General features: G+C 45.8%; 1 protein-coding gene and 1 pseudogene across 1 annotated transcript; one reads left to right on the top strand and one right to left on the bottom strand.

The window, feature by feature from the left end:
• The first annotated feature begins 162206 nt into the window (after positions 1-162206).
• GLRA1 (glycine receptor alpha 1) lies at positions 162207-575447 on the top strand. Its single transcript, XM_078653635.1, has 9 exons — positions 162207-162302; positions 418836-418972; positions 460995-461062; positions 501450-501673; positions 521098-521180; positions 525455-525592; positions 539509-539723; positions 541776-541922; positions 570807-575447. The coding sequence occupies exons 1-9, from the start codon at positions 162247-162249 to the stop codon at positions 571092-571094; spliced, it is 1356 nt and encodes a 451-aa protein (XP_078509761.1). The 5' UTR covers positions 162207-162246; the 3' UTR covers positions 571095-575447.
• LOC144767257 (homeobox protein Hox-A3 pseudogene) lies at positions 295662-325332 on the bottom strand (annotated as a pseudogene).
• Positions 575448-576716: the final 1269 nt, after the last annotated feature.

Here is a 576716-nt window from a genome sequence, read left to right as displayed (position 1 = left end):
ACCAGTGACCTGCACACCACCAGCGAGTACCCCTGTGACTGGTAGCAATGGGGCCCACCTCGGAGCGTTAACGGAGTGGTCTGGCCTGCCGTACACCGGAACAGCGCAGGGCTTGCAAAAATGACTAGTGGGCACTGGGCGTGGTTCAGTCCAAGGAAGTGGCTGATGCGTGTGTCCCTGTTGTGGTGTCAATGGGACCAGTTACACAAATTGCTATGTAGCACCCTCTGACTGGCATCCCACAGGATGATCATCATTGATGCAAGGGAAATCACTGTCCCTACATTCATCCACACATACATACATGTATGATGAAAGACATGACACAGCAGTGCATCACTGGATGTTTATTGCACTTCCAGTGCATGTCTGCAGCTGGAGCGGTATAGAGCAATGCCGAGCACACTACACAATATGGGCCCGTGGAGGGCCAGCCAGAGTCCATCCGGGGATGACAAGTACTGCGGAAGAGGAAGGGTACAGTCCGCAGTCTGGTCGCTGTGTAAATTGGTCATCAAACAGGATGTGTCAGACCATGTCGTTGTCCAAGGTGAGTGCATCTGAGTGAATCGGGGGTCAGAGGAAGGTCATAAAGCCATGTGCGGGACCTATCAGAAACAGGCCATGCGGCAGAAATGAATGCTACTGAGTCCGTCTGATCACAGGCACATCCACGTCCTCATCCCCGGATGAGTGCTCTGCCCCACCTGTGGGTGTTGCTGTACCGGCTGCGGCACCGTGTCCCACTGACACATCAAGGGTCGGAGGTGGATTGTCAGTCGCACTGTGTCCCACTAACACATCAGGGGCCGGAGGTGGATTGTTGGCCACACTGTGTCCCACTAACACATCAGGTGCCGGAGTGGTTAGGCCTACCACACTGGGAGGCAGAGACATACCAGGGGGTGGAGATGTGGATGGTGTGGGGGCAGCAGCATTCATCATCACCATGCCTTGTGGTAGCAATACCATGATGAGGATCTGCAGGGCATGGTAGAGCCTAGCTACATTCTTCTGATCTGCAGTGTTGGATGCCATCCTTTCTGCCTCCATTCGCATCATGTCCTCCATGAGCCTCCACATGTGTGCCAGCTCACGGCTGGTATCACTGGAGTCACTCTGAGTGGACAGGTGTTCTTCTCTCCAGGTCATGACTTCAGCTATGTCAGTCAGGGCTCGTTGGAGACCTCGGAGCAGGCCTACACACCCAAGGATGGTGTCAAGTTTGGTTGCCATGATGCCGAAGCCCAACCGCACCTGCTCTTCGGTCTCCCTCTGGCACTCCAGCACATGGCGTTGGAAGGCCATGTGTTGTTCCTGGGGTCTTGGGGGAGTGCCGGGCTGTGGGTGCCTCCTGCTGGGTGCTTTGGGTAGTGGGTGGGGTCTCCCCGATGTAGCTGGGCTGCCCTGATCCTGGAGGTGAGTGGCAGATGAGGTCAATGATGTCTTGGATGGTTTGGGTGTCCATGCCGGTGTTGTCCACCTTGTCATCAGTGAAGAGTGGCTGGGACTGCTCTGCAGGAGATGTTGACGGTGCCCCTGCGATGTGAAGGAGAAATGGTGCATTATAATGTGTCCACATGTATGTAGCCGCATGGTAGATGTTGACATTCAGAGAGCATGGCATTGTACATTGTGACAGTCTGTAGATCTGGGCGAGGACCCAGAGTCATTGTGGGTGTGTATTGTGCTCTGCTTGATTGTGCATGTGTGCCATTGTGCCCCTCTCCACCCATCCCCCCAGTACCTGGTGGTCACTCACCCTGTTGTGTTGTGTCCTGTTGAGCAGTGTCCGATCTCCCGACTCCTTCCACAGTCTCCACACTGATGACTGTCGACACCAGCTCCTCCATGTCACCCAGCTCGAGCTGTGGCACTGGGCCCCCACCTCCAGTCTGCGTTGCTGCCTTCTGGTTGGCAGAGAGTTTATCCTTGGTCCTCCGCTTGATGTCATTCCATCGCCTCTTGACCTCGTCCATTGTCCTCTTGTGCTCTCTGACGGCAGTCACCTTTTCCATGATGTCCCGCCATATTCCATTTTTGGTGCCCAATGACACGTTGGAGGAGACAAACAGTTGTTGATGATGTTCAATCACCTCCCTGTCTATGATCCTGTTTGCCTGCGGACTGAACTTTGTCTTCCTCTTCTTCTTGCCCTTGCCCTTCCCTGTCCCCGAGGTCCCGGGCTGGTCGTCCGGGGTGCTTATGGAGTTGCGTTTGTCCCCTGCGCCTGCTCCGGCTGCCTCCATGGTGCTTGGGTGTTGGTCAGTTTGTGTTTGGGTGTTTTTTCTACTTTTATGGTGACGTTTCGCACCAGCGAGGTGTGTGTTTCAGGCCTGGTGCTGCTTATCGCTGATTTCCTCATTGCGCTTTGGCCCATCGCAGGTTTTTTGGTGTTGTGCTTTGTGTTTTTGTCTCCATCGAGGTGGTTGCATCGCGGACATTGGCCGAGGTTTCGGCAGACTCTCGCATGCTACCGCCATGTTGTGAATTCCACGTTGACACATGGTTATTTTCCCGCAATGGGCTGCGATGTTGAAAGTTGTGTTACGCTACTCTTGCGATAGTTATCACACGTTCTTGTGAATATACCCCATAGTGTTTTAATAGCGACCATATCCAAAAATGATTACATTAGTTACGATCCAATGCATGGTTACCAGCAGTGATCACCTCAGTGCATCAATCAGGGTTGCTAGCAGTAATGTAAAAAATGTGTTGTCTTAGAGGAACAAAGTCATAATCCAGTAGATAACTGCACCCAGGACTGGCGATCGGCAAGGAAGGCAAGTGACAGCACACACACTGCTGCGAGCAGCGCCCGCGGAGCACGGGCCGCGAGCAGTGAAATACTGGCAAGTGAAGGCGGGGCTAGCACGGGAAGAGGCACCAGCTGTTGGTCATTAAGGGAATGCTGGTCCTCGCAGTCCCGGCCTCCCGCAGTGGCGTCCCTCTACTCCAGGTCTTAGAGGAACAAAGTCACAATCCATTAGATAACTCCACCCAGGACTGGCGATCGGCAAGGAAGGCAAGTGACAGCACACACACTGCTAACACTACAAAAATGTGTTGTCAGTTTGTAATGTCTTGCATTGTTTATACATTACAGCCATAGTTGAGATGTACACGGCGCAGAGATAATCCTAATGATAGTAATATATTTCACAAACTATTCACTAAAATAGCAGGTTTAAAAATATTTTGGAAATTCATTCATATGTATCCAAACATCAACTTATGTGTTCTGAAAATACACACATTTTTTGTCTCAAATGCGCACTTTATTATTTTGGTCTAAATATATGAATTCAGCCAATCAAAAGCTTCTAATTTAGTAGACTGGGTGCACATACGGGAGCTACTTACAGGTAACTGGAGACCTACCAGTAGCTCATGAGCTACTTGTTGCATAAACCTGGTTTAGAGTCTTTAGTGGAAGAAATCTAGGCTATGTAATAAGCCCTCTGCAATTTTATCAATCCTGGTGTTATTTCTTTTTTTGCCTTTAGCTACTAAAAAAAAATATTTTCTCTTTTTATTGTTACTAAAATCATCTGCCAACTCCACCATGTGGTTCTTGCAGGGCTGTCTATGCAGGCATCTGTAGCTCTTTTGCAGCAACATTTAGCATACTCACAGCCCCTCTTCTATTAGGCTTAAAACGTTAGGGCAATGTGTGCCATGTGTCAGCCCTCAAACAATTTCAGATCTCTTCCTGAAAGTCGTGATTGGCTCAGAAACAAATCAGACTCAATCATTTCGAAGAGAGAGAAGCCTCATCTCAACTGCAGCACCTTCTACCGGGCACATCACCACACGCTCATTCAACCAGGCAGCAGTCGATTGGCAGTCCATGGGGCACAGTAATCCAGGTTTATGGAGAAAATTCAAGGCCGATATCTCCTTGACAATGTGTGAGAGTATTATGCTGGACCTCACTGAGTGGCAGTTTCAAGCCTGCACAACTCTTTAAATCGATCGCGTGTATCTCTCTTCTAGGTCTTTAAGCAAACCACACCATAAAGTAATATCAGAAATGAGCTCAAATTCCTTTTAGAACAGGTTCTTACCAATGCAAATGCCACAAATTTGTGATAGAGTATCCCATCCACCACACTCTAAATCAGCCCCTAATAGGTTAATAACTCATGGAGTGAGACAATTGTTATTCTCTTAAAACCCACCACATCAAGCAGAGGCATCTCCCAAGCTAGTAAAGTGGGTAAAGTGGGTTATGTAGGTGCCTATAATTGATGCCTATGAATTTAGAACACATTGTGTTGGAGTTGTCATGGCCTCAACGGCATTCAAGGTAGGTATGCAACTAGATGACATAATGAGAGCCGCTGATTGGCCAGTCAGTAAGTCTTCAAACCATTGTTTTTAAAACCACTTTAAGGATTGCAACTAGAGTTCTGAATAAGATTTATTCAGCATAACAGGAGACTTCGTGTCTTGCAAATTGGATATTTGCTAGGAAATGACAAAGAAAGTATGGAGTCAATTAAAGATTTTGAGTCGAGTATTATCCCGCACGTCAGAAAAAAGAGGACACAAACAAAAGAGGAAGAATGGAAAATTTATGGCATATGCATTGTTCTCCTTACTTTGGACTCCATTTCTTTCTACGCTCCAAAGGGGCTTTTCCAGGTCTCCTTTATAATTCCCTCTTCAGGGCCAGCTTTAGCATTGGTGGCTACTAGTGCAACAGTGTTTGTTGGCACCCCCCCATGACCACCTTCGCCACAGATCCCTTACTACCACCCTTTTACGGTGTCCCTCAAGTCTCCATAACCACTCTCTCTAAGATGCATTTAATTCGTTTTATAGCACCACTCATACTAGTGTAGGGTGTCAAAGCACTTTACATCACACAAGCATTACACAGAGACAATCAATCATACATGTGTAAATCAGTGAATAGGAAATTGTATGTAAGAAAGAGGACTACAAGGTGTAAGAGTCACATGTCATCCATACTTGTAGGTAGTAAAGTTTAAGATTTCTTGATCTAGAGACGCACAAACTCAGAATTTAAAATGTGACATCATTGTTGGAAGTTCTCTTTAATAATAAGAATTGATTTCTACCAAATGAACCCTTTTTTACAACATTAGGATAATGAAAGACAGGAGGAAATAATAATGTTCTAAACAATACCTTGCAGTTTGCATGTAGCCCTTTGATGACAGTTAATAGCTCACTGTTCTATGTTAGGATTTTAATTTATAATCTGCAGTTAACAAAAGATTCTCACTGACAAAAGCAGTAACCCCCTGACCTATCTACCTTAGATGCACTTTGTGTTCTGCATGGTACACATTCTTTGCAGCAGGCATATAAACACTCTGTGCTGCCTTACGATGAGCCAAAACTTCCACTGGACGAAACTCTGATGTCTCTCCAGCTAGAACTTTAATCACCCGAGTTATCTTGACATTTGTTTTGTTGCATGAAAATTGTCAGAGGCAAGGAACGTAGCAGCAGGTGCTTTTTAAACCATAATATTCTTGCAAACAGGGAGCCCCCCACCTGAAGTTAGCACCAGGTGCCATGGTGGCACCAGTCACACCACTCTAGAGCTGGCCCTGTCCCTCATCATACGAGGCAACAGGACAGTCACACCTCTCATATGGTTCCACGGCATCCATTGTGGACTCAATGCCACATTACGTCACTGATGTCTTTTTCGTCTTGATCCGAACTTTAAATTGTGGTCACAGCATTGTTATCATGGGAGCATCATGTTTGAATGGCTTCATTTTGAAGACAAGTTTTGTTCTTTTACTTTCAACCTTTTCATACTGCGCAGTTCATTTTGACCTCAAATTGGGCTACCAACTCCTGACATTTGATTCTACTTAGGAACAATCTTATTGGTTAATTACCCAGGGATATTTTTCTACTTGGAGGGCTACCGCAGGTTGAGGCAACTATCTCATTCTTGGGATCTTGCTTGACAAGAGGCCCCTTGAAACTCAACTTATTTTTGGATTTACCGATAGGGTCTTGCAATATACATGTTTTTCTTGAACTCATTACCAACTGCATTCTGTTCCGGGGCCCTCCTCCAGCATCTCGACATTCCATTCCCTGGCCTTTACCATGTTGAACTCCACAGCTCCACACAGTTTTGGGACTAGATCATATTCACTATTAGCCTTGAAGAAGTCATCTGTGTGACGAAACATATGTTGGCTGTCAATTGTGACGACATGCATACTGTATCTTGCTGAACACTTCTTATGAATATAAAGATCTAAATGGATTCAATGTACAAAAATCCTTATTTTTATGGCAATGATATAGGTTTTTTTTGGAGTGCCTTATGAGTGCTTTGTTATCTATTCATATCTAATTTGTCTAGTGGATCTCTGGATCCGGTGCCTCCAACACCCTTGGTAGTAGAGTCTGTGAAACCTTAATAGCACCAACCACCAAAATGCTTAAGGGGCCAGATGTATGACCCTCTTTAGTGGCCGCAAACAGAGGATTGGGCCGTTTGTGACCACTAAAGAGTCTTTTCACATGTACTAACCTACTACTGATTCGCAAAATAGGGTTTGCGAGTTGGTATTGGGAAGGGGCCTTTCAAGGGCATCCCTTCCTAATGGCGATTCACAGGGGCATGTATGAAGGTTTTGCAATCAGAATGCAGTCACAAAACATTTATATTTTACCAACTGTGTGAAGGAGGTGGTAACACATTCGGAAATGGGAAGTTGAATGGGGGAGTCAACAATTTTTAAGAGCAGGCAGAGGTCCCATGGACCATTTTTCTTTTTTAAATGCATCCTGTTTTCCTTTAAGGAAAATGGGCTGCAGTTCAACAACAAAAAGTGCTTTATTTAAAAAGCAATCACAGTCAGGGTGCACTGCTGTGCTGTGATTAAAGACCATTCCCAATGGGTCACAAATTGCGACCTACGTCATAAATATTGATGAGGTATGTTATTTGCAACCCCATTGGGAATCACTAAATATGCCTGAGACATATTAGAACATCGCATTTTGCAAGTCCCTAATTGCAAGTCACAAAAAACGCAATTAGGAGACTGGTAAAACGAAATGGTCATACATCTGAACCATGGTCTTGTATACTTACCCACCTGACTGTGTGTAATAGGAAGTGCAATTGTGAAACACCACTACTACCTCATCATATACATCTTTGCTTTCTTAAAGACACAGGAAACTTTGGATGGTAAGACATATTGGCAAGAAACATTGTCATTCATTAAAGATTAAGGATTTTACTTTTTTATGACCCCACCTGTTAGAAGCGGCTGTCTCTAGTTGGCAGAGGTATACACTTCTGACAAATAGGGACACACCTTTTCTAGTCAGGGCAAGGGTATCACACACTTAGATAACCCCTGCTCACCCCCTTGGTAGCTTGGCAAAGCAGACAGGCTTATCTCAGAGGCAGTGCGTTAAGCATTTATGACCACATACAGTAATAAAGTGAATACACTACAAATGGACACGACACAGTAGTATTATAAAAATAAGGATTTTTATATAAGGCTTAGCACAAGACCAAATAACGACAAAAATATACCACAATCTTAATAAATACTCGTGGAAGGAAAAATAATAGTTCAAGCACGGTTTCTTCTTAGCACAAAGTCTTTAGTATCAAAAGCAACTCTTCTTCTTTAAAATACAGTTCTTGGCAACAATGTAACCCACACGGGAGTCACACGACGTCGAGGCAAAGTTAATCCAAAGGTTCGGCGTCGACCGCGAGGAGCGCTACGTCGAGCCCGGAGTCGCACAGACCCCCACAACACAGTACCTTGGAAAAGTGAAGCACTCGATGATCAGCGGCGTCGAGATGTCCGGCGTCGCGTCGCGTCTTCGGCGTCGATCGGGCCTCGGAGTCGGGGCGATCTGCAGCGGCGTCGACCGAAGTCAGGCGGGAGCAGCGCTCACGAGATGAAGCAGGATACGGCGGCGTCGTCGATGTCGATGTTGCAAGAGTGAGCAGCGCTCACGGCGTCGAGAGGGCTCGGCGTCGATGCGATCAGCGGCGGCGTCGACACAGGGTCACTTGGAGCTGGAGCTGGAGCCGAACTCGCTACTCACTGGCGTCGCTACTGGCGTCGATCGGGCCCGGCGGCCGGCGTGGAAGGTGCGGGACACTGGAGCCGTTACTCACGATGTCGAGCTGGATTCGGCGACGTCCGTCGGCGTCGAGATTGCTGGATTCTTCAGAGGTGCTGGATTTCAGGTTCCAGCAACAAGCACATTCAGCAAACAAATGAAGTCCTTTGACCCTGTGACTTCAACAGGAGGCTGGCACTTCTTCCAGCCCTTGGAGATTTTCTTAGCAAGTTTGAGAGTACACACTCAGTTCCTCTCTCCTGGTTCCTTGGCAAAAATAAAGAAGCAACTGCAGGATTCCCCCAACAAACAGCACTCTGGCAGAAGGGGTAGACAGTCCTTGGATCAGCAGGCTTCTTGTCCTTGGTTCAGGTTTCCTTGTCAGAAGTGATCTAAAATTCTTGGTTCAGGGGTCCTTCTCTTATACCCCTTTTTGGCTTTGATCCCTTTGTCCAAGCAGGGGAATTTCCCCCCATCTTGGGTTTGTTGTGGGTGTTGCCAGGCCTAGGCACCTGGCCTATTCACTGTGCAGGGCAGAGTCTTCAGCTGCCCGGCAGGAGGTGGGCCAGGAAAGTCCCTGGCAGGCACAGAGTCATCAGTCGCCTGGCAGGGGGGCGGAGCCAGCATTGTATCAGGCAGGGCAGGCTATCAGGAGCTACTCTTCCCCTACTCTCAATGCAAATGCCCCACTCATCCCACACTGACTCATTCAGACCTCTGGAGCCACCCAGCTCCTGTCACACGCACACCAGAACCAGCAGAGACCGGTAGACAGTTAGACAAGAAAATAGCTACTTTCTAAAAGTGCTATTTTCAAACACAGAGTCTAAAAACCATCCACACAAACGGATGCGTTATTAGACCCTGAGTTCAGGGATACCAAACTCGACATTGCACCATGCTCCCCGAGCCCGCTAGGATTATAGCATTAATAATCCTGGCAGCCCATTCTAACTGATGGAGAGCAGGTTACCTTACAATAGTGAAAAACGAATATGGCTGTGCCTGTGATTCACTATCAGGACATGCCAACCTTGTCAGGCTTGTCCTACCTTATGCTTACAATGCACCCTGCCCTTGGGCCTACCATAGGGGTGACTAACATGAAGTTAAGGGAAGGTTTAGGGACTGGCAAGTAGGTGTACTTGCGCAGTCCTCGTGACAGTCAGACTGCACGTGGTCTAGCAATGGTAGACCTTCAGACATACTTTTACTAGGCCGCTCTTGTGGGTGGCACAACACGTGCTGCAGGCCCACTAGCAGCATTTGTATTTACAAGCCCTGGCACTCCTGGTGCACTCTACTAGGGACTGACAGTAAACCAAATAAGCCAAACATGGAAGTCAATCAATACAGCAATTTCACATAGGGAGCACTTGCACTGTGGCACTGATCAGCAGTGGCACAGTGCCCAAAGCATATACCAGCAAAAACATCGTAAACAGAGGAGGCAAACAGAAAAAATGGAGGAGATACTCATGCCAATGATGTCAGGTCTAACACGTGTCCCCTCCAGCTGAAATGTGGGGAGAACTACCCTTACCCTAGGGAGTCCTCATCACTAAGGCGGAAAAATCTGGACAGACCATCAGCATTGGCGTGATCTGTGCCAGGGCGGTGTTCCACCGTGAAGTCCATCCCCTGTAGGGAAATGGACCACCTCAACAGCTTTGGATTCTCACCCCTCATTTGCATCAACCATCTGAGGGGCCTGTGGTCTGTCTGAACCCGGAAGTGAGTCCCAAACAGGTAGGGTCTTAGCTTCTTCAGCGCCCAGACCACAGCAAATGCTTCTCTTTTTATCGCACTCCACCTCTGTTCCCTGGGAAGTAACCTCCTGCTGATGAAGGCTACAGGTAAGTCTCGGCCCTCTTCATTCACCTGAGCTAGAACAGCCCCCACGCCATGCTCTGAAGCGTCCGTCTGGACAACAAATTCTTTAGAAAAGTCGGGTGCCTGGAGTATGGGTGCTGTGCACATTGCAGTTTTCAGGGTGTCAAAGGCCGTCTGACAGGCTTCAGTCCAGATCACAAGTCTTGGCTGCTTCCGGGAAGTCAGCGAAGTCAAGGGGTGCACAATGTTACCATAATCCTTGACAAACCTCCTGTAATAACCCGTGAGACCCAAGAAGGCTCTCACCTGAGTCTGGGTTTTGGGCGGTGCCCATGCCAGGATGGTATCAATCTTGGGTTGCAGGGGGGCCACCTTGCCGCTCCCTACTTGGTGCCCCAAGTACACCACTGAACCCTGCCCAATCTGGCACTTACTGGCTTTGATTGTGAGGCCTGCTCTGCGCAGGGCCAACAACACTTCCTGGAGGTGGCGCAAGTGTTCCTCCCAGCTGGCGCTGAACACTGCGATGTCGTCCAGGTAGGCGGCACTGAAATCCTCCAGTCCAGCCAAGACCTGGTTGACCAACCTCTGGAAGGTGGCAGGGGCATTCTTCATCCCAAAGGGCATAACCCGGAACTGGTAGTGCCCATCTGGTGTGGAGAATGCTGACCTCTCTTTTGCCCCATCAGTCAAGGCGATCTGCCAGTACCCAGACGTTAGATCAAACGTACTAAGGTACCGGGCAGCCCCTAACCGATCTATGAGCTCATCAGCTCTGGGGATGGGGTGCGCGTCAGTCTTGTTGACCGAATTGAGTCCTCGGTAATCCACACGGAACCGAAGTTCCGGTGAAGCACCAGGCGCTGCAGCCTTTGGGACCAAGACCACTGGGCTGGCCCAAGGACTGCTAGAGGACTCAACCACCCCTAAGGCAAACATTTTGGAGACCTCCTCCTTGATGTATGCTCTGACCTTGTCAGTCACTCTGTAAGCCTTGTGCTTCACAGGAGTGCTGTCCCCGGTGTCCACATCATGGACACACCACTGAGTGACACCAGGAATCAAGGAAAACAGATCAGGGAATTGTCCCAACAATTGGCGACAATCCTGCTGCTGTTCAGGGGTCAGTGTGTCAGGAAGGACAACACCATCCACTGACCCATCTTGCTCTTTTGCATACAGGAGGTCAGGAAGAGGCTCACTCTCCTCCTCCATTCCAGCATCTGTAGCTAGGAGCATGCCCACTTCGGACCTTTCTAAGTGGGGCTTCAAACGGTTGACATGCAGGACCCGCAAGGGGTTCCTGGGAGACTTTAAGTCCACCATGTAAGTGACATCGCTCTTTTTCTCCACAACCTCAAATGGTCCAGTCCACCTGTCCTTGAGCGCACAAGGTTCCACAGGGGACATGACCCAAACTTTCTGTCCAGGCTGAAGCTCCACCAGAGTGGCATTCCGGTCGTACCACCGCTTCATCTCTTCCTGGCTGGCCTCCAGATTTGCCTGAGCAAGATCTCTGAAGCGCCTAGTCTCGTTCCTAAAGGCCAGCATGTAACTGTATACATCCTGGGGAGGTTTCCTGGGGGATTGCTCCCAGCCTGACCAGACTCAAAGGTCCTCTTACCGGGTGTCCATACAAAAGCTCAAAGGGGCTGAACCCTAGAGACTTCTGTGGTACCTCACGGTAAGCAAACAACAGGCATGGCAAGAGGACGTCCCATTTACGCCTCATTGGTTCTTCAAGACCCATAATCATGCCTTTAAGGGTACGGTTGAATCTTTCAACCAACCTATTACCTTGAGGGTGGTAAGGAGTGGTGAACCTGTAGGTTACCCCACACTCCTTCCACAGAGACTTCATATAGTTGGAAATGAAGTTGGTGCCCCGGTCTGACACCACCTCTCTGGGGAACCCCATTCGGGAAAAAACACCCATCAGTGCTCGTCCCACCACGGGGGCCGTCACTGTTCTGAGAGGGATGGCTTCCGGGTACCGTGTGGCATGGTCCACCAAGACCAGGATGAACCTGTTGCCCAGGGCTGTCTTGGGGTCCAGGGGCCCAACAATGTCAATCCCCACCCGGTCAAAGGGGGTACTGACCACGGGAAAAGGTTGGAGGGGAGCCTTCTGCTTCCGCCCGCTTTTCCCACTTGCCTGGCAAGTTTGACAGGTCTTGCAATGGATATCTGTATCCCTTCTCATCTGAGGCCAATAAAAATGGGTGACAAGCCTGTCATAGGTCTTGTCCTGCCCCAGATGTCCAGCTAAAGGAACGTCATGAGCCAAACCCAGTAGGAAGGCTCTGAAGCGCTGGGGTACCACCAGCACACGGGCTGACCCAGGCTCAGCAGCCTTAGGCTCGCTATACAGGAGATCGTTCTCCCAGTAGACCAAATGTGACCCTGACTGATCACCTGTTGTCTGGGCTGAGGCCTGCTGCCTCATACCCACAAGAGAAGGGCACACTTTCTGTTCTGCACAAAATTCTTCCCTGGAGGGACCACCATCCTGCTGCCAGTGGGTCAGCTCGGGCAGGTCTCCCAGTTCAGCAACTTGTTCACCTGTGGGTTCCAGGGCATACCCCTCAAGGTCTGCCTCCTCCTGGACCACGGGAACTACAGGGGACGGTTTCCCGCGCCCCCTGCCTCTTCTCTTTACAGCTGGGTCCTGGGCCATACTTTCAGGCTCCAGAACCCCATCAACACCCTTACTTGCTGTCATGGATCGAGTGGTTGCACACACCCACTCTGGCACACCCAACATTTTCAAATGTGTCTCCCTCTCCACCTTAGCCCAAGGGGAGTCTTCCAAATCATTGCCCAGGAGACAATCAACAGGCATGGCGGGCCTTACAGCAACTTGAAGAGTACCTGAAACTCCCCCCCATTCAAAGGAAACTTGAGCTACCTCACACTCTCTCTGGGAGTTGTCAGCAGCTATCACAGGGTAGAATGTGTGGGGAACAACCTGATCTCTGGACACCAAGTGACACTTGACAGCTGTCACACTCGCTCCGGTGTCTCTGAGAGCTTCCACTCTATGGCCATTAATGGTCACCCACTGCCTATATTTCTTAGTGTTACTAGGCAGAGGGGGTGGAGGGACCAATTCCATGTCTCCTAGAGAGACCAGGGACATCTCTGCGGGACCCTCCCCACCATGGGCAACCATCTCCTCCCCTCCCAGGGCTACACACGCCAACTGACGGGGTGGTGCACTGGGTGGTGCACTAGAGTTCTTCAAGGGACACTGAGGATCATAAAAACGGTGTCCCACCTGCTTACAAGCGAAGCAGGTCATTGGGCCCCTATGACCAGGTTTACCTGGCGGGGCCTCTGATTTCTTCACAGGGGGAGGCTGGGAACCCTTCCCTTGGTTCCCTTGGGGATTACTTTGGGGCCCTTTCTGGAACTCCCTCTGTTTACCCTTGTCCCCCCCACTCTTCTGCTGGGGACACTGCCCACCTTTGGCTGAGTCTCCCACTGGACCCTTGTGGACCCTGGTACTGACCCAGCGGTCCGCCTCCTCAGCAAGTTTTCTAGGGTTAGATAGCTTGCTATCAATAAGGTGCTGGCGCAGCTCTGGAAAACAGTTATTAGACAAGTGCTCCCAAGCAAACAAATCATAAAGAGCATCATAACTTTCCACTTTGCTGCCCTTTACCCAACCATCCATGGCTCTGCAAAAATATGACACATATTCCACCCACGTAGTACCAGGCAACTTCTTACATTCTCTAAAGGGGTGTCTGTACTTTTCTGGGGTTAGGCCATACCTTAACATTAAAGCATCTTTCATATGAGTATAAGACATTCTATCCTCAACAGGCATGTCTAACAGGGTATCTCTTCCCTCATTCACAAAGCGACCCCACAACCCCGCTCCCCAATCCTTCTCAGGGACCCGGTGGGCCAACAATGCTAACTCATATGCTTTAAACCATTGACCAATATCTTCATTCTTCTGAAAATCTTTGATCACATCTTTGGGAAAATAAAACCTACTTTCTGCAGGCACAGATGGGATGCTGCCACCAGAGGGATTCAATTCTAACTCTTTAGCTTTGAGCTCCAACTCCCTCAACCTGGTATCACGCTCCAAATCTAACTTCTCTCTTTCAAACTCCAACCTTTTGATCTCCAGATCAGCTTCTCTCCTGCCTCTTGCATTCTCTATCTCCAACTGCCCATTTATCTTAGGTTTTGCCATTTCCATGTTGTATGCTCGCTCCTTCGCCCTTTCTTCTCTTTCTTCAGGAGAAAGACCTTTGGAGGAAACACTGCTGCCAGGAGGGGATGTGGGCCCATTCACTGGCACCTCCTCCTCCCCTTCCCCTGTCGGTACCACCACTGGATCAGAGGGATCTCTGGCCTCCAACCAGGCCTGCAATGCTTTGAGATAATCTCCTCTCCTTGTGATGCCTGGGGTAGGAACTTTCAACTGCTTGCAAAAGGATTTCAGCTTCCTTACTGGATAGTCGTTTATCTTACTCCTATCAAACTCCTCCTCAACAACAGGTGTAGTGCCTCCAGCATTACTCATGGTCAAAACTGGCAGTTTAAAAAATCAAGCTCCAGGAAAGCGGAGAACAAAAATAGGCTATCCAACCAAAAACAGATTGTGGCTGCGCTATGGTCTGCTTTCACTATGTAGCGCACACTAATCACTGCACATGGGTCATAAATGCAAAGCTCAAATCCTCACCGCTGACCCACCAATGTTAGAAGCTGCTGTCTCTAGTTGGCAGAGGTATACACTTCTGACAAATAGGGACACACCTTTTCTAGTCAGGGCAAGGGGATCACACACTTAGATAACCCCTGCTCACCCCCTTGCTAGCTTGGCAAAGCAGACAGGCTTATCTCAGAGGCAGTGCGTTAAGCATTTATGACCACATACAGTAATAAAGTGAATACACTACAAATGGACACGACACAGTAGTATTATAAAAATAAGGATTTTTATATAAGGCTTAGCACAAGACTAAATAACGACAAAAATATACCACAATCTTAATAAATACTCGTGGAAGGAAAAATAATAGTTCAAGCACGGTTTCTTCTTAGCACAAAGTCTTTAGTATCAAAAGCAACTCTTCTTCTTTAAAATACAGTTCTTATGGGGGGATAAGTCCGGCTCGATGCTCTACAGGTTGTGCCAGGGTACCTTTCAAGCCCAGCCCTTGCCTTGACTCCGAGACGACGCGGGAAGCCCTATCACTGACCCGGAGGTCCTGGCTGAGACCTTTGCTCATTACTATGAGACGCAGTACGCGCCCAGGGAGTCTCTAGCGGCGGAGGACATTGACAGATTCCTGGCTGATCTCCCGCCTCGGGCGCTTTCGGATGAGGGCCGAGCCCGACTGGACCTCCCCTTGTCTGCGGAGGAACTGGGAGAGGCTCTGGGTGAACTGAACGCTGGAAAGGCCCCTGGGCCTAATGGTTTCCCCTGCGAATTTATGAAATTGTTTCATCTTCAACTGGGGATGCGCTATAGGAAGGCACTAGAGGCGGCTCGGGAATGCGGATGCCTTCCGGCGGACTGGCGACATGCGGAGGTGGTCATTTTTTGCAAGCCTGGGCGGCCGCCGGATCGCCCTGAGTCATATCGTCCAATTTCCTTGCTGAACTTCGAAGCAAAAATTTTAGCAAAAGCCTTGGCGAAACGCCTTTGTCCCTATATATCGGACCTGGTCCATCCAGACCAGGCCGGCTTTATGCCCCACAGGGCGACTCGACATAATATTCGCAGGGCGCAGTTGGTGGTGGAAGCGGCGCGAGCGGCTGATATCCCGGTGGCCCTATTACTGGCAGATATTGATAGAGCGTTTGATTCCCTGAGCTGGCCATATCATCGGGCGCTGCTTCTACGCCTCAACCTAGGCCCCCGTTTTCTGTCCTATATTCACTTACTCTATACTGACTTGACAGCGGCGGTGCTGGTTGCGGGAGCGGTGTCCAGTTCCTTTCTGATAGGCCGGGGTATGCGGCAGGGGTGCCCCCTCTCGCCCTACCTGTTTGCATTAGCGATGGAGCCACTGGCGGCCTGGGTGAGGATGGATGCACAGTTGCGTGGAGTGGAATGGGTGGGTGGACCGACTGACAGAATCGCGCTTTATGCCGATGATGTGCTTTTCTTTCTTACGGACCTGAACAGATCCGGTCCCAGAGTCCTAGACATAATGCGTATCTTCGGCGACGTGTCCGGCCTCACACTGAACGTACAGAAGTCCAAATTGTGGGTCCTGGGAGATAGTAGTGACTTGGGTCCTTGGGCTTCGGCCCTGCAGGAGGCGGTGGGAGGCCTTAAATATCTAGGTGTCTTTTTGACGGACGTGCCAGGAGTGTCGTGGTCCCGCAATGTTCTACCCGTGTGGGATAGAATACGATCGGACATGCAAATATGGTCCAGGATGCCGCTGAATGTATATGGACGCTCGGCCATCTTTAAGATGGTAGCCCCACCTCGCCTCCTTTATCAGCTTCAAAATTATCCATACCCGATATCGCGGCAGTGGTTTCGGCAGGTGGATTCAGCGTTGGGCCGGTTCTTGTGGACGGGAGGGGCAGTGAGGGTGGCGCTCCGCACATGTTTCCTCTCGACGTACTGTGGGGGTCTGGCAGCCTCCGACATTCTGTCATACTATCAAGCATCACACCTGCTGGTCCTCAATGAGTGGTGGTATGGGGATCGCGGCGACCCGACTTACGCCCTGGAGAGATACCTTATGGACCCGCACACGCTCCATACGATATTATACTCGGTGGCACTCCGCAAAAGACTCCCGGCAGTCACACAGACGGTGTTCCGGGTGTGGCGCGACGCGCTCCGCCGTATGGGATGGTGGAAAAGACTGACGGGGGAAACCCTGCTGTGGCACAATGGGAGGCTGCCGGCTTTGGCTTCCCTGCGGGGCTTTGGTGGCTGGGACGCGATCGGCGTCTCGGCGCTGGGTCATGTTATGAAGGGCCCGGTCCTAAAGTCGTTTCAGGCTCTGCGGGATGAGTATGATATGCCCCAATCCCAATTCTTTCGATACCTGCAGCTTCGACATGCCCTGACCCCTACCTTAGCGAACTTGACTTCTTTGCCAGAATTCAGTCCTCTTGAGGCTAAATTGTTCATGGGGGAATTGGAAACAAAAAAAATCTCTAGTATATACTAGACACTAGTCACCCATTGTTCCCCCTCCCTAGACAAATTGCGGTTGGTGTGGGAAGGAGAGTTGGGGAGTTTGGAAGAGGAGGATTGGAGGGAGGCCCTGGAGGCCCCTAGGGGAGCAGCGATTGCGGTGCGCCTGCGCTTCATTCAATTCAAGTACCTCCATAGGGCATACTATAAGAGGGAACGACCGTGGAAAGCGGGACTGATTGCCTCCCCGGACTGTCTGAGGTGCGGCAGTGCTGTGGGATCCTTTCTTCATACGGTGTGGGAGTGTGTGAGACTGCGGAGATTTTGGTCAGGAGTGTGGGAGTGCCTGGAAGAGGTGCTGGGCTGGGAGCTCCCCCGCTCGCCGAAGTTAGGCCTTCTTCATGTCATGGAACAGGTGGGGGGGAATTTGTACAAGCGGCATTTGCTCCTATTGGGCCTCATAGTGGCCAAGAGGGACATAGCTAGGGCCTGGAAGGCTACTAGAGCCCCACTGCTGGAGGTGTGGAAACGAGGTTTGGACTTTAACATGGGACTAGAACGTCCGATATTTGAGGCGAGGGGGTGTCCTGCAAAACATTATAAGATCTGGAAGAAATGGGCTGACTACAGAGGCCTCCTGCTGGACCCCCCGGAGCCTCGGGTCGCCGACGCAGATCGCGTCTGTACTGGCTTAGGGTGACGTGGCTCACATGCAGCGTTTACGATTGCTAGGCTCCTCTAGATGGACAATACAGACACCGTGCGGGGTGGAGGGAGGGTTCCGGGTGGGTTAATGGTGGGTGGGACCTGGGGGAATATCAGCTAGCTGTATTTGAATGTGCTGTTTTTGCTATGCCTACTGCCTCTCTGCTAATAGGGGAGGGGTGGATTATTTCTATTATGCTGTCAACTGCCAAAACCGAATAAAGTTTGTTTTGAAAAAAAAAAATACAGTTCTTGGCAACAATGTAACCCACACGGGAGTCACACGACGTCGAGGCAAAGTTAATCCAAAGGTTCGGCGTCGACCGCGAGGAGCGCTACGTCGAGCCCGGAGTCGCACAGACCCCCACAACACAGTACCTTGGAAAAGTGAAGCACTCGATGATCAGCGGCGTCGAGATGTCCGGCGTCGCGTCTTCGGCGTCGATCGGGCCTCGGAGTCGGGGCGATCTGCAGCGGCGTCGACCGAAGTCAGGCGGGAGCAGCGCTCACGAGATGAAGCAGGATACGGCGTCGTCGTCGATGTCGATGTTGCAAGAGTGAGCAGCGCTCACGGCGTCGAGAGGGCTCGGCGTCGATGCGATCAGCGGCGGCGTCGACACAGGGTCACTTGGAGCTGGAGCCGAACTCGCTACTCACTGGCGTCGCTACTGGCGTCGATCGGGCCCGGCGGCCGGCGTGGAAGGTGCGGGACACTGGAGCCGTTACTCACGATGTCGAGCTGGATTCGGCGACGTCCGTCGGCGTCGAGATTGCTGGATTCTTCAGAGGTGCTGGATTTCAGGTTCCAGCAACAAGCACTTTCAGCAAACAAATGAAGTCCTTTGACCCTGTGACTTCAACAGGAGGCTGGCACTTCTTCCAGCCCTTGGAGATTTTCTTAGCAAGTTTGAGAGTACACACTCAGTTCCTCTCTCCTGGTTCCTTGGCAAAAATAAAGAAGCAACTGCAGGATTCCCCCAACAAACAGCACTCTGGCAGAAGGGGTAGACAGTCCTTGGATCAGCAGGCTTCTTGTCCTTGGTTCAGGTTTCCTTGTCAGAAGTGATCTAAAATTCTTGGTTCAGGGGTCCTTCTCTTATACCCCTTTTTGGCTTTGATCCCTTTGTCCATGCAGGGGAATTTCCCCCCATCTTGGGTTTGTTGTGGGTGTTGCCAGGCCTAGGCACCTGGCCTATTCACTGTGCAGGGCAGAGTCTTCAGCCGCCCAGCAGGAGCGGAGCCAGCATTGTCACTGGCAGGGGCAGGGCCATCAGCTGCCCGGCAGGAGGTGGGCCAGGAAAGTCCCTGGCAGGCACAGAGTCATCAGTCGCCTGGCAGGGGGGCGGAGCCAGCATTGTATCAGGCAGGTCAGGCTATCAGGAGCTACTCTTCCCCTACTCTCAATGCAAATGCCCCACTCATCCCACACTGACTCATTCAGACCTCTGGAGCCACCCAGCTCCTGTCACACGCACACCAGAACCAGCAGAGACCGGTAGACAGTTAGACAAGAAAATAGCTACTTTCTAAAAGTGCTATTTTCAAACACAGAGTCTAAAAACCATCCACACAAACGGATGCGTTATTAGACCCTGAGTTCAGGGATACCAAACTCGACATTGCACCATGCTCCCCGAGCCCGCTAGGATTATAGCATTAATAATCCTGGCAGCCCATTCCAACTGATGGAGAGCAGGTTACCTTACAATAGTGAAAAACGAATATGGCTGTGATTCACTATCAGGACATGCCAACCTTGTCAGGCTTGTCCTACCTTATGCTTACAATGCACCCTGCCCTTGGGCCTACCATAGGGGTGACTAACATGAAGTTAAGGGAAGGTTTAGGGACTGGCAAGTGGTGTACTTGCGCAGTCCTCGTGACAGTCAGACTGCACGTGGTCTAGCAATGGTAGACCTTCAGACATACTTTTACTAGGCCGCTCTTGTGGGTGGCACAACACGTGCTGCAGGCCCACTAGCAGCATTTGTATTTACAAGCCCTGGCACTCCTGGTGCACTCTACTAGGGACTGACAGTAAACCAAATAAGCCAAACATGGAAGTCAATCAATACAGCAATTTCACATAGGGAGCACTTGCACTGTGGCACTGATCAGCAGTGGCACAGTGCCCAAAGCATATACCAGCAAAAACATCGTAAACAGAGGAGGCAAACAGAAAAAATGGAGGAGAGACTCATGCCAATGATGTCAGGTCTAACACCACCCAATTAAATTGTTTGATGTTGATGTCTGAAGATGTTCTAAAGAAGTACTAGTGGAGCAAGGAATTGAGATAGAAGAGTCCACAAAGATATTGGAGAAAGTTATTTCTGCTCTTATTGTTGGATCTTTGCATCAAAGCAAAGTAACTCAGGATATGATGTCAGTGTTCATAAGGGACTGAGGGCTGTTTCTTTTGGTTGTAGTATGTTGTTACATTTACTACAGTGCTCCAGGAGCTGTAGTTTTGATAATGATGAATTGTTTACTATTATATTCTTTGCTGCTAATGAGTTGTAAAGAAAAGGGAAAGTACAATACTCTTGCAATTAAATCTATGGCCAACTGACATTTTCCCTAATCATGAACTCCTACAATGGATCCTAGGCTAAGTTCCTCCTACAATTACATTGTTCTATGAATTATGAGCCTGGACTCTAACATGACCGCTGTACTAAGATTTCTGCAACTTCACTCCCCTTTCCTGTACCACTGTGCATTTGCCTGAGTGGGCTGCCCTAACTCCCTAAACTATTTCCTATTATTATTCTCTGCACCCTTACACCGTATTGTGTTGTTCTATTGTTGTTGCTCGCACCCCTTTCTGTAGTCCGTTCCATTGCCATTCAAAAATAGGTTCTCACTTCATGAACTATCAATATTGAATACATAAGTACTGCAAGTTCTAGACAATTTCGAGGTTTCATGGATAATTTATGACTTCAGAGCATCTCTAGAAATAACATGATGGATGACCATTATATACAAAAACACCTGTGATTAACTTAGAATTCTGAGATTCTATACAACTGGTGGCCGGACATGCTTGGTACACTCTCGGTCCCAGTGGGCATGGTTAAAAATCTAAGTGTCCTTCTGGATAGGGAGCTGTATTTGGACTGTTTCTGGATGATTAGAATGCTGAGGAAGATATTCCCATTTATTGCCCTCCCAGCGGGTAAGCATGTTGCTCTTGTCTCTTCAAGGATAGATTATTTTAATGTAGTCTACCTTGAGGCCAACAAGTCAACTCTTGCTAGGCTGCAACTTGTGCAGAATGCTATGGTAAGTCTCCCGCTGGACATCCCAAAGAAACATTCGGTGTCGAAAGGACTGCGAGAACTGCATTGGCCTCCAGTAGACAAAAATGTTCAATTTAAGACCTTATGCATTGAGCATAGAGCACTCTAAAGGGAAAATGCAGCAGATATCAAAACCATGTTCAAATGGTATGCCCCCGCCAGAAATCTGTGTTGAGCACATCAAAATTGGATTACAGTCTCTAGAGTTTGGAAGAACAAATGGGGAGGCAGAGCCTTCTCAGTGGCAGCGGCAAGGCTCTGGAATACTGTTCCATGGTATCTTACATCCTTGAAGAGGCATCTTCCCTTTAGAAAAGCCTTAAAAACCCAGCTGTTTACTCTATATATGATCTGGAATACTTTCTTAGTTCACTACCTGGATTTTCAATAGTACAGCTCCTAAACACCCATGGGCCTTTGTGCGCTTTACAAATCCTGTTCATTTAGTTTCATATGTGTTTTATGAAAGGCAATCTAGAGGGAAGTTGGCACTTGCTTGCATCGAGTAGTCTGGTTGACATTACAACACATACACAGCATTTATTGCAAAGACTTAACTGGAGCATCTCCAGTACCCAGGATTTTATTCAGTTGGGGAATACCTCTTTAAACATGGCGGTACCCACTCAGGGTGCTTCAGCATTGCTCTAAAAATGTTGGTTCTTCTGCCTCTAAGTATACTTAAGTATCTCATGCTAACAACAGTAAACTTCTCTTTGGTGACTTGCTTTCATTTCCAGTTACGGGCCTTCTTTTAGTCATCTTGCATTCCTTTCAGATCTACCTTTAATTTTGCCTTAACCTGGGCTCTTTCAGTCTCTCACATAGCTCACACTATTATTTTGCAGGCAGCCAGGTTACATATTAAGACTCAACAGTCCTATTTATCATCAATGTTGGTATATCTATATAGATGAAGCCTGCCACTGCTTTGATAGCTTTCTTAATACCATTGCTTCCCCTCCTTACAAACATAATTGTGGTAGAGTCACATATTCATGGGGATACCTCGAGATGTTCTGAATAATAATCAACTTGACGCTGGAAATAGCCACTCAATTGCCACTTTCTACACTTTCTGAGGTGCTAGAGAAGCAGGCGAAAAGGAAATGGAAAAGAGCAGAAAGGCTTAGGAGACAAGACTACTCTGTAGTTGGCAGGGAGGCCTATAAGGCAGAACTTAAATCTTATAAAAGGCTTGTGAAAACTTGTTGGGAAAACTACTATCATAACGAAGTACTATCTGCTAATATTCCTACTAGTGAACGTATTCCAGGCTTTTTGTTTCTCTAGTCAAAAGCACACTTCATCTCCCTAAAGCCTCACCTACTCAAATGTTTTGTTCGGATTTGGTTGACTTTTTTTCAGGCTAAGATTGTCTCCGTTTTGTCAACTTTCACACCCATGGGGACTCAAATGGAAGTCCCAGAGCTGGCCATTACTGAACGTAAGGGATGGTATGAGCTCAATCTTATTAGGGAGTAGGAAGTAATAGCTATAATCGCTCAGACCAGATCAGGCTCTCCTAATGACATGTCCTATTAGGGTCTTCAAAGAGAGGCCATCTTTTTTCTCCCCCTGGATTACCATGATGTACAATGACTCTTTAGAAAAAGGAATGATCACACCACTTTTGAAAAAGAAAATACTTGACCCTTACTTTCCTTTAAACTATCGCTCAATCTCTCTGCTCCCACTTTTTGCACAAATATTAGAAAGGAGGGTTAATAAGCAGTCAGCCTCATATTGAGAGGAAGGTGGTGTGTACAACAAGTACCAATCTGGATAAGTACCAATCTGAATTTCGTTCTCATTTCAGCATGAAAACCGTGCTAACGGTCACTACAAATGACATATGGATGATTCTGGATGCAAGCACCTCGTCTGCACTCATACTTCTTGACCTGTCAGCTGCATTCAACACTATCTTGCATTATACTTTATTGAAGAGGCTTGGTTTTATTGGTGTCAGTGCTACATTACATGAATGGTTCTAATCCTTCCTGAAGAGCAGAAGGCAGGTGCAGATGGCATTGTTCCGTTCGGCCTTTAAGGACATCGCATGTGGTGTCCCACAGGGATCTACCCTCAGTCCTATGTTCTTTTAACAGATATGTGGCCCCTCTTGCAGAACTTATAGTTTCTACAGGATTTAATTTTTAGGGATATGCCTATGATGCCCAAATAATCATTCATTTGAAGGGCGTCATGTCATCACTGCAGGAACAATTTAGTGGATGCTTGATTAAGGAAGCCAAGTAGATGAATACCAACTTGCTTCACCTTAACTGAGATAAGATGGAAGTCCAGATGTATGGGAGGCCTTGTATTTGGTCCCATATGTGGTGCCCAAATTCCTTGGGTGAATGCCCACTTTGTGCCACATCGACTCAGAATCTGGGAGTGTTATTTGATAGTAGACTCTCTTGAGCTGCACCAATAAGTTGATGTCCACATGATCTTTGCTTTTGAGACATCTAAAGAAGATCACTCAGTTCATCCCTCAGGTCCCCCATGCAGTTGCTGCTTCAAACCTTGATGCTAGGCAGATTGGACTAACACATAGAGCGGGCTCACTGAGTGCCACATTCGAAGGTTGCAACTCATACAAAATGTAGCAGACGGGTTGATTTTCAGAAAGGTAAAATATGACAGTGTCTGTCCCCTTAATAGAAAGGTTCACTGGCTGCCCATAAAGATTAAGATGAGTTGTGAGTTTAAACATCTTTGTATGGCGCATAAATCTCTATCCAGAAACTGAATGTTCCTACATCTTCGAATTGCTTCACTGGTACTGCCCTCTGGGCTGCTTTGCCCTGCATTGGCCAGTTTGATTATCATATTAAATGTTTTCAGAGTCCGACTAGGCCCTAGGGGGTTAGGCCTTCTCTGTGATTACTGCACTGGCCTGGAAAAAATTGCCATTAGCCCATCGCCCTGAATCTGATATGTTGACATTTCATAGAGAACTGAAAACTTCTCTGTTTACTCCAATACATTGGTAAGCAGTACGCAAGTTTCGCTTACAGCTAGGATGCGCGTTTGGCTCAGCGCCAGGGCACCCACTAGGTAATCGCACGCTCTACAAACAATAAATGATAAATAATGAACAGACACAATAAGTGCAATTGGAAGGAGAACATCAAGACTGTGGTTGCCAGTAGAGCTCACTGTTGATAATGTTTGTAGATTCAGCGATGGCCTGATCTACCCTGGGCTGCTAAATATATCTTGGTGACTGAGAAGTGCCTCGGGGTTCTTGTCACTCAAGTCAGCCTCCTCTCGTCTCTAATCTTCTGATATTTTTAGTACTCGCCTTCACGCCATGCATGTTGTGACGTGGGTCCTGGGATCCAGTTCATGTTTGATATGACAAAGACGTGTTGTAGGGGGCCAAGGAGGCAGGGCTGCTGTGTGACGAGGGGCATGTATATTAAGAAGAATGCTCAACATTCCTGAAAATGTATGGTAAGAACTGTGAAAGGAAAGGCAAGCGTGGTATTGAGGGCAGAGCTGGGGGTTCAACTAAGTCTTGTTGTGGGCCACATGAGACGCGGTATGCAGTTCAAACAGGTAAGAACAAGTAAAACGAAAAATAAAGGGGGGGTGTTCTACCAAGAAAGAGACAGAAGCTCTTTGACGCGGCCCGCTGAGGTGAAATCCGTGGCATCGAAACCGGCGGGCTGTCGCGCAGCAGCGTGACTGGCGAGCTTCCCTTCGTTTGAAATGAAAACTATTGTCTTCCATATGCCACATTGGGCTTCGACTCAGTCCTTAGAGGTGGCAGGTTCGCTCAGAGAACTACACGACTTTGCCTGGCATTACTCGTTCATCATCACAGACAAGTGACTTGACCTGCAGCAGGTGCTCTAAACTCTCCCTTTTGGAGACGATACCCCAAACAGGTTCCACCGTCGCCTCTCACTTCTCCTCGGCAGCCTGCTGCTTGGTGCCATGAATTAATGAATTAGTCCAGGGTGCCAAGCAAATGTCGCTAAAGTATTATTCATCATTGGTTGTCTGCGAGACTTAAGTGGATCCGGTTTCCTGTGTCTTGGAGTGTCGCACTACAAGCAGTGACAAGAACGTTCACACATCTGCTATTCGTGTCGACGTGCAGAAGGCCATAGCAGAAGGCAACTAATATAATAGGAACATAGTCCTACCTGTTACCAATCAGACGCCAAGCAGCGCAGGCCACAGTGGCACATTTCACCTGCTCAAACCTAAAACAGAGCCTCATCCTGGTTCTTGGCTGCTACGCCCCAAAATATAGAGATCCATACAGCACAAAACCGTCTAATCAGTATTCAACAAGCAAACACGCCCCTTCCGGCGGGGATTGCAGACACCCGGCATTACTGTTCAGAGCTCTGGATCCATCATAATAACAGGAAAGCATTAGTCTGGGCCTGCCAGCCCTGGAGAGCTGTTGGGCATATCCATCTCGGCACCCAGGGCCGGTGCAGCCTGTCAGAGGGTGTCAGGCGGTCCCCAGCACTCTTTGTCTGGATGTCACTGGCAGAAAAGGCTATCCACTGTACTGGTGCCACAGAGGAGGCGCAGCACTTTGTCATTCCTGATCCCGTACTACCTCGTTCTGTCATCACTCTCTCTGCAGTCCCCTTGTGCCCCCTTCCCTCTTGTGCTGGAAAAGCCAGACTAGCCACATAAGAGATGCAGTTTGTAGTCACTCGTGCTGCCATTGTTGTACCTGTGCTCTGTGTGTGTCCATGTGTGTGTGTGTGTGTGTGTGTGTGTGCATTTAACTGTGTGTTTTTGTGATCGTGTGCATCATACCTGCCTGTGCTAGGCCAACCCTGATGCATGAGACTAACCCAAACTGCTTCGGCCTCCTTTGCTATGCTTGTTTTTATATGAAGGAAACCGGCACTCTTTATGCATGTGTTCTTCTTGACATATGTGCAACATAACACTGCTGTGAATCTCTGATCTGATTTTGTTTGGTAGAGCTGCTGGAGGGTGGGGACTAAAGGGGTGATGAGTTGCATTCTTGGTGAAAGTACTGCACCCAGTCACCATACAGTGGTGTAGTGTCGTGTGAGTTAGCAATGAGGGAACCCTTTTGGCTACTGAAGGACTCCTTAAAACTGATGTAGGTTTTAGAGCGTAGAGAAGTGAATACAGTTTTAGAATGTTGAGTTTGCCTTACACGTAGATGAATAAAGATGTGTAATACTAAGCTCTGTGTGTGGAGTAGTCATAGGTGGGAACCCAGGCTGGGGAGGATGTTACAACAGGCGACAAGATAGGAATAGGTAACCCGATGATTGACAGTGCTCTCCCAGAGAGTTTGTCATGGTCCAGCAAACTACTTGTGTGTGCAACGTATGCCTCATTCGAAGTGCAGAATCAACCTTTGGTGTGTGTGGAGTCAAAGTGCAGTTCCAGCAAGTGTGAAGCATTTGAAGCTAACAAAAGCTACACTGAGAAATCTACACATCGTTGGCGAAGAACCTGCTTGTAAGGCTGTAAAAATAGGTACAGGCTACTATGTAACCTAAGCTATATATCATACGGAGTGATAACACTAAAGGTGGATACAAACAGGTTTTGAAAATGCAGCAAATAGCAACAGCAAGTTGCAAGATAATGCTGCGCTCAGAAGCGCTGTGAAGCAGAGATCAACCAGGTGTCAGACAGTAGAAAAAGGCGTCTAAGGCCAAAGTAAACCAAATCAAAGAAATGGTCATCTGCTTACCAGAACTGACTAATGAGACTCACCATACCACAGAATTGGGGGAAGAAGTGTCCAGGGCTGTGCTGACGGAGCCATCCATACCCAAAGCGGGACACCATCAAAGCTGCCAGGTGGCAGCTCAGAACATCTCTAAAGGGCTCTAGGACAGTAAAGACCAAGAGGGAAATCAAGGTTCCACCAACTGTCCAAGATAACCCAGTGGCCAGTGCAGCAAAGGGCCTTGGAGATGTCATGGATGAAGATTGTCCTAGTGGACAACAGACAATGTCAGAGAGAACTCCTCCCTCAGTGTCTGCCAATCTCATAAATGGTTACAAAGACACTGCCTGCCTGAAACCACCACCACCATTCGATTCTGCCAAAGAGCAAAATATTGGTGACAGATGGACTACTTTGATATAGATATTTGATGATTTTATTGACGTGATAGAAGAAGCAGATAACAAGTAGATTATCAAATAACTTAAGAATTTTGCTGTTGAAGGTGTACAAGAAGTCGTAAAGAAAATGCTGTGAGCTGACGGAATCACATACTGTCAAATCAAAGCAGTCTCAATACTCCAGTACAATCCATTACCAAATGTAGATTACAAAAGGTACATTTTCAGTGAAGAATGACAAAAAGTTGGTGAAACCATTGATGAATTTGTTGAGAGACTGGACACGCTCATCAAACACTGTAAGTTCAATGAATTTGATGTTGAGGAAGCTATAAGCCTCAGAGATATTAATAAATGCCTGTCAGTTTCATTCAGACAATGAAGGCTGAGTGACTATTAGTCTGGAGCGATTCTCATGGCTGCCAGAGCTGAAGATGGTGCTGATCGACAAGTTGGTGACATGGAGGCCGGAGGTGCTCAGAGTGAGTCAGTCAAGAAAATGAAAAATAAGCCAAAGCACAAGGCAGGACACAGAGTGATATCTCCATGGAAAAAGAAGTTGTGCTTCAGGTGTAGATTTCCACACGAAAGTAAATGTCATGCCATTGGACAGATTTGCAAAGGCTGTGGGAAGGAGAACTATTTTTGTAATGATTTGTAAGATGAAGGAAAAAGTAAGTGTGTCACGGTGTGAAGACAAAATGGCTGCCCAAACTTTCCAGAAGTTACGTTCAGCGCATGACCACAAGGACAAGCGAAAACAATAGCTGAAGCAAATCGACACCAAGCGAAGTCAATCGTCATCTTAATCATCGTCAAAAAGTTCTTCAGTATCAATGTCACGTTAAAGTGAAGAAGATGGTTGTGCAATGTCAATGTTTACCTCATCAGAAAAAGGTGTGCATGATGGGCAGGCTGCATGTGAGGAAAAATACAGGTCAAAGAAAAGTCAGCATAGCAAAGCACGAAAGTCATTCAAACATTGCTCAATACCTCTTATTACCGACAGCAGTGCATCAATAAACATTATGCCAGGGGAGAAATACAATGAACTATCTCTATTGCCCCAACTTATGCCATCGAAAACTAATGAGTATACAAGGGAGGCATCGGTGCCCTTAAAAAGTCAAGGTTCACTTGTAGAAACATTGAAAAACAAGAAAACAAAAGTACAAGCACCCATTAAATAGGACGTCCATCCTGTCATCTACAGGAAGCTGTTAAAAAAGAACTTGGGGGCATATTATCAAGGAACGGCGTTAAAATTATCGCCGCTTTGGCGGCAGGAAACTGCCACTAAAGGGGAGATAATGGGCTTGATAATATGCCCTTGAGAATTCCAATAGAAGTCCATGTTCTGGTGTTAACATGGGCTTCTATTGGAATTCTCTACGGCATATTATCAAGCCCATTATCACTGTTTTAGCGGCAGTTTCCTGCCGCTAATGCGGCAATAATTTTAACGCCGTTCCTTGATAATATGCCCCTTGGATCCTTACTCAAGCATGACATCATTGACCGTTCCACTGGTATAACACCATGGGTTTCTCCCATAGTGGTGGTACCCAAAAAGGACATTAAAGGAGCTATACGCATCTGTTTTGATATGCGTCAAGCGAACAAGGCAATTGAAAGAGAATTACATACCGGTCCGCACATTGCCAACGTAACATTTTTGAATGGTACAAAGGTCCTTTCTCACTTTGATTTGAATAATGGATATCATCAGTTGGAAGTCGAGGAGAATTGCAGGGACATTACAACCTTTTCTACACACATTGGTCTGGTTAGTTAAAAAAGACTATGGGGCATATTATCAAGGGGGTTTATCTCCGCTTTTTTGGCTTTAAAAGCCAAGAAAGCGGAGATAAAATTATCTCCCTATTACCTAGCTGTCGCTAACACCAGTTAGCGACAGCTAGTAGGAGATAGCGACCATCTTGGGCCCCACTTTGCATGTCAGTGATATTTATCACTAATGACATGCAAAGTGGGCGTGCCAAGATGTTAGCGACTGGAAACAGTCGCTAACATCGCTATCTCCTATTACCAACTTTTGGAGATATTCGCGCTAAGCGCGAATATCTCCAAAAACTAACACCTGCCCTGAGCAGTTCTTAGCCATGTTATCCAATGGGAGGTGGATAACATGGCTAAGAAGAGCATTAGCTCGGTAATGCATGAATATCACTGACTTTTCAGCGATATTCATGCATTGCGGCCGTTTTTTATCGCATTTGCGATAAACCTTGATAATAGCAAGGTTTATCTGCGATAATTTCTGACGATGCTTAGCGTTAAAAAATTCATTGCTAAGCATCGTTAGCGATAAATATCGCTTAACGTTGGTAATATGCCCCTATGTTTCAGTGCATCATCAGCTGCATAGTTTTTTCAAGATGTCATTTGACGTATCAAACAACTTGTTATGAATGCTTTCAATTATAGGGATGACATATTGGTTTTCAGAGCTACACAAAGAGCATGAGAAAGCTCTCATGCTATTGTGTCATTTGCTTGTTGATGCAGGTTTAACTTCAAATGCTGAGAAATGCGAGTTCCATGCCAAAAAGCTAACATTATTTGACCATATCGTTTCTGATGTGGGATATGGCACACGCTCTAGCTAAAGTGTAAACATTATCACCTGGCAGTCCCTCACACAATGTTTCCATGTTATGATCATTCCTTGGCACGGGCAACTGCTGTTCTAGGTATGTACGAGACTTTGGCACCAAGAGTGTTCTGTTAAGAGCCTTGACAAAAAATAATGTTTTCTTTCATTGGTCACATCAATGAACGCAAAGCTTAAAAAAAATTCAACAATCTATTGAGAATACAACGGAAATGCCATGCTTTGATCCAAAGCTTCATACCTAGGATGTTGTTGATGCTAGGTGCATCGGGTAAGGCGCAATCCTAGCACAGCACATCGGAAACCCAAATGCTCAAAGAAAAATTGTGGGATATGCAAGCAGAAGTTTGTCCCAAACTGAATGTGCTTATTCACAATCTCAGAAAGAAAGTTTAGCAGTGGTGTGTGCTTGTGAACATTTCCACGTATTCTTATATGCAAATTGTTGGAAAATGTCGCGCTCTGAAGGGTCACCCCAAACTTTTTGCCTTCCTTCACCTAATTGTCTGACCTCATGTTTGTTGGCTTAAGGAATCTGAGTACTTCACCACTTCTGACCAGTGCTAAAGTGCATGTGCTTTCTCCACTAAACATGACATAATTGATTTACACCTGTTTGTCATATTTGATTTACCTGTAAGTCCCTTGTAAAGTGGTATACCATATCCCAAGGCCCTGTGAATTAAATGCTACTAGTGGGCCTGTAGCACTGATTGTGCAACCCACAGAAGTAGCCTTTCAAACCTGCCTCAATCCTGCCACTGCAGTGCCCATGTGTGCAGTTTACTGTTTCTGCGACATGACATTTTAAACTACTTGCCAAGTCTAAAACTCCACTTTTATTACATATAAGTCACTATTAACCTCTAAGGTGGGTCCTAGGTAGCCCAAATGGCAGGCCCTATTTAAGTAAAAGGTAGGTCATGTATATTTATGTTTTGCATGTCCTGGTAGTGACAAACGGCCTATTTTGTTTTCCACTACTGTGAGGCCTACCCCTCTGATAGTCCAGCATTGAGAATTCCTTAATTCAATTTTAAGCTGTAATTCCTAATCATAGAGGAGTCGTTTTTTCATGTTTCATATGCTTGGAGTGGTAATTATAAATCTTCCTTGCTATTGAAGTTGAATTTAACATTACTATTTAGAAATGCCACTTTTAGAAAATGAACCTTTCTCTGTACTTACTGGTCTTTGTACCAGGCAGCTTATCCCTAATACATGTCTGGGTTGGGTGTCAGCTACACTTTGAGCATTTCCTCTAGACCGTCACAAACACAGGAAGGTGAGGCTAATCTGCATTCTGAGAACACATCTGTGTTCATCTGCATTCTGATGGGTCTTCCTAGACAGGGAGGATTTGTAGGTGCTGACACTTGCACTTCAATAGGTAGTGTTCTATCCACATACAAAGCACTGATTTACCTCCAGAGTTAGCCTTGCAGACAGGACTGGGTTAAAAGGGTTGTTGTGCACATCAGTGAGATCTTTTGAAGTCACCCACTACATCAATGGCACGTTTGGGTATAAGTACTGGATCTCTGACCCCTAAAATTAGATATATTTTGGACCTGTAACCAGACACTGCTGGATCTACATCTTTACATTGCTAGAAGGACTGCTGTGCTGCCAGGAGAAACCACCACTCTGCCAATTGCTCTGCTGTGTTGGCCTGCTACTTTCTCATTATTGTACTGCAGGAGGGACTGCCAGTTTGCTACCTGCCTTGTTGTGGTGGTCTGCTGCCTGTCACCTTTTTGCTGTGCTAAGTTCAAGGTGATCTCCAAGGGCTTGTTGGCTTGCTCCATGTTCTTGAAGTCTCAGGGACATCACAGACTCTATGGTGCCTTTTACTACACTACTGCTGAAGCTTGTTCCATGAGAACCAGCACATCAGCTGCAAGAGAGAAAAGTCCTGTGCAGTGACAATCATCTCTCCGCGCTGCATCAACAAAGAACTCTGTGTAGTGAAACTCTGCACTTGCCCTATCTCCAGCTGGGGTCAGTGATCCATGCATACTTCAAAAAAGGGGCTACGCTTCCCTAGCAAATGTGGCAGTGTCTTGATTGGTGGTGCACATCATTCCAAACCGCCACATTTCTGTGCTGGAAAGTTGTCTGGTCATCATCTTGCCCTGCCCATTACTCTGCCGGAGAGAGGCCAATGTAGGTGCTCTCGGCATTTAGCGCCCACTGAAAACCGGATCAGCGTGACTCATCATAGCTCACGCACTGGCTCAAGGGAGAAGATTGCAGCCTTAAAAGCTCCGTCCCTGAAGTTGTTGATGCTGATGGCTCACCCCCCAACCCAGCTGCCTCACAGAAGATGGTACTGAGGCGAACTGACCCATGCAGTGCCTGTGGGTAAATCTTACTCAGTGTGCCTGTCTCGCGGGATTCGTTAAGGATCTTGACCCTGTTTGGCAGGCAGGTCGCTCCCCCACGCCGCGCAGCTCCTCCTGTCTGTGCCCGCGTCTCAGCCCAGCTGCTGTGAGTTCAAGGCCCACCTCCACCCACAGGCTACCACCTGCGCCTCATCCCTGGTGGCAGTGGTAGGCCTTAGGTTTGCTTTCTCTGCCGTTTTTGCTTTTGCTGTGCCCGTTTCTGTCTTCACTGTGCTTGTTGCCTGTTCAGCTTGTTTGCTTGTATTGTGACCGTTGCTAGGTTGCTACCCCTGCCGTTTCTGCTTGTATTGTGCCTGTTTCTGTATTCATTGTGCTTGTTGCCTGTTCAGCTTGTTTTGTACTGGTTCCCCCCTTTTTCCGCTGTGCCCTTCTGTGTACTGGTTCCCCCCTTTTTCCCGCTTTGCCCTCGCCGGTCCCGCTTCCCGCCGCTGCATCCCCAGCAGCCCCGCCCCCCTGCTCCCATTCATCCGCTCATCCCCTCCCAGCTGCTCCTCCCTCCCACCTCCCCTTATTATGGCGGCCGCTGCGCGCTGAAGGGAGCGACCCTTGGCCCTGTTTGGCAGGCAGGTCGCTCCCCCAAGCCACGCAGCTCCTCCTGTCTTTGCCCACGTCTCAGCCCGGCTGCTGAGAGCTCGAGGCCTGCCTCCACCCGCAGACTACCACCGGCGCCTCATCCCTGGTGGCAGTGGTAGGCCTTAGGTTGGCTTTCTCTGCCGCTTTTTGCTTGTATTGTGCCCGTTTCGGTATTCACTGTGCTTGTTGCCTGTTCAGCTTGTTTGCTTGTATTGTGCCCATTTGCTAGGTTGCTTTCTCTCAGTTTTTGCTTGTATTGTGCCAATTTCTGTATTCACTATGCTTGTTGCCTATTCAGCTCAGCTTGTTTTGTACTGGTTCCACCCTTTTTCCGCTGTGCCCTTCTGTGTACTGGTTCTCCCCTTTTTCCCACTGTGCCCTCGCCTGTCCCGCTTTCCACCGCTGCGTCCCCAGCGGCTCCGCCCCCTGCTCCCATTCGTCCGCTCACCCCCCTCCCAGCTGCTCCTCCCTTCCACCTCCCTCACCGAAGGCGCGCCTAAGGCAAGTCCGGCTGTGCCCGTCCGTGCCTGGACGGCGCCTAGCGCCAGAACCCCTGGCCCCCGCAATCACCACAACGCCCGACAGCGCAACGATGCCAGCACCCTCCACGCACTCAACCCCGGACGAGAGCACACCTGCTACCAGGCCACCCCGAAGCACACCCAAGGACCCTTCACCTGCCGGAACTGCAGCTTCACCAGCACACGGACCCCAGAACCACCATCCGAAGGACCCAACTACCTCAGATGCTTCCTCCTCAACACCCGCTCTGCCCGCAAACACGCCGTCGAACTCTGGGACCTTCTCAACTCTACCTCCCCAGGCGTCGCCTTCCTGACGGAGACCTGGTTGAACCCCACCTCAGCTCCCGACATTGCCATAGCCATCCCGGAAGGCTACAAGATCACCCGCAGGGACCGCACCAACGGCGTAGGAGGCAGTATCGCCATCGTCCACAGGAACACCATCAGAGTCTTGACCAACACCGACGACACCCTCAGCACCACCGAACACATGCACTTCCAGATTCACACCAACCCCAACACCACCCTCAGAGGAACCCTCGTCTACAGGCCCCCCGGGCCCCAACCACAGTTCAGCGACTCCATTGCCGACTTCGTCAGTACACACGCACTCGCCTCCACGGACTACATCCTCCTCGGGGACCAGAACTTCCACCTCGAGAACGACAACAACACCAACTCCACCACCTTGATTGACAACCTCGACAACCTCGGACTCAGACAGCTCGTGACAATACGAACCCACGCCGACGGTCACACGCTTGACCCCATCTTCTCCACAAGCCCCCATGTCTCCTTCAACCACACCACCAAACTGCACTGGACCTACCAACGCTGCATCCACTTCAACTTCAAAAATCCCGCCATGCCCCACTGCACCCAACAGATGCCTCGCAGCTGCTGGAGCAAAGTCACCGAAGTCCAGCTAACCACCACCCTCGGCAAGAGCCCACCCACCGACTCCACCGACCCCGACCCCACCGCCCGCAAGCTCAGACAATAGTTCAACGACTGCGCAAACCCTCTCGCCCCACTCAAGACACCCTCCAAGAGCCACACCCACAAGAAAGCCACCTGGTTCACCGAAGACCTCCAAGCCTCCAAACGAACATGCCGAAAACTGGAGAAGAACTGGCTCTGCGAACAAACGTCGGACAGCTACGATGCCCACAAGCACGCCACCCGCAGACACCATCAACTCATCAGAGCCGCCAAGAGTGCCTCATTCAAAGACCGCCTGGATAACAACGCACACAACAGCAAAGAGCTCTTCAACATCGTGAAGGAACTCTCCAATCCCAGCTCCAACAACAATGAATCCCTGACTTCGCAAGACCTGTGCGACTCGCTGGCCACCTTCTTCCACCGCAAGATCGCCGACATCCATGACATCTTCAACGCCAGGACAGCCCAGACAACCACCTTCCCCACGACCACCACCTGCACCAACGGCCTGCTCTCCTGGACCAGCATCAACGACGAGGACACCAACAAGATCATAAACACCATACACTCCGCATCACCGTTAGACCCATGCCCTCACCACATCTTCAACAAAGCCAGCAGAGCCATCGCACCCCATCTCCGGAAAGTAATCAACATCTCCTTCGAGACAGCAACCTTCCCGGAAAGCTGGAAGCACGCCGAGATCAACGCCTTACTCAAGAAACCCAAGGCGGACCCCAAGGACCTCAAGAACTTCCGTCCCATCTCCTTGCTCCCGTTCCCGGCGAAGGTCACCGAGAAAATTGTCAACAAACAACTGACCCGCTTCCTCGAGGAGAACAGCATCCTGGACCTATCATAGTTTGGGTTCCACAGCAACCACAGCCCCCAAACTGCCCTCATCGCCGCTGGTGACATCAGGACCCTGCTTGACAACGGAGAAACAGCTTCCCTCATCCTCCTGGACCTATCAGCCGCCTTCGACACGGTACGCCACCACACTCTACGAACACGCCTACATGATGCCGGGATCCAAGAGAAGGCCCTGGACTGGACCACATCCTTCCTCTCCAGTAGAACTCAGAGTGTCCGCCTCCTCCCTTCTGCTCCATTGCCACTGATATCATCTGAGACGTACCCCAGGGCTCTTCCCTCAGCCCGACGCTCACGTCACCCGACAGCACGACTTCAACATCATCTCCTACGCCTATGACACCCAGCTCATCATCTCCCTCACCAAAGACCCCCACACCGCCAAAACCAACCTCCACGAAGGAATGAAGGCTGTCGCCGAATGGATGAGGAACAGCCGACTGAAGCTGAAATCGGACAAGACGGAGGTCCTCATCCTCTGCTCCACCCCTTCAGCCTGGGACAACTCCTGGTGGCCGACAACACTAGGAACAGCCCCACACCCACTGACCACACACGCAACCTAGGGGGTCATACTCGACTCCACCCTCTCCACGACTAAGCAGGTCAACGCCGTCTCCTCATCCTGCTTCAACACCCTCAGAATGCTCCGCAGGATCTTCAAGTGGATCCCCACCGAGACGAAAAGAACAGTCACCCACGCCCTCGTCACCAACAAGCTGGACTACGGAAGGAACATCGGCCAAGCTCCGGAGACGATTGCAACGCATCCAGAACGCCTCAGCACGTCTGATCCTTGACATCCCCCTCCCCAGCCATGTTACACCCCACCTGAGAGACCTGCACTGGCTCCCCGTCAACAAGAGGATAACCTTCAAACTCCTCATCTACGCACACAAATCTCTCCACAAGACCGGCCCAGCATACCTCAACAGACGACTCAACTTTTACACCCCCACCCGCCAGCTCCGCTCCGCCAGCCTCGCCTTTGCCACAGTCCCCCGCATCCGAAGAACGACCGCTGGTGGAAGATCTCTCTCTCACCTCGCCACCAAGAGCTGGAACACCCTCCCCACCAACCTACGGCAGACCCAAGACCTACTAGCCTTCAGAAAACTCCTCAAGACCTGGCTCTTCAATCACTAGCAGCAACCCCCACCCAGCGCCTTGATACCCTCACGGGTATGTAGTGCACTTTATAAGTGTCCTGATTGATTGATTAATTGATCTCCCATACTCGTGTTTGTTGGGCACTAACAGATATTATTTTTCAGCCTCATCACTAATGATCCTCTCTTTGGAATTCAATGCAACCCGGTCACCGTGACCGTGAATAACCTACAAAACTTGAGTATTTTTACCTGCACACTTTGAATGCTCATATCTGGAAAAGTATATATTGGATTTTTTATCATTTTGGCTTTAGTATGTTTATAATATGACAGCCTAGTTGTATAAACCTGTGTGGAGTGTTTTTTTTTTGGGGGGGAGGGTGTGTGTGTGTGTGTGTGTGTGTGTCACAAATACTTTACACATTACCTCTTTTGCTAAGTTTGCCTCCTCTGAGCCAAGCTACCAGAGGATGAGCCCAATCTAATTTGTGGATCTAGCTTACCCTAACTAGAGTGGTGGTTTCTGCCTGTCCTAGGAACGTACCTCAGCCAATCAGAATCCCCATTTCTAACAGAAGACCTGTCACGCTTGTTGCAGATTTTTTTTTTTCTGTATGTTCCTATATAGCGCTCGAATCACCCGGAGGCATCTCGGCACTTGCCTTGGGAACCCGTCCTGGTTTTTCCCTGTGAGATAGCCCCTACAGGGCATCCCCAAGGTGAAAGCCAGGCATCCCGCCGTGGGGGGCCGTTGTGGAGATTAAGCAAGCTTAATGCCCAGAGTTGCAGAGTGTGAACCCATGATTAGGGCAGGCACCGAAGCGAGAATTATCGAGTCCGTGGACATTTGAGCTCAAGACCCTGCCGCGTCGGGAATTGAACCCTGGTCCCGGGTCTGACCTCTGCTTCAGGGTATGCCTGCTCTAACCAGTGAGCCACACTTCTCCACCATCCAGATCATCAAGTATTGTTTTTTTAAAATCTTTTTATTTAAAGAATAACATAAAACACAACAAAAAAAGGTGCAGTACAACGCATCGATCTTAACTTCTAATAATCGCGACATACAGTACAGATACAAGTTCAGGCATTGGGTTACCGTTCAAGAGGCACATATCATTGTTCCATATTTAGATCATTTAAATATCCTCATCATCCAACACAAGGGAAGGAGGGAGGCTGACAGGAGTACATAACAAACCTCTACTCTCATTCCGTGGGCCCCAGATTTTTGTCCATTTAGACGGGCAACCCCTACTTTCGTAGACCACCCTCTCTACCTGCATGCACCAATCCATATCCGACTCCCAGTCTGGGTATCTGAGTGGGACTCCTCCCCTCCAAGTTCTAGCTATATTGCGCTTCGCCACCATGCAACCCAAGGCAACCCACATCTTCTCAGTGCGTGACAGATCTGTGGCATCCCAAATGATTAGCAGACACAGCCAGAGGGAAACGTCTATAGGTGCATTACAGATGCGGGACATACCGGTGATAACCTTCTCCCAATACCGTTGGAGGATTGGGCAGTGCCACCATTGATGTATGTAGGTACCAACCTGCCCACACCCGCGGGGACAATCGGCGTAGTCCAATGCCCCCATCTTGACTAATACCAAGCTAGTGTAATAAGCCCGATGCAGCAATTTAAGTTGAATAAGTTTAAATCTTGAGCGGATAGCTGCATCGCGAGGGAGGCCAATGCCTCCCTCCAGTCGTCGTCATCCAAGTCCCCCAAGTCGTCGGCCCACTTTGTACGTATTTTCTCCTGAGCGGCTGGAGTATGACTGAGGATTTTATGGTAGGTCAATGAGATGGCTCTCGCCGGTAGATAGTCATCAAACAATCTATCTTCCAGAGGCGAAGAGACGGGCAAGTCCGAGTCCTGTGGAATAGCTTGTTACAATGCGTTTCCGAACTGGAGATAACAAAAGGTTTCCGTTTCATGTAATTGGTAGTCTCTTTGCAGATCACTAAACGGAATCACTCTACCCTTCGCCCGCATGTCTACAACTTTCGAAAGACCGACCAAGTCCCATTTCTCAAACCCTGGTTGTTTCGATAACATACCTAACAGGTCTGTTTCCAATAGCGTGGTAAATTGCGTTATTTTGTCTTTCCACCTGAGAGCGCGCATTGCCTTGTGCCATAAAGCTACCGTTGAGGACGCAGGAGTGAAACTAGGCAAGTACCGTACCTCCCCATAGAGAGTCCTTAGATACGTTTTAGGAAGCATATTGTGCCTGTCCATTCTGGGTCAATGGGCCCAGTGATTTAAAACAACTAATTGTGAGGCCCAATAATAAGATCTGATATTGGGTAGAACAATACCGCCATCATACCAGCTTTTTGTCAATTTTGTGAGGGTGATACGAGGAGGACCCTGGTTCCAAAGCAAGGCACGTACTTCAGAGTCGATCAACTGAAAATACCGGGTGAGACTAAATATGGAGTATTTCGCAGGACAAGCAGAAAGCGCCGGAGTGCCATCATCTTGTGGAGGGCAGCTCTACCTAAAAGCGTAAGGGCTAGCGATTTCCAATGGTGTATATTTGCTTTTAGGCGATGCAAGGGGGCATCAAGTTATGTTCATGGAAAGCAGAGGAATCGGAGTAATACATATTCTTAAATATTGAAAGCCATCTATCACTATTTGGGCATCACAGCCTTCCGGTAAATCCGGAGGGGATCATCAAGTATTGTTTACCTCATTGGCAATACAAAGGCAAAGATGCCTCCGCACATTGAACACTGTGGTCTAAGATTATAGGAATGCTACGACACAAGGGAAAGATCGAAACCCTGCTGAATACTTCTCAAGTGTAAACACAAGATGATGGATGGCAGTAACAGACCAGGGTTTAACCCATCATTCTTTTGCCCTCTATGCCACCCGAATTTGGACCCAGCCATATGCAAATCAGTGGGAACAGTTCAACCCGAACTGCCAGGCCAGGTCCTCCATGAACTGGACACAAGCATCCTTGGACCGGTTTTGGGGTTTTACCCTTCATCAGCCAGGCTAGCTTGAATCCAGTGATACATTTAGCAAGGGACCCACATCTGGGTATACTCTTGGCCGCTTAGGGTGAACAAAGCAACACTACAAGATGATGGACGGAGTGCTGGTACTTTTCAACCACTCACCCCCAGTCACAGATTCGGGCTTAATCCATTGTTATTTTGCTCACTATGTCACCCCAGTTTGGGCCCAACCATATGCGAATCGGTCTGGACCCTGTTCCTCATGGAAACAGTCCAGCCCGAACTGCCAGACCAGGTCCTCCCTGGACCGGAAACAAGCATCCTGGGACCTGTTCCGGGGTTTCACCCCTCATCAGCCAGGCTAGCTTGAATCCAGTGCCACAGAGAGCAACAAACCCATATCTGGGCATACCCATGGCCTCTTAGGGCGAACCCAGCAAACACAACCAGATGATGAACAGAGTGCTGTAACTTTTCACCCACTCACCCCAGTCACAGATCTGGGTTCAACCCATCATTCTTCTGCTCACTATGCCACCCCTCTTTGGACCTAGCCAAATGCAAATCAGTCTTGACCCTGTTCCTTTGTTAAGCAGATGGTTGTGATTAGCTCGGGGTCTAATGAGTGTGTGTCAGTGGTTCGTGCTGACCTGGTGGGTTCCTTATTGTAGCAGGTTCCAGTCCTATTGAATGTGTTGCACTATCTGTGGGGGGTTCCAGAATAAGTGAACATGTGTTGCTGTCATGTGGGCAGTTGCAGTGGGTTTGCTCTAGATGTGGTACTTCCACAATGCAGGGAGTGTGACATTATCCCGAGTTCAAGACCGGGTGAGGTTTAGTTCCCACGGTATCAGACAGTTCTAAGTCGCCTGTCAGCTAATGGACCAACAAGTGTTTGGCTCAGATAGTTTCAGTTAGAATTAGGGTTTTGTTGTGGTTTTGATGGGTGTTGACGTGGATCCTATAAATGCTGATTACTGTCTTTGAAATTGGCTCCTCTATGTATAGAAAGTGTGTGACTGTCGTAGGGCTGTGGTCGGGGATGCTATTGCTGTGGGTAGTTGTGAGTTGCTGTCATAGCGGAAGGTGCTACTTTGAATGTGCTATTGAACTCCACAGCTATTGAATGCTACCCTGCCTTTGAGTGTGTTAGGTTAGTGACTGCGAAGGGTAAAGAAGCGGATAGGGTTACTCGGCCTGCTCTTAGTTTCAGATCCAGCAAGTGTGGTGGGGGTTAAAGATTCGATGCTTGTGGATGGCTCCTGACGCTGCGAGTCTATTATAGTTATGTTACTTTGACAAACTCCACTTAAAAAGGTCCCTGGTTGTTGCTGTTTACAGCCACTTTCATTATTCTTCTCAGCGTTTACCCTGACATATATCTAAAGACGTTCTTGATGATTTCCAGCACCAACTGTCAGTGTGAAATCTGTTTCCGGTTATAAAATAGCACAATTGATACAGTGAATCCCGAGTGGTCTTTTGTTCTCCCAAGACATGTCTTCCAAGCCTGATCGTGCCTGGCTCAGTAATTAAACCTGGATGACTCAGTGGAGATGTCTTTATACATCCTGCCTGTCTAGAAATCTATGAACTATCCGTTGGCATTACAGCTGAAGTTGTCACTCTGTGCCAAGTTGTTCAGTCCTTTAATTTCTGCCTTATCAATGGCTTTTATTTCCAGTAGCGTCTGCTGCTTTAGTAAAGTGGTGGGGCGGGCTAGGAGGGCTTGAGGTTCAGTTAACTTCACTCCCGCTGTAGCAGCCTCGTTGCTGCCTCTCGTCCAAGTCGATGGGCTTCACTGTACAGGCTCTCCATCCAATCCAGACACTGCTTTTGTGCTATTGCTAGCATGAGAGCAGTGCCTGGATTGGCTGAGCGGGGGACGCTCACTCAGGCAGAGGGAGCCTGCAGATTTTCTCCAACTCAGTTGTACAGTACAGCTGGGTTGCAGAAACCTAAGTGCGCATGTCTGCTTGGCCAGCTGAAGACGGACGGCCAAATGGCATGCACACTTATAAGTGCCTACTACTCCTCCCTACTTCTGACGTGGCGCTAGTCAGCAAGCCTCCACCCCTTCCTAACCTCGGCTGGCAATAAGGTAAGAATGATAATAAAATGGTTTTATTATCATTTCATTTTTCAGTGGGGTGCACTCGTGTTTATTTCGTTCTCCTACGAGTGTTTATGCTAGTGGATGTGCGTCTCCCTCAGTCTAGTGTCTTTGAGCACCTCACTTTTGGCTTTAAAGTTGCGCTCAGGCTATCCCGACCATTTTGAATTTGCTCTATGTTCATGCTTCCAGTATTTTCATGTTGTAAGTTATTAAGATGTGGAAGGGCGAGATTTTGATCGATACCTCATCACTATTGATCCAAACCTCGATCTGGTCGACTGAACCTTTGTTGCCTGTCTTGGAGGATGAAAGTGCCCCTGTACCAAACCAGTTCACCCAAATAAAGGACTCTGCTCCCAAAGATCACAAACAACTTCTAGCTTTCAAAAGTTTATTGTAAAGATATGATAAGCTGCAAATACAGGCATCTCAGAATGAGATTCACGAGATACACAGGTCCAATTACATACATGTGCTCTCGGAAAGCCCTCAGACGAGCAACGGAAATCACTAACACAAGTTCTAAGAATAATAAAGCTATCAGCATTGACGCATATCTCTCCTTCATTTAGGTTGGAGGAAAACGCACAGGTTAGGCTGTCCCTACCCTGCTCTAGATGGTATCCCTACTTAACCAAATCCCAACCTAACAAAGGTGTCAGCAGTGAATGACCCCCAAGGGAAGTCACTCACTCTAAGTCTCTTGGTGAAAACCTATAGTTCTCCAGTCATGACCCCTCTCTGCCTACTCATCCGCTCTCTAAAGGGTCCTCAGGTATCTGCTCTAACTCCACCCAGGGGTGCTGTCCCTAATACAAAACAGTCAACAACATTTGAGACGCCCCTTGCGAGACGCCCCTCACGTGGTGTAGCTTCTGGCTTTTTCCATGATGCTTTGTATTGGGCCTCATACGTTAGAGTTGACCTTGCTTCTCAGACTCTTCTCCGGCCCGCTGATACCCCTTAAACATTCCGGAACCCTCCTCCATGTCTGGGCCGCCTACTGAACAGACCTCTATTCATTCATTTATAATTGGATCCCCCCTTTCCTTGCAGACAGACATCTACTGCCAAGAACCCAACTCTCATAGACTTCCAAAAGGCCTGCAACATTTCTTGGCCCAGACATGTACGTGTAAGTCAATGTTAAAACATTTTAGGCCTATAATATTTCTCATCATGATTATAGCATTCAACTTCTTCATTAATTAAAGCATGTTAATACTCTTATTCTATTATTCAGTAAACATCTCTATAAATCATGGCCCATTTAATGCAATGACCAAAACATTAATACAATCTATGTCGTGAAAAGAAACATCTTCCCTTTTAGCTCTGGCCCTGAGGCCTACCACATTCTGCGTTTAACCACATACCATCTTACATTTTAACAGCTATACGACATGGATTCAGAAATAATCACATCTATTAAAATCATATAGTGTCACACATTTCTGTATTAGTTCCACTTCTATTTAAATCTCTACATTAGCTATACATTCAGAATGTAATTACAGATACTATTAGCACTCATGGCATTTCTCCTCATGATTTGTGCTTACTACAGGTAAGTGTGATGTACTCATACATTTAAGTCAGTTTGCGCTCTCTCAGTTCCCCCCTTTGATGACCTCTCGGGGTCATCACTAACATTTAAACTGCAGTTATTGCTGGCATTCTCTGCGCTTCCAGAGCCCTCAGACTCCTGTACTGATTATCTTGTATGGCAGCCAATCTCTGCAGCTGTTCTCTTTGGGCCCTTTCTGACCTTCTTGCTCTGTACCATTTGAATACCCTCACCAATCCCCACAATATAATCCCACAGATCAATATTATGATGATAGGTTTTAGAATATACCACACAAAGCTTTTGCCTAAGGTGGAAATCCACCCTCCAACTTCACTCATTCCGTGGCCCACCTTTTCCCAGACATTTTCTCTACTCAAGTCTTCGACCTCCTTGTGAATATTAGTTATGTTCCTAATAACTTTCTCAAGGGGTTTTGAATTGTCTGGAATGTAAGTGCAGCATTCCTGGACCTTCAAAGCCTTACAGACTCCGCCCTCTTTTGCTAGTAGGACATCTAACGCAAGACGGTTCTGAAGAACCATAGCCCTTATCGATTGCATCTCTCCTTCTACCAGCATTAAGGACTGAGCAGTGCTGGCAGACAACCTGTCGACAACTGTTGCCAGTCGTCTAATTTTAACATCATTAAGGATTACCCCCAAAAGAGGGAACATAGCTCCAAAGACATCTCCAACCATTTCTGCATCTCCTATATCTCTCCTTCCCCTCGATGATGTCTTGCCCTCAATGATCACTAAGTCTTGTGCATGATATATTTTGGGGAAGACAATTGCTAAGTAACATGATCCATACCAGTTGTCAGGTAGTCTCACGTAGGCATTTCTTCCACATACAAAATACACATTTGGAATCACTTGCATTCCCTTCAGGAAATCTTTAGTATAGTACTCTAGATTGAAAGCATGTTCACAGTCAACTTCTCCCACGTATACATTTTCATAATACGTTTTGGCTCGGTGAAGACATAGCTTTCCTCTCTGCGTCTTATCTAAAGCTATTGGACCACTACTACCCTTTCTCTTGTGTGCCTTCTCTTCCTCGGTCCAATCTGTTTTCCATTGTCCTGATTTTTTCAAAATCTTTTGTCTCCTGTAACGATCATCCACCTGCCCTATGAACTTCTTCTCGACTTCTGACACCTTGCATGTCAGGTTATTTCTACGGGCATGTGAAGTATCTAAGGTAATCCAAGGAATGAAGAACTTGGCCAATCTGTCTTCACTCTTCCAGTAGTCCCATTTGTTCATCTGCTTATAATTTGGGACTTCTGGCAACACTGAATCATAATTGGAGAAATAGTATTCAAAACTATCTCTCTCATAAAATATACTAAGCAATAAGCTACATGTAATGCCATATGTCAGCGGGAGGTGATGGTATCTAATGCCCTCATCTACAGACGCCGGCAACTGCATGCAGACGTAACAATCCTTAACCTCCATGGCATCCACGTATTCATATAAGAGTTTAGCATAAGCATTTGACCTAAAGTCTCCTTGGGACTCATCTACGTGTAACCTACGGGCTTCTGCAGCCAATAACGCTTTCTCTTGAGTGTTTTCCCTTTTCTCACCAGCAACAGTAGGTGTAAGCGTTTCTACAGAATTCACATCAGTTACCTTTGCCTCTTCCTCATGTCCCTTTACATACGAAATTGTTACCACTAAAGCTATTAATATTATCACTCCTACTATTAGTGTACCTATTATACATTTAGCTCTGCGGTTCTGGGTGCCGGCCTCCATTTCGTCAGACAATATGGCTCTCTCTTATCTTAGCAAAAAGTTCTTTTCCTCTCGTTCCTTTTACAGTCTCTTTTAATCCTTTTGTCTTTAGAATCCACACAACTGGAAGCTGACAACCTTCTTCGCAAAAGTCCTTTAACAGTTCAATAAAGACAACCCTAGCCCTTCTCCATCAACTCAAGGGAAGTTCCCTAAAATTCTCTGCTTCCTGGGCGCTAGGTAATCTTCTTTTTTCTGTTCACTTTATTTACAAAGTCCTTTAACAGTCTACTATCAAGCCTGTGCCTGCAGCTTCAATAGCATAGTTCAGTATTTCCAAACGAAGATTGTGCTCTTCATGTGCTGTTATCGTTGTACCAAAGTCGGGGAATTGCAATTCTGAAAGGAACATGTGTTTTAACTTGCTGAGGCGGGGAGGTCTGGGGAGCATGAATGTTAGTGACCCTTCTTGTTCGACTCCGGGTACCAACAGTCGTATTTCCACGGTGATAATGGGCTCAGAACTGGACACCACCACCGCTCGGATCCTCCCTGTCTCCGGTTTCACAGACATTTGTCGCCAGATATGTCCACTCAGGTGTGGAGTATCTTCTGTTAGGCACACGCACTCTTCTTGACCTTCTTCGGTCGGGTGCTTCAGCGCCCTGAGCACCTTCTTCTGGGTCTGAGTCTTCTGATATCGGAGGAAGGGTTATCTCTGGAGTTGACCTCAGGCTAGAGCTCCTTCTTTGCGGCCAATTAGCTTCTCCACGTGCCCTTCTACTCCTTCTCCTTCTTGTCTGTTCTCGCTCTCTGTCAGACCTGTCAGTGTCTGACTCGTACTCCCAGCTACTTTCTCCTTCTGTAGCGTCTTCTGTTTCGCTGTTGTACTGACCGTCCTCAGCTTGGTCAGACTCGTTCCCTGATTCCGCTGGCACCTCTACAGCTTGGCTAGCCCCCTCTATGGCTTCTCGGTCCTCTTCTGGACGTCTATCCGAGAGAGGAGCAGTTTCTTCCCGAGGTGCTGGAACCCTTCGCGTATGTGACGCGTGGATCCAATTGGGCAGGCCTCCCACCTTCACAGCTGTGTTCGTGATCAGGATGATCTGGAAGGGCCCACGCCAACGAATATCCAAGCAGCTTCTTCTCACATGTTTTTTCACCAGGACCCAGTCCCCAGGGTACAGGTCATGGCACGGGCCCTGGCACGCTGGAACCTCGGCAGCCTGCACCTGAAGGGACACAGAACGAATGGCGTCAGACAGCCCCTTACAATAGTCCAGGATCATATCATCTGTGATATTTAACAGCGCAGTAGTTGGGACAGATGGCAGCCTCATTGCTCTCCCCATTAACACCTCATGTGGGGATAACCCCGTTCTTCTGTCTGGGGTACTACGAAGGCTCATGAGAACCAATGGCAGGGCGTCAGGCCAACTCAGGGTCGTTGAGGAACAAACTTTGGCTATTCTGGCCTTGATCGTGCCATTGATCTGCTCCACAATTCCTGAGGCTTCTGGTCGGTAACTGCAATGCAACTTCTGATCAATATTTAGAGCTGCGCAAATCATTTTCACAAGCTCGCTGTTAAAATGTGTTCCCCTATCTGATTCCAAAAAGGCCGGCACCCCGAAGCGCGGAATGAGTTCCCTGAGCAGTAACTTGGCCACTGTGAGGGTGTCGCACCTACGTGTAGGGTATGCCTCAACCCATCTGGAGAACACACAAACAACCACCAGGACATAGCGGAGGCGGTTGCACCTTGGCATTTCAATGAAATCTATCTGCATTCGATTGAATGGACCTCCAGACCTTCCTATGTGGCTCAGCGCAACTGGTGTTCTTTTTCCTACGTTCAGCTGCTGGCAAGTTACACAACGCTGGCACACTGCTTCTGCTGCTATTCTAAACTTAGGATTGTACCAAGTCTGTCTAAACACTCTCAGCATAGCATCTCTCCCTAAGTGTACGGGACCATGTATGAGTCTAGCCATTGGACTCACCATCTCATTGGGCAACACTGCTCTGCCGTCTGCTGAGACCCAAAAATGGGACTCACCCATTACACATCCTGCCTTTTCCCATGTTTCTTTTTCAGAATCAGGAGCATTTTCTTGCATGTTTGACAGTTCATCCCAAGTATCAACAGTTTCCAATATCATGGCTAATTCAGTTCTTACATTTATTCCGCCCACTTCCACTTCTGTGAAAGAGTACCCTTGCTCCGCGCAATACCGCGCAACTTCATCTGCATATCTATTGCCTTTCGAAACAAAGTCCTCATTTCTGGTATGTGCGGTGCACTTTACAACTGCGATACCTGCTGGGCATTGCAACGCCTCTAACAACAGGCGCACAAACTCTCCATTGCGAATGGGAGAGCCTGAAGAGGTCATGAAGCCTCTTTGAGACCATAACTGTCCGTAATCATGAACTACCCCATAACCATATTGGCTGTCGGTGTATATGGTGACTCGAATTTGATTGCTTGCCAAACAAGCACGTGTCAAGGCAATAATTTCAGCTACCTGAGCGGAGTGTACTCCTTCCAGGCACCCAGCTTCCACAACTCCAGTAATTGTACAAACAGCATAAGCTGCTCTCAACTGCCCAACTTCGTCTCTTACACATGAGCCATCGACAAAGAAAATTTCGTCTGGGTCGGTCAGTGGCTCATCTACGATGTCGGGTCTGGGTTTGGTGCATAGTTCAGTCACATCAAGGCAGTCATGGTCTGTACATTCATCATCATCCTCGATATCATTTGGAAGTGGCATCAAGGTAGCAGGGTTCAAAACAGAGCATCTCTTGAGGGTCACATTCTCTGCAGCAAGAATAACTTGCTCATATCGCGTGAGCCTGCTGTTGGTCAGATGCTGTGTTTTGGTCCTGGTCATCAATAGTTCAACAGAATGGGGCACGCACACCTCTAACGGGTGCCCCATGACGATATTTTCACATCTCTCAATGCTGACACCCGTTGCAGCAACGGATTTGAGACATCCGGGCAACGCTGCGGCTACTGGGTCTAAAGTAGCCGAGAAATAAGCAACTGGTCTACGGGCATTCCCATGGATTTGGACTAACACAGACAACGCGCAACCTTCTCTCTCACAACAGTAAAGAAAAAATGGTTTATTGTAATCAGGCATTCCCAATGCCGGAGCACGACACAGGTCCTCTCGCAGCTGTAGGAAAGCCATCAAACAGTCTTTGTCCCATGGTACCGGATCGCTCACCTCCTTGTGCGTCAGTTTTTGCAAGGGCTTTGCTTTCAGTGAAAAGTTCACGATCCACTGTCGGCAATAACCCACCATCCCTAGGAACATCCTGACCTCTCTCTGTGTCTTAGGCGCATTCATTTTCATGATCGCCTCTATCCTGTCTGGTGACACTTTTCGTTTGCCTTTTTCTATTCTGTGTCCCAAGTACTGCACTTCTGTCAGGCAGTACTGCAATTTTCCCGGGGACACCTTGTGCCCATTGGCAGCTAGGTGATTTAACAAAGCAATGGAGTCCTCCCTGCAAGCTACTTCTGTTTCTGACGCCACAAGGAGGTCGTCTATGTACTGGACCAGAACTGACTTCTGGGGCAGCACTAGACTTTCAAGATTTTTCTTCAAAAGCTGGTTAAAGATCGATGGGCTCTCTGTATACCCCTGAGGGATACGACACCATGTTAGGACGCGATTTTCCAGCTTAAATGCGAAAAGAAAATGGCTTTCTTCGTCCAGAGGGATCGAAAAGAAAGCCTGACAAAGATCGATCACAGTGAACCACTCAGCTTGGAATGGAATCTGAAACAGTATCACTGATGGATTCGGTACCACTGGACAACACGAAACGACTATGTTATTAATCTTTCGAAGGTCCTGTACTATCCGAAATTTCCCATTTGGTTTCTGCAGACCCATAATCGGGGAGTTGCATGGACTACCCACGATTTCTTTCAGTATTCCCTGTTTAATCATGGACTCAATCACGGGTTTTATGCCTGCAATCGTTTCTGGAGTCAATTTATATTGGGGTGTTCTTGGGAACTCAGCATGCGGTTTCACTACAATTTTCACTGGGTCCACCCCTTTTACCAATCCTATCTCTTCCCCAGTGAAATCCCATACTTCTGGTGCCACTGTCTCTCTCAAGTCCCAGGGGAGCTCATCTACTGTTAAAGTAGGATACAGCTCCACGCATATTCTTGAGTTTGCAACTTTGAAGTCTGCATCATCATCATTGGTCAATACCTCCACTCCCTGAGGTGTGCAATATATAGTACAATTCAATTTACACAACAGGTCTCTTCCTAGCAGACACACAGGACTTGAATCGCAAACCACAAACTGGTGCTCATCGCTGTACTTCCCTATTTTCACCTGTACCGGTTCTGTCAATTGGCTGGTTATTCTCCTGTTTGCGACCCCCACCACCTGTATGGTCTCTCCAGACATGGGCAGGTCTGGAACTGCAGCTGATCTGATCGTGGATCTAGTGGCTCCTGTGTCCACCAGAAATGTCGTAGGGCACCCTGCTACTTCTGCTTCCACATAGGGTCCCCTCTGGTCCACCTCCAATGCTGCCCCGAGGGTGCAGTCTTCTCTCTCTACTCTCTGTCCGGTTAATGGGTCCACATAATAGCACTCTTCCCCTTCTACAAACAGGGGCATTTGTCTATAGGTCTTACCCATAGACCCTACTCGAGGAGGTTGCGGGAACTGGGCTCGGGGAGGAGCCCCCCCCCCTTTGAGCACCTTTCCTTGGTATGGCGTCACCCCTCTGGTAGGCGCGCTCTGGACCTCTTCCTCCTCTATCTCTTGCTCTCCTATCTCTACATTGTAGGGGCACTCGCGTTTCCAATGCCCCACCTCGTTACACTGGTGGCACCTAGTCGTTTTCTTCAAGGCAGCTATATCTATTCTAGGTCTAAAGGTGGAACTCTCCTCATTGCCCTTGTTCTGACTGTACTGCTTCTTTCCTCCTGTACCTGTCCCTTGCTGCTGTTGCTGCTGTCCCCCCTTCCCTGCTGCCTGCATCTGTACCACCATCAACTTTTCTTTTAATTTCTTAGCCTTGGAGTCTATCTCATCACAGCAGTACCTAGCATATCTCAGTATTTCGTCTAGGGGTTTACTTTGCCAACAAATCGAGTGTTGCTGAATCATTAAACTAATATCCGGTCTCAATCCCAGGACGAACTTGGACACAAATTGCCCTATGTCTTTTGGATCCATTACATCCAAGCCGCTATACTGTTTAAACGCCTTCAGCAATCTCTCGTAATATTCGTGGACTGTCTCTTTGGGTTCCTGTCTTGTTCGGTCTATTCTGACCCAATCTATGTCTTGCATTGGCACTTTCTCTTTCAGCCAAGTCATCACTCTCTCGAATTTTGCCATCACAATCTCGGACGGCCCATTAGTCTTAGCATCTCTCTCTGGCTCCGTTATGGGCCACTCAGCGCTAACCTTGCATGCTGTCCACAGATCTCCTGGTACTACAATGTCAAACAGCGTGTTCAGATCTATCCATAGGACCTTTGAGATTTTTACAAATCTCTCCACTTGCTTGTACCACTCCACTGGGTTTTCCCGTAATTTGGGGAAGGAGGTGGTAAAAGCAGCTAAATCTCCCCTACTCCAAGGGACATGTACATAGTTCCCATTTGCGACTTCACGCAAAGGGTAAGCTTCTATTCCCTGTTGTCCTCCTGGTGTCATACCAAGCGTGCTTCTCCTGCCGGTCCCTTTCTTGGACCACCTCTCTTCCCACTTATCTAGTGCCCTCCATGTCCTTATTCCAGTGATCAGTTCCCTTATGTGCGTTTTCAGCCCAATCGTTCTCCTCTCATCTAGGTCTCGATCTGTATAATGTAGCCTGTGGTTACCCTGTAATGCTTTGGTTCTTGACAAGTCCACCATATATTTGCCTGCTAGTTCGACTAACTTCTCATGGACTGCTCTCGCTTTTCGGGTAATGTCCTTTGCCATATACAGTATTTCATCCTGTTCATACATTTCCATTCTTTCTAAAGGCAGGGTACCATCTACCATATCATCCAGGTCTGACCTTAAACCGGCGACATCGAGTCTCTTGGCTTTTATCTCAGCTCGCAATACGTCTTTCGAAGGGGGCTCACTGGTCTCCCTACCATCCCAACTTCGAGCTCTACGTTTGGGCTCGGGAGAGTTAATGAGTGGTCTCCCTTGCTCCCATCTCTCCAGGTCCCATGCTCGGCCATCCGATCTTGGAAGGTGATGGAACACGGGCCTGTTACCCCTACTCTTGCTCTGCCCACTCTCTTCTTCTTCTCTCCTCTCACCGCACACCTCTCTGTTATTTTCCCTCCGGTCGCTACTCTCTCTTTGCCTAGTATCGCTCAGTATCCGATACGATCCTTCCTGGTTCCCCATATTCCCTGGGCTACGCTCATTTCCGTCATCACAGGGACTATGGTGCGACCTCTCACAACTCCCATTCAGTTCTCTGGTGCCGGGCACACAGTGTGGACACTTAAAGCTGTTTCTGTACTCTTGCGCTCTCCTCTCCTCTTCACTGAGTATTGGGCGCGCCACCCCTCCACTCCCGGGGCCCCCGTTTTCCAGGTCTGTTCTATCTCCCCTCCGGGCCCAATGGGTGACTCCCCTACTCTCTCTCTCTCTACAGTCCCACTCCGGGCTGCTCTCCCCAGCCCCGCAGTGAGTCCGAGCTCGGCTGTCCTGACTTTCCCTTTCAGCTTCCGCAGCTATGATGCTCTTTTGAGCCTTCACTGCCTCATCCCACTGCTTCATGTACTCATTTAGCTCTTGAAAGGATTTTCGTCCAGATCCCCTCAGATCCATTGGCCATCTAGGGCCCCCAGGATCTCCTCCTGGGTCCCCTGCTGTGTGCATCGGGGTGCTCCACTCTCTCGGTATCGGCATCTGACTTGGGGAATTGATCGTATCGTTCCTTCTTGCCTTCTCTGCTCTTTCTCTTTCCTTCCGTACCCGTTCTTCCCCTCTTGCTCTCTCTTGGTCATATATCGATATTATAGGACCTATGGTAACAGGTACCTGTAGTGCATCTGGTAATGCGTAGGATGTGGCGCTTTCCGTTTCCGGCGCTCTTTGTACCACAAACCTCCCGACTACCTGTTGCACCTGACTAGGCTGGGACAGCTCTTTCTTTGCCTCAGGATCCCACTCTGAACTGGGAAGCGGTCTATGCTCTCCTGTATTGCTCCCCTTTTCTCCTTCAGTATGCTCGACCTCTCCCCCTGCTCTATTATACGGGGGTGGCCTGTCTGTCAATAATCTGTTTATCAGGCTGTCCTCTGTTTCGCTCTCATCATCTTCTTCTAGGGGGCTTTTATTTACGGGCACCTCTAACACTGGGTACAGTTTATTTACTTCCAAGTTATGCACTCTCCATCTTTTAGCATCCGCATCCCACCTGGCATCCTGCACTGCCCTTACCGATCGTTTCACCCTTTCTTGTCGTCTGTTCATATTCTTTTCATGCGCTGCCCTAACCCATGCTTCAAGAGCTTCAAACTGGGTCGGTCTAGGCAAGGGTCTCATTGAGGTCATGACTGATTTTAATCTATGTAACACCTCTAATCTGAACGTCCCGTACTTCGGGAACGTCAGTTCCTCATTTCCTTCAGTAATCTTACTCCACTCTGATATCCAAAGGATCGTATGCAGCCCAACATTCACTGCCATATAACGAGCTGGCGTACCCTCCGGCGGGGCTTCTTCCCCTTCATACGATCCCCGCTTCTCTTTTTTAAACACCGCTTTCAGCCATTTAAAACACTTCATAATTATGCGCACAATATCCAGCTTCGCTACTCTGTTTACTTCCTGATGACAATCCACCAATCCTGTCGCGGCTTTGCTAACTTGGCCTATCGCAGCGCGGTCTTTCTCCGGTCAGCCAATCACGTCGCGACCCTGTCTGACGTCTTTGCTAGCTGGCCTATCACAGCGCGGTCTTTCTCCGGTCGGCCAATCTCGTCGCGACACTTTCTGACGTCACTTTTCTCCGCTTCGCAGCAGCACCCCTCCTTTCTCAACTCGTCTCCCGGTTATGCATGCGTCCCATTCATACACCGAAAAATGACTACTTCCGACCAAGCGGTCACTTCTCTCGACTGTACGTCCACAGTCTATATGTAATTGTCAACACAACTGACGAAATGTCTATCGTCTCTCTGATAGGTTGCTTACACACACAGTAACTTCCGACCAGCGTCCGTTACTCACGCACTCACTCTTACGGTCCCCCTATCTCGGTCTTTCGGGTGATCAATGGTACCTCATGACCCCCTTCACACTAGTTGACAATTACTCTGGGTGTCCGATACACCCGGACCACTTAAGCTCTCCTTGAACTTAAGATTTCCACCGGTTGCGCGCGCTCACAACCTGTTCCACAGTCACTCTACAGACATTCAACTCCGCCAGACATTACAACATAGATACAATACAAAACACCGCAATCTAACACGCATAACCCTTTATACTCACTCTCAACCGATACTGCTGCTTTTTCTGTCTCACGTCATCCGGATCTTCTTCAGCGGGCGGTTCTTCCGATCATCGATCTCTAGGGGCCTTGGGGTAAGCTAACCTGGCCTAGGTCACCGTCCTCAAGAAGGCAACCATCCTCTATAGCTACCAACTGGAAGGGCGAGATTTTGATCGATACCTCATCACTATTGATCCAAACCTCGATCTGGTCGACTGAACCTTTGTTGCCTGTCTTGGAGGATGAAAGTGCCCCTGTACCAAACCAGTTCACCCAAATAAAGGACTCTGCTCCCAAAGATCACAAACAACTTCTAGCTTTCAAAAGTTTATTGTAAAGATATGATAAGCTGCAAATACAGGCATCTCAGAATGAGATTCACGAGATACACAGGTCCAATTACATACATGTGCTCTCGGAAAGCCCTCAGACGAGCAACGGAAATCACTAACACAAGTTCTAAGAATAATAAAGCTATCAGCATTGACGCATATCTCTCCTTCATTTAGGTTGGAGGAAAACGCACAGGTTAGGCTGTCCCTACCCTGCTCTAGATGGTATCCCTACTTAACCAAATCCCAACCTAACAAAGGTGTCAGCAGTGAATGACCCCCAAGGGAAGTCACTCACTCTAAGTCTCTTGGTGAAAACCTATAGTTCTCCAGTCATGACCCCTCTCTGCCTACTCATCCGCTCTCTAAAGGGTCCTCAGGTATCTGCTCTAACTCCACCCAGGGGTGCTGTCCCTAATACAAAACAGTCAACAACATTTGAGACGCCCCTTGCGAGACGCCCCTCACGTGGTGTAGCTTCTGGCTTTTTCCATGATGCTTTGTATTGGGCCTCATACGTTAGAGTTGACCTTGCTTCTCAGACTCTTCTCCGGCCCGCTGATACCCCTTAAACATTCCGGAACCCTCCTCCATGTCTGGGCCGCCTACTGAACAGACCTCTATTCATTCATTTATAATTGGATCCCCCCTTTCCTTGCAGACAGACATCTACTGCCAAGAACCCAACTCTCATAGACTTCCAAAAGGCCTGCAACATTTCTTGGCCCAGACATGTACGTGTAAGTCAATGTTAAAACATTTTAGGCCTATAATATTTCTCATCATGATTATAGCATTCAACTTCTTCATTAATTAAAGCATGTTAATACTCTTATTCTATTATTCAGTAAACATCTCTATAAATCATGGCCCATTTAATGCAATGACCAAAACATTAATACAATCTATGTCGTGAAAAGAAACATCTTCCCTTTTAGCTCTGGCCCTGAGGCCTACCACATTCTGCGTTTAACCACATACCATCTTACATTTTAACAGCTATACGACATGGATTCAGAAATAATCACATCTATTAAAATCATATAGTGTCACACATTTCTGTATTAGTTCCACTTCTATTTAAATCTCTACATTAGCTATACATTCAGAATGTAATTACAGATACTATTAGCACTCATGGCATTTCTCCTCATGATTTGTGCTTACTACAGGTAAGTGTGATGTACTCATACATTTAAGTCAGTTTGCGCTCTCTCAGATGTGACATTATAGTGAGCAGTACAGTTCAGATTTCTGCACTATTTTAAGTGGCTGCTGTAGTCTTGAATTAAAGATAGCATTCCTTTGGTTTCTAGGCCCAAATTCAGCCTACCACTTCCTAGCTTTTGGGTTTACTGTTCGGAATTACGAGTTCGTGGTATTAATCACCATGCACATTTAATATATCACCCTTCATTAAAAATGTTGAAAGTCAAGTCTGCCTGCAATTTAACATTGGGAAGTGCACTGTACTCACCATACCTCTGCAGCAAGCAAAACAATATGTATGTTTTCCTCAGTAATTCGTAAAAGCTGCTATTTCTTGCACCCGATAAACAACATCCCCCAGGGAATCAATATTCATCTGGTGTAACAAGGCATCTGGATTCTGACAAACTCAAAATCAGGGCCATGTGTCTTTGTGACCCTTACATGCCACATCTTTCCTCTGCCCAGTTCCTCCAGGCCGTGAGTCTTTTTCCGTCAGATGATCGTGCATGTGATTTCTGATTTGTTCCTGTGCATGCCAATCAATTCTCAACGTAGATGTCCCTGCACTTGTCCACACTCGTTTAGCCTTAATCTTAGTCTATCTTTTCCATACAACACTTTTTTTAATAGCTTTCACCGTCAGCCTGTCACAGAAGTAGATACCTTTGGCATGAACACCTCACCATGGGACCCACACCCTCACCCAGAACCCATGCCAGGAACCTCAGATAATCATCAACAGAAAACTGGATATGACTGCACAATCGTTGCTGTCACTGCATCCTGTTTCCACTCCTTGAAGATGCCGTGTAACATCTTCAAAAGGTCCCCAAGCAACACTAGAAAAACTGTCATTCACACCCTAGTCAATAGCAAGTCGGACTATACGAACACACTCTAATCCGAGATAACCAAGAAGCTCACTAGAAGCCTACACACCATCCAGAACTTCGCAGCCAGACTCATCCTCGATGTCTGACACAGACCTCCTATCACACCACACTTCAGGGAGCTACACCTAATACACAAATGCACTCACTGCAAACTCCTCACTCACACATTCAAGGCACCACACAAATTAGGTCAGCGACCGTTCCTCCATGTAAGCGGAGGAGCGCCACCCCCCCACAAACACTGCTATACTATGCACAAAGCTGGAAAAATAAAATGGTAATAAAAGGATTTTATTACCATTATATTTTTCCAGCTTTCTGCCAAACAGAGAGCAGCAAGGGGCCAGTGCGTCATTGCTACTGATTGGCAGCAATGACGAGTGACCCTTTCAGTTTGAAGTGCACATGTCAGTTTAGCTGGCTACCTTGCTACGGCCAAACCGACAAGTGCACTTAAAACTCTCCAACCCGGCTGTCTTAGATAGCGGGGTTGGAGAGCAGGCACTGACCTCTAGTGCTCTTCAGAGCGCAGAGGCAGCCTGCTCCAGCCAATCCAGACGATTCACTCATGCTGCATGAGAGCAGCATCTAGATTGGATAAGGACCTTTGGAAGCTGTGGGACCTCACGCACGGAGCCGGGGACTGGATGTGCGGCAGGCTAAGGCAAGTCGCTTTTCTTTTTAAATTTGAAAATGTTTATTTGTATGTATTTCAATTAGTACATAGTAAAGACAGTAGTTTACACACATATATGTGTAAAAAGGCTCCACCACGGACATACACTGTCACCCCAGTCCCATGCCCATACACATAAACACACACAAAGGAAAACATACGGAATGACAGTTTTATTATTTCATGTTTTATGGGGTTATCTAAAGTAAAGTGCACATAAAGATTGCAGACTCACACATGGTTTCAGAATGACAATTTTGCTGTTTGGAAAATGAATTTTTACTGCAGGGAAGATGTGGCGGTTTTATGGGAGATGTGGCAACTTCTGTGTCAGCCTTGGGGGGTGGTTTCATTTAGAGTCAATTAAACACATTGTTTCAGATGGTTGCTAAACAGAAAACAAGACAAATACGCGCCAAATGTGAGTGTTGCCAATAGGCTGCATGTGTTAGGGGGTGGGGGTTCTGGTGAGGTGGGGTAGCAGGAGAAGACAGCTGGGAAGCACTTTGCAGATTCTCCCAGCATGTTGCATAAACTGGCAGATTTATGATGGTCCTTGGAATCACTGAACCACAGCATTTACCTCTCTATATAAATCTAGGCTTGATCTCCTGAAACAAAGGGTCTTTGAAGCCCTCCCTGAAAGCCTGCACAAGCCCGCCGCTTGCTTAATTTCCTCTTCTTTAAAGTCTCCAGATTGGACTTTAATTAAAACCTTCGGGTCGACTTTGTTCTATATAAATCAGCGACAAAAAAAAGCTTTCTATTTATGCCGCCCCACTGTTTTTTCCGGTCACCAACCACCACTGAATTAGGCCTTACCTATGTGAAGAATTTAATCTCCTTCCACCAACTACCCAGACACCTCTGCTCTGCAGGATTGCTACTCACACATATCCCAGGCATGCACAGAACCAGATAAGGAGGATGGGCATTCTCATACATCACTCCTAAAGCGTGGAACGACCTCCCACACACATCAGAGCATCCTCCTCTCCTCCTGAATTCTACAAGGAGCTGAAGACCTGGCTTTTCAATTAACCATCCTACCAAAAGCAGGGCTAGGCAAACACACTTGCTCAATGCCAGGACATCTGCATGGATGACATTGTGCTTTATAAATATGCATGACATAACAGCTTATTCATATTTCCCACAAATCTTACCCACCTATGGTTAATGTATGTGTTTCATTGTGCTAGCTATCAGCTTGTAATGGAGCAAGTTAATCAATCATGAGAGGAATTGCATTATAAAGACGTACACAATCAATCTCTAGATCCGCATAGAGATTCTGTGTGACTCTTGAGTAGGCTTGTGCGACATTTACACAATTTCGCACTATACAAATTAGGCAAAATATCACAAATTACAAAAATATGTAATTCCTCCCACTTTTCTTACTTGGGGATTTTGTAGAGAATAAAATGTCTTGGAGGAAGCCTAACGGCTACAGCAGTCGACTTCAAAGCTGGGGAACCTGGTTCGAGTCTCAGCAGGGGGGCTCAACATTCTGTGATTCTGGGCCTTCACTTAATCTCCCTGTTCCTAAAAAAATTAATATCCATCTGTAACACAACTGGTGTTCATGTGAAGCGCTCTGATATCTTCTCTAGCTCGCGCTATTTAAAACTCTAAAAAAACAAATATGTCACAGGAGACATTTTCCCCTCGAACTAGTTCCTTAGTTTGTATTTCGAGTAACTTTTGAACAAAAGATTTGCACTTGTGTTTAATTTTCACTCAAGATACCCTTAAGCTTTATCATGTAATTTTCCCAATAACATTGCATACTTTATTTTCCCAATTACGAAATTTCGCACAACTCTAGGTGAGAACAGCCTGCTAATTTACTTGCAGTGTGAGCGTGGTCTGGCTCTAAATTAGACAAAAGCGTCTAAATTATGGAAATTGTATGTTGGGTCATCTCAAGGGAAAACTGAACAACAGGGCATATGTGGCGTTCAAAAAGCTACCCTAGAAACCAGCAAGGGGATAGGTTTGTGGAGAAAATGTCTCTTGCAGCACATTTTCTGCTCCAGCTTGCGTCTCTCAATATAATTTCTGCTCAAATGAGTCCTGTGGAGTAAAACAATGTGTGAAAAAGCAACAGAACCAATGAGCAGCACTAACATTTGTTATGTGGATTCCACATTCAATCAGCATTTGAACAAATGGTTTTAGCAGTTCTAGCCAATAATAATGAAAATCATATATCTCCGGCACTTTGCCATCAACACATTCAATTCATTAAGGTTAGGAGACAATTTGGAAGAGGAAAAGCAACAGCCAGTCATCATTGGGAGACAAGGCAATCTGGCTAGCTAGCCCCAACAACCACCCCAACCCCATCAATGTTATGTATCACACAGATAAAATGCAACCAGATTAATACTCACGACATTGAGAATTGGCCCCAAACAACAGAGGTAACCTGGTTCACTGCAAACACACAGGCAGGTATCTTGATAACAACAATGACAAATGTTGGAAGGGAGTAAGGTCCCCTGCATTGTTCAGAAAAGTGTGCGCCCATGCCTCGAGTTCATCATGGGAAGGTGGAGGTTTTTGATTGCCACCTCAGGGCATGTGACTGTCCTGCATGTGAGCCGTAGGCATTTCTGTGACAGAAATGTAAACCCATACGGGGGCTCTGCAGTGGCGTAGCAAGGTCAGGTGGTGTACGGTGCGGAAAATTTCTTGTCCCCACCACCCCCCGTGCAGACAATTTCTTGTCACCCCCCCCACACACACACACACACACACACACACACATCGAAATTATTAAAGAAAGTTGGAAAAATAAGATACTTAGAGATACCCCGGGGCACAGCATTTTAATGAGCATTTCGGATACATCATATTTAACCCAGTCACGCCCGCCAACCTGTCCCTCAAAGAGAGTCATCAGAGGCCGCAATTCACAACTGTGACAGGCTGCTGCAGCAGGCGCCAAAACCCGCGGAGCTATCGCGCCTTCCAAGACAAGGGATGCGCCGGGTCATGACAGACATAAAGCGCTGTGTGCCTGGGTGTAGGGGGACTCTGTACCTCCGCGATTCTGTGGGCTCTCAGTAACAACTGGGGGGGGCGTTGACATGAACCACCTGAGCTACTTCCTGACGTCTCTGAGTCACTGGCTGAATCCGAAATACTGTAGATTGTAATCTGTGGCCTTTAGTTTAGTCCCACATTGATCTAATAGTTAAAAGTACTACATTACACACGTAACCTTATTTGCACCAATTCATTTAACAGTAGTAAGACAATACATATATTTAAACAACAGGTACATTTAGCCGTACGCATGCCTTGCAGAAGTCAACGTATTTAACCGCACAGTAACTGATATACGTCACTATAATGTATCCAATACAGTTACTGGAGCCGATAACACACTGAGGCCTTAAAAGAAAATAAGGTTCAGTTGAAAAGTGTATTATTCACGTTGACAATAAACGCCGGTCGACTTGAAAAAGGAAACCATGTACATTCACCAGGTATGACTTATCAGGTGGGGTGCCAGTGTGGTGCTGGGCCACAGCTGATGATAGGCATCCACTCACGTGACACATTGTTTGCTCTCGGGTTACTTGGCACCATGGCCTGTGGCATCACTGATTAATTTCTGTGGGGCCCTCTACTCTGCCTCGGCTGCACATCAGGTGTGCATGGGCCCTGGGCCCTATGCATTCAATCAGCATTGCAGCGTTCCGATTTCAGTGCATATTCGATTATATGAGCCGTGCAGTGCTCTAGGTCTGTGAGGGTGTCTGTTAGCAACAGCTAACCACACACAAACAATGTTTAAATAACAATTGCAAATTAAAAAAAATTAATGCAAAGCATTGTCATTTACAATGCCAGTAACTCAAACTTTAATGCTGCGAGACCTATTGCATTGCAAATGCTTGTTTCACTTTGATGGCTTCCCACACAGGTGAAATGCCCCATTTACTTCTCTTTTGTGTCCTTGTTTCGTGTCTTGCCTGACAGGAATCTCCTAGACCCGCCCATCTTCTTGCTACCACCTCTCAACACAGACTTAGGTGACAGAGTCTGAGCGATCAAAAGGGTCAGAAATGCCCAGGAATAGTTTCAGCGCTGGCTGTTGGAAAACACAACTACTGTCTCTACTAGAATCTGGGGTCTTAACAAGAGTGGTAACCAAGAAACTCTATATTTTTTATGGTGGTGTATTCACTGACAGCTCCCCTTGCCACGTTTGGAACCAGCAACCTATGAAGCTTTTACCAAGACTGCCAGCAGGGCCTACCTCGACCCGCCTTCAAGGAAGAGAAGGGACCGACTGCTCTAGGGAGGCGCGGCATGAGGAAGACGCTGATCCGAAGGAGCCACGGTGGGATGAGCCATAGACATCTACTGCAGCAGCCAGGAAGGACTTGCTCTGCCCTGTGAGAGTGAGGCTAGGGCATCGGGTACTGTTCACACAGCGCGGCTGACACTGCGCCCTCATGCTACTAGGAACCTCAACGCTGCCCCCGTTCTGTTGTGAAGCCTAGCGCTGATAAGCTTCAAAGTGCTAGAAGAAGCTTGACCAAAACCTGAGGCCTGCTCAGAGGAAGGATTACCAAAGAGGTCTGCTCCCAGTCTCACTGCAACAAGGATGGGGCACCCAGTTTGTTTAGAGGATGGGCTTTGTGATGAGCCCAAGGACGAATCTGAGCTGCAACATCCAAGCATCGCAACTTCACCTCCGCTGGCACTGCCTCTGCATACCTGAGTCACTACTCCTGTGCTGTAGATGCTATTCACACACTGGTCAATAGGGCTGAGCGGCCTGAGATGAAGACACTGCCCTCCACTCTCCACCCTCCGTAAGTGGTGCCACCCAACCAACCACCAAGGATCGTCCTGTGCACTGGACGATTAAACGGAAAACATGGTGTTGTGCCAACATGAGGAACGCCAAAGAGATGGGTGCATAGTCTGTAGATTGGAGGAGGGAGACATTTCAGGAGCTGGCATCCGGCCCCATCAAGGCCAGCTCTTCAGACCTCCTCCAAGAAGAATTGTAAGGGAATGCTCAGAGTTGTTGCACAATGGGTATCTGTTTTTTTATGAAAGTATTTTTATTCTTTCAAATAAGTTTCTATTCAAATTAGTGATCATTGTTGTATGTTAAAGTTGGGGTGCCCACGATCCAAATCAGTTCTGTACAGGGTGCATTTTTATGACAAATGCTGGCAAGTACCAGATGTCTAGAGCTGGTGGCTGGATATCAGCTCTAACCGCAACTCAGAGATTGCTGCATTGTCAGGGAGAAAGCTAGGGTAGCTTAGTACTCACTAACACATTTTGTTGTAATGTAAGTGCTGCTCACTGATTTGGCAGCGAATTAAAAACGTAACAAATTATCACTATGATTTAGTGTTTGCTCCATATGGTAGTGAATACACATGCAGCCGTGTTTGCTGTTGAAATACAAAATATGCACTGAATACAAATGCTTTCTCAACTTTTCCAATCTCATTCTCCACAGGCATATGTCAGTTGTTCTTCTGCACACTCCCTTTGCCTTGTTTATGATACTTTTCTGACAGGCTGTTTATTTCCATTTTAGTGGGACTGCAAAAGGACACCTTTGAACAACTCATCCCCCAAATATATATAAGTGTCTTGTAATGGGTCTAAGAATGGTAGGCTGATTTTAGGAAGCAGAGACATTGAAAGGATAAGGTGAAGTGGTTAACTGCCATGTTTCATGGTTTTCATAACCAGGCCTGATTTTTCACGCTCGAGAATCAAAAGAGGGAGGGAGAAGTTAAAGTTACACTCAACTTCCCTTAAATGATTTTTCACGCAACATCTCTAAGTATGAGACAACTTGTAATTTGAATTTTCCAATTGTACACATTGACCTACAAGTTACAGGATGCTCGGTGCTGTTGGTTAAAAATGCAAGAATGGCTGAAAAACACTTTCAATGTATGGTGGATGTTGACAACGGGAGATTTTAAATAAACTCTTGCTTTGTGTGCCTAAAGGGAAATAACATGGATGTGCACGTTTGCATCAAACTGTGTTTTCTAATATTTATATTATTTTCTTCAGTTTTCCAATGCAACTCCATGCTTCTACAATTGCTGTAAAGCGATACCAATTTTTGTAATCACAACCAAGGGGAGGAGGATTAAAGACTCCAAACAATATTTATTCCTGAGAACTGCGTGCTTTGCCTGGCAGGTCCCATTAGTTACATATTTAAAGACTAAGAAGAATACAGAGTGAAAGACTGACTGCCTCCAGGGTTGACATCTATTTACAGATAGTTAAATGGGCGAGAGGAGTTACCATCGATGGAAAACTGGCATACAGCTTCTCCTTGTAGTGGCTGGTTGTGCTACAGTACAAGGCACTCACTTCCACTGGAGTAGACATGAAAATAAAATGACCCCCCCCCCCACTTTTAAGCAAAGCTTTGATGGCATCAAGAAAGCAAAGCAAGTGAGTATGACCTACCTTTGAAGAGCTCCTTTATCTCTTCCATTCAAGCATCTATCCACTCGCTGATATCCACTATGTTACCTTCATATTGTCATCCATTCATTCTTTCATCTGTCATTCAGTCTTTCAGTGTTCCATCCTTTTGATCATTCCAACCATCCTTTCATTCTTTCACCGCCTGCTTATATCCATCATTTTACCTTTGCATTCTGTCATCCATTCTTTCTTCCATCCATCATTCAATCTTTCACCATTCCATCAATCCATTGGCAATTCCAATTATTTGCTCATCCATGTATGCATTCATCCATATATCCTTCTACCCCTTCATCCATCCTTTTACTTACCCATCCATTAATAAAGCCTTTCATTCATCAACTGATCCTTTTGTTCATCCCTCCAGATGTTATATTTAACTAGCCATCCATTCACCCATTGTAGGAAATCAGGCCTTTTTGCAATTGTCCCATCACTTTTTGCCCCCATTTGGACGACCATGTGCTGATTTTCAACTCTGCATTGACGCCTGACCCTTATAAGTCATTAATATGTGAACCAGTGCTAACCAGAGCATGGATGTTGAAGGGGTCATCAGGGCCTGAAGCACTGTTTGTGCACCTCTGGATGACCCAAGTAAACTACTGACAGCAGGCCTGCCAGTGCAGGCTGCAGGAGCAGTGCAAACTGTCCGAACTCGACTTTGGCCTCACCATTTATTGCAAAGTCAATGCACTATTATTATTATATGCCAGTCTCCCCTAAGGAAGATCTCCTGAGCCCAGGAGGCAGGGTGAATTATATTAAAGATGTGGACATGTATGTACATGCTTATATGTCCCTATAGTGACCTTTTCCATTAAAGGCTACTATAAGTGATCAGCGGTCCATTGGATAACATGGGCTGGCAACAGGGCAAACTCTGGGTCGCCATCTCCATTATGGTATCACTGAAATATGTCATGTTTGGTACCAAACAATGTGCCTCTACATGGCCAGAAATGAGAAACAGCCTCTTTTTTGAGCTACTTCATGCCTCTGGTTGTGCCTACTTACAAGTTTCTTTACACATATTTTTTTAAAGAGGCTCCCTAGGTGAAAAGTTGTGAATATTGATTGGAGCTGTTAGTATGGAAATAATAATGATCACCAGCATATTTTCAGGGAGGAGCCAAGATGGCGGATTGCTGCCGCCAGCGAAGGTAGCAAGGTCGAGAGGCTCGCGTCTCCTCTGATAACTGCTATGCGGAGAGGGAGCCTTTATTCTTGAGGTTTTGAAAATTGGAATTATCTATGAGATTATGCGACAGTGGACTGCGGGGCTGCGGTCTATGGCTTAAGACGGGTTGACGGGCTGACGAGTAATGCCTAGTCGAGTCTTTGAGTAGCTTGGCGGTGCGGCTACGGGTGGGGTGTGTTATCCCACGGACTATCCCACAGACTATTAGCACCGCTAACACCCCTGCAAAAACTCATCGGTGGGTATCTGTGCACTGGCCCAGGAAGTCGACGGCGGATGAGGTTGATGAATTCCCGCTGGAGGTGGCAGACGCTGCCTGTGTGGAGGCTCGCTCTGAGCCGGCTGGCTCTGGGGCGCTGGGCTCGGTGGGCGGCTCTAGCGCTACTGATAGTTAGCGAGGAGCAGGAGCAGGATCGGAATGAGGAGGCGGGAGCCGGGCTCATTAACTAGGAAATGCCCCCCAAACAAAATACACGCTCCACAAGGAAAACGGCGAAAATGGATTCCCCCGCTGGGAGCATATCAGAGGCCCAAAAGGTAACAGTGGGGGGGTCACATGGTTCAAGCACCGGACAGAAAATAATGGCGGCTTCAGCAGAGGGTTCAATAACTGTACAATCCACTATGAAACAGTTAATTAAACCTCCAATGTTTGTGGTAGATTTAAAGGGCAATGCTACTAATGGTATGAATGAAAGCGCACCATGCAACTGCGTGGCAAATATAGCAGAAGAGACAATGAGGCTGGGCGACACATGCCCTGAAGAACAGACTAATATGCAAAAGAGTCGCTTAGTTACTGCTGCATCGTCCGTAGTAGAGAGCGATTCCAGCAAAGAAAGGGAACACCCTCCGCCACCTCTTAAAGACTTATCAAATGTAATGGTGGAGAACATCGAGGAGAATAGAACAAGTGAGGCGAGCCTTCAGCTGGGAGGAAACGGGGAAAACATACCGTTTGAACAGGCGGAGGGGGAAGTGGATGTAGGGGCAGTTGGAGGTACAGAATTCACCACGGATAATGTGCCTAAAGATGGGGGAGAAAAGCTCCTGAAGGCCACAGGAGATATAATAGGAGATATAACAGAAGACCGCCCCTCTAAATTAGTGGATCAATTAGAGAACTCACATGATATGAGAGATGATACCGAGGATAACAACGCAATAGGAGATGACATCGTTGAGACTCTTGATAAGGAAAGTCAAATTGCTATAGACCCAGATACGGTCGAGGAGGGACCAAACTTGGACTACGAAGATATTTTAGATGAAGAAGATCAAGAAACTATCGATAATAAGGCAAAAAACTCCCAAACTTCCAAAACACCAGGCTTAAAAAAGGGTAAAATGAAAGCTAAGACTAAGTTAAGGAAAACTATCAGTAGCCCTCTGGTTAAAGATATATCTGCAAACTATGTGGGGGGGAGAAAACTGAATAGGGATGAGAGCCCCATAAGAAAATGGATGCAGGCTAAGGGCGGAGTTAAAAATATGGCCTTGAGACTTTCTGGAGTGAGCCCTGAAGAAGACTCAAATTCCAGGACTTGCTCAAACTCAACCTTATGTACTGCTATTCTAACTTCGCCTGTTCAGGAGCCGAATGCAATTGTCTTGGATATACCTGCTACTGTAGCTAGCGAATTAAGCATGGAAGCAATAACCATGAGTACAAGTACAAGTATAAGTATTAGTACAGAGCAAAATAATATGATACATGCTTTGGAAACTATATATACTGGAGATGTTGTACAGCTGCAGACTTGCAATTTAACTACTCAATTGCCCGTGGTACAAGGGGCAATAGACACAATTATAATTAAAGGGCTACCTCAAAGACTCGGAGGAAGTGAATAACAATAGTATTGCTACTACTGAGACTTTGGTCGGGGACCTACCAACGCCTACTTTAGTTTCGGATACGGAATCTAACGTACTTGCTGAACAAGCTAGAGAAATAAACGAATATTCGGATAATGGCGAAAAAGAGGGGGACGGTAACCTCAATATCTCCTCTATGGATTTGATCATGAGGACATTAATGGCACAGCGACAGGAGAGTCAACTACACTTTCTACAATTACGAGAAGATAACTCTAAACTCCAGACTTTTATGTTAGAGGTATCTAGCAAGTTAGGTGGAGTAACACATGAAATAGAGGAACTAAAACAGAGAGTTGGGGGGGTGGAAGAAGGGGCTGCTAGATATGAAACTATAACTCAATCACATAATGGAAGAATTGCTAAATTAGAGTCTAAGGTTGAGGATTTAGAGAACAGAGCGAGATGACACAATCTTAGATTATTTGGTATACCCGAGGGGGCCGAAGGGGCAGATCCTAGGACTTTTGTTGTTAAACTTTTTCAGAAAGCCTTTGTTGATCTGTCCGATTGGGATTGGGATTCCCAATTACAAAGAGTCCACCGGCTGCCATTATTCCAGAGAAATAAGGATAGTAAATATCCAAGACCATTATTGATTAATTTTGGAAACTTTTTGTTACGCCAAGCAGTGTCCATAAAGGCAAAACGTAATAATCCAGTCACAGTAGATAATCTCTCTTTTTTTGTTCGATCAGATTTGAGTAAAGAAACGATGGATAGGCGATGGCAATTACGAAAGATGATAGACTCATTTAAAGCACTCGGATGCACAGTATATCTACAAGAGCCAGCTAGGCTTAAGGTTATCAAAAACAGTCAGGTGTATTTTTTTACTGAAGAAAGGGAGGCAGAGCAGTTATTGACTAAACTAAGTAGTTAAAGTCAGTAAGAGAAATTAACTTGGGGTATTTTAGAATAGGATATTTGATATATAGGTTATGATATCGCCTTTCAGAATTATAATCCGAGGCTAGACTCTGTCCCTTCTATCTCTTTTCTTCCCCTATTCTGTGGTTCTTTTATGGGCCGTCTGATAATTATTTTAGTAAGTATTTGTCTAATACTGATATATCGGCCAGAAGTCTTATAGTGGGGGAGGAGGGAGTGGGGAGGGAAGGGATAACAAGTAAATTAGCTTATGGTATTTATTTTCTTTGGGGTATATTTGGGCTCCTATCTCCTTTAAAGAAATGTTTGAAAGACCTATTCAGAGGTAGGCGGTCGTAGTCTCTCCACATGCTACTTCGTGATGCTGCCACTCCATTCGCAGCAGGGTATAGAGGGGAGCTCTCCCTCTGGACACTTTTGGGTGGGTTGGGTGGGATGGGTTTGGGGGTTGGTTTGGGGTAGGTTTAAAAGGGCCAAAATTGTATTGCAAAAATGGGTAGTTTTAGAGGTAAAACTTTTGTTTTTTCTTTTACCAAACAATATATAAAGCAGAGGTGTTTGAAAAATACAGTTACCAGATATGTCTTTTCTTAGGTGTTTGGTGTGGAATGTTGCTGGTCTCAATAGCAAATGTAAGAGGAGATTGGTGCAAGAAGAAATCAATATGTACAAACCTCATATGGTATTGATCTCTGAAACTCATTTTGGATTTCAAGATCGCAGACTTTTGCCTCAAATGGGTTATGATCTTGTTGTCTGTTCAACGCTAGGAGCGTCAATTCATGGTGTAGCTATTTTGAAACAGAAACATACAAGAATGAATATTATTAAAACTGATAAAACGATAGGGGGAGGTGGGTAATTGCACAGATGCAATTTGATCAAAAATGCTATGTGTTTTGTTTGGTTTATGGTCCTAACATTGATGAACCTAAGCTATATGAACAATTAAATATAGAGTTACTTGAGTGGGAGGGCGAATTGTTGATAATGGGAGATTTTAATTGTGTCATGAATTACAAGATTGACTCTACAAGTAAAGGTAATAGTACCAGGATGCGCAAAGTCAGGGCAGCCATAGTGGAATTGGGTAGGATACACAATTTGAAAGACTTTTGGCGCATTAAACATCCTACCATAGCCGGTTTTACATACTACCCGGCCCCTCACAAAGTCTGTTCTAGAATCGATATGGTATGGGCAACAGATAATATTTTGGAGAATTGTAATATAGAGCTCTGCCCTAGAGTTACATCTGACCATAATCCTATACTGTTCAAATTTAAAACTTTTAACAAAGAACAAACTCCCCGACAGTTTACATTCCCTAGATACTTATTCATAGATCCTGAATTCGTCTCAGGTATCAAAGCCCATATAAAAGAGTTTATAACATTTAATATTAACTCTACAACTGTTAACTTTGTATGGGATGCATGTAAATGTAGCATCAGAGGCTTTGTACAACAATATATTCTAAGGAAAAACGCTGAAAAACGGAGGGCGGATAAGCTGACCACATCTAGTATTTTATTAGCTGAACAACATCTGGTGGATGCTCTAACACAAGGTAAAACAAATATTGAAGAGTTAAGATTAGGATTAGTGTCATTGCGGTCGGCACTAAAAAAGACTCTCAGGGAAAAATATAGCTCTAAAATACATAAATATAATTTGGCACAATATGAGGGGGGCGACAGAATTGGTAAAGTCTTGGCTTATAAGGTAGCTGATAAGAAAGCCAAAACTGTTATTAAATTAATAAAAGGATCAGACCATATCGAATACAAAAAATCGGAGCAGATTTTAGGTCAGTTTGCTAAATATTACTGTCACTTATATACCCCAGAAAACTCACCTTCTCAAGAAGCAATCAGACGCTATCTAGATAAATACTTGCCAGGACGACCAGATTCTGAAGCAATTAAACAACTTGGCTCTAAGATCACAGCTATCGAAAAGAGATAGCCATACAGGCATTACCTTCCGGCAAGGCTGTGGGAGAAGATTGCCTGCCTATAGAACTATATAAGGTCTGTGCGAAGGAACTTCTCCCGCTCTTTCAACTGGTGATAGACTCTATGGGACAATCAGGAGGCACTCCTACATCTTGGAGAACCGCTAAAATAGTCTTCTTCTTGAAAAAAGGCAAATCGCCAGAGGATTGTGGGTCATATAGGCCCATTTCATTAATTAATACAGATGCGAAAGTGTTCGCCAAAATCTTGGCTAATCGCTTGGCACCCATCATGCCGGATCTAGTGAATTGCCAGCAACATGTGTTTGTGGTGGGGAGAGACACCACTACCCATGTTAATACGGCTGTGACTGCATTCGATGTGGCTTCAACTACTCTCACCCCACTCGGAATGGTTATGTTAGATGCGGAAAAAGCATTTGACCGAGTGGTGTGGGAGTATTTGTGGGCGACGGGTATACGGGGGCAATACCTTGGATGGGTCCGGTCTCTGTATGATTCTCCGATGGCAATAGTAAGTTATGCAGGAGCTTATTCGGCTAACTTCCCCATCAAGAGGGGGACTAGGCGGGGGTGCCCTTTGTCACCCCTGCTTTTTGCTTTAGCATTGGAGCCTTTTTTAAATGCACTGACAGCCCAGGATAATATAACACCAGCACAGCATGGAGGCAAGAGCTTAAAAATAACCGCTTTTGCGGACGATATAGCTATTTTCACCACTGACTTAGTTTTGGCCATTCCCAAGATAATCGAGGAAGCTAGTAAATTTGGGGAGATATCACGGTACAAATTAAATGTGAGTAAAACCCAAGTAATTGCTAACTACAAACCTGCTCAACTGATACCAGGACTCTGTTCAAATGCTATCTATTTAGGAGTTAAGCTTGCTGCAGAAGTAGAGAAAATTATAGCATTGAACTACGATCCTTTATTCAAGGAGATAACTGCTTCATTAAAAAACTGGCACAAGATCCCACTTAGTTTGGTAGGACGAATAAACCTAATAAAAATGAAGATTGTACCAAAGCTGTTGTACTTATTTAGATCCATCCCATTACAACTTAATAATCTATATTTAAAAAAAATCGAGGGTAAATGCAGTAGCTATATACGGGGCTATAAAAAAGCTCGCAGATCAATAAAGATTTTGAAACTGCCGATAGAAAAAGGAGGTTTGAATTTTCCGGATTTTAAAATATATTTTTTTGCAACTTTTTTCCAACGTATACGCAGCCTTTTGGCCAATGAAAATTCCCTATTTTACCATCAATTTATGCTGGGACCAGATAGTAATCAATTTTTGTTCCATGTACATGACCCCAACTATTACAAGAGAGTCAAGTTCAAGACCGCGAGACATATTAAGAGAATTTGGGATCAAATTATGATCTTTGACAAGATCTCATTTTTCAACGCTGATTTACAAATCTGGGGGAACCCGGGGATACCAGGTATATTCTCCGACGGAGCTGGTGCTCTGTGGATAGGGCAGGGCATAATTACTTTAGGGTACCTATATGGTTTGGATGATCTCTTAAGCTTTAATACACTAAAATTACTATATAAAAATAGCGACGCTATGTATTTTAAATACATTCAGATTAAAGACTTCTTGGTCAATCAAATGAAAATTGAGAAATTGAGAGAGTTGAACATTCGGACACTTTAAAATGCCTCTATTCGTGTTATACTAAATCACTTATTAGTAAAAGCTACGCTTATTTAAATAGGGGTAAGGAAGGGGATTGTGCGAAAATGGCGGATAAATGGTCCAATAGACTAGGAGTCAATATTAGCCCTAATCAGATCGCAGGATCGCTTAGACAAATAAACCAAGTGGTCCAATCTTCAAACTTAAGGCTACAATTCTATAGAACGGTGAGCCAAATTTACTATACACCTCAAAGAATTGCTAGTTGGACTTCTGGGAATGTCTCTAGCGAGCGAACTAAATGCCCGAAATGCAGTTTGGAAGCTGCCGGTATAGAACATATGCTTTATCAATGTCTGGAATTAACTCTGTTTTGGAAAGGAATAATAGCGGCTTTAAATAGTAGGCAAATAATACATCCAACACTCTCGGCTCATTTAATATTGCTTGACATACAAGATACTAACAACAATTATAAAGATTTGATAACAATTGTTTTTGCTTGTGCTAGGTTGGTCATTGCACGGACTTGGATCTCTAAGGAACCTCCTAGTGTTATGGAGTGGTGGAATCTTATTAATGAAATATATACAATGGAACTTTCATTGGCTAAACTAAGGGGTCCTAAGGCATTGAAAGGGAGGAAAAAAATTTGGGGAACATTTATCTGATTCACATGTAACTATTCAAAGAGACCAGCTCATTTTCTTTCTTTCTTTTTATTGACATCATGCTATGATTTAAATACCTGTGATTGTATGTACTGTAACCCTCTGCTTGTATTCAATTGTGAAATCTATGTTAGATATGTTTGTCTATTATATGGGTATTTTAGGGGGACGTTGTTTTTTCTTGCAATAAATAAAAACAATTAAAAAAAAGGAAATAATAATGGTCAACACGATGGCTGGTGCACATCCACAATATATACACCATAGTTCCAATGGGCACAATCATACACTGGGCAAATATTTAAGGTGGGAGGGCATTCCACCCGCCCCAGTACGACAGCTAGATTTTACAAGGGGTACATGGTAGACCTCTTAGAGGTGTGTAGCCAGGTCTTGAGCTTCTTCCTGAAGGAGAGGTGGTCTTGGGTCAGGCGCAGGTCGGTTGGGAGTGAGTTCCAGGTCTTGGCGGCCAGGTATGAGAAGGACCTTCCTCCTGTTGTCGCTCTTCGGATGCGGGGGACGGCGGCGAGGGCGTGGCTGGTTGATCTGAGGAGGCGCTTGGGGGTGTGGAAGTTGATCCGGTTGTTGAGGTAGCTCGGGCCTTGGTTGTGTAGGGCTTTGTGTGCGTGGGTGAGGAGACGGAAGGTGATTCTCTTGTTGACCGGGAGCCAATGCAGCTCTCTCAGGTGTCCGGAGATGTGGCTGCGTCGGGGGATGTCGAGGATGAGTCTGGCCGAGGCGTTCTGGATCCGCTGGAGTCTCTTCTGGAGCTTGGCAGTGGTTCCGGCGTAGAGGGCGTTGCCGTAGTCCAGTCGGCTGGTGACGAGGGCCTGGGTGACCGTCTTCCTCGTCTCGGTGGGGATCCACCGAAAGATCTTGCGTAGCATGCGCAGGATGTTGAAGCAAGACGAGGAGACGGCGTTGACTTGTCTGGTCATGGAGAGGGAGGAGTCCAGGATGAAGCCTAGGTTGCGTGCGTGGTCCGTCGGTTTGGGTGCGGTGCCCAGGGCGGGGGGCCACCAGGAGTCGTCCCAGGCGGAGGGTGCGGAGCCCAGGATGAGGACCTCCGTCTTGTCCGAGTTCAGTTTCAGGCGGCTGGTCGTCATCCATTCGGCTACCTCTCTCATCCCTTCATGCAGGTTGGCTCTGGCGGTGGCGGGGTCGTTGGTCAGGGAGAGGATCAGCTGGGTGTCGTCGGCGTAGGAGATTATGTTGAGGTTGTGTTGGCGTGCGATGGCCGCGAGGGGGCTCATGTAGACGTTGAAGAGGGTGGGGCTCAGTGAGGATCCTTGAGGGACGCCGCAGATGACTTTGGTGGCCTCTGACTTGTACGGTGGTAGGCGGACTCTTTGTGTTCTTCCGGCGAGAAAGGAGACGATCCATCCCAGTGCCTTGTCCTGGATTCCGATGTTGCGGAGGCGCTGTATTAGAGTGCGGTGGCAGACAGTGTCGAAAGCCGCGGAGAGGTCCAGGAGGATGAGGGCCGCTGTCTCTCCGTTGTCCATCAGAGTTCGTATGTCATCGGTGGCAGCGATGAGGCCAATGGGAAGGCTGCTTGTGTGGGTGGCACAATCAGTGCTGCAGGCCCACTAGCAGCATTTGACATACAGATAGTGCACTGTACTAGGGACTTAGTAGTAAGTCAAACAAGCCAATCATGGAAACACCAATCCATATGCACAATTTACATAGGGAGCACTAGCACTTTGGTACTGATCAGCAGTGGCAAAGTGCCAAAAGCATCTAGATCAGCAAAAATGATAGCCAGCCCACAGCTAAAATACAGGCGGCAGAGGCAAAAAGACAGGGGAATACCACACCAAAGATACCAAGTCTTACACATACATACATACATTTAATACATACATACATACTGGTTTCTGAAGGCTAAGGTCATGTGAAAGGTCATTATGGCCAGCATATCAACACTTTCGCATATTATGAGCCATGGTTTGGAAAGGAGTCTCAAAATGTCAAAGATTGGTGCTACCTTTAATGCAGAAAAACATGTCTGAAGTAGGTTACTGTTAATCTAATGAAAATAATTATTTCATAATGGACCGAAGCCACAGGTTTTCAGAAGCGATGTTTTGTTATGGTTTATAAGCATGCATATACCTGGAAATTGGCCTGGCACTGAGAAAACTGAGGACCACACAACCCAAAGATAGATCATGAAGATTTGGGGCCCGATGTAGGTAAAACGCATTTACCGATTTTAAAATACCGATCCGTACCGATTCGGTATTTCAAAATCGGAAAATGATATGTAGGAAATAATCATCGGAAAAATACCGAATCGGTAGCATTCGGTATCGAGAGTCGATACGTACCGATTCGCCAACTACCGATTCGGTATAGGCCGGGTCGGACAAGTCCGAATCGGAAAAAAAAAAATGCGGAACCAACCGAATCGGTAAACGCCGAATCGGAATAATAAATACGCCCCATGGGCCGAAAGGCCAATAGGAAGGCATTATACATTCCGAATCGGTATGTACCGAACACATTCGGAAATTACCGAATCGGAAAATACCGATTCGGAGAATGCCGTTTTGCCGAGCTGGTTGAGTGACACTGAAGACATCAGCCAATGAGCTGTAAGCACCCTCCCCCACAGGGTCAGGCAACCCAGGCAGGTGCAACTCATCAGAACTTTCTGGAAAGCTGCCTGAGCTGAGCAAACACAGAGAGAGCAGCATTGTGAGCAGGATCCCTGAGAGACATGGACACCAGCACAGAGAGCCAGAAGGCAGGGCGTAAGCGCAATCCTAAATTCAGCACCATGGAGCTACAAACTTTGGTGGAGGAGGTGGTGAGGGTGCACACCCAGCTATATGGCAGGCAGTCCCTGACTGTCCCGGAGAGCACCAAGAGGAGGCTGTGGATCGACATCGGGGAGAAAGTGAATGCAGTTGGTGTCACCCACAGGAGCCTAGACGACCTCAAGAAGAGGTTTTATGACATCCGTGGCGTGACCAAGCGCAAACTGGCCGACCTGCACAAGCAGGCTGGACTCACTGGAGGAGGAACAAACCGTGCGCCACCCCTCACTCAGCTGGAGGAACTAGTGGCGACGACCATCGAGAGGGCCAGTGTCGTGGGCATTGGGGACCTGGATAGCTCATCCCGAGCTACAGCTACAGGTAAGAAGCATGCGCAACTTGACACACCATACCAGACACCTCCCCTACAGACCCAATGCACAGCCAAACCCCAGGCCAGTACAGCTAGCAACAGACATGAGCAATGCATCGTGCTAAATGTACTCAGCAAAAGTTACCAATAATGCCACAGCAGAAGCATGAGATAAATAACTGTAATACAGCATCAACGTGTTTGTAATGAGATGTGCAATGCTTTAATAGTTGTGACTGGAACACATTAGCACCCACTTGACAAATGCTTCTTTGTACCTAGGGGCACCATCAGGCGGGGGAGCAGCATCAGCTCCAGCACCAGCTCCAGCACCAACAGCCAGTGCGGCAGTGGCAAGCACCAGTGCAGCAGCACAGGAGGAGGAGGACAACAGCTGTGCCCTGGCAAATGAGGAGGACACAGGACATTCCCTCACAACTCCACACTCCCCCCGACTGTCTCAGTCTCAGTCGCCCTCATTGGTATTCTCCCCGGACAACACACCACCACAGAGCCACCCTGCACCTGCCACTTCCCCGGCCCGGAGGAGAATAGTGGCTCCATTAGTCATCATGGAGGGGGCAGCGGGTCAGGCTCCTGCACAAGACCCCGTGACACCAGCGACACCAGAGCACACACAGCAGGGCAGCAGAATTCCACGTAGGCCATGTGCTACCAGCAGCCCAATACCAGCACCGGGAGGCAGCGTCTTCGCAGGGCTGGAGACCAGCATGGTCACAATACAGAGGATGCAGGCGAAATCCATCCTGGCCTGCCATCGCCAGTTGCGCCTGCACAACCTGCAGATGGGTGAGATGACACAGGGCTTCAAGACCTTCGTTGACAGCAACAAGGACATGGCAACATCAATTGGCCGAATGACCACTGCCATCACCCAGCTCTGCACCAGGTTGGATGACCATGAGCTGAGTCGTCGCAGGGATGCAAGAGTCACGAACAGGTCACTCACCCGCCTTGCGGCTGCGACTGCCCAGTCATGCCAACGTGGGGCAAACATGGAGGCCAGCCTCACACAGAACATGTCCGAGGTCACTAGGGGCATGGGCCGTATAACAACAGCCATGGAGACACTACTCATCTCCAACACCGCAGTGAATCCCGTCCTGGGCGAGGCTGGGGACAGCAGCAGCCGCAGCAGCCCGGCCAGCGCTGCGTCAGAGCCGCGCCGGAGCACCAGGCGCTCAGCTGAGGCTGCAGGGCATTCTGAAGGGGGTGAGGTTCATCCCAGTGGGCCTGCTAAGCGCAGCAAAAAATAGGACTGCCACTGCGGGTGAGGCAACCCGGACATTGGACATTCCTACCCCTTGTTGTTTAACTTTTATTTTGTTGCACATCAGTGCAGTAACGTTGATGCAACATTATTAAATTTAATTTCTGAACACATACATTGACCTGTTTGTGCATCTGTACTCACTCAGAAATAGTTGTCTGTGATCTCCTGACGCCTGTATCTGCCGTCAGATGGTGCAGAGACTCCAGCAGGTAGTGGTAGTGGGACAGCATTGTCATCGTCGGGGTCCTCGTAGTCGGATAACTCTACCTCAGTGCCTTTCCTGACTGCAAGGTTATGCAACATTGCACAGACAGCAATAATCTTGCAGCAGGTGATGGGGGTATATTGCCTTGCACCTCCGCTCTTGTGCAGACATCTGAACCTGCTCTTCCAGATGCCAAAGGTCCTTTCCACTACGTTCCTCGTGCTTTTGTGTGCACGGTTGTACCTCCTTTGGCTGGGTGTTGAGGGGTTGAGGTAAGGTGTGAGAATGAACGAGCGTAGGGCATATGCACTGTCGCCTGGAAGGAGAAGGGGTAACATTACTCACATGCATACATGTATTTCACACTGCAATTTTGGTAATGGGGGTCTGACACTGTGTCTTACCTAGGAGGTATCCTTCGCCAAATTCCCCTGCCATCAGCCGTGCATAAATCCCGCTACTCTGGAAGATATAGGAGTCATGGGTACTCCCCGGAAACTTTGCAACCAGGTCAGTGATCACACACTTGGCATTGCATATCACTTGCACATTTATGGTGTGCCGTGACTTCCGATTGCGGTATACGTATTCGGTGTCAGCAGGGGGGCAAATCGGTATGTGTGTGCCATCTATGCAGCCAATGATGTGGGGGAATCTTGCCATCTGATAGAATTCAGCTTTTGTCTGTGCCAGTTCTGCATGGGTGGAAGGGAAGGAAATGTAGTGGGCCATCCTCTGGATCATGGCATCAAGGAACTTGTGGAAGAACCTTGACAGGCTGCTCTGGGTCACCCCTCCTGCCACAGCAACTACACTTTGATAGCTGCCAGACGCCAGAAGATGTAGGCAGCATAGCACCTGCACCTGCACAGGGATTGCATGTGCCCTTGGGGTGGGGTGCTGCAACAGGGGTTGGAGGTCCCTGATGAGGTCTCTGATGGTGTCTGCCTCCAGCCTGTACCTCTGTAGGATCTCTGGATCTGTCAGCATGCACAGGGTCACCCTCTGCCTGTACACCTGCTCCTCTCTCTGCCATTCCCTCTCACCTTCCTGCTGTAGCCGTAGCCGTCTAGCTATGACATAGAAAGCTGCCATGTTGCAAGTAGAACTGCATTTTGGGTCCTTTTTTATAGGTTGCACCTGGTTACCACCTGATTCCAATCCATGGTAATTTCCGAGTCAGAAATACCGATTTTTGAGCAAAATCGGTATTTCTGTGCTTACCTACATCTCAATCTTAGGGTTTTCGCATGGAATCGGATTTTCACCGAATCGGAATATATACCAATTCGGCGATTTTACCGAATCGGAAAGTCACCGAGTCGGTCGGATTCCGAATCGGGAAAAAGTAGTAATCGGAAAAAATCTCCGATTCGGTAGATTACCTATTCGGAGATTTTTTCCGATTCCTACATTTTTCCGATTCGGAATCCGACCGACTCGGTGACTTTCCGATTCGGTAAAATCGCCGATTTCGCAGGATTTCGGCCTCCTACATCCCGTTGTCTGTATTCCGATCGGTAACGGCCGAAAATACCGATTTTCGGCCGTTACCGACCGACCTACATCGGGCCCTAAACCAATTAAGAACAAAAGTCCATCATGGAGGTCCAAAAAGTGAAAAAAATAAACAAGTTGCAAGAAACAAACCAATCCTTAACCAAATAGTAGTTCAAATCCATTAAACCAACACTAAGAATGGTAACCTGGACAACTATTCATTAGGATGAGGGCAATAAGCAACATCATATCTCTTGCAACAAATGAGATAGTTCAATTGATCCTGCCTCCTCCTTGGGCCAGATGTAGGTAACTTCAATTTACCGACTCATAAATACCGATTTTTACCGATTCGGTATTTATGAATCGGTAAATATGAAGTAGGTAATTTTTGTTTTTGAATTACCGAATCGGTAACATTCGGTATTTACCGAATCGGTAAATACCGATTCGGTATTGTCCATTGATTCCTATGGGCCTTGAAGCCCATAGGAATCAATGGGCAATACCGATTCGGTATTTACCGAATCGGTAAATACCGAATCCTGCAAGGGTGCAGGGGGTGTCACTTTGACACCCTCTAGCACCCCAAGTACAGGTATGTGTGACATGTGGCACACATACATGCCCTAAGGGCATGTCTGTGTGTCACATTGCACAGGTGTTTATGCACAGATGTTCATGCACACCTGAATTCGGTATTTTACCACCCAATAGGATTGGGGGGTAAAATACCGACTCTTAAGGGCCTGTGGCACTCTTAGGAGTGTCACCTACATATGGATTTACCGAATCGGTAAAATTACCGATTCTGTATTTTACAGAATCGGTAAATTTACTGATTCGGTAAATTTACCGATTCTGTAAAATAATGGCCCCTACATCTCAATCACCAAATACCGGTCGGTAACGGCCGAATTCGGCCGTTACCGACCGGTATTTGGTGACCTACATCTGGCCCCTTGACTCTAATATAGCCTCTACCTCATATTCAGGCTCTCCATCAATTACTACTGCAGGACGTAGCTTATGGTCTACGGAATGTGCAGGCTTAATCCCTGAGTCATCTACTACAGATTGCATACACCAGGAATCAGGCAAGTCTAACTGAACTGCTGCACACCCTGCCACTTGAGTTTCTAAAAATGACATAAGAACTGGAGAGCGAACTTAAAATAGATACTTCGAAGAGTCAGGTGTGTGAAAGAAAGTCGTACTGAATCTCTTTTCTTGCACAAGGATGCTGGTTTCTTGTGTCTATATGCATATTTTTGTAGTCTAATTTAACCTTTTGTAGATCACTTAATGCAGAGATGCGGACCTTCTTAAAATCTTGTGATAAGGCCTGTACTGAAGGCACTTTTCATGTGCCAAAAGTGGAAGATCATAATCTGTGGTGGATACCTTAGCTACAAAAGAAAGGTGAAAAACCTAACACTGTGTAAAAAGCTATTATTTGAAAATTATGTAAAAACAATCCAGTTTCGTCAATAATGAGGGAGCCCATCAGAAAACACTTGAGATGTTGCTTTATAGCTCAGTTAATCCCCACTGTCTGTCCGTCTGTTTTTGAGTGGTAAATGTTGGATCTGTAGTTGACTGAACATAAATATTTTAACAACTCATCCATGTTTTATGATGGGGTGGTATTCCTGGAAATGGTCTGTTAGTGGGGTCCTACTTCTGGTTTACTGACGTTCTGGTAGTGTTCCAAGATTCTTGTTTTGAGAGGCCTGACGGTCTTCCCACATATATTTTGATTTCAAGGACAAATGATAATGTAGATTACATAGTTGGAATTGCAATTAATCCAGTCTCTGAATTTTGATCGTGTATTGTCTTGATGGCGAAAATTCCGAGTTTGCATGCATTGCAGTTATGGCAGGTGTAGAATCCCAGAGGTTTGGACATAAAGTTTGATTTAGCTGTTTGTCTTTTGTCAATATATTCTGATCTGCAAAGTGCTTGTTTGAGACTCTTTGCTCTTCTGAAGCCCATTTGGGGAAAAGTTTGAATTTGATAATTTATTGACATATTATGCAACATGATGTACCAATGTTTTTTCCAACTTTTACAACTATATTGATGGCCTAAAACATTTCCTTTACCTGCACTCTAATAACTATCACTGGATAGGAGCCACCTATTTTCCTTTCCAATCACAATGGAATGGTACTGGTTTTAATATTTTACTTACCATCTTCCTATTCTACCCTCACCTTATTCCACTATTCTCATCGTAATTTTTTTACGAGGTGATATCTTCATTGGATTATATGTGATTATGTTATCTACACTTATGTTGTATAAATATGCAGACTTTTACCCTAATCATCCTTGAGAAAGCCCTTGGTTTACACATGTCAGCTTTTCTTTTGTTTACCTGTATTTATGACAATGATTAAATACAGAAATATTATATTGAAAATGCAACACTGGACTTTGGTATTCAGATTTTTCCCAGGAACGTACAAATATACGTAATGCATAAACCCTTCACAGTTCTAAAATATTACCTTTTATTCCGGTGGACCTTGGGCGAAACCACCTGGTTTGTGCCACACCAAAAATTGGGTCATATCTCATTGGGCGTGAACTCTGGCAGCATTCGCCCATCCCCTTTTTCAGCTAAATTGTAATAGGAGCAGCCTCGACTCAGCATCACCCAGGGGGACTTGTGATGGTTGGGGTTCTTCCCAGCGCAGTCTGCTGCACACATAGGGGCCCATTAAGCTGACAGGCGGACTTTGTCCGTCCGCCATCCCATCATAGGAAGTGACCACCTGCCATAAGGGCGGGGGTCTCATGCCTGCAATTAGGATGCCACCGCCACAGTGGCGGGCCCATCCAGCATTCCTCACATTGCGGCGGGCGGTGCACTCAGCAACGCCCGCCACAATGCCAGGAAGGCATGCTATGCACTTCCATGCATAGGTGCCATAGGTACCCCCCATGTGCACCCCCCTCCCCGGAGTCCTTCGGGGCCCGCAATGGGCCCCCAAAGCAAACTCTGCATGCCTTTCCGTGGCGGCAATGCCGCCACGGAAAGGCATTGCAAAATGCCCATTCGAATATGGCTGGCGGTGTCTGACAGACACTGCCACCATATAGAACCCTTTTCCGCCCGGTCGACATGTTGACCGGGCGGAAAAGCGGCAGATGGTCTTTCCATCCGCCGCGGACCCCCCAGCCATGATAATATGGCGGGGGGTCATTCCGGCATGGATCGTGGGTGGATCGCCGCCGCCAGGCCGGCAGTGGCTACCGCCGGCCTGGTTGGGGCGATCCACCCACCATCCTAATGGGGCCCTTAGTCTCAGAAGTGTGGGGACAATTAGGAAGGCTTCTGAGAAATGGAGCAGCCAACACAAGGCAATGCCTCATGCTCAACAATTTGTAGACTATAGCTCAGTTGCTTCTCAGTTGGAAGCAGAGCACATCACAACATCACAGCCATGATTATTGGCTAGGATATCCATCGGTTTCATGGAAAAGTGAGCAGCTCTGTACTGGGAAATGTACAGATCGAAATGTCAGTGAGGGGTGGCTCTTACATTTATTCACACCCAAATGGCAGGAGGCGAGACAAGCAAGGCACATGAATACAGGCTGAGGCATCTGCTGACATCCTGCTGCACAGCTTTTGGACCTGATTTACAAAGGGCATCCCCACTAGTGAGGGAGGCACCACAGTCATGTGGGAGTGTCCAAAATGAGAATTGTCATTGTGGAGATTCCGCCCTGTGTGCAGAGAATCCCAGATGAGTGTGGATGCCCTTTCTGAATCAGGTCCTTTGAAGTTTTATAGACATGGTGTTTTGATAGACACTCATTACTTTAGTGATAGTGAGCATGGGCATTGTGAACCCCCCCGAGCCCGTACTTTACCATCTACAGTGGGGGAAGACAAACAAAAGCTCATAATTAATGTAAGGAAGAAAGAAAGATGGTTTGATAGAGAATGGAAAAAGGATGGAAGGTTGAAAGTAAGGAAGGGTGAAAGAAAGGTAGGACGGGTTATAAGAAGAATGGATGAGGAGAAGGTGGATACATGGATATGGATGAGTGGGTGGCTGCATGGTTGGGTGAATGGCTGAGTGAATGGCTAAGTGAATGGGTGGGTGTATGAAGGTGGATAGGCATCACCATGCAATACTCTCAAAATACCCAAAAGATGGTCCTTTGATTCACAACAATAAATACTTAGCTCATTCCTGGTAGAGTGGCAAAGAGCAGTCAGGCTTCACTAGAAAAACATTTGTCAAGAATTTCAGAGTACCAACATGTACGATAAGGAACTGACACGACTTGAAAAAAACGTCAAAACCAATTTATAAAAATAAAGCAAGCCTGCAAACTGGACCAAGGAAAGCCATCAACATTCAGATCAGTGTCTCTAAGGCAGAGTGGGCCTATCTGGTTACTGTGAGCCTGACTATCTGGGAAGCTGTAAAGGCATCTCCATGGGGTAGTGCCTGATCTTGCTTGTTAGCCCTGACATCATTGGCGTGAGTCTCCCTTCCATTTTTGACGGATTGCCTCCTCTGTTTTGACATATTTTTGCTGGTTGTATGTTTTGGGCCCTGTGCCACTGCTAATCAGTGTCACAGTGCAAGTGCTCCCCATGGTAAATTGATATACTGATTGGATTCCATGATTGGCTTATTTGATCTACTGTCAGCCCCTAGTACAGTGCACCATGTGTGCCCAGGGCTTGTAGAGCAAATGCTGCTGGTGGGCCTGCAGCACTGGTTGTGCCACCCACAGAAGCAGCTTGTAAAGTGTGTCTCAGGCCTGCCATTGCTAGGCCTGTGTGTAGTCTGTGACTACCATGTCGACTTGGCCAAGTGCACCCACTTGCCAGTCCCTAAACCTTCCCTTTACTTCATATTAGACACCCCTATGGTAGGCCCAAGGGCAGGATGCATTGTAAGTCTAAGTTAGGACATGCTCTGATGTGTGTAATATGTTCTAGTAGTGAATTACAGCCATTTTCGTTTTCCACTATTGAAGGCTACCTGTTCCCATAGATTAGAATGGCAGTGAAGATTGTTACATCCCTACAATCCTAACTGACTCAGGGAGCATGGTAGAAATTCGAGTTTAGAATGCCTGAACTCAGAATAATAAAATACATCTTTTAGTAAAGTTTATTTTAATATTCTGTGTTTGCAAAATACCACTTTTAGAAAGTAGGTATTTGCTTGCCTAACCATTTGAGCCCGCCTCTGCTGACTTGTGTATTCCTTGTCTGGGTTTGTGTGTGACAGGGCTGGGGAAATTCCAGGAGAGAGTCTGGGACAGCCCAGTGGTGATTAGGGAGATTTACATCCAGATGGGAGGGGGAGAGTGCACCTGGGACCTGAATAGGGCTGGGCCTTTCCTCCACTATGCTGGCTCCACCCCCTGTGGCTTGTCTGATGTCTCTGCCCTGCACAGTGAAAGGAGAAGGGGAATCTTGTCAACAAAGTACTCCAGAGCTGCATCTTCACTCCCCTGTGCTGGCTCCACCTCCTTTGGGGCGTCTGATGTTTCTGCCCTGCACAGTGAAAGGAAGAGAAGAGTCATGTAAATACAGTGCTCAGGAACTGGTTTAAACTAGGCAGGATTTTTTGGTATAAATATTGGGACCCAGTCCCACAGACTTTAGATCACTTCTGGAACAAGAAACCTTTCTGCCAAGGAGAAGAACCAAGGAAGCTGCAAGAGTTTGGACTGCCCCTCTGCCAGTGTGCTGTTTGCTGGGTTGGCCTGCAGTGGTTGCTTCATTGCCAAGGGAAAGGAGAAGGATTTTGTAAGGACTTTCATCTACAGAATATTCTCCAAGTGCTTGAACTGTGCTTGCCTCCTGCTGAAGTCTCAGGGCCAAAAGACTTCACCTCCAGCTCCCTCCTGAATTTCCTTGCTGAGAATTCTGACTCCAGTCACTTGCGTGCCGCTGGGAGCTGGAAGCGCGACGCATCGAGAAGAAGCGTGTCGCCGCCGCAGCTGAAATCATCGCAAGGCCGGATAAGCGAGAGTTCGTCGCATCTCCCTGGAAGCGCGTGGTCATAGAAGCTGTCTGCTGTCGCATCGCCGGAGAAGCGCGACGCATCGAGAGAGCTGTCATCGCATCGCCGGAGAAGCGCATCGCAGGGCCTGTCGCGGCTCCAAAGTACAGAGTCGTCGCAAGGCTGCCAGGGCATCATCGCATCGTCATCGCATCGCCGCATCAAGGGCGCCATCTTCTCGCATCGCAACTGGATCATCGCATCGGCATCGGCATCGCATCAAGGCGCCATCTTGCGCACCGCAACAGGTCGAGAATCTACGCATCACCTCCGCACCGGTAAGGCTCACGACGAGTCCTCTACTCTGCGTAAGCATTGAGGAAGGACGCAACCGTTCCCCCGGGTCACGGAACCGACGCATCTCTCCTTTTGCGAGCCTTTTGTTCACTTTGCGTGCCGTATCCAAGAACTTTGTTGAGAACTTTGTCGCATTTACCATCAACTTGAATTAAGAGACTTTTATCATCTTCTAAGTAACCTTTAGTATAGTATTGTGGATTTTTGTCGTTTGTGGTCTTGTGTTTAAGTCTATATAAAGAATACTTATTTTTATAAAACCTGTGTTGTGTTTATCTGTAGTGTTATCACTGTATTACTGTGTATATTCACAAATGCTTAACACACTGCCTCTGAGATAAGCCTGTCTGCTCGTGCCAAGCTACCAAAGGGGGTGAGCAGGGGTTATTAAAGAGAGTAATCCCCTTATCCTGACTTAGAAGTAAGGGTCCCTATTTGGACAAAGGTGATAACCATTGCCAACTAGAGACCCCCAGATCTAACATTGCTCAGTGGCTATGTGGCTTTGCCATCCTGTAGCCCCGCTACCCCTTCTCTATACTTGTTTATTTGTATATCTTTTGGGGGATGGGGGATCGAGCTACTGAACTGTGCATCTTACAACAACCAATAAAAAGTCAATATGGGAAAGAGGAAAGCAATTGATAGCACCCAGCTCACATGTCCTCTGGCCAATACCACTTCCATTGACATAATGTTGCATAGAGGTATTGGAGTTATCAGTACAGAGATAGCGCTCCCTGAACTCCAGTTGTCATTACAGGGACTGCAACTGAGCTGGGGTCCAACCATGACACACTTCCCCTGCCCATACCAGAGCCCGCATTTTTGCCACCATGTCTTTCCCCAGGAGTGATAGAAACTGAACCCACTTGTGTCAGTGACTCATGTACGATCAATGCAGGCCAACCCAAATGGAGAGCCAAGAAAAATATACAACCCGTAGAGCACAGAAACAAAGTTTCCCGTGATGTGGCAGTGTGGCAGTGCTCGAATGCTTCAGGCAGTTTATGGATGGCTATCTATGTAAGGTTAGGCGTCGGGTCTTTTAGTAGAGCACTTAACACCAATATGTGTCCGCCTAACTGCCATAGAGAAAGAATTGGCTGATAACAGAAAGGTGCAGGCTCCGCCTGACACAACCAACCCCATCGCGAACAGGGATCCTGGAGTCCTGCAGGGATCCAGGAATAAGGAACATTCTATATTGTGTGCCCTGGGGCCACCCCCAAGTCATTGTGGCCAGGAAGTAGATCACTTAGCGAATCACCTAGTTGAATACAGGGGCAGGATGGTTTAGACCTCAATAATTCCAATCCCTTTTCACACCCAGGCAGCCTAGACTGGAGCAAGGAAGAGCATGCTGCTGATAAATTGTCCACCCTTAGAAACCGTAGACAGCCTAACCCCAGAGGGAACTCCAAGTTGCCAGTAATTAATCTCCCCCACCATCATTTCCGTACGTAGAAGTCCCCCTTCTCCGGGAAGGACAAAGTGAAACATAAGATGAGCTTCATAACAAAACCCTGGGTGGATAGTACAGTTTGGAGGCTATCTCCATGCATAATATAACAACTTATTGCATACCAGAACAGTGGCATGGGTTGGACCAGAGAGAGTGGACTGAGATGGTGACTGCATAATCATAAACTTCAGATCCCCATCTTTGGCCCAATGTATCTTTGGCCCAATGCAATTCAGTGGTACCAGCAAAGCAGGGACCAACATAGAGCCCCAAACTCGTCGGTTATTTCTATCGCTCCCTCATTGGATGGCGCCCCAAAACCCATTTGCAAGCGAGAGTGCATAGCATCTCTAGTGACTGAGCCCAGACCCTACCCGAAGAGGTACAATGATACCTTTGCCATACCAACATATAATCACTTTGATAGCCTGGCAGGGGTAGATTGATTCCCAGCCAAAGGGCAGGGGACTCGCCCAACTGTGTGGGATCTGAAGTGAGTAGCCACGCCTTTTCTAGTGAAGAGAGGATTTAGCAGGGACACCAGGCCCAACAACGAGAGTGGGTTCTTACTAGGTATGGGCGAGTGTATGACAGGGCCTGTGAACCTACACCAGTGCACAATTAGAGGAACCAATCGCCCCATAGCATACTCCACAGTGGTAGAGCGCCACCCAGACGAAAATGCTGGCCAGTGTAGGCTATCGCGCCAGTCACGATGGTCCAAATTTTAAGGGGGCCAAAAATGCCATTGGTATCTCAACCTATATTGCTGACACTGAGGGGGTGCTATGCTCCATTATGCAAAGCCAAACTATTGGCACAGAGGGTGGGGTCACTGTCGCAGTCCCGGATGCCCAGACTAAACTCATCTCATGGAATGTAACCTCCAAACTAGTCTGCCCAGAATGGTGTGAGTTCATTGACCACTTTGATTTTTGTCTATTTCAACAGACATGCTCCCTGCAACCCAACTACCATGTAGGCTACGTTAACTTCTCAAAGGAAGCTGTAACAGGGAAGAGGAGGCTATCAGGGGGACTCACCATCTGGGTATGGACGACAGTGCTAGGTATTCTGAGAGAGATCCAGGTGGAATCCCCTGACCTACTGTGCGTTTGTCTGACAACTCCCCAGGGTGAAACTTTTTATCTTTTCAATGTCTGCTGTCAGTCCGTAGAATGCAACAAGGAAACAGCTGTTTTGGAATATCTGAATTCACACTTAGCCTCATTGCCAACCAACACCAGGAAAATTGTGGGGGACTTCCTATAATTAGTCACAACTCTCAAGATCCCCCCATCAAGAAATGGGTGCCTACTGCAGCTAAAATTAATGCACTCAATTTAAACCAAGGGTTACGAGCCTGCTAAGGCAGAACCAACTCCGATAGGGTAGGGTCACACCCTTGTTTTTTTTTAACTCTTATTATTAACACATGCTCAGTATACATTACATTTGGAAAGTAGTTAGCCACGGAGATTTCCGGCCACAAATTCTGGTTGGAACAGGTTAGCATTAAAAACAAGTTTCATAAAGAATCACCAGATTAAATTTCCATTCCAAATACCCTTTCTTCCCCTGAGGTCCTGTAAGTTTGCCAACGGTGTGAATGTTAGTTTGCCCGGCTTCGTGGTCATTCCTTTAGGATATGTATGATTTAATTGTATGTGGCCATCTGCCTAGATCATATACTTTCCCTCACTCTAAAACCCCCTGTAAGATTGCCAGATTACCCAGATTTTTTCCAATTTCCGCGGGTAGCCCCTACTCAAGTATATAGTTTGCTCTGCCAGTCTACACCAATCTAGGTCAGATTTCCATTCCGAGGGTCACACACTTTTAACCACATCAACTCCACTAGCCTAATTGACTATATTTTGATGGACCTAAGCTATGGCCACAACTGGAGGACTTGATAGTCATGCCATGCCAAGACAGTGACCACAATGCTTTGGCTCTCAAGCTTAACTTAAACATCAAAAGAAAATCTGATAATGTAGGAAAGGCACTAGATAGAAGACTGAGGGGCATATTACCAAGGGCCTTATCGCCGCTTTAGCGGGAATTTTTCCCGCTAAAGCGGCGATAATTTTATTGCCCTGTTACCTAGCTGTCGCTAACACGAGTTAGCGACAGCTATTAGGAGATAGCGATCATCTTGGGGCCCACTTTGCATGTCAGCGATAAATATCGCTAATGACATGCAAAGTGGGCGTGCCAAGATAACATCGCTATCTCCTATTACCTACTTTTGGACATAATCGCGCTAAGCGCGATTATCTCCAAAAGCTAATGCCTGCCCAGAGCAGTTCTTAGCCATGTTATCCAATGGAAGGTGGATAACATGGCTAAGAGCATTGTCACGATAATGCATGAATATCGCAGATTTTTCAGCGATATTCATGCATTCCGCACGATTTTTACCGCTTTTGAGATAAACCTTGATAATATCAAGGTATCTCAGCGGTAAAAATCGTCGGAGCGCGGCGAAAAAATAATAGCCTCTAACCAAGCTTAGCGATAATTATCGCTATTGCTTGGTAATATGCCCCTGAGTGTTACCAGAAATAGAAGCAGGGTAAATGGAGTAGCATAGTGAACTCACAGGAGCGCATTAGCCAGATCTATGGCTTAGTGGAGATAGGATGGAGGGTGTGGCATCCCTATCCTGGACAAGGGTACCCGGACCACATTTGAGGTTCATCCCTGAGATTCATAAGCGGTTGTTTGAAAAATTAAGAAACCTCTTTTTTGTTGAGGCCAGCTGAGTGGTCGAGAGGAAGCATCCACAGACATGGTACATTAACCTTTGCTGAGACGCTAAGACCAATTTTGGTCACAGCCATAAAAACACAAGACAAGCCCCTGATACAGGCACCAAGGGGCACCCATAAAAGTGCTCTCTCACCTGTAAAAAAAAGAATGGGAGCGCGGAAGGTGGGAGAGTCTACTAGCAGCTGTTCACCAAAAAGACAGCACAACTTTTGAAATCTGGTGTGCTCAGGTCGTAGGGAAGGGTCCATTTCCATTGAAACTAAGGGGCATATTATCAAGAACTGCGACAAAATTATCACCGCTTTAGTGCCAGGAAACTGCCGCTAAAACAGTGATAATGGGCTTGATAATATGCCCTTGTGAATTCCCATAGCAGCCCAGGTTAACACCAGAACCTGGGCTGCTATGGGAATTCTCAAGGACATATTATCAAGCCCATTATCGCTGTTTTAGCGGCAGTTTCCTGCCGCTAAAGGTGCGATAATTTTATCGCTGTTTTGGATAATATGCCCCCAATATCTCAGCCAGTGATGAAGTAGCCCACTTCTCCAGACTGTATTTACAGCCAGGAGAACTGACTGCTGTTTCTAGTGACCCGGTGAGACAGGGGGCTCTGGGACAACTAACCCTGAGTACATGGAGGCATAAAAAAACATTGAGGAGGCCCTGACTAAAGATTTTATCCCTGGGACTGACTTTAATGGTCAGGCAATCTCAGCCCAGGAAATATCCCTAGCCATTGAGGATATCATACCGAACAAAGTGCCAGGACTGAACAAAATTCCTGACATATGGGGCTCCTACTTCTCACCGCTGGTTACCGCCCCACTATACAGGGCTCTATTGCCCTGGTTGAGGGCTGGGGCCGAAATCATTTCTATATATAAAAAGGGTCCCAATGAGAAACAGTCAATTAGTCTTCTTGATAGCTCACAAAGCTATTTAGTAGAGTAATACTTGGTAGACTACAGGAATGGATGGTAGAAAATGATATTATGCACCCATTACAGGCGGGTTTTAGGGAGGCCACAAGTACGATTGACCAGGTATTTTAGCTCCTGATGTTATATTGGAAAGTGGTTACTCTGGGGGATGGGCAGGTTGCCTGTATGTCGTATTTCTACTCCGCCTTTGATTTAGTACCCAGGTCTACTCTCTGGCGGGTCCTGCAAGAGCTACAGGTGCCCAGTTACTTATGAGATATTATTGTGATGATGCATAACAACAACCATGTGCAGGTTAGGTGCGGCCAGGTTGGCAAGTTGACAGAGCCATTGCCTCTAAGTAGAGGGTTAAGGCAGGGGTATGTACTTACTCCCACATTATTATCACTCTATATCAATGGCCATATTAATTTCCTAGAACAGAGGCGCTCCCAAGTTGGCGAACATGAGGATCTCTGCTTTCGTGTTTACTGACCACCCTCCTCCTCTCTAAGTCTCAGATGAGCCTCCAAAAGCTCATGGAATGCTTTGAGAAATTTTGTATGGAACTGGGTCTAGAAATTAATGTGGGCAAAATTAACATTAACAGAGCATCTGGGGTGCTTCTGCTTTAGATTCAGTGGAAAATCAATTAATACTTCTACTCATCAGCATCCTCATTAGTTCTCCCCTACTCCCCCTTATACTAGATCTTGGGATGAGAGTAGGCCTGGGCGGTAAATTCCGTTATGCTCCCGGAATTTGTGGAATTTGGGTAATTTCGCGTTCCACGGAGAATGCAAAATTGCCCAAAATTCTGCGTTCCGCGACTTTGTGAATTTTTTTGCTTGTTCGCGTTCTCAAATGCGTATTCGCGAGATAATCCTCCCCGAGCACGCAAACAGCAATTGCGGACAGTAAAAAAGCATTTCGAACAAGCAATTCCGCATGTTCGTGGAATTTCTGCGTGTCCGCAGACATTTTTTACCGTTTCGCGGAGATTTGCGTAACGCGATCAGCAAATTCCACCCACCCCTAGATTAGAGCCCTAATATATAAAACAGGTCTACTGCCAATCCTTTATTGGAGGAGGGTCTGAGCTACCTCAGAGCTCTATTCATATAGTTAAGGCCTAGAAGAAATATTCAGCCTTGCAGGACCCCATAATATACCCTGAATCAAGTATGTGAATGCTACCCACAAGAGATCGAGCTGGCAACTTTGTGGAATACACTGGGAAAGGGAAGGCTGGTGTTAACGCGGGATTTCTGGTCTCTAGTTACCTTACCAGATCCCAAATCTTGTCGACTGAATCGTTGGTACCTGTCATTGAGTAAAAGGCAATCTACTACTAGGTCAATCATTAAAGAACTTACACCACTCTAAATGACCACTGACCAGTGATAAAATTTCAAGATTTAATATAAAGTCAAAGATAATTGAAGATACAAACTTCTCAAGATGAGGTTTAAAAGGTATACTGGTATCACTATAAACATAAATTCTTTGAATAGTCTGAGTCTACAAAACAGAATAATAAGTACAAGTTCGAAAATCATCAGAGTTGCAAGAATGGATACAAGTTGCAACTTAAGAGTCATTACAGAAAAGAAAATTCAGGTTAGTCTGTCCCTACACTAGACTAAGTGACATCCCTACTTAACAAGATCTTTACCCCAAAAGGTGTCAGCCGTGGTGACTTCCTAAGAAGATCACTCACTTCTCCTTGTCTCTTCTGTAAATCGGTCTCTTGTGATCAGCCTATCTGCCTACCCAACCGCTCTCTTAGGCTTCCAATATCATCTGCTCCTCTCTCCTCCCGGGTCGCTTTCCCTAATACAAAATCACATTTCCAATAGGAACGCCCCTCGGGACGCCCCTCACGTGGTATCAAATTTGGCGGCAGACTCCATGATGGTACTCTTCAAGACCCTCGTTACAGTTGACCTTGGTTCCCAGACTTCTTCTCCAGCTAGCTGGTACCTCCTGAAATTCCTGGATACTCCTACAGGCCTGCGCCAAGCGCCACTGAACAAAGCTCCATTCATTACGACTGATTAGGACCCCTCGCACCTGCATACAGGCCGTCCTACAGTGGGCCTCAAATTCCACTCCACCATATCTGTAGGCCATAAAACATATGTAAAACTCTGTACTTGGCGCCTCTCGACTTCTTCTCTAACGAGCACATTGCAGATCAAAGAAACGACATTATCTGTTCGGGCCTACTTGATTTACATGAAGCGGGTCCCTGCACTCTGAAAACATTTAACTTGATTTAAACAGTATTCTTAACTAACACACGTTTCTATAATGCAACACATCTATAAAACATATATTTCAATACTAAATTCGATAATACATTTTGGAAGAACCATGTTAATCCCACCTCACATTATTTTAGCAGCACTTTTATATTTACTTGTGAATTGCCATGAGGCCTACACAATTTAACTGGTTTGCAAGATTCCACTTAACTCTTACATGATCACTTAACATGAGAACGTGAGGTTTTCATATTCATTCCAGCATTTCTACATTAGTCTTCACATTGCTATGATTATTGTTACCCTACTTGAACACTCTATACATTTCACTACTGGGTATAAGACACTCTGGTGCAAGGTATATGTTAACTAACTACGTGCTTGTAAATATGGTGCACTTATACATTTTTCAGATTTGTGCTCTCTCAGTCCCCCCTTTGATGACTTTCAGGAGTCATCACCATCAAAACACCATCTCTAAAATGTAGGACCCTTCAAAGTGAAGTCATGGCAGTACCACTTCTTTTCATTGTCTCCAATGCCTTCAGACTCTTATATTGCGTATCTTGCATCGCTGTCAACCTTCTCTCCTGTTCTCTCATAGATCTCTGCAACCTGTTTGCTTTATACCATTGATACAAACGCACCAATCCCCACAAAGTGATTACACAAATCACAATTATGATGATGGGTTTCAGTATGTACCAAACGATACCCTTTCCTAGGTTGGCAAACCAACCTCCAACTTTACCCATTCCATGACCTACTTTTTCCCACACGTTTACTTTTGTCAGATCCTCAATTTCGTGGTGAATTGCAGTGATGTTTCGTATGTATTTTTCTAGAGGTTTTGAATTGTCTGGAATGTAAGTGCTGCATTCCTGGACCTTCAAAGCCTTGCAAACTCCTCCCTCTTTGGCTAACAGAACGTCTAGAGCAAGTCGGTTCTGAAGAACCATTGCCCTTATCGATTGCATCTCACCCTCCACCAGCATTAATGATCTAGCAGTACTGGCAGATAGCCTATCTACGACTGTAGCCAATCTCCTAAGCTTGATGTCATTCAATATCAATCCGAGAAAGGGGAATATCACACCAAATACATCCCCAACCACTTCTTCAGCGCCTAGATCTCTTCTTCCTCTAGCTTGTTTTCCTCTCTTTGTTGTCTCTAAATTCTCGGCATGATATATTTTGGGAAAAACAATTGCCAAATAGCATGATCCGTACCAATTATCTGGTAATTTCACATAAGCATTTCTTCCACATACAAAATATACATTTGGTATTGCTTGCATTTCTTTCAAAAAATCCTTGGAGTAATACTCCAATTGGAAAGCATGTTCACAACTGACTTCCCCTACAAACAAATTCTCATAATAGGAGTGACTTCTATGAATACATAGTTTCCCCCTTTTCTCTTTATCTAAGGCAATTGGACCCTTGCTACCCTTCCTTTGGTGTTCCCTTTCTTCCTTGGTCCAATCTGTTTCCCATTGTCCTGAAGCTTTTTGAATCCTTTGCCTTCTGTATCGAGTATCCACCTGCCCTATAAACTTTTTCTCAATCTCTGACACATGACAAGTCAAATTGTTTCTTCGGGCATGTGAAGTATCTAGAGTTTTCCATGGGATGAAAAACTTCTGTAACCTGTCTTCGCTCTTGTAATAGTCCCATGTATTCAGATGCTTGTAATTTGGGACCTCAGGTAACACCGAGTCAAAATTCGAGAAGTAATACTCGAACCCATCTCGTCCATAAAATATGCTCAACAGCAAACTACATGTGATTCCATATGTCAATGGAAGATGATGGTATCTGATACCCTCATCCACAGAGGCTGGTAATTGCATACAAACGTAGCAATTCTTCGCCTCCATGACATCAATGTACTCGTAAAGCAATTTGGCATAAGCATTTGACCTGAAGTTCCCCTGGGATTCATCTGTATGTAACCTTTTAATTTCCGCATCTAACAAAGCTTTGTCTTTATCATTGATGTTTCCCTTATAATTAACAGTAGTTGTTCTCTGTGTTGACACTCCCTTGACTTCCTTGACTGCAGTTGCATCTCTCTCGTGTCCCACTATGTATGAAACAGTGACCACTAAAACTATAAGAGAAATCACCACCCCTAAAAGTGTACCAACTATACATTTTGCCCTGCGGTTCGAGTTGCCGGCCTCCATGATCTCAAACAGGGTAGTTTTGGCGTTCTTCTATCTCCAACGTCTCCTTCTCTCCGAACAAAGTCTCTCTTTTGAACAATGTCTCTCTTTTGAACACCTGGAAGCTGACAATTTACTCCGCAAAACAGTTCTAGAGTCCTGTAGAAATAGACAACCCTAGCCCTTCTCCATCCTCTAAAAGGGAGTCCCTATCATTTTCTTCTTCCACTCGGCACTAGGTTATCTTGCAACAATATTTACAAAGTTCTTTTCAAAGTCTTTTATCAATCTGAAACTATGAGTGTTCCAAGAAGTGACACTACGTCTTCATAGATGTCCATACGAAGAAGTATTCCCTCAAATTCTGGGCAATTCTTACAACAACATGGAAATTCGACTGTCTCTAGGATTATTCTCCTTATTTCGCTCTGGACAAGTGGACGAACAAAGTGAAGAGTTAAGGTTTTTTCAATCTCCACTCCTGGTACTATCAACTCTACATCCACAGTTACAAAGGGGTCCGTTCTGACCAAGATCACTTTCTTCACCTTCCCAGTTCTGCGCCCCTTTGAAGACATCCGCAACAAGGTATTAATCCAAGACAATGAGGGTTCCAAGAACTTCCACTACTCGTTCAAGCATTTCCAAACGAAGAAGAGTTCCCTCCAATATTGGATATTGTGAACAACAAACCGGAAAATCAACTGTCTCTAAAATCAATTTTCTGATTCCGCTCAGGAGAGGAGGATAGGCGATGTTGAGTGTCAGCAATCTTTCGGCCTCCACCCCTGGTAGCAGGAACCTTAATTGCACTGTGATTATTGGTTCAATTCTGATCAGGCTCACTTCCCTGACCCTCCCGGTTCTGTGACCCACGGACATCTGCAACGAGGTAGGTCCAATCAGGAGTAGAGTACCTTCTGCTAGGCACTCGCACTCTCCTTGATCTTCTGGGACCCTCCTGGGCTTGATCCTGGGTATCTTCTTCCGGATCTGAGTCTTCGGATATAGGAGCAAGCGTTTCTTCCCGAGCAGACCTCAAGCTCAGCCTCCTCCTTCTTTCCGGCCAGGTGGCTGCTCCACGCCTTGTTCTCCTATTTCTCGTCCTCGCACTCGGTTCTCGATCACTCTGGTACTGATCTGTGTCTGAGTCGTATTCACTGCAGCTCTCTCCTTCCGTTGCGTCTTCGGTCTCACTGCCATCCTGGCTTCTTTCCTCTTCAGGATCAGATGCGTTCCCAACTCCTTCCGACACCCCCACAGCTTGACTGGTCCCCCCTTGGGATTCTTCTTCCACTACTGGACTTTCGTCTGGGAGAGGAGCTGTTTCTTCTAGAGGTGCTGGAACTCTTCGAGTGTGGGATGCATGGATCCAATTGGGCAGCCCTCCGCACTTCACCGCGGTATTCGTGATCAGGATTACCTGAAAGGGCCCACGCCAACGTACATCTAGGCAGTTCTTCCGGACATGCTTCTTGATCAGCACCCAGTCCCCTGGGCTCAGATCATGACACAGGTTCCTTGATGATGGAACTTCAGCCGCCTGCACCTGAAGGGACACAGAATGGATGGCGTCAGACAGTCCCTTACAATAATCTAAGATCAGATCATCTGTGATATTCAATAGGGCAGCAGTTGGAACCGTAGGAAGTCTCATGGCCCTCCCCATCAAAATCTCGTGTGGAGAGAGACCTGTCCTCCTGTCAGGTGTGCTGCGCATGCTCATGAGCACTAAAGGAAGGGCATCTGGCCAACTCAAAGATGTGGATGAACAGACTTTAGCTAGTCGACTCTTCAGGGTGCCATTTACTTGTTCCACAATCCCTGAGGCTTCTGGTCGATAACTACAATGCAGTTTTTGATCGATCTTTAATGCAGAGCACAACATCTTCACAATTTCGCTGTTAAAATGTGTTCCTCTGTCCGATTCCAGAGAGGCAGGCACCCGAAGCGTGGTATCAACTCCCTGAGCAATAGTTTGGCTACTGTGAGTGTATCGCACCTGCGTGTAGGGTATGCTTCAACCCATCTGGAAAATATGCATACAACCACCAAAACATACCTAAGGCGGTTGATTTTTGGCATTTCAATAAAGTCTAATTGCATTCTATTGAAAGGCCCTCCAGACCTCCCAATGTGACTCAGTGTAACTGGTGTTCTTTTCCCTATGTTTAATTGTTGGCAAGTAACACATCGCTTACACACTGATTCTGCTGCTATCCTAAATTTAGGGCAATACCAAGTCTGCCTAAACACTCTCAGCATAGCGTCTCTTCCTAGGTGTACTGGACCATGTATTTGCCTTGCCATGGGATTCGCTAGTTCCTCAGGTAACACAGCCCTCCCATCTGCTGAAATCCAAAAATCCATTTCGCTTCTCACGCAACCTGCTATTTCCCATGCCTTTTTCTCTGTTTCGGGTGCGTTCTCCTGCATCACTCTTAAATCCTCCCAAGTGTCTACAGTTTCCAACATCATACTCAATTCTGTCTTCTCTTCCGCCCCATCTATTTCTACCTTTGTGAAGGAATAGTCCTGCTCCGCACAATAGCGGGCGACTTCATCAGCATATCGGTTACCTTGTGACACGAAATCTGTATTCTTAGTATGAGCTACACACTTTACAATCGCAATGGCGGCTGGACCTTGCAATGCTTCCAACAACAGCCGCACAAATTCTCCATTTCGAATGGGCGAACCAGAAGAGGTCATGTAACCTCTCTGAGACCACAATTGCCCGAAATCGTGAACCACACCGAAACCATATTGGCTGTCAGTGTATATGGTGACTCTCTTTCCGTTTCCTGCTATGCAGGCACGAGTTAGGGCAATGATTTCTGCTACCTGTGCGGAGTGTACTCCTTCCAGGCAAGCGGCTTCCACAACTCCAGTAATGGTACAAACAGCATAAGCTGCTCTCAATCGACCAGTATCGTCTCTTAAACATGAGCCATCGACAAAGTAAATTTCATCAGGGTCAGTCAACGGCTCATCTACTATATCTGGTCTGGGCTTCGTGCATAGTTCAGTCACATCAAGGCAATCGTGGTCTTCACATTCTTCGCCTTCTATTACAGTAGGTAGTGGCATCAATGTAGCAGGATTCAAAACAGAGCATCTCTTAAGGGTCACGTTCTCCGCAGCAAGGATAACTTGCTCGTAGCGCGTGAGCCTGCTATTGGTCAGATGCTGCGTCTTTGTCCTGGTCATTAACAATTCTACAGAATGTGGTACATACACCACTAACTGGTGTCCCATTACAATACTCTCACACCTCTCAATGCTGACACCCGTTGCAGCAACGGATTTGAGACATCCGGGCAACGCTGCGGCTACCGGATCTAATGTCGCCGAAAAGTAGGCAACTGGTCTACGGGCATTTCCATGGGTCTGTGCCAAGACTGACAAAGCACATCCCTCTCTCTCACAGCAGTAAAGTGAAAAAGACTTCTCGTAATCGGGCATCCCCAGAGCCGGAGCACGACACAAATCGTCTCTCAGCTGCAGGAACGCCACTAGGCATTCATCGTCCCATGGTACCGGATCACTCACCTCCTTGTGCGTCAGTTTCTGTAAGGGTTTTGCTTTCAGTGAAAAGTTAACTATCCACTGTCGACAGTAACCGACCATTCCTAGAAACATCCTAACTTCTCTCTGAGTCGTAGGCGCATTCATTTTCATTATCGCCTCAATCCTATCTGGAGACACCTTACGTTTTCCCTTTTCTAACCGGTGTCCCAAATACTGCACTTCGGTCAGACAGTACTGTAACTTGCTCGGAGATACCTTGTGTCCATTCTCGGCTAAATGGTTCAACAAGGCAATGGAATCTGTTTTACAAGCTTCCTCGGTCTCTGACGCAACAAGTAGGTCATCTATGTACTGAACCAGAACCGAATTCTGCGGCAGTACTAGATTTTCGAGATTCTTCTTCAACAACTGGTTGAAGATTGATGGGCTGTCTGTGAATCCTTGTGGGATTCGACACCATGTTAAGACGCGATTTTCCATTTTAAAAGCGAAAAGGTACCTGCTCTCTTCATCCAATGGGATTGAAAAGAAGGCCTGGCAAAGATCTATCACTGTGAACCATTCTGCTTGGCATGGTATCTGAAACAGTATCACTGATGGATTCGGTACCACTGGACAACAGGAAACAACTATATTGTTAATTTTTCGAAGGTCCTGTACTATCCTGAATTTCCCACTAGGTTTCTGCAACCCCATAATTGGAGAGTTACAAGGACTTCCCACGATTTCTTTTAGTATTCCCTGTTGAATCATTGACTCGATCACAGGTTTTATTCCTGCAATCGTTTCCTGGGACAATTTGTACTGCGGGGTTCTGGGAAACTCGGCATTTGGCTTTACCATTATTTTTACTGGTTCTACCCCTTTAATCAATCCTATTTCTTCACCCGTGAAATCCCATACCTCTGACGCCACTGCATCTCGTAAGTCCGGAGGAAGATCCTCTACAGTCAGAGTAGGATATAGTTCTATGCAAGATTTTGAATTGGCTACCTTGAAAGTAGCATCATCGTCTGTAGTCTGTACCTCCACTCCTTGCGGGGTGCAGTATATTGTGCAGTTCAATTTGCACAACAAATCCCTTCCTAACAGACATACCGGACTCGAATCACATACCACAAACTGATCATTCATATGGTTTCCTATTTTCACAGACACTGGTTCAGTCAGAGGACTAGTCATCCTTTTGTTTGCAACTCCTACCACCTGAATGGTTTCCCCTGACATCGGTAAATCTGGAACCACCGCTGATCTCAAAGTTGATCGAGTAGCTCCAGTATCCACCAAGAACGTTGTAGGACACCCTGCCACTTCAGCCTCAACAAACGGCCCTCTTTGATCCACCTCTAGGACTGCCCCGAGGGTACAGTCCTCTTCTATACTCACACGTTGTCCTGTCAATGGATCAATATAATAACATTTTTCTTCCTCGATAAAGAGAGGCATTTGTTTAAAGACCTTTCCCCCTGTCGCTATTTTCGGGGGCTGTGGGAACTGAGCTCTTGGAGCCGAAGTCCCCCCTTTGACCACCTTGCTTCCTGGGACTGTTGCCTTTTGAGCTGGAACCTCTTGAACTTGCTCCTCTAATTCTAGTTCTCCATTTTCAGGGTTAAAGGGACACTCGCGTCGCCAATGTCCCACCTGGTGACACTGGTGGCACTTTGTCGTCTTCTTTAAAGTGGCAAAGTCTACTCTAGATCTCTGGCCTTCTTCATTATCCTTGTTCTGACCATTTGACTTTCGTCCCATCCCCTGCTTCTGTTGTCCACCCTTCCCTGCTGACTGCATCTACACTACCATCAACTTCTCCTTTAGATTCTTTGCTTTAGAATCTATTTCGTCACTGCAGTATCTCGCATATCGCAGGATCTCATCTAGTGGTTTGTTTTGCCAACAAATTAAATGTTGTTGAATCATCAAACAAATATCTGGTCTCAGCCCCAAAACGAACTTTGACACAAACTGCCCTATGTCTTTGGGATCCATTACATCGAGTCCACTATACTGTTTGAATATTTTCAGTAATCTCTCATAAAACTCGTGAACTGTCTCTTTGGGTTCCTGCCTTGTTCGGTCTATTTTTACCCAATCTATATCTTATGGAGGCACTTTATCCTTTAACCAGGCTATTACTCTTTCGTACTTCTCCATGACACTGTCCGATGGTCCATTAGTTCTAGCATTCCTCTCAGGCTCTGCATTTGGCCACTGGACACTAATCTTGCACGTTACCCACAAATCCCCTGGAACCACAATGTCGAACAAGGTGTTCAAATCAATCCACAATACTTTGGAGATCTTTACAAACCTTTCTACCTGCTTATACCACTCGACTGGGTTTTCCCTCAATTTCAGAAACGAGTTGGTAAATGCAGCCAAATCTCCCCTACTCCATGGTACATGTACATAATTCCCATTTGATATTTCCCGCAAAGGGAATGCCTCCATCTGCATTACCCTTCCCTCTGGGTTCATCACATTTGTACTTCGTCTAACTGTACCCCTTTTGGACCATCTCTCTTCCCATTTGTCCAGGTCTCTCCACACCCTTATTCCTGATATCAACTCTCTTATGTGTGTTTTTAATCCTGTAGTTCTCTTCTCCTCTAGGTCTTGGTCTGAGTACTGCAACCTATGGTTATTCTGTAACGTCTTTGTTCTGGACAAATCTACCCCGTACCTGTCTGCCAAGTTAGACAGTTTCTCATGAATTGCTCTGGCCTTTCTAGTAGTATCCTTCGCTATGAACAGCAGCTCATCTTGTTCGTACAAATCAATCCTTTCTAAAGGCACCGCCCCTTCTATAATCTCGTCTAGATCGGATTTTAGACTGGAGACATCAAGCCTTTTAACCTTTATCGCAGCTTTCAGTACTTCGGCTCTAGGTGCTCCTTCCACCTCTCTCCCCTCCCAGCTCCTAGTCCTGCGCCTAGGCTCTGGTGAGTTATGTGGAGTCCTCCCATGCTCCCATCTCTCTAGGTCCCATGCTTTTCCATCTTCTCGGGGTGGATGGTGAAACACTCCTTCGTGCCTCATAGCCCCGCGTTCCCCATCCTGTCTAGTTTCACGGGATGCATGGTAAGATATTCCGTTACTCCCTCTTTCTTCCTCATGCATCTGTGACCTCCGATCACTCGATGTATGACGGGACCTTTCACTGTTCCCTCTTTGCCAGTGCTGTACACTTTCCCCAGGTGCGTGATGAGTGCACCTAAACCTATCCCTGTACTCTTGTGTTCTTTGGTCTCCCTCGGTTTGCATGAGGCGAGACATCTCCTCACACTCCATACTCCTACCATTCTGCTCCTGCTGTTCCCTCCCATTCATAGGACATGTAACTCCTCTATTCTCTTGACTCTGACCTTCTCGGCCCTGACTGCTTTCGCTAGCCCCGCAATGGGATACAGTCCCATTACCTCGGCTTTCCCACTCGGGTTCTGTTCTTAACCTCTTACTCGGGGTTATTGCGGTCCCATCCCATTCTCTCAAGTCAGCTCTTAATTCTGTATAGGATTTCGGCCGTGGTCCCCTCAGGTCCATCGGTCCTCTCTGACCTCCCTGTCCTGTGTTGGGACCCACAATCGTATCGAATGGGGTGTTCCACGTTACCGATCCTGGCAATTGCTTCCATGCATTTGTCGTGTTATTCCTCCTTTCCATCTCAATCCTTTCTCTATCTAACCGTGCCTGCTCTTCTCCTCTCCCTTGATCTGGATTGTAAATCGACACTATAGGTCCTATGGTAACAGGTACTTGAAGAGCATCCGGTAATCCAAAAGACTCAACCTGTTCGGTGTTTGGCGTCTTTTGTACCACAAACATTCCCACTACACTCTGTACTGTGTTGTTTTGAGGTGTCTCCTCGCCTTTGATAGGTGTCCATTCCGATATAGGGAGTGGTGTAAACCCCTCTATGGCAGTCCCATCTTCCCTTGCGAGCCCTCTATCTTCCATTTCCCCAACTCTCGGAGGTGGTCTGTCTATCAATAATCTGTTTATCACATTGTCCTCCGAGTCGCTCTCCTCATCCTCTTCCATGAGGTTCCTCCCACCTACCACCTCCCTCATTGGATACAACTTCTCTACCTCGATAGCCTGTACCCTCCATCTCTTTGCTTCCTCATCCCATTTAGAATCTCGCACTGCTCTTACCGATCGAGTCAATCTTTGTTGACGCCTGTTCAAATTTCTATCGTGTGCCGCCCTAATCCATGCATTAAGGGCCTCAAACTGGGTTGGTCTAGGTGAGGGTTTCAATGAGGACATGGTTGCTTTTAGCCGATGTAACACCTCTAACTTAAACGTCCCGTACTTCGGGAACTGCATTTCCTCATTTCCTTCCGTAAGCTTATTCCAAGCCCCAATCCATAATATTGTATGCAGCCCCACATTCGCTGCCATATAATGAGCTGGTGTACCCTCCGGCGGTGCCTCTTCCCCGTAATAATGTTCACTTCTTTTTCTTTTAAAATCCCTTTCAAACACTTAAAGCACTTCATGATTTCTCTTTTCTCCGCGTTTGTTTACTTCCTGATGACAATCTACCAATCACCGCGCTGTTCTCGCTAACTGGCCTATCCGATCGCGACTTCTCACTGACGTCGTGCCAGCCGCCCAATCGCGTCGCGGCTCTTGCCGACGTCACACCAACCGTCCTATCGCGTCGCGGCTCTTCACTCGCCACCCTATCTCAGCGCGGCTCTTTCTGACGTCACTCGTCCCCCTTCGCAGCAGTTCCCCTCCTTTTTCAGCTCGTCTCCTCGGTCATGCGTGCATCCCATTCATACTCTGAAAAATGATTACTTCTGTCCAAGCGATCACCTTTCTTGACTGTACGCCCACAGTCTTTCTGTAGTTGTCCCCTTAACTTGACGAAATGTCTTTCCGTTTACTTCCAGACAATCGCCTTCTCTGATAGGTTACTCACACACAGTAACTTCCGACCAGCGTCCGTTACTCATACGCTCACTCTTACACTCCCCCTATCTCGGTCCCACGGCGGTCAATGGTACCTCATGACTTCCGTACTATGGTCGACAACTACTCTGGATGTTCGATACACCCAAAACCACTTAAGCTCTGGCCTGACCTTAAGATTTCCCACCAGTTTACGCGTTTACCAGGTTTACCAGTTCACCAGGTTGCGCGCGCTCACAACCTTCTCACAATCACGCTACAGGCATTCAACTCCGCAAGACATTATACTACAAATACAACACAAAACACCGCAATCTGTTCACGCATGACCCTTGTTATACTCACTCTCCTCCGATACTGCTGCTTTTCTCGCCCCGTCTGCACCTTCGGCGCACGATTCTTCCGCTGCTCGTCTCTCGATGTCTAGGGGCCTTGGGGTAAACTAACCTCTCTAGATTACCTTCCTCAAGAAGATAACCATCCTAACTGCTACCAACTGTTAACGCAGGATTTCTGGTCTCTAGTTACCTTACCAGATCCCAAATCTTGTCGACTGAATCGTTGGTACCTGTCATTGAGTAAAAGGCAATCTACTACTAGGTCAATCATTAAAGAACTTACACCACTCTAAATGACCACTGACCAGTGATAAAATTTAAAGATTTAATATAAAGTCAAAGATAATTGAAGATACAAACTTCTCAAGATGAGGTTTAAAAGGTATACTGGTATCACTATAAACATAAATTCTTTGAATAGTCTGAGTCTACAAAACAGAATAATAAGTACAAGTTCGAAAATCATCAGAGTTGCAAGAATGGATACAAGTTGCAACTTAAGAGTCATTACAGAAAAGAAAATTCAGGTTAGTCTGTCCCTACACTAGACTAAGTGACATCCCTACTTAACAAGATCTTTACCCCAAAAGGTGTCAGCCGTGGTGACTTCCTAAGAAGATCACTCACTTCTCCTTGTCTCTTCTGTAAATCGGTCTCTTGTGATCAGCCTATCTGCCTACCCAACCGCTCTCTTAGGCTTCCAATATCATCTGCTCCTCTCTCCTCCCGGGTCGCTTTCCCTAATACAAAATCACATTTCCAATAGGAACGCCCCTCGGGACGCCCCTCACGTGGTATCAAATTTGGCGGCAGACTCCATGATGGTACTCTTCAAGACCCTCGTTACAGTTGACCTTGGTTCCCAGACTTCTTCTCCAGCTAGCTGGTACCTCCTGAAATTCCTGGATACTCCTACAGGCCTGCGCCAAGCGCCACTGAACAAAGCTCCATTCATTACGACTGATTAGGACCCCTCGCACCTGCATACAGGCCGTTCTACAGTGGGCCTCAAATTCCACTCCACCATATCTGTAGGCCACAAAACATATGAAAAACTCTGTACTTGGCGCCTCTCGACTTCTTCTCTAACGAGCACATTGCAGATCAAAGAAACGACATTATCTGTTCGGGCCTACTTGATTTACATGAAGCGGGTCCCTGCACTCTGAAAACATTTAACTTGATTTAAACAGTATTCTTAACTAACACACGTTTCTATAATGCAACACATCTATAAAACATATATTTCAATACTAAATTCGATAATACATTTTGGAAGAACCATGTTAATCCCACCTCACATTATTTTAGCAGCACTTTTATATTTACTTGTGAATTGCCATGAGGCCTACACAATTTAACTGGTTTGCAAGATTCCACTTAATTCTTACATGATCACTTAACATGAGAACGTGAGGTTTTCATATTCATTCCAGCATTTCTACATTAGTCTTCACATTGCTATGATTATTGTTACCCTACTTGAACACTCTATACATTTCACTACTGGGTATAAGACACTCTGGTGCAAGGTATATGTTAACTAACTACGTGCTTGTAAATATGGTGCACTTATACATTTTTCAGATTTGTGCTCTCTCACTGGCATCTAAGACCATCATTAAATCAGACTACTGTCAGCATAGAGATTCTCTAATACACTCCCAGGTTAGTCGAGGCACTCTGACAAATGCCGTTCTTACAAAGACTCCTTTAATAGAGAAGGCTTCCTGGACGAGATAGACCATGCCCCAGCTAGGCACCTTTTTTTGCTATTTCTCTGTGGGTCTCTACACAAACAGCCGCCCCCCACTCATTCACTGCAAAGTGGCCAACACCCAGAGAGCGTACAACTGGTAGTACCCGGCCTGTGGTGCCCCCAAACAGATTCTTGACCATGCATTGTTTTTCTGCCCGGTATATAACAATAGTAGGCACTGCTGGATACTTCTGTTTTGTCAGAATTTGGGCATTAGAGACTATAAAGTTGCATTAAGGATGTTAAAAACAGACTCCAGCAAGCCACTGATGTTTGCACTTACCCATTATTTGTTGGCCATGTGACGAGCTAGGGCAAATATACGTGCTTCTCCTTAGAACCAACCAGTGCTCCTGTCTTGATTCGTGAGACAAAATGATTAAAATGTGTAGAATCATTCCTAGCCTGATTTTAGATGACTCAGAATTTGACTGACTTCTGTTATCCTTCCATTTCCTCAAGAATATTGATTAAATGTAAAACTGTTTTAAATTTTAATAATGCATATGACTGTTCTCTAAAGACTGTTGTTACCCATGAGTTTTATCACTATGTTTTCTATAGTATTTATACATTGTGTACTATCTATATTTTAATGTTTTTCTATGAGCTTGTATAGCCACTGAGCCGAAATAAAGGTCTTTGAACTGAACTGATAAAAATAAAGCAGATTTGCATACGTGAATTTAGACACCAAAATGAGGTTGATTGGATAAGTATAACCAAAGTTGTGGATTTTAGAAGCAAAATTAAATCAGTACAAAACAGCACTGTAAAACTTTATCGGTGCGGTCAATGGTAAAAAGCACTAGTGGCAATCTGTCACTTGCAGGTTGAGATGTGTGAAACACAAGGAGGGTAAAGGTGATGCAGATCACAGGAGCCAGCCATGACATTCAGTTCCATTTTACCTGTCTCAAGAAATCCCAGTGCAGAGTTGTCTCAGCTGTCTATGGGGCTGAAGTGGTAGCCACGGGGGAGCTAGCTTTACAGCTTGCACAGTACTTTTGGGGAACTGGGTGCAAAAGGACAACAACGAAGTCACTGCTGATGTTGGATAAATGTTTGGTGGAGTTCTGTTGAGGTGCACCATTGAGTAAAGGTGGTGGTTACTGGACTGGAAACCAACAAGCTTTGTCAGCGACAAGCTCAATAGAAAGTTATTGTGACATCCGGGGGAAACCGGTAGCCGGCTGAAACCTACTGGAGGTCAGGATTACATTTTCCACAATGCACTGGACCATCTACTTTTAGATGATCCCTCGAAGGACCCGATGGCCAGCGATTTGGTACATTGTTTTCCCCTGCAACGTGCAGGAAACTAGTGTCACATGTCCAGGGGAGTCTGGAGTTCCCGTTGGCTCTCAAAGGGTCCTTTCGTCTGGAGGAGCTGAACTATGGTGCAAGACGAGTCACAGCCATGCATGCATTTCCATGAAGGTTGCCACAGTTGCAGGGTACCATGCCTTTGCAAATCCTGTTGTAGAAGACATGGGTCTCTTCTTTGTCCTTTGGTGCACTTCAGATCAGAACTGAGGTTCTGCTGTCAGGGCTGGCCCTTAAATCCTATAATTAGGGGTATTAGGGATGTGGGTGCAAGGGGCCAATGGGCTACTAGCCCCAATGGCCAATATGCCTCAGAGATGACCACGGGTGTGCATCATATTTTCTTCCCAGAGCCCTCTATTCTATCACTTTTAAAAAATGGCAATAGTTTCTGACTCCTGAGAGAGTCACTCTTGCTGGCAGGGGGTCATATTCTTGTCTGTTTGGCAGCAGCTGCGGGTTGCCAGTCAGAGCACAGGGAAGACTGAGCAACCACGTGGGCAACCTCTAAGGTAGCCACCTGGGTGCATGCCACATTGTCCTGGGCATAAGAATCATGTTAGGGGTGATGATAGAGTGTATTTTGTGCTCCAGCTGAAATCATATTCCCGGCCCCTGCTTGAGGCTAATTTAAATGTTTTGAACAAGTTGCTGACATTATTTCGAGTTGGATCATTTGACAGATCCATGAAAGCCAAATATATACTGCCACTTTTTTACTAATACTGTGAAGAATTGCATCAATCATTAGTGACACAATGTAAACTAAAAGAAAACGAATTAGAGAACTTCAAGGCTAAACAAGGAGTGAGAAATATAACTATGGTGCTCTCAGAGGGTTAGCTCCTTCCACAATTAGCACAGAACTCAGACAGGCATAACATTGTAAGACAGAAACTTATGTCTCAAGTCAGGAATCTCACTAGCAATGGTTCTTACTGAAGAGATATAATCTGTATGTTCACAGCAACTACATGCCCAGGCATTGCAAAAGCCATCTATATTCTGCTAATCTCCATTCAAGCAGTGACAATACCTAATGTGACACTTCAGTGACTGGTAAGTGTAGGCATTCATTAACCCATTATACGTGCTCTCTATCATTCATCCTTGCATTCATGCACCCATTTATCCACCCACTAGCTCTTTCTTGCATTCACTCTTTGACCAATCCACAATCAAATACACACACAATCTCAAAAAGCATTTATAAGATATGTTAAAAGAATAAAAGTAGAAAAAGAAAAAATCTGCAGCCTAAACATGGCTGGCACATGTTTACAATTACAAATCAGTAAACCATTAAACATTGTGGTGGACATCATCTTGGGACAATGATATTGTACAATGTGTACCATTGTTGAAAAATTCCAACATGGCTGTCACATTTAGAAGTGATGCGTTGACCATCTTAAAATGGTAAAACATAGATAAACTATGGACAATACTATTAGGAGATGGTTGTTTCAGTTAAGAAGCAGATACCTGAAGGTATCAGAGCAAACTACCTGAGCACCAATTGCATTACATACAAACACATTCATTTTTAGGCACGGGGAGATTACGTTATTACCCCAGATTCACAGGATGCTTGAGCCCCTGCCAGGCTCGAACCTGGTTCCCAAGCTTCAAGGTTGACCACTCTAGCCATTTGGCCACATCCCCTCTTAAGAACGTGACTAATATAATACAGAAAGGATGAAACAGCTAACTATTAAGACCAACTATAGGGAGTTACCAACTAATCCCACGCCACGACTATCAAAAGAAATAAGCATACTGAGAAAACAGGGTTTGGATGGAGGATGGCTTAACGAAAAAGAGGCTTCTTTTCTTGTTAACAAAACACCTATGGTGCCAGCGATTTATCTATTACCTAAGGTCATAAGGACCTCATGAACCCCCTGGTAGACCGATTGTTTCGGGCTGCAACTCTATCCTAAAGCCTTTGGCTCAGTATGCAGATTACTTTATTAGACCATTTGCCACTGGACAACCATCATACATTCGTGACACAATGGCAGTTATCAATGCAGTGGAAATTTTTGATTTTGACCTCTTGAATGATATACTTGTCACCATGGATATAGAAAGTCTCTATACCAACATACCTCAGCAAGAGGTATTGACTATTCTTAAAACCCTGTTGGATGATTGCCCTAGACCACATGAGGTTCCCACAGATTTTATAGTTGAATACGTTCGCATTTCGCTATATGAAAACTTTTTCCTATATGACAATACATTTTTCCAACAACTTAATGGAGTAGCCATGGGAGCAGTCTATGCTCCGCATATAGCGAATATTTATGTATCCCACTTTGAGACCCAGCACATTCACGATGTATCCAACCCCTTCCAGAATAACATCCGGAAGTGGTTGAGAAACATCGATGATGTGTTCATGGTAGGGCATGGCTCTGAATCTGAGTTACAGGATTTTCATGTTTGGCTCAATACCAGGAGCCAGCATTTGAAATTCACTCTTGAGTATAACAATCAAGAAATTATTTTTTTGGGCATTTCTATCAAGAATGATATTTCAAATCATCTATACACAAGCCTGTATACTAAGCCTACCTCTCAAAATACTCTCTTGAAATATCAAAGTCACCATCCTCAGGCCCTAAAGGATGGGCTAACTTTTGGCCAATTTCTGCGCTTGCGCAGAAATTGTACTTTGAAAAAAGACTATTTCTGTGAATCCAAAAAACTTAAAGAAAAACTTAAAGCAAGAGGCTATCCGTCCAACCTCTTAAAAAGATCAATGAAAAGGGCTTGGTACAATCAGAGAGAGCTTTTGCTGATAGTTAAGGAACGCCCTAAAAAAGATAACTTGGTTTGTGTGACAACCTTTTGAACACACTCCAATGCTGTCAAACAGATTATATTGAAACAATGGAATCTTTTGTAATCAATTCCAGAGTTTATCCAGAAGCCACTTTTTGCATTCAAAAGAGGCACAAACTTGCAAGACCGTTTAGTTCATGCATATGACAATAAGAAAGACCATAATGTAGTGGATAATATGAGACAACTAATCCCCATTACTGGACACTTCAAATGCAGCAATTGCCAAGCATGCCAAACCACAGAAACAGTTAAAACATGCACCATCAATGATGTAAATATAACACTCAGGTCGTTCTCAAATTGTCACACTACCAATGTTATCTACTGTATAAAATGTCCGTGCGGCTTGCACTATATCGGTAAAACCATCCAGCCTATAAAAAAGAGGATATTACAACACCAGTCTCGCATTAGATGTAAAACTGAAAATGCACCTCTTGTAGAACATTTTATCAGATCAGGACATACTTTTAATCAAATGACCTGGTGGGTTATCGATGTAATTAAACCAACTAAACATCAACAAAATGTGGACCGGATCCTTACCCTTAGGGAAGGTAAATACATCTGTAACGCCAATACGATTGAAAAGGGCCTAAATAGTGCAACAGAATGGCACACCTTAGCTTGTCTGTAATAAGAAATTGGTGTTGTCAGAGTGTGAGTTGCTGATCTGTATCTGCAAACTGGCTTATACTATTAATGTAATACATTGACAGTGTATAGAACCCATGATTACAATAATGTAACTGTTAGTACAGTCCATTTGGAATTGAAAAATGTATTCTTTTATATATATGTCATGTGCAACTATGTAAACCTATGTGGTCTGGTGACATCAATAAGCTAAAGATGCTGTTTACATCTATAATCGTCAAGTCTCAGATTATTGCTAACTTGTGACCTCTGTACTTGGCACACGCTATTTTTGACATCATTCTGTACTTGACATCATAATTCAAGTAATTTGGCTGTATTTATTAAGCAACATACTGTTTTTGAATCTGTAACAACGATGATCATTTCATGCTTTTGTCTTTCACAGTCTATATATTTAACATATTAATTAATATACGATAAGATTGGAATTAGGGTGTTGAACGTAATGATGCAACATATATCAATGTTAAAATCGATTCTAATTTAGGTGACCTACATGAGATCAACTTAGTTCCAGTTCAAAATAGCTCTGATATACTGTAATACCGCAACGACCATTACGCCCTGAGAGAGACATTGGACATAAGCATGATATTTATTCATAAATGTGAGGTGCTCGTAAATAATAACATAGATAAAATTCGAGAGAACTCTGTTATATTGCAACTGAGCAGCGATTCTCTCCAAAATCACAATATGATATGACCTTGACCAATTATATGTCACTAGGATGCTAAATACAATCCATGTGAGTTTTCTGATTTTACTTTGCTTTATCGTTAATAAGGTTGGTTTAAATTACACCTCAGTTTTCCAGTGAGTTTAAATCCTTAGTAAGCTATAACAATTTGCTAATTCCAAGATGGCGGCCAAATTCTCCCTATCCGAGTGATAGGTACGTGAATAACATAACGCTAGTCCTGTTTTGATCTCCAAACGACCGGCTTTATAACCATGGCGGTTAGCAGCATTGAATCCTTGCTTCACTTCGGGTGCATGCAGCTACGCTGACGGCTCTAAGATTTTTCCATGCAGGTGAGAACTTGAAATAAGACTTAGCTAAATCAGGCGTCATGCACGCGGCAACAGACTTCTCATGGATCTCTGTTGTTTGTTAATTTACAGATCGTTCGTCTCCCATAAAGAATTAAATTAAAGTGGAAGACGCTGTGCGACATCTTTTTGCGCAGTAGGTATTGATTTATCAAGTAGTTTATAAAACTTCATTGACCTTCCATTACAAATGGTATTGACCTAGTCGTTTTTTCTACACAGGCTATCATTTACGTACTAAACTTTAAGATCATCTAGAGTTGAATCTAACGGAATTAATTTGAGCGGAAGATATCCTATGATATTTATGATACAGTAGGTATGAACTTAATTAAGTTAACTTCTAACTCAAGTGTCCCTGAATTCCCAATAGTGCTAACTGAGTCGTTTTGATTTTCATACAGGGCACCATTGATCGCCTTTTTTAAAATATCAATATACTATTTGTGAAGGCAACAAGACTTCATTCTATCAGGTACATTGACCCAAATGTTTGACTATAACGCATAGGTTCTACTCTAGCATTTGTTGAATAATAAATACATCTTATAATCTTGAATATCGTCATCTTCTGTAAAGTTAGTCAATTAGGAAGTCTTTTAGTAAGATGAGTGTCAATATATTGATATATTTTCATAGAGGCTAGGACATGATATAAGTTTATTCTGTCATCTAGCGCCCTTGCAGAGTTATCATAATGGTGGGCAGATATACACATATATTATGAGATTAAGACCATATTGAATGGAAGATGAATACGTGTTTCTTGAAGATAAATAAGTGTTTCTTTAAGATCTACGTTATTTAACCAAAGGCCCTTGTGTAATATTTAACACTGCAGCTTTAATAGAATCTTAAGGACGTCATTAGCTATGTCACCTTATGTTGACATGGGAATGTTCTAATTTCAGTCAGTTGATGTCTGCTGGCATTGTATGTGGATGGGATCTTTATTCCTGGATTAAACTTTATTTAATATACCAACCTGTATCTTGGATTCATTAATGAATATACTTCACTGGCGTAGTCGGCATTGGAAACTTTTAAAAGGAATACATGGATATTTTATGAAAAGATCCCAACATCAGTTTTGTGAGGAGAAAAACCAACTGAAGAAGTTAATCCTTTCTTAACTGGCAACCAGCATTTGAAACTATCATCTCTTAATTACATCAATATCAAGATTTCAACATCAACAACCTTGACTGTAATTTTCGTGAGTAGAAACTGTTTTTTTTTAATCACTTTTACCTATATCAAGCTTGAAAGTAACTACCAGCATTCCATGCTACTCAAGCGCTTTATTTATCTTCTGACAGCCGATTAGTGAAAGTCCTTGCGCAAAGCTTATTTCTTTTTATCTTTATCTGCAAGCACAAGCGTTTGAAATCATTACGCAGCCTGTCATCGCCTTAATACTGCCTACAGCGAAGACATCTCAAAGCTTGTCATCACTCGATCTCGAGTTTCTATTGCATATATACAGGGCGCAAGCTATTGGACATAATTGTGGGCTAAATGACAGTGAATTAACTTGGCAAACTGTTTGGAGAGAGCGCGTGCAATCAGCTGTGTAAAACAAAGTAGCTGTGTAAAACAAAGTATTGTGCACGAGAGGCGCGTAAAATTCAGCCAGCGGTAATTGTATCTGCCATCGTGTGGTCTCTAATTGAATATAAACAAACTGGTTGAACACGAGCAGCATAATGGTATCTGTCATCGCTGTCATCGCGTGCTCTCTAATTGAATATAAACAAGCTTTGAGCACTGTCAGTTTGTTGTAACCTGTGTAGCGCGCGTGCAGATGGCGCGCTGCGCAGAGACACACGCAGACACCAGTTCCAGTCTTACGCGTGGTCCCGACTAACCCGGGGACACGCCCTCTTTATTTTCATAACATACGCGGCGTCGTACGCCACCGCGTATGCGCACGCCTACGTGCGCCTGGCAACTAGACTGCAAACGTGCAGTCTCAACATTACATTCCTTTCCACCTTTAGTAGGAAACAAACATTGACAGTATTAAGGTGGCACTTAATAGCGGGGTTTGACAAATAACCAAAAGTTCACGGCCATCCGGCCTGTTACCAGTCTCTCTGTTTTCCTTCAGCCCACCACGTAGTCCGCCATCTGTGAGGAAGGTGCTGGATTTCTTCTCAGTCCATAGCCTGCCGCTTCACCACGGAATAGCACTCTCCTGGGTGGCTCGTTGTGGGAGATCTCGATCGCCAGGGGTCTCCGGGAGTTCCTCGGAGTAGATGTCTTAGGTGTCTCAGAGGCCCGTGGCTCTTCAGCTGGGCTGCTGTTCCATTCCTGGCTTGCACTTTCGGGAGGGCTTGGGTGCATTTCCTGTCGAATGGGTGATCCCTCGTTCCTTTCGGAAACAGGCTGGTCATTCCCGGGACTAACTGCTTTTTTGAAGAATGATACATTTCTGGTGACTGTTTCATCTCCTCGCTGGGCGGTGACCATTGTCCCATTGAGGCCCGTGACTGTCCACGGCCGTGGTTCATACGGGAGTCTGAACTTGCTCCCGGGATATCTGTCACGGACATAGACCCAGTCATTCTCCGCAATGGACGATTCTTTGGACTTTCGCCGGAAGCTGGCATAGTCGTTCGATTTTTTCCTGTTGGACACAGTCCTCCACGAGTCTGCCCTGTTGGGGCTCCAGGTGTGGTGATTGGGGAGTGTGTCACGGATTGTACGTCCCATGGTGGATGGACCGGGGGCCGCTTCAGTGGTGCGGTGTGGTGTAAGCCTGTACTCCCGGAGGAACGAGTATATCCCTTTTTCCAGAGGTGCTCCTTCAGCATGGGCAATTCGGATGGTCTTGTTTAGCGTGCGCATAAACCTTTCTACCTCTCCGTTTGCTTGCGGCCACCGGGGTGTTATCTTCCTGTGTTGTATTCCCCATTCTGCAAGATAATCTGCAAACTCTTGGCCTTGAAAGGGGGGTCCGTTGTCGGTTTTGACTTTTTCGAAGATGCCATGGGTTGCGATGGTCTTCTCAAACTTGGCGATTACTTCTTTTGCAGTGAGGGACGCCACGATCTCCACTTCGGGGTATTTTGTGTAATCGTCCATAATGACCAGCATGTGTCTCCCATCTGGTAGGTGGCCAAAATCAGCGCTTACGTGTTCCCACGGCTTCCGGGGGCCGTCCTCGGTGATGACCGGGGGTGGGCTATCTGGGGGTCCGGCTGCCTGGCACCATCGGCACTCTTTGACGGCTCGTTCTACTTGTGAGTCCATGTCAGGAAACCATATTTTTGCGCGAAGTCTGCTCTTTGTTTTCACCACTCCCTGGTGTCCTCGGTGGGCTAGAGTGATGGCTTGATGGGTGAGGGTTGAAGGCATCACGATTCTGGGCCCCCTTAACACGCATCCTTGACTGTCCACTGATAATTCCTCCTTAACTCTCAGGAGTGCTTCCAAGGCCCTTTTGGCTTGCGGTGTTCTCTTGCTCAAAGATGCTTGGAGTGTCTTCCAGTCATTTGTGCGTATGGCGTTCGAAACAAGCTGAGAGACTTCATCATTTCTCGTGGCCTCGATAATCATGTCCAAGCTCATGGGAAGGGGCCTTGATCTCTCAACTGCAGCGTTCACATAGGCCTCTGTATCCTCGGCGTCTTCTTCTTCTCCGGTGGTGGCTGCCCGTGGGTGCCTAGAGAGGTAATCTGCCGGGTTGGTGGCTCCTGGTCTGAACTCTAACTGATAATCATATTCTTGTAACTGTAGTATCCACTTTTCTATCCTGGGGGGTGGTTTGGATACCGACCCTCGGAACAGTGGAATCAGGGGCTTGTGGTCCGTGGAGACTGTTAACGGGTGACCATACACATACACATGGAAATGTCTGCACGCCCAGTGGATCGCTATGGCTTCCCTCTCGATCTGGGAGTACCTTTGTTCTGTCTCGGTCAGAGACCTGCTTGCATAGGCGATCGGTGCCCAGTCGTCTTCCCCTTGGCGTTGTGTTAGGACAGCACCTAGACCGAAAGGACTGGCGTCGACGGCAATGTTGGTCTGTTTGGATGGGTCAAAATAGGAGAGTGTTTTCTCTGCTGACAGGGCTGCCTTGGTGTTGTGAAATGCTTCGTTTTGTTCATCGCCCCACTGCCAGTGGGTGGTCGATTTTGTGAGCTCTCGGAGAGGTCGGGTGAGGTTAGAGAGGTCTGGGATGAACCGACCGCAGAAGTTAACCATTCCTAGAACACTCCGTACCTCGGAGATGTTCGTTGGGGCAGGAGCTGTCTGCACATCCTTGACTTTGTCCGGGTCGGGTGCGATGCCTTTGTCCGAGAATGTGTATCCGAAGAAACTGATGGTATTTTGGAGAAATTGGCACTTCTCACGGTGCAAGGTGAGGCCAGAGTCCTTAATTCTTTTCAGTACTCCCCTCAACCTCTGGTGGTGCTCTTCTACGGATTGGGCGTATATGAGCAGGTCATCACTGACGTTTAGAACGCCCGGGAGTCCGCTGAGTACCTCTCGAATTGTATTTTGGAAGACTTCGGCAGCACTGGATATGCCAAAATTGAGGCGTCGATATCGCCGTAGGCCCACATGGGTGGAGAAAGTGGTAATATATCTGGAGTCAGGGTGTAGGGGCAGCTGGTGGTAGCCGGAGCGGAGATCCATCTTGGAAAACCACTTGGCACCATTCAGTTCACCTAAGATGTCGTTGACCGTAGGTGTCAGGTGACGTTCCCGCTTGACTGCTGCGTTGGGTAGGCGGATGTCTACACATATGCGGACCTGCCCTGGCTGTTTGGGCTTCCTTGCTACCACAATCGGTGATACCCAGGGTGTGGGCCCGTCGACTTTCTCAATTATGCCTTGTTTCTCTAGACTTTCAAGTTCATCCTCCACCTTCTTTCGGAGGTGAAATGCCATCCTTCGGTGTCTGAGGGCCACTGGTTGGATGGACGGGTCTATGTGCAGCGACACCTCCTTCCCCTTGAGGCACCCGATGCCTTGAAATGTGTCTTCGAATTCTTCGAGAATGGCGTCTAGTTCCTCCTCTAGTACTGCCATGGCATAGAAGATAAGTTGGAGTTCTTCGGCAGCCCGCCCACTGAGGAGCATGCCACTCCCTTCCTTTGTCACGTAAATGGTGGTGGGGATTTTTTTTGTCTTGGTGACAGATTTCCGTCTGGAAGCACCCGATGAGTGGTATCGGTGTTTTCTGTCCGTAGGCAAACACTCGGATTTTCGCCATCTTCAGGGTTGGCTTGTCTCGTAGTTGATTGTACACATCAGCCGCCATGAGTTCTATTGATGCCCCCGTGTCTATGGTGGCTCTCACCTCTTGCTGGTTCACTCTTATTCGGCATTTTGGGAGACGCCTCTTCTTCCTGGCTGGATGGTTGATGGCAAAAACATAGTGGACGGGGTAGTCATGGGAGTCGTCGTCCATGTCCTCGCTCTCTGGGCTGTCTCTAATGGCGTGTGCTGCTTCCGGCTTCTGTTTTGAGGATCTACACACTGAGGCGAAATGGTTCATCCGCCCGCATGCGCTGCACTTCTTGCCATTTGCTGGGCAGTCTTTCACACGGTGTGGTGTGCCTCCACAGTACCCACAGTCTTTCCGCCGTTCTTGTGGCTTCTTCCCTCCGAAAGGCTGTTGCTTTGGCCGGACGACGTTCACTTGTTCTGCTACATTGACCTGGTGAACCTTCACCGGCCTGTGCAAGGCCGCCTCCATATGCGATGCTCTCGCTCGTGACAACTCCTTGGATCGACCTAGTTTCAGAATCTCGGCTAGGGGCTTCCCATCCTCCTGTAGGATTTTGACACGCAGGTCGGACGAATAGCAGTTTTGGATGATTTGGCCGCGTATCTCCTCCTGCTCGTCTCTGAACCCACAGGTGCTGGCGAGTTCTCTCAATCTCCCATGGAAGGCATCAAGGGATTCATCAGCCTCCTGCCGGGCCTGGCGAAAAATGAACCTTTCGTAGTCTTTGCTGGCCATAGGCTCGAAATAGGCATTGAGCGCATTCAGAAGGGTGACATAGGTGTATGGCGTGGCCTCCGTCAATGTCTTGTAAATACGGTGAATTTCCTTACCCTTAGGAGGAGAGCTCTGCGCCGTTCCCTCGCTGTCCCTGCACCTTCGAAATAGAATTGTAGGCGCTCCGTCCAGTCCTTCCATCTCGGCGCAAGGGATGCGGGTGCACCGTCCACTACAAATGGCTCAATTGGAGGGATGGCCGTCATCTTGGCGCAGACACCCTCAACCCTGCCGGAGGTGAGGCTCGGGAAATGCGCTGGGGCCAGTAGAGATCCCCGTGCTGGAGACCTGGGGGATGTGCGTCCGATGTGGCACCAGCTGCGACGTCAGCGCGGGGGGGGGGCTTCACCTGTAGCCTGGACGCCGATGAGCACGTGTCGCGGCCTAGCGACTCCGCTTGTCCGCCCAAAGCGGTGGCGCAGACTCCCCACCGTGCTCGTCAGGAGTCAGGAGAAGAGGGGGTACTTGCCACACAGTGCGCTTGCCGCAGCTCCTGGTGGACCCACCGAGCCACATCAACAGGGTAGGTGTCAGGGCTTCATCCGGGCCGACAGGGATCGAAGGCCGGAGCCTGGCTGGCCTCGGCGCTCCAAAATGACTGGTCGGAGCTTCGGGAGAGGCACAGCGTGGGGTCTGTAATCACCTCGTCGCCATTGTCAGGTTGTTGTAACCTGTGTAGCTCGCGTGCAGATGGCGCGCTGCGCAGAGACACACGCGGACACCAGTTCCAGTCTTACGTGTGGTCCCGACTAACCCGGGGACACGCCCTCTTTATTTTTATAACATACGCAGCGTCGTACGCCACCGCGTATGCGCACGCCTACGTGCGCCTGGCAACTAGACTGCAAACGTGCAGTCTCAACATTACAAGCACGAGCGTAGCCTCCAATTGAACACATACACGCAGCTGAACACGACCGGCAAAGCGTTAAGAGGCCATCATCGCGTCATCTCTCTCTAAAAATAAACAAGTTTCCGAATATGAAGAGCGTGTGCAGCCAAGCTTGAAGAGAACTCGCGTCGCGTCTTTTGTCATAAAAATAAACAATTTACCGAGTGAGAAGAGCATTTACCGAGTGAAAAGAGCGTGTACAGCCAAGCTTGAAGGGAACAATTATCGCGCATTTGGTCACTTTACTACACTTTTACATGAAATAAACTTGTGATTATTTACTCACATTTAAACTAACTTCTTTTAAAAAGGATTTTTTGGAACTCACCTTCTCCCTACATTACAGTATTCACTCCTTCAGTCAAGTGGGTCCTGTTTTGTGTCTTCAACCAACCCCATTTCAGAGGAAATTTTAAAGAAAGATTTTGATTGGTTCATACTCATTTCTTAGTTTGGGTATTTTGATTGGTTGTTGTATTTCCTGTATATTTTCTCAAAAGGGCAATTGTTTGTAAAAACATGTTTATGGTATTCATTATCATTTTAACTACTTATTTAACCTCATTTTAAACCCTTATTTATTCACTATTTTCAGAAGGTAAAAAAAAAAAAATGAAAAACGTTACAGCTGCACCATTTTTTTTGTCCTGTCCTGGTGAACCTCCAATCAGATGGAAAAAATGGAAAGTAGTCTTTGAACGGTATGCCAAAGTTTGTGGGACGTCTCTCAGTGCTGAAAGAAAATGCTCTTTATTACTTCATTGTTTAGGATCTGAAGGCCAGGATATTTTTTATGATTTGCCTGATCTTCCTCCTTCAGAGGCAAATGGCTTAAATGAATATGAAATTAGTATAAGGAAATTAGATTTACATTTTTTACCCAAGGTTAGTACTATTCTTGAAAGGTACCAATTCACCAAATGCATGCAAAATGATGAAGAAACTATTGAATCCTATGTAACTCGCTTAAGAAAACTTGCATCTTCTTGCAAATTTGGGGCTTTAATTGATGAATGTATTCGTGATCAATTTATGTTTGGTTGTGGGATAGAAAAAGTTCGAGATGAGTTGTGGCTAAAAGATGAGCCTTCACTAGATGAAGTATTATCTGTTGCTAAGCGTATTGAGCATTCTCTTAAATGTGTGGCTATAATTTAAAAAAGTACTGAAAAAGAGAATAAGGTTCAAATAGTAAAGACTAAAAGTGATAAATATGTTAAGGATGCCACTAGGCCAGATTCTAAAAAGACTGGATCCGAACTTAAATGTTTTAGATGTGGCAAACCTGGTCATCTTGCTAACGATAAAAAATGTCCTGCCGTCAAACAAACCTGTTCTAAATGCAAGTTGAAAGGTCATATCACTGCTTTGTGTAAAACAAAAATTAGATCTAAGGTAAAAGAGGTAGAAATTTTTGAGAGAACTTCTTCAGGATCTGATTGTGATATTGAAGTGGTTCAAGCTATTGGGGATGGTGGAGTAATCCCGCGTAAAAGACCTGATCCCATTGATGAAATATCAGTTGAGGGCGAAAAAACCAAAGTATTATTTGACTCTGGTGCAAAAATCACGATCATTTTTGATGAATTTTTCACTAAGAAATTGAAAGGCAATGTATCTCTTCTAAAACCTGACATCATTCCTTTAAGGTATGATAAGAAACCTATAAAATTACATGGTTATTTTATAGGTCTTATAGAGTATAAATCTAGACTTGTGTCTGGTAAAATATATGTCTCGAAGAAGGGAGACAGCATTATCAGCTGGATACATCAAGGTGATTTAGGAGTATATTTAGACCCTAATGCTAGTCCTTGCATACAATTGAAAGATAAAATTCTTAGTGTTATAAATGAGAAAGAAAAATCAATTGAAGGGAAGCCAATGGAAGACAAATTTTCATGTGAATTAAAAAAGAATTTTCCTAATGTGTTTAAGGAAACTCTAGGCTGTCTTAAAGGTTATCAACATAAGATACGGGTAAAGAATGATTCTATTCCTGTGAGTTGTAAAGTTCGGAGTGTACCTTTAGCAGTAAAAGAAGATATGAAAAAAGAAATTGAAAAACTCATTGAAAATGGCATAATTGAAAAAATAGAGGGTTGTGAATGGATGGCTCCGGTCGTCGCAGCGCGAAAACCTAATGGCGATTTGCGCTTATGCATTGATCTCAGGCAACTCAACAAATGTATAATTGTTGACAGATATCCTCTACCTAATATTGCAGAGCTGTTGGTATTGTTAGGGAATGCCAAAGTTTTTAGTACAATCGATCTTACCTCTGCATATCACCAAATCGAATTAGAGGAGTCTTGCAGAGATTTTACGTCCTTTATTACACCTTTTGGCACGTATAGATTCAAGAGGATGCCATTTGGGTTAGTTTCTGCTTCCTCTGTGTTTCAACGGGTAATGGAAAACGTTTTAAAAGATGTTCCTGGTGTTTGTATATATCAAGATGATGTATTAATCTTTGCAGAAAATGTATCTGATCACAATGCAACGTTGAATATGGTATTGGAAAGATTCAGCAAACACAATCTCACCGTAAAAGCAAGCAAATGTAGATTCAGATCCGATTCAATAAACTACTTAGGACATACCATTTCTGGTGAGGGTGTGAAACCAAAATCCGAATTGGTGGACACTATAAACAATATGGTAGCACCAGAAAATAAAACTGAACTCATGAAGCTTTTAGGCATGATTGAATATTATGCAAAATTTGTCAAAGGCTTTGCCGAATTAACAGTAAACATGAGGTGTTTGTTGAGGAAAGGTGTGGAATTTCATTGGTCTGATCAATGTGAGAATGAGTTCATTAAAATTAAACAAAGGTTAAACAGTGCTCCTGCGTTAAAAAGCTTCAACCCTAAGATCAAGTCCATTTTAATTACTGATGCAAGTGAAAAAGGGTTAGGTGCTGTATTAAAGCAAAATGGTCCTGATGGCATACAAACCATAATGTTTTTATCTAGAAGTTTGAGAGACGCTGAGACTCGTTATTCCGTTGTAGAGAGGGAAGCTTTGGCTGTGTTTTGGGCGGTGAGAAAACTAAAGAAATTTCTTTGGGGTCTGGTTTTTGATGTCCATACTGATCATAAACCCTTACTGGAAATTTTTAGTAAGAAAGGGTTGGATCTTGTGTCAGGGAGAATATCAAAGTGGGTTATTGGCCTACAAGAATATAGCTTTGGTGTTCAATACATTCCGGGTGTTGATAATGGCATAGCAGATGTTCTTTCACGCCTAGTTTCTAAAAGTGATTTGAGAGATGATCATTTGGAATTAGATGATGAATTGGTTTGTGCTGTGGATTACAAATTTCTATCAGAGAAGAAATGGTCTGAGGAATTGGGAAAAGATAATACCTTATGTGAAGTTATGTCTTTGATGAAAAATGGTTGGGCTAATAGCAAGGAAGGTTCTGCTTTGACTAAGCCTTTTTGGACGGTACGCAGCGAATTATCTGTTGATAATGATTTGTTGTTTCGTGGGACAAAGTTGATTCCTCCATCTAGTCTCAGGAAAGATTTGATAGATTTAGTTCATGTTGCTCATTCAGGTTTATCCAAAAGCAAAGAGAGGCTTCGCATGTCCTATTGGTGGCCAGGCATGGATAAAATGGTTGAAAGGGTAATTAGAGAGTGTATACACTGTAATGTTAGCGACAAGTCTTATAATACGCACACGCAACCTATGTTTTTAAGAAGAAGACCTAATGGTCCTTGGCAGGACATAGCTCTGGATTTAGTGGGTCCTATACAACATAGAGATTCTCAAGTTTTTATACTGGTGGTCATTGATATGTACTCAAGATGGCCAGAGGTTTTTTTTATCAGGAATTGATTCAAGTAAGATTATCCAATGTTTGGGTGAGTTATTTTATAAAGAAGGTCTTCCTGCAACCATTTTATCAGATAATGGTGTGCAATTTGTTTCCAAGGAGATGGCACATTATTTATCTTCTAAGGGTATTACACATAAAACCTGTTCTCTTTACCACCCTGAGGCCAATGGCATGGTCGAGAGATTCAATAAAGTGATCAAAGACACTATTAGTTTAGCCACAAACTTGTCATCTGATTGGAAAAAATGTGTTTTGGCAAAAATAGAAGAATACCGATATACCCCTCATGCGACAACTGGAAAGACTCCATTTTTGTTGTTTCGTGGGAGAATTCCTAACACACATGTTGAACCTTTTTGGGTTAATAAGTATGAAATGATGAAGGGTAAAGAATGTGTGTGCAAGAAAGATGAAATTGTTAAAAATGAGATGGATAAAGGATATTTTGATGTTAAAAAAAGTGTTAAAAAAACTGTTGTCTGTGTTGGCGATATGATCATGGTCAGACGTCCTGGCATGGTGGGTTGTTCAGAAACAAAGTTTATGAAGCCTATCAAAGTGATCAAAATTTTTAACAATGCAGTGCAAACTCAAGATCATCGCATTTGGAATCTAAATAGAGTTGTCGTTGTTAGAAAGAAATTGCAAGGTGGTGAGAGTTTGGATTCCAAGGAAAAGAGTTTGGAAAATGGTAAAGCAATTGATTCAGGAAATATTAGGTCTTCTACACGCGTATCCAGAAGGCCTACTTATCTTACTGATTTTGTATAGTTTATGTATCTGGATAATTTCATGCATGTTGTACAAGTTATTTTTATTGGTTTTTTTGGAGGGAAGGAGATGTGTAATATTTAACACTGCAGCTTTAATAGAATCTTAAGGACGTCATTAGCTATGTCACCTTATGTTGACATGGGAATGTTCTAATTTCAGTCAGTTGATGTCTGCTGGCATTGTATGTGGATGGGATCTTTATTCCTGGATTAAACTTTATTTAATATACCAACCTGTATCTTGGATTCATTAATGAAGATACTTCACCTTGTAAGCATGAATTCTAGCGGTTGATTGACTTAGTAAGACAAAACTCATTATGTTTCAATATATAAGTCACTAGTGCTTATAAAATGAGAAGATATACCTGTTGAATATAAAGTTTATTCCACTCCACTGTAAGAGTGGAGTGGTGTGGCTCACTGGTTAGGGGCGGCAGACCTGTAAGCAGAGGACGGCCCGGGACCAGGGTTCGATTCCCGACGCGGCAGGGTCGTGGACCAGGGTCAGCGGGCTCGATAATTCTCGCCTCGGTGCCTACTCTAGTCAGGGACCACACTCGGCAACTCTGGGCATTAGCTTGCCTCATCTTCACAACGGCCCCCCAGACCGCCGGAGATGCTTGGTCGCACCTTAGAGATACCCATTAGGGACCATCTCTCAGGGTGAGCCAGGACGGGTTCCCCAGCGGTCGAAGCGCGGAGATACTCCTCCGGGAGTTGATTCTAGCGCTATATGAACCCACAATTAAATTAAATTAAATTAAAATTAACTGTTGAATATAAAGTTTAGACACATGATTAGTAAAAGAGGACTGTTTTACAAATAAGTGTTAGGATGTACATACTCGGTATGTGATGTAAATATGTGATATATGTATAGTTCTTTGAAACTAAGTTGTATCTCACAGTTTTCAAATCGAAACTAGGATGTACATACTCAGTAAGTGATGTAAATATGTGATAGATGTGTAGGTCTTTGAAACTAAGTTGTATGTCACAGTTTTCAATCGAAGCTTCAATGCAAATTTGAATTAAGCGTCCAAATTGATGTTGTAAATACACATTTGAATTGAATCAGAAGTGGAATTACTATCTTTTGATATAGAGAGGTGTAGTGTGATATGTATATATTATTATTTGTGTCCCAGTATAGGCGATTGAGATTGTTTTTTAATTACAACTCTGTCTTTTAGGGTTTTCAAGATATGATTCATATGTCCTGAAGATGGTCTCATCAACTCAAGATTAGAGACCGAAACGTCGACATATACGCTTTGTCTGCTTAACCAATAGATCAACTGTAAACAGGCGTATAAGCGCATACAATTGTTATAGAGAGTTTTCTTTTGATTACTATTCCTGAAATATTTCTCCTATAACATTGTTATTCATTCTGTACCCTTTTCTCAAATTTATCTTTTGAGTATTAAATAAAAATTTTCATACACATCTTTTCCCTCTCGTCCATTTGGATCACGTGAAGTGACTTATATATATTGACTGAATATTTGTGATTGTTGCTTTGCACTATTGGCCCTATGTAGACAAGGCCACTAAGTATTGTTTGAAATTTTCTCTGAAATACATAATACCAAAATCCCTTGAAGGTACCTATACCCTATCATATCCTTTGCCCAAACCCTCAAGGGTATATTGGGTTGCTCATTTTTGGTTATTATCCCTCTTAAGAGAGCCACACATGGATAATAACAGTGCATATCTTCTACCTCCAGAGTTTGTCAGAGGAGGAACCTAAAAAATAAACCCCTTGCTTACTATGATAATCTGTGAAAGTCCATGAACAGAATAGGACAGTGTAGTAACAATCCACCCATAAAGAACAATAGGCTTTACCATATGTTTTTCATTGTAGATAGGCCAGGCCTCCTGCCATAGTCATAGCTTTCATAATAATCATAACCGACCTATGGCTTCCGACCTAACTTTTCCTAATGAACAAATAAGGCCCATAGTCTTTGCTAGACCTGGCCTCTTTGGCGTGTTTTTCCCCTGTCTTTTTGATTCTTATCTCCTGTTTTTCTCCGTGTGCTGCATTTTGTTTTTGCTGGTTTTAGATCTCTGGGCACTTTACCACTGCTGATGGGAGCTAAAGTGCAAGTGCTTCCTGTATAAAATGTGATTACAATTGGTTATCCATGATTGGCACATATGAGTTACTGGTACGGCCCTAGTAAAGTGCACTGTTTGTGTACAGGGCCTGTAAATCAAATGCTACTAGTGGGCCTGCAGCACTGTTGTGACACCCACATGAGTAGCCCTGCAAACATGTCTTAGACCTGCCCCTGCAGTGCCTGTGAGTCCAGTTTTAAACTGCCATGTCGACCTGGCAATTGCACCCATTTGCCAGGCCCAAACATTCCCTTTTACTACATGTAAGTCACCCCTAAGGTAGCCCCAAGGTACCCCCATGGGCAGAGTGCAGTGTATGTGAAAGATAAGACATGTACGGGTGTGTTTTACATGCCCTATCCCATGGGTTATCATTGGAGCTACCTTGTAGCTAATTACAAGTCTAACTTTCAATTGGGAAGACATAGAGATTTGGAGTTTGGGTTCCCTGACCTCAGGATTTATAAATACATATTTTAGTGAAGTTGTTTTTTAGATTATGTGTTTAAAAATGTCACTTTTAGAAAGTAGGCATTTTCTTACTTTATCATACTGTGCCTCTGCTTGCAAGTGGAATCCAGGTCTAGTTTAGACTGACTGTTGGGCTGTTTATGCATTCACTCTAGACAGTCACACAAAGGGAACTGAGGTGTGCCTTGCATATCATAATTGCCCATCACCAGGTTCATGGGCCTTCCTGGGCTAGAGTGGTGGGAGGAGTTGCTACTGACACCTGAATAGGGCAAAGTCTGCCCTCTCTCGTTGCTGTTCCCACCCCCTGTAGTGTGTCTGGAGCCAACACAGGGTAAGGCAGGACCTGTGCACTGCAAACACTATCCTTTGAAGTATGCCTACTTCAAAGGCCAAAAGGGGAATAAGTAATGGACCTAAAACTCTACATTTTTTAACACTTCTGGATGGAGAGGAGACTGCCAAGATGGAGAGCTAGAGAGCTGTGAGGGGGAGTACTGCCCATTTGCTCTGTTTGCTTTGCTGGGTTGGCCTGCAGTTGCTGCTTCTGTCTTGGATAGAGTAAGGACTGAACCTTTGCTTTGGTATAATGCTTAAGAAGCTTCTCCAATGGCTTGTGTATGCTTGCATCCTGTTAAGAAGTCTCAAAGCCATCAAAGACTTCACCTGCAACCCATGGACTCCTCTGCTGGGAGTTCTGACCTGCCAAGCGGTGCCAATTCCTGTTCTAAACCCTTGGAGGTTGGCTTCTCCTGCAAGATGAGCTGAAAATCCATGCATCGCCCTTCAGTGCCATTCTTCCCGCCGCAGGGTTGCTGTGCAGTTGAAAAACCAAAGCATCATCGCTGTGCAGCAGAAAAGATTGGTGGAGCAGCTGACAGAACCGGCACTGCCCTAGTCTAGAGCACTGTGTCACCAACGTCCGAGACCCCCGCTCAGGCTCCGACGCAGTCCCTGCTGTGCCGCTGAAGGAACCAACACATCAACTGCTCGCGGCAGAGAGAATCGATTCAGCACCTGTTCACCATTGCCTCGTCGACCACAGCGCATCTGGATTTTCCATGCATTGCACCTGTGTGCCAAGTCTAAATCATCGCTGGGCTTTAGTAAGGAATCTTGGCCGCATGTCCGAAGAACCGACGCATTACCTCCCCTCGCAGTAAAAAAACAATGCACCACCTCCTCTCACAGTAAGGAACCAAGGAAACACTTCCCCTATGTAGCAGTAAGGAACCGATGAATCACCTTCCCTGGGAGCAAGGAACGGATTCGTCACTGTCCCTGCAAGTAAGGAGCTGACACATCGTTTGCTTTTCTGGCACCTCTCCTCCCCTGCGCCCAGCCGCGGCCGGTGATGGGAGTACCTGCCGGGCGGCGACGAGGGGAGGGGTAGGGGCAGGGTGGGGGGTAGTAATGTATGGATTACGGAGTTTAACAGGTAAGTAAACATATAAATAAATAAAGTGAATTTCGTTACGTACACTGCATCACCAAATGCGATGCTGTACGCGCAACAAAATTTGTTTTATTTATTTATATGTTTACCCCCCACGTCAGCGCCCAGCAGGTACTCCCACCACTGGCCGCGGCTGCCTGCGCCTGTTTCTGTTTTTTATTTTGATGCATTCCAGGTACTTTATGCTTAAAGTGACACATCCACAGTTTTATATGGGCTTAATTGTTTTAAACCATGAAAAGTGATACCTTAATTTATGGATGTTGGATTTTTGTTATATTGTTCTTGTTTGGTTTAGATAAAGAGTCGTCGTTTTCCTAAATTAGTGTGGTGTCCATTTGTAGTGTTTTCATTGTGTTACTGTGTGTTTATGTACAAATACTTTACACATTTCCTCTGAGTTACGCCTGGCTGCTTGTGCCAATCTACCAAGTGGGTGAACAGGAGTCTTCTGAGGTATGTAATCCCTTTACCCTGAAGAGAAGGGGCAGTGCTTAATTTGTAAAAAAATAAAATAATAAGTGCTAGGGCTCTCGTCAGGAGACCACTGAAGATTGCATCACACATTGTCCCTGCCATGCTGCTAATGCTAGTAATAACACAACTGCTATCACACTACTTCGAGAGTGACAAAACGGACTATTCCAGGCACCTAAAGCCTGGCAAAGAATAACATAAACATAAACATAACATAACATGTACATTTGTAAAGCACACATATCACCCGAAGGTCTCAAGGCACGGAATAACAGATGTATATTGTTACCCACCTCAATGGTACTCATTTTATCGACCTCAGAGGGATGAAAGGCTGAGTGGGCCCGCCCGGATTAGAACCTGTGACCATGAGGTCAAACACAGGCCCCTACAGTGGATGCATTTGTCTACTGCCCCACCAGACCCGGCTTGGGTGGCAGGTAATAGTCATTTTTAGAGTATATTGAATTAATAATTGACTGTTGTTGTGGACATCTTTAAACTAGCCGTATGGTGCCACATTGTTGCAGACTGTCACAAGTGCCAGTGTTGACAAGTGCTGGTGCTGAGCACTGGAAATCACCAGCACAAATTAAGCGCTGGAAGGAAGGGTCCGCACTTAAACAGGGTGCAAGTCACTGCCAACTAGAGACTCCCATTTCTAACAGCATTGATCATTGCTTTGCCACTGTTATGTTATGGTATGTTATCCTCCATTTATAGCGCACACGGCTACTCGGAAGTGTCCCGGCTGTTACTCCAACACATGTCTCCTCTATTGAGCATAATGAAAGCACTCTTTTTCAGAGGATGCACAGACCTTCTGCATAACCAAATACTGTAGGACGGATCTATGTGTGGGCGGAGCCTCACTCTCTACTGCCACTTAAAGCTATCTTCTGTTCATCAGACTCAGCAACAATTTCTCTGTCAAGCCACACCTAAAATAATAAGATTGGCATGATTAGCATCAAGCTTCAAGCACGAGCAGCAAAGAAGGTTAAATGTGCATAGATACCAAACACTATCTGATATCTTCCCAAGAACCAACTGTTCAACCATTACCCAGATCCATAAAAACAAGTACGAAACATCTAGAAGTCACATGGATGTCTACCAAGAAGAGGGACCTTCCTTTCAAGTGATAACAGAAGTCCAGGTTTTCAGGTCCTAGTAATGGTGGGCTGGATAGCATGGGCAATGCAGATCAACAGAGGTCTTTGAAAGCCTGGTGATGCCCACACTGCGAGGCTCTGTTGAAGACGATGTTTGCATGGAGTCACTAGCACTGCATTGCACGAACGATCAGAGGTCAGTGTTTGGGTTTCACCTCACAGGAGCTGTGTGGAGACAGTAACGACCACTATAGGGACAGATCGTTCTCTTATGTCCTTGATTCTGGGAACACCAAGGCAGGAGTGGAACAGGGGGATACAGGAGGCAAGGGCATAGAACAGGTCTACTGGGCAGCCACCAGTGCCCTCTCTAGGCAGAGTGATCACCTTTAGGTGCTAAAGTAGGTGTACGACAGAAGGTGAAGGCAGAGGGTGTTCGTGCCTTCTAGTGATGGAATCTTACGCTGATGCGCACTTTGCACAGCTATGCCTCTGTTCTGGCTCTAGTTTGTTGACTTTGCATTCTCCATTTGAGGAACCTACACTATGGGTTTCTCTGAGTTCACCAAAAGTCTGGTATCACTCCTGTAAGTTGTCAGCAGGTTTCCATTTCACAGGATTGAAAAGATCCTCGCAGCGCAGGGGAGCATTTGTTGTGGGGGTTATGCAGATGACCAGTGTTCAGCTATCCCTACTGGGAAGCAACGACCTTTTAAGTCATGTGCAAAGTGGGGAGTCACCCAGTGCCCCCTGGTAAAGTGAATTTTTTTTTTTTTTTAAATATGTTTTTATTGCGAAAACATAAATGAGGCACAAAGGACATAATCATGAAAGCCGTTCACATGTACATAAGAGTACCAGTATGTATCAGGGAGCATACACAGCCAAATATGGCCCACATCCCGGGGGCTGGGCGGCGTAGGATCAGAACATTCAAATCGTCTTTGTGCATGAAAGATATAAACTTATCTCTGTATTCGCTAGTTTTATCATGTTGCATTCACATTTTAAAAAGAACCAGTTGAACAACAAACAATTACCCCATAAATGGCATCAGTAGCACAGAACCGAATACAGTAGGACATTTATGTGAGGATCAGGGGAGGCACAGGCGTTACAGTACTGCATAGGCTCATGGGAGACGTAGTTATGTCTAGACATATACATATCAAGGAATAGCAGTGTGGCTACGTAGGGCCTCTACACCAGACCCAAGCCTCTCACAGTCACTCCCCCTCAGTACAGTCGGATTCCGAATCAGCTGGGGAGAATAACTCCGCGCTCGTGGCATCAGAATCATCCTCCTCCAGCCCTTCCATACACAGCACCCTCCAGGCCAGCAAATCCTCCTGCAGCTTACTATCTTTGCGAGTGCGCTGCATGTGAGTCTCCTCCGCCAGGGCCCATTCTCTCGCATCTTTCAGCCATAGGGAAAACCCCGGCGCCCTTTGACCCATCCATGTAATAGCCACACGTCTCCGCGCCAGGACCAGCAGGAGTTGTAAGAATTTATAAGATAACTTTTTCTTTCTGGGCTTCGGCACCAGTGCTAGGAGACAGTGGATGGGTTCTAAAAGAAGTGTAATCCGTGTGGCCCGAGCAACATGAGTCACCACTTTCCGCCAAAAGTCGTGAACCAGGGGGCAGCTCCATGCTAAGTGAAGGAAGCCCACTCTCTGCGCCCCACATCTAGGGCAATTATGTCGTCTGTCCGCCGATATAGGATGTAGGGAGACAGGCGTCATATAAGTACGGTGGACAAAATTTAAATGAATAAGTTTAAAACGTGCGTTGCAGGAGACTGTACGGGTCAAAAGCCCGATACGTCTCCGTTGGTCCGGCTCCAATTCCACTCCCAAATCTGCCTCCCACGCCGCCCAAGACGGCGCCAAGGGTGGGGCCGAGTCCCGACGCATGGCCGAGTAGAGAAGGGAAATCAAGCGCTTGCCTCTCCCACAGGATAAAATGATGTCTAGGGCGTTGGTAGGCGGAGGTGCCTCTGGGTATTGGGGCCACGTAGTCCTGGCCACGTCTTGGAGGGCTCCGTAGTGGAGATACTGTCCCTCGCTTAGGTCAAAGGACTCCAAGGCGTGTTCGAAGGACACATAGGAATCGTTCGGGTAGAGGTCCGCAAGAGTCTCGCATCCGCCAGAGCGCCACTCCCTGAAGGACATATTCTCTTCCAATCGAACTATCGGGGCCAAGATCCAAAGCGGGAGCACCCTATGAAACGGCGCCCGCTTCAACACTTTTTCAACGAACCGCTGCCAGATTTCGGCTGTGTGGCGCACCACATACGGTAGGGCGCAATCAGCGCTGCGGCCCTGCATCAGTGCCTCCTGTAGGGTCCTTTCATCAGCCGTACCAGCCAGCAGTGCTAGTTCCCAGTTCTCAGCATCAGCGAACCACCTAGCTGCTGGGAGAAGCTGTGCTGCGTAGTAGTATAGGTCAAATCTTGGGGCCTCAAGGCCACCCTCTTCCCAACTCCGCGTCACCGTACGTAAAGCCACTCTGCTACGACCACCCGCCCAAAGCAGGGAGGTGAGGAGCGAGTTCAAGGTCCGAAATACACGGGGTGGCAATGGACATAGGGTGTTCTGCAAGGTATAGAGGACCCTAGGGAGCATCACCATTTTGGCAATCGCCAATCTCCCCATCAGGGAAAGGGGAAGCGTGTTCCAAAAGGTAACAGAGTTGTGAAGGGCTGAGAGCACTCTGTCAATATTATAAGTCAGTAGAGTCTCATCTGATGTAGCTACCTGGATGCCAAGGTATCTGAATGCCAATCGTTCACATCTGAAACCCGAATAGGGCACATCTGCGCCCGAGTCCTGAGCATAGCCCACCAGCGGGAAGACCAGTGATTTGGCGAGATTAACACGCAACCCAGAGGCTGCGCCAAATCGGCCCAGGAGCCGTAATAGGACAGGGAGGGCCTCAGAGGGGGAGGTCAGATAAAAAAGCGCATCATCTGCGTAAAGGGAGACTACGTTGGTAGTTGCGCCCACCACTATCCCCCACTGCCATAGCTCAATGCGAGCGGCGATGGCTAGGGGCTCAATTGCAAGGGCAAACAGGAGAGGGGACAGGGGGCAACCCTGACGGGTGCCTCTCTCCAATGTCCACTCGTCCGAGCGGGCTGAACCCAATCGCACCCTGGCACGGGGCGCCCCATAGAGTATCTTAATCCAAGCGCAAAAGCCAGGTCCAAACCCCATCTTTTTTAGCACCTGCATTAAATATCCCCAGTGTACTGTGTCAAAGGCTTTAGTCAAATCGACTGACACCAAGACTTGAGGATCCTCTCTGCCCTGAACCTCATGAAGGACATGATTCAGGCGGCGCAAGTTCATCGCCGTATTACGACCCGGGATAAATCCGCATTGGTCGGAGTGGATTAGTCGAGTCTTGTACGGGGCAAGGCGAGTGGCTAAGATCTTAGCGAGGATTTTGGCATCCGTATTAATCAGGGTTATAGGGCGGTATGCCGCGGGATCGGTACCGTCACCTCCTGGCTTTAAAATCATTCATACCTCTCCTTGGTTCATAGATGACGGGAGGGTGCCAGTGCGCAGAGCCTCATAGAAGGGGAGCCAAAACATGCCCGAAGGAATGATAGAATTCGGCCGGGTAACCTTCTCCACCGGGGGTCTTTGCACGGGGGAGGGCGGCTATAGCTGCATTAATCTCACCTAGTGTGAGTTGCGTATCCAAGTCTTTCACTGCCGCTTCCGACAGACTCTGGAGGTCTAGGCCTTCAAGGTACGAGTGATAGGCATCCTCTGTAATGGACTGGTCCGCCCTATATACGGTTTGCAGATGGCACCGGAGAACCTCAAGGAGATCGGATTCAGAGTGGACCACAGCGCCACCAGAGTCGCGTAAGGCAACTATTTTCTCAGGCGCGAACTCACGCGAAGAATCCAGGCCAATAGGCGGCCGGATTTATCCCCTTCGCGGTGGAGGCGTTGTCTATACTGGCCCAACGTAAACTTGTCAAGTCGGGTAACAATGTCATGGACCGAGGCCAGGGCAGCAGACTCCGTTCGCTGATCTGTTGGGTTGGGGTCAGAGCAAGATTGGGCGCGTTGAAGCGCAGCCTCCTCTTTCTGTAAGTCAGATATCAACTGTTTGCTAACCCTGGGCGTAGTGGGGCGTAGTGGGCCTCCGCGGAGCTACGCGGAGAGGGCGAGAAGCTACGCCCACTCCCGCACTCCGCGTAGCCCGACTATGCACCTCCCTCCCGCTCTCCCCTACATACTTTATTTAAGCAATTACACGGATTAAAACAACTTTAAAGCACTTACCTTGTCCGGGGCTCGTCCGGGTCTCCCTCTTTGAATAGCGTCCTTTTCCTGGATACCAATGCGCATGCGCGGGCGGCCGCGCATGCGCATTTCTCCCGAGAAATGCGCACCTATTGGCCGGGTACAGTAGCATATATTGAAGTTGCATCTCACGGAGTTTTTGTTTGACTCCCACATAAGATTTCCTCAGCTCCTGCACCTGCTGGGTATAATCCGGGTATATTGACACACGGCTATTTTCAATCAGAAGGGGGGACTCCGATTCCCTCGCAGCCCTCAAAATACAGTCACGGTCCTTATAGTTCAGGATCTTCGCGGTGAGGGCCCTGGGAGCCTCCCCCGGGCGCGGAGGGGGCACAAGGGCTCTATGCGCCCGCTCCACAACGAACACATTAGACAATCCTGATGGGCACAAGCGTGTGCGGATCCAAGTTTCAAGGAAGCGTTCAGAGTTCCCCGCCTCTAATCGTTCCGGCACTCCCAGGACTCGAATGTTGCTCCGGCGGGCTCTCCCTTCCGCGTCTTCAGCCCGTCTCTCCAATTCGCGGGTAGTAGACGTAAGTTGTGCAACTGATTTTTGTAGGGAGGCCACCTCACCCTGCAACTGCGTGATATTGCCCTCTGCATTCGAGACCTTGTCCGCCACTTTGTGAAGATCAGTTCTGAGGAGATTCACATCTATGGAAACAGTCTCTATCTGTCGTTCCAGAGCAGAGTGGGAGCCCTGAATAGCTTTTAAGAGTTCGGCCCTGGATGGCTCCGTCGGGCTCTCGCTGTCGCCCTCAGGCCCCGTCTGACGCGTGATTCTCTGCGACGGCAGACGCGGGGTGGTATACTGTGTAATGGTATTAGGCTGGGAGCCTTTCGAAGAGCAACCACCACGAGCCGCCATCTTGTGATGCAGATGATGCACGCAGTTAGCGCCCGCCAAAGGGCCCTGGAGGTCTAACAATCCAAAGGTATAAAGGCCGAGATCAGGAGCAGGCAGTGACAAAGCAAGGATAATGTTCAGTACAATCCACGGGGAGCAAGCCAGTCTACCCCACAGCGAGGCTGGTATAATGGCCGCGGATCCCCCCCCTACATACAACGTCGGAAGCCGAAAGTCCGGCCCCCGTTAATAAGGCAATGAAATGTCAGCCGATCCTCAGTTTACGCCACTCTAGGGGGGCCTCCACCTTCAGTTAGCAACAGATTGGTCACTAGGGCCACAGGTACAATTCCGCAGACAAGCACTCAGCCGCAGCACAGGCCGCAGCAGGAATCCTGTGAAGATCACGAGCCCCACTCCGGAAGCGGCCCAATATGGAGGTGAAAATGGCGGACGGGCGCTGGCCGGAGCTCAAGAACGATGCCACTGGCAAGGCGCCCCGTCTCAGTGGCACCCAGCAGGGGGAGCAAGCCAAGTCCAGCGTGGGCGTGGTGGAGCATGGCCGCAGGTCCCACGCAGCGCGACCCAGAGAGAAAGGAGGCCGGGCGCCCCAGCAGGGTAATAGATGCCGCGCCCAATGCGTGGCTCCAGGAGGGGTCAGGGCCCGAGTACTCACAGCCGGCAATGGGCAGCGTAGGACCTCCAGCGCTCCGAGTTCAGTCCGCCGCTCACCAGGGGGTGCAGGTCCTACCCGGATCTTCGTTGCGTGCCACCGCGATCCCCACGGTCCGACTAGCGGGCACTTCCGGGACCCAGGGGGCGCCGATCGCCAGCTGTAGAGGCACCACCAATATGCAGTGCAGGGCGCAGGGGTCCTCGTAGTAGCCGCCTGGCTCAGGAGCTCTCGCAGGTCTTTGTCGGGCGGAGCGCCCGCAGCCGATCGTTTGCCGCAGGCCCAGACCGCGGCCTCGCGTAGTCCAGGGCGGTGCTACGGACGCCGGCAGTGCCGTCACCCCCGCTCACGGTCGAGCCCTGATTTTCTCCTCGAGCCCAGGGGTCGTAATTGAGTCCGGGGGGGTTCCGGCGTGGAATCCACGGGCTAGGACAGCTCAGGCAGGGTAAAAAGACAGGATTAGCGAGTCTTCGGGACGGAGCTGGTGGAGCTCACGTCCTGTCGGCCATGTTGCTTGGCCACGCCCCTCGTAAAGTGAACTTTATCTCTGTTTGACCTCCATCTGTTCTATTTCTCTATCTAAACCTCTTTGCCTACATCTACTCTGTTTAAACCTGACCTTCTTGAAGTAACTATCATTCAGATGCCGCATTAAACACCCTCTGGATTCATCGCCTAATAAAAGTTCTTGTGGTGTTGGAATATTATCCTCACTACTAACGTTTGTCTTGAATAATAGAACAGCACAGTATTTCAATGTGGTGGCCAAATAATATAATTTGATGTTAGGCAATGCCATTCCGCACGGCTGATTCTGTGGCCTCCCCTCAGTCCACTAGGCCGGCTAGAGAATCACCCTCTAAACCCTGGTTTAACTCAGCCCTTAAAATTGTAAAGCATGATTGTAAGGTTCTTGAGCGGGCCTGGCGTAGGAGTGGCTATTGCCCTATAGCTAAGCAAAGGCTTAGAGCCATGCAAAAAACATATTACGAAGCCATTGCATTGGCGAAGGGGCAATTCTTTGCTGCTCACATCAACTCTGCCAGTAACAACTCTAAAGAGATCTTCTCCATGTGAGAAGTTGGCCTGGTATATGATGCTCACTAATTCTAATGATCACCTTGTACCATGCCAAGCAACCCTTATGGTGCAGGTTGTAAAGTCAACCTTATAGACAAGCTATCCTAGGGGTAGCATGGACTAAGCAGTCTTAGGCTAAACTCTGTAAAGGCATGTGAAGCAAGCTGTTTTACCATATACAATCCCTTGAATACCAAATGAAAGGACACCACACAGATATATATTGAAAATATATATAGATTTATTTCTCAAAAGATACCCTATACTCTTTATGAGCACAGAAGCACAAGCGTTAAAACAAAACACAGTTTAAATACACAAAAGTTGCACGAATATGGATGAGCCCTATGGGCCACCTGAACCATATACTAAAATAGTGGTATAAGAACCACTATGAGGAAAGTGAAGAGGCCTAGGGCCTGGGGAATCGCTGGAGCTGTTCAGGACTAACAGTGATGAAGTCGGGAAAGGCCCGCAGGACTCGGGTGCAGTGCGGAAAGTGCACGCAATACCAATGCAGTGTCAATGGTGCGTAAAAAGTACAAAGTTAGTTAAAGAGGAACCTTCCGAGTGACCTAGAAGGATGAAACTTAAGACACAGGCCCTAGAGGTGTGTACCAGTGTGGGAACACCGGCGGAGCTGAGTTACCTCACCCACAGGAAGCGGGTGCACAGGGTCGAAGTAGTGTCGGGTTTCGTCACGCTGGTCGATGGTGCTTGGAGCTGAAGATGCTGCAGGCGACTCGAGGTGAAGAGTTCCGGTGGATCCAAGGGTGGATCTGAAGTCGTGAAGACCTGAAAGCAGAGGGGACAATGTTCAAAGTCACTAGCCAGTGACTACCGTGGAACCAGAGTGGAACCAGGCGATGTCGGGTGCAAACAGGCGTCGAGGTGTAGCTTCTCTCTGCAGCCACGTGGACACAAGGGGTCGAAGACGTCCAGGAGTCAGTCACGAGCTGTCCCACACAGGCTTCTCGCTGTTGGCGGTATCGGCATCCGGATGGAAGCAAACAGGCCTTGGCTAATGCAAGCCACGCAGGAATCAAGAAAGGCTTGTCACTCAGACCAGCAAGGTCAGAGCGGGTGCTCCTTTTCACAGGAGCAAGGGCAAGTCTGGAGCAACCTGACCTGCAGTGAAAGTTGTAGATTTCGTTGCCAAGATGGCCACTAGCCGCGTGGCAAGTGGACGGGATGGCGCGTCGAGTGGCACAGTGCAAAAGGGCCCCACGCAGATCGTGGAAATGCTGTGGGGCTGATCTTCGGTGCAAGGGCTGCTCGAGGTTGGGGCTTCTCAAACCCCAAAGCACAGCGTGGAGGGTACCTCTGGTGCTGCGCAGTCAGCTTTTCGGGGGTCTTCCAAGATGTCCGGTCCCACGTCTCTCGGTGCCTCCACGGGTCCCTTCTTTGCAGGGACTGTGGATCGGGCGGTGAGAAGTCTGGGAGTCTGGGTCTTGTCAGGCTCTGGGCTCGGGCTCCGGCGGGAGGCGGCGGCAAAGCAGACGTCGAGTTGCTGGTTGGTGCCTGTGTTCACAGGGTGGTCACTCCTTGGCCACAAGGGAGATTCTCTTCCATCTTCTGAGCAGCAGAATGTCGAAGTCCAGTCTTCTTCTTTATTTCAAGTTGATTCAGGATGATCTGAAGTCTCAGGACACAGCTCCCCCTCTTATTCGAATCTGGGGGGCCGGATCACCTACTAGGTCCCTCCTCTGGGTGGAACCAGGAAGGGGGGTGGTTACACCCCCTTTCCTTTGTCCAGTTTCGCGCCAGGACTGGGGCAGGAAAGCCCCAGCACCGGTTTGAACTGGCCTATGCACAGGGACACCTTGTGTGCCCCAGGCATGTCTGATTCTATTCAGCCCTGTCCTACCCAATACACAAAATCCTGTCTGGGGTGGTGCTAGCACCTCCCAAGGCAGGAAACCCTTTGTCCAAGCTGCCCTCGCTGGAAGGACTCCCAGCAGCAGGAGGTCTGTGGTGGCAGCATCCATTTTGTGATGCTAAGGCTCTGTTTAACTTTAACCGGGGTTCAGGTTAGGTACATGTCGTGTCCCTCTAGAAGGGTGGAATGCTACCCCCGTCGCCAGAACTGGCGAGGGGGTAGTATTCCAATTCGTATGACACCTTACTCGACATGTTTTGATAAAGCCAAACCTAAGATAGCATTTAACCGCGAGGATTATAATGCACTTAAGAGTATATGGTATGGCAGTATCATGAAACAGCTAAAGGACATGGTTCCGAAAGCTGCAGACGAACTCAGCTCATGCCAGAGCACCATCTCACATATTTCCAAGCACTCTGCCTCCAGGATTGATGAGGCCTTCCATAGGAGTGACTGATAGGAACATATGTGTCCATTTTAGGTTAGGTATAGGCATACTACACCTAAGTAAGGGGTGGTTACACCGACTTACCCCAGCTGAGTGATCAGCCAGTTGTGTCAAATGTGGAGGCCAGGCCAGGGGTGGCACAATACGTGCTGCAGCCCCTGGTAGGCCTTGGAAGCACCTATGCCCTGGGTACCTGGGTACACTGTTACAGGGGCCAGTAAGGTGAACCAATTCCAATTGTGTATGTACCTAAGGTACATGGAGTCCATTTTAAGGAGAGAGCAATTAGCCTGGGGCCCTGAATAGCAGGATCCCAGGCCAACTATGTCAAAAACCAGCTAAACACCAGGCAAAAAGTTTGGGGGTAACCATAGTCAGATATCCACCTTCCTACACTCCATAGTGCAGAGCTTCCCGTCTCCGCTGGCCCAAACGAGTGTGATTCTATCTATTCCTGCCTGGTGTAACGCGCTTGCCTGCTCCTTTAGGGATAAGATTCAAGCTATCCAGGTGGCTTTTCCTTCTGGCGTGGGCCGCAGGGATGGCTCGTTGGTGTTGCAAACTGTTGCTTCCGGCTGCTCTCTGTCATATTTTAGATCAGTTGACCCCTCAGAATCTCATAAAATTCTTATGGGGCTTAAATCTGGCTCGCCGGCGGATTCATGCTCGGCCAGGCTTCTGGCAGCAGCGGCAGCGAGCGTGAATACAGAATTGAACTTTATCATTAACATGTCCCTTCAGACAGCTGTTGTTCCCCAGGCTTGGAAACAGACAAAGATCTTGCCTCTCCTTAAAAACCTTGCCTGGATCCTCTTAATCCAGGAAACTACTGTCCTATCTCCCTCCTTCCGGCTATTGCCAAGGTTTGTGAGAAGGTGGTCAATAAACAGCTTACAGAGTACATAGAGAGAGAGGCACTCCTGCACCCAGTTCAATCAGAGTTCCGAGCCTCTCACAGCAGGGAGACTGTCTTAGTAGAGGTGGCGGAGGCAATTCGGGAGAGTCTCGACGCCGGTAGGAGAGCGGCATTAATTTTGCTGGATCTCTCCGCGGTGCTCGACACTGTCCTTCACGATCTTCTCCTGGCTCGACTAGCAGGGATTGGTGTGTTGGGTGCTGTCTGGGGCTGGCTAAGGTCTTTTTTGGAGGACCATGTTGAGCAAATCTGGCTCCCCCCATGTTCCCCCTCTTCTCAGTTGGTCAGTACTGGTGTCCCGCAGGGTTACGCCCTTAGCCCGCTCCTCTTCAATATTTATATCACTATATTGATATATTTGGCAGAGGAGTTTGGGGCTAAGGTGATGGCCTAGGTGGATGACACCCATCTGCTCTTCACTTGGGATAAAGTAACAGACTCGCTGTCAGTGGCGCAACAGTGCTTAGCCTCCGTATTTAATTGGTTGGCGGACCCACAGTTGAAATGCAATGAACAGAAGTCTGAGATCCTGTTATTTGGTAAATTCCCCTCTAATTTCCGAGAGCTGCTGTGGCCGCCTGAGTTTCCTTTGCCGCTTTCCACGGGAAACCCGGTAAAAAACCTGAGTATATGGTTCGGTGAGAGTCTCTCTTTTTTGACGCATATTAAGAAACTGGCCAGCTGCTGTTTTGGCCTTCTTAAGACTCTCAGGAACTTTTTCCCGCTTCTTCCTCAAGCGGCGAAAGAAACAGTTACATGTGCTCTGATTTTGTCACGTCTGGATTATGCCAATGCCCTTTATACTGGGATTCCGGGCTACCTGTTGAAAAGACTTCAGGTAGTTCAGAATAAGGCGGCCAGATTGTTACTGGGCATTTCGGCGAGTGACAGCGTGGACCATCATTTGCGTTCCCTCCACTGGCTCCCCGTGGCGGACAGAGTCAAATTTAAATCTCTGGTTCTGGCCCATCAAGCTCTTCATGGGTGTGGCCCTCTTTATCTTCAGAGTCATTTCACTTTTTATGTCCCTTCTCGAGCTCTTCGATCCATGTCCCTTCGCTTTGCCCGGGTCCCTCGCTTTAAGTTTCAGAGGCTGGGGGGCAGCTCTTTTGCTGTGAAAGCCAGTGTGGCCTGGAATGCCCTTCCACTTGACCTTCGCTCCATCCAGGATCCTGTATTGTTCAAAAGGAAATTGAAGACTCATTTGTTTGTTTAATATTTTCTTCTTTAACCCTGTGGCATCACGCCGGGACACTCATGAGTTGCTGTGCACGTTATAAATGGATGTAACATAACATAACATTCCCCCTCTATCCTTAGATTATATGATTAATCATAATGCTCTTCATGGCCTCTTGTATCTCCATATGAATCTAGAAAACATACTATATATGTCTTTGAACAGTTGTGACAGGAATTCCAAACAAATTGTCCTATAAGAATATAAAAATCTTGGTAAAAAAAGCATTTTAATCAAGTTACATCTTCCCCCAATGGATAGATGTAGATTATTTGACCGAATCATATCCTTGTTGGAGCGTTGTATTAGCGGTACAATATTATTATTAACTAAGTTCTCCAATTTGGCCGTTATATTAACACCTAGATATGTTGCATTCTCTGTTACCCGTACATCCCTCATCTCAATTTTACTGTTAGGGATAATCTGAGTGTTGTCTTGGTTTAATTTATATTGAGATACCTCGCTAAAGCTTATAGCCTCGTCTTCAATTATACCAATTGCACTCATAGGGTCACTGGTACCCAACGCGATATTGTCCGCGTACGCCAACGTTTTTGTAGCTTGGTCTCTTATCCATATAGATGGAATTAATACGTTATTATCTAATCTCCAAATGAAGGGGTCAATATATATCGCGAATACGAGAAGGGAACACGGGCACCCCTATCTTGTCCCTCTTGTGATGCCCAGCGGTTCGGATACTGACCCATTAACAATTACGACAGCAGATGGGTCCTGTTACAACATTTGTAATGATTTGATAAATGGTTCCCCAATACCACTTCTTGCCATGACTGTCCAGAGATATTTCCAGGAGACCTTATCGAAAGCCTTTTCGGCATCTAATAATATAAGTGCCATAGGGTCTCCTATAACCTCGGACCAATCAAACAATGAGATCACCCTTTGAATATGATCAGTTGTTGCTCTTCCTGGGATAAACCCATGCTGTCATTCAGATACAATTTTATGTATCCTCAGAGCCAAACGGGCAGCTAATAGCTTATCATAAATGTTAGAATCCCCAGTTATCAATGTTATAGGGCGATAAGACCCAAGTTCAATAGGGTCTTGATGTTTTTTTTTGTTTTTTTTAAACACAATTTTGGCCATGAACAACAATTCTGATGGTCGTCCCCCTGAAATATATGTGCAACCAAATCTGTTAATATATTTTTTTGCTGAGGGGAGAATTTAACATAAAACTCTGTGGGAATCCCATCCATATCCATAGCTTTACCTGGAGCTAGACTATTAATTGAGAGAAGAATTTCTTCCCACTGCGGAATACTATCCATACTTTCTAGATCTTCAGTCTCTAATCTTAAAAAAATATCTCAGTCTTTATATTTCTCGATTGATTCCTGTTGTATGTCTATATCCCTATACAAATCCTGATAATATTTTTGAAACGCAGTTCTTATTGCATCGGGATTTGTCCTTAACCCGAGCTCTGGGTCCCGAATTGCCTTGACAAAATTAGTTGTGCTTTTTTCTCGGTTCCGTACCATGAGCTGATGTCCCACCTGTTCACTTAGTTCGTAGAAATTGTCCTTATGCATTGTGGCTCTATCTATAGCTCTTGTCATTAAAATATCAATAACACAATTTTGGCTATTGCAACCCGCCTTAATTCATTTTCAGCTTCCCTTCCCTCCTGGACAGCTTTTATAAGTCTTTCCTCCGCGATAGCTATATTATTCTGAAGTACCTGCATTTCTTGTTTGGCTTTTTTATTGGCATTAAATGAAAATTTGAATGTTTCCCCTCGGATCCCAGCTTTTAGGGCATCCCAGACTATGTCGATTCGTGCACTACCTATATTATCCTCCGAAAATCTGGGATCCAATATAGCATATAATCACAGTACTTCTCATTGACCAATAATGCTCTTTCAAACGTCCATGTTTTCATATTAAGCTTCGTTAATCCAAGTTCAATAGTTAAAACAAGAGGGTTGTGGTCCTAGAGCACTCTTGGTAGCTTTTCTATTGTACTGTACTATTGTACTGCTAGCTATTAGCGTGCTAGAATATAATCCAATCTTGCATGTGGATAGGAATAGTGGGTAAAGCCAGGATCCTTCGTATGTTCTCCTTGCCAGCAGTCTATCAAACCATGGGTTTGAAATAGATTTTTAAAAGCTTGAAAGACTCTTGGCTACCTGCCTTTGTACTGAAAACCTGAGTCTGCTGACCAGTCACTTGGTAAATTCAAAATAAAATCACCACAAATTATCAATGGGAGAGGCCAATGAACAAGCTCATTAGATGTATGATCCAATACTTCCAGGTCATCGCTAATATTGCTATATATTGTGCAGATAGTCATTTTCACATCATTATTCTGTTGACACTCTGTATTAGCCCAACATCCTTATTTATCAGATAAGGAGCGAGTAAATTGTGCCCCCCCCCCCTTTTGCCAATATAGCTACACCCTTAGTCCTTACTCCTTGTGTTGTGGCAGTAACCACCCTGTAGCCCAATTTACTAAGTAGATACATTTGTGACCCCTCATTATGTGTTTCTTGTATACAGAGAATATTGGCCCCTGTCAATTGTAACCCAACAGACACTCTTTGCCTTTTTTTTTCATTGTTAAGGCCACAGATATAAACGGTCAGAATTTTCAGTTTAGCCATACTGATGCTTTTCAATCCCAAGCATATATTTTCTTATCCTCTCTACCATGATTCCAGTTAAACATTTTCTCCCCTTATTCATTGTTTCTGTTTCTATATCCAAATTTAAGCTTTTTTGCATCATGTTACCCCAGGTCTGACATTCTCTCCTACCTCCCCCCTCTCTTCTGCCCCCTCCCCCCACCAACATATAGATTGATTGATAGGCTTTATTTCGATATGTAAAATATCATAAAAGCTGTACAACAAGTAATAAAAAATCGCACTATTTACAACGATCTCTTACTGGTTAAAAAAAGAATAAAAACAGTAACATGTTTAAATACAGTTAAAATTAGAATTAGATTGAAACAGAAAGCCTTTTTACACGAATCAACCAAGACCACTTTAAAAATTTTGACACACCGCAAACCACTAAGGCGGATGTGTCAGATGATAGAATACGTAAGGCCACAATGTGCTGGCGGGTGCCTAAAAGTCTACACAGGGGTTTAAGCCAGCGCCTCCTAGGTGCGCAATAATCGGGGCATTCAAAGAGAATATGCGCCACCGTCTCAACCCGAGTAGGGCAAAGTGTACAAAAAGGGGAGGACTGGTGGGACGATTTCCACCGGGCTATCAGATCGACTACAGGTAGAGTCCCCGCTCTAAATTTAAAGTACAGAGCCCGATCGAAGGGAATGGAAATCATATCAAGATATGGTTCATAAGCCACCACGTCTTTGATCCTCAGAAAGGCTGCAGTGGAGTTACAATGGCGTGGATCTGTAGAAAGTTTAGAGGAGACCCATTCCCAATACAATTTCTTTATCATGGCTTTAGGTGGGGCAGATCTAGATGCCCACGCGTCAGCAAGCCCTAACTCCCCTAAAAGACATTTAACATCCCTCAGCCATCTGATCCTGGACCAACCCCCCATAGCCATAACCTCAGTTAATGCCTCAGCATAGGAGGCTAATTCGGGCACCCTCCACAACCGGGCCCAAAGAAGCAAGGGGCGGAGCCGGGCTTGATCCATAATCGATCTGCAACCTAGATCTAACAGCACAGGAACTGTGGGTGTACTCAGTGGGAGAGCCATCAGGTCTTTCAGGAATTTGCTCTCTGATTTTACTAGTACATCCAGGTTGCAGGTACCCCACAACTCCGCCCCATACAGGGCAGCGCTGACCCCTCTGGCTTTATAAATCTCCACAACTGGGGCGATAGGTTTGCTTATGGAAGAACGTTGTTCCCTAAGCAGAGCACCACCCACCCTCTTGTGGCTGAGGAGCATCTTATGGATATGCGGGGTACAGCTCAGTGAATCACTAAGACGGATTCCCAGATAATCAAACTCTGATACCCTTTCCAATGGAACAGAGTTCAGGGCCGGGGGACGCCCTGGTTTTTGATCATGATCAGATACTTGGTTTTGTCAGCATTGATCACCAATCCCCTGAAGGAGCAAAACTCCTGAAAACTGTTTAGGAGTCTCTGTAGGCCCTGGGGAGTCTTTGAGATGAGAAGGGTGTCATCTGCAAAGAGCAATGTTGGAATCCGTTTGCCCGCCTGGGTGGGTGCGTCTGCAGGCTCTTTTAGCAGATGCTCAAGCACTCCATTCACATAGAGAGAGAATAGAGTGGGAGCTAGCACACATCCCTGGCGGACACCCCTTCTCACTGGAATCCTGTCGGTTTTCTCCCCATTCGTACCCCAGCGCACCTGCGCATAATTGTCTGCGTGTAATTTCATAAGGAGCGATAGGATATATGGGGGCAACCCCAGGCCCAGCAAGACCCTCCACAGCTCCTCCCTAGGTACCAGGTCAAAGGCAGTCTTAAGGTCTATAAAGGCCATGTATAGACTGCCCTTGCCCAGCACCACCACCTTCCAATACAGGAGGGCCAATCTGAAAGCCTGTTTGATGGTCCCAGTTCCAGAGCGAAATCCAGCTTGGAAATCTGACAGAATGTTATTGTCATCCACCCACTGGAGCACCCTCCCCAAAATCACCTTCCCTGCCACCTTTTGAGATGAGTCGATGAGGCTTGTGGGCCTGTAGTTAGCGGAGTTATCCCGGCACCCCTTCTTAAATATCGGGACAACCTCTGCCCCCTTCCAAGATTCAGGTACAGCACCCCCCATGATAGCATTAAGTAGCGCGGAAACCAGCTTCCCCCACTCCTTGGGGTTGGCGCGTAACAGGTCGCTGGGTATCCCATCAGGCCCAGCAGCTTTTAGGGGTACCAATGATTTGATTACGACCTCCACTTCTCTGGCAGTAAATGGATCGCCCTCAGTGTCCCTTGTATAGTCGGCTAGGGCAAAGGAGTCAGAAGGGATCCCCTCAGGAGGGGTATAGAGGGACAGGAAGTGGTTAAACCAGTTCTGGGCTGGGATGTTACACGTCAGCAAAGTATCGACTGGCCTGTCCCTGGATCTTACCAGGTTCCAAAAACCCCTGGCATCCCTGCCCACACTTGCCTCCATAAGGTCTGCCCAGAACCTCTCCTCCCACTCTCTTTTTGCCGCTTTTGTGGTCTGGGAGTAATCTTTCCTCGCAAACCTAATTGCAGCCTGGGATTTGCCTTTAACAGCACCTACCAATGCATTTTTCTTTTTCCTGCATTTTTTGGTAAAGCAACCCTGCACTTTAGGCGGCTTCTTTCTCTTACCAGCTCGAGGAGCCTTACTTGGGAGAATGGAGAGGTTACTCAAGGCCTTAGTTATGTCGCAAAAGGTCTCGGTAACTTCCTCAGACAAGGGAATCAGCGAGTCCAGCTTGGACTGCACTGCAGCTAAAAGTGCCCCAATAGCTGACACTTTCTCTTCGTCTAAAGTGAGCTTACTCCACTTCAGACGTCTGCCACAGTTAGAGGGGTGAACTTCGTGGGAGTTAGGTGCTATACAGGATGAGATTCCCCCCTGATCCCTAGTCCACTGGGGAAAGAGGGCAAGTGAGGGGAGGTTGTGATCACTCTCAATTGTCGGTAGGACCTCCATATCCCGCGAGATACTCCATAAATTTACGTCAAGAAGAATATAATCTATTCTTGACGTGTAATTCGGCCTGTTGTAGGTATGGGCTCCATCTGGGTCAGAATTTGTCCTCCCATTAACAGCCCTAAGGTCAAATTCCAAATTTAGGGAATTGATCTGAACCGCCACTTGGGTCCACCTCCTAATGGGGGGCAGAGTTAGGGCAGGAATCCCTCTCCTAGAGTCCTCTTCGTCGGTTCCCAATGTATCGTCCAACCCAAGAGGCTCAAACGTGCAATTCAGGTCCCCCGCCACCAAGACGTGAGATTTAATGGGACGCTGCCTAAGCAATTCTTCTAACACCGATACTATGGGTGATTGCGAGCCTCCCTTCGTGCCTCTGGCATAAATATTGAAAATATCCAAGATCAGACCACCCCGTGCACTCTTTATTGAAATGCTAAGGAGATCGGGTGAGTTTGTGGCATGCTGAACCACCTGACAATCGAGTGAGACAGCAACCCATATGAGAAGGCCTCCAGAAGGGCGGCCCTTCCCCGAGGGAGGGGATACTGCGGGAACAAAATAGGATGAATAGCCTACCTTGTGGCAGGGCTCCCTACTCCAGGTTTCTTGAAAGATGCAAATAGAGTAACCCTCCACAAGAGAGTTCCAGTCAGGTAGGCCCAGCTTCCTCGAGATGCCCGCAACGTTCCAGCTGAAAATCCTTAGATCTGTATCCGCCACAACCGTCACCCTGCGGGGCTCGGGGCTAGGTACCCCCTCCCTCACAGCAGTTAACCCTGGTGCGCTATCCCCGTGTTTGCCCCCAGCAAGCAGGTCAATATCCTGCACTGAGTGGCTATCTTCAACTGGCAGTTATGGAAAGATAGCATTACTATTACCTAGATCGTGAGAATCAAGGGCATGACCTGGACTTAAGGGCCGGGTGACCACCCCACGACAAGTATCGTTTCAATATCCAGGCTGCCTCCCATAGGACCCAGGCCAAGCAGCTGGCTGGTGAGGTAGGGGGGTGAAGAGGTTCTCAGAGAAAGTAAAATTGTTACGCCAGCCCCCGCTCGAATGTGTGCCATTATAGTTTCCTACAGGTCTTGGGTAGAAATAAGTTAAACCTACTACACCAATGCCTGCTCCCCCAGTTCCTTGATTCTGATTACAAATTGTTTGGGCGACCCTACCATCCTTAAAGTTTACCACCACACAATCTCCCTCAAGGTGCTTATGTCCATAACCTACCCACCCTACCCTTCTAACTCCTAGGATCAGACCATCTAATTCCCTGGGTAAAGGTCTATTAGTCTTTAGCCAGTGCAAGGTTTTATTTGTTAGTGCCTGGTAGGATTCTTGATGATCAGCCTTCAAGGAAAGTACGTTCGTGAGTATGGCAACATAAGGCTGACACTCTGGAGGTAAGTTCACGGGTGGGATTTTTAGGGCCACTTTAGGGGGCAGTGCTTCGGGCTGGGTGGCTTTTGGGAGTTTAGTACTAGCTCTGCTAGAATGGGCTTGCTCAGAGCCGTTGCTATTCAAAGTTCCCTTCGATTTAGCCGGACCATTTCTACCGGGTAGCTCAGGCCGGACAGACTTCTTAACCGGGGCAGTGCAAGGCTTGGGTACATTTGGTTGTACTGAAGCAACCGTTGCAGCCAACCCTGAGTGAGTAGCGCTCCCTGAGGAAACCACAGCTTGGACAGCAGGGGCATTTGCCACTACCATCGCATTTGCAATGTTCGAAGCATTGGGTATGCCCTGTGGGGATGTAGGAATTACCCGGGTAATGGTTTCCCCTCCATGTCCATCCTCCCTAATTCTAGAGTGCAATTTAATAAGGGATTTAAGAGAGAAAAAGTTGTCCAGTGTTACTTGCTCAAACCTGTCCAGCCTCTCTCCCAACCCTTTAACTCTCTCTAAAACCGGGGACAGCAGTGATTTCATTATTTTCTCTATTTGGGCAGTTATGAGAGGTTCATCAGGTGGGGCTATGGTGCAGTCTGTTGTTTGATCTACACATGACTTCTCAGCTATATTGTTAGAGGGTTCTCCCCCCTTGACCCCCCGAGGGCTTTTCATGCCCGACCCCGCGCCCGCTTTAGTTCCACCTGCCCTGGCACCAAGCTTCCTAGGTCTCTTGTAGAGTTTAGGAAAGCTGCCTTTGTGCGGGCTAGCAATACTTTTCCTTTTGGTATGGACTGAACTCTTGGAGACTGGCGGTGGCAAATCAGGTGGAAGAGAAATATCATTATGGGTAGTAGAAATAATAGGGCGGGGCGTAGGGACAGAGATCTCACAAGGCCGTAAGTCGGAAACAATATCGTGAGTAGGTGGAGCTATGGCTGCCAAGCTCTCCAACCTGTCCAGACTGACCCTCAATGCTGCAACCCGTAGATGCTCTGAAGGGGGGGAGATAATCAACAGGGTGTCAGGTGTACGTGCGAGTGAGGGAGCTAGCGCCAAGGGACCCAGTGAGGACCGTTTACTCGGGAGATGTTCTCGGGAAAGACGCCGCTCTGTCATTGCAATCTCCTTCTCGATAACTGTGACTACCCGGGTGATAAACTGATCCATTGTGCCTATGACACAACCAGAACCTCCCTCTCCACCCCCTCTCAGACTCTTCCCTGAATGGGTAGGCATTAGCGCATGCAGGGAACAGTTACGCACAAGCCCAGCAAAAACAACAACTACCCAACTATAGAGCAAACACAGTATAAATAGTGAGTCCCGCTGGACATACAAGTACGACCACAGTTTTTCAGGGGGGTGGCCCAGCCCAGGCTTGGCCGGCCCCGTACGGCCCGCCCTCCGCCCGGCGCCGCCCACGCGCATCCCGCGAGGCGGGAGGCTCTCGGTGCTCTTATGGCGCCTCCGGGCGCGTGGTGATGTGACACGCCCTCTCCATGGCTGCTGGGAGCGGTAGTCCGCTGGCGCTTGGCAGTGGAAATGCGGTGAGTTCGCCTGATGCCGTTTCCCTCACGGCGGCGTCAGGCTCTGCAAGTGCCCCCAAGAGCGCTCGGTGCTCTTATGGCGCCTCCGGGCGCGTGGTGATGTGACACGCCCTCTCCGGGGCTGCTGGGAGCGGTAGTCCGCTGGTAGTCCTCTGGCGCTTGGCAGTGGAAATGCGGTGAGTTCGCCTGGTGCCGTTTCCCTCACGGCGACGTCAGGCTCTGCAAGTGCCAACATATAGGTAGGGCTCCCGGTTTTATGGTATTTTTTTTGCCATTTCTGTCTGTATTTATCCATATTTATTTTTTGCTTATTTTATCTGTATTTATCCATATTTATTTTGGGTTTTGTGGAAAAATTAAGCTGAAATTAGTATATTTCCACATTTATTTAACTGATAAATATGCCCTTGTGCTTGAATGTCTGCCTGGTTTCAGTGGTGTGAACACCCGCAGAAGATAAATCAGTGCACTTACATGAAGATGTGCACATTTCAGTATCCACCTTGTGCATAGCTACTGCTGTTAAAGACTGTTTACTAAAATTATTTTCTTTTTTAACCCCCTTATCTATTAATCCACACATCTATTGGCCTGGCAGTCATGGCAGACAATTTTAGAATTACGCAAAAAGCAACTAAATTTTCATTTTTATCCACATTTAAAATAAATACAGACAAGAAAATTAATGTTTTCTGTCTGTATTTATCTGTAAAAATCTGTAAAAATGAAAAACAGGAAGCCTTACATATAGGCAATCAGGCTCTGTCCTGAGCCTGTTTTGATAGCGTGTGTCTCATCTTCACCCCCACCGCTACAGTCCCTGCTCTTATGTATATATATTTTTCTTTTATTTATTTTAAAAATGTTTTCCCGGCTGCAATAATCATTTTTCAAAAAAGCATTCCCTTTCCTGCCTATGTATAAAATAAAAAAGAAAATTCAGAACATATTATAAGCCACAACACGACGCAGACCACATAAGTGCACAAAATCTAATAGGTGGAGAAAAACTACAATAGTTCATGTCTGTCTACTAAAGCCTAGCTCTTATTCTCGCTAGCCCCTATTTTCCCTGCCATAATTTCCTCCAGTACTTTCTGCACTTGTATTTCAGACATAAAATAATAATTCTGTCCTTCAAAAATGACTTTTAGTTTAGCAGGGTTTTGTAGATAAACTGTTGCGCCTGTTTTCTGGAAAGGTGCAATCAGCTTCCTGAGCAGCCATCTCCTCTCCATAGTTGCATGTGCGAAATCAGGTTTGACAAAATACGAAAAATTCTCCCAGTTTGTCTTATTAGGTCTCGCCATTTCAAACACTGTTTGTCGGAGCAGAAAGATCCCGAAAAAGATTAAAATTGCTCTTGGGTATGATTGATCGTTCGGATTACGTATAGATATACTTAGTGGAAATCTATGTACCTGCTGGATTTCTTTATTCCAGTCCCATTGTGTAAGTTTGGGTACAGAATTCCTTAACAAATGTATTGTAAATTTCCTGATGTCATTACCCTCGCTATTCTTTGGTATTTCTAACAGCCTTAGGTTGTTGCGACGTTGCCTATTTTCTGCCTCTTCTAACTTCCACATTACATCCTTCAGGGTACTTTCTTGGGATGATGATTGTTTTTTCAGGCTGTCCACCATAGCACCTCCATTCGATTTTCCACCATATTTAGCCTCTCCACAATTTCTGTGCACATTTTCCCAACTTTTCTAATTGAACCTTGTCATTTTTTTTATGCCTGTCGGGCTTGCCGATTCTCTAGTTTGACTTCATCTTGAAATGATCTGAGGGATTGTAGGATCAGGGATAAGGATGGTTCGCCAGGTTGTACAGAGTCTTTCTGTCCGGTCATATCCTTTAACTGTTTTTTAGGTGGTTTCACAGCCTCATGTATTTCATTACCTAGCAGTGTCTGTGTATCCGAGTAATCCCAGCCTAGTTCGTTCTCTTCTTCTTTCCGCCTATGGCCGCTCTTTTTTCAATTCGATAGCCTCTTGATTTTCCTAGATACCCTCTTTTCTTCTTGCTGGCTGCAATTACTTGTAGATGTATCATCGTCCCCTTCCTCATTACTGCTCGTCATTGAAATCACATTTTTGGACTCCCCCGATTCCTCATTCAAAGAATAAAAGTTTTCCAAAGGATCTGGAGACAGATATCCCATCTCATGTTTTTTTCCCACCTGTATTTCTTTTTCGGTGGGAACGGTTTGGCCATTAACATTAGTTATATCACTTCCATTTGAGTCTCTTGTTGCAGTTTCTGCCTCGGATATCTCTGCTTCCATGGCAGAGGAAACCATAATCAGGGTATTGACTAAAGCCAAGGCTAAGTGAACTTTCTCCCTGCCTGGGTGCTCACTTGAGCCTAACTCTGGCGTTCCTAATATGTTTTTTTTCTCCGTTTGACCCCCATGACAGCCACTCCATGCCAATTTCTGCCATCATATCCGGGGTAGTACTGACAGCTTGCGGATCTGTTACACACGTTTCCAGTCCGTGTCCGCTTTGTTATTCATTTCACGCTGCACAGACGAGGATGCCGCAGGTACAGTCAAATGCGTCTTGCTCCGCACACCCTGAGCCACCAGGAGTTCTCCTGTTTGCGCTCCGGGCTCACCGGCATCTACGTTGCTAGGCAGCACCAATCCTACATTGATAGTCCCCCAGCCAGTCGCCTCCGTCAGCAGGATCCGAGCAAGAGATTCCCAGCATCCATATCGGTCTTTGCTCTGCTCGCTCTTCTCCACGGATCGACGAGCACACAAACTTCGGCAGTCCCTGCACCATCCAGTCAACAGATGGCAACCATTACTTTCTCTATGCATAGCCGATGCAAATCGGTAGAAAGCCTCATCGAGTCAGGGAAAGACGCGGAGGTGAGTAACAGAGGATTTCACTCAGGCGCCATCTTGGACATGGTTTTCATTCATTTGTTCAGGATTAAGACTGATTATTTCTTTGGTTTTTGGGACCTTCTGTCCACAGAAATATTGTGGTTCTGAAAATTCTGGACTCGTGTAATAATTCTGGACTCGAAAATTAAACTTCGTCGTAACATGACGAATTTGGTATCAAAAGACCGAGAATGGCTAGTACATTATGTACAAGCATTTTCGTCATATTCGAGTGACGAGTTCACCTCGAAATCGTCATTCTCGTTCTGAACCCTTGGCTTCCATTTTGTGTACGGCAGCCATTTTGTGAGTTGCCCTCACATAGGCAGCGAAATAAGCCAAATTCGATTCCAAAGGACACGTATACCTTAATTGACTTTTCTCTGACCTGGACAAGTTGGAACCATTGCCCCAGGCCGATCCTGTTTGGTCAGTTCCTCTCCCAGTTGCCGAACGAGATAGCATCAAGGCACAACTGGCCATAAACCATTTCATCGCACACACACCCTGCCGAATCTTGCTCACACCTGTCTCGGCTCTTTTCTCTCTCACTTGCTTTATGATGGGGAGGTGCCCGTTTTTATTGGGGGTCCACCGGTATCTGATGGAAATGCTGGGCCTTGCCGGGTAATTTGTTATGGGCTGAAAGAACATAAATATGGCTTGTCACCATTACTCTGATTTTCCTTTGTAGTTGAAACATTTCAATGGTATAGTAAAATGTGAAGAATGTTTGCCTAAAACACAATATTTCGTATAAAAAGAGAAGCCTGACTTTGTGAATTTGAGCAGTCTCCTGAGAATATACATCCCGTGCTGTTGTACTTCTAGGACGCCTGTTACCTTGGTTGCAGCCAATAAAATCGATCCTTGACTTCACCTAGAAGACTCTGAGTTTCTGTGGTCTGAATCGGGAAAGTACTCGAGGTCTTTGGGTGTGTTCCCTGACACCGCTGGGTTACCGGTTCGGTACCGGTTCTGAAAAACCCAGTACCTCAGTTGGCGCCTAACGTGGGGCGATACCAGCGGTACCGGTCCAGCCAGAGGTTCGTGAGGAGCTTCGTGTGAAAATTCTGGAGGAAGGCCGCCACTTCATCGACTCCTGCATGTCGACGTGGTCCGAAAGTCTTTGCTGCGAGGTTCCCCGCTTCCCGACGGCTACAAAGGACTGCTGCCCTGGCTATCGCCCTGATTTGGACCCTTGAAGTTTGGTAGAGCGAAACGCTAAGACGAGTTTTCTGGTGACGTCATCGATATCTCAGTTAAGTATAAGTGGAGCGTCTCCCAGTCCTTAGTTGGTTCTTAGTTTTGGGTTTCCTTTGGGATCTTTAATTTGCAACTTGCAAGTGCCAAAACCGAAGGACTCGTGTTTTCACGAGAAATATCGTAATCGATAATCCTTTGAAGTTTGGAGCTAGACTAGAGAGCAAAGATGCCTGGTCTTAGCAGTTTGGAAATTTGTTTTGTCTTGGTTGTAATAATAGGGATTCCCGATTGGAGGACTTGTGTCCGGTTCCTCCGGTTGGAACTCCAACTTACGAATTATATGTGAAACATGGAGTAGGCCCCATCACATATAACGGAAGTGTGGATCAAATACACCAGAAAAGATGGTGTATTAAAATGGCCCCAATATGGTAGCTTTGACACGGAAATCCTAGATAATCTCGAAGTTAAACTTTTTAAGAAGAAAGCCCGGCCGGCGATGTTTGACTCTTTCCGCCTATGGTGTAAGGAAGCCAAACAGAAGGAAATTAAATTAGCGAAGAAAAATAAGAGAGAAAGGGGTATTTCGATAATGCAAGCTGCTATGCAGTTTAAAGACAATGAAGAAGAACAGATGAGTGAGCAGTTGCACAGGCAACGTAAAATGGTAATAGATAAATGCTATCCAGTTTTGCCGCCTCTTCAGCAAGATGCAGAAAAAGAGCTTGAAAAAGATCCGTTAATGTCGCATTTGTTAAGTTCGCCACCCCCCTATGCGCAAAATGCTACGGCACCTCCGCAACCTTTAGTTGCACAACCTGTGATTGCATTGCCTCCTGCTCCTCCACAGCACCCACCAGCTGTTCTTCAGCTGGGTCCTGCTCCTTCGGTACAGCCTCCTCAAGGCCCACCGATCACATCTGCTTCACCTGTGCTTTCTACGACTTTGCCTAGTGCACCTTCTATTTCTCCTAATGCTCCCTCTGCTATTGCCTCTGCTCCTGCCTTATCTCACCCTGTTTTTCCGCCCGTTCTTCCGTCAGTTTCCCCTTCCGTTCGACAGAGAATGGCCAACACTGTTACTAACCTTTTCTCACCTTTCTTCGGGTCGCCTAATACGACCCCTAACCCGGAATGAAGACAGTTGCGGAGTCAACTGCCTGACTATAGAGAGAGAGATTTACTGAATCGTTTAGCGCATAAATGGGTTATCGACGCTGTAAGGTATGATGTAGAGTCTGTCATGGAAGTCTTCCGTCAATGGGAAGCACCGAAGCAGAGATATGTTTTTGAGCAAATGTGTGTTTTTCTCTGTGAAGATTTAGAAGACAATGATCTGGAATACAACCCGCCCAAGTTGTGTCGGGTGCGGTTCGACTTTGCAGAGGGCATGATCGTAGGTCCCGATGTCGAGAAAGCGGTTGAGACATTGTTGTCGTATCGGAGTAAGGGGGGTACGTCTCAATCACTATTTGAGCGTGACGCATCCGGTAGGAAAAAGGCGCGACAGTATCCCATGAGAGAAGTTCCCCCACAGTGGAGGGAAGGGGACCTACAAGCTAACCCACCTATTCAGCCTCATTTTCAGCGTGTGTGGGTACATGTTCCTTGGAAGCGAGCTGAAGTTTTAGCCCTTAAACAGACATTGCCTGATCCCCGTAAAAATCCTGCAGGGTATTACAAAGAGTTGTCACAGACTGCTGGGTCATGCATCATGAATTTAGCGGATATAGATATGTTGTTTGGGAACGTTGTTCCACAGCCTTTGTGGGGAAAGATTCGTCATACAGATCATGATCAGGATTTAGGGGACTCATGGGCTAATATTGCTGCTGCAGATGCCCTACAAATTGGTGATGCTAAACCTGAGCCTTTAGTAGCAGAACTCCCTGGTAGGATCATTGATTATATGAAAACTATAATGCCAGCGATGCGTGTAAATTGGGATAAGTTGTCTGCGTGTAAGCAGAAGAAAGATGAAACAGTGTCAGATTTCTTCACCAGGTTTGAAGAAACGTTTGTTGACCACAGTGGTCAAGATATGAGCACAGAAGGTGGTCAGCGATTGTTCGTCGATAAATTTGTGCACAATCTGCTTCCAGAATTGTGTAAAAAGTTGAAAGATTCAGAGAGTTCTTGGGCAGTTTCCTCTTCAGCACAGATATTGGCTACTGCACAGTATTACAAAAATAGAGACAAAGACGAGAAAGATAGAGCAGAAAAGAAAACTAAAGAGTTGAAAACGAAGGTTTTGTTACAGCAAGCATATCCGCCACGTGGTGGTGGTGGCCAGAATAATGGTGGTCAGAATAACTATCAGAGTAATTATCAGCAACCTCAACAGTATCAGAGGAACTCACAAAGAGTCGAGTATACTCAGCCACGTGTTCCTGTAGGCCCCAACCAGTGTTCGTATTGCAAGGAAGAGGGTCATTTTAAGTATAGTTGCCCTATTCTGTTACAGCGTGCAAATGGTGTGTCGAACACAAGAGGTAGAGGTGTTCAGCAAGCGCCTAGAGGTAGAGGACGTGGAAACATCCCTCAGAATGCACGCCCCCTTCCGCCTCAAAATTCTATGAATAGGTTCGATCAACAGAATAACGCATCTGGTAGGACAGCTCAGTACTATGCTGATGATTACTATACAGAAGATGAGCATTGGGAAGGTAATGATTGCTAGGACAGCCATAGACAAAGAGAGGGAGTTGTTTCAGTTCCAGTAGATCAGAATGGACCATACGTTGAGGTGATTACATCAGGTGTGTCAGAGCCTTTTCTGTTGGATACTGGTGCTACAAAGAGTTCTATTATGCACTCCAAACTCCCTGGCGCACCTTTGTCTGGCGAAATGAATGTTTCTGTAGGTTTTTCTGGCGCCCCGGTTAGAAATCCGATTTCTGACCCTTTGTCTCTTTCTGTTGGTCCTTGCGAATTAGAAGCACCCCTTATTCTGACAAAAGGTTGTGGTGAAAACTTGTTGAGATTAGATCTGTTAAAAAGATTGTATGCGACTTTGTACTGTTCTCCTTCGGGAGTACAGCTTACACTGGGTAAGAAAGTGGTTTCTCCGATGTACTTGTCGAGGGATAAACTTCCAACAGAATTGTTGTTTCTTCCTGATATTCTTTGGGCTACGGGTCCTAATGATGTGGGTCTCTTGGAAATACCACCATATGTTGTAACATTGAAAGCCAATGTTAAAATGCCACGAATTCCCCAATACAAAATCTCTAGTGAAGGTGAAAAAGCTTTGCTAGCGATCGTTTACGATCTAATTGAAAAAGATGTCATTGAAGAGACAAGAGGCAACGTTTGCAATAGCCCTGTTCTGCCTGTTTTAAAATGAACTGACCCTTCCCAGCCACCTGTGTACAGATTTGTGATTGATTTTAGAGAGGTGAATAAAATAGTTGTGCCACAATTTCCAGTTGTCCCCGACATTACTGCCCTATTGACTATGATTCCAGCTTCTGCAACCTGGTTTTTGGTGATTGACTTGAAGAATGCTTTCTTCAGCATCCCGATTGCTGAGGAGAGAAGAGATATTTTCGGCTTCAGTTTAGGAGGACGAAGCTTCCGCTTTAAACGAGCTCCACAGGGCTACTGTGAAAGTCCATCAATATATAGTCAAGCTTTAAAAACACAGCTTGATACGATTGTTTTACCTGAAGGTGCTACTCTTGTACAGTACGTTGATGATTTGCTTGTCGCTGCAGATACTGAGGAAATATGTAAGAAAGCCACATTGTCATTGTTGCGTCATCTGTGTGATTTGCATCACAAGGTGTCACTTTCCAAACTGCAATATTGTCGACAAGAAGTGACCTACTTAGGTCATCTCTTATCGAAGTAGGGAAGGAAACTGACCCCAGAAAGAATTCAGGCAATAGCGAAATTGAGTGTGCCAAGAACACAGAGAGAAGTGCGTGCTTTCTTGGGCATTACATCATATTGCAGGCAATGGATACCAAATTTTTCGTTATTAGCCAAACCTTTGGTGGCATTAACGTGTAAAGATACGCCCAATCCCGTTCCTTGGTCTGAAGAGTGTCAGAAAAGTTTTTCTGAATTGCGCACAGCATTATGTTCGGCTCCTGTGTTGGGTACCCCCAACTACAGTAAGCCCTTTACATTGTATGTCCATGAGAAAGAAGGTTGTGCATTGTCCGTGTTAACACAGTTATTTGGAGACAAGCAGCGTCCATGTGCATATTTTTCGTCGACTTTGGATCCGGTAGCTAAAGCATTGCCGAGTTGTTTAAGAGCAACAGCGGCAGCAGCTGTTTCTATTCTACAGTCTGCTGGTCTAGTGATGAATAACACTCTAGTTGTGATGGTTCCACATGCAGTGGACACGTTGTTGAACAGAACCAAGACACAGCACTTAACTAGTGCTCGATTGTCAGGTTACGAATTGACATTGTTAGCGAGTCATGTGCATATAAAAAGATGCAACACTCTAAACCCAGCTACGTTGTTGCTAATTGTAGAGGAATTAGATGCTTCAGAACAGCATGATTGTTTTCTTAGAACAGAAGAAGAAACGAAAGGGAGAGTAGATCTCCAGGACACTCCTCTTGCTGAATGTGATGGTACATTATGGGTGGATGGTTCATGCTTCAAGCTCCCGAATGGTGATACGACTGCAGCATATGCTGTCACGACTTTGCATACAATTGTTGAAGCTGCACGTATTCCACATAATTCAGCTCAGGTAGCAGAATTGATTGCGCTCACGAGAGCATGTGTGTTGTCGAAAGGAATGAAAGTGAATGTCTACACCGACAGTCAGTATGCATTTGGAGTGGCTCACAGTTCTGGATGATTGTGGAAAGAACGTGGGTTCCTGACTTCGCATGGAGCTAAGATTCAGCATGGGCAGTTGGTGAATGAGCTTCTTAAATCACTGACCTTGCCTCTGCAAGTGGCGATTGTGAAATGTAGTGCTCACAAGAAGGTGACTGATGATGTTGGTCGTGGAAATGCATTCGCTGATGAAATCGCGAAAGAAACTGCAAGGAATGTGATGAGCCGAATGTATGTTGCAGGCCCTGCAAGATGGATTGGTGATGTTGGAATGTGTGAAGACACGATAGAGAGTGTGAAGTCGATTCAAGCTGAAGCTACAGAGAAAGAGTTGAATGTGTGGAGAGAAAGTACGGGTAGAATGGATGCAAATGGTTGTTGGGTTGAATTGTCAGAGCATCAGAGATGGTTGTTACCCGATGCATATGTGCTTGCAGTGGTTACAATGGCTCATGGAATGGCTCATATCAGCGTGAAAGGGATTTGCAAGTTGTTGGCTCCAGTATGGCAAAATTCAGGAATTCCCAAGTGTGCTGAGAATGTCGTTAAGAATTGCATGGTGTGTCTGAAACACAATCCTGGTAGGGGAACCCCAACTCCAGCTGGTCATTTTGCACCTCCTACGTATCCGTTTGAGGTTTTGCAGCTAGATTTCATCCACATGGAGAGGTGCAACAATTTAAAATACGTACTCGTTGTTGTTTGTGCCTTCTCAAGATGGGTAGAAGCATATCCCCTAAAAGACAATACTGCCTTCTCCACAGCTAAAGCCCTTGTGAAAGAGTTCTTCCCCAGATTCGGAATGCCTAGAATTGTCTGGAGCGACAATGGAAGTGAATTTGTGGGTCGAGTGATGAGAAAAGTATGTGAAGGGCTAGGCATTCAGCAAAAGTTCCACGCTGCAAATCACCCCCAATCAGCTGGATTAGTAGAATGTTACAATGGCACGCTTAAGTTAAAACTGGCCAAAATTCAAGCGAGCACTGGTCTTAAATGGCCTGACGCTCTCCCTTTAGCACTCCTATCCACCAGAATGACTGTGCATTCGCGAGTGAAACTAAGTCCCTATGAAATAGTCTTTGGCCGCCCGGCCGACATATGGGGAGTGCCAAGGCCCACAAAGTTCAGCGAAATAGAACACCCTGTTTTACTAGATTATTTGTACGAATTGACGGCTAAATTGCGTATTTTACACCAACAGGTGCATGATACACTGCCTCAAGTCTCTGAAGCTCCAGGACATCAGATCGACCCTGGATCCTGGGTGCTGGTCAAGAACTTTCAGCGAACCAAGAATGACCAGCCCAGGTGGACCGGACCGCACCTCGTCCTTCTTTCCACGAGATCAGCTGTTCGAGTGGAGGGGAAGAGAAACTGGATCCACGGGATCCACTGCAAGTGGATCCCTCTGCCTCTGCCGTACGACAAGTGGGTCCAGAAGGGTGTCGGCGACTCAGAGACTGAAACCGTGCCTCATTTTCTGCCTTTCAGTGATGCACGTGTGAAAGGAACACTGACTGAACAAGAAAGTGATGAAATTTTGCAACCAGCAGTATCACCATCAAAGCGATTGAACACTACAGAGCCTGAACTCCTGTTTCAGGATCAGACAGTACTTGGAAAAAAGCGCTATAATTTGAGGCCAAGACCTATGGACAAATAAAACCTTTTTTTCTCCTCCAAGTACTATTTTTGAAAAGTGCAGCTCTCCCATCTGAGAAACTTGCTTATTTTTGTTTTTCGAACCGCCATCCGGGTTCCGCTGCTAGGGCCGCGATTGCCCAAAGTCTTTGGGGTGCAGCTGACGACGTTAGGTCGGCAGTTCTGGTTGGTCCAAGGGAGTTGCCCTAGACTGACAGAAGCATTCCTTAGCAGAATCAACCTCCCATCGCGGGCAGCACTTTAGAGAGGATGGAGTTTTTCGAGATGGAGAGACCTGCCAAACCATTGAACTTTAAAGCCAAAATGTGTAAAATAATGACAAAGAAAAGCTTCTTGATATTGTGCATCTTCATGTTATTCAGTGTGATGATATTTTTTATAGGCTATGTTTTATTCTCTTTTCGAGAAACATTCGCACCCACTACATCGCCTACACCTCCTCTTTCTACTGTTTCCTCTCATTCTTTTCAGCCCCTTCCTGAACACGAATCAGCTAGGAGATTAGAGTTCATTAATAACTCCTTTGTTCAGCTCTTGCACCAAAACCAACTAGTAATGAACACGACTAACTGTTGGGTGTGTGGTCTCATGCCTCACTCAACGGATAAGGGTATCCCTTATCTGGTCCTGCTTTTCAGCCACAACGGTTCTGTGTGGGCATACAGAACAATGTTCATATATGCACATGAAATCTAACCCCTACGTTCTGTAACAGACAATCCTAAGAATAGTGCTCTAGTTAAGGGTATAGTCGACATGATTAAGGAAGATATTTCTTATGAGACTATCCCAAGAGATGAGACACTAGTATACATAGGATGGAACGTGACTGGATATGGAGCTACTCTGAGTGAGAAACAGCAAGCTAAGAGATCTTCCCCAATTTGGATTGTACCCCATCAGGGTCACCTGTGTCTGCAAGGTACTGGCAAGAATCCCAGAGCTCAGTTAGGGAAGAGTATCTGCACTAAAACGTATGTTTTTGCAGCCCAGACTTCCCCTTCGGTTTTAGCAGCTAAGGGTACATATTTCATCTGCCATGATAGAGCCTATACATGGTTGCCCCCTGACTTCTCGGGCACATGTTTTGTTTTGTTCCTGTTGCCTCCCACCTACACAGCAGCGGCAGATTACCACAAGACAAGGATAGTTAGAGGTGTCTTGAGTTAAGAAGACACTGCAGGTCAAGAATTTGGGGACTTCGTAAAGGGTTTTCTGCCGTTCTGGGGACCCATGGTTAACAGCAGGAACACAAGGCAATTGACAAGGGTAGTTGAATCCACCATAGTTGAAACTGCTGGTGCCCTTAGTAACTTGACTGCTGAGCTCCAGTCGGATCGTCTTATGACCCTTCAGAACAGGACCGCTTTAGATGTCATACTTGCAGACCGAGGTGGGGTATGTAAATTGATCCAATCGAGTTGCTGTGTTTTCATCCCAGATAATGCTCCAACAGTGTACCAGGCCATCTCCAAACTGCATAAGATTTCCGAATCTATTCATGTGGATAAAGGAGATTGGTCGTTAATGGGATGGTTCTGGGAACTGATATCCGGCTGGGGATGGAAAATTCTGATGGTCATTGGGATGGTCTTAGCCATTCTTTTCCTGTTCTGTCTGTTCGTGCAGTGTGCTCCTGCAATATGTGGCCTCTGTGCTACATCATGTGTAAGGAAACCTGTATCAAGAGACAAACTAAGTACTAGAATGATGTTACAGCAACATCTAAATGACTTTAGGAATATAGACCTGGACTCAGATTAGCATGAGATTAGGTTAAATTGCCTATGTAAGGGCAAAAGGAGGGTTTGTGGTTCTGAAAATTCTGGACTCGTGTAATAATTCTGGACTCGAGAATTAAACTTCGTCGTAACATGACGAATTTGGTATCAAAAGACCGAGAATGGCTAGTACATTATGTACAAGCATTTTCGTCATATTCGAGTGACGAGTTCACCTCGAAATCGTCATTCTCGTTCTGAACCCTTGGCTTCTATTTTGTGTACGGCAGCCATTTTGTGAGTTGCCCTCACATAGGCAGCGAATTAAGCCAAATTCGATTCCAAAGGACACGTACACCTTAATTGACTTTTCTCTGACCTGGGCAAGTTGGAACCATTGCCCCAGGCCGATCCTGTTTGGTCAGTTCCTCTCCCAGTGGACGAACGAGATAGCATCAAGGCACAACTGGCCATAAACCATTTCATCGCACACACACCCTCCCGAATCTTGCTCACACCTGTCTCTGCTCTTTTCTCTCTCACTTGCTTTATGATGGGGAGGTGCCCGTTTGTATTGGGGGTCCACCGGTATCTGATGGAAATGCTGGGCCTTGCCGGGTAATTTGTTATGGGCTGAACGAACAGAAATATGGCTTGTCACCATGACTCTGCTTTTCCTTTGTAGTGGAAACATTTCAATGGTATAGTAAAATGTGAAGAATGTTTGCCTAAAGCACAATATTTCGTATAAAAAGAGAAGCCTGACTTTGTGAATTTGAGCAGTCTCCTGAGAATATACATCCCGTGCTGTTGTACTTCTGGGACGCCTGTTACCTTGGTTGCAGCCAATAAAATCGATCCTTGACTTCACCTAGAAGACTCTGAGTTTCTGTGGTCTGAATCAGGAAAGTACTCGAGGTCTTTGGGTGTGTCTTTGGGCACTAACATTGTTCTTTTTTCATAACATAAAGTCCGTTGTAAGATTCATGAGACAGTGAAGCTGGCGGGGTGCTTTATGCAAAAAGCCTCCATAACACCATAGAGACATCGCACCCCACTTTCTCCCCCCCCCCTACCTGCTAGGGTTTGCTTCCACATAGAGTTCACACATCAAACCTCGTCAATCCCTTGTGGCACCCAGAGAGGCCAGGCTATGAATGGGCATTAAAGTGCAATTTATCTGGTGTACTGAAATCTACCTGAAACGTGCTGAGCTCTCATCTCACTTGCCTACACTTGCCTCTCTTTGAGGAGCTGAGGCTCTCAGTTCGTGCCCGTGATCAGTGACTGAGTACAACAAACCTCTACCGCAGACACGTACCTCTCCGAATCAATACCATCAGCAAATTAATTAAATAGGAGGTAGGAGGCTCTTTCGCCTACGGTAAGAATAAACAAAACAACAATATCGCAGCGTGAATTTTCCAGGAATTTCTACTGCTGCAGAAGCAGCACGCCGGGACGTGATCCGCCGGTAGGATAGTATTGAACAAACTCGTAATAAAAAGCAAAGCTGCAAACACGTCGCAGCCGCAGAGAAAAGGCCAGCATTGCGAGGGTTAAACTATCCCCAAAACTGACAGGCATCTCTTCCAATCCTTGCACAGTGGAAAGGTTTCCCACTGCCAAGGCGAATCGGACACGCCAGGAGGAGGGTTCCAAAACGCTGAGAGGGTTTTTTCTATGTCTGTCTTTTTTTTCTAGTTTAGTAAATTACTGCAGCAAGAGCGATCCGGGAACAGGCTGCTTCTGCTCGGATAAGCTTGGGGCAAGGAGGGAAACCCTGTGAAGGAACATGCAGGACCTAATGCCTCCTCTATGGCATTTTGAGCATTCTAGTGCCTCGAAGCATGCCTAGGGCAGTCTCTGCCATTATCCGCAAGCAATGGGACAGCCCCCCTGCAGCAATAAGAAGCCATTTGGTGGGAGAGAGAGAAAAAGCCCCAGGACAAAACAGAAATCGAGTGCGACAGCCAGACACGACGCGACGATGCTGCAGCGTAGCACAGACCCATGCAGCCCACTGCAGACCGTCTGAGACCAGACAACCTTGAAATAACTTGAAATTGAAATTGGATATCGGCGATATTTTGTTCGAACTGCAGGAGCGCGGCGCCGGTAGGACGCCGGGACCGGTGATCAGCATTTGTGTCACGTTGATGGGAGAGAGGGCACGCTTCGCAGCCAGGCGCGAGAGCATCCTCTCTTGGAAATGAAGGCGGCACTGCAGCAAAGCAGGTGCTGAGGCTGCCCAGCTCGGACTGTTCGGAAACCGCTGCCTCGCCAAGGAGATGCGACTGTGGTCTTCTTGGCGCTAGGATAAGAGACCGCTGTCTCCACTCTATTATGGTAGGAGACATCCATCTCCTTGAGGCTAGGACATGAGACTGCTGTCTTTATCCACTGGAAAATGAGAACGCCATCTCCTTCACTCTAGGACATGAGACGTCCCTCTGCCGCCACTAGGGCGACAACGCAGTGTCCATAAAACACAAGATTAAGCCCCCTGTCTGACCAACACCAAGCATTGCTTCCCCAGACTAAACAGCGTTCGCTCAAACACGGGGGATAAATACAAACCCCGTGTGCCTCACTTAGGGACGTGAACAGGCCGTCGCCACAGGAGCATGAGGAGAAGCAATTAGCTTGTCGGCAAAAGAAAACCACACCGATACGACGAGGAATCTGAAAGTGCCAGGTTCCGACTCCACACTGTCCAAGGTGCTGAAGTGTGCCCTGTAATGGAAGCGGATGCACCCTCCGCACTACACAGGATGCAATAAGCCTTGTGTGGGTTGTGCAAGGTAGCTACTTCCGCTTTGAGCTCTCCGGGGTCCTGAGCGCACTGCCCTGGGTGTGAGTGGGGCAACTGTCCACTCGGAGCTCTCCGGAGTTCTGAACTCACAGCCCGGGTGTGAATAGACGGGGAGCAGTCCGCTCGGAGCTGTCCAGGTGCTGAACTCTTTGTCCCAGGTGTACAGCGACCAAGGACCGTTCGAGCTTTCCAGGGTCCTGAAGGCACTGACCGGAGTGTGTGAAGCTATGAGCTGTCCGATGCTCTGAAGTTGCTGTCTCTCTAGCGGTGAAAAGCGAGGCGGTCAATGTGCCGAGCCCATCTCCCCTTCCTCCTGCAAGAAGGTTCATAAAGAAGGGATCTACTCACGTGCCAAACCTGCCATCGCGCCTGCCATCATGTGTAACCTGGGCACACTGGGCCTTTACCTGTGGGAGACGCTGGTGTTTTTCAGGTAGGGCTCCTCTTAAAATTGCTCGACTTGGTTTCCCGTGCCGCGCCAGTGATTTATGAGTTGTGTGTCTTGTATCATCTGTGCTCATCCAGTAGAAGATATCAACACTAACATATGCACATGAAAAATAAACTCTAAACTCTCCTTTGGTAATCGGCTGATTGTGGGCACTGAGATTAAATTCTGGCACATGGTCATCACCCACCCCCGTCGCCACTGCCTTTTTGTGCCGCTGGCTCTGCGAACTCAGAGGCTCGGTTCTGGTATCTGGTGTAATTCATAAAGTGGTGCGGCTTAGGAGTAAATCTATCAGCCTCTCGAGTTACTCTCTGTAATTAGTGCTGCAAATCCTATAACCGCAGTGCTGCTGAGGTATCCAGCAGCCGGTCCTATCCAGCAGCAAAGCGACACCTAGCGCTACCTTGGGAGCTGTGCCCCTGCACTGGGATAGAGTGCTCCGCTCCTCAATCAGAGGGCACGTGCCACTGCTGCCAGCGCGAGGACAGTGAGCGAGGGAATGCAGGGCAGGAAGATGGGCCCCTCCCGCCTCAGGGGTGCAGTGGGCGAGTGGCGGGCGGGATGGCACAATTATGTATATTTGTGATGTGTCCTTTCTAGACTTCTAGGCCGGCTGTTGTCAGGTATCCGAAACATCCTTACCATATTGTGCGTGTTGGCCAGCCCTTTTGCATTACTTGAGTGAGTTTTCTTCAGCAGTTTTCAGGGCAAATCACATCTAGGCACATCGAAGCATTTGGGTTGAAGATTTGATGTTTCTTAAAGGAGTCACATTAAAAACACAAGATTGCGTTAACTGCCAGCTGCAGATATCTGTGTGAAATTTATGTTGTAATTGTAATTGCATTTATATAGCACTTACTACCCCTGATGAGGCGTCAAAGTGCTTTTTCGGCAAGTAGCTTGCTACCCCGGAACCCAAAAAGGATTAGTGGTGAATTTGTATAGTGAAATATGAAATTAATTTCAGCGGTGGACATGCTAGTCTGTTATTTTGATTGGAAAGGATAGTGGAGGGATAGAAGGTGGAAGGGTTTGCAATTATATAGAGCTTACTACCCCTGAGGTGTTTAAGTGCTTTCGGAACCCAAAAATGATTGGTGGTGACTTAGTATAGGGAAATATGTAATTAAATTGAGCAGTGGACATGTTGGTCTGTTATTTGTGACCAATTGCAAATCCATCAGGGAGGGATGGCTCTACATTTTCATCCTTCTGAGGTCGATGAAATGGGTGATCTTGTGTAGGGTGATCATAGCACTTATTTGTAAATCAGCATGAGCCAGTTGAGATTGTGTAGTATACAAGTATTTGTTGTATATGTTGGAAGCCCTCTAAGGTAGGGTGCGGTGCCCGTTCTATCTGCTGATGTTCTTCAAATCTCATCATGGTCTTTGTAGCTTAGTCTTCACCAATTTATATTTCCCTGAGAAGCAAGTGGGTGTCCTGGTTTACAGACTCTTGTCGGCTGGTGGTAGGTTTTCGAAAAGCGGAAGAAAGTTGCACATAATTCAATCTCATTCAATCCATAACTGCTCTGCAGAGAATACGAGTGTATGCATTGAGGTGGTCGTTTTTGTTAATGTCCTGAGTGGAGTTAAATTGTATAGATGGAAATGAGCTATAGTTTACTTTTTTGCAGTATCACCAGCAGGGTGGGCTTTAGCGGTGCTGGCACCCGCTGGCAATATTTTTGGTGTCCCCCCAACGACCTCCTTTTCCACAGATTCCCTCACTACCACTTTCCAACACTACCCCGTATCTCTCCACAGCCCCTCTCATGTCCATTACATTCGATTTTATAGCGCTACTCATATCAGTGTAGGGTGTAGGAGCACTTTACATCACACACACATTATAAATAGGACTCCCGGTTGTATGGTACTTATTTTTTTGACATTTCCATTTATATTTATCCATACATATTTTTGTGAACTTTATCTGTATTTATCCATATTTATTATGGGTTTTGTGAAAAAAATAAAGCTGAAACTGGTATATTTCCACATTTATTTAACCAATAAATATGGAGTCATGCTTGAATGCCTGCTAGGTTTCAGTAATATGAACACCCCAAAAGATAAATCAATGCACTTATATAAAAATATGCACATTTCTATTTCAGCCATGTGCATATTTACTGCTGTTTAAGCCTCTTTACTAAAGTTCCTTTCTTTTTTAACCCTCTTACCTATCAATCCACAGTTATTGGCCTGGCAGTCATGGCAAAGTGTATTTAGAATCACTCAAAAAGCAACTAATTTCTGTTTTTATCCACGTTTTAAAATAAATACAGACAAGAAAATAAATGTTTTTCTGTCTGTATGTATCTGTAAAAACTCAGTAAAAACGGAAAACAGGGACCCTTAATTATAAAGAGACAATTAACCATATGTGTGTAATCAGTATATGGGAAATGTTACATAAGACAATGAGAACTCCAAGGTTAAGGAATCACTTCATCCATACTAGCAGGCAGTATTTTAAGAGTGTTTGGCCCGGGAAAGCACAAACTCTGTATTTAAATAGTACATGGTGGTTGGGGTTGACTTTACTGATAAGAATGTATTTTTACCCAAACAAACCCTTTTTAGCAACATTAGGATAATAAAAGAGTGGGAACAAAAATATAACAAACATAACGCTCGAACCTATACCATGCAGTTTACATGTAGCTCTTTTATGACAATTCATAGATCAGTGTGCTATAATAGGTTTGTAATTTTTTACAAACTGCAAGCAACAAAACGATCTCTGTGACAAAAGCAGTAATCCACGGAGCTTTCCACATAAAAATACACTTCTGTGTTCTGTGTGATACATGTCCTTTGCAGCAGGCACATTCACCTTCTGCGCTACATTATGATGATGCAAAACTGCAACAAAGCAACATTCTGATCTCTCTCCAGCAGGAACATTAATCTCCAGAATTATCTTGACATTTTTATCATAGCCTGAAAACTGCTGGGCACGCGAGTAACTCAGCCACAGGTGCTTTTAATTCCCAAAGTTATTTCTAAACGCAGCGCCTGCCAAGCTCAGCGCCCGGTGCAGCTGCATCGGTTGCACCTCGATAAAACCGACACTGGTCATGAGATCTGCAGTATCAACCAGACATGGAAGCATCACCTCTGTTATTAGCACACACCCATGTAATAACCACCAAATTCCACTCACCGTCAGGTGAAGGCACAGCATGACTGTGCTCTAGTGAGTAAATCTCTGCATTCCCTCCTCCTTTTATTCGTGAAACACACCGAGGTTTTGGACAGGGAGATGTCTGTAAAGTTGCACCAATATGAAATGGCGCCCCAAATACCTTCGCCTCCTCTTTCCTCGCCCCCTCGCCCCCTCTCCCCCCCCCCCCCAGATAAACCCACAGGTTTCTTGTTTAGAAGAGGAACCGGCAACAACCCGGACCTGCATTTCTTTAAGCAAGCCAGTGTGCTAGAACCATGGGTTGAGCCCCAGCTGAAGAGATCTGTCTGTACTGTCACAGTTGTGTGCATTGTCCGTACTTCAGAAATGGATCAAATGTACACCGAGGAGTTGGGTGATAACAACACGTGTGTTAGTATTGCAACATTACCTCAACTCATTGCTTCGCTGCCACGTAAAACAATAAGTGATTTTTGAGTTTCCACCAAAGAGCGGGGCTTCTGTGACAATGTATTTGGGTAAACTGGATTAAATAATATAGCTAAATCCGAGCACGACCACACGAGGATAGTTATAGGAAATAGATTGTACAGCAAGTGTTTATACAGAAGCGAAGACGTAGAACTGCCGACATTGAACTGCCCTGCACACTCAGGCTACAAAATGCAATTCTACAAAAAATATACAGATGACGCTGCCGTGGGTAATTAGCAGCTCTGTCTGACTGTCTTTCCTGGATAAATCACGTGTTTTAACTGCGCTTTGTGGCCCTTACAGTAAATACAATTAGAATAAAATACACACATTCACAATAAAGGGATTTTTTGAAGCTTCGCCTGACTTTAGTATGTTCTAGTTTGAAGTTGTCGTGAAAAGCACAATATTCCGGAGTAAGCCTGGTCCCAGGAGAGCGTTCCTCACGTGTGCAACGAAGAAGAAGGTGAAAGGTAAACAGATTCGTGCCCGCGGTATTGTAAGTTTTTCAGTAGTGAAATCTGTCTATAGTAGTTTCACTTGTTCAAAATTCTATTTTTTACAATCCAACAGACACCCGAAAACGACATTATATAAGGCGAAGGACAAGTACGGTTAAATGTAAATTAGTTTTCAGTTTAAATTAAAGTACCACTAAGAGTTTTATCGCAATAAATGTAAGTACTGCCAGCATAGATCCATTGATGTGGCGTGGCCAGTGCCACGGATACTCGCTCAAACCCTGCAACACAATCTTGTTACAGAGACTGCTCATACGACAATTCTTAGGCCTTCAATGACTCCCCTAGACATTGCTTGCGGGGCTGAAGAAATGGCCCTTCGGGTGTGATTTAAGGTGAAAGGTACAACGCAGACGTGTGGTCAATTTGAAAAATCTAAAGGGAAATCAAGACTTGGTTTAGTGGTTGCATGCGGTCTAGAGGTTTAGTTGAGGTTTCGTTCTAAAAGTGGTGTCGACATCTGGTGTCGACATCTGGTCAAGTGGTTTCGTTGAGTTGTGCCCTAGTGTTTTTGATAAATGTAGTCCAAAAGTGAAGCTGAGATGTGATCTAGAGGTGCTGTTGAAATGTATCAGCAATGCTGGCCTGTTGTTTTCTGCTGAAGTTGAAATGCGGTTTATTGTGTATATTGAAATGTGGTTTAGTAATTTAGTTGAGGTTTGTTCTACGGGGGCTATTGGAATGTAATGAAATGACTGTTGAGGTGTGCTCTACCGTTTCAATTGAGATGTGGCCCATGGTATATGATAATATGTGTGTGGTCTAGGAGTGAACTTATGACTTTGTCTAATTGGTAATATTGAAATGTTATTTAGTGTCAATGTTACAATAGGGTCCAGTGGTAAAGTTAAGTTGTATAAAGTACCTTATTGATTTATTCATTCATTTATATATTTATTTATTGGAAAACAATAATACTGTACATTAGAACTGCTATTTATTCACTCCCAAGGTCATCAAATGCATGTGGTGAAGTTACAGAAACCAATATGGATGTAGAATAGATGCTACGTATTACGTAAGCTCTTGTGTGAGAGTAGTAACAACAAGGACAACTAGGCGTGTTAACGCTGCACAACATAAGCAAAAGCCCAGTGTAAGAATTCATCACTGGAAGTGAAGATGCAGACAATTTGATAGGTTTACATTGTTGAGTAATTCAGCGGCTATAGCTAACCTCAATGGCCTTTGAGTTCTAAGAGAGGTGACTTTTCAATTTTCTTTCACATTTCTGTACTGTTGACCTGGCCCTGATTGTCAGGAAAAGATCTTTCCAGTCTGTGGGTTCCATGAAGCCAAAAGTTCCAGAGTCGGAATGGTGTGCAGGGACTCTTCGGTGTGGTTAAGAGCTGATGGTTTGCTAATGTTTAGTTGCAGGACAGGAGTTTATTTGGAGACGGCAACAGAAAGGTGGTCAGTAGAGGTCCCAGGAATGGCTTTGAACACGAGGGTCAGAATTTTTTTAACACCACGTCGTTCTTGGAAATCCAGCCAACCTGTTGGCAATAGTGTGATGCAGACGTGTTTCCATGGAGATTTGTAGAACCCTGGTGTCAACGTTTAAACCTTTGGCAAGAGAATCAAGCTGATATAAGGAAGGCCCTCTGATAGGCTGTCGCAATAATCTAGTTTGCTTGTGTCAGTCAGAGCTTTGGCTATGTGGAAGGGCAACAAAGGTTGGATTTTTAGTAGATTTCTGATTTCATCTGTAGTTGCCATGACTTTCATGATAATGAATGAGTCCAAGGAGAGGGGTTGACTAGAACACTTGCGTTGCTTGTAGAATTTGGAAAGCTATGGGTGTCATTAGGAAAGTAAATGCATTTGGCAGTAGAGGTATTGGAGAAGGTAGGAAAGCATGTTTTCTCTGTCTTAGATGAGTGCAGCACTAACAAACACTGGCTATCCAGTGGTGAATGGTGATAAGAAGATACGTGATTGTTGAAAGATGACGAAAGTTGATAAAGAGAAAACAAATTGACAGTCATCTGCCTATAGGTGATAAGACAACCCAAAAGAGGAAATTATTTTGCCAATGGAGTGGTAAAGAGTGAAAAATGAGAGGATGCTAAACAGAGAACTGGGGGACACCAAGAGCGAATGTGTGGGTGGTGATCTATCGGACAGTATGGTAGCAAAACATCATAGCCTAAATGTTGCTTTATAAAAATGTAGTACGCTATACATAATGTGCAAACATATTGCCCCCTTTGTGTTAATACAAGGATACCAACATACAGTGGAGTAATTCCTTTGTAAATAATATTCAGATCAGGATATTTATGCCAGTCAATATTTTTGTTATCGAAATTATGACAAACTTTAAGGTTTCCAATTGAAAGAGAAGGACAGGACATAGAGACATGGGGAAGGCAAATTGAGAGAGGAACATGTGAAATGCCAAAAGTTAAAAGGGATGAAAGTAAAGTGGAGTGTTTGACAGTGCCGAAGGCTGCAGATAAGTCAAGGAGTGTGGTGATGAAATAGAGGTGGGTGTGAGAAGAGGTGATGAAGTTGGTTACATGTGTGAGGGCTCTCTCAATGGAGTGGGGATCAATGAAATCTGAAACCTGAGTGGAAGTGGTTGATTGTTAGTACTGAGCTAGAGAATTAGCTAATTGATGACAGAACATTCTAATATTTTTAGAAGAAGACATTTAAGATACTGGGGGATAGCTAGAACATACGTGGGGTTCCACTGTAGTCTCTCTTTTTGTAACCACAGTTATAAAGCAGTAGTGACAGGTGGCATATGTGTCAGCTTAAAGAGAGTTTATGAGTAGGGAGGTCAGGATGAGTAGTACCATGGGGATTAGAGCAAGAGATGTCATTATTTGTGGATTAAAGGGGCCTGATGGGGTATAAGAAATAATAAGCAGATTTTAATATTGACATAAGCTCTCTAACAGAAGTAGAGGCACGGCCATTGAGCATTGGCGAGCGAAGTATAACAGTGAAGGAGTATTGAGGTCACTGATGTACTAAGGTTTCTCTAATCCTTGAAGAGAAATTTGATACGAAGTCGGTTGCAGAGTAGACAGGGAAATGGCTGTTCTGAGGGAGACATGAAAGTTGTGAAATGTGTGAGCCAGTCGCTACAGATGTGTTTCAAGAGAGTAGATGCACTTTTTGAAAACAGACATATTTAGCATTATCTACGGCTGTTGAAAGCACATTCAAGGCTTGTTTGTATGCCTGTAGATTTTCTGTGGTCTTTTTCTTGTATTTTTTATGAAGGAATGCATGCATCACAGCACATGTTTTTCATTACGGACTGTGAGGCTAAATCAAAGATGCCGGGCGTACTCGCCGAGAATAACATATACCCTTATCCACTTGGATTACTAAATAACTGAAGATCAGTAGTACATGATGTTGAATAGTACAACTGACAGTCTTTCTGGAACCATAAAAAGAAGGAATACTTTTTCTCACTCTTTGAGAATTTGTCCTTGCCCTGAAGAAGTCATTGGGTGAATGTCCCGTGACGAAACACGTGTCGGCTCTGTGCATTTTCTGGCTACACCTGTATGAATATTTGAAGCCTGACTGGAAGGTTTGACTATTTGAGAAGAAGAAAAAGAATAAAGAGAAAAAAAGAAAAAAGAAAGAAATAAATGGAACTGATTTTTCAACCACTTGATATGTGAAGAATTCGAATCTTTTTTTTTTTTCATAAGACTATTATTGGTGTGATCTTTTGCTCGGGACATTGTTTGTTTTAATCCATGATCATGTTCAGAAAGCTTTTGGAGGAACCTTGCATATAAAGCAGTGAAATTCAAATGCATGTTGCGTGTCCGGGTTAAACTTTGTGAGAGGTGCACTTGGTGGCACGGATGTGAGTTGGCAGGAGTCAAGAGAATGTTGTCTTTTAGGGGTCAGTGCATATGTTAAGCAGTGAGTGATCAGAGAGGGGCGGTGGACTAGGGTGGCCTGAAGCTAACAATGATGAGGGGGCAGAGAGAGTGATTGACCTTAGGGCTTTGTCAATGTCTGCAAAGAAGGTGCATTTAGTGCCTGGAGGCAGGTACTGCCGCAGGCTTTTACTCTAAAAGAGGGTGATGATACAGATTGGCTGAGAGATATGGGCGAATGCTGCAGTGTCATATGCGCAGAACGCATAGGGATAATAAACTGGCAGATGACCTACAGGCCTGCCCAGGGATGCTTACTGAACTGCTGGCTCCCCCTTATGCGTCACCCCCTCAGATGCATGTGTCACTGAAGTTGAGCAGTTTTGGGGACAGAAAGGGAATAGTTGGTTGATATGTAATATACTCCGAATTGGCATGGAGAGCCTTCAGCATTATACAGTGCACAGATATGGTACTGGGATTTTCTTAGCGCCAGAAGGGGTGGGAGAAGGGATTACCGATGATTCTCCTTGATGGATGACATTTTGTTCTTTTAATGTGTAGGCATTTGCATAATGTTTCTGAAAGTGCTAATAAAAACCTGTACATAAGAAGAAGGTGAAAATAGAATGCATGTGCAAAATTAGATAGTGGAGTGGGTAGGGTCTGGGCTGGGGCAGTTATGAGGGATTTTTTGAGGAGAATGCCCCCCCCACCTTTGCAGTTCCAGCATGGGGAGTGTGATAAGGTGGCATGGCGGTGTGGGGGTCGTGGGTGTGTTGTATTTGGGATCCATAGGGGTTTCTGTGATAGCTGTGTAGTGTCAGGGGTCAGTGTGAGTTCAAATATGCAGGAAAGTTCGAGAGCTTGTTGCAGCCGGTCTGGCACTGGAGAGACAAAGGTTGGAACGATATTTTCTGTAGCAGTGCTCTGTGGTTATATAGGTTTGTTTAATGTTTCATTTTAGGAGGAGAGACGAGATGGTAATGGCGGGCGGGGTGTGCCGTGGTCTGCAGAGGATTGTAGCGGCTTGTGTGGGGGGTTGTGGCTGTGTAACCTGTGTGTAACCGTAGAGATCTGAGGAGTTGGGATGCAAGGAGAGGAATAGTATGGATAGAGCGAGTGATGGCAGCATGATGCAGAGTGCGCGCTGATTGCATCAGAGGAGGGCAGCAAAAAGATGCCGTGGGGCAAACATCACAGGTGGGTGTGCGTGCCCCTATATAAACAGACGAGGGCAGATCTCTCGGGTGTGCTAATGCAGCGTACCGCTGTGACATCACTTTCTGATCACAGCCAAGTTATCGATAATCCCAATATCAGGTATTGAAAAGGACGCATAGGTAAACTCTGGGCGCTGAAACCACCCGACCTAAAACCCTACACAGACGAGGTCCTTGGCTGTGACCTTCAGCTGGGGTGCTCGGGCGAGAGACTCCTTACCAGTTGGGATTGAAATTGGGGCTGTAGGCTAGCAAAAGCTGTGAGATCTGGAGCAAGCCCAGTTCAGGTCTCCCCGGTCCTCCACTGCAGGTCTTCTGTCTCTGAGCGCGGCCTCAGGAGTAGAGATGACTTCCAGGCGCGTGACGTGCCACGTCTGCTCTCTGGTGACAGGTGAGGTCAAGAATCAATGGCACAAAACGGCCTCAAAAGATGTTCGCTGTGGGGCCGGTGAGCTTGCGTGCTTCTACGTGAACCTCTTATCTGGACCCGCCTCTGTTCCACGATCTACCAACGCTGGGTGCTCTTAGAAGCAAGCTGAGCTGCGCATCCCATAATGCGCTGCGCTGTGACAAGGGGTGTAGAGGTGAGATGCCCCATGAGGAACTGGCGGCTTCATAGCAGGTCGGTGCCACTGAATGGCGTGCAGACCTGGGCCGTCAGTCACGTGTCGGGCCGGTCTGTCTTGAATTCCCAGAAGTCTCGCTGGCCTCGGGGAGGAAGGGCTGGCAGTGAATGTGCCGGAAGCCCCATGGCACGGTGTCTGGTTGGCAGAGCCCGGGGACCACGGAGGAGCCCATCTGGGGAATGTAACTGCGCACTTGAAGTGTGCGCAGCGAACTAATGAGGCCATGTTCTGCTCCCGGAGTCATGTGGTACAGCTGCAAAGCATTGTTCCGACAGACAAATAGGTGCCATTTGTATGCAAATTGGATCGTGCGCCGCGCGCGCTGCACACCCGACTGGAGCACGCAGAGGACACGGGGATTAATGGCCGAGGCCGTCCTCCGAGTGAGGGGCTCGGGGTCGGGGGCACCAGAAGCTGTTCCAGTATCTCATCGTTATGACGCGGGCGACGAGTGCCGACTTCAAAGTTAGCCCGGCGCCAGCCAATGGGGATGCGTGTGAGGGGCCCTCCTCATATGGGCCACGGGTTCCATTCTTTTTTACCCTCAGCGTTTTCTGCCGAGTGCCACTCCACGAGAGCGTAGGAGACCCTGTGTGTTTATTAATCAGTTTTATAGAATGCAAACACTACTCAAGTGCATCACGGAACGGAATTCCACGACCATGGCAGCTGGAGTGAGACAAACCCGGCACGCTCAACAAAAATTACAAAATGGCGGCTCCAGCTTTCATATAAATGCAGGCTGCGAGCCTAATTGCCTTAGGCCCTCATTGCAGTGGCCTAGAAAGTGGGTGTAGTGTCCTGCCAGGACACAGTCTAGTTGTTTGCAGTGTAACCATACACTGTACACCCACCCACCACAGACGTCACTGGGTCAGGTGACGCTGCCAATAAAAGAGCCAGAGCGCACGTGCTCGGGGGCAGATCTGCTATCCCCTAACTGGTGTCCTGTGTCTCATTTGTCTCACCATGCGGGCCTAGGGCCCCAACACTACATTGGCGACGAGGTCGGTAGTGAAGCCCATGCGTGCCACTGCCCAAAACATCGTTTGAAAGGGGGAGAGAGCTGCCCGCCAAAAGGGCATCCCCTGCAGCACGGCGCAGCGCGCCGAGAAGCCGGTGGGCACGTCGGAGCCCCACAGCCTGCAGCGACCGTGAGGCCCACCGCACCAGCCTTGAAGGACGAGCTGACCGGAGCCTACCCGCGTCGGCCACCACCATCCAGCACCACCGGTGCCGAGCGGACCGCCCAGTGCCCACCTGCGACGGCCGCGAAGCAGTGACCCCACCGGAGAGGTGTACCGGCCGGGCGGAGCCCACCCGCCACGACCGCGACAGAGCATCAGGCCCGCCGGCCGAAGGTGAGCGGAGGGGGCAACGAATGCCCCGAGCGACCCCCTCTTATACTGCACAACTGCGGTGCCCACCCGCATGGCCTGCGTGCAACGCGGCCGAAAATGAACTCAGAAAAAGGCAAGGCCAGCGGAGCTCACCCGCGGCCTGCCTGCCGTGTCCCCCGCCGTGTGCATGAAGTGCGGCGAGGGTGAATAAACATTAACTGTGCCCCCAAACAGTGAGAGCACTGCCAGACATTGTCCCCGCAATTATGCAGGACTCGCGGAGCCTACCCGCGGCCTGCCCGGAGCGTCCCCTGTCCCCGCCGCGTGTGTGAATGGAGGCGGCGGGGTGAATAGTCCCCGGAGAAGCGCCTGCAGCGAGTGAAGGGCTACAGGACACCAATTCATGCAGCGGAGCCCACCCGCGAATGGCCACCTGCCTCGCCGCACCGCCGATCCCTGGGTGCGCGACGGAGGCAGAAAACGGCCGGAGACCAGCGGACATCGACTCCCCTCCCCCCCGCCGCACCGTGTGAGGAAAGTGAGGCTGCGGCGGCGAGGAGAGCAACAAGAGACTACCCACAAGTAGCGTGACCAGAAGGAAGCACTCACCACGAGTTGCACCGCATTTCTCCTCTGCCCCCAAGTAGTCTTCTGCCCCAGCAATAGCGCCTACTTTGTGGCCCCCAGCGCTGCATGTGAATCAGGAAGACAGAGTGGCATGCTGCAGCATCAAACTCCTGCGCAGCCCGTGATGACTGAGGCCAGCTGCGAGGGGCACGAAGGGAACGAGCGTTTTCTCCCCCTCCTCCTCACCCTCACAAAGTCCCTGCAAAATAATAAAGGGAACGGACTTACCAGGAAGGCAGCGCAGACCCGGTGCCCAGCAGCAGCTCCAGCCCCCCCTGTGTGCAGCCGGTGAGGGACAGACAGTAGAGTGCACAACACAGGCAAGACAAGAGCCACAAGGCAAGCTGCTGCTAAATTGGAATCTACCGCCATCTAGTGGCCGGAGGGGAAAATTGCACCTGCCATTCAATAAAGGAAGAAAACAAGCATTGCACAAACCCACGATGGGTGAACAGCAGCAAGGGGCAACAGACTGAGTAACCCCCCAAGAAAAGCATATAATCTCACGCAGCAAGTAAGTGTGCAACAGCGCAGAAGACACCCACACACACCAGCAAGGAGTCGGCAGCTGCCACTTCCAGCGCGACGTGGGAAGAGGCACGAACGCCTCACTAAGAACTCAAGCACTGACAGAACGTCTGGAGGAAACAACTGCCAAGCACTGGAAGAACGTCCAGGGAAAAGACTGCCGCGATCAAAGGACGGAGAGAGCAGCGACGCCTTGTTGCCACAGGTGTTCACCGCAGCATCAACTACTCCCGCCAACGGTCCAAAGCAGCAAGTCCCTGACAACTGCCAAAACAGCAAGTACCCAACGACTCGCAACAGGCGTCCAAGAACTCCACACCCGCACGACAGGGCCGCGCAGCACTGCGCCAGAACGTGCCAGAAACGTGCCAGGAATCAAGAGCGCCAAAGTGACGCTGCACAGCGACACGCCAATGCCACGGGACAGAGCACAAAAGTCCCCAACGGAGACAGCATTGTCTCATAGCAACCAGAACGCCAACGTCAGCACGCATGGCGGCATGCACCAGGAGCGGTGACGCAACCCTCCTCTGCGCAGACAAAAGCGCGCCAACGCCAAAACACCGTGACGGTGAATAGCAACCACAAAGAAAATAGCACAGCATGACAACTCATGCCCAAGATGAAAGCCGACCACCCAGTCTGGTCACCAAGGAAAGAAAAGCAACAACAGAGAAGATCGCGACAACTGGTCCAGTCAGAGAAGAGAAGAACACCATGCCGGAGAGCTATGCCCAGACCAGAAAGAAACCGGTGGAGCGCACGCCGCCTGGGGAAGACTGGTCGGGAAGGCCAACGACAGCAAGAGGTCCAGACAACGTCGCAAGAGGGAACATGGAAAGGAAGGGCGCGACGCCATGAAGAAAAGGAAGAAGGGACAGGAAGATACGACGACAGGTCTAGTCACCAAGCCAAGTGAAGACAGTGTCCTACCACATGGACAAGACCACGGGGACGACATGTAGAGGGCCCGCTACATGGAGAATCCTGGTTAGCATGAGAAAGCAAGAAAGAAGACCTGACCGCGTCGAGGAAGAGAACGTAGAGGAAGAATGGAGAATCACAACATCACTCCACAGAGGAAGAGAGAGAACCACAGCACACAGGAACATCGGTGCTGTCCAAGGAGCATTGCAACAGTCAGCACACAGGAACATCGGTGCTGTCCAAGGAACATCGCAACATCCGTGTGGATCCCAGTAATCCCTACAACCTGCATTAGAGGAGACCAACCACTGAAGAACCGCATGGGTGCCCCGTGAGCCTGAAGCTTGCCGAAGCAGAGCATACCCGAGCACTAGACAATCAACCCTTGTGGACTACACAAGACTCGACTGTGGCCATGTCCGAAGTTCCGCAGCGACCCGCACAGCCCACGCGATCAAGTGGCAGTCCAGGGGACAAGGGCCTCGGCCGCATGTCCTGTGAGAGAGGAATCCGGATGGGAGAGGTGCAGCAGCGGCAGCTCCACGACAGGCAACAGGAAGCATGAAGGCCCCAGGTAAACACATAGCACCGAGAAACGGTCTGTTGAAGACACTGAACCCATGTCCTAACGGCAAGACCATCCTGGCGGATGACATCAACACCCCCGAGGACATCATGAGAGACTTGGCGGTGAGTCCGTTGGCAGTTCGGCAGCGACGCCTTTGCGCGGCTCATGCAAAGCCCGCACGGCCCACCCGGTCCCATCGTGTCCGGCAAGAGGGTCCTCCCAGCGTCTCCAGTGAGAGAAGAGTCCAAGCAGGAGAGGCCAGTCTTAGAGGCTCCAGTGAGAGAAGAGTCTGGCAAGGAAGGCAAGTCGGAAGTTACTTGGCCGGACGGAGATGTGAAGGCATCAAGATCAGCAAATCCAAAGGAAGACCTCTCGTGCCATAGTCGTCTCCTACAACCAACAAGCGTTGTCATCCACTGGACTAGGAACACCTGCGAGACCCCTCAAGGGTCACACCCATTCTGCTCCCAATGCTCCAAGTGATGAACACTGTATATAAGCGTCAACACAGCAAGACAAGGATGATCTGAAGTACACCGCCGAGGTGAAGCTCATCTGACTGACTTTGTAGTCCTGGAACTTTCAACATTCTCCCAGCTGATCGCCTGAAGAAGATCGGTTGGGGCTATCAAATGTTATTGTTCTGTTTTCTTGCAGGTTGGACATTCGCTTTTCCTTTCATTAAAGTTTGGGAGGAATGTAGTGTCCTGCCAGGACACAGTCTAGTTGTTTGCAGTGTAACCATACACTGTACACCCACCCACCACAGACGTCACTGGGTCAGGTGACGCTGCCAATAAAAGAGCCAGAGCGCACGTGCTCGGGCAGATCTGCTATCCCCTAACTGGTGTCCTGTGTCTCATTTGTCTCACCATGCGGGCCTAGGGCCCCAACACTACAGTGGGCTCCCCACCCTAAGTGTGTCTATAACTCAGGGTTGGGGAAAATCCAGGCCAATATAAATTGGACCCTGAGAGTCTTCCTAGAAATGATAGATAATTGTGGGAATTTGACACTTCAGGTGCAATTCCCCCATAATACACCAGTTTCCCCCAGATTGTACACGGAGATTTCGGCTGCTGCGGAAATCTCAGTGTAAAAACTTACAGTTTCGGAAAACACCGCGCGATCTCATAGTTCAGACGTGGCCGGTAACTGCTGTACTCGGCGCCACCATCGGCATTAATAAGAAGCCACTACAAGACATCCATTAGACACAGAAAGAAAGGGCCTTATGTCACACACGCGTGGGCATTACCACACCTACAGTTGGGTTCATTGGTGGAATTCGTGAAAGGATTGAAAAGCGCCACATCAGGGTGCGAGAGAAAAACACAGGCCTGGAGATAGTAAGAGAGTGTGATTGTCGCAGACAGCGCGTGCCTGTCAGGGACACACGCGCATTACTTTGTGGGGGTCATGTGCCGTATGGCTAGCTTTCTGCAAAGCCCTGCGCTATGGTTCATTTCCTTACGTTTGGAGTTCTTCCCCTATATGATTGGGCCCTCCGCTTCTAAGCGCTCTGCATTGAGACTCAGGCTAAGCCCTAGCACGAGGCACTGTGTGACTCAGTTTCCTCTTGGAGGCGACAGAGAGGCGTGCGCGGTCACGCCGTGGCCTTCTCTTTCGGCATTTGAAGGACAGCTGCCGCAGGGACGGAAGAGCCGTGCATGGAACCGATTAAAATGTTTGATGATCCACGCATGACTCATCAATCATTGGACGACACTGAACCCTCGCGGCCTTTCTCAACAAGTGCTCTGACCTCAGCATTTCCCGAAACACGAAAACAGCCTGAACTGCAGAGAATGGTGTTAGACACCACACAGCCCTGAGCACAGTATGGGATCAAGGACGGGAGGGGGGGGGGGGGGGGGTAGGGTTCAGAAGGAAAAACAGACGTGGGTTTGCGAAGCCTATATGTCTGGATTTAATGCTACATTGGTTGGAAGCTCAAATGCTGTTTGTCATATTAAGGCCTGCTCCATTGGCGTTGCTAGCGCTGGGGAAAGTAGCAACAGTAATTGCTGTCTGTATAGAATGCATATGCGAGTTAAAGAAATGAATTTGACAAACCGAGTGATGATTGAATGCACTTTACTGATGTAAAATAGTTCTCATGCAATCTAAGGGAAGTGCCTTGGGGAAGGTGCAATGATACACAAAGTAGCCAATGACATGATGTGAGAGGGTTTTACTGCCCTGGGTTCAGTCCAGCCCGCATGAAAGAATTGGTAATAATATGCCCCGCAGACACCTGCTGCTTTATCCAAGGATCATTTGTAGGTATACAAAATCTATAAGAAGGATGTGCAGGTAAATCACCACTGTGGCTCGTGCGCATCCGTAATGTGACTGCATTATCATCTACATTGTGAAGTCATAATAGGTGGAGAAAAATAGAGTGTTAGAGGGTAACGAGTACAGATGGAGCTCTGCATATATATTTTGCGCACCCCCGAATTCAGAAAACAAAGAGAACAGACATGGGCAAAAATAGAAGCAAGACATGAGCATGTCCAGCAAATCACAAACCCCAAGTAAGAGGGTGGCTGATGTGAAAAAGGACAGCATTTCACTGCACCGTCCAAATGAACAAAACTGATAAGTATGACAACAGTTGATGATGGTACGATCTATACTGATATCATAGTCCGTGTGGATTCGGCGACCCCAAACTGAGGCCTATTGCTTCCTTCTCCCCCACACACCAAATAATTGCAAACACTTTGTAAAAGTACTTTAGATGGCCCTTCTGGTTTCTTCCTACATACACTAAAAGATGCAGGGGGTTATTTGATAATGTTTTGCAGGAGTGCTCGTAGGGCACAAAGTGCCAAAAAGAGAACAAGCGTTGTGTCGCTTTACTTGTCATGAAAGAAGCCTGTGAGCGCAGCGCAGCAAAATGTGAACTCTCCTGCAACTGTTGGCAAATCTTGGTCACATTGTCAGGGTGCAGGTGATGTGGCTTCATTTTAGAGGGTATTCAATATTACTTTCTTTCAAAACATAAAAAATATGAGATTGAAGTGTTATATATGTGGGGCATATACAGAGCAGACAAAGGAGGGCCCAAAGTGAAACTACAGTCTTGAGAAGTGCAGAGCACATTTTTATTGTTTTCCAGACATAAAACAATGCACACCATTAAACATTGTTTCCAGTGACATCACCACATTACAGGATATAGCGTTCATTCCAAAAGGAGCATGCCAAAGTGTTCCCACCACCCCCCCCATATCCTCCCATGCTTGTTCAGGCAACCACTTGCAATATAGGTTGTTTTTTCTTGTTGGGGGCACCAGTCCTCTCCTGCCCACAACCCCACAAGTCAGGCAGCTTATGAGGACTTCCCTCTCCGGGGAATGTCACGTTTGGCCACCAGTGTGGCCACCTCAATGAATGTACGTTCTGCCCTTCGGCCACCAAGGTCGTCCAGGAGGCTCAGTAGAGCCACTCTGGGAGTGAGATCCGGGGGATTGGTCAGTACCCGTGCGAGTTCTCAAGCAATGTTCCGCCAGTAGCAGTAACTGGATAGTCCAACACCATGTGGTAAAAATCTGCGTGTGGCTCTGGGCATCAAAGCAGGTGTCCTAAGAACTACCATCCACCCGATTTGAGATGCTTTGGTGTTAAATGTGTGAAGTTTAGGTAGTTGCGCTGGATCAGTAGGATGGGCATTGAGATTTGCAATTCCCAGCCTTTCGAGCATCTCTTCCCTCTGCATCGTCAAGATCTCCGAGTCACGTCTCCCAATACTGTCTCAGAATGGTGAGCCAGTTAGGGGCGTGGATGATCAAGGTTCTGTACTATATTTAAGAGATGGCATTTGTGGTCAGTTTACCCATCAGTAGTTTAGCCTCTGGTGGGCTAAAATCCGGGAGGTCTGTATCTGGGGGTATACTGGTTGCGAGGGCATGATGAAGATGTAAGTATTTATCTAATTGGGTACGGGTGAACAGGTAGTGGTTCTGAAAGTCGTGAAATGTCTGCAAGTGGTGCCCCCCACACATCCAGAGTACAGTAATACCTATTTTGTCCCATTTCCAGAATCCCTCTAATCCCATTATGTGCTGCAGCCATGTTCCTTTCCATACTGCGGTAATTAGTGTCAGCCTGCGGTCCCAACTGGTAAGGCTGAGCACTGCTCTCCAGTTCAGAAAGATGCCCCATATAACATTGCCATGACGTTGTCTAAACCCATATGGGTTAGTTCCAACCGGTAGGTGGAGTCCCTCCACCCTCCATTCAGCCAATCATTAATAACGACCTGTTGCAAAGCTCCATTGTAGCATTGAAGGCCCTCCATCTCCAAGCCTCTGTCATACGGAGACAGGCGGCCATTGATAGCATCAATGCATGAGCGACCTTTCAACTACATAAACAAACGTATGATGGAGTTTAGTTGCCAGAACCATTAATTAGGGATCTAGGGCCAGATGTAGGTAAATACCATTTACCGATTCTAAAATACCGAATTTTACCGATTCGGTATTTTAGAATGGGTAAATGGTAATAGGCATTCATTCGGTAATTTTTACAGAATCGGTAAAATTCGGTATTCCCCATTCATTCCTATGGACCTGGAGGCCCATAGGAATGAATGGGAATACCGAATCGGTAAATATCAAATCGGTAAGAGGGGGAAAACCTACAAGGGTGGCAGGGTGTCACATTGACACCCTGTTGCACCCCTGAATAATGCATAGGTGCACATGTGGCACACATACATGCCCTAAGGCCATGTATGTCTGCCACATGGCACTGTTAAAAAAGCACAAAATTGCTTTCTTAACGTTTTTCGTTATTTACCACCAACTTGTAGTTGGTGGTAAATAACAAATCCTTACAAGTGAAAAGCACTCACTTGAGTGCTTCCTACATTAAGGATTCAGTAATTTACCGAATCGGTATTTAAGAATTCGGAAATTTACCGATTCCTTAAATTACCGATTCGGTAAATTACCGAATCCTTAAATTAGGCCCCTACATTTCAAATGCCTAACACCGGTCGGTAACGGCCGAAATTTGGTAATTTCGGCCGTTACCGACCGGTATTATGCTTCCTACATCTGGCCCCTGGAGAAGAAAAATTGGAAAAACACACAGGAACCCCAGCAATATCATCATCTTAAATAGGGCTACACGCTCTAGAATGTGGAGCGGAGGTGTGCCCATTTCTGGTGATCTTGTTTTATGGCAGTTGTTAGGGAGGCTAGATTAACACTCCATGTGATGTGAATAACAAAGTACTTGACGAGAGTTAATGTGTTGGGATACCAGATTGCCAGGAGCAAACACTGGCGTCTCCTTTGATAAGGAACAGCAGGGATTTGGTTTTGTTTATCCAGAGTCTGGAGGCCTCCGTGTAGGGCATTGAAAACTCCATACAGCGCAGCTCTGATGTCCATGGGTCTGCAAGGTAGTGCAGGACATCATCGGCGCAAAGTGCTATTTTCTTTTGCGGCCCGTCATCCCAAACCCACCCACGTGTCCTTAAATGATGCCTCTGAGTGTGGCCTTACTGACTGCCCAGAGGGTGCTAGCCAATTCAACCGTGCCTTTGTTTGTCTTGAAATAGGACTGGAGCTCCAACTCCTGGTGCTGGGAGCAGCGAGGGTCAAGTAGGTGCCACATGTTCAGGTGCCACATTGGACTCCTTGCGGGATCTGTGTGGCAAAGGTTCATGATGGGGGATGCATGATCCGATATACTTCGAGGTAGGATGTCGATGGGTGATCCTTGAATTATGTCTGAGCTGGGAGGAGAAGGAGGTCTATGCAGGATTCTGTCTTATGAGTGGCCGATGTGTGTGTACAGGCCCAATCAGTAGGGTTCCAGGTCCTCCATGTTTCGCCTAACCCCAGGGATTCAGCCCAGGTTTTGAGTTGATGGGCTTGGGCAGCATGTCCTGGTAGAGTCAGCCTTTAGGTTTAGGACTGCGTTGAAGTTGCTACTGACAACTTTGGTGCCCACCGGAAGAGCGGATAAGATAGTAGTCACAGACCACATCATGAATGTGTGTGTTTGTTGTGGGATATAGACAGCTTTAACGTTGTAGTGCTTACCTTCGAGGGGGCTTTCCACCTCAATATATCTACCATCTGGGTCTGTGTGGGTGGTGGTAGTGGCGAGGGGGAAACCCTTGCGTAGCATGATTGCTACTCCCCTGGATCCTCGAGTGTACCTCTATTGTTAAATTAGGTTATATACAAATAATTTAAGGAAGGGGCAATGGGAGCCCAGTGAGTAGGTTTCTTGCGGCATCGTAACTGCGGACTGATGGCGTTTGGCATATCTAAGTACTGCTGAGCTTTTAATGCGATGTAGCAGGCCATTCAAATTCTAGGACATGAGTTTAAAACTGTGTCTTGGGAGGCACAGTAGTAGTGTCGAGGAAAAGATGCTGCTGGTTAGGATGAGTGAGTGGTTGTGTGAGGTCTCCTGAGGCCATTAAGGGAAAACCATCCAGCATGGTGTTGGATGTAGATATGACCTTTGTGGCCCGAGTGTGTGAAAATAACGTGTTAAAAAATGCTTCCCCCTTCCCATCAACTCCCCCACCCCATACTTCTAACCAGGAAGCATCTGGCACCCTAAACTGAACGTCACTGTAAACCATCTTCAAACGAAAAAGAGAAAAAATGGTGGATATGATGGGGCTTCTTCCTATGCAGGATATCATGCAGAGCATCTGCCTGAGTATTTCATCGTGTGTATTTAGTTGTGTAGTTCCATTGGAGGGCCATCTCCATACAGCCTTGTGGCTGTGGTTGCAGCCACGGCCGGTAGTAGGTGTAACTGCAGGGCGGTGACGTGGGGAGGGGGAGGGGCAGGGTGGGGGGTAGTTACGTATGGATTACGGACCTTAACAGGTATGTAAACATATAAATAAATAAAACGGATTTCGTTGCACGCACTGCATCGCATTTGGTGATGCAGTGCACACAATGACATTTGTTTTATTTATTTATATGTTTACTTACCTGTTAAAGTCCGTAATCCATACATTACTACCCCCCACCCTACCACTCCCCCTCCCCACATCACCGCCCTGCAGTTACACCTACTACCGGCTGCGGCTGTGTGGTTGACTTCCGGGTCACCAGGCCTGGTCAGTGGGATCTGTGGTTTGGGGGCCAGGGGAGTACGCAGTGCTTTGAACGGAGTCCTTTTACCCTCTTTACTTGGTGCCCCCCCATTCCGAGTCAGAGCTCGAGCAGCCAGAGTGGCCGTAGGTATGAGCATAGACTCTGTGGATCTGAAGTGCTTCTTCCTGGATGGTTTCGGGTCTGGATGCAGCGAGTCCCAGCCCCATTGTGCCTTCATGACGCACTCCCTGGGTTAGCTGCAAAGATCTTTTTTCTCCACTACCCCTTTCCAGGCTTGGTCGGGCATGTTGAAGAAGTATGTGTATTGGAATTTAAGATTAGTTTCGCCTGGAAGATCAGCATATATTGCAGGTTTTGGTTGTGCAACATGTGTGACCTTGTCAAATGTGTGCCTGTTTTGTTGGACAGTCATATAGTCCGGGAAAATCATAATGCCAACGTTTTGAAAGCGCAGTTTGGAAAGCCCCCACGCCTCTCGAAAAATTGCATCTTTGTTCTGAAAGTTGAGTATGAGGGCTATCAGTGGACGTGTCTGTGCCCCTGGGGGAGGTCGTTGGGACTTGGACCTATGTGCATGTTCCACCACAAAGCACTGTAAAAGTGTGTCTACCTATATCCACGTTCTGAGAAATTTCCCCAAGAATTCCTCAGCCTCCGGCCGTCGCATGCTATAGAAACCATACAAACTGGAGGTTGTTCTGTTGCGATCTATTTTCAGTATCCATCTCCCGCTTCTCTCAACTAGGGTTGTTGAGGACAGTAATTTTGTAAGTTGTTTCTTGAGGGTTCCCATGTCGTCTTCCACAGAGAGGATCAGTTGATCGATCTCTGCGATGCAGGTGTCCATGTTCCTGAGGTATTTGTAGAAGAGCGAGAGATCAATTTTAACTTCTCCTGTTTTGACCTCCACTGCTGATTTTGAGTCTTGGATTGCTTGTAGAATGGTGGCAAGGTCAGAAGGCTCAAGCGAGCGCTGCGCCACTGGAGGCCATTGTGTATTGGTCGATTCTGATTTGTGCCTATGCCTGGTTGCTTTGGATCTGGTGGGGCCGGCTGCCTGCATCTAAGTGGTTCCCAGACTGCCTGCCAAGCCACAACACTGGTTTCCAGATGAGGAATACAGGTCCAGGACTCGGTGTGTGGCTCTGTCACTAGCCTGGTGAGAAACGATCCAGAAGCAGGGCCCATGCTGTTGGCAGTCTATGAGGTCAGGCCCACCTACCCCCAAGTTTGCTCTACACATCTACGGAGTCACTGTGGCCTGATTGTCCACAGGCAGCATGAGCAGCCCGATCAACCCCATTGGAGTGGGACTTGGGACTCGGTACACATCGCTGAACCCAGTGGCACATGACTCCCACGAAAGTGACTAACCCGGCTGTCATGTGGAGGAGTTGAATCCACATAAGTCCAAGGTCTGCTGGCTGGCATTTAGCCCGCCCGGCCTACTTGTCCAAGGGCAGCACTAGCAGCCAAGAGTGGGGCCTGTGTGGTGAAGTTTGTCAGGTATCACAGGCTCGAGTTCTGGACGTAGGATGTTACATGACACATGGATCAAGAGCCGGATGAGCCGTCCTCCTTTTTAAATGGGTCCAGGTTCTTCCCTGGGGGTCCGAGGACGTCCGCGGACATCCTTGCCCACAGGCATCACAAATCACAGGCACACCCCTGAGAAGGGGGGAGGGGCTGGGTCGCTGCCCAGTGCAAGATGACATCAGGCCTCGGTCCCTCCTGAAATCTCCCCCCACCTGCATCCGCACGCTTCATGGGGGGCCCAGATGAACAACCAAACAAGCGAGCCGACACCAGATGAGTCACCTTGGCGAGTCCAGGCCTCTCCGTCTCCCTTGTGGTCCAGCCAGCGGTTGCTCATCCTGGGCAGGCTGACAAGGGCCAATGGTCCCCCCATCTCAACCCTCAGTGTAGAGCTGCTGGGGCCTTCCTGGCAGCATCTTCCATGGGCAACCGGGGCTCCGTTGGTCCCAGCTAGATGTGGATGATTACTGCCGCCATCTTGGCGTCCTTGCACCCCATCCTGAGCAGCCTCTCCAAAACCTCCAGATATGGAGAGCTGTGACACATCTCTCGCACGGTGTCGTCACAGGGCTGCCACAGAGGGTACACCTGGCAGGCGCTGTGGCAGAATGACAGCAGATGGGTGACGAGGTCGGGAGCAGTATCAAGCTGCAACTGCGATCTTGGCCGTGCTGGCCACGCCCCAAGAAGTGGAGAATTTACATTGTACATTTAGATTACTCAAGAAATTATTTATTGCATGAATGCTCCGGCCTCCAAATTTCTGTGGTTAGGCTCTACCCCGTTACCCACGCCTGAAAGAAAAAAGACAACACCAAGAGGTGCCAGATGCTCCAATAGCTGCCCAATAATATGTATGATGCCCAGTCCGCCTCACCACTGGTGTCATGCTTTCTAGATATTCAGCTTGTATATGTGGCAATGAGTAGAGCTTGGATCAAAGAAGACTTTCTCATAAAATTACAAAGAGAGCCCTGCTTGGACTCCTCTTGTGGGTTGTAAATAGCTTTTAATGTATCGTGCACCAGGAATGCCTTGGACCTACTCTTCTAGAGCTAAGATCAATGCTTGTTCATTCCTGCTGACTATTGTTTGATTCCATGGAAAAACCTGGCGATTGGATCTGACAGCCAAAAAAGTCCTGCATGGGAAGGAAATCAGGGACTTTCGAGAGATGTAGCTCAATTGTCATCTTGAGGTTGTGCCGCTTGGAGGGCAGCTGTTCCCATGGTAGATGTCTACTGTTTTTTTACTGTCAAGTGGAAGCTAGGATTTACTTTTATCCACGGACGACAGATATCCTAACACATTGATTACTTTCATGGCTTGGGCCATGGGTGATCCCTGGTTTGCAGTTGGAGGAGTGTTTAATTTTACTGTGCACATGCGTGTTGAGTGATTCCTGCGCACCAGCCAGCAGGATGTTTGGTTTTGATGTGCTCTTGCATTTTGGGCGATTTCTGGGTATCAGCCAGCATGTCATTTCATTTTGCTGTGCCTTTTCAGGTACAGTGGATGGTTCCCAAGTCAGTTCTTCTTAGTAATACATACAGATCCTCTTTTATGGTAATGCTCCCGTCCTTCTGGCTTCATATTGTGGTTGAAGAGTCTGGTTTCTCAGTCAAAGCTTTGTGCCTGATTTATATTTCAGCAGACGGGTTACTCCATCACAATGGTGATAGATATCATGTTAGCTGAAATATAAATCCCATAGGATATTATGGGATTTATATTACAGCGGATAAGATATCTGTCTGAGTTGTGACGAGTACCCCGTCTGCTGAAATCAAAATCGGGCCCAAAGTTTCGGAGATAACCTCCATAAGATGTGACTATTTATTTAGTTCCTTATTTATTTAAAGTGTTCCAAAAGCCCAGAGCTGCAGATTAGAGGTTTTTTCAAACAGACTCCAAAACCAAATAACATACTACCTCAAAAGCAGCATTCCATGGTACAAAGTGTTTATCGGGTTTGTCAGGAGGGCTGTGTCCTCAATGCCAGAAATAGGATTTATAAGGATACATTTTAGAATGTGGCAATATTCCTAAACAAACAAAATTAAAAATGCCCACTGTCCCTATCTATCCTGCACAATTCAGAAACCATGAAGGCACTTTAGGGGCTGCACATAATATCCAGTTTTGCTCTATCTCTTACCACAGACTTTATCTATTTGATTTAAAAAATAAATGATTTTTGCACTCTTTGGGGTTTATAATTTCTAAGGATCCAGCATTCTGGCACTTTACATTGTGGATTTCTGCCTTGCAACATGAGGCCAACTTTGATCAGTGCTGTCTGTCCTGCACTCCCTGTGATCCTTCCTAGTGTTGACAAAAATAGACCAGCTTGCCTCGAGCAAGGCCACGCTGTGTGTACGCTCCTTGCCACCACCTTGGGTCTGCCCTACGGATTTGGGTCGAAGTTCAAAGGCCAGTTGGAACAAATCAGCTTCTACCGCAGCACGCAGGCCTCCTGCATCAGAGCAGCTAATGAACAAAACATCCACTAATGTTCTACCATATTCAGTGCACCCTTAGATTCCTGTGTAAGATCATTGGATCGCCAAAGAGTTTATTCTTTGTCAAAATACATGTGAGTCTTTGTTTCTTTGTCCTTGTTTCTCATAAACATCTTACTTTTAATCCTGTCCATGGGACTCCGGAATAAAAAGATGGTTTGAGTACCTACGAGGCAGTTTTAATATCACTTACACTGCACTAATCCTTATCATGTTTTTTTCCCAGTCAGGGTGGTAACACTTTGTACTTACAGTTGTGTACATTTGTCCGTATTGGTCTGTTTTGTTTGATGTTTTCCCCCCTCCCCTATGCCCCACCTTGTGTGTGGCTACACAAGGGTGTATTGTACGCAGACCCGATGATGAAGCATGTCACACACAATTTTGTGTGTGAGTGAGGGCACTTTTACTAACTCTGTGTATGTCCCTGCATGCTCTATCTGGTCTTCTGTTCCTCTCTACCCCTCTTAGTGTGTGAAGCTTAAAATGTGTGCGCCAGTGTCTGGACCTCAAAGCATTTCTTCATTTATATGTTCTAGAAATAATGACGAGTAGTAGTAGACTAGAGATCGCACCTCGTATTAGTGTACAAAGTGTAGTGGGACTACAGTAATGAATTAAGAGCACAAAAAGATTATTTGGGAATGGTGCTAGGAGGTTATCCCACACCCTACTTCCAAAGGTGCAAATTAGCAATTGGACCTGAAGATCCACTCTAACAACCATGAGAAAATTAAAACCAAAGCACTCAATACATTGTGAGTGGAGATGATCTTTATTGTGCAGATGTGTAGTTTAGATATTCATATTTCACAAGTTCATATTCTTCAATTCCTAGTACTGGCAAACAGCCAACACGTGTTTCGCAACACAGTGACTTTTTTGAGGCTTAATAAATATTGAGATTCCTGGCTTTGGAAGAATATGCCAAAACCAGGTTGCAACTGGTGTATATTCTGTTTCCAAAAGCAGCACTTCAATGGGTGGCCATAAGCTTCTTGCGATGCAAAAAGATGTGAACAGCAAAAGATGGTATAGGTGAAGCAAAAAGTATGTCATCTAAAGTAGATCACAAGTCTTCTCACGTACATCAGAAACGGTTCCAATATATTGGGAACAACAGGTAAGATACTAAGTAGTATAAATGTGATATGAACAAAAACACTTGGACCTTGATAAGTCCCTGTATCAGGCGGAATCACCTTCGATCTATGAGACTGCTTACAGATTGAAGGGGATTCTGCCTTCAAAAAGTCACTGTGTGACAAAACACGTGTTGGCTGTTACCCAGTACTGGGAACTGCAGAATATGAACTTGTGAAATATGAATATATAAAGTATGTATTTCCACAATAAAGAAAATGTTCTACTCAACACAAGTCCCTATTGTTTGGACTGTACATGCTTTCTGTCATTACATATTGAGTGCTACGGTTTTCCTTTTGTCATGATTTATATGTTCTAGTGAGTATCTCCCTGCTTCACTAGCTTACTCACCACGTTTTGTCTCCTTGTCTCAATGATAGTGTCTTCTAGTGTATCCCGTGTTCCTGTTTTTAGGGTCTAACCTAGAGTTTGGTGGATGAGACATTGTCACAAATGTAATGGATGATATAATGCACTTGTAATACGGCAGGCGGGAAATCTGTGATTTTTGTGACAGAGAATTCCATCCACCAAACTCTAAATCAGGTCGGTATGTACCCTGCTTATGTTTCTGAATCTGTAGGTCCCTGAGGCCCCCAGGCTCATACAGCACTGCTCAATTGCTTACGAGTATGAATAATTCATGGATTTGCTGCAATCTTGGGCACCAGCAAGGCTGCTCACCATAGCTCCCCTCTCACCATTATCTGTCTCTGGAGATTCACTACTTCTCTGCTACATAGAGCATAAAAGAGCAGAGCTGAGCTCGTCCGCCACCTCCTACAACTGAACCGATGAAAGTTGCCTTTGCAATACTCTTCCAGATCTTACACCCACATCACGTAGTTCCTTTTATTCTGACCTTTAAATCAGACATTACTGAAAAGTTAGAGCACAGCCTGAGCAGTTTGGGCACCAAGATGCTGAATTGGCTAAAACTAAAAGGTCATCAACATAAAATGAGAGTTTTTTCTTCCTTATGTGAGGGGGCGATATTCTTGAATTCTAGAGATTATCTAAAAGTTAGACGACAGATGTCCGCCTTCAAGATAAAAAATAAAAAGTGAGACAGGCAGTGCCACAGGTGAGCCACTTGATGAAATGTTCACGTACAACAGTCACATTTCTTGGAAAGGTTCCACCAAGGTGTCATACAAGGAGCAAGTCAAGGTAGTCATCGTGGCTGAGCTCAGAACCAATTATGATTTCATGCATAAGATTTCGCTCCATCAAGTCAGAAGCATTTTCCCCATCGAGGACTGCCCACACCAGGCCAGGTACTCTTATTCCATACATACATTAATGTGGTGCTCTTGAATTCTCCTCCACACATTGTCACCCAAATATATCCCTATAGACATAAGAAGAGAAAAGGCCATCCACGATAGGCCCAAGATCCCCGGCATGGGTATTTTCTCAATATTTAAAATGATGGCTGGATAATATGGAGCACTGTTAAACAAATTATTGAAAATATATGTGTATATTTTGTTAATAAGGCATTGATTGAAAATTGTTTAGTGAAAAGGGGTTCTCGCGACAAAAAAAGCCGCAATCACCTGGACAGTTTCCATTTACTATTTCTTTTTTCACTGAAACTACATAACACACCTATCCCTGTGCACCTTGTGACACGGGGATTACCTAGAATTATTCAAGATCGATTCCTTTAAGGCTGAGGCTACACAATGGTTCCCTCACATGGTCCTGAGAGTTTACACCAGGGGGCTACATGGAGCCTTCCCTAAGGCATGTAGGCAACGTGACTGGATAGAACCCATCCCAGTCTTCAATTTTACCTGAGCGGTGGCAGCTGCCGACAGGGCAGAGGCCGGAGGCGCCTCGCAAGCACAGAGGGCCACAAACAAAGACACATCAATCCCATGTGGGAGCTGATTAGAGAGTATGATTTGTGGTCGGGGGATTTCTGGGGAGATGTACTATTGTGTCTCGTCTCTGGTGTGGCCCACCCCTCATTAGCCTCCGGACTTCTCCCTCAGAGCCCCCACAAAGCCGGTGGGGTTCACTCCCCTCTTCCCCAGGAATGCGAGACCTGGGTCTTGTGTAAACGTTGCCTAGTCTCAACTCTTTTATTTTTGCTTTAATTCCTCCAAACGTTGGGGGTTGTTATTTTCGCATTTCTCTGCCACCTCATTTGTCTTGAGTTTCTCCTTCCTTGATAGTCAGCAACACATGCCCTTTAAGCGAATTCTACATTTGTTATCGTTGCTATTAGTGTCATCATCATTATTACAATTATCATTATTATTATTACTGTTTGTAGCAGTAGTAGTAGCAGTTTATTTGTTATTATTAACACCTTGGCTGCGGCGCAAATTCCGCCACGGTGCTGGACATTCCATTCATGGGCGTGGTTCGGACAGCCCCCGGCAGTCGTGCGCACACGCCCACCATGACTCATGACGGTCGGGGCCGCCATGAGCACGGAAAGGAATAAGAATGATGTTCATAATAATAGCAATAAAAGTAACAATAACTCATAACAATACTAATAAAATAAATGTCATTTGTTTGTGATTATTCTTATTATTAAGTATGATGATGATAATAATTATTATTAATAATAGTAATATTAATAGTCATTCATACACGTCAGTATTACTATAGTATCAACTTGCTTTTAGGAGTTGCTTCAAGCCAAGCATCTCCTCTTCCTAAACGTTATAAATGATGACAGGTATTACTATTACCCAATCTAATGGTGCTCAGTGTACTGATAACGCGGCCTGCCTTGCCAGAATGTAAGTGATACTAAACTGTTGACTCTTAAGCCTTTGTGTTTGGAGGTGAGTACCGCAGCCCAGAGGAAATAAAGTTATTTCTCCTCGTTACACACCACCGGGGGAGGCATAGGTGTTTGGGGGCATTCCCAGGTCTACCACTTCTGGTAAATATTGGAATGCATCAAAATCCATGAATGTTGCATGGTACCACCCATGCAACTCTGGGAACACCCATGCAACACCCATGAAAATGCATCCCTGGTGCACAGTGATGCAACGCAGCAATTTTACACTGCGCTGCATTACTAAGCCACTCTGGGCAACGCAAGGTGGCATTGAGTGGCTTCATAGATCTAATTTTTAAGTTATGTCACTCTTGCACCACAGGAGAGATGCAAAGGGGCTCATAAATATGTCTCTTGGATAGTAAACTTGAATTATGTTAGTCGCAACCAACCATATGGAGAAAGGTGACCTATCTGCTCACAACTGTAGTTCCATTCCATGGCCGTTACTTCACACCCCTAGTCATGCTCCCATCTCATTCTGGCCTCGAGCACTGTCATTGGGTCCTCCCTATGAAGCATGGAAAACAGGTTAGTGATTACTTGTCTGTTCGAGTTAGCCCCAAGAATTAGTGTCAACACCTTACAGTGAGTGGTTTCCCCCGGATATGTGGAACAGTAGTCCTGGCAATGGGCTAGAAAGTGGTGATAATGAAGGTATCCAATATAGTAGGTTCCATGTCCTCCGAAGGACCCGGAGTGCCAAAGGAATTTGAATTCGGGAACAGAGCCTGTGAATGCCCTACTCCTGCACAGCCCATCCAGCTGACATGTCCTCTGTCAGATTGATTAGTGGGGAGTGTGTCATTGGCTGTTAGGGGTCGTAAAGGAGTGGGAGACCTTGTGGATCCTGTCTTATGCCTGCTGTGTGCTGGTGATGATGGTGATTTCAGAGCAACTATGCTGTGGTGTCTAGCCTTCCATTGGTCCCAGCAAATTTGGTTAAGCCTTGTCTTGTTCCACCACTATATGTGCCATATATGGGGGCAGATGCAGCCAGCAGTGGGCAAAATTAGGGGTGGGTGGTAATCTCTGCACCAGCAGCCGTTCCACAGTACAAATCTTCTATAACTTGCTTTGAACTGTTTGCATCAGTATGCATAATTTATGTGTTATTTTGTGAATTGTGAGGCACTCTGTGGATTGAAAAACATGTGAGGTGTGTCCCTTGATGTGATTTTGAGGCATGCTGGGTAGAGCATGGCATAATAAATACCGGCCTGCCTCAGGTTTTGTTTTTAGGGCAGGTACTCCCAGGGCTCCTCCTGCACCGCAATATTAAAGTGAGGGAATACTGCAATGGAATTTCCTTTACATGGCAGTGTTTGTTTCTCTCTTGCCAGGCTCAAAGCTGTGTCTATGTCCTTGAAATTCAGCAGTCTCGCTATTATTGGGCGATACGGTGCTCTGAAGGGGTGCCTAGGGCTTGGCAATAGGAGTGCCTGCTCAATCGTCAAAAACAAAGATAAGTTGTCTGACCTGAATAGAATTTTGAGGAGGGTTTTCATTTAGTCAACGATGTAGCCAGCATTGATGAATTCTGGGACTCCCACTATCCGCAGGTGTCTATGTCTGGATTGTTCCTCTAAGTCCTCATTTTTAGATTAGATGAGGTATAAAACTTTAGCCATGTCAAAGAGTTTTTGAACGTGCTAGATAGTGTCATCCTCTACAGGGGAGATAAAAGTTTTGGCATCTGTAAGTCACTTTTCATGCTTATTGAGGGTAGTAGTCATCTTGTTTACTCCGCTGGCGAGAGTATCTAGTATATATGAATGCAAGACTTTTTGCATCTGTAACAGAAGTGTTGATTGGATCCTGCTGGGTTTCTGAGCCTCAAAATGTGGCTTGGCCTGTTTGTCTCCCCCACTCCCTCTGTTACAGGCCTACGGCATCAGTGGTCACCAGTGGGGTCCTCTTATCTGGTGCTTTGCTCCCAATGCACAGTAGTTCAGAGTCCAGCCAAGGTAGCCGCCCAGTGGGCTGAACTGGGCACTCAAGGTTCCAGAGGGCTATGTGCAAGGATTGGGGGCCCACTGCCCACCAGGCTCACAGGCTCACATTGTTCACTGAAAGGCACATGCAGGATCCACCCTAGCCCAGACCCACTCACCTGGGGAGTTGTCTGCCTCAACTGGCTGCTGGGGATGTGATACTCATGGGCTATTGGTTTGTCACCTCTTCCCAAAGGGATTCTACAGTCAGGCTTTTCAGGACCAGTGCATCCTCCAGAGCTTGCCAGGCCCTACCCACCCTGTATAGGCACACCACCAGGGAAATTGTGCAGGCTATGCAATGAATCTGGGCTTCCTGCCACGCGCCTGTGTGTGTAAGCTGCAGTCTTCAGTTGATAAGCTCCCTTCTGGGCTCCCTTGTGTGCCCACCATGGTATTGCTCCAGTGCCACCAAGCTGAATGCAGATGCTTCGCAGGGCCACAGCCTTTCCTATCTCATTCCCACAGCCTCCCGCTACCGGGAAGAGAGCTACACTCACTCCTTGTGGTCCCTGCCTCCAGCCACGGCAGTCTCGTCACACAGCTGCTATTTTGGGTCAAGCTGCGTCATTTAGCCCTTTCACCCTTTTGACATTTTACCTCCTATCTACAGCATCAGCTCAGCAGCTATCAGAACCCCATCAGTTGCTATACGTGCTCCAGGACACGGAGCTGGTGTTTAATGTTTCATTTCAAGCGCTGATTCTTTGTTGAATGAGCTGCTCTGTCAGAGTAGCCTCCATTTTGGAGTTAGGCACTCTGGCGCCCCCTACTTGGATGACTTTTCGTTCATCATCCAGTCCAAACAAAAAACGGTCATTCTCTAAATGTGTACAAACTTCCATCTTGGAGTTCTAGCACCTTAGACAAACTCAGGCTGACTGGGGCTCTAAGTGGTAGACACAGAGAGGCAACTGGTCCTTTTATCACACACTGTCGCTGCAGGAATGCAGACTATCACCTCATCTGCCATAGACAGAGTACCATTTGTATTCATAGACCACCCCCCTGAATTGGCCTGCTGGAAATGTTCCCAGTCTCCTTAGCAGCAGTTCACCTTTTGATGCAATCTGTCAGTTTTGATGCAGACCAGCTGGCCTCTGAATCTAAAGTCAATTTACTCACATAAGGCAAGGTTCCACTGACTACTGGGCATGCCTCAATTTTCAAAGCCATTCTGCATGAGCGAGGAACCGTCGTAGTCCTAATCTCCAAAGGTACTATGTTCTACAATCCACCCTTCGTGGGACAGAAATGAAAATATGTAAGAGGATGCAGATGTTCCTTTCAACACACTTTTCATTCAGTTGTCAGCAATGTTTGCAAATGATGAAACTCATAGAATTTAGAATCAAATTAACAAAAGTAAATATATGCATGTATATTTACTCATGTGTATATGTACCATTACACCTAGGTATAACTCTATATGTTTTTGCTAGTCTGCATTTTTGAGTGAAAATGTACACCTTTATGTGGACTTATATGTCTATGACCCCTCTCATCGGGGCTAAAAGACTCCTACAACAGGATTTATGAGTGTTAAGGTACTGCTTGTAACTTTGCACACATAATTAGAGATATTTTCCAAGATGGTAGAGAACTTACTATAGGAAAAGGTAGGGACATTTTTTGAAAGTTTTTTAGCCTTTAAAATTATATTATAAAAACAAATTTTAAGGTGCAAAATACAGGTAAATCAATGTAAAATATTCATTATTAACCTAGAATCAATATAACAGAATGTATAGCATATTAACTTTCTATACAATTAAATGTGTTTCAAATAATTAATTAAAATATATTAATTTCGTTTCTAAATAAAAAAAATTAAATACCACCCGCACTAACATTTGTATTTTTACTTAGTATACAGTACATGTTGTTAAAAGTTATGTGCTGAATTAGTTTCATTTAGTTTTTTTCAATAGAAATGTAAAGTTTGTTATTCTTTGATTAATTTTAATATTACATCTTAAAATAACGACATAATCACTTCAAAATTATATATATTTCAGACACACATCCATAAATATATCATAATCGATATGTTAAAATAATTTTATAAAGTTAACATTAGTTCCTATTCAATGTTATATTATTTCCCTGACTCCTTTGTAGTAGTTGTGAGTGTTCATGCGTGGATCTTGACTTCCTCCAAGGCTGGCCTGGAGTATGGATGTGCCTATTTTAACACCTTTAGTGCAATAGTATGTTTAGAAGTGTAGTTTGCGAATAACAATGGCCTTAATCTTTCTTAGGCATGTGTTTGTGTTAGCATGATCCACCCTTAACCCACCTTCAATTTCACTAAGCCCCTCCCATTTATTAGAAATTTCCCATTTACCAGTCTCTCTCCCTTGTCCCTCCACATTTACTACAAAAACTTATATCTAAAAGTGGAGAAATCTCATCCTTTTTAGCATAAAACTATGCCAGAAAATAGAGAGGGGGTGGAGGCCTCCGGCCACAGGTTTGTGAACAGCCTTTTGTAGTATGTGACGAGTAGTACTGTTATTCTATTATACATACTACACAATGCAGTTTGTGAACCTGGTCCACAGTGGATTGCAACTGATCAAATAACGTAAGTGTGAAGATCACAACTAGAACCCCTCTCTTGGTTTCACAGTCAACAAATGATCCACTAGAACACCCCCCTTCCTAGACTGAGCTTGCCATGCACACAGACCATATTCATATAGTGACCGGGAATCAGATAAATGTATTTGGGAATTTTGTTGATCACTTAATAAATACATATGACACCAGAAGTCATTTATCATATTATGCAGTATGTCACCCATATCAATAAAGCACTTTGGTGTCATACTAAAAGAAAAAGGTTTAGGGCAACAACAGTGCAGTGCTTTCATCTCAGCTTTCCTCAGAATCTACGCATTTCACTACCCTCCTATTGCCACTGTTGACATGATATACATATGAGAAAAAAAAGATACCCAATTGCATTTTTGCTCATATTTTCCCCATGTACACCGCATTTCAACGAAGTATAAATGAGCCCGCTAGAGTTTGGCAGATAGGGTACTCCGCCATTAGAGTGACAGAGTACCCTGTCCGACAAAGCTGACAGTCCACTCGCTCTATTTAGATTTGGGCAGATCTTCAGGTTTCTACAAGCAGTGACCCCTACTGCTTCTGTCAGCAGAAACCTTACATCAGGTGCCCAAAGGACTTCAGTCCATCAGTGTAAGGATATCAGACAGCCCTTCCTATTTGAAGCAGACGGCCTGATGTACTTTTTTTGTATTCAGTAAATGTCTGGTGAGCCTGAAGAACAAAACAAAAATTACCCCCACATACTGTAAGAAAACTCCCAGTGTGTCAGGGTCATTAGCTTTTTGTTTTACAAAAACAAACTCCCACTTTGAATCCTGATGGCCTTTCAACCAATTGTTACATGATGCATTGAAAGGTTGTACTCATCTGCGGACTCTAAATGAAAAAGCAATAGTCAAGACAGCAGTCTGAAGAAAGTGTCTGCCTTGAAGTGTTTCCTTATTCATAGCTTACAATTCCCAAGTTTGCCAGAAACCTTCTTATGTTGCAATAGAAAGCTAAATGACAATTAAATCAAAGAGGGCCCAAGAGACCCATCTGGTGTGCACATATGCCTGCTGCTGTAACACTGTTGGTCCATTGTTCTTAACTTCTTGACTTTTGTGGACTTTATCATTACTCAAACCCGGGAACCCTGGCTGAATCATTTTGGTTCATTCTGGGGATCCTCAGCTGAGGTATTATGGGAATCTGGGGACCCCAGCCTAAGCATTTCTATGATTTGAACCGATACACAAAATTACAGAAACAAGGATTTATCAAACAAACACACAAATGACTACATATTTTATTTAATTCACAAACAAATATACATTTTTTTAAATCAATTATAATGGGTTGGATGGCAACTTTTCTAAATTCAATGAGGCCTACTGTTGCCCATACAATATTATTTTTCATATGCTTACACTGCTCCCATGAATCAGTCTGAGGATACCAACTTAATATTTAGGATCCAATTTCAAATTCGTTCACATTCACTATTTTCTATTTTACAGTTTTCCTATTTATTTATATACACTTCATTGGTCTGTTCATACTGTTTCATGTTCTGAGCAGTTGTGGACCCCCTGGATTGGTGTTGAGAACACCCAGGGGTCCTCGGACCACAGGCTAACAGGCCTCGAGAAATCTAATTTCCAACTTGTATTTGTTTTTATCTTGTCATATTTGCTCTGCATTCAGAGACAGAGGTCAAAACTCTGTTTATGTCTTCTTACAATTCTTTTTTTTCTCGGACTGTAAAGTTGAAGATTTTTCAAAGAGAACTGTCTGACAGTGGTGTGGCATAAAGAGAGTGAAATGAAAGGCTGTAGGATACAATACTTTTTTTCAACAGACAACAATTAAATACCTAATAAGGGAATTGTGCACATATTTCAAAACATATTTAGTCTGAAAGCAAATTGTTTGTAATTCTGTGTGATGAAAACAAGACAGTAAAAGAATGGAAAAAATCAGAACACTTTGCTTTGTGATGTGTAAATGATAAGTATTTTTGCTGAAACCCAATTTCCACACATTAATATTTATACGCTATATTGTTTTATCAGTAAACTGCATGTTAGTGGAAAATTTTGTGGCCATTTCATTAGTGTTGTGCTGTTTGTCAATGGGGAGCACTACCACATCATGCTTTAGTAATATATTTATTAAAGTAGAGTATTTAAACATGAACTGAGAAACATTCCTGGCCCTGCTATTATGGCAATGCTATTAGTGAACTAAGAGGCAAGTCTAGGGTCATGTGTACCCTATATGTGAGCTAGATTCTTATTATACATGGAGCAAATGTTTAGTCTGTTAAATTGAACAAGAGGTTTTTTTGTACAGCAGTAATGCTTAACTCCCATATTTGAAGCTGCTCTTATATGTGACTATGGAAAAAAGGCTGCTCTGTATCATAAAATGTTCCTAGGATCACACAGTTTGAGACAAGTTTACAGGTCAAGTACAGTAGAGTTAAATTGAGTAGATTATTCAAGTTACTAGACCTGCAGGTCTTGTAAAATGTTTATGATTTTTCGAAGCCTGGTGTTAGACATGGCATTTTTTGGTGTGGTTTCCCCGGTCTTTTTGCTTCTAAACTTTTTTTGACTGGGAGTCATACTTCGTCTTTGCTGGTGTTAGGACATTGGACACTTTACCACTACTGGCCAGTGCTAAAGTGCATGTGCTCCGTGTTTAAAATGTAATGGAATGTGGTTTCTCCATGATAGGCATATTTGATTTACAGATAAGTCCCTGGTACAGTGTATTACATGTGCCCTGGGCCTGTAAATCAAATGCTGCTAGTGAGCCTGCAGTACTGATTGTGCCAGCCACCTGAGTTTCCCTTCAAACCTGTCTCAGACCTGCCACTACAGAGCATGTGTTTGCAGTTTTAAACATCCATGTCGACCTGGCAAGTTCACTTACTTGCCAGGCCCAAACCTTCATGTTTACTACATGTAAGGCACACCTAAGATATGCACTAGGTAGCCCCATGGGAAGGGTTCAATGTATTTAAAAGGTAGGGCATGAACTTTTGAGTTTTACATGTGCTTGTAGGTAAAAACCGCTAAATTTGTTTTTTTTACTACAGCAAATACTCAGAGGTTAGCATTGGAGCTGCCTTGCAACCCATTACAAGAATATCTTCCTATTGGGAGCAGATAGAAAATTTGAGTTTGGTATCTCTGAACTCACAACTTAAAAACACATCTTTTAGTGAAGTTGGTTTTTAAATTGCACGTCTGAAAATGCCACTTTTAGAAAGTATGAAGGGGAGTTAGGCCCAATGGACCAGGCTCTGGGTGGGCCGTTCATAAATGTGCAGCAGGGAAGTCGGCCAGGACCTGTGTTATTTTGACGTTTCTGAGTTAATGCTAGACCAAACTATTTCTTTTCGTTTGATCTGGTCCTTTATTTATACCTTTTTCTTTAACTTTACTAAAAAAGTTGAAGAAAAAGGTATAAATAAAGTACCAGATCAAATGAAAAGAAATAGTTTGGTCTAGCGTTAACTCAGAAACGTCAAAATAACACAGGTCCTGGCCAACTTCCCTGCTACACACTTTTAGAAAGTAGGCATTTTCTTACTTTAACGATTCTGTGCGTCTGCCTGTCCCTAGAATACAAGTCTGGGTTCGATGACAGTTGGGTTTTGTCAATTCATTCTAGACAGTCACACACAAAAAGAGCTGAGGTGTGCCCTGCATAGCCTGATGGCTCATCAAAAGGCTGATTGGTCTTCCAGAGCAAGAGTGGTGGGAAGAGTTGACACCTGCACCTGAATAGGGCTGTGCCTGTCCCCACACAAAGAGCTACATACTCCCGTGTAGTGTGTCTGGAGCCAGGGCCAGAAGGTCACGGTCTTGCACACTACAAAGACCTTTCTTTGATGTCTCCCTATTTAAAAGACTAAAATGGGTGTAAGTACTGGACCTCTGACACCATATACTCAGAACCCTTCTGGACTGAGGACATTCTGCCAGGAAGAAGAGCTGGTATGTTGCCATGAGGGGCTGCTTGCTTTGCTATTTAGGCCTACTGCTTCTTGCCTGGGAGGGAGGGGACTGGACTTTACCCTCTACATCATGCTTTCTAAAGATTCTCCAAGGGCTTGACTGAGCTTGTCGCTGAAGTCTCAGGGATAGCAAAGACTTCACCTGCATATTCCAACCAGCAGCTGGGCTCCTCTGCTGTGTGTCCAGACCTGCCAAGTAGTGCCAAACCCAGTCCTGGGCCCTTGTAGGTGAATTTAATGCTGCAAACCAAGAAAATCGACACTGGGCATCAGTCCGAAACAGCACCTTTCTGTGAAATCCATGCATCATCGCTGCCTGCACCAAATCCATGGACACCGATTGCCGGGCATGCGACGCCTCAACCAGGACTTCAACATAGCCAAGAACTTCCCGCAGCACCTATGAAGAACCTCTGCAGCCTGAGCCTCCACACCCCACCACTGATGACCGTGGTGTCCCATCCAGACTCCGACGCATCCCCGGCCCTGTGTGACTCCTGAATTACGCAGTTCCTTGGGCTCAGCGGTTCAACTCCAACAACAAGGAATCTACACTCTGTGCCCTCAAAATCGATATTACCATGACACCACATTGCCTTCCGGACCCAAGTTTTGCACCTGCAACTTATGCATCAACTCCTGTGTGTAACGCATCATCCCACAGCGGCAAAAGGTTAAATGATCCTGCACAACCTTATGGAGCCAACACCTTACCTGCAACTGGGACGCCTCACTTCCACTGCTGTGTCCTGGGTATCGGACACCGTGTGTCCTTGGTCCAACACTGCGCTTTTAGCTTTAGACACCACCAAGGCACCTAAGCACAACCAGATAGCCCCAGTTGGAGATAGACTTATACGCACTGCAATTCTGATTTAATCTTTAAAAAATCATATCTTGACTTGTGTATGGATTTTTGTCCTTTTTCCTCTTGTTTTACTCAGATAAGTATTGACAATTTTTCTAAACTGGTGTGGAGTACTTTTGTGGTGTTTTCAGTGTGTTAATGTGGGTTTGTACAAATTCTTTACAAATTGCCTCTTTAGTGTAGCTTGAATGTTCTCTGCCAAGCTACCAGACGATGAGCACAGGTGAACTTTTAGTGTGTACTAACTTACCTTGACTAGAGTGTGGGTCCCTACTTGAATAGGGTGCATACCTATACCAACTAGAGACCCCATTTCTAACACTTGGTTTAAGACCTACTGCTATAGACTGTAACCGCTTGCACTGTCTTTACTTTTATATTAAAATGTCTCTACTGTGAACAAGGCACCTGCTCCTATTCTTGTCTCCTGCACACTATCTTTATGAGTACAATTCCCTACACATAATTACCTTACATCAAACATATATTCCTCACAAACATTTTTTAACCTGCATAAGTTCTCGACAAAATGTTGTGGTGCTATTTCAAGGCCAGGGGGTTTGTTGTACCTACTACTCTCCTACCCTGATGCCACCCCATTTAGCCCTCTCAGAAGCAGTTTGTGTGATTTAATATAGCGCGAATGTGACTCAAGGACCTCAGAGCACTTTAGTAAAAACATTACAAAGTGGCACATATATCTGTAGAGACACAATAATACGAAGTTACAAAAGATATTCACTAATGTATAAGTAATGTATAAGTTGTACAACATTTAAGTATGTCAATGCTGAAGTATACCAAAGAGACATCATGTAACAAACATCATACCTGGATGGACAAAATTCGACAAGAGAGATATCTGTTTATAGTCCTATCTAAAGGAATTAAGGGGTAAAAGGCAGTTGGGTAGGACGTATGATATGGATCCGGCAGACCCAGAGCAAGTGGATAGAGAGAGCAACAATGAGGAAGTAAACATAAAGAGATGATATGTGTAGTATATTATAGGGGATACAGGACGTATCCAATGTATCATGTCCAGAAGAGGTCTAGAAAAAGGGGTCCTGTATGTAAAGTCCGTGTATCCAGAGGACAGAGTCAGACTGGAAGCCATCTTAGAAACATCTGTTTTGTAATTGAGATATGCGACGTGCGTTCTACAAAACAGTAAAAATAAAAATACAGACCTATTGGCTTTGTGACACATTGCTGTTCTTGGATGGCCTGCTCGGAGTAGCGACCAATCACAACAGCTTAGAGCCTGGAGACAGAGTCAGCTGCGTCAGCACGTAGCCTGGAACACACGGAGGGGGGCCAGCAATAACCAAGCACGCTAGACATCGGCAGAGAGGGAGATTGGAGCCGACGCACGAGACCCCGGGGCGTTCGAAAAGCCTCTGCAAAACCTGCACAAAAAAAGAGCAGCTGCTGTTTGCTTGTGAGCGTTACGGATGTTGCCAGGGAAATATTTGTTTCTCTTATAGTCTGAATACTTGAGAAGGTAAAAATGCCAGGAGCGACAAACGCAGCCGTCACTTCTTATCGAGCAGTCGGTCAGGCAATCTCGAGGAAGTGACATAACAGTGATGAGCCTTCGAGACCACCCATTGATCTGATAGGGCGATCGGGGGGAGGGCTGATAAAGGAAGAGGCGCTGAAGCAAATACAGTGCGGTCTGTTTCCAAAAAAAGCTCTTTGGAGGGTTCACCCAATAAATGACAGACAACCTTGATTAATACTCTGTACGACTATAAATTATTTAGGGGAGAGGATGTGATTCAGTGGCGTAACGAAACTTGAGCCTCCGCTCCTCCCCCTTGCAAGATACGTGCAGGGGGCCCGCCCCGGACTCAATCAGAAGCCCTCTGGCCACGGTACTGTGTTGAGCGGGGCCCTGGAGCTTGCCCCCCCCCTAACCCCCTCCCACCCACACACAGCGGGGGCTGGGGCCTGTTAGGCCACTGATGTGACTGCCGCCTTTAGAACTGGGGAACCAGGTGCGAGTCTCGAAGTCGGGGCGAGGGGGCAGGAGGTTCGAGAACAGTGTTTTCAGTCGAGGGCTTCTCGAGGCACCTTTCGTGTGAGAGAATGTCCTATTACTTTAGGTAATCTTCATTACTCCGGGTCCCGCAGTCCTCGACACCTTCATTCACATAATGAGATATTATTTATAAACTATCTCTGACAGAAAAAAGAAAGAAAGGAATGCTGGACCTACCCTCCCCCTCCCGCCGGGAGTACATAAGGGTACAGGTCCCAGCATTCCATCTGAAATACCAAGCCAAGGATGAATGCCGGCAGTCCGGGAGGGAGGGAACACATGAAGGTGTCGAGGACTACGGGACCCGGAGTAATGAAGATTACCTAAAGTAATAGGACATTACCCCCTGGTCCCTCCATCCTCGACACCTTCAGTCACATAATGAGACATACCAAAGCAACCACGGCAATCATCCCAAAAAAATACAACAAACCACCAGAACCAGCAAGGAAAACCAGTAATTTATTGCAAAAACAGAATTCAAGGGCGAACACAACCCAACACCCCCAAAGCAAAACCGCCCTCATCACCCAGCAGATTGAGAAGGTGTTAATGCCTGATGAAAGTATTGGAAGAAGCCCAGGTGGCCGCCCTACAAATCTCAGAGAGAGGGACACCCCGAACCTCAGCCCAAGAGGCTGCCAACCCCCTCGTAGAACGAGCCTGAACCCCAACCGGAGGAGGGGACCCAGAAAGCGAATAGGCCAAGGAAATGACCTGCTTTAACCAGCGACCAATAGAGACAGAGGAAGCCCTACGCCCATGGGAAGCAGCCCCAAAGGAGACAAACAGGGAATCAGACACACGAAAGGGAGCCGTGCGGTCAAGATAAACACGCAGAGCCCTGCAAACATCCAACAAGGACCAACAGGGACCCCCCGGGGAATCCATAACAGAGCCCAGAGCAGGCAAAACCAACTCCTGACACCTGTGAAACTGAGAAGCCACCTTAGGCATGAAGGATGAATCAAGACGAAGCATAACCCCATCCTCCGAAAAGGACAAGAAAGGCTCACGCGCCTTCAAGGCCCCCAACTCGCCAAGACGACGAGCCGAGGTGATGGCCACCAAAAAAACAACGTTCAAGGTGACAAACTTCAAATCCACCTCCGACAAAGGTTCAAAAGGAGGAGCAATCAAGGCCCGAAGGACCAAGGGCAAATCCCACAGGGGAAAGGAAGGCCGGGAAACCGGACGAGAAAGTGAAAAACTGCGGAGCAGACGAGAGACCAAGTCCTCCCCATCAGTAAGGTTGCCCCAAGGGGAACGGAAGGCCCGAACAGCCGCCCATTGAGCCGGTAAGGTGGACACAGCCCAACCCTTCTCAAAACCTTCCCACAAAAACTGAAGCACAGCCTGCAAAGAACAGTGCAAAGGGGAAAAGCACAACGCCGAACACCACCAACTGAAGTTAACCCAATGGCGATCATAGGACCGAAGAGTAGAAGGCCTACGCAAACCCTGAAGAGCCACCGCTAAGTGTTCCGGGAAGCCACGCCTCCGCCACCCCTGCCTCTCAACCTCCACACCGACAGCCGCAACCGGAGAAGAGACAGGGACAGGGGGAGAAGCCAAGGGCCCCGCACAGCCAGAAGATGGACCGTCGGAAACCACGACCTCCGAGGCCAAAAGGGCAGAACCACAACCACCTCCCGATCCTCCAGACACAAGCGGGACAGAAACCGGGGAATCAATGCCAGAGGAGGAAAGGCATAGAGCAGGCGGGACGGCCAGGGAACCGACAGGGCATCCACCCCCCCAACAACCCTCATGCCGAAACCGGGAGCAGAAGCGGGGAAGCTGAGCATTCCGCCGGGAGGCAAAGAGGTCCAGAAAGGGACGCCCAAACCTCTCGCACACAAGCCGAAACGCAACCCGGGTGAAAGATAACTCCAGAGGCACCGGAAAACAGTGAGTCAGGACATCCGCCGCACAGTTGTCCACACCCCTGAGATGAATCGCAGTCAGAGACAGCAGATGACTCTCCGCCCAACAGAACAACGGAACCACCACCGCGTTCAAAGAGGCCGAACGAACACCCCCCTGATGGTTGAGATAGGCCACCGTCACCATATTGTCTGACCGAACCAAGACGTTCCTGCCGAGCAACAACTCCCGAAACCCCATCACAGCACGGGAGACAGCCGACAGCTCCCTCCAGTTCGAAGACCTGCGGCCCTCCAGCAGGGACCAACGACCCTGAAGGGACCGAGACCCCAAGGTCGCACCCCACCCCAAAGCGCTCGCATCCGTCGTCAAGACCAATGAAAGAGCAGGCTGCAAAGGGAGCCCCTGGGACAGATGGACCGCCTCCGATCACCAAAGCAGAGCAGGGAGGATCACCGGAGAGACAGGAAGAAGACACTCCCAATCGTGGGACAATGGTTTCCAATGTGACAGAAGGTACCCCTCCAAGGGGCGCAGGTGAAAACATGCCCAAGCCACCGTAAAGACAGTCGCAGCCATCAGACCCATAAGACGCAACCAGAGGCGCACCGGAAAGGAACTCCCCACTCGGAAACAACGAGCAAGGGACACCAGGGTCACCACCCGAGGGTCTGGCAGGAACACACGGTTGAGATCCGTGCGAAACCGAGCACCGATGAACACCAGGTCCTGGGAAGGAGTCAGCTGGCACTTGGGTAAGTTGATCAGAAACCCGTGCCGACGCAACTCCGAACACACCAATTCCCTGGCCTCCAACAACAGAGCCCGAGACGGAGCATGGAGTAACCAATCGTCTAGATAGGGATACACCATCACCCCCTGAAGATGGAGCCAGGCGACCAAGGGAGCCACCACCTTCGTAAAGACCCGCGGGGCAGAACGAAGACCGAAGGACAAGACCCGAAATTGATAGTGACACCCTCGAACACAGAACCTCAGGAAGCGACGGTACCTGGGATGCACCGGGACATGGTAATACGCGTCCTGAAGATCCAGGGTACACATGAAGTGACCCAGAAGCACCAAGGGGATCACCCGCTGCAAGGTCTCCATGCGAAAGGGAACCTGCAACACCCAACGGTTCATCACCTTCAAATCCAGAACCAGGCGGAAACCCCCCGTATTCTTTGGGACCAGAAAGATCAGGGAATAGAAGCCCGACCCCACCTCTGAAGGAGGAACCTCCTGAATTGCACCCTTCCGAAGAAGATCCGCCACCCCCTGAGACAGGTGGGCTCTCCTGGAATGGCAAGCAGGCCAGGGAGTCGGGCAGAGGCCGGAATCTGGAGGGGGAACAGAAAACTCCACCACGTAACCCTCCCGAAGAACATCCAACACCCAAGCGTCTGAACAGGACTGAACCCAGGCATCCAGGAAGAAGCGCAGCCGCCCTCCTACCAACAACCCAGGAACCACAGCCAAAGAGTCAGGAGCGAGGCTTCGCTGGAGGAGGGGACCTGGCCTTACGATCCCGACACCGACCAGAACCAAATCTGCCTTGTCCTCTCCCAGACTGCCTACGATAGGAAGGGCGAAAGAAAGATTTAGCCTTAGAAGGGGCAGAAGCAACAGCAGCAGCAGCAGAACCCTTAAAAGAAGAAGAGTGCTTCTTTTCCTTAAACAGTTTATGCAATTTGGTCTCCAACTCCCCCCCAAACAGCATAGAACCCTGAAAGGGCAAACGCAAGGCACAGGCCTTCTGCGCCGAGTCTGTCTTCCAGTCCTTAAGCACAAGACTGCGACGAGCTGCCACACAAGCTCCGCCGGAGAGGGCAGCCGCCCGCACCACGTCAAAAGAGACATCGGAAGGAAAGATGCTCCACTTGACGTTCAATGTGCTCAAGAAGACCAGAACAGTCCGTGGCATCATCTATCGACTGATAGAGCGACTTAATGTCTGACAGCAGAGACTGCGACAAATAAGTCCCATAAACGCCGGCCCTCAACGCCAGATGGGAGCCCGAATAAACCTTCCTGAGGGCCACGTCCGCCTTTTTAACAACCGGATCCTTCAGCACAGCGTCCTCCGACAAGGAAGTGCGACCAACCAGACTAGCCACAAAAGAGTCAATGGGGATCGAATCGGGCAGCTCCGTAGCCATATTCTGCAGGGGGTAAAGGCGGGTCATAAAACGAGGAACCAGAATGCGATCCGGGTCAGCCCACTCCCTCTTCAGGACATCTTTAATAAAAGGATGCACCGGAACATCAACAGCAGCAGAACTCTGGAACTGGCACAGCAATGAACCCCCAGAAGTACAGGGAGCAGCGTCATCCGCGAAACCCATGTTCTCCTTCACGTGCTTCAAGATGCCCGGCAAAGCGTCTTTGTCAATGTACTTCCCCTTCAGCTCCGAGTCCCCAGCCCAAGCAGACTCGTCACCAGAAGAAGCAGAGGAAACAGGAGCAGCAGCCGTCCCCTTGCCCAGCAGCCCCACCATCACCCATCTCACACAGGGTCTCTCTTATCAAGCGCTTCAAGCGCGCATCCCCACCCCCACCACGGCGTCTAGACCGGGCAGGAGACGGGGAACGTGAAACATCAGAAGAAGAAGAGGAAGAGGACCTCTCCCTGTGATGCCTCTTCCTTGAACTCTTCCCCATGCCTGAAAACAGTTCCAAAACGAAGGCAAAGCAAAGCGCCACAAAAAGGACCCAATAACAGCAAAAACCGCTATGCGGTACTCACCCACTGCCCCGGGTTTTAAACAGCAAAAAACGCCGGGACAGAAGCGCCTGATCCTGTCCAAAACGGAAGTCAGGCAGCGTCCCCACCGGAAGGCGTCACCAGCAAGAACCAATCCGGGGACTCGAAGGAGGCCGCGCCCTCCAGTAAGCCAGGCAGACCGGGAGGGGCGGCCTTCGGGCAGACGCCGAGCCCATGCGATGCAAAAATCCACGCGCTGCTCCAAGGAAGCGACCAGGACAGCCCGCGCCACTCCCCCCAAGCCCGGCAGGGAGGGAGAGGCAATCCATCCAACCGAGAACACGGATCCTCAGAAGTAAGTACAGCGCAGGAGCACCAAGCACCTCCCCCCACAGCATATCCTGTCAGAATGACAGAAAAAAGAAACCGATGGAATGCTGGGACCTGTACCCTTATGTACTCCCGGCGGGAGGGGGAGGGTAGGTCCAGCATTCCTTTCTTTCTTTTTTCTGTCAGAGAGATAGTTTATAAATAATATCTCATTATGTGAATGAAAGTGTCGAGGACGGAGGGACCAGGGGGTAATGCCCGGTTACTCACCGGTAATATTCATTACTCCGAGTCCTGGAGGAAGAGGCACCTGAAGACATGACAGCACCAGTGAAGAACCACAGGAGCAAGACACAAAGACCTCAACCACATGTCCAAAAACACCAGCACCAATCCACAGAACAGGCACTTAGAAGGACGGCTGCCAGCAAGCGGGACAGAAACCGGGGAATCAATGCCAGAGGAGGAAAGGCATAGAGCAGGCGGGACGGCCAGGGAACCGACAGGGCATCCACCCCCCAACAACCCTCATGCCGAAACCGGGAGCAGAAGCGGGGAAGCTGAGCATTCCGCCGGGAGGCAAAGAGGTCCAGAAAGGGACGCCCAAACCTCTCGCACACAAGCCGAAACGCAACCCGGGTGAGAGATAACTCCAGAGGCACCGGAAAACAGTGAGTCAGGACATCCGCCGCACAGTTGTCCACACCCCTGAGATGAATCGCAGTCAGAGACAGCAGATGACTCTCTGCCCAACGGAACCACCACTGCGTTCAAAGAGGCCGAACGAACACCCCCCTGATGGTTGAGATAGGCCACCGTCACCATGAGATAGGCCACCGTCACCATATTGTCTGACCGAACCAAGACGTTCCTGCCGAGCAACAACTCCCGAAACCCCATCACAGCACGGGAGACAGCCGACAGCTCCCTCCAGTTCGAAGACCTGCGGCCCTCCAGCAGGGACCAACGACCATGAAGGGACCGAGACCCCAAGGTCGCACCCGACCCCAAAGCGCTTGCATCCGTCGTCAAGACCAATGAAGGAGCAGGCTGCAAAGGGAGCCCCTGGGACAGATGGACCGCCTCCGATCACCAAAGCAGAGCAGGGAGGATCACCGGAGAGACAGGAAGAAGACACTCCCAATCGTGGGACAATGGATCCCAATATGACAGAAGGTACCCCTCCAAGGGGCACAGGTGAAAACATGCCCAAGCCACCGTAAAGACAGTCGCCGCCATCAGACCCATAAGACGCAACCAGAGGCGCACCGGAAAGGAACTCCCCACTCGGAAACGACGAGCAAGGGACACCAGGGTCACCACCCGAGGGTCTGGCAGGAACACACGGTTGAGATCCGTGCGAAACCGAGCACCGATGAACACCAGGTCCTGGGAAGGAGTCAACTGGCACTTGGGTAAGTTGATCAGAAACCCGTGCCGACGCAACTCCGAACACACCAATTCCCTGGCCTCCAACAACAGAGCCCGAGACGGAGCATGGAGTAACCAATCGTCTAGATAGGGATACACCATCACCCCCTGAAGATGGAGCCAGGCGACCAAGGGAGCCACCACCTTCATAAAGACCCGCGGGGCAGAACGAAGACCGAAGGACAAGACCCGAAATTGATAGTGACACCCTCGAACACAGAACCTCAGGAAGCGACGGGACCTGGGATGCACCGGGACATGGTAATACGCGTCCTGAAGATCCAGGGTACACATGAAGTGACCCGGAAGCACCAAGGGGATCACCCGCTGCAAGGTCTCCATGCGAAAGGGAACCCGCAACACCCAACGGTTCATCACCTTCAAATCCAGAACCAGGCGGAAACCCCCCGTATTCTTTGGGACCAGAAAGATCAGGGAATAGAAGCCCGACCCCACCTCTGAAGGAGGAACCTCCTGAATTGCACCCTTCCGAAGAAGATCCGCCACCCCCTGAGACAGGTGGGCTCTCCTGGAATGGCAAGCAGGCCAGGGAGTCTGGCAGAGGCCGGAATCTGGAGGGGGAACAGAAAACTCCACCACGTAACCCTCCCGAAGAACATCCAACACCCAAGCGTCTGAACAGGACTGAACCCAGGCATCCAGGAATAAGCGCAGCCGCCCTCCTACCAACAACCCAGGAACCACAGCCAAAGAGTCAGGAGCGAGGCTTCGCTGGAGGAGGGGACCTGGCCTTACGATCCCGACCAGAACCAAATCTGCCTTGTCCTCTCCCAGACTGCCTACGATAGGAAGGGTGAAAGAAAGATTTAGCCTTAGAAGGGGCAGAAGCAACAGCAGCAGCAGCAGAACCCTTAAAAGAAGAAGGGTGCTTCTTTTCCTTAAACAGTTTATGCAATTTGGTCTCCAACTCCCCCCCAAACAGCATAGAACCCTGAAAGGGCAAACGCAAGGCACAGGCCTTCTGCGCCGAGTCTGTCTTCCAGTCCTTAAGCACAAGACTGCGACGAGCTGCCACACAAGCTCCGCCGGAGAGGGCAGCCGCCCGCACCACATCAAAAGAGACATCGGAAAGAAGCTCCACTTGACGTTCAATGTGCTCAAGAAGACCAGAACAGTCCGTGGCATCATCCATCGACTGATAGAGCGACTTAATGTCTGACAGCAGAGACTGCGACAAATAAGTCCCATAAACGCCGGCCCTCAACGCCAGATGGGAGCCCGAATAAACCTTCCTGAGGGCCACGTGCACCTTTTTATCAACCGGATCCTTCAGCACAGCGTCCTCCGACAAGGAAGTGCGACCCACCAGACTAGCCACAAAAGAGTCAATGGGGATCGAATCGGGCAGCTCCGTAGCCATATTCTGCAGGGGGTAAAGGCGGGTCATAAAACGAGGAACCAGAATGCGATCCGGGTCAGCCCACTCCCTCTTCAGGACATCTTTAATAAAAGGATGCACCGGAACATCAACAGCAGCAGAACTCTGGAACTGGCACAGCAATGAACCCCCAGAAGTACAGGGAGCAGCGTCATCCGCGAAACCCATGTTCTCCTTCACGTGCTTCAAGATGCCCGGCAAAGCGTCTTTGTCAATGTACTTCCCCTTCAGCTCCGAGTCCCCAGCCCAAGCAGACTCGTCACCAGAAGAAGCAGAGGAAACAGGAGCAGCAGCCGTCCCCTTGCCCAGCAGCCCCACCATCACCCATCTCACACAGGGTCTCTCTTATCAAGCGCTTCAAGCGCGCATCCCCACCCCCACCACGGCGTCTAGACCGGGCAGGAGACGGGGAACGTGAAACATCAGAAGAAGAAGAGGAAGAGGACCTCTCCCTGTGATGCCTCTTCCTTGAACTCTTCCCCATGCCTGAAAACAGTTCCAAAACGAAGGCAAAGCAAAGCGCCACAAAAAGGACCCAATAACAGCAAAAACCGCTATGCGGTACTCACCCACTGCCCCGGGTTTTAAACAGCAAAAAACGCCGGGACAGAAGCGCCTGATCCTGTTCAAAACGGAAGTCGGGCAGCGTCCCCACCGGAAGGCGTCACCAGGAAGAACCAATCCGGGGACGCGAAGGAGGCCGCGCCCCCCAGTAAGCCCGGTAGACCGGGAGGGGCGGCCATCGGGCAGACGCCGAGCCCACGCGATGCAAAAATCCACGCTCGGCTCCAAGGAAGCGACCAGGACAGCCCGCGCCACTCCCCCCAAGCCCGGCAGGGAGGGAGAGGCAATCCATCCAACCGAGAACACGGATCCTCAGAAGTAAGTACAGCGCAGGAGCACCAAGCACCTCCCCCCACAGCATATCCTGTCAGAATGACAGAAAAAAGAAACAGATGGACTGCTGGGACCTGTACCCTTATGTACTCCCGGCGGGAGGGGGAGGGTAGGTTCAGCATTCCTTTCTTTATTTTTTCTGTCAGAGAGATAGTTTATAAATAATATCTCATTATGTGAATGAAAGTGTCGAGGACGGAGGGACCAGGGGGTAATGCCCGGTTACTCACCGGTAATATTCATTACTCCGAGTCCTGGAGGAAGAGGCACCTGAAGACATGACAGCACCAGTGAAGAACCACAGGAGCAAGACACAAAGACCTCAACCACAAGTCCAAAAACACCAGCACCAATCCACAGAACAGGCACTTAGAAGGACGGGTGCCAGCAAAAAAGGACCCCATTAAATACAGTGGAAGTCCAGAGGGCCCGAACTCCAGCGGGACCAGAAAAAAGGGGCGGGCGCTAGAAAAGGCAGCCGCACATCCCAAAATCGCCCCAGGCAGCCCGAAACAAGACGGACCACATGCGCTGCCAGAAACCACCGCTGTAACCCCCGCCGTCTAAAGCAGGGTGGCGCAGACTCGGCAATAAGCAAACGGCCGCTAAAGCAGGCCTGAAGCAGGTGAGCGCAGACAGTGAAAAGCGCCCGCTAAAGTGAACCGCGACAACACAGAGGAACAGGCAGCATACAGGCAAAGCATAACGTACAAAAAAGGACGGCTGCTACAGCAGGCCACCGAACATAAACAAAACAAAAAAAAGGGAAGGGAAAACTCACCCAGTCGCTCAGCCAGGCACAAAGACACTGCGGGCAGAAAAAAAGAACAGGATGTTGCGGTGATGCATTTCCCCCTTTATGGTCACCTGAGGGTGACGCCATATTGGGGGAGGTGTGAAAAGCTCAGCTAGGTGGTAGGTTTCTGTGGAGCAGATTAGCTGCTCACTTGTAAGGAATGGGACGGTAAGACAGGACGAGGAGGTAATGGGGCTCACAAGGTGGCACTCTTTGGGGAGTAGGGCTGGGGCAATGCTAGGGGTAGGGACACTGACCTGTGAATGCTGACCGGTGACAGTAGGAATGGTTTTGGGGAGTCCTGTCTGCAAAGTGGGCCTCGTTAGGCCAGATGGCAACAAGAGCAAAGTCAAAGCCTCAAGATGGTAGTCGAAGTGACGAGGAGTTACTCCTTAGGGCAGTGGTTCCCAAACTGTGCGCCGCGGCGCCCTGGGGCGCCGTTATCAGTAGCCAGGGGCGCCGCTCCTTTGGGAATAAATCTGTCATGTGTCAGCCCATTTGCAGGGGTGCAGTCTTCTCCTTCCTTTTCTGAGAGGATTAAAAGGAGACCGAGGAGGCTGAGGTGTGGGCCACGTGCAAGAGAAAGATGCTTCGATTCTGCTGCATGAAGAGAATTAAACAGCCCAAGTAACTGTAGTGCAACCTCCTGGCCTTAGCACAGAGGACGGGCTTTGAGCCTTTGGTCTCCACCTTTCTCTTTTTTCTCTCCCCTTATCTTTTCCTTCTCACTTCACTTCCCCCTCCCACTGTTTTTCTCCCCTTGCTGTCTTTTACTCTCGCCTCTTCACTCACTTTATTTCTTGTTTCTCTTTCTCTCTCTTTCAGTTCTCTCTCTCTTTATACACTTTTCTTTGCCCTCGTGTTTCTCTACCCCTGTCTTTCTTCTCCTTTTATAGCGCACCGATGGCCTTTTTTCCCATGGTCCCCCTGCTAATTATAATTCGTTTTTTTACTTCAGTTAAATGATCCACAGAAATTATTATTATTTTTTTTTTTTAATGAACCAATAGAATCCTGCAGATTACTAATAGCTGTACGTCAAAGCTGATACAACTATATTGTTCAGGTAAAAACAGGAATTTTCATTATAATCGAACTGCCTAGCACATGAACCATCCTGAGAGTTTCTATGTTGGGTATTTGCATTTTAATTATCACATGTAAGAGCGGGAGGCAGACACTTTGTATAGAGCTGTTGCATGTAACCATGCAATAACTCCAAGCACCTCATGTAATATGGAACCTTTAGTCAATCTTAGCTTTTTAGCCATCATAACTTTGAATTTTGGTACTCATTGGTTTGTTTACTCTTATATTTATGTACACGTATCACTGAATTTAAGTTTAGCTGCTGAACATAGCGTACCTTTTTTTTTTAATGATTTTTCTCTATTATGACGCCAGACATATTTTCTACAACTTGCCAGAAAATCAGTACCATACATATCATGAGAGACCCAGTCATCCTGTATACATGGGTTATATACATCTACAGCTGTACATACTGCCCCCCCCCTCCTTCCCGGGTACATGTGGGCCCCATACTGCTCTTTACTTGGTGTGTCGGATCCCAAGGGTGTTCCCCGCCCAGATGAAGCCTCTTCCGTCTTTTATCTCACATTCCCCCTGCTCCCGGAAATCTCGCCATTTGGCCTAAATCTTTTCAAATTTTCGAGGATAACCTCTGGCCTTGTGTACCGTGGCCCGAGTGCACCAATCCATGTTGTGGGACACTGCGATCAGGCTGGGCAGTGTCCTCACTCCCCAAGAGCAGGTTGCCAATTAACACACTGAGCTAACTTTCTGAATGATGCATTTTTTTCCTCCCTGCCCACCTTTCATTGATGTTCTTACTTCACCATCACCCGGAGGCGCAACTAGAGCCAAATTTCGGAGGGGTGGGTGGATAATGAATATTTCAGGGGTGGGGTGGCTAATTCTTCCAGCAATAGGCAGAATGGAGATGCAGGGGCTCTAAGAAGGGGTAAAAATCAATAAAGCCTTGTTAACAAGTAAATGGTCTTTTCAAGACCTGTGAAGAAATCGGGTGCACCTTAAGTAAGACGGACACCAGACCAGCTAACCCACAGCAGGTCAAAAACTGTCTGTGTGCCTTGTAAATATGCCCCAACTTTCTTTTTTTTGTTCTTAGTCCTCTTCTTGGTTCCCCGGGAGCAGTCACACTGTTGAGTGTTGAGAGGCTTAGTGTCATGTCACCATGGTGCATGATGGCAAACCACCAGAATCCAGATTAACACGGCTTCCTGAATAGAATTATGATATGGTTAGAGCTCGAAATTGAAACACACAGAATTGTGGCAGAGTTCACCAAACTCTAAATCAGACCCATAGTCTCGCGAAATTTTAGAAGCATACATTGCTGCCTTCTGCTGGGGTAAACAACAGAAAATGTGCAAGAAAGAGTGGAGGAAAGACACAGAGGACACAGGAGAGTGAAAGGGGGGGATTGAGATGAGAGTAAAAAACGAGTGAAAAACGGAGGCAAGGCACAAGGAGAGTGAAGGGGGAGCTTGAAATGATTGGGAAACAGAAAAAGTGCAGGAACGATTGGAGGAATGACAGAGGACACAGGAGAGTGAAAGGGGGGGGATTGAGATGAGGGTAAAAAATGGGGGAAAGACCCAAAAGGAGAGTTAAGGGGGAGCTTGAAATGAGGGAGAAACGACGGAAAAAGTGCAAGAAAGAGTGGAGGAAAGACAGAGGACACATGAGAGTGAAAGGGGGAGATTGAGATGATTGTGAAACGACAGACAAAGTGCAAGAAAGATTGGAGGCTGGTCTTGCTTACACCCCCCCCCTCCCCCACCCGCCCACCGGGAAAAAAATGGTGGGGAGCCACGGCCAACTGCCAATTAGGTCAAGGGAGCAACGGGTTAAAAAAGTTTCGGAACCACTGCCTTAGGGGCAAATGCTGCCCAGCCCACACACAGCCAAAGGCCGCAAGACACCACTAGAGGAGAGGTGCAATTATTCCAAAACGTGCATGAAGGGCTCAACCAATGAGGTCAGTGATGCAAAAAAGATGATCAAAAAAATGGACCAGAAGGGGGATTTAAGGGTTAATGCAGACACCGTACCTGGCATTGCAGGAGCAGTGGACACGGACAGTCCTTTCACCAACCAGGTGTTAGGCCACGACAGGACAAATACAAGTTCAGTAACAGGGCGGGACCATACTCAAGTTGGATGGGCCAGAGGGCAGGAAGAAACAGATCAGCCAGATGCTGGAAATGTTAGCAAAACGAGTAGTCATGGGGGCCAGTCTGCAAATGTAAGCACATATGTAGCACATGTGGGGCGTAGGAGGGGGGTCCACCCTACAGTGGAAGGCAGCAAATTATAGGAAGCAGGGAGAAAGAAAGAGGAACACGAAAGAAAGTAGGGAAAAATAATGGGACACCATTCAAGAATCCAGCATACAGGTCAGGACACACTGGTTCCAATCAGCAGACACACCAATAGCCTAAGATAGACTATAATAGCCTAAGGTAGACTATGCAAATTACTCAACACATATCATGACAAGGCAAATGCACTGCTGCTGAATGCAGGATTTGTGCAAGGTTTCAAGATCCCTGTTGAAAGAGCCTTAGTAGCGGTACCAGTCAGCAATCTCCAATCAGCAGCATTGAGGGTTCCTTTGAAAAGATACCCTTGCCAAACTGTAATATCTCCCATGGGAGTAGTACCTAAAAAGGAACCAGACCAATATGGCCTGGTTCATCATTTATCCTTTCCTGAGGGCGTGTCAACGAAGAACGCAATTAACTAGGAATTGTGCTCAGTTAAGCACACATCCATAGACGATGCAATTGAGCTGACCAGGGCAATGGGAAGTGGGGTACTGATGGCCAAAGCTCATATTTAACTCACATTCAGGCTACTTTTGGTGCACCCTGAGGACTTTCCTTTTATTGGTTTTCAGTTGAAGGCCATTATTACTTTGACAAATGCATGCCAATGGAGCGCAATATATCCTATGCATACTTTGAATGATTCAGTGTGTTCTTAGAATGGGCACTGCACAGTTAGCACCCCAAAGGTGGCACATTACATTACCTGGGTGGCTTCTTGTCTGTGGGTCTGACCAATGTGCAAGGTTGGTAGGCAAATTAAATGAACTTATGGCATATCTGTGCATCCTGTTAGTACAGCCAAATTGGTATTCCTGGCCATAAAGCTGGACTCTAGCAAAGGAACATCCAGCCTCCCTGAAGACAAGGTAATGGCCCTAAGGAGTCACAAAAGGAGGTTGTTGAGTAGAGACAAAGCAATCTTAAAAGAAGTCCAAAGCCTATTAGGCCGGCTCAATTTTGCTACCAGGGTGATAACATCAGGCACGGAATCCATGAGAAGGTTAGTTAAACTCACAAGGGGCATTACACAGAGACACCACAATATAAGATTTACAATGAGGGTGAAGCAAGATTTGGCAATGTGGCATTTGTTCTTAACACCCTTAAATGGCTCTCTGATCTGGAGGAGTAGATGGGTCACATCAAAGCAAATTGACCAGTTCATTGATGCGGTAGGAAGCCAAGGCTTTGGAGCAATTTTGGGTCGAGAATGGTGCACCAAGAAATTGCCAATAGAATGGTGTGGGGGAAATGGGGTACTTTATATGGTGTGGTTGTGTGACCTCACTGTGGATGTATTAGTTCATACTCACTTCAGCCGAAGCAAATGACATTTATTTTTAAATTCACAATTCAAAACACAAATACAAAAAGTCACGTAAGGCACCTTTTCTATAAATGAGCAAGCATTACCAATATATGTTGTGTTATGTGAGTATTTGTTTTTTGATATAAAATATTTTTTGTATTTAAAACTAAATGGCACTCACTTCGGCTGAAGTGAGTATGAACTCATACATCCTTGGGCTACTTCATTAACAGAGATCAAAGAAACAAACCATAAGGTTGATATTAATTTAAACCTGCAGGTGGTATTAGTCCTTCTTTAGGCTCACGAGACAGTCTTTTGCAAAAATGTGTATATTTGCAACAAATGATAAACCTTTCTTTAAAATTAGTTCCTTGTGAACTATTGTCGCTAGCTGACTAGTTAATTCCCAGTTCACAGAGACATAGGGGTTTCTCTTGTGTTTTTGATATATTAGGACTCAATAGGGCAGAAAAAGGATTGACTGGCATATATACCAGGTGGAAGTATGGGTTTACCATTACTTTAAATGTCAGAGTCGAGCTAGAAGTTGAAACTGCATTACCAGCCTGCAAATGGCAGGCTGGAAGTGTTATCTTACTCGTGTCACCCCAATTTGGCACTGCAGTGCTGCAATCCCTAGGGGAACCTTCTAACTGACATGCCATAGGTACTCTGGGTACCATTTATTAGGGACTTACAGGTAAGTTAGCTGAGGCAATTTGGTACAAGCCAGTTCAGCATACCTGTTCAAGGGTAAGAGCACAGACAATGAGGTCTAGTTAGCAGGCCTTAGTACAGTCTCAGAGATTAAAAAAAACAGCAGCATCAGTCTGAAAACTTGGGGATGACCATACAAAAAAATGCATTTCTTTACAAATGGTTAGTGAAAGTGATCAATAAAAGCATCAACTTCCTCAAGCTGTTTACTATCATGTTGACAATGCACAGCTGGTCCCACCATTTGTGCAACTTGAATCTGACACTCAGTGCAGGTCATCAATTAAGGCTTAGCAAAGTGCCAATTAGTACTGAGGCTCGCGAGGCACATGACCATGTTGCAGCTAAGCAACAACTTAGAAGTAAGGGCTGGGCATGAGTGAGATACAGAAAACTGTTAGGCTGATGCACTTCCTCGCTTGCAGATGGTCAAATTCCAGGAACTAGCACTGCAGGTGGTGGAACAGACAATGACAGCACTCTCAGAAGAACTGTGGAGGCAGGCAGAGGTGACCTGTGATTTTTAATAGAGCATGCACTTGCCCCAGGGATAATAGAGAACTAAAACAAATACTTATCCAACTTTAGGAGGATGATATGTACAGATGGAATCAGTGATGGGCAAAGGAGCGCCACGGCGGTTGAGCAATTCATAGGTTGGCACATGAACAAAGGAAGTCGAAATCTTGGGTTTAATCACACCTTACAGCAAGAGCTCACACAATGAAGCTGAAAGTGGGACATAACCCCACAAGTTCTCATTACATAAAAATAGCCATCAAGGCAGGGCGGTATTTGGAGGGAGTGAAGAAAGATACGTGACTCCAAATAGACTTTGAGAAGCTGGATTTGCTATTGGCAGTGGTTGAGAGGGAGGCAACATCGGGGTTTGAAGCCACGCTGTTCAAGGCAGATTTTGACATGGCATTCTTTAGGGGCATTAGAAGTCAGTGAGTTGGCAGCGTAAGCTGGGAATATTGCGGGCGATGTTTGCTTCAGACTAGGGGACATACATTTGATGAATGTGGTGGTGGAAATGACAATAAGGCAATCAAAAACAGATTATTTGGGTGAGGGCACAAGAGAGACATTATTGTGCCTGGATGACAAGAGGCAGTTTGCCTGCTACAGGGATACTTGCTAATCCACCCAGAGATTGGCCAGCCAATTTTCTCATACGCAGATAGCTCATATCTGACAAATTCCAGTTTACAACACTTCTGCGTAGGGCATTGACTGGGGTGGAGCTACCAGCATGCCAATTCTGTCTCATTCTTTCCGCATAGGGGAAGCAACCACAGCAGCACAGATGGGCATGCATTAGGCAAGGATAATGACAGTGGGCAGATGGTGGTCCAATGCCTATAAGACTTACATAACACCCCAATGCCCTGTGAAGGTGCTCCATGGGCATTTTGTGGCTGTTCCCACGCAACTCCAATGGTTTTTGATGCAGTCCCAGATGTACCACAACTGGTAAACCTGGTAATGCGCCCAAAAATACACTTTCCCAGGAGAGGCATAACGGAAGAAATATTTTTATTTCTCCTTGTTACTTCCTTTTTCTATGTGTGATGTCTTCTGCAGAACACATAGAATGAGGAAAATGCCTCTCAGGGTTGTTCTTGTGCAGGAAGGTGTTCCTTCCGGAAAAAAAACAATCCTGCATCCAACGCTGGCACTCTTGCACCCTGGTGCAAGCGGGCTTGCATTGGCGCTAAGTTGCCAAAAAGGCACCAGCACAGAGGAAAAGGCAGGAATGCACCATATTGCCTTAAATGCAGCACATTCCTGGCCTTTCCCTGTCTCGCAGTGCAGTGTAGCAAGGTGACTTGCTGGGCTGCCGTGCATTACTTTTTCATAAATAGGCACCTTTGTGAATATCGGAAAGTTTGCCACTTTCACAAATATTTGCTGGTGGTTGCGCATTCTCAGTAAAAATGGTCTAGCTAAAAATTGTTCCTGAAAAACTGTTTTTAAAAGCCATTTTTTCTACTACACGTCTGGCCCCTAGCCAGAAGTATATTTATAGGGGGGCCTGGCCCACAGCTATGACCAAACATTAATGCTGTGCTCTGTAGGTGCATTCTATCCCAAATACTGGTTGCACTACTAAATACTGACTCGTATAATATCAGCATACAATAATATCAATGACAGAATATTTAAAGGTAAGTGCCTGTAGGAAAGTATAGTTTTACTACTCCGAAGCCCACATCTACATAACTTGAAGGTGTATATATTACGTAGGTACATATATGTAGAGTAAGGTATAGCCTTATATCTAGTTCATATGCCTAGTTGCGATTTGCATATTGCAATCCATAGCTCGGTAACCCCTGACTTTGTAATGATTGCAATGTGCAGTACATGTGTGTCGTAATCTCGCTCCAGCTCCTCGTCATTGAATTTCAGAGAAGCCCAGCAACCAAACTACTGCCTTCTGATGTTTACTTCTCTCATGGATGTGTGTGTCGATTTAGTGAATAAAATGCGCATTTGGGATAGAAAACAATGTATTGAGCACAAAGAAACACCTCAGTGTAGGCCCTAGGGAGGTTATTTGTATGAGAGAAAAAGTGGCAGCCGCACACTCCTGCCCTTGGTTAACACTGTCATTATGGTTTCTCAGCGCTTGCCTGCAACCACCCACCACCCATTTGTGTGCCTCGCCACTTTCTGTAGATATCAGCCGCCACTGGTGACTGACCTGTTGCCCATGAAAGGACAGGGCTCCCTAAGACACAAGCAAAGATCAAGACTGCCATGCAAATGGACTAATTCTGGCGATGTGGGCAGCTGTGGTATTTAGGACAGAGCATTGAGGGAAACCTTCCAGGCCCAGACATTTCTGAAAGTAAGGTACCTAGTGAAGTCTGGGGTGGTGTCGTTTGTGCATATCCCAATGCTTTTTCTTGACCAGAATGCCTGGAAACACAACCTTTAGCTAAATCACAGATTATCCTCATATTTCTGTGAAGGGAGGTTCCAGAATCTGTGAAGGTCCATAAAATTCCTACACTCCAGCATTCCCACGCTTCTCTCTCTAAAACCACTACCCCACATGTTAAAAAATATGTATTTAGTATATTAATTACATAGGACCTCATAACAACAATTTATTTGCTATGGCCATAAGTTACATAAGTAGAATTTGAAAGGAGGTAATACAATTCAAAAAGAGGATTCAAACTACACAATCATAAATTGCATTATAGAAAAATCAGAAAATGTTAGTTGATGTTCTGTGGGGAGGTCAATTATAATACAAATTCTTTCAGCTTCAAATGCCCTGATTATGATAGGAGATGTATTCTCAGCATGCTGACCTTGACAAATGTAACTAAATATTAATCATTTTTGAAAGATAGTCTATTGTAGCAGCCCTTTGTGACATGGTAGGCTATATTGGGTCATTTCAGCTTCATATTACTGCTAGTTAGGTTATTTACACCCCTCTGGAGCAGGAAGTTTAACCTAACAAACTATCTGAATCCTGCAAACAAATTCACAATCTGTGGAGAAGATATGTTAACTCACCAGGCTACATCCCACAATAGGCCAGTATATGCTGGAGCAATGTCAGTCGATTATAAGTCGTACCTGACTTGTGATAACTCAGCCTCAGAACAAGAGGCTAATCAAAGCACCATGCCATATTGGAATATGGAGTTTCCTGACTGAACATTGCTTCTGAATGACTGGTAGGTTTGGGTGGTAGCAACCACTTATGGATCAGGAATAGGAAATGTGATCAAAGTTGCTAGCTTAAGAATAACATGACTGAATGTCCTGTACAGTTGTGAAATCCTTTCACACACACAATTCCTGTTTGACACACCATATGTGAAAGGTAGGTAAAAAGGGAGTCCAGCTAATGCCATTGAATACTTTGCATCTCAGTTGTCATAGTGAACTAGTGTTGATACCACCTTTCATATCAGCTCCTCACACCAACTACTATAGCGTCCCAAAGGGGTCCATCATGTCCCCTCTAATATTCAATATCTACCTAACTTAGTTACCAGATTTGAGTAAATCTTTCATCCTCACCTGTTACAATTATGGTGTGCAAGCATTTAGACCATTCCACCTCCACACGCCAAGTAGTTTTTATTGTGTTAATGAATTCTATTTGTAACTCTATTTTATATTGCAACAATTTTAATTATTCTAACAATAAAGTTACAACTTTGTAGTTGACATCCAATCATTTTTTTAATGGATGGTCTGGAAGACCTCTACAATTTAAATCTTGATGACTGACTTCGGGCCATAAACACATGGATGATGAATAACCATCTAAACTTAAATATTACTACGACCGAGCTTATGACCTGAGGACAATGACAAAAATACCAGCCTACTGCCATATGACCTGAGGCACATGATGCCCCTCCAACAATATCAAGAGAAGTCTTAAATCTAGGAGTAACTATCAATGCAGATCTTTAATTGATACCATATTTAAACAACATGAAGGAGAGTACCTTCCACAGAATGAAAACATTATGTTGCCTCCTTGAAAACCAACAGAAACTTCATGCCCTTATCTCAATCGTAATTTCCAAGCTTCACTAGATCAGCAGCCAATGCCTTGGCACACCCTCATTCATAATACAAAAATACAAATCATCCAAAAGGTTGCAGAAAAATTTCTTCTCTACCCTCACTCAAGAGAGCACATACACGATACCCATCTTGCAATCACTCCACTAGCTACCTATAGCAAAAAGGACAATGTTCAAGGCATTTTGCATTGTTCACAAAGCCTCTAAGGAAAAGAGCATTTACTAACTACAAGCTGAATTCATGCAATACAAACAAATCAGGGCACTGTGCTCCAGACATGCACCACTTATACCCACTTATACCCCCTTACCACACCAAATCCGTAGGACACACTGCTTTCGCAGTAAAAGCCGCCAAGCTCTGAAACACTACCAGCCAGCATTAGAAGCATCCATGAGCCTATACACCTACGAAGACAGTTAAAAACATTGCTATTACGAAGACAACTACACCACCACACATCCTGGCAATAGAACCTGGAAAGACAGTTGCACCCTCAAGTTCAATCTTAAGCTTACAATACACAGATTGGAAACAACCCAACCAGCAAACTAATTTTGTTAACTAGGTAAATTAAGGAGAGCTGACCTATGATTTTGGTACATACCCAGATTTCCTAAAGCTAGTAAACCTGGGAATGCGTCAAAATGCTACACCATCCCCAGTGAGGCACAATGAGTTGAAATATCTTTATTTCTCCTTGTTATGTGCTGCATTCTGCAGCACATATAGAAGGAGAAATATGTTTCTTAGAATTGTTTTTGTGCGGAAGTTGCCCCTTCATTCACAAAAACAATTCTGCCTGTAGCACAGACACCCTTGCACCTTAGTGCAAAGGAGTCTGTGTTGGCACCAGGCTGCACATAGTGTACCAGAGCTAGGTGACAGCAGACATGTGCCATATCTTTGTAACTATAGCAAATTTCTACTTTCTGCCTTTCACACAATTCAGGGCAGCAAGTTGCCGTGCTGTGTTGCATGAAATGTAAGTAAACCTGGCCCAAAAGCCAGTGTAATAACCAGCTAAGCAGACTTTAATCATAAGATTTACAATAAATGGGGCCTGTGGAGCTGTTCAAAGCTGCCAGTGACTGAGAAACCATAGACTATAGTTTATGCATCTGTGTCTCTCACACCTTATCATCGACAACACTGCTACATATTGCATCCTATAACACCAAACTGCACCTCAGTGGTAATCGCACAAAATATGTAAACACTTTCTACATTGGATCACAAAACAAAGACAACACACAGACCACCACACACCACCCTCTAGGGCATGGGTACTCATAGTACGGCCCGTGGGTCGTCAGCGGCCCGGCAAGCCTTCCCTGGCGGCCCGCGGACCTTGCAGAGGACGTACCTGTGTTTAAAAAAAAAAAAAATTCTATTGTGTCAGGAAATAGATTCTCAGAGACTCTGCTTTGTGGGGGCCAGGTGATTCCAGTGATAGAGTGGAGCTGCAGGGACCTAGGAGGTGAAAAAAGCCTCATTAACATGTTAATAGTCTTTTAAAGACCTGTGAAGTACAGGGGTGCGGCTGTGCGTGTGTGTGCCACAGAGGGAAGGAGAGTGAGACAGAGGGAAGGAGAGGGCTCAAAACGGATCAAAAGTTAGCCAAAAAAAGTTGGCAACACGTTTTCCCATGCAGTGGAAAGGAATTCGCAAAGGCTGAATAAATCATCAGATGGGATTAATTCCTTGAAAATGTATTCATCAGAAATACTTTGGTCCCAATTACTGGTGTCTCTGGAATTCCGCATCAGTATTCTTGCATCACACATTAAATTACCAATATTATGGATACTAGTGAATTACCTTGCTGGAACCGGGAATACAACATTTCCACAGAAATCCTCCATTCTTCAGCCTATTCACACCCCGCAACTTCACAGGCTTTCAGAGGGGAATATCGCAAATGCAGTATTCCCCTATTAATAACAATTGGCAATTTGTCTAGAAACAGAATCCGGAATTCCACAGGACACACGATGAGGCCTTAGTGATGTTGATGCTCATTTCTTCAGCAGGGGCTGCCACAAAAAGATCATCAACAACATTTTCTGATCACAGTGACTGATTCACATCTAGCACGAAGATTAAAAATGGCGGCACGCAAATGAGACGGGAATAATAAACAGTACATGCAGAATAAAAGAGAACACGGAGTTTGACGGCCTGGAGAGATTATTTTGGTAGGAAAATATGGTTGTCCATGACACATTTTGTTTAGCAGACACTATTTAAAGAGTGTAGTCCAAGTAGGCAACGGAGACCGTTCGTTCGACAGAGGGAGGGAGACAGAGAGAGGCAGTCAGGGGGAGAAAGAGGGAGGGAGACAGAAAGAGGCAGTCAGGGGGAGACAGAGGAAGGGAGACAGAGGGAGGGAGAGGGAGGAGACAGAGGATGAGAGAGGGAGGGAGAGGGAGACCGAGGTAGAGGGAGAAAGAGGGAGAGGGAGGGAAGGGGAGGGAGGGAGGGATGGAGAGGGAGACAGAGGTTGACAGAGGGAGAGAGCGAGGGAGAGAGAGGGAGAGAGATGTGTGTATGCCGGGTCTGGTGGCTCCGTGGACGAAGGCGTCTGCTGCAGGGACCTGTGTTCAACCTCATGATCACAATTTCTTTTTGCTTTAGCCCCGCCCCCTCCCCTTCTGACCCGCCCCCACCGGTGCGGCCCTCAGCCACAAACCACTCTGTAAATTTGGCCCCCGAGAGAAAGTTTGTCAGTACCCATGCTCTAGGGTGTAGCTTGCTGCCAATGTAGGTAAGCACTACAGGGCCACACATAGAGGTAGTAAGCGCTATACAAATGGGCAATACAATATTCTTCACTTTCATCTCAAAGATTTGTTTTGAACCTGCCAAAATCTATTTCCATCACACTTCAGAATTAACCTGTTCCGTGCTGGCCGACGCGAGCACTACCTTCTGGCCACTCAGTAGAACGTCCGCACCACAGCGGAACCTCCACCGCAGTAAACGGGTTAATAAACAAAATGTACTGCCGGTATATGTTGAAATGTGTGTACAGTTCATTTACAAGTATATTATGTTTTTTGTGAATTAGAAACAAAGTGACATCTACAGTATTTCCTTTTGCACTCCCTGTACATATTGTCACTTGAATCATGAGATTCTGCGGCCCGGGAACTATGCGATTCTGCTGCAGCTGCATTTTCAGCATAATTATAATTTATCGCATTTGCCTAATAATCCAGCATCTGCTGCATATTCGGCAGATCTTAACAAAAAAACTAATTTTGTTTGTAGCTGAAACATCAACATTTACTAAAAATGCTGCAACATGTGCAGCAGTGCAATGGCAGATCCTTTGCAAAGGTTGAATGGCCACCTTTTAGTTACGAAGAAGCTGTATTTGGACGTGGAACCGATACTAATGAAGTGAAGCCTTTGCCCAGACAGTGCTAACGTGTAAACGATGACAAAATAATTAAGTACTACTCCGAAAAATGGGGGTCTTTGTTAAGGTGCAACATTTGTGTTTTCTTGCCGCACAAATTAGTCAAAACTGCCAAAGAATTTAGACCTCAGCTGCTGTCTAATTCCAGTGGCCCTGTCTATACTGCAGACAGTTTGTCACAGAGTTTACTTTAGACAATCTCCTCACTTTCCAAAAGAAGAATGTAAACAACATTTTCATGTTAAAAGAAGCAATTTATCAGAAGACTGATATTTAAAATGTCTTGAAACGCACAGAAAATGTAACAAGATAAAAACTATGCTTAGAGGGAGTTTTATTGTTCATTGTCATGAGGTTTGCAGAGGAAAATCTCTAAAACGTTTCCAATGCAGATTTGGAGATGGACAGACTGGACAGGCCTATAGCTACCGTTCAGATTCATGGATCTCTAAATGTCTCAAGAGCTGAACAGATTCAGTAGGTTTAACATGGCCATACAGAATAAAAATTGCATACTTCAGTAGGAAGGCCCATATACAGATAATAAATAACAAATGGAATTAAACTGAGTCCCATAGAGAAATTAGAAGGAAACTATATGAAACTGATATCTAGGAAATATACTTGAAATAAAAAAAGATGCCTTGCTTATTCTTTGTTGTGTGCCAATATGCTCCTGTTAGTGAGATGTTCTGATAAGAGTGTAGTTATGACATAGCTTCATCCAGTGCTGAATTTGTAAACAAATAAGTGTCAGGCTCTCATCAGGAGGCCACTGAACCTTGTACCACACATTGCCCCTGCCAGCGCCAATAATGATAGTAACAACATTAGTACTAACATTCACACTCTGACAAGTGTGACAGTTCAGACTATTTTAGACCTCCAAAGCTATAAGAATGGCTTTGGTGGCAGGTAATATTCATTTTTAATGTATATTGAGTTAATAAATAACTATTGTTGTAGTCATCCCTAAATAAGCTAGACAGCACCACCTTGTGGCAGACTGTCACAGGCCCCCGTGCACACAAATAAGTGCCAGTGCCGAGCACTGGAAACCATCAGCTCAAATTAAACACTGGCTTCATCATGTGCTGCTTTCTACGTGGTACCACTGCACTATGGACAGATGCTAAGAGATGACAGGCGAACATTTAAACTAAATAATATGGAGTTTAATGTGTGTGATATTTAACCAGACTTCCCCTCACTGCAGTGACATCACACTGAGAAATGCCCTCACAGTGTAGCGTCTCGATAGCAGCTTCCATCAATTTAGTCACAGCGACACCATACTGGGAGATATCACGTGCTGTCACATGAGCTGTCCTTGCTTCAGTGACTTCATAAAGAGACATCGCACTAGTATATGTCCTCGCCATACTGATTCACTCCACAGTTGACCACGCTGCAGTGACATCACATTGAAAACTGCCCTCAGTAGAGTGGCATTACCCCAGGATATGCCCTTGTTACAATTACACGACAGTGGGACCTTTCCTCACTTCATTGACCTCATACTTTGAACGGTCCACACTACAGTGACCTCACATTAGGAGCTGCACTCTCCTCATGAGGTGTTATCACACTAGAGGGGTCCTGAGTGCACTGCTATCACAGTGAGAACTAACCTCACTGCAGTGACCTCATAATGGCAGTATCCCCCACTCGAGTGATAGTGCACAGAAAGATGTCACAAAAGCTGCCCCATCAAACTGGAAGCTGTCCTCACTAGAGTGACCTCACTCTGGCACCTGTCCCTACTATATTGATTCCAGATTTTGAATTTTCCTCACTATAGCAACCTCTCTCCAGGAGCTGCCTTCACTGAAGTGATATCACACTGGAAGCTGCCCCTACTACAGTGACCCCCATGGGTGTCTGCCCTCACTGGAGTGACCACACTGTGGGAGTCGCCCTTGCTGGAATGCCCTCACACCAAGAGCAGCCCTGTCTTCAACGACACCATACTGAGAGAAACGTCACTGCAGCTCCCTCCCGCATCCAGTTGCCCTCACTAAAGTTACCTCACACTGGGAGTAGGATCTCCCTGTAGTGACATCACCCTGCCAGCTTCCCTCAGTGTGGTGGCATCTCACAGGGAGCATCTCTCACTGTACTGCCATCACACAGGGAGCTGCAGTTGTGACAGTGACGCCCAGGGCCAGCTTTTAGCATGGGCGGGGGAGCTGAGCCCACGCCCAGGGGGCTGACCTTCAGAGAGATGGAGGATGTGTCTGCATACAGATCTTGCAGGACCTTTGCCCCTGGCCAGTGATTCAGCACATCCTGCAATGAATCATTCCGTTTTCTTTCACAGGCTGCAGACACCGCTGTTCTAGTCCATCTCCCTCTTCCATCTCCTTCACACATCCACCCCCCAGGCCTCTCACCTTCAATTTAGCAACTGCATGAATGAGCTGAATGTGGATAGTTCAGGTGAGGAAGGTTGTGTAAACAGTGAAGCCCTGACCAATAAATACAAAAGCTCCTACCCACTCTTGTTGGCACATTTTACTTAAGAGCAGCTAGAAAGATGATGTCGGACAGGACAGCAGCCAGCCAGGCAGCGAAGGTCTCAGTTGAGAGCACCAGAATCTCTAATTATTGTTTTGTAAACATGAAGGTCTTTCTCTCCTCAAATATTTTCAAGTACAACATTAGTGTTAGATGTTTAGTGGTACTTTTTTAAGTTCTGAAGTTTTTCGTTGAATTCTATGGGGACATGCCCTCCTCAAGAACATCTAGAAAACCAAAGCTACGAACCATTCTCTAGACCCTATCTCAAGTGTCATTGCAACAGACCTCTAAATCCACATGCTCCCCTTCTGAACAAATCTGAATAACCGCTTTCTCACCGAAGGATCCTTTCTTGATGCCCTCAAACTGGTCAGGTGACCTCACTACTAAAGAAACTCTCCGCTGATGTTAATGAACTTAACAACTCCCACCCTATCACTAATGTCCATTTCTTCATCAAAATCACTGAAAGATGTGTAGCGGAGCAACTCGCCTTACACATCAAGAACATCAATCTTCTAAGAGCCCTATTAAAAGAGGTGGGATCTGTTATCAACACTATGCTGACGACACCCAACACTGTCTCAAGGTGTCCTCCGCAAATTACATCTCACTTCTTGCCACCACCCTCAACTCCATCCAAGAATGGATGACATCTCATCACCTAAAACTGAATCCCTCTAAAACTAAATTCCTTCTTATTTCTACCTCAAACTCTCCACCTCCAGTTCAATTATGGATGGGTAATCTGAACATTCTTACCAGTAAACCTACCATTGTTGTTAGTTTCAAATCCCTAGGTGTCATCTTGGAGAAAAGACTTAACATCCAATCCCAAATACACCCTGGCCAACAATGCATTCTTTCAACTGTGCTTTCTCTGGGGGATCCAAAGTAACATTCCTGAACAAGACCTGAAACACTTGTCCCATTGGTGGTACTCTCCAGACTGGACTACTGAAATCTTCTCCTTGCAAGCCTCTCGTAGAACCACCTATCTCCTTCAAAATTCATCCTCCACTCTGCTGCGCATTTTGTCTAAGGGGCCAGAAGAAATTACCATATAATCCCAATGCTGATAGCTCTTCACTGGCCTCTTATTGAAGCTAGGACCACATACAAGATTGCTTGTATCACCCATAAAGCAATTCACACTTCCACCATTCGCTACATAGGAAACAAACTCAAGATTTCAGGTGGCTCTAGGTAGACCTTCATGTAATGCTGAAAATCTGATGCTCGAACCTCCAACTTTCAAAAGGGAAAGACTTAGGGTGCAATCTTTCTTAGGTAATGCGACTAGACTTTGGAACTCGCTACCTCCAAACTTTCGCACCACCACCTCTTTCCGGATCTTCAAAACAGGCCCTATAACTCTTCGCTTCTAAAGTAATTTTTCTGAACTCCTCGCCAAGCCTCCCACCATGCATACACCCTTGCATTTAATAGCGTGACCCTGACTGTTTCATGACACTCTTCAGAGCCATAATAAGGTTTCCACTTTAACTCTGGTAATATGTATTTGTGTAACCTTAATAACTAATTTTTCTAAACATGTAGTCTGTAATGAATAAGTAGTTTGTAAATACGTAACTCATACCATGAGTAACAGTAGTAGCTATACGTATTGCCACCTACTACACTGTTACTCTGAGTTTCTCGTGTAACATTCTTCTCTCAATTGTAAAGCGCTCTGGCACCTCTGGGTAATGTTGGTGCTACATAAAAACGCATAAATAAATACATTTCAATACATGCAATTTTGTTTCTCCTCATTATAAATGATGGACTGCAAGTACCAGGATGCAAAAAAAGGCATTTGAAAATTCGATGTGGCTAACAGTTTGCGATTTGAATATCATTATATAGCAAATTCTAGGCTACAGCTGCGACGAAACGCAGACAAGAAAGAGGGCAGACCGTCCCTGGTGACATTACACTAAGAGCTATAGACTAGTTCAGTGGCGTCACTAGGGGGATGCGGGGGGGGGGGGTGCGGACCGCACCGGGTGACACCCTCACATGGGGGTGACACCAGCAGGCCTCTGTACATGGCACCCCCTGCACCGCACCCGAAGGCCTTGGAGAGACTCGATCCGCTTTAAAAACAAAAGCGAACAGAGATATTTTCTCACCTATTCGAATTAAAATGTTCTCATTAGTTAAAGTTTGAAAAGTGTAGTAATGGGGGGCCCCCCGCCATTTATATGGAAAAAGACACGGTGCTAAAGAGGGGGGGCCGGGGAGGGGGGTATTAACCACTTGGAAATTAGCTTTTACTTTAGCTGTTTCATATCGTAAAATTCTCACGTCTACAAACTCGCTGGTGCCTTGTACACAGATTTCTTTTTGCATCTTGAAAAGCTTTAAAAGAGAAACCACATGAAAGCGGCAGAGAGTGTAAAGGGGGGGGGGTCCTGCCCCCCCCCCCCCCCCCCCGGGGTTTAATGTGCGAGAGAGAGGGAGCTAGAGGGAGTAAGAAGACATAGAGAGAGAGAGTTAGAGTGAGAAAGACACAGAGAGAGGGAGCTAGAGGGAGAAAGACAGAAAGAGAGGGAGCTAGAGGGAGTAAGACAGAGAGAGGGAGACAGTGGTAGCTAGAGGAAGTAAGACAGAGATAGAGGGAGCTAGACAGAGAGAGGGAGCTAGAGGGAGCACGATAGAGAGAGAGGGAGCTAGAGGGAGCAAGACAGACAGAGAGGGAGCAAGACAGAGAGAGAGAGCTAGAGGGAATAAGAGAGAGGGAGCTAGAGGGAGCAAGACAGAGAGAGAGGGCGCTAGAGGGAGTAAGATAGAGAGAGAGGGAGCTAGAGGGAGTAAGACAGAGAGGGAGACAGAGGGAGCTAGAGGGAGTAAGACAGAGACAGAGGGAGCTAGACAGAGACAGAGGGAGCTAGAGGGAGTAAGACAGAGAGAGGGAGCTCGAGGGAGCTAGACAGAGAGAGGGAGCTAGAGGGAGTAAGACAGAGAGAGGGAGCTCGAGGGAGCTAGACAGAGACAGAGGGAGCTAGAGGGAGTAAGACAGAGAGAGAGGGAGCTAGACAGAGAGAGGGAGCTAGAGGGAGTAAGACAGAGAGAGGGAGTCAGAGGGAGCAAGACAGAGAGAGAGGGAGCAAGACAGAGAGAGCGAGCTAGAGGGAGTAAGATAGAGAGAGAGGGAGCTAAAGGGAGTAAGACAGAGAGAGAGGGAGCTAGAGGGAGTAAGAGAGAGAGAGGGAGCTAGAGGGAGGAAGACAGAGAGAGGAGCTAGAGGGAGTACGACAGAGAGAGAGGGAGCTAGAGGGAGTAAGACAGAGAGAGGGAGTCAGAGGGAGCAAGACAGAGAGAGAGGGAGCAAGACAGAGAGAGCGAGCTAGAGGGAGTAAGATAGAGAGAGAGGGAGCTAAAGGGAGTAAGACAGAGAGAGAGGGAGCTAGAGGGAGTAAGAGAGAGAGAGGGAGCTAGAGGGAGGAAGACAGAGAGAGGAGCTAGAGGGAGTACGACAGAGAGAGAGGGAGCTAGAGGGAGTAAGACAGAGAGAGAGGGAGCTAGAGGGAGTAAGACAGAGAGAGAGGGAGACAGAGGGAGCTAGAGGGAGCAAGAGAGAGAGAGAGGGAGCTAGAGGGAGCAAGACAGAGAGAGGGAGCTAGAGGGACCAAGCCGGAGAGAGAGGGAGCTAGAGGGAGCAAGACAGATAGAGAGGGAGCTAGAGGGAGCAAGACAGAGAGCGAGCTAGAGGGAGTAAGAGAGAGGGAGCTATAGGGAGTAAGAGAGAGAGAGGGAGCTAGAGGGAGTAAGACAGCGAGAGAGGGAGCTAGACAGAGAGAGGGGGCTAGAGGGAGTAAGATAGAGAGAGAGGGAGCTACAGGGAGCTAGAGCGAGCAAGACAGAGAGAGAGGGAGTAAGAGAGAGAGAGGGAGCTAGAGGGAGCAAGACAGAGAGAGGGAGCTAGAGGGACCAAGCCGGAGAGAGAGGGAGCTAGAGGGAGCTAGAGGGAGTAAGACAGATAGAGAGGGAGCTAGAGGGAGCAAGACAGAGAGGGAGCTAGAGGGAGTAAGAGAGAGGGAGCTAGAGGGAGTAAGACAGAGAGAGAGGGGCCTATTGGGAGTAAGACAGAGAGAGAGACAGAGGGAGTAAGACAGGGAGAGAGGGAGCTAGACAGAGAGAGGGAGCTAGAGGGATTAGGATAGAGAGAGAGGGAGCAAGACAGAGGGAGAGGGAGCTAGAGGGAGTAAGAGGGAGATAGCGGGAGCTAGCCAGAGAGATGGAGCTACAGGGAGTAAGACAGAGAAAGAGGGAGCTAGAGGGAGTAAGACAGAGAGAGGGAGACAGGGGGAGCTAGAGGGAGCAAGACAGAGAGAGAGGGAGCTAGAGGGCTCTTGACAGAGAGAGGGAGCTAGAGGGAGTAAGAGAGAGAGGGAGCTAGAGGGAGCAAGACAGAGTGAGAGGGAGCTAGAGGGAGTAAGACAGAGAGAGAGAGCTAGAGGGAGCAAGACAGAGAGAGGGCTAGAGGGAGTCAGAGAGAGAGAGGGAGCTATAGGGAGTAAGACAGAGAGGGAGACAGAGGGAGTAAGACAGGGAGAGAGGGAGCTAGACAGAGAGGGAGCTAGAGGGATTAGGATCGAGAGAGAGAGGGAGCAAGACAGAGGGAGAGGGAGCTAGAGGGAGTAAGAGAGAGAGAGGGAGCTAGAGGGAGGTAGACAGAGAGATGGAGCTAGAGGGAGTAAGACAGAGAGAGAGGGAGCTAGAGGGAGTAAGACAGAGCGAGGGAGACAGAGGGAGCTAGAGGGAGCAAGACAGAGAGAGAGGGAGCTAGACAGAGAGAGGGAGTAAGACAGAGAGAGAGTGAGCTAGAGGGCTCTTGACAGAGAGGGAGTTAGAGGGAGTAAGAGAGAGAGGGAGCTAGAGGGAGCAAGACAGAGTGAGAGGGAGCTAGAGGGAGTAAGACAGAGAGAGAGAGAGCTAGAGGGAGCAAGACAGAGAGAGAGGGGGCTAGAGGGAGTAAGAGAGAGCGAGGGAGCAAGACAGAGAGAGAGGGAGCTAGAGGGAGTAAGAGAGAGAGAGGGAGCTGGAGGGATTAAGAGAGAGAGTGGGAGTTAGAGGGAGTAAGAGAGAGAGTGGGAGCTAGAGAGAGTAAGACAGAGAGAGGGAGCTAGAGGGAGTAAGACAGAGAGAGAGGGAGCAAGAGGGAGTAAGACAGAGAGAGAGGAAGCTAGAAGGAGTAAGAGAGGGAGAGAGGGAGCTAGAGGGAGCAAGACAGAGAGAGGGAGCTAGAGGGAGTAAGGCAGAGAGAGAGGGAGCTAGAGGGAGTAAGGCAGAGAGAGAGGGAGCTAGAGGGAGTAAGACAGAGAGAGAGGGAGACAGAGGGAGCTAGAGGGAGTAAGACAGAGAGAGGGAGCTAGACAGAGAGGGAGCAAGAGGGAGTAAGACAGAGAGAGAGGGAGACAGAGGGAGCTAGAGGGAGTAAGACAGAGAGAGGGAGCTAGACAGAGAGGGAGCTAGAGGGAGTAAGACAGTACCTAGCACCGTACATTTCCGACAGAGGTGGTCCATGCGGTAAGTCGTGAGGGGGTGACACCATGAGTTACCCGCACCGGGTGACACCAACCCCAGTGACGCCACTGGACTAGTTGTCGCACTGTGTGACGTGTGGCGCTTGCAGGTGACGGCAAAGTAGTACTAGGTAAGTAATCAAAACCACACACAAGTATTTCTTTTAAAAATCTGAAGCACAGCATTAACCACGAAAGCTTTTCGCATCTAGCGTTCTGTATAATTCATTGGATCTTTATAAATACTTTAAATGAAAGCATTTATTTATTAAACGAGAGAATTTCTAGAGTACGAAATAATCTCTTCGGATTATTGGGTCACAGGTTCCCTAGCAAGCTCGTCCTCCTCGTCGAAAAACAGAAAACGATGTTCAGAGACGCATTTAATGATGATTAAAACAAGCTCCCGCGTTTGCCAAGATCCATCCGCAACAAGCCCTGGCCAGGACCGTGTTTGGCGCAGTGTGTGTCAACGAGCGTCTGGGCTGAGCAGGGAACTCTCCCGCCTTCCTTGTAAATACATCAATCTCGTCGATGTGTTTGAAAAACAGCCAAACGAACAACCTGACGTCTAGACTGCAGCAAAGCTGCGCAGTACCCGCCCTCGGTATCGGACCAGCAACAAACAAAGGCACAGCGCCCAGAAGAGGGGCTTCTATCTACACCCAGTCGGCTCCTTCAGAGGTGGGCGAGCGCCAACCCACGACACACCAGTACCTGACGCGTGCTGGTTCTTAATATTACAATTAGGCAACATTTAAGACTCAATGCGTATGGCGTATGAAGGATACAACCATATATTCAAACGAGGCTGTATTTTCGGATGACTCAGCACCCCAACTAAGCTAATGTTAATACTAGGAGTGCAGTTGTTGTACTCGCCTTTATAATGCTAAAGTGTGATCGCAATTCCCTCCCAAGGAAGGGGAGAGGATTGCTAACCTCGGTTTTAATGCTGCCGTCTATACTACTGAAAGGGCGAGATTTTGATCGATACCTCATCACTATTGATCCAAACCTCGATCTGGTCGACTGAACCTTTGTTGCCTGTCTTGGAGGATGAAAGTGCCCCTGTACCAAACCAGTTCACCCAAGAAAGTACTCTGCTCCCAAAGATCACAAACAACTTCTAGCTTTCAAAAGTTTATTGTAAAGATATGATAAGCTGCAAATACAGGCATCTCAGAATGAGATTCACGAGATACACAGGTCCAATTACATACATGTGCTCTCGGAAAGCCCTCAGACGAGCAACGGAAATCACTAACACAAGTTCTAAGAATAATAAAGCTATCAGCATTGACGCATATCTCTCCTTCATTTAAGTTGGAGGAAAACGCACAGGTTAGGCTGTCCCTACCCTGCTCTAGATGGTATCCCTACTTAACCAAGTCCCAACCTAACAAAGGTGTCAGCAGTGAATGACCCCCAAGGGAAGTCACTCACTCTAAGTCTCTTGGTGAAAACCTATAGTTCTCCAGTCATGACCCCTCTCTGCCTACCCATCCGCTCTCTAAAGGGTCCTCAGGTATCTGCTCTAACTCCACCCAGGGGTGCTGTCCCTAATACAAAACAGTCAACAACATTTGAGACGCCCCTCGCAAGACGCCTCTCACGTGGTGTAGCTTCTGGCTTTTTCCATGCTGCTTTGTGTTGGGCCTCATACGTTAGAGTTGACCTTGCTTCTCAGACTCTTCTCCGGCCCGCTGATACCCCTTAAACATTCCGGAACCCTCCTCCATGTCTGGGCCGCCTACTGAACAGACCTCTATTCATTCATTTATAATTGGATCCCCCCTTTCCTTGCAGACAGACATCTACTGCCAAGAACCCAACTCTCATAGACTTCCAAAAAGGCCTGCAACATTTCTTGGCCCAGACATGTACGTATAAATCAATGTTAAAACATTTCAGGCCTATAATATTTCTCATCATGATTATAGCATTCAACTTCTTCATTAATTAAAGCATGTTAATACTCTTATTCTATTATTCAGTAAACATCTCTATAAATCATGGCCCATTTAATGCAATGACCAAAACATTAATACAATCTATGTCGTGAAAAGAAACACCTTCCCTTTTAGCTCTGGCCCTGAGGCCTACCACATTCTGCGTTTAACCACATACCATCTTACATTTTAACAGCTACACGATATGGATTCAGAAATAATCACATCTACTAAAATCATATAGTGTCACACATTTCTGTATTAGTTCCACTTCTATTTAAATCTCTACATTAGCTATACATTCAGAATATAATTATAGATACTATTAGCACTCATGGCATTTCTCCTCATGATTTGTGCTTACTACAGGTAAGTGTGATGCACTCATACATTTAGGTCAGTTTGCGCTCTCTCAGTTCCCCCCTTTGATGACCTCTCGGGGTCATCACTAACATTTAAACTGCAGTTATTGCTGGCATGATTTGTCTCTGCGCTTCCAGAGCCCTCAGACTCCTGTACTGATTATCTTGTATGGCAGCCAATCTCTGCAGCTGTTCTCTTTGGGCCCTTTCTGACCTTCTTGCTCTATACCATTTGTATACCCTCACCAATCCCCACAATATGATCCCACAGATCAATATTATGATGACAGGTTTTAGTATATACCACACAAAGCTTTTGCCTAAGGTGGAAATCCACCCTCCAACTGCACTCATTCCGTGGCCCACCTTTTCCCAGACATTTTCCCTACTCAAATCTTCGATCTCTTTGTGAATATTAGTTATGTTCCTAATAACTTTCTCAAGGGGCTTCGAATTGTCTGGAATGTAAGTGCAGCATTCCTGGACCTTCAAAGCCTTACAGACTCCGCCCTCTTTTGCTAGTAGGACATCTAACGCAAGACGGTTCTGAAGAACCATAGCCCTTATCGATTGCATCTCTCCTTCTACCAGCATTAAGGACTGAGCAGTGCTGGCAGACAACCTGTCGACAACTGTTGCCAGTCGTCTAATTTTAACATCATTAAGGATTACTCCCAAAAGAGGGAACATAGCTCCAAAGACATCTCCAACCATTTCTGCATCTCCTATATCTCTCCCTAAGTGTACGGGACCATGTATGAGTCTAGCCATTGGACTCACCATCTCATTGGGCAACACTGCTCTGCCGTCTGCTGAGACCCAAAAATGGGACTCACCCATTACACATCCTGCCTTTTCCCATGTTTCTTTTTCAGAATCAGGAGCATTTTCTTGCATGTTTGACAGTTCATCCCAAGTATCAACAGTTTCCAGTATCATGGCTAATTCAGTCCTTACATTTATTCCACCCACTTCCACCTCTGTGAAAGAGTACCCTTGTTCCGCGCAATACCGCGCAACTTCATCGGCATATCTATTGCCTTTTGAAACGAAGTCCTCATTTCTGGTATGTGCGGTGCACTTTACAACTGCGATACCTGCTGGGCATTGCAACGCCTCTAACAACAGGCGCACAAACTCTCCATTGCGAATGGGAGAGCCTGAAGAGGTCATGAAGCCTCTTTGAGACCATAACTGTCCGTAATCATGAACTACCCCATAACCATATTGGCTGTCGGTGTATATGGTGACTCGAATTTGATTGCTTGCCAAACAAGCACGTGTCAAGGCAATAATTTCGGCTACCTGAGCGGAGTGTACTCCTTCCAGGCACCCAGCTTCCACAACTCCAGTAATTGTACAAACAGCATAAGCTGCTCTCAACTGCCCAACTTCGTCTCTTACACATGAGCCATCGACAAAGAAAATTTCGTCTGGGTCGGTCAGTGGCTCATCTACGATGTCGGGTCTGGGTTTGGTGCATAGTTCAGTCACATCAAGGCAGTCATGGTCTGTACATTCATCATCATCCTCGATATCATTTGGGAGTGGCATCAAGGTAGCAGGGTTCAAAACAGAGCATCTCTTGAGGGTCACATTCTCTGCAGCAAGAATAACTTGCTCATATCGCGTGAGCCTGCTGTTGGTCAGATGCTGTGTTTTGGTCCTGGTCATCAACAGTTCAACAGAATGGGGCACGCACACCTCTAACGGGTGCCCCATGACGATATTTTCACATCTCTCAATGCTGACACCCGTTGCAGCAACGGATTTGAGACATCCGGGCAACGCTGCGGCTACTGGATCTAAAGTAGCCGAGAAATAAGCAACTGGTCTACGGGCATTCCCATGGATTTGGACTAACACAGACAACGCGCAACCTTCTCTCTCACAACAGTAAAGAAAAAATGGTTTATTGTAATCAGGCATTCCCAATGCCGGAGCACGACACAGGTCCTCTCGCAGCTGTAGGAATGCCATCAAACAGTCTTTGTCCCATGGTACCGGATCGCTCACCTCCTTGTGTGTCAGTTTTTGCAAGGGCTTTGCTTTCAGTGAAAAGTTCACGATCCACTGTCGGCAATAACCCACCATCCCTAGGAACATCCTGACCTCTCTCTGTGTCTTAGGCGCATTCATTTTCATGATCGCCTCTATCCTGTCTGGAGACACCTTTCGTTTGCCTTTTTCTATTCTGTGTCCCAAGTACTGCACTTCTGTCAGGCAGTACTGCAATTTCCCCGGGGACACCTTGTGCCCATTGGCAGCTAGGTGATTTAACAAAGCAATGGAGTCCTCCCTGCAAGCTTCTTCTGTTTCTGACGCCACGAGGAGGTCGTCTATGTACTGGACCAGAACTGACTTCTGGGGCAGTACTAGACTTTCAAGATTTTTCTTCAAAAGCTGGTTAAAGATCGATGGGCTCTCTGTATACCCCTGAGGGATACGACACCATGTTAGGACGCGATTTTCCAGCTTAAATGCGAAAAGAAAATGGCTTTCTTCGTCCAGAGGGATCGAAAAGAAAGCCTGACAAAGATCGATCACAGTGAACCACTCAGCTTGGAATGGAATCTGAAACAGTATCACTGATGGATTCGGTACCACTGGACAACACGAAACGACTATGTTATTAATCTTTCGAAGGTCCTGTACTATCCGAAATTTCCCATTTGGTTTCTGCAGACCCATAATCGGGGAGTTGCATGGACTACCCACGATTTCTTTCAGTATTCCCTGTTTAATCATGGACTCAATCACGGGTTTTATGCCTGCAATCGTTTCTGGAGTCAATTTATATTGGGGTGTTCTTGGGAACTCAGCATGCGGTTTCACTACAATTTTCACTGGGTCCACCCCTTTGACCAATCCTATCTCTTCCCCAGTGAAATCCCATACTTCTGGTGCCACTGTCTCTCTCAAGTCCCAGGGGAGCTCATCTACTGTTAAAGTAGGATACAGCTCCACGCATATTCTTGAGTTTGCAACTTTGAAGTCTGCATCATCATCATTGGTCAATACCTCCACTCCCTGAGGTGTGCAATATATAGTACAATTCAATTTACACAACAGGTCTCTTCCTAGCAGACACACAGGACTTGAATCGCAAACCACAAACTGGTGCTCATCGCTGTACTTCCCTATTTTCACCTGTACTGGTTCTGTCAATTGGCTGGTTATTCTCCTGTTTGCGACCCCCACCACCTGTATGGTCTCTCCAGACATGGGCAGGTCTGGAACTGCAGCTGATCTGATCGTGGATCTAGTGGCTCCTGTGTCCACCAGAAATGTCGTAGGGCACCCTGCTACTTCTGCTTCCACATAGGGTCCCCTCTGGTCCACCTCCAATGCTGCCCCGAGGGTGCAGTCTTCTCTTTCCACTCTCTGTCCGGTTAATGGGTCCACATAATAGCACTCTTCCCCTTCTACAAACAGGGGCATTTGTCTATAGGTCTTACCCATAGACCCTACTCGAGGAGGTTGCGGGAACTGGGCTCGGGGAGGAGCCCCCCCCCCTTTGAGCACCTTTCCTTGGTATGGCGTCACCCCTCTTGTAGGCGCGCTCTGGACCTCTTCCTCCTCTATCTCTTGTTCTCCTATCTCTACATTGTAGGGACACTCGCGTTTCCAATGCCCCACCTCGTTACACTGGTGGCACCTAGTCGTTTTCTTCAAGGCAGCTATATCTAATCTGGGTCTAAAGGTGGAACTCTCCTCATTGCCCTTGTTCTGACTGTACTGCTTCTTTCCTCCTGTACCTGTTCCTTGCTGCTGTTGCTGTTGTCCCCCCTTCCCTGCTGCCTGCATCTGTACCACCATCAACTTTTCTTTTAATTTCTTAGCCTTGGAGTCTATCTCATCACAGCAGTACCTGGCATATCTCAGTATTTCGTCTAGGGGTTTACTTTGCCAACAAATCGAGTGTTGCTGAATCATTAAACTAATATCCGGTCTCAGTCCCAGGACGAACTTGGACACAAATTGCCCTATGTCTTTTGGATCCATTACATCCAAGCCGCTATACTGTTTAAACGCCTTCAGCAATCTCTCGTAATATTCGTGGACTGTCTCTTTGGGTTCCTGTCTTGTTCGGTCTATTCTGACCCAATCTATGTCTTGCATTGGCACTTTCTCTTTCAGCCAAGTCATCACTCTCTCGAATTTTGCCATCACAGTCTCGGACGGCCCATTAGTCTTAGCATCTCTCTCTGGCTCCGTTGTGGGCCACTCAGCGCTAACCTTGCATGCGGTCCACAGATCTCCTGGTATTACAATGTCAAACAGCGTGTTCAGATCTATCCATAGGACCTTTGAGATTTTTACAAATCTCTCCACTTGCTTGTACCACTCCACTGGGTTTTCCCGTAATTTGGGGAAGGAGGTGGTAAAAGCAGCTAAATCTCCCCTACTCCAAGGGACATGTACATAGTTCCCATTTGCGACTTCACGCAAAGGGTAAGCTTCTATTCCCTGCTGTCCTCCTGGTGTCATACCAAGCGTGCTTCTCCTGCCGGTCCCTTTCTTGGACCACCTCTCTTCCCACTTATCTAGTGCCCTCCATGTCCTTATTCCAGCGATCAGTTCCCTTATGTGCGTTTTCAGCCCGATCGTTCTCCTCTCATCTAGGTCCCGATCTGTATAATGTAGCCTGTGGTTACCCTGTAATGCTTTGGTTCTTGACAAGTCCACCATATATTTGCCTGCTAGTTCGACTAACTTCTCATGGACTGCTCTCGCTTTTCGAGTAATGTCCTTTGCCATATACAGTATTTCATCCTGTTCATACATTTCCATTCTTTCTAAAGGCAGGGTACCATCTACCATATCATCCAGGTCTGACCTTAAACTGGCGACATCGAGTCTCTTGGCTTTTATCTCAGCTCGCAATACATCTTTCGAAGGGGGCTCACTGGTCTCCCTACCATCCCAACTTCGAGCTCTACGTTTGGGCTCGGGAGAGTTAAAGGGTGCCCTCCCTTGCTCCCATCTCTCCAGGTCCCATGCTCGGCCATCCGATCTTGGAAGGTGATGGAACACGGGCCTGTTACCCCTACTCTTGCTCTGCCCACTCTCTTCTTCTTCTCTCCTCTCACCGCACACCTCTCTGTTATTTTCCCTCTGGTCGCTACTCTCTCTTTGCCTAGTATCGCTCAGTATCCGATACGATCCTTCCTGGTTCCCCATATTCCCTGGGCTGCGCTCATTTCCGTCATCACAGGGACTATGGTGCGACCTCTCACAACTCCCATTCAGTTCTCTGGTGCCGGGCACACAGTGTGGACACTTAAAACTGTTTCTGTACTCTTGCGCTCTCCTCTCCTCTTCACTGAGTATTGGGCGCGCCACCCCTCCACTCCCGGGGCCCCCGTTTTCCAAATCTATTCTATTCCCACTCCGGGCCCAATGGGTGACTCCCCTACTCTCTCTTTCTCTACAGTCCCACTCCGGGCTGCTCTCCCCAGCCCCGCAGTGAGTCCGAGCTCGGCTGTCCTGACTTTCCCTTTCAGCTTCCGCAGCTATGATGCTCTTTTGAGCCTTCACTGCCTCATCCCACTGCTTCATGTACTCATTTAGCTCTTGAAAGGATTTTCGTCCAGATCCCCTCAGATCCATTGGCCATCTAGGGCCCCCAGGATCTCCTCCTGGGTCCCCTGCTGTGTGCATCGGGGTGCTCCACTCTCTCGGTATCGGCATCTGACTTGGGGAATTGATCGTATCGTTCCTTCTTGCCTTCTCTGCTCTTTCTCTGTCCTTCCGTACCCGTTCTTCCCCTCTTGCTCTCTCTTGGTCATATATCGATATTATAGGACCTATGGTAACAGGTACCTGTAGTGCATCTGGTAATGCGTAGGATGTGGCGCTTTCCGTTTCCGGCGCTCTTTGTACCACAAACCTCCCGACTACCTGTTGCACCTGACTAGGCTGGGACAGCTCTTTCTTTGCCTCAGGATCCCACTCTGAACTGGGAAGCGGTCTATGCTCTCCTGCATTGCCCCCCTTTTCTCCTTCCGTATGCTCGACCTCTCCCCCTGCTCTATTATACGGGGGTGGCCTGTCTGTCAGTAATCTGTTTATCAGGCTGTCCTCTGTTTCGCTCTCATCATCTTCTTCTAGGGGGCTTTTATTTACGGGTACCTCTAACACTGGGTACAGTTTATTTACTTCCAGGTTATGCACTCTCCATCTTTTAGCATCCGCATCCCACCTGGCATCCTGCACTGCCCTTACCGATCGTTTCACCCTTTCTTGTCGTCTGTTCATATTCTTTTCATGCGCTGCCCTAACCCATGCTTCAAGAGCTTCAAACTGGGTCGGTCTAGGCAAGGGTCTCATTGAGGTCATGACTGATTTTAATCGATGTAACACCTCTAATCTGAACGTCCCGTACTTCGGGAACGTCAGTTCCTCATTTCCTTCAGTAATCTTACTCCACTCTGATATCCAAAGGATCGTATGCAACCCAACATTCACTGCCATGTAACGAGCTGGCGTACCCTCCGGCGGGGCTTCTTCCCCTTCATACGATCCCCGCTTCTCTTTTTTAAACACCGCTCTCAGCCATTTAAAACACTTCATAATTATGCGCACAATATCCAGCTTCGCTACTCTGTTTACTTCCTGATGACAATCCACCAATCCTGTCGCGGCTTTGCTAGCTTGGCCTATCGCAGCGCGGTCTTTCTTCGGTCGGCCAATCACGTCGCGACACTTTCTGACGTCACTTTTCTCCGCTTCGCAGCAGCACCCCTCCTTTCTCAACTCGTCTCCCGGTTATGCATGCGTCCCATTCATACACCGAAAAATGACTACTTCCGACCAAGCGGTCACTTCTCTCGACTGTACGTCCACAGTCTATATGTAATTGTCAACACAACTGACGAAATGTCTATCGTCTCTCTGATAGGTTCCTTACGCACACAGTAACTTCCGACCAGCGTCCGTTACTCACGCACTCACTCTTACGTTCCCCCTATCTCGGTCTTTCGGGTGATCAATGGTACCTCATGACCCCCTTCACACTAGTTGACAATTACTCTGGGTGTCCGATACACCCGAACCACTTAAGCTCTCCTTGAACTTAAGATTTCCACCGGTTGCGCGCGCTCACAACCTGTTCCGCAGTCACTCTACAGACATTCAACTCCGCCAGACATTACAACATAGATACAATACAAAACACCGCAATCTAACACGCATAACCCTTTATACTCACTCTCGACCGATACTGCTGCTTTTTCTGTCTCACGTCATCCGGATCTTCTTCGGCGGGCGGTTCTTCCGATCATCGATCTCTAGGGGCCTTGGGGTAAGCTAACCTGGCCTAGGTCACCGTCCTCAAGAAGGCAACCATCCTCTATAGCTACCAACTGAAAGGGCGAGATTTTGATCGATACCTCATCACTATTGATCCAAACCTCGATCTGGTCGACTGAACCTTTGTTGCCTGTCTTGGAGGATGAAAGTGCCCCTGTACCAAACCAGTTCACCCAAGAAAGTACTCTGCTCCCAAAGATCACAAACAACTTCTAGCTTTCAAAAGTTTATTGTAAAGATATGATAAGCTGCAAATACAGGCATCTCAGAATGAGATTCACGAGATACACAGGTCCAATTACATACATGTGCTCTCGGAAAGCCCTCAGACGAGCAACGGAAATCACTAACACAAGTTCTAAGAATAATAAAGCTATCAGCATTGACGCATATCTCTCCTTCATTTAAGTTGGAGGAAAACGCACAGGTTAGGCTGTCCCTACCCTGCTCTAGATGGTATCCCTACTTAACCAAGTCCCAACCTAACAAAGGTGTCAGCAGTGAATGACCCCCAAGGGAAGTCACTCACTCTAAGTCTCTTGGTGAAAACCTATAGTTCTCCAGTCATGACCCCTCTCTGCCTACCCATCCGCTCTCTAAAGGGTCCTCAGGTATCTGCTCTAACTCCACCCAGGGGTGCTGTCCCTAATACAAAACAGTCAACAACATTTGAGACGCCCCTCGCAAGACGCCTCTCACGTGGTGTAGCTTCTGGCTTTTTCCATGCTGCTTTGTGTTGGGCCTCATACGTTAGAGTTGACCTTGCTTCTCAGACTCTTCTCCGGCCCGCTGATACCCCTTAAACATTCCGGAACCCTCCTCCATGTCTGGGCCGCCTACTGAACAGACCTCTATTCATTCATTTATAATTGGATCCCCCCTTTCCTTGCAGACAGACATCTACTGCCAAGAACCCAACTCTCATAGACTTCCAAAAAGGCCTGCAACATTTCTTGGCCCAGACATGTACGTATAAATCAATGTTAAAACATTTCAGGCCTATAATATTTCTCATCATGATTATAGCATTCAACTTCTTCATTAATTAAAGCATGTTAATACTCTTATTCTATTATTCAGTAAACATCTCTATAAATCATGGCCCATTTAATGCAATGACCAAAACATTAATACAATCTATGTCGTGAAAAGAAACACCTTCCCTTTTAGCTCTGGCCCTGAGGCCTACCACATTCTGCGTTTAACCACATACCATCTTACATTTTAACAGCTACACGATATGGATTCAGAAATAATCACATCTACTAAAATCATATAGTGTCACACATTTCTGTATTAGTTCCACTTCTATTTAAATCTCTACATTAGCTATACATTCAGAATATAATTATAGATACTATTAGCACTCATGGCATTTCTCCTCATGATTTGTGCTTACTACAGGTAAGTGTGATGCACTCATACATTTAGGTCAGTTTGCGCTCTCTCACTACATAGGCCATCTAGGTACGCATGCCGCCAGCTGACACCCCTTCCCTTAATCTACGAAGAGCCCTTCCTAGCAGGGCACTGCTGAAAACGGTCACCCTCAACAATATCATTCGGTGCCAGCAGTTGGCAGACTGGTACCACCATGTTGATAATCCTCAAACAATCCAACTCCATTGCCATGTGGTGAAGGTGCGCTTCACCACATGTCTGTGCTAGCAGGGAATGGCAAGGTAGTGGACCAACATGCGATGTTTATATTGGCACACCGAGGCCTTAGCTGCCATTTTGATGTGGAGAGCCAGGCAGAGTGAGCATCACAAACTGCACTCCCCCCGCCCCACCCACACAATATGGGCGCACACGGGCTTCAGGCTGCACTCTCTGAGCGGGAGATTTCTAGATGAAGATACACCTTTTTTTTATTCATTAAGTACAGGCACAGTTAGCAAAAACCATTTCGTACAAAGAAATTATAAAAGCAGTTCAATAATTCATGTCAGTGCCGCTCATACAGACCCACATAATATACCACAGAGATTCATTAAACCAAGTCACTGAACGTTAACAATTTTGGATAAAAAGTGCAAGCAAATGGATATGGCAGGGCACTATTAATAAAGCCATTGCATACAAAGACGTAGAAAATATTTCGATGCTACACGTGAGTGCTATGCCTGTGGAGCTACTTATGTTGCCACCAATGCATAAAATCAAGTCGCTAGGATTTATTGTGCTTGGGGAGAGATGCAGCAGTAGGATGCTAAAGGGCGCATTAGGAGTCAGGGGACCAATGGCCAGATTGGTGTGGTGATCACCTTTTACTCAAAGTTTTAAGGAGAATGCTGCTGATTGGTCTTTTAATCTCTTTGCTGCACAAACCAAGAATTTAACGAGAGGCTAGTCTAACATCGGTGGCTATTGGAGACTCATCCACTGCACTTCTACATCAGGATGCACTTTAACTCGATGTCTGCCATTTTGTTAAGATAAACAATCTTTTAAGAAGGAGCTCCTCTTCTTTGAGTGCAACTACATTACAAAAGGAGCCTGAACTTCTGCCATTGCATGGCCCATTTACACACCATTCAGCAAACTATTTAGCTATATTAAATGGTGTATATTATTTATTCACATAAATTATATTTCGAATTAAGGTGATACCTCTCAAATATTGGTAGGAATATAAACACAAAAGTTGGACCCGTGCCACACCCCAGTGGGTTTTAATGATCTTTTCCAAGATGTCAATGTCAAGATATTTTGCGACATCAAATATGGAGCAGTACTGCACTCCAATCCAGGCGCACAGCTGATATTGTGATGATCACGCGTTCTTTTTGAATAACTTTATCACTTTTAACAATGAATACTTGTAATCCAAAATTTTTGCTTCATTCCATTTTTATTTTCAGTGTTCTTCACGCTCGTGATTTGCTGATGTTTTAACAACTTCTCAGGCCGCGGATAGGCCTATCCAGGCCTTTTTCCGGGCTCGCCAAAAAACATAATACATCATTGATTGCAGTTTCTTATATTACCCAATGCATTTCGGACTGTACAAAGTCCTTCCTCAGGGGTTCACTACAAAGTAAAAAACATTACTGTTAAAATCTGACTTCAAACCTCTATGATTAACACTTTCCATTATCCTCCCTGCAACATAGTTCTATATTTTAAATTAACCTGTGCCCAGCGCTTTCCCTCTAAGCACGGAGCTGAATGCTCCCGTAATGAAACCTGGCGAATCTTTTAACCAGCAAGTTTACTCTATAATTTCAACCTTCCTAACATTAAAAGACACCCCAAATCTTCAACCCTACTATACTCCTCCTTTCTCCACCCCATGATAGGCTTTCCATTTCCCTGAATACATCCACTAAATCTCATACCTTCGCAACTCGTGTTCTTGCTTGCCACTGCGATTCCCTCTCTCTGGCGGCGTTTACCGACACGCCATGTTTCCCGCTACTTTAAACTCCTATGAAGTTGCCCCACCTCCTCAATGTGACCTATCACAACCTTGCTGTTAGCGCTGTTGTAATTACTGCTGCCTACACTGCCCATAATTCACCTCTTCCTAAATCTTTCAACCTCCATGTGTGTAGTTAGTCCTTTTCTAGTTTCATGATTCCCCAGGTAAAAAATGCTATGCCCCGCCCTCCCTATCGATGTTTTCTAATGCGACGTAACAATGATGGATCGAATGGAATTGGTAAAAATGGTCAAGTTGCCGTACCGTTAGTTCTTACTTTAGGGATGTGTTTGCACGTATTCTTAGAAAATATTCAAAAGACTGGAGAGTTTGTTCAGCAGGCTGGTGTGGACCGGCTTCCAGAATATGGTGAAGAGGAGGTGTTGAGCTATAAGCCAATGAGCTTTGAGGAAGGTACTGCTTTTATTGTTAGACAGGTCACCTTCGATTTCATGTGGACAGGCTGTAGAAGCATACTTGCATGGGAAAAGTCATTTAGGTTAAATGCTGTATTACCGTGAATGATGATTCCCTCCCTTCCCTCATTTGGTGAGCGTGGCAACCCCTGATAATCCGTTCTGGTGAACAATTGAAAAATATCTATTAAAGAGACATAAAAAAAAACTTCAATACAAATGTAATGGATCTATATTCAAGGAAACTTTTTTCCAATTTGAAGTACATCATTTGTGGACTTAGTAATTAACTAGAGCAGTGGCTTGAAATTTGGAACCTGAGCAGTGGAGGAGTGGAAAAAATATAGGAAATACAGTAGGGGGAGATGGGACAGAGGAAAGAGGTGAGAGATAAATAAGAAAAAGACACCAAAATGACCAAAATACAAAAAAGGGGGAATCAGCAATATGATTTTTTAAAGTTTTAAATAAAATTAGTACCAAAAAGTGCAAAGTGCCAATCGCGAGCAACTGGTTGCGATAGACTGGGACAAGGATACGTTTTCAGGCCGACCATGATGGAACATGAGGATCAGGTTCATCCCAGTGCAAAACTTACCATCCCACATCAGCAACCATCAGAGAAAGCAGACAGTGGACTGGGGCCAAGAGAAGGGGCTTGTTGCAGCTTTTGTGTCCCTGTAGCTTTAAAGGAGGTCAGCCAAGTAACCCTTGGAGTCTACTCCTTTGTCCTGGGTACAAGTCAGAGCAGGTCCAGCCCTTAGGGTTCTCATAACAGGTCTCAACAACAGGTGCAGACCTTCTTCTGTCTTCCACAGGTCCAGTAGTGTCCTGAAGAGGGTACCCGGGGGTGCCACATTTATGCCCGCACTATCCGGTGGTAGTGCAGCTAGCACAGTGAAAGACAAAAACACACATGACAAACAAGTGACACACTTGAGGATAATGACAGGCAAGGAGATTTTGCAGACTGTAACATGAGGGACAGGCAACTCAACCAAGTATGGTGGCTCTTAAGCCTCCTCAAGTGAGGGCAGAGTGACCGCTCATTTAGCATCCTGAAAATCAAATGGAGAAACTGAAATAATAATCATGAAGTAAAAATTTCTAGTAAATAATGCGGGATCAGTGAAAAAGCATTGCTTATATAATCACTGTGTCATCGTGACGGTTGCACAGGATGACCTACCCAATCTCTGCCATCTCGGGAGAAGGGAAAATGTGGTTATAGGTGCTCCTGGATCAGCCACTCACAACTGCTCGCAATCGCAGTGTCATCAATCACTAGACCAGTGTATGGCGATGTAAATATGGTCACCATCTTGGCAGTACCAATAGGGTGGAAGGTTTGTATACTGTAATCCCGGGCCCAAGGGAATATGGGTGAAGAGCTGGAGATAATATGGCAAGTATCAGAGGTTAGCCCTGGGGCCAGGAGGAGCTCGGTGATCAATATGCAGATTCAGGGCAGTCTGACCTGTGCATTGCCAGTGGAGCCCAGGGAGGTGGACAGCCTGTACCATGTTGGAACATCATCCATATGTGTGTGACAATAGGGAGGCATGGTCTTGGCGTAGCATCGAAAGACCCTCCGTGTAATCAGAATGCTAATAACTCGACTAGCAGTGTGGAGCCAGTCTGAAGAGAACCAACTCCGGGGTCCAGCGGTGCTGAATTGCAGTATCCCTAACCCAGTGAGCTTAGGGGTGGGGCAGGGGGAGCGCATGATCGGGACTACCAAAATTGGTGTTGGAATGCAGTTCCAAATGGATATCATAAGAATCAAGTAGACACCAAGGTAAACTGCCATGAACAGGTAGTGGACATATGTTAACATGTGCCCAGATGTAAAAAGGATGCAACAATTTGCACAAAACATTGTGTTAAAAACAATACCCTACATGAGTGTAAGGTGGCACAGTGTCCATTTCGATGTGCCTCATCCCATAATTAGTTAAAGGTAGTTCATAAGGTAATTCCAGGTGGAAGTACCTGTCCAAGGGAATTGACACTGGTGGGGCACAATGATAGATGCAGTTCTGAGTAAAGTGTTACAAAAGTGGCACACCATGGCAGGTCTATAAGAGCCATATATGATGGTGAAGGCTATAGAGGGCATATGTTCATCTTATCGGTGTGCGTCAGCAAGGGGATTCAATTATTCATTTCACTCCATGAAATGTCTTTGTTCAATCCACTCATATGAGTAGACAGGCGGAAGATCCAATTTTGTTCCCTTCTAAAGGGCACCTTGGCTCATGTTTACACTGCAAACAATCCCACAGTGCCATTCTCTATCTAAAACCAAGATGGCAGTACCTTTCTTCCCTTGTGAACAACTCCTGTAGTCACCATAGAAGTGTGGCCAGAGAAAGGAACAGCCCCTCCTCTATGGTCACTCAAAACTGGTGCTAGATGCAGTTCCTCTCCCACTGAGTTTGGCGCCTGGCTGGCTAACAAAACAAAAGAGGATGCAGGCACATGTGTTAGATACATCTGCCTGTGGCAAGGTTGGCCTCTATGAAGATAAGTAACTTCTTGGTCACTGCACAGATGGTTATCCTGTCAAAGGAACAGCACACCTCCCCATACCCAAGGCCTTTGTCTCAGCTCTGGGAGCAAGTTCACACCTCAGTCAATGAACTATTCAATTGCTGGGTGGCAGTTTGAAGCTCATGTAAATAGGCTTCTAGAGGCTTTAGGCAGACAAAAGTTTGTAAAAATCCAACTTTACAAATGGATTTGATTTCTAATAAATATTTTTTAAAGTCCAAGAATCAACCTTTTAGCGGGATGCTAGGTGAAGATAACATTATGTAATTATAATATTATCTGCTCATGCTTTCCTATGGAAGGTGTAGAGTGGAGTAAAGAGTCATAGAGTGGAGTAGATTAGAGTGGTGTGGAGAGGCTTAGAGTGGAGTGGCATAGAATGGATTGGCCTAGAGTGGAGTGGTGTAGAGTAATGGAAATGGAGTGGCATAGTATGACATAGAGTGGAAGGGCATAGATCGGAGGGGCATAGAGTGGAGGGGTATAGTGTGGAGGGGCATAGAGTGGAGGGGCATGGAGTAGAGAGTAACATTTTGTAGAGTGGCATAGAGTGGAGTGGCATAGAGTGGAGTAGAGTGTCAAAGGATGGAGTAGCATTAAGCGTCATGTAGTGGATTGTGGTAGAGTGGAGTGTTGTAGACTGGAGTGGCATAGAGTGGTGTGGTAAAGAGTGGAGTGGGATAGAGTGGAGTGTCATAGAGTGGAGTAGAGTGGACTTTCGTACAGTGGAGTGTTGTACAATAGAGTGTCATACAATAGAGTGGAGTAAAGTGGAGTTGAGTGGGGTAAAGTGTCATAGAGTGTTGTAGAGTGGCAAGGAGTGTCATAGAGTAGCAAGGAGTGTTGTAGAGTGGCTTAGAGTGGGGCTGAGTAGACAGGTGTAGAGTGAAGACGCGTAGAGTGGAATAGAGTGTTGTAGAGTGTGGTGTCATAGAGTGGAGGGGTGTAGAGAGAAGGGGCGTAGAGTGGAGTGGCATAAATTGCCATACAGTGACATCAAGTGGAGTGTTGTAGAGCAGAGGGGCATTGAGAGGAGGGGCATAGAGCAGAAGAGCATAGAGTGAAGTGGTGTAGAGTGGAGTAAAGTGACATAGAGTATAGTGGAGTGACATAGCATATAGGGGAGTAAAGTGGCATAGAGTGAAGTAGCATATAATGTAGGAGACTGGAGTGTCCTAGAGTGGAGTGTTCTAGAGTAGAGTGTCATGGAGTGGCATACAGTGGAGTGCCTTACAGTGGAGTAGAGTCATGGAGGGGATGGGATGGGAGTGGTGTAGAATGGGGTAGAGTGGCCTATAGCCAAGTGGTATAGAGGGGTTGTAGAGTGCTGTAGAGTGGAGTGGCACAGAGTGGCATAAAGTTGAGTAGCTCTTGTTATGTTACATGTACTTATAGAGTGCACATCCACCAAATTGTCTCTTGCTGCAAGGTAACTGCCTCAGCATGACTCAAAACCTTATTGATGGGCTTGCTCAAAGAGCCAGTACTTTAACAAGTGTCTGAACTTTCCATAGTTTAAATTGGTCCTAAGTTCCAAAGGTAGAGAGTTCCAGACACGAGGAGCAGTGACTGAGAACCTGACTCCACCAGTCCTACTCCTTTTGAATTGAGAGATCACTAGATAGTGTAGATGAGTGATCTAAGAACGCTGGAGGGGAAATACTCGTGGATCTGAGATTTAATAAAAGCTGGACTATTTATGTGCAAAGCCTTAGAAATAGTGCAACAACCTTTGAATGCAGATCTTTGTGCAACAGGGAATCAATGAGGATCTCTTGTCACTTGAGAGATATGACCATTTTTGGGAAGTTGATAGATCAACTGAGAAGCCTGGTTTTGAATCACCTGGAGCCTACTCGTAAGATATTTAGGAAGACTCAAGTAGAAGGAGTTGGCGTAGTCAATTCTTGACATGACTAAGGCAACTATGACTTGGATCAATGTGTCAGTAGTAGGAAATTTCCTAATCTTCTTAGTTCTGCATAGTTGGAAGAAGCAGGATGATATCACTGACCCAATCTGCTGTTTTAAAGATGGCTCCTCCTTGACAATGAAGCAGAGACTTTTTACCAACCTCTTGGAAGAGGTTGGGGGCATCTTATTGGGCCAAAAAGAGGGACTCCAGAGGTCGAACTTATTTTCGGTGACTAATATTTCTGTTTTGTCAGAGTTTAGTTTCCGGTGGTTGCTGTTCATCCAGTCCCAGATGAACAGTATGGTGTCTTGGAAATGAGACTTAGAATTGAGGGGATTATTAACCGTAAAGAGGAGTTTCATATCTTTGGCATAATTAAAAATGTTAACTTTCATGTCTTTAAGAGAGTGAATCAGGGAACAAATATACAGATTAAAAAGATAAGGGGAAGAGAGGAGCCTTGTGGCACCCTACAATTCAATTGCACTTCAGAAGAATTAAAGGGGGAGGGCCCAACTCACAAAGTTAAAGTTAGACAACAGTTTAACTTTACGACTTTTGGTATTCACAAAGGGCATTTACTACGCGTCCATTCCATTTGTGAACACCGAAAGTCTAACTTTGCGACTTTCAGTATTCACAAACGGAATTTACGAGTAGTAAATGCTCTTTGCGAATATCTAAAGTTGTAAAGTTAGACTTTTGTCTCACTTTACCTTTGTGAATCAGGCCTGGAGAGTCTAACTGATTGAGATATGTCCTTGAGAAAAGAGACAATTCAACTGAAAGCTGTGTCCTGCAGTCCATTGGCCCTGACGCAGTCAGCCAAAAGGTTATGGTAGACCAGTGATACTCAAAGTACGTCCCGGGGGCTGCTTGCGGCCCTCTTGACCTTTACCTGCGGCCCCTTTGGTGAACAGCAGCATGAGCTGATGTTCAATTGCTGAGCACTAATATTTAGGAAAAAATGTTAAATAAACGTGCAAGCATTTTTTAACCTGCAAAAAAATGCTTGCCTGTTTATTTAACATGTTTTAGATCTCCTTACACAATCCCTAACCCACCCAGACTCCCTACCCCTACCTGGTAGGCATCAGTGCCCCCTCGGTCACACTTCAGACAGTAATTTGTGGCCCCTTGGCCAATGTATGTGAGTACCCATGTGGTAGACCATGTCAAAGGCTGCTGACAGATAGAGGAATACTAGGGCTTGAGTGTTGCTTCCATCCACCTCCGTTTGCATGTCATCAACTATCGAGAGGATCATAGGTTCCGTTGGGTGCACTGCCCGAAAGCCTGCTTGGCAGGGGTCATGGAAGTCTGAGGCCACTATAAATGAGCAGAGGTGAGAAGCTATATGCGCCTCAAGTAGTTTTGCCAAATAATGGAGCAGGGAGATTAGTTGATAGTTTTTTAGGCTGAGGGGATCCTCACCTACTTTCTTTTGTAAGGGGACCACAATTGCCTTTTTGAAGGAAGTGGGGACCCTACCTTAACTGAGAGACTGATTAAGAAAGGATAGACCTGAAAAGCGGGTAAATACCATTTGTAAAACATTTGGAGGGCAGGTATCATTGGGCGACCCCAACTTAACTTTTATCAGTAAGTCCCTTAGGTCCTCTATACTGAGTAGAGTGCTGTAGAGTCGAATGGAATGGAGTTGAGTGTCAAACGTAGGAGTGATGTAGAGTGGAGGGGCCTTGAGTGGAGTGTCGTAGAGTTGTGAAGAGTGGAGTAAAGTGTTGTAGAGTGGAGTAGAGTATAGTTGAGTGGAGTGCTGTAGAGTGGACTGGAGTATAGTGCTTTGTGTAGAGTGGAGTAAAATGTCATAGACTGGAGTGGCACAGAGTGGAGTGTCTTAGAGTGACGTAGAGTCGCATGGACTGCAGTAGAGTGGAGTGGCATAGAGTGTAGTGTTGTATAGTAGAGTGGCATAGAGTGGTGTATTATGGAGTGTTGTAGAGTGGAGTGACATAGATTGTCGTACAGTGGAGTGTTGTAGAGTGGCTTGGAGTGGAGTGGAGTGGAGGGGCGAAGAGTGTCATAGAGTAGCATAGAGTGGAGTGCGGTAGAGTGTCGTACAGTGTTGTGTCACAGAGTGGATTGTCCTAGAGTGGAGTAAAGTGGAATTGAGTGCACTAGAGTTGCTTGCATAGTGTCATAGAATGTCGTTGAGTGGAGTGTGGTATAGTGGGATAGAATGGAATGGCGCAGAGTGTCAAAGAATGGAGTGCTGTAGAGTGAAGTGGCATGGAGTGTCATAGAGTGGAGTGTCGTGGAGTGGCATTGAGTGTCATAGAGTGGAGTGCCATAGAGTGGAGTGTTTTTGAGTGATGTAGAGTGGAGTGCCATGGAGTAGCATAGAATGGATCAGCATGGAGTGGAGTAGAATTGCCTAGAGTGCAGTGGCTGAGTGTTGTAGGGTTGTAGTGGCATAGGATAGAACTGAGTGGCATATAATAGAGTGTCATAGATTGACCTTGTGTGGCGTAGAGAGGAGTGGCATAGAGTGGAGTATTGTAGAGTGGTGTATAATGGAGTAGAGTAGTGTGTTGCGGAGTAGATTGACGTAGAGAGGAGTGGTGTAGAGAGCAGTTGCATTGAGTGGAATAGAGTGGTGTAGAATGTAGTAACGCAGGGTGGTATAGAGAGGAATAGAGTTGAGTGGAGTAGAGTGGTTTGGAGTGGAGTGGCAAAGAGTGACTAAAGTGATGTAGTGTGGAGTGCCATAGAGTGTCATGGAGTGGAGTGGCGTAGAATGTAGTGGGGTACAGTGGCATAGACTGGAGTGACGCAGAGTGCCACAGAGTGGAGTAGAGTGCAATAGAGTAGAGTGGTGTAGACTGGAGCATGCATGGTGTGGGTGTGCACTGCCGCTACAGACAACACATATTATCTATTGAAATGACCATTACATTTGCACGGACATATAGTTTTACTGACACAACAATACAGCACACAAACGTTAACGTGTGGAAATGGCATCACCTGGCGTATTGATTTGTTTTGATCGTAATAAAATATTGGTTTGACAGCACACTTCAGAATTACAAAAAAATGCTTTATTTCTACTTTCCTAATTCTGAAATAGTTTAAAATAATTGAACAGTTCATTTTCAAACATTTACGTTTAATTGTGTGCTAGGAAAATGCCTTTTCTCTCACACCCCTAAATTGTCAGATAAATTCTCTCACTTTGAAATCAGAGAAAGTAATGTACACATCAAGCTCCCTGGGAAGATAGAGCCTGACATTTGACCTCTGTTTTTGAATGCACAACAAATGTGAAAATATAAGAACAAAATGTACAGGCCTATTTTATGGAAAGGAGCCCTCGTGGAAGAATGCAATTTATTTATTTTATAAAGTTTTATATAGCCCGAACTAGATCCCATAGGATATCAGAGCGCTTTACATTAGGAAGGAAAGGAAGGACAATAATATAAACAGGATATACTCCATGGGAGGGACAAAGACATGCTGGACAGCCTAAAAGAATTAAATAAAGCCAGCAAATTGAAAGTAAGCAACTGTGAGTTACACAACACAAAGCCAGTGGTAAGCAATGGGCAGAATGCATTCCCAAGGAAGCTTTCAGAATGTCCCCATGTAGTCTTTAGCAAACTAAACAGCTGTGCTGCCTGGTAGGCTTTGACTAAAAAGGCTCCTATGTGATTGTGAGAGTTTACTTTGAGTCAGTGTTCAGATTTGTGTGCTATCAAAGATAGATACCATGGTTTTAATTTTGCAGCTCAGATTCGTGACACTTTGAAATATATATTTATAAGTTGAAGGCTACATGTACTTAACTCACTGTTGGCTGGACTGGAGGATTTCAGCGCTGCCAAATTGGATGGCATCACTTCTCACAAAATCTTTGATCACTTCCTTAGGAATGTAAACCCTCGCTTCCACAGGCACTGAAGACAAGCTGCCACCACTGGAACTGGACTGCACACTCTTGGATTTTATGTCCAGCTCCTTCAAACTTCTCTCATGCTCAAAGAGCATCCTTTTTTCCTCCATGACAAGTTTCTGCCTCTCTAACTCCGATTTCTTATCCTCCATGTCACTCTCTTTCCCCAGCCTGAACTTTGCAAGCTTATCTCATGCACTCTTCTTCTCTCTCTGTCCTCCAGTTCCGTTGGAGACAGCCCCTTCGAAGACACACTGCTGACCTCCCTGAATAGCACCCGCCCACCAGGCGGGTTGTCTAAGGAGTTACGCCCTTAGAGAACCCCTGCACACCCCCTTGGTAGCTTGGCATGAGCAGACAGGCTTATCTCAGAGTAGTGTGTAAAGCCTTTGTGCACACATACAGTAATACAATGAAAACACTAAAAATGGACACCACACCAGTTTAGAAAAATAAGTAGTCTTTACCTAAACCAAACAAGAAAAAAATGAGAAAAATCCAACATACAGTTATCAAGATATGATTTTTAAAATGTAAAAACGGTTCTGTCCATAGCAAACTATAGATGTGACACTTTCAACACGAACTACCTTGGATGAGTCAAAATCATAAGCAAAAACAGCCTCAGGGAAGGTGATGTGTCGGTCCCCTCCCCGCACAGTAAGAAACTGACGCATCACTTACTCTTCAGTAAGCAACCGACGCCTCACCTTCCCTGTGTGTAAGGAACCGACACATCATCTTCCCTATGGCTGTTTTTGCTTAGGATTTTGACGAATCCAAGGTACTTTGTGTTGAAAGTGTTGCATCTATAGTTTTCTGTGGACAGAACCATTTTTACCTTTTAAAAATAATATCTTGATAATGGTATGTTGGCTTTTTGTTGTTTTGGTCTTGTTTGGTTTAGATGAAGACTACTTATTTTTCCAAACTGGTGTGGTGCCATTTGTAGTGTTTTCACTGCCATACTGTATGTGTGCACAAATGCTTTACACGCTGCCTCTGAGATAAGCCTATCTGCTTGTGCCAAGTTACCAAGAGGGTGAGTTGGGGTTGTCTAAGGGCATAACTCCTTTATCCTGACTAGAAGCAAGGGTCCCTACTTGGGAAACTCACATAACCATCAAAGATCTAGATATGTTGGCAGTGAGAAAAACAAGGGGCAAATACAAGGGCCACTGAAATGAATGTGCATATACATTGAAAACCCCAACATAAATAGGTCCTGAGTCATGCAGCGGCCAGCAATGTGTGTGTGTGTATTTTGAAGACGAGAACCAGGTATGGCACTGAACGGATTGGCGGAGCAGGGCACGTGGTCTGCGGGTAGGGGGGTCAGGGGGGTGTTAAAAAAAGAAAACAAAACTACCCCCTCGCCCACCTCTCCTCCATTGTTTCACCGTCATCTCTCCCAGCCGGTGTTCCAGGAACAGGAAGCACCCAGGCTGAGGCTACCCAGAGAGAATCACAACGCTGCAATGCACCACCTAGACTGTAATGCAGGCACAATGTTCTCCACCTAGGCTGTAATTCATCCTGGGTGGAGAACATGCAAAGTGCACATGAATGTTTGGCCGGCCCGAGACGGCCAGCCTGCCAAACATTCATGCGCACTTAGGGAGTGCAAATCACTCCTCCCCTGCTCTGTCAACAGAATAGCCCCGCCCGCCCGCACGCATATCTGAATGCACATATACATCGAATCAAAAAATATGTAGGTGGTGAGGCATAAACGGGTGAGACGTGTGTGCAAATACATCAAATTCTAACGGATAATTTGCTTTGCTCAATATCTGAGAACAATCGCAAAATCCAAGCAGCCCCGGACAAAGAAAGCCTGACAATCTATAATTTAGTCTTCTGGCATCATAATATTGAGACAGCTTATTAGCGGATAAAAGCCGCGCAGTTTCTCGGCAACAACCCAGCTGTCTGACTAAGGAAGATACTAAACACCGAGGCTCGGCACCCCACAAATTGCTTGTGATTTATAAGTGAACATAGCAGCTCGGAGGTAGAGCCACTAACACCCCCTGCCCGCGCGTGCTAAACACCCTTCTTTGAAGCCCCTGCTGTGGAATCCATCCCTCTCTTGTGATGCCAAGACTGATGTGTCTGGCGCCCACCGAGGCGCACTCTCTCTTTCAGACACGCGCTCATTCTTGCCATCTGATGCAAATTTACATTGATGCGCTGGCTTGGATTCAAAAGAAATATATTAGCAAAAAGCTTTGGATTATATTACACTCATATTACAAAGAAAATACTTTATTTTGAAGCCCAGACCTGGTGCTCTCCCGAGAGGAATGCGATTTTACACCGGAAATCTAAAGTTTGTATTTTAAACCTACCTTTTAATGTTACTTAAGCAATAGTGTGGATAATCAGGTTACCAGACATGTTTCTCTGTTCTGGGGGACTGCAAACATTTCCACTAATTAGCAGGAGCTGAAACGGCACGTGAGGGATGTGTTGCTGTTATACCTCTCACCTCAGGGTAATTGTCAGAAATGTCTGGAAGCCATTCTCTGGCGCTGTTATTTCCTAAAACATCTAAACATTTTCCAGATATTGCAGACGGCGGACGATTAAGTTACTATGACCCCACTCATTTCCGGAATGTTCTAAGAACATTTTCTACCTTGTGCCTAAATAATGACACTCTTGACTCTGGTACTGTAGTCATTACGATTTTAATTGCCGATTGTTTTTTTTATCAGTTCACAGTTAAGGGCAGATGGGTAAAAGGCAGAACTTTGCATCCTTTTAGCACCATTTGAAGTTTTGTGGACACATATATAACACATTTTGCATTTTTGCAAGCATACCCTGGGGGCTCTGCTTAAAGGAGCAGAGGCGGAGATAAACAACACAGCAAATGTAGAGATCAGACTGGAACGCTGACGCAAGGCTTTACTTCCTAGATATCTGTGTTGTTCCGCAAGGGAAATACAAAGGGCTGCCAGGCCACTGCCTTGGGGAAATATGAGACCGAAGCAGCTGCAAACAACTGGCGTGTGATCAGTGAATGAGGATTTAAAAGGAATGTCCTGTGGCTCTTCCAAGTTCCGAAGCGCATTACTAGAATTCCGAGTGCACACATGCAGTCGTTTTGTGTTTATTGTAAGATTCTAAGAGGTAGAAGTAGAAAGAGGCTTGTGCCAGAAGAAGATGGTCCGAGCCAATGAAGTAGATGGTAGCCAAGTTGTTTGCGCGTCTTCTGAGTCATTTCTAAATGTAGCATTGGTGCAAGTCCTCACACTGGCGGTACCGCTGAAGGTTGGAGTGGTGTGTGCTGTCCTCAGAGAATCAATACTGGAGGTAGCATTGATGCATGTTCTCCGACCGCAGGTATCACCACTGGAGGTGTGTGCTGTCCTGAGAGAAGCATTGCTGGAGGTAGCATTGGTGCATGGTCTCTCACCTGAGTTACCTCCACTGGAGATGTGTGCTACCCTGAGAGAATCATTACTGGAGGTAGCAGTGGTGCATGTACTCCCACCGCAGGTATCACCACTGGAGGTGTGTGCTGTACTGAGAGAAGCATTGCTGGAGGTAGCATTGGTGCAAGTCCTCACACTGGTGGTACCACTGAAGGTTGGAGTGGTGTGTGCTGTCCTCAGAGAATCAATACTGGAGGTAGCATTGGTGTAAGTTCTCCCACTGGAGGTACCGCTGAAGGTTGCAGTGGTGTGTGCTGTCCTCAGAGAATCAATACTGCAGTTAGCTGTGCTGTATGTGCTCCCATGCAGGTACTCCAGTGGAGATGTGTGCAGTCCTGAGAGAAGCGTTGCTGGAGGTAGCATTGGTGCATGTTCTCCGACCGCAGATACCACCATTTGAGGTGTGTGCTGTCTTGAGAGAAGCATTGCTGGAGGTAGCATTGGTGCATGTTCTCTCACCTGAGCTACCTCCACTGGAGATGTGTACTGCCCTAAGAGAATCATTACTGGAGGTAGCAGTGGTGCATGTACTCCCACCGCAGGTATCACCACTGGAGGTGTGTGCTGTCCTGAGAGAAGCATTGCTGGAGGTAGCAGCGGTGTGTGTACTCCCACAGCAGGTACCACCAACGGAGGTGTGCGCTGTACAGAGAGAAGCATTACTGGAGGTAGCAGTGATGCGTGTACTCCCACAGCAGGTACCGCCAGTGGAGATGTGTGCAAGCCTGAGAGAAGCATTACTGGAGGTAGCAGTGGTGTGTGTTCTCCCACTACAGGTACTCCAGTGGATATGTGTGCAGTCCTGAGAGAAGCATTATTAGAGGTAGCATTGGTGCATGTACTACCACAGCAGGTACCACCACTGGAGGTGTGTGCTGTCCTGAGAGAAGCATTGCTGGAGGTAGCATTGGTGCATGTTCTCCCACTGCAGGTACTCCAGTGGAGATGTGTGCAATCCTGAGAAAAGCATTACTGGAGGTAGCATTGGTTCTCCCACTGCAGGTGGGGATGTGTGCAGTCCTGAGAGAAGCATTACTGGAGGTAGCATTGGTGCATGTTTTCCCACTGCATGTATCTCCACTGGAGGTGTGTTGTCCTGAGAGAAGCATGGCTGGAGGTAGCAGTGGTGTATGTGCTCACACTGCATGTATCTCCATTGGAGGTGAGTGTTGTCCTGAGATAAGCATTACCGGAGGTTGCACTGGTACATGTTCGCCCACCGCAGCTACCTCCACTGGAGGTATGTGCTGTTCTGAGAGAGGCATTGCCGGAGGTAGCAGTGATGAGTGTACTCCCACAGCAGGTACCACCACTGGAGGTATGCGCTGTCCTGAGAGAAGCATTGCTGGAGGTAGCAGTGGTGCATGTTCTCCAACTACTAACCCGCAAAATGGGATGAGAGAAGTACCTGCAACTGGCCTTGATTTGCCCACTGTCTCACTCCAGACCGAGGCCGGCCGAATGCAGATCAGTACTTTCCCTGCCTACTGGTCTGAGGTTGCTTGAGGTCCCTTCTGCAGGGGGCTTTGCTAGGCAGATTGAGGTGGATCTCTCCCATGAGGAGGAAGGCCAGTGCTTATATAGGGCCTGGGCTTCATTACAGCTGCCAAAACTGCGATACACCCAAGGAAAAATGAATTCAATTTTTTCTTTTTGACATACAGTAAAACGTAAAGCTCCCAAATAGCATAGTTAGCAACAGAGCATTACTATGCTGCAATATCCTGATGAATATGCCTCATTATTACTCAATTCTTTTCTCCGCATGTAATTACAACGTGGTCGTTACAATGAGCGCGTTGTATCAACGCATACCATTACCCCGCAAGTTCTAAGAATGACTTGCTCTGGGGGGGTGCTGGATGTTGAAGTAGTATTATTTACTATTCCAACTCTAGTGTGTGCAACAGCAGGGAATGTGTTGGATTTTAAATCCAACACCTTCTGCCCCCCCCAGCTAGTCGTTGTTAGGACTTGCGGGGTAATGGTACACGTTGTTACAACTGGGTCATTGTGACGACCGCGTTGTAATTACATGCAGAGAAAAGGATTTGTTGTAAGTGCTGTTTACTTATCCTGACAAATAGTCATTAGCACCACACTTCCTTCCCACCAACGGGCATAGGGAAAAAATCGAAGACTAGCAGCAAATGCATAAGATAAGTAAATCGAGAGCTGCATCATAGTTTGTACATATCTATACCACAAAAACATCCCCAAGACGATATGTAACAATTACATATTTTCACACACGACCAACCAAAAACTATACTAAAGAATGAAAAATCCAGAAATATATACTTCAGCTGAGGGGGAGAGACACGGGTCACAGGACCAGCTCTGCACTTTGAGATGTCCACATGGCGAGAGACCACAGACATGTTCTTATGCTGCCTGAATGCCCAGGTCTGCCTTGAGACAACCTGAGAGCAATGTAACTTTGAGTCATGCTGAATAGCGACTACATTTTCTTGAACAACAGGCAGCCAGAAGCGAAACCAGCAGGACCCTCACTGTTACCTGGCTGGACCGCATGCGTGCCAGCTGGTCTGCCCTTACTACCCACACTTCTTTCTAATAGGGAGCACATTTCCAAACGTCATGAGCCACCATCCCCTTGAAAAATAACCAGCTCTTAAGACTTTTTTTGTCTAGACAATTGATCGGCTGGTATTTAGGGTAGTTACATTAGAGCAAGAAAAATACGACCATTGCACACATTATTGACATGAGACTTGGAACGTCAAATGCAAACTTCTGAGTCCAGCATTTCCCTCTTACTGGCATTTCCCGAAACAATAAACAGACCCCCCCCCCCCCGCCAGGCACAGCTGCCTACTTGGTTTAAATTATGAATAAGGCACCCTGTTTTCCCTTTTTTTACTTATTTTTACAGATAAATACAGCCAGAAAACCATTTATTTTCTTGTCGGTATTTATTTTTAAATATGGATGAAAACAGAAATTGGGTGCTTTTGGAGTGATTCTAAATACACTTTGCCGTGACTGCCCGGCCAATAGCTGTGTGGATTGAGAGGTAATGGAGTTATAAAAGAAAGGAATTTTAGTAAAGAGGCTTAAACAGTAGTAGAAATGCACAAGGCTGATACTGAGATACGCATATTTTCATATACTTGCATTCATTTATCTTCTGTGGATGATCATTTATCTGAAACCTGGCAGGCATTCAACCATGACTGCATACATATTGGTTAAATAAACATGGAAATATACCAGTTTCAGCTTTATTTTTCTCACAAAAACCCATAATAAATATGGATAAATACAGATTAAGTTGACAAAAAATATATATGGATAAATGCTGACGGAAATGTCAAAAAAATAAATACCATAAAACCGGGAGCCCTAATTATGAATAAGAGAAATGGGTATGCTTAGATGCCCAAACTGGCCTCCAGCACCCAAAGATCTGGGGGTTGGACCTTGGCTACAGTGCAGTCTACAATCTGACCCAGGGCTGTAGCATCTAGGTGCAACCACAGAGCATTGGGAGAAATAGGCTCCATATCCCCTAGCAAGACATATGCTACACCGACAACTAGGGAAAATATTACAGCACGTTATCAATACTGGTAAAGTACAGATCAATATTGTTAGGTACAGATCGCTAAGATTATAGTTAGCAACAGAGCAATACAAACCTGGCACAAGGGTGACCATGGCCAGATGCCATTAACCCTCTTCAATCGTCAGCATAGTAGTCATTAAAATGTCCACGCCCTGATTAAATAGGGTAATTTAGTCCATAGAGAAGACTAAAAATCTCCTCTCTTTCTGTCACACTAACTAATTGGACATTTAGCTTTCCTATGGACTCAGTCAATGGTCCTCGAAACTGCCTCGCATCATTCTACGCCAAGCAATGTCAGGAAGTTTACTGGCAAGCCTGTCACATTCGTCCCTAATGGCTTGCAACACTGCCTCGAGCCAGGAAGCAACCTTGCCATTGTGTCCTAAATGCAGCATAAATAAATAGGGGTTATCAGCTTCGCATTATGCAGTATTTTTAATGCGGCCGCAAAAAGCGATGAAAGACAAAGATTACTACTGTTCCGCCAATGCTTGATGCACGCATTCACCCATGCCCCTTAGTTCTCTTTAGCAAGGACACTACTGACTGCACAAAGCAGTGATTTGGCATTTAAATACACCACATAGATGTGTCCTTAAAATCCAAGAGCAAACCAGGAGAGGAGTAAAGATGAGCACAGAGGCTTAAATAAAGCACACACTTCTCTTTATGCAATAGGAAGTTCTGACCTGACTGAACAAGGGCGTGGGTCGATTGTTTCATTCACAGATACCTCCTGGGAGTTAACAGATTGTGAAGTAATCCGAACGCGACTAGTACATTCTCACAATATCCAGAGGGGAGCCAACAAAGTCAGGAAAAGGTCGATTAACACAAAAATGTAAGCCCAATCAGGAAGGTCAAACAAGAGCTACACCGCACTCACTGCATCAGAGAGCTCGTGTCTTTTATTTACTGATTGCATTTGGTCTCTGGATTTGTGTCGAATGCTGCAGAAGAAGCTCACTTTATGCCCAACTATAATCTGTCCTATTGAAGGACCAGCATGCACCTTTCTTGTTAGGCACGGACAAGGGACCCAGAAGGAGTTATTCGACTCGATAAAGCCACTCTTGTCACACAGAAAGTCATACCAACCATTGATCTCATTCAGGTGCACTGGAAATCATTGTTTTCAGCCTGTGGCCTTCAGAAACTTATATTATAACCAGGCGATCTACCAAAAGTCCACATGAGACTTAAAGATCGCTGTGACTCAGAAAACTAGCCGCATAGCAAGGCGTGTGTCTTCCTTAGGAATAACAGAATTATACCCAGAGAATCCCAAAAGACAGTTCGCTTGTGTTCCCCTCCCATTATCATTCTTATTCCTATGCCTGCATCATATTCTTTAGCTTTATCCCCTTCTTAGTTCCGTTTTCCTAGAATCATGAAAAAAAATGTCAGATCTTCTGCTCAACCTCCACCAAAATATGTGCTCAATTTCCCAGAACCTGACAAGACTGGCTCCTCCCTGACTTGTTTGCACTGTCTCACCTGACCTCTCCGAGCAGGCATCACTGAACCGGACACCACTCAAACCCAGTTCATGTTTCTCTGAGGCCTTCCTTGCACCTTTGTCAACCAGGGCAATTTGGATAGTGCTTTCTATCGCGGGGTGCCATGTGTGACGTAACAGAACCACAGACCAGTGAAACCTAGGATGGGGCAAGAGATGCTGGGAACACCAAGTTCTGGTGCTTGTCCATGGGATAGACCGCCAAACTGAAATGGTACTTCGGACATGAAAGGCACTGAGGATTAGGATGGCTACCTAGACAGGTGGGGCTCTGTGGGACGTGGGCTATGAAGCAGTAGGCTGTGATGGGCCTGTTGAGGGGTCCTACATGCCCTTTTAGAGCCGCCAGAGAACACCACTTCAATGGGATCCATATGATGCTAGACCTATCCTCCACTTTCAGTTTTGCAGGACCTGTGTGCTGGCCCAAAAGATATTTCTCCCCTCAAAAGTCTAGGAATCTGACCAAAGTCTAGCTGGGTTGTAATTTTGAGCTGGGCTAGTTCAGTTCCATTTTCACTCAGGGAGCTGTTTAGAAGTTGTGCCCAAAGAATAGGCTCTTGCATACCGAAGTTTTCCACCCAATAAAGAAAGTGCCCCAAATTATAGTAGATTGCCCACTACGGTAAAATAAACAAATCCTAGATTGCACACAACAATCTCCCTCTAATTTCCTAATGCAGGCAAAAAAATAAAAAGATGTGCTCAGGCTCCCGTAGTTTAGTTGAGTTAAATCTGTGATTCGATTTTTGATCTTCTGCTCCCAGAACTATCTTACTGTGACACATGAAATGCAGTCCAACCACCAGATGTTTTTGCATCCTTCCTTGACCTCCAACCATTTCAGACACCCATTTCATGCAAACAAACGCACAGTGAAATAAAAATTAATCCCACTCACGTATCCTCCCACTCCGCCTGCTGCCATCAATAATGACCATATAGAGTACCTTCTCCCAAAAATCTTTTCGCTATGAACGAAGCAATGCACTCATGCTCTAAACAAAAGGATAGCTCCTCACAGAAGAATTAGGAGAGAACCAGAAGAGTGCATTGTCACATTGGGTTATCTAGGAGACAGTGAGATTGACACTGTGTTCTACCTGGGGGCTTACACCCTCTGCATACCCATGGCAGCAGGAGTTGCCCTGGATGTGATGTCACTTCCTGTCACCCTCAACAACCCAAGGTAGCAGTAAACAAGGACGTTTTTAACCTGATGGTGCTGGATAAAGGGTCCTCTGCCCAAATCTGCCGACCCATGCTGCTCCCTAGAATGTAGCAGTGGTGATCGTAAAATGGCGGCAGTGATGGCCTGGCCAGTGGTGCATGCTCCTAAGATGGCGGCAGTGATGGCCTGGCCAGTGGTGCATGATCGTAAGATGGCGGCAGTGAGGCCTGGCCAGTTGTGCATGCTCCTAAGATGGCGGCAGTGATGGCCTGGCCAGTGGTGCATGCTCGTAAGATTACGGCAGTGATGGCTTGGACGACTTTAGGGCAAGGCAAATGAGTGACTTCCAGGACTACACAGACCAGGAGTGGGGGATGGTTCACTGGATTAAACATATAAATACTGATGGTCACTCTTTTGCCATAAGAGGGGCGGCAATAACATTTTCATCTAAAGGTGCAGAATGCTTTGTACTGGCTCTTTATACAAATATCCATGACATTAACTAGTTTCAGCATTTCACTGAAGCCAGATATAGTTCCCTGAGAGATGTTGTTCTTGTCTGCATGAGGGGATTCAGTCAACCAGGCACACACAAACCCAGAAAGGTGTCTGACTTAAAAACGCACTGTCTGTGTTTTTTTAGCATACACGTTTGTCGCTACTCCTAGGAGGCTACGTTCACTGTATTGTTGCTACTAGTGCCTGCACACAAAAACTTGAGCAGGGGTATGACATATGAACCACAAAGTCAGGGCTACTGCTTTTCTCACAGGTACTATCAGCCTTTACCACGTAATCAACCCAGCCTTGTTTTAGGCCTCGCAGCATTTTTGAGGCCTCCGAATTTTACAAAACATAATAGACTTTTCCAAATCGCTCGACATCAGTGTTGCATCTGCTCTCGTCAGCATTTGAAGTGAACAACCAATTATCCGTGTGCAGAGTAGGCAGAAGCGCCGGGGTGCCAGGTCCCTCTACTGCTGAGGCAGGCTCAGTGTGGTCCGCAGCCGACAAGCGCAGCACTCCTTCAAGCAGCGCAGATACGGCATAAGACACAAACATACCGTCAATGGCGGCTCTCGCCTGACATCACAGGCAGCACGTGCTGCCGCTGCACGTCCTGTTCCCGCTCAGCTCCTTGCTGAGGGAGGGAGCACGTCACAAGACCGTGGTACGAAGAGGACAGAACATTAGACAGCCGAGGAAAAGACAAGGACGCCTTTCTTGTCAATTTGCCAGAATAATCTTGAAAATGTGTTAAAGAGGTTTATTATCATGGATCAAAGCCGCTTGGCGTTCTTATATGGCTGCAATCCAAAAACCATTTTATCGTAGGTCAGCATAAAAGTACCAGCACTTTAAACAAGCACTCGCCTAGAATTGATTCAGTCATGTAAAATAGAGCTCTTTAAATCTTCCATCCAAACTTGCCTCAACCTTGTTTTAAAATGTTCATTCTTTCAATACTGTATATGTTCCATTATTCCCTAAACGTGGGGAAAATATGCATGGAAAGGGGCATGGCCGATGTAAATGTAAATGTAGTTGAGCTTATATAGCGCACAGCTACCCGCAGTGGGTTTCCCGGCGCTTGCTTAGGGAACCCGTCCTGGTATTCCCCTGTGAGATAGCAGGGTATCCACAAGGTGAAAGTCAGGTATCCCACCGCGAGGGGCCGCTGTGGAGATTAAGCAAGCTATTGCCCAGAGTCGCAGAGTGTGAACCCGTGAGTCGAGGAGGCACCGGGGCGAGAATTATTGAGTCCATGGAATTTTTTTAGCCCAAGACCCGCCGAGGCGGGAATTGAACCCTGGTCCAGGACCGATCCCAGCGTCCGGGTCTGCTGCCTCTAACCCCTGAGCCACACTTCTCCACTTAACTTAAGGGGGTGGCTTAAAAACATGGGTAAGCTGGATTTCCCTTCCCCAGCAACACTCGACTGGCATGATGTCATGCCGTAACTTTTCCACATGGACGTGCCTGCTGTTACTGCAGTCCAGGAAAAAAAGGACAGGAAAAAAACAGACCGCATAGGCCAGGGCACAAACAGAGCCCAATAGAGACCCGTTTCGAAGCCTCCTTTAAAAAACTGCTGGTGCTCAGAGTCAGCACCAGTGAGACCCGGCCTACTTAAAGCCCTGGGTAAACCTAATTTTACGTCTTCATCTCGCATATCCATGAGTGCTTGTACGCAGTTTCTTTGCTGTTTATGTAAAGCACTCACACATTCAGGAGGCCACTTCAGAGTCGTAATACAAGCATAACATGACCAAACGTCTGACATCCTTGGTTGGACATTTGCCTTCACATGTCCTTTTTATTGTATCACAAATAGCAACATGACACATGAAATGTCATCACTGCATGGTAAGGGAAATACCGCCAGGGTGCATAAAGTGTGATAGCAGTCTGCATTACTTGAGTTTTGGTGTATGAGGGGGGGGGGCGTCAAGGTTAGCCGGGGAGAGAAGGGGGGGGGGCTTTTGTTTGCCAGCCGGGCCAGACCAGAATGATCTTTAGCCTCCCCCAAACGAGCGAGGCAGCTGGCACACTTTAGAGGTGCAGCAGTTCAGAAGGTGAATGAGCAATAAAAAAAACCTAAGTGCTGTTTTTATCTTGTTACATTTGCTGCCTGTTTCAAGACATTTTAAAGGTCAATCTGCCGTCTGACAAATCGCTTCTTTAAACATGAAAATGTTGTTTACTTTTTTTCCTTTGGAAAATGAGAGTATTGTCTAAAGAATGGGTACTCGTAAACGTTTGCCCAGGAGCCACAAAGTATGGTCTGTGGTGTGACCAAGGACCACACTGTGGCGGTAGGGGGTCCTGGGTGGGTCAGGGATTGTGTAAGGGAGTGGCGTAACACAGGCCACCTCAGTCCCTGCCGTGCTGGGGGCCCCAAACTCTAGGGGGTCCCCTCAGCACAGTACTCAGGCCTGAGAGCTCCTGATTGAGTCTGGAGGGGACCCCTCTACGTACCTTGCAGGGGGGCCCCCTCAAGTTTTGTTACGCCACTGGTGTAAGGAGACCAAAAAAATGTTAAACAGGCAAGAATTTATTTTCAGGTTAACTAAAGTTAAGTGGTCCAGGACACCTCAGTAGGTAATTAATTCAACTTTCAAATAAATGCTTGCCCATTTGTCTCACATTTTCTTTTGATTTTTAGTGCTCAGCAAGTAAACAGCAGCTGTGCTACTGTTCATCACGGGTGCTGCATGTAAAGGTCTGCACTTTGAGTATCACTGGTCTAAAGTGAAATCTGTGTCAATCTGCCTGTAGTTTAGACAAGGCCACTGGAATTAGGCAGCAGGGGCCCAAATTCTGTAGCAGTTTTGACACATTTTTGTGTCAAGAAAACACAAATGTTGCACCTTAATAATGCTCCACATTTTTTTATAGTATCACTTCATTATTTTGTCATTGTTTACACTAGCACAGTCTGGGCAAAGGCTTCACTTCAATAGTACCAGTTCCACATCCAAATATAGCTTCTGCATAACTAAACTGTGGCCACTCAACCTTTGCAAAGGACCTGCAATTGCACTGCAGCACGTTACAACATTTTTAGTAGCAGAATCAAAACAAATCTTGGAGATGAAAGTGATGAATATTGTATTGTATTCCCCATTTGTACAGAGCTTACTACACCTATGTGTGGCCCTGTGGTGCTTACCTACATTGGCAGCCAGCTACATCCTTTAGAGTGGTGTGTGTGTAGTCTTTGTTTTGTGATTCAATGTAAGACGTGTTTCATGTTAGGTGTGATGACCACTTTGGAGCGGTTATCATGTTATGGGTTGCATCATGTAGCAGTGTGGGGGACGAAAGGTGTAAGAGACACAAATGCATAAACTTTTGCTCATGGTTTCTCAGTCACTAGCGGCTTTGAACAGCTCTGCCACCCCATTTATAGTATTTCTTATGATTATAGTCTGCTTAGCTGGTTACTGCACTGGGTTTTGGGGCAGATTTACTTACATTTCATACAACTCAGCAAGGCAACTTGCTGCACTGCATTGTGTGAAAGGCAGAAAGTAGAAATTTGCTATCTTTACAAAGATATGGCACATTTCTGCAGTCTCCTAGCACTGGCGCACTATGTGCAGACTAGAGCCAAAAAAGACACCCTTGCTCCAGGGTGCCAAGGTGTCTGTGTTACAGGCAGAATTGTGTTTGTGCTTAAAGGGACAACTTCCTACACAAAAATATTTTTAACTGCCTTCTGAGGTGTATCAGTTGCTGGATGCTTCTAATGTTGGCTGGAAGTGTGTTCCAGAGTGTGGTGGCTTCTACTGAGAAAGCAGTGTGCCCTGCGGTTTTCTTATGGTAAGGGGGTATAAGTGGTGCTAGCCTGGAGAGCAGTGCCCTGAGTTGTTGGTATCGCTTGAATTCAGCCTCTAGTTAATAATTGTCCTTTTCTTTGGAGGCTCTGTGAACAGTGCAACGTGCCTTGAACATTGTCCTTTTTGCTATAGATTGCTAGTTGAGTGATTTCAAGATGGCAGTCATGAAGATGTGTTCTCTTGGGTGAAGGTAGATAAGAAATTTTGCAGCAACATTTTGGATGAGTTGTATTTTGCGTATTATGAATGAGGGTGCACCAAGATATATGCTGTTTTGGCCTGGTCAAGATTGGAGTTTACGAGTGAGATAATGGCATGCAGTTTCTGTTGATATCCAAAGAGGCAATGTAATGTTTTAATTGTGGAGAAGGCACTCTGTTTTTTATGTTGTTAAAATAATGTTATAAATATAGGTCTGAATCAATATTACTTCTCTTGATATTGTTGAAGGGGCTTCATGTTCCTCCGGTCATATGGCCGTAGGCTGGTATCTTTGTAATTTTCTGCAGGTCATAAGCTCTGTCTTAGTGTTATATAGCTTTAGATGGTTATTCATCATCCATGTGTTTATGGCCCGAAGTCAGTCATCAAGTTTTAAATTGCAGAGGTCTTCCAGACCATCTGTTTTAAAAAATGATAGGATGTCATCAACATAGTTGTAATAGGTAAGTAAGTAAATACAACTTTATTGTTAGATTAATTAAAATTGTTGTAATATAAACTACAGTTATAAATAGAATTCATTAAAACAATAAAAACTACTTGGCGTGTGGCTGGGAATGGTCAAAATGCTTTTACGCCATAATTGTAACAGGTGAGACTGAATGAATTACTACGGTTTGGTTACTAGGGGACAGATTTACAAGGAACTGACACACCTATAGAGATGCGTAAATTTTCCTTCTCCAGCCTGCAATACCCTTGCACCACAATGGATGTGCCATATTTATAATACAGTGGACCATGGTGCAAGGATTGGTAGATGCATTAGAAATTATGACGTATCTGTTGGCCCAAAAGTCACGCATTGGTGGAGTTGTGTCGCAAGCCTGACGCAACTCTGGCAATGCATGTTGAGGCCTATATTATTGTGCTGCGTCACTCCTTACGCCTACTTCAAAAAGACATAAGGTTTTGACGCAGTGGAGTCCTAGAAATCGCATGGTGACATTTTGTAGATTTCACTGCGTCACTTTTACGAGGCTTTCCTGCGTGGGAACGCCCACCCTGCATACATTATACCTGACGCAGGTATAATGTGACGCAGGGCTTTACAACGTGATTCATGTCCCTAGATGTGTCACATTGTAACTTGGCTGCATTGTTTACGCTGCCACTGCGTCATAAAACTGACGCAACGGCGGGACAAAAGTGTTGAAAGGGGCTTGTAATTCTGCCCCTAAATTAGGTAGATGTTGAATATTAGAGGGGATATGATGGACCCCTGTGTGATGCCACAGTGTTGGGTGTGAGGAGCTGATGTGAAAGGTGATGTAAACTCTAGTTTGCCATGACAACTGAGAGGCAAAGAATTCAATGGGCATTAGCTGAACTCCCTTTTCACCTTTCACATATGGTGTGTCAAACAAAAATTGTGTGTGTGAAAGGATTAAACAACTGTACAGGACATTGAGTCATGTTGTTCCAAAGCCAGCACCTTTCATGACATTTCCGATTCCTGATACATAAGGTTGCCACTACCCAAACCTACGAGTCATTCAGAAGCAATGTTCAGTCAGGAAACTCCATATTACAATAGAGTATGGTGCTTTGATTAGCCTCTTGTTCTGTGGCTGAGTTATCACAAGCCAAGTATGATTTATAATCGACTGACATTGCTTCAGCATACACTGGCCTATTGTGAACTATAGCCTGGTGAGTTAACGTATCTTCTCTACAGATTGTGATTTTGTTTGCAGGAGTCATATAGTTTGTTAGGTTAAAGTACCTGCTGCAGAGGGGTGCAAATACCCTAACAATCAATAGTATGAAGCTGAAATTATCCAAAATAGCCTACCATGTCACAAAGGGCTGCTATAATAGACTATCTTTCAGAAATGGATTAATATCTAGTGAACTCTGCCAGGGTCAACACACTGAGAATACATTTCCTCTCATAATCAGGGCATTTGAGGCTGAAAAAATGTGTATTAAAATTGACCTCTCTAGACATCTCCGCAGAACATCAACTAATATTTTCAGATTTTTCTGTATTGTAATTTATGATATGTGTAGTATGAATCTGCTCTTTGAAATGTATTGACTCTTTTCAAATTCTACATTACCTTGATCTAATTTATAGCCATAGCAAATACATTGCTGTTATGAGGTCCTATGTAATTAAGGTACTAAATGCATATTATTTGGTGAACATTTGCAGTAGTGGTTTTAGTGAGAGAAGTGTGGGAACGCTGGATGGTAGGAATTTTATGGAATGTCACAGATTCCGGAACCTTCCTTCCAAGAAATATGAGGATAATCTGTGATTTAGCTACATTTTGGTGTTTGCAGGGCATTCTGGTAAAGAAAAAGTATTGGAATCCGCACAAACAAAACCACCCCAGACTTCACTAGGTATCTTGTTTTCAGAAATGTCTGGGCCTGGAATGTTTCCCTCAGTACTGACTGAATTCTGGCGTAAATACCACAGCAACCCACATCACCAGAATTAGTCAATTTGTGATGCAGTCTTGATCTTTGCTTGTGTCTCTTAGGGAACCTGTTCTTTCGTGGGCAATAGGTCAGTCACCGGTGGCAGCTGGCATCTACCAAGAGTGGTGAGGCACGCAAATGAGTGGTGCTCGGTGGGTACATGCAAGCGTGGAGACACCGTAATGACAGTGTTATGGAACGGCAGCAGTGTGCGGCTGCCACTGTTTCACTCATACAAATAGCGTACAGAGGGCCAACACTGATGCGTTTTCTTGTTCACAATATGTTGTTTTCTATCCCAAATGTGCATTTTATCCACTAAATCGACACACGCATCCATGAGAGAAGAAAACATCAGAAGACAGTAGTATGGTTGCTGGGCTTCTCTGAAAATCACTGACAAGGAGCTGGAGCGGGATTACGACACATTTGTAGGGCACGTGGCAATCTTTACCAAGTATGGGGTTACTGAGCTCTGGATTGCAATATGCAAATCGCAAATAGGCAAATTTAGATCTAAAGCTATACCTTACTCCACATATAAGTACCAATGTAATATACATAACTTCAAGATATGTAGATGTGGGCTTAGGAGTAGTAAACCTATACTTCCCTATAGGCACTTGCCCTTGAATATTCTGTCCTTGATATTCTTGTATGACAATATTAAAGGGGTCGGTATTTAGTAGTGCAACCAGTATTTGGGATAGCATGCACCTATTGAGCACAGCTTTAATGTTTGGTCATAGCTGTGGGCCTGGTCCCCTTATAAGAGGCCTATACCTGATTGGCATATTTTATCTACTTGTAATCATATAGTATACAATACTAAATGTATTCAGGGCATGTAAGTTATTATTTGGCCTACACCTAATTGGCACATTTTATTTACCTGTAAGTCTCTAGTAAATGTTACTACATGCCCCCAGAGCCTGGAAATGTAATGCTACCAGTGGGCCAGCAGCGCTCATTGTGCCACCCACCAAAGTAGTCAGTTAAAACATGTCTCAGGTCTGCCTTTGCAACCTGTAGTGCAGTGGTGGCTTATATTTACCAGCAGTAGGGAGTCGGGTCGCGGGGGTGAGTGGGGGGATGGAGTGAAAATAAAAATACACTTACCTATCTGCTGTCGCTGCTTCAGCTACCTCCTCCTCCTCTCTGTCCTCTTCACCCAAAGGGCAGGAAGCAAGAAGCACCCAGCTCCCAGTCTCCCGATAGCTAATCACAACTTGACAATGCAATGTTGTGATTGGTCTGAGCGCCGTGGATCGGCACTAAGCCAGAAAATGGGAGGCTGAGCATGTTCTCAATGCAGGCTGTAATGCAGCTTGCATGGAGAACATACAAAGTACGCATGACTGTTTGACTGGCCCTAGAGGGCCTGCCAAAGCGTCATGCGCACTAGAAGTGGGAAAACCACTCCTCCCCAGCCCTGCTCTGTGAGCAGAGCAGCCCTGCCCCACCCCAGCTAAGCTAGGACGTAAAAATAAAATGAAAATAACAATGAGGTATTATCATTTTATTTTCACCTTTTTGACCTTCTCAGTGGTGCGATGCTCCTCCGCCTTAGCGGAGGAGCCGCCACTGCTGTAGTGCAGTTTTAAACTGCCAATTTTACCTGGTAAAGTAAACATTTTGCTGGCCTAGAGCTTGCTCTTCAATACATATGTCACCCCTAAGTTAGGCCCTAAATAGCCCTTATGGGAGGGTGCATTGTATTTTAACATGTTTTTTTAATTTTTACATGTCCTAGTAGTAAAAAACTAACTAACTAACCTAAATTTGTGTTTCGCTACTGATTAGATAACAGTGGGTTACCATATTAGATTTAATGAGTGCTAAAGTTTGATTGGGAACCGATAGGGATGTCAAGTTTTGAAGCAAAGGAATTGTAATTTAAAATCCTCTTTAATGATAAAGTCGAATTTTAAGCCACAGTTCTGGAGATAGCACTTTTTGTGGTGCCAAAGTGAGAAAAGATCAGACCTTGCTTAAGCCATGAAGCTATATATATATATATATATATATATATATATATATATATATATATATATATATATATATATATATATATTATCTCCTCCATGGTTTAGTCACAGTATTGTGCGCCAATTATTACAATATGCGCAATACAGCAATATCAATATCATTGAATTTTTTTCCAGATTAGCAGTGAAAATTCATTCCAACCTATGTACAGTTTTTTATCGGTTTTATATTGATGAAATATATTTCTGAGATATGAATATAAATAACATCATAATGTGTATGTGTTTTTAAATGTATTTTACATTTTTATGAATATACCCATTATGTGAATTTTAATTCTGAATTTTTATATTGAATTTTCTAAATTCTAATTCAGGATACAAACTGTTTACATTGTTGCTGAGTTTGCACATGTCGAATTAGGCAACAGGGATTAGCCCGTAATTCAAGCAGCCTGTTAGTATGTTTACCATGTTTATAAACTTACAGCATGAGCATGTGATCACTGCAAGCAATCACGGTTAAAATTAGTATGGCACTGGCACTTTAAATTTTGCCTTCCCTCCCCTATGCGTCATGTGACCAAGGCCTCTGGGTAGGCCGAAACGTTATGCTGAGGTGGGCCTTCCATGGAACTGAATAAAACACTGCTCACCTGCACTTTGGGTCTTCCTCTCTTCTTCTGCGCCGATGGTATCCGTTACAAGGGCTCCTGGTGAGAGAATGCTGAGATCGTTTTTATATATATATATATATATATATATATATATATATATATATATATATATATATATATATATATATATATATTTATATTTATTTATATTTATATGTATACGGATTCCTCCACTTCCCAGGGACTCCATGGCACAAATGCAGGCAAAAGGCAGGCAAAAGGCAGTAAGTCAATGCATGTGCGCACTGAAACGCGTTGACGTACTGCCTTTTGCATGCATTTGTGTATTAAAATATTTCAAACCTGCACCGGAGTGCCTTGGAGTCCTTTGGGAGTAGAGGAATCCGAATAACTTTATTGAATACAGCGCGCAGCGAAGCGCTGTCACTGAGCACCACCGGCGATCTGGTGAGCCCAGGAGTAACTCGCCGACAACAGAGGGATATATATATATATACATATATATATATACCTGTGAACCCAGCCTAGTCCTCACCATCGTAAAGATGGAATGACCGCTGTGAAGATAAAGAATACGCAGTTTGTTAGACTTTTATTATGAGTGACTCAGCTGGGGATGTGTTAATTACTGCATCCGTTAAAATCAGATACTTCAAAGATTTGTATTTAACTGGTACAATATTGATCTTGTATTACAAGTGTAAGCCTTTAAAATCTGGTATACCATGCACATGTTTGCAGTTTCTACCCCAAAATCTGCCTGTGCTTCTACTGGGCATTGTCCCCTAGTAAATTCCGGCAGGATTTATCTGCCAAAACGTGCCTAGGAAATTTTTTGTGGGGTGAGGCAATTAGCGAAAACCTTGTAATTATGACCCCTGCGCAAATCAGAGAAGAATGAGCCAATCATAAAAATGGAATTACATCTAGGCCTAGTGGAGGATACTCTCAGGATAGTCTCTCTTCTTGTAGGCTTCCCAATGTACATCTAAAGTGGTGTTCTTCGGAGTCGGTTGCCCTGGTGACTTAGCAACAGAGGGATGGTGATCAAGGACAACATATTCCATAAATGAAAGCAGAATTCGATTGATGAGTTTATTTCATGTTTGAACAAAGCTTATTCTGCGATTTATGGCATCTTCCTTACAGGGATGAGTTTGGATCTGACCTTGACCATTACTAGGGCAGGTGCTGAATGATGGGTCATTGGCGAAAACTGATGTGTCTACTACAATGAAACAATATCACCTTGCAACCATGCCATTGAGTTTCCTGGATCAATGCAGTGATGTTTTCAAGAGGGGGAGGGACGGTTACGGGACTCTTTAATTGAAAATGTAGCAAAACACAGTTTTTCATTTAGAATATTCTCAAATAGGTGTTTTTCCCCCCTCGTTCTTCAAGCATTTGGTCTGTTTTGTTACATATTTCAAAACCAAGTAAAGGAGTGTTTCTTGGAGTAGCACAGCTAGCTACGAAATATCTGTAACCACAGGGGCGGCTCTAGGCTCATGGCGGCCCTGGGCAGGGAGCATAGGTAGGGGGCCGCGGAAGAGGGGGTCCAGGCAGGGCGGAGCGCGGAAGCCAGTGAAGAGGGGGGTCAGGGTGTTTGGAAGTGGAACAGAGCCGGAGACCGCCAAATCCCTGCCAGAGGCCGCCACGAAAATATGTATCCATCCTCAGAGGATTATTATATTAAGGATATATATTGGCGTGGTGGCCCCTAGGGTTTGGTGGCCCTGTGCAGGTGCACAGCTTGCACATGCCTAAGGCCGCCCCTGGTACCCATGTGAGGCACACACGTTACTGTATCTGCCACTCAATTTCTCTCTGTTGGATATTTGTCTTCCATTGTCTGTGCAACTTATCTTTGTGACCATTATTGTCGCTCGCTATGTCTCTCTACTTCTTCTCTGACACTCTCGCTCGCTCCTTTCTCTAGTTGTCTCGCTCACTCTATCCTGTCGCCTTCCATTTCGCATTCTCAGTCACCCTTCCCTTCTCTCTCTCTCTGTCTCTCTCTCTCGCTCTCTCTCTCTTTTTTCTCTTTCTTATTACAAAGGCTCTTGAGGCGATCCATAACATACATTAAAATACTGAACTCTTTTGAGACACGTAAAAAGCAATCAATACTCCATTTTGTCTAATGCATTTAAGCTCATTCCAAGATTGAAGGTCAGAGAGCGAGACCAGCGCTGCACGTGAGGTCGGAGCAGCCGCCCGGTCACGGGTGCTCCTCTGGGCACGTTTCAGACCTAGTGAGGCGCGTTAGGTAGGATCAGCCTCAGCTGGATAACCGGTGATGGAGCTCCTTGCAATCTATATACCTTTTAGCACAAGGCTTTGGGAGCAATTGCCTTTAAAATGAAATCTCAGCATGAGGTAGCACCCCAGCCTTGGTAGAATCCATGCATCTGCTTCTATGTAACTGTCGACTACAGTAGAGAGTGGAGGTGGCCGTGACCTCTTCAGGGTCATTACAGGTGCAACCCGGGGCTTCACTAGTGACCAGGACAGGAGTAATGCTAATATGGAGAGTGTACGGTGAGAGTACAGAATGTATCCTATCAGGAGGGTCAGGATCCCTCTCACCACCAGAGTCAGGTGGGCAGGCAGGGATCCTCTGTCAATCAATTAGTAGATTTGTAGAGCGCTTTTTGTCACCCGTGATGTATCCAGGCACTGGAATCCTGTAAGAAAGAGTGAGCAAACAGTGAGAAATAGATAGGCAACCCTGTCACTAACAGAGGCACATGGCTGGGAAAGAAGCGACCTCTGTTTGACAGCAAAGCCAGGTTCATGATCTCGTGCACCTCAGTTTAAAGGGATGTAGCTGGCTCTACCCACGGAAATGTGTATTTAGGGTAGAAACTAAGAGTGACAGTGGCGTGATAGTACGCAGCGAGGGATCCACGAGAAGAGGGGGAGCTGCAGCATTAACAGCTGCCACCGTACATTGGAATTGATACAAGCAGCCAGGGGTACACTATGGTGACGGCAACACACTCAAGCACTGAAGGCAATCATACAACCATAAGAGGCTGGTGACCAGCTGCAGAAGCACTCTCACAAGAGCAATGAGGGGGACTGGGGAGCAGCATCAACAGAGACAACTGGAAACCGATGACAGAGGACACCAAAAAGAAACTAATAACGGTTACACAGACAATACTCACAAAGATAACGAGACGCAAGCCAAGATTCAAAAGAAATACTTTATTGTAGTCACGGTCTAGTGGTTGCATGTCACATCGGCGACGTGCCGTGCTGGCGGCCATGATTGGCTGCGCGCGCAATGCGCGTGAGTAGCGCAAAAAGCCAGAACAGAGCCGGAGCGCAAGGCAGAGGCTCGGCGCTCTTTAGGGAATATAAGTAATAAACACAACTACAGTACTACAGGCTCCAGTGTCTTTATTGGTGACCCTACCTCTCTACATTTATGAACAAAGGAAGATAACATGTATTTAGTACTGGGTTTTAGACAACAAAAGCTGAGAAAGAAGTATTCATATATGCCAGGTTGGTAGAATGCAGTGCCAGCACAATTTTATAATCAGGACACACAGAGATGTAAACCAACATCAGTGGCGGCTCCGCTGCTAAGGCAGAGGTGCGTCGCCCCACTGCACACGGAGCAGTGTAAACGAAAAATTAAAATGATAATAACTGAAGTTATTAACATTTTATTTTCTGTATGATCAGGCTAGGGTGGGGAGTGGATTGGATCCCCTGACGTCATGGAGGAGAGGTGGTTGTGCACTCTGCAAAGTGCACATGAATGTTTGACCGGCCCTCTCAGGCCGGCCAAACATTCATTTGCACTTCGTATGTTCTCCATGCTGGCTGCATTAAAGCCAGCATGGACGACATGCCCAGGCCCCCATTCCCTGGCTAAGCGCCAAATCACGGCGCTCAGACCAATCACAACACTGCATTGCAGCATTGTGATTGGCTCAGGGGAACCTGGGTGCTTACCAATCACAACGCTGCATTGCAGCATTGTGATTGACTGTGGGGAACCAGGGTGCTTCCCGGTCCCCAGAAGAGACTTATTACTCTGTGTGGGAGAGACACAGCAATAGAAAGACGAGGCAAGATCAGGTCAGTGGTTTTTATAAAATGCAAAGCGCCCCTGCCCGCCACCCCTGTACCTTACAAGCCGCCACTGACCTACACTTAAATTACCAGCAAAAGTTCTTGGCAATGAACGGAAGTGACCAGTTAATTTGAGTGGTGTTTGGTTTACTAGAAACATTTTCATAACAGGTGTGTTATGGCCAGCAGAAGTGCAAGGATCCCTTACACAGAGAACACGTGCACCATCACCAGCAGTCAAGCTTCTGTATTCTCACAGAACAGCACAGACCATAGCAATGCAAACGTGCCTCACACATAGAAATCATTGCAGTAAATAAAGAGCTGCAGTACACCTTCCCCTCACACAAACAAAACAGGTTCAACCCAACCACCAGTACTGCAGACTTTCCCCACACATAATAGTTGCATCACAGACCAGCAGCAGTGCAAGCTTCCCTCACATACACAGTCCAGATGCAGCAGAAGTTGCAGGGGTGCGCACGTCTTTCCTCGCACAGAACATGGCCAGCAACAGTAAAAGGTTGTCTCACACACAGACACATACAGGGTTCAGGACAAAATGCGGCAGTCCAAGTATTTGTACACACAGAACAGGCACAGCATTGCAGCAGGCGGTCAGGCTTCCCTAACACACATAAACAGGTACAGCAAGGATAGATCAGCATAGATTGGAGCAGGGCCGGATTGGCCATAGTGGGCATCGGGCGTTTGTCCGGTGGGCCGCCAGGGTGGGGGCCGGTTTTGGACCCCTGGGAGGCCGTTTTTCTTACGGGGCCAGTTTTGCAGCACAGCTGCAATCTTGGCCCAATGTAACAAAAGCTGCAGTAGTGAGACTGGAGTAGTGCCTCCAACTAGCACCCCCCTCAATCCCGCGCAGTGGCTGACCAAGCTGTTTGCAAGGGCCCGGTTCGGTTCCCAGTCCGGCCGTGGATTAGAGTGCCAGTACAACCTCGCCAAGCCATTGCGTTGGAGGCGTGGGACCACTGATTCCAGGAGCGCGTGCCTGGATGCCCTGAACATTCAAACCTTCAATCCACCCCCTCCAAGAACCCCCAACTACGAAGCTTCAGAAGTAGATTCAGGAGCTGGTGTCCAGGACCAGGCCCGGACTGGCCGTTGCAGGCACCGGGCAATCCCCCGGTCGGCCGCATGGGTGGGGGCCGATTTTGGGCCCCAGGGGGCCGTTTTTGTTACAGGGCCGTTTTTTGCAGCATAGCTGCAAAAACGGCCCTGTAACAAAATCGGCCGAAAATCGCCCTGGCAAAGAGTGCGGTCACACCCCCAGGGTAGAGGGGGGGCCGGCTGAGCACTTTGCCAGGGCCGATTTTGGTTCCCAGTCCGGCCCTGTCCAGGACACTCACGTGGAGAAATGCAGTCAATGTCCTCTCGAAGGTCACTCACATGGCTCCTCGTTCACTACAGTGCTCCAATCCGTGGGCATCCCAAGCACAGCAAAGAGTAGCTGACAAACGCATTGTGAACGGCCTGTCCGACACCATTACTGTACACCTACTTGGCACTTAGGGTCGTTTCCAGGAGCTTTGCAATCCTCTTTCAGAAGGCAGGGAATGTCCGCTGGCATGTGGAGCTCCGTGCTATTTCTGTGACAGCCGGCCTAAGCCTGTTGCTATCATTTAAAGATGTGGCGCTGGGTTGGCAATATTTTTGCTTCTCTCTGGCACAGGAAATTGATTGTTTTACACGTGACATCTCATAAAATGTGCGGGTTTTGGCTGCCAAACTTACCAATAGCATGAGATCTGTAAAGAAAGCAGTTCATAGCACAATAAAACTAGAAAACAACACATCTCGGCAATCCAGTGGCACAACACAGCAAAACAACACAACCATACAATACAATACCAACATAATAGAAACACAAAGGTACGCAACCGAGCACAGTAATAATAAAATATAATAAAAGATAGAAATAACACAAATCAGCAGCATACCAAACTACAACCCATATTTACCTCAATTTTAGGGCAACATCTCCACAACACAACAATGAATCAAACCCGCAATAGCACATAAACAGAAAACGGTAAACAGTCAAAATATCGACTTCAAAATATCGAATGGACAGAATATCGAGTTTTAAAAATCGAATGGACAAAATATCGGCAGGACAGAATATAGACATCAAAAATATTGTTTTTAAGGTAAGTGATTTAATATCGAATGTTAAAAATATAGACAGTTAAAATATCGAAGTATATAATATAGATTATTAAAAGTACAGAATTTTTTATATTATCGAATTTTTATAGAGATTTTTATGTAAATATATGTGTGAAAAGTGTATTTATGTTATAAATTATTTTAATTAATTAAATTTGTTGTTTTAATTTTTGCGTAATTTAATTCTGTAGCGGGTTGTGGGTTTATAGGGGAATAGGGTAGGAAGTAATTTAAAGATAATTAATTAAATATGTAATTTTTTTATTGGTATTCGTTTTTAATTAATTGTTAATTAATTTATAATTGATAATTAATTATAATATAATTGGCAATTAATTCTAATTCTGTAGCGGGTTGTGGGTTTATAGGGGAAAAGGGTGGAAAGTAATTTAATTATAATTAATTAAATATGTACATTTATTTATTGGTATTCATTTTTAATTAATTGTTAATTAATTTATAATTGATCATTAATAAAAATTTAATTGACAATTATTTTAATTAATTGATTGATTGTTAATTATGTTAATTTCACTAATTTATTTTCTGTAGTGGGTTGTGGGTGTATAGGGGAGTAGGGTGGGAAGTAATTTAATTCTAATTAATAAAATATGTACATTTAATTATTGTTATTCATTTTCATTAATTGTTAATTAATTGATATTTGGTAAATATTTAAATTTTAAAAGGCAATTAATTTTAGTTAATAGATTATTTGCTAATTATGTTAATTTTACTAATTTTATTTCTGTAGAGAGTTGTGGGTTTATAGGGGAATTGGGTGGAAAGTAATTTATTTATAATTAATTAAATAAATCAATTTATTTAATTGTAGTTATTTTGAATTAATTGTTAATTAATTTTTAAATGTAAAATTATTAATTGTTAATTTGTAATTAATTTTTATTAATAGGTAAATAATTGTAAATATTATCTTGTAATTTGTAATTTTAATCGATAAATTATTATATTATAATAAATTGGTAATTACTTTTAATTAATTTTTTCTAGATATTAATTTATATTAATAGAAATATTATATTAAGTCTTTCATATCCCTACTTTAGCACTCTTTGGAGTCGGAATAGTCATTTTAATCCCTACGCTATCCAACACTTTCCCTACTGTTGCACTAACTGGAGTGGGAATAGTAATTTTTACCCCTACGCTATCCAACGCTTTCCCTACTGTTGCACTCTTTGGAGTGGGAATAGTAATTTTAACCCTTACGCTATCCAACGCTTTCTTTACTGTAGCACCCACTGGAGTGGGAATAGTCATTTTTACCCCTACGCTATCCAACGCTTTCCCTACTGTTGCACTCACTGGAGTGGGAATAGTAATTTTTACCCCTACGCTATCCAACGCTTTCCCTACTGTTGCACTCTTTGGAGTTGGAATAGTAATTTTTACCCCTACGCTATCCAACGTTTTCCTTACTGTTGCACCCACTGGGGTGGGAATAGTAATTTTTACCCCTACGCTATCCAACGCTTTCCCTACTGTTGCACTCACTGGAGTGGGAATAGTCATTTTTACCCCTACGCTATCCAACGCTTTCCCTACTGTTGCACTCTTTGGAGTGGGAATAGTAATTTTTACCCCTACGCTATCCAACGCTTTCCCTACTGTTGCACCCACTGGAGTGGGAATAGTAATTTTTACCCCTACGCTATCCAACGCTTTCCCTACTGTTGCACCCACTGGAGTGGGAATAGTAATTTTTAGCCCTACGCTATCCAACGCTTTCCCTACTGTTGCACCCACTGGAGTGGGAATAGTATTTTTAACCCCTACGCTATCCAACGCTTTCCCTACTGTTGCAACCACTGGAGTGGGAATAGTAAATGTAACCCCTACGCCATCCAACGCTTTCCCTACTGTTGCACCCATTGGAGTGGGAATAGTAATTGTTACCCCTACGCTATCCAACGGTTTCCCTACTGTTGCACCAACTGGAGTGGGAATAGTAATTTTTACCCCTACGCTATCCAACGCTTTCCCTACTGTTGCACGCTTTGGAGTGGGAATAGTAATTTTAACCTCTACGCTATCCAACACTTTCCCTACTGTTGCACTCTTTGGAGTGGGAATAGTGATTTAAACCCCACGCTATCCAACGCTTTCCCTGCTGTTGCACTATTTGGAGTGGGAAAAGTAAATTTAACCCCTACGCTATCCAACGCTTTCCCTACTGTTGCACCCACTGGAGTGGGAATAGTAATTTTTACCACTACGCTATCCAACGCTTTCCCTACTGTTGCACCCACTGGAGAGGGAATAGTATTCCTGCGCTATCCAACGCTTTCCTCACTGTTGCACCCACTGGAGTGGGAATAGTTTTTTTTACATTTTGCTATTGTACAATAATATTATAGGATATTATTTAATTATATTATGTTAATATATATATATATGTTTTAACAAATATAATTGTTAATTTTTTTAATAACTTTTATTAAATATTAAATTATTATCAGTTAATTTAAGTATTTTTAAGTATATTTTAGTAATTAATTTTAAATTTTAATTTAATTTAACACTGTTTTTAATAAAGTCGATATTTTTTATAACTATATTTTTGTAAACGATATTTTGTACTCGATATTTTTGTACTTACCTGTTTGTAGATACAAACTCGATATTTTGTCTGTAAATATTTTTTCCTTGATATTTTTGGTAGTCGATATTTTGTCAGTCGATATTATTTCAGTGATCCACAGAAAACAAAAGCACACCACTACAGTGACAGAAAATAATACAACAGAAGCCCAACCTAACAGAAAAAACACAATATAACATATAATTCAATTTTATAGAATTTTTGCTTTATTGTTTTGCTGTGTCGTTTTATGTGGATGCATTATTGTCTGGCGCTGTCATGCTTATGTGGCCCACTGCAAGTCGACTGGATATCAGCCTGGTGTTCCCTCTCACCTCCTGGAACAAACAATACTGAGGATAATCATGGGATGAGGCAACTCACAGCAGATTGTAAATTAATGAGGATTCAATGACTGATCAATGTTTGAAGCCAAGTTTCCAATTTTGTCAGCCAACTTTTCACCTGGACATGTCTTTCAGCAGGTGAAATAACCACATGAAAAATACCAGACCTGTGTACTGTTGGTATCCCCATCAGGATTTTCAGGACTTGCATAATAAGGACCTCAATGCTAATATGTTGTGTTGTGTTATGTTATTTTGGTATGCTGCACTATATTCACTTTTTGATTTGTTGCTGTTACTGTGCTGTTTTTTTCATCCAGTTGACCAGTTAGTGTGCTTGTGTGTTGCTTTGTTTGCTTTTTTATTATATTGTTTTGATGTATCTGTGTAGTATTTTGTTGTGGTGGTATGTTGTTGATTTGTTGTGAGTTTGTTGGGTGCACTCTTGTGTTGGTGTAGTATTGTGTTTTGGTACATCCTGTTACTGTCTTGTGTTGTGTATTTTATTTTAATTGTGTTGTATTGATGTATTATTCTAGTACGGTATTGGGTTATTTTACAGTAGTGTTGTGTTGTTGGTTTTGTTGTGTTTTTGTACCTCAATTACATTTATTCTTTTAAAACATGAGCCGTCACACAATGTGGCTACCACAAACTTGCTTTCATGATAAAATAGCAAAAGGCTTTTGCAACAGGCACTATACAGTTACCACAAATACCAAATATGAGCACTAACCAACATTTGACGTGTTCTGGCTTCAAATCTCCCGGTGCACACCGATGTCGAATTGGCCATTTATTCCATTTGGTATCGCTTTGTTCACCCTAAGTTGGCAGGGTATGCCCAGATGTGGGTCCCTTGCTGACTTTACCACTGGATTCAGGATAGCCTGGCTGATGAGGGTTATGAACCCGAAACCGGTCCCAGGATGCTTGTTTCCGGTCCAGGGAAGACTTGGCTTGGCAGTTCGGGCCGGACTGTTCCCATGAGGCACAGGATCTGACTGATTTGCATATGGTCATGTCTGAACTGGGGTGGAGGAGTGAGCTGAAGAATGATGATGAATTAAACCCAGATCAGTTGACTGGGGTTGAGTGTTTGATTTGCTCAAGCGCTCTATCCATCATCCCCTTTGGTATCGTTTTGTTCTCCTTAAGTTGTCAGGGAATGCCTAGACGTGGGTCCCTTGCTCACTTTACCACTGGATTCAAGATAGCCTGGCTGATGAGGGTTATGAATCCGAAACCAGTCCATGGATGTGTGTTTGATTTGCTCAAGTGCTCCATCCATCATCCCCTTTGGTATCGCTTCATTTATTCCAGTGGGCATTTCCCCAGGGAGGGCTAGAGCAATTGGAACTGGTTTTTAAAGGTCTTTCGTGGCTGCTGCGTTGATTTCCAGTTTCCCATGGCTAAAGAAAGCAGGCAGAGCAGGCAAAAAGAGAGAGAAACGGAGTGGGAGATTTGAATGAAAAAGACAGGAAGGAAGTGGGGGCCGGTTTCAACATTTTTATCAGGGGCTGGTTTGAACATTTTAGCTGGGCTCCTTTTGGTTCCCAGTGTGGCAGTGAATGTGCAACAGCGCACACCACTGTTAATAATGGCTCAAGACATTAAACCTCTAAATGTATCAAAGGGTACTGAAGCTGTCTCCTGCAGAGAAGCTGGGCAATTTCTTTTCGAATAGATTTTATCTTTTCCAACTAATCACGAATTTTATGGCATCAGTTTTTGAGTCTGAGTCACATGAATTGCAGAAGCTTTTGTACCTATAAAAACTTCATTTAAGAAGGTTGGCATGCACCTGCCTAGAGGGCTGTGAAATGGAATCTGCACGGTGCCTTGTTCTAGCTATAAAGTGTCGGTGCCTAGTTGTCAAGTGACCCACGTTTGGAAGTTCAGGTTGTCAGTACTCCTACTTGCGACTGCTAGCCCAACCCACTCCCTCCCCCCATCCTCCTTTTATGTAATTGCTGTCAATGCGCCAGGAAACAACGTTGTTGGTAGAACTCTACAGGGGGTATGAGGCTCTGCAATCAAAAGAGGAAGAGAGAAGAGGGGACCATTGTAAGATGGAAGAGTTCTATCTGTTGTCTTCCTGTTCAAAATGAGCTGTTCTTTAAAATGCTGCATCTGGGGTAGTAAATTAAAGGTGTATGCATAATACCAGCCTCCTAGGGGCATATTACCAACAACTAGCGATAATTATCGCTAAGTTGGCTTAGCGGGAATATTTCTATCGCCGCCCTTCACCTGTTTTTATCGCTAAGATACCTTGCTATTAGCAAGGTTTATCTCAGGACCGATAAAAAACAGGCGAAATGCGTGAATATTGCTGTCAATACAGCGATATTCAGGCATTACCGTGACATTGCTCTTAGCCATGTTATCCACCTCTCATTGGATAACATGGCTAAGAACTGGTCAGGGCAGGCGTTAGCTTTTGGAGATATTCGCGCTTAGCGCGAATATTTCCAAAACTACGCCTGTGTTGATCATAGGCGATAGCGATTGCAGCGACTGTTTTCAGTCGCTGACATTTTGGCACGCCCACTTTGCATGTCATTAGCGATAATTATCGCTGACATGCAAAGTGGGCCCCTAAATGCCCGCTATCGCCTACAAGCTGTCACTAACTGGTGTTAGCGACAGCTTGGAAATAGGGCGATAAAATTATCGCCGCATTAGCGGGAAAAAGTCCCGCTAAAGCGGCGATAATGGCCTTTGGTAATATGCCCCCTAGTCTTTAAGAAATTTACGATTCTCCTGTTACAATTGGTTGGAGAATCACCATTCCCTTAAACGTTTTGCGGAAGCACCCACCAAAGCCTGCTGCAGACATCCACCCCAGAGATGGGGGGAAGAGAAGGCTTCATTCAGTTTGAAATCCAATTTGTAGTTTGGAGTAAGCCTGTCTAATAGTTCTGAACATACTCACAGTAGAATTTTATAGCATATTATTATTTTGTTTTAGAACCAGTGTTTTGACCGAGGTTTGGATGAATGCTTGAATCTGAATGAGTTGTATATTTCTTACAGTCGACATATCGTGATTCGAAAAACTCGCTCTCGGGTTCAAATTATTCCAGGACTAGAGAAGTTATCAAATGCGCACTGGCTTGGCAAATGTACCAAGCCAGCCTTCCCATGAGGTCAGAGAACACACCTGCCCTCGGCATACAATGATTGCTTGGTGGGCTTTGCAATAAAAGGCCACCTCATTTGCCGGCCATTGCCAAAGCAGGGTATGAATGTGACCCTCAAACCTGTCCATGATGGCTGAGGAGCAGTGTGGACACTGGCATGCACACATTTTCATATATACAGGTACATGCATGCACAAGCCTCGGCTCACACGTTCATATTCACTCATGCAGCAATACTCCCCTACAAGCACACACTCACACACTTGTGTGAAAGAAAGCGTGTACATATTCAATGCCGCAGACGGGGGCAGATAGATCAATCGCTCCCATTTTTGTAGTCAGTGGCACAGGGAGATTAAAGTGATTTGTCCGTAATCACAGGATAAGCAGATGCAGAGACTCCAACCTACTTTCCCTGTTCCGCAGTTCCCAAATCAGCAGCACTGGCAGGCGCGCCACATCGTCTGCCCTCCCTATTTGTATTCTGATTGGATGCCAGAAAAGCTGTCAGCTGCTTGGGTCTTCCAACTCAGAGAAGATTAAGAAAAATAATAAAACGATCTGCTATTTTGTGTTAGGCTATGATGATTTGCACTGGAATAGACAGGTTATCAGTTTCTTGCAAAATTCTAAGATGAGCTGGCTGCTCTGATGTGCAAGGGGAGGTCATTCCAGGCTTTCAATCAATCAATTAATCATGGGTTTTATAAAGCGCGCTACTCACCCATGAGGGTCTCAAGGCGCTGGGGGGGGCTTTAGGAGCCAGGTAAGAAACAGCACAACCTCTGGCTTTTCAGATGCAGGGATGTGGGTGAGCCGTAGGTTGGCCGAGCGGAGATGTCTGGTTGGTGTGTGAAAGTTGATGCTGCTTTTCAGGTATGCTTGTGTAGTGCTTTATAGGTGTGTGAAAGACCTTGATGTTGGCCTTCAAGACATGATTTCCAGTCATGATCCGTAGGTTCCTCGCCAAGTATGATGAGCTGGGTGTCAGTCTGAATTTTTTAAGGCCAAGGACCTGCGAGAGATATCTTTTCCAAAGCGGGCCACCTTCTTCTTGTTGTAGTTGACCTATAAGCAGTTTGTCCTCATCAGTAGAGAGTGGCCAGGAATATGCCCTTCTCTGTATGGCTGTGTCCTACAGGCACAGGGAACAGGTAGAGTAGGCAAACAACATGGCTGAGTACAATGCCCTGAGACCAGAGCCCATTGGACAGGAAACAGCGTTTACAACGCTGTCTCCACAATGAGGTACCTTTACAACGCGGTTGTTATAATGAACGCATTGTTACCACGCGTACTATTACATCGCAAGTCGTTTCAATGTCTTGCTGTAGGGCGCGCTGGTGTTGGATTTACAATCCAACACCTTCCCTGCTGGTGCACAAACGGGAGTAGGAATAGTAAATAATGCTATTCCTAAGTCCAGCGTGCCCCCTACAGCTAGTCTTTATAACGACTTGCGATGTACTGGTTCACGTTGTTACAACGCGGTCGTGGCAAATACCGCGTTGTAATGGCATGCAATGTATTTGCATGCAATGTTAAGATACATATTCCCACTGGGCCTGTACCAGTTCTGCATCCTGTGAGTACATGGGGACAATTTGTCTCAGCACACTATAAGGATAAATACCATTCCCTAATCCCTGCGCTCACTGGTTACTGGGAATACTGATCTCGTTGGGCTGCTTGGGCAAGGGAGACCAGGAATAGGGAGCAGTAGAGGACCATACCCTGCTCTCAGAGGCCATAGGACATGGCCAAAGCCCCTGCCCCTGGGGCTCCTTTGGCAGGGAGAGTGAAGCAAGGTGTATCCAAAAGCCTCACCATACATCGTGGGCCTGTTGGGTATGGGCAAAATACATATCTTGTAGTCTGTGGGAGGTGTAGTGAGCAGTAGATGTAACTTATGCCTAGAACCCAATGCTGTCTCCATGCTGTGCGTGTCCACAGGGTGTGAACATAAAGCCTACCCAAAGACATGATCGATGCCAAGTACCCCCTGGGCATGACCATTGGTATAGCCTACAGGCCCAAAGTATTCCATAACATAAGGAAAGACATTCACAGACAAAACACTTTTTATAGGACATTATCGTTGTTAACAGAGATTAAAAAATAATGTGTATTATAAAAAATAATGTAAATGGTCTCAAACAATATCATTTGAAAGGGTGTGATGGCTACAATCCAAAACCGGAAACCAACTAACGAGTAGCATCAAGTCCAAAACCCTCAGGGTGAAGGTTGAGTGGATGCGTGTGCTGATAGCAAAATCATTCATGGGGCACCTTTAAGTTATTTATAGTGTTCCCATCAGAGTTCCATCCTGTACCGCCCTACATCATTTGGGAATACCACCAGTAGTACACCAGGGAGGACCCAATGTACGATTTGGCTCAGCGTTAGCCTAGTGGGGGTTAATTACCCAATGGATGTTCTATAGCAGGTAGGAATCAGGATGTAACTGATAAGCAGTGCTAATAAGTGTAGAAAATAAAAAAAAATTCAAAAGTGGTGGTTTAAAAAGGGGTAGAAGAAGGAAAATGAATTTAATGGAAACCTTCTGCTCCCACTATCTAAAAACAGTGCAAAAGGTAGTGTCAACAAATAACTACCTAGACAGTTTACATGGTCATGGTCGACATGTTTCTGCAGCTTTACCTGTGCCCCGGGGTCACTTACTGCTTCATCAGGACCTACAATGCTACTGCTTAATTAGTGCAAGAAAAATAATAAGGAAACTCAAAAAGATTAAATATCACCTTCGATTCTCCCGCTATTGAGGAGAATGTTGCCCCACCTCACCCGGCACTAGCTCAGGTACAACGGAGCCCCGCTCTATCCGTCGGTACTCCAGACGTCCAACTGGGCTGTCTGTGGGAGGTGACCTCCACTCATTAGCCGGCACCACCTTCTCTCCCCTTCTCCTTATGCTCATTTCCTCACCAATAAAATAGCAAATGACATCAGCTTACTTACTGGTAAAATAATATATGTCGTCACCACTGCTGTAATCTACCATATCAAATAAACAATAATATTTTGTGGTTTTCAGATCTGATGACTGAGGACCTACAGTCTTTTTTCATTTTTCCACTTGAATATACATTTGCTGCCAGTGGTGCTGCATACTAGTATTTGCATTTAGACCCCAATTATGAGTTGTTTGGAGTTGAATTCCCATGTGGAATTCTGCTCTACATAATTATTAGTAGGGCAGTGTTCCTGTACTTGTATTTCCAGGATGTGGGAACACTAGGGGCGGTATTGTGCAGAGTGCTCCTTGGGCACAAAAGCATGTGCGCCTGATTTGGGTGCTCCCGGCACTTTCTGCAATACAGATAGCGTTGACGCACATGTAGCATCAGTTCTATCATTAGACGATGTTCTCTCATTCGCATAGGGGCGTGCCCCATGCAAATGAGGGAATCACTTTGCCTCGGCGCTAGTGGCATTTTATGGACAGAAGTGCAAAGGCAGACATGCCTTTAGGAGGTGCACTGAAAGTGCGCCCCATAGAAGTGGCACATTTTCAGTGCACCTCCTAAAGGCAGCTCTCTAGAGGGGAGAAAATAGGGTTCCATGGACCCCCCAGATATCGCCTTGCAGGCGGGTGCAGTCACTCACTGCACCCACCTGCAAAGGGATATCTCTTCCCTCTTTAAAGTGCAGGTGGGTTGCTGCCTGAACAGTGAAACATGGAGCTGCTTTGAAGCAGCTGCTCCAAATTTCAGTTGAATGTGCTGCTCTTAGGGCAGCCGGGGTTCGTGACTGAGATGGGGGCAGCGCAGGTTGGTAATACGGTACACGTTCCCTGTTTATGCACAGCATGCCTATTTGAAAATGTTGGGTAAGGTCTGCATTGCAACCCGAAACCAGTATCCACTTTGACCCTCAGCCAGGACATGAGGGGGCATTGTATGTTTCCCTCTGCCAGTAAACATTCTCCCATACTCATTCGCTTCCTCCTACAATCCTCTCTTTCCTTCATCCGAAACAAGAGTCCTTGCAGACAATTTCCACCTGCTCATTGTAGGTGGCGAAAGCCTGCATTAAACTTCCAAGGATCCGGAACACTTTGTGTAATTCTGCCCAGTAAATCCAGGTCCACAAATTTAGTCTATTAAGAGTGGTGTAATTCATAATTGAAGGAATTCTATGCTGAGATTCTGGCCGGAATCAGCAATTCCGGCAGCCCCATATTCAAAACATGGAATTAATCAAAATTCATCCTGGGCCATTAACACTCCTTTAGTTGGTTGCAAGATCAACTAAAAAATGTATTCAACCCTGAGCCTTAGGTCTCTTACCAAGTGAGGCAAACGGTTGAATACTCATTTTAGAGGTTCCCATAATTAAAGGTATAACTAAAACAATTGTGGTCACAAACAAATATAACACAATATTTAATAAATTCAAATTACGGCTTGTAATGTAGCATTTAAGTTTAGATCTTGGTGTCGTGATTGACTAAATAATCCAAATGGTTATTAAAAACATACTGCTCTCTAGAGTCTGCATCGCCCCGCACAGAAATGTTTTAAGGCTTGGCCAAGTGACCAGGGCCACCACCTTCCAAAGGGCCCCCTGGGAAAGTGAACTTACTCTCTAGCTCACTTCTGTGTAGTTTTAATTCAATATTGTTCAATATTATTCTGTATTGAATTCAATATTCAATATTGTTTTCAATAATTCAATTGTATTCAATATTGTTAAGCAACATAGGGCTTGAATTAGCAAAAAAGCATAATAAAATACAAAGTTGTTCCAAACAGGGGCCCCCAAAATATTTTTTTTGCCTCAGCCCCCCAAAATCCTTAGGTTGACAATGCCAGTGGGCTGTACAGATACCCAGTGCAAATGGGGGCGGTTGGTGGAGGTAGACAAACATGCCTTTTCTACATTTTTGGCGGAGAGATATCCATTTCAAGAATTTGCTTAAAACTTGACAACATACATCAAGGTTGATTCTTTGATAGCAGGGTTGGCATCCCATGGGAGTATCATTTCAGAAGAAACCGTTCCTGGAGGTCCAGGGGATCAGGGTAGATGTGGCTGCAAAACATACCTTTGCTACATCAAATTTTGCTATAAGGGCGGCAGCATATTCTTCATATGCAATTCAGTCACTAAAGAAAAACTTCCAATCCCTTGCAGGATTGATGGATCAGGGTGAGGACATTACTTCTATGATAGGCATGATGGAACTGCAGGTTAGACTGTTATCAGACATCTCCTTTGATTCCCTGGATGTGTCTGTGGCCACTGAAGGTTCATCCACAATGGCCAGACACAGTTGTGGTTGAGGTCTTGGATGGTGGCTGCTGCACAGAAAGCATTATTGAGGAAAATTCCTTTTTCTGAGGTTACATTGTTTGGTCCTCCTTTGAAGGAAATGATCAAGAAGTCAGCTGAAGACTGCAAGCTGATGGCCCCAGAGAAGGTGGTGGGACAGAAACTATTTAGCAATAAGAGGGCAGCCAGGCCAAGGTGTCCCTTCCACCAATAAATCCCAGTTTCAGGCTTGGCCTGCATCCTCTCAGCCCACCACAAAACCATGACTATATGACCATAGTAATGGACTACGTGGGTGGTGTGGATTTGTCTGTTCTCCAATGTGTGGGAATGGACAGTGACATACCAGTGGATACTTCAAGTGGTAAAATAGGGGTTCCAGGTTGTTTTTTTTACTTCTCCACCAGATGTTTGGGGCAACACCATGTCTTGTAAATGGAGTGAAAAGAAATGCCCTACTACACGGAATTCAGAAGCTCCTGGAACAAGCACTTGCAATGCACTCGATCTCGCCTTTGGGTCCTCATATGTATTTCACTATGCAGCACATTAGCCTGGGTGCCGAAACATCTACTGTTCTTTAACATGGAGGGAAAGTAAGCACCAAGCTGCGTGACACGCTAGGTATGGGAACACATGGAGAGAAATGTTGCCTTTCAGCTGGAAATGATATAGTCCAAAGCTCTGTTTTTAATATAAAATCAGGGCCAGGGCTGGACTGGGAACCAAAACCGGCCTTGGCAAACTGCTCAGCCTCCCTGGGTGGAGGAGGGGCTGCAGCCGAGTTGTTTGCTAGGGCCGGTGTCGGGCGATTTTGTTACAGGGGGCTGATATTGCCGGTACCTGGTAACAAAAACGGCCCCCCAGGGGCCTAAAACTGTCCCTCAACCTGGCGGCTCACCGGAGAAATGCCCGGTGCCCGCTACGGCCAGTCCGGCCCTGATCAGGGCCTGCGGTGGTCATATCACTGGTGCTTGTGGAAGACAATTTCTATGGACTGGAATCTAGAGAATGCTAAAGTGATTCTGGTATTTTACTGTCCTCTGCTGGTCGTTTTCTATCAAGAAGGGTAAATAGAGGCAGTTGCAGGAAAACATTTTGAAAAAGTCCCTCAGCAGAAAACAATTCTGCTATTATACTGACCTCTACTGGTCGTTTTCCATCAAGACAGTTAAATAGAGGCAGTTGAACAAGCAGAAAGCAATTCTGGTATTTTACTGACCTCTACTGGTCGTTTTCTATCAAGACAGTTAAATAGAGGCAGTTGAATAGAAAAAAGTCCTTAAGCGGAAGCACACAAGTCCTAGGGCTGATCTGCAGAGCCCATAAAGTACATATACGTATAAGTATATATTAAAGTATATACAAGAGGTCTCAAATGCGCGACCTAAAAAATGAACAGGCTAATTCAGGACATAAGATGTGAATGGTATACATACACGGGTGCAGTGGGGCATGGTGAGGTTATAGAGAGTAATTTGTGCTGGTCCCAACAAAGGATGCACCCTGCACCCTTTCTGCACATGATAATCATGCATAACTGTACATGTGCACTGCAGCACCCCACTCCCTATAGAGCAGTGTTCTTCAATCTGTGGGGCGCGCCCCCCAGGGGGGGCGCGCCACCATCCCAGGGGGGGCACGGAGTCCGCTCGAAAATCTTCCCTTTGTTTCTTGTTTTCCTCTGTCCCACGCCAATGTTCTCACCCATTTCAAATGGGGATTTTTGATTAGCTGCTGCTCCCGTTTTCTCCAATCAGCACGCAGGGGAGGGGGAGAGGGGTTGGGCTGATAATCGGCCATAACGGAGGTTTTGATCATTATGCGTGCCTTGTAAAAGCCTCCTCGCACACAGCGATTTATCTGCGCATTGCTGCACTGCAGGGAAGCACTTTAGTCTGTCTGCAGGTGACCTCGTGACCTCGTTAGTATTCATACCACTCAATACATATGGCAATCACACCAAACGTAAACAAATCACCCGCACACACACCTGTGTAAGGTTTTCAATATGCTTTTATTCTGGCCTTCATTAGTGGAGCTTCCTTTTGCATTGCCATGATATGTTTCCCTTTCTCTTTCTGAACGACGCGTAAGTAATTTACCGAGTGCTCACTTACGGAAGAATGGACTGCTTGGTGGAGACAATTGGGGGGTTATGGAGGATATTTACGTGGCAAAACGGATCGGGTAATAGTTCGCCCTCCAAATGTAAGTGCCTCAAGACGTAGCTGCGCAAGGCAGGTGGAGTTGGACGGGGGCTGGCACTTATGTCCTGGATGCTACAGGGCCGCCCTGCAACGTGGTTATCATTCACCCACTCTGGAACCCTTCTGTGCTGTCGGATTTCAGTGCTGGGCTGCACTGTTTCAGTCGTACATCAATTACTATTGCACGGTTTGCAAAGGGATGGTGTGAAGCTGCCAATGATGTTGGTTTTTCCTTTTTTTTTTCGTTTTCTTTTTGTTTTTTTATTGCAATAGTAATACAGGGGCGGACTGTATTTGAAATAAAAATGTCCTAGTATTTCCAATATGCAGTTTATCACCAGGCCCAACACTCTGTCTCCATACTATCCAGAATGCCGTTTCATTTTGCTTATAAATATGACAGGTTGGGGATAAATAATATTTTAACATGTATGATTATTTCATGTTAGAAATGGAGGGTCAACAATAAATACGTCCGAGTGATCACCAGAGTACAAACTTTGCAGGAAGTCACACAACCGATGTCCTGGGATACGTCCATTTGTGTCTTTTTTTCCAATTTAAAAAGAAGTGCAATAAAATTAATAAATTGCTTCCCTGTTTGTGCGAACAGCTTTACGTTGGAGATCCTTTTTAAACAATCTGCACACATACCCTGTTATCATAAAAATAATCCTGAAAGGTAAAATATGAAAACTGGTGACAAATACAGTCACATGGCTACAGTTCAAAAAACATAGGGGGCACGAATAAAAGAGCAATTTAAGCAACATATATTGCTATGTCACAAAAAACGATTTAAAATGCATTGACAAAGAATTTTTAAAAAACTGAATAAAACGGAGTTGTTGGACGATAAGTACATAAAGAGAGTCTTGGGACAGTCCTTCACAGGTGAGTCAGTTTGGGGGCCTCTTGCATTCTTCCCTGAGAAGGCTGGTGAGAGGACAGGTCTGTGTATGTGGGGTGAGGGTGAGGGTGAGGGTCGCACTGTCCATGGTGGTGGCTGGAGGCCATGGACAGGGCCACCATAGTCCATGCTGGCCGAGGAAGGGTGGGAGAGATGGGTTAAACCAAAAATGGAGGGCCCCGAGTTAGTCATGCTTTCCACATAGCTGTTGCCCACGTAGACGGGGCTTCCCTGTAAATGCGGATTTCCATAGCCATTGTTGCCCTGCAGTGAGTGGGCCTCGTACTCCGGCGTGACAGCTGCCGTCCTGAGTACCTCTTCTGGGGAGGCGGGCAGTTGTTGAGGGGAGGCGGATATGACGTGTGCAGGTTATAGGCATTCTGGTGCGACTTGGTGAAGGACGGGGGCGACTGGGGTTCATAGGGCACGCTGTTCACCAGGGAGTGCATGGAGTTCAGGTACCCCCTGCCCATCGACTGGGGCAGCGTGCTCCTGCTGGGGGACTGGCCCCAGATGACGTCATCATCCCCTTGCCCTTCTGGTCCTTTTTGTATTTCATCCGCCGGTTCTGGAACCAGATCTTGATCTGCCTCTCGGTGAGGCTGAGCAGGCTGGCCATCTCCACCCGCCGGGGCCGGCACAGGTACCGAGATATGCGGGTGGCGGTCAATTGTGAGTGTACCAGATTCCAGAAATTTCTGTCAGGTGGAGGGGGGCCCTACATTTCAAGAAATTCAGCTGGGGGGGCTCAACCTACAAAAGTTTGAAGACCTCTGCTATAGAGTGTAATTTGTGCTGGACTTAAAGGATGCACCCTGGGCCCTTTCTGCACTGGATAATCATGTACAACTGTACACGTGCACGGCAGCACCCCACCCCCTGCAGTGTGAAATAAGTGCTGGTGCATTAGCAAAGGGACAATATACATGAAATGAACTCATGATCATTTCCTTTCTGATTAGGGAGAAAGATCTATTCCTATCAAGTCTAAAGATCCTCTCGAGATCTGCTTTTATTGCTAGGACAGCTCGGCGGAGACTCTGGTCAGACAGGGGGAGTGGGGGCGCGAGTCTACAGGCCTCGTGGGGCTGCTACAGTGAAATGGTCGGGTCTGGTGCGTTATTTAATAGATACATTCACTGAAACACCAGATGCGTGGACCGGCTCGACAGTGCACAGGTCTCCATGGGCTCAGCCGTTCTAAACAAAATTGGATCTGCAAGGTCTATCTAAGAATGGAGTGATTCGACCACACAGGGCCCATCTAAGATAATACAGGGGTATCAAACCCGCACTTGCAGGGATTTCTGAGTGCAGAGGACTGAGAAAAAAGGAATTCGTAAAAGTCTAATTACTTCCACAGCCAACTTAACCCTTTAATGAAGAGTTGGAACGGGAAACCTTTTAGCTTCTGAGCACACCATTCCAACAGTGATGAGCTCAAATATCTCATCACCGCGCCACCATCCATGAAGCTCAGTACAAAAGAGGTGTGTGGAATACTCTAGAAAAGGCTAGTTGTAAAGTTGGCATTCCCCCAGAGGCGACTTGGGAGGAATGGACAGGTCCCACACACAGGCTGCTTAAAGGAGGTGGAGTTTATCCAAATAGCTCCAGTTTGAACATGACTAGGCCTCACCAGAGACACTGCCCCACCCTTCAGACACTGAAGCAGGAGCTGATGGCCTCTGGCTTCACATGGCATAAACAGACTGAGCTGGACAAGGATTCCGGGCTGTTTTTGGCCGAGTGTTGAGAACAGATCCAAGCTAATGTTGGGGAGGGTCGTTTCGGTGCTCCAGCTCGGTCATACGTGATGAGATTTGACTAGTTGTGTTCTTGAAGCTCGAACATGAGTTCGCCTCCCTCAAACATGTTAAGAGACTCAACAAAGCTGCAATGTATAAAAGTATCCGAGTAGTAAGACGTGCACACACCAGTCAGTCCCTCTACCATCAGCCAGGTAAAGCAATCGCCAACCCAATCGCCTGCGCCACATCCCATCAAGGAGGCAGCATTAGATATGAAATAATTTCCGCTTCGCCCTCCACTGTGTCAGATCGTATGTGAACTTTGCGGAGAAAAGGCAAGAGAAGTCTTCAGGGAGCTGTGTGGGAAAGTTCCAGAGGACAATAGGCACGTCTTTCATGATGTGCCCGTGCACAGCCGGTTCCATAGCTGAGCCTGCACCAGCAACAGCAAGATACGTTTCCTCGAGGATGTAATGAAAGGCTTACAGTAATGGCACTTGGGGAGCTGGGCGGGGGGGTTGGGGGGGGGGGGAGGAGGGCTTTTATTTGGTGTATGTTGACTCCGTGTGTGGGGCCCCTCCATCCAGCCCAAGCACCCTCGGTAGGGAGCAGATTTGGAACCAGCCTCTTCGATTCTGAGCAGTTGACAGTGGCTGGAAGGCACACGCCTGTTTGCCCTCTACGGCCAGCCCTGCCATGCACTTCACAATGAGGGGAGTCCTTCAGCGCTGCACCGCTCTCCCAGAGCTGGGAAGGCAGACCATCTGAGCCCAGATCTCCCGGGCAAACGCCGGAAAATCCAGCTCTTGAGCCGGAGCCACAAGGAGCGAGATGACGCATACAGCCATCTTTCTTTTCACGACTTGCGTCATAACAGGCTGGCTGATGTACAACGGAGTCACGAACGAATTCACTATTCCCAGAGCTAACGGCTTGAAGAGAAGCTTTAGGGGGCTCGATAAAGAAGGGTGGTTTCACATGTCTTTTGAAATTATTTTGGAAATTATGCCTTTTTAGATGCAAGAGGTGGATCATTTGCACATTTCTAAAAGGATTTTGTCTAAAACACCTAGTTTTTAAAATAATTGTCCCGTCTATCACTTCATGACATATTCATCAGCTGGTAGAGAGGTAGAGTTAACAGGTTCAGGAGCCCAGCCTTTTATCTGAGAGGGCAGTCTGCTGGTAAAGACTTGTGTGCTGATCTAGCTCAGCAGATGCCGCTGCCAGACATACGAAGGCTCCTCAGACACATGTGTGGGACGCTTCTTGTCAGACACCTCCAGTGGATTCAAACACTGTCGACTCATCCGACCATGCCCCCACAGGCACACTGCACGACAAGAAATAAAGGGGAACGGGGCTGGAAACTGCGAGGAAAGAATTGTGGCCCAGTGCCGTCAGGGGAGAAGGGGGCACAATGAAGTGCACACCGTCCATGTTGAGTGTAACACTCGAAGTAAAGGGGTCAGTAGCCATGTGAGGTGACAAATGATGACATAGCCGTCATAAGGAGGGTTTAACCAGCCTCAAAATGAATCAGAAGACAGCCTTTACATTGGACAAAGACACAAGCCAATCGGTGGAGAGTGGACGGGCCTCCACAAAGCTGCCACTCAGTACTCAATACTGCATGCCTCACAAAGCGAGCAGCTCATGTGCCCTGCTTCTATTGGCTCGACCTAAAAAGGAGCTGTCATTGCTCTACAGCATTTATAAAGAGGAAGGGAGTATATTCTAAAAACATTCTGGTAAACTCAGACCTGTGGTAGGTCTGAAATGGTTGAACCAGTTCTTACCCTATGTGAAATTCAAAATGATGTTGCTTTAGAATATTCTTCCCATTATCAACCAGGGAAAGCTTCTGACATCTTTGGACTTAGAGGATGTGTATCTGCATGTGCCAGTGCATCAGACTTCATAGAGATTCCTCTGCTTCATTATGCAGCGTCAGCATTATCAGTTCATGGTATTGCCACTTGGTTAATGCTTGGCTTCCTTATTGCTGTAATGCATATGAAGGGGATTACGTTTTTTTTTGTACCTAGATGATTTGCTAATTTCTACTTATTTTTCTAAGGCGGAACAGAAGGTCCTAGCGGTCTGCAGTATGTTACAGGATCATGGATTGTTTGTGAATCACAAGAAGTCGTGTCTCACCCCGATGCAAGATTTGGCTTTTATTGGGTGGCATTTCAGGACATTGGCGGGGAAGGTTTTCCTGCCAGTGGAACAAAAAATGACACTGGTGGTGGAAGTCCAGGGGTTACTAGCACAGAAGTGTCCCCCAGTGAGACAGTGGTTAGGACTCCAGGCCTCATGACAGCTTCCCTTATGGTTCTTCCTTGGGCACACCTACATACTTACCTTATGAGCTATGATCCATCATGTGCTGTCCCACTGGTTGCCGAGTTCTCAGGACTATACTCAGAATATTCCACGGACAACATGGCTTAGGGAGATTTCAAGCTGGTGGATAGATGAGGCAAATCTGTTCAAAGTGAATGTTTTCCATGTAGTCCTCTCCAATATTGTTGCCACCGAAACCAGCAAGCAGGGCTGGGGTACAACCATGGAGGATTTGTCAGTTCAGGGGAAAAAGTCAAAGGTCCAGTCTGCTTGTTCATCCATCTACAGGGAAATGAAGGCAGTTCAGTTGGGTCTCCTGGCGTTTGCCCCTCAATTGGCAAATCATCATGTAGAGGCACATATGGACAACAGGGTGGTCATGGGATATTTGAATCACCAGGGAGGTTGAAGGGTGTAACACTTCAGTCAACTGAGTCAGGATATTTGCAGCTGGGCAAAACAGGAGCTCTGGTCTCTGTCAGTCATCTACTTACCCGGGAAGCAGAACTGGGTAGCTGACAAGCTTAGTCATGTTTTTCCTTCGATGAGCTCATTGTCATTGACAATGGATGCATTCCTGCAAATGCAGCAAACGTTTGAGCTTATGAGGATAGACCAGTTTGCCACAAAGGAGAATGCAAGGCTACCTTTCTTTTGCAAAATGATTCCTTGCCAGGTGGCTTGGAGGGTGGACATGACGTTCACATGGCTGGTGGGGCTGTTGTATGCATTTCCCCCAATTACGCTGATTCGCAAAGTGTTACAGAAGATCGGGATGGACAAGGTCGTCGTGGTTCTAGCAGTTCTCGGGTGACTGAAGTGCCCGTGGTTTCCCCTGTCGTTAGGATTGGTGGTTCAGCCACAGTGGGCCATTCCTTGTCATCCATATCCACTGATGAGTCCCCAGCTCCCAGTCAACAAATTACAGACAATAAATATTCTGGCCTGGTTGTTGAGAGGTTGAGTCTGATGGCTAGAGTGTGTTCTATGGTGGTGGCTGATTTGATACAACAATCTAGATGCTCTTCTACATTGAAGGCATATGCTAAACATTGGGTACATTTTGGTAAATGGTGTGTATGGATGGGTTTTGAACCTGATGTTGTGGAACCCAAGAAAGTGATGGGTTGTTTGTCAGATTGATTTACATTGGTTTGGTCAATACGACCATTTGGCCTCAGTGGGCAGCACTTCGAGCTTTTAGAAGTCCTCTGTTTGATAATCTGGAGCCCCTGGTGTCTAGATTGTTGAAATCCTTTTCTTTGAAAAGACCGAGACCTATGGTGCAGGCGCCTTCATAGAACTAACCTTTAGTATTGAGAGCCTTACAGTGGGAGCCCTTTGAGGCTCTAGAGTCAGTAGACCTGAAATTCCTAACCCTTAAGGTGGATATTTTGGTGACCATCTCGTCAGCCAGGGGAATTGGTGAGTTGGGCTCTTTCCTGCGGTCTGAGCCTTTTTTGAGGCTTTTGGCAAATAAGGTAATTTTGAAGGTTCTCCCCACTTTCATACCTAAAGTATCCTCATATTTTCACAGAGCGGCAGAGTTGTGCTGCATGTGTTTTTTCCTGTTCCTAAGTCTAAGGATGAGGAATTGTTACACCTTTTAGAGGTGAAAAGGTCTTAATTAGTTTAACTAGCCATGATTGATAGTTTCAGGAAGTTAGGCAATCTTTTTGTAGCTTTTGGACTGTTGAGAAATGGTTTGAAGTCCTCAAACTCTACTCTGAGTCGGTGAATTAAGCAAGCAATTCTGCTGGCTTATGAGTCCCAGGGGCTGGAGATGGACAGTCGGATTCACGTGAGATCTACTAATTCATTATCCCCTTCTTGGGCTGCATTTAAAGGTATCTCCATGAAGGACATCTGCAATTCAGCCACATGGGTGTCCCCTCATACCTTTATAGGACAAGATAGGTTAGAAGTTGAAGGAGGAGCGTCAGTGTCTTTTGCTACTTCTGCACTGAATACAAGTATGGTGTAATTTATATCTGATGAAACATATTTTTCTCGATTGGATTAAACTGCGTGATGCAATTTCTTCTCTTGGTATATGTTTTCACTGCATTGTTAATGAAGCCGATACTAGCTTTGGTATCAACTCATTGTGTAAATACTGTGGCAAGGAAGATGGACCAGGAGGTAATACCCTGGTTACATACCGGTAATCTTTATTACTCGGAGTCCTAGTCTTCCTCGCTACAGTATGGTTTCTCATCCCTTCCTGCCCTGTTGTGAATGGCCACATTATTTGGTTGGTGGCTTTTGGTAACAGCATTTGAATACTGTGGACTTTCTTTTTATATAATGCAGGTGGTAGAGGAAGTCAGCCATATTGAAGGATGGGAATCTAGTGCTCTAACTTTTAACTTGGGAGTGTTTGTGGGGGGAATAAACTTATTGTGTAAATACTGTGGCGAGGAAGACCTGGACTCTAAGGAATGAAGAAAGCCGGTGTTGCTTTGAACAGAGGAACAGTACAGGGATGGGCCTAGAGTGGGAGTACCATTGTGCCGCCGTCTGACCTTTATGCCTGGCTCCCTTGGGGAAAAGCAGCACTGGGCTGCTGTTTACCAGACCGAGACTAACATGCAGGAAGATGTTAAAAGGGCATGTTAACTGAAGTAAAGGAAAAGAAGCACACAATGTCTTTCACCACTATCTTTAGGAACACCTCCTGCTTTAAAGACATGTGGAATAAATATTTGAAATATGACGGTGTCTCTTCAAAATTCAAAGCAGTGTGTGTCTCTGGCAGCTCAAAGTGTTTCACTGCATCGTGTGACGTTTATTAGAACGGACAGCTTTCAAGCCTATACTTGGAAACATCCATGCCCTCCCACCATCTCTAACGACAATGTATTTATGATCCAAGAGGCAGGTTAGGTTTTACGTGCGACTTTCATGTGGCCCGGGTTATTATATATTATTGTGTGACATCGAACGTATGAAAAGCTTTTGTACAGTGCCTAATCTGAACTAATGCGTAACGAGGTGCTCTCGTGGATGATAATGAGTAAAAGGAGGCAAGGTGAAATAAACCAATTACCTACGATAGCACAATTTGGTCATGAAGGAAAGACAGCATTCACCCCAGGTTTTTTGTTTCCCATTCTGCATTGCAGCCAGTAGATGAGTATCTCTTTTGCTCTCTTGTTTTACATCAAAAGGTTATGCTTTGTTTTTAAATCTTGGTGCATAGGGCTAGAGTGTTGGTGGCAGACTGAAGGCATATGAAGGCACGTTTTTGGCTCAAGAACCCAAGAGGACCACAAACTGAGCCAGATACAGACATCTGGCTCAAGCTGCGCTCTAGTTGTCAGTGGCTCATAGAACTGTGTCACATAATGGCAATTAAGGGGACATGATTTGACCATGGTAAGACAGTTCGGGAAAGCAGGAGTCCTGCACCATAATGCAGGACTCCTTGTTTCAAGGACAGTGACTATCTCATTACACCATATTTTAGTGAGTGATCTATGAGACAGGGTACTCTGTCCTCCACTCATACAATCTAATGATTACTTTGATTCCAGCCCTGCTTTCTTATCATACGTTTTCAAAAAATGGCTGCCCAAGATTACACAATTTATTAAAAGGAGTGGCTGGGACTAAAACAAAAACTGTCTTCTGGTTCCATACTTTTGGTCTTATTCATTCAAAAACAACTGAGTGTGAGTGGTTCCGATAACCCAGTAACTACTCTGCCCAAAGGAATGCCACAGTGTTGAGGAACTTGGCCAGCTTTTTTAATACAGAGTTCACAGCCAGCATATTTTGGCAAAGTGAGAGGGACATAGGAATGCTATATTCAAAATAAACAAAATAAATGCAAAATCAATTTCTGCTATCTCTATTACAATTCATTAAAGGCTTCTCGATCTGTAACCTGCGATTATAGCATGGACAGATTCCACTGATAGACATGGCTAACGATACAAAACAAAATGTAATGCTAGAAGACTTGAGTGTAAAGTTACTTTCCACTGAAATGATTAGTCTGAGTGCCCTCACAATTTAGTTGCTACAGAAGCACAGCCTGAAGTTGGCCGACTGGAGAAGGTCCATTGTCTATTTAACGTTACATTAAAGCAGGAGTTAAGAGAGAGAAACAGGAGAAAGGGGTGCCCTCCACCCCAAACAGTCAATAATCAAAGAAAAACCCCTATTACAGCCTCGACGTTTTACAGCAGGGGTTGCTTTCATTATTATGGTCATTCATTTAAGACAAAAATAGGAATACAGCAGAAACTGATTGAAAACAGGCAATCTGTAAACACTGGAAGATGCCTCAAGTTAGCCTGTATTTATTATGACTACCACAGCCCATCGGACTGCCCTAGCCACAGTGGTGGTGCTGACACCGCCCCACTGGCGATCCGACCGCCCCATTGCAGCTTGGGCGATCGGATTGCATTGACACTGCCATAACTGCCAGGGATCAGAGATCCCTGGCAGTGTTGTAGCGATCTTGATGCCGCAGTATGCTTGGTGGGGCCGCTATGGCCCGCCAAGCATATTACAAGCTTCCTCACTACTGCACTTTTGGAAATAGTTGCATAGGTTGCATGCAGGGGTGCACATGTTGTGCCCCCCTGTCTGCAGGCACCCCCAGTTCAGGCATGGATTTGACAGTCCAGTACCAGCCGCGGGCCGTGGAGGGTGTTACGGTGGGGCAGGGAGGCGGGGAGAGGGAGGGGCAGGGTGGAGAGGGCTAAAAACCGGCACATGGATAATTACAGGTAAGTAAACAATTTAATTAATAAAACGAATTTCGTAGCGCGCACTGCATCGCATTTTGCGATGCAGTGCGCGCTAGGAAATTCGTTTTATTATTTAAATTGTTTACTTACCTGTAATTATCCATGTGCCGGTTTTTAGCCCTCTCCACCCTGCCCCTCCCTCTCCCTGCCTCCCTGCCCCACCGTAACTCCCTCCACGGCCCGCGGCTGTCCAGTACCTGCATGAGCTGCCTTTGGTGTCCCATTGCTGTGCCATTTTCAAAGGCTCTGCCGTGGGACCGCCAAAGAACTGCCCTACAGAGGTGTTAAAAGTCGTACTCTTGCGGATGTTTTTTTTATGACTTTGGCAGACTCAGAGCGGAGTGGCAGCCCCACTCCAAGACTGCCAAAGTTATAATAAGACCTTTAGTATATTAATCAAGAATGCATTTGAAAGACCATGGTGTATACTGTCAAGTGTTATAGCAACCTGGTCTGGTGGAGCACTTGGGTAGTGATACGGAAGGTCCTCCATGTCTTAACTGACAATACACTGTAGTGTCTGCCTCTACCAGAAAACAATGTTGCTAGCCCATGACTCGAACAGGGTTGGGGTATAGATCTGCCACTACCACTTTTTAGGGTGCTGTACGGGTGGTCATGTATGTACTTCACTGAGGTCCTGACCATCACCAAAAAGTGTAGGTAGATCCATTCCTGGTCCTGAGGAATTGCCATCAATAGATAACAGGCAAGAAACATGTTGACCTATTACACCAATAACAGAAGAAGGTGCCAGTACTGATAAACATAACTTAGGACTATGATTAATCTTCCACAAACAGAAGGTCAAATTCCAGAAAGGGATTGCTTATTAATCGCAATTTTATTTATGGAAAATCAACAATGTTTTATAAAATTCATTTTTACATTTAAGGAGAAAACAATAGGAAAAATCAAGATGAGAACGGACACAAAAGAATACAGTCACTTAAAACGATCCACCATTCGAAACTGCAATCATATCACATTCGCCACACATTCGACACATGCAAACTTGGCTCAAACATACCATATGTTCATTATCTACAAGGGAAAAGAATAAAACTGGAACTGCCTTAGTTAAACAAAACGTTGAGAGTATTTGGTTGAGAAATAGTACAAAACCACGAGATTATACAATTTCAAACAATGATTACAAATAAATGTAAATCGGTAATGCACAATGGATGGCAAAAAGTCTGTAGATGGACGTGACTCTTAAACACAGGGGCAGACCAGTAAGAAGATAGGCCTACGTGTTTCGAATCCCCTTTAATTCTTCGGAGATTCTCATCAGGGCCTCAGGCAACACCAAGGTTGCTCCAACGGAAACTTGTGGTGGTCGGGAACGGGGGGATATTGAAAAGAAACAAATCGCTCTTAAATGATCAACGTGCCCGAACGGCAAGAAGAAGGGTCCACAGATGGAATCTGGGGTGGATTGGGCCACAGCCGGAAGGACCACGGGGGCCGGAGACTTTACATGTCGGCGTGTCTTTTTTATATAAAAAATGCAGGCTCTGGGTCCTGTATGAAGCGGTTCGATATAAACACTTCAGCCCGTTTCAATCAAGCAGCTCCGAGAGTGGTGGCAGCGTCAGCACAAGCAGGCACGAATCGCGTGTGCGGGTATACGGATTCTTCTTCGGAGCAATCTAACCGGTCGGCGTCGCGATGAGCACTGGTCACTCGCGCATGCTCATCGCGACGCCGACCGGTTAGATTGCTCCGAAGAAGAATCCGTATACCCGCACACGCCGACATGTAAAGTCTCCGGCCCCCGTGGTCCTTCCGGCTGTGGCCCAATCCACCCCAGATTCCATCTGTGGACCCTTCTTCTTGCCGTTCGGGCACGTTGATCATTTAAGAGCGATTTGTTTCTTTTCAAAATCCCCCCGTTCCCGACCACCACAAGTTCCCGTTGGAGCAACCTTGGTGTTGCCTGAGGCCCTGATGAGAATCTCCGAAGAATTAAAGGGGATTCGAAACGCGTAGGCCTATCTTCTTACTGGTCTGCCCCTGTGTTTAAGAGTCACGTCCATCTACAGACTTTTTGCCATCCATTGTGCATTACCGATTTACATTTATTTGTAATCATTGTTTGAAATTGTATAATCTCGTGGTTTTGTACTATTTCTCAACCAAATACTCTCAACGTTTTGTTTAACTAAGGCAGTTCCAGTTTTATTCTTTTCCCTTGTAGATAATGAACATATGGTATGTTTGAGCCAAGTTTGCATGTGTCGAATGTGTGGCGAATGTGATATGATTGCAGTTTCGAATGGTGGATCGTTTTAAGTGACTGTATTCTTTTGTGTCCGTTCTCATCTTGATTTTTCCTATTGTTTTCTCCTTAAATGTAAAAATGAATTTTATAAAACATTGTTGATCTTCCATAAATAAAATTGCGATTAATAAGCAATCCCTTTCTGGAATTTGACCTTCTGTTTGTGGAAGATTAATCATAGTCCTAAGTTATGTTTATCAGTACTGGCACCTTCTTCTGTTATTTGTGATATAGGCTCAGCCTTGCTGATTAGAGCCAGCCCCATTTTGTTCTCAGACCTATTACACCAGCACATATTCCCACATATCTTAGAGTGGGAGTGTGCGTTTGTCTAGTTTTAACTAGGGTACTGACCGGTAAACATCCGTCACAACGCGGTCAAAACACTGCGGTACCATTACGACGCATCTTTTACAACTCAAGTCGTTACCATGACTTGCGCTGGAGGGCGCTCTAGACTAAGGAATAGTAGATTTACTATTCCAACACCTTCCCTACTATACGTAGGCTGGAGTTGGAGTAGTAAATCTTACTATTCCTAAATCCAGCACCCTACAGCGCAAGTCGTGGTAACGACTTGCATTGTAAAAGATGCATTGTGATGTACCGCAATCATTTTGATCGCGTTGTAACATCATAATCCGTACTGACCACAGTTCATTAAAATTCTTCTGAGTAGTTTACTAATCCCTGTTTTAAATTCACACTCATACATAGTATCACCACCTACACCCTTATCATACGCTAGGGCCCTCACACGCACTGCACCCAACGGCTTAAGGAGTAAAGATCTCCGCCAAGTAGGCCCCGTCATGGGCGCCTGATCGGGTATTGCAGCGCCGACCCGAGTAGGAGCAGACCCAATGATGAAGCAAGACACCTGTTTGTTGGGTGTGTGAGGGTCTCTTTCCGAAAGGAGGAATCCCTTCTCCTGTCCTTGTGAATATCCACACACTAGGGTTCACTTGTGAGATCACTTACCTCCGCCTGCATTACTTATTAGGAACTGCATACCTCGTTTGTTTACACAAGTGTTATATACAGTCTGATATGGAAATCCTTAATGTACGAAAGTGAAATAGTCTCTCTGCATGCAGACACCCAGAACTTACTGTTGAAATAGGTCTTTTGAACTGGAATTGCTGCCTATTACTTTATCATTTCTGGGATGAAAGGAGCTTGTTGGAGTGAGAGGCATCTGACAGCGAAAGGTTTGTTCAATTTCCGTTAAGTTCTATTTAAATGGATTTATTGTATATGGTAACAGTAGGATCATGACCACTTTTTATTACTATAAATTGAGGCATTTTGATGTTGGGCACTCAAGGCTAAGTGCTGTGCATATAGTATCAGTGTACCCTGGGGGGAAGAAAGTCCTGCTTTTCAACATCCATTTTCCTAAATAACGCTGGGCCAATGCTTCGTTTTTGTTTTAAATAGAATACTGTTAATCAGGCTGAAAATGAGACACAATTATTGATTCCCCGCAATGGGATATGGGAGATTCTGTTTACTAGATGTAGATTTTCTAATCAAGAATCCCTTCATTTGTTCGGGATGAATTCAGTCTTTAAAGTGTTTTTATTTGTAAATCACCTGTTTTTTAAACTATCATTTATTCATCATAACAGACTGATTTTCTAAATAAATAATGGTTCACGTTTGTTATTACTTGATTTTTTTAAAGCAATTTTTTTAGCAGCTGATTCATTTTTGCATTGTCCTCGGGGGAAATGTTGTGCCATGAAATACAGCTCATTTGCATTTCTCAAGTAGGGAATTCTTGACGGAAATTCACCCGATTTGCTCTCTCTATAGTGAAGTAAATTCGTTGAGCATTAACCATGGCACGTTTAAAAAGATTGCAAAATGGTGGAATGTGCTTATTCCCAAGTGTTTTGAAATGCGGTTTGTAAGGTTTTATCACAACCCACAAAATGAAATGATCTAATTAGTGGAATGTTCCAAGCCTTTGTGCATTAAAAGACTCTGCAAGACCTTCCTCAACACGAAACACCACAACCTCCCCCTTGACATAGCTATAGTGGACAGAATTGTATTTCCCCCAATAGGGTATGAGTCGGCTTTGTTTCAAGATATATTTGATTTTGATTCCGTGATTCATACGACTTTATGCTGAAACATTAATACCGCAAGATGTTTATAAAGTGAAATAAAACGTCATCTCTGGCTTCTAAGACATGATTGCGCAGGAGCTGTGATGAACCCCAGCTTGTATTTCATTTTTCACTTAGCACAAACACTCTTTCTGAAGAATTGAAATTGTCTGCTTGAAGATCAGTAACCCTAGGCACAGCTGGAGCCTGAGTCAGCTGGGTTGGACTCATCCTGATTGCTCATCACAAATTCCCTGGACAGGTATTGACTTTACTTCACTTGGTGACGTTTTGCTTGGAAATCAACAGCAGAAGGTCTTGACCTCAACGGAACTCTCCAATTAACGAAAAGGATAATGAGTTATGGAGTGTCTAATAATCTTTTTACTTGCTTTGCAAGGATATTAAAGGTGGACCCTCGCTGGCTGTTCCCTCACTCGTGCCAATGTTATGTGCTGCCTGGTGGCTTTTGTAGGGCACCACTGCTGGCATGTGTGTGCCTCATGGAAGATGAGGAAGGAAGGGCTCATTTGGTACACAAGCAGGCTTGATGTTTTTTACCCGCATGGAATAAACCACTTTAACCTGCACTTACAGTGGACTCTGCATCCCTGAACTCAAGTCAGCCCCTGATGGGGAGACAAGCAGCTATTCACCAATGGTCATTGTTAGTGGTTCCAGAATGTCGCGGTGCGTGGTGTTGGCTGTTGCGTCTAGGTGTCTTACTGTGTGCGTATTTGATATAGAGAGTGTAGCATGTCTTGCTGTGGTAACTGTTGTTGGTATGATTGTTCTGTTTATTTTGTTGTAATGTTTAAAGAAGGTACATACTTGTGGTGCTGTACTCGTGGCTTTCAGTCTTTATTCAGAGTATTTGCGTTTATAGACGTGAAATGGGGTCAAATAGATTTTGGCACTAGTTGGATGATTGTGGCATATCCTGGATATTTATTGTGGACTGTCTGGATGGGTCAGCTGTGATGCTGCAGAATGTGGTGAGTGTTGGGATTTGGGGGTCTTAGCTAAGAGAGAGAGAGGCAGAGGATGCCATTGCATACAGCCGTTCCTATATCATAACACTTGTAACTGAGGACTGTAAGTACGTTCAGTTTGCACTCTTGCTTGTTGACCTCATTAGTTCATGCTGGATCTGTTGATGCATGTGTAGCTGTTAACAGGTCTAGCTTGAAAAGTTAACGGTTTTTTTAGGGCATGAGTATAGTTTTAGGTGGGTGTACAATTAATTTGGAGCCTGACTAAGAAACAGAGGTTGACCGAGACTAGGTGACAACGGAAAAAGCTTTGTGGACAAAGAAGAACATGGCTACCATTTCATAAATAAATATCCTATTCATGCTGCGTGGACCGCTTCATACACATTTGAAGTACAGTAAAACATACATCTCATGCATCCAGCAACAACTGCTCAATATGCAATTCAATCCATACACTACACACTGCAGCATTGTTCATAGTGTCTCAATCATGCATTAAGCACTGTTCACCCGTGTACAATGGAACATAATCATACTGTTCACTATATGTTTTTTTTTTACTAAGTTTTATATAGCACGAACTTGACCCGAATCGGGTATCAGAGCGCTTTACATAGCACCAGATGCATTACACGAGGACACATTCATTTTTGTTAGGCACGGGGAAATTTAGTGATTTGCCCAGAATCACAGGATGTTCAACCTCATTGCCGAGACTCGAACCCAATTCCCCAGATTCGAGGTCAACCGCCCTAGCCGTTAGGCAAACTCCTCTCACTTATGTAGCACTGAATAATACCTACATTATTCATTCAGCGCTCAATGTTCAGATCTTTAGTTTGTGCCTTTCGCGTATAGTACACAATGTGGAATGCCGTGATTTCTTTAGTCATTAGGGCCATCATGTTCATTATTGTGTATTGCGGCCTATCCATGCAGTATGCAGTATACAGTTAGATGCAATGCCAGTATGCATAATGGGCAGATTTTACCATTAATATTGTACCAAATCTGTTTTATTCATACACAATCCACACTACAGAACTGCACTTTGAGCCTCTTTTGTGCAGTACACATTTCCACTAGAGTACACACTCGCTATACTTATATAGTACACAACACGCAATAATGTAAAAAGTACCTAATTTGTTCATTATGCACTCTCCCATACAGTATCCTATTCCTTAGATGAGTAATGAGATACTTTCTCATACTGTCTTGTATTGTACAGTGCAGTTTGGTACACAATGAGGGCTATTCACAAAGGTAACTTTACACATGAGTAAATCTACACATGTAAAGTTACTCTTACACTTTTGTGTAACTTTACTACTTTTGGTTATTCACCATTTGCGACTGCAAAGTTACTCAAAAGTTCAGACTGACATATCGCCTTCCTGTGAAATGGCAGTGGTCAGTAAAACCATCAAATATGACCATAAAGCTACTACTGGTAGTGACATTACGACTATATTTTAAGTTCTGCACACTTGGCAGGGATCTCCACAGTCGGGGCAAAGAACTCCCTAGGGCATGGGTACTCACAAACGTTCTCTCGGGGGGCAAATTTACAGTGTGGTTTGTGGCCGAGGGCTGCACCAGCGTGGGCGGGGTCAGTGGGGGAGAGGGGCGGGTCTAGAGCAAAAATAAACTGTGACCATGGGGTTGAACACAGGTCCCTGCAGCGGACGCCTTCGTCCATTGAGCCAACAGACCCAGCACACACACACACACACACCTCTCTCTCTCTCGCTATCTCTCTCTCTCTCTCTCTCTCACCCTCTGTCACCCTCACTCTGACTGGCTCCCTTTCTCTCTCTGACTGTCTCCCTCTCTCTCTCTTTGTCTCACTCCCTCTCTCTCTCCCTCTCTCTCTCACACGCTGTCACCCTCACTCTGTCTGTCTCCCTCCCTCCCTCTGTCTCCCTCCCTCTGTCTCTGACTGTCCCCCTCTCTCTCTCTGTCTCACTCCCTCTCTCTCTCCCTCTCCCTCCCTCTCTCTCTCACACCCTGTCACCCTCACTCTAACTGTCTCCCTCTCTCTCTCTCCCTCCCTCTTTCTCCCTCCCCCTGTCTCTGTCTGTCTCCCTCCCTCCCACTGTCTCCCTCCCTCTGTCTAACTCCCTCTCTCTGTCTCCCTCTGTCTGTCACCCTCTTTCAACCTCCCTCTGTCTCCTTCCCTTTGTCTCCCTCCATCTATCTCCCTCTCCCTCTGTCTCCCTCTCCCTCTGTCTCACTCTCCCTCTGTCTACCTCCCTCTGTCTCCCTCTCCCTCTGTCTCCCTCTCCCTCTGTCTCCCTCCCTCTGTATCCCTCCTCCCTCTGTCTCCCTCATCCCTCTGTCTCCCTCCCTTTGTCTCCCTCCTCCAGCTGTCTCCCTCCCTCTGTCTCCCTCTTCCTCCCTCTCCCTCCGCCTGTCTCCATCTGTCTGTCTCCCTCTCCCCCCCTCTGTCTCCCTCCCTCTCTGTCTCCCCCCTCTCTGTCTCCCTCCCTCTGTGTCTCCCTCTCCCTGTCTCCCCCTCTCTCTCTCTCTCACCCTCTGTCACCCTCACTCTGACTGTCTCCCTCTCTCTCTCAATCCCTCTCTTTCTCATCCTTTGTCACCACCTGTCTCCCTTCCTCTGTCTGTCTCCACCTGTCTCCCTCCCTCTGTCTCCCTCTGTGTGTCACCCTCTTTCAACCTCCCTCTGTCTGTCACCCTCTGTCTCCCTCCCTCTGTCTTCCTCCCTCTGTCTCCTTCCCTCTGTCTGTCTCCCTCCCTCTGTCTCCCTCCCTCTGTCTCCATCTCTGTCTCCTTGCCTCTCTCTGTCTCTCTCCCTCCCTCTGTCTACCTCCCTCTGTCTCCCTACCTCTGCCTGCCTCCCTCTACCTCCCTCCCTCTGTCGCCCTCCTCCCTCTGTCTGTCTCCCTTCCTCTCTCTGTCTCCCTCTGTCTGTCACCCTCTTTCAACCTCCCTCTGTCCGTCACCCTCTGTCTCCTTCCCTCTGTCTCCCTCCCTCTGTCTCCCTCTCTCTGTCTCCCTCCCTCTGTCGTCCTGGCCCTCTGTCTTCTTCTCCCTCTGTCTCCCTCCCTCTGTATCCCTCCCTCTGTCTCCCTCCCTCTGTCTCCCTCCCTCTGTCTCCCCCTCCCTCTGTCTCCCTCTCCCTCCCCCTCTGACTCCCTCTCCCTCTGTCTCCCTCTGTTTCTCTCACTCTCTCCCTCTGCCTCCCTCCCTCTGTCTCCCTCTCCCTCTGTCTCCCTCCGTCTGTCTTCCTCCGTCTATCTCCTTCCCTCTCTGTCTCCCTCCCTCTCTGTCTCCCTACCTCGCTGTCTTCCTCTGTCTCCCTCTCTCTCCCTCCCTCTCTGTTTCCCTCCCTCCCTCTGTCACCCTCTTCCCCCTGCCTGTCTCCCTCGCTCTCCCTCCCTCTGTCTCCCTTTGTCTCCCTCTGTCTCCTTCCTTCTGCCTGTCTCCGTCTGTCTCCCTCCCTCTGTCACCCTCCTCCCTCTGTATGTCTCCCTCCCTCTTTTTGTCTCCCCTCCCTCTCTCTGTATCCTCTGTCTCCCTCTGTCTGTCACCTCTGTCTCCCTCTTTCTGTCACCTTCTGTCTCCCTCCCTCTGTTTCCCTCCCTTTGTCTCCCCCTTCCTCCCTCTGTCTCCCCCTCCCTCCGTCTCTCTCCCTCTGTCTCCCTCCCTCCCTCCCTCCCTCTCTCTGTCTCCCTCTCTCTGTCACCCTCTGTCTCCCTCCCTCTGTCTACCTCTCTCTATCCCTCCCTCCCCCCTCTCCTTTTGTCTCCCTCCCTCTGTCACCTCGCCTGGCGTGTGTGTGTGTGTCAGCTGGGGCTGAGACAGCTTCCCAGCCGCACCCGAGTACTTCACAGGTCTTTAAAAGACCACTTACTTGTTAATGAGGCATTGTTGTATTTCACCTCTTCTTGGCGCCCCTGCATCTCCACTCTGACCTTCGCTCGAATCGCCCGACCAAATAGAGTGCTGCTGCAACCGGCAGTGTTTGTGGACACAGGACACTCTTTAAATTTTTTTTTAAAAAACACAGGTAGGATGTCAGCAAGGTCCTCGGGCCGCCAAGGAAGGCTTGCCGATGGCGGCCTGCGGGCCGTACTATGAGTACCCCTGCCCTACGGTAACGTATAGGGAAATTAATAAAAGTTTATCAAAGGTTAATAAAACATTACAAATGTTCGTAATAGTACACTAAAGCTAGATTTTAAATTAAAGTTTTTAAAACATTTACTTGTATTAAACTAAATGTAAATTATGTCAAAAAAAATTTGAATGGAAACCACCCAAAGTTAAATGTTTATATTTATTTATTATGTATTTGAAAGTTAAAAAAATTATGTATAACCGGTATATATATTTTTAAATTGACAAATGTAATTACATTATTTTAGAATCCAATATTATTGGTTTATAATTTGTATTTAATGTTTTTAAAATTAAAATAATTGTACATATATTTGAAAAATAGTTAATTTTTATAATAATTCCTAAAGGGTTCTATTTTAAGTCCCTACCAACATTATTTTCAATGGGATGATGCTGTAGGCCATTGGTTAGCCATGTGGGGTGGTGGGTTTACTGGACTTATGTTTAAGACTGTTTTGGGTCTATGGGTAAGCTGTAGTAACTATAGAAGTGCAATTTATGAATAGCAATGGGCTTATTCTTTTTTGGGTGGTTGCATGTCCCTCTCTAAATCCGTGCTCAGCCCTTCCTTAACTTCTCATTACTCCTTCCTAAACCTCATTCCGGGCCACATTCCAGTCCATGGTTATTTTGCACACCGTGCTTCTTCAATTGGGACACATCCATATGCGAATCAGTTTTTCCGCTGCTCCAATTGCAGCAATTCAGACCGAACTGCCAGACCGGATCGCCGACAAACCGGATCAAACGCAGCCCAGGGCGACTTTGGGCAAAACCGATCTGGGGTTGCTTATGATCCGGTTCAGAGAAGACCTGGCCTGGAAGTTGAGTGAGTGAGTGAGAGATGGTATTTATAAAGCGCACTAATGCCGAGGCGTCTTGGCGCTAAAGGTTGTACTGTTCCTATTGGAGCATGGTCAAGACTGATTTGCATGTGGTTGGTTCTAATCTGAGGTGGGATGATGGGCAAAAGAACAATGGGTTCAAAAGCTGCCCCGAGCATTTGCTGGTGGTTGTACTTATTGCAACCATCTTCCCTTCACCTTATGTGTGGTTAGCATTGGTAAGCAAGCATCCAGAAGTCCTTTCAGCAAAAATATAGAACAAATGAAATGCTCACCAAAGATATGAAACATTTTATGTTCATCTTTTCTATGCACTCTTTGTGAGACCCAGGCAGTACGTTGACCTTGATTGCTTCACTCGCTTAACTTTGCCCCTGCCCGCCTACAGCCTCATGTCGTTGACCAAATTAATGGAAGATTTGGCATTACCTTATTTATTCCACTTTAACCTTGTCTTAACACAATATTGAGTTTTGGGAAGGGTTCAATATTCAAGCTAAAATCCTAAGTCATTAGAATTTCTAAATTGGGCCTGTATGGAGAGGTAATTCAATTTTCGGCCCTATTGTTGAGGCATTCAGATCTTTAAAAAAAGTTCATTAAAAAGTAATCTTGTTTTTCTCATCTATTCGGACGAGCCAACAGCAATAGCAAGCTGGGAAATCAATAGAAAAATTGTAAGATTGAATAAAAATATGGGCGTGCCAAGAGCAGAACAGACAGAATTAAGGCACCGTTGAAATAATGTGGAGAAAATAGTGCATTCCGAGTACATTTAGTTCTGTCTGTAATGTTTTTATATGGCGCTGGCGAGCTGTGGAGGGCGAGATAACATAAGGGTGATGGTGGCCAGAGAAGGACAATTTAAAGTAGGGTTGAGCAGGTATTGATACATATCAGTGAGCAGCTCATTCGGTCAGGGGTTCTCTTGTGCAGACAGCCAGACGTAGCTCTGCATTTATAATTAGAAACAAAAACTAAAAGGCAAAGAATATAAATGGATGCTTCACATTCACCGGAGCTGCGTTTCTACAGCTGAAAGGGCACAACCTGTCATCTCTGAATATTCCTGGAAGGCGCCCGTCCTACTGGCACAGAAAACGAGTTTCTGTACAGAGGGCATCGGGCAGAGATAGTCCAGAGCTGTAGCCATCAATGAAGCGAAAAGCATTTACAGTAGAGGCCTTCTCGAGTGTTTCGTTTCAATAAACTACCTTACATCGGAATGAAACGTCAAAAGTAGGAACGCATGCGGTATTTGCCCTTGTACAGAGGGCATTGCACACTAAGGGGCATATATACAAGCCCCTATCGCCACCACAACATCATATTTCACGACGTTGTGGTGGCGATAGGGGCTTCACCTTATTTACAGGGCAGCGTTGGGCCACGTTAAGTGGCTTAATGCTGCCTTGTAAATAAGGCCCCCTTTCACACTATACTTAGCGTGAAAGGGTGAGGGCAGTGGGGGTTGTGGTGGGCGTTACACCGCTACACCCTTTGATTTTAACGCTGCCCGATATTTACAAGAGTGGTGTAAATATGGGGCTTTGCCAAAATTAAGACCAGGGAAAACATGGTCTTACCATGGTGCAATGAGGAGAAATGTTTAATTTCTTCTAATTGTTTGCTGTTTCCATGTGTGCACACATGGGAACAGCAAAACGCCATTGATTGTTTATGTGCAGGAAAGTGTCCCTTACTGCACATAAACAATCATTTAAAAAAATTACATTTTGCAACTTCTATGTGTGCTGCTGCATAGAAGTTACAAAATGCCATTTAACACCTTCAGCTCGGCGCAAATTTTTGCGCTGTGCTGAAGGCTCTAAAAAACGTGTGTGGTCATGACGGAACGGTTCCGTCATCAGCACAGCTCAACCGACGCTGATGACGGAACCGTTCCGTCATAAGCATCGAAGGGGTTAAAGATTGTTTATGTGCATATAAACAATCTTCCCGTGCCACACAGACGCCCTTGTACGAAGGGGGGAAGGGTGCCTGCATTGGCCCTAGACAGCTAAATTTAACACCAGCACAGGGAGAAACACAGGGCTGCACCATATTGTTGTAAACATAGTGCAACCCTGTGTTTCGCAAGTGGCAGAACGAAGCGTTGAGCCAAGAAGGCTACCACCGTGCTCTGTCACTTCTATTGTAAATTTGTCCCTAAGTGCAAGTGACTTTTATGGTGTATAGAAGGCTCTGAAATTTGGAGGACTTTAGTGTCCCTGTGGAGACTGCCACAGTTAAAGTCCAAGTCAATCTAGAGTCAAGAGGGCTGGATCCTCGAGAAATTATTAATAATTGTGGTTTATCAATAACCACAAAAACATAGATTTTTTAAACAAATTTTATTCATTTTTCAAGACATATATGGCCCATGAGGCCGACAAATAAGGAAACATAAAACATTTTTAAAAAAGATACAGTTCTGAGCATCTCGGAAGTGCACATAGCTTCAGAGACAATGTAGTGGGGCATTTATTCTCATGCTCTCCAATCTCTTGATTGAGAGTGCCAAAAAAAGTCCAAAATGTGCCCTTGGTGTGGTTTCACTAAGTTAGATACTACTCATGAGGGCTGTACTGACCACTCATTGTCCACTGTCCTAGCTTTACATCCAACCTTAGTTCTTGCACAGTTTTTATTTGTTTATTTTTTATTGGTAGTTTTATATAGTGTAACTCATAGTCCGTACAACTACTGGACAATCTGCTTTAATCCTGTGTGTAACAATGTCATTGGCTGCTGACAGGAGGTTCCACACCTGTGGGTTTTGAAGAGTTACGAGTGACTTTCGACGAACTCTGTTTTCGGATGTGAAGGAATGGTGCCTCTGTGATGCTCACACTTGCCAATTATTCCAAAGCAATTGGATCTACGTGGGTACCGAGGATTTTGAGTCCACCGGATAAAAGCAGATTCTCCAGCAGATCTTGGTCCTGAGGAGATCCTTGTGTCTTTGTTTTGGGTTTCAAATATGTCAACCACTCATCTATGTATTAAAAGTATTGAAAAGAAGAATTGACATACAGGGAACATGTCCTTTGGAACTTTCCACATTTTTCAATCCCTGTTTTTATTGAAGGTGAATACAATATACGCTTCTGCCCCCTGGCCTTGGATGATTGGCCATAAGCCTTAAGTGTCATTTAAAGCCACCATTGGCTCCAATGGAGACATTCAGAACTAGCACATCAATGTTTAGGTGTATTAACAATTCAATGTTTTCTGATTTTGCATGATCAATGTCTTGTAAACAATTAATTGTATGTCTTACTATGTGTGGATATCTTAGAAACTTGATTTGATTTGCCGCAATTTGTTTGTGTGTTGTTCTAATGTTGATGACAGAAACTGTACAAATAGCACACATATATTTTTTCACAAATAATGTTTAAAAGAAGCTGAGGAAACGATCATTTTGTGCACCTAGTTGTAATTTTTTTGCTTGGAAAGTAATGTGAGTACTGGCTTTTGTTTGTTTGTAAAAAAATGTTCTAAAAGTGGCATTTTCAGAATTGTGACTGCAAATCAAACTTTACCGTTAAAGAGGATTTTAAATTACAATTCTTTGGAGACAAAAAAGACATTCATACCTGCTCCCAATTGAAAGTCATAACTTATTACATGTAATAAGGTAACCCAAACTTATCCAATGGGAGAGGCAGGACTTGCCATAGTAAAAAATGAAGTCTTTCTCTATCAGAACATGTAAAACTTACAAATACATGTCCACATTTTTAAATACACTGCACCCTGCCCTTTAGGCTATTTAGGGCGTATCCTAGGAGTGACAGGTTTGTGCCTGGCTAAAGTTGTATTTTGCCAGATCGAAATTGCAGTGTAAACTGCACATAAAGGCTGCAAAGTACTTTAGGTCCTTTCTGAATTTCAGCAGATCCATACCAGATCTAAGAGAAAAAGATAGCTACTTAAGAGGGTGGCACAATGAGTGAGGAAGGGGATACTTAAGTGGGTGGCACAATGAGTGCGGCAAGCCCATTAGTAGCACTTAATTCATAGGCCCTGGGTACATGTAGTGCCACTTTACTAGAGATTTACAAGTAAATTAAATGTGCTATTTGGTTTAAGCAAATTTCACCATGCTTGAAGGAGAGAGCACAAGCACTTTAGCATTGGTTAGTAGTAGTAAAGTGTGTAGAGTCCTATATCCAACTAAAACAAATCAGCAAAAACATGGAAGAGTAATGTAAAAGGTTTGGGGGGTGAACACCCTAAGGCTGACAGGACTAACACAAAGTTATGAAGCAAAGCAGACACTTTACCGGAGAGCTTTGAGAACTTGTTGCACTTTTAAGTGCCCTGTTGCACAAGGAGATTACACACTTTAGCCTTGAAATTGAACAGTAAAAATGGTTTACTTGGATTTTCACTCTTAAATGTTTAGCTTTGAACAAGCAATTTATATGAATTTGTGACATGTGTATATGAAAAAAAATCTTCACAACTATAAGTACAATAATTTTAGACACATACGTATGTATTTAAATCCTCTTTTGACTAAATATAAAAAGTTCTAATGGCTTGATTATTCCTAGGTGAAAGTTAAATTATCTTGTAAAAAATGACTGAGAAATATTTTTGCTTGAACAAGTTTCCTGCAGGTATTTCGCTCTTTTTTTTATGTGAACCATGCTCTCAGTTGAAGATTTCACAAAAGACACTGATAAACCATCTTTCATGCTTTAATAGTCACTTTGCATATTACTTGTAAAAAAAATTAGAGTTTGTGTCTTCAATTTGTTTTTATCAATAGAAAGAGGTGCTTCCTGGTGCCCTATGGTTTGAACACACTATAAACCCAAAACCAAAGACATGTTTTAGACCATAACTGGGTTACCAAAATTAAATGAGACTCATATTTTATCACAAGTAGTGTATACATATATGCTTGTTTTATGTTCAATGCAGTATTGCATATGTTTTACACAAATTAGCCGACATTGGGAACTAGAAACAACAGTGGTAATTGTAGTAAAGTGGATTATTATTTAGAGTGGACAAGGGTCATCCTCATAGGATAAGGCCATCACCTGCTAGATGTCACACAAATAAATAAAAAAAGCCTGTGCTCAATCTCTTTTAACATGAAAGATATCAATCAGTTGTGATTCGAAGGCAATGTATACGTTATTTATGCATTGCATAAACAGTAGAAAGGTCATCCAAAACCAAATAACACTCCACTACTAATTTTAAACTAAAGAGAAAACAATTATGAGTAATTTAAGATCAAAACAACAAAAATGTAGTAAAGGGAACTGTAAATATTAATTTTTAAAGAAATAAAGTGAGACCGCACCATAAAAATATATAAATAAAACAGTTAATGTAAATCAATAGTCTCTGTAGATGGGGACCAAGGTGCAATTTCAGGCCGACCAAGATGAACCTTGGTTGAATATTCCATGTAGGTTGGTCCTGGTTTAAGTCTAGAAGTAAAAAATGTCCAAAAAGTTTCTAAGTCCCACTTTAAAAATGAACTTTGTCACTTTCTTGAAGAAAACGCTTGAAAATGAAAATGTCTTCTCAGTGCCAACGCAGATTGGGACTGTGTCATGTTTTGGGGAGGAAAATCCTTTCTGCATGGGGAGCTGTGGAAAATGAAGCCGTATCTGTGGAACTGAAAGCCAGATATCAGAAACAGGCTGGTACCGTCAGGAGCTTTTGAGATTTCTCAATGAAAAATGCTTAAGTCCCAACTCAGAATGGGACTTAGTTGTTTTTCCCAAGGTGCGGAGATCTCCACATGGGACAAAGCTGAAATTCAGTCAGTTGCTGTGTCACTGTGGAACTGCTGGCTGGGTATTCTTTTGGCAGGTCCACCTGAAGGAAAGGTTTTTTAAAAATTCCAGATTTTCTTCTGCTGCCCACACAATCACAAGAGTACACTTTTAAGACACAGGACCTCAGGGGATGGCAGTTAGAGATTCTCAAGGTGTGAGGCAGAGGTCAACAGCAATGTTCTGTCCTAGTCCAGGTGTCTTTGGTTTATTGGGATTCTTTACAGGAATGTCACATTAAAATTAGGGGATCAGCTTATAATCCTTGGAGCTATTTCTGTCCTTGAATTTCAAATGGGAGGGGTCCAAAATCCTCATGTCATCCCAAAAGATCAGATGCCAAGTACAGCAGGTTCTGTTCACCTAGTATCCTTTCACAAGTGCAGTAGTGTTCTCAGGAAGGCTGAGTAAGGGTCCACTTTTAGAGGGTTCTCCATTCTGTAGGTGAGGAACACCCTAAAATACTCATAATACCTCTCTGACTAATGGAGAAAATGTTCCCAGACCCTGGCCTGTCCACTCCTTTAGTAGTTCCTGTTTGCCTTACTGCAAACTGGCCCACAATACAATGTGTCAGGTCAAATGCAAGATGGCTGAAGTCTTCATCCATACTCAATTTGGGTTCTGAGAGCTGACGGTGTGTTGGGGTGAGTACTATGAACATTACTAGTACATCTAATGCTATAATCCATTTTAAAGCAGGTCCCAAACCCATAACAGAAAATGAGACAGAAGTCTAGTGATACAAATAAAAGGGCCTTCGGTAACAGACAGGGGATTCATAAGAATTGTGAGCTGGGTTTATTTGATCCTTTTCAAGGATGCAGAGTATTTCCCTATGCTTCAGACAGGCCGTGCAGATTTTGACAATTTTGTACCAATGGAAGGGACAGCACCGTTAATATTCTGCTGAGCTCAGATGGATTATCCCTGCCAATTCAGGCTGAACTGTCAATGAAAGTTTTCTATTGCTCTGCGCTTGTAAGGAATTTTACACTTCTTTACAGGTAAGGCAGGTCTGGCCAGCAGCTACAGACTAGGCAAATTAGCTTATAGTTGCTCAGGTGATTAAATATATTTTTCTGATATTTATATTTCTTAGCTTACTAGAACAAAATCCTACTTTACAAATGGATTGCAATTTTAAAAACATTTAGGAAAAGCTCTTGACCTCTTTCTTCGGCTTTTTCCTACTGAATAAAACAGAATCGGTCATTGAATCTCCTTTGCCAGTATGTTCTATTGGCACAGCTAACCCAGTACAGTGAAAATATATTTTGCTGAATAATTAAGTGTAGGTACATACTAACATTAATTTAGGCATGCACCGCTACTGAGGACTATTTGACCACCTTATGGGTAAAACGCTATTTTTAGGGGTCAGGAATTTAACAGTTGGAAATGGTTTTAGGCCTGTAAAATTCTTTGGTGCAGATTTACAAGCCACTTTTGCGCCGCAGTTGCGTCACTTTTGTGATGCAGTGGCGGTGTAAACAGTGCGGCCAATTTACAACGTGACACATCTAGGGAGATGTGTCACGTTGTAAAGTCTTTCGTCACATTATACCTGTGTCAGGTATAATGTATTCAGGGTGGGCGTTCACACACAGGTAAGCTTTGTAAAAGTGACGCAGTGAAATCTGCAAGATTTCACTGGGCCACTTCTAGAGCGCCACTGCGTCAAAAACGTACGCCTGCTTGAAGCAGGCATAAGGAGTGGCGCAGTACAATGAGTATAGGCCTCTCCATGCATTGCTGGAGTTGCATCGTGCTTGTGACATGACTCAAGCAATGCAGGACTTTTGGGCCAACAGATGCGTCATCTGTCAATCCTTGCGCCATGGTGCGCCCTATTGTAATTACGGCGCGTCCATGGTGGCGCAAGGGTATCGCAGGCTGGCGCAGGGAAGCTAACGCACCTTTACAGATGCGTAAGTTTCTTGTAAATCTGCCCCTTAATTTATACAGGCCTGTCTGCAAACCTGGGAGCTTACAGGCTGCAGGGAACCAGGTCTCATGTTTTCCGGATCACAGAGTGGCACAACATATTGCTTCAGTTATTTTGACATTTAATTTTTACATGCCATAGGCATAGTTTGGACACCAAATACAATTGTCATAATAAACTTAAATATGTCAAATGGGGTTTTAAGTCAATCTCAGCTTTGTTTCACGGGTCAGAGCACATACAGTGGGCACCACTGCCCTAGTGTAAGAGCCCAAAATTATAAGCATGTGAGTAACTCCCCAAATAATATGAGAAATTGGCAGTGGTCACCAAAGAAGGTGTCACTATGCAACAGTAATACCATTAAAACATGGAATTCCATGAAAGACAAAATGGTTATAGGTTTTGGAATAACGTTCTGAATAGGATCAGATGAACGTGTAATGCTTTGTTTCTTAAAACGTATGCATTTTCCTTTTTTAGCAATGTGTGTTAAAATGGCAACATTGCTAGATAATATTGCCGTAGAAGGTGCCACATAAATTCTATTTAATCACATAATGTGTTTTAACACTTCTATGACTTGGCTCATTGTGCCATCCTATAGAGCCTAGCTATAGTTCGTTTGTGTTGCAGCGAAGGACGGAGGACATAGTTATGCCATTGAGGGAAGCAATGTCGCTGTATTGTTTTTGTCCTTCAAGCCGCCTTAAGCTAACCAGATAGCACCTGGATTCCCTGACACCAAAGAAAGGAGGAATGCTAGTGAAAGTTATTGTGCGGACAGGAATGTTTTCGCTTTTAGTTTTATGGATCATCTGCATTTTATATTATCTATGTTTTTATTATTGTATGGCTTTACTGTAATGATGAATCAATAAACTTGACTGACTGACTATCTAAACATAACGTGCGACCTATTTTGCCTTTCATCACAACGTAATTTGCTTTTCCTTTGCTGCATGATTTTGATAACCCTACCACATAACATGAGCCTCCAATGCCACCATTAGTGGCTCCTCGAGGGAGTGCTGTGGGGCGGGGCGGGGCGGGGCGGGGGAGGGGCAGCAGGGTGGGGGTTAGTAAACTCTGGCATACGGCCGACCGGAGTTGAGCAAATAAGTAGATAAAACAGATTATATTGTACGCCTGCAACGCCAAATCGGCAATGTAATTCGTTTTATTTATTTACTCAACTCCGGTCGGCCGTATGCCGGAGTTTACTACCTAAAGTGCCTAGAATACGAGATACAGATAGCTGTACGAGCTATGCATTATTTCTGGAAAGAGACACTTGCTTCCAGAGAGAATTGATTAAGAGGAAAAAGCAAAGGGGTATTACCCCCAGGTCCCTCCTGACCTCGTCCCATTCCTTAAAATATGGAGATGACCATCTCCACTACAGAAAAAAGAAAAGGAGCATGCTGGGATACCCTACCTGCTCCCTCCCACTGGGAGTACATAAGCGGTACCAGCCCAGCATGCAGCCTGTTCTTTTTTCTGTCTTCCGACAGAATGGATTGGAGTTTTTGCTTTCTCTTACCTGCGGTGGCTTCAGGGTCGTCTCGTCTGGCTGCTGGCCTGTCCTCTCCGACCCTGAAGTCCTCCTCTCTGTCACGTCGTGCTGCTGGGCTTCTCGACGTCCTGCTCCGCATTCTCCTGGCCTGCCGGGCTTGCCAGGAGTCGCGTTGGATGCCGCCCGGCCCTTTGCGGCTGGGGCGCTGGTTTTCCCGGTCCTCTTCCGGGTTGCTGTGCGCGTCTCCCTGAGGCTTGGCTGGTTGTGGGAGGCGCGCTGCTATGGGTGTTGGCGGGTCCTGGGGGCTCTGCCGGGCTTTCCTCCTGGGATTCCGGCCTCCGTCCGTGGAGTTTGCTCAGCCTTCAAAGGCCAGGGTTCGAATCCTGCCACTGCTGTGACGACATCCCCGGGTGGGGATTTTTAAAACGGTGTGTTTTTACAACAAATGATGTTATGACGCTATCAGAGGAATTGTTTTGGCGTGTGGCTAGCTGGCTCTCGGGATTTTTGGTTGAGATGTGCCATGCCACTGGCATGCGTTCCCCTCATACTGTGGGGCCTTTGCATTGGCAGTTCCCTTTTGTTTGGGGCTGTCTCGTTGCAGCCAAGTGTTCGCCTTCCTCCGGTTGCTGCCACTTGTTGCTCCGGTGGTTCTGGTTCCTTCGGTGGTGTGGTCGCGGAGGTGTGGTCTGCTCTGCCTGGCGCTGATCTCCTGGAGGGCGCCTGGGCTGTATATTGGGGGGCGGTGAGCTGTTGGGGCTTTCCTCCTGCCCTCCTGGTGAGTACTGCGTAGCGGTCCCTGTTTCTTTCTTTTTTTATTGTCCGGGTTTCCTGCTGTCTTTCTTTTGCAGGTTCCTCCTGGGCCTGGTCCTTGGCTCCCTGCCTGTGGCCGGTGTGGATCTTGCTGTGGCCTCGGCGGGGTGGACTTCTCTGCCTGGCGCTGGTGTTCTGGTGGGCGCCTGGACAGTCTGTTGGGGGTGTGGGGGGGTGGTGATGTGGCCCTCTTCCTGCCCCCCTGGTGAGTACCGTGTATCGGGAGTCCCTGTTTCTTTCCTGTTCACTGTCCTTGTGTACTGTGTGGCGGTTAAGGCTGTGTATGGGCGGGATGGCCTTGCTGGACATGGTTCCGTCTCTTGGCCTGCTGTTGTCCGTGACTGTTGCTGGTGGGAGTCGTCCTCTGGGCGTCTCCCTACCGGTTGAGTGGGGTGTGTGCTGTTTTCCTAAATCTGTTTCATCCGCTCGTATCCGCATGTCACTTGGTCTCCTGTGCTGCCTTGGCTCTTCTGCTGCTGGGGTTGCTGCTACGTGCTTGCTGCCTTGGTTTGCCTTCCCCGTGCCTCCTCGGCTGGTTGTGTTCTGTTGGTCGGGGCGGTGGGCTGGTGGTGCGTTCTTCCTGCCACCTTGGAGTCCTTTCTCCTCCTCTTGGGTTACAGCTTTGGAGGGGTTCTGGGGTGTTTCTCCTGTTGTGGGGGCCCCTGCTTCGTTCGGGTTGGCCCCCTCCTTTTGGCTCTCTCTGGATGTCTCCGGCCCGACTTTTTTGCTGGAGGGGTCCCCTGTTGCTCGGGCCCCCCTGCTCTGCGGTTGTTTCGCCCCTGGTGGGGTGCGCTTATGCCCTTGGAGTGGTGTGCATTCCCCCTTTTTTTCTTTAGGGTTGGGCTGTTCTCGCTTCCTGTGCCCTAGTCCCCTGTGTTCTTTTGTGTTTCGGGGACGCATCTGTTTTCTCCTGTGTGCCATTGGCATGCCCCTTTGGTTGGCTTGCCCTTGCGACGTGGATTGGGCTTTTTCTTCCTGTTCCCCTGGCCTGAGTGCTGTTTTGGGGGTTCCGGTTGGGCCTTGACGGGCTCGTGTTCTGACCTTCTCCTGCTGCTGCGGCTCCCTGTGCTTTCTGGTTCCGGGGTTCGTGCTGGCTTTCTTTGCTGTTTCCGTCTGGCCTATCCCTCTGGTGCTTGCCGCTTGGAGTAGGTCGTTTGCCGCTTGTGCTGTGCTCTGCGGCTGTGTTGCCCTGTGGCTTTGGCTTCTGGTCCTCCTGCTGCCTGGCCGTCCCTGGTGGGGTGTCTTCCTGCTGGGCCGTGGCTCACTTTCTGCGGCCTTCTGCCCTTTGGTTCCTGGCGTACCGGTGGGTTCGGTCCTGGTGCGTGCCTGTCGGGTTCCTGAGGTATCCGCTGTTGGTCGCTTCTTGCTTCCTCTCGGGTGCTTTGCTTGGGCCATGCTCAGGGCTTCTGGCTTTCGGCGGGTTCCTGTGTCCTCCCCTTGTTTCCTTGTTGGGGGGCTGTTGGGCCCTTCCCTTGTCCTTGTTCGGCTGTTGGCTCCGGGCCGGGCTGGTTGTGCTCCTGGTGGGTCCTGTTGTTGTAGGCTTTGCTTCTCGCCTTCTGCCTGGTGGGGTTTGGTTTCCTGTTGAGGTTTCCTTCTCCCCTCTTGTTTCTCTGGATGGTGGGTTGTGCTTTGGGGCTTTGCTTCGCTGGCCGCTGTTGCCTCCGGTGGTGGCTGGTTCGTGGGCTCTGCCTTGGGTGGGCGCTTGTTCTTCGTGTGCCAGGCTCCTGTGCCCCACCCTGTCTGCCGGTCCTGGCTGGGCTGTGCCCTTTCCCTGCTGGTGGGTTTTGGGTGTCGGTCTCCCCGGGTGTGTGGCCTCTCTGCGACTTCTTTTCGCCCCTTGGTTCCTGCCCTTCTGTTGGTTCGAGCGGGGTGGGTGCCTGTCTGGGTGCCGGCCTGCCTGCCTGCCTGCCTACGGTTTTCGCTGTTGGGCGCTTCTGGCTCCCTTCGGGTGCTTTTGCTTGCCCCCTGCTCGGGGTGTCTACCTTCTGGTGGTGTCTCCCCCTGGTTTCCGGGGGTGGCGGGGGGGGTTTTGTTGTGCCCTTCCTCCGTGCTGGTGGGCCTTGGCCTTTTTGGTGGTGTTGGCTCTGGTTTCTTCTCGCCTGCCGCCCTGTTTCCATCCGGTGGTGGCTGGGATTTGTTGGTCTTCCTTAGCTTTTGCTTTGGGTGGCCTCTTGTTCTTTGGTTGTTTGGCTCTTATTCCCAGCCCTGTTGGCCGTGCCTTTTCCCTACTTGTGGGATTTGGGTGTCTGCCTCCCCTGGTGTGTGGCCGGGTTTCTGCTTCCCGCCCCTCTCGCTCTGCCTTGGGTTGCGGTTGGCTTTGCTTCGGGTCTGGGGCTTTGGGGGCCTGGCGTTGGCCCTGTGCTCCCACACGGGCTGTTTTCGGCCAGTGCCCTTTGCTCTCTCGTTGGTGCTGGGGTGTTCCTTCCCGCTCCCTTGTTGAGTGGTGCGCCTTTAAGCTTCTTCGAGCTCCTCTCCTTTGCTTTCGGTGCCGGTTTTTTTCCCGTGTGCTCTGGGGGCCGAGGCTCTGCCTCTGTTGGTTTTGCCTTTCCGGTCCCTGTTTTGGCATCCCGTTCGCTTTGCGTTTGGGTCGCTGGTGCGCCTCTTGGCTTGGTTGTGTTGGGCTTTGTGCTGTGGGGCCCTTCTTTGCTTCGGGTCCCTTTTTTTTGGGTCCCTGCTGGGGTCCTTTCCTGGCTGCTCCTTCTCTTGGGCTTTGTCCCGGTCCTGGGTTGGTCTTCGGTCCTTTCTAGGTCCGCTCCCTTCGGTTGGCTGTGGCGCTGGGTCCGTTGTGTGGGCTCTGGGCTTCTTTCCTCTGGTTCTCCTTTCTCGGGGAGGTCTGGCTGTGGTTGGCTGTTGTGCCTTTCCTGTGCCCCTTCCTGGTTGGGGGTTCCTTTTTGCCTCTCCTTCTGTGTCCTGGTGGTGCGGTGTTGTGTGCCTCCTGGCTGGCTGGCCTGCCTGTTCTACGGCTGGTTTCTTGAGGTTGGGCTGTGGGCCTTGTTGTTGGCCTTCTGCCGTTGGGGTTTCGCCTTTCTGTGGTTCCGTGGTGTCTCCCTTTTTCCTCCTGGGGGTCGGTTCCTCCTTTCCGGTTCTCGGGTTTTGGTTTCCCTGGTTCCGTGTGGGCTTTTGTCGTCTTTTTGGTTGCGCCCTGGTTTTTGCCGGGTCTGTTTTTGGGTTGGGCTTTTTGCTCTCCCTGACCTCTGTTGTGGGGGTTGCTGGTGTTTTGTCCGAGTGCCTCCTACTTTGGGGATTTGCCCCAGTCTTAGTCGTTTCTGGGGCGCCGGGTTCTTCTCCCGGTTGGTTGGCCTTTTGGGTGCTGCTGCTCTTCAGAGTCTCTGTGGGGGTTGGCCTTTGGTCGGTCCTGCCCTGTGGCCTGGTTCCTCTGTGGTTCCCTGTTGCTGCCCTCTTCTCGGTTCTGCTGGGGGCTTCCCCTGCTGTGTTGGGGTCGTCCCTCTGCTTAGTTCCTTCCTGGTCCTTCGGCTCGTCCGCTCTGTGCGGGCTGTTCTTTTCTGCCCTTGTCCTTTGGGCTGGGTTGGCCTGTTAGTCCCTGGTTGTTTGGCGGCCTGGGTCCAGGGGCTTCGCCCTTGGGGGTTTCTCGCTGGTTGGTTACCCTTTCCTGGCTCCGTTCTCTGTTGGGGCGCACGCGCTTCTCCTGGGCTTCCTTTGGTCGTGGGGGAGGGGCCTTGGTTTTGGCCCCTCTGCTTGCTCCCTTGGGGGCTTGGCTCTGCTTCTGTGCCTCCCTTCTGGCTTGCCTGGTTGGCGGTTCTTGTTTCCGTGGCAGTCCCCTTCTGGCCTTTGGGGTCTTGGTTCGGGCCTGTGGGGTACTGTTTTTTGGTCTGGTGTCCTTGTGGGGTTCCGGAAGGCCGGGGTCTCAGCTTTGGTATTCTCCATATTTTAAGGAATGGGACGAGGTCAGGAGGGACCTGGGGGTAATGTCCTATTACTTACCGGTAATCTTCATTACTCCTGGTCCCGTTGACCTCGTCCCATTCCTTACTTCCCTCCCTCCCTCCCTTGCGGCCGGCCTTCCTGTTGTTAGCTTGGTGTTTTCAGGCTGCATGCTGGGCTGGTACTGCTTATGTACTCCCAGTGGGAGGGAGCAGGTAGGGTATCCCAGCATGCTCCTTTTCTTTTTTCTGTCGTGGAGATGGTCATCTCCATATTTTAAGGAATGGGACGAGGTCAACGGGACCAGGAGTAATGAAGATTACCGGTAAGTAGTAGGACATTTGCCCATACCCTTTAGCAACAAAGATGAGATGGGCTGTAATGTCAAATCTCCACTTCAATAAAGTTTTATGACTGTAATACATCCAAGGATGCTGTGCTGCCGATCAATATAGGAGCAGATGATTGACAGGGCTGCCTAGCCGAGGTCTCCCTTGGGGCACAAGGTTTACCTATGAAAGGTACATTTATTTGGTTCTGGGATTACTTGATGATTTTAGCCACATGCTTATTTAAGTTAAGTTATGTAACCAACGTAAAGCCCAGTGATTTGGAATAAATGAATACCTCCTGGACAATGGATAATATTTAGGTTGTGAATGTGCAGAGCATAATTTTTGTGATGATTAATGAGATTTCCATATTTAATGAATTGAGTTGAGGAGCAGAGAATGACACTCACTGTTTGATCACTGACAAACAGTTGTTCAGCCAAGCACTTGTAGTCAAAATAATTGGGCTGTACGACAGATTATCAAATGCAAAAATATTGTTATATAGAAGGATCATGATTAGAATATCAACTACCATAAAGTCGTGAAGGTAGATATATATTTATAGCTAAATGTAGCTTTACTATTCTTAACTCCACATTCAGGAACATTGAAATATATATGCAATCAAAATACAAACATGTGGTGTTAAGTATAGTAAACCTATACTTACCTAAATATACGTCATTTCATGATATTATGATGGTTGATATTCTGTTCACACGATAATGATATTTTCTACTCAACATTCTGGCCATTCTGGTTGTATACAGTTAACAAAGACTCAAGTGTGCTCCTGGCCTGCTTAGGCTAATTCCCAAATGTGGACATCATTCAATGCATAGTTTCTCCCCCTCAGCCAGGCTTTCCCTCTGCAAATACTTACACATGCATCCATTCATTATCTTCTAATCTTGCTGACAACCTGAATACATTTACCCTTAGTTGACCTCCTGGAAGTGTTAATCTTGTAAACCGTGTGGACCTAATTTTAAACTTCTCATCTGTTATTCAAAAAGGTCTCTATGAGGACCCATTCAGACTGGTATGCTGCTTGATCAGATGATGAAGCATGCCACCGTTTGTGGGTCCTCACCCATCCTAAATCCTTAATGTAGATGCAGCATCCAGAATAGTCAGGTTTCCATCATTCACTCTTCATGTACTGTTCTTATTGATCGTCACTTGTTTCTTAGGAGGATGAGCTGTTAGACTGTGGGCCTTTCAATTTCAACTCTTTATTCATGAAGTATTGTATGAATTCCTAGACGTGTTACATATAGTCTACTTGGATAATATTCTAATGTTTTTTCAGATTCATTTATAAAAAAAACATACAACATGATAAGGCCGTTTTTACAGTGATTTCAAGATTGTCATTAGGCTCGGTGGCATTTCTTACACCCGCGTAATCTTTCATAATCGTGGTAATGTTGCTTTATGCTTGTTACATGAAATTCCTGAAATGATGCAATCACACCATGGCACATATTTACGTGCTACTAATCACAAGATTTTAGTGTGAACACAGAAACCACTCAACTGACCAAAAGAGCTGCTTCTCTTTGTGGCACTTGTGTTTTTAAGCTACGTGTTAGCGCAAATTGCCTCCTCATGTCCAAATTGAATGCAAGGATACAATTCAAGCTAAAATATAGGCTAAATGCCAGTTTTGCATTTCACGTGTTAAAGTTTAATTTTATGTATTTTTTCACAATTTCTGCATAATTGTGCAAGAGGTAATTAAGTAAATTTCGCACATCCATAATCAGCATTCCTTTGCCAGGGAGCTAAATCTGTCTTTCATATGTATGTATGAATTAATATAGCATTTCTATAGTACATTTCTACATAGTCTAAGAGAAACATAAAAGGTGTGAGAAATAGGAGAGAAAGTGGACCATTACTTTCTTAACCGGAAATATATATTTGCTGCAGGCTAATTTATTATAGGCAATTTGTTCATTGATGATAGGTTTTGGTGTCCAGGGTGAATCCAAGAGACTTGGCATTCTGTGAAAGCTGGGGTTCGAAGCCATCAAGGTTCATGTGATTGAGCCAGGTTTTTACCTTATCTTGTTTATTGTTCTTGGCAACTAATAGCCATTTTGTCTTGGTTAAGTTGAGCTTCAGGTTGTCACTGGGCATCCAGATGTGTTTGACGAGCAAGCAGTTTGTGATGCATTGAATGTCTGAAGCAAAGGAAACTTTTAAGTATGGTTGTGTATCGTCGACATATTGGTGAATAGTCATGCTCTCATCTGTCGCATGAGCACCAAGTACAAGTTGTAGATGAGCGTAAACAGTACATAGTAGTGTGGGACTACAGTGGCAGTGGTGATAGGGATCTTTTGCAGACTGGAGGTTCCCAGGTGAACAAATTGGTACACATGGAAGAGGTAGGAAGAGAAACTGTGAATGCCATTGGAGGGTTCAAAGTGCATATTAGGATGCCAAAATTCCAGCATTTTGTAAAGCGCCCAGCTACCTCCAACGGAAGTGTCCCGGCGCTGTCCATATATCGCTGTGGAACCCTTCCTGGCTTTTCCTTGTGAAATGTCCACTCCTGGGCACCCCCAATGTGAAACCAGGCATCCAGCGCTGTTGGGGCCGTTGTGGAGATTAAGCAAGCTATTGCCCATAGTTGCAGAGTGGGACCCATGATTAGAATAGGCAACGAGGCGAGAATTATCAGGTTCGAGGAAATTGAGCCCAAGACCCGCCGAGGCGGGTATTGAACCCTGGTCCAGGGCCAGACCTCTGCATCAGGGTCTGCTGCTCCAACCATTGAGACACACTTCTCCACAGGATGGGATGGTCAGCTATGTTAAAGACAGCTGAGAGGTCCAGCAATATCAGAAGGCAGGGGCCATCTTCAACTGTAGTCAATAGGGCATCGTCCATGATGTGTAAGACATCGGTTCCGTGAAGCAGTATGATTTGACATTGTCGCGCAGGCGATGGCTAGCAGTGATGTGTTTTTGTAGTTAGACATATACTGCTTTTTCATTTTCTTGCTGTGAATGAAAGGTGAGTGATGGGCTAGTAGTTGGTGAGTTCATTAAGTTCTAGTGTAGGTTTCTTTTGGAGTGGGAGAATCTGGATTGTATTGAGAGTTTCTGGAAAGATGCCTTGAATCAGGGAGGCATTGAAAGAAGTAAGTAGTGGTAAGAGGCATCTCTAGAGGGAGCTTTGATGAATGATGATGGTAAAAACATTGTCTTTATAAGTGGAAGCAACCTTTACCATGCAGGCGTTACAAGGTAATGCCTTTACCATGCATCAATTACCATGCAATGCCTTTACAACGCATCGCCTCTATAACGAAATGGTAAGTGTATATAGGGTAAGTGTGTGCGTATATGTATATAGGTTTAGAGTAAGGGTGTTCTAGGGTTTAGATGTAGGTAAGGACATATGTATATATTTATATATATATATAGATATATATATATATATACATATATAAATACAGGCATAAAGGTATGTGGATAGTAAAGGTCTGCGTAGCAAAGGCAATGCATGGTAAAGGCATTGTGTTGTAAAGGTGTGCTAAAGTCATACAACCATTTATAAGTGGCTTTGAGGATTTGAGGAATTTTAGTGAGGTATGGGAGAGATATGGCTTATACGGCTCAGCACCTAGGGATTCTACAGGAAAGGGTAGGTGTGACATTTGAAGAAAGCTTGGTGTTGTCAATGTGCTTTTGGATCTTCTGTATTTATCATGAAAGAGGAGGTTGATGACATTGCACTTCTCTGTGAAGTGATGCAGTGTTTGATTGTCTTCAATAGCCTTCTGCTGGTGGCTTCATTGATGATATTGGTATTGTACTATGCTTTGTCTGATGTGATGAGCTCTCTGTATGTTGACTGAAGAGACTCCACTATCAAAAGGTCTTCTGGAGATCTGATTTTTCCATTTTCTTTCCTGTCTGCAGAAGGATTATTTGTTGCCAGCAAGGTTTTTTTAAATACCAGGGGAAGTTGGGGTATGGATGCTCGCATAATTGTCACACAATTGTTAAAGTTGTTTAGGAGGGTGTTGGAATTAGACATGAAGTTAATAGTATAGAGATGGGTTCAAGCATTAGGTTGTCTATGGAGAAGTCTTTGAAGGATATGAATGTGCGGTCTTCACTTTTGAATTGATGTTGTTGTTTTGGTGGGACACTAAGCATGGAGATAAGGATAGTAAAGTGGTTTGACCATTCCAGGGATATGGGTGGTTTGAATTAAATTGTTGGGGCTGTTGAGAAGACAAGACCAAGGATGTGGCCTTTTGAGTATGTTGGATGTAAGACATGCTGTACTCCGTCGAGAGTATTGATGAGGTTGAAGAGAGCGACTCTTTAGCTTATGTTGTCTTGGAGGTTGAAGTCACCCAAAAGCATGATGTGGGCATGTCAGATGGACAAGGTGGTGTTAAGTTCTGAGAATTTTTCTCTGTCCCGGAGGAAGGTGGAGGTCTGTTTTGCAGAGAGTGGAAAATAGCATGTCAACAGCTCCATAGAATTGCGTGTAACTTGCTTGCCAACTACAACAACATTATTGGGTTGCATAATAACACCAGAGGTTCATTGGAGGGAATGAAAAGAAGGTTTCAGCAATCGTTCAATAGCCCACAGTCAAGGTTATTCACAGCTTGTTAGGTTTTGACAATTTTCATATTAGTTTCATTCATCAGGTTTCTGAAGTCATAAAACTCATTACCAAGTGACTACATAAAGGAGAGAAGATTGAGTGGGCAAGTGGGGCAGATCAGACTTTCTGCTTTTAAATATAACATGTATCTAGTGCTCCTATTTTGAATCATCCTAGTGAAGAATGTCTGTTTTGGTTGGAAACAGAGACTTCATATCATGCCACTGAAACAATAGAAGAAAACTGATTAAATAGTTCTTTATTTCTTGTTCTGTCAGTTATATTGTGTTAGCTACGAATTCTTCATGTGAACATTTTTCAACTGTATGAAATCTATTACCTCCACGAATCTAATGTCCAATATCACACCATATCAATCAATTTATGATGACCGCACTGTCTTCTACGCTGAAAAAGTTTGTAAACTTGCCCTAAAATGTCTTCTTCTTCTACTGGTTTATCAGGGGATAACTTGCATTCCTAAACTTTTAAAACTGCCCAAGTCGATACTCTTTATACTGAATTTGAACCTCTTTCTAGGTGGCTGATAGGCTTGGACAACTAACTATGCAAACACAATCAGAAATCACCTCTTGCTCCATGTCCTCCCTACAACTTACATTTGGCTTGCAAAGACGATTCGCCTGTTCTCATGTCTATGTATACTCCTTCTTTTAACACCCCAAATTAGCTCCTTCCAGGTAGAAACAAGTCCTGTACTTAAAACAATTATTCTGCCGATCTGTCAGTAATTTTTAGACCATCTCTCTATTGCCCCTTCTTTCTAAAATTCTGGAAAAGAAAGTCTATATGCAAATCTTTCATTTCATAAACTCTCCAGAGTCCAGACCGGAACCCTACCAATCTGAATGTAGAGCATTTCACAGCACTGAATTGGCACTCTTTTCTATTCATGAATACCCTTATGACACTCCGGAGGATGGTGCAGAGTGGCTCTTAATCTTTTAGATTTAAATGCGGTTTTTGACATAGTGTTTCATGTCTATAAATGACATTGTTTATGCAAGTTTAAGAATCAAAGTCAGGCTTTTGCATGGGTCTCCACTTTTCTCTCCTCTAGGCTTCAAGCCGACAGTTTCTCTCTTCCTTTATATATTTCCCCTCATGCCCTGGGATGGGAAGTTCTTCAACACCCTTTTCTTAGCTCCTCCGTCTTGAATCTCTTCATTTATCCTCTAGCCAGTCTTGTTCTTTTGGTTTCCAAATGCCAATATATGCTGAGGTAATCTAGGTTTTATTTTCTAGTCCCGTTTTACCTTTGTCCCATCAATAAATAAACTGCCTTCTGTTTTTTTTACCTGTGTCTGCTGCATAAAATGTTCACTTTGCAACCCATTAAACAACGCCATTCTATAGTTCAGACTGTAATACTCTCCCACCTGGTCTACTGCAACTCACTGTGCATGGGTCTCATTTTAAACTCCTCAATAGACTTCAATAAATACAAAACAACACTGTCAAGCCTCTGCTTAGAATTCTTCCCAGTAATTCTGTCTCTCAGCATATTCTTGCCATTCATTGGCTTCCTGTTCAAAAACATCCTATCTCTAAGGCCCTCGGTATACGCAATGGGACCCTGCCTAGCAAAGATCCTCTTCCTGTTTGCAAACAAATCACACCACATCATCTAGGTTGGACTCTACATATGACATCTGAAGGCTTTATCATCACTCCAGAGTTGAACTACTTCTCTTTCCGCAAGAAAACCAAGACATGGTTATTTGCCTATACTGCTGCAGCCCAGATTATTATTGATACTGCATCAGAATGTCCTAGTTGAGTATCTGTTGTCCTTTATAAATAGTTCATTGAAGCGGTCATCATGGAAGTTGTTTACCAAAGAAACCTGAATACTTGACAGATGTAACTGGTAGTCTATTCTAAAAAAAAATCATCAGGAGAATTACATTATACCACCATTGATATTTACGTTTTGGCCATCAAAGGTCTTTTGAAGAGTGTTTGTGCCAAAAACATATACAGATCACAGATATTTGCAGTTCTAAAAGTCAGCTAGAGCATTGGCTCTTTAACATATCAGATAGACCTCCTTTCATGACTATAATTTTATAATGAACAACAGGTGCCAACATTAGTAAAGCTGAAGGCTGAAGCATTGCCCTGACAGAATTAACTAAAAAATGTGGGTAAATTTACTGACGATCCACCAATAATTGTGTGTCCAAAAACTGATCATTCTCCTACTTTGATTAATATTGATTCCATTTTAATATTGTACATATAGAGACTCAATCTGTTAATAAGGAGAATTGGCTCGGGAAGCAAGAACATAGATATGGAAATTATGGTATTTTACAGCAAACAAAAGGTATGTATTTGCCATCAGTTCAGTTTAATCAGCAAGCTATAATCTGTCATTAGCAGCAGTCAGAGTATACATTTAATGATTCAGTTTATTCATAAATGTCAAACATTATATGAAAATATGTTCTACCTGCATTCAGAATAAAAGTTGCTATAGTAAACCTATGGGATTTTGTAGATCATTGCCACGTCCACCTAGACCTTGGCATATGATGTCATTGTTTTTTTTGGTGGAATTACCTGAAAGTCAAGGTTATACAGTAATTCAGGTAGTGGTTGATAATTTGACTAAAATAGGTGATTTTATATCTCCGTCAGGAATGTCCACTACCAAAGTGTTGGCACAGGTTTTTGCACAAAGTATTGTCCAAATAAATCATAAGAACAGGTTCTCATTACTGACAGAGGCTCTCAATTTACTTCAAAAGTTTGGTCTCCTTTGTGCAAAGATTTAGATACAGAAATCATATGTCTTTAGACCAGCTATCTCCCTCAGATGGATGGATAGACTGAGAGGGTAAATCAAAGCACTGAACAGTATTTGGGATCTCAAGCCTTGAAATACGATGAAGACTGGAGTAAGACGTTGTGGCTACCAGATCTAACATACAATAATACTGCGCATTCATCAATTGCAAATTCTCCCTTCTTTTGTATGTATGGCCATTATCCATGACTATCGCCTTTGGATCAGCTCATACATACATATGTTCCTTCAGTGCATTAACATTTAAGTGAATTAAGCAAGGTTCTGAGGTTAGCACAAGAAGCCTTGGAAACAGCTGATGCTAGTTATACATTCCGTCTGGATCGTGAGAGAAATCATGCTCCTGATATACTGTTAGTGAGAAAATATGGTGACTCACAAAAATTTACATTTGAAGAAATATTCTAAGATGCCAGCCAAATTTGAGGGTCCATCCCAAATGTAACAAATTGTGAATCCAAATGCTTTAAATTTGGAATTGCCTGTAATTTAAAATTCATTTAGTATAACGTATCTTTGTTGAAGCCACATTCTTCAAAGGCACGTCATGTTGTAGTTCCTGTGGCGATTTAGGGGAATGCTAAACGTGCATGTAAGGTGCATAAACTTATATATGCAATAATTGTCAGAAAGCAATTGCTATATTTAGTAGAATGGAAGGGGTGTGGCCCTGAAGAATGATCATGAGAACTAGGGACATATCTAAAAGAAAAGTGTCAGAGTACATTGTTAAGGCAAATTTGCTAACGCTTCGCTCCGACAATTTCAAAACGCACGGAAGCACTGTATTTACAAGAATGCAGTGCAGAACGTTAATGAATGTTTGTTATTTTCCAGTTGCACAAAAAACAGGATAGAGTCTAAGGGGCTTATTTACAAGCCCCTTTGGTCGCCGGTGCGTCCCTTTTAAGATGGGAAAAAGTGGGACGCCGGCATCACACTGGTATTGCAAATAAGCCTCTAGGTTTTTAGGAGGTTCATGTTTATGAAGCTAAAAGTGGTTATCTTGCCAATAGGGTGGAGGTTGACAAAAAGTTCATTATTCACTTATATCAAATGCCTATTTCTTGAAGGTCAGTTTCATATCAAGAGCACAGAGTGTTGGTTGCACAGAGATATCCTTAAGGTGTGTATTTTCATGATTTAAGTTAGAGGCATTACATTTAATGCAGATTATTAAAAATCTAGGGGCATATTATCAAGAACGGCGTTAAAATTATCACTGCTTTAGTGGCAGGAAACTGCCGCTAAAGCGGCGATAATGGGCTTGATAATATGCCCTGGAGAATTCCCATAGAAGCCCATGTTCACACCAGAACATGGGTTTCTAGAACATGGGCTTCTATGGGAATTTACAAGGGCATATTATCAAGTCCATTATCGCCGCTTTAGCGGCAGTTTCCTGCTGCTAAAGCGGCGATAATTTTAACGCCGTTCTTGATAATATGCCCCCTAGTTACTTTTGGAGTCACATTCCAATCTGGGAACTTCCACGTCGAGCAGTGATACGAGACAAAGTGGTAATCTACAGTCTCTCTGTTTTCATTTTTCTGCCTTCCCCTAGGGGTGTGCAAAAATCACTTAACCACTTGGATGCTAAGGGTATTTGCTCTTCTTCATGTAATTTCCATTGAAATCAATGGAAACTCCATGACGAGTTACCCTTAATTTGCTCTAGTATAATTATGCGAAATTTCAGCAAGATTATGTGAAGGTAAACGTAAGTACGTGAAATGCAAATCCATCATTCCCTGTTTATTTTCGGACAAAATGCATCCCCACGTCAATTTTTGTCGTAAGGACACATTAAAACAAAGCACCACGAACAACTGTTGCTTGCGTTCTGTTGTTTGCATGCATTCACTGTAAGTTTTCCACTAATGGTGCGAAAGTATGCGGAGTAGGGTAATTGGTTGATTTTGGGAATTTCACCTAACAAGCTTAAAGCAAAATTCCTGAAATGACATGACTGTCGGCAGCGTAATTAAAAATGTCCCCAGGCCGACTATCCCCACTTTTACTATTTCTCCATTTTATTATATTGTAAGCATAGAGTGGTGGATGCAGCAAGGGGGGGGGGTGCATTGCGCCCGTTGGATGCAGAGTACAAAGTTAATGCTGATTGAGAGCATCTGACTGGCGAGTAGGAGTAAAAGTGCAACAGTAAAGAGTCTTTAGACATTCTCGACATCAGAGGGTGGGACAACCTGAAAATGGAGGTATCTGACTCCACTGTTCTTTTTTTTTAACTTTGAAAACCAGCAGAATGGGTGATCGGGCTGGAAGGGTTATAACAAATAACCTGCACAGAACTATTAACAAACCTGGGTACAATACACAGTGTTTTGAGTTACGATCTCATTATAGGTAGCTAAAAAAGGTGGGGTGATTTTATTTTTGTGCTGTAGAAGGCAAGTGATTCACGATGCTTACAGACATACAGCCATAACATATGCAGCACATACGCTCACAAATTTATGCAGAGGGCACTGTGCACACTCCCGAGGTTTGCTGGAATGTAAATGGTGCAACAATATACCTATGGTCGATTTGCATGCAGTTGGAGAACACAATCCCAGTGGTAAAGCAGGTAAAGACAATTTTACAGTATGCTAAAACATAGAACTGATTCTATTATCTGAAAGCACGAGGCATATAATCCTAGAGCCTGCGAGCAAACAGCACATTATCCTTCTGCCAAGAAACAGCATTCAATCCTGTAATCTGCTAGCCATTCTGAATACAAATATACTCCCTGTTTACAGCAATATGCCTACAGACTGGGAAGGTGCAATGTTATGGCAGGCAACGCGTTATTCTACACTATGCTAGGATTCAGCGCATAAAAAGCAGCAGTTACACAACCGTTTGTTTGCATACTGCTAGAAAATACAATCCTGCAATCTGATAGCATGCATAAAACAATATTACAGACTCATAACATCAAGTACATAAAGCTGCATAGGGCTGGCTCTAGGGCGGTGCGACCGGTGCCACCGCACCAGGGCTGACTTTGGATGGGGGCACCATATATCATGCTTTTGAAAACACCTGCTGCTGCCTGCGTTCTTTTTCTCCAGCAATAATCAGCCAGCAATAAAAATGTCAAAATCACTCCGGTGATTAATGTCCTTCCTAGAGAGAGAGATCGGGTTTTTTCTACTGGAAGGTTTTACTCATTGGAAGGTAGCGCAAAGGGTTAATATGCCTGCTGCAAAGAGCATGTACCATGCAGATCACAAAGTGCATATAATGTAAATAGGTCAGTGGGTTACTGCTTTTGTCAGAGAGATACTTTTGTTACTTGTGGTTTATAAGTGTAAATCCTAATATAGAACAGTGAGCTCTTAACTGTCATCAAAGAGCAGAGTGGAAACGGTGAAGGTGCAGATTAGAGTGTTTTGATTTTCCCCAGTCTTTCATTATCCTAATGTTGCAAAATGGGTTAACTTGCGAAGAAATCAATTCTTATTAAAGAGAACCCCAAACCATGGTGTTACGTTTAAAATTCTGTGTTTATGCTTCTCCAGACTAAGCACTCGTAAACTATACTGCCTACCAGTATGGATGACCTGTGACTCCTACACCTTGTAGTCCTCTATCTTATGTTACATGCTATATACACTGATTTACACACATATAATTGATTGTCCATCTGCATGAAGTAAAGTGCTCTGACACCCTATGAGTGGTGCTATGAAATTAATTAATGGAACCTGAGAGAGAGTGTTTATGGAGATTTGGGGGGCATTGTTAAAGGGTGGTAGTGAGGAAATCCGTGGGGGAGATGGTCATTGAGGGCGCCAACAAACATTGTCACACCAGGAGCCACCAGCGCTAAAGATGGCCCTGATCCTGCAGTCTGACTGCACGCACTCCTGAAGTCTGGTAACTTATGCACTCAGGGTTACAGGTACCGACACTGGCTTTATTGCGCTGGTCTTGTTGGCTTTTACAAGGTACGCTAAATCACTGCTATATTCTGCACTGTGTTGCTCCAAGCGAGCACCTGCGCAATCTTTATTAAATATACCCCACAGTTTTATATTCTGACAACATTTAGCACAACATTAATCAGCTGGCCTGCAGCACACAACCTAACAAACTGTCAGCACGAAATCCTGTGTACTAGCAAGCGTCATCAATCCAGTTTTTGAAACATAAATTAACTGTGTATATAAAGTGCACGTTCACCCCGAAGGGTATCTTGGCGCTGAATAACTGATTTTTATTGTTACCCAACTCCATGGTACTCATGGATGTGAGTACCATTATTTAAATGCAATCCTGCATTTTATCAGGCACTCATGGAGTCTGCTGCCGATAGCATGCAATGCTAAAGGCCTACAGCACCTCACCCTGGTGTGGTAGCATGATCATAACTGTGATTGTAAATGTACTTATATAGCACTTACCACCCCTGACGAGGCCTCAAAGCACTTGTTTCAGTGAGAAGCACGCTACCCTAGAACCCAAGTGTAATAGTACCATTTTTTGTTTTGCTTTTCCTTGTGCCTTAGTTGTGTTAGGATTGTGCTCTTGATGAAACTGCCTGCTGGTATTCAGCCGTACAATCTGTTGGTGGGTAGAAATCCTGCAGTGTGTTAGAATTCTGCACAGCAATCTGCAGTCTAGTTTCATTCGGCCCCATGCAGCCCGCTAGAGCACAGCACACAGTCGCGCAGTGTTACAATACAATACACTACTCTGCAGTCTCATAGCAGGTATCACCATACATACATCCGGCTGATGTAAAGCACATCTGCTAGCATGCACAGTACAACACCACAGGCAGTCGTGACAACACGCTCCAATGAGCAGGCTGCTAACTGCAGATTATAATTCTCCCTGGCAGCTAGCATGCATAACGCAACCCTGCAACGTGCTGACATGCAGTGCGTGCTGCTGCAGTGCGCTCGCATGCACCCATCCTTTGCAGAGGCATTTCCCCAGCACCACCCTAGCAGCTCGTCCCGCATTGAAGGATGGCGACAGCTGGGCAGTTAACAAGAAGGGATCCCGAATCTCGTGCGGGCCCGCAGCCCCCTTGCTGAGCAGGCACATTCCTTCCGGCTCCATCTTGTTTGTGGTCTAATTGAAATCTCCCCCCTCGGACGCTTCTCCGGTCGGAGACTGGTTTCCCGATGACGATTTATAGGACGCGATCGATTCCTCTCTGGGCCAAGAAACCACAAATCAAGAATACTAATTTGGCGAAGCAGCTCGCTGTGTCGTTTCTGCCAGATCTATGCGGGGCGCAGTGCTGGCTCCGCAGAAACGCTGCATACATTTCTGTCCTGATGGAGTGGAGAGAGGGAGGCTGTTGGGACGTCACAGACATGGGGACACGAGTTTGCGAGGCAAAGGTGGGAAGAGAAGCAGAAGAAAACGAATGCCAAAATATATGGAGTGTCAGGAAGAGGGAGGGAGCCCGACATAGGGAGAGCAGAGAAAGTCCTCCCTTCGTAGGTCTGATGGAATACCTAAATCAGCGGAGGCTCATTTTAAAAACTCCTTTGCAAATGTCAACCATCTAAAGACACTTAGGCGAACATCTGGAATGGACAAAACCAATAGGCCTAGCTTTGTGCTTCTACTGAAGAGGTTTGGTGCATTGATCACAAGGAAGTATTCTGATCCCAGCCTGGCTGGATTTTATCGAATGAATTAAGAAATAATAAAGCGTTTGGAATATCAAAGCTACACACCTGGACTATATCTTCTTTTCTTACCTTGGGCCACGGCCTAATGAAATATGCACTAGAGTGGGCTCTTATGATGGATTACAAATTGTGAAAACATTCGAAAATTATAGTGCTTCTCCCAATTACGCGGAAGAATTCAATTGTGTTTGCTTTGCAGAGAATATGAGCGTTTTTGACAGCTAAACCACGGAGATTTAGGGCCAGATGTACTACTAACATTAGAATACGGATTTCCTAATTGCGATTCTCTTTGAACCGCAATTAAGAAATTGCTACTACTAATGTATGAAACTCTTTTGAATTTTATTACCGATTCCGAATGGCTCGCAAACAGACCTACCTCATATATATTAATGAGGTAGGTCGCAGTTTGCGAACCATTAAAAATAGCAGCCATCACAGGGATGGTGGATTGCTGGGGTCAGTAGACTACCAAGTCTGTGACTGCTTTTAAGTAAAGCAATACATTTGTTTTAACGCAGTCCGTTTCCCTAAAGGAATACGGAATGCGTTTAAAAAGGAAAAAGCAAACTTAGCAGTTTCATTTTTTAGGAGTAAGCAGAAGTCCCTAGGACCACTGATTTCTTTTAGAAATGGTACTCCCTATAAATGCCTTTCAGGTACAAGAGCCAGGGGGAAAACACACTACATCAAGAATGCTCCTGCCAAACCTATGTCTTTTATCTAGTATGGCCTACAACAAGGTCAAACCGAGCTGTCTTTAAATGTTCAATCTTGCCAGGCACAATAGTACTAACTTTAGTTATTTGTATTCATGATTTTCTTTGTTTCTTTTTTGTTAGGTCTTTCTTTATAAAAACGTATACAAACTTGCAATAGAAATTTCATTTTGTGTCTACATTGATTGACATAAACAAAGCATATTAATTACAGATAAAAACAAATAGAAAACATATGCATTGATCCTTATTTTGCATTTATAATACCCCCTAAACTATTCAACCTCACACCAACCATTCTAACCTAACTTACCACATTCTCACACTCAATACAATCACACACATAAGGGAACCCTCTGCTCCAAACATGGCATGCACCAATGAAAAGGTAGCGGACTGAACATATCACAATTCCATCCACTCTGGTGTTATCCTTTTAAGGGTTCCCAGCAATCTGGTCAACGTACGTTTCGGTGGGTGTAAATAACTTCCACCTCCATCAGGACCACTCTTTTTTCTAATTTCAGTTGAGTAAGCGGGGGTTTCTGTAAATAGATCAACAATGTAGATACTTTCTTTATATTTGGACTGCCCAACAGATTGTTTTTATCACATATATTTTGGCTAATAAAGGGTTTATCCGTTTAGTGTCCACAAACATGAATAAACCTTAGATGTGCTCAGACAAGTTACCTTGAACTAAACTCCACTGTGTTTGTGAGCTAAAACACCTTCACAAAAGTGTCAGAAACTGGTGTATCACAGAAGAAAAAGACACCATCTAGTTGTGCTAACGAGTTAAAAAAAAAAGAAGAGATTCCATATTTGCCTTATCCACCATAAAGAGAGTTTTATTTCAAGCCTGCTGTTTCTAACCTTCTGTTTACCACGGATTGTGCAGGGATCTGTAGAGTTTAATCAGGAGATCATCACGGATACAATCACACGACTATTTCTCCTCAGAGATGGTTCGGGAGGTCCCTTATTCACACAGTGCTATGGTGTGTTCACATGTTGTCAACGTAGCAAAGTAGGCTTTTATCGAAAACAGGCTATATGGGTCAACAAAATAAGATAAATGTGCTAAGTTTATCAGTCCTTTTAGGCTGAACAAAGAGCCTCCCTTATTTTCCTCCCAATGTTTATCTTACCAAAGGTATATGTATACACGTCCTATGGTGGATATATTCATTCATGTACTTCTTTGTAGGTGTGTATCTTCAGTATTTTTTGCCAGTTAGATTCCTAAATAGCAAAGGGACATATATACGTCAATAGTGTACTGGCCTGGCCAATACCATATGTTTCTATTGGTTGCGTGCCATCCTATACGTGGGCTCCACCTATTTGTGGGCAGTATCCCTATGGATCTGTAACCATGAAAGTGTATGTCTCTACCCCTAGTGTTATCTACCTAGGTTGCAAATAGTGGGCTTAACCCATGATCTATCTTTAAAGCCGGGAGTTAAAAAGTATATATATCCTTCTCTATTAAGTTTGCTCACATAGAACTGTTCTGCGTATGTATCTATGGTGCTAACAACAATATTATGTCCACCTATAGCGTGTGTTTGTACATGAGCTATGTTGTTTAAAAAGACTCCCCACCCCTTGGCTGCACTAATTACTGTGAATCAGTGAGGCTTTACTCAATTCTTTTGCATGATGAAAACCCCCTGTTTTTTACTTTTCAAAGTCCTGAGTCCGGCCTTTGGGATGCTTGTTTCCGGGCCAGGGAAGAATTGGCTTGGCAGTTTGGTCTGGACTGTTCCCATGAGGCACAGGGTCAGACTGACAAGCATATGGCCATGTCTGAACTAGGGTGGTGGAGTGAGCTAAAGAATGATGATGAATTAAACCCAGATCATTTGACTGGGTGTGAGTGTTTGATTTGCTCAAACGCTCCGTCCATCATCCCCTTTGGTATCGCTTTGTTCGCCCTAAGTTGGCAGGGTATGCCCAGGCGTGGGTCCCTTGTTCACTCTGCCACTGGATTCAAGGTAGCCTGGCTGATGAGGGTTATGAACCCGAAACCGTTCCCAGGATGCTTGTTTCCGGTCCAGGGAAGACATTGCTTGGCAGTTCGGGATGGACTGTTCCCATGAGGCACAGGGACAGACTGATTTGCATATGGCCATGTCTGAACTGGGGTGGTGGAGTGAGCTAAAGAATGATGATGGGTTAAACCCAGATCAGTTGACTGGGGGTGAGTGTTTGATTTGCTCAAACGCTCTGTCCATCATCCCCTTTGGTATCGCTTTGGTATATATAAACACACAGGAAATACAATAAACTCTTCATTTACAGCGTTCCTGTGCACTTCTCATTCAGTACGTGTTCTGCCCTTAATTTTTAAGACTTTTTTATAATCTTGGCTAGGGAAATTTCACTATGCTGCGATAGAAAATAAAGCAGTCCTCCATATACATACAGCCTCCCACCTATGTCAGACTTAAGGGTAAGCCACTCCTTCCAGCCTGCAGAGTCCTTCACCTTCGCTTTTGCTCATTCGGCATCTCTTATGTGCTTCCTGGCTCATGTGTATTGCATCCAACCATTAGACGCAACCACGCCTCTTTTATTTTGGTGCCGACGCACTCAGTGGGGAGAACACAGTCGCCATTTTCAAATGTACCCGATGCCCTACTGTGCAATACTAAAACAGCGGGGATCAGGGCTTCCGATGTTATCGGAGGTCTAATAGCTCATTAAAAAGTTCTGCTAAAACTGAAAATCATAGTTATGAGTTATGATGTGAGGAAATAATCATTCCATATGTAACCATGCCTCTTCAATCAAAAAACACTGGGATGTGGGACAAATTGTCACCATTTTAGAGTGAACTCAATGCCCCATTGCACTTTGCTAAACCCACGGAGATCCAACTTACTAGAGTTGTGCAAGGAGAAGGGTTTTTGAAGTGTGTGGTAGGTGGTGGCGCCTGAACTTTGTGTACCTAAGTATTTGACTTCACTCGTTTTGCAGCGTGAATCTTTCTGGATTCACTATGCTGGGCATAATTCCGCCATCTAGTGGTTAGGTCCGGAATTATTGTTTTTGGGTTTTTTTTGGCCAATGTGGGCTTCCACATGCCACCATTTGATGTCTTTCGTGACGTCAACGCCCTTCCTCCAGAAGCTCTCACCTTTGGTCGCCATCTTTAGATTCTTTTTTCTGCCATTGGGTCTGGATCGACGGTGAACGAGCTTCAAAACTTTGGAGAGAAGAATCGCCGAAAATCTACAAGAAAATCGAAAGATCACCGGAGAACATACCGGATTAAGAGTTGCGTACAGAGGGCGACGAAAGAGGAGAAAGAACATCGAAAACTTAGATGTTTCTTCAGAGAATGCACACACAGGGGACTCCCTCGGCTCGGTGATGGACAAAACCCCCTTTAAATTCTGCGCAAACTGCCACCACAAGTACACTCAGAAGAACCAACACCCAGTTTGCAATCTCTGCCTGCCGCTTGACCATCAAAGCGAGGACTGCAATGCCTGTGCAGCATTCACCCCGATGACCCTCAAAGTAAGAGAGAGGCAAAGAAGAGCAAACTACAGTATGCAGGGGACACCTCCATCGCTCAGAGATTTGGGACTGTCCAGTGCAGAAGACGACAACATCGCCGAAGGACCGGAGGACGACATAGCCGTCGAGGTAGAAAAGAAAACGTCAAAGGAGGTAAGAGAGTCGTCGAACCCCAAGCACTCCACTGATACTCACAGAAGTGAGTCAAAGTCCTCGAAAGGAGCATTGCCGTCGAAACACTCGACATCGGCAACTGCATCTAAGGACAAACAGCCTGTCGGTTCCTTCGAAAAGTACTCCCAGATGGCAAAAACCCAAGATAAGGGAAAGGCGTAGAAGAGCAGCCACGAAAGGGATACTTCAATGTCGAAAAATGAAGGCCTGAAAGCGGCTACGACTTCGACAACTGCAAAAAGGAAAGCCGAAACCCTCGGCGTTGAGCATGCGGCCGGGGTGGAAAAAAAGAAGAAAAGGCTTGAGGCCGAGATGGCAAGCATCTTGCAACATAAGAAAGACTTCAACGAGAAAATCTAAATGTACAGCATTCCGTCAAAAACCACGCCTGAAGCTGAAAAGTGCTTCGAGGAAATTCAACCACCAACCACACCAGAACCTGGCGAGGAACAGGAGAAGGATGAGCTATACTATGGCGACGCTGAAGGGGAGGAAGACGAGCAAACTTACCAAGGCTCGACATCCTCGGAGGCACAGGACTTTGCAATGGAAGGATCTCAATGCTGAATCACCAGAAGAAGGTGTGGAATCCTATCCTTTGAGGCCTTCGCGGCCGGATGACATAGGGATCTACAACCAGGTCATCAAAAGAGCTGCAGATACATACGGAGTGCAGCTAGAGCAAGAGAAACCCCAATCTTGCTTCCTCTTGGAGACACTGTTGCCATCACAGACAAGAAGCCAGTTCCTACCCATGCTCCCAAGTGTGCTGGACCAGGGGAAGGAGGCTTTCAAGGAACCTGCTATGTGTAAAGCAGTAACCCCAAGGAGAGAGAAGAAATATAAACATTCTTCAAAGGACCCTATGTTTATTAGGGGAACAGTACCAGCTGACTCTATTATCACATCCACGCCTAGGAAGAGGGCAAATATACCCACAAACACAGGACCACCTCCATATAAGGAGAGCAGGAGAATGGACCTAATGGGGAGGAAGTTGGAAAGAAGTGCGGAGATTTAATGGCGCATTGCCAATTCCAATGCGCTCATCAACAGGCACGCATACCAGCCCTGGGAAGAAGTGGGCAAACTCCTAAAACACCTGCCAGAGCAATACCAGAGAAGGGCGAGCCACCTGGTAGAAGAGGGAAAGAACATGGCAAATGCATGTCTGGAGTCTGCTCTAGATGCAGCAGAGACATCAAGTAGGCAGATGATGTTTGGAATAACAGAGAGAAGGCATGCCTGGCTAAGGATCTCGGGCTACAAGAATGAAGTACAGAACAACATTCTCAACACACCCTTCAATGGGGAACAGATTTTCGCCGCTCCAGTTGATGAAAAACTGAATCAACTCAAAAAGGACAACGAAACAGCTAGGTCCAAGGGGGTGCATCAGTTCAGAGGAATGAGAAGAGGGACACCATTAAGGAGCCCAACGGGAAGGGGGGAACCACCAACCTGTGGAACCCCACCAAACCTTCCAACAAGGTTATCAAGGAGGTAACCAGGGACAACAGCAGGGTCAACAGCAGCAAAGATGGCAGTACCAGCCCCAATGACAATCCTTTTGAGGGCGCACACGAGGAAGGGGAAACGGACAGTGATGGGGTCAACAATCCACATCCAAGTGATTCCTCAGCAGAACCAACGCACACACAGCCAACATCTCTAGGGGTGCGGAAAGAGACAACTCAAAGTCAAAGACCAAATCAAGATCAACAACAGTTCTTTCAGCACATAACACCAGCAGGAGCCAGGATAAATGTTGCAAGGTATATCGTAATCAGGAAACATATGGATAAGTTGAATAAAGTATAGATTCATAAACGGTTGTCCTAAGTAGAAATGCGTGGCTATCCCCTGGCCAGTCTAGCAGCAACTGCCAGGGTACAGAACTAAAGAAACACTCTTTGGAATGTGGAACGCACTAGGGACAGTGCTCCATGCTCCATAATAGACATTAACAACATCAGAAGATTACAACATATCCTCCTCTCTTATACAATTGAATGAAGGGGAAAATGAGGAGAAAAAGAAAAGAAAATGGAGAAAAGGAAAGAATAACTGCTACACAGAATATTAAATAACGCGGGTAAAAATGAACTAAAGAAATAGAGACCAAATTGCACATGTCTCAATCATAAGAGATTATATGAAATAACCTACGAGCAAATGTAATCTTTTAAGTATCCAGGAGGATGACGACCTCTGTAAAGTCTTACATCCCTTGTTGGCTGGCATAAAACTGGGGAACCAGGAGAGACAGGAGCAGGAGCATCACCTCCCCCTTGTACAACCCTTTGAGAAGAATTTTCCACCTGAGAATCGTGAATGAGGTAATTGTCAGACATGGACAAAAAAGCATTATTGACAGAATTATCATGACGATTTGTTTTGACATTAACTCTCATGTTTACATCACCTTTCTGATACAGAGCCTCTATAATTCCATCTCTCACCATTGTCTAAAACAACACAATAAGGTAAAGTAAGTTTGACTTTGTAGGGTCCTAAACATTTTGAAAAGTGAAAGCCATGTCTGCCAGAACGTATTTTGACCCAGTCGCCAGAACATATTTTCCTTCCCATTTTCTTTTTACTATTCACTCCTTGTTGAGGAGAAGAAGTTGAATTAATGGGAATTGGATTCTTGGATACACTGTCTCTGATCCAAGTGGGAACAAGCTTAGCATTGGGGAGTCCCCCATGCATCATCTCAAACAGTGTCTTGTTAGTGACACTATGCACACTCGAGCGGTATGCCCACAACATTTCCGATATCATTGAGTCTAAATTTTTTCGACTTGAAATAGCCATTTGAATAGTACCTTTCACAAGGCGGGTAGCCCTTTCAAGATTTCTGTTTCCTTGTGGGTTGTATAAAGAGGTACAAGAGTGCTTTATACCGCAAGTAGATAAGAAGTTCTTAATTTCAGTTGACGTTAATTGTGTGCCGTTATCTGTTAAAAGAACTAACGGTATGTCTTCTTCTCTCCAAATACTCCTCAAAATATTGATTGTGGTTGAAGTTGTGATGTCTCTTGTGTAAACTAAACTATCAACCATTTGGTGTGGACATCAACAACAACTAGACCAAATCGTAAACTTTCCCTAAGACCATTCATAGGTCCAATGAAGTCCATACATATGTTGTGCCAGGGTTGACCTGGATCAGTGATATGACCTAATGAGGCCTGAACACCAACTTTTAGACATTTGTCACTTTCTTTGCAAACCTCACACTTTGTGACCCAGGGATCTACATCTGAGTCCATCCCTGGCCACCACCAATTTGCTCTCAGTCTTTGTTTTGTTCTTGTTTGACCTAAATGTCCTTCATGGGCTATTTTGATCAAATTATTTCTTAAAGCAACTGGAGGCATGAAGAAGTCACCTCTCATAATTACAATGTCCTCACAAATTGACAGTTCATCTAAGATTTTTACAAATGGTCTAACAGTGAAAGAAACAGTACTCTCCCTCTTGCAACCTAATTGTATTCATTTCTTTAGTTCCAACATTGAATTATCCGCAGACATTGCATTAGCCCACTCACCCTTTGTCAACGCTTGAGGTTCACAAACACTTAAAACATCTTTAACAAAGGCAACAGCGCCTTCATTTTGTTTTTTAGGACAGCTGCTTTATCAACTATTTCCCAGTTGTGCGACAATCTAGACAGACAGTCGGCCTGTAAATTTTTCCAGCCTTGTATGTGCACTATGTTGTAGCAAAACTCTTGAAGGCGAGAAGCTAACCTAGCTAACCTCGCTGAACATTTCACATCACCACCCGGTAACAACACTCTAATGAGAGGTTTATGATCTGATTTAAGTGTAAACTTTGACCCCCAAAGATAGGTCCTAAAGTAGTCACAAGCCCAAGCAGCAGGCAAGGTTTCCCGTTCTCTGAACATGTTAATGTTCTTGATGCAAACGCCACAGTTTTTTCCTGACCATTATGCATTTGAGCTAAAACTGCACTGAGACCTGTGGCACTAGCATCCACCGTGAGTACAGAATGACATCTAGTATCAAATGGTGTGAGTATCCCTACATCACAAATATTTTTCTTTATATTCTCAAAACATGCCTGTTGTACATTGCTCCATGAAAAACTAACACCTTTCTTCAAAAGAGATCTTAAATCAGCAGTTTTAGTCAAAAAGTCTTTAAACACATTTAGAATAATACTCTATTATTCCTAAAAAGGACCTCAATTGATCCTTTATCTGAAGGGATGGGAGCTAAGCGAATGGCGTCTAGTAGATTCTGTTTAGGCTTCATTCCAAGATTTGAAATGTCATACCCTAGGTAATCTACTTTATCTACTAAAAACCTGCATTTGTCCCGTCTCAGTGTCAATCCTGACTCCCTAATTCTGAATAAAGCTTCACGGAGTGTGTGGTTATGTTGATCAACAGTGTCCCTAAATAATAAAATGTCATCCTGAAAAAAGACAATATTTTTTACTCCCTTGAATAATACATTCATCATCCTTTGAAATATGCTGGCAGCAGAGCAGAGACCAAAAGGCCTCCTAGTACATTGATAGATACCTTCCATAGTGATAAAAGCCGTAAGAGACTTTGATTCAGCATGTAACTTGATTTGGTGGTATGCATTTTTAAGATCAAGTTTAGAAAATCATTTTCCCCCACTCAATGCCAAAATCAGTTCATTAATATTGGGAAGTGGAAAGGTGTCGACTACTACATTCTGGTTAAGTGACCTGAGGTCAATGCAGAACCTAAATGTGCCATTCGATTTTTCTGTGATAACTACTGGAGAAACCCATGATGAGCTCTCAACCAGTTCAATTACACCGGAGGCAAGCATTTCCTCAAGCATTTCTTTGACAGCTTCCCTGGCTAAGAAAGGTGTCCTACGTACCTTGTGCTGTACTGGAACAGCATTGGGTTTAAGAAATATTTTATGAACATACCCCTCAAAACAACCCAACTCATCTCTAAAGACATCTTTAGCTTCTTCTAAAATCTCTTCTACTGACAGATTATCTACCACAATCACTTGAGTTTGAGCCCTTGGATTAATAATTATTGAAAGATCAAATTGATGCATCCATCCCAGAATAGGTGGACCATCTTTTGCAATGTAGACTTTACCCTCAACTGATCTACCACTGAATTCAATACTAGATTTCATGTAGCCAATAAGATTTATAGTCTCACCCTGATACCCACCTGGATTGATATCTTTAGGTAGCAATGCAACATTGGGCCACAATTTGTCGTAAACATATTTTGGAATGATGGTGTACATAGATCCACAATCAACCATTAATTCTACAATTTTACCATCAATTTTTAACTGCGCTTGAGGTCTGTTCTTTCTACCAATATGATCCTTGGGATCATCAATACTCAAAACCCTATCAATCTGTAAAGGAATATCATTAGTGGAACAAGGTAGACAAACATTTTGAGATGGATCAACAGTACTGTGATCTATTATGGCTACTCTTTGTTTGAATGACTACCTACACATATTGGAGAAGTGGACTTTACGTCCACACTTCAAATAATTCTATTCAATGGCTGGACATTTACGATGGTCAGCATTGTGAGATGAGCTTCCACACCTATAACATGATGTGGAACGCACTAGGCACAGTGCTCCACACTCGATAATAGACATTAACAACATCAGAAGATTACTACAATAAAACACTTCCTCCAGGAGTGGAGGAAGATCACATCAGACAAATGGATACTAAACCTCATACAATATTGTTACTGTATATATCTAGAAAAAACACCTCCAAAGAAAAGGCCAAGAGGCAGAGTACACTCAGCAAAGGAGTGTGCATATTTGCTGCAGAAAGCACAAGAACTTCTAAGGAAAAGAGCCATAGAAATAGTACCATACAAAGAACGGAACAAGGGGGTCTACTCCACCTACTTCCTCATACCAAAGGTGAACGGAACATTACGGCCAATTCTGGATCTAAGATTCTTGAACAAGTTCATAAAAACTCAAAGATTCAAATTGACATCACTCCAAGAGGTGATACCCCAGTTAAAAAAAGGGGATTACATGGCAAATATTGACTTAAAGAATGCTTACTTGCACATCCCCATCAACAGCAAACATCTACTAAGGTTTATGATCAACAAGACTCACTACCAGTTCACAGTGCTGACATTCGTACTCAAATCCGCACCAAGGGTTTTCACAAAATGCCTGGCAGCGGTAGCAGCACACTTAAGGAGGCAAGGGATACATGTATACCTGTATCTAGATGACTGGCTGGTAAAAGCAAACTCATACAACATGTGCAAGCAGCACATGGAGGAAGTCATACAAACATTAGCCCAACTACGGTTTTCAATCCATTGGGGAACATCATCAATAGAACCAGAACAAGTGAAAATATTCTTAGGTACAGAGATCAACACCATACAGAGCAAGGTGATTCCAAGTGCGAAGATAACCTTGGCAATATTGAAGGAGACACTTCTGTACCGCTAGGGGCAAGTTCTAACAGTGAGGACAGTCAGTAAACTGATGGGAATGATGGAGTGATGCATACATTTGGTCCCAAATATCCGTCTAGACATGAGGCCATTCCAAGAATGGATCCAACAGGAATGGTCACAGACAATAGGGAGTTGGAAGATCTAGTGGTTGTCACGCAAGCAATATAGCACAAAATAGCATGGTGGAACAAAAGGAACATAACACAAGGGAAGCCTTTCACACAACCAACTCCAATGGTGATCATCACAGCAGATGCCTCCCAGATGGGGTGGGGAGAACACACAAGCACCCTCAAGGTGAGGGAATTGTGGTCACAACAGGATGCAATAAAGTACATCAACTACCTAGAGTTAAAGACAGTGTTCCTAGCCTTAAAAGCCTTTCAGAACCAACTGTACGGACACAGGGTACTAATCCAAATCGTCAATACAACCAACATGTTCTACATCAACAAGCAAGGAGGGACACAGTCAGTGACACTATCAGTGCTGGCACAGGAAATATGGAGGTGGACAATCCCAGGACAAATAGACTTGCTAGCAATACATCTACCATGGAAGGACAATGTGGAAGCAGACAGACTCAGCAGACAGACGTCGGCATCACACAAATGTGAAATCAATCAACAAGATATCCAAAAGATATTCCACAAATGGGGAACTCCGCAAATAGACATATTTGCAACACACCAAAATGCAAAATGCCAAAACTTCGCATACAGAAAACCATGCAAACGGTCGCTAGGAAATGCGCTATGGATAAGCTGGCCAGGGACCAACGCTTTTCCACTGATACCACTGCTACACAGGGTATTAAACAAATGCAGATTCATCAATATGATGCTAATACTGATAGCACCTCAGTGGGCCATACAAACCTGGTTGTCACATATCATGGAGATGGCACAAGCGCCCACACACAGGTTACCCACAAGAAATGACCTGTTAACAATGTAGAACTGAAGGATCTACACCCAGAGCCGAAGAGCCTCAGCCTTGCAGCATGGCTCCTGAAGACCTAGAGTTTGCACACCTCAAACTACCCGCAAGCCCAATAGCGGTGCTCAGAGAAACAAGGAGACCGAACACAAGAAAGTGCTACAAAGTCGAAAAGATTCTCCGAATGGTGCATTAGGGAGAAGCTACAAAGAAAAATTACCAAGGAATTAACGGTATAAAATACTTAACGCATCTACTACAAAATAAACTAAGCTACACATCTCTAAGGGTGCACTTAGCGCCGATAGTGGCTTACACAAGAGGAGAAACAGGGAAGAGTTTCTTCACCTCCCAAGTAGTAAAGAGATTTCTAGCAGGGGCTAAGAGAATCGCACCTCCAAACAGAATGCCAGCTCCAGCATGGAACCTCAACGTAGTGCTAACCCAATTGATGACGGCACCATTTGAGCCTATTCATAAGGCAACACTACACATGCTCATGCTAAAGACAGCCTTCTTAGTATCTATCATATCGCTATGAAGAGTGAGCGAATTACAAGCACTAACACTACATGAGGCCTACCTACAAATACACAATAATAGGATTGGAATGAGAACGGACCCACCATTCATGCCAAAGGTGGTGTCACAGTTCCACATCAATCAGACAATTCAAATCCTAAGTTTTTTCCAAAGACCATCCACAAGCACAGAAAGGGCATTACACACACTGGACACCAGGAGGGCAGTAATGCACTATTTAGAAAGGACAAAAGAGTACAGGAAGACAAAGCAATTCTTTGTGTCTTTTGCCAGCTGTTTTTTTGGGACGACCAGTTACCAAAAATACCATTGCACGGTCGATTGCACAAACAATACAATTCTGCCACAAACAAGCAGGGCATCATTTACAAGGAGCAGCTCATTCAACAAGTAAGAAAAGAGCAACAGTTGCGTTTCTAGCAAACACACCTATTCAAGACATTAGCCAAGCATCAACATGGTCCTCAGTGCACACGTTCACTAAGCACTACTGCGTAGATATTCAAATGAACAAGGAAGCACAAGTGGGACAGAAGGTCTTACAACACATATTCAGTAACCAGAGCTCATCTTCCACCCAGCCAACACAAACGTAATAAACCGCTACAAAGTGTATGCACAGCAGAGTGAATCCAGAAAGATTCACGCTTCAAAACATATATTTTCTTACCTGTCGGTATAGTTTTGCAGCTTGAAGACTTTCTGGATTAACTAGGGATCCCACCCTCCTCTGCCAGAAAGATGAGACAGGAGGAAGACTATTAAAACAGGAGAAAGACTTTAAAAAGGAGAAAAAGTCAAACAAAACGAAGAGAAAAGAATCCAAAGATGGCGACCAAAGGTAGGAGCTTCCGGAGGAAGCGCATCGATGTCATGAAGGACACTAAATGGTGGTATGTCAACGCCCACCTGGGCCGCAAAAAAAAAAAAAAATACAACAATTCCGGACCCAACCACTAGATGGCAGAATAATGCACAGCATAGTGAATCCAGAAAGTCTTCAAGCTGCAAAACTGCACCGACAGGTAAAAAAAACTGTACGTTATGCAACAGTGCTACATGTGGGGGATGTCCCTAAACCCCTGGAAACTGACAAAAGGTCAACAAAGCAAAAACGGGCCTGTCCACACATCAATGATGTATATGGAGCAATGTCTATGTGTCAGGGTTCAATGGGTAAGAAATACAGTGTTATTCAATAAATTAAACATGTAGAAGAACACTTTGGAGTATTGTTTGTTCTTCTTTTATTGCATGTGATTGCCCAGCCAACACATGTTTCATCCCGGGAATACCCCAAGACGTCTTCAAGGCTGTAATGCTGTCCAAGAAAGCGTAATCAGACACTTTGAACCCACAGGGTTATTGGTGTGCTGTCGGTGGCGACCGATGACAAGGTGAAAACAGTCCCTCTGTGACAAAATCCATGTTTTACAAGATCCATTTGATCCACATATGATGGTGCTGGAGCTATAGTGGAAATGGTGCATAGTGTCAAGAACTCATTTTCTTATGACATTTGTGTTACACATTTAATAATGGTGCCTGTAACATTCAACCGTGAGTGCGGTCGTCATTGAAAACAATATAAGATTACCGCAAACCCACAGCAGGTAATGCAGTCCTACATGCAGGGAGCTCCCACCCCTCACACCAAATCAGGGCCATTCCATACAGTGAATTTATAAGAGCTAGAAGAAACTGTAGTGAACAAACTGAGTTTATCTCATGCCTGAAATCCATGAAAACCAGATTCAGAGACAGAGGTTACAACCAACACATCCTTGACATAGCAGAACGATGCGTTCTCAAATTACCCAGGTTAGAAACCCTTAGAGACAGGGAGCGCAGACCACCAACCAATCAGCCAGTAAGACTCATAACAAACCACAACGAGTTGTCGTTCATACTAATGAAGAGCATGCAAAAGCATTGGAATATCCTAAGGGCAGATACATCCCTAGAACCGTTTCACGACGCAAAGACCTCTCATCAATAACAGAAGAGGAAGAACACTGAGATCCATCCTCAGTCCCACTGTCCCAACAGATATTAGAGACAATGATTGGCTTACCCAACAGACCCAAGCGTTTCACAAATGTGGCTGCAGCGGGGTATGCAGGTGGGTGGTGAACAACACCATGGCCCGGACAGGCGTGAATACAAAATCAAACAGAACATTAATTCCATGGCCAAATATGTAGTATACATAATCAGTTGCAAGTGCAACAAACAATACGTGGACAGCACCATCAGAATGTTAAAAGAGCGCATCAGCGAACACACCAGGACACTCAAACAAGGTGATGAGAAATACCCCCTGGCAGTACACGCCATTAACTGCAAGGCCCAGGGTCCTTACAAACAATTTGGATTCTTTGGCATAGAACCGGTCCTTCCGAATAAGAGGGGTGGCAATAGAGAACTACGGTTACGCCGCATGAAGGCAACCTAGATAATGAGATTAAAAGCGGTCAAACATGGTCTCAACACTGACGCCGAGAAGCAATATTTTTTGGGGGACTAAGATAACTATCATAGATACCTCGGACAATATACCAGAATCCATGATGGATCAAACTCCCAAGGTAGAGACTCAAGGACCTGACTGCGTATTGTCCATGAAAACTCCAAAAAACTGTTATGATTACTTGCAAACCATCTAGTCTGACTGTACTTACTTACTCTGGAGTATAAAAATTGGTGTAGAAGCATATGAGACCGCTTGCATATTCCATTACAGCAATTCTATATACCACTGGACTTACTCACTCTGTATTATAACAATTGGCTAACAAGCATATTAGACCTCTTGCATATTAATATAGTAACTGTGTATACCGCTTTCTTCTAATGACCATTGCACCCACTGTCTCCCTGCTCTCTACGGCTCCCGGCAAGACCAATAGGCATGGAGTTGCAACAATATTTGCCGATCCATTCATTTTCTGTGCTAGGAGATAAAACTGTATAGCCAATCACCTACAAACAAACACTGGTGCTGTATGATGTTATATGCTTTCTTATCAGGATGTTATATATTTTGATTTCACACTTTGATACATTACACTCCAACTCTGCTTCTGCAAACTCTTTACTGCACTCCACGTACGTGTTTTCCCTTCCATGTGTTCCCCTCTCCTTCTCACCAATCAACATCAATACGAACGCTGAATGTGCGTCTATTATCGGGCCGGCACCATTCATTACCACCCACGGTGGTGGTTGAGTTGTTCACTACAACATGCCTTAAAAGCAAATGCGTAGTGGGAGACCGTACTTCCGGTTTCCAGTTGTCGGTCGTCAGAAGGTGCTGCACACTCGCTGCTCCAACGCCATGCTCCACAGGTAAAGGGACTTTCGTGGGGGTGCCTTGTGCCTTATAACTAGCACCACAGCCAGATATTATATTAATGATTGTCCTTATACTGACCAGAGAACCTACGGCTCCCATAGCCTCCTACTCAACAGACGGACACGCTGACCTAGAGGTAACTCCCCCAGTCCATGCTTCTGCACAGCGGGATGGTGGTGGTTGTACCCTGTATATAAAATTCCTCTAACGTATTAGATATGTACGAGCATGGAACAGTGATGCCGGGGTGTGCATATGTACTCTTGTGAACTCCCGGCACCCATCAACTAAATGTTCCAACTCCCCCCTGTGAGAAGTTGGCCTGGTATATGATGTCCACTATTCTAGTAGGCACCTTGCACCAGTCCAATCGACCCTTATTGATAATAGGTTATAAAGACAACCTTATAGAAAGCTATCCTAGTGGTAGCTGTGGAGAGCAGCCTTCAGGCTAAGACTTGGAGACGAGTTAAGCAAGTTGTTTTACCATTTATAATCTCTTGGGTACCAAATGAAAACACACCACACAAGGTATATATCAAATATATATGTATTTATTCTAAACACAACCCCTCTGCACTTTTTATGAGGTCAGAGGTAAAACTACAATACAAGGAACTTAATTAGCATACGATAAGTTGCACAGTATATGTTTTGCCCTAGGGGCCCCACAAACCATATACAAAAATAGTGGTATGAGTATCACGTGAGAGTTAGAAAGCAGGCCTGGGGCCTGTGGAATCACTGGGGCTTCTAGGAACAACAAAGGGTTAGGATGTAGGAGGCCCACGGGAGATGCGTGCAGTGTCTAAACACAGCCGCGAGTTACCATTGACTTTCTATGGGAAACAAACAAGTTACAAGTTTACAATTTAAGGGTACTTCTAGGTGAATTACGATGGAACCCTTTTAGACTAGGACACTTTGAGAGTCAAGACCCACGGGAGCACCAGAGTACTCGTGTTACCTCACCCAGGGAAGCCGGGTGCATAGGTGCCTTTGGTGTCGGGTTTCGTCGTCGATTCCAATGGAGAGCTGCAAAGAAGTGCTGCAGGCGACCAGAGGAAAAGTGTCCGGGTGGATCCAAGGGTGGATCGGAGATGTGAAGAGCCTGAAAGCTGAGGAGACAGAGTCTGGGCCACTAGCCAGTGACCAGGGCGGCGATAGGAAGATGCCACCAGATGTCGGGTGATTTCAGGTGAGAAGGTGAAGCTTGTCTCTTCAGCAACGGGGACCAAGAGGTGTCAACGATGACCAGGAGCTAGATTCAAGCTGTCCCACGAAGGATCTAGTTGACTGCGGTGTTGGTATCCGGATTGGTCCCAACAAGCCTCGGCAAATGCAATCCATGCAGGATGTCAAGAGTGGCTTCGGTGCAGACCAGCAAGGTCTGAGGAACTTTTCCTTTGCAGAGAAATTGGAGCAAACCTGGAGCAACCAGGAAAGTAAGTTGAATCAAGGATTGGTCTTCTTGGGGGCTCACTAGCCAACGGACTAGGAACACCTAGCTAGGTCCGCCCCGGTCCGAATGTGGAAATTAACCATTACTCTTACCCAAAAGCTCACCTGGTGTCAAGGGAGATGCAGCTGATAGTAGGAGATGTCATTTGGGTATTATGATAGTTTCCAGACAGTGTGGTCCAGGGCTCTACAGTATGATCATAGTCATGAGTTTATTTTTTAAATATTTCCCATGCAAGAGTGTTAGAAATGGGGTTTCCAGTTGGCTAGGGTACACACCTAAGCCAGGCAGAACCCACCACTCTAGTGTGGGTAAGGAAGATAGACTCACAAGATAACCCCTGCGCACCCCCTTGGTAGTTTGGCTGAGCTGTAAGGCTTATCGCAGAGGCAATCTGTAAAGCGTTTGCGAAACACACACATATCCCATTGACACATTAGGCACACCACAAAAAGAGACTCCACACAGGAACGTATAAAGAAAATCCTCTGTATTGTACATAAAACACTTTAGACCATAATCACATAAATCACTGTGCCACTAGGCACTTGTCATGACGTCACATAGATTATAAAACAACGTTGCTAATCGGGCAATTGTCATAACAAAACAAGTAGTGCATAAAGTAAATACCTTTAGGCTGCACACGTTATCAAGACCACACCATCACTGTGATTATAATGTGCATCCCGATAATGCGTGGAGTCCGCCAAGGTTGTGTGCTGGCTCCCACGCTTTTCTCATTGTTTGTCAATGACATTCCAGCCCACTTAGAGGACTGTAACAATGATTCCCCTAAGTTGAATGGAGAAAGGGCCCCCGCCCTCTTATTCGCAGGCGACACAATTTTAATTTCGCAAACACCCAAAGGTCTACAATCCCTTTTAAACTCATTCCAACTCTATTGCAATAAAAAAAAAACTGGAGATCAATACGAAAAAAACTAAATGTATGGCCATAAACCCTCATAAAACCTTTAAGGGGAACTTATTTTTAAACGATCAAAAATTGGAACTAGTATCGAATTTGATCTACTTTGGTGTTTCTCTAGATTCAAAGAATTTGTGGAAAACCCAAGCAGAGAAGAGTAAAATGATTTTATCCCAGAACACTTTACCAATCTTAAAGAAACATGGCACAAGTCTTAGTAAGGCAGTATCCCCAGCATTAGAAGGGTTTAAGTTTAAGGCCCAGTCCACAGCGCTATATGGCGCTGAAATATGGGGGCCAATAGCTGGGAATCTTTTTATGAAAAGTGAAAATAATTTTTACAAAAGCCTTTTAAGATTACCTAAACGAACCCCACTATTACCTTTAATGCTAGACCTAAACACGAAGCGTACAGACCATTATGCAATCCTACGGCCATTATCCTTCTGGGTGAGACTCTGGAGTACACCAGAACTCGAAGCTTACAGAGATGGTCTTCTTGAAATAATGAGATTAGATTTGCATAACTCTAATACCTGGTTGAAACATGTGCGAACATGGCTTTGTAGAATTGGGCTGTCCCATTTTTGGGAAGAGCACTCAAGTCTGACGCAAAGCTCCAAGAAATTGGTGAAAACGAATTTTTGGGCTTACATAACATGCAATCTCCCAAATAGCCATGCTGGTGGATCAATGACAAGCAGTTTCCTGGCTTACAAGGGCATTCCATACTTTGAGGACTTCTTAGATGAGGTCCGTCCACGCTTGGCCAAAAGCCTAAATTTGAAATTCAGGTATGGAATGCTGAAAACTAAGGTAACTCTAGCCAGGTGGTCTAAGTCAACTGGACCAACAACAAGCGAGATATGCATGTGGTGTCAGAACTGTACTAAACAAAATGACAATCATATCCTCTTTTTCTGTGCAGCATACGTGACAGCCAGGAAAAGATGGATTAAGCCATTGTGTAATGCTATAGGCGTACGCTCATATAATGAAGCATATAGGATCATAAAAACGGACACCAGACAAGTGATTGTCTTTGGTGTCAGTAGATTCCTATTGGCAGTAAGCTTTGCACGCAAGAAAATGGGTCTGGACCTATAAGAGATCAGGAATGTGTTTGTGTACTCTGTACCTGATGTGTTTGTTTCGGTTTATTAAATGGTTGTACAATTATGAATTCCCCTGATAAAATTAATTATTGGAACTGCTGAAATCGATTTTATAATGTATATGTTTTATAATATTGCCTTCTTAACTAAATTATGGATTTTATTGTATTTATTTCCTAACCCCATCCAACTGTATGTAAATCTACTTACTCTTCTATTTACAAATGTGCTATGTATTGTTGTTTTTATGCATCTTTTATGGCTCCAATGTGCCGAAATAAAGATTTATGAATGAATTAATATAATGTACATCCGGAAAGAACACTTGTTACCCTGTCACTGCAAGGTAAGACCGACATATCCCCATAGACACAAAAATGTAGCATGAAATGGAACATGAATTATCATTACTGTCCATTCCTGAGCGTATAAATCAACCCAACAACCTAGATAATTACGGCTGGGCAGACAGTGCAGCAGACCACTGGAAACACAGGAATCACAACATACTACTATTGTCACTAGGACGCTCCATGCACATTTTCTGTCAGTAGGAAGCGCTTTTGCCAGGGTCCCTTTTTTCAGGCAATGCGATGAGGCACCAAATATAGAACAAGCATTTGCAATGCAATAGGTCTCGCATTAGTGAAAGTTTGAGCTATTGGCGTTGCTAATATTAATGCAACGCCAATAGCTTAAACTTTCAGTAATGCCAGAGGTTCAAAACTAAAGCAAAAGATAAAGACATTTTATTTTCCTGTCTTATACTTTTGAAGCAATTGTGCACCCGTGCTTTAGCTTAAGGTATTTAAAGGTAAATGGTGGGTGCCGCGATTGTAGCAAAAGTAAATGAGACTGCTATGTGATGCAGTAGGTTATTATATAGGTTATGCACACACTACAATCTGTAAAAAGGGATTTATAGCATTAAAAATAACCTATCCGTTTTGTGCTTTAAATGCAATGCATGCTTAGGGGCATGTAAGCTTGTCTGAGGCATCTGGCATCCCCCCACTTGTTTAAAAGTTTGAGAGCGAGGAAGCTTGAATCAAGACAGGGTTAGTCTGTAATACATAACGATAATAGCAGGGACTTGCCCCGGCACAAATAGGAAATGGCAAAAAGACTTCATTGTAGTTTTGCCACCATTGCTCCTTTAATAAGTGATGAATCCGATTCTGCAAAACTAAAAGCTTCTACCCATTTTTGTTCCACATTTAAAGAACGGCCTTTTACCGGAAACGCCCACGCATCAGGACTGGCGAAACTATAGTAAACACTCCTCCGTGGAATATCTCTGCAGATGGCGTTCACCAACTCTGAGCATGAAGCTAAACTATTGAATACCGTGGAGACTCCCCAGGAACTTTCCCCCCGCCCCTCTGAAGTTGGCAAGTTTTCATCAGCAGTTCCAGGCAACTCTTCGGCATCTCTGTCCGAATTAAATATGGGTGAAGGTGCCCGACATCGACAGCATGTAGATCCCGTGCCAATATGTGAGGAAAATATAAATGCATTCTCTCTCGTCTCTTCCATCTTAGACGATATTCTGGCGAATGTGTAAACCGTCTAATCAAATTTGAAAAAAAAGTTGAGGAATCAAACAAGATATTGCCGTTTTAATTGCGTCACATCACTGATCAGACAATGAATGTATGTGAAGTTAAGTTGTGAACCGAACCGAACCGAACCTGGCAAGAAAGTACAACAAGTTTTTCATGTAGCGCTTTGGCTTAACTTTTCTTCTAGGCCTTCCTCTAAGCGCTACTGGTTGGCAGAGATGAAACTTCGGCATAGAAAAACGAAGCAGTTTGCCAAATTGTATCGCACTAAAATAACAAACTTCAACAGCTCACAAATGTGTATCGAGTTCAGATCAAGGAAAAAAAGAAACGAGAGATAACCGCGAGGCCCTGACATATTTACTTCTCGTATGCTTCACCGAGTCCAGGCGGAAACCCGCGAGTCTCCACTTCTCAGCACAAAGGACGCCAGTCCGTGACGGCTTCTTTGAAATTTGGCTTTTCCTGCCTAGCCACTGCCTGGAATCAATGAGGAGCTGCACATTTGTTGACCCACCGGAGCGGCTCGGGCTACTTCATTAAAAAAAAAACGGAAGTCAGGCACTTTTGCCTGAGACGGGGGCGGGGCCTGCAATCCAGCAGGAAGTCCCGCCCGCCGCCACAGCCGCCGCCGCCGAGGAAGAAGTGGAGCGATGAGACACTGAACACGCCGAAAAGAGCCCGGTAAGTGGTGGGGATGGGGGTCACGCGCGTGTGTATGTGTCTGGAGTGCGTGTGTGTGACTGTGGGGGAGGGGGGTGTGTGTGAGCGAGTGTCTGCCGTGTGCCTGCGTGTGCATGCGCTCGCCTGTGTGTGCGCATGCAGAGGGGTGGGGGGTGGGGGCTGCCTATATGTGAAGCGCTCTGATACCTGATTCGGTTCGGGGCTGGGAAATAAAAAAAAAAAATTAAAAAAAAATGCTGAGTTACTCTGCGCATGCGCGGGTGAGACGCGCGCTCCCGCGGTCAAATCCGACACTGGGAAAGCTCGTGACACTTTGGTGTCCACTCTCCCAAATACGGATAGCATTAGTTGGCGAGCTGACAGCATTCATGCTTCGCATGAATGCTAACGTCAGCTCGCCCTAAAAACACAGCTCGGAGCAGTCCACAGCGCTCACCTTGCACTGAGCTCTTTGAGAGCACTCGGGGGGCACGCAGATTATGAAATAAGGCAGCAGGCCAGCACACAGGATCCTTGGGGCAGAAATATAGTCGTTCCAGCAGGTCAGCACAACAAGGCAAAGTCAAAGTGGCGGATCCCTGGCAGCAGAACAATCTTCTTGTGGAGTATGTAGAGCCAGCAGCATCTGGTTACTAGACCATGCAGTGTCTAAAAAATATGAGGCCACAGCCACTGTACTTATACTCTATAAGGCTTTGTTCTGGGGGAACTTCAAACACGTTCAGAAGTGCACAACACCCCTCTTCACATTCCAAGCCCTGGTCCCAGACACACTACAGGGGGGTGGGGACAGCATTGTGAAAGCCAGGCACGGCCCTATTCAGGTGCCACTCCTCCCACTACTCTAAATTCAGACCAGGCCTATTCAGGTGCAAGGGAAACTCCTCCCACCATTCTAAATGCAACCAAGGTCTATTCTGCCCAGTGCTGAGTCACCTAGGAAAGGCAGGACACACCGACCCCCCTTGTGACTGTCTAGAGTGAATGCAAATCCCCTTCTCCTGTCAGTCTAAACCAGATGGGGAATACGCAACAAGGCAGGGCACAGAGAACCATAAGCACACAGTAATGCCTACTTCTAAAAGTGACATTTCTTAAATAGTAATAACAAATCCACTTTCACCAATAAGCAGGATTTATTACTACTATTCCAAACATACGAAACATGGCCACGCTACTCCTTTCATATTAGAAATTACCACTGAAACACATATCAGGGAATCCCCAATCCAAACCTATGAGAGGGCAGCCTCACAGCACTGAGAAACTAAATTGGCTGTTTGTCACTACCAGGACATGCCACACAGGTAAGGCACATGTCCTACCTTTTACCTACACAGCACCCTACCCATAGGGCTAGCTAGGGCCTACCTTAGGGGTGACTCATATGTAGTAAAAGGTGAGTTTAGGACGTGGAAACCACTTTAAATGACACATCAGTGCGGAAGTAAACTGCTTTTGCAGGCCCTGCAGCACCAGAGGCTTGAGACAGGTTTGAAAGGCTTCTTTGTTGGGTGGTGCAAGCAGTGCTGCAAGCCCACTAGTAGCATTTCATTTACGGGCCCTCAGTTATGGGCTACCACTATACAAGGGACTTACAGGTAAATTAAATATGCCAAGCAGGTGTAGACCAATCTTCAGGTTTTCATGAGAGAGCACATGCACCTTAGCACTGATCAGCAGTGGCAAAGTTTCCAGAGACATAAAACCAACAAAAACAGGTCAGAGAAAATACAGGAGGAAGGCAAAAAGTTCTGGGATGACCCTGCAAAAAGGGCCAGGTCCAAAAAAAGACGATTTAGGGAGAAGAAGTGGGTGTCAATACAATGCAATCCTACTTCTGGCAGCAGGGTCAGTTCTGATCACTTACAACTAGTATTGTGCCAAAGGCAGGTGAAGGACTTGATCTTGACCACATGCCTTGTGGGAGTAAAAATAAAATATTTTCAAGAAATAAGTCTGCAAACAAACACTACCTGACAATGACCTAGACTCCATGGGAGCCAATGCCATTTAAATCCACGGTCAGGAAATAGATTTTGAGCATAGGCCACTAATGACTCTATTTCAATCATGTATTAATCGTGCTCTATGCCTGCCATCCCTTTCTCCTTTACCCTACAGTTTACTGGAATGCCTACACCCATTCTCAGACGATGTTAATGAGAGCTACCATGTGGTGTTCTGTTCTTGTATGCAGAAAATTAAGCACATTCAAGCTTTGTGATTGGATGCAAGTGAGAATCAATACAAATATGTCAACACTTCTTTCCAGATCCTAAAGTACATTCAAAGACACCCATGGCCTGATTTAGAGATTCTCAGATATTGAGATATATATAGAACAATGTGTGTGTATTTGTAACCGTGTGTGTGTGTGTGTGTGCGTGCGTGGGTGCGTGCGTGTTTGTGTGTGTGTGTGTTTTGAAGGCTGCAGCTGAAACGTGTTAGTCTCATGTCCGCACCGATTGTGATAATTGAATTTAAAAAAATGTAAAAACTTACAAGGCGCTGCTACCTGGCTCTGCTGCTGTTTCTTTGCCTCGTGTAAAGTCGACGTGGATTGGGGATGCTCTTGGAAACATTCTTGGATATACTTCGCCAACTTGAGAAATTTCATAAAGTTAAAATATTATGTAAAAAATCATGCTAAAAAGTAGGGGGCATATTTATGAAGGCCTTGCGCCGCCGGTGCGTCATTTTTAACATGGGAAAAAGTGACGCACCGGCGGCGCAAGGCCTTCATAAATCTGCCCCTGGGTTTTGTAAGAAAAAACTGCAAAACGTGTTTCACTAGTGAATTCTCTTTTGCTACTGATAAATCCTTGCAAAGATGACAAACTTTGAAACTTCACAACATTATGAACTTTTCCACTTCACACAAATTTATGACAGAATTTTAATTTCACATTTTTCCAACTTTTATTGTATGTTTTTGATTTTAGTTAATGTTCAGTAACAATGAATTTCATTTTGTTCATGCCTTTACGTTTTTTTTCTCGTTAGATTACTTTCAATGATTTACTGTGCCTGGAATCCGTCATCACCTTCTATGGGATTTAGGTTCTGTGGCCAAGTAAGGTAGCAACATGTGATATGGAGCTACCTTCGACAGAGTTTGGTTGAGGGAGTGCTGATGTGCATGCACGCCATTTATTCCTCGTGCTGCACCGCAATTTCCTCACAGTATCTGATCTTATTTATTTATTTATTTATTTATATCATTTATAAAGCGCACTGTTACCAACCGGTGTCCTGGCGCTGTAGTGATAGCTCCCTTGGCATCAAGCCTCCAAACTAATGAGTGAAAAGCCACGTTTTAATCTTCAAACATGTGTGTTGTTGTTATACGACTACAAACAATGATCGTCATCAAACAACAGTAGGCAGACACCAAATCCAAAGTAACACAAAGCAGAGGACTTGAAGAAGTGCACTGGTCACAGAAAGTTCAACTAGAGTTTGAGTGCTGTTAGTTAAGAGACGAGGTGGAGTGGAGATGCGACAGAGACAGCTCAGCTCCTCAGAGGTATTGAAGCAGTAGAAGAGTTCAGGACATGGGGTCACCAGAGGAAGGTGGTTTATGGATAGCATTGGAAGTGAACATCAACAGTGTAGTAATTGCCTAGGACTTCCTTCCCTACAGTAAAGCTGATGCTGAAAAAACACAAGGGCATTGAAGCTGCTTTGAAGAAGAACTATAGCTCAGAGGGGAGCGAACAGAAGTAACAGAGAGACTGGAGATGAGAGAGACGCAGGACTGCCTAGAACATGGTGTTACCTAAGATTAAATCCTGCTGTAGTGTGTGATTTTTGTCTTCACCAGGTCAGGATTATACTTTGTCGCCGGAACAACAAAAGGTACCACAGCCTTCACTTAACCTGATTGTGTTCTAGACAAAGAAAATGTATGTGTAAAACCCTACACCAAGAAACTAAAGAGACGGAGGTGGGAGGTTGTGAGAAAAAAATGGCCGAATTTCATATTGCGAGTTACAGCTCCTCGTAGATTCCCTCCCCTTCGAATGAGCTGACTCCCCCCAACTGTGGTGACAGCTCTCGCAGAAAGATGCAAGGGATATCATTCCTTTAAGGTTTTTTTCCCTTTTTTTGAGGTCACCCTTCCTGCTGGTGAAGGTTGCAGAGCTGGCTGGTAGGGCTGCGAGGCGAGTCTGATCTGAAGGTCCGAGCCCGCAGGGGCCTGTCAGAGCGGGCGCAGTCACTGGAAACTCACGCACACCACACTCACGTGTGCACAGCACACTGGCACACGGCTGCAGACAAACACGCACACACGCCGCGCACACATTGAGAGATGCACACGGTTAAGCTGACAACGGCATCTCCAAAACAGACGGATGCACGTACACTTTATTATGGATGCACAGAACTGGAGATGGAAACAATATACAAAAGCAAGTATACATTGTCACAGAGGGCAAAACTCATTGCATGAAATAGAAACTCAATTTCAAAAGGCTCCTGTAAAAATATGTATAGACGCATATATTTAGATAAAGTAATGCATTCATGCAGACAAAAACAAAGGAACAGACACGTCTAGGTAACCACATTCACATCTCAATGAGACGTAAAACGAACACGGCAAAGACTGCGTAACCACACACACGAAGAGCTCCGTCATTAAAACTCTATGAAATGTGAGATATAGCACAGAAGAGATTTAGCGTTACCCGTTCTCGTCAATATATACCTGCCTTGGCTCCTGTCCTTCAGAAATCGCAGAAAATGTGTAGAGAGGATCGCCACTGCTGTGAGTGCAGCAGCGCCAAACAAACGTCAAGAAATGCTCTATGCAAGCAAACATGTACATATACTTGTTACATAACCGGATCTGCTGAAGTCAGACATGCAGCGAGATGAACATCGAAGCTCTAACCAACATAAACGAATGTACACTCAGGACCTAATTACAAACAGACACAGGCAACGATTATGCTTCTGAAATTATCAGAATTTCCACTGTGCAAAATTCATGATATTTGTTACATTTTTAGGTCTCGGCTAAGCGCGCGGAAGCGCGTTCTCGCCGAGAACCTATTGTCGCCGTGTCTGCTTCCCAGGAGACAATCCTGGCCGCGCGCATTGCCTTGGAGGCGATTTGAAACTGGCACGCGCCGCGCTCGCCGTGGCTGTCTCCTGGGAAGCGCAAACATACACAGGCACACCTCCCCCTGCACGCATGCGCACACACACACAAGCGCACATACACGCACGCACACAGAGACACTCCCCCCTCACCCCCCGCCGTCGCACAGAGAGACACACACACAGGAGCGCACATACACGCACACATACAGAGACACCCCCGCCGTCGCACACATACACACGCACACACGCGCACACACACACACACACACACGAGCGCCCCCAAGGCCCACTTACCGCCAGTCCGGTGTTCTGACGCCTCCGCGGGGCTCTCCCTCAGGCATGGGAGCCCCGCGTCACCACTGCTCCTCGGACCAGGAGCTCCGTGGGCGCGGGCTTCGCGCACAAGACAGAAGTCCCGCCCCCACGCTAGGTTTCGTTTTCGAGTGCGCGCGCACATAACTTTTTGAGAGGAGTGCAGTAGACTGGGTGAGAACAAACTCAGCGATATTGCACGACATATGCATATATTATACTCTGCTAAATGGGTCTATGCTTATTGGAATATGTCAAGTGAGGCCATTTTCATTTGAATATATATTCGACGAGGCCATTTTCGTTCCAATTTCATTTTTGCTCCAGAGTACTAGTTAGGCTAGTCAGTTAAGCACTCCCTCCTAACAGCTGATGTGGCCCATAAACCATGAGTGGGATTTCCAGCAGACCAATGCAGCTTTTCTTCCTTTTGAGGTTAGTACATCGAGTAATATTTAATTGAGCAATACCAGCACCTGTTACTTAGACCATTTTGACATGTGTTAACTGCCGAAGTAAGCACAATAGAAAAATAACTTTCTGCTATCTGTCATTGTTCGTATTTATTGGGCTGTTGTTTGTGGCCCAACTAATTCTGTGGAAAGAATACAAGGAGCGCTTTATTTGAAAGACGCGCCTTCTCAATTTAGGTGCAGTTCAAATAAGGGCAGCTATTATGTTTCAGTAACTCATCCTTTGATGTTTAACCTGAATAGAGTTATTTTTTTTTGTTTTACTGTTGTGTATAGCGGGAATTCGATCCTTGCACGTGAGCGCAACTTATATTACTCAAGGACACATACATGTTTTGTTATGCACGGGATGATTTAGTGCATCATCAGAGCTGTGTGAATAATAGCAGCTGTGAACCCGTGCCTGAGGTGCATCATCAGAGCTGTGTGAATAATAACTCCGTCAGCCCCGTGAGTGAGGTGCATCATCAGAGCTGTGTGAATAATAACAGCTATAAACACGTGCCTGAGGTACATCATCAGAGCTGTGTGAATAATAACTGCGTCAGCCCCGTGCGTGAGGTGTATCATCAGAGCTGTGTGAATAATAACAGCTGTGAGCCGCGTGCATGAGATGCATCATCAGAGCTGTGTGAATAATAACTGTCAGCCCCGTTCCGGAGGTGCATCATCAGAGCTGTGTGAATAATAACAGCTGTGAACCCGTGCCTAAGGTGCATCATCAGAGCTATGTAAATAAAAACTGCGTCAGCCCCGTGCATGAGGTGCATCATCAGGGCTGTGTGAATAACAACTGTGAGCCCGTGCGTGAGGTGCATCATCAGAGCTGTGTGAATAATAACTGCGTCAGCCCCGTGCGTGAGGTGCATCATCCACATTGCTCAGGTCATCCAAATTCCTGCACTCTGTACCACACTGCTTTCAAGAACAGCATACTCTTGCACACACTCTGACTGCTCACCAATTCAAAGTTTGCTAAAAAAGTTATGCAACGCATTGTCATACACAATGCCAATAACTCAAACTTTAATGCTGCGAGACCTATTGCATTGTAAATGCTTGTTCATTAGGCAATTTTGCATCAACCTTTGCTCGAAGGAGCCTGATTTAAGCAAAAAGTCTCAGACAGAGATACATTTTCTGTTCGAAGCAGTCTTTTCCCGTATTTTGTGTTGCTTTTTACGTCATCCCATAGGAAAGCATTGGAAAAAGGCCCTCAATGTTCTGCTTGGAAAATAGAAAATAATACGAAAACATGATATAGTGTCCCCCAAGCACTTGATGAGAATCTACCGATTTGAGTTTGTTGCGTCCCATTTCAGACTGGCTTTGGCCTGGCAACAGAGAAGTTTTAAGGCATGTGCAATGCTAAAGGTGGCCTAACGGCTAGGGCGCTCGACCTCGGACCTGGGGATCTGGGTTCGAGTCTCGGTAACAACGCCAAAAAACCTCCTGTGATTCTGGGCAAATCACTTAATCTCCCCGTGCCTAAAATGAAAGTAACTGGAAATGTAAAAAAAACAATGTAACGTAACTGGAAAAATATGTAAAAGCGCTCTGATACCTGATTCGGTTCGGGTCTAGTTCGCGCTATATAAAACTCTGCAAAATAAAAAAAAATAAAAAAAAACAGTGCTTGCTCTCTATCCTTTAAAGATGGTGCAATCAGCATGCGCCCAATTGCCACATTTAGTTTAATTGTAAATCCCCAGTAAAGGTGTACCACATGTACCCAGGGTCTGTAAATTAAATTGTGCTATGGGCCAGCAGCACTGATTTTGCCACCTACTTACATAGCCTTTTTAAACATGTCTCAGGCCTGCCATTGCAGCATGTGTGTGCCATCTTAAACTGCAATTATGACCTGGCAAAATAAACCTTTTGCAGGCCCAATCTTCCTTTCTAATATATATATATGTCAGCACTAGATATGCTCATGGACGGCCCAGAGGGCAGAGTGCAGTATATATTTAAAAGGTTGAACATGTACTTTTAAATTTCCAATGACTTAGTGGAGAAATACTCTTGAATTCGTTTTTCACTACCGCAAGGCCCACCTCTCCCATAGGATAACATTAGAGTTACCTTATTACATTGAAAAGGCTATAACTTCCAAGTGGGAACAGGTAACTTGTTGGTTTATGTTTGGTGTCTCTGGAATCATAAATTAAAATCCTAACTTCTGGTGAAGTTGGATTTTAAGTTACAATTCTAAAAATGCCACTTTAATAATGTTTCTTATTAGGTCACAAGAGCTACCCATAAACCCAAGAGGCCAGGCTATAAATACTAGATGACAACACTGGGCCTCATAGACAACACTTAAAAGATTAATATATCATTTATAAGGCTGACAAGCCATCCACAATTAATGCATTCATCTATTAATCATGAACCATGATAATTTCAGACCTTATTTATCATATTCATTTATAAGAAGAGAACATAAAACATTATACATTCAATAAATATATGAGAGAAAGTGCACAGTGCCCCCAGTGGCCAGAGAACAACAGAAAAAAGAGAACTACTACACAAATAATCTTATTTCTCTTAAAAAAAACAACATGGAATCCTCAGAAGTAGTCTATAAGCCTTATAGCAGCGTCATTCTAGTATGTTTGTTTGGTATATATGTCAATGACATTGTAACCTGAACTGCTGCCCTGCTGTGCTGACCTGCTGCTCTCTTGCCTGGGTGAAAAAAGAACTAGACCTTCAACTTCACACTCAAATCTAGAAAATCAGAGTGACTCCAAGGGCTAGTTTGCTGACCTCCTGATCTGAACCTCTGGAACATAAAAGGCTCTCAAACATCCTACACCAGCCCCTGAAAACAGCTGCAGTGAGTTTCTGACTCCCAAGTGGGGACCCTCAGGTCCTGGAGTCTTTTGAATTGTAATGAAAAAATCCTCTCTTAGGATTAAGTTGCAATTTAAATTACAATTTTGAAAATGCCACTTTTAGAAAGTTGCCATTTTCCTATCTTTGTTATTTAGTGCTTGTGACACATCTCTGGATCCCATGACAGGTGTAGCTGACAGTTGAGTTTTGTGTATTCCCCCTAAATAACCACACACAATAAAAAGATTAGGTGTGGCTGGATGGATGGGAAGGGGCAGTAAAATAAAGCTGTACTTACGGTTAAATAGGCAGTGTTCTGCCTCCAAAGAAATGCCTTGCCTGACTGCTGCCTTGCTGTATTGCTGCTCTGCTGCCCTCCTACCCTAAGTGAGAGGGATTTGACCCGCACCTGAACCCAGGACACCCATAGTGACTTGAAGGCTAGTCTTCTGGCCTCCTGTTCAGAGCCACAGGGGAATAACAGGCTCCCAACCACCTGAATCGGCACCCAAATCCAGTTGAAGTAAGCTACTGCCCCCCAGGTGGTGCTGATATGGTCCTGGATCTTTGGGGTGGGCTCAGTGGCATTGAATTGAAGTTTTTGGGCTCTTGGCAGCCACGAATGGGCCCGTTGGCACCAAAACCTTGCAACTCGCATCAACGCGAGTTCCGCCAACCCGACCTTCGCGCTACAGCATCGACCGCTCTAGGGGAGCGCCATTGTGAAGCTCTGGCTCGACTGCTCGTGACAACAGCAGTTTCTTTGTACTACAGTGATGACCTACCACAACTTCCGGCCTGCTCTGTGCCCTGCAATGGTGACCGTCCGCGATACTTCCCTGCTACACGCAGCCCACTCTACCATGAACTGGACTCTGCACTGGACTGAGAAGGTAACTTTTCAACAGGACTAACCTGGTCCCTTTTTCTAATCCAAACTCTGTCGCGGTCGGCCTCAACTTGTGATTTTCTCTCTGCCTTGCACAAGCACGTTACATTTTTGGGCTCTATTCTCACTGAAATCTTTAAAATTGTGCATCTCCAGTTCTACTGATTGGATTTTTGTTGTTTTGGTTTTGATTTTTTTTTAATATTGATCTATTGTTTTAAATTGGTGTAGCATTTTTCTTGTGCTGTGTTTTCACTTTATTACTGTTTGAGGTGCTGCATAAATATTGTACAGATTTCCTCTAAATTAGGCCTGACTGTTCTGTGCCAAGCTATGAGAGGGTTGAGCGCAGGTTAATTTGGGGTTTGCGTGTGCCTCACCCTGACAAGGATTGTGGTTACTGCTTGAGTAGAGTGTCACTCCCTTAACCATTTACCCAATTCCTCGCACCCAAGGCCTCTAAAATATTTAAAACAATGTTGCCTGACAATTTGGGCTGGACTGTTCAATTGAAGCAGGGGCCATGCTGATTTGCATACTGTTGGTTCCTGTCAGATGTGGAATAGAGGGCAAAACAAATGATGGACTGGAATGTGGCCCATCACTTTTATTGTCGTCCTCACTGAGACGTCCTAATTGTGATGGGTATGCCTAGACATGAGTCCCAGCCTCAATGTGTGAAACAAATTAAAGTGTACCTCACTGATGAATTCAGGTGGAACCAGTACGGATTTGCTCGTATTCCAGTTCAGAAGGGCCATGAGTCAATTCCTATTGGAACACAAGATCAAGGCTGACATGCAAATGGCTGGTTTCTGTCCAAGGTGGACTGGAATGCGGCTCTAAGTAATCGCGAGTGGATGAGATTAAAAACACCGTCTTTCACCATCACTTTTGTTTTGTTTTTCTGTCTGGGTTCTAGGCACCATCTGGGCTGACCCATGAGTAAATACTTTAGGATCAAAATTGTTGGCTGGTCTTGCTGAACCTTTTTCTTTCCAGAATTAGAAACTTTTCTGGAGGAGAAAAATATTCAGTAGGCAAGCCTGAATGTTGTTGCTGGTTATGGCTATACAAGGTTTGGTATAGTCAACAAGCTGAACTGCGGTAGCCTTATACATCCAACCAAGAATTCTAAAACCAGAAAAATTGAAGCAGTGAGGTTGCCTCTTTTTGAGGAAGCTTGTCAATTTGTATGCAGTTTTCCAGTGAGCACCGTTTTAACATAGACCACGTTTTCCCACAAGTTCTGATCACAGTGTTAGCTTGAGGAAATGTCCTCCTTTCCTGATGGTTAGGTACTGAGACTCTAGTCCACTATTTGCAGTTGCACTGATGTTCTAGGCACATAGGACATGTCTAATTCTATGTGGTTGACTCCATTCCACATTCTCACGGTTGGCAAAAGGCACAACATAAACAAATGTCCAGGGTAAGAAAAATGAGGAAACACGTCAACAATGATCTTTAATTGAAAGAAACAACTAAATGAATTTGATTTAATCTGACATGTCAGTCAAGACTCAACTTGTGCTATTATTTTGAAATTGTTAAAATTATGAAAAGGAGAAGGACAATCTCCCACATCCTGGTTCCAAAACAAATCATGATCTTGGTACTGGTACCCACAAGCATAATTGCCAGGATGACGAAGGAAAATAGTCTGTCGTCCTGACAGAGTTCCCTACTGCCAAATTTAGAAATGTTTGTTGGGCCGACAGACATTTCTAGCATTCACAGGAACCACCGTGAAGGATGGTCTTGTGAATGCATTGTAACTTTGATGTATGGCTGAACAATTGGGCTAAGTAACCCTTGAGCACTTGCCTATCGGTGGTATCAAGGGTGGAGCAGTTAAGGCTTCTCAGGTGGGAGGTAAACACCGGAGTGAACATAGGGTCACAACTCAAAATACACACAGCAGCAGCAATAAATGATTGTCCAGTCAAATACTTTTTTTTTAAAGGAGTATTTATATATGAGCATAAAGTAAAATATGACATTCACAAACAAACACACAGTCCCCCTGAGGTCAGAGCTCTAGTGTTCCACTGGCAGGCCACTGACTACTCCCCTCTCCAAGCAGTAGTGGTTATTCCCCATTCACTTTAGGTGACATTCAGGTTAGCCCTGACTGAGATTCCGAGTCTCAGGAGTGCACTCCAACTCTTAATTAAAGTCACAACAGTTCCAGTGCCAAAGAGCTATCTTGCAGGCACATTCCGACAGAGCCGTCTGGACCATCATTTGGTCTTACGTGCATCAGCAGGATCCGATGCTTCCTTCATGGACGCTGAAGCTGCAAAGGCATTCACAAGTGCGGCCCAGGAGGGCTGCAGGTAGGTGTCCTCCTGTTCCTCACAAGCAGTCCTGCAGCGGCAGCAGCCTGGGGGTTAATCGATGCTCATCCAGTGCTGGTAAGCTTCTTGAGTTCTTCCCTGCTGGTAGGAGGGTGGTGAGTGCGATGCTCCTGGTGCTGGTCTTTAGTCACAATTTGGATCTTCTCAGGTGATCAGGATGGCCTCCTACCTCTGATGACCATTTCAACCACACCACAATCCTTACCTTATCCCGGTGGCCCACTTAAGCACATGGGTCACAGTTCGTCTTCTGAGCATGGGCTTTGGCCCGAACAGCACAGCAGCAATCTTCACAGTAACCTCTTTCTGAATCAAAGAGCGCCCTTTGAAGTCTACTGAAGAGCCTGGCTCTTCCTTCCTCCAGTGTGTCCCACCCAGCTTACAGAAATGCAGCAATTCACAAAACTGTCTGAAGGTATTCCTCTAGCTCCTCACCTAATGTTCCTCCAGTAAGCCTTGGGTCTCTCAAAATGGAACCCAGAGTCTTAGATGTATTGTGCCATTCAAGGGAACACATACACCCAGCACATGCATGTAATATACACACACTGCACTGCACTGCATTATACCTGTATTATACTATTCATAGGCACACATACATCTAGCACACCACTGCACATCAATGTAATGTAGCCAAGGGTGAGTTAAGCACACACAGGAAAACTTTCAATAGGTGAGCCTGTAGGCCTTACTGCAGTGACACAGGGTAAACAGGACCTGTTCACTCCTACTGATCACTACACAGTATGCTGCCACAACCGCACTGCCCAAATCCTGGTAAAGGCAGTAGTCTTCTACCACTACAGGGGTAGCACTTTGGGAGCCCCTACTGGTCCAAAAAGTCCATTATCCGTATACCAGGCCTCTGTCATGGTGCACAAGAATGGTCCATGTTTGTCCATGACAACAAAAATTAGTATTACTGATCCAGACATCATTAAAGTTCAGGGCAGGGGTCCTATGCAACCTCGCAGCAAAGCTCTTCCCACCTGGATCACAACGGGCTTTCCACATGGAACAGTGCATACAAGGCTGACCACAGACCCCGTCAACCTGGATCCAACATTATGCAGCCTTGCCTCAACCTGAACATTCCCAGATGTCCCATTACCCCACACAACCCAGGCTCAAGGTGAACTTGGTGGCCTAGTGCCTCATGCTCCTTCTCTCCAGGTACCACAAAGTACTGCATGAGAGGTGAGGTTGCTGCAGAGCCACCAAGAAATCCTGCTTTTCAGCTGACCCTCTGTCTGTCTGTAACTCAGAATCAACAAATGCATCACGTGGCCAATGTGGGTCACAGGAACGTTTACATTTACTTCAGAAGTTTCAGAATCATGCAGGAAGAGTGTGATTGGCAACAACTTCAATACAAAATATGTGAGTGATAATCAGAAGATGTAGACCTTCATGTAGAACATGACAGTTACGTTACAGAAAATAATAATAAATACTCGTAATCGAGTCATCACACTTTTATTCTTCTATGGAGCACTACAACCGATTGTGGAAATTATCAGGAGTGCAGGTAATAGCACACATTTACTGGCAATGTTTGTAATGTCTGCAGCGTCTCTGGCAAATACATTTTGCTTCAAGGTCCAGCCCAGCAATGTTCCTGCTGCTTATTCCTCAAAAACGTTAGTAGATGACCAGCCAGTTCCATAATATTATCCACGTCTTTTTCAATCTGCTGACTAGCACTAGCTAATCCAGAAGACCACCCATACTGCGATACAGTGACCTCTATTGCTATATTTATGCTGCTTGAATCCTACCACTATGACAACATGCCAGTTACAAGTCTAACCCCAGTTGGGTGTCAGCACTATTTGTTGGCCTGCCTGTTATGATCCCTTTCATAATAGTGAGATGGTGTCCACGGTGTAGCTCTTGTTACATCACATGCAACATTCAGGTTGTTTGGGGCTGGTTACGGGAGACTTGGGTGTGAGGAGCTGGAGGTGGAATGGTAACAGTTTATACTGTCTGGAGACCCTGGAGAAGGCCTTAAGACAAAAGTCTAAGGGCCATATGTATCAAGCTAATTAGCATTTGCAAAGGCCGAAATTCGCAGCTAATTTGACAAATAGTATGTATCAAACATGTTTGATGCAAAATAAGGAATAGCAAAATTTGCAATTCCTTATTTTGCGATTGCACTTAAGGAATCACAAGTTTTGCGATTCCTTAAATGCAATGTATCAAACAAAAAATATTCAAAAAATGCCATTAAGGATTCGCAAATTACCACCAACTTCGAGTTGGTGGTAATTTGCGAATTCTTTTCAAAAAGCTTTTTTCCAAAAAACAAATGGTGCCATATGACGCCCATACATGCCCTTAGGGCATGTATGTGCGCCATATTCCCCCAAATGTCTTTTTCAGGGGTGCAGCAGGGTGTTCTTGAGACACCCCTGCACCCTTGAAGAAATATCTAATTTGCGATTAGCTAATTGCTAATCGCAAATTGCACCTTCATTCCTATGGGCCTCCTGGCCCATGGAAATGAATGGGTAATTTTGCGATTAGCAATTTGCTAATCGCAAATTAGGAATGGTAAAGAATCGCTATTTAATAGCGATTTTGTACATACATACCGTTTTGCATTTCCTAAATAGTGATTCCTTAAAATTCGCTATTTAGGAAATGCAAAATAGTTTGATGATACATATGGCCCTAAGTGCTTGATACCCAATCTCCAATCTTGGCCACTCTCAAGTTTTGTATCTGTAGGGTCCAGGGCTCCTAGAGTCATCCTAAACCCAGAAAGTAGTGAATCATCACCAGAGAGAAAGGGACACCTGAGGCCTAGGTCTTTGGGGTGCCCCAGGATCCTGCTTTGACGGTGACTTTCATTGGTTGTTGACTGTTAGACCTGGCATCCTTGGGGTAGTTTTCCCCTAACTTCTTGCCTTCAATTCTCACATTTTGCTGGCTTCATTTTTGCTGCCTTTAAGACTCTACACACTTTACCACTGCTAAGCAGTGCCAAAGTGCTCTCTTCTTTAAACATGCCTGGGTGAGAAGGACTGGACCTGCATCTCTAATCCCAGGACCCCAGAGTGACTCCAAGGGCTTGTTAACTGTCCTCTTGATCAGAAGCCTCAGGGACAGAACAGGCTTCCAACAACCTTGAACCCAGCACTTGTACTGTCATCTGTGAGTTCTGCCCTCCCAATTGGTGCCACTGCAGTTTTGAGCCCTTGGAACTGGGCTTGATGGTGCTCTGCGAGACCTTCTGTGGATCCAGCAGAATGATGCATCTCTTCCGTGGTGTGGTGCTTCTCCTGCAGAACCATCACATCACCTTTGATTGGTCGTCGCATAGCTCTCAGAACCGGTGTATTGCCTGCTGCGCAGTTTTCTTCGACACAATTACTTCACTTCACCCACCGCGTTGCATCAGAAACAAAGCATCTCCATGCATGAACATTGCCTCACCCAACGCACACCATCTGACCCTCCGCTGCATGATGCATCACCACACAAGGACACAGCCTCGAACTTCATAGATTCAAGGAACCGCTGGTGTGCGACGCATCTCCTTGCCCTGACCTTGCATCACTTCTTTTGTATAATACAGCCTCCATACAGGAATCCGCATCACTTCGCAACCAGGATTAAGGTACTGTATTCAGTGGGCCTAAGTGACCCAGTAGTCAGCTTGCACTACATCACAGTGAGCCTGAAAATGGGATTTTGTCCCGACCGGACAACCCGATAGCCACAGTTGGTGCTTTGAACCCTTTAGCGCTATTGTCACTGAAATCTTTACACTTGAATATCTCTGGTTCTACTGATTGGATTTTTGTCATTTTGGTATTGATTTATGTATTAAAAGTTACTCTATTTTTTTCTAAATTGGTGTGGCATTTCTGTTGTGTTGTGTTGTACCTTATTACTGTTTGAAGTGCTGCATAAATACTTTACACATTGCCTATAAGTTAAGCCCGACTGCTCTGAGCCAAGCTACCGTAGGGTTGAGCACAGTTTAGTTGGGTTTTGCTTGTGACTTCACCCTGACCAGGATTATGGTCCTGCTTGAGTAGGGTTTCACCCATCCCTCAACCAGTAGCCCGATTTCTCACACTGACCAATAGCCTTCAATGGGTTGGACTATTGAACGACAACTGAATGGCAATTGAGTGCACCCATTGAAAGACACAGGTACTCTAGTTCCCTCCTAGTCTTGGTAATAATGCTTCTCATCCAGGGCACAGGAGGTACAGGGAGCCAGAGAAGGACTCATGAAAAGGCACACATCCTAAAGGATGTTTTCATAGTATCAGATTAGGTAAGTGTGCAGACCCCAGCAGGGTCAGTAAGAAACGAATTACAGCACACACTGTCATACAGCGAGGATTATTAAGCACATCTGGTGAAGTTCAGGCCCACCCTCAGTTCTGGTGCTACAGCTTGAATCACATTGGAAGGGTGTGGCAGGTTTCATAGGCAAAAATGCATTGACTGGTACCACAGGCAAGACGACCCCACTTGGGTAACCGTGACTCAGAAACAAAGAGTGGAATTCACAACCTGTGTAAGCGCAGCCAGTACTTCTTGCAGCAGCAAAGTCTGCCTGAGAGTAGACAAACAAAGGAATAAAGAGTGGGTGCAGGTAACACCCACTCCTTTGCACCACAATACAAAGGTTTAGTAAGTGAAGAGTAAAGTGTAGAGAGTGTACTTCAGGTTGTGCAAGATCTAAACAGAAGGAAGAGACCGGTGAAACCACCTACTTGAGAAAAGCACTAAGGGGCAGATTTACAAGCCCCGTACACCACATTTGCACTGCTGGTGCTTCACTTTTGTCACGCAGCGGCGGCGCAAAGCCAGCTGTGGGGTATTTACAACGTGACGCATCTAGGGAGATGCGTCACATTGTAAAGCCCTGCGCCACATGTGGACGTTCCGGCGCGGGGGGGGAGGGGTCGTTCCGGCTCAGGAACGCCTCTTAAAAGTGGCTGAGTGAAATCTACAAGATTTCACTCAGTCACATTTACGGCCATGCTGCGTCAAAACCCTGCACCTGCTTGAAGCAGGCGTAAGGATTGACGTGCTTGCGACGCATCTCCAGTAATGCGTCACCTTTACGGCAGCAGATGCGTCACACATCTTTCTATTCTTGCCCCATGGTTTGCCGCATTGTAAATGGCAGAGCATCCATGGTGGCGCAAGAGGTGTCTGCCGTGATGCAAAATAACTGGCGCATCCCTGCTGATATGCAGGGATGTGCCAGTTATTGTAAATCTGCCCCTAAGTGAACAGCTTAGTGGAGCTGCCTCAGCTGAGAGTGAAGAGTGGAACAACACTTAAAGATACGGTAATTAGAAACGAATTAGTAAATCAATGGTATACAAACAGGTGAATAGACGTGGTTCTGTGGGGGCCGGGGGTGTCTGGTGAGTAATATAAGGAGTGACGTTCCTGTTCCGTATCCAGATGTCTGTAGACAAAGTGGAGGCGCTTTAAAAAGAAGCAAACTTAAGGTAAGTAGAGTTTAAGATCACAAGGGTGACGATTGCATCTGCATTTGAGCATCCATGATGAGAACCGGGCATTCAAGCACAGTGAATCTACAGCCTTGCACATACAGAGCCAAGAATTCAGGTATCACGTGTATACAAAAGTGGGGACACTCCTGTTAACTTCAGACTGTGTCAACATTGAAGACGCAGCATACAAAGGGGAGTGACACTTGAGGCACTCTGCAACTAGGAGCTACATGGAGGCAACGTCCTAACAAAGGTGTCAAGAGTGTCAGTGGAACCTTCTACTATTCTGCTTATGCAAAGGCGGTACTTAACCTTTTGACTTCTGTTGAACCCTACTCAATCATTACTGGAATTATGTTTATAGCAAACACATGGTCAAATATTGAAATATTTAGTTTAACTCACAATCAAATATAGAAAATGTTTTCAATTTAGCCAATTTATTTTTATATAATTTATCAATTTTCATTTATCAATTTTAATGGTATTTAACTTTGTGCAGCTGTCGCGGACAACCTTATTAGACCTCGTGCACCCCCGTTGGGGTTCTTGGACCACAGCTAAATAATCGCTGCCCTAGACAACAGTGACATCAAAAGCCTCGGATGAAAATGTAGAAGATGGTGGTACCTTGGCAGCTGGTGCTACCATAAGAGTGAAAGAAGGAAGTGTCCGATGAATCTGTTAATAATATGGATTTCTATGCCACATAAATGGACAGTCATCTGTGTTCAACACAGTTCAAGAAAACAAAGGCTCAAAAAGCAAAAATGTATAAACAATTCTAAATCGAATAGAACGAACAGCTGTAAACTGGACGTTAACCGAAAGCGCATCTTTATGAACTAGGAGACAGTCCCGCTCAAGCTTCATTTTAGTGGTTTCAGGGTTAGCTCGGCACTTATGTCAACGCAAATATGAAGAAACCGCCCTATTTCTGTCACATGACCTCAGTGAGTGGCCTATTAACGATGCCATATATCAGATGCATGACTTCAGGTACACGCTTATCCATTAATGCCAACTATAAAAGTAATTAAATACCAGGTCAAATCAGCTTTCCACAGCAATATCTTCTCTCAACCAGAAAACCTCCTTATAAACTATTACTATTTTGCATCATTTGCTTTTCCTTTATAATAATTTGACTTCAAACCTGTGTAATTTTTTATCTTTGAACATATTTAAATAGACTTCAGATTTCAGATTATAATGCACAGGTAACTGTGATTGCGTTGGTGCTAATGTCGACTCCTGTCCAACATTCGACCACAAAAGTCACTAAATTAACCTGCGTTTAACCCTCTGGTAGCTTGGCACAAAGCAGTCAGGCTCAAATTACAGGCAATGTGTAAAGTATTTATTGAGCATACAAACAGTGATAAAGTGGAAATACGACTCCAAACAATCTGCAAACCACTTTAGAAAACCAAAGCAATCTTTAGGGAATAACATGATACCAGAACAAAAAAATTACACTCAGTAGGATCGGATATATAGGTTTCTACAGTTTGAAGTGAAAACAGTGCAGAGAAGCAGAAAGCGCCTACTGGTCATGCTGGACCAGGACAAAGGCTCAAGTTCAAGGGTGACCACAATGGAGTGCAGACCGGGTAGAGGACAGAGTGCAGGCCACTGAGAGTTGTACCAATTTTGTCCTTGGTACGGTGGTGCAAGATCCTGCGTCGGTCCGCGCTGCGTTATGTAGGTTCCAGTGAGCTACTGATTAGGAGCTGCACGGTGATTTGATGCAAAGTCTTCCGTCGGGCTGCATCGTGCTGTGCTGATTCCTGTGAAGCCATCAATCAGAACTGCGAGGTGTGCCAGTGCAGTGTCCTGCATTGGGCTGCATTGTGCAGTGCCCAGTTCCAGTGAAGCCACTGTTGAGGAGCTGCGAGGTACTGCGGTGCAAGTTCCGCAACGCAGCCTGGTGTCTCAGGCTGCATTGTGCTGTACTAGTTCAGGTGAAGTCACCGATCAAGAGTTATGAGGCACTGAGACGCGAGTTCCTGTGACAGGCATTGCACCGGTTCTGGTAACACCTTCACTTTCACCAGGAGGAGTACACTGTAGCTGAAGTCAATGGTCCCAGCTCTGAAGGACAACACTTTGTGAGGCGGGACTCACTCCCACAGAGGCCAGCAGAAGGGACCAGGTCAGGTGAAGTTGGGTCTGGCCAGCTAGGAAGTAGAATAGGCCTATGGAAGCTTGTTGTGTCCCTGTAGCTCACACAAGAGGTCAGCCAACTGACCCTTGAAGTCACTCTATGTAGCCTGGGATCAAGGCAAGCAGGTCCAATCTTCCTTTTTCAGGCAACAAGGCAGTTCCTCAAGCAGGATAGTCGTTCTGGCAGCAGGTCAGTCGTTCTTCAGAATCTTCCACAGGTACACAAGTGTTCTGATGAGTGGTTCTGGAGGTCCTCTTTATATACCTGGTGCCAGCCTTTGTGTGGGGCAATTCCCTGACGTATCCCCTTAACTAGCTCTGGTCAATTATTTGCCTTTTCTTGGTCCAGGCTCCAAACTGCCTTTAGTGGAAAAAGGTAGGGCATGTCTGGTGTCAGGTTCCTTGGCGTGTTCTGTAGGCAAAGCCATGTGAAGAGTAAGGTTGGGAAAATACCATCCCCTGCCATCCTGGACATACCGAAACCCACTTTGTCTCACAGTCTGGAAGCAATAAACACACCCCAACAGCAGATCCATTAAACTTAATGTGACCCCGAGCACTGGCAGAAAGACAAAGTTGGTTGGGACAAAAAAAATAAACTTTCTAAAAGTGGCATTTTCGGAATAGTAACTAAAAATGTGAATTCAACATTAAATAGGATGTTAAATTAAGATTAATTTGAGTGTAGACAGCACATCTTTATCTGCTCTGAATCTGAAGTTAGCACTTATTAAATGTAAATAAAAATGAACCCAGTGCTTGTCAATGGGAGTGAAATGGCTTACAACAGTAAAAACGACTTTTGGAGTTTTTCACTGCTGGAACGTGTAAAACTTAACCACACATGTCTTACTTTTTAAATACTAAGCACTATGCTCTGGGCCTGGTTAGGACCTAACCTGAACGGATGGATGACAGAGGTCTTCCCCACCTTTCATTGTATAACAGGCATCTTTCTTTTTTCTTTCCTTTCCTCATTCACACATTGACCGATGTCCCCCATGCCAGGTGTTTCACACATGAAACAATTAAAGATGTGCTTGATATCAACATGGTCTGTGGAAATAGAGACATTTTAACACAGCTCATCGAAGGCAACAAGAAATGGCATATGCCGATTCTGCTACATCAAATTTCAATGGGCAGCGCACAACCCCAAGCCAAACACAATTCTAAATTGTGAAGCAGACTGTCTTCCATTTTATATCCTGGGTAGATTAGGTATAAATGGTAAAAAAACACCATTAAGATTAAACTTAAAGGCAAGACAGAAAAGTAAGCAAGGGGTAATACAAAAATTAAGGAAAAAAGATGGGAAACAAAAAGCAGGCAGGGAAAGATGGATAATAGGAAGGTGAGAGGAAGTGTAGAAAAAAGGATAGATAAAAAGGGAGAAGTATAATTTCAATTTACAGCAAGGATGCCCCTTGTGTTAGTTCATGCATCCTCCCCATATCTCGATGTTTGGTACTTGGCAGGAAGGAGAGCTTGTGATCATCCAGTTAGATGTGTAAACACATTAGTGAACAGCCAGCCTATTATTAGGAGCTCAGGGTACAGCGTGTGTGAGCTCTCTGAGATCTGCACTGTGTGCACAACTCTGCATTCTCATTCAAGCCCCGTCTGAAGCTTGGCTCGCAGACAGAACATTCTTTCCACCTGAAACCTGTAAATGTCATCTCGCCTATAACAAAATGAAGAAGCACTAGCTCCGGTATATGTGTATGTGTGTTTGAATGTGTATATATATCTTTATATACATATATATCTACAGATATATCTAGCTATCTATATAAATATAGATAGCTAGATATATCTGTAGATATATATATTACCTACTGGCGGTCGCCAGTAGGTATATGTAGTTAGGATTTTTTCTCTATGGGATTTTTGAAAATTCTATGTCTAATAACTTTGGCGTTTGTGGACGGAATTGGCTGAAATTTTCAGGAAAATGGCACATTTTGTTTCTGAGCAGCCCTTGAAAATTTGAGGGGGGTTTGTCAAGGGGGGGGCCGAGAAAAAAGGGGGGTCCCAAAACGTGTTTTTAACATTGAGTTTTCCATAGGGCGGTTGGCCTCACTTTTAGCCCGAACGGCTGAATGGATTTGCACGAAACTTGGCAAAATTGTAGGGACTGGTAGCCCGATGTGCCTTTGCTAGGTCTCAATATATGTGCTTCAGTGGATTTTGAGAAATTAACGTTCAAAAAAAGATATATATCTGTAACAGCGGACCGGGCAGCGCTCCGGTTCGCGGACTTTTCGCGGTACGGAGCTTTGTGAAGCGAAGCTGATTGGTTCTCCGGCGTCTGTGAACATTCCAAACAGTCCGTAGCGGCCGCCATCTTGTCTCTCGGTAGGATCGAGAGACAAGAGGAGGCCAAAGCGAAGGGGCAAATGACCATAAGGGGGCATAGTAGATCCTCGCTGACCCCCTAGGTTTGATGTGGAGGTTTTAAAAGGGCCCCGCGGGGCAAAAAAAAAAATAATAATAATAATCGAACGGCTGAATGGATTTGCACGAAACTTGGTAAAATATTAGGGACTGGTAGCCCGATGTGCCTTTGCTAGGTCTCAATATATGTGCTCCAGTGGATTTTGAGAAATTAACGTTCAAAAAAAGATATATATCTGTAACAGCGCTCCGCTTCGCGTAACGGAGGTTTGCGAAGCTGATTGGTTCTCCGGCGTCTGTAAACATTGCAAACAGTCCGTAGCGGCCGCCATCTTGTCTCTCGGTAGGATCGAGAGACAAGAGGAGGCCAAAGCGAAGGGGCAAATGACCATAAGGGGGCATAGTAGATCCTCCTTGACCTCTTAGGTTTGATGTGGAGGTTTTAAAAGGGCCCCGCGGGGCAAAAAAAAAAATAATAATAATAATCGAACGGCTGAATGGATTTGCACGAAACTTGGCAAAATTGTAGGGACTGGTAGCTCGATGTGCCTTTGCTAGGTCTCAATATATGTGCTTCAGTGGATTTTGAGAAATTAACGTTCAAAAACAAGATATATATCTGTAACAGCGCTCCGCTTCGCGGAGATTAAATTATCTCTGTATTACCTAGCTGTTGCTAACACCAGTTAGCGACGGCTAGTAGGAGATAGCGACCATCTTGGGCCCCACTTTGCATGTGAGTGATATTTATCACTAATGACATGCAAAGTGGGCATGCCAAGATGTTAGCGACTGGAAACAGTCGCTAACATCGCTATCTCCTATTACCAACTTTTGGAAATATTCGCGATAAGCGCGAATATCTCCAAAAGCTACCACCTGCCCTGAGCAGTTCTTAGCCATGTTATCCAATGGGAGGTGGATAACATGGCTAAGAGCATTAGCTCGGTAATGCATGAATATCGCTGAGTTTTCAGCGATATTAATGCATTGCGGTAGTTTTTTATCGTATTTGCGATAAACCTTGATAATAGCAAGGTTTATCTGCGATAATTTCTGAAGATGCTTAGCGGTAAAAAATTCGTTGCTAAGCATCGTTAGGGATAAATATCGCTTAACTTTGGTAATATGCCCCAACGTCTGTTAACGTTCGATTCGAAGGAAATCAGGAAGTGTTGAAAAACATTGTCTGCGCCATCTTGCCTTTTTTCAAATGCCACACTTTTGTCGTGCACGGCAGTCATTTTAGATGCCTTGACCAGACCCACTCTCTGCACGCTGTCGATCCTTAGCATGGCTCCCCACCCTCGCAAGCATCTCCCCCAGGCAGTGGTCACCCCCGCTCTCTGTCTTATGCATGGGTAATAAACCACCCCCCATCTGCGCTGCTCTTCACTGAGAATCACACCCTGTGCCCGCCCGACACCTCCCTTTCGCCCTATTCACTACCGCACCCTCTGACACTCCTTTTCCTCTGTGTCCGATTGTCCAGGCCGGTCCTAGGGTATCAGCTAGCCCTGCAGATGTAGTTTATGGCCCCAGCTGTAAAGAATCACCCCTCTTCAAAGGAGTTATAGTAGATCAAGGCCCACACTCGATGAGATCCGTCACAGCAGACGCGTTCCTATTATCTGAAAACCATCCTGTATTGTGATTGGGGAGGGGACCGAGCCTGAAGCGGAAGATTCCAGGGATGACTCTTTGTACATCAAAGTTTTTACAATTATGTGTCACATTAAAAATATATAGCACTCCAACAAAGTAGTAAGATTATAAAACTTTAATAACTTATAAATATATACAAGAAAACAAAAACAGTAATAACATATAAACATTTTTAGGGAAAAACAACGAAGTAGCGGTCGGCTGTGCGAATAGTCGCAACGCAGCACAACGTCCAGATTTCACTGATTTCGGCATCCGGCGTGGGGCGTCGCGGGGGGTGGGTCATCAGTAGCAAACTGTTGTGCGAATAGTTCCAAGGCAGCAGAACGATGGCACCAAGGTGATGTCCAGTAAGTTGCCGCACTGGTTTTGGTATCCTACAATGCTGCTCCGAATAACGGCGTGGGGCGCCCCGGGGGAGGCGGCGTGAACGGGCCTCTCCAGGTGGAGTCTCGTCTGTTGTAGTGGGGCGCCCCTTTACCGTTTCAGTTGCCATTCCGTCCGCTTTTGGTCCACTGTGTCAAAAGCCGCAATTCAGCTGAGTTGCGCCCACTCTTGCGGTGCAGCGATAGGCGGCTGTCACAGGACTCTCAAAATGGCGGCAGGCTGTTTCCTTTTTGGGCCTGGTCCACTGAAATGGCCCTGGGACACCTTGGAAATCGGACGCTTGTCTGCTAGGTCTTGGACCCCATTCTCGAAAGTGTCCCCTCCGCCTTGAGGATTCATCAAAAGTTTTGGGGGCCCCCGACTCCTGCAGGCTTCTGGTGGGGAGCGGCTGCCATGATTGCTCGCGGAATGACTACGACGGAGCCACGAGATGGTGGTGCTTTCATGGTGACGCCAGCTTCAGTCTGAAACATCCAGAAACAAGGTGGGGCTTTCATCGTTTGGGGGAAAAAAAAAGTTTTCATCCAATGAAAAGTGTTGTTTTTAGGTCATATGATCAAGCCTTCCATCATTAGGAAACCAAAAGTAAAATGAACCAATAAAAAGTTTTATAAACAAGTCACATGACCTGTTATGCGGCATAGGGTATAAAATGCGGAGAAAATACGTTGGCACGTGAGGCGGCGTCAGTAGCGGACCGATGTGCGAATAGGCCAAAGGCAACACAACGCGCCAAGATCCGGATGGCACCGAGGTGGTGTCCAGCAAGTTGCAGCACTGGTGTGGCCATCCTACAATGCTGAAAGTCGGCGTGGGGCGCCCTGTTGGCCTGTGAGTTCGCGTCAGTAGCGGACCGATGTGCGAATAGGCCGAAGGCAGCACAACGTGCCAAGATCCGGATGGCACCGAGGTGGTGTCTAGCAAGTTGTCGCACTGGTGTGGCCATCCTACAATGTTGAAAGTCGGCGTGGGGCGCCCCGTTGGCCTGTGAGATGGCGTCAGTAGCGGACCGATGTGCGAATGGGGCCAAAGGCAGCGCAACAATATTTTCTGAATAGAAGACACCACAAGGCGCTGAGATGCCAAGATCCAGATGGCACCGAGGTGGTGTCTAGCAAGTTGTGGCACTGGTGTGGCCATCCTACAATGGTAAAAGTCGGCGTGGGGCGCCCTGTTGGCCTGTGAGATGGTGTCAGTAGCGGACCGATGTGCGAATGGGGCCAAAGGCAGCGCAACAATATTTTCTGTATGGAAGATACCACTAGGCGTTGAGATGCCAAGATCCGGATGGCACCGAGGTGATGTCTAGCAAGTTGCTGTACTGGTGTGGTCATCCTACAATGCTGAAACTCGGCGTGGGGCGCCCCATTAGCCTGTGAGATGGCGTCAGTAGCGGACCGATGTGCGAATGGGGCAAAGGTAGCGCAAGAATATTTTCTGAAGAGAAGACACCACAAGGCGCTGAGATTCGGTTACCACCGAGGTGATGTCTAGCAAGTTGCCGCACTGGTGTGGCCATCGTACAATACTGTTCCGAATAACTGCGTGGGGTGCCCGAAGGGGGGGGGGGAGGCGGCGTGAACGGGCCTTCCTAGGTGGAGGTTCGTCTGCTGTAGTGGGGCGCCCCTTTACCGTTTCAGTTGCCATTCAGCTGAGTTTCGGCCGCTCTTGATGCTACAGCGACAGGCGGCTGCAACAGGACTCTCAAAATGGCGGCCTGTTCTTTGGATTTGGGCCTGGTCTACTAAAATGGCCCTGGGACACTTTAGAACTCGGACGCTCGATTTTTTTTTTTCCTTTCCTGTACATGCAAAAAAAGGTAAATTCCCGGTACGTTACACGCTTCATCTGCCACGATGTACTCTCCAGAGGAACCGAAAAAAAATATAGTTATGGTAACTATACCATGCATCGTCATATGGAGAGGTGGCACCAATTAATTATAGTGCTGCATAAAAGAGAGATTTGGAGGAGAACCCCCGACCTGCCAGTACATTCATCAAAGAAGTGGCACTGACAGCATCAGAGGCAAGGGAAATGGTCCCAAATATTTAGAACTTTGGAAAGATTAAAATGACATGTTTAGATTGTGGCAAATTAATTTCGTGTGGACAGATGAGTGTTACTCTAATAAATACAGCATATGAACATCATCATAGTCGATGGTTGGTAGAGACATTTTGACTATATCCTGGACCTGCCCGTCCTCGCCCAAAATGGCGCCGGAATAAATGGGACTCGTAACTCCTTGTTGTGTACTGGTTGCAGAACCTTGAAATCACGAGATACGTATGCAGTTTTGAAGCATATGGCGGGCGGGGACGAGAATTGATTGAATATTTCGACATCCCTATTGATATTAAGTTCTGATGTGTTATTGCTTACTTTACTATTGAAAGTTCGAATTAACGTCACCCATGGTACTTGCCCGCAAATGTATATCTAGATAATTTTATTGTAACTGGCCCTGTCGTATTTTAATTATAAAATGTACGTCCACCGATTCCGCAACTGTTAGACACCTTAGTTCTTGCAACCTAATGGCCCGCCCGTTACGTTCCTCTACAGTGTAAATGTCTACTCATCATATACGATTACAGTTTGCTCCGTGGCCGGCCCACGTGGTTATAGGCTCGTATTTGTATAATGAAATTTTCACAATAAAGGTTTTTAAAAGAAAACATGGTAGTAGTATATACATTGGTAAAGTTTTTAATAATAGTCACTGTTTTAGAATCATTAAAAGGCAAGTGAAATAAAGCAGACCAATTACATGAAGGGTAAAAGGTATAATACGCAGGAACGCAGTAAAGATAAATGGTCAAGGGCTGTTGTGTTTTCTACTCCTGCAACATAAAGTGATCGATAAGAATCTCATATTCAGGCGTATCGCGACTAAGACAGCAGGTCGACCCTCTTTTACTCAACGGCTCCGTCATGGGACGAAGAAACGCTCTTTTTCTCGAAAAAAGAATATACTTTACTTGCAGGACAGTTGTAAATTTTCCGGGAAAGTACATTAGCCTGGAACATTATAACATATATTTAAGAAAAAATAATGTTCGGAAGTAATAAAAAGCGTAATTTTTAGGTCATATGACCAAGCCTTTCATCATTAGAATAAGAAAAGTAAAATGAACCAATGAAAAGTTTTATTAACAAGTCACATGACTTGTTATGCTTACGTTACGCGCTGCGCGTCGCGCCCCGGATGACTTCCGGATGCGCTAACGCGGCGCGTCATATGACGCATTACGCGACAACGCAGGTCCAGAATATAGTCAAAATGTCTCCACCAACCAGCGGTCGGAACACAACCCCTTTCAGCAGGCTAAATAGTTCTGTTAAATGACAACAGAAGGGACAGGCAACAAGAACCATCAGTCAAAGAGGGGAGGGCTAGTTCTTCTCTACCGGGTTACATTGGGGCGCTACCGGAACTGATCGAATTGGTAGTCTACAGTGTTTCTGGATGTTTCAGACTGAAGCTGGGGTTAGCATGAGAGCACCACCATTTCGTAGCTCCGTCGTGGCCATTCCGCAACCAATCATGGCAGCCGCTCTTTATCGTTATTTTGGGCGGGGTGGGTGGCGGAGCCGAGCTGTTTTGCAGCCATCATTGTGTGGAGTTCAGTTCATCTCACTAGTTTTGTATTTGTCATGAGGGGTTGTTCCTAATGTTTCTATTTTAGCGAGGTCAAAAAGAGATCCCATTAGTGGCCTACTGATTTTGCTCGATTCCTTTTCTTTTTTTTTACACGATTTTTCGTTATCTGCAAAGACTAAACAGAGTATTGCGACTCTGTGTTTGTTTGTAAATAGAGAATGAACCAAAGAGAACCAATTCTAAAACAGTAAATGCTTGGATAACAATCAATCAAATGGAGAGAGAAGCAGGCACGACGTATTACAACGGGGGCAAAGGCCTGCGTTATCTACCTTTCACTATCTGCAAAGAGAGAGTACTCCTAATAGAAATGAGGGGGGGGGCACCATTCAAAGCAGATCAGTGTGCATAAACACGAAAATGTTTTCACTTACCACGTACTTGACATTCGACAGCTTATGATATTTGCTATTAAAAAACCATTGAAATTCACTGAAAAAACCATAGGTTATAGACCATATATAGTTAGGAATTAGCATTTACAAAACCTTGAAAATTCACTGAAAAAACCATAGGTTATAGACCATATATAGTTAGGAATTAGCATTTAAAAAACCTTATTTTACTCACACAAAATCATTGAAATTCCATATATAGTTAGTTGCACTAACTATATATCGCGCACCCGCAATCCACTGCTGATGATGTCACATATTACATCATTCATGACATGGTCAGTGACATCACTGATGACATCACTGATGACATCTCAAATGACATCACTGATGACATCACTGATGACATCTCATTTGACATCAATGACCACATCACTGATGATATCATTCATGTGACAATACAATGCATCTCCTCACATTTTAATATAACCTCTGTTTCACCCAGTGTTAAATACAGAGTATAATTTTTGAAACCATTGACACACCAATACTAGTTACTACATACGCACTCACTGATTCCTACGTCTACACACACATTCACTCATTCACCCATACAATCATTCATACATACAATCACTCATCATATACAGACACTCACACTCTGCCACTCATCCATGGAGTTACTCACACACCTAGTCAGTCCTGTAAAGAATCAATCACACTTCCATTTTCTTGTCTATACAGTTAAACATAGAGCACCTTACATTTTCAAACATATACTAACACATACTTACTTTCTTATACAATCATTGATACAAGTACACATTGATCTGCACAGAGTCACACACCTCCCAGCCAGCCACACACACACTCAGTCTCCCATACAAATACTTGGACAATCAATCAATAACCCATATAGTTAATCATATAGCTACTGATCAACACATGCAGCAGTATACAGAACAACAGACATAATGATGCACAAATTAAGACAGTTTAGTCACTAACCCATGCACTCAGTGAGACACATTTAATCACTCACTCATACATTCAGTCATGTACCTACTAAATCCTTCGTCCAGACACTTATACATCTACTCATTCTTCAATATGTAAAACATATTTAAACTTTACAGAAACACACAGTCACTGGATGATGTCATCAGTGATGTCATCAGTGATGTCATTTGAGATGTCATCAGTGATGTCATCAGTGATGTCACTGACCATGTCATGAATGATGTAATATGTGACATCATCAGCAGTGGATTGCGGGTGCGCGATATATAGTTAGTGCAACTAACTATATATGGAATTTCAATGGTTTTGTGTGAGTAAAATAAGGTTTTTTAAATGCTAATTCCTAACTATATATGGTCTATAACCTATGGTTTTTTCAGTGAATTTTCAAGGTTTTGTAAATGCTAATTCCTAACTATATATGGTCTATAACCTATGGTTTTTTCAGTGAATATATATATAGATATATATATACATACATACACATATATTCACTGAAAAAAATAACGGTTAAAATAACGTTTAGTTAGGTGATTATGCTAGAGACAACATTAATGTTTTGAACTAAAAAAAAACAGAGATTTCACCAGCTTTAATTAGCAGAGCTAACTATAACTTGCACCCCAGCCATGAACTGCTTCTGACCTCACATATTACATCACTCATGGCATGTTCCATGGCATAATTAATGACATCACTGTTGACATCTCAAATGACATCATTGATAGATGGGGTCCCAGTGCCTTTTGAAGTCTCAAGTAAAGGGGGCCATGGAGGCCCCCATCCCCTTAAAATATACATTGAGCCCTGGAGGTTAGAGGTTCTAGGGACAAATCCAGTTTGAGGAGGGTTGGCCGCATGCCCCCTTCCCTTAATAAACAATGCAGCCTTGGCCCGTGGTTTGTAAAAGATTTTGGCCCCAGGGGTGGTCCCTCCGTGTTACCCCCCTGGGTTCTGGAAGCAGGGCATCCCTACCCTGCCACTTTATATGTATTTTTGTTTTCAACGTTCAGGACAAGGGACTAACAGCTAGATTCATCAAGCTTAATTGCGCTCGCAAAGGGCCAGATTCTGAGAATCTGGCCCTTTGCGAGTGCAATTTTTGCATTTGGGATTCATCATCCCAAATGCAAAATTCGCTAATAAAGAATTCGCACATTTGCGAGGAATTGCATTTAAGGAATCTCTATTTGAGATTCCTTATATGCAATTCATGAACCATTTTGAAATTGCGAAATCGCAATTTAGGACCGCTATTCACCACGAAGTCCAACCTCGTGGTAAATAGCTAAAACTTAAAAAAATGCATTTAAATGCATTTTTCTAAGTTGCATGTTACATGTGTGTGCACAACATCAGTGTAAATTCACATTTCAGGGGTGCTACAGGGTGTCCTTTGGACACCCCTGCACCCTTGAAATCGCATCCTTATTTGCGATTAGCAAATTGCTAATCGCAAATAAGGAATAACTCCCCATTCATTCCTATGGGCCTTAGGCCCATAGGAATGAATGGGGAGTTATTCCTTATTTGCGATTAGCAATTTGCTAATCGCAAATAAGGAATGTGTAGGAATCGCAATTTATTTAGCAATTCCTACACGAATCCCGTTTTGCAAGTCCTTAATAGCGATTCCTTATGAATCGCTATTAAAGACTCCCAAAACGGCCCTTTCATGATTCTAGCTGTAAGTCCCTGAGCCCTGTAATGGCTCCAGCAACATTTTCCTCATTTAGCTGGCTGCCAATCTGAGCAATCGCTCCAGCTGTAGTCTGACTACAGTGGGAGCGCGATGGCCCAAAGGAAAAAAAGCTCCCAGGGCAATCAGAATGCTCACGAAAGTTCCTCGAACCAAAACATCCAGGGGCAGGATTACAGAAGTATCTTGGGGTACAATGGGCATTTGCGCCCACTTTGCGCAGCTGCAGGGCACTTGCATTCTTTGCAGACTTAAAAAGCATGGCTCTTTCACCAATTGGAGCTTTCAGACGTACTGCCATGTCGTTTACCTTTGATTGCTCCAGTAAGCCTTGTTGAAGTATTCTGCAAAAATAAATAAAACAGAAAAAAGAAAAAGGGTAGCAAGGGTTGATCAAACTTAGTGAATGAAAATATTGGAGGGAGAAAAAGCTAAAAAAGGAATAATTCTGGTGGAAGGTGTCTCTCTCAATTAATTGACAGTCAGTTTGGCATAGAGTGGAGTTTTTTTGTAAGGCAGTGACTGCATGAAGGAAAGATGGGTTGTATTGTTGGAGCTGCCTCTCAACCTTTCTTTAATCTGTCATCAAGTTCTTTGTTTTGAATCTGTATGCATTGGTTGCAGTATATTTTGTGACTAAGAAGCCTTCAATGCTCTTGTTCTTTGGCCACGTAATCCCACTGCATTCCCATTTACCTCTTTAATGAAAATGATACTTACTTTCTTTGCTTGGGGGGGTTAGGAACGCCCAGGACATTATCATCCGAAACAACTGCTGCGCGTTAATGAAACTTCAATTAATAATTGCAGATTTTGTTTTCGATTTCACTCCAGTGCAGATTTTACAGGGTAAGAGACACATGAATCTCATGCTTTCCAGTCCATTAGTCTAAGAGAGAGAGTAGGGATTGTGGACGCCATAACAGAGATATTTAAATTGTCGTGTAGTTCCCACTAATCCATAGGACATGCATGTTTGTTGGATAACATAAACATTGGGTGAGGTGCCCAGACTGATTCCGAGCACCCCCCACAGAATATGTTGGCCTGGAGACCAGCTAGCTCACAGTGCTACCATAAGCCTCAGTAACCTTACCAGGGAGGGTATGGTTTCTGGCAGCCACTAAACAAGACAACCCTGGCCCTTCAGGGATAGTGGAAACAGATCCAAATCAGTAATTCATGCTCACTTGTTCTAAGAGAAATATACAGAGAATAGACAATGTAACGTTTTTCAATATATTTATTGAACCAACGTTATTCTTGTATATGTGCTGGTATAATGAGTAGACAGAAGCAGATGAAAGTAATTATAAGCACCAAAAAAGGAAACAGTAGAAGCAGTTCTACCAGGTAAACAACCTTTACAACGCAACTTTTCCCACGCAGTGCCTTTACAACGCAACTTTTACAACGCAAACCATTACAACGCATTGCGCTGGGGGGCGCTCTAGGATAGGGAATAGGTTTAATTTACTATCCAACACCTTCCCTACTATCCACGGGGACTGGAGTTGGAATAGTAAATTTAACAATTCACTATCCAGCACCTAAAAGCACTATGCGTTGTAATGGTATGCGTTGTAAAAACCGCGTTGTAAAAGCATGCGATCTAAAAGCATGCGTTGTAATGTCATACATCCGTTCTACCATGATGCAAAACAGTGTATATATGCAAGCATATGATACAATACAGTAATCAGGCGTACCCCTACTATGCAAACCCCACTCTGCTTGTACCTAGAGTGTGTGTAGGTGTGAAGCCAAGAATTCCCCCGAGGGATGATCCAACCCCTTTACCTGGCAGGAGAGAATGTAGGACCCTATCTTGGTCATGAACTGGACACCTCTCATGCAGATGTTAGACCACTGCGTGGTAAAGCCTCAGCATGCAGGGACCCTCGGTATCAGCTGAAGAGCCTCTTCTAATAATCTTTTGAGATGCTCATTATTTATAATAGAAAGCATCCTTGTGATGTAGTGTAGATTAGCAATGTTATGGACATGTAGATAGCCATGGATGAAGATAGAATGACATATGTACATTGTGAATGAAAAGGCCTTGTGCATGGTGGTCAATGTGTAGTGATAATGTTATGCGAAGCTAGATGTGTAAATAGAAGTAGCTTCAGAGAAACTAACCCACACGCAAATCTGTGCAAATGATCACAGCAGAAATGTTATTGTGCAAAATTTGGACAATGTAAGAAAAATGTACAGCTCTGTTATTTGGGCCTAACTCTGGCACAGAGCAAAATAAATATATAAAATGACGTAGAATAGTAAGGGGTGAGACATGACAAGCACACTGAGTACCATATGCAAATAACTATATTCGAGAAGTTGAACTATTCAAGCAGTGCAGGCCTGGTTCTAGAACAAGATATTAATTTTTTTAAACGACTTATCAGGTCTGTCCTGCTGTAACATATCAGTCCTTCGCTGACAGAATAGTAAATTTATTAACCTGCTTTGTAGTGAGAGTGACTGGGGTGAAACCCGAGTCAGAACAACAGCGGCATTGGACGGTAGGTGTGGAGTGATGCTTCCGGCAGACATTGGGAATGGACCGGATGGAACTGGTGACCATTGTTGGTCTCTCTATACTTGGTATCAACATCATCACACACTGAGAATATGTACACCTCTATCTCAACCAGTGCTTGGCCTCTCTGCTACATGGAAGCAAGACTGAACACTTCTTGTTAGTGCTAAAAAGTGATGTTTGTGATCACTGTGGCCCAAACCCATTGTGGTCAGGCTTGAGGCCAATCAAAAAATCCTTTCACGCAGGAGAGTGTGTAATTCTTCATAGGAGAAGGAAGGGTGTGAGGTCCAAACCCCAACGGCTTTTCATAAACTCTGATGGGTCTTATAACTGCTATCTGGCTTGAGTATCCGGAAACTGTTTCCCTGCTGACCCGCCCAGGGTGGACTAGAATGTCCTTTATCTTTCTGAATCAGCCCTATGCGATTATAATGGTCTACCCAAACTATGCAGCTGTTTAAGTGTTACCAAAAAAGCAACAATTTACCCCATTGTTGACCTCCTTGAAATGGATTGATATTTAAGGCATGTTTGTGCCAATGAATCCGAGAGCATCCGCAATTCTCTCACTTTTTCTTAGAATAGATGCTGAGTGCAGCCTAACAGCTGGATACTCTTGAAGCAAGCGGCGTTAGTGGCTGTACTAAAGTCTGGTCTAGTGGCTCAGATGCAATACTGCCCAACAGCTATTCTCAGAAGTAGTCAAATGGTTGAAAAGCTGTCAAGGACCTGTTTCAAATTGTGGTTTAGAAGCTAAGTGGAACTTGGTCAGGCGAATAAATTGAGATGGAGGTTAATTATTTCATGTAAGATGGCCCCCTGTTTATGGGTTGGGATGTGATCTAATGAATATGTTCAGATGTGGTATAATTAATGACTTGATATGGTTTATTGGTTACTTCGAGAAGTGGTCTGGTGGCTTTGTGGTATGCTCTTCCTCTTTCCAGAACTTCTCTTCCCTTTTCCTCCCTTACTCCCCATAACACTCACCTTCCTCCCCACCCCAGACAAAAGCCTGCACATCTGCACAGAGCAGGTGATAAATGTGTGCATTAAACCCCTCAGAAATTGGAGACTACCACACAGTAATTACATAGCCACACAGTTATTCCCCATTCAGAGGGATTTAACTTGTAATAGGAGTAAATATGTGTGGAGACATCAGTTGGAAACAGTATTCGGCCACGTCTAATCTCAGTGCATGCTTGCACCTAACTCATAATTGTGTCCTAAATCTACACTTAGCTGTATATGCTTACCTTCATGATATATTGAATCTCAATGTTTAGATCACAAAAATTTTGGAACAAAATCTCTGCCATCGAAATTCTGACATACAGCCCTGGCTAAACTCTGATTTATAGTTGAATGGTAATGCCCAATCATCATCTTCTCTTTACATTGCTTAAAACTCAAAGGACTATAAAAGCACCAGAAGTAAGCTGGCAATGGAGCAAATCACAACGGAAGGGTCTTCAGCCTTGTTGTGAATAGCACTAATCACTGGTATAATCTCAGTCTCAGGAAGGTTGTTCCAGGCTGTGGATGGCGAAGCTGCAAAAGCTTAGGCGGCAACTCTTGCCTTGTTAACCTTGGGTTTAGTGATTAGAGCTTTGTTGCAATGCAGCAGCTTTCTACTAAATTGGAGAAAAAAAATCTACCTGAGCATTCTCATACCGCATCTCATGGGTAATCATCAGCAATTTAAATCTAACTCATGCCAAATGTTATTGCGATACTGTTGGTAAGTGGGCATCTCCTCTCCAAACTAGTGCTATGTGGGATGCTTTGGGCTAGCAAAAAATAACCGTACAACCAAATTATGATTATGCAGCACTTTTAACTTATTTTTGTTGTCCCATAATCCCTGTGAACACCAAATTACTATATTTTAACTTTGGGGACTGTCATAGCTCTGACAATGGCAGCTTTGTGTTCTTCGTTTAGAAAGGAGTTGATACATGTCAACAATTTAATTATACATGTGATTGAGGATGTATTATGATTTGTGATTGACGTTTAGGCGTTGGCCTAAAAGGATTAAAAATAGCCCCCAGTGACTTATTATTAGGTCTTGCCAAGGCAGCGCATGCGCTGTCTCTTCAAGGCATGCTGTATCTACGCTATGGGCTTACAGGCCGCCCATCACTTTTAATTAGTTTCGTTGCTTGTCCTTCGCAAAGGATTGCTTCTCTGTGGTCAATGTTGTTTATATGTCCATCCTTTTTATGTGTCGATCCCTTCCATGGAGCATGCCCCTATTACTTGTAGGCTCGCCCTTTTGTGCATGTAGGTTTTTTTAAGTGCACTATTTTTTTATTTTGTTTCTGCTCATGTTTTTAAATGTCAGCTTTTCCTCCTGTATGCATTCACCCGACAGCAGTTCAGCAACGATTGCCAAAAAGTGTATCAGTATTTGGCATTTTCTTTCCATTCTGTATTTTGTTTTCATTCTGCATTTATTGTCCCTTTGCCATTATTTATTTTATTTTTTCAGATCGGCATGTCTCTGCGTTTTTTTTTTTGTAGGCGCAGGAAGAGCCAATGTTGAGACTCAAACCTGGTTCCCCAGTTCCAAAGTTAGCAGCTCTGGAAGTTACACCACATCTTCTCTCCAAATCAATCGCCATTTTTTGTGTTTCAGCATGGTTTTGGTTTGTTCGATCAGCATGTCTCAGCATTGTTTCTTTTGGTTAGCCACAGGGAGAACTGGCATACAGACTCGAACCCTGTTCTCCAGTTCCAAAGTCATAAGCTCTGGATGTTATACTTCATCCTCTCAATTGAGGACTCAGGGAGAGGGCATTTGTTTTTGAGCTGTATTCCTCATGCCCATATCTCCATGTTGCTCTCTGTTGCCCTGTTGCATAGAACTGTGTGCTCTACCCATTGCCTACCCTCCTCCTGCGCTCTCCATATTGCTTTCATGTCCCTTCAGCCCTCTCTGTGTTGCTTTCATATCCATCCCCCAACTCAACACCATGTTGCTTTCACATTCATCCCCCACCTTTCCCTGTGTTGCCTCTGCACTCACAGAACCTCCGTCCCCCTTGCTGCTTCCATGTTACCACGTGTAGCTTCAGACCCCCCATTGCTTTTGTTCTGCTCCCTCCTACCCAGTTGCTTCTGATCTTCTCACAGGCCACGGCTCACTTTAATCACTTTAAAAAAACAACACGTTTGACTCTTTTATTCTCTAATTACGAATCCAACATGTATTGGTAATTAATAAGAAAAAAGAGGCCTACGTCGTTTATTGGAGCGTGCATGTGTGGTGTGTGTTCCTACAAAATGACGCGGGTCACCAAATCAAAGGTTCTTTTTTTGGGGGGGGGGTAACTTTAGCCGATCCGCACCTCATTGGTGATGCTGTGTTGTGTGGCTAAATACCATTGGCAAAGCAAAGAGGCCACAATGGGGAGAAAGATTGGCTGTGCCAATGCTTGTTTTTTTTAGGGATACCTTTCCATGTTATGTATTTGTATACTTTTCTCAGCTTTTTTATTTGTTTGTCAATAGCTACTAAAAGCTCGGTTTAGCCCCATTTAATGAAAGAGTTGTACATCTTTAAATGGCCAGGATGTTTCTATGAAGACCCTTAGCAAATATAGTTTAAGGTCTGTAATTTCAGTCTAATTCTACACCAACTTGACTATCATGTAGTGCTCACGAGTATATACAAAACAATAAAAAAGGATATATAAGATGTCGAGGGACTCAAATGAGCTTCGGGAGTTGATCTCATAAACAACGATTCAATTGCAATCTTGTTTCTCTATTGTGGAAAAAATACGTAAGTCCCTCTATGACCAGATTTCAAAGAGTGGCAACCACTTTAAGCCTACTGAGGAGAAGAAGGTGCCCTAGAGGATCAAGGGCTCTTGATAAACTAAACAGTGTGAGCAGGGCAGGACCATACATCAAGTTGCAGACATCTAGCAAAGCAGATTAGATTACACTCCGGACTAGGAGGAGAGTTCATGTGCTAATTGATTTGACTGGTGGCTATTCTCCTTACACTCTCTAATAAGAATGAAATATTGAAAATTGATCTGTAGTGGTGCCACCTGAAAGTATACACTGCAAAAACATGGATTCCAAAATATAGATTGAACAAATCTTAACATTGCATAAATATGACCTTACAAAGATTTCAATCTTAATTTTATTTCTAATCCAGCCAAAACTTGCTTCCACATGTTAGTACAGGGCTTACTATTTTTATTTGTTTACAGAACAGTTGCATAAGCATTTCAGGAAGAAATACTGTGGTGCTGTGGTGGTCTTTCTTCTTTGATAAGATATGTTTTTAGAAAAGTCTTAAAAATGGAGTGAGAGGAGACGAAGAGCATGTCAGCAAGAGAGTGAATTCCTTTGATAAATTCCAAGGAAGATGAAAGACTGGATGTTTGAGGTCTCACTGGGAGGAAGATTGTTGAAAGGTAAGTAACTAACAAGGATGACAGTGTAGTGTTGTGATCATATGCGTGCTAGGACCTTTGAGGTTCGGGATGGACTCTAAAGAGGATTTACATAATCTGTTGGGAGGTGTTAAGGTGTGGATATAAAATTTAAGATGCAATGAGTGCAGTGTATGATTGCGTATGGTGGAACAAAGACGTCTGTATAGAGCTCCGTCTGTGGCGTGTTCATTTGCAGGCTGGGGAAGATTCGACAACTAGTGACGAGTAGGCAATACATGCCCCAAAGGGAAAAGGCTGCTCTCCCTGAGAGTTTTCAGCAGTGCAGCAAACTGCTTGTGTGTGCCACGTGTGCCCCAAGTCAATGCAAAGCAGTCTGAATTTGGTGTATGTAGAGTCAAAGCCATGGTCCAGTCCAAACATGGCCATCAAAGAAGTTAAAGGCTCTGCAGAGGAGCACATTCAAAAAGCCTCCCAGAACCCACTAGTAAGGCTGAAAGAAGAGGTACTGTGCCGTGCCATAACACAGAGCCATCATCCATAAGAAGCAAATGCTAAAGGCAGTGAAAAACAGGTAGGAAAAAGGAAACGTACTTACTGGCACAAGCAAGTGAAGTGCTCTATGACTTCAAAATCGGACAAGATGTCCAGGCTCAAACAATGGTGGTATTGCATAGAAAGATTCTGCTTTGCACAAAGAATACTGCCTAAACAGGACATCTTCATGGCAACAAAAGAAACAGAACATTGGTGCCAGGTGGTCTGCATGGATCAAAGCGTTTAATGACTTCGTAGATGCACTAGAGGGAAAAGATGACAAGAAAATCATCAAACATTTGAAAAATCTTGCTGGTGATGGAACGTAAGAAATACTCAAGAAGGTCTCACAAACTGATGCAACATCATACCAAAAGATAAAAGAAGCATTGGAAGCCAAATTTAATCCGATGCCGAATGTCGACTTTGAAAGTTACATCTTCAACCAAGCACGACAACAAGCTGGTGAAATGATGGATGAGTTTGTTGAAAGACTTGAAGCACTTATCAAACACTGTAAGTTCTGTGACTTTAATGATGAAGAAGCCATGCGCCTTAGAGTCATTGATGGCTGTCTTTCAGATTCCTCGAGGAGACGCATGTTGAGAGAGACACTTAGATTAGAGAAAATGCTAATCTCTGCAAGAGCAGATGAATGAGCGTATTGACAAACTGCTGACATGGAAGCAGGAATAGCGCACAATGAATCAGTGTTGATTATGAAAGGAAGCAAAAGCACAAAACAGATGCACATAAGTCGATGTCTTCCAAGACAAAAACTTAATGTTTCTGATGTGAGTTTTCATTTCACCATGAAGGTATATGTCCCGCAATGCGGTGATCTCAAGGTAAATATTTTTTAATTGTTTTATTTGATTTTACCTACCTCGTCGTCTGTCAACTTCTACCACCACCCTGCACTGCACCACCACACCATTGCTCTTACCTGTGCCGGCCAACACTGTACATGAGGGCTGCTTCTAAACCTTTACAAAGTCATGGGTAATTTACAGCAACCATGAGATGTAAAACAATGTTAGTGCAAGCGCTGATTCCTGTTCTTCAGGAAACTTCATTGAGTATATGCCTACTTAGGGGCGTGACTTGAGCGCCGATGTAGGTGGAAGCGGGACTCCGGAGCTCCTCCGTAGCCGCCCCTCTCTGTCACATATCCTGACCCCAAAATAGGACCTCTGGCCTCCACATTTGCATCGGAGGGTCTGCGGAGCATTGATTGATTGATTGATTGATTGTGGGTTTCTAAAGCGCTAGAATCGACTCCCGAAGGAGTATCTCTGCGCTGTAGACCTCTGGGGAACCCATCCTGGCTTTCCCTGTGAGATGGTCCCTACTGGGTATCTCCAAGGTGAAACCAGGCATCCCCGGCGTATGTGGGGGGCCGTTGTGGAGATGAGGCAAGCTAATGCCCAGAGTTGCCGAGTGTGATCCCTAGTTAGAGTAGGCACCGTGGCGAGAATTATCGAGTCCGTTGACCCTGGTCCAAGACCCTGCCGCTTCGGGAATTGAACCCTGGTCCCGGGCCGTCCTCTGCTCCCGGGTCTGCCGCCTCTAACCAGTGAGCCACACCACTCCAGGGTCTGCGGAGCATTGGGGGAGAAGCTGGAGGCACTGAGTGCCGCACGGCCGCTTGAAACAAACTTTTTCCCCCGAGCGGAGCGGCTGGAGTGGCGGGCTCACAAAATGGCGGCCGGAGTCACTAGCCGTGCTGCCTGACGGAGGTGAGCTGCCAGCGGCGGGGGGCCCACGGAGGTGGCAGGAATTACCTGGGCTGGAGCGTAGCGTCCCACGAGCTGGTTGGGGTGGGGAAGCGCTGCCTGGAATTGCGGATTTGGCAAGACCCGGGAGCGGCAGGTTAGCGAGCTGCCTGATCCTAAGATGGCGGCACCCGCATGATCGAGACTGCCCCTGGACTACCGTTAAGAGGCACCGGAGGGCCTGCAGCTTTCCCCTGAGAGGGGATCACCCTGCTGCTGGAATGAGGGCACCGGTGACCCCTATCCCTTGGGGGAGTGACGACCGTTGGCTGTGGCTGCTGGCTGCCTGGGGGGTCCATCCTGTGAGGGAAACAGGAGTGCTGAGGTGCGCCTTCGCCAGGCGCCCGCGTGATCCTGGAACGACACCAGTGAACCGGCTGATAATGCTCTGGTGCCCCGGAGGCCGGCGGTGCCAGCTTTGTCTGCTTCTTCTGGCCCCCCAGTGGTGCGAGGGCCCAGGGCTCCAGTCGCCTCCTCATCCTGAATCGGGAGCTGTGGCATCAGCGGGGTCCATTGTGGGCCTGCAGGGAGGGGACCTAGGAACGGTGAGGGCTGCTCCCTGGGGCGGAACGCGGTCCCTGCTGCCTGTAGGTCGTCCATTTGCCTACTGACCACTGCAGTAGACCGCTTAGTGCTGGCCCTGGAGATCTGCCTGAGGATCCTCGCTGGAGCGTCTACCCTACGCTGACCTGACCTTGCCCCTGCGCCCACTGACGGTAGAACGGATTTTCCTGCCACGGTGGACAGGAGAGTGTGGGACCAGCATTGGTGCCTCCACTGGCTTGGCGGCAGCAGGCTAGCAGGCCGGGGGCACTGGGCCCAGGTGGACGACGCCCGTGGTTTCTGACTACTCGGCCAGCACTATCGCTTGGAGCGGACTTCGAAAGCTGCCGCAAGATGGTCAGGGGGACCAGAAAGAAGGGCTTCGATGTGCTGAGACTTGCTGACCCGGGTCATTCCATGGCGGCAGACGAGGCGGCGTCTGGCTCTGGGAGCTCAGTCTCACCACGAGACCCGTCTCTGAGTGACATTATGCAGGCCATTGTGGCATCACGCGAGGCCCTGGAGAAGCGGATAGACACCATTGGGTCTGACCTGTCCCTCTTGAAGGATGACCACAGGAAGCTGAAGGAGCGAGTAACGACTTCGGAAGCGAACATGAAGGACATTCCTGGCGAAGTGGCTACTCTGAAGGCCTCGTTGGCGGAAGTGGCGCAGAAAGTTCGGGTGCTGGAACTCAGGGCCGAGGGCAGTGAAGGGCGCTCCAGATGTAACAACCTCCGTATAGTAGGTGTCCCGGAGAGAGAGGAGGGCCAGGATGCGGTGTCCTTTTTGGAAACCTGATTGCGAGCGGAGGTGGCGCCGGAGGGGCTCTCCCCATTTTTCGCCCTGGAGCGCGCCCACAGAGTCCCGACGCACCCGCCTAGAGCTGGTGGTGTGCCTTCTGCACTACCGGGATCGTGATCACATTCTTCAGGCGGCCAGGGGTTTACCGGACCTGCGCATTGGTAACAGCAAGGTCATGATTTTCCCAGACTTCAACAGGGACGTCCAACAACAACGGGCATCCTTCCTGGCGGTCAAGCGAAAACTGAGAACTATGCAGCTGACCTATGCCATGCTGTTCCTGGCCCGACTGAAGGTCATTGCTGGAGGGGACACACACTTCTTCCTTACACCACAAGTGGCTTGGGACTGGATAGAAACCAGGGGGAGGCTGGTGGAGGCACCCCCCCTGTGACCACGCCTAGACGAGGCTCCACTGATCTGACACCGACGCGACGACCTGGCTCCCCGGCTAGGTGGCAACAAGAAAGGAATGAGGCGGTGCTGGCAGTGGCGGCCATCAGCCAGGGGGAGGTCAGCCCCTCCAGTAATCCCTCGGAGCGCTCGAAGAATGCTGATTTAAGACCTGGCTCCAGCAGCACTCATGGTCTCTCAGAGGCGGACCTACCGGTGGTAACTCCACAAACAGCGGATGGCATCTTTGGCTGATGTGGCTGTGAGGACATTGGACACGCTGATGTACGGTACTGGGACACGGGGCGGGCCCTGCCTGCTGGTGCTGGGGGGCAGGGGGCAGCTGGCTTCTGTTGATCATAACTGTGATATTGGGGGGTGAGCTGTGGATTGTTTCTGAATACTTGGGAGAGGGGGGAGGAGGAAGCTCCGGATCTGAATAAGGTTGACGTTCCAAACAGCCTAGCCTGCTCTGGTTGATTGACGCTTGATTTGCAGGGTTTGGATGGGGTTACCACGTTGGTTGTCTGTCCTAGGGAGTGGGAGTTGGGTAGGATTGTTTGGTTGTGTTTGTGGGGGTTGGTGGGTGGGATCTGGGCGTGTCAGAGGGTCCTATGAGGGAACATGTGAACTGCGATGTGGGCTGCCATGGGACCCGACTTAGGCTACAAATGTCTCACGTGGAATGTGAGGGGGATGCATACCATGCATAGACGCCAAAAGATTCACTCAGATTTAGTTTGGTGGGGCATTCATATTGCCTTCCTCCAGGAAACGCATCTCTTAGCACAGGAGGGGAAAGCATTGCAACGGAGATGGAGGGGGCAAGTCTACCACACTGATTACTAGGCCTACGCTAGGGGGGTGATCATCTGGATAAGGGCGGGGGTACCCTTTCAATGCATGCAGCAGCTTATTGACCCGGAGGGGAGGTATGCAGTGGTGAGGGGAAAACTAGATGGGAGGGACCTAACGTTGGGTTGTCTATATGCCCCGAACGTGGAACAGCCTGCCTTCTTCTCCTCGTTGTCCCGCAAACTGACCCCGTTTTTAGTGGGACCATTGCTCCTTGGAGGGGACTTTAATTGTGTAACTGACACTGCATTGGACCGCTCACATCCCCCCTTACCAAATGAACCGGCGAACAAACTGGCGCTTGCGCGTTCTGACTGGCAACGTCAATGGGGGCTGATTGACTCATAGAGAGCTAACCACCCATTAGACAGGGACTACTCCTTCTTTTCCTCCCTTCACGAACTTCATGGAGAAGGCCTTTGACAGCCTGGAATGGCCCTACCTTTTCCATGTTATGCGCGCAATGGGACTGGGCAAGGATTTTGTGGATTGGACAGCACTATTATACCGGAACGCCACAGCGAGGGTCAGAACAGGAGGTGTAATATCCGAGGTGTAATATCCGAGGCTTGCGCCGTAGGAAGGGGCACTCATCAGGGTTGCCCCCCTCTCCCCCCTATTATTTGCCATAGCAATCGAACCTTTGGCGGCGCGAGCCCGGTTGGGGCGGGTGTATCAGAGGTTGGACGTCTACGGGCAGGTGCACCATATCGCATTATACGCTGATGACCTCCTACTGTTTTTGGCGGACTCTGCTGCCTCCCTGCGGGGGGCTAAATCCCTCGTGTCCTCTGTTGCCCTCACACACCCCTGGGGGTGTCATGCTTCATCATCGGGTGTTTGCTCCTCATAGGGCCGGCGCTGCAATTCTCTACGGGCCCCCGAAGGGTCTCTTTATCGGAGATCTTTTTAGGAGAGCCGGATGGTGCATGTGGGTGTGCGGGGTGGGGGTCCAATGAGGGTAAAAAAGTGCGTGCAAAGTGAAAATTGGGTAAATATGCAGCCATTGTTTGATTTATATACCCTTAGCAGATTTAACTGCCAAATAAAATCTTATTCCTGTAGGCATACTAACCCCAGGAATCAAGAAGGTCATGGGTCGACATGTTTCATGCCTCGGTCGCCTTAAGGGTCGTTCGTGCTTCATCAGGACCAATACTATAAAATGTATGTGAACGTGAATTAAATTAAAATACCCTCTAAGTTTAACAGGGCGGGCGGTGAGAGTTTATACCCATAGTCTGGCTACAGCTTCGTTGTCTATACCGCTCCTGTTCAGTACCTAAGAAGAGAGAACAAAGTAAGACAAAGATATATATGCGCATCAGTAACAACTTGATGTCATAAAATGTGCCACCAATGTGTGCACATCGTTTCCACATAAAAACAACAAAACTGGCACATGAGACACTTAAGGCACAGGTGGATACTCAATCGGAAACCACACTATCAAGATCTCTAGGAGACCCCTCAGTGGTAAACGCTACATCAGTTCGTCAATCGCATGAGTGGTACAGTCAGTTACCCCATATGTATAATGAAAATGACTCAAAGTCTCAGTGACTGGCGTCAATAAATGCGAAGGCGGCACCATACACACTGGGTGCCGTCAAGTTTATTAATCCTCAAAAGTGCTCACCTCGCTTGTTGAGGGATGTCTCCTCTGGCAAAAACATTCGGCGCCCGCACATTACCGGGCTTAAAACCACTAAAAAAGTGAATAGAAATAGAGATATGTGCAGCCATGCGTCAGACTATGATCCCAACTCAGAAATTCCTGAGTAAAAGTGTACAGAAACCTAGCCTTACGTTTGTCCCGAGGTGCTTCCTCCTGTGCACCTACCCAGTCCGAGTGTCAGCCATTAGTAAACCAAAATTGGCGCGGACGTTGGTGCTCATCAAATACTTGAGGAATGCACCTGGGAGTCAACCCTTTCCGGGGAGTCCTACGGAAATCAGAAGGTGAGCGCATGCACAACAGTGCGTGTTCAATGCGCATGTGCATGTGTCCGGGTAACTAATCCCTAATGCATGCTCAATCGATCAGTGAAAACATGATGCCTAAATGGCCAAGTAACAAGCTTATCAATGTGTTACAAAAAATGGCCGTATACTTAATTAATCGGCAATTCATCTTTAAACGCATACGCGCTCCACATATTATTTTTTGGTGCCCGTGTGAATGCAATTCATACCTAGATGACCCTGGACAAAAACCCGCACTATACATAGGGTCTGTATTGGTTGCAACCATCTGTAGTGTAAGTGGCTGCACATCAACATCTTCTAAATCTAAACAGGATTATTAAATGGGAAAACAGGGGGAAAAACCAATAGAATATCACTGGGTCAGCCGCTTGAGCAACCTACATGCCTCCTCTTTCCTGCAAAGGATTTTTTATATAAAGGGGGTGTAAAATGTCGGAGTACCACTACAACAATGAGCCGAGGTGGAATCCAAAGACAGTGCCCACCGACTATAATGTGGTCTCTCATGTGCCAGTTCAAAGATAAAGAAGAGATAGAAAAACATATATGGGTCCTCGGCTAAACCACCGTGCACAATAATTTAACAAAAAAAAGAGGGGGGACCCTGGAGCTATTAAGGTCCAGTGTCCATGCTCTTATATCAATATCAAAACAAAAAAGGGACACTGTTCCTCAACGTGTGGTGCAAATAGTCATCCAGGTTCTTTCCCTTGGATTGCTCCACACCCCACGTGATGACTGCAGTCTCCTTTTGGTTACTCCTGATAGTCTGTCTCGGACCTGCACTGCCCGCGATGGATTCTAGCTTGCTCTTGTAGAACTCTGACACGCCTGGGGGGCGGGGTGGGGGGGCAGGGGGTGGAGAATGGGGGTAGGGGTAGGGGGGTAAGGGATATGGGGGCCTGGGTTGGGGAGTTGGGGGGGAGATGTTTGGATATGTTAGGGGCTCAATAGGCCGGGAGCGGGAGGACCGGGTGAAAAGAAAAGCAGCCCTGAGTACTACCTGAGGAACAGTTGTATTTGAGCCTTAATGCACTTGTCAGCTACTAGTGCTCTCCTGTCTAATATAGCTCGACCTCCGGGGTGTGAGCTGAATGGCCGTGTAAGGCTTTTATTTAGGAGCCTGTGTTACGCGAAGAAGGGTAGCTGGATTGATCGACGAACTGGTTGTACAAACTATAACTCTGCAATAAAAATATATTTAAAAAAAAAATATTTGAGTGTATGTCTACTTAGCTTTGCCACTGCTGCTGGTATGGAACTGATATCTCTCAACTCCAACATTTGTGCTCAGTCTGAAATCATAAGTCAGTTCCCGTTGTTGTTTCATGGCCTAGGAAGACTTAAGAAAATGAAAGTTCAATATTATATTAATGAGGACATTCGCCCAGTTGCCCAACGGCAATGCAGAGTCGCTTTTTACTTGCAAGAAACTATTGAGAAAGAACTAGAAACACTGTTGAAGCATGACACCATTAAATGCTCCACCAGACCTACGCTATGGGTTTCGGTCATAGATGTGGTGCCAAAAAAAGACAGTGGCGGTGCTCTAAGTATTTGTGTTGATATGAGCCAGGCCAACAAACCAATTGAGAGGGAAAGACATCCTGGCCGGCCCCCACATAGCGGACATGATCATGCAGCTCAATGAAGCCCAAGTCTTCTCCCGTCTTGTCCTGAACAAAGGATACCATCAACTCGAGGTGGAAGAGAACTATATTTACATTACTACTTTTTCAACTCATGTTGGTTTATTCAGATACAAAAGCCTGAGTTTTGGAGTATCTTCTGCTGGGGAGATATTTCAGGATGTTATTCGCAGAGTAATTCAACTTGTTTCACATGATTTCAAGCTTACAATGTGGAGAGGTGTGGCTCACTGGTTAGAGGCGGCAGACCTGTAAGCAGAGAACGGCCCGGGACCAGGGTTCAATTCCCGACGCGGCAGGGTCTTGGACCAGGGTCAACGGACTCGATAATTCTCGCCTCAGTGCCTACTCTAACCAGGGAACACACTCGGTAACTCTGGGCATTAAGCTTGCCTCATCTCTACAACGGCCCCCCACAGACGCCGGGGATGTCTGGTCTCACCCTGGAGATACCCAGAAAGGGACCATCTCACAGGGAAAACCAGGACGGGTTCCCCAGTGGTCTACAGCGCCAGGACACTCGGGTAGAGTAACAGTGCGCTTTACAAGTATCCAACATTACATTACAATAATAATAAACTGGTATTTGGGAAAACACAAAAGGAGCATGACAAGGCTCTTACACAGGTGTGCCAATTGCCTGCTGATATAGGTCTCACTCTGAATGCAGCAAAGTGTGAGTTTCACAAAACCAAGTTTAAATTCTTTGGACACATATTCTCAGATGGGGGAATGACTCCTGAAATGGATAAAGTGCAAGCATTGTCATCTACTTGCCCCCCACAAGATGTAACCATGCTGCAATCCTTCTTAGGCATGGCCAGTTATGGCTCAATATACATTTGTAACTGTGCTACAATTAGTGCCCCATTGAGAGACTTAACAAAATAAAATGTCCCATTCCAGTGGTCTCCTGAATGCGACCACAGTTTCAGAGATATAAAACATGCAATTGATAGAGCTACTGAAATAACCTATTTTGACCACAAGTCACAAACTGAGCTCACAGTAGATGTGAGACCCATGGGGCTGGGGCAATTCTTGCTCAACACAATGGGCATCCAAAGGATCAGAGACACATTATGTCCTATGCCAGTAGAAGCCTTTCAAAACAGAATGTGCCTTTTCTCAGCCAGAAAGGAGAGTTAGGCTGTTGTGTGGGCGCATTAACATTTTCACCTGTTTCTATATGGAAAACGTTTCTCTGTCATCACTGACCAACAGGTTTTTCTCACTATTTTTGGAAACCCAAAAGCTAAGATACCCCTCGTTTCGAGAGGTGAGGGTTGCAACTACACGAGATCAACTACGAGATTGTACTTAAGCCGGGGAAAGATAAAAACCTTGCAGATTATTTTTCATGAATGCCGCTACATCACTACAGTTCAACATCCAACGCAGCTGAAGAGTATCTCAACTTGATTGTGAAGTCCAGCACACCAGAAGGTCTATCCATTGAATAGGTTATTGCTGCAAATAAAGACCAGCTTTTCCTCAAAGACATCATTACGAGTATAACGCAATCTTGGAAAAAAGTAGTTGACTCTTTGCTTATGATGTTGAAATCCAAAATTCAAAAATATACAGGATGAGCTATGTGTTACCAAAGAAGGAATAATATTTAGAGGCTTGAGTATCGTCATGGTAAAAAACAAGGAAATAAAGGAGGGTCCCGGGGAATATTTAGCGACCACACAGTTACAGCCCCCTCATCACATCAATGTATATAACACAAGGTAACTATGGGTCGAAGAATGTGTCAAATTAATTAATGAAGTGTCCAGATGAGTCAGAGTGTGCTTAAGGTAGTTGAGAAAGCACACAACCAGACATCGCACTAAGTGGAAAAGAAATCCATCAGTTACTTGTCCTTTGCCGCCCTTTCATCCTTTGAACCACTTCCCACAGTGGAGAGTCCAGGTTGTTGCCACTTTGTCAGTGAGGGCTTAGTGTTATACAATAAGGCGCAAAAGGAAAAAACTGTATAGTAACTGAGGAGCAGTGCAGGAATAAATTGTGAAAACCAAAAGAGAAAAGTGTGCTCTAAGATAAAATTGAATAATGAACGCAAAACAACTTTATTCTGATGCCGTTCATTTCCAAGGTTAAAAGCCAATTGAGTGCAAAATGGCCAGTGATTAACCCTAATAGTCACTGACCCAGAGTGGTGGTCGACATGTTTCTGCGCTAGTTTAAAGATCTCTAAGTATCTCCCGCTTCTTCAGGACCTATACAATTTGCTACTGCTCAAAAGTGCGATATAGAAAGGATTTCTGATACAGATATCACCTGTTCACACCTGGTAGTCCTCTTAATTGTGCGGGGGAAGACGTCATCAAGACACAACAACATGAATAAAAGACACATACAAAGATAAAAACGACATTACCAAAATTAGTGTAAGTCATTTCATGTTGTCCACTACTCATATGGAAAACCTAAACAACCGATAACTAGTCGCTAGGCAGCTCAGGTCCCCTCACTCACCTCTAAGGTAAGAGGAACGTGCCACTCCTCACCTGGCTACAGCTCAGGAAGTCAGTGCACCGCTCTAGGATATAGAGAAAGTGATGTATGTAAGTCGGAATAGAGAGCAACGCGAATGCCAGTAAATTCAGCGCTTTCAAATATGTAATAATCCATATTGTCTCATGGATCTTGTGTTATTATTCATATTTCTATATTTTTGCTCAACATGTTATCCAAAATGAGTCCAAGATATCTTAAAATCACAGCCAATTCGTGCACGTCTTAAAGAGACTATACAGCTTTTTGCTTTTGCGCCTTATTGTATAACACTAAGCCCTCACTGACAAAGTGGCAACAACCTGGACTCTCCACTGTGGGAAGTGGTTCAAAGGATGAAAGGGCGGCAAAGGACGAGTAACTGATGGATTTCTTTTCCACTTAGTGCGATGTCTGGTTGTGTGCTTTCTCAACTACCTTAAGCACACTCTGACTCATCTGGACACACTTCATTCATTAATTTGACACATACTTCGACCCATAGTTACCTTGTGTTATATACATTGAGTATCGTCATACCTGCGAGTCTGAGACAGCAAGTCATTGAGATGACTCATGAAGGACATTATAGCATTGTAGCCACCAAAAGAGATCTAAGAGACCAAGTGTGGTTACCTTGCCTAGATGGATGAGTTGAAAAAGAGCTGAAAACGTGTCACCTTTGCAACTGTTTATCCCCCAAGGTGATGCAGCATCCATTGACAATGTCTGACCTTCCTGCACAGGGTTGGGAGAGTGTTGCAGTTGACTTCTTTATGCCTCTAGGAAATAGACATAACCTCATGGTAGTCACTGATGAATTTGAATTTTGAATTTTAAAGAATTTATAAAGCGCGCGTTCACTGTGCAGTTTCTTGGCGCTAGAGGGTTCTTGAGCTAAGGCGGACACTGGGGGCTATGGGCTGAAAGCTAGTTGGAACAGAAAAGTCTTGAGAGCTTTGCGAAACTCAAGATAGGAGGGGGAGAGTCTGACCTGTGGTGGGAGAGAGTTCCAGAAGGTGGGAGCAAGAACCGAAAATTTCTGATCTCCCGATCTTTTTTTCTTAAATCGGGGGATAACTAATAAAGATTTAGAAGAAGAGCGTAATGCTCTAGAGGGGCAGTAATTAGCGATGGTGGAATTGATAAAAGCAGGGGCAGTGCCCGCCCGAGCTTGAAAGGTGAGACAGCCAAGTTTGAAAAGAGCGCGTTGTTTGATGGGAAGCCAGTGAAGGGCAATAAGAAGGGGTGAAGAGTGATGAAATTTGGGCAGGCCATGTGCCAGGCGAGCAGCCTGGTTATGCACCAGCTGGAGACGCTGGAGTGCGTAGGCAGGAGCACCGTTATAAATTATGTTCCCGTAATCGATCTTGGATAAAACCATGGCCATCACTATAAGTTTCAGTGCAGAGGGGGAAAAGAACCGGGATACTTTCCTGATAGTGCGCAGGGTGAAAAAACAAGAAGAAACAACAGGGCTGATGTGAGAATGGAGTGTCAAATCCTGATTGAGAATAATGCCAAGGGTTTTGACTGAAAAAGAGGGAGTGGGGGGTGAGCCAAGGGAAGGGGGCCAAAATGAAGAAGGCCAGGGATTGCCACTGCCTCCAGTCAAAATCAGTTCTGTCTTATCCGGGTTGAGTTTGAGATGGTTTGCATTCATCCAATCCCGGATAAACAGCATGACGGACTGGAGGCTAGCGGCACCGGATAGGGGGGAAGAGAAATTAAAAATGAGTTGGAGGTCATCAGCATAGTTATAGACTGTGACCTCCAGTTGTTGCAGTGCAGAAATAAGGGGGAAGATGTAAAGATTGAATAAGAGGGGGGAGAGGGAAGATCCCTGGGGAACGCCACAGTTCACCCTGCGGGGCAGGGCAGAGAATTCCGCAAGGTGGACTGCCTGAGTGCGATCGGCCAGGAAGGAACCTATTCAGGTCAGTACCTGTTCCCCCATGGCCGCCACCTTGACACGGGACAAAAGAATGGAATGGTCCACCGTGTCAAATGCGGCGGACAGGTCTAGGAGGACCAGGGTTTGAGGGGTGTTAGTGTCAAGTCCCTCCCCGAGTTTGTCCATGACCGAGATAACCACCTTCTCAGTGGAGTGACGGGGACGAAAGCCCGCCTGACAGGGTGCGAGATAATTACTGTCCTCTATGAAAGAGCTGAGCACCTGAGTGACATGGGACTCAGCTACCTTTCCCAGATAAGGGAGAAGGGATATGGGGCGATAGTTTGCCGGAGAGGACGGGTTGGCGCCCGTCTTTTTTTAGTATTGGAAGAATTGTGGCAGTTTTGAAGGAAGCAGGGACAAATCCAAGCGTAGGGAGTTGTTCAGAAAAGTGAGGGCGGGGGCTGGGCATTCAGTGAAGATCTGACAGAAGATTCGTGCCGGGCAGATGTCGGCTGGGGAGCCCGACTTGACGCGCCTCAGTAGAGGGAGTAGATTCTTTAGTCAGTGATGGAATGGTAGTGAGGGACCGATTATTGTCCGGTGGCTGCGGATGGGAGAAAGTGGGCGAGGGAGGAGGAATGTTAGCTTTGATGCGGACTATTTTTTCGATGAAGAACTCGTTAAGCGAGTTGCATAGGCACTGGGAGGGGGGGATGTTGGGTGAGGTTCTGTTGGATGATGCCAGCTCGTGGACGGTGGAAAAATCTCCCGGGACTGGTTTTCTGCGGCTAAGATGCGCCCAGAAAAGTATTCTGTTTTGGCTGTCAGGATGGCTTGTTTATATTCACTGAGTTGGGTGGTGAAGAGTAGTCTTCGGGTCGGGCAGTAGGTCCTTCTTCAAGCTCGTTCGGCCTGCCGTAGCTCTAGTTTCTTGGCTTTAAGGCCAGGATTGAACCACTTGTTAGCATTGTGGGTACGGTTGATGGTGACCCGTTTCAGGGGAGCCACTGAGTCACAGGCTTTGATGAGCCAGTGGTCCAGGATAGCGGCCTGAGAGTGTGGGGCTAGGCCCGATAGATCTGGGCAGGTGGCAGTTAGTGAGTTGCACAGGGATGGTATGTCGACTTGAGTCCAATTCCTTGCCCAGGTGTTTTTAGGGGGGAAGATGTTATTTTATGGCTCAGATCCAAAGAAAAGGTGAGCAGAGAGTGATCTGACCATGGGCAGGGCGATATGATAGGAGTGGAGGATTTATATATTTATATTATTATATTTATGGTTTACTTTCGTAGACGACGTAACATCGGCAACCCATGAAAAAGTCATCGAGTGGCTTGATGACATATTTGCAGTATGGAACATCCCCACTATTCTCAAATCTGATAACAGCAAAGAATTCAAGGAGTTTCTTGTTCGACTTAATGTCAAGCATCAAAAGGGTACAGCTCTCTGCCCCCAAGCCAATGGTGTTATTGAACAATTTATGGGCACCCACAAGAGGGTAACTCAATGAGCATCAATTGAAGTAATCAATCTAAACCAAGCCCTGTGTCAAGTCCTTCATGCTTATCGAGCAACTCCTCACTCCACAACTGTTGAGAGTCCTGCCATCTTTCAATTTCAAAGAGGCAGAAGAACCAAACTACTACAATCGACATCGGACCAATCGAGGAATGCTGATAAGGTTCGTATCACAGACTCTTCTTGAAAGTGCAGGATGAAAACCTATGCCGATCATTACCAACGCACCCAGGAAACAGTCCCCGACACAGGGAACTGGGTACTGTCAAACAGAAAAGGAAGCAGAAAACAGATGCTCCTTTTGATGTCGACCCTCTGAGAGTTGTAACATGCAAAGGACACATGGTGACAGTGCATCATCCCAGAAAGTCCAGTCACACATGACTCGTCACAGTTTAAACACTTACCTCGTGGTCACCAGCTCCTGAGATCGCACGTGAGGTGAACCTGCCTGAAAATCTAGAACAAGCATCTATGTCATCGATGTATAATCAAGGTGTACATCAATGACCTCATACCACCCGATCTGGCCAACCAGTGCGAGTGCCTCGAAGACTCATTGACGAACTATGATGCTAATGCTGTCTGTACTTTTTATTTGACAAAGCGGGAGATGTAGTGTTGTGATATTATGTGCGCCAAGACTCTTGCGGTTCTGGACGGACTCTAAACAGGAATTACGTAATATGCTGGGAGGTGCTAAGGTGTGGTTTTAAAAGTTATGACGCTATGTGTTCTGTGTGTGGTTGTATGTGGAGAAATAAAGATGTCTGTTATAGAGCTCCATGTGTGGTGTGTTCATTTGCATGCTTACCGGCTGTGGAAGACGCTACAGTCAGCTATGTAGTTAATGGCTAAGCCACTCATAACTTTGAACTCTAGGACACGTAGTTAATACAAGGCCCTGTTTTAGCAGGTAGTCATCCAACCTGGTGACAACAGTGCAAATTAGAGGTATGACCTCAGAGGTCCCGGTCATGAAATGTATTATCTTTTCCAGAGGGGAACATTAATGTTTGAGAGGTCTGCGAATAGATTGCTGTGGTAGTCTGGATTACTAAAGACTAATGTGGGGAAAAAATATTTAGATTATGCAAGGCGGATGTTTGTGTACGTTTGGTGAATGTTCCGAACTTGATAGCTAGCTACATACAATAGCTATGGTTGTTATGAAGGGCTAAACTCATAAAAAGAAGAAGCTATGCCCAGTTCTGTGGAGACATAGTGGACTGTTAATCGTGACAGTAAAATTACCACCTAAGGGGGGGAAAGAAAAAAGAGAGAGAAAGGGACAGAAAGAGGTTGTGAAACTCCCTTTCTCAATCAGAGACTAAAAGCAAACCAACAGGCTTGTTAAAGACTGCCCCCACCCACTAGATAGTGGCTTGCTTCATGATTGGGGTGCTCCATACACCCTGGTGCAGACCAACAGGGTGGAGCACTGATTTTCTTAGAGAAAGAAGAAAAAGAAAATGAAAAGGAGACAGTTCTCCAGAATGAGGGATTCCAAAAATGCAAAGAAAAGAATTTTATAAAACTGCCTCAGTGGTAACCATTAAGTTCATTTTATTGTAGGTCTCGCTTAGGGTTAAATGTAATAGATGGGTGTGTGGGAGACGTTACCACTCCAACACCCCTTCTGCTCCTACGACATGTTTCAGCCAATTGTCTCAGCCCTACTGGTTCTCTGGCCTTCCTCAGGGACGTTGTTATGAAAGACTTATATGCATAGTAGGGTTGATTGTTAAGCCAAGGTTTCTAGCTGATGAAGTTGGGATGAGAGTTTAGTAGGAAAATGTTATTGGGTGTATGGTAGTTTCAGTTGCATTTTTAATAGTGGAAGAGATCGTTTCCTTCTTAGAAGAGTTCAACAGAAGAGATTAGAGTTCCTTCCAGGGCTGGGTGGATTGAGACAGTCAGAAATTTCATTTTAATGGGCAGGGGCAAAAGTTGGAAAAGAAAAGATTTGGGTATCATCACCAAGTAGAGATGATAAGGGACATCAAAGGATGAAAAAGTGCATTGACAGATGTAGTATGTATAGAGAAAAAGCAGTGGGCCAAGTACTTAACCCTGTGGACACCAGATAAATCCATCTAATTCTAGTCCTAGCATATTTGGGGCAATTGTGTGACAGGTGGATTAGGTGCATGTAAAAACGTTTGTAGCAAGATATTTATAATGCAGAGAGGCTGGCTTGTGGAGTAGAACATTTTGGAGGATATGTTTTGGCAGACTACTTTGTCAGAAGCTACCATCTGTACTTGTTACGTACATACAGGTCAACTTGCTGGTTTTTCAAGAAGGAGTAATTTAATCTCTTTATGAAGCTTTAAATCGATAGGAAAATCCAGCACTGGATTTCATCACCATCAAGAAGGTATGGTTAAGGAAGATGTGGTTCAGCAACAGTGTTTAGATGTGATCGACTAGTCAGGCTGAAAAGGTGTTGAATAGAAAAAATTTAGTAGGGGTCCAATGTCTGGTTTTCGATGGAATATACTACTTAAGGTCAAAAGAGGTCCAGATATGCTCTATAAAAAATCAATTCACACGTGTGTTTTACCACGTAGTAATTGAATGTTTGCGCTGACATATGTAAGCTATGTTCTTCTGTGTATTGATGCATGATGATGACCTGTGCACTATTCACCATGCTTTCATGTCTTCTTCTCCAGTTTGGCTGCATCCAAAGAGGTCAGCGCCTCGGCCCGCTCTCCTCCTAAACTGACCCCCATGTCGCCATCAGATTTCCTGGATAAGCTGATGGGTAAAATCTCTGGATATGATGCCCGGATCAGGCCCAACTTTAAAGGTAAGATAACTTCAACACAGCGAACAAAGTATAGCGATGGAAAAGTTGACATTAGCCTTCAGGGGAATCAGGGAGGATCCCTACAGGCTGTTTTAAAGAAAAGAATAGCACAGCCTGGGCAGAGTAATTGCAAGGCAAGTGGCACTGACAAGTAACTGACCATGACACTCACCTACGGTCAAGTTTGACTTTTGAACAAATCACTTAAGCTTTTCAGAGACAATATTTGTTGGAAAATCTCCCCATTTCCCACCTTCGAGTGAGAGGCCTGATTGAGCAGGTCTGAATCTGCAGTACTTCTTGCACTAAAGGTGAGGCTGTGTACGAACAGGGTTCAATCGGCAATACTGACCCCTTTCACTTTCCTACCAACCTACAGTGCTGACAGAGTGATTAACAAATTAAGGCGGCCTACTATCCTCTTTCAGAGTAATTAGTCTAATGTACGGACGAATGGACAGGAGTGATATACAATGGCGGCTGACTGCAACTTCATGGCCAGCTTCCAATCTTACAAGTAATATATGTATGGTATGGGTTATGAATATTCTATTTATAGACAACATTAGGAGTTAAAGTGACATCAGTAGGGTGTTTGAGAACCCTGCAAGCTAAAACAGCAACTGCTTTTCTAATATTTTGTAGTCCCAGGCCACAATTTGCATTCATGTGCTGATACCAAATCAGGCACAGACTCCGATGTGAGCATTACTTGGTATTACAACCCAGGGGAAATTTGGACACAGCAATTTTGGCCAAGTAGAACCTGGTGCAAATCAATGGAAAAATACACAAATCGTGCGATGGGGAATAACCCACACTATTAGGATGTTATTGTTCATTTTCATGATGTGCAAATTGGAATGTGGTGCAAATTGAGCACCCGATGAATACTGAACCCTGTGCAATTAGTATTTACTGTGTATGCAATTAATTGAGAAGCTGAAGAATTTGTGGGCCTCATATTTTTGGGGCCTGGGTCTCTTTAAAATCACATGCTGGAAAATACAAGGCACAGTGCTGGGTGGGTCACTTAGGCTCATCCCTACCAAGAACACGTTCACCAGGACTGGGGTGTGCTTATGACTCAGATAAATACCTGTACTCTAATTAGCGGGGTTTAACATTCAGAAACGGTAACTGTGCCCATTTTACATACGTATTGTTATTCACCCACAGGTTTATAGCGGCATATGCCACCTGGTGAAGCCTGCTGGTGACTGCCCAAAGAAACACATGAGGAGTAGAACTTAAGCTCATCCTGTTATTTGAGTCAATGTCAAAAGGGTGGAAGTCTGATTTTCCCTCACTGTAGCACTACTACTTCATGGTTAGTATGCCGGAACCAGGCATGGATTATCACACATGCCTCATCAATGCGGTCTTTACAAAACATTAGTTTTTACCACGCATGTCTTTACTATGCAAACTTTTATCACGCATATGCCTTTACCACGCATGCCTTTAAAACGCAAATGTGAGTATTTTAATGGTAAGTATAAAACCAGAGAAATTCAGCAGTTATAATTAGCTGAGCTAACTATAACTTATGCCCCCGCAATGCACTGCTTATGACCTCATATATTTCATCACTCATGACATGGTCAGTGATATCACTCATGACATCACTGATGACATCTGAAATGACATCACTGATGACATGATTAGCCCCAAGGGGTTGGTGGTCCTGTGGGGGAGGCCCTACTGCCCCCCCCACCCTAATCTTAAGATTTGCCCCGGTAGGTGGTAGTCCCTGGAGCTGCGGGGGGCTACGTGGGCACGCCCCACATACATAGAAAACAATGCTCTGACAAGATGGCGGTCCCTGGGGCATTCATAAGCCCTGTGGTCCTTGAGGCTTTCATAAGCCCATTGAGGGGGGCCCTGTGTGCCCCCTTCCTATTTCACTGGCATTATCCCAGGACCTGGCCCATCCGGGGCTTAATTAAAGACAAGTGCGGGAGCCCGTGTTTTTTTAATTTGTATTTTTACAGTGAATTCACAAATTTCTACTGAAGAGATTAACACCAAATAAGAAAAAGCGGAATCTGCATAACCAAATCTAGCTTTCTGCCAACTTTGGTGTAATTCCATCCAGCAGGTTGAGCAATAGGTGTGTTAACAAGTCCTATGGGAATTAATATGGGAAACGCACCTTTTTCTGAGCACCCTTTTTCTTAACCCCGCTTGACGGGTCACCCCAAAACTTTCCATGTGCTACAAGGATCACTGGTAAAAAAGAAATTGGTAAATTTTGCAAAGATTTGTCAACCGGCTTCAAAGTTATTAGCAAGTCAATAAACGATTTTCCTATGGAAACATGATCCTAACAATATTTACTTAGGTAATATATATATCTCACTGGTTAGAGGAGGCAGACCCTGAAGCAGAGGTCAGACCCGGGACCAGGGTTCAATTCCCGACGCAGCAGGGTCTTGAGCCCAAATGTCAACGGACTCGATAATTCTCGCTTCGGTGCCTACTCGAATCACGGGTTCAGACTCTGCAACTCTGGGCAATAGCTTGCTTAATCTCCACTACGGCCCCCCTGCGGCGTGATGCCTGGCTTTCACCTTCAGGATGCCCAGTAGGGGTTATCTCACAGGGAAAAGCCAGGACGGGTTCCCAAAGCAAGCGCCTTGAGACCTTTCGGTGATAAGGCGCTATATAAGTACCTTTGACATTTGACATTTGACATATATATATATGTATGTATATATATATATATATATTCTACAGCAAAACGCTCCTGCTGGCAACCCCTCGTCTTTAGCTGGGGTGGCTCGATCCGGCTTAGCAACCGGCAGCAATATCCTTATCACAACGGCGTTCCTTAACGAGCACTCGGGCGTCGATGGTACCATCGATGCCCGAGTGCTCGTTAAGGAACGCCGTTGTGCTAAGGATATTGCTGCCGGTTGCTCCGCCGGATCGAGCCACCCCAGCTAAAGACGAGGGGTTGCCAGCAGGAGCGTTTTGCTGTAGAATATTAATTGAAGGCAACCTACGCGGTCTGAGAGATTTTCTTGCCATAAGGAGTTCATTGGACTATCCGGGACATTAGATGTGGTCGCAGCACCTCTGTGTGGAGAATACGTCTACATGAGGTAAGCGTTCCGCTCTTATTGTGAATGAACCGAACAAAATTATCTTGCAAGACTGAATCAATCAAATTACTTTTACCCTAAACAAAGAACTTTAAGGGCGCATTAAATTATTGATTCTTCTGCTCCAGACATTGGGGAATTCTGTAATCACAGAGAGGCAACGGGGTACACTACAACAAGTTTGTGTACCATCGACGCCCGAGTGCTCGTTAAGGAACGCCGTTGTGATAAGGATATATATATATATATATATATATATATATATATATATATATATCCTAGATGTATATAAATATATAAATATATATATTTATGTGGATCTATCTATATATACTCATATAGATCTATATATATATAAAGATGTATATGTATTTTATTATATATTTATGAATATATTTATATACACATGCATACATGTATATGTGTATATATACATATATAAAATACATATTACATTATCGACCACAAACCCCTAAACCCTACCCACCCTTAACCCTAAAAATACCCTTGCCACCCAAATAACCTCCCCTACCCTAAACCCTAAAAATACCCTAACCACCCAATACTCTCACCCACCCCTAAACCCTAAGAACGCCCATGCCTAATACACTAATATATTATATATACATATATATATATATATATACTGTGATCCCTGATACCCCCTCTGGCCTCTGGTTTCTTCTTGGAGAAATGTGTCGGATTATTTACTACGCCGGCCAGAGGCGTATACGGATGGCCCTGCAGCATTAAGCGTCACGGATTAAACTGGCAATCGGCTGCTCGCAGCTTTGTGTTTATCGAGGTATCGAATAATCCGTTGACCACCAGGAACCACGAGCCGGGATGAGCGGACCGAGCTATTTCAGCTCAACGGGGCGGGATGCCTCTATTTGGTAGCCCCTGTTTATTCGCGGTCTTGTGGCAACTGGTTGCTGTGGCACGAGGGGACTCGGGGCAGCGGCTGTGGACTTCGCCTGTTCAGAGGTTCCCCACACCACCCTTCTGCATGCCCGCACCGACCTATTGTCAAAACCCACTACCCTACGCCACCTACCCAGCCTGCCGCCACAGTGCATGTTGGGATTTGAAGTTCGCTTACCTTCATGAACATCTTCAGGTGTGCCGACAGCATAAAGGGGAGGGGCATTTTGTGCGAGCCATCACTGGAGCAGGAAGGAGCACATTGGTGCAGGACTCGTAACAGCACTGGGCGCTGAGGAAGGCCTAAATGGCCGAAATGCATTCGCCGTCGCTGTGGACAATTGAATAAAGCATGCTGTGATCCCTGATACCCCCTCTGGCCTCTGGTTTCTTCTTGGAGAAATGTGTCGGATTATTTACTACGCCGGCCAGAGGCGTATACGGATGGCCCTGCAGCATTAAGCGTCACGGATTAAACTGGCAATCGGCTGCTCGCAGCTTTGTGTTTATCGAGGTATCGAATAATCCGTTGACCACCAGGAACCACGAGCCGGGATGAGCGGACCGAGCTATTTCAGCTCAACGGGGCGGGATGCCTCTATTTGGTAGCCCCTGTTTATTCGCGGTCTTGTGGCAACTGGTTGCTGTGGCACGAGGGGACTCGGGGCAGCGGCTGTGGACTTCGCCTGTTCAGAGGTTCCCCACACCACCCTTCTGCATGCCCGCACCGACCTATTGTCAAAACCCACTACCCTACGCCACCTACCCAGCCTGCCGCCACAGTGCATGTTGGGATTTGAAGTTCGCTTACCTTCATGAACATCTTCAGGTGTGCCGACAGCATAAAGGGGAGGGGCATTTTGTGCGAGCCATCACTGGAGCAGGAAGGAGCACATTGGTGCAGGACTCGTAACAGCACTGGGCGCTGAGGAAGGCCTAAATGGCCGAAATGCATTCGCCGTCGCTGTGGACAATTGAATAAAGCATGCTGTGATCCCTGATACCCCCTCTGGCCTCTGGTTTCTTCTTGGAGAAATGTGTCAGATTATTTACTACGCCGGCCAGAGGCGTATACGGATGGCCCTGCAGCATTAAGCGTCACGGATTAAACTGGCAATCGGCTGCTCGCAGCTTTGTGTTTATCGAGGTATCGAATAATCCGTTGACCACCAGGAACCACGAGCCGGGATGAGCGGACCGAGCTATTTCAGCTCAACGGGGCGGGATGCCTCTATTTGGTAGCCCCTGTTTATTCGCGGTCTTGTGGCAACTGGTTGCTGTGGCACGAGGGGACTCGGGGCAGCGGCTGTGGACTTCGCCTGTTCAGAGGTTCCCCACACCACCCTTCTGCATGCCCGCACCGACCTATTGTCAAAACCCACTACCCTACGCCACCTACCCAGCCTGCCGCCACAGTGCATGTTGGGATTTGAAGTTTGCTTACCTTCATGAACATCTTCAGGTGTGCCGACAGCATAAAGGGGAGGGGCATTTTGTGCGAGCCATCACTGGAGCAGGAAGGAGCACATTGGTGCAGGACTCGTAACAGCACTGGGCGCTGAGGAAGGCCTAAATGGCCGAAATGCATTCGCCGTCGCTGTGGACAATTGAATAAAGCATGCTGTGATCCCTGATACCCCCTCTGGCCTCGGGTTTCTTCTTGGAGAAATGTGTCGGATTATTTACTACGCCGGCCAGAGGCGTATACGGATGGCCCTGCAGCATTAAGCGTCACGGATTAAACTGGCAATCGGCTGCTCGCAGCTTTGTGTTTATCGAGGTATCGAATAATCCGTTGACCACCAGGAACCACGAGCCGGGATGAGCGGACCGAGCTATTTCAGCTCAACGGGGCGGGATGCCTCTATTTGGTAGCCCCTGTTTATTCGCGGTCTTGTGGCAACTGGTTGCTGTGGCACGAGGGGACTCGGGGCAGCGGCTGTGGACTTCGCCTGTTCAGAGGTTCCCCACACCACCCTTCTGCATGCCCGCACCGACCTATTGTCAAAACCCACTACCCTACGCCACCTACCCAGCCTGCCGCCACAGTGCATGTTGGGATTTGAAGTTCGCTTACCTTCATGAACATCTTCAGGTGTGCCGACACCATAAAGGGGAGGGGCATTTTGTGCGAGCCATCACTGGAGCAGGAAGGAGCACATTGGTGCAGGACTCGTAACAGCACTGGGCGCTGAGGAAGGCCTAAATGGCCGAAATGCATTCGCCATCGCTGTGGACAATTGAATAAAGCATGCTGTGATCCCTGATACCCCCTCTGGCCTCTGGTTTCTTCTTGGAGAAATGTGTCGGAATATATATATATATATATATATATATATATATATATATATATATATATACATATATATATATATATATCTCAAACAAAGTTCCCAAAAAGAAGTTGGAACGCACTCCGCAGTAGCTGTTGACACACAACCTTTATTGAAACTGCATCAGCTTGTTAGCACAGTCCTTTCACGCCGACCGGTTTCGAAGCTTCCTGCTCCTTCTTCACGGGCGTTATTATGAGATTCCACGATTTCCAGGCGTTACCCAACATGCATTTTATCCCATAGGTGGGCGGAATGTTGGGTATTATAGTCCGCTTGAAAGTAAACCCTCTGGTGGGTATCGTTGAATGTCAGATAAATAATTATCAGGCTCGGCCCTTTGGTGGGCACCGTGTCCCCAAAGCTGAATGCAATTTCAGTGCTGCTGCGCTGCGAGAGGGCCGTTCGTGATCGGCCTGCCAGCCACATTTTCCGTTTCAATGGCGGTGCTGTTCCTCGTGGTTATGGGACCGGAAATAATGTCAAACAAAGTTCCCAAAAAGAAGTTGGAACGCACTCCGCAGTAGCTGTTGACACACAACCTTTATTGAAACTGCATCAGCTTGTTAGCACAGTCCTTTCATGCCGACCGGTTTCGGAGCTTCCTGCTTCTTCTTCACGGGCGTTATTCTGAGATTCCACGATTTCCAGGCGTTACCCAACATGCATTTTATCCCATAGGTGGGCGGAATGCTGGGTATTATAGTCCGCTTGAAAGTAAACCCTCTGGTGGGTATCGTTGAATGTCAGATAAATAATTATCAGGCTCGGCCCTTTGGTGGGCACCGTGTCCCCAAAGCTGAATGCAATTTCAGTGCTGCTGCGCTGCGAGAGGGCCGTTTGTGATCGGCCTGCCAGCCACATTTTCCGTTTCAATTGCGGTGCTGTTCCTCGCGGTTTTGGGACCGCGAATAATGTCAAACAAAGTTCCCCAAAAGAAGTTGGAACGCACTCCGCAGTAACTGTTGACACACAACCTTTATTGAAACTGCATCAGCTTGTTAGCACAGTACTTTCACGCCGACCGGTTTCGGAGCTTCCTGCTCCTTCTTCACGGGCATTATTCTGAGATTCCACGATTTCCAGGCGTTACCCAACATGCATTTTATCCCATAGGTGGGCGGAATGCTGGGTATTATAGTCCGCTTGAAAGTAATCCCTCTGGTGGGTATCGTTGAATGTCAGATAAATAATTATCAGGCTCGGCCCTTTGGTGGGCACCGTGTCCCCAAAACTGAATGCAATTTCAGTGCTGCTGCGCTGCGAGAGGGCCGTTCGTGATCGGCCTGGCAGCCACATTTTCCGTTTCAATGGCGGTGCTGTTCCTCGCTGTTTTGGGACCGCGAATAATGTCAAACAAAGTTCCCAAAAAGAAGTTGGAACGCACTCCGCAGTAGCTGTTGACACACAACCTTTATTGAAACTGCATCAGCTTGTTAGCACAGTCCTTTCACGCCGACCGGTTTCGGAGCTTCCTGCTCCTTCTTCACGGGCGTTATTCTGAGATTCCACGATTTCCAGGCGTTACCCAACATGCATTTTATCCCATAGGTGGGCGGAATGCTGGGTATTATAGTCCGCTTGAGAGTAAACCCTCTGGTGGGTATCGTTGAATGTCAGATAAATAATTATCAGGCTCGGCCCTTTGGTGGCCACCGTGTCCCCAAAGCTGAAAGCAATTTCAGTGCTGCTGCGCTGCGAGAGGGCCGTTCGTGATCGGCCTGGCAGCCACATTTTCCGTTTCAATGGCGGTGCTGTTCCTCGCAGTTTTGGGCGTGAAAGGACTGTGCTAACAAGCTGATGCAGTTTCAATAAAGGTTGTGTGTCAACAGCTACTGCGGAGTGCGTTCCAACTTCTTTTTGGGAACTTTGTTTGATATATATATATATATATACTGAAAAAACCATAGGTTTTAGCCACGTTATAGTTAGGAATTAGCATTTTAAAAACCTTAGAAATTCACTGAAAAAACGTAGGTTTCACACATGTTATTGCTAGCTAGACATTTCACTCATACAAAACCATTGAAATTCCCCCGTTGTAGTTAGTTCATTTAACTATAACTCGCGCGCCCGTAATCCACTGCTGATGACGTCACATATTACATCACTCATGACATGGTCAGTGACATCATTCATGACATCACTGATGACATCTCAAATGACATCACTGATGACATCACTGATGACATCATCCAGTGAATGTGTGTCTTTCTGAAAAATAACTATTTTTTATATATTTATATCTAAAGGTCGATGGAACAATAAATGGGTAAATAAGTGTCTAAATGGATGGGTTTTTTGTAAAATTGATTGTATAACTGACTTATTAAGTGTATCTTAGTGAATACATGTATTAGCGAGTAATGTTTAAATATTTAAATATCTCTATCAGTGTCTCACTTTGTGTATAACCGGCTGCATGGGTTGGTGAGTAGCTGCATGAGTGTGTATATGGGTTATTAGTTGGTTTTTTGAGTATCAGTATGACTGTCTGTATGGTTCGCTGTGGGATATTACTTAGTGCATAGATGCATGAATAGGTGACTCACTGTTTGTATGTGTTTTGAAGACAGCATGTGTTCAGGACTGTATGGGTGGATGAGTGTGTGTATGGGTGTGTTAGTGAGTGAATGGCTGTCTCAATAGTGTCTTTATGAGTAAGTACATATGTTTTAAACTAGTATATGTGAGCATTCATGTATATAAGTGAGTATATATGAGAGTGAAATATTGGAAGAGTTGTATAAATAAGTATGTGTTTCTATAAGTGATTGTTTAAGAGAGTAAGTATGTGTAGGTTTCTGTAGAAGTTAGTGTAGTGGTGTATGTATAGCTGTATATGCAAGTAAATGGATGTTTGATAGTTTTTTTGCATGTGTGAGTATGTGTGTGAGTAACCCTATGGATGACTATTAGTGTGTAACAGGATGTATAGATGCATGAGTACATATGATGAGTGAGTACATGTATGAGTGACTATATAGAACTGTGGGGAGAAAGACCTGAGCACACACAAACTTGATACAAATTGTAATAAATTCTTTGGTCTTGATTTCACAACAACAACGAGGGACAGTTGGTAAGTGCAGCAATAATGTTTATTGCGCCAGCCGACATGTGTTTCATTGGAGTGGAATGCACTCCAAATCTTCAGGGCTATCGCCAAATGGAAATGATGGGGTGATCCAGACCCGAAGTAAGCGGCAACACTCGTGTGAGCAAGACGGAACTACAGTGAAGGGCGGTGCCGGCTATGTTTGCCCATTGAGGCTTCCTCGTGGACTACTCAAAAACGGCCGCTACCTCGTATTCTACGACGGACTCGTTAACGGTTATAACCACCACAAAATATTCTTGTGTATTCAACACTTGATTGGCGCGCCTCATCAGAAGATCCTTTGTACCCGGACTGGGTTGGAATTATCACCAGTCGTGGGGGACTACCCATCATTTCCATTTGGAGATAGCCCTGAAGATTTGGAGTGCATTCCACTCCAATGAAACACATGTCGGCTGGCGCAATAAACATTATTGCTGCACTTACCAACTGTCCCTCGTTGTGAAATCAAGACCAAAGAATTTATTACAATTTGTATCAAGTTTGTGTGTGCTCAGGTCTTTCTCCCCACAAATGTATATGTATGTGCTTGGCGCATTACATTGTCAAGGGGTTGTACAGGTCACCCCTTTTCCTAGCAGCACCACTCCAGCATAACCACTGCATAAACTATACCAAATACTCCTTGGTGCGCAAAGTTCCCCTTCAGTTAAGTACCTGGTCCATTCTTTGAAACGACTATATAGAACTGTTGTTGAATGAGTGGATATGTATGTAGATTTTGGAATTACTGAATAGGTTCTTCTAACTGGTAGAGGTATCTCCATTGTTTAGAAAATGTTAGTTTCTATTTTTCAATCTGTTTATCAAAGGTTATATTAGGGTGAGAGGAGGTCTGCCACTCTTTCACAAGGATGATGTCATCAGTGATTTCATCAGTGATGTCATTTGAGATGTCATGAGTGATGTCATGAGTGATGTCACTGACCATGTCATGAGTGATGTAATATGTGACGTCATCAGCAGTGGATTGTGGGTGCACGAGTTATAGTTAGCTGAACTAACTATAACGGGGGAATTTCAATGGTTTTGTATGAGTGAAATGTCCAGCTAACTATAACATGTGTGAAACCTATGTATTTTTCAGTGAATTTCTAAGCTTTTTTAAATGCTAATTCCTAACTATAAGGTGGCTAAAACCTATGTTTTTTCCAGTGAATTTGCAAGGTTTTTAAATGCTAATTCCCAACTATAACGTGCCTAAAACCTATGTTTTTTTCATTGAATATATATATATATCTATATATATATATATATATATATATATATATATATATATATATATATATAGATATATATATATATATATATATGCATATATATATATATATATATATATATGCATATATATATATATATATATATATATATATATATATATATATGCACTGGAAAACTAAACACCCACTTCCCTTACAAAGAAATGGAAAGTTTGCATCTGTGCAGCCTCTCTTATTTTTCACCGTATTCATCTTCCGCTCAATCAACACTTCATCCACAAACACACACACGTACTTGCTGCCTTTCTTGGCTGGGCTTATCAAGTATTCTTCTTTAATTCAAATTCAAAGTGCAGGCCCTTTATTCAGCCTTCTTGGTGACTACTACCCTTGAATAGCAGTGGGTAATTTGCACACTTCCGTCCTTTCTTGCGTCCTTTCTACCGCACACTGTGTGTACTTTATGCACTAGCTTGCTTCCTTAGATTTGGTACTCGTTTCTCTTGCACTCACTGCGGAATCCAACACCCTAGCTGTGTAATGAGCTGGAAATCCAAAGATCCACTTCACTGACAAGGCAGTGGTTAGTTTGCGTGTCTCCAGCCTTTCTTATTTTTCACCTTTTTCATCTTCCACTCAATCAACACATCATCCACACATACACACAACTACTTGCTGTATTGCTTAGCTGTGATAATCAACTATTCTTCTATTTCATACAACTATTCAAAGTGCAGGCCTTTATCGAGCCCTTTTATTGTAACAACTACCCCGGACGAAGGCACTGTAAATTTGCACACTTGCTCCCTTTCTTGGCTGGGGTTATCAATTATTCTTCAATTTCATATTCTGATTCAAACTCAAGGCCCTTTATCGAGCCTTTTTGTTGTAACTACTGTTGCAGGAATTCTGCTCCTACACAGAAGTGTGCATAAAGACTTAGGACCTCAGTGAATTACGGTGTACCAAACCCACCTTAGTACCCAAACCCCCTACCAGACTAGCAATCGGTGACTCATTGGTTCTTCGTTCTATAGCAAAAACACCAATGACTTGTCAACCTAGAACATGCGACTTAGATTACCTCAAGTAAGGTGGATAAAAAGAGCACTCTTTCGTTATTGTCTTACACCAGTCCAAAACAAGGAGTAAATAAAGACACGTGCAAGTTTGAAATGTTTATTTCTAATGCCGTAATCTCATGCGCAGTACCTTAGATAATACAACCAAACATATTATCAGAAACAAGGTTGTCAGCATTGTTACTATTCCATAAAATACAAAGGGAGAAAGCATCCTATAATGCTAAAGGGAAACAGATTTAAAACATACCTACATTTCACCCTCCCTACCTACCAGGTTAGTTTATAACTACAGAAGGTCACATAGGATTACATGGGCGGACCCATACCTCTGGTACTCAACAGTAGTGGATCACATTGAGTTCTGCACATTGAGTTCTGCACAAACTGTCAGGATACGGATGTTCTCCAACTGTGTGTAAATATGCCTCCACAATGCATTATTAAACGTGCCAGTATCAGAGGTGGCCACAGCTGCATATGTGTTATGGGTCGAACGTGCGAGGATCATTCCGAATAACAGACACAGTATCCAAGATAACCTTGCTGTTCCATGCTCTCACTATACACACTAAACTAGTGAGGCAGTCTAGAAATGTAGCATAACAAATGATTCTCATGTGAAGCAAAATACTCAGCCTTCTCTAAACAACATCACAAGTGCGTGTCGTGTGCAAAGCAGAGAAGGAGTGAAAATGGTGTTTAAGCTTCTAATAAACCCATGCTAACTTAACACGGTGTGAGTGCAAGGCTCAGCCCACGACACCCTCCCTCGATCGAAGCACGTGATATAAACGTGGGCGAATTAGGAACGCAGAGTCCAAGCCTGAAAAGCAGAGTCAAGTTCAAATTTGCAAAAAAATTATTCGCTGTTTGATAGAAAACAGTAACTAAATAATAAAGAATAGGTAGAAAAATCAAAGAGTCTTAATCCAACAGCGTATAAGCAAAGTAAGTAGCAATAGCCTCCAAGAGGAAGTCATTCTTCTCATCTGAAAAAATGACAGCCATCCAATTCAATAGTGAGAATGAAAATACATGTTCCTCAACGGCCGGAGCCTCTATCACCATCGGAGGAAAACTTGGGTCATCTTCAATGTAACTGCGTGCCAAGAAGACATGCGCCGCTGCAAAAACATTCCAACGTCCCAATTTTCCATGTATCGCTGCTAAGGCCATAATCCCGCCGCCAGAAAAGAGCAAGTCATGAACCACTAAGGGGCTCATCAGCTGGTCATAATCCGCGTTGGGAGACTCAATGTAGCCAGAGGCAGCGCTCCGTAACAACTAAGCATTCGGTTGCGGACCAGCAACAGCCGGGACATATTCTCGTGTGCTGCAGGATGTGCATCCATATTTAAGTAAACAAATTAATAGCAGCACACCGGCAACTAATGCGAGTATTAAGGGGAATCCACCAAAGATGCTGGAAAAAAATCGAATGGAAAAATGCTGAGAAGACACCAAATATAGTTTGAAAAGAAGTCACAAGGCCACTGCTTCTAACTTTAAAAAAGTAAGGTAATCCCGTAGTCAAGGACGCATTAAAGATACTCTGAATTAACTCCCCAAAATGCAGGGGCAAGACTGTATTCAATAAATCATGCACTTCTGTGCGGGTGTTTGCTACATGAAGGACAAATGTTTCTCTAGCAGATGTAAGAGCGACCTCTTTTTGAGACAATAGCGCTCTTATACGGCTCATTTCATTGACTCCTCTTTCAAGGTCGGAATTGACGGCCAGATGGAAACAGCCAGCTTCCCATGCAGAGGAGTAAGCACAACTTTTTTATAGCAAACCACACGCTCAGTTACCGTAATCATGTAAGCGATGCCTGCTAACATTGCACAACAATCTGCATTATTTCAAATTCAATAACTCACGTTTTCAGTAAACTGAACGTTGGTATGATAGCAGGTGTCGGAGTGCCTTTCAAAACTCAGGCCAAATTAGGTGCATCTTGTTTACAAGTGCCAGGGTTGGATTGGGAATAAAAATAGGCCCGGGCACGCCAAAAAAAGTAGCCCACATTTGCATATCACCTTTCCGCAAAACACTGTTTTGGTGAAATTGTATTAAAAGGGGGGGGGGGGGGGTTAAAAAAAATGCACATATCAGTTTACACTAGTGAAATACACATGAAAACAAGTGTGTCCAGTTTTGCCCAGGCCCCCTGCCCCCACTCAAAATGCATATATTAACGGGCCGGCCTAGCGAGAGAAAGGGAGTGACACCACTCACTGCCTGTTTATAAAAGGGAGGTAATTGAAGCATCTACCTCCAGAAAGGCCACTCAGGCACCCACTAGGCATCTTTTGGCATGAACAACACAGACACTGCCCAAATCGGCCCCCAGGCTGCCCAAAAAAGCAGCCCACGGCTGGAATTCGGATACCAGCCCCTCGGCCATTGCCCGAGTGCCCCGGTTACCAATCCGAGGCTGACAGGAGCCATGCAATTGTATGTGTCTACAAATTAAGAAGTGAGCTGGTGCTATTCTGCAATCCTCGCCATTCAGATAGACTTCTTTTCCCTGTCTCAGGCACCTATATGTAAATGATAATAACCAAGCTTCATGGAGATAAGTGTTACCTAAAGATCCATATCTGCCTATAGCATAGTATTTCATGCAAACCTCAAACTTAAACAGGCTAAAAAGTAACGTTATGATACGGTGGAGAAGCTACACAGCTTAATCGGATCCCCAATGAGTGACCACTTCTAACCATTCTCATAGCGCGCCCTGTGCTCTGATTTGACAGTGAGAGAGGGATCGCACCATAGTTTGTACTGCTAATCATTCTTAGCATACGCTACGAATACGCTTTCACGTTACACGTCGCATCAAAACTTCCATGTGATGTCATGTACGGCGCCCCGTACGCAAAGACGCGAAAGTTTTTAATTGTTTAAAAACATATATTTATGTATTTAATGAACATAGTAACAGAAGACATTATCTAGGATAATTATGAAAAGATTTTTTTTTTAAATTCCAATAATCCTATATTACTTTTAATAGCAAAAACACAAATCACGGTGGAATGTCATGCGTACTCGTATCGTAAGAGCACCGTAAGCACAGCGTAAGCGTACGCAAAGCCATGTGACTTTAAAAGAAGAGATTTGATTGGTTCATAACACTTCCTATTACAACTGTTGAAACTTCCGTCCCATTTTAATAACTCTAATTTGACTTTCTAAGAAGAAGCATCTCTTCTGAGAATCTTGTCAAATAGAACGAAGTTTACCATAATAACAGCAATGGACTCATCTTCCAGCCATTCTTCAGAGGAATATTTAGTTCCTGAAGAACCTCCAAAGAAGAGGAAAGAAGCTCTAATTTGGCAGTTTTTTACTTTTCCAGAAAGGCAAAAAAAGGTTAATGCTCCAAAAGTAAACTGTAAAATTTTCCAAACTCTTTCAAGGGGTGATCCATCTCAAAAATACTCCTTTGGTACAGCAAATATGGAGCGACACGTGAAGAACTTACACCCCAACAACTTTGCTTGAGCTGCAACACAGAGGTTGAAGGACAACCCACCTGCTACAGCATCAAGCACATCAACTGCTGCAGCAGCATTTTCAGCAAGCAGTCCACACCCACAAATTGATCCTGATTTTGCTAAATTTAAAGTTCTATGCATTTATTGCAATAAACTTTTGTGTTATGGGAAACAGTCTATTGACCTGATAAAACGCAGGAAGCAGGAGCATCGCTGTCCTCGACATTAGTTTTTTTTTCTTTTGTTCCTGTTGGACACTTCCAAGCCCCCCATTATAGAAAAAAATTGCCCCTGGGATTTGGCCCCACCGGGAGCTAATTAAGAATAAAACAGACTTCTAGGGGTTTTTTTCCTTTCCACCTCGTACGCGTACAATACGCGCACCCCGCGTTTTTTTATTTAAAAAAAAAATTGCGCCTAAAGATCCATGTGGGACCCCCTAAGCAGGCCTAGAGGGTCAACATGTTTCTACCCTGCCCCCTGTCCTTATATTTCAACTTTCTTTTACTGTTTTCTTGTGACTCGGTGCTACCGAGGCACAAGATGGCTGCCAACACTTCCTTGTTTGGAGTGTTGACAGACAGTTGACATCCAATCAGCATGCAGCTCGTGTTCGTAATTGTACGGATTTTGGTACGCGTGCCATACTTCGTCTCTAGATTTTCTCAGGAACTACTGAACGGATTTACACCATTTAACAAAAAGCACAATCTGCGAACCGAACTCTATCTCTCTGCCAAATTTGGTGTAATTCCGCTCAGCCTTTCGGGCTGTAGCTCTGGCTAAAGGTCCCTATGGAAAATTGCATTATTTTTTTCGGCCCCCACTTGACGGTAGTCCTTGGTTCAGACTCGTGCCTTTTGCTTGAATGGTGTAAATCTGTTCAGTAGCTCCTGAGAAAATGACAATTAAAATTACATATATATCTATGGCAGCGCAAGATCCGCGCAACCAGTCGAGCACGAGCTGCATGCTAATTGGCTATCAACACTCCAAATCATGAAGTGTTGGCAGCAATCTTGTGCCTCGGTAGAACCTTTCAAAAAAGTGTGCAAAATGCAAAAAGGGGACAGGGTAGAAACACCCTGACCCCCAGGCCTGCTCAGGGGGCCCACAAGGAACCACAAGGCCCAAAGTAAATTTGGAAAAATCTTCGCAGAGTGCGTGGATCCTGCAGATAAAAAAAAACGAAACGCAGTCTCCCGCGCTTCGATGCTAATTAGCCCCCCTGGGGGGTCAAGTCCTGGGGGCATTTGGAAAATAAAGTGTGCAGGGCCCAATCCTCCCCACACTGCCCCAAGGACCGCCACCCCGCAGGGCAAAGTATCAATAATTGTGGGGGTGCACACGGCCACCCGCAGCCCCAAGGATCGCCACCCCCAGGGCTTAAAAGTTTAATGGTGGGGGGCCGCTAAAGCCCCCTGAGCCCCGGGGACCGCCACCCCCCGGGGCTCAACTTTATTGACATTGCAGGGGGGGGCAAACAGCCCCCCCGCACCCCAGGGATCGCCACCCCCTGGGGCTTATTTTTAATAAATAAATACCCTGCATGGGGGGGATCAAGCCCCCCCATCCCCGGGGACCAACAACCTCTGGGGCTTTGAAAAAGGTGGGAGGGGGGCCATGCAGTCCCTCCCCTGGAGTCCTTGATGGCCCTGGGGACCGCCACCCCCCAGGGCCGGCTACTTCAGTGTCCCGGGGTGCCCACCCCGGGACACTGTAGTTTGCAATGGCAAGGCGGGAGCCCCGCGGCTCCCACCCTGTCATTGCAAACTGCTTTGCTTCACTGAAGCGAGAGCAGGGAAACCTGCTCTCGCTTCAAAGAAGCAAAGAGGATTGCTTTTCCACATGGGGAGCAGCATGCTAGCTGCTCCCTATGTGTAAAAGCATTGCAGGCTCCTGCAGGCTGTGGGGAGACGGCTGGGACTGTGGGGGGATTGAGGACCCCCCACGGTACCCAAAGGAGAGGGCTAGCCCCGGGGGATGGGGTCCCCAGGGCTACAAGTAGCCCGGGAGGGGGGCCATACGGCCCCCTCCCCAAAAGTAAAAAATTAATAAATAAATAGAAAATAGAAAGGCCGGCCCAAGGGGATGGCGTCCCCCGGTTCATAAGTGACCCGGGAGGGGGGGCCGCATGCCCCCCCCCCTCCCCAAAAGTTTTTTTTTAAAAAGGAAAAGGCTGATTAAGTCCTTGGGAGAGGGGCACACGGCCCCATTCCACATTTTTTCTATAAAAAAAAATAAGGGGCAGGCCCTTGGGGATGGGGTCCCCAGGGCCAAACAAATAGAAAAAGAAGGGGGGCTACACAGCCCCTTCTTAAAAAATTCTTTTAAAAAAAAGACCGGCATCGCGCCGGAGTCCACGCCCCCTCCTTTCATCACTCTGCAAACGCAGAGGGGAAAAAAATTCCCCTTGAATACTGGGAGTCTCTGAGGACCAGCTAGCCCACCAGGAACCTCCAGGATGCGCCAGGGGGCTGCGTTGCAGAGAGGTGTTCTGAGGCCACGCCCATTTTTACACCTCTCTGCAATGCAGCACTGTGGCGCTTACTGGAGGTAGCTGGAGGCTAGTTGCACCCCAGGGACCGTCAGTGTTCAAGGGGAGTTAATCCCCCAATTTAAAACGCACCATGGGGCGCGTTTGCACAGTGGTGAAGGGAGGGGGTGGTGTAGGAAAGTGGCTCTATATATACTGGACTGAAGTCAAATCAGCCATTGCAACAACTGTAACTACTGTACTTAACAGTCTATTGCCTATTTGCAAAGTATTTAAACTAAAGTAATTCATTCTGAGAAAGTATATTTTGTAATGTAATGTATAATGTAATTATAAAGTAATTTAAAAAATAAAATATCTAAAAATAAATAGTTTTAATAAAATGTAGTAAATCAGTATCAAAATATAACATTAATACATTTACAAATTGTCATTTACAAAACCTTTGAACTGCACAGAAAAAAAACATAGGTTTCCGACATGTTATAGTTAGGAAATAGCATTTAAAAAACCTTTGAAATTCACTGAAAAAAACATAGGTTTCAGACATGTTATAGTTAGGAATTAGCATTTAAAAAACCTTAGAAATTCATTGAAAAAACATAGGTTTCAGGGGTGTTATAGTTAGCTGGACATTTCACTCGTACAAAACCATTGAAATTCCTCCGTTAAAGGTAGTTGTACTAACAATAACTTGCGCACCCGCAATCCACTGCTGATGATGGCACATATTACATCATTCATGACATGGTCAGTGATATCACTGATGACATCTCAAATGACATCACTGATGTCATCATCCACGTGACAATCTGATACATCTCATCATACACTAGTATAACCTTTCAACACTCATTATAAAATATGGAGTACCATATTTTAAACCATTGACACACCAATACAAGTTTCTAAAAGCCCACTCAGTGATTCCTACAGCTACCCACACATCTAAACACTTACCTATAAATTCACTCATACATGCTAACAAAGATCAATAGCACACTATTAAATATACGTATACACCTACATCGACATTATACACCAGCACACATCCAATTCATTTATGCAATCATTCTACTCACTTATGCAAACAATTGATCATACTTACATTTACTAAGCTACACACTTACACAAACACCACTTTATTTATTCATATAGATAGTACCTCATACTTAGTGTGTTATAAAATCACTATTACAAGTAAACAGTTTTTGATATAGCCACTCATACAATCACTGAGTCTTATGTATACTTATTTATATTCAATAACTGTCACATACACTGCCTTTTATATTTCTACTTTGTGGGATTTGTATCATTGAGAAATATATTTACTCCTCACCACACCCATAAATAGATTCACTCACCCAAACAACTGTTTTTACATACAGTCTTAACCTCATATACCTACTAAATCAACTATTTACACATCTTTGGACAGTCACACAACTACCACCCAACCACACACACATTCACTATCCCATACAAATACTCACTTAACTAATTAATAACTAATATAGACTTTCACATAGCTAGTAACCAACTTAACTAGTAGTTTACACAACAAGAGATAGAGTGATACAGATATTCACATAGTTTAAACACTATCCCATATATTTATTAGTGAGGCACTTTAAATTAGTCACTTACACAGTCAATCACAGTGCTAGTAAATCCTCCATCTAGACACATATACATCCACTCATTCTTCAATGCAGATTCATATAGATAATACTTATTTAAATATCGAACCAGACCACATTCACTGGATGATATCATCAATGATCTCATCAGTGATGTCATTTGAGATGTCATCAGAGATGTCATCAGTGATGTCACTGACCATGTCATGAATGAAGTAATATGTGACATTCTCAGCAGTGGATTGCGGGCGCGTGAGCTATAGTTAGTACAACTAACTATAACGGAGTAAATTTAATGGTTTTGTATGAGTGAAATGTCAAGCTAACTATAACACCCCTGAAACCTATGTTTTTTTCAGTGAATTTCTAAGGTTTTTTAAATGCTAATTCCTAACTATACCATGTCCGAAACTTATGGTTTTTTCAGTGAATTTCAAAGTTTTTTTTAAATGCTAATTCCTAACTATAACATGTCTGAAACCTATGTTTTTTTCAGTGAATATATATATATATATATATATATATATATATATAATACACCTACCTGCAAAATACTTAACTTTTTGTTGTAAAGGCAGGGGTGGCAAAGGCATATGTGTAGTAAAAATATGCGTGGAACAGACATGCGTGGTAAAGACATATGCATTGTAATTGATGTGTGGTAAATGTAATGTGTGGTAAAGACTGCCTTGTAAATGCTGTTTCCCCTACCTCATGGATCTAAATGAGCTAAGAGAGTACAAATAGGGGTGTTGAAATTCAAACTATGTCCAAGCGACATTTCCAGCAAACTCCACCATGGATCAGGCCACTTAGACATTGTGACAAAGGAATTATGCAACAGTCCCACCTGGAGTCTCACTCTACCCTTTCCTAACCAAAAAGAGTCAACTTCATTATACGTTTATTGTATTGGTTATCTGAATCCTTATGTGAAGAAACAGTCACTGAAATGGCATGGGTAGCACTTATGTTAGCAGGATTTTTTAAGTAAATAAGCCTGAGTTTTCTTGGTTCAAACACCATTGGCAAGGGGTCTTTTAAAAGGTGTCTTTTAAAGGTAATATGTATAGTATATGTAAGCATCATATACAGCAGTAACTAAACTGTAAAGATAAAGAGCAGACAAGTCTTCTGTGAATTCCCTAGGGCACAATTCACAAAACCATTTATTTTTGTATTTAGGTGCATGAGTGCAAGTAGTTGGATTTACAATTACATAGAATTCATAAAAGATGCCCTTGCAGCTCTAAATCATTTTAGTGAAGTGGAATACTGTGGTGTGTAATTTCCACTAATGAGTAGGAACTGTGCGTTTGCGGACAATATAAACAGAATGGTGGCAGACTGATTCCATGCACCCCCCACAGGATATGTTGCCCCTTGGACCAGTTAACTCACATTGCCACCATTAGCCCCCCTAAGTTGAGGCAGGGAGCGAACAGTTCTGGCAGATACTGAAAATGACAACTCTGTTCCCTCAGGAATCCTGGTGACAGACCTAGGACTTTTCGCTCGGTTACTCATGCTCTCTTTCGCTCAAAAAACTATACAAAAAATACATGAAGGGACGTTTTTCAATATTTTTGAAACGGTAGTGATTCTTGTGTAGAAAATATGTTCTGTAATGATTAATAGACAGAAACAGGCAAATGTTATAATGAGTGGCAAAACAGTGAATAGAATGAAGAGTCCCACCATATTGTTGAGACAGTTTATATATGCAAACATATACAGTATTTATAACAATCTAGTGCACTCCTACGATGCAAACCCTAACCTACATGTCTAGGGTGTGAATGTATGGTCTACCAAGAAACCTCCTTCTGGATAATCTAATCCCTTTACATGGTGGTTAAGAGTGTAGGACCCCGTCTGGGTCACAAACTGGACACCCCTCACGGAGATGTCAGTGAGCTGCTAGGCGAAAGCTTCAGAATGCAGGTTGCCTATTGTTTGTATTCCACAGATAGCTGCATTGCCATATGGATGCAATAACAAACACATTTGCACGCACATGAAGGCCTTGTACATATTGCCAAGGCAGTGTGAGAGTCTTCTTACAAAGTACTTTTGTGTCAGCAAGGTTGGTGTTTCTTAGAAACGAATCCAGCGCCATGAAACTGCCTGGTGTACGTGCACTTTACAAGCACTTTTAACATAACATAACATCCAAGTGTCTCAAATGCAAATGTGTGTCAAAACTTGATGTGACAAAGGGAAGGCAACTTAAGGAAAGAACCCTGTGCCTGTAAATTGGCACTATTTTGTACCGGACCTAACCCGGCCATCTGACAGTTGCCTTATGATAACATAATGGTAGACAGAATTTAATCCCAAGGAAAGGATGGAGAGTAGGTCCTTCAAAGTGTGGATAGGATAGAGAGTTTATAAACAACTACACGCGTATATGTTTGTGGACATTCCTAGGGCCTTTCCTCACCCTGCAAATGGTTGGAGTTTTACATCAGTCAACAGCTGGAGAAAATCCATTTGTATGGTGAAAAGCAGAATCTTTGTGGGATTGTACAGGTAGGGGTTTCTCCATGAGATCAACAAAAAATATGAGTGAAATAACGTGCCACTTCACAGAGAACATGTGGAATTCTACTAAGCATACAATTCCTTGTTGTGGAAATTACAACTGGAAACAAAAATAAGTAAGTGACAGGACCTTTCCAGGCTAATGTCTGGAAAGTGACAACCGCAACTCTTTCCAGGCATATTTCCACTTAATTTTTGCAGGTGAATATGTACCTGGAAATATTGGACACATAATCCAATTTCTACCAAAAGAACAAGGGGCCTCATTTATGAGAAATGACGCATCGCTGCGTGAAAGCAGCAATGCGTCACTTCTCAGTGCGCCCTCCTTGCGACATACCTGATGTGTCATATTTAATGTATGACGCATCATGTTGCAACGAGTTACAGATGCATCAGTATTTCTGACTCATCTTTAGGCGCCAAAGTGACGCATTGCTGTAGTGTGTCACAAAAGTGACGCAACTCCAGCAATGCGTCCTTCACATGGGGCGGAAAGGGCCTGCGTCAGTCTTATGCCTGCCATGAGGCAGGTGCAAGATTTTGACGCAACGGTGTCCTAGAAGTGACGCAGTGAAATCTCATAGATTTCACTGCGTCCCTTCTACAAGGCTTTTTGTGGGGGAATGCCCCCCTGCATACATTATACTTGACGCAGGTATAATGTAGCATAGGGGTTTACAAAGTGACGCATCTGATTAGATGCGTCACTTTGTAAATATTGTGCAACAGGAGGCATGTTTTACGTCGCCGATGCGTCACAAAAAGTGACGCATCGGAAGCGCAAAACTGATGCAAGGCCACATAAATGAGGCCAAGGGTACTAACCTTTGATAACTCGTTTTCTGGTAGATACCAAGAGCCACCTCCAACTGTAACTGCCATTGGTGATCCACTAGGCAACAGGGACTATATTTGTCTGCCCTAGTGTTTAAAGATCCTGGCAGTTTTTGTGCAATCAGGGATATGCCCTGGGGGCCTCAACTACAAGAAAAGGACACAGAACGGTGCCGCAAGCCATTTAGCTGTGCTGTGCTGTGTCATTTGCAAAGCACAGGGTTGTGTTGTATTAACAATACGATGCATCCCTGTGCTTTCCCCAGTGCTGGTGCACAATTTGCTGCCATACACCAGTGCAGGCATCCTTGTACCATGGTGCAAGGGTGCCTGCATTGCGGGGATAATTGTTTTTGTGCAGGAAGGGACACCTTCCTGCACAAAAAACAATCATTAATGGCATTCTCCTCTTTCTATATGTGCTGCAGAATGCAACACATATAGAAAGAGGAAAAAACGGATAGAAATAAAAGTATTTGTCCATGTTGCGCCATTCCTACACCTCCTCCCCAGGAGGCGTAGGATTCTGACGTATTCCCAGATTACAAAATCTTTTAAATCTGTAAATGTGTTCCATTGATGTTGCATGAGAACACCCACAGCAGCACCCCTTTCACACAGAGAAATGAGTGAAAGGGCCCCATATTTACAAGGCCATAAAAAGTCACGCAGGGTGACTTTACGTGACCTTGTAAATATGGGCAAGCCCATTGCGCTGCCTGTGCATCAAAAAAAGTGGCGTACCTGCAGCGCAATGGGCTTGTAAATAACCTGCTGAGCGTTTAGCCACTTCCAGAGATGAAGAGCCTCCTGGCACAAGGCCCATAAATCCACTTTGCCCTGTTTGTTGAAGTACCACATGGCAGCCATGTTGTCTGTTCACCCTTGATGGTTGGAAGGAATGCCTTCGGTGCCAAGCAAATCACTTGCAACTTCAACAAATTCTTGTGCATGCAAGCTTTCACCAGAGATCAGAGCCCTCTGATCTTCACCTCTCACAGGTGACCTCCACAACCCAGTAACAATGCATCCATCACAACCATTCTGGGGGGTAGGGAGAGGTGTCTGCCGCTGGTCCAATTGTAGTTGAGCAGCCACCGCTGCAGTTTGTTTGCCGTCTCCTTTGACTCCTGAACATAATCTGACAGATTGCTTGGTGCTGAGCCCACAGATCCCACTGCAGAGCCAAGGCGAAATGTGCCACCTGACATGGTTCACTAGCAGGATACAGGAGTCAAGAGGTCAAGAAACATCAGCGCTGACTTCACTGAGACCCATGCTGCAGGTTTAAACTTCATAATCATAGCCCTAATGTCCTGGACTCTTTAAGTCGGAGAAATGGGTCAGAACAACATTGTAGCCAGAATGGCTGTATCAGAACCGCATTGTATCCAGGATGGCTCCAATGCAGAAGAGCTGTTGTGAAGGAGTCAGGTGTGACTGTGCCACCCGAATGATATCAATAAATCACCAGTTGTCTGGCGGTGGTTTACGACTGTTTGAGGTGAGAGTCCACCTTCAGCAGCCAGTCATTGAGATATTTAAAAAGTGATTCCCAACCTCTGCAAATAGGCTGCAACCACCACCATCACCTTTCTGAAATCCCTAGGTGCACTGGTAATGGCAAAAGGGAGCATAGTGAACTGAAAGTGCATTTGGCCTACCTGAAACTGCAGGTAACATCTTGCAGGACAGGGATGTGAAAATTTGCATCTTGAATCCAGGGCAGACAGAACTTGGGGCCAGGGTGAGCATTTTGAAGTTGTCCTTCCAGGAGAAAGAAATTGGGTGTAGGTCTAGGATAGGGTGGAGGCCTCCATCCTTTTTCAGCACCAGAAAGTAACAACAAGTCCTGAGTTCTGATGCCGGGACCCTCTGTATTATCCCCTTGGCCAGGAGCTTGTTGCCCCTGGGAGCCTGGACACTATTGGCCCAATCCCAAGCTTTGATTTTGGAAGAAATGGGAGGGCTGTTGCTGCTGAGTTGGGTATTGTCTTTGCCTCTGCATATAGCCCCTACTGAACCCTCGAAAGAGGCACTGCTGCTCAGGGAACCCCGAGCTGGGTGAGCTCAACCCAGGGAGTGGACAGTGGCCTTGCTCTGGTTAAACCTATCAAGGGCAGAGTCCACCTTCGCTCCAAACAGTCTTGAGCTGTCAAATGGCATGTCCATAAGAGATTTGTTGTGCATCCGCAGAAAAGTCAGTAGAGCAAATCCAGGCATCGCATCTAAACACCATGCAGGTGCTGATTGCTCTACCCAGTCATTCAGTAATATCCATACCAAAGTTGATTAATTATTTCGCTGCATCCTGCCAATCCAAGATAAACTTCTATAAGGTTTGACAGCCATCGTCTGAGATCATTGGCAATAAATCCACCAGTTTGTCTCATAATATGTACAAATATCGGCTAAGGAGGCATGTAGTGTTTACCTAACTGAGGGTGTGACTAGCAAATGAGAACATCCGTTTGGCGAATATCTCCATTCTTATTGATTCCAAGTCAGGCAGGGTGGTAGGCAATGCATTTGAGCTCAAGCTGCTCATTGATGCTTGTACAACAAGTGTGGCATACTGCAAGAGGAAGTCTATATCCCGAAAAGTGGTCTATGCTGCCTCACCTCCTGCCTATATGCTTGAGGGCAACATTCTGGTTTAGACCAGATGACCATCAGCACATCAGTTATGGTCTCGTTTAGGAGAAGCAGAAACTCCTGAGTAGATTGTGGAGGGTCAGGACTTCTGTAAGTAGGACAGTTTTGACCTCATGGGTTGGCTGCCTTTCAGTGTTGGATCTACTGTGGCATACTGCCTGTTCATGGTGGAACTGAAGCAGGGCTAGCATCAGGATTCATTACTCATTAGTGTTAGAGTGTTGTGCTGTTGCTCTCTGCAGGATCGCCCGCAAACCTTTTGCCTTTACCCTTTTTTTGCTTGTCTTAGGACTCTGTGCGCTTTATCATTGCTCACAAGTGCTAAAGTGTGTGTGCTTTCTCCCGTAGACATTGTAGAAATGGCTTACACCCAATTGGCACATTCAATGTACTTATAAATCCCTGGTAAAGTGGTACTACATGTACCAAGGGCCTCTAAATTAATTGCTACTACTGGGCCTGCAGCACTAATTGTGCCACTCACTTAAGTTGCCCTTTAAAAATGCCTTAGGCCTGCCATTACAGTCTGTGTGTGCAGTTTTAAACTGCCATTTCGATCTGGCCAAATAAATCTTGTATCATTACAATACAGAAGGGTCTTTAGGGAGCAAGTGACAAAACCAAACACTTACCACTCCGTAATTTCAACAAAGTAAACCTTTTTCCAGGCCCAAACCTTACTTTTTAAAACATATAAGTCACCCCTAGGATAGGCGCTGGGCAGAGAAGAGGGTAGGATGCAGTATAATTAAAAAGTGGGATATGTAAATGACCTAGTAATGAAAAGTTTCTACATTTGTTTTTCACTCCTGCAAGGACTGCTTCTCTAATAGGATAACATTGGAGTTACCTCATTAAATTTAATAAGCTGTTACTTTCAAATGGGAACAGGTAAACAGTTTATGTTTGGTGTCTTTGGAATTGAATGAAGAATCCTTTTTTATGGTGTAGTCGGATTTTTTGCTACATTTTTATAACACCACTTTTAGAAAGTTGACAGTTTCCTACCTTAGCCATTTAGTGCATGCAACCTATCTCTGGGTCCCATGACTGCATGTGGTTGGCAGTTTGTCATTGAGTATTCCTCCTAGACAGCCACACATAATAGAGAGCTCAGGTGTGCCTGGATGGTCTATCACTGGCATGATGGGTTGGGGAAGTTAGGCACAGCCTCACTTACATATGAAAAGGCTGTGTCCTGCCTTCACATAAACAACAGCATATCCCCTGCAGCTGTTTTGGGGCTGGGGCTGGGGCAGGGGAGACAGGAAACCAGTGGACTTCAAAGGAAAACCTCTAGAAGCTTCCCAACTTCAAAGGAGGTACCAGGTATAACTATTCGACCTCCGATACCAACTCTTCAGTACAGTTCTAGACCTGTGGAGACTCTGCTAGGAAGAAGGGCTGCTGGCTGCTGAAAGGACTGCCACTCTGCTGACAGTTGCCATGCTAGACTAATGCCTTGCTGGACTGCTGCCTTATTTATTGCTGCTCTGCTGCCCTCCTGTCTGAGTCAGAGGGATTTGGACCTGCATGTAAATGTAAATGTAAAATGTAAATGTAAATGTACATGTATTTATATAGCGCAAATCACTGATTTCACACAGTATCTAAGCGCTTGCTTAGGGAACCCGTCCTGGTATTCCCCTGTGAGATACCCCGGCAGGGTATCCACAAGGTGAAAGCCAGGCATCCCGCCGCGAGGGGCCGTAGTGGAGATTAAGCAAGCTATTGCCCAGAGTCGCAGAGTGTGACCCTGTGAGTCGAGTAGGCACCAGAGCGAGAATTGTCGAGTCCGTGGACTTTTTGAGCCCAAGACCCGCCGAGGCGGGGAATCGAACCCTGGTCCACGGCCGATCTCAGCTTCCGGGTCTGCCGCCTCTAACCACTGTGCCACGCTTCTCCACTATTAGTGGAACCCAGGACTCCCAGAGTGACTCCAAAGGTTAGTCTGTTGGCCTCCTGTTTGGAGTCGTATAGACATAACAGTCTCCCAACCACCTGAACCAGCACCCCGATTCAGCTGAGATAAACCCCAACTCCCGAAGTGGTGCCCAGCAGGTTCTGGACCATTTGTGTGGCCTCAGAGTGGCTGAATTGAAATGTTTGGTCTCTTCAAGACCACCAACGCCCCGTTAGCACCAGAACTTAACACTTGCACAGCCTGCCAACACGAAGGTCTATCAGCTTGACCCTTTGTGCTACAGTATCGACTGCTCGCATGGGGCGCCACCCCAAAAAACGGCCTGACCATTTGTGATGCTGCAGAATCTTTACACTACAGCAACACCTATCTATCCACCATGAACTGGACTTTTTGCATTGGACTGAGAAGGTAACTTTTCAGCGGGACTAACCTGGTCCCTGTATCCGACCCGTGCTCTATCGTGGTCGGCATGAACTTGTGACATGCTCCCGGTCTCGCGTGACCAGATTGTCGCGAGTGGTGCTTTGGGCTTTTTGGCACTATTTTCACCTAAATCTTTAAAATTTCACGTCTCTGGTTCTACTGCTTGGATTTTTTGATTTTGGTTTTGCTTTATGTATTGAATTTTACTAAAGTTTCCTAACTTGCTATGAGATTTCTTGTATGTTGCGTTTTCACTTTAATACTGTTTGAAGTGCTGCAGAAATACTTAACACATTTCTTCAGAGTTGAGCCTGACTGCTGTGTGCCAAGCTAACAGAGGGTTGAGCACAGGTTAATTTAGGGTTTACTTGTGTCTCACCCAGACAAGGATTGTGGTTGCTGCCCCTCAACCAGTAGCCCAATTTCTTACATAGAGGCATTGTGTGACTCCTAGTGGTGGGAGACCCATGCTTTGAATTCTTGTGCTTCTTGTGGGACTTACTCAAGTTACCTGAGGTCTGTGACCTCGAATATGGCCAATCACTGAAGCTGCTTTTGGAATTACAGCATGTCCATGCCCTCCATTTTGAGTGGGACTGTCAGGCCTTTGACTTCTTCTGTGAGTGCATTTTTTACCTCCAAAGTTCAACAACTGCTAGTTTAGTTTACCGGTCATGGGTGGCCTTTTTGTCCATTTTTGCATAGTATGGGCACTACGTCAAGTCGTGTTTGGAACTGAGGTACTATAAGCAGACGTCTTGGGTGTCCGTCACTGACATCTGCCGGTGAAAGTCACAATACAAGTTTAACCCTGTTGTTTTAGGGGTGGCGTTGTCTGGACACTGAGGAAATTTGAGGAAAAATCTCTGTCACAAGAGATAGGATTGCTGGTTCCAGATCTGCTTCAGGAGGTGTGGTAAGAAAGGAATTTGCATCGGCGTGCAGAGGTGGCAAATTTATGGTGGACCCAGCTCATGTCCAGGGTGGGATGGACCTGGCATGGAGCCACATTATGCCACCTGCTGACATGCAAGGGAATTGGTAAATAATTTCCGGATCCAGTCTAGCACCTGGAAAAATTCACAAGGTGTAGAATATGCGGTTAAATGTCTCTATCAGAAACAGGAGTTTTATTGTGCACACTGAATAAGCGACCTCCTTGGAGACAGCACTTTGTGTTACTCCATTCATTTCTGGTGCTGTATAGTTTTAATTGTGGATGCCTACCGTGGGCATCAACTAAGTGAGCAGGAGCTCATGCAGTACATATGAATGGTAAGGGAGATCAAAGAAGAATAGAAGCATGCACCAGTGGAGAGAACATAGGACAGAATAGGGGATGCTATGGACAGAGAGACAGCAGAAGATGGGCTAACAAAGCTGACTCAGACCACAAGTAAGCCCTGAGAAGAACAGCATACACCAGAGGAGATCAGACAGGAGGATGGAACAGTGGTGGCTCGTAACTTGCAAGAGAAGTGGGCTGGGTACACACTCACTTCCACCCATTCACATCCATACACACTGACACCCGTTGATTGGCTAGCACACAGTTGCACACATACTCACACCCATCCACTTATAAATACATGCACACACATGGTCACAAACATTCATTGATAAGCACACACTTGCTCACATATTCACACCCATCCAATCACAAGCAGACAAGTGAACACATACTCACACCCATTCATTCACAAGCACATACACATGCACACACACTCACACACACCCATTCATAAGCAAAGCCATGCATAAATTACACTCACCCATTCAGAGAATAAGTGCCCAAATACACCTGCATTCATATATGCAAACTCGCACTCAACGAGAGGAGGACTTTCCTAACGCACCACAGAGTACGGTGGAGTCAAAGAGTCTAGCTGATTCCCCGCACTCTGTGAAAAGTTACAGAAGGACGATATGCGGCATTACTGAAAGGCAGTCAGCCCAGGGCACTTCAGGGCATATTTCTGAAGCATGAATGGTTGACTCTATCAGTAATACCCCACTCCTCCTAGGGGAGGATGTCCACTGGGCTTTGCCGGGCTGGTGATGTTATGGTCCACAGGGCCATGAGATTTTCAGTCAAGAAAAACTTCTCTTAGGCTACCAGGCACAGGCATATTAGCTCATGTTAAGCCCCTTGCCTGCCTGGCCCTGACATAGTGAGTGTCTGTCAGGCTGACCATTTCATCAGCCTGATAGACGCTCATCATGCTTTGAAAAAGGGGGAGGAGGACCCGAGCACCAATAAAGATGGGCCGCCTCTGGGATGGAGAGATCATTTGGTGGGTGCACCGAGGACAGAGAGGTAGGAGAGGAGAGAAAGTACAGACTCGCTAACTGGGTGTGTTTTGCAGTTCTTAAAGAATGTACATTGGGTGCGTTCTCGCTTCTTAGAGCATAGCCTCGGGTATTGTAAGTTTCACTTATAAAGCAAAGTCAACTCATTTGAAAAACTTCTCACATTAGCTGTGGGTCACACACCTTGGAATACAGTTTCACTCCTTGGGTGTTTCAGTTATTCTCTCACAGTGCAAGAGTCACTTTTTACAGCATAGCCAAACTCATCATATGTCAGTCCCAAACCTTGGTGCATAGTCTCACACATTTGGAGGTAGTTCCACATTTTGCATAATAGTCACACTCACTGGATATGAGACCCACACTTTGGTGCTGAGTGTTGTTTCATACCTTGGAGCTCAGGCTCATTCATTGGCTGTGACATGTACTTCTTGTAGCACACCCACAACGTGTGTGTTGTACATTTTGAAGCACAAACTCACTCACAGGTTCAAGTATTGGGTCTTAACCTGACTCACTGGGCCCGCACCTTTCTGCACAGTGTAACTCATTAGGTATGAAGCCCACACCATTGGATACATTCTTCCCACTTGGTGTGAAGTCTGACTTGGATATTCTTAATAATTACCCCATTGAATTTAACACCAGGGATTTTTTTGTAGTGCCTCTCAAATCTCAGTTTTGAAATCACTTCTTACGTTTTGTCTGTGATATGCTTGTCGGTGAAGTGGAAGGAGGCAATCAGCGGAAGGGCCTGGAGAAGAATTCCAAAACACTCTTCTGCATAGAGCAATCATTTGCAAAAAGGTGGTGTTTCTGTAGAGAAGATATCTGTACGTTTGTATTTTGCCTGTGACCTGTTTCAGGGTGAGAAATCCGGATTTCAGAGAGGAGAGATATATGAAAATGGCACTGGGGACACAGGCTGGTGAGGGACCAGGGTTCACCCACCCAAAACAAAAAACAACCAGCGAGTTACAACTGAACGTGGTGGCCATGGTGTGCAGAAGGAGGCAGGAAACAACCTATGTGGACTATGCAGGGTAACCAGGGACAGATGAAGAGAGTGGGGGGGGAGTGAGTCCTGAAAAAAAGCGTGACTGCAGAAAAGGGGTAAATGTGTGCTCATTGGGGATCCCATGAGCTGATCTGTGCTAGTGAAGCTGCCCTAGACTTTTAGTGTCCTTAACTGTTTATTAAAGTAAGAGAGAATGCATTCTGGAAAGGTGAGTTTCTGCAATCGGGAGGAGAGGAACTGCAACTTACATGCAAATCCAGTTCTAGCTATAAATTCAACCAAGCATTGGCAAAGACACCAGGACTTGCCTCTGGGACCTATCACCATTGCTGTTGGCTTTTCATGATGGTGTGGAGTATAGAGGGGAAAAGCAAAATGGGAGGGAGAGCATATAGTGTGATGGTTGGGGGGGAGAAGCACTCGAGAGAGCAAGCGGCACACAAGGGAGGCAGCAACAAAGGCGCGTGAGCAACCTGGGGGAGAAGCTGACACGGAGTGGGGGTGAAGGAGAACAACACGAAGGGCAGAGGCAAGGGAAAAGTAAACAAAGAGAAGCATGGACTGTGGGCATCATTTGTGGGGAGCACACAAGGGATAGGGAGAGAGCTTGAAACTACGTTAACTTTAATGGAGTGCATGATCAAAAAGAATAAAGTGGCTCTCTAAAAGAGGCATTTTCCTATTTCTATGTGTGCCTCTTTCTAAAAAATGCAGCACACATAGAAATAGGAAAGAATTAGGATTAATAAAGATATTTTTTCTCGTTACACCTCGCCTGCATAGGCGTAGCATTTCAGCGCATTCCCAGGTCTACCACTAATGGTAAATCTGTCAAAATCCATTGAGGCAAAACCTTGATAAATATGGGCCTATATATTTTGAGAAAAAATTATTGAGCACTTACAGCTTTTTCTATGACTTGTATATAAACTGATAGTGTAGGCCTGACAGCAGAGGATTTCCACTCTAATATAACAGCATTAGCCTCCTCTAAAAAGCAATACATTGCAAGGGACCCACCAGGAAATAAAAATAAAACTCAACATAAAAAGTAAATAGCATTTCTTATAAAACACATCTTGAATTATTTATATTTCTGAAGAATATTTACAATCAGAATGTACCTTTATTGGAGTCGTTTCTTATTTATTAATAAAATTACTACTTTTCACTCAGTCCAAGTAATCAAGCAACAAAGACACACAAGTACAATTCAGCATTTTTTTCTGCAAGATATGTCATACTAGTGTGCTGTAGGACCTCAGGGAAATTAGCATGTGTAATCAATTCATGACCTGCTGGCGGATTAATTCTTAATGGGTAATGGCACCTCCCTCTTATAGCCACTAAGACCGTCAATCAACCACCAACTTCAAAGGGACAGTTTCATCCTCCCAAGCAACTATAAATCAGAAAAAACTGGCCCCAGATTAGCGGTGGGTTTTATTTGTGATCTGCTCTACAATTTGTGTGTATTCAGAAAAAACAACACAAGCCTGCTAAAAAATCTGGGTGTGATTAAGATAAATTTGACCATAATTTGACCAAGAATTAATCTTTGTAACAGTTTGGATATGTACTCTTCATGTACCGTGGAATTTACACACTGCAACTTTAGCACATAATGTCTGACGGACTTTACTCTTGGTCTGCTACTTTACCTACTTCTGATCAAATAGGGTACTGAGCCTTTGTGCGCTTCCTTAGCCGCAGTGGAACTTTCCTTCGATCAGCCTAAGAAGTCGCCAGTGGTCAATGCACATCCGATCTCCTGCTGAACTTCTTCTTGAGTCCCAAGAGAGTCTGAGCATAATTTGATGGAGTATGTAGCACTGATGATTGTGACTTCCATAATGTAGACCTCAAGAACTTATTCCTTTATTCTCAATCATCACAAGTGTTTAACCACTGATCCACTCAAGGATTTAGTCACAGCAAAGTCCAGAATGTACATTTGAATAGTTCATTACTTCACCCTTGATGAGCATAAGAACGTATACCAATCAGTTACAGAATGTTATCCTCCTTCGTGAAATCAGTTTATAAGGTGAACCCTGATCAGCACCAGTATATTCCTTGCGTGAATCAAGGATTTAGCCATGCATAGCTCAACAGTTTTAGAATATGCTCAATTGTTTATCCTCAATCACCTCAAGAATTCAGCCCCTGATGAACTTCACAATTCTGCATTGATATCCTTGTGTGAGACTCTTGAGAGACTGGAAAATTCCACAAATGACCAAAATGTTGGGGAAAAAAGGCTTCTGGGCAGTAGAGAGATTTTTTAATCCAGCAACCAGAGCCCAAAGCTGAAACAATAAAATGAGATTTTAATATTTAATGAAAGTTCCCTATCAGGCGCCTCCAGCAGCAGCCAGATTGCCATTCTTTGTCAAAGATAATTTAATTTTAGATGTTTTTAATGAACTGCGGTTTGTCCAGGGGGGGCGCTTGCCGACGCTCCTCTCCCACACATAAATCAGTAGCCAATGGATCCTGGAGTGCGAGCCGCAGCCCGGCAGGCTCTCTCAGGCGGTGCTATTAAGTTTGGCCTGACCACAGTTAGCGCGTGGCTTCTTTAATGGGTTAGAGCTGGGAGCGGAACGCGCCGATGGATTTTTCACGTGCGAGCCACGAGGGATTCTGTGAAAGCGACCTTCGCAGTCCTGCCCCCTTCTTCTAGGAGCGAGGGGGAAATGCGGGTCTTCCTTTTCTCTTCAGCTATACCTTAATTACCTATTGCCATTTTTTACACTTTTATACTGCAGAGAAAAGTCACCAAAAAGCATGAAATTCTTGTAGAGAAGAAATCGAACCACGCGCTCTTTATACAAAATATAAAGCAGAGAAGAAAATCCGGAATAGGGCGCCATTGTTAGAGCAAGGGTTCGAATGAGTTAACAATCTAAACCTTCTGGGGCAGATTTATAAGCCCCTTGCGCCACTTCTGCGTCATTTTTAAACATGGGAAAAGTGACGTCAGTGTGGCGCAAGGGGCTTGTAAATAATCCCTTCTGCTACAAAATGGTGGTGTCATGGCCAATTCTGCCCATGTGTGCTGCCGAACAGAGCCCCCCTTGCAGAATGTGGCCCCCACTGAAGCTTTACGGCCCCCCTGGAGGGCTGGGCCACCCTGCACCACAGGCGCTGCAGGAGCGCGTGTTAGGCCCTCTGAAGCTTGAAGCTTTGCTGTTTCTGCTCCTGAGCCCCACACCCGCACGCAGAGACCATATTGTTGTCTATAATAAACTCAGACAGTCAATAACCCTGTCCCCAGCTCGCGACGGCTGTGCTATGGCAGTGAATATTGATCCCGCGCGGCTGAGCGATCATGTGCAAAAGAGACATTTGTTTTGAAACCAATCCGACGGGTGCTGGCCTCCGCCACATCCTTCAGTAAAGACAGAGACATTTCTCTGGCTCGTGCTGCGCGGCCTCCTGTTGGTGACTCACCCTCGTGGTCACTTCATTTAATGACGCCAGTGCTTAGGGGGAGATTCGCCTGCCTTACATAACATGTATAAATAGACGGGATTAAAAATGCAATATGCAGTGAAAACATGAGGGAGGAAAAGACACACAGAAGCGAGCGCTGGCAATGCCAGGCTACTTAGCCAGCCTCAGTATTGTTCGTGCAGAGTGACGGGAGGAAGCTGCTTGCACCATCTGCCCGCCCTTCTGCAGAGGCTTGCCTCCTCTAATCCCCAGCAGTTTGATTGTGGCCTATCCACGTGGCCCATAATAAAAGGGGAGACTAGGTCAGCTGCAATGCTCGTGAGCAGAGACCCAGTCAAATGCTGATGGTGACTCAGACCACAAAATGAGACCCCCTTAAGCAAGGGGGCCCTCCACCTATTGACCCATACTACATAATGATATTTTCTGGATCTCGTCCTTGGGTTCATGGTGTGGCTCAACACCCTAGTAATGGGGCCACCATTTCACCATAAACTTCAGTGTTGGGGGGCTGATTGGTGTATAATTATGGGCCACTTTGTGTGCATGTGTGTGGGAGTACGTATTTCAGAGTGGCATAGTGAAAGAGAAGAACAGAGATACTATATCGCAAGTCTGTAAAGGAGAGAAGGAAGTATCCCCCCACACCCACCCTATCGGGAAATGTGTTGCATTTGGATATCTCTTGTGGCTCAGGCTGCCAACATAACTCCTGGTCCCAGGGAAAAGCACTTCTTAGTAAATCTGCCCGCCCCTTGCTTCATCATGCTCCACTGCCCATAGACAACACAGAACCTTTCAACTTCCCTATGAATGTGTGAACAAAATCTGAAACAGATGCAATTGAATTATATGATGTGTTTCTCATACCTGGCTTGGATCTGCCTTTTTACAAAGAAGATCCAACCTCTCATCTGTTAATGTGACAGGAAGCCTGAAAAGATACAGCCAGCCTGGTTGCTTTATGGGGAAGAGTGTATTCCACCTTGTAGGGAGTGGGTTGCTGGCCCAACTGCCATCAACAATTCACTCCAGCCTTTTGAAGACTTTTAGAAACTAAACGTCTGTGAATCTATGTTCATTCTTGGGCGATTAGATATGGGCGTAATGGATCTCCTAAATTGAGAAGCAGTATGACGTTTTGCATTTACCACTCTACTGTTTGCTGCTGGATTTCTAAATGTGCTGCCCAAATGGAGACCCCAAGTGAGTTCAAGGCAACCTAAGGTGCAGTGTATAGAACCTTCAAGACAATCCTAACCAGAGAGGGTGGCAAGCTATTGCGAAACAACAAAGTGCGGATAAATGGACCCAGAGGACAGTGCATCTCTCTGGAAGGATCACTGTCCCAGAAGCTTTGAATGAACATTTTGTTAGCACGAAGAGCTCCATTTCACTACCCTGGTGCCACCTATCATCCTTCCTGTACGGGCATTAACCCTCAACAACTTTGGTGCTGGGTGCCATTAAAATAACCATGAGCCTAGGTGCAAACCCATCCCGATGTGCTGTGCAGAGCAACAAGTGGTTCCCTGCACCACCAAATACTAAACTTGTTAACCATATTGCAAGTTCTATTTAAGGCTTATGGGTCAATTCTGGGCCAGTCTTACAAACATACTTTTTGGGTGGTGTTAGACAGACTTACAACCCCCTTGACAACCAAGAGAGATTTCCTGGGGTACCTGGACAATTATTCCTATTCAACTATCATCTATGGTCACAGAACTACAGCTCTGTTTTTGATTCAAGAATTCCAGAATTAAATCAGCCTTTGTGCTGAAAACTTGGCCCTAATTCTGCAGAAATAATCTGTGAATAGTTCAGCTAAAGACCTGTATATTGCTCAACATTCAAGACTTCGGAATGTTCCTTCTTTGTGAATAGTTCAGCTAAAGACTTGTATACTTCTCAGACTTCAAACCACTTCTGTTTGTCTCAGCTGATAGACCCATACCAGGCCTAATCCCCAGCATCCCGTGTAAACACATACAGACCATCCCGCCTTCAAGAGTGCTAGGTGGTTTGTAGAACTTCCTTGATGTAGGAAATGGCCTGAATTTGCAGCACAGCAGCACGAATCTGAGCACTATCAGAAATCATGCTATTGCTTTGAGATAATGTTTAGTCAATACTTTAAAACTCTCAAAATGGAACTGATAGCACAAACAAAGGTGCATATGGTGACGGAAATGAATGCGGAATGCGGATGCAATGAATGCGGATGTAGTGGAGCAACCATGTAAAATTGGACAATTAAAAGTAACAGAGCTCATGGATAGATTAGTTATTCAAAGAGTATATATACCCCAGAGAGACTCTGAACAAGTAATGCAGATGCACCAGCACTAGGTTCCCATGACAACCACGAGTCATCCTTGTTTAGGGGTTGTGCCATTTCGCATAAAATAAATGGAGATAGAGGAAGCCTTGCAAAATGAGGGAAGAAAGAAGGAAGCTTCAGAGATATAACCTTACAAAGGAACACATTTAGAAGGAGAAAATAGGAACACTCCTATGCTTCAAGGAAGATGGAACCATCAAGACAATGTCAGAAAACACATATCTTGTAGTTCAGGTCCAGAGAGAAGTAATATATGCTTCCACACTTTAACAAATCCACTACCGACCCATCACGGTTGCTGTATGCTAGCGGGCAGTAGAGCTGGGGAAATGGAAATTGGGTCAGAGAAGGAAAACAGAGACACTTGAGATCATCTCTCTAAATCGTCAGATCTGCTGAACATAGACTTCAAGTGGCCATCGTAGTTATCTAAAAACATAAGATTACTTGTGCAGCATCTATTTCAAGACATAGGTAGATTCAATGAGAACATTCAGATGATCTTTATATCCCTGACTTTCTTGTGATGTGGAACATCTGATACCGCTGAAAACGGAATACCAGTAGCACTGTGATGTAGTTTACATGCAACTAGTTTCTAAAAATAGTCACTTCATGAGATTTAGCATTCTACATGAAAACAAAAACCATACATTTGGAGAATGTGATGCTGATAATTTCACTTGTTTTTTATACTTTCTGTTTTTAATGCATTGCCTACATTCAGCTCCTCGTTGCGTTGCAAATCTAGAAAACGCCAAGTCTGCTTGCTCCTATACATACCTATAGAAAATAATGTTCTCATGAATCAAATACATTAATGTAAAAAAGAAAGTCAAAAGTCTATAATTCGCTGCACAGTTACCTCATTGTAAATCAAAAGTCTTCCTCACCTGAAACATTAACTACGGTTTAGAAATAATCTTCTTTCACTATTTTATCAATCTATCATTGCTGAGATATGCCCAGAAGCAGATCAAGAAATTGCCTGGCTTCATCATGGGGACTTTAAAGACATGGGGCCCTCTATTATAGTCACTATTGAAATAAAGAGATTGTGTACTCTTTGTGCTTCAGTTAAAGTTAAGATTCAAACATCATACATGGCACTTGCATTCCTCCATTGAGGAATGTGCCGCTATGTTACAGCATGTCAACATTTTGAGATATGTAGTCATAATACACCTCCCAAAAAAATTCCGAATACATCTCAGCAGGTCAAACTGCAATTCCATGTTATGCCTCATTTATGAAATGAAGAGTGGGTCTTATATAGCTCATCTGTCACTCCTAACGGAGCCTCCTGGCGCTGTAAATGACAAGGATCAGTTGTATAGAATAAGACCTAAATTAGGTCCAGGCAGTAGGCATCAGATATTCCAAAGTTCCATGTCTTTAAAGCATTTCTAAACTGCCCCTCCAGTTCAATTACTCTGAGTTCCTTTGGCATGCAGTTCCAGGCCTTTGCAGTGTAGTGAAGAAATTTGAAATAGGAGCTGTTGATAGCCTCTAGTAAACATTCTATAGTGTAGGCTTTTACCAGGTGCAGTACCTACTCCACCATCATTCACCCTCCTCATAATCAGGAGCAAAGTCTGCAATCTTGCATTCTCAAACTATCCGTCACAATGCAGATGACTTTTATATCCCAACATGTTCTATTAAAAACAACAGCTAAAGATTGTCCTTAGTCTCATACTGTAAAACATATTCTGCTACAGGAAAATCATAACAAAAAAATCTGAAATCATTGTATATTAACCCCTTCGACACTGATGACGAGCTGGGCTCGTCATGAGGTAGCCTCCTGCTACGCTGATGACGAGCCCAGCTCGTCACGTAACATGCGCTTTACAAATTCTCAGCGTACGAGCGGAATTCCGCCCGCACGCATGCGGTTAAGCTTATCATGTTTCGTACTTTTTTGAGATTTACAAATAAATCACCAAAAGAGCCTAGTTCATAATTTCATATAAGACATAAGTCTTCCCGTCAATTCTGAAAATCCTCTACCTTCTTGTGAAAAGTAAGCACAAGGGCAAATTACAACAATGCTATGATCCGTGTTCGCCCATGCCCAAAAATCAGTACAAAGGTTCAAGATATCCCTGCAGATAGGGCACTCAGGGTTCGGGGTACACATCTGCCACCATGCAGGGGAATTTTCTGTCAAAAGCATTCTAATAAACTAGAGCTAAGATTGCCATTAGTTTCCTACTGTGATACATCTTCTGCTACAGGAAAGTCACACCAAATAAATATGAAATAATTGAAGACATAACTTTTGATATATATGTACAAGTATTATTTTGCCAAATTAAGCACTACTTTGTCTGAAAGTGACCTTGAAATTAACCCCTTAAATCTTTTTCTGCTCTCTGTCAGTATGCATGTCCTTTACGTTATGTTTTAAAGCTTTTGTACAGTGCACTATCACCCGGGAGGGAATCCATTGTGTGATTTAAATCACACAAAAGGGTAAACTAAATGTTATGCCATAAGTTTTCTTTTTTTTTTTAAATGTGTGCAAATGTCAGCTTCATGTACGCTGTCCTGCCATTTCTGTTGTAATTCTCTGCAAATGTATTGATTATATCATTTTAGAAAATTAGTATTTCGCAGCAGTTGTGTTAATCATTTTCTGCTTTGTGCATGGGCTGGTTATGGATGTGCTCTGTAAAGTGTTACTAAAAATATCAATATCCGAAAAAAGGAATGATGATGAAGTCACGTCTTGCTGGTTAATCAGAGGACAGCAGTGGTGGCTGCCTCTGTACGGTGTTGGGGGGCAGGAGGGCGGAGGCATGATATAAAAAAGAAATTACTTACCTTCTTCGCTGCCGCTGCACATCTCTCCCGTAGTCCTCGCAGAGCACCGGAAGCACCCAGTCTCTTGGACTCTACCAGCCAATCATGAGGCTGCAGGAGCAGTGTTGTGATTGGTCTGAGTGACCGAAAAGGCCAGTCGGTAACTGGGAGGCTGGGATGTTCTCCACTGGGCTGTGCAATGCAGCCTAGTGGACAACATGCCAAGTAAGCATTTCTGTTTGGACGGCCCCAGAGGACCGACCAAGCCGTCATGCGCACTTAAAGTAAACCACTCCTGCTCCCTCTGACGTGGGGGGAGCCCAGCCCTGCCCCGTCCGACCTGGCTGGAGTCGGAGTCCCGCTAAGTAAAATATAATGATAATAACTTCTTGATATTATCATTTTATTTTTATTATGCACTTCTCAACGAGCAATGGGGCGATGCTCCCCTGCCTTAGCGGAGGAGCCGCTACTGGAGGACAGGATGTGAGAGAATAAACCTCTCAAACGGCTTCATAGATAAAAGGGAGTGAGGGCTGTTGCAGAAGAAAGGCTTCTTCGACATCCCCTTTGAGCACCTTTTCTCTGTGATTGACAGGTCCTAGAATCAGACAGTTGTGGTGTAAACTGTGTCACATTGCACGATTTTCCCGATGCTCATAAAATATTATTTATCAGATATAAAAACACATTAGACTGCGGATTCGTTTGGAGTGTTTTCATCTCTATTGATAGAACATATCAAGGGAGTCTTTGATAATGTGATATCTACTGTTCTACCGACCTCCCGAATAACACTATTTTAAGATTACTAGCTAAAAACAGTCTACAAAAAGACCATTAACTTCAGATTCATTGTAAAGGTAAAGTCTGCTGTAATAAAAAATCATAAACACAAATTATTATTATTATTGATGTTGTTGAGTGTTATTAACCCCTTCCCTGCGCCACAAATTCCGGCGCGGGGGGCCTAAGGGGGGGGCGTGGGCCACTTCGGTGCTCGTGACGGCTCCACCCCATCATGAGTCACGGGCGGCGTGTGCTCATGACGGCGTGGTGCCGTCATGACCCCACCTGCTCATTAATTCGCCCGCACAGGCGGGGAATTAGTGCCGCATGGGCAGAGCAGCAGCGGCATGACGGCTCCACGCCTTCATGAGCACACGCCTGCCGTGACTCATTACGGCGTGGAGCCATCATGAGCACCCACTGGGTTATTACTTATATTATTGTTGTTGTTGTTGATTGTTATTATTATTGCTACAACTATTAATGTTGTTGTTATTATTATTATTACTACTTTTATTATTGTTGTTATTGTTGTTTTTATTATTATTATTATTACTATTACTATTATTGTTGGTATTACTATTGTTATTGTTGTTGCTGCCTGGTCATGCTGGTTGTGTGACTGTCAGTGTGATACTATTGTTTTTTTCCACATGAACACCGCACCGTGACTGACTTTTTGCTATTCCTTTCTTGTCGCTTGCAGTGGCCTTCTCAATAATGTTTCTTGTATCTTTGGTCTGTTAATGGCTATTTATACAAGTTGCTTGCCAGTCAGTTTGTCTACTGTGTGATGTCTTCCGTGTGATTGCCTGTGCGCTACACCCTCCCTGACTGCCTGTGGAAGCTTGCTCTGTAAAGCCATACTTGGTGACAACAACCAATGTGAAAATCCACTGTGTCTGTCTATGGAGGATTTCTCTGTGACAGTTTTTTGCCTGTTTGATGATTGCTTGGGTAGTATTGGTTCATAATTACCTATGGTGACCAGTGCTGTGACTGCCTGCATGCTATAAGTGCCTGTGAATGGCTGCTCGGTGACTGATGTTGAATGCCTGCTGATGCAGTCTGCTGTGCGAGTGTGTCTGGTTTGAGGCTGCCTGTGGAGGCCAGAATACAGCCTGCTTGGGTTTGTGTTCTAGCTCTCTGCCGGTCCCCCTGGAGGTCTGTTCAGTGTCAGATGTCCCCACCTGCACTGTGACTGTCAGTGTGCTTCTGGTAACCTGGGTGTCTGTAATAACCTGCTCTGCATGTGGCTTGAGTATGACGGTTGTTTCAAGGCCTTTTGTACATCCACAATATATCCACAGGTGTTTGGAGACGACAGATACTACTGCTGAGAGTTACTATGTGGGGAAAGAACCCACAACCCACAAGTTGCAGCCCTCACTGCCCCATACTCCCTCTCCGCAGACACTTGCCCTAAATTACTTGGACTGTATTTTATATATCACTAAGCTCCTCTTCTCTCACACAGGTCCAGCCGTGAATGTCAGCTGCAATATCTTCATCAACAGCTTCGGCTCCATTGCAGAAACCACCATGGTGAGTACAGCCAATACTGGCGTCAGCTCCAGGAGCAAGTAAAAGACTTGGTCTTGATGGAGGACTTGATCCCAAAAACTGTGTTGACCAACATTCCTTCCCCACCTTACTACCCCCTCCTCCTCTCCTTGCCATTTTTCTTTTGATGAGATTTTTAGGATCAGGACAAAACTGTCTACTACTTTAAAACTTTATAAATGTCATATTCCGTACTTAGGGGAGCGTTAGCTCTTGTTCTAGGGTACGTGAAGTCCGGGTATGGCTGCGTGGTCAGGGTTTTTAAATTGGCGTAATATGGATACCAGCTCTGCTGTGTGACATTTTATCCTTTAAGATTGTCATAGGGTGAGGGAAAGCGCCGCAGTCATGGGCACAGGTCGTTATGGTCTTTACAACCTATGGGATAGTTTGGTTGCTTAACATTTGAGCTTTAAAGATCTTTGTTACTCTTGATTAAAAGTTGCTGTCAATGGCTTGAACATGTGAGGTGTGAGAGAGGGCACTGTCACCAAGAGACCCTGATGAACCCTAAGCCTATACAATCTCTGTCTGACAAGGAATGGCCCTGCTCTCTTCCATGAGGGACACTGCTCAGTTTTCATAGGCCAGGATATTCGTCTGATGCTCCCACTTGTTGAAAGTCCCCACAGTCAACTTTTTATTCATGTGGCTCTACACAAACATCACAAACAAAAAAAAATCGAAGAATCGAAAATTAGCTTTAGGTGACAAACAAATACACACGGTCCAAAAGGTGTTTCACCCGCTCCCCAGCTGTGGAAGAATTAAAGTGAAACACCAGAAACCAAATTCTCTTTTGAATATTAAATCAATACAGACTTCAGGGTAAAGAAAGAAGAGCTTCACAGAAATATACCAACAAGCAAGAAAAGAGCGATATGCCTCGGGGGAAAGTAAAGCCCCGAAATGTAAGCAGAGTTGATCATCACACTAAGAAGGTCTTTCACGGACAGCAACTTTAGGACCCGGTTTCAAAACGGGATGTCTGTAGAAATAGAAGGCAAATGCCAAATTGGTATCAGAGACTGAATAGGGGGTTCAAATATCAAGAATCTATGAAGGAGAAAGGAAGCATTCCTCTCAAATGTCTGATTCCCACCTGTGGCATGTGGAACAACGCAACTATTGCAAACTGGGAGGCAGATTTACAAGAAAGTGACACATCTGTAGAGATGCGTCACTTTCCCTGCGCCACCCTGAGAAACCCTTGCACCACCATGGATGTTTCATATTTACAATACTGTGCACGCACAAGGATTGACAGATACATCAGAAATACTGACGCATCTGTTGGGACAAAAGTCTCGCATTGCTTGAGTCGTGTCCCAAGCACGACGCAACTCCACCAATGCATTTTGAGGCCTATTCTCACTACACTACGTCACTCCTTACGCCTGCTTCAAGAAGGCGTAATGTTTTGATGCAGTGGCGTCCTAGAAGTGACGCAGTGAAATCTGGTACATTTCACTGCTTCACTTTTACGAGGCTTTTCTGCATGGGAACGGCCACCATGCATACATTATACCTGATGCAGGTATAATGTGACGCAGGGCTTTACAACGTGGCGCATCTCCCTAGATGCGTCACGTTGTACATTTTTTACGCTGCCCCTGCATCACAAAAGTGACTCAACAGCGACGCAAAAGTGACACAAGGGGCTTGTAACTCTGCCCAGAGTTTTTAAGCAGGAGATGGGCAATCACAGAACAAAATCGTCTGGAAGGAATTCCACCTTTCAAAGAGGACCATCCTTTTCTAAGAATAGCATTCCCAGTTGTCTCACCGGGGTGCAAAAGGATTCATGGACGCTGAATCACCTAATAGCTGAGGCATCCATCTCCAAGACTCCAATACTCATCCAGTCCTGCCTCCCAATTTCCAAACCAAGAGGCGTAGACCATCCGGTACTGGGCAATATTAGTATTTTGCAAGTATAAAACTCTTAAAATAGTGAATATAAACAATCCTAAAACAATGTAATGGAGCAACAAAAGTTTTTGAAAAGGTACCTCGCTTACCCTTGTGGGCTGCTAGTAGCTGGTGGAGTTGCTCCTCTTATGGGAAGCTTTCATCCTGGCGAGTCTGATCAGGAGAATGGGAAGCATTCTTCAGGTGGCAGGAGGATCAAAAGAGGAGCAGTTAAGACTCACAGTGCAGCAAGACCTTGCCTTCTTTCTTGAAAGAACATGGAAAATACAATGGGCATTTTTAAGAGTTGAACCACTGACAACCAGTAGTTGACGCTGGGTCGAGTAGTTTGTAAGGATGCTGGAAGACAAAGAGAAGGCTATTAAACAGATGTTGGAAGATGGCATCCCTCATTTCAAGAATTAACAAAAATATTAATTTATAAATTATTTCCTTTATAAGTCAATATTTGAATAAAGGGCTCTGCAAATCGTTATTTTATGACAGAAATCACATTTTTTGAGAATAGTTATTTTTATGTAGAGCTCATCAGTCATAAATTAGTCATGAGGGTTTACTGAAGCAGAGTAGGGCATTTGCATAGCCTTCTCCAGAGGGAGACCACCAAAAAGCATCCAGTGCCCCTCCCTCCAGGCTTTGCAAATTGCTCACGCAACGAGAAACTATGGAAATACAGGAAACATCATTCTCTCCCATCAATTAAAGAAGATGGTATCTATTGTGCAAGTCTGGGAACTGTTTGCCCCTCAAACAATGTATGAGAAGCAGTGCATTGCCATGGGGAGTGAGCATTTCCAAACACAACGATTCAATATGTCCTTTCCTAGTGAGAACCACAAGGAAGAAAAGGAAATACCTGGCAAAGAGAATCAACCCACGCCTTCCCTACTCCTGGCATGCATAATGCCCTGAGAGATAAACTGCTAGACTGTGTCTGAGATCTAGCTGGTGAGTCAGATCTGCCAAATGCTTTCAGTGAATTCCCCATCAGTTGGCATACACTTCACCAATAGGTTCTCTGTTCACAAACGCATCACCTGATATTTGATTTCTGCAGTGAAAGAATTTAAGGCTAGAAAAATGGGAAAAACTTTCCTTCCACTGGAGAACCTTTCTGTTTCTCTTATCATCCATATTCACTAGCCAAGGTGGACCTCAAGGTGGCAATCTAAACATATTTTCTTTTGTCTGTGGTGAAGGATTCTCCAGAGACGTGACGTGGTCACCTCTGAATAGCTTTGGCAGTTCGATCTACCACTAGAGTAATACCACCAGATGAGATGCTATCAGAATGAAGCAGTGGAAGTCCAGACAATTCGGACAACACTTCATGTAAACTTGCGATAACAGTGGTCCGAAAAGAAGCTTAGCCAGTTTAATCAAACATAGGCTTCCACTGCTCCTTGTACTTGAAGATAAAAATAAATATCCACACGTCTAGAAGCCTTCTGGGCACAGGAAATGCAGGTTCTGCCTACCAAGTACTAATCATAGTGTCTATGAGTTCCAGGCCTTGTCAGTGGACTACATGACATTTTGCAAGACTAATGATCCAGCCACGAGACAGCACATCTTGTACACCATACCAGTGTCATCTGGGTTATGCTGGAATGATGGGTACGCCAGATATCCAGGGAAGGAATAATACAAATAAGCTCTCAAACCAAGGACTGCCATTAGAACTGGGCAAGGACGTTTGTGTGAAGGGCTGATTTAAATACTAATGGGAGACTTTGAACTGAAAGTAGCAATCCCCTACCTCATTAGTGAATTAACTAAGACAGCGGGAATGTGGAAGTATGCATGAAGGCCGATAGAGATAAACGCTGTCCTGGAGTCATAAGAAGTTTGAGAGCCTTGAGTAATTTCACTTTCATCGCAATGGTTCTGATGAAGTAGTTCAAGGCTTAGAGATCTGGAGTGAAGCAAAATTGGCTAGAGGCACTTTGGAGCCAGACATGAGTGCCAAAACTCCAAAACTTCCTTCTCTAGAGAATTTGGCGCATATTATCAACGGCCAGCGACAATTATCGCTGGCCGTACATAGCGATAGAAATATTATCGCTGGCTATCGCTGAATATTATCGCCATGATAACACTATATTTACAACACATAGCGCTATGGCGATAATATTTCAGCGATAGCAGTGTTTTCAATGGAACATCGCTAGTTTTCCAGCGATGTTCCATTGAAATCAGCATAATCCATCTCCCATTAAAAGTATGCCGTAGTCAGGAATTTAACAGACGTTAAATTCCTGAGTTAAGGCTGAGGTAGCACGATTTTTTTTATCGCTGCACCTTCTTGTTAATATCGCGAAGCTGCCTTCACGATATTAACATGTGTTGTTTTCACAGCGACGCCTTCTTTGCATCTCGTTAGCAATGCGAGGCGAGGCTGTGAAAGCTCAGGCTCTACATCAAGGAAACACGCACTAGCATGTCCTTGATGATATTGCGATTTAATTATCCCCACTTTTTGCCCAAAAAAGGACGCACAAGCGGCAATAATTATATCACCAGCCCATGCTAATATGCCCCTGTTTCTTTTCAAAGAAACTGCTTAACACCATATAGCAGAGCATGAGAGTTTTCCAGTTTCTTGATTTTGGGAGCTGCCACCAACCTGAGTTTGAGGAGACATTCATGAACTTGGTTGTGTCTTCCTTCTGTACCAGTTCCAGGACCCACCAACTTGAAATGTACTCTGTCCAAATACGGAACGATCACTGACCTCAACCCTTCCTAACACAAGAGTTTCCTCCAACTGCCAAAGAGAAGATACATGCAGCACAGTCAGTACTAGTCAGGGTGGGTTTTAGCACTGGTGGCACCTGTTGAGACAATGTTTGTTGGTGCCCCCCTCCCAAAACCTTCCTCTCCACAGGTTCCCTCACAGCCACCCTCCAACGGTGCCCTTAATCTCTCTATTGCTCCTCTTCTTTTGTTTAATAGGGCTACTCATACCAGTGTAGGGTTTTGGAGCCCTTTACATCACACACCCACACTCTATACAATGACAATGGATCATACTTGCGTAATCATTGCAAAGGAAATGTTGTATAGACAAAGAGAACTATGTGGTGCAGGTGTCACATATAATCCATACTGGTAGGTAGTAAAGTTTAGGACTGATTGGTCTGGAGCAGCGCAAACTCAGGATTTAAAACGTAACACCGTGGATGGGTTGACTTTACTGATAAGAACGGATTTCTACCCAAATGAACCCTTGTTAACAACATTAGGATAATGACCAGAGATACATTTATAATGCTCTAACCCATGCCTTGCAATTTTTATAGCTCACTCTGCTATATTAGGTTTGTAACTTTTAAACTGCAAGTAACAAAAAAATCTCTCTGACAAAATCAGTAACCCATAGAACTATCTACATTATATGCACTTTTGTGATCTGCTTTGTACACGTTCTTTGCAGCAGGCATCTTAACCCTCTGCACTACTTTATAATGAGTCAGAACTTCCATAGATAAAACCCCGATCTCTCTCCAGCAGGTCCATTAACCAATAAAGTTACCTCAGCATTTTTATCGTAGCCTGAAGATCGCTGAAGGCAATGAACTCTGCAGCAGGTGCTTTTAAATTCATAATATCTTTGAATACTCCCCCCCCACCACCACCCCACCGCCCGAGGTTAGCACTTGAAGTGCTGGCACCGTTAGTACCACTCTAAAGCCCGCCATGACCTACTCCCTGAAGAGATGAAGCCAGGCGTGTCTCTGACAAAAGTCTGGGTCGTCAGGCAAAGATGGCGGTCTTGTTCAGTGGATGGTTGCCTTGATAAGTAGATCACGGCTCCTTAGGCAGAATTATAACTAGAAAGTAAAATCAGAAATAACCAAGAGCATTTGTAAGGAAGGTAAGTACCAATTGCCTGTTCTCTGTTGCGTTTTAGATTTACGGCTTTAACCCCTAACCATACACTGAAAAGAGATACATGGCAGAGAGGCTCCATGGGCGCTAACATTATTGACCAGTCACACCCTACACTGACGCCTTAACCCCACTGTGAGGCTACCACTACAGCTAGAGATCACAGTGTATCAAGTGATCATTGACGAGCACTGCACTTGGTTTTTCATGAGAACCAAGATTTCCAACAGCATGAGCCCTTTTCAGTCACTGCCCACAAACAACTTTGACATGAAAGGCTATGTGTCCCTACAATGAGGCAAACATTGAACCTGAACTGGAATGATTAAGAGAAAGACAGATCTGCTGAAACTTCATTCTCAAGGCCCTGAAACAAATACATTCGAAATAGAATATCGTACTTTATTTGTCTTGTTAACCATAATTTTCTCAGCTGCGGGTCCCAAAAAGAACTATACAAAACTAGATCTAGACTGTGCAAGCTTGGGAAAGTTGATATCTGCCATCCAAAGTATAGGGTTTCTTTTGGTTCCTAAATCTTACTTTTTTTGGTCCCATGCCAGGATTTCATCAATTGTCTCCCTGCAGTGGTACTACCCACCTATCTGATGTGCCTTATGTTTGTATGATGTAACAACGCATGCCGAAACCATGTGGTCTTAACCCTGACTGCGTCTTTACCATGCATGCCTTTACTATGCAATTTAGATTCGTAAAGGGACATGTGTGCTGAAGATCATACCCCTGCCCCAGCCCTGAAAATTGTCCCTTTTACCCAGCCCCGCCCTGAGCCCTAAAAGTTAACCCCATGCCCTAAAAACAACCCCAGCCGTCGGTCCTGAGCCCTAAAAACTGTTCCCTACATTTTTAAAGTACCCTGACGCAGCCCCCTCCACCCTGAGGCGTAAAACGTCCCCAGCCCTTAAAATTGTCCCTTTACCCCCCACTCCGCCCTGAGCTCTAAAAACTGTCCGCTACCCCTGTAAATAACCCCGACCCGGCCCCCACCCTGAGGCCTAAAACTGCCCGAGCCTTGAATACTGTCCCTTCCCCTGCCCCTCCCTGAGTCCTAAAAACTGACCACATGCCCTAAAAAGCTACCCAGATCCCTGCCCCCTACCCTGAGCCCCAAAAACTATCCCCTACCCCTGTAAACTACTTGGACCCAGTCCACCGGCCCTGAGCGCTAAAACTGCTCCCTGCCCTATAAACAACAGGACCGCCACAATACCTAAAAACTACCCCCACCATGAAAAACGATCCTACAACAGTCACCCAAAAACCGGCCCCATCCCCACTTACCTCACCTCGTCCTCTCTTGATACTTCATCTTTTTGTCTTCCTGTGCACCCCCATCCGCTCGGCATCGAGACCGCGCATTGCCTTAACCACGCATATGCGTGGTAAAAGCATATGCGTGGGGAAGGCAAGCATGGTGCGTTTTGCGGGGAAACGTCACACATGGCTGAACCCGCATTGTTAAGGCTGTTTACAATGCCTTATGCATTTCCAAAGAAGATTCTAGCACAACATGACTTGGGGCTCCTATGACACAGCTGACACTTTTATCATCTTGAGTGCGTCCTTCTTTGTTAGGGCAGCCGACACTGGCTGTTCCATCAATTCTTGCAAGGCTTGTAGAGACCCAGTGACATGCATGGAAGTAAACATCCCTGTCTGGAGGTGAAGTGAGGAAGAGGAGGACACTCTCCCTAGGTACCCAATGCTTGGATTTGAGTCTATGCTTTCTAGGACAGAGCGCATGTGAAGAAGTGGAAAACACTATAGTATGGTGTGAGTTTGGAAGGCCAAAATACAAGACTCATGAATCTGCCATTTATGCACAGACGCTAAAGTTTAAGGCATCGGCAAAGTGGACAATTGCCTACGGACCACCCCTTCCAAGGAGGCCCCCAGGAAAGTGAACTTTATCTCTAGATCATTTCTGAATATTTTGTATCTTAACCTTTAACATATAATTCCATATGGTTAGGCAACATAATACTTGAAGTAGCAAAAAATGGATACAGAAACTCAAACTTGTTACAAAAAGGGGCCCCCAAAATATTTCTTGCCCAGAGCCCCTAAAATCCTTGTTATCACACTGGCTGGATATGCAGGATTAAAGCAAATTAAGCAATATCCCTCCTTCTGAAAATCCACTGTTTTCACCTACAGCCACGGGCCTAACCTCCCACTTTGTGATCCACCCAATCCAATGTCGGAAACAGCGAGTATGAGGAACCCAATGAAATCTGATGACTGGACTGCGAAAGGATGGAGAGCAGGAGCGGAACTGTTCTGCCTCATACATAAGTAACATTGATAGACTGCTGCGCTTACCACAGAATTTCACAGGCCATGGAGAGGGGTAGAGGAGGAGAGAAAGCAAAAGGAGGTAAAATAAAAACACTAGAAGGATTGCCAGAGACGAGGAAGGAAACAAAAAGGAGTCAAGAAAGCAGAAGGAAAAGTTCAAATACAGCATGAAGGACTAAGGTATGAAGAAACCGAGAAGATGTTTGAGAAAAAGAGGGATGGGTGCCAGAACCCCGCTTCCCCGCAAAGTGGGTGAGAGGAGGCGGATCAAAAAGGTAGAGCGGGAGTACCAAACAGTGAAAAGCAAGTGATAAAGGCCAAAATAAATTGTTGTTTCATGTTTGAATAATGTGGTAACTTTTCTTTTTTGGAAAGCAGTTGAGCATCTTATAGTGTTCGGAGGGCCTTGCACTGGTTTCCATTGAATGGCAGATATGCATAGTTATCTTGGAAAGACACCTCACACAAACTTTCTGGTGGATAATGAACTTCAGCAACCTGTACATTTTTTAGGTCAGTTTTTTTTAATTTAATAAAGTTGTGGAACTACTTGATGATTCTGGGTTTTCCCTTTAAATTGTACAGGGAGAGAGCAAATGCGTTTGCCTAGTAGTGGGAAGAGTTTTTAAAAACGTCATGTTGATTTTTTTTTTATTTTGTAATAGAAAATACAGCTCTTTTGGAGACTGAAAAGTAACTTTTAAAAAACTAGGACAAAGATTACTCTTAAAACATAACATTTTCAAATGGGCTATAAATCTTCTTAGATGGTACATTAGTACTGCTGTTCGGAGGTAACATCTTGTGCTAACCTAGCATGGAAATTACAGGTCATTAAGTCAAACGCATTTTGCCCAGCATTTGGTTTTTAGAGATTCTTTGCAAACATTAGCATGAAAGGAGTCCCAGCCGGATGCAACACGTGAAGTAACACCTTCCATGTATACAAAGATGCTATGCTTTAAAATCCTCGAGCTATGTATGAAAACAGGAAGGACAATGTTACGGCCTCTACTGTCCGTAAATCTCTCAATCGCTCCTCTGCGTTTGGGTTTAGGGTTTTAGGTGTAACCCTCAAAAACTACTCTCAAAAACCCAGAAGGTTGATACATATAATGGTTATCTCTTCAAATATGAGAAAAGGCTTCAGGAACACTCCAGACAATGCTAGATGTAATATGGAAATTCACAACCAAATTAGCTGGGTGACTTTTCTCATTCAGGTCTTCTTTGGCAAAGTTTCAGACGCGTTTCCACCATAAGCAGGTTTAGGACAAAGACCCACGCTAAACAGGCACCATATGCTCATATTCTGTTACCAAGCAATGAGCAGCTGAGATGTATAAAGTTCAGAAATGGAGGTAGGTACTGGTGAAGGTCAGGAATATGGATCATTCCCATAAAAACTTTAGTGCTTCATCCCAATCTTCTGGCAGATGTAAAAAAAAAAAAGTTTTGAAAGGTCATATTTTAAAGCAGGGCAGTTACAGGTGTGCTAGCCTCATATTATAGTTCATTGTACCAGTGTACACAGACTGGAGTAGATCTATACAGGCGCGTAGCAGCAGCATGCGCCTAGCTGCCTCAGAGAACGTCTATTAATTAGACATACATATTGTGAAGATGGATTAATTCGAATCAGTCACCCACCGCAGGTTGTCACAACTGCATTTCCTCGGGTACGCTTCTTGCTCCTGAGACCAGATTGGAACTCACAGATCGCTGTACTTCCTGAAACACTCGAATATACTAATCCAGATACCACAATCAGTGCCATCCATCGTTGTCAGCTCCCCTTCCCTCACACTGGGTGCATGGCTGGGTCCCATGTGAGTAACCCCTTTCATTTTCTTGTGGCACATGTTCATCACACAGCGGCAAAACCATCTCCTCAGATGTCCCTACATCTCTAGGTTCTGAAGAGATGCTTCATTGCACACAGGGTTGAAACGCCGTTGACAAAAAACTAAAGCGAACCATTAACCATCCCCTATTATTCTATTAGGACGCTGTTCTATTGAGCATTATTTAAGATGGCCGACTTTATAAAATATAGGAAACCATATGTATCTATCACCAATATGTCACTAATGTTTTAGGTTCCATGTTTACTGGGGACACTGTGCACTATTGCTTTGTTTTTTTAATAAACGGTATACTTCTTTATATATAAACTACGATTGCTATAACCCTAAACAGAAGTGTATATGCTTATTGCGATTGCGCATATTTTTCCTATCAAAGATTGCTATATTAGTCCACAGGAACCACTGTTTCTGTTCATATTTAAACTACCCTGGTTCCGTGTGAGTAGGGTCTCCCTTGTGTCCTTTTCTCGTCATATTACTCAACAAAAATATTGCATCCTGCACACCGTTTACAAATGTATCCCCCCATTAAGTGTAGATTTTCAATTATTAAATCCTGTAGGATATTTAGGATACAATATTTTTGACAGGAAATATATTAATTGTGGTATTCAGGCACTATTCTGTCGGAAATTGGTTTATTAATTTTGGAAGGGGAAGTCTTACCAACTTAATAGCACAATCTGGTTAGGCCAAATACAGTTCTTATAGAATCTCTACTCAATGCTTCTAAGACGTCATTGTTGAGCTCCCACCAAAGCCAGCTCCGAGTGGGACAAAGCTGGATTTCTTAGCCATGAGGTTGCTTCCTTACTGTGACTGATTTGGCACCTCGCCCTGGTTCAAGGGTTTATCTTCTGATTTAGTACCTGTTTGGTTCTTAAAATCTTCCAGCGACCAAGGCTGGAAGCTGTAGTTGGCCAGGGCCCTTCAAGGCCAGATACCTTTGTCATGAGATCACGCTGAACCTATGTTCAGCACAATTTAGAAAAATGCTCCCAGCAGGATGGACCTGTTTTTATTGCACATTTTGGCAGCGCGTTCCCTGAACAAGCCTTACCTCCTTGTCCCAGGCCACCAAAAATTTCAAATTCCCACTTTTATTCAGCTCCTGAAAAGTTATTTCTGTTGAAGCATTTCCTAAGTAGGGCACTGTTACAATAATATTCTCATGGCAAGAAGACACCTGCCATCTTAACCTAGAGGTAGCAGAGACCGGTGTTACAGCTCATCCATTAAAATCTATATATATAAAAACCAAAGTATGTCCGTTTATCCTTTATGCATTACTACACCATTCATCCGATCAGCATGAAACTTTGGGAAGTTGTTGAGTACACTCCCGCAAAGGTTTCTGGCAAAAAAAAAAAAAATAAATTCAAAATTGAATCTAAAAAAAAAAAAATATGATAAAATTTGTTGAGTACACTCCGGCGAAGGTTTCTGGCCCAAAAAAAAAGTTAAATATCGGCCCTCCGGCCACCCAGGGCCCTCATAATCTTTCCAATACTGAACGTTTACAGTTTACAGTGCGACTCGCTTTTGCAATGACCATCAACAAAGCACAAGGACAATCGCTACAAGTGTGTGGACTAGATTTGGAGAATCCGTGCTTGTCACATGGACAACTGTATGTGGCCAGCTCACACATTGGAAAACCTTCTGATTTATTCGTGTACGCAACGTTTACAGTTTCCGGTGCGACTCGCTTTTGCAATGACCATCAACAAAGCACAAGGACAATCGCTGCGAGTGTGTGGACTAGATTTGGAGAATTCGTGCTTCTCACATGGACAACTGTATGTGGCCAGCTCACGCGTCGGAAAACCTTCTGATTTATTCATGTACGCACCAGACAGAAAAACAAAAAATACCGTGTATCCACAAACACTCTAATAAATAAACAAAATTAAAACAACACTTTAAAATGATTTCCATATCAAAATGAATAAGTTTCAATTAAAATGACACAATGTAAATTGAATGTTATCTTAACAAGTTTCCTTAAATTTCCTTTCTTCTGAGATTGCAATAACGCGCGACGGGTAAGCTAGTAGGAAATAAAATAAGGTGATCCTGCAAAATAAACTAGAGATCTCTCGAGGAAACCAGGCTTGTCTACAAAATAATATGAATCCAGAGGGAACTACGTTTAGAGTTTGGTATTCTGAATCACAGTGGTGGCTTGCAGAGGTAACGCTGTGGGGCAGTGAGGAGCGGCGGAGGCGGGGCTGGGTGGGGGGTAGTGGAGTCCGACATAGGATGGCAGATATTTATTTATTTAACTACATTCACGTGTCCCGTCGTATGTCGGACTACGCTATCCCCCCACCCAGCCATGCCCCTGCCCCGCCTCACCGCCCCACAGCATTACCTCTGCGAGCCGTGACTGCTGAATCATAATAATCATTGTAGGTTACATTGAACATACCAGGGAAGAATGTTTCGTATAATTTAATATTTCACAGAAGGGGGAACATATGGAGCAACAGTCATCATTAATATACATGCAAAAAAGGAGTTTTGACAACAATTGTTTACAAAAAATCTTACAAGTGCCACTTAATAGCAACGTTTTCACACATTTTTCAATAAAACATGCGTAGGGTAATCTCCATAGACAAATACTGTGTTATATTGTTTAAAAATAAACAAATGTATACAATATAGGCTTAAGCTTACAATATCCTCCCGTTTCAACTTATAGTTACAGAAAAACAAAGTAGGCCTACATTTCAACCTCTTTTTTTTTGCACCAAGGCCTTCATCAGGGCAAAGGATAGCCATCTCGTCAACTCCATTTGTATAATCGAAAAGCTCCTGTTACTACATCTACCAATGGGGCATATACTAATCAGTACTATTGCACTAGCAGTTCGTGCTTTACCTGACACATCAGTTCCACATTTTCTTTGTAGAAAAGCAGTTCCCCTGGGAAGTAAAATAGTGAGTATGTTTGTTATGTATCAGTACCACTACCAACTAATATTGTTTCAAGGGCGACAACTTACGTTTCTGCAAAGATGTATCCATTTTACACATCCTCAAATGTTGTATAATGTTTTATTTCAATAAAGTGTCCGTGGGTTCAGTCAACATGGTCTATGTGGGTAGTACTCGACTCTCTAGCCACAGATATTCTGAGAAGGATCAAGGTAAAGACTTCTGTGATTACTGAAATGCTCACAAATTAATGCAAGATTAGTTAGGAATGTATGTGAATGCAACTCCAAAGGCTCTAAATATGTGCCTGGGGGATAGGAGTGAAAATGTTAAAAGAAATCACTTAAACGGCAAGAAAAGCAGATTTTTTCCAATTAAATGTAGGTTTAAGATGATAGTGTGGTCTTAGATCCGGGATGGCGAGTAAGCAGTGTGGGAAAAAATTGAAAAATAAATCTCTCTTCAGAAAGGGGGGTCCTTGCACAGAGCATTCCCAGCAGAGATGGCCCCTGGAACAGCAGTATTAATAGAATCCAATGGCAGACTAAAGGCCGCCTTAACTGTGGTTTCAGAAACACCAGGTAGAAAGACTTTAAGGAATGCAGGATTTTCATTAGTCAGCTTTGTAGATATTCTATATTTTAGTACAGAAAAGTGTGTTATCCATATCAACTAGATGCTGAAGGAGAGAGAGGGCATACATATCGATTAGCCAGGATTTACAACTAGTATCCGTCGCTTGCCTTAATGATGCCCTTGAGACTGCCCTTAGTACCCTGATCTCAGGGATCCTGAAGGCAGCTGAGAAGCATAAAGAGAAGGTGAACAAAGCTCTAGGCACCCTGATTAGCTTCTGTGGTTTGCACTCCAGCTCCTAGCCATGCCTTTCAGTAGTAAATAGGAGGCTGTTGGAGGATATTCAGTTAAATAGTCAAACCTTGTGATTTTGGTGTATGGTTAAAGGGTGTGCAATGGCAGTTCTCCTAACCCTGCTATTTTAGAACTTGACATCCTTCAGAGGAAATAGTGAAAAATAAGAGCGGAATGAGAGGGGATGTCGTCTGATAGAAGACAGAGCAGAGGACAAAAATATTGGACGGCCAAAATATTGTGGCAAAAATATGGCGGACAACATTATCCAGAAGGTAAGTGCAAACAGGAAATAGTATACTATTCGGACCTCCGCAGATACAAACCTTGAAGATATATATATATATATATATATATATATATATATATATATATATATATATATATATATATATATATATATATATATATATATATATATAACCTCCAACTTTCCACTTAGTGCCTCCTTCACGGAAAAGTTCGCGGACAACCCAATTCAGCACTCGAGGCAAAGATGTAGGTTTAAGTACGCTTCTTTTTATTGCATAAGGTGGGTAAAAGTCATCAGACGCGTTTCGGGCACGTCCGTGCCCTTGCTCACTTGGAAAAGAACAGCAGAGGCGAGCTCACCAAATGGTGGGAAATCCGATCGTTAGAAAAATACAATGAAGTGGGGCGGGTCCCACGAGGATTACGCATCATGCTGGTGCCGTGTTTTGAAAATCCCAACCCGCTACTGTTGATATATATATATATATATATATATATATATATATATATATATATATAGTCAAGATATATATATGTGAAGTTAAGTACAGTAAAACTTTGCTTACCATTATTTTTGTCCTTTATATTCTTACCACGATATTGTGGCCACGCAATATTTTATTTTCAATATTTACCTATTTACCTGAGGGGATCTGTGGCCTTAGCAAGCGGAACATTCAGTGTAAAGCCTGCTCTGACACCACTATCACAATATGAAACCCCCAGCCCTGTGGAGTGGCACCACAGTCCATATACAGGACAGATGCCATCGCAGATGAGGCTCGAAAGATATCCGCTGAGGACCAGAACAAGCCAGTAAAACACGAGCTGCGTGGAAAGCGAGTCAAGGGACATATTTAATTATATTGAAGCTGTGCAGCAATAACAACGAGAACAGCCTGTTCCCGTTTTATATTAAAGCCTCTCTCCCCCCAAGAGAAAGGGTTATTAAAAAAAACGGTTATGAAAGCCAAGGCTTGAAGGGAGATCAATACGGACAAATTCTCTGTTTTCCTGCAGTGCCCAAATTATCAAAACAATAGGAATGCAAATCTGTGATACTGTTAAGGAAGGGGCAGTATCCTGCAGCATAGCCAGAGCCACTGGCAGACAGCAGGTACCATACAACCAAAAACATTGAGGCATATGTATAAGAAAGTGGCGGAGCGCAGGTTACTTCTGAAATTGCTAACACCGCGCTCCGCGACTTTGGAAATGCAGGGATGCACCATATTAAAATAATATGGTGCACTACTACGTTTCTCCCTGCGCTGTCCCAAATTCAGCTGCCTGGTGCCAACACAGGCACCCTTGCACCATAGTGCAAGGGTGCCTGCTTTGAGGAAATTATTGTTTATGGCGATTTGGAACTTCTATGTGTGCTGCACAGAAGTTTCAAATTGCCATTTTATATGATTGTTTATGTGCAGAACGGGACACCTTCCTGCACATAAACAATCATTCATGGCGTTTTTCTCAATGAGCACACATAGAAACAGCAAAAACAAGGAGAATTAAAGCATTTCTCCTTGTACTAATTTTGGCGCTGCCCCCTATTTACATCACCTTTGTAAATAGTGGGCAGAGTAAAAATCAATGGGTGTTGCGGCGGTACGCCCACCACAAAACCCATTGACCACCCCTTTCAGGCTAAATCTAGCGTGAAAGAGTTCTTTATTTATAAGGCGGCTTTAAGCCACATTAAGTGGCTCAATGCCGCCTTGTAAATAAGACAAAGGGTTTATCGCCACAGGAACGTCCCTAAAAGGGACGTTCCTGTGGCGTTAGACGCATGTAAATATGCCCCATAGTTCATACAACTTACTTGCCACACATAACACAGCATTGAGAGCAGAGTGTCTGCAGGATGGAGCATGTACTTAATCCTAGATCCTAAAGGTGGTTGTGTAATGTGCAGAAAACAGGGCACTTAGAGAGTCTCTGATCTTGGCTACATTGGTGAACCAAATCCTCACGGCCGGCATTACTTACTCGTGGGTGGGGCCGGGGTTTATACCATTTTAGGTTTCTGCTTCTTGCACTGCTAGAAGAAAGTAGTGGGGCAATGCTCCTTCGCCCATGTGGAGGAGCCACCCCTGATTACTGCTTGGTTCAGCTGGCCCCTGCTTTGCTATCCCTAATGTTGAGTGATGAAGATCACAACAGGAACATAAAGCAAGGATATATCTAAAAATCCTGGTTATTTTTTATAGTTGTTTCTTGCCATCCCCTTATCCCTTCAGCAGCAAACAGGAGGATGGATGTAAATGGGCTAAGTGTGGCACAAGGTTTCAACTGAATAATATAATTTGCAGTCAGATGATGAATGCTGTCATATCTGCATAGCTGCCAAGTACAGGATGGGATTGTTGAACCCATTGTAATAGTAAAAGTAAAACTACAAGTCCAAGGGTACATGTTATCTAGAAAGCCAGTGCTGGATGAAGGGGGTGTGGCAAGCTGCCACTTGGCAGCTTTGCTCCTTCTACCCCTGGTATTTTGGGGAGGATGGGGAGGATGTGGCGTTGCGGCATGAACTGCCGACTTTGGAACTAAGAAACTAGGTTGGAGTCTCAGCGTGGTAATCACTCAGAGGTAACTGTTCCTATGAAATAAAGGAAAGGAGCGACCTGTTCTGGTGGCTTAGATCAATGTGTTAAAAGTGTCTCATTCAGTTATGCTGAAGGATATCCATGAAGGTGAGAAAATCTTTCTTTTGGAAAAGTGCCCTCACACACCCTTGCAGGAGTCATGCTTCATCATCGGGTGTTTATTCCTCATGGGGGTGGCGCTTATGTCCCCCACGGGCCCCGCGAGAGGGCTCTTTGGTGGAGCTCTTTTAAGGAGAGACGGCGCAGTTGTGCTTGCGGGCAGCCGCGGTCGGTAGTGGGAGTACTTGCCGGGCGATGACGTGGGGAGGTGATGGACAGGGTGGGGGGTAGTAAACTATGGATTACGGAAGTTTACAGGTAAGTAAACATATAAATAAATAAAACGAATTTCGTTCCGCGCACTGCATAGCATTTGGTAATGCAGTGCACACAACGAAATTCATTTTATTTATTTATATGTTTACTTACCTGTATACCTCCGTAGTCCATCGTTTACTACCCCCATCCTGCCCCACCCCCACCCCACGTCACCGCCCGGCAGGTACTCCCACTACCAACCGCGGCTGCATGCGGATGTGTGGGCCGAGAAAGTGAGTGTGAGAGATAAAATTGCCTAACCGGTACCTGGCAATAGACTTTTATTCGGGGGTCCGGGAGGTAAGGTAAAAACAACAATAAAGGATATGGGGAACCTCTTTGACGCCCTCACAAATAAAGTCCACACTGACAAGATCGCCTTGATGTACATCACCTTGACCTCACTCTAAACCTCACAACATCAGCCTCGATTAAGTTCCCAGTTGAACCATTTGCTACAGTACATTTATGGTCAATCCATCCTAAGCGAACTGGAATGCGTTGCTATGCAATTTGATATTATGGAATATGGAACTGTTCCCATGATGGACTTCACGTTAAATCATTCTTATGTGAACTGGTGTTGTGGACTGCTTCTTGCAGGATGAAACTATTGTGTAAAGCGTTCTGAAACCCAATGTGACTTGTTTGCACGATAAAAATAAATACATACCTTGATAAGGACAATCTATGGTGATGTCCTATCTCAGATACTGAACCAGTCCTCCTCTTCCGCTAGGTGTTCTAATCTCTCGATAGATAAGTATCTTGTTACGAGAGCCGCTTAGCTGTTTCCCAACAGGTGACCATGGCAAGTGTTTGTGATCTCTGAGCAAGAGATCGAACTTCACGGGGCCTGCTGATTGCCCAGGTGACATTGGAATATACATTATCTCCTGCCCTGTTCCCTCATAAATACCCTGCGGGACTATACCTCACTTGGGTAAATCCATTACATCTCCTACACCAGCTGCTGCGGTGTGTGGTTCCCTATTAGTGGTATTAGTAATGTAAGCTAGAGACTTCCCGTCTGCGTCCACAGGATGATAGGACAAAAAGAAAAGGTGGAGGTCAGGGCTTCACTGACCAATGGTCAAAAAAAGGAATATTGACCCTAAAAATGAAAACATGAGGTCCCAGCACTGAGGCTATTGATGGATTCTAAAAATGGCAGTATGGCGTATAGTGAAGAAAGAGGGCCCCTGAGAGTGGCAGGTATCCTGCAGTGTAGAAACCGAGCCGAAGAGGGTTACCATAGAAGAAATGACACTGCAGAACCATTGGCATCTTTCCTACCGCAAGGAAAGATATCCACCGAGGTACGGCTCACATACTGCCAAGCAATGTCATCTATCCTAGAATGAGGAATCACATCCTTGAAGAATGCCTATGTACCACTTTAAAGACACTTACTCCCCAAACAAAGCATATATACTGCTATTGTGTAGAAACAGATCCACAGGGTAGAAACTACATGCTACACCTAGGTAACAGAGAGTTTCTATGAGGGATGACATATGTTCCACAGTAAGGAATCTGATCCCAGGAGCAAAGATGTATCTATGCTACAGTGCAAACACAGATTCCCCAAGGAAAGGCATCTACCGTACAGTAAGGAAACAGCTTGAAGAGGAACGGCATGTGTACCACAGTAAGAAAACAGATTGCTGGAGCATTGGCATATATATGACAGTGAGGAAACAGAGCCACCGAAAAAAGTGGCAGCTCTCCTCCACTAAGGATTCATATTCCCAGAGGAAGGTAAACATGCCGCCTGTGCAGTGACATAAGTAGGACATTTAGGAAACAGATCCCATAGGAAAGTCAGCTAACCTACAGTTAAGTTAACAGATACCCCGAGGAATCCCATATACACTATAGTAAGGGAGCACATCCATAGAAAGGCAACTACCCTACAGTACTGAGACAGTTCCCTTGAAGAGTGGCACATATATAACGGTGCAGAAGCAGATGATCTAAGACAAAATAGATCAACAGACATCCGCCTTGTTCATGTCAGTCTCTCATAACAGAGACTTACCACATGCATCGCAAACCTGTCTCTTCAACAGGTACATTCTCACTCATTCATTCATTGTACCATTCAATCAGTTTCGAACTTGGAACCAAAAACCGCTCAGGCCAATAATACTATATTAGCCATCTTTAGGGGGGCTTGGGGGAACCCTGATAAAAAAAATGAATAACTAACGTCAACCAGTCTAAATTAACACACAGTTTTTAATGTATTAAATAAAGTCAATACATTTTATTGGTAGTTCTAAAGGGAATTATTTACATGTACCTCCCCCCCCCTCCCAACACCTTAAAGTACCTCACAGTTCATAGTGACGCTGTACGTTAAAACACTGAATCATGTTTTTGCTTCTGGAAAAATTGTGTTTCCAACACAAAAACACTGGGTGTAAAATGGTCAAACATATTTTTAACACAGGAGAAAGAGTGCCAGACGCATTACTGTGCTCCTCTGAAAAGGATTGTTAATAACCAATGGGGTAACCCTGTGTCCCTTCAGAGCCTGGGTATGTAACAATAGGTTCTGTTGGGGAGATTAGATTTTTTTTTTATAACATTTTTTTTAGTTTTTTCCAGAAAAGACAAAGAAGAGAAAAAGAAAACCAATACAATATGCGACAACCCCGTAATGCAATCTACATATGGGTAGAATATCTCAGGAGGCAAGCACAATGCAGGTCAGAATAGTCTCGGAAGAAAGTGTAGCGGATATCCAAAGTCAATAGTAGAAGCCGTGTTATATAGGGTAGCCGAGTCAAAGCAAGCAGTCTCGTGCACAAAATGCTGAAGCCTCTAAACGTGCCTGGGGTGTCGCAACAACAGGTCTAAACAACAGTACCCCACCCAACCCCCCTCCCATCCCACCCCCCGTGGTGGTGACAGCCAATCATTCACACATACATACATTTTGCACAGTTAAAGCTGGAAGAGGTGGAGCGCGTGCACCGAGGAAGGGCAAACCGCCAATGGTAAACCTCGGGAGAGAAAGCGGACCAGGGGGCCCCACCGGAAGATGAAATTCTTAAAGTTGCCCAGAAAGATGTCCGCCACTCGTTCCATACTCATTAATCTCCACAGTCTAGCGTGCCATAGGGAAATCGCTGGAGCGGTTGGTTTCTTCCAGGCCGCTGCAAGGGTGAGTTTGGCTGCTCCAAGACAGAGCCAAAGAATCTGCTTGTCAGCTCTCGTCTGATGTTCAAGAGCAGGGTCCCGAAGCCCGAGCAGGACGTGTTCAAGTGAATCAGAGATCGGATAGCCAAGTATGTCCTTGAGGAGGGATAATATCTCTTCCCAATAAGGGCGAATGACCGGGCAGTCCCACCAGATGTGGCGGAAGTCCCCCAATAAACCACAGCCCCTCCAGCAGCGGTCCGAGGATGTCGGGAAAATGCGGTGCAACTTGGGCGGGTACAAGTACCAGTCCATTAGTGTTTTGATATGGGCTTCCCGTAGCGCCACAGATCGGTTGTGCGCCGTAATGTCACGCCAGAGGCCCGACCAGTCCGCATCAGCGATGTCTCTCCCGAGTAGTTCCTCCCAGTGACCCATATAACGTGGGCGAGGTGACACAGCCGTCGTGAGGAGCAACTTATAGAGGAAGGAGATAGCCCCCTTCATGGTGGTAGTGCGCAGGAGGAAGGCCTCGAAAGTGGACGGCGGCCTCGTGGCCGCGTCGCCAACCCCGGCGGAGGTAGCCCAGTGGAGGAGCTGGAGGTGGTGATATCGTTCAGACGGTGGAACCCCATAGTCTCTCATGCAGTTGGCAAAGGTAAGCGGGGCGGTACCGTGAAACAGGTGGGTAAGGGCTCTACAGCACCCCTCTCACCACAGTCGAAAGGGACCCTCCTGCATCGCTGGGGGGAAGGCCGGGTTGAAATGGATAGGAGTGAAGGGCGACGGGAACGTTGTCCAGCGGTCATCGCCAGAGACTGTGTCCCACACTTTCAGCACCGTACTAGTGGGGGTACTGATATAGGCGTTCCTGGGCCTATCCACTTTGGGCTTCCAAGCCAGGTCCCATATGGACCGACCCGCGACACTTCTATCCATATGCAGCCAGTGTTTTTCTGAGAGTTGCTGGGACCATTCCACAAGGACTCGTAGCTGTGCAGCCTTATAATATAGGTGCAGGTCGGGAAGACCCACTCCCCCCTCCGTCCGCAGTCGGCGCAGTGTAAAGAAGGAAAAACGGGCTCGCCCGTTCTGCCAGATGAAGCGGAGCATCAAAGTCTTAAGGCGTCGAAAAAAGTCTAGATCTAATGGAATGGGAAGGGCCTGGAAAAGGTAAAGAAATTTGGGGAGGAGGACCATTTTGAGAGCATGGATTCTGCCCAGCCACGAGATGTACTTGGGCTGCCAGCGGGCCAAGTCCGCTCGTATGGATGTCAGCAGTGGGGGGTAGTTCGCAGAGAACAGGCCCCCTATGGTAGGCGTCAGTCGGACCCCCAAATACAAGAGAGAGGCGGTCGCCCAGGACAGAGGGGTCAAGAGACGTACTCGTTCCCTTTCAGCAGGCGGGAGTGTAAGGTTAAGGATATACGCTTTTCCAAAATTAACCTTGAACCCGGCTAACTCCTCAAACTCGGACAAGACCGTCTGGACATGTGGTAGCGAGCGAGCCGGCTCTCCAACGGACAGCAGAATGTCATCTGCGAAGAGGGAGATCTTGTGTTGTTCCCCAGTGAAGGGAAGACCTTGGATCCCTTCGTGCTCCCTCACCGCCAGCGCCAGCGGCTCAATGCTCAGCGCAAAGAGCAGAGGGGAAAGGGGACAGCCCTGCCTGGTACCGCGGGAGTGGGAGAAAAAGGGGGACAAGTGACCGTTAATCGTCACTCTGGAGCGGGGAGCACTATAGTTCGCCCGGAGCATCGTGATAAATTTATCCGAAAATCCGAATGCAGCCAGGGTGCGGAACAAAAACCCCCAGTCCACGCGATCGAAAGCCTTTTCCGCATCTAGACCCTCCAGTACTGCCGGGATGCGGAATCTGTTGGCTTTTCAATCAAATGGATCACCCGTCGCAAGTTATCGTGAGTCTGTCTTCCCGTGATAAAGCCAGACTGGTCTGGGTGAATGAGGACCGGCATCAGATCTTGGAGGCGGCGTGCAATGATAGCGGAGTATAGTTTAGCATCGATATTTAGAAGAGCGATCGGTCGGTAGGAGGAGCAGCTAGAGGGGTCTTTCCCGGGTTTAGGAATGACAGAGATCACCGCCTCGGCCATAGAGCCAGAGGTGATTCCTGTCTCAGCCATCGCGTTGAAGAGGTCGACCAGGTAGTCACAGATCTCGGTCCAGAAAGTCTGGTAAAAAAGAGCGGTGTACCCATCAGGCCCCGGTGCCTTGTGGAGCTTCAGGGCTTTGATGGCATCCAGCACCTCCTCCCTGGAAATGGGGGCCGCTAAGAGATCGTTCCGTTCTGCAGAGACTTGAGGCAGTGGCAAGTCCGCTAGATATCTCTTCTGCGCTTCACGATCGAGGTCATCGCTCCTATAGAGGGCAGCATAAAAACGGCCAAACAGGGCCGCCTTATCTTCATCCCGGTGGAGTGGGTCACCCGTCCCGTCCTTGATGCCCCCAATATATTCTCTTTCTCGTTTGTCTCGGAGCTGGCGGGCTAGATGTCTCCCCACCTTGTCCCCCTGCGAGTACGAAATGTGCCGCAGCCGCAGAAGAGTGAACTCCGCCCTGTTGTTGTAATGGGCCTTCAGTTTCGCCCTAACGCCGTGAGGGGGCGAAGGGTGAGTCGGGAGGGGTTCAATTTATGCGCTAGTTCCAGAGAGGCAAGCTCCGCTTCCAGGCTTTCCCGCTCTTTCCTCCTCAATTTATTAAGATTAGCGTTAAGGGCGAGGCATGTACCCCGCAGAGAAGCCTTGCAGGCATCCCAGGTATTGAATATGGACGTGTCCGAGACAGGCTTAAGAGTCAGGAAGTCCCGGATGGCCTTCCGCGATGCCCTACAAGAAGTATCATCCCGAATTAAGGCAGCTGGAAAATACCATTTGCGCAGACCATCCCCCTTCGCTGACCAGCGCAACCCAAGGACCAGTAGACTGTGATCTGAGACAGAGAGCGGAAAGATGCTGGAGTCGCGGACATCGCCCCGGAGGGCCTGGCTCAGAAAGATATGGTCTAGGCGGGAGTAGGAGCGATGGACAGAAGAGAAGAAAGTGTAGTCTCGGGAGTGAGGGTGCAGCGTTCGCCAGCTATCAATCAGACCTAAGTCACCCACCCTACGCTGTATTGCAGTGGAGAACAAGCCGGCATCAGTTCTTAGAGTACCGGAGCTATCCAGGTCCTTGTCCCAAATCAAGTTAAAATCTCCCAGTAAAATCAAATGTCCCTCAACAAAGGCCTCAACTCTACGCAGCAATTCCTGGAGAAAGCTATTTTGCCCTGAATTAGGAGCGTACACTACCACAAACGTACAGAGCCTATCATGCAGTAACCCCTTAACCATCAGCCAGCGGCCATCCTTATCGCAGTTTATCCCCAGTGGTTGAAAGTGGAGGGTCGCTCGGAACATAAGGGCCACCCCTCTATGTTTGGTGGGGGCAGAGGACCTATAAATAAGGGGGAAGTGCCTATGCCGAAGGCGGAGCTCATCTTTACGCGCCAAGTGGGTTTCCTGAAGGCCCACCACATCTAGTTGATGATCACTCAGGTATTTATTTATTTATTTATTTATTTATTTATTTGCGGGTTTATAACGCGCTAGGATCACCTCCCAGAGGAGTATCTCCGCGCCTTTGGCATCCTTCCTGCACATAGACAGTGAGTACATGTCCTATCTAATAGTTTTGAAATAAAAAGGTTTTTAATTGTTTCCTAAATGGAAGATATTCCTTACAGAGTCTTAAGGAAACTGAGAGGCTGTTCCACAGCGTTGGACCCGCTATTGAGAGGGCTCCACCACCTTGTCTCCAAACCTTCTGGCGCTTCTGTGGAGAGTTCAGGCCCTTCACATTCCAAGTAGCAATATTAAGTGGCATTAAAACAGAATTGGTTCACTTTCGCTGCATTCATCCCGTCTACTCGCCCCCACACACCAACCAGGATCCCAGCCGGAGTCCTCCTCCCTCTCCAAGTCGCACCGTCCCTCCCACCAAAACGTTCCACTCCCTTCTTGCGCAGCTCTCAGTTCCACTCCCCACTTACCCTCCCGGGGCGCGCCAATAGCCTCTCTAGACTGGGACCAACAGAGCTAAGGATCGAACCAGATCCTCTGTAGGAGCCTAACCCCCTTGGGCAGAGATAAAGCTCCCAGGCAAATTCAGCATTCACGTCAATCCAAGCATTCCTGTCACCACCACCCCCCTGAACAACCCAGCGAACCATCCCAACTCCCACCCCACCCCTCCCCATAACAGACCCTCCCGAATCCAACCCCCCCCAACCCCAAGAAAAATCCCCACATGCGGAAAAAAACAAACAAACCATCAAGGTTCCACGCAAGGCAAACGTAGTCGTCCCTCGTGGTGGGGGAAGGGCCCAATGTACGAGCCCTCCAGGGGCCGGTCTGTGGTGTCTTCCCAAAAGTACAAGTTACCCACAGTACCTGAAGGCGGAGGGCCCCTCCGGCGCCATTAGCTGAGTTACGATGCTCAAGCCGCCCCAGAGCTACCCTGCGTTGAAGGCACCGTTACTGATGTAACGGAGGCAACCGCTGCTCCCCGCTCCTGCAAGCTGGTCGTGCGGTCAGGTCGTCCCAGGTTTCTGTCCCGTCCCACTCTCTGCCAAGACGAAGATCGGTGCCTCCGCCTCGAAGGGGTGTCTCCGTCAACGGATTCAGGGGTCGCATCGTCAAGGCCCAAGATGTCCCTGGCCACCTGAAGAGATCGTACCTGCACCAGTCTATTCTGCCATCTAAAGATGAGGCGGAAGGGATGGCCCCAGGAATAAGATATAGATTGTTCCCTGAGGTAGGAGGTGATAGGACGAAACTCCCGCCGCTTCTGGAGAGTCGATGCTGCCAAATCCTGAAACAATTGGGGCCGATGTTCACGGAACTGTATAGAAGAGGTTTCCCGCGCTTTCCGAAGGATGCGCTCCTTCAGCAGAAAGTCGTGGACGCACACCAGAATGTCGGGGGGTAGCCCCCCTCCTCGTCTGGGCAGGCCAACCCTGTGGACCCTGTCCATTCTAATGGCAGTAACGTCCGCATCATCAAGAACCTGTAGGAAGAGCGCTTCCACATACCCCCGCAAGTCACCAGCCTCTCCATCCCATGGCACCGCCCTGATGCGGATTTTGTTCCGGCGGGAGCGATTCTCTAAGTCCTCTGTGTGTGCCTGGAGATCCAGGTTTTGTTCCGTGAGCCGAATAACATCCTGCTGCAGTTGGTGCATTTCATTCGCCATATCGAGGTCGTGATCTTCCAGGGTGGCCACCCGCTCCCCAATGCCGTCGACATCTCGCCGCACCTCGCGGAGGTCCGAGGCTAGTTGTGAGCAGAGTTCTGAGATATCGTCTTTGATGGCGGCAAAGAGTTCCTTCATAAAGGCCTTGGTGGCAGGAGCCTCGTCGTCAGTCGGCCCGGGAGACGCGCTGGGCCCAGGGGACGCCGGCTGTTGAACCCCTTTCTGCGGCGCATCCTTGCTGGGTTTCCCCTTGCGCTGCGACGCGGACATTGTGGCTCCGGCGGGCTGCCCACCCACCTGAGGCGGCGGAGGTCCCGGAGCGACGTGAGGCTCGTTACAGGGTGCCTTGTAAATAGCGCCAGAGTCTGGAGGACAGCCGGCCAAATCCAGATATCACACGGAGCACTATCGCTGTGGGGCTCCCAGGCTGTGCCAGAGCCGAGCTCTGCTTCTCCCTAAGGCCACCGCAGGCGGCAAGGCCGGCCACCAGCATCCCGGGGATCGTCAAGCCCACGCGGTGCTGGTCATGCACCACCTCGTCTGCAGGCCGGGAGCCTGCGCTGTCCCCTTCCTCTCCTGCTCCGCTATCGTGATGGGTCCCGTAGGGCCCCTCGGCTGCCAGGCCCCTCAGAGGCGGCGATGTCGTAGGTCAGGACCCAGGTAATGCAACCGGTCCCCGCCGCCGAGTAACGCCGGCCAAGGCCCCTCCCTGCAACTCCAGCGCTTATGGGGCATGCAGGCCAGGATTGCAAATGGCGGCGCCCTCTGCCCCGACCTGGCTGCACAGGCGAGGCACAACCAGGCGGCGCGATGGCCCCCCCGGGCGTTCTCCGCGGCCGAGTAGTGTCCCCAATGGAGCTCCTCGGCAGGGCAGCCCCCCGCTAGGTCAGCTCAGGAGCGGGGGGGGAGAGGCAGAGCCGCCGCCGCTTTCGCCGTCTCTCGTCGCCAGCACCCTTCTCCCAGTCGCAGCAGAGGTCCCGGGCGATGCAGCCCCCCCACGGGGCCCAAGGCAGCGCCCCTGGTCGGGGGGATCCGCAAGCCGAGGGCGCCGAGGAGTCGTCTGTGCGCGGCTCTTCGCCAGTCGCTGCTCACCCCCGTCGCGGTGCAAAAAGCCCGGCCCCTCTCGCCACTCGAGGCCGGGGATCACAGGGCCGCAGATCGCTAGCAGGTCAGTGGTCGCTCCGGAGCCTCCGCCGGGAGAGCGCGCTTCACCGGACCTCTCTCCTTCGCTCTGGGGGTCACAGCAGGCAGTAGGGGCGCCGATAGGTCGGTGCTCCAGGTGCTAAACACGGCTATGCGGAGTTCGACGCCGGAGGGACTCTAAAAGACGTCTTACTCCGCCGCCATCTTGGCCACGCCCCGGAAGATTAGATTTTAACACTGGCAATAAGAAGAAAAGTTAAGCCTGCACAGTCGGGGCTTCAGAGATTGTCTGTGGAAGTCGGGAATTTTTTTTTTTTTTAAATGACTCTCCTATAGCAATCTTAAAAAATCCTTCTGTTTTTACCATTATTCATTAAGCCACTTGGTTTCATCAATTGCACTGCGTGAGCACGTTGTTCACGTCACTTTAGAAGAGCCTGTCTGCTTCTTTTGTGTAATTTTGATATAAAAAGATTGAATATAAGAAAGAAACGTGAAACCAGGCCCATGTGTGTTTGTAGTTATTTATTTGTGTAAAGGAATTGAGAGAGAGAGATATTTCCTCCAGTGGTAATGACAAAATATGAAGTTATAAAGTGTAAGCATTTTTCGCCCAGCAGAACCTTTTGTTCTTATATACTGAAAATGATGGCAATCAACATTCCTCTTCCGATAGAAATATCATCACATTGTTGAATGCTCAGGATGCCAGTTCTGTGGCTCGTGGTGTCAGCGGTGTGATGGTTAAAGTTTTTACCCTTCACTTATCTTCCCTTTATCAAACGCATCCTTCCCAGTTTCCACACTGGATATGCATCTGACATACACTTTGCCCATGACAGTTTTCATAATACTCAGCCATGGCACATTTCCTTCCCTGCACCAGGGCCGATGACACACTGGCTACGCTACTGTGTATGTACAGCACACATGAGGTTGCTAGTTTTCATATGATTCTGTACTTAAAGCATAATTGCCAATTTCCAAATTGTTCTGTATTAAATGCACACATTGCCTTGCACATTACTCATTATGTAAAGTATACATCATGACAGATTTTATATCACCCTGTATTTGAGGCATACTTTCATGCGATAAAGATTTCTCATTGGTTGCCCAAAATGTAAAGGGCTCATTGATAAAACGGTTTCCAATAATGTGCCCTTGCATGTTTGGCAAGTGGAGATGTGCATGACTTTATGCAATTATAGATACTTGCAGTACGCAAATTGTCTACCCCGTGCCCTTTATGTAAAGGTAGGGGCAGATTTCCGAATTCTGGTGCATCTCTGCAAATCAGCAGGGATGCGCCAGAACAGATCCGACACAAAAATCCCTCCCTGCGCCACCACGAATGCGTTGCATTTACAATGCGGTGCACCATGGCACAAGGATAAGGTGATGCGTGTTGCATTCTGTGGCATAAGGGCGGCGCATTGCTGGAGCCGCGTTGCGCCCTATGCCTAACATGCTGCATCACTCCTTACGCCTGCTTCAAGCAGGTGCAGGGTTTTGACGCAGCCTGGACGTAAAAGTGACTCAGTGAAATCTTGTAGATTTCACTGCATCACTTTTACAAGGCGTCCCTTCGACGGATCGCCCACCTTACGCTGGGACGCACACATCAAACCTAAAGCAAGTTTCATGTGGGGCAGGGCTTTACAACGTGACGCATCTCCCTAGATGCGTCACGTTGTAAATAAGGTGCAATGTGGAGCATGGTTTACGCTGCCGCTGCATCACAGAAGTGACGCAACAGCGGCGTAAATGTGGCGCATGGGGCTTGTTAATCTGCCCCAACATATTTTCACCCTGGATTATGCAGCCTCATGCACTGCCTGTTACTGGCCTTGTATTCTTCAAGAAGTTCCAACATGTCCACACATCACTGGTTTATACATTTCACATGAGTTTTGCTCTGTTCAATCAAAGGCCCGAAATACTTTAACCCCTCCCATGCTCATGACGAGCTCAGCTCGTCATGAGCCACGGTTCTCCCTACCAGCTCCACCACCAATGTCTCCTTCGGGATGTGGCCTAACGATCAAACTACAGACTTAAGAATTAGTGAACTAGGGGCCATATTATCAAGAACGGGCAATAATATTATCACAGCTTTAGCGGCAGAAACTGCAGCTAAAGCAGCGATAAGGGGCTTGATAATATGCCCTAAAGAATTCCAATAGAAGCCCATGTTTGATGCCCTTCACACCAGAATCTGGACTTCAATTGGAATTCTATAGGGCATATTATCAAGCCCCTTATCGCCGCTTTAGTGGCAGTTTTCTGCCGCTAAAGCAGCGATAATGTTATTGCCCGTTCTTGATAATATGGCCCTTGGTTTGACTTCGGGCGTGACACAGCATCTTGTGATTCTTGGCAGATGAGTTTAAATCTCTCCCTGCCCTTAGACCAAGATTGAGCTACATAAAACTGTAAAAAAAAATCCAAAATGCAACCATTTTAATAAAGGTGACACTAGCTAAACAGAAGCGTGCAGTCTAATAGCAGATTACAGTCTAGCATCACAAAACCCTTCAGTGATTTGTCTCTTTCACCGACATCAGACAGTTCAGTGGAGCTCCACGCACTTCATTAAAACCTACCTCGGTCCCTTTAGTTAAGTCTGTCACATTCAATTGTCAGTGGTCTCACCTTTTCTCAGGTGACAGGCCCACTACACAGCCGTGAGGTGGCATCTATGCTCTGCAAAGGTGAGAAGCAGCAGTATGGAGGCCAAACTCAATAATCACATGGATGTATGACGTTACAACGCACACTTTTACAACGCATACCTTTACAACACATTTTTTACACCGCAAAATCCATTACAACGCACACCATTACAACGCATACCATTACAACAAATTCTTAGAAACTACCTTTACAATGCATTCCACTACAACGCATACTACATTTACAACGCATACCATTACAACGCATTACATTACATTGCATAAAAGGTAAGTGTTTGATAGTGTAGGGGTTAAAATTACTATTCTAACTCCAGGGGGTGCAACAGTAGGGAAAGTGTTGGATAGTGTAGGGGTTAAAATTACTATTCTAACTCCAGGGGGTGCAACAGTAGGGTAAGTGTTGGATGGTAAGTTTTGCGTTGTAATGGTATGCATTGTAATGACTGCGCTCCGATGCAGGACGCCGGCGGAGCATTATCCCTCCTGGGAGTTCCATAACGAAAGTAAGAAACCCTTCCTGACCCCATTTGAGAGGATTGAACTGCCTGTGCACAATGGCCCAGTGACGGCAAGCACGTCACGAAACAATCTTTGGAGCTTGATGCGAGCCCATTTCTAGACGGGACAAGTGGTGACCGTCTCATGATGCTCTCCACTCCTTCCTGATGAAGACCCCACCATGAGGCCGCAAACCACCCTTTTAGCGTAACCAGGGGTCGAAACGTAGAACTACGCTGCTTCTCCACACACCATAGGATTTAAATACGAGATTAACTCTCCTTGTCTATGTGTGATGCAATTTGGGAACCTTTGCTCATTAATTTGTTTGTAGAGGTTTTGCTATTTTTAACTTGATGCTATAACTATGTCACAACACCTTTACCCTGTCCCCCTCACTTTTTCACTTACCCTTCCCTCTTCACTGAGAGCACCTAATTCGAATACCAAATGTAATGATTTTACAATTACATATTAGTACTTCTATTGTTTGTTAGGAACCAGTTGGCTGCAATTTGATCATACATTGACTTTGCTAAAATAAATGCCAATGATAATGAAATGAATAATTCACAATTTCTTTTCAATCATTTCTAATTTGATGGTGATTGTGTGTTAAACTAAATGATTACATAATTGTATGATATTAATATACCTGTAACTCAGACCGACTCTCTTTTGTACTGGCACACTTTTGTAGGCAAGCGCCTTCGCAGGCACACTTGAGTCAAGCAGCAAAGGTGCCTGCATTGTAGGTAGGATTTTTTTTGTGCAGGAAGGGACACCTTCCGGCACAAAAACAATCCTGTGAGGCATTTTCCTCTTTCAGTGTGTGCTGTAGAATGCAGCACACATTAAAAGAGAAAAAAACAAGGAAAAATAAATATATTTCTTCTTGTTACATCTCACCTGGGGAGGTGTAGAATGTTGACACATTCACACGTCTACCACTAATCGTATATCTGAGAATGTGCCTAAACCCATGGGCGGATGCGTGGGAACACACACGCTCCACACATGGAACGCCTCCCTGCCACAGAGTATTTCGGCAGTGATTTGCGCTGCCTTGTGTTACTCAAAAGTTATCAAGCGATGCAGGGTCATGTAAGATAACCTTTTGTGACTTGTTAAATTTCAGTTAGGCATTGCAAGGGTGATGCAAAACCTTGATAAATCTGGTCCTTAGGGTGTTTGGAACTCTTAACTTTAACCATTTCTTGCGTCATTCTGCTCAACAGATCACAAACCATCACCATCACTCACCTGCAGATTTTGACAGTAATTCTCACAATATATTACATGCCTTTACCTCACGTGGCTAAGTATATTTTAGTTACATTAAACATATATAGTTAGGTAGGTATGACAAAATATCTGTTTTATTTTACAAAATCATTAGAGCTCACTGAACAAACCAAAGGTTAGAGTAATGTTATAGTTAGGTGCATATGTCAGTGCCAAATTAATGTTTTGAAGTTAAAAAAAATACAGAAATTCAGCAGTTATAGTTATCAGAGATAACTTTAACTTGTATCCCCACTATGCACTGCTTATGACCCCACATATTACATCACTCAAAACATATTCTATGACATGGTCTATGACATCCTATATGATATCTCGATGAGATGTCATCAGTATTTAATTATCATTCATAAAGCCAAGCACTCGCTGCACACTGCCTGCGGTCAGGCCCTACGGCACACCCTCCGCAGGCAATCAACCCCACGCTCTTCAAGGCCTTTGGCTGTGGATAGCTGAAAGTTGTCTACAGGGCCTGGCTGTGGCCACCCCACTGGGAGGTGGTTGCCCCCTCACAGGCAGCCAACCCCATGCTGCGCACAGCCTTTCATAGCACATGGCACAGGTTGGACAAAGGGCCTGGCTTGCAGCCTGTCCTTGCATACAAATCCATGCAGACAACCACCCAGAGGCAGCCAACTCCACGCCATGCCTCCCTCTCTTTCGCTTAGGCTCACGGCCTCAGGGGGGGGCCTTTGGTCATGTGTCCGGTGCGTGGTTGGCAGCAGGGCCTGTCTTGCAGCCAGGCCCTGTTTCCAGCTCCTTGCAGGTAGCCGACCCCACAGTGCGCAAATCCTTTGGCCATGGCTTGGCCTGCCCCCAGGTGTTGCTAAAACCCCAACAGGCTACCAACCATACACCGTGCACAGCCATTGGCCTGCATAGCATAGAGTTGGTCATGGGCCCGAGGGACCCCATCATCTGGGGCCAAAACATATATTTTAAGGGAAGGGGGCATGCAGCTCCCCTCCTCATCTACTCTTTGGCCCTGAGGACCATATCTCCTGGGGCCAGTTCCAATAAAAAGGCGAGGGTGATGCGTGCCCCTCCTCCCCAAGCCTTAAGAGGCTCCAGCCATCCCCTGGGAGCTCGTACAATAAAACACTGGAGGAGGGCTTACAGTCCCCCTCCCCAGGCCTTCTTAGGCACAAGTGACCCCATCACCTAGGGTGAAAATCTAAGGGGAGAGGGCATGCCGCGACTCTCACCCCGAACCTCAGGGACCCCATGCCCCAGGGCCAATCCCAATAGAAAAGGGGAGGGGGCCGCATGCCTCCTTCCCGAGCCTGCTTATGCCCTGGTGATCCCCTCCCCCAGGGCCAAATATAATAAAAAGGGGGAGGGGTTAAGCATTCCCTCTCACTGAGCTTTGACACATCCTGGGACCCCATCCCCAAGGCCCAATGCACTAAGAAAGGGGAGGGGCAGCGTGGCCCTCCCTCCCGAGTCCCAATAAGCCCTGGAGCCCCCTTCTCGGAGGGCTGTATTTATTTTAAAAGGAGAAGGAGTGCCCTCGTTGAGCAGCTGTCGGCTCCGGAGATTGTATCGCCTGGGGCCTGCATTTTTGTAAAGGTGGATGCCCTGGTGCCCACCCAGGGCACCCTCCATAAAATCATTCAAGGCATGAAGTGTGAGCCTGCATTGCTCCTGCCCACAGGGAGCAGCTACTAATGCTGCTCCCTGCAATATTTTGTTCTGCTTCCCTGCCCGCATCAGGGCAGGCAGGGTAACTGATCCAAAGTCTGCTCCTAGATGTCGGGAGCACTTTCAAAGCTCCTGCCATCTGGGAGCAGAATTAGTGTTTGCTCCAGCTTGTCAGGAGTTTTGAAAATGCTCCCACCAAGTGGGAGCAAACACAGGTTTCCTGCTCACACCAATGCGGGCAGGGAAACTGCTATGTCCTGGGGGTGGGCTTCCCAGGACATAGCTAGTGAGATGGCCACATGGGATGGGGTGCCCAGGGCCAATAATGGCACAGGTAGATGGAGCCATGTGGTCCCTCTCCCTTTCACTTAGTTTCCCGGCCCTGGGAGATGAAGTCGGCCTGGGCCCTCGCCTTAAGAAATACACCAGACCCCAGAGGATGGGGTCCCCAGGGGCTGGAAGCTGCCCGGGGAGGGGGGCTGCATCACCATACTCCCTCGAAAACATGCTGAGGTTGAAAGCAGCCCAGGGAGGATGAGCCACGTGCCCTCTCCCTCTCAAAAAGACCCTGGGGCATGTGGTCTCCGAGGCCAAAAATCGGCCCAGGGAAGGGGACTGCATGCCTCCCTCCCCCTCAAAAAGATAAGGGGCCCCGGGAAATGGGATTCCCAGGGCCAAACCCTGCATGCCCCCGCCCTAGAAAAACACCAGGGGACGGAGTATCTGGGGCCAAAATTGGCCTGTGGAGGGGGTCCATACATGCCCCCCACCCCAAAAAAGTGTCCACTCTTCCCGCCCTGGCTCTGACCACCCCCAGGGTTCTTTTTTAAAAACAAGCGCGGGAGTACGAGCTTGCTGTTGTTTGTGTATGTTTGTGTGTGTGTACACACACACACATATATGGTGAAGGCATTTATGGTGAAGGCATTTCTGTGGTAAAGATATTCATAGAAAAGGCTGCATGGTAAAGGAAGTTTCTTGGATTTGAGTACTGGGTCGAGGAAGGGCAAATTATAGTATTGAAGATTACTAGTAAGTAATGCACACGTTCTCTATCACTGGCCCCACACAAATCAGTAAAGGCTGACACAGTGGCTCTCTGCCTTCCTACACGTCAGTGTGTTCGCATATATGTCATGCTGTAGTACCACGCACCGCCTATGGTTTTCGTCCACAACATACTTCTCTTCCTCCTTTCTTCTATCTATGTCACATCTTCCGCCTTCTTCCCTCCTTTTTTTGACGAGCTCCCTCCCTTCCACTGGTAACCCCTCGCGTCCTACCATTCGCTAGAGGCTCTTTCGCTCCGTACCGGCCATGTTTTCCTGCGACCCGTGAGTTGTGTCTACGGCCTCTCCGGGTTCTGTCACCGCCCTGAGGATGAGTTGTCGGTGACTCAGCTTCCAAGTTCGTGTCAGACTCGTCAAGCTGAGAGGGTGCTGCGGGCCGACAGCAGCCGAGGAAAGCACTGCTTGGGCTTAATGGTCAGTGGCATTCAGGATTAGATAACTGATGGGGCGAGGGCTGCAGCTGTCCCTGCGGACCTTGATGACCTCACTAAGGACAACCAATCAGCGTGATGCCCTCGGGCCTTCACCCTGGCTAGAGAGGCGTGCTTGCTGAAGGCTTACTTTAACCAGTAACAGCACAGGGGACTTGGAACCCGTGGTTCGCTCATTGACATTATTTTTAACAAGCATTTGCAATGCAATAGGTCTCGCATTATGAAAGTTTGAGCTATTGGTCTTGTAAATGACAATTTTTTTATTTATGTGTTGGTTTTGAAAACAGCTAAATTAATAGCTTTGTCATTTACAATGCCAATAGTTATAACTTTCGCAAATGTGACACCTATAGCATTTGTAATGCAACATGTTTTGTATTTACGTGACTTAGATGTATTGATATTACAAATAACAATGGCTTTTAATTTTTTTCAATAATTAATACTTAAATAAAAGTGAATGTAATTTATAATGGCAATAGCTTAAACTTTTGTAAATAACTTTTGTGAAGATTATGTTCAGTGTATTTTATTGTGATGAAAATCCAAGAACAGAAGTGAAATATTAACATCTTTTTGTGACATTTGTAATAAAGCTTGAAACATTGAGAGAACATATTTGAACCAGTTGTTGTTCAATGGTTGCACAGATTGATGCTGTGATGGTGCGGAGTGATGTGGTGGCGCGGAGTGATGCTGTGGTGGTGCTGAGTGATGCAGGGGTTGCGCTGAGTGATGCTGTGGTGGTGCTGAGTGGTGCTGTGGTGGTGCTGAGTGATGCTGTGGTGGTGCTGAGTGATGCTGTGGTGGTGCTGAGTGATGCTGTGGTGGTGCTGAGTGATGCTGTGGTGGTGTTGAGTGATGCTGTGGTGGTGCTGAGTGGTGCTGGGGTGGGGCTGAGTGATGCTGTGGTGGTGCTGAGTGGTGCTGTGGTGGTGCTGAGTGATGCTGTGGTGGTGCTGAGTGATGCTGTGGTGGTGCTGAGTGATGCTGTGGTGGTGCTGAGTGGCGCTGTGGTGGTTCTGAGTGGCGCTGTGGTGATGCTGAGTGATAATGTGGTGATGCTGAGTGATAATGTGGTGGTGCTGAGTGATGCTGTGGTGGTGCTGAGTGATAATGTGGTGGTGCTGAGTGATGCTGTGGTGGTGCTGAGTGGTGCTGTGGTGGTGCTGAGTGATAATGTGGTGGTGCTGAGTGATGCTGGGGTAGCGCTGAGTGATGATGTGGTGATGCTGAGTAATAATGTGGTGATGCTGAGTGATAATGTGGTGGTGCTGAGTGATGCTGTGGTGGTGCTGAGTGATAATGTGGTGGTGCTGAGTGGTGCTGTGGTGGTGCTGAGTGATGCTGTGGTGGTGCTGAGTGGTGCTGTGGTGGTGCTGAGTGGTGCTCTGGTGGTGCTGAATGGTGCTGTGGTGGTGCTGAGTGATGCTGTGGTGGTGCTGAGTGGTGCTGTGGTGGGGCTGAGTGATGCTGTGGTGGTGCTGAGTGGTGCTGTGGTGGTGCTAAGTGGTGCTGTGGTGGTGCTGAGTGGTGCTGTGGTGATGCTGAGTGTTGCTGTGGTGGTGCTGAGTGATGCTTTGCTGGTGCTGAGTGGTGCTGTGGTGGTGCTGAGTAGTGCTCTGGTGGTGGTGAGTGATGCTTTGGTGGTGCTGAGTGGTGCTGTGGTGGTGCTGAGTGGTGCTGTGGTGGTGCTGAGTGGTGCTGTGGTGGTGCTGAGTGATGCTGTGGTGGTGCTGAGTGATGCTGTGGTGGTGCTGAGTGATGCTGTGGTGGTGCTAAGTGGTGCTGTGGTGGTGCTGAGTGGTGCTGTGGTGGTGCTGAGTAGTGCTCTGGTGGTGCTGAGTGGTGCTGTGGTGGTGCTGAGTGATGCTGTGGTGGTGCTGAGTGATGCTGTGGTGGTGCTGAGTGATGCTGTGGTGGTGTTGAGTGATGCTGTGGTGGTGCTGAGTGGTGCTGGGGTGGGGCTGAGTGATGCTGTGGTGGTGCTGAGTGGTGCTGTGGTGGTGCTGAGTGATGCTGTGGTGGTGCTGAGTGATGCTGTGGTGCTGCTGAGTGGCGCTGTGGTGGTGCTGAGTGGCGCTGTGGTGATGCTGAGTGATAATGTGGTGATGCTGAGTGATAATGTGGTGGTGCTGAGTGATGCTGTGGTGGTGCTGAGTGATAATGTGGTGGTGCTGAGTGATGCTGTGGTGGTGCTGAGTGGTGCTGTGGTGGTGCTGAGTGATAATGTGGTGGTGCTGAGTGATGCTGGGGTAGCGCTGAGTGATGATGTGGTGATGCTGAGTGATAATGTGGTGATGCTGAGTGATCATGTGGTGGTGCTGAGTGATGCTGTGGTGGTGCTGAGTGATAATGTGGTGGTGCTGAGTGGTGCTGTGGTGGTGCTGAGTGATGCTGTGGTGGTGCTGAGTGGTGCTGTGGTGGTGCTGAGTGGTGCTCTGGTGGTGCTGAATGGTGCTGTGGTGGTGCTGAGTGATACTGTGGTGGTGCTGAGTGGTGCTGTGGTGGGGCTGAGTGATGCTGTGGTGGTGCTGAGTGGTGCTGTGGTGGTGCTGAGTGGTGCTGTGGTGGTGCTGAGTGGTGCTGTGGTGATGCTGAGTGTTGCTGTGGTGGTGCTGAGTGATGCTTTGCTGGTGCTGAGTGGTGCTGTGGTGGTGCTGAGTAGTGCTCTGGTGGTGGTGAGTGATGCTTTGGTGGTGCTGAGTGGTGCTGTGGTGGTGCTGAGTGGTGCTGTGGTGGTGCTGAGTGATGCTGTGGTGGTGCTGAGTGATGCTGTGGTGGTGCTGAGTGATGCTGTGGTGGTGCTAAGTGGTGCTGTGGTGGTGCTGAGTGGTGCTGTGGTGGTGCTGAGTGGTGTTGTGGTGGTGCTGAGTGGTGCTGTGGTGGTGCTGAGTGGTGCTGTGGTGGTGCTGAGTGGTGCTGTGGTGGTGCTGAGTGATGCTGTGGTGGCGCTGAGTGGTGCTGTGGTGGTGCTGAGTGATGCTGCGGTGGCAGTGAATGCAGACGCACTGATCTCACTTTGGGAAAATCAATGCTAAACAAAAAGATAAAAATCTTTCCTCTGCCATCCATGCAGTCTGAATATTCTTTATGGAGAAGGGCCAACTGCGTATGCCGATCGATAGCCAGAAGAAGCTAGCGCTTTGAAGCCTGCAGAGATGAGGAACATATCACATGTTTCAGTAGTGCGTTAAAATGACGTGCCAGCATGAAAGAAAGGGGGGGTAAGAGTGGGAGAGAAGAGAAGCTGCACAATTACTGACTCCGCTCTATAGTGCCACCGTTGTTGTGCACGGTGCCTTAGTGCACAATGGTGAATGCAGGCGCACTAAACTCCCTTTGGGAAAATCAATGCTTAACAAAAGAGGAAAATCTTTCCTCTGCCATCCATGCAGTCTGAATATTCTTTATCGAGAGGGCCAACAGCGTATATCAACCTGTTGGGGACACGGCTGAGCACCTGCTCTATGAGTCCACAAGAAGCTTGCAGTCCCTGCTATGTATTGCACGGCCACGTACCATGCACTCCCCCTTAAACGTCTCCTAGCTGTGCATGCACACACACACACACACACATCACCCAATCAACGCTCTGATCCATCCGTGAGTCCCAATCGCTTTGCCTTTTTTGGGTGCAAATGTTTTCGACAAGCTAATCAGCTGGTTTTATAAAACTACCACGCAGCACCGGTGAAGCATGTGCATCAGCGGGGTACGGTTTTGCGCGTGGGGGAAGGATTATGCATCTGCTACTACGGAACTTATGTTACCTGCTATGCTTTTACATTGCTCAAGCTTCAGGACATATTTTAAATATATAAAGTGCTATAGATCAGTGTGTTATGCACCTGTTACAGAGAGCTTGTGACGTCAGCAGGTTACATGTCTGAAACCCTGTGCAGCCACCAGATGTTTAAAAAGGAGATTGATAAATGAGTGATCAAATTGGGTGAGAATAGCGCCGTGTATTAACCAGAAAGAGGCCATTAAACGCAGCAATGATGAACGGAACTGGAGTCCACACGAACGGGGCGTGTAATAAACATGACCAGAAGAATGCAGCCTGGAAATACCGCGGGGTTCACAGGGTCGCAGAAGAGGGGGGAGCAAACGGTAATGGATTCGAAGCAGGGTAAACAGTGAAGGTGTCCAAGGCGCCTCAATGACGGCGGTAGAAAGGCCTGGTGTGACAGATGAGATCGCCAGGGGCTGAGAACTGCCTAAGATTCCGCTCATTAACAAAAATCCAGCAGGAGGGATGGATGTGTGTCGACAGAAGAGGCCGTGGCGCATCCAGTGGCACACTGCTGCGCACACAAAGGGAGGGAGGGAAAGATAGTGGTGGGGTATCAGAGTGGAAAAGGCGAGGGGAAATGAGGGCGGCGCGGCGGGAGATGAGCTGAGGAGAAGCCGAGCACGGCTTGGACAGTGAGAGGCAGGCAGCGTAGAGATGAGGCGAGGTTGGGAGGAAAGGCAGGCTCGAAGAAGCACGGGCAGGGAGACAGTGAGGTGACACAAGAAGCAGACGGAATGAAAGAGCAAACAAGTTGAGCCCTTAAAATATTTGATATGTAAATATAAAACAACAAGCATTGGCGCCGCGCGGCAATAAAAAAAAAAGCTCTTGACATTGCTGTGGGAGGGCGGGGCGGGAGCGCATTGGCGGGGGAGCAGCAGCCTTTGACATGCGAGCGAGTGGGAGGGAACACCATATGGGGTGTGATTAAGAAGTGAGCTCAAGCGCGGGCTGGGGAAGCGTCGCGCCTGAGTAACTCACATGCATTGTGGCAAATCCTCGCTGGTTTCAAGAGCTGTTTTGCCCACTATAATCTCGCAGAACAACGCATGCGCGTTGGTTCAGCGAGACCTAAAAACGAAGCTATCTATCGGTGTCAATCAGGGGTAGCTACTCCCAGCTTCGCCTTGCTACCACTGACGCTGTCATTACTACGTACACATTCGCCAGCTCTGGAGACATCAGCATAAAGAGAAAGTATACAGGTCAGTCATAAACCATTTTTGTATCTGCTCTTCCCAATTTCTGTGGGTTCCTGTCTGGTCCTTTGCCCTAGCACAGTACAAGGAAGTAGAAGGTGGTACAAGGGGGGCATGCCTGTGATGTCACTGAGAAAAAGAAAGTGTGATGAACTTTTTCACTATCTTTGATATTAAGTTATCCCATAGAAATAGTCTGTTGTCCATTAAACAAAAATTGCACAACGGTCATTTCATCGGAGCACGTTATGTAGTGCAGCACAAGGGCGGCTTGCACTGCACTGGCATCACCCCTTCTTGTTACTACACTGCCCCCACCTCCCAATCTTAATGCTGAAACTCAAAGAAATAAATGCTATTTATTTATCCCTGCCCATGCATTGCCAGTAAGAAGGACATCTTCATGCAATAGTGATGACTTAGCAATAACTTGTTTTTCATAAAGTGCTTCATACATCATGGTTAGCATTTTCTGCCTAGTGTAATTTATAGGTGTGCTAGTGGGCAATTTAATGGTGCATAAAGCCACGAGCACACACAAACACAATACTAATACAATATTTAGATCAGTGTGTGTGCTTCCCACATAGGAGGTAAATGCTGGGTACTTATTTGTAACTGTTTGTAAGCATGGCTACCTGAGCCTTGGCACGCATGCAGGATACACCACCTGGACATATCCAGTCTGTCAAGGTGGAACTCTTGAGTAAGCGGTAAGTATAAGTAAAAGCAACGCGCCTATTATTCTTTACGCCATACAAAGAAGCAGCTATTCCAATGCACTCGTCATTACCTTCCGGACACCCTAATTACCTCCATGATATCCTCCCGAGTCATAGTGCGGTCTTCAAATCTGTATAGCATAAAGGACAGTGCATTTCACGCAGATATCCCATCAAGGTATCTCAGTTGTATATAGGCGCTTTCTACCAGAGTTAATGAGGAGAAAGAAGGCTGAGCAGCTAGTCAGGGGCAACTGAAGAGGAGACTTGTAGGAAAGGGACTCCTTAGAAGCTTCCTTAAAGCCCAAAGAATTGTTTGCATCTGTCATTCCTGTTTAATCCAACTTCAAACCATTGCTAAAGGTGGGGATCTTCCTGTCCTAATGTTCTGCTTTCTGTCTCTTCCTGCACCCACCTTTCAGGACTACAGAGTGAACATCTTCCTTCGGCAGCAGTGGAACGACCCGCGCTTGGCTTACAGTGAGTACCCTGATGATTCGCTGGACCTCGACCCCTCTATGTTGGACTCCATCTGGAAGCCTGACTTGTTCTTTGCCAATGAGAAGGGAGCACACTTCCATGAGATCACCACCGACAACAAGCTGCTGCGCATCTTCAAGAACGGCAATGTGCTCTACAGCATCCGGTGAGTCCGAGAGGCGGGGGAAAGGAGAGTTACTTGAGGTAGGCGAGCATGGGGAGTGACTGTGCATGGACTCATTCCAATGAGTTAAAAGTGAGTACTCAGTGCAAAGAGACTGGAAGAGGAAAAATCGAAAATATCACTACTCCAATAGGGGTGTCGTATCTATGTAGTGAATAAAACATTAAACAGAAATGGACCAAACTACAGAGAAGGATGGAGACTTCTCAACAGGATGATGTGTCATAAAAAAAGCAGTCATCCGCATTTCAAGATGGCCTGCCATGGCGCTAACCCTTCCCCGGCTGTACCGCCATGTCAAAGGTAGCAGCAGCCTGTGGAGATTTCTCGCAGTTTCCCTATAGGCCTGCTCACCTTAGACCATGAAAATTTGAGAGATGTTTGTATCCACCTATTAGAAAATCAAATACCCCTCCTCCACCACTGAAATGACATGATACTCCCAGCACCTCAAGCTGGGACAAGTCGGGCCCCAGTGATCTCAGACAGTGTGTTCCAGGCCAATGAAGCTCAGCTTGAGGCACGTGATCTGGGAGCGATAGTTAAAGTCATGTTACAACCATGTGCTTTGTTATGTAGCACACATATTTGCATTGCAGTGACTGTTTCAAGTACAGTGAAATCTAAGGAGAGCAGCGATAGGGTCCCGCCAAGAGAGCCAACATAAAAAGGTGGTTTGGCGGTAAAATTACAGAATACAGTAGTTCTGATTCGGTTTTCTCCACCCAACCTTGCTGTGTTATTCTGGGCTGGGCAACTCCCATGGCCTCCTTGGCCCCAGTACTCATGTCTTCTAAAACTGGGAATAGGAGGACTTATGTCAAGTATTGAGTATACAATTCTGGGCTGGACGTCTTGCAGCTGTTGCTGCTCTGAGTCAGGCCAACCTGTTATAAAGCTGCCTTGGCCGGTACGGATGCACAGCGTGGCTGGTACGTGATACCACATGAACGTGCCAGTGGCCCTTCACGTCACGCGTTTGCACATACGGAAAAAAACTGCATTCAAGGGAGAAGAGGTCGAGGGGACGGACTGCAGAGACAACATATGAAGGGATAATTACCTCCTCGTCCTGTCTCCCCCCTCCCATTCCTTAACAGTGAGCAGCTAGTCTGCTCTACAGAAACCTATTACCTAGCTGTGCTTTTTGCACTTCCCCCAACATGGCGCCACCATCACGTGACAATAAAGGGGGAAGTGCCGCAGAGAAACATCCTGTTCGTTTTTTTCTGCGTTGCAGTCCTTGGTGCCTAGCTGTGCTGTGGTTCTACTTTTAAATGTAAGTGTTCCCTTTTCTTTTTTTAGGTTTCGACCTGGCGAAAGGAGCACGAAGTGCTCCGACCAGGCCGAAAACGTTTGTAAACAGTATGGATGTTCGGCACCGCCTCTGTTTCTCATTGGCTAGCTCCATAAATGGACGCTAGCCATTGGCAAACAGAGGCGTCCGTCAAATCCCGAGGCGATTGGTGGGCGTTCCGGCAATGTTTTTCCCTCTCCACCCTTTTCGCATCGTCATCAAGGCCGTGGGCGGGGTTTATTTATTTATTTATTTTTTTTTTTTTTTGCTCCTCATCTCAACCATGGCTGGCCCAATAGTATCGTGGACTGGGAAAATGTGATATGAGAAAAAGACAAACTGTCACAGCGCAAGACTGGAAGGGGGGTCGATCGTAATAGGGAGGCACCCGGACCCTACAGTCATGTCGATTTCACAAAGAATCACAAATCCTTGTATACTATTTTGGTAGTGTATGCCATTAGCCAGATTCCACCATTGCCGCTACCACCGATTGACCTTAAATGAGAGCAAGGACTTAGGTGATAGAGCAGAAAGAGTGTGTCATGGCTTCATAATCATTGGAACTGGGGTGAAAAGAAAAAAAAAAAAAACCAGCTCTATTTATTGGGACCCATCAAGTTTCAACCAAAAAGCTCTTTTGTCGGGATTTCCAGTCCTGCAAAGGTCCAATTTTGATATTTGAAGCATCGAAGTACTCCAGTCATATAGCGTCGGAGGAGAGACCTCTTTCCAACGCCTGCAAATCTCACGTCGTGCCACCAGCATTGAGTAGAACAAGAGGTTGTTGTTAATACTACGTTTTTTGTCCATAACCCCGAAGATTACTAGGCTAAGATCTATGTTCACAGTAGAACCTATTGATGATGTTAATGTATTGCCTATTGATTGCCAGAAAGATGTTAAACGTGGGCAGTCGTAAAACATATGAGCATCTGAGGCTGCTACTTGGCCACATCGGGAACAGGCCACTGGTGAACCTGTTGAAAATTTGGACAACCTCTGGGGAGAATAATAAGCCCTATGGAGGGTAAAAAGATGGTTTCTGCGTAGCCAGGCCGGTTTAACAATATCCCAAAGAACGTTGCAAGATGTTAACCAAAGTTCATTCAGATTTGCTGCAGGCAGTAAAGAGCCCCATAGCTGGACCGGAAGGTGAAATGTTCCATCTATCTCATCGAGGATTAAATTATAAAAGTATGAGACCTCTTTAGACTTTGGTGGATTGTCAAGTAAACAAGATTCTAGTTGGCTACTGCCTCCCAAAGGTCGTTGCTTGAGGCGTGTAGAACCCAATTTTTGTGCTTGCACCCAGCTTGAGATTTGCAGGAATTTAAGTCTGGAGAGATTAGGGCCTACCTGACTCGCTAGATGTTCCCAGGAAAGCATTTCCCCTTCGAAAAACAGGTCTCCCCATGTTAAGATTCCAGCATCTTTTAATGGGCTTATCAATGCTGAGGTTATGGCATGGAATAGTATAATACCGAGACTCCCAGTACAACCTTGTGACAGCATGAGATATCTAGGCATAAAAATTGTAAAGGATATTAATCTGATCGCCCATTCAAATTTTACTATGGTGGCTAAAGAATGTAGGAAACTAATGAGTTCTTGGAGGCACCTTCCATTAACGCTTCTAGGTCGATCAAACCTAGTTAAGATGTCTATCCTACCTAGGCTGACCTTTATCTTTAACAGTTTACCACTCTATTTCGATAAGAAACTGATAGCTAAGATCCAGAGCGACATTACCTCATTCATATGGAGGAATAAGACCGCTAGAATCTCTTGGTATAAACTAAGACGTCGTAGGGAGAAGGGTGGCCTGGCCGGTCCTGACATTCAGATTTATGCTTGGGCCTTCCAGCTGACACATGCCCGAATGCTACTTAAAATTCCATCAGACCAGGGTATCGGGTTAATGTTTTCATCACTATTACATTGTGAAGGTCTAAGCCAGCTGGGATTTCTATTTAAGTTTGGAGACCCCACATTTTTTAAGAAAATAAAGCTGAAGATACTGCAGGGCCTAGCAAGAACTTGGTATAACCTCAGAACCACAACTAAAATAGGCTACTACTCTAAAGGCTCTCCTATATGGGACCTTTATTTTTTTTTTGTCAGTTTCGTTTGGTCATTGTGCGGCCGATCTCCGCCAGAGGAAGTCTAGGTCCAGGTGAGTGCTGGCCGTTCCCGCCCCCCCTCCCGCTGTCCGTGTGCCTCCCCGCCCCCCCCCCACCCCTCCCCTCGTCCGTGTCCTCGTAGGTGCTTGTTTTTAATTGTTGCCTTCCCAACAATGGGGCGGAGAGCCTGCGCTGCCGCTCGTGTCTGCGGTGATGTCAGGAGTAGTGGCAGCAGCAGGGTTTGTGCGCGCTCTACTTCCTGTATGAGACGGGCTCCTCGGAGGCCCGGAGGCAGGGGCTGCTGCGGGCGGAGCTGGCTCCCGGGGCCGTGGACCAGCTGCTGGATTGCCGTGGATTTGTGGCACCTGGCGGGCATCTCCGGAGGGGGGGGCGCGCTGCATGTGAGCCCGGGGCTGAAGAATGGCTGTCTTGAAACTCGCCGAGCAGGTAAGAGCATCGCATCCCCCTCCCCGGAGCTTGCTTGAGTGCAGGGGGCAGAGGGTGCCCTGAGGGCGCTGCACCCGCCTCCTCCTCGGCGAGGAGGTAAGAGCATCGCAGCCCCCCCTCCCGGAGCAGGCATGAGTGCAGGGGGCAGAGGGTGCTGCTCCCGCCCCCTCCTCATATTATTGGTTTAGTGTACGTAGAGGAATTGGGTATCTGTGCCCAGCTACGAGTGTGTTTACAACGGGATTGCGGAGCGTTCATGTTGCAAATGCACGAGACTTCATTGGTCTGCCTGCGATGAAAAAGATCCCAAAACGCTGGCCTTTCTGGCTGCAGCCTGTTTTGTTTTTTCCTTATCCGCCGAGCTCCCCCTCCTGATTCTTCTGCGCTTTTTATTCCATTTTGGAGCAGGGAAAGCGAGGGAAGCAGCCCCTTCCCTCCCACAACCCCGGCTGGATGGGGAGGGGCGGGGGGCCGCGGGGTTGAACGTCAAGTTCGGCTCGTGGAGCCTGTGACCGATGCACAAAGGAAATGCACCGAGGGTTTTGCTTGAAGAAAAACCATATTATGAGTCTACGTCACTGGTCAACTGTCTGAGAACGCCATAATCTTTCTCCCGAGAAGGTCCCCAAGTGGCGGTATTTTTGTACAAGGCGAGAGTCTCACTTCCTCTGTGAGAGCTTCGGTTCTGCTTTTATGCCAGTAAAGCTGGCTGTACTAATGATGCGGCTTGTTGATCATCGTCGCCAAGTTCTTCTTCAGAGTGTTGTTATTTCGGGTTGGAATTGTTGCGGCTGTTCTTATAAGAGCATCTTCCTGATATGCACGTATGGTGCTCGTGGTGATGCAATAAATAAGCACATCTTCCTTTCTCTCTCTTTCACCTCTCTTTCTCTTCCTCTCGCTCTCTTCCTCTCCCCCTCGTTCTCTTCCTCTCACTCTCTCTCTTCTGCTCTCGCTCTCTCTCATGCTCTCTCTCTCTCTTCCCCCCTCTCTCTCTCTCTCCCTCTCCCCCCTCTCTCTCCCCCCTCTCTCTCCCCCCTCTCTCCCTCACTCTTCCCCTCTCTCTCTCTCTCTCTCCCCCCTCTCTCTTCTCCCTCTCTCTCTTCTCCCTCTCTCTCTCGCTCTCTACCCTCTCTCTCTCTCTACCCTCTCTCTCTCTCTCTACCCCCTCTCTCTCTACCCCCTCTCTCTCTCTCTCTCTTCCCCCCTCTCTCTCTTCCCCCCTCTCTCTCTTCCCCCCTCTCTCTCTTCCCCCTCTCTCTCTTCCCCCCTCTCTCTTTCTTTCCCCTCTCTCTTTTCCCCCACTCTCTCTTTCTTTCCCCTCTCTCTCTTTCTTTCCCCTCTCTCTTTCTTTCCTCTCCCTCTCTCTTTCTTTCCTCTCTCTCTCTTTCTCTTCCCCTCTCTCTCTTTCTCTTCCCCTCTCTCTCTTTCTCTTCCCCTCTCTCTCTTTCTCTTCCCCGGTCGCTCTCTCTCTCTCTTCCCCTCTCTCTCTCTTCCCCTCTTCTCTGTCATAGGTCATGTCCATATAATTTGGCCTTGGTAGTGTGCCTGCAGCAGAGGGGCCGGCCCGCTATCGGGAACAGATCGTTTCGTCAAGGCTGTTAGCTTCATCCCCAGGCCGCAGTTATCCTTCGTGGGTTTACATCACCTGGCTAGGCCTAGTGTTTCCCTCGGGGAAAGCCGCCCAGGAGCTGGCCCACCAGAGAGTCCAGTCCCGACTGGTGTATCCGATGTTGCGCGAGACACGGCCAGGGCTCTTCTTCCAGCTATGGGTACACCAGCCTCCAGCAAATGGCCCAATGCCGCCGCACCTTGCCAATAAAACAGTTCAGTAGAATTATCCGAGTGCATTTGATATCTGTGGGAAATGTTTTTGATCATATGTATTGCTTTTGGTATTTAGTAGGTTTTACATTAAGTGACAGGTTTGTTTTTGTAAGTAAGTTCACAGTTTGTATGGGGGTTACCTTAACTTTAATTAAACTTAAGTAAAATATTGAAGAATGCATTGGCAATGCCCATAGGACTAGCTTACTGTTGAAACGGTCAAATCAGTCACTGGTGAGTTTGGGAAACCATTTCACTTATTTCTACACTCATGCACCCATAATAATGATTTCATTCATCCACTCGCCCATCCACAAACCAGACGTAGTTTTTCCAAATGAACCAGTTGGGTTTATAACCTTTATCATTCGTTACTCACCATAACCGCTCCCCCAAAGTAACCTCACAGGAGGTCAAGAGGACATTGAGCAATAAAGAGGCCTATCAATTTTGTTTTTACCATCTAACTTCTGATGTGTGTTCAAAGACAGAAGTCAAATGTCAGGCAAAGTTTTTGATTAATAGCTGATTATTCTGGTAACACAGAGGTAGCTCTTTACTTTTATGTTCTCTAACTGTAAGGTGAGGGACTTTTGTAATGTGAAATAAGTAGTGGCGGCTGCTACCCTAAATATTTGGTGGCGCAACCATCCACTGACCGCCAATGCTTTAAGGTCAGCGCCAAAGTTGGCAATCACTGCTCGATCTGACGAAAGGAGCACGAAGTGCTCCGCCCAGGCTGAAAACTTTTGTAAACAGTATGGATGTTCGGCACCGCCTCTGTTTCTCATTGGCTAGCTCCATAAATGGACGCTAGCCATTGGCAAACAGAGGCGTCCGTCAAATCCCGAGGCGATTGGTGGGCGTTCCGGCAATGTTTTTCCCTCTCCACCCTTTTCGCATCGTCGTCAAGGCCGTGGGCGGGGTTTATTTTATTTTTTTGTCAGTTTCGTTTGGTCATTGTGCGGCCGATCTCCGCCAGAGGAAGTCTAGGTCCAGGTGAGTGCTGGCCGTTCCCGCCCCCCTCCCGCTGTCCGTGTGCCTACCCGCCCCCCCTCCCCTCGTCCGTGTCCTCGTAGGTGCTTGTTTTTAATTGTTGCCTTCCCCCCCCCTCCCGCTGTCCGTTCCGCCCCCCTCCCCAACTCGATATTCGTTCACGGAAAGCAGTCTAGCACTGGTCGTAACCACAGGCGTGCGTCCATCCCTCTGTGGTTTCTTCCCCTCAGTAAAACCCCCCTCCTGAATTCTCTGGCCCGGGCCGCGGGCCGTGTTGACACAGCCTGGCTCCTCTCGGTGGGGGCCCTGGGCAGTGCCTGGAGAGGGCTCCGTGCCTGTCTCCCGCCTGAGGCGGAGTGCTCTGGGCTGCAAAACGCACGGACAGGCTTGGCATCTCCTTCCGGCGCGGCGCTTCGAGACTGGACATGCTCGACACTAAGCGCTATGCCATCAAACATGCGTGCTCAACCCTATGGTAGTTAAACATGGGGTTGTTGTAAAATTAATCCAGCAGTGCTGTTTTATTTTTCTTGCGCCCGTTCCCGCCCCCCCTCCCGCTGTCCGTTTGCCCCTACTCCTTTGTACCTTTGTGAGAGTAGTTTGGGGTTGCTCCATGCACATATTTAATTTTAGAGGCTTTTCTACTTAGAGCTACAGGGGTATCATGTCTGCTTCGTTTGATGTGTGGACAACTCCCTGTCAGAGTAAAGCATGCCCGCGTAACATGCATTTTCTAGGTCTCAAATCAGAGAATTGGAGTCCTGGAGGAGGACATAAATGCATTGCATACATTCATCTCCCACGTTTTCCAAGTTCATGCTTTAGCACTTCGTCCACTCAGGGTTTTTTTTGCTTTCCATTCTGTATGTGACTGCTCCAGTGTGTGTGTGTGTGTATGTGACTGCTCCAGTATGTGTATGTGACTGCTCCAGTGTGTATGTGACTGCTCCAGTGTGTGTGCGTGTGTGACTGCTCCAGTGTGTGTGTGCGTGTGTGACTGCTCCAGGGTGTGTGTGCGTGTGTGCGTGTGTGACTGCCCCAGAGTGTGTGTGTATGCGACTGCTCCAGAGTGTGTGTGTATGTGACTGCTCCAGTGTGTGTGACTGCTCCAGAGTGTGTGTGTGTGTGACTGCTCCAGAGTGTGTGTGTGTGACTGCTCCAGAGTGTGTGTGTGTGACTGCTCCAGAGTGTGTGTGTGTGTGTGTGTGTGTGTGTGTGACTGCTCCAGAGTGTGTGTGTGTGTGTGACTGCTCCAGTGTATGTGTGTGTGTGTGACTGTTCCAGTGTGTGTGTGTGTGTGTGACTGCTCCAGTGTGTGTGTGTGTGACTGCTCCAGAGTGTGTGTGTGTGTGTGTGTGTGACTGCTCCAGTGTGTGTGTGTGACTGCTCCAATGTGTGTGTGTGTGTGTGTGTGACTGCTCCAGTGTGTGTGTGTATGTGACTGCTCTGGGTGTGTGTGTGTGTGTGTGGGGGGCTCTGTGTGTGGGGGTGTTCTGGGTGTGTGTGTGTGGGGGGCTCTCTTCTGCCCTCACTCTCCCCTCTGCCCCAGCCGTCCCCTCTCGCGTTTCCACTCTATTTCCTCGTTGGTTCCTCGCTCTGCCTTTCCCTCTCTTTCTTCTCCTCGCACCCTGACCAGCTCAACCTCCTCCATTCGCCGTCCTTCCTGCCCGCTCACCGTTGTCCTCACATACCCCTCTCCATTTAGGATGCCCCCTCCTTTCCTTTCTCCCTCCCATCCTCTCACATCCTCCATTGATACATTGTTCTCGCCCTATCTTTCTTTTGCTTTCCTCTTCCAAATCTACCTCTTGTTTTTAAAATGTATATTGCCTGTCCACCTCCTGCCCCTTTCCTCTACCCCCCTAACTATCGCCCTCTCTCCCTTTCGTTTTCACCCTTCCAGACTCTCTTCCCCCGTTCTCTCTCTGTCCCCCATTTCTCTCTCTGTCCCCCATTTCTCTCTCTGTCCCCCATTTCTCTGTCTGCCCCCATTTCTCTCTCCTATTTCCCATCTCTCTCTCCTATTTCCCATCTCTCTCTCTCTCTCTCTCTCTCTCTCCTCTCTCTCTCTCTCTCTCTCTCTCTCTCTCCCCCCCTTCTCACTCTCTCCCCCCTTCTTTCTCTCTCCTCCCCTTCTCTCTATCTCATGTTCCTGTGACCCATGGCGTTGGCTGCAGGTGGGTTGGCACAACTCCTGTCAGAGAAGTGTCTCAATCCTGCTGTGGATTAGGGGCACGTGCCCCTGCTTGGTCCATGGTGAGGTGCTTTTTACACAGAAAAAGGTGTCTCTGTTAAACCGTAGTTTGAGAGTATTTTTAGTTATTGTGTTTTCTTATTGTACAAAATGAATCATGGTGGAACCGGGAATCTTATGCCAGAGCATCCCGGAAAACCCAAAAAGTGAAAGTGAAAAAAACATTTTGGAGAAAAATAACGTGATGTCACAGAAATCGCTTCATCTCTTAGTGGTGTTTAATGTAGGTGCATTAAAAAAAAACAGCCCTCACATAAGGTGTCTCATATGACTCAGACCTGGCAGATTCTCTTGATGCCCATGAGCAACAGTAAAGAGCATGTTCACCGCTGAAGAGAGTGACCACTTCACCATTCATCCCTTTGTGCCTGCAGACAGAGCTGAATACTTCACCTTTCACCACTTTGCATCTGCAAACAGAGCTGACCACTTCACCAGCTGAGCATCATTTGCACAAGCGTCATTGACACCCCATACTACCGATTTTTTAATTACATATGGTACCCACAATCACTTCAAGTACGTATGTTGTGATCGGTAGTCTGTCACCTGCTATACATTCCACCATACAGTTTAAGATTCTTTTTTGTATTTGTATTCATCCATTTACACCCTTTTACGTTAAAATAGCTATAGCTTTACTGTATAGTTGCTATAAAAGCTTATAATATGGTATAGTGTTCACTTTAAAAAAAAATCACTCCACTGCAAACAAAAAAGCATGAATAAAAAACATTGCCATTTACAATGCCAGTAGCTCCAACTCCAACAAATGTGAGACCTATTGCAATGTAAATAACAATGCCATTTATTTATAAGTAAAAAAAAAAAGAAATGTCATGAACAATGCCAATAGCTCTAACTTTTCCAAAGGCGAAACCATTGCATTGTAAATGCTTGTTTTTTATTCTATTGGGGCGGCCTGCTTTAGCGGCCACCTTTTTACTTGTTAATTTTTTCTGCCCCTTTTGCTGCCTATGTGTGCCTGGTTTATGCGGTTCGCTCTAGCGGCCGTCTTACGGCTGGTTGCACTCACCTTTGGGTCGCGGCCTGCTTTAGTGGCCTTTTCCCTGTTTGCCTGGTCCCGGGACGCCCTGCTTTAGCGGGCGGGGGTTGCGGAGGTGTTTTCTCTGCAACGCATGTGGTAATGCTGGTTCTGGGGGCAAAGTTCGGGCAGCCGGCCGGCTCGGTTTTATGGGCCGGCCCCCTTTTTTTCTGGTCCCACGGGAGCTCGGGTCCTCGGGACTTTATGGCTTCTTAATGGGGTCCTTGGTTGCATGCATTCGTCCTCTGTGAGTGCCTTTTTGATTCTTGGGACGTTGTTTGTTTGCAGTCATGGCTTCTGATGCCTCTTCCTCTGCTGTTCCTCTTGATGCCCTGCGCCTGTTAATTAATGAGGCGGTGGCTGCTGCATTCCTGGCTCGGGACGCGGCTGGGCCCCCTCCCAAGGTGCCTCGTGCTTCTGTGGATCCGCAGGCTGCTCCTGATGATGAGATGGGTGCTGATGAGGATGAGGGTGTCCGGGGGCACTTTGTTCAGTGTGCTGAGCTCTCTGGCCTGTTCACCCATGTGCGGGTCAATTTGACATTTTCTCCTCCTGTTGCTGATGTTCTGGAGGAGGACTTCTTTACTCAATATCACCAGCCTGCTCCTGACTCTTTTCCCTTGAACGGGGCTGTGCGCAAGGTGCTGGAACACGGGTGGAAGGAGGTGGATATGTCCGCCTTCCCTCGCTTCTTGGCCAGGCTTTACCCTCTGGAAGGTTTTGCTGTTGAGATTCCTCTGGCTGTGAAAGTTGACAATTTGATGACTGGTCTTTCCTCTCAAGGTTTGGTCCTCTCGAATGATGCCCTTCCTGCTGATGCTGTGGATAAGCGTGTTGAAGGGGCGGTGAAGCGTTCTTATACTGCTTCCAATTTTTCTGTCCGTGCTACTGATGGAAATTACATGGTCCAGTCCCTCCTCAAGGATTTTCATTCGCTGTCCCTTCTGTTGCAGGAGGGTGAAGATGCCACCCCTCTTTTGTCCATGATGGAGTTGCAGGTGCGTTATTTGTCGATCTTTCCTTTGACAATTTGAGTGCCGCGGCGGCTGCTTCTGGTGCTTCGATTACTGTTCGCCGACACATCTGGATGCGTTCCTGGAAGGCTGAGTCTTCCCATAAGTCTGTCCTCCTTAAGTTGCCTTTTGGGGGTTCCAAGGTGTTCGGTCCTCAGCTTGAGGAGATGTTCAAGCAATCGGCAGAGAACCGCAAGCTGGTAGCTCCGGTCCGCCCTCTTTCTCGTGGGCGTGGATTTGACTACCGTCGCGCTTTTGGGCATCCTGCTTGAGGCGCTTCACAGCCCTTTTGAGGCAGGGGTCGTGGCCAGGGGGCCCCTGGTGGTGCCAAAGCCCAGGCCCCTGCTAGTGTTGCTGCCGCCACCTCTTCCCAATGATTATCTGCCTTTGCCAGTTGGTGGTCGCCTCCAGTCCTTCCTGCCCCAGTGGTTGTCGGTCCCGGATGCCTGGGCGGTTCACACCGTGTCAGAGGGTTGCCGTTGGAGTTTTCCTCTCCTCCTCCTCCTGTCTTCCTTCGGACTCCCCTGCCCCGTCTTCCTCTGCGACGGGAGGCATTGTTGTCAGGTGTGCGCCTTCTCCTGGAGAAGAGGGCTATTGTGGAGGTTCCTACTCTGGAAAGGGGCGAGGGTTGTTATTCCGTCCTTTTTCTGGTCTCCAAGAAGGACACATCGGATCTGCGTCCTGTTTTGGATCTGAAGAGGGTCAATCACTTTGTTCTCCATCGTCCGTTCAAGATGGTGACTCTGCATTCCATCCAGCTGATCCTCTCCCTCACCAGAGACCCCGACACCGCCAGAACCTGCCTACACGAAGGGATGAAAGACGTCGCCGAGTGGATGAAGGACAGCCGCCTGAAACTGAACTCGGACAAGACGGAAGTCCTCATCCTGGGATCTTCGCCCTCCGCCTGGGACGACTCCTGGTGGCCCCCAGCCCTGGGCACCGCACCCAAGCCAACCGACCACGCACGCAACCTGGGCTTCATCCTGGAACCCTCCCTCTCGATGACCAGACAAGTCAACGCCGTCTCCTCATCGTGCTTCAACACCCTGCGTATGCTTCACAAGATCTTCCGCTGGATCCCGACCGAGACCAGGAAGACTGTCACCCAGGCACTCGTCACCAGCCGACTGGACTACGGAAACGCCCTCTACGCCGGAACCACAGCCAAGCTACAGAAAAGACTCCAGCGCATCCAGAACGCCTCCGCCCGACTCATCCTGGATGTCCCCCGACGCAGCCACATCTCCAGCCACCTGAGGAACCTGCACTGGCTCCCCGTCGACAAGAGGATCACGTTCCGGCTCCTCACCCACGCACATAAGTCTCTCCACGACCTGGGCCCCAAGTACCTCAACGACCGCCTGACCTTCTACACGCCCACCCGCCAGCTACGGTCCACCAGCCTCGCCCTCGCAGCCGTACCACGCATCCGAAGAGCCACCGCCGGAGGAAGATCCTTCTCTTACCTGGCTGCCAAGACTTGGAACTCCCTCCCCATCCACCTTCGGCTGACCCAGGACCATCTCGCCTTCAGGAAACAACTCAAGACCTGGCTGTTCGAGCAGTAGCATACCCTCCCCCCAAGCGCCTTGAGACCCTCCCGGGTGAGTAGTGCGCTATACAAATGGCATGATTGATTGATTGATTGCCTCTGGTGCTTCAGGGGGGATTCCTGGCGTCCCTCGATCTGACGGATGCGTATCTGCACATCCCAATACATCCATTGGACCAGAAGTTTCTCCGGTTTGCTGTGGGTTCCCGTCACTACCAGTTCCGAGTGCTCCCCTTCGCCCTTTCCTATGCACCCAGGATTTTCACGAAGCTCTTGGCCCCTCTGGTGGGTATTCTTCATTCCAAGGGATTGCAGGTTATTCCATATCTGGATGACTGGTTGATTGTTTCTCCTTCTTTTTCTCAGGCTCTGTCGGATGTGGACCAGGTGTGTCTTCTCCTGGGTTCCTCATCAACCATCGGAAGTCCTCCCTGGTGCCCTCCCAGTCCCTGAAGTTCCTGGGGGCTCTCTTCCGCATGGTTCTGGGCATGGTGTTCCTCTTCCAACGGAGCCAGTTGACTTTGTTTCGTCATCTTTCTTGGCTTCTATCCCAGTCCCAGGTGTCCGCCCGTCTCTGGTTGCGTAGTCAGGAGGAGATGGCGTCCACTTTGCATATTCTTCCTTGGGCCAGGCTGCATCTGTATCCCCTTTTGCATCATGTCCTGTCTCACTGGGATCCTGCCTCCCTGGACTACGAGGCTCTGATATCTGTCTCTCCGAGGATTCGGGTGGATCCCCAATGGTAGTTGTCCCCTTAGTCTCTTTCCCGGGGGTTCGATCTTCTTCCTCCTCGGACTGTGGTTGTGTTGTCCACGGATGCCAGTGCCTTGGGTTGGGGTGCTGTGCAGGGTGCCTCCAGGGCTCAGGATCAGTGGTCCCGTTTTGCGTCCCTCCAGTCCTCGAATTGGAAGGAGTTGAGGGCGGTTCGGTTGGCGCTTCGGTGGTTCGCTCCTCTCATTCGGGGTCAGGCTGTCTCGGTGCAGACCGACAACCAGGTGGTTCGGGCTTATGTCAATCGGCAAGGGGGCAAGTGTCGGTCTCTGTTTCTCCTCTCCTCGAAGATCGGGCTTTGGGCCGAGCTGCATCTCTTGTCTATGATGGTGGTCTATCTTCCGGGGAAGGAGAATGGGCCTGTGGACTCTTTGAGCTGGGTGTTCCCCTGCTCGGTGTCTCTGTGTCTGTCCCCGGATCTGTTCGATCAGATTGTCCTCAGGCTCCGCCGTCCTTGGCTGGATCTCTTTGCCTCGGTAGATTCTGCCCTTCTTCCTCGGGTTTGCAGCCTCGTTCCCTCCCGGTTGGCATGGGCGACCGATGCTTTCTCGGTTCCGTGGTCTTTGGGGCTGATGTTTGCATTCCCTCCGTTTGCCTTGATTCCGCGGGTCCTCCGGAAGATTCGGTTGGACCGGGCGGAGGTTCTCCTGGTTGTGCCGGAGTGGTCTCGTCAGTCTTGGTTTCCCCTGCTGCTGACCTGGTCTGTTTGCCCCCATTGGAGATTTCCCCGTGTCCCTCCCCTCTGCGGGCTCCTCTTCTCGGGATTGCCTCCCTGCGCCGCCTCCGGCTGGGGGTTTGGCACTTGAGAGGTTGAGTTTGCAGGGTCAGGGTTGCTCGGTTGAAGTTGCCCGGTGTCTCCAGCTGTCTCTGCGCCCTTCCACCTTGAAGTCCTATGCCCGTCATTGGAAGAATTTCTCCTTCTGGTGTCTTGGGAAGGGTCTCTCTTCTGCCTCCTGTGAGGCTGTGAGGGTGTTGGACTTCTTGCGGGATGGTTTCATCTTAGGGCTTGCGGTTTCTTCCCTGTGTGCGCAGTGGGCTGCCATTCTCGCCTTTAGGGGTTCCTGTGTGTCCTCTGTCTCCCGGTTGGTGGCTCGCCTTCTGTGGAGTTTTTTGCTTCAGCGTCCTGTTTCTCGCTCTCCTGTGCCGGCCTGGGATCTTCCCTTGATTCTCCAGGCCTTGACGGGTCCCCTTTCGAGCCCTTGGCCTCCGTTGCTCTGAAGTTCCTCTCTGCTAAGGTTCTTTTCCTGGTGGCCGTTACTTCTGGGCGGCAGGTTGGTGGGATTGGGGCTTTGATGGCTTCTCCCTCTTTTTAGCGCTTCTGCGCTGACAAGGTCATTCTCCGTCCCAGTCAGTTTTTTCTGCCTAAGGTGTTGTCTTCTTTTCACTGTCAGGAGGATATTGTTCTCCCTGGTTTTTTTCCAGATCCTGCCTCCCCTGATGAGGTGGTCCTCCATTCGTTGGATATGCTGAGGGCTCTCCGCATCTTCTTGGAGAGGACCTCTGGTTTCCGTAAGGTGGATTCCTTGTTTGTCACCTATGGCCTCTCTGGGATGGGGCTTCGTCCTTCTTTGTCCACCTTGACTCGTTGGGTCGAGGGTGCTGTGGTTTCTGCCTACCATTCTGCCCACTGTACTCTCCCCTCTTCTGTTCAGGGTAGGTCGACCAGGGGGGTTTCTCTCCTCCTGGGCCATGTTCAAAGGGGGATCCTTGAGGGACGTTTGTAATGCTGCCACATGGGCTGCTCCCCATACGTTTGTTTCACATTATTGTCTTCAGTTGGGGATGGCGGCCTCTGCTGCTTTTGGCGCTCATGTCCTGTCTGCGGTACATGGTTTGTAATGTGTACTGTTTTTCTGTTGATTAAATGGACCTGTTTTTCTCACACATTCTGGTCTGTTTTTTCTTACAATCACCATGTGCTTGGGTATGGGCTCACTGTTAAGGAATGGAACGGAGAGACAGGATGAGGAGGTAATGCCCGGTTACTCACCGGTAATATTCATTACTCCGAGTCCTGGTCTCCCCGACCCATTCCTGAGCCCGTCCCTCCCTCCCTGGGTTGCATTGTTGCTTTGGAGTGATTGTTTCGTTTCTGGGATTGTTTTCTTTGTTATTCTCAGGATGTTTCTCTGCGACACTTCCCCCTTTATTGTCACGTGATGGTGACGCCATGTTGGAGGAAGCGCAAAAAGCTCAGCTAGGTAATAGGTTTCTGTAGAGCAGACTAGCTGCTCACTGTTAAGGAATGGGACGGGGAGACTAGGACTCGGAGTAATGAATATTAATGGTGAGTAACCGGGCATTACACTGACCGCGCAGTTACCTAAACCAGACCAGTTTCCTACATCTGAAAGTTTTGGATGTGGGGTAACTGACTTTTAAAAGAACACATTTGGTGCTGAAAACTGCACTCAAATGTATGTCAGGGACCATTCCTTAAAAATGTTATTTATATGTTGTTCTGGATAATACAATCCCTAGACACCTCTGTTTGTTTATACTTTTATCAATATTTCTTCAGCACATGTAAAAAACCGACATTTGTTGAGCAAAATGTTATATTTCAGAAATTCCTAAATTGCTCGGCTGCCTTTAATTCGCATAGCACTTCACAGCACACTGCAGAGCTGTTTTGTTAAAAATTATGCATTTTTACAATTTGAAATTCAGTGAGATCAAGAGGGTCCTGGTTCACAATTCAGCAACCTGCCCCAGTGGCACCCACATCCATGTGTCGTTCCGTGATTGACAGCACATCAGTGTCAATCATATGTGCACCTAGGCTGTGCAGTGTCCAGTAACTGACAACATGGCAATGTAGTCACCTCCATGCCCGGCCCTACCCAGTGACTAACAGCAAGCCTGGGAGCAGCGGCGTCACTAGGGGGGTGCGGGGGGTGCGGACCGCACCGGGTGTCACCCCATCTGGGGTGACACCAATCTAGTTAGTTAGCGCTCTGAGTGCCTGGTCACTAGTGTAGTTTAGTAGTGCACTGACTTAAACTGTTAGTGCAAGCGCACAGTGTAGTAGTGCACTGACTGACACTTAGTGCAAGCGCACACGCCGCTGCGCCACGCACGCACGCACCGCACCAGGGATGTTCGTCACTGGTGGTGCGATGCGGATGCGCGCGGTGTACCAATACCCAGGCCAGCACTTTGGTCCCAGGGCCGTCAATCTTAGCTCTACCAATGACGGCCCTGGGACAGCCCCCCGCACGCTGTGCGCACTGACCAGCTGACGCGTCACGGCGCGGTCACGCGCCCGCCCTGGAGGTCGGAGAGACGAGGGAGAGTGTGTGCGCGGTGGTTAATTAAAAGACGACATCATCTGCGAATCTGTCACCACCATCTGTCTGATATCGCGATTTGCGAGCCGAGCGGAGCGCCGTCGTGGTCGGTGGTCTCTCTCCTCCAATTTGGAACGGTGAGACTGAGAAATAATATAATTTACATATTTTATTTATAATAGAATACTTATGAACTAAGTAAGTTTGTGTGGCAGTGCAGTGGCACACAAAATAATTCAGATTCACTACATTTTTTACTGCCACAAATGAAAACACGGCCCTCTTCGGGCGGGTGCACCAGGCTAAGCTTTCTCTTCCTTCCTAGGCTTGGGCAGTCACGATTTGTTTGCTTCGATACTTGCACATCTCATTGCACAAGTGCCAGTATTGCCTACGAACGTAACGTTTGTTCTTGTGTTTGAGTGTCTGCCATTGCAGTATTATCCTTTTACCTGCGTTTGGTACTCCTTTGTAACATGATGATGCACACGTCACTTTTCTCTTGTTGTAACACACTGTTTGCTACCTCCTACATTTTGTTTGCTTTAGATACTTGCACAAGTGTGCCACCATTGCCTATGTAATGTTTGTTGTGCTTGAGTGTCACTGTCTACCATATATTGCAGTATTATACCTACTTTGTTTTCTCTCGAGCAGACTTAAGTTCACTTTAAAATAGTTTATTGGGATTAGACTACTGTAGAAACCTGGTGCAGAGATCTTTGTTTACCCAACAAATTCCAAAGCATATTTGTAGCTGTAAGATAACTTTGGTGGTGAATACACTTGCTGGCAAGATTTGTGTGCAGTCTAGTTACAGGCCGGCCTCAGTCACTCATACAAAGTATAAAGAGTTAATGTGATGTCCCAGCTGCAAAGTGAAGCATGCACCATGCAGGTCACAGATTTGTATTTTACGTAGGAAGCTCAGCTAGTTACTGCTTTCATTGCAGACATTCTTGAGTGAGATAGGTCTCAGGTTACCATCCTTGTAATATACCTGCTTAATGAATTATGAACCATCTTTAAGGAATTGCATGCTAACTGCAAGGTATAAGTACATTTTTCACAAAAGTGTTCCTTTAGTAATTAAGACGCATTAGTAATTGCTTTTATACACTTTTATTAGTTTAATTACTCGTGTAGATAATGCATCTGGCATTAAGTCAGTGGATGTGAAGCTCTTACATTCAGGGATTGGAAAATTAAAAACCTGCCTTCAGTCATAGTTTATCTTTTAAGCACTTGTAACCTGCACACATGTCACTTTTTCTTCCTGTAATGCACCGTTTGCAACCTCATGTATTTTGTTTGCTCACAATCGTCACTTTTGCCTTTTGTAACTTAACGTTTGCTTTTGAAATTTGTTCACTTGTAATTTTCTCCTCATGAGGAGTGTGGCTCACTGATTAGAGCGGCAGACCCTGATGCAGAGGTCTGGCCCGGGACCAGGGTTCAATTCCCGACGCGGCAGGGTCCTGAGCCCAAAAAATGTCCACGGACTCGATAATTCTCGCCTCGGTGCCTATTCTAATCATGGGGTCCCACACTGCAACTCTGGGCAATAGTTGCTTAATCTCCACTACGGCGGCCCACCCGCTGCGGGATGCCTGGCTTTCACCCTGGGGATACCCAGTAGGGGTTATCTCACAGGGAAAAGCCAGGACGGGTTCCCAAGGCAAGCGCCTTGATGCCTTCGGGTGATACGTGCGCTATATAAGTCGCAATACATTTACATTTACATTTACATTACTGTTCCTATTGTGAAGCGCTCTGACGCCTTTGGGTAAAGTCTGCGCTATATAAAAACGCATAAATAAATAGAAGACTGTGTCCGGCCCCGCACTTCCAACCTCCTAGGCTAGTCCTGACTCGGGCGGTGCATTGTGCTTGCAGTTGCACACGGCCAGCTGCATGATTCATTGCTCAAGGCAGGGAGCAGGCCAGGCCTTTCCTTGAACTCGTCACTTCACTTGCAGGTGGTTCACTTCACAGTTAGTTCACTTCACACGTCTACTATGAAGTGAACTGCTTCGGCTGAAATATGTCCTCTTTGCTGGCCGGTCTTCATCCTGCTGCCTTATTGTCCATCCTGGCAGTGGCAGCATTTTTGTGTCCCTGTGCTTTTGGCTGTGGATTTGTGTTTCTGCTGACTTGTGATTTGTTATTTTGGTCATTCCCTCGGTTGGGGCCCTGCTTCTCTGGGTACACTGGCTGTGCCATTTCTCTTTTGGGTTTCTGGTCTGTTGGAGGTAAAATCGGCGTTATGGGGTTACCAGTTAGAAAATAGAGCATTCATGCTGCGCCTTTCAAGTGCCCACAAAGAGAAGAGAGGAACCAGATTTTAAAGTGAAAGAGACAGTCAATCATGAGATGAAAATATGGTTCTGTGATTTCATCACATGCCGCAGTAAAGAGAAACTGTATGAACATATATATATTTGCCATCTGTGTCCACTGGCGGACTCGGAGCGGAGGAGGTCCATGCGGTAAGTCGTGAGGGGGTGACACCATGAGTTACCCGCACCGGGTGACACCAACCCTAGTGACGCCACTGCCTGGGAGCGTGCTGACGTTAGGCATCTCTATGCCATTTCCTCCCCTGTGACTGCCATCATCAGGCCAGTGTCAGTCATATTTGCACCTAGCATTCCCCAGTGGCTGACAGCATGCCCGCGCCAGTCACCTGTACAGTCAGCTCTCCCTAGCGATTAAATGCATGCTCGTGCCTGTCGCCTCTACGCCCAGCACCTCCCAGTGACTGACAGCTCTCTCCTTTCCCTCCTAGGATCACCCTGACGCTGGCGTGCCCAATGGACCTGAAGAACTTCCCGATGGACGTGCAGACCTGCATCATGCAGCTGGAGAGCTGTGAGTGCCCAGGGGCTGTCTATAAATAGCGCCCGCTGCTCTGTCACCGCACGCGCTGCACCCCCTTTCCGCACTCAGGGGACCCGGAAGAAAAGATTGCCAGAAGGCTGCCTGGAATGGGCTCCGTGTGTACACTGACTGCTCGGGGCGCCCCTCCTAGGCTCCCTCAACTCATGCACAGGCACACACCAAGAGAGTGAAGCTGCACAAGGTAGTCAGTCACACGAACCTGTCAACTTCTTCCCCTTAAATTCTATATTTGGAACTGTAGCACAGTAGAAACTGAAGAGATCCGTTCTTTACCGGATGTGCAGGACAGAGTGCAGTCTCAGCAGTGCACGTTGCCCGCACTGACAGAACACGTACTGCACAGGCAGTAACAGTGCAAGCTTCTCTCTCACGGACAGCAATCTCTGGCACAGAATGGGTAGAGTGCAGGCCGAGGCAGTCCCTCTCAGCACAGGCTAGCTACAGATTAAGCAGCAGCAGTGTATGTGTCCCTCACACACATTGAACCCATGCAGGCCGCTGTGTTATAGCCAGGGTCACAGGAATTATGCGGCAAGAGAGGCCCAAGTTTTGTAGCAGGGTTGAGTAAATTATGCGGCAAGAAAAGGAAAATTATGCAGCATAATGCAGCACAATTCGTAATAGTGTTAATTCATTATTTTGTCATTTTTAAACTTGGTAACCCTGTATGGGCATTGGTTGCATGGCATTACTACCAGTTGAGCACCCACATATAGAACTAAGCAACAGAAAGGTGACCAGTCCAGCTTTGCAAAGACCTTCCACTGTGCAGCAACACATGTCGCTGCATTTTAGTAACTTTTGACCGTTTGAGCTATAAACAATTTTTTAAAAATCTGTACATTATGTGGCAGAGGATGACTTATGTAGCAAATGCGGCAAATCAATTGTTATGCTAAAATTGTAGCGGCCGTACATTTGCATATTTCCAGTGGCCCTGGCTATTGCTTACATCACAAAGAGAGCAGATGTAGCACAGGCAGACACACACAAGCTGTCCTTCTATGGGAAGGAGTAGTACATCCCAGGTAGCAGCCAGGGCCGGATTGGCCGTAGCGGGCACAGGGGTTTCCCTGGTAGGCCGACAGGATGGGGGCTGGTTTTGGTTACCTGGGGGGGAGGGCTGATTTTTTTACCAGGGGCTGGCAATGCTGGCACCCTGTAACAAAATTGGCCGAATTCGGCCCTAGCAAACAGCTCGGCTGCACACCTAGCCCCAACCCCCCCCCCCCCCACCCCCACCCAAAGCCCAAGTGGCCGGCCGAGCAGTTTTCCAGGGCAGGTTTTGGTTCCCAGTCCGGACCTGGCAGCAGCAGTGCAAACTTCAATCTCAAAGAGAGCAGGTACAGAGAGGGCAGCAGCAGTCCCATCTTCAATTTCAAAGACCCGGTAAAGAGTCCCTCCCTCAAAATACAGTCATAATATTGGCAGTAGCAGTGCTAGCTACCCTCAAACACGGAAGAGGTACAATAAAAGCAGTAGTTGTCAAGCTTCCCTCACACACTGAAGATGCACAGCACAGGGAGCGCAGTATAACCTTCCCCCACTCAGAAATCAGGTACAGACCAGGAAACCGAAGCATTTTTGCCTCATACAATGAGCTTGGTTAGCACTTTCAGCAACAGTGACAGGTTTCCTCACCTAAAAAACATGCACAGCACGGAAAGCACCACGGCAAGATCGCACACCCCGCGCCCAACACACTGTCACAAAGCAGGAAAAACAGGCTGTAGCAGTGCAAGTGTTCCTCAAGCACAAAATAGATACATAATAGGCAGTAACTGTGTAGGCTTTCCTCGCAAGTGCACGCACACACACACATACACAACTGGCAGAGCATAGGTAGCACAGTCTGAGATTCTAGAACATACAAAGAAGGTAAACAACACGAAGCAGCAACGTATGTTTATTTCAAAGACGGAATGGGGGAGCTGGCCAACCGTGCTCCAAGTTTCTCTCTCACGTACTGAGGGTCTCATTTACAAAAAAAATCACACAGAGCGGAGCTAAAAACAATTTTGCTGCACCGAGCTGTGTCCTTTTAAAAGCATAGGGATGTGCTGTATTAACAACAATACGATGGATCTGTGTGCTTTTCCCTGCGCAGGCGCACAATTGGCTGCCATGTTGCAAGGGTGCCTGCTTTGCTGGAATGATTGTTTTTTTGCAGGAAGTGGCTCCTTCCTGTTTGCAGGAAGTGGCTCCTTCCTGCACAAAAACAATCATTGATGGCCTGTTCCTCTTTCTATGCATGTTTCAGAAATGCAGCATGCATAGAAAGAGGAAAAAACGAGGAGATATAAAAGTATTTCTCCTTGTTGTGCCATTCCTATGCCTCCCATGAGAAGGCATAGGATCCTGACACATTCTTGTAAATCTGGGAATGTGTCAGGTTCCATGGATGTTGCACGAGAACACCCACAGCAACACGCATGGACCACCCCGTTCACGCAGAGTCATGCCCTAGTTATCTCCAGGAATCTTGAGGATCCCTTTGATTCCATTTTCTGGCATGAGGAAGTTAGAGAGTTAAGTTGGCAAAACTGTAACAATTCTGGAACCATTGACCATGTGGAAATTTGTCAAGTTATTACACAGATCTGAGCCCTTGATGCCCCAGACTCTTGTCTGCAGCCTGGCCTTTGTTGATACTTTTGGGTCTGTTGACATACCTGGTGCTGAGAAAATCCAAACACGACTGGTGGTTTGGAAGTTAATGATCTTTTAAATACATCACTCCCTTTAAGGGTATTCTTGTAAATGGACCCCAAAAGCACTGTGAGCCCCTGTTATGGTCCCCCTTCAGACTAGCAGCCTTTCATGACTCTTGCCTCATCATTTGCCACCAGCCACTGTGCCAGCAACCATCCTTTTCTGAACATTTGATTGTTACGTGTTTATGTGGACACTATGTGGTGTTTTGGAAGGTGGTGTGCAGGTAATTCAGTGGGTCCAGAGTGGCTTTATAGAAAATATATTGAAACCTAATTACATTGTTACACACTTTGAACAGTAGGTGACCTAAGTTGGTCTCAATAAAAAGATAAATGAAACCCTTGAAATGTAGCAACTGGAGCTGTTGACTGCTAAGTAGCAAGAGAAAGGCTAAGATTGGGTGTTTGCTTTTGCCGGTTGAGCTATGGACTAAGGGCCCCATTTAAGTCTGGACGGAGATTGAACTTTGTCGCAACTGTGACCGATTTCCCTCCCCACCAAGACTTTGGTCTGCCTGCCCAATTTAAATGTGGGCGAACTATAGTTTGATGATGGCGGAGAGTACTCTGCCACCACTTTGGTCAAACTCCTCTGTTGGCCCAACAGAGTAAGGGTCGTCAGAGGGTTGCCTATATGTCCACTCACATAACTTAGATCAGTGGACATAAAGCCATTTTTCAATGCCTGTCACTGCCAGGAAAAACCTTCCTATTGGTGGCATTGAAAAGTAATCAATGCCCCCTGCCCGACCACCATGGGAGGAGAGCATTGGATTTTTTTTTCTTCAAAATGAAAATCCAAATTTGGTATTTGTTTCTTAAAATATGTTTGACAGAGCCGTCCGGCAAAGTTACAATGCATTGCCAGGAACCTCCTCGACTTCGATTCCTGTTAATGCTTGGAATGTCTGCTGGACCGACGGACATTTCAAAATGTGCCCGTTCCCACCTCTGCCAGGAACATAGAGTAAGTTACTCCGTCACCCTGGGGAAAGACAGGTCAACGGTCAAAATGTAAATCAGGCTCTAATCCTTAGACTGCGGACCTCAAACACACCTATTTGTTTTTTCCAAGTAAAGCACAGACTGAAATGGCAGCCTTAAAGCTGTGCTCTAAAGGCCTCACATGCTTGCGGCTTCACAGCACAGCTTGGTCTGTGACTAACTCTTCAAGACTCTTGGCTTACTCCTGTAATTCGGTAGTAAGCCAGCAGTACTCCAATATAAGTCACAGTCATGTTTTGTGAATCAGTCCCTTAGTGTCTACGTCATACAATTGTGTTAAAGAAGCCTTAAACAGTTCAATTGAGAGACAGGGGCTAAAGGGGAATACTTTGTGAAATATTTCGGGGGTGCAGTTGTAAAGAGGGCCCAGGAAACCAACGGTAAATGATTCCAGTTTGTATGTTTGGAGCCCAGTAACCCCTGAGTGCCCTGGGCTAGGTCGTACATGCCTTGAGCCCGACACTCCACGCCAAGCGATCTGTGTTTATAACTGGCTGCCCTCTGCTCTTCCCCTCTCGCTTGCAGTTGGCTACACCATGAATGACCTCGTGTTTGAGTGGCAGGAGCCGGGTGCCGTGCAGGTCGCCGACGGACTGACTCTACCACAGTTCATCTTGAAGGAGGAGAAGGATTTGCGGTACTGCACCAAGAACTACAACACTGGTGAGTGGGCAAAGCACAGTCTACATTCAAATTCAAATTCAGCTTTATTCGATTGTAAAGCAATGCAATCATAAAAGCAATTTATACACATTATAATCATAATAAAAACATTTAAAATGGGATATCGAATATTCAAGTTAATTTCATATAAAATTATGGCAGTAATTATGATCAAAATATCACACTTAAATTCATCTCATAAAAATTCACAGCAATTCGTTGACTCTAAAATGATAAACTTGAAAATTCCTCAGAACATTATGCTCTTCCTATAACTGACCGCTTTTTTTTAAAACATCGCAATATTCTCAATCATATTAGCATTATCCATGGTTTGTAGTGCAATATACGTTGGTCGGCATTTTCCTATCCCTATAGATTTCAGCATTGGGAGAATCCAAACTTTCCTAATAAGAGTATAAAATCCACAAAAGAAAATAACATGAATAGTGGATTGACTTGAGCAATTATCACAGTCTGCATTCACCTGCCACCTTCCCCACTGAATCCCGATTGACCAGAGCTGGTGCCGCGTGCAGGGCTGTGCTCTTTTGGAATTAGAACATTATTGACAAAGTGGCGGGCCAAGTGGAGGCAAACTAGTGGTTTAGGAAGTTTCTGAAGCTGAATGTTCTTCCGGGTCAAGCACAATGCGAACCATACACATAAAGCTAAATGAATGTGGCAAAACAGCTTGCACAGATAAGTAGTGGTGCAAGCAGGTTTTGTCATATTAGTGGCCGGGACCATATTACATACACACCCAGATTTACCATCCTTGGAATGGAATGGAATGAGAATTTGTAGAGCGCGATGGCTACCCAGGGGCGTCCCAGCACTGTAGAAAAAACTGATGAGTTGAGCTGAAGTGGTGGGAGTGTGGGGAGCAGAGGAAAGGTTTAGGTCGAAGTTTTATTAAAAAGCCATGTTTTTAAAAGTTTTCTAAAGGTAAGCAGATTGGGTTCTGATCTGATTAAGAGGGGGAGAGAGGTCCAGGTCTTAGCCAGGTTGTAGGAGAGCGAGCGGCCTCCGCATCTGGCTCTTTCTTCTTATGCGTGGTACAGAGGTGAGGTAGGAGGTCGCGGATCTGAGGGGCCGAGAGGGACAATAGGCTTCCACCAAAAGACGATTTATGGCGGGGCCTGTTCCCCAGTAAGAGCGATGCGCAACGCACATGCTCTTGAATTCTATTCTGGCTCTCACAGGGAGCCAGTGAAGGTCCTTCAATCTGGCTTTGACTGAGGATCGACGAGGGAGGTTCAGCAGGATTCTTGCCGCGCAGTTTTGAATAACTTGTAGTTTGGTGAGTGTGGACTATGGGGCGCCAAGATATAGGGCGTTACCGCAGTCGAGACGTGACAGGATTAGTCCTTGGACCATGATCCGTCTTGACTGAAACGGGAGGAGGGGGAGAATCTTTCGGAGCAGTCTCATCAACCCAAAGCAGGTAGCAGCACGTTTGGTGGCTTGGTGGTTGAAGGTAAGATTTTGGTCGAGCCAGATGCCTAGGCTCTTGATTTGTTCCTTGGGTTGAGGGGGGCTACCTAAACAGAGGGGCCAGATGGTATCAATGGATTTCGTGATGTTATTTCCAAGGAGCATTACCTCTGTTTTGTCCCAGTTAAGTTTTAAATAAGAGTCCGACATCCAGGTCGCAACAGCTTTCAGGCATTTATGTAGGCTGTGGTGAGAGTTGAGAGGGGGGTCCAGCGCTACCACCAGCTGAGTGTTGTCCGCGTAGGTGACAATTTTCACCCCGAAGGGGCGGACGACATCAGCTAGAGGACTAAGGTAAACATTAAAAAGGGTCGGACTCAGCGAGGAGCCCTGAGGCACTCCACAATTAAGAGGTTTACTAGAGGAGGTGAACTCCTTTTGGAATACCTGGAAGGATCTATCTGTGAGGAATGATTACATCCAAGTGAGTGCTGTTCCTGACACTCCCATCATACCAAGGCGGTGGAGTAAAATGCTATGATTTACAGTGTCGAAGGCGGCACTCAGGTCAAGTAGGACGATGGCCGTGGAGCCGCCACCGTCCAAGATCCTTCTTGCCACCACCGTCACTGCAATCAGGACAGTCTCTTTTCCATGGCGAGGCCTAAAGCCAGTCTGGGTGGGGTCCAGTATGTTGTTGGATTCTAGGAAGTCTGTTAAAACAGAGTTGACGTGCTTCTCCAGAAGTTTGCTGAGCCAAGGTAGGAGGGAGACAGGTCGGTAGTTGGAAGGGTTGGATTGGTCGAGGCTGTTTTGTTTTAGTAGGGCTTTGACCATAGCTCTCTTCCATAGGGGCGGGACAATGCCAGTGTGGAGGGAGGAATTGAGCAGGTCTTGGATGGTGGGTGATATCTGGCTAAAGATTTGAGTGAGAACCCTAGGAGGAGCTGGGTCAACTGGTGATCCAGATTTGACCAGTCTCATGAACTTTTCTAGATTGGTTTTGTCAAGAGCCGGGAAGCTATTGAGAGCGCTCAGTGGGACTGTCATGGGGTCTGTGTTGGTGGAGTCTCTGGGCGAAGTGGCAGAATGGGGGAAGGAGGAGTTGATGATTTCTATTTTATGTTGGAAAAACTCCGCTATTTCCTCACAATGGATCTGGGTGTTATTGTGGGCTTTAGAGGTCTCAGGAAGTTGCAGGAGAGATTTAGCTATCCGGTAGATCTCCTTGGGTTTAGACGCTGCATTATCTATCTTTTGTTCATAATATGTGGCCTGAGCTCGTTGGATGTCTGCTTTGTAATTTTTAATAGCTGCTCTGTAACTAACTTTGCCTGCTAGGCAATAGTCGAGGCGCCATTTTCTCTCCATTCGCTTGCAGGCACGTTTGGCCTCCCGTAGATCGTTTGTGTACCATGGGGCTGTTGGATTGCCCCGCTTGGGATGGATGCTTTTCAGTGGGAGTACGAGGTCTAAAGAATTGGTGATCCATCCGTTGTAATTATCGTTACTCTGGATAGGGTTAGATGAGTTAGAGGGTTTTGTGCACTGTAAGGAGGTTTGCCATTCCGGTAGGGGGATTTTTTGCCAGTTCCGTGACTGTTGAGTCGTCGGGGGTTTAGAGAGGGGGTGATGGGGGAGGGTCCAAGTGAATGGGATAAGAAAATGGTCAGACCAGGGCAGTGGGGAGGGGTTTTTAACGAGAAGGTTGGGGCAGTTACTGAAGATGCCCTTTTTGGTGTGTGGGCCCGAGGACAAGTTGATGTAGATCCAGGGCTTGTAAGCTTGATGTAAGTTCTCTGGCGGAGGGGTCGGTCAGGTTATCCAAATGGATGTTAATGTCACCCAGAATTGTATAGTTGGCAGAGCTAAGTGCCAGGTTTGCAGCTGTCGGCGCAAGGTTAGAAAGAAATAGACCTTGTGACCCTGGCGGGCGGTATATAAGCATACCGGAGAAGGTATGAATGGGGATGAATTTTATAGAGAAAGGAAGACATTCACTGTCTGGAAGGTGCACAGAGGTGCTAGTAACTTCATAATCTGCTTTATGGATTACTGCTAGGCCACCTCCAATTCCTTTTTTCCGGTCGAGGCGGAGTATTTGATATCCAAGCGGAAGAGCTTGTACCAGATCAGGCTCTGAGTGTTCCTGCAGCCACGTCTCTGTGGCAAAGAGGATGTCTGGGCTTATTTCCTCTACCATTAGATAAATTTCCATGGAGTGTTTGGGGAGTGAACGGCAATTGAGCAGAAGCAAGGAGTATGTTGTGGGTTTCATAGGGGGGTGAGGGGCAAAATGAAAGCCACAATTACTGCATGCAGGATGTTTTATAGAAGGATCCTATGCGTGTAGGCAGGGTGGCTCAGGTGGTTGGTTTAGTTGCCGTAGGGAGTGGGAGCTATAGGTGATGATCTGGCTCAATGAAGGGGCAGGGGGAAAGGCCCCTGGCCTCGGGCGGTCACGGACGGGCGCAGACTGGGTTACCTTTGGCGCGCCTTCGGCGCGCAAACGTCGCGCCCGCTGCGCTCGTCCGCTGCGCGTCCGGAATATGCACATAATTTATGCTACTTCAAGGTAGGGACCGTGGGGGCGTGGCCTCCAAAGGGCGCATGGCCTCCGGTCTTAGCGAGATGGCGCCAAGAAGTGTTAGGGATAGCGGTGCCGCAACAGCGCTAACTCCGCTGCTTAGGACAACTCGTTTCCCTGAGAAAGTGAGTATTTAAAAACACAGAAGTATTTAAGTGACACAAAGTTTTAAAAATTGTAACTCGCTCCCGGCTTCCGCCTCAAGAGCAAAACAACCAATGATTTACCCGGCGCCCTAAATCGACGTCTTAAGTAGTGGTTAGCGGGGGGCGTGGCCTCCAAAGGGGGCGTGGCCTCCGGTCTTAGCGAGATGGCGCCAAGGAGTGTTAGGGATAGCGGTGCCACAACAGCGCTAACTCCGCTGCTTAGGACAACTCGTTTCCCTGAGAAAGTGAGTATTTAAAAACACACAAATATTTAAGTGACACAAAGTTTTAAAAATTGTAACTCGCTCCCGGCTTCCGCCTCAAGAGCACAACAACCAATGATTTACCCGGTGCCCTAAATCGGCGTCTTAAGTAGTGGTTGGCGGGGGGCGTGGCCTCCAAAGGGGGCGTGGCCTCCGGTCTTAGCGAGATGGCGCCAAGGAGTGTTAGGGATAGCGGTGCCGCAACAGCGCTAACTCGGCTGCTTAGGACAACTCGATTCCCTGAGAAAGTGAGTATTTAAAAACACACAAGTATTTAAGTGACACAAAGTTTTAAAAATTGTAACTCGCTCCCGGCTTCCGCCTCAAGAGCACAACAACCAATGATTTTCAACCTTCAAGCGGCAGAAGGAAAAATCGCAGCACTAAGTTGCGTAAAGGACAAAAATGGCAAGGCATCTGATTTAGCAATAGTCGCCCGCCAATGACTTCAGTGGCGGAGCTGCCCCTACAAATGGCGGTTGTGCTTTGTTGCAATGGTGAGCCGGTAGTGTCAGGCATAGAATTTGTACTCGAGTTACGCCTAACTTACATTTCTTTTGCCCCGGGGTCAGACTTGTTAAGAAGTGCGTTTCACTGTAAAGCATACATGACATCTAGGTATATAATGCGACATTACTGTTAGACTTTCAGAGGTGCAGGCTGTCAGTAATTTTCACGAGTTCCCTCTAAGCAAGTCTGCCTGTGCTGATCCTTCTTGGACACCGTACCTGTCTTAATAATTGCATCATAGCCCAGAACTGGTTAAAGAGGATGTCTGGGCTTATTTCCTCTACCATTAGATAAATTTCCATGGAGTGTTTGGGGAGTGAACGGCAATTGAGCAGAAGCAAGGAGTATGTTGTGGGTTTCATAGGGGGGTGAGGGGCAAAATGAAAGCCACAATTACTGCATGCAGGATGTTTTATAGAAGGATCCTATGCGTATAGGCAGGGTGGCTCAGGTGGTAGGTTTAGTTGCCGTAGGGAGTGGGAGCTATAGGTGATCTGGCTCAATGAAGGGGCCGGGGGAAAGGCCCCTGGCCTCGGGCGGTCACGGACGGGCGCAGACGGGCTTACCTTTGGCGCGCCTTCGGCGCGCAAACGTCGCGCCCGCTGCGCTCGTCCGCTGCGCGTCCGGAATATGCACATAATTTATGCTACTTCAAGGTAGGGACCGTGGGGGCGTGGCCTCCAAAGGGGGCATGGCCTCCGGTCTTAGCGAGATGGCGCCAAGAAGTGTTAGGGATAGCGGTGCCGCAACAGCGCTAACTCCGCTGCTTAGGACAACTCGTTTCCCTGAGAAAGTGAGTATTTAAAAACACAGAAGTATTTAAGTGACACAAAGTTTTAAAAATTGTAACTCGCTCCCGGCTTCCGCCTCAAGAGCAAAACAACCAATGATTTACCCGGCGCCCTAAATCGACGTCTTAAGTAGTGGTTAGCGGGGGGCGTGGCCTCCAAAGGGGGCGTGGCCTCCGGTCTTAGCGAGATGGCGCCAAGGAGTGTTAGGGATAGCGGTGCCGCAACAGCGCTAACTCCGCTGCTTAGGACAACTCGTTTCCCTGAGAAAGTGAGTATTTAAAAACACACAAATATTTAAGTGACACAAAGTTTTAAAAATTGTAACTCGCTCCCGGCTTCCGCCTCAAGAGCACAACAACCAATGATTTACCCGGTGCCCTAAATCGGCGTCTTAAGTAGTGGTTGGCGGGGGGCGTGGCCTCCAAAGGGGGCGTGGCCTCCGGTCTTAGCGAGATGGCGCCAAGGAGTGTTAGGGATAGCGGTGCCGCAACAGCGCTAACTCGGCTGCTTAGGACAACTCGATTCCCTGAGAAAGTGAGTATTTAAAAACACACAAGTATTTAAGTGACACAAAGTTTTAAAAATTGTAACTCGCTCCCGGCTTCCGCCTCAAGAGCACAACAACCAATGATTTTCAACCTTCAAGCGGCAGAAGGAAAAATCGCAGCACTAAGTTGCGTAAAGGACAAAAATGGCAAGGCATCTGATTTAGCAATAGTCGCCCGCCAATGACTTCAGTGGCGGAGCTGCCCCTACAAATGGCGGTTGTGCTTTGTTGCAATGGTGAGCCGGTAGTGTCAGGCATAGAATTTGTACTCGAGTTACGCCTAACTTACATTTCTTTTGCCCCGGGGTCAGACTTGTTAAGAAGTGCGTGTCACTGTAAAGCATACATGACATCTAGGTATATAATGCGACATTACTGTTAGACTTTCAGAGGTGCAGGCTGTCAGTAATTTTCACGAGTTCCCTCTAAGCAAGTCTGCCTGTGCTGATCCTTCTTGGACACCGTACCTGTCTTAATAATTGCATCATAGCCCAGAACTGGTTAAAGAGGATGTCTGGGCTTATTTCCTCTACCATTAGATAAATTTCCATGGAGTGTTTGGGGAGTGAACGGCAATTGAGCAGAAGCAAGGAGTATGTTGTGGGTTTCATAGGGGGGTGAGGGGCAAAATGAAAGCCACAATTACTGCATGCAGGATGTTTTATAGAAGGATCCTATGCGTATAGGCAGGGTGGCTCAGGTGGTAGGTTTAGTTGCCGTAGGGAGTGGGAGCTATAGGTGATCTGGCTCAATGAAGGGGCCGGGGGAAAGGCCCCTGGCCTCGGGCGGTCACGGACGGGCGCAGACGGGCTTACCTTTGGCGCGCCTTCGGCGCGCAAACGTCGCGCCCGCTGCGCTCGTCCGCTGCGCGTCCGGAATATGCACATAATTTATGCTACTTCAAGGTAGGGACCGTGGGGGCGTGGCCTCCAAAGGGGGCATGACCTCCGGTCTTAGCGAGATGGCGCCAAGAAGTGTTAGGGATAGCGGTGCCGCAACAGCGCTAACTCCGCTGCTTAGGACAACTCGTTTCCCTGAGAAAGTGAGTATTTAAAAACACAGAAGTATTTAAGTGACACAAAGTTTTAAAAATTGTAACTCGCTCCCGGCTTCCGCCTCAAGAGCAAAACAACCAATGATTTACCCGGCGCCCTAAATCGACGTCTTAAGTAGTGGTTAGCGGGGGGCGTGGCCTCCAAAGGGGGCGTGGCCTCCGGTCTTAGCGAGATGGCGCCAAGGAGTGTTAGGGATAGCGGTGCCGCAACAGCGCTAACTCCGCTGCTTAGGACAACTCGTTTCCCTGAGAAAGTGAGTATTTAAAAACACACAAATATTTAAGTGACACAAAGTTTTAAAAATTGTAACTCGCTCCCGGCTTCCGCCTCAAGAGCACAACAACCAATGATTTACCCGGTGCCCTAAATCGGCGTCTTAAGTAGTGGTTGGCGGGGGGCGTGGCCTCCAAAGGGGGCGTGGCCTCCGGTCTTAGCGAGATGGCGCCAAGGAGTGTTAGGGATAGCGGTGCCGCAACAGCGCTAACTCGGCTGCTTAGGACAACTCGATTCCCTGAGAAAGTGAGTATTTAAAAACACACAAGTATTTAAGTGACACAAAGTTTTAAAAATTGTAACTCGCTCCCGGCTTCCGCCTCAAGAGCACAACAACCAATGATTTTCAACCTTCAAGCGGCAGAAGGAAAAATCGCAGCACTAAGTTGCGTAAAGGACAAAAATGGCAAGGCATCTGATTTAGCAATAGTCGCCCGCCAATGACTTCAGTGGCGGAGCTGCCCCTACAAATGGCGGTTGTGCTTTGTTGCAATGGTGAGCCGGTAGTGTCAGGCATAGAATTTGTACTCGAGTTACGCCTAACTTACATTTCTTTTGCCCCGGGGTCAGACTTGTTAAGAAGTGCGTGTCACTGTAAAGCATACATGACATCTAGGTATATAATGCGACATTACTGTTAGACTTTCAGAGGTGCAGGCTGTCAGTAATTTTCACGAGTTCCCTCTAAGCAAGTCTGCCTGTGCTGATCCTTCTTGGACACCGTACCTGTCTTAATAATTGCATCATAGCCCAGAACTGGTTAAAGAGGATGTCTGGGCTTATTTCCTCTACCATTAGATAAATTTCCATGGAGTGTTTGGGGAGTGAACGGCAATTGAGCAGAAGCAAGGAGTATGTTGTGGGTTTCATAGGGGGGTGAGGGGCAAAATGAAAGCCACAATTACTACATGCAGGATGTTTTATAGAAGGATCCTATGCGTGTAGGCAGGGTGGCTCAGGTGGTTGGTTTAGTTGCCGTAGGGAGTGGGAGCTATAGGTGATGATCTGGCTCAATGAAGGGGCAGGGGGAAAGGCCCCTGGCCTCGGGCGGTCACGGACGGCCACAGACGGGCTTACCTTTGGCGCGCCTTCGGCGCGCAAACGTCGCGCCCGCTGTGCTCGTCCGCTGCGCGTCCGGAATATGCACATAATTTATGCTACTTCAAGGTAGGGACCGTGGGGGCGTGGCCTCCAAAGGGGGCATGGCCTCCGGTCTTAGCGAGATGGCGCCAAGAAGTGTTAGGGATAGCGGTGCCGCAACAGCGCTAACTCCGCTGCTTAGGACAACTCGTTTCCCTGAGAAAGTGAGTATTTAAAAACACAGAAGTATTTAAGTGACACAAAGTTTTAAAAATTGTAACTCGCTCCCGGCTTCCGCCTCAAGAGCAAAACAACCAATGATTTACCCGGCGCCCTAAATCGACGTCTTAAGTAGTGGTTGGCGGGGGGCGTGGCCTCCAAAGGGGGCGTGGCCTCCGGTCTTAGCGAGATGGCGCCAAGGAGTGTTAGGGATAGCGGTGCCGCAACAGCGCTAACTCCGCTGCTTAGGACAACTCGTTTCCCTGAGAAAGTGAGTATTTAAAAACACACAAATATTTAAGTGACACAAAGTTTTAAAAATTGTAACTCGCTCCCGGCTTCCGCCTCAAGAGCACAACAACCAATGATTTACCCGGTGCCCTAAATCGGCGTCTTAAGTAGTGGTTGGCGGGGGGCGTGGCCTCCAAAGGGGGCGTGGCCTCCGGTCTTAGCGAGATGGCGCCAAGGAGTGTTAGGGATAGCGGTGCCGCAACAGCGCTAACTCGGCTGCTTAGGACAACTCGATTCCCTGAGAAAGTGAGTATTTAAAAACACACAAGTATTTAAGTGACACAAAGTTTTAAAAATTGTAACTAGCTCCCGGCTTCCGCCTCAAGAGCACAACAACCAATGATTTTCAACCTTCAAGCGGCAGAAGGAAAAATCGCAGCACTAAGTTGCGTAAAGGACAAAAATGGCAAGGCATCTGATTTAGCAATAGTCGCCCGCCAATGACTTCAGTGGCGGAGCTGCCCCTACAAATGGCGGTTGTGCTTTGTTGCAATGGTGAGCCGGTAGTGTCAGGCATAGAATTTGTACTCGAGTTACGCCTAACTTACATTTCTTTTGCCCCGGGGTCAGACTTGTTAAGAAGTGCGTGTCACTGTAAAGCATACATGACATCTAGGTATATAATGCGACATTACTGTTAGACTTTCAGAGGTGCAGGCTGTCAGTAATTTTCACGAGTTCCCTCTAAGCAAGTCTGCTTGTGCTGATCCTTCTTGGACACCGTACCTGTCTTAATAATTGCATCATAGCCCAGAACTGGTTAACCAAGCAAAATTGAGGTAAAGCCCCACACTCTGCACCAACTGTACTGTACACGTTCCATCATGGCGGCAGAGCAATGGGGACACCCCTCCAGCTCGAGAAAAGTCCCTGGTTCCAATGGCAGTGAATATCAAACTCCCTCTGTATTCAAAACATAATACCTCTGACACCATTGATACCAATCTTATTTTCACCAGTTGGATTTTTTATTTATCCCTGGGTTGCAATTGAATACACATCAAACATATTTTTTGTTTTCACCAAGACATGTTGTCTCTGTGCAGGACTTGCTAGAAAACTAGCCTGTTACTTTGAATGATGTACAAAATTTGTACAAGAAAAAGTAAATATTCAAGATATATATACCATAATTACATTAAACGTACATCTGTACATTTCTCGAGACACATGACTGTTCTACTTACATACATAGAACTATGCAATTCTACAGGCAAAGGATAGTCCTACTCCGCTCCTTTCTTAGATAGTAGTAAGGGGACTCCTCACAATAAAGTCCTCACAGTACGCTAAAGTTTTGTAGGCCAATGGGAGGTCGCCTCAAAGTTTGAACCTACACTAGGGCCGTGCAAAGTGGGCTCTGACTGTCAAGAGTTCTGGACACAAGTTTGTCCTAGTTTCTTTAGGCTTGCCTCTCAAAACAGTATAACCAATGTGTTTCGACCTTCTGCATGGCGCTTCTTATACCAGAGGTCTTCATCAGGGTGGGTATTTGGCAAGGAGGACTGATGGTACCAATTCTGGTCTTTAGATGGCGTAAAACTTCTTGGTTCTACAATCGATAATGGTCTTGGGCTGAAATTCCTGGCGTAAATCTTGAATCGCAGCCTTTGGGGGAATCACCCCATGTGAAAGGTTCCGCTCGTCCCCAGACTGGGATCGAGCGGGGTGCGGCTGATTAGCGTAATTGACTCGGGCACTCGTATAGCGAAGCAGGGTGGAGCAGGGAATCAATCTCTATGGTTCTCAGGCTGCCAGTCTCTCGCTGTGATCCTTTGAACTGTGGCAGTGAATATCGAACTCCTTCTGCCATCAACGTAGCTGCCTTTGCAGCTCGCTGTAGTACTCATATGAAGAATGGGGGGATATATACTAATATATCCTAGTGCGTTTACAAAGAGATAAGATGCCATTTATTTTCACGTCTCTTGCTTCATTCATTCATGCATTCATTCATTTATTCTTGATTCACTTTGTGCTTTCTGTGTTTAAATTAACTACACGACAAAAGCAGTACACAGATGAAGTCTCGATTGGCCAGCTGAGGGCAAAACGTCACACTACACAACTTCTTTAGTTTACTGTGAAAGCCAAGGTAAGAAGGCAGGCAAAAACAACAATGGAGAAAGAAGGTGTCAATTAAATACAGCACAGTCACTACGTCTAACAGTATCTCTCAATTGCCCAAATCTATTAATTTGAATATATTTTAGGCGTGGATGTAATCTCAATTACGCCAGTGTAATTTCAGTAATTACGCATTACTCTTGTGAAGTGAATTTCCCGAAATCACACAATTATGTCAGCTTGAGTAATTAAGAATCATTTGGATCAAAAATACTACTGCAGGAGCCCAGGAACAACAAACTAAGGGCAGCCGCGGCCCGAGGAGGGAGTTACGGTGGGGCAGGGAGACGGGGAGGGGGAGGGGCGGGGTGGAGGGTGCTAAAAACCGGCATATGGATAATTACAGGTAAGTAAACAATTTTGCGATGCAAGGCGCGCTACCAAATTCGTTTTATTAATTAAATTCTTTACTTACCTGCAATTATCCATATGCCGGTTTTTAGCACCCCCACCCTGCCCCTCCCCGCCTCCCTGCCCCACCGTAACTCCCTCCACGGGCCGTGGCTGACTAAGGGGCATATTTGCAAGCCCCTATCGCCACCACACCATCATTTTTCAGAATGTTGTAGTGGCGATAGGGGCTTTGCCTTATTTACAAGGAAGCATTAAGACAAGATACTTTCACGCTAAGTATATACTTAGGGGCTTATTTACAAGCCCCTTGCGCCACTTTTACGTCATTTTTAACATGGGAAAAGTGACTACGGGTGGCGAAAGGGGCTTGTAAATAAGCCCCTTAGCATGAAAGGGGTTGGCAATGGGTGTTGCAGTGGGCATTCCACCACAACACCCATTGATTGTGATGCTGCCCTCTATTTACAAGGGTGGGGTAAATAGGAGGCAGTACCAAAATTAAGAGCAGGTAAAACCTAGCGAAACGAGGAAGAATGTTTAATTTCTCCTCGTTTTTGCTGTTTCCATGTGGGCTGCGTTGTGCAGCACACATAGAAACACCAAAATGCCATGGATTGTTTATGTGCAGGAAGGAAAGGCACTTAAACAATCTTCACCTCAGCGCAGACACTCTTGCACTACAGCGTTGGCGCTAGGCTACTAAATTTAGCGTCAGCGCAGGGGAAACGCAGGGCTGCACCATACTGTTATAAATATGGTGCAGCCCTGTATTTCAGAAATGGAGGCATGTGTCATTAAGCCAGGAAGGCTACTGCTGCACTCCATAACTTCTTAGTAAATATGCCCCAAAGGGGCATATTTACAAGCCCCTATCGCCACAGGAACATCACTTTTAATGGCCTTCCTGGGCGATATGTGATTTGCCTTATTTACAAGGCAGTATTAAGCCACTTAATGTAGCTTGACGCTGCCTTGTAAATAAGGGCCCTTTAACGCTATACTTAGTGTGAATGGGATGGGCAATGGGTGTTACCGTGGGCGTTCCACCGCAACACCTATTGATTTTTACACTGTTCCATATTTACAAGGTAAGCTTAAATATGGGTCAGCTCCAATATTAAGACCAGGAAAAACCTGTACTTAAACAGGCTCAATGCGGAGACATTTCTCATTTCTCCTCATTTTTGCTAATTCTATGTGTGCTCCGTTGTGCAGCACACATAGAAACAGCAGAAGGCCATTGATTATTTATGTACAGGAAGGTGACCCTTCCTACACATAATCAATCATTAAGATAAAATTACATTTTGCAACTTTTATGTGTCCTGCATTAAGCAGCACAGATAGAAGTTACAAAACACCATTTAACTGCTTCGCTGCGGCCGTGATTTTTCCCCGGTGCTGAAAAATCCCCCTGGCCGTCCTCCAAACACGCACTCCATGACATCAGATGGCCGGGGGCCGTCCGACGCACAGAAGAGGTTAAAATTTGTTTATGCGCAAGAAGGGGGACCTTCCTGCACATAAATATTCTTCCCCTGCAACGCAAATAGCCTTGTACTATGGTGCAAAGATGCCTGCATTGGCGCTAGGGTGCTAAATTTAGCATCAGTGCAAGGGGGAATGCAGTGCTGTACCATATTGTTGTAAATATGGTGCAGCCCTGCTTTCAGAAGGGGTGGGGCATGGCGTTAAGCCAAGGAAGGAGGCTAATGCCAAACTCCGCCACTTCTCTAGTAAATATTCCCCAAATAGAGCGCAAGCAGCTAATGGCTACTGCTGTTCTCATCCTTTAGCATTGCTATATTCTTTTACAGTAACTATGCGATAATTACAAGTAATTATGCCATAGATGATTACCCCAGTTGTGCCCACCCCTAATATATTGTGACATTCCCAAAATATGGTATCCTACAGAATGACTTTGGTGGAGAATGGGCAGGTTGCTGGAAATCCTCCAATAACACAATTTAGCATTTATACAGAAGCAAACGCAACAGTTTATATGTACAGAGGCATTGTGCAATTATGCAGACGGCCATTTAAGTGGATTCCTGCAGACACAGCACCTCAAGGAATTCAGTCTGCTGTGAGGAACAGCAGGCAGTGCAGCTCATATTATTCTATTTGTCAACATTCCAGACTTGTTCTGCATGGTACTCAGTACTCAATATGCAACACTGGGTTGATGTCAATCTTCAAAGAACAAAGTGATGAAACATTCTCCATCTTCTAGGCAAATTCACCTGCATTGAGGCACGTTTCCACCTTGAACGGCAGATGGGATACTACTTGATTCAGATGTACATCCCAAGCCTTCTAATTGTCATCCTCTCCTGGGTGTCCTTCTGGATCAACATGGATGCTGCACCGGCCCGGGTCGGCCTGGGTATTACCACAGTGCTTACCATGACCACTCAGAGTTCTGGTTCCCGAGCCTCCCTCCCCAAGGTACGAAGAATGTATGCAAGTTTGCTGTTTGCAAAACGTTGAGCACAGTAATCTCGAGCTCTAAAGCTTGAGGCAAAAATGTTGTGACATGAATTGTTATGTATGTTAATGCTAACGATTTTGTAGCAAAGTAAGTAATTTTTCATCCTCAACTACAGTTGTCGAAAGACCTATTGTGGACAATATCAATACTTATTGTAGACTTTGGGTCAGCCCGCTGCTTTCATTGGTTGTCTATTTTGTGAATCTCATTTCCTTCTTGTCAATGGTTTTCCTTCCTCTTCTGGTGTTTGTCCCTTCCCTGGAGCATAGCTTCTTTACCATGCTTTCTATTGGATGATTTGTATCCCTTAACTCCATCCATCGGTGCATGCATGGAACTACTTTTTTCTTTTGATTTTAGAACTACACAGTAGTGTATGTTTTATTGCTCTCTCTCCCGCTCCCATGTGGTGTGTGCTTCTTATCCCTCCACACTCCCACCCCCACTAGTCTACGTATTGCTCTCCCACTCCCCAGCTTTTCCCACCCCTCACCATCATGCCCAGCCTTTTTTTCCACATCCCTAACCATTGCTCTCATGCCATTCCCTGCTCACTGCTTCAGCTCTTCATCAGCGTTTAGTTGACCATCCCAAGCCTCAATCTTCTGTTTCTCCCCTGCCCCATTCACGTTCCATTTTTTATTTAAAATATGTTCCCTTCTCAGCACCTCCTTTACTTTCCTGCCCCTTCACGCCTGATGGCCCTTTTCCATTGTCTTTGCTCCCCACCCATTCCATGTAAGGTTTGGCAATTAGGGGCCTAATTTATGGGGTTTTTGGCATAGGGCACCAAAGTAAGCAATGCTGCTGCACTGCCCTACAGCAAAAGAAAAAGGCAGGAATGCCCTGTATCTAAGTATCTATTAGATACAGTGCATTCCTGTCCTTTTTTCCTGCGCAGGAACCCAATGGGCTGCTGTGCAGCTACGCAGGCACCTTTTCACCATGGTGCAAGGGTGTCTGCTTTACAGTGATGATTATTTTTGTGCAGGAAGGGAAACCTTCCTGCACAAATACATTCACAGGAGGCTTTTTCCTCTTTCTATGTGTGCTGCATTCTACAGCACAGATAGAAAGAGAAAAAACGAGAGAATTAAAGATATTTCTCCTCGTTGTGCCTCCCTTATGAGGTTTTGGCGCTGCCACAGACTTACGATTTTCAAAAATCTGAAACAGAGTCAAAAAGCCATCGGTGTTGCTGGGAGCGTTCCAAGCAACACCCATGAAAAGCCCCTTTCACACAGTTTTCTGCGTGAAAGAGACACATATTTATAAGGCCAAGAAAAGCCACGTCAAGTGGCTTTATGTACCATTATAAATATGCCAGTGGCACATTGTGCCACCGGAGCATCAAAACAGTAACGTTCCGGCAGCGCAAAAGTGCTGGTAGTGCCTTTGTAATTATCCTTTTTATAATGGGTCAACACTGGCAAGCCCATAATGGCAACTGGCCACGCTAAATGATATAAATACATAAATGTTTTCTGTACTTTCAGGATGGCCACCACAGTGAATGATGCAACATGTCAACTCAATGTAGTCGCCATCTGGAAAGTATAGACAATTTTATTTTCACCACTCTCAAGATGGTCTCCACGCAATGTGATACAACTTGGCAGCCATCTTTTTCATTTTTTTTATACAACATGCTACCTTGGTATCGGAATCAGGGCCATCTTAACAGCATTATAGGTCCCCAGGCAAAGCAGTGCACTAGGCCCTGTCTTCACAACCACTCCCAGGAATACAAATGTTTAATTGGAAATTTGCGTTAAATTCTGGTCTGCACGGGGCCTCTATGCTCGGGGTGCCCAAGGGCAACTGCCCAGTGTGTCCATGGGTTAAGACGGCACTGATCAGAATTTATAACGTTTAGCATTTTTAATATAATTTTTCTGTGACATGCTTTATTTACACATGCTGAATTGCAAATCATCAAAGAAATAGGAGAGTAGAAAATGTTATCTCAGGAGCTTCTCATGAGAGCCTTTGTCTCACTTCCTCCACAGGTATCTTATGTCAAGGCTATTGACATCTGGATGGCTGTGTGCCTGCTCTTCGTCTTCTCCGCCCTGCTGGAGTATGCCGCTGTCAACTTCGTGTCCCGCCAGCACAAGGAGCTGCTGCGTTTCAGAAGAAGAAGGAGGCATCACAAGGTAACACTTACTGTACGTACCAGGATGGAACCAAGGCTTCATGCGCACTGTGAGCCGCGCCAGTTTAAAAACACTGCCTGCAACACAGCCACAGGCAAGCACAACTTGCCTTGTAGTCTGCTACCCTGCACAGTTGACTCTGTAAGCCAATCTCTTTAGTGTAGAGGTCCACCAGTCAAGCCAAGGTTCATCAGCCTCTAAGAGTGGCCTGGTAATCGACACCCTACCGATTCAGATTTGAGGGCAGGCTTTAAAAGGATGAACTAGAATTCCTGTAGCAAAAGCCTTGTATGTCAACAGAAGTTTCCCAGTTGGGCAATCAGGAATTCTAATTCATCAGTCTGAGCCGATGGATTGGAATTGTAATGGTATATTTAGCCAATTTGATGACCTGCCCTCCAGATGTTTTTGATTCCCACCACCATGGTCATTGACTCTAACAGCAGATCATGTTCCTAACAGCGTAGCGTGGAAGAGACTGCATGATGCACTGTGACATGTTAAGCACACTAAGTGTGTTATTACATCTCTTTGTGGCGTTTTCATCGTTTTTTTCTTGTTCAAGGCCTCACAAGAAACGCTGATTAGATATGCTTTGCATGCGAGGTTTTCAAAAACTCTCTGGCTCAAAGCAGCATGTCAGGCAGGTGCAGGGGCGGGTGGAGGGCACTCAAACTACTGTCACAACAGCTCTGTGAGGAGATGGCATGAGACTGGGGGGATGGGTCCCCCTGCTGCTTACCCAGAGCAGTGGCTATACATAACTAACACTTGAAGAGAAAACTGTGGACAAAGATAAACAGATAAAGAGAAAGGTACCCGTCTGATCTCACGGCTAGAATGCCGACTTTGAAGCTCGGAAGCCAAGGTTCGGAGCTATGAAACCAAGGTTCGATCCTCGGGGTCTACTCCACATCCTGTGATTCTGCGCAAATCACTTAATCTCCCTGTGATCATCACCCAAAAAATATTGATGTGTCCTTGTGTAACGTAACTGGTGCTCATGTAAAGAGCTCCAATACCTTCGGGTAACTTTCGGGATGAGTTAAATGTCCACTGCCATTCCTTACATTCTGCTGTCATCTAGTGTCAGTAAAACGCAACAGCATGTTGCAAATTAACACTGGATATGAATGTTAATGTCTCTAGCGAAATACAACAGAAGTAGCTTACAGGTCCCAAATCAATGACAGTGCCGTGAGTACATGAGTACCGTCCACAACCACACAACCCCAACACTCGCTGCCTGCTGGGAGCTAATTATCAAAATAGCCTCGTGGGTTCCCCCCCATAAGGTTATAATCTAGCATTCTCATTGGCCCTACGTACCTGTGACCAGGCCGCCATGACGTTACGCCTCTCACGTTCACTCGCACGTAGATCAGCAAACGCAAGTTTCTATGGCGCTAGGCCCTACACTGATGACAAGAAGTCGAGTGTAGGTGTCCCTTATTTTTCCAAGACTCTCCTTCAAGACTCTCCTTTCCAGGCCTCGACGGCTGTGCTGCCACATTCATTGACACCAACCAGAGCCCCCGCCAAAGTAGTAGACCACCATGAGCCCACATTCCATGACAGGATGTAGAACGCAATCCTAGCCTAAAGTCTGAATCCAGGGTCCGACTTCCACAGAAAATGAAGGTATTTTTCATGGAACGGTTATTTGGTTAAAATGAAAGTCAGACTATGATAACAAAAAAGGAGAAGGAACATGAAGCAGTTACTTAAACGTGATACATGTCCCTTTGCGTCTTCCTTGCATTGATTGCCAAACTGCTTGGTTGTTCTGGCGGCTCCTTTAGGATCTCAACACATTATTTCTAAGCTTATAAATTGCTGTAGAATGCCATGCATGGTCTGTGTTGGGCTTCCTGGGAAACGGCTGTCAAATATCTTATGTATCCCGCTACCTAAGTTCTCAGAGTGGAGCCAGGCTTGGAGAGTTGGCAATCTGTGCAAATTTCACATTGGAGGTAACCTAGATAGATAGATAGATAGATAGATAGATAGATAGATAGATTTATTATTGGCACACCTTTCTTTTATTTGCTGTCTCTGCACACATTCCTCGAGACATTGTGGACTGATGACCAAACTCAATGAGATGTGTTTGACAGCACAGAAAAAACAGACCTCAGGCAGGTGCATGTGCAGCACTTTTGAATCTCATACGAGGGTGAGAACAGGTGTTTTAAAGGCGAGTCCCTCGAAATAATTAAAAATATCACGAGTGCTCCCATTCAGCCTGTATTTTGCTTGTCTGGACTGTGAAAATGAGTTAACAAGAGCGGAAAACTTCAAATGATTTTGCATTGAGAGCTATGACTTCCATTCAATTAGACTGGGTATAAACTATCAAAGTGGAATCAAAAATGAATAAGAGTCATAGTGTAGCCCAAGTAGCAGGTCTGCAGATCTCTAATGATACTACAAATGAGGCATCCCTTATGAACACTGTCCTAAAAATGAGCTTTGACTCCATCTTAGGTAGAAGCATGCAATTGTTTGGTGTATGGTGTGTTTTTATGGCACAGTCATTGTAATAATTAAACACATTGTTGAAATCAACAGAAAGGAGTTCTATTATTCCCACAGTAATAATGCAGCTGGATAAAGATACCACAAATTCTCATCTACGGGTTAAAGTAGAAGTCAAAATGATTGTAGGAGAGAAAGTATGGTTGACTTCTTAAAATCACTTTATCTCAAAGTGAGTTAGTCATAGGCCTCAAGTAGTGAGAGGCAGCTTCAAGTTTATTGGTTGTGAAATTTCTCTTAAAAGGGTTCTCTCTGGGGAGGAAGGTAAAGGGTGAGCTACTAACTGCCTAAATAGATGCACTGTTTGTTCTTGCTTTTCCTGAAAATTAGTTCCCTGGTGTATTACTACAGGCAGATACAGCAAAATATTATATTTTAAATGAAGTGGGTAGCCATCTTGACTTGGCGAAAGGAACAGGCCTTCAAATATATTCACAACAGGCAAGGCTCCTAGAACAGCAGTCATGTAACCTTTCCAGGGCGTGTGCTCTACATTCAAGCAAATGTTTTATTTCTGCTGGTGTGAGTCTTAGGCAAGGCACCATACAAGAGCAAAGCCCTGCCACTGCAGGTGCTTGTGTATTCAGCCTGATGTGGCTGAGGTTAAGGGCAGAGAGTGCAATGAGCAATTATGGCCAAGAAAACATAAGCGCTGAAGCTGCTATGTGAAATATGGAGTCAGACAAATATGCTTAAACAACAAGCTGGGCTCCATTGATCAGAAAGGGTGGGTTGGACAGCATAATAGTTTAAGAGGCAAAGGAGATCCCCACCATGCCTATTCTGCAAACACAGATGTTAGTTAGTCTTCCTCTACTTGGTAAATATTCCAGTTAATGCAAACCTGGAACAGATGGGGTCGCCATCTTGAATTTCTAAAAGAACGAGATTAGTCTATAGGACATGGGTATAGGTTGGAAAGATTACTGCTTATTTTCGGACAGTAAATATTCACCTTCTAAAATTCACAATTGACACTTCGTCACAACCTCATTGTACAGAGAAATGGGGCTCTTCAGATCGGGTGACAAATGCCATCGGACATTTTGCACTTTTATACCTTGCAATGATATATTTTTCTTAAACGGGTGGAAAATAATATCTTGTGTTACGTTTCAAACATGTATGCACATTTAATGGCTGTGTATGTAAAATACCGGCTGTGTATGTAAAATGCCTCATTTCTTTGCCTAAAGACCATGTGTTATGTTATCTAAAACAGGGAAGACTTGGGGGGAAAGTGAAACCTAGCCTGCTTCGAAGCCCCTTGAAATAAACGGGTTAGAACTTTCCAGCATATCTATGTAAAGCAGATTTCTGCTGGTGAGTGGAGGGAAAGTTTCCTGAAGAAATTGCAAGGAAAAGCTGAGCGAGACAATGTCAGAACCGTTCTTTCAAAGTTATGATTTTGACCCCTATTGGTATTAAATATTCCTGTCCGAGGTTGTAGCAATCTATTCCGCTGCCATAAAACAGGTTCTTCATAAGCTCCTGTCCACAGTTGTTATCACTGAGGTGGCCCCAGGCCAAAGCTTTCTTTTACGACCAGTGGCATTTGTTTTGACGGGGGCTTTTTTTCCTCTCCAGGAGAAAAGACCCCTCTGTACTGGTCAAGAAGCAGGATTCCCCTTGGCAGGCGTAGAAACAGCACCTCAGCTCTTTGCCGTAAGTCTAATGGTCTTTATTTGTCCCTGGACCTCATGTGTGGGGAGAAAAGAAGGAACTGAGGTGGTGCAGTGCTCAACTAAGGAATGTGTATATATATATATATATATATATATATATATATATATATATATATATATATATATATATATATATATCCATATATATGCTTATATATATATATAAAGTGTGACAGGCATGGGGGCAAAAGGCTATGCATGCAGCCACATCCCCTTTAATATATTTAAAATATTTCTTAGCGGACAAGTGAGGTTTGGGTTTGCTTATCCTCATTCTGGTGAGGCTACTCGCCAGTAGTTTGGGATCTGTGCAGAGATGTCATGTAAGAGAATGGTGTCTAATTCGTATGTGTTTTAGTGGTGGAGCAAATGAAGTACCACAAGGTAAAGTCACACCTGCATAAAACGTATCCGCAGTGTGTCAGGGCGACAGCAATGATTGCACCTTGGGATCTTTTTTGCACCCTGCACTCTTGCTACTGTGCACCACCTCCTACTGCGGGACATCAGGCTGCTCGTGTGTGAGAGGCATGGGTGAGACACCCCAAAAACAAGGGGGATCACAGTGATTGAGAGAGGATAATTGAAAAACCACCATGATTACCTTTTCAAGCCCACTCTGATATTTTCCATCTCTCTTACCTCTACTCCAGCTCCTCTGGAAAATGCGTTGTGGGCTCTGGGTCAATAAACTGCCTTTACTGAGCAAAGCAGCAACAACACACTTTCCTGAGCAAACAGCACCTACCTTTTAGTTGATCAAAGCCCACACATCCTAAGCACCAACTCAGGTCAGAAATAATACAACACTTTTACGTTAGAATAACCTAGAGGTGGGCATTAGTATTATACAATTTGCTGTGCCTAGGGAGTAGGGAATCAGCAAAACAGGGTAGCATAGCCACCATGTAGCATAGCCCGCCCACCTTTATTGCAAATTAATTCAGGAAGTATTGCCCCGGAGTAAATTGTGTCCAGTTTTCTATTATTTTGTCTCTTTTTGCACACAAGTGAGGTCTCAGAAGAGGTATTTTCTTTATCAAAGGGCCGCTACATGGAACTCCTTACTTATGTGTCAAAATTCGACTTATCAAAAAAAGCTATAAACATTTCAGTTCAGGTGTTACATTTCATGGCCACGCCGCTGCTTTGAAGGTCTTTTTCCAAAGGTCCAAGAGCCCTTGTAATTCGCATGTGTGTTTGTGTACAATAAATAACCAGATGGAATAGGATAATTTGACCCGTCAGCATGGTCCTGTCCTGCATAGAACTTCATCAAAGATGACCCTGGTCTTCATTTTCTGTAAGATATTTCCCAAAAGTATCTAAGGTGAGGGCAGTTTATATCTTTAGAGGCTGGGTGCCCTATCCAACCACATTCTTCAAACGAGGAGACTAGTGTCATGACAGAAACTTGTAGAAAACTTGCTTGTTGGTGATCGCAGCTAATCAGGAAGTTTAATTTAGGATACACGCCCGTTTCCCCTCTTTTTTGAAAAGTGACTACTCTGATGAGGATTTGCATGCTTTAACTGTCCCCCGCTTTACAGGCTGGTGCCTGGGAACACTTTGAGAAAAAAGACTTAATTCATTTACTAGAAAACCTATTTTGTTTGAGAGTTACCGACAGTGAAATGTTCGAGGGTCCCCTGTTCACTGTCTCCTGTTACTTTACCTGTTTTCTGTATCAAAACAATAGGATCTGTAGGACACCAGGCGAAAGACTTTTTGTCTGGTTGATATAGTTAGTTAGTCATTTTTCTCTGCTTTGTGTTTAAAGTCAGAATATGCTACTGCATGAAAGATCATGAAAAGTTTTTATTGCAGGAGCCACAGCACCATGGCGAACGGTTTTCTCTGCGGTAAGGGCCATAGGAGTCCAAAAAAGAAGAATTACTGCGCTATTTTGGAAGAAAAAAGTAAAAGAATTCCAAGTGTTATGGGTCGCAGTGATCTGGAGTCAGTGAGGACAATTTCCAAAGCATGAGGTTTGGTTCAGAGATCCTTTAGAGCAGTCCTACTCTGTGTTCAACGCCACAGCATTCCCTATAGAGGACAATGATTGCGCTAAAACCTCTTATGGAATGCATGACACCGAACCCCTCGGTGCCAAGATAGGCTTTGATTTCAGTGATCAGTATCTGCTCATTATCCAATACATTTACTACACAATGATGGTCAGTAAAGAGGGTGAAAGGGCATGGTCCAGAGCAGTAATTGCTTGATTTTGAGTTGCTTTATAATGAAAAATCTTCAGATTTCTTGGGAAGTTGGGAAATCCACAGGTGATCCTCTGGCGGTCCAAATTCCGCTGGTGGATACTGCTCTTATTCAGGAGGTTAAGAAATTCTTTGTTACCACTCATCTGTAAACCGTGCTCTGGAACTGAAGACCTGATCCAGAGAAGGTGCGAGTTGACAGCAGAACATTTTCACCATATAAGGGGTCAGAGCTGAGCCAAACCACATAGATACTGTCATAGAAAAGTGTATCACTGCAGGTTTATTGGGGGCTTTAAAAGAAAGTCTCTCTGGACAGGTTTCCATCCATAACTTGGCGCTCAATATTATGCTAGCCGAGTTAATGAAAACCTCTTGAGCCACATATTGCTTAGTGGCTTCAAGTGACAAATAGCTGTGGCCACTGATAGAATTGTTAGCCAGACTCATGCATTCACTAATGAAAGTTTTGCACTTTTCAATATGAATAAAATTGTGTTTCTTGCCATTTCCATTCCACCGCCTTCCAAACCCTGTTAGTGTCTGAAACCTTTCATGCTGAAAGTAAAGAAGCAATAAAGGAACAGGCTGACAAGATGCAGAGACAAAAGACAGCGCTATTCCCATATGGCATAGGTGAAGCTGTTTCAGAGAAGCGTTCCCCTCAGTGGATTCCGTTCAATGTTCAGTTATCTAGCAAAACATCCATTGACCTTCTCGAAAAATATCCAAGAGCCACTATAAAAGGGCACGGTGGTTATTCTGGCACATGTGGGAACTGTCTTTCTCACTGAACCATGGAAAGCAGCCATTTAGACATCGCTTCACGCTATTTGTATGCATCGCTGTTTGGATGCTGACTGCACAGTTATGACAGCACATCTTCAGGAACCTTTTCTGGTGAATGTTCATTTACCAATGCCCACGTACCAATGATTTATCATTGATTTTTACTTTATTCAAAGCACACGAACTTATAGAAATATAAAGCAACAAGACGACATACCCGCACCCCAAAGCAAAACCTAAGATGATATTCCACACCGCAAAGCAAAATCTTAACACCAACGTCATGAGGATGATGAGATTCTTTGCCATCATTAAGGGACAAACAAAATGCTACTCATTGAGTGGCTAAAAAACTAAACAGTAATTTGGGATCTAGTTTATAAAATACTAAAAATAATCCTCCTCCAACCTCACCCCCTAGTTCAGCGATCAATTTTCAGGTTTTTGAAGACCTCTGAAGAGTTACAAGACACAGAATTTCATGACCACCAGCTCCTTTCAGAGGTCATGTGAAACCCAGTGGAGTCTTTAGTGACATGCTGTCCTTTCATATCCACCTACTTCCATATAAGAAGCTACATCACAGAGGGCGAACCAGGTGCATAAGCAATACAGCTTCCCTACAATTTCATGGTGGCTTATTCTGCCATTTCAAATGCTTGACCAATGAGTAAGCACAGAGCTGGGTTCATTTAGATAATTTGCCAAAACTGCTAGACAATAAAGGCATGAATCTCCCACTGAAACGGTGGCAGAAGCTGTCATGTTGGAGGCAGTCTAATAGTCAGCCTTCCCTATAAAGAGTCCTACTTTAGTCTAGGATTTTATTACTCTTTCCCTGGAAGGCAGAAGCAACCATTCATTATGATTGGGACCAATAACTTTAATACCTTTAACTGCAAGAGTTTTACCTTACTGTTGGGCAACAGTTTTAAGCATAGACATGTACCTGCAAATACCAACACCTAGAACTACTAGAATTACCTTTAAACGTTAGTAACTTGTCTTTTTACAATACTACGTTATATGGCACATGTAAAACAAAAGGAAAAGAGTAAAAACTGTTTTTATACTGTCCTTGAAATCCTCTTTCATTGAGTAAACATCGACAACGGGAACATATCACAAGCAAAGATACAGAAAGCAATGTTTTGATGTGCAGTTCACTTTAGTCAAGCTATCAAGAATATCTGTATAAATCCTCTGTCCACAACATTCGGTAGGGTTCTTACAGGCAAAACAAAATTATTACTGCAGTATCCTTGGTGGTGCACTCTTTAGAAGTGTATAGTCCAAACTCCGGATTTGCTCTTAGCAAGTTACTAGAGAGTTAAAGAATCAAAAATTCATAGAGAAATGTTGTCAAAAGAATGAAACAGAGAGAATCCGAAACGACTTTATACAAATAGATATAAATAATGGAGACCATGTCAGATAAAATCAATAGGATTAGTCATTCATGTAGAATCTTCATATAGTTCTCATTGGTCTTCATGGGAGTAGTTTGGTAAGATAAACCAAATGTGGAGTGTACAATGTTAGACTTGTGTTGGGACTTTTTCTCCAGAAGAAAACTCAACTGTGGCTAAACATATCTCAAAGCTCAATCCTCCCCATCGTTGATGGTCTGAAGGCCGAGTCCAAGTCTCTAAAAATGTGCACACATTGAGAGTGGAGTCATGGTGAAGGGTCTGGAAAAACAAGAAAACGCTATAGGTGAGAAGGAGTCACCGCCAAGAGCTAGTGCGGCACATGAGGCCATTAGATTTGCAGGATAACTTTGTGGTTTAAAAAAGAAATTATTCAAATTTTTTTATTGCACCATTATTACTTACGTTGGGTATCCCTGTTCTTCACAAATAATAAAGTCGAGTTAAACTTTACTCTTGATTCAACCATTACATATAACTAGTTGGACTATAACTTTGAGAACAGTTCTATAACAAGTGATGTGGTAGGGCGTAGGAAAAATGGGGATGAAAAAAAATGAACAAAACACACAAATGCATTGCAGAGTATGGTTTGAAGGTTAAACAGACAAGATTCAGCTTAACGCTGATCTGTAGCTACAACCTATGTAAGTTGTTTACCACATTGGTACCGTGGTCAGAATTGTTAGACCCAGACTTATGTTGTGCGGCTGAGTAGAAAATAACCATCTGAACAGTCAGAGAAAGCTTGAGTAAACCTCCCATAAGACTTTTGTCTAACAAAGTTTGTAGATAACAACTGCTTGGAAAACAGAAGGAATGCCAGTTGGTTGAAGTATGAGGGTAAGGACTTTTTCAAGGGGAATAGAGCCACTTAGCAGATTTTAGATTGTGGTTGATGTGAGAGTTCATGGAAATGTGTGAATTAAGCAGTAATCCAAGTAAGCAAACAATTGTACTGAAATTTCATCAAGCACTTTTGAAAATCTATTGTGGTCAATGGTGTTTGATGCTGACACGAGATTAAAAAGGACTAGGAGGAGGAAGTCACCTAGATATGCTAGATTTGCTAGATGTCATTAAGTATTGTTGATGTGGCTCTTCTATGTGCTGCATTCTTCATGAAAATCAGATTGGTAGTTAGCCAGAAGGTTTTCATTCATGATATATTAGGTGAGTTGATCAGCAACACATTTCTCGATGGTTTTCACCTGCCGTGCCAGGTTGCAGACTGCTCTATAGTTGGTAAATAGATACAGGTTGCCTTGAGGGGTCTTTATTAATGGGACAATATGACAAAATATCAATGCATCTCAAAGGAAGCCATCTTGCGTAGAGATAATTATACTACCCCGGAGTTTATACATTGCTTGGAATTGGCTTATGGTAATTCTGCCTGGCAATGGGGTATGGCAATTAAAGGTAGATTGCAATGCTTGTTAAGACTGAGAAGATGAGCTTCAGAGCTGGTTTTAGATTTGGACCTTCTGTTGCGGTAGAGCAGAGTTCCACAGCCCTGGAACAGGTTTGCAGGAGATTGAGGTGAAAAGATGTTCAAGAGATGGAAACCATCAGAACAATAGTGCCCCAGTGTAATACATACATTACTTCAGTCCTTTAGTACCAGCCTTTGACGCCAAAATTACCACCAGGTCCAACATTATAGCTATTTGATTTTTATTTTGTACCTCAAAGTTTATGACCCCCTGTACATCTGCGTTTCCACAAGCATGCGAGCCCTAGTGTTAATGTCATCAACATATCAACTTGTCCTTCCAGGGGTCAGTAAGAGCAGAATAGACAACTACTGGTATAGCTCTCAGCAGTTCCTCTACTGCTCTGGTGTCATAATAGAAGAAGGATTAGCTCTTTCCACAGAACCATCTTTTCACTTCCCTGTAGCAGGTGAGGGGAGAGCTCACCTCCTGCCTCTTCAGAACAGCAGCTATTCGGCGTAAGCCTGTTGACATGAAAGACCCAAGGTGGAACTATGGAGTCTTTTAGATTGCTCAGGATCACATCATTCCTATTTTTCAGCACCATGCAAGGTTGAGTCCAAATATTCTGAAGAGCCATGGACTCCATTGGATCACAATTGAAAACACGTGTTCAGATTATATCTTGTTTTGTATGTATCATTTAATATCACAGATTTTGCTGTGTCTAAATGTGTACATAACTAGAGTTACTGTCTCCACGTCTGTTGATAAACCATTTATTTAGCTTGGAAGGATGAGTTTGTCCTGTTGAAATACTGACTCCTGGCCCACAGGTCACACCTATATCTGCAGTGAATGCTTAACATGTTGAGTCATCAGTTCACCATAGCAGTGCAAATCTGGCTCCTGAATGGCTTCCAAGTTTTTGGTAGCCTTTTTCATGTATAGGGACGTCTAATGCCTGAGGCCTGGCACATATTTTGCAATGTTGGTCAATGGTACTCTGGGACAGCCTTTCCTTCCTTTTCAACAGAACTTGCATTTAGACCATGGTAGGTGATTTGCCAGCCTACCAACTCGGCAAAAACTCTGGCCTTTACTCCCCTGGAAATTAGCTATATTTGTATGATTGCCACTGTCCTATCGGGTATTTTACTGTCTTCAAAACAACTATAGGTACTGCAGTTTCTTTAAATGCAAATAACTTTACTAAGTTGTTGAGCAGGTTTAATGACGTTTAGACCAACTCACAAAGATTTTTGGCCCTAGTTTTCTACCTGCACTTCGGGGTCCTTGTCTGATTTCCCTTCTCGGGAACTTTATGGCTCCAACAGAAATCCAGGCAGGGAAAGCTATTGATGCCTCCACTCCAATTAAGGTCTGTTGGCCGTCACCATCACCTTAAAGCTCAGATCCAGGAAGGAGTTATCTACAATCAAGCCAGCTGAGATTCCACTTTCGGACGTGGCAGGTGACTCTTTCAGGCAAACACAAATAGGGCTGATGCATTTTAGGGGCATTGCCAAATAAATCTTACATCATCTATTGTAATACTGAGTTTATATACTGATGACTCATCTCAGGGACCACCACCTGCTGAAGAATTTGAGAGGCCAAGGTTAAATAAGCATTTATGATCTGACCATAATACTTGATCAATTGCAGAGAGTTTCATTTCAGAGAATGTGGAGAACAGGAGGTTTTCCAGCGTGAATCCTTTTCTGGATTAACATGCTGTGCATTATTCCGCCATCTAGTGGTTGAGTCCGGAATTGTCTTATTTTTTTCTCTTGTTTTGGTCGCTGTCGGCCACCATTTGGTGCCAGGTACGTCCCGTGTCATGTCAGACGGTATTCTGGAGGTCAACATGCATGGTAGCCACCTTCAGATTTTTTTTATGCCATTGGGTCTGGAAGCAAGACGGGAAACTCTGAAGATTTTTTCAGATTTTTCCCCAAAAACTTCAAGAAAACATGAAAAAAAGGCTACCGCGAATCACACCTTTCAACAACACCATAATTGAGGACAAGAGTAGAGCTACGGTGACAACGCCACAGAGGACCTCGATGGTCCACAAATGGCGAGGTAGGTTATATGGAAAACACCCCTTTCAAGTTTTGTCCCAAGTGCCATCACAAGTACGCTCAATGTGATCCACATGTCGTCTGCAACCTGTGCCTGCCCAGGGTTTATCAGGACAAGGACTGTGAGGCCTGCGTGGCATTCCTGTCGAAAAGACTGAGAAGCCTCCGAAACCAAAGAGAGGCCCACTACGCCACGATGTCGCAGACCGCTAAAAAGACATCCCTCAAAGACCTGAGTTTTTCCAGCGACGAGGAACAACATGGAGTACCAGTAGAATTGACGCACGAGGGAACGGGCGTCAAAGCTCTAGCAGGGGACTCCGGAAAAACACATGCCCACAAGAAGGCGAGAAAAAAAACGGAGAAGACGGATAAGGTAAGACATCATATACATCTGTCGGAATCAAAAGGCCACGAACATAAGGCACAACACAAGGCAGGCCCTACGCCAACCAAAAAGGCGATCAAAGGCCAGCCGCGATTAAAAGAACCCCACGGAACCCAACCTAAGGTTACTGAGGAGGGTAGAAAATGCCGAAACAAGGGGTCGAGCACGAACCTGCAAAGAAAAGCACTATGCCATTGAAACCGGACGTAGCCGCTAGCAAGAAAAGAAAATCCCCCCCTCTGACCCCGAGAGAGCTCTCAAGGTCGAAAAGAAAAGAAAAAGACTCGAAGACGAAATGGCAACGCTCCTTCAAAAAAAAAAAGGAGTTTGACGCATCGCTGAAGCATTTTCGGATCCCAAAAACCACGGTTGCCGAGCATTAAAAAACGTCAACGCCGAAGAAGTGGAAGACGCCGAGGGAGAGGAAGACAGTATCTTCAACTCACCCCCAACACCTGAACCTCGCGGCAAAGATCCCGAGGAATACGGGGACCTACCGGAAGAGGAGGAAATCTCAGAGAATTCCGAGGGTTTATGGAACAATCTCGACACCGAGAGTCCTGAGGAGGAGGTATGCAGTTATCCTTTGAAAGCATCACCTCCAGATGACATAGCTTTCTACAATGGCTTAGTCAAAAGGGCAGCAGACAATTTCGGAGTCACCCTCAAAGAAGAAAAGGGGACACATGTTTTCTCCTGTAAACACTAGCCCATGCCATCAAGGGGACTTAATACCTCCAAATGTTTAATAGCATACTGGCTCAGGGCAAAGAAGCCTTCAAAGAACCAGCTTCAAACAAGGGTATAACACCAAGGGTGAAAATAAATACAAGCCCTCATCAAAGGACCCTAAGTATATCCACGAAACACAGTACCAGATTCAACTATTGTCCCCACAGCCAGAAGAAGTGCTAATGTATTCTCCAATACCAGAGTCCTCCACCAGAGAAAGAGAGCAAGAGAATGAACATGGTGGGGAGAAGAATGGAAAAGTAAGCAGCAACACAGTGGTGCATCGCAAATTCCAATGCACTACTAAATAGATACGGCTACCAACAGTGGGACGAAATAGAGGAGATCTACAATAAACTGCCCGAAAAGGACAAAAAGTGGGCAGGGTCAATTGTCCAAGAAGGTAAAAACATTGCCAACACATGCCTGAAGTCAGCCCTGGACGCTGCAGACACTGCCAGTAGGCAATTGTGCACAGGTACCATCCTCTGAAGACATGTCTGGCTAAGGATATCAGGTTTCAAACAGGAGGTTCAAACCTCCATCATCAATAGGCCATTCACTGGGGACGCACTCTTTGGGAAGGAAGTGGATGAATCCCTTTAGCCGATCAAGAAGGATAATGAGACTGCTAGGGCAATGGGAGCCATACAGCAGAGAGGTTCATTTAAAAGAGGTGGTTTCAGCAACAGAAAGACCACAGGAAGAGGTGCATTTGGTCAGGGACAGCAAATGTTACAGCAACCACAAGGTCAAAGCCCTGGACAACAATCAGGTCAACAGGAAAGTTACCAAGGCTGCAAAAAACAGCAGAAACAGCCCTTTCGGGGAGAGGCAGAGGCCAAACCCTGAGAGGAAGATGAAATGCCTCTAACTGACTCAGTCACAGAAAGAAACCCACACAAAACACCAGTGGGGGGAAGAATATCCCTTTACCTCAAACAGTGGGAAAATATCACAATATTAAATTTAGTAAAGTACGGGTATTGCATAGAGTAAACATAAACACCACCTGCACACTGACCAAAAAAAAGACATTTTCAGAAAGCAGTACTGACACAGCTAAATTCAGAAATCAAGGAACTATTCCAAAAACAAGCAATAGAAGTAGTACAGAAACAGGAATGTTTCGTAGGAAACTACTCACCACCGATCTCACCACCGATCTCCAAGCAGCCAGGCGCTCCTGCAGAAGCCTCAAGTAAACCTGGCGGAACCAGAAAACCATGGAAGACCTGAACAGCTACCGGAACGCCCTGAAGGGATACCACCAGCGTTTAAGAGACACCAAGCGGACTTTCATCAGGATCAAAATCCACACCAATGCAACCAACGCTAAAGAACTCTTCAACGTCATACAGCAATTCACCAAAACCCCCAGCGAAGCCACGGACATCACACCGTCCCAGGAACGCTGCAACAAGCTCAGCTCCATCTGAAAATCACGGCCCTCTACGACAACTTTAGCGAACAGATTCTGGACACCACCACACGCTCCACCACCACCGACAAAGAGCCGATCATCACCACCTGGAATCCTGCCACCGTCAAACACACCATGGTGACCATGAAGAACACCAACTCAGGAGCCCCGAAGGACCCCTGCCCACCACACGTCTATCAAAGGGGCGCCGCTGCCATCGCACCCGATCTAGGAAGCACCATCAATGCCTCCATCGAATCCGGCATCTTCCCCGACGACTGGAGGCGGGGGGAGGTCAAACCTCTCCTCAAGAAGCCCACGGCTGACCAGACAGACCTGAACAACTACCGACCCATCTCTCTCCTCGCCTTCGCTGCCAAAGTCACTCAGACTCATAAACACCCAGCTGGCCGCCTTCATTGAAGGAAACTCCATCCTAGATGCCTCCAAGTCCGGATTCAGCAGCAACCACAGCACTGAGATGGCCCTCCTCGCTGCCACTGACGACATTCGCATGCTACTAGACATGGGGCAACCCGCAGCCCTCATTCTACTTGACCTCTCCGCAGCTATCAACACATCTCACATAGCACCCTCGCAACCAGACTCCAAGACGCAGGGATACGAGGAACCACCCTCTCCTGGATCCGATCCATTCTCTCCGGCAGAACCCAGAGGATCAGACTCCCTCCTTTCCTCTCCGAACCCACATTGATGAACTGCGAAGTTCCCCAAGGATCATCGCTCAGCCCCACGCTCTTCAACATCTACATGACCCCCCTCGCCACCATCGTCAGACAACACGGGCTCAGCATAGTATCTTATGCCGATGACACCCAGCCCATCCTCTCCCTCACGTAGAACCCCAAAGACACCAGACTCTGTTTCCAGGAAAGAATGAGAGACATAGCCGCCTTGAATGAAAAGCAGCTGCCCGAAGCTCAGCAGGGAGAAGACCGAGGTACTCATCCTCGGACCCTCCACCTCCGCCTAAGATAACACCTGGTGGCACTTCGCCCTCGGGAGTCCACACACCCCAAACAGACTGCGCACGGAACCTCGGCATCATCCTCGAGTCATTCCTAACCATGACCCGTCAGATCAACTCCATCGCCTCCACCAGCTTCAACTGCCTTTGGATCCTCCGCAATACCTTCAAATGAATACCCCCTGAATGTAGAAAAACCGTCACCCACACACTCATAACCAGCAGATTGGACTACGGCAACGCCCTCTATGCTGGAATCAACAGAACTCTCCTACACAGGCTACAGTCCATCCAGAACACAGCCAGACTCGTCCTCGGAACCCCACGGCACGAACACATGACCCAACACCAACATAACCTCCACTGGCTCCCCGTTGAGAAGAGAGTGACCTTCAAACTCCTCACCCACGTCTACAAATCCCGCTACAACATCGGACCCTCAACAAGAGAGTCTCCTTCCACATACTCAAGAGGAACCTTCGCTCCGCAGACCTCTCCCTCGCGGAAACCCCCAGCATCCGCAAACCAGTGCAGGGGGAAGAGCTTTCTCCTACGTTGCAGCCAGATCCTGGAACGAGCGCCCAGTGAACATCAGATGCTCCCCCACCCTCCACACCTTCAGGAAGAACCTCAAGACCTGACTCTTCGACTGAACCGGAGCTGCACTCCCCCCCTCGACCCCCCCCCCCCAAGCACCTTGATACCCTCTTGGGTGAGTAGCGCGCTTTATAAACCCCCTGATTGATTGATTAATTGACTTCCTAGTACCAAAGCAGGACCTGACTCTAAGGTCAATACTGGATTTAAGGTTCATTAACAAGTTCATACTAATACAATGCTTCAAAATGTGCACTCTTTAAGAAATAATACCACAAATTCAAAAGGTAGACTACATGACCACAATAGACCTCAAAGTCGCCTACTTGCCTATCCCTATGAACAAAGCACACAGAAAATACCTGCGGTTTCTACACAGCTGAACACATTATCAGTTCAAAGTTCTCCTATTCGGGATAAAATCAGCTCCACATGTTTTCACAAAGTGCCTAGCCACAGTGGCGGCACACCTAAGAAGGAAAGGAATCCAGATCTATCCATGTTCAATCAGCCATCCAAACACTACAGGAACCGGGTTTCTCAATAAACCACTAAAACTTTCCACAAAATGAAAAAATCTTCCTAGGAGCAAGATTAAACTCAAGGAGTGCGAAGACGTACCCCACACAAAAGGGGATACAAGCTATTCTTCAAGAAGCAACCCTCTACCTGAGGGGGCAATCTCTGACAGTGAGGAAAGTCATGAAACTAATGGGCATGATGGATCATGCATCCCACTTATCCCCCACACACGCCTACACATGCGCCCATTCCAAGAATGGGTTTACCAACAGCTGGTCTCAAGCCACAGGGAGTTGGGAGGATCTAGTGGTTGTTACACAAAAGGTACGAGCAGAGATACAATAGTGGGCATCCAACAACATAGCACAGGGGAGACCTTTTAGGAACCCAACTCCATGTGTGACAATCACCACAAATGCATCTGTCAACGGTTGTGAAGCACAATACAACCAGCTGAAAGTATGTGGCCAATGGAACAAACAGGATTCCATAAAACACATCAACTTCCTGGAAATGAAAACAGTCTTCCTGGCATTGAATGCATTCCAGAAACATATCCTGGGGAAAACTATCCTAATCCAAACAGACAATACAACAACGATGTTCTATCAGAACAAGCAGGGAGGTACAAAGTCCTTTCCCTTGAGCAGACTTGCACAAGAAATATGGAAATGGGCAGAAGCCCAAAGAATCAACCTACAAACAGTACATCTTTCAGGAGTAGACAACATTACAGCGGACCAGCTGAGCAGACAGAACAATTGCTCCCACGAATGGGAGTTGAAAAAGAAAACAGTACAATACATTTTCAAACTCTGGGGAACACCGGTGATAAACCTGTTTGCAACACTGCAGAACAAGCAATGCCAACTCTTTGCCTCAAGGTTTCCACACCGCTTGTCAAAGGGGAATGCACTTTCACTCAACTGGTCACAGACAACAAACATGATCCTCATTGCCCCTCAATGGCCAAGGCAAACATGGTACTCAACACTGCGGCAACTATCCAGGGGGAAAATGATCAATATCCAAGCAGACAAAGATCTGCTAACAATGCAACAAGGCCAAATATTTCACCCAGAACCAGCAATGCTGCATCTTGCTACTTGGCACCTGAGTACATAGAATTTAGCCACCTTAAGCTGCCTCTACGAACAATGGAAATTCTAAAAGAGGCAAGGAAATAATCAACAAGACAATGCTATGCAGAAAAATGAAGCGATATACCACCTGGTGCACCGCTAACAATTCTATCAACACACAGGGATCAGTAATCACATATCTCACTGGATTCGTGGACAGCAACATCAACTACTCAAGTGTAAAGGAGCAACTTGCTGCCATAGTGGCATACATAAGAGGAAAGTCATGCAAAAGTTTCTTCACAAGACCTGTAATTAAAAGGTTTTTAGAAGGATCAAAGAGAATTGCACCACCCAGAGCAACCCCAGTCCCCGCATGGAGCCTAAATACAGTACTTGCTTAACTGATGGCAAAACCCTTTGAGCCCATGCATGCAGTGAACACATTACTCTAAAGACTACCTTTCTCATCGCTATTACTTCCTTACGTGAAGTAAGTGAGCTACAGACTCTAACAATACAGGAATCAAACCTGTAAATCCATATGGATAAAGTAATCTTAAAAACAAACCCACACTTCTTACCCAAGGTGGTATCAAAGTATCACTTAGATCAGAATTTCATCCTACCAGTTTTCTTCAAAAACCCAAAGACAAAAAGAGAAAGAAGCCTCCATACCCTAGATGTAAGGAGAGCGCTGCTGTATTATATGCAAAAGACAGAACAAATAGGCAAAACAAAACAGTTGTTTGTCGTCTTCGCACATAACAACACAGGATCACTGGTCACAAAGGCTAAAATTGCTAGATGAATTGTACAAACAATACACTCATGTTATGCCTATGCCAAGAAAGAGCTAACAGTGCGACTAACAGCTCACTCCACTAGAAAAAAGGGAGCAACACTAGCTTTCATGGCCAATGTGCCCATAAACAATATATGTGCAGCAGCAACATGGGAATCACCACACACGTTTACCAAACATTACTGAAGCTCAAATTGGACAGAAGGTGATTCAACACCTGTTTGCAAAGTCTTCCTCTCACCACAGCCTTCCAAACACGGGAGAAACCGCTACATAATCTAATGCACAGCATGTGAATCCAGAAAACGATTCACGCTGCAAAACTAAATGGTTACTTACCTGTAGTAGTAGTTTTGCAGCTTGAAGAATTTCCTGGATTCACATGCGACCCACCCTGCCTCGCCTACAAGGAAAACAAACAGGTGGGGAAGCAAATGATTACATCAGTTATTTATTAACCATCTCAAGGACTACAGAATAGAAATAAGAACAGAAAAAAGAATCCGAAGATGTCTACCACACCCGTCGACCTCCAGTATAACGTCTGACGTCACAAATGGTGGTCGACAGCGACCTAAACAAGAGGAAAACAATTCCGGACCCAACCTAGATGGCAGAATAATGCACAACATGTGAATCCAGAAATTTTTTCAAGCTGCAAAACTACTCAAATGGTAAGTAACCATTTTGTTTAGTCTGTGGTCTCCTTTGTTTGTTGGTGCCCTGGCCAAAAAACGTTTGAGGGGGGTGTTTGCAGGATCATCTACCCAGATGTACGTACCACAAGAATGATAACAAAGCTTAAAAGAATTTGAGCATGTAAGGTACAGTTTAAGAGGTCAAATTGAAAGGCGGGTAGGCAATTCTTAGATGCTATATGACTCCACAGATCATGGAGAGGAAGAGGAGGTAATGGCCTTGCTTAGAATGTACTCGAATGAGGTGATAGATGGTCCATCAATATTCTTGAAAGGGAGGGAATAGTGATGGATTAACGCTACACGTTCATGGACTGTATTTTGCAACATGATGGTATGGTTTGGATAAAAGAGGTTGGCTATATCAGAGTTTTTGAGCCATGTTCCTGTGATGGCAGGAAGTGAACAATATATTGGTTGGTATGGTCATGAATATATTGTGGCCATTTTTTAGGAAGATCTTGCATTAATTAATGCACTCATGATCAAAGAGTCATCAAGAGAAATTGCTGTTGGGGATCTAAGGTCGAGAGGAATTGGCTAGAATTTTAGTTTTTTAAACTGTGGTCAAAGGTTTGTAGGATACTATGGTTAGCCTTGATCATTATCTTACTACGCTTTCATATATTTACGGTTATACTGGACATGCTAGTGGAGGTGGTGAATACAAGTTTCTATCCTCCAGCACCATTGATCTAATGAGGATCGAGTAATGTAGCATGGAAGTTTTTTCTCACGTTGTGGTATCTGATGTGTATAACAGGTCTGTGGTTGTGTCTCTTATTAGATTTACATAGGTATATACAATTAAGGTCTCAGGGAATTCAGCAAAGAATGTTAGGGTCGTATTTATTTTTGCTTTGTTGTGAAGATATTGAAGGAGGTATTTAGGTATAGAAGCTGCCGTGCAGATGGGTTGAGGCACAATTTTTTTTTTAATGAAAGGGATCATGAAAAATGACCTGGACCCTGGTCGTGTTTGGTAGGAAAAAAGTTGAAGAAAATCTTATTAGCTTCGGTGGGTTGAAATGGGTGAGTGCATCAGTTAGTAGTTCCTCATATATCTATGTTTTGCTAAATGTTGGAATGTGGTTTCATAAATGGTTTCTCCAGGGCCTGCTTTAGTGCTGGTGGCGTCTAGTGCAACAATCTTTTTTGGCGCCCTCGCCATGACCTCCTCCTCATATTCCCTCAATACCACCCGGCAAAATACCCCCTCTCTCCATAGCCCCTCTCTCACATACGTTTTTTTATTTGTTTTAAAGTGCTGATAAAGGCTGGCTTTACTAATCCGCTCAGCTTTTCACACAAAATACAGACCACTTCTTTGCGGGAGGCATATTAGCCCTCTGCGCTACTTTATGGTGAGTCAAAACTGCCACTAGACAAAACTCTTTTCTCTCTCTGTAGCAGGAACATTAATCCCAATAGTTATTTTTAAATTTTTATTACTGGCTGAAAGCTAGATGCACAAAGAACTCTGCAGCAGGTACTATTAAATGTTACGTTATGGCTAAACACAGTCCCCCCCCCCACCCCCCCCCTCCCCGCCCCAAGGTCAGTGCCTCGTCTCCAGGTCAGCACCCAGTGCACCCGCACAGGTCTCACCGCCTTAAAGAGGCCCTGGCTTACTCTGTCTTTGTGATCCCCCTACACGATGGCTGTGCTAATAAGAATAAAACCATTGAGCTAAAGAATGGATATTCCGAGATCACAATTAGTAATGGCTGGCTCGAAGTGTGTGTGGAAATACAGTGAATCATTGTGAAGCAATGGGCAATTCCATAATTAAATGCCCGCTAAATTCGAACCACCCATCAGCACTTTATATTAAAGCATCAAGTGGGTCTGATGCTCCTACTCAATAAGTCTCAGACATGAAAAATCAGAGGATCACAAGTGGTCCTGTGTCTCAAGAGTGACAGGTGTCTGGGCCACTCTAGGGGCGAACCCCAGGGGAACCAGCATGGTGGTCCAGCCTCATCTCTCTGTCGCATTCTGTCCTATGCTGATGCTCCTCGAGAGGCACCAGAGACCCAGCGCCAATTCCGATGTGGGAGAGCAGGAATACACATCCAAGAGCCATGATGATGGCAGGGATGTGGCGAGAGTGGGGCAGTGGAGAGTCCAGGTGGATCCATGGTTGGAGCTCTGAATGGAGCCCTGAACACCTCCACTATCTTTGTAACTCATGTGACTTCAGAGGGACAGTTGTTCTCGTTAACCAGCTATCAGTACCATTTATAACATAGGAAAATATTTCTTTCGGGGAAACATAGGACATTTGCAGTTACCAACCAGACACCCGTTTCTTTGCACGTAAGTACAATCAAATGCCATTACTACTCTGAGAAATGCAAAGTTCCCTTTTACCTGTTGGTGGTCTGTTTAATGCGAAGGAAATGTGCATACATGTTTTCTTTTTCTTGAACAGGTGTGTCTCCAGCTTCAAATGCATTTACACCATAGTCTGCAAAACTCTGTCACAAATGTGAAAATATTATGTGCCGGGTTTAAAATAACTGCTTTTATGTTGGGACCTCAAATCACTGGTGTTTGCATTTGTTACTGCAGGACACTCTATGTTGTATGTCTTAAATATCTGTTAGATTTCCGTTGACTGTAGCTTAAATATTTAAAGAGGTGCAATCTTTCTGATGATTATGCTGGTGATCAGGAAGTGTATGTTAGTTGAGCAGTACTCTATGTTGAAGCCAAGGCAGATTTGGAAGTTGTTTAACTCCTAAACAAATGGCTTGATTTACTCATCCACATTTTTCCAAATAAGTGGCATGTCATCAACATACAGGTGATAAGTTGCTGCACCTATCCTTAAAAGAGAAGTTCTCTGCAAGCCTCATTCTCATTAGGCCATTTATGTTAGTTTCTAAAACTTTCATCTTAATTTTTGTTTCCATTGTGTCAGTGAGGTGCATTTTCCAGTCTGCAAGATTGAAAAATCAGTTGCCCATTCTCATTAACGAAGATAATAATATAAATGAAATACATATATCCCCCAGAAACAAATTGAGACCTGTTGGACCTGACACTTTTTTCAGGGTCACCCCCAGTATTTGCCTTCTATGGCTGAACCCGACTTTGTTGGTATTAGGATTCCGTGCACTTTTTCCTGCAAACCAGTGCTAAAGTGCTTGTGTTCTCTCCCTAAAACATGGTACATCTGGCTTACACCTACTTGGCACATTTGATTTACTTGTCAGCCCCTAGTCAATGGTGCTACATGTACCAAGGGCCTGTAAATTAAATGCTACCAATAAGCCCGATGCACTCATTGAGCCATCCACTAAAGAAAGCTTTAAAAATATTTCCCAGGCCTGCCACTGCAGTTTGGAATGCAGCTTTAAACTGCCACTTCACCTTGGCAAAATAAACCTTTTGCCAGGCTGAAAACTTTAATTTAAATACTTATAAGTCACTCATAAGATCGGCCCTGATAGACCTGCATCTTTTGGCGCCGTTTCCCCAGTCTTTTTGATTCTGACCTCCTGTTTTTACCTGTATGCTGAACTTTGTTTTTGCTGGGTTTGGGACTCTGGGCAGTTTACCACTGCTGAACAGTGCTAATGTGCATGCGCTCTGTGTCTAAACTATAATGGCATTTGGTTTCTTCATGACTGTCATATTTGATTTACTGATAAGTCCCTAGTACAGTGCACTTCATGTGCCCATGGCTTGTAAATCAAATGTTACTAGTCGGCCTGATTGTGCCACCCATAGGAGCTGCCTGCAGGTGTAGTTTTAAACTGCTGTGTCTCCCTGGCAAGTGCACCCACTTGCCAGGCCCATACCTTTCCTTTTTCTAGATGTAGGGGACCCCTAAGGTAGGCCCAAGGTAGCTCCACGGGCAGGGTGCACTGTATTTAAAAGGTAGAACATGTGCTTTTCAGTTTTACATGTCCTGGTAGTGATAAACTGCTAAATTTGTTTTTCACTACACCAAGGCCCATCTCTCCCATAAGTTAGCATTGGAGCTACCTAGTAACACTTCACAAATTTAACTTCTAATTGGGAGCAGATAGAAAATTGGAGTTTGGTGTGGACTCGCCATTTAAAAGTACATATTATAATTAAGTTGGGTTTTAAATTACAGGTCTGAAAATGCCACTTTTAGAAAGTTGGCATTCTCTTACTTAAACCATTCTGTGCTGCTGCCTGTCCCTAGACTACATGCCTGGATGAAATGACAGCTGGGCTTTGGGAATTCACTCGACAGTCTCACATAAAGGGAGATGAGGTGTGCTCTGCATATTGTGATGGCCCATCACCAGGTTGATGGGTCTTCCTGAGCTAGAGTGGTGGGAGGAGGTGACACTTGCTCCCGAGTAGGGCTGTGCCTGTCCCCTCCCAAAGAGCTGTATACTCCTCTGTAGTGTCTCAGGAGCCAGGGCCAGGAAGGGCAGGGTCTTGTGCACTACAACGACCTTTCTTTGAAGTCTTCCTACTGCAAAGGCTAAAATGTGTATAAGTACTGGACTTATGATAACCTATACTGAGAACATTTCTGGACTGAGGACATTCTGTGAGGAAGAAGAGCTGTTGTGCTGCCAGGAGGGACTTCCACTTTACTGCTTGGTTTGCTGCATTGGCTTGCTGCTTCTTGCCTGGGAGGACGAAGACAGGACTTAACTCTCTACATCCTGCTTTTCCCAAGGGCTTAACTGAGCTTGCTTCCTTTTGCTGAAGTCTCATGGCCATCAAAGAATTCACTAGCATCTTGTTACCAGCACCTGGGCTCCTCTGCTGTGAGTCCTGACCTGCTAAGTGGTGCAAAATCTTATCCTGGGCCCTTGGAAGTAAATTTTGTGCTGCAACCAAGAAACTGATGCATCAACCTCAAATCGTCAATTCAGATCCGATGCGTCCCTGCAGAATAGAAGCATCCCCGCTGGCTGCGCCTAAGGCATGGACACTGCTTGCCCAGTGCGCAAAGCAACAACCTAGACTTTCAATATAGCCATGACTTTGCTGCTGTGCTACCAAAGAACAGCCGCTGCGTGAGTCTTGAGTACCACCTCACCGAAGTCTGTGACACACCTCTCTGACTCCAATGCAGCCCTGGCCCTGTGTGGCCTTCACCCAACGCATCGCCTTTAGCCCAGACATTTTACTACAATGCCATAGAATTGATGAATTGCGCTGTTGACATTGACACCACGTTGCCTTCAGGAACCGAGGTCTTGCACCAGCAACCAACACATCACCTCCTCTGCACAACGCATCAACCCAGAGCAATAATGCTTCAACTACCCTGCACCGCCTTAAGAAACTGACGTATCTCCTACATCCGAAATGCCTCACCTCCTCGGAGCCCCGCATCGTCTTTGATTTCCGTTGCATTTAAGGTACTGTAAAGGGGTTGCGTGACGTTTGTATCTGGCTCACGCTCCATCGCAGTCGACTGAACTTTTGTATTTGTCCCTGTCAAGTGCAATCAGATAGCCCCAGTTGGAGCTATTGACTTATCTTATCTTAATCTTTAAAAATTCATATTTTGACTTGTGTATGTTGGATTTTTGTCAGATGTTTTACTCAGATTTTTTTTGTTATTGTCTACACTGGTGTGGAGTACTTTTGTGGTGTTTACACTGTGTTACTGAGTGTGTGTGTGCGCACTAATACTTTGCACATGGCCTCTTCAGTTTAGCTTGACTGCTCTGTGCCAAGCTACCAGAGGGTAAGCACAGGTAACCTTTTAGTGTGTACTACACTTACCCTGACTAGAGTGTGAGTCCCTTCCTGGACAAGGTGCATATCTCTGCCAACTAGACACCCCAGTTCTAACAGGCTTTAAAGGCTCATCAGACAGAGTGCATTGCATCTAAAATGTAGGACATGCATACTTACTTTTTACATGTCCAAACAGTGAATATCTGCTTTTCCACAGTTGTACGGCCTATCTCCTCCACTGACTAACACTGGGTTACAGTATTACATGTAATAAGTGCTAGCTTTAGATAGGGAGTAGATAGAGATATGTAGTTTACAGTTACATTAATTGTAATTAAAATCATCTTTAAAGGTGAAGTTGGATTTTAAGTTACAATTAAGAAAATGCCACTTTTAGGAAGTTGGCAGGTTCTTGTCCCAACCACTTGCCCCTTCTTCCATGTGTCCTGTGTCACATGACTGTAAATGGCCCTGCTGACGGGGTTTGTGTATTCCTTCTAGAAAGTGACACAAAGGGGGCTTACGTGTGGACATAATGGACCATTCTAACAGGATGGCTGGGGAGGAGCTTCACCCAGCCCTACTTGCACTTCAAAAGGTTTTCCCTCCTAAACACACAAAGGAATCTGACATCAGACCTGCACCACTTTCTGTCACTCCCAGACAGTTTAGAGGCTTGATAGAAAAAGGGGAAGAACTTTCCAGAATCAGATGTGGGGGTAGGACAGGCAGTGCCCGACAAAAAGGCTGGCACCAGATATAAACGTAGGATTTCCTGAGCCACTCATCAGAACACCTCCGGACTTGTGGAAGTTACAGAAGTAAGACTGCACTGCTACTTGAGCACACTGCCTTGCTGTCTGAGAAGGAAGATTAGACCTGCTTCCCTTCATCCCAGGCTACCGGAGTGACTACAAAGTTTAGTTGGCTGACCTCCCATTTGAGCAAAAGGGGCACAACAAGCTACAGAGTCCATCCTGCAATTGTCCAGCTGACCTGTAGCATTGGCCCTGTCTGCACCCACAATTGGACCTTGCTGAGCCCTGCTAGCCTCTGCTGGAGTGAGCCTCTTATCCCCAAGATGTTCCTACCCAAGTCCTGGGCCCTTAGTTGACATCATATTGTACTCCTCTGCAAGAAAGGTGAAAATGCTGACGTTTTGGCTCCTCCCAACCTTGAACGGGCCCATTTATGCCCAGACTTTGCTCACCGTGACAACCGCCAATGCAAAGCTCCAGTGAGACCAAGTCTTTTTGCTACAGCAACCGCAGTGACGACTGGCAACACAAGAGCTACACTTGGAGTTTCAGTATTGACCGCCAATGCGAAGCTCAGGCAACAACAACCCACGACGCCTGACCAGTTCTTTGCGCTACAGCGACAACAGCCCATGACGCTCACCCATTCTTTGTGCTACAGTGAGGATCAGCCACTCCACTCTACATTCCTCCACTGCAAACACAACTCTTTGCTTCGGACTTAGGAGTAACTCTTCAGCTGGACTAACCTGGGCTCGGCCTGAACTTGTGTCTGCCTGACGGTCGGCCTGAACTTGCGACCAGATGACTGCGAGTGGTGCTTTGTGCTATAAGGCGCTATTTTTACCTAACAAGATTGAATATCTCTGGTTCCAATGATTGGATTTTTTGTAAATCTGGTATCATTTTATTTATTATCATTCCTTATATTTTTCTACATTTTTAAATTAGTTTGGGATTATGATTGTGTTGTGTTTTCACTTAATTACTGTTTGTGTGCTGCATAAATACTTTACACTTTGCCTTTAAGTTAAGCCTAACTGCTTTTGTGACAAACTACCAGATGGTTAGGCACAGGTTAATTTAGTAACTTTTGTGGTTCACCGACAAGGAATTTAGGGGCATATTACCAAGCAATAGCGATAATTATCGCTATTGCTTGGTTAGAGACAAAAATGTATCGCCGACCTGCGGCACTTTTTATCGCAGATAAACCTTGGTATTACCAAGGTTTATCGCAAATGCGATAAAAATCGGCCGCAATGCATGAATATCGCTGAAAAGTCCGCGATATTCATGCATTACCGAGCTAATGCTCTTAGCCATGTTATCCTCCTCCCATTGGATAACATGGCTAAGAACTGCTCAGGGCAGGTGTTAGCTTTTGGAGATATTCGCGCTTAGCGCGAATATCTCCAAAAGTTGGTAATAGGAGATAGCGATGTTAGCGACTGTTTCCAGTCGCTAACATCTTGGCACGCCCACTTTGCATGTCATTAGTGATACATTTCTCTGACATGCAAAGTGGGGCCCAAGATGGTCGCTATCTCCTACTAGCTGTCACTAACTGGTGTTAGCGACAGCTAGGTAATAGGGAGATAATTTTATCTCCGCTTTCTTGGCTTTTAAAGCCAAAAAAGCGGAGATAAACCCCCTTGATAATATGCCCCGTAGTTATTGCCTGAGTGGGGTTTCCACCCCCCTCAACCAATAACCTAATGTATTCAATTCCATTTTCAGATTTGCATAACGTATGTTTAACTCCGGGCTTTCAATTATTTATTTACTACTTGGACTGAGTGTATTGCTCGAGTCTCGGCTAAGTAATACAGTAGTGAAACTCTTGTCATGAGAAGCTCTTATTACTTTCAGCATAAGCGTGCAAGGTATTTTACCTATTAAAATTAACCTTGAAAGATAATTGCTTATTTCATTTTCAGACTCTCGAGGAATGGTGTTTCACTAACCCAATGTGCAAAGACTTTACCAGATTACAGACAATGAACAGTCAAAATTCAGTGTCCCTTGACTGGATTTACGTTTGATGCCATTTTATCAGGGACATTAGCCTACACGGCATTGAGATTGAAGGTAGCCAGAAAAGGGGAGAGACTGTACATTTTTCAGACAGTTTGGCTGTCTGTGGTGGAGTTCATGCTTGGAATGAATCTCATCATTTGCTTCGTTGCTTCGTTTGATTGAGCTTGGGGGAGGGGTTGAGGGCGTGATTGAATCCCAGCAGTAGTAGACATCCACGAACTGTCTGTTCTCTTGCTGTATGGATTTATGGATTTATGTAACATGAGCAATGCATCCCCTCTCTGGTCCGTCAGTGTTCTCGTGAGTGATCTTATGGCTCTTTTCTCTGGTATTGTCGTGAAATTTGCGATGTGTTAGTATTTGTTGAAAACTAGGCTTTTTCCTCTTTCCTGTGGGAATTGCACCAAGCATCTCTGGACTGTGTCAACCTGCCGAGTACTCAAACTTGCAAAGGTTGTAAAAAATAGAGCCAGTGATTCATCGTAGAAAATGTTATGTCCTGAAAAAGTGTAAATAGTAGACCCTAGACAGTCTAGCATTTAAATGTATAAATATATTGTTTTTTTTATAACATCCCACACACAGCTTGGCTTAACAATTCTTTCTTCAAGACATCAGAATGAAATATGCTGTTTAGGACGTACAGCTAACTGTACGCAATATCATATTTTATTTAATAATGACCCTTCTATCTTCATGTGGCCTTTATGAATTGGAGCGTAAGCTCACTTTGCCAAGAGACAGTGTGTGCATTCTCCTAGAACTCCTCACCCATAATTCATAAGATATTGCTCCAGTGTTCTTCCTTTGCATGTTGGGTCTCAAGGCCATCCCTCTAAGGGTCTTAACCGGGCAGTGAAGAGGTTGCATGGGATATAAGGTGGCGCACCTTGCAGGTGGGGTCTCACTGTGGGCTCCCAATGTGTATAGTACAATTCCTCTTGATTGTAAGCAGAGTCTTCTGATATATGTCTTGCAGGAGGATGACAACGGCGAAGGTCGCTTCAGCTTTGCGGCCTATGGGATGGGCCCTGCCTGCCTCCAAGCTAAAGATGGTATCTCCATCAAGGGCACCAACAACAACACAGCAAAACCACCGCCACCAGCCGGCAAGTCAGATGATGAGATGCGGAAGCTCTTCATTCAACGGGCCAAGCAGATTGACAAGTTTTCTCGCATCGGTTTCCCTCTGGTCTTCCTCATCTTCAACACCTTCTACTGGATCATTTACAAGATTGTGCGCAGCGAGGATGTCCACAAGCAGTGAGGAGCCCACGGGGTTGGCGGGAGGGCTGGACTGAGGTGGAGAGAAAGGGGGAACTCTGGAGGAACCCTCAACAGTCTGTGCAATAGCAATGCAGCAATGCATGAATTTAAGAAAGTGGCAATATGTAACAAATTCAGCAAACAAAGGGGAGGGAGCCTCATTTATAAACATTTGGAACTAAGGTTGCGTGCTGGAGGGGGCAGGCACATCATAACATGTTCGAGGTCGGAGTGAGGGGTTGAAGAGGGGGTTGATAAGCAAACATTGAAATGAAAGACAGCTTACTTTGCACCGGGAAGGGCAGAACCAGTGTTAATATATTTAATATAATATCATCATAATTAATTATGCAAACGAAAAAGGAAAAAGACACACTTTTTGATGGCTATTAATGAACTCCGAATCCCACGTTACACCCTCAATGTGAGGTGGTTGTTCAAGTGTATGCAGACATCTTTATTTTTACGCTTTTGGGGAGGCCATATTTGGGTTTTAAAAGCATGCATAATGAATCCTTGGAGTTTAATTTTTGAGGGTAGGGAATTTGAGGACACAGAAAGAGACCTATATTCTCCTGACAATTCCTTCTAAAGTGTGCCAAAAAATGAAGCGTGGGCGACCTGCCTTTTGACGCGGAGGGTGCTGACTGTATGCAATTGCTTTTGTGCGTGAGTTAGCTTTTTCTATTTCCATTCCTAAGGCAGTTGATAAATGTGCATCTTGCCAGCACTAGATCTTTCACCAACACAGTCCCTCAAACCAGAAAAACGAATTTTACATTTTGTATGTTAAGACTCAAGACCTGCAATGGATGGAGAGCTGAAGAAGAGCAGTTCAAATAGGGTGACATTATTGTGAGTCGACCGCAGTCATCAAAGAGGCACCAGTGTGCAAAAACTTTCAGAAAGCTAACTGCGGCATCATGGTCCAAACAGGTGCCTCAGTGGGCTTACAGCCACAAATTCTGACAAAGTAAGGGGACTTTGTGACGCTAAGAAAGGATGGATGGGCGAGAGGAAGATGGACCTTTGCTTCTGTCTCTTGACGCCTTGCCTGTGTAGTTACCGGATCCCGAATTGCATTGATAAAGCTGTTTGTGAGAGTTGAAATCCAACTTGACACTGAAGCAGTCTGGTTTCTATCTGCTCATCAGGCATACAATGATAGGCGAGGTGGTGAAGAACCCTTGATAATGTGCCAAATCCTCTGTAGACAGAAACTGTAGAAGCAAAATGAAGCAAAGGGTAAACCACATCCTAGAAATGTGCTCTACTGGCTTGATGCCACATCCTTAGCGCAGCGCTTTGGACGGCTCTCCTATGCAGACAGAAGCACTAGAAGCAAAATGAAGCAAAGGATAAACCACACCCTAGAAATGAGCTCTACTGGCTTGATGCCACATCCTTAGCTCAGCGCTTTGGACGGCTCTCCTTTTAATTGTCAAATCATCTATTCATCCTTTTGCATCGTAAAAGAAGAACATTGTACAATAAAGTGCTGGTGCCTCTCCAACCGCAAGCTAGCACCATCTAATCGATTCTGTTAAAAAAACATCATCTGATCAAGTGGTAGTGTTTGCCAAATAACTGTCCTGCACTAAAATCCCAGAGCCTGATTCACTGCACATGAAAACAACTCCATCACCTGAAAGTGCCAACACCCTTCAGATCCTGTCCTAAGAAACATCCTCAGCTAAAGGGCTAGCACCACCTGAACCATCCCATGAATTGCCAGTGCCAGCCCGATCCCTCTAAAAGAAGCGTTCTGTGTGATCTTGACCAATAAACATTGTAGCATAAGCTGCAGGCAACAAAAAAGAGTGAGTACCTGCCAGATACCACTGGAAGAACCCCCAATTAAAAGGAAGACGTGAATGTCCGATCCTGCTCTAAGAAGTATTGTTTAATTACATGCCGGAGACTGACTTTCCCATCATGGATCCATCACAGACTGTTCTCCCATCCACATGTTTGTAATTTCTCATCTCAACATCTTGCTCTTCACTGGACTATGCACATTTGTTACTACTCTCTCTGTCAAACCATCCCCAATTAAGCTCAGTTTTCCCTTTCTCTGCATACACCCCTCTTTTCAACAGTCTACGAATTTCCCATCTAACGTCTTACAAAGTTGCATCTTTTTATTTCAACAAGTTTCATTTGTTACTTTTTGTGCTTACAACCTGTGCCCTCCAGTTGTGTGTTTCTCTTTCCATTTGTATTCAGCAGTGTTGCTCTTCCTATGCATTCTCCCCAGATGCTGAACATTTCTTATTTTGCAGTAGCCCGCACTTGTTGCTTTTTCACTTTTCTCCAATTATTGCTTGTGTGTCTGACTAGCTGCTCTGTCCCATAGCTGTGTGGTACTCTTTCCAACTGTTCCCTCTAGTTGCTTAGTCTTGTTCTATTCATCTGTGCCTCCAGGTGCATGTTACTGTTTCTGCATGTACCTCGTGATGCTGTGAGTCTCTTTTTTCACCTGGATCCTTCAGTAGTTCTATGTGTTTTTTTCTAACCCTCAATTTGTGGCTTGTTGCTGGTTTTACCGCTACCCCAGTTGTTGGTTCCTACTCTTTCAATCTGTTCACAGTTTCATATTAATATTTCTAATTGTACTCTCCATGCGTTATTTGTTGCTCTTTCTACTTGTACCCTTCAGTTGCTGCTTCTTCCAAGTCCCTCTGACACCGTTACATTTCTCCCTCACTTCTATCACCATATTGACACCAATATGAAAACTGTGTTTGTTCTTGTTCACCGATACAGAAAAGGGGGTGGTGATGAACAGAGTGTCTGAATTAAGCAGACCACTCTGTTCTTGTTCACCGACATTATTTAAGAGATGGGAAAGGACCTATCACAGAGACACCACAGAGCACCTACGGTGGATATTATGCTTTTTACCGAAGAATGTGATTTTAACAATACACCTGGCATGGAAGGTAACTTTGGGACTAATAACGTTCTGTAGAAAAAAAGTAAAACATTTCGACCCAGCAGAAATGCCAACCATCTTCATGTGTATCCGCCATATCAGGTTTGTGAACATCTACTTATCGTAGTAGGAGAACCAACTTGAGCAACAAGACTGAATTGATTTCGTTGGCAAGGACCCCAGTTAAGAACCTCCTGTGACGGGATACACCAATTCTTTAGGCCTGCAGTGAGATTCAGTATTGAGAACTTGCATGACATATGCACATCTTTCTAGGATTACTGTACCTTGTTGGATGGCTGTCTGTTGGGCACACAGCTATGCAATATTATGCACTGAAATAGCTTCAAAGGTGTGTTTAAATGCGTAAAACTGGATACACTGTTGCATTCAGAGATGTAGGCTTGGTTGTAGGCTTCCAGTAAGAGAGACACAGCTGAGCCTTTTGCCTGTTGTTCTGGAATAGTCAGACTTCTTCCGGGCGGTGGGATGGGGGCGAGGTGTACGGTCTCAAGTTTTGAATGACAGGATATAGATATAGTTGACATATTTTCATGTGCAAATATTTAAACAAGTTCCTTCTACTGTACTCAGGTGAGGATCAGTATGTCTCTGCTGTTTAAGGACACAATTTCTACCATTCGCCAAAATCACCCCCACACGCCCTTCTCCAGCTCTGCAGAAAGGATCAAACTTCTGATACATTGAAATTGGTTATTATAATGATGAAAATTACTGTTGTTGAAATGTTTTTGCTTATATACATAGCTTCTATGCAAATTCTATAGAAAAGTGAAGGTACACAATATGTTTGAGGCAACATACTGAATTACTACATAAATGTTAAGTGTAGAACATATTCATTGATTTGCAAGTGCCCCGTGCTGTGGAGGATAATCTCATGCATACGTCCTTTTATGGAGCTCCCATCTTACCAATCAAAACGGTGATTAACTTACTAATCAGAAGAAAATGTCTGAAACTTGATAGTATGCTGTTAGTCAGGTATGATCTTGTGTGTACATCCTATCGTGTCGGCTGGAAACTGTTGGAATGTGAATAGGGGTGCGTAGTTCAGAAATTTGTCTTCTCAACTCAGAAGGGATGATTCTTCCAGCTCAAGCACTTTTACTACAAATATCTAGAATAGCACTTGGATTGAGGGGAAATGTAACTCTTACTGGCCGTGTCTGCACACCATTTCTGCAGTCAGGTCACACTAACATCTTATCTGCATGTATGCAAGAACTGTAAGTCTACCAGTCTCATCATTGTTATCATACCAATTTTGATTTAAAGGTCAAATAGAATATTGTTATTTTGACAATCATGAATCAGGAGCCAACTACATCATTGTGGACACAGTGCTTATGATGATGTGTCCGCAGCACTGTCACCATTAAATCTTTAGGCATTCGGCACTCGGCTTCCCAATGGGTTCTTAATCTCTTCCCCAATGTAAAAAGAAGAGGGGCATACTGCAATTTAGTCATCAGTTTAAATGTTCCTGTAGCTTAACCTGGTCATTAATTGTACTTAATTGGATAAAGCTGTATTGGAATATCTCCATTAACATACAGCACAAAGTACAGCAATGACGGAGCAGTCAACCAGAGTGTTTTTACCATGGTGGCAATGATGCAAGCCAATCACTTCATAATCATACTGCCAATCTTTACCGTACAGCCAATCACAGCAGTATTTTTTATTACAGCAACATGTAATAATCACAGAGAGTGCATGTTTCTCTGTATCTTTCTGATGATTACCTCATGCAAAAATGTACTGAAGGGTGACCAGTTAGCTGTTACTGCATTAGGATAGTGAAACTGTGATATGCACATTCTTCTGAAACACATATGCAAACATGTGTGACTGTTAAGAATTGAAGATGGACAACACTGCTTCGGATGCCTACTGCACTGGGGCCTCCTCACAAGCTATGACTGGAGGAGGCTGCTCTAAAGGATCTACTCCTTGGGCTATCATCAAGAGATTCTGGGCATGGTCACGCCGAGCTAGAGCGCGCTTTGGGGCAACTTCCCTAAAAGCTAGACTCTGCCCTGGGCACACACTCCACTGATGCAGCAGGCTGCGGCCAGATGCTTCCATTCTGTGGACATAATGTGCACTCCTCCGGAGCTAGACCAGCTAGTAGGAAGACTTTCCCAAGAGTACTTTTAGTGTGAGATTTCCCCCAGAAAATTATTTGTAAGAGTGATGGCGCTAAATCTATTGGGTACTGTTAGGGAGTAGATTGGATGAATGATTCCTCGAAATGTGGGTTTTGTGGGAATTGAATCTTAGGAATAAAAAGTGTGTGTGTATTAATTGCACACCAGATTTAGCAGAAGATGACATATATTAAAAACATTATTTTAGATAATATTTTGGCAAGGGGCTTTATAAACTGGCCCAACAGGAGGTTGGGTTTGTCAGGGACAGGAACATCACAATAAACAGCCGATAATGAAAGCAGTTTTATTACATTGCTATGCTAAAGTGTTAGTAATTGTTTTAACTAGAGTGCAGAGAGGCCACCCACTTGTTCTCCTTCTATAGCTGAACTTTGATTAAATAAGATGAGAAGACAAATATCACCCCATCTGGAGCCTACAATTAAATTTATTGACACTTCAGACTAAAACTGAAGACCATAACCCTACACGGGCTCCAACCTGTTGCCCA

Source organism: Lissotriton helveticus, chromosome 7 (assembly GCF_964261635.1).
Source record: "Lissotriton helveticus chromosome 7, aLisHel1.1, whole genome shotgun sequence".
NCBI classification, from domain to species: domain Eukaryota; kingdom Metazoa; phylum Chordata; class Amphibia; order Caudata; family Salamandridae; genus Lissotriton; species Lissotriton helveticus.
The sequence above is the reverse complement of the archived record's forward strand: the minus strand, read 5'-3'. Positions and strand labels throughout refer to the sequence as shown.

Bases quoted from the DNA above. Each gene is read 5' to 3' on its own strand.
- GLRA1 (XM_078653635.1), top strand. From the start codon at position 162,247: ATGTGTAACCTGGGCACACTGGGCCTTTACCTGTGGGAGACGCTGGTG. The intron at 501,674-521,097 runs GTGAGTCCGAGA...TTTCCCTCCTAG, and splicing joins AATGTGCTCTACAGCATCCG to GATCACCCTGACGCTGGCGT. The intron at 525,593-539,508 runs GTGAGTGGGCAA...TCCATCTTCTAG, and splicing joins CACCAAGAACTACAACACTG to GCAAATTCACCTGCATTGAG.